This window comes from Mauremys reevesii, linkage group 5, assembly GCF_016161935.1.
Source record: "Mauremys reevesii isolate NIE-2019 linkage group 5, ASM1616193v1, whole genome shotgun sequence".
In the NCBI taxonomy this organism is placed as follows: Eukaryota; Metazoa; Chordata; order Testudines; family Geoemydidae; genus Mauremys; species Mauremys reevesii.
This window is the reverse complement of record NC_052627.1, coordinates 119,630,436-120,182,560: the sequence shown is the minus strand read 5'-3', so window position 1 is coordinate 120,182,560 and position 552,125 is coordinate 119,630,436. Positions and strand designations below refer to the sequence as shown.

At 42.3% G+C, this 552,125-nt stretch overlaps 4 protein-coding genes and 3 long non-coding RNA genes across 21 annotated transcripts; 4 read left to right on the top strand and 3 right to left on the bottom strand.

Annotated features, from left to right (window-relative positions):
- Positions 1-31,034: 31,034 nt before the first annotated feature.
- Positions 31,035-37,668, bottom strand: LOC120405677. Its single transcript, XR_005598762.1, has 3 exons — positions 37,609-37,668; positions 34,129-34,326; positions 31,035-32,379 (listed from the first exon to the last, which is right to left on the bottom strand). It is a non-coding gene; the product is annotated as an uncharacterized LOC120405677 (long non-coding RNA).
- An 11,051-nt stretch (positions 37,669-48,719) lies between these two features.
- On the top strand, positions 48,720-54,767 carry LOC120405679. Its single transcript, XR_005598765.1, has 3 exons — positions 48,720-48,858; positions 49,992-50,053; positions 54,588-54,767. It is a non-coding gene; the product is annotated as an uncharacterized LOC120405679 (long non-coding RNA).
- Positions 54,768-101,033: 46,266 nt separating this feature from the next.
- Positions 101,034-399,536, bottom strand: ZFYVE28 (zinc finger FYVE-type containing 28). Of its 8 annotated transcripts, XM_039539481.1 has the most exons (17): positions 398,839-399,530; positions 241,900-242,040; positions 200,090-200,227; positions 196,858-197,060; positions 195,500-195,589; positions 194,585-194,698; positions 193,921-194,010; positions 186,160-186,261; positions 170,170-171,063; positions 169,702-170,121; positions 149,844-149,948; positions 124,923-125,077; positions 124,099-124,215; positions 122,536-122,640; positions 105,617-105,720; positions 103,387-103,510; positions 101,034-102,086 (listed from the first exon to the last, which is right to left on the bottom strand). In XM_039539481.1, the coding sequence occupies exons 1-17, from the start codon at positions 398,875-398,877 to the stop codon at positions 102,031-102,033; spliced, it is 2,997 nt and encodes a 998-aa protein (XP_039395415.1). In that variant the 5' UTR covers positions 398,878-399,530; the 3' UTR covers positions 101,034-102,030. The 8 variants fall into 8 exon arrangements, with proteins under 8 accessions (XP_039395415.1, XP_039395413.1, XP_039395416.1 ...); XM_039539479.1 differs by having other exon boundaries at positions 169,702-171,063; positions 398,839-399,529; XM_039539482.1 differs by lacking the exon at positions 149,844-149,948 and having other exon boundaries at positions 169,702-171,063.
- LOC120405750 (NADH dehydrogenase [ubiquinone] 1 beta subcomplex subunit 4-like) lies at positions 212,333-212,719 on the bottom strand. The gene has a single exon (XM_039539496.1). The coding sequence runs from the start codon at positions 212,717-212,719 to the stop codon at positions 212,333-212,335; it is 387 nt and encodes a 128-aa protein (XP_039395430.1).
- LOC120405751 lies at positions 282,872-291,409 on the top strand. Of its 2 annotated transcripts, none has more exons than XR_005598827.1 (3): positions 282,872-283,133; positions 285,041-285,127; positions 285,726-285,991. It is a non-coding gene; the product is annotated as an uncharacterized LOC120405751 (long non-coding RNA). The 2 variants fall into 2 exon arrangements; XR_005598826.1 differs by lacking the exon at positions 285,726-285,991 and adding an exon at positions 288,396-291,409 and having other exon boundaries at positions 282,873-283,133.
- Positions 398,297-490,543, top strand: CFAP99 (cilia and flagella associated protein 99). Of its 4 annotated transcripts, XM_039539490.1 has the most exons (17): positions 398,297-398,406; positions 399,657-399,829; positions 404,606-404,733; positions 418,893-419,037; positions 423,707-423,801; positions 438,252-438,364; positions 442,900-443,074; positions 446,912-446,992; positions 451,370-451,444; positions 452,535-452,594; positions 457,985-458,073; positions 460,558-460,762; positions 462,875-463,016; positions 465,420-465,571; positions 469,402-469,607; positions 485,298-485,478; positions 489,266-490,543. In XM_039539490.1, exons 3-17 carry the CDS (start codon positions 404,614-404,616, stop codon positions 489,419-489,421), a joined length of 1,995 nt encoding a protein of 664 aa, XP_039395424.1. In that variant the 5' UTR covers positions 398,297-398,406; positions 399,657-399,829; positions 404,606-404,613; the 3' UTR covers positions 489,422-490,543. The 4 variants fall into 4 exon arrangements, with proteins under 4 accessions (XP_039395424.1, XP_039395422.1, XP_039395425.1 ...); XM_039539488.1 differs by lacking the exon at positions 399,657-399,829 and having other exon boundaries at positions 398,319-398,406; XM_039539489.1 differs by lacking the exon at positions 398,297-398,406 and having other exon boundaries at positions 399,248-399,829.
- Positions 490,544-494,756: 4,213 nt separating this feature from the next.
- RNF4 (ring finger protein 4) lies at positions 494,757-531,964 on the top strand. Of its 4 annotated transcripts, none has more exons than XM_039539493.1 (8): positions 494,757-494,829; positions 512,077-512,244; positions 512,794-512,914; positions 513,987-514,066; positions 516,863-516,872; positions 522,831-522,996; positions 528,290-528,338; positions 528,984-531,964. In XM_039539493.1, the coding sequence occupies exons 2-8, from the start codon at positions 512,185-512,187 to the stop codon at positions 529,131-529,133; spliced, it is 636 nt and encodes a 211-aa protein (XP_039395427.1). In that variant the 5' UTR covers positions 494,757-494,829; positions 512,077-512,184; the 3' UTR covers positions 529,134-531,964. The 4 variants fall into 4 exon arrangements, with proteins under 4 accessions (XP_039395427.1, XP_039395429.1, XP_039395428.1 ...); XM_039539492.1 differs by having other exon boundaries at positions 494,821-494,936; XM_039539495.1 differs by lacking the exon at positions 512,077-512,244 and having other exon boundaries at positions 494,790-494,829.
- The last annotated feature ends 20,161 nt before the right edge of the window (positions 531,965-552,125 follow it).

Here is a 552,125-nt window from a genome sequence, read left to right as displayed (position 1 = left end):
GGGCTGTAGGATCTTGAAGCCAAAAATGTTCCAGTTTTGGTGCTTTGCTTTTTGGGTGACCATCTTGAAATATTTTGGACTTGATTTTCTGAGGGGCTGGGTTCTCACAACTTAGGGTGACCAGATGTCCTGATATTATTGGGACCATCCCGCTATTAGGGTATTTGTCATATATGGGACCTTATTAACCTCCCACACACACACAACCCCCCACCCTCCCCAGCATAGGACACTATTACTCTCTCTCCTGTCCTACTATTTTATCCTACTATACTTGCTATCAGGTCACCCTATCACAACTCCAGCTGAAAATAATGGGAGCTGTGGGGTTTTAGCACCTTTGAAAAATCAGGCATAAGCTATCTTAAAGTTTAGAACCCAAAATGAGTGACCTCTGAATATACTGGCTTTAAGCGTTCTCACAGAGAACATACAAACAGATTTTAAAGTCTTGCTCCAAAGACCCACACAGTCACTCTACCCCAGAAAGATCCGAACCAGACCTGATGGGATGTGAATTTATGAGTCCCAATTTCAAACATGACAGCCTTTTAATACAGCTATATGTGAAAACTGGGCCCACTGTTTTTCAGAGCTGATGCTTATTCCACTAAATCCAACAGGCTTTGTTTTCTTGGTGATGCTTTATCCAAACTCTTCAGGTAATAAACTATTTTTATAGCATCTTTCATTCCAATGGGCTTTACAGATTTAATAACAGATGCAGCAGTAAATAATTGATATAAATATAATAAGCAAATATATTTTCAGAATTCTGTTTTACAGTTATACATAATACACATATTTGTAGCCATCCCCTGGCTGGATGGCTGTTGCTGTCATAGGGGTGTTGCTAAAAGGAAAGTAAAAACACATCCCACAGCAAGCAAAAGCAGAGCACTGGCAACAGCACATGCGGAAGTTTTATGCTGTGCTTATAGCATTCTGTACATACCTAGTTTACCAAAAAAGAAACCAATATTGTGGCGCTGTTTACGGGAAAACATGACTTTGCAATTCATTTACGCAATTGATGCTCCATCCTGCTTCTGCTTAGGATGATAGAAGGTATTGCACTGTGTGGTTTAGGCATGTATGTATGTTTTATGCATTGCAACCAGATGGACCTCCTACATGTAGGACAGCAGGAGGCAAATGCCCTCAACTTGTTTACTTGCTTCCTGCCATCTCCCTGCAAAGGCTAGGGTGGGTCAGGAGATTTTAACACATTTTCTTTCCCAGGCTGACTACAACAGTATTCTCCCTCTCTCCCCCCAATCCTTTGAGGAAGATAGGAACTGCAGTACTTGACCAGTGATCCAGTTTGTGCAGTATTCTGTCTGACAGTGGCCAATACCAGCTGCTTTAGAGGAAGGTGCAAGAAACCCCGCAGAAGGCAGCTGGAGAATAGCCTGCCCATATGGAAAATTTCTTCCTAAGCCAAGAGCATTTTAGGATGCACAGAAAAACAGAGTTAATTTTGGTTTGAGATCTAAATATTGCAGCAAATGTTTTCAGTCTAGTTCTTTATTGAAGGAATTAAGGAATATGCATCTGAAAAGTAACCTGCCATGGATAGACTAGGGCATAGTTACCTACTGTTTCTGTCCATTTTTGGATCTGAAAATGGTATCTCACTAGAATTGTTACCTGTTACTTAACATGAAGGAGCACAAGATGGAAAAAATTCTTCATTAATAAACATTTAATTAGTGGAACTTTCCTTCTCTTATCTTCAGGTGGGCCCTGATCCTGCACTGAGAACCCTGTAGGCACAGCCTTGTGCTGAAGGGTACCCTGGGATTGGTGCAGAATCGCATATGTTAGTGGGACTCCATATAGGGAAATGGCTCTGTCCAGAGACCCTTTGATGTCATTTAGGCTCTACTCAGGTGCAGGGGTCTGCCTGCATAGCTCTCAGTGCAGAATTAGGGCCATTAACAAATATACTATATTTCATTTTCCCCTCACTTCCAGTTTACCTTCAGCTAGAGCTCTAGTGATACCTACATTTCAAGATTTTAATATTGTATTGTACATCTCCTGCTAACCATCAGTGAGATAGACCAGGAAGAATTTAAAATTGTGTGCAGAAATATTATATGTAAAAAACCCCAACAAGATCTCACAGTAGATAATATGTCAACGAGATGAATTGGAATGAAAGAGATAATGCACCTGGCTGTCTAGAATCTGTATAAAGACTGTATTTTGCAAAATGTGACTCCATACAGTAACCAGAGGCTAAAAAAATTGCAGTGCTGCACAAATATGCACTGACATTTTAAAAAAGAGCAAAACATGCACAGCTCAAAATCTTCTCTAACCTGAATTAGAAAAACACCTAAAGGCCACCAGGAATGTAGTCACAGCTATCTGCCAACTTGCTGCATGCCACCAGCATATCCAGTTGCCTTTTCTTATCTGGATATGCTGTGCACAGGAGCAACCTTACATACCAATCTAGACTGGTTATGAAGGTGCTCAGAGCCTCCCTTCTGATGTCCATACTATTTGCACTAATACAGTTTAGTTTGTGCTTTTAGCCCAGAATGCTGGTGGCAGCTGCACAGCTGCTGTTGCTTGAAAACTGGTGATTCATTTACTTTAACCAAGAGCAGGACATATTAACAAAAATCAGGCCATGATCTGACTTGGTCACTTCTTTAGTCAAATAAGGCCAAATTCTGCATTTGTTGAATAGCACTTACATGCGTAGTCTCATTGACTTCAGTGGAACTATATGAATGAGTAAGAGCTATTCAGCATAAGTAAGGGTTGCAGAATCTGATCCATCTTGTTTACCCCATGGCAAAAGAAGCTCATCAGTGCAGCAAAAAGAGATTCCAAATAAATTGTAGCCTGCCTATTTTTATCTAAAAGGAACAAAGCCAGTCAGATAAATTGAGGTGTTAAACCTCATCTCTTTCCAGGATTCATTTAGGCTAAAAGTCCAGAGACACTAGGCCCAATTCTTTACTGTGGTGTCACCAGATACACCAGTGCAAAATAGCTGTAAAACGTTCCTGAAACGGGAAGATTGAATTTGACAGCCATTCTATACGGATGTAAGTGGTGACACAACATGACAGGCAGCCCTATAATTCTGATTTGATAGCATTTTACACATGCTTTGAACAGGTGTAAATAATTCCACCAGGCACCATGCAGCCGAGAATTTGGCCTATAGACTGGTGGGAACATACAATTGCTCCAAGACTTTCCACTTACTGCCTGACCTGTCCAAATACTGCTGCAGTTGAGATCAGGGGCCTGTCACAAAATCAGGTTGCCTGCTGGCTAGGAATGGCTCTTTGCTATGAACCCAGTCCTTCTCCCATTGAAGCTGAGAATTTTGCCATTGACTTAATAGGGAGCAGGATTAGGCCCTAGTTGAAGCTACTTTGTGTTTAAGGCTCTGCATTGCAACTGGAAATACACATGCACAGGCCTGTATTTTCCATACTATGTGACAGGAGGCAAAATTCACTTTACCCCCTACATATGTATAGTGCACGTAATGAAAAGAATGGACAGTCCCAGTCACACATCCCTTATGCGATTGCAATCCTATGTTCTGATCTGCAGCAACAGAGATACACTCCAGGCACTAGCTAGGAACGCTCAGAGCCTCTTTGCCAGCCTCTTTCCTATCTATTAGCACGCTCCTGCTTGTTCATGGCTAGGACTGTTAGGCACTATGATAATACATAGTGCTACTAATAATGAGAAAAAGCGAGATAGTCTGACTCTTTGTAAGTAGTTTATGATGTACTTACATTTCTGAGTAAAGAACAATCAGGATAAATATAATATTACACCTCCTGCCACTGTACGTGTGCAAGAGTTTATTGAAGTTAGTTGTTTTAAGATAATTGAGCACTTTTCAATGTTTGTGTTCTTCCTCCGCAGGGCCCACTATTCCACATCTAAAAACTTGCTGATTAGTACATAGGGAGGAGTAGACCTATTGAAGTCAACTAGACTATTTACATGAATAAGTGTAAATAGTGTAGGTAAGGGTTATAAAATAAGAGCTAGCATGATGATAAACACAGCTGATTCCATCCAGGGCTAAACTACCTGTGTCAACTGCATTCAGCATATAAGGCTGATACACACAGTCCCAGGAAATGCAGAATATATGGGTTTGCTTAAGCAAGTTATGAGTGTGTGTGTGCATGTACATATGGAAGTCATGTTGATGATGTGTGGAATAAAGATTTAATCAGCATGATTTTGATATGGACACATTACTCGTGATTGATGCAGCCATGAATGGTCAGGTCATCCCACATGAGTGCTGATAATCCTTTAACCACATATATAGTTTTGTAAGGTGCATGACAATGATACAAATGTTATAGGTCTGATTCTTCCCTTACCTACACCAGTGAGAATCAGTAGTTGTGCCACTGAAGTCAGTGGAGATGCTTAGGTGTAAAATGAATATAAGTGAGAGGAGAATTAGACCCAATGACTTTAAAGACTTACGCATGTACTGAAAAATAAACTTGTGCCTAAACTTTGGTCCCTACGTAGAAGTTGAAAATGGAAAAGAGCTATGATTCGATGCACTGGCAGCAGGAATAGACAAGCGCTTAACAAGCAGCTGGTCTATAGTGATAAAGGGTAGCTATCATTTCATGGTATGGTTTAAACAACTTTTTACTTGGAAGCAGAAAGTAGAGTTTATGCCCATAAGAGCTGGTGAAAGCCACACTCCAACACATGCCCTGGCTGCCTCTTTTCTATTGAGTATGATTCATAGTCTTCTTAATAGTATTTAAAGTCTTAAATAATGTAGCCCCATTCTTCTCAAGGGGACTTCGGTTGCCTTATGTCCTGATATAGCATTTGCGATAGTATGGTTGGTACTATTGACAATCCTGAGTTATGACCTTTGAAGGACCCTAGAGGCGAGGTCTTTAACTCTGGAACTCTTCCATTAACAATTCACCATCTGCATCCTTTTATACTCAGTCCTTGCCCACGTTTCAGGATTTGTCACACTGTAGCTATTTGTTATTTATCTATTTTTGTTTTTTTCTTTCCCTGGTATTTCCCTATGTCAGCACCTGAGCCTCACTCTGACTTGGGGCCATCACTCTGGGTTTTTCGGTTTAAGGTGTTGTGAGGCTTAATTCTCTAATGAAGCAATACAGTTCTCTTTCTGCGTAGGAAGAGGGGTCTCCACACAGTGATAGGAGGACAGTTTTCTCCCTGTATGTGGCCACGGATGTCTTAAACTCTGTTTAATTTCATATTTCACTTATGGTACAAATCATTACCTTCATTTTACAGATGGGGAAACCAAGACACAGAGACATTAAGGAAGCCAACAATTTCAGCAATGGCCATTGATTCTAAGTGCCAAATCTGAGACATGCTTGGTCTGATTTTCAGAGGTGCTGAGCACCCACAGCTCCCAGTGAGTTCACTGCCTCAAATAATCAGGCCCAAGGTGTCTCAGGTTTGGCAACCCCAAATTAGTGGTCACTTTAAAAAACATAGGCCTCTGTGGCTTGCGGGGGAAGTGGGGACATTGCTGGGTGAGTTAGACAGGCCCAGGATTTGGAGTCAAGAGGCGAGTTCTAATCCTCATTATGGTGCTCTTATTCAAGTCAATGGAAAAACTCCCATTAATGTTCATGATGCAGGATCTAGTCCTATGTGCCTGAGCCAACACACATGGGGGTCAGTGGGAACCTGTGCATCTGACAGTGAGGCTAGCTTACTGCATGAACTTGGGCTGCTCTTCCACTGACTTGATGCTTAGCCTGCTCAAGTCATGCGCACTTCTCTAGTCTGTGTGTTCCCCCTCTCTATAATAGGAATGGCAATATTTACCTCACAGGGCTGATGGGGGGATAACATAATTAATGTCTGTAAAATGCTTTTGATAATTTTACACTTGAAAAATAAACCTGAACACTTTAGTACTTGAAATATTTAACTGAGTTCCAGAGCCCTGTTTTCACTCATTGTTGTCTTAGAGAAGGCTTAGAATTGTTACTAGTAATAATATTATTTAGTGCTTTTCAGCAGTAGACCTGAGAGCACTTTACACCAGAGGCCAGTATCATTATCCCCATTTTACAGATGGGGAACTGAGGCACAGAGACTTGCCCAAGTTCAAACAGCAGGCCAGTAGCAGAGCCAGAACTAGAACCCAGGTTTCCTGAGCCCCCACCAGTGCTCTGTCTACTATTACAAGTTTCAGAGTGGTAGCCGTGTTAGTCTGTATCAGAAAAAACAACAAGGAGTCCTTATGGCACCTCAGAGACTAACAAATTGAAGATGCATCTGATGAAGTGGGTTCTAGAACCCACTTCATCAGATGCCTTGAAGATGCATCTGATGAAGTGGGTTCTAGCCCACAAAAGCTTATGCCCAGATAAATTTGTTAGTCTCTGAGATGCCACAAGGACTCCTTGTTGTTATTACAGGAATGTATGTTATGGCAGACTGGGCCTGATTCTCTGTTACTCTATGCCTCCCTTTCCCTTAGACTACTCTAGCATTGAAAAGGGACTTAAATCATACTTACACCCACTTTAAGGCCCCTCTAAAAGTATAATGTAATGCTCCTTTACGTTTCCAGAGCAATGTAAAGGGGACTTAGAGTAACTGAGAATCAGACCCATCATGTGTGTGTGTTTCTGTAATAACTACTGTTTGAGCAAGCTGAAGAATTAGAAGCAATTACTTATCTCTTAATAGGTCACATCTGAGATCAGGCCTTCATGTTATGTTATCTTTAATTTCGTTAAGGCATGTCCCTGACTGCAACAAAGAGCATCCTGTAGGGGAGTAAGCACATTTTCTAGCAAGCAGTTGTTATAAGTTGCTTTTAAAGTTACACAACTGTTGCAATCAGGGACATGTCTTAGTGAAATAAAAGATTCCAACAATTCTTAGACAGGCTGGGCACAAATAAAAAGCCCCAGAGGTGAATCCAGTTCAGCACTAGCAAGTGGAATGTTCCATTTTAATAGAAAAGGGAGGTGAATGTGGGGGTTTGGTCAACCTGTAATAAAAAGATTTAAAGTGCCATTGTAGTCAGAAAGCATAAAACCATTTTCTTACATGTGCATCCTGTGTAGCTGTGAGTCATATCTTCTGTATTTACTGGAAAAACATTTTTTATTACTGTCAGCACTGAAAAGTTAGTATAGGTATGGAAAAACAAGCTTGATTCTATTGCGTCTCGTACATCATCAACTAACATCAGACTGTAGAATATTTATTACTGATGAGGAATTAAGAGGCAAAGAGAACACAGCTTGATTTGCAGATCTTACAGGGATTTTTCAGCACTGGCCATCTGGACAACCATCTTTTGGCTTGTAAACTCGCAGCAAGAGAAAAAATAGAGGTGGCACCTTGCAATGTCATTTTTACACAGTAATTTTTTCTGACAACAGCCACATTTAATATATTAGCAGGTTTTGTTCCTCAAAAAAAAAAGAAAGAAAAAGACCTATAATACATTTACAGGTATATCTGTGTGGCTACAGAATGTAAGTATACTCTTACAATCTTATCCCCTCCAATGGGGAGTGATATACCTGAAATTGATATACCTGAAATTCATCAATGATATTTTCTTCCTGTGGACAGATGACGTAAACTCCCTCAGATTTCTACCACAACTTCAACAACCATCCATCAAACTCTCTCTAGATTGGAACACTCCCACACCAGCATCATCATCCTGGACACCACAATCAGCTTTAACAATGGAACCGTACAGACAGTGAAGACAGCAAGATTCGTGGTCATTCTGATGTGTTCTGGAAGTGAGTTCCACAGCCTTGGGCAAGCTGCCAACAAACCCAGGTCAACCACACTCATAAGTCTCACCCATTTAGCTAACAGTTCCACTGGAACATTTGTGGGCTGCCAGGGCCACACAGAAGTCAGAAGTTTCATTGGGTTAAGTGGGCCAGAGCTGTGGAAAGCTTTGTATGCTAGGACCAAACCCTGGCTTTGATTTTTTGTTCCAGGAGAGGAGCCAGTACTGGGAGCAGAGCACTAGCATGATGTTCTCTAAGGGTATGTCCACACTGCGATAAAAAACCCACAGCACTGAGTCTCAGAGCCTGGGTCAGCTGACTTGGGCTTGATGGAGCTCAGTCTGTGGGGCTAAAAATTGCAGTGTTTGGGCTCAGGCCTGAGATCCTCAAAGCCCGCACTCCAGCTCAAGCCTAAATGTCTCCACTGCAATTTTTAGCCTAGTAGCCTCAGCCCCATGAGCTCGAGTCACATGATTGGGGCCAGCCACGGCCATGCTGTGGGTCTTTTATCCCAATGTGGCTGTACCCTCAGTGGCCCTGTGTTGCTGTACAGGAAAGAGAGCTATTACATTTTGAGCCAATCAGAAAACCTACAGGTACTCTAGGTTAACATTATTGCCCCTATTTTAAAGATGGAGAAACTGAAGTTAAACGACATGTCCAAAGTCACATAGCATGTCCCTGTCAGAACCAGCATTAGAACCTAGGTGCCCTCACGGCCAGAACTGTACTTGACCTACTAAAACACAGCAGGGTAGATCCCCAGCTGGTGTAAACTGTCATAGAACTATTGTCTTTAACAGAACTACATCAACGTATACCAGCTAAGGATCTGTCCCTGTGCCTCTTACTAAGGGAGCTCTGTGCTCAACCAATCCACATGTGTCTCCTGGATTAGCAGTCAAAGGGGCCATTTGTCAAATACAGATTTTGGTTTGAATTTCAAACACCCTCCAAGTTCAGGGTGTTCTGTTCTGACCAGAGGTTTCGGTTCAGGCCCAATCTCTAATCAACCTCACTTCCACAGTACCCAAAGTGCTCTCCTTCTCCCAACTCCAATCCCACACCTCACATCTCCCTCCCACACCACAGATTAGAAGATGAATGTGCTGCCTCTACAGTTCTCCCCCCTCTTGCTTTATCAGCAGAGATATTTATTTCCTTTGAATTAAAACACAGTAATATTTCTTATTAAGGGGAAAATAGACATGTAATGCAATAGAGATCAGGCCATTTTTTGTTCCTGATGCAACTCTACTGAGGTGTTACACCAGAGAGGAACTTGGCTCATTGAACCAAACTGTAATTTCAAATAGCCATCCAGTGGACAGACAGAGAAGTTAGAAGGCATGAGCTCTGTTCCCAGATCTTCCAATGGTTTGGTATGGAACATGGACAAATCACATAACCTCTGTGTATTTTTGTTTCCCAATCTGTAAAATGGAATATCAATGCTGATCCATTTTGCAAAGTGATTTGAGAGCTATAGCAGGAGAGTGCTGTATAAATACCAAGTATGTTGTTATAAGCGTGTAGGCGTGTGCCCCCCTCCCTCACTATCTCCAAGGGAGGCCATGCCTCTTTGCGGTCATGCCCCTGGAAAGCGGTCTAAGGCACCAGCCCTCAGGAAGGGACTCAGGAAGTCTAGGACTCAGACAGGATAGAGCAGCGGTCTAGCATCCTAGCTCAGCGGACAGTAGATCAACACAGGCCTCCTGGCCTAAGGTGGGGAGGCTGCCACGCCAGGGGTGGGGTGGCAAGGGGACCCGGGCCCACCTGACTCCACCAGGTTCCAGCCCATGGCCGAACAGTAGCGGAGTGGTCCGCCACTGGGTCAGCAAGGATCCAGCCGCAACACGCTGACCTAGAGTCTCTCAGCAACATAGCCGGACAGTAGTCGGCTGCCCCGGGCTACTTCCTCCCCTCCCCTTGGGGCATACCTGGATTCTGGAGTCTCCTTCCGTCTTCCTGGGGTACACTGCCAGCAGCTCCTCCATGTCAGGTGTATCTAGCAGTTCTGGTAGCTCAAGTGAGTCATTGGGACAGCAGAAATCTTCTGCGGTCTCCGGTTCCAGCAGGGGGTTGGAAACATCTGTCTCCCTTGGTGGCTCCAGCCAACTCAGCTACAGGGCCCTCCTCTTATACTTCCTGTTCCTGTCCTGCCCGTCTGCTTCCAGGATGGTGACCGAAACCCTCCTGGTTCTGCCCACCAGGGGGCATCTGGCCCTGCCTCGCTGTCCGTCTCTGAGGGAGGCCATGCCTCTTTGCTACAGTTGTATATTTTTAAAAAAAATCTATTATTGCAATTTGGATGATCGGTAACCAATGTACTGAATGATGTTACACTGAAACATTGCATTCTGCTCATCTGGCACATACATAGCAAAGTTGGAATCATTACCGGTCATCTTCATTCATTCATTCATTCATGCCCGTCACCCCAACCGGGGCAAAATGTCATATAAACTGAAGTCATCACGCTTGTTCTAGATTATTGTAAGAGCTATAAATAAATCGTAACATTAAACTAATATGAAAGATTTTTAGTATGTGTGTCTGTGGGAGCAGGGGGAGTGCTAACCTTCTAGAGTTTATTTTTTGAGAGTGACACTCCAATACATCAGTAATTCATTGGGCTTCTTCAGAATTTTCCGATTTTTACTTGTACTTAGCAGAGAGGCCAATAACTAAATGGAGCCTTGGCTGTCCCCTCTCACTCCTAGTGGTGAAGCCACCAGGTCAGGGCCAAGGCACTTTGGTGAGGACAGTGTAAGGAAGCTTGCTTTGCCATGAGGCGTGATCCTACACATGACTCCAGTCAGTAAGACTTACTCAGATGATCACTCCACTGATTCCAGTGGTACTTCCTGTGGGCCGGATTCTGTCATCCTTAGTCATGCTAAATGATAACTTATTACACAAGTAGTTCTGCTGATGTCAGTGCAACTGCTCACATGGTACAGCACCACTCAGTGTGAATGAAGGTGACAAAATTGACTCCTGCGTGAATTAGGATTACTCAAAGGAGTAAGAATTGCAGTTTTGGATCCACTCTCTATGCAACATCTGTTCTGCCAATAAATAGGACTTAATTCTCCAGAATTTCCAGTCTTGCACCTTTGATGACCAGTACACATTCTTCAGTATGGTTTTATCTATCCTGAAACATTATATATGTATTTGAGGTCTTAATATTAAGCACATCTTTCATCCAAGAGCACGTAAAGTGTAGGGTATGGAAATCAGTGAATGCCAGCAGTCAGTTTATGTTTCCTCAGTTCAGAGGAAATTCCCAAGGGGTGGAAATTGGTTAAAAATGTAACTCTGTACTGTATTAATAAAGAAAATATAAAAAAGTCTTAAAATATACAAAGATATTCTATTGCTATTAGCAGCAAAGGTGGAGACCATTATAAAGGCCATTTTAAGAGATGAAATGAGAATGGTACATATTAAGACAGCAAGGATACACTTGCCCATTGGGACAATAAAATAATACATTTCCATTTTTAGGTGACCATGTCTGGAGGCCTTTAGGCATCTTAACATGATGTAACTAAAATCATAATTTATTGTGCTACAGCTAACACAATTCTCAGGGGAAAAAAATACCCAACAGCGGCAGCTGAGCTAAAACCTCAGCAACCTGCCTGCAAAAACCAGCCAATCCACAGGGAACCAAAAGGCCTTTCTCAGAAGAACACCTCAGCTGGTCACTGGTGGATGCTGCCTGGAAGAGATTTCCAATGTTGTCGGTTCTTGGAGACCACACCTTTCCAGATGATGCCTGGGATGGGTAGAGAAATTATTGGAAGTGTCTTCTCAGTCAGTGTACGTGGCTCAGCGCTGCCAGTTCTCTCTCACTGGCAAAACAAACAAGCAACAAGTTACACTGGCATTTTAAAAGTAGCTGCAGTAAGAATACGTCAGGGACTGCTTCCTGCCTAGCAGAGTCTGAGGATTATTTATTGAGCACTATCAGTTTACTTGGTGCTAGACAAAGCATGGAGGAAAACATGATCCTTGTTGCAAAGAGGCTTTCTAAGGCTATATTTCTAATACTAGATAAGGGCTTTGCTCCAAACTTTGGATGTGGAGTGGCATGCCGCTTCCCTTCCTGCAGCCCTCTTCCTGCGAGAGGATGGGAGATAGAAATGTCCTGCTGCAGCACATTCTCACACTAGCTGTGCTAGGCAGGGCATTGCAATGGCAAAGCTAAGGCTGAATTTTAAAAAGTTTTCCAATAATGACAGTCTGAGAGCCATTTTTTTCCCAATTTGATAATGAGAGTTTACCATATAAACACCTCCACTTTATCCTGAATAAGTAGGCACCAACTTTATATCAATTGCAGTGGTGTTTTGTTCTGTAAACCCACATTTACAATGAGGCCCCATGTTTGGAGCTGGGGAATAGGAGCATGGGTGGCAGGTGAAGACCCCATTCAGGGAGGCTAGCTCCTTACCCTGCCCAAGGCCCCATTGCGCCCTCCCCTCGCCTGTCAGAGTCAGAGTAGCCCCAAGACCCCCCACTGCGGCCCAAGCCACTCCAGGCCGGCCTGAGCTGCCCTGGGCCACCAGCTGGCCCGAGGAAGCCTGGAGCTGAGCCCCGGCCAGCTTCAGGGTAGAGGCAGAGTAAGGGTGGGGCCTTGGAGCGGAGCATGGGCGGGGCCACATCCTGGGTTTGGGGAGGCTTAGCCTCCCTTGGCCTATTATACCTGCCCATGAATAGGAGTCAAGACTCACTGGTTCTGTTCCTGACCTGCTGTGACTTTGGACAAGTCATTTAGGCCCTGATCCTACATAGTTGGAATCTTAGACAGGAATTTTCAAAGGAGCCCAAGGACATTTACATCCTATCAAAATCCCAGTCTAAACTTCTCAGCGTCTCAGGCCAAAAAGTTCAGACTTGAGGATGGGATTTTCATAAGCACTTAAGTCAATGGAACTTGTGCTCCCAAGACACTTAGGTCCTTTGGGAAATCCCACCCTGAGAATCTACAATTAGTTACCTAAATCTTCACGCAGGCAGCTGAATAAGCGTCTTGATCTTCCTTAAGTGCTGAGTGCTCACAACTCGAGGCAAAAGTCAATGGGAGAGGAGGATGTTTGGCACTTCTGGAAGTCAGGGGACCAGGGTGTCTTAAGATGAGCATTCAACAGTGGAGGTGTTCAAAGCCAGGGGAGGCTACTGGAAGGTTTGACCTACGTTTGGGCATTCTCTTCAATGATGTCTGTTCTCTGAGTCTGCTTTTTAAAATTATACAGGTAGAGCATTCTCTTTAACCTGTGATTTGGCTAATTCCCGACAGGTTTTTACATTGATCTCCCTTGCAGGATAATCAGTACCATTTAATAAAACAAACACTAGAAATAGTAAAACAATAGAAATAATAATAAATGAATCATGCCCATAACAGTTTTCTAATGGCAGCTCTATAAGCACTTGCAATACTCTAGCTAAGATTCTGTATCATTAAAACTTTTGGCACTGACACTCAGCCTGATTATAGATGTTCAATGAATCCATATGATGCAGGAGTACAACGCAACACAAACACTTGTTTAATAGCAATTGTAGTCTTTCTGCTCTGTTTATTACATGGCGCTTGGAATATCATTTAATTTGCAACTTTCATTTGGATCCATTTCAATTATTCAAATTATTTCACACAAAGTGTAATGAATATTCAGGGGCATAGGAAGAAGGGGCAGTGAACCAAGGAGCACTGGTCTGTTTAAGGGATCATTGGATATGTTTCCAGGCAAAGGAAGGAAGAAACAGTTGCAATGCAAGCAAAGGAGAGTATTAGGCTGTTCTTTGAGCATAGCACTGGCTCTCTCAATTGTGAGCCTCCCTCAAACCTTGTTTAGACTTAGCCCCACAGTAAAATTTGGTAAACAGAGACTGTTACTGAAATCTAGAGGCTGCTTCTGATTTGAGCTTTTGTCAGTAAATAAATGGGAAAAAAAGGGAAATCTGAAGTAAAGTTAATGGGAAATTAGCTTTACTAGGTCTCATGCCATTCTCATACCCTAAAATTAAAGTGTTTTCCTGGTTTTATGTAAAATATCCTGAGTGCATCTTATTTGTGACCGTGTGAACTAAGCATTGTGCAATGAAAACAGATTTCACAATGACCACTGATGTTATAAAGTTTACACTCAAAAGTAAGCAAACAACAACATTAAGGTTGTCTGTGCAATCTTCACTCTGCCCCCTGGTGTTTGTGCAGCATGAGACAGTATTTAATGACCTCATGCTACAATCCATACACACAAAAAGGCAGAGTTCCTGCTACACAAGCTGCCTGGGTCAGGACTTGGAAGATCTGCTAGCTTACAAAAACTGAGACATAGCATCCATGAATGCCATCAATTAGATTGTTTGGCTAGGTCTCAGAGCAGGAGTCCCTTGTGCACACATTCATTACAAATGGTGAGACTCACCCCCGTGCGGAAGACCCAGGCACCACTTAAGATCCATGTCAGCTCCATTTTGTGGGCTTTAGTGGGACTTAAATGGTGCATAGGCCTCGAGTGGGCTCTCTGCAATGGAGGCAAATGTCACCCCAAGTGCACAGGAACCTCCCTACCGTGTGCAGGAACTGAGACAAGCAGAACTCTCCACAGTTACAATTTTTCATGCATTCCTAGATTCTGAATGTTTTTCCAGGTGGCTCCCAAATTCCCACAGGGGAGCCGCATTGTACAGATTCCCCTTCTGTGCCTGAGCTTGGGCAGCAGGTGACTCCATTGCCAGGCTCTCAGCAGCTGAGCCTCCTGAGCACTAAGCACATGGTTTTGTTCTACTGCCTCTCCTCCACCCCTTAGGGGGCACTGTTATGCAGTGATGCCTCTGCCCCACAGCACTGACAGCTGGTGAGGGGCAGGAGAAGTACTGTGCGCTGTCCTGAGGAGTGGGAGGAGAAAGCGTACGCTGCACCACTTTGAAAATAAGGGTTTATAACTGCCCTGCTTTAGCACTCGTATCACCCCGTGAATGATGGGCCAATGGGATTCAGGGTTGGGTTTTTTACCGAAGAAATAAATCACCATTCTGCAGAATGAAAGGGCAGTGAATAATACCACCACATTTCATCCAGAGATTGCCAAGTGTTGTGCAAAGGTGGGCAGGCAGGCTAGCATTAGTACCCGTCTTATAACCTGGGGCAATCCAGGCACCAAGAGGGGAAAGGAACTGCCCGGGATTAAAAAAGGAAGTCAGTGGCAGAGCCAGGGCGAGCACTCTGATTTCTTGAGTCCCAATCGATTGGCCGGCCCTCTCAACCAACCTGCCTCAGCTTGTGTCCCAGATAATTTCGCTGTTGTTGTCCTCTGGGTGTATAAAAACCTTTTATGTATGTTGCCAAAATCATTCTAAATAAAGGAGTGGTGGAATTTGCTGTGCACTGGGGTGGACAGTGATATACTGGTCCCTGAGGTGCTCCAGTTCTGTAAAACAAGCACATGTCTGTGTTGTGGCGCAGTGTTTTCACTTTCCTGTATGATGGAACTGAGTGGCTATAAATCAATGTTATCTGTCACAATTCGTACTCCCCCATTGGCTCAGCAGGCCACCTTTCCATCCAGTGCCAATGGATGTCAACAGATGCGCAAAGAAAAAAGAAAATGAGAGGTGTCAATAACAATGATATTGCTAGAAAGAGCACATACTGGGAAAACATTCTGAAAATCTGCTTGGGATGTAGGAGAATCCTCAATGGAGGGCCTGCTACAGCAAACAGCCCACACTCTGGCCCTCCCATAGACGTCACTGACATTCATGCCTGTTTATTTAATTTTTAAGACATGTCCCATCACTGCTCCTTTAAAACACAGTGCTTAAAAAAAAATCTCACCCTCTCATCCGGATGAAATCAGCATGCACATTTTATTTTACTCTATCCCTATGAAAGAGGGGAAAAGAGTCTAAGCAGATTTTCCTAAGGGAGGAGGCAGCACACATTAGATTTACATTTATTTTTTAGTCACATAGAACTCCCGGTGACTCACCTGCTAAAGCTAGTGGTGGACGTACAGAAATGAAAGCATGGCGTGCACTTTAGTGACCCACACAATACTTACCAGCTTCCAAGTATGGCAATGTTAACTAATTAATCCTCTCTATACTCCGTGAGCCAGATAAATTGTCCCCAGTTTACAGAAGGGCAAACTGAGACACATTAAGGACCAGACTTTTAAAAGAGTTAAGCACCCAGCAGCTCCTATTGAGATCAATGGAAGCTGCTGGATGCTGGACGCTTCTGAAAATCTGGCCATAAGTAACTTGTCCAAGAACACAATAGTCAGTGTGAGAATGGGAGTGGAACTCAGGGGCTCACAGCGCCTAGTCAGCCCACTGAACCACATTACTCTTCTAGAACTGGAGTTGGCTTTTTCCTTGGTGCTAGGGCTGGCCTAAGCACCAGGCCAACCACAGGATTTGCTCCTTTCTCGGTCTCCACATCACTCCTTATTGCCTTGCTCCCACATTTTTTAGCAACTTTTTCAGTACCTTCAGATTTTCCTCTTCAGAATGACGTGTCTCTATTTCCATTCAGTTCTGTGCAGTGACAAGGGTACTTCCAGAGGGGTAGAAATTTTTCATGCAGCATCTCTTCTCACTTTCATTGGAGTGAATTAAGAATAAATCTATTGAAGACTATGGAGTTAAACCAGAGTAAAACTGCAGAAGCAGGCTTCTGTTTGCTTTAGGTGACTTGAGGTTTGGTAGCATTATGCTGGTTTTGCTACCCTTCCAATTTTGATGGCGTCAGAAAGTTTGATCATGCCCGGAATGTAACTAAAGAAACACTCAAATAAAGATACTTCCAGGTGCCACCAATGTGAGAATCATTGAAATAAAGTCAGTCAGTTTCTGAGCTCACTTGTGTCTTAGGGCCATGAGTTTTTCTTAGTAGCTGTCAAAAATGAAAAGAAAAGCCGTGGTATGGATTTTCCTTTTTCTACCCTCATGGCAGGTAAAAGACATGGTAACATTTGTTATACTGTTTCTGGTGACAACTAAACCCAGGGGCCTTCACCCACTGCAGATTTTGTTCTGCTGGTCTTTATTTGTCATCTTTGTAATGGATCTGCTCTCCACAGATGCAGGAGGGTGGAACCTCGCAGTTGCTTTCATGAAGAAATAAAGACACACATCTCAGCCTCCTGATGGGGGAAAAGAGTGATAAATAAATCCCTCTGGTGACTTCTGTTTGTTGGCAAGTACATTTCTTCCTTTGAGAATTTCAGGTCGCTTCCAAGGCAACTAGAACACTAGCTACTCGAATGCTGGAATAGTAAAGGATACAGAGATTGGGTTTCTTTTAATAACATAAGAATGGTCATATTGGGTCAGACCAAAGGTCCATCTAGCCCAGTATCTTGTCTTCCGACAGTGGCTAATTCCAGGTGCCCCAGAGGGAATGAACAGAACAGGTAATCATCAAGTGATCCATTCCCTGTTGCCAATTCCCAGCTTCCATCAAACAGAAGCTAGGGATGCCATCTCTGCCCATCCTGGCTAATAGCCATTGATGGAGCTACCCTCCATGAATGTATCTAGTTCTTTTTTGAACCCTGTTATGGTCTTGGCCTTCACAACATCCTCTGGTAAAGAGTTCCACAGGTTGACTGGACGTTGTGTGAAAAAATACTTCCTTTTGTTTGTTTTAAACCTGCTGCATATTAATTTCATTGGTGACCCCTAGTTCTTGTGTTATGAGGAGTAAATAACACTTCTTATTAACTTTCTCCACACCAGTCATGATTTTATAGACCTCTATCATATCCCCCCAGTTGTCTCTTTTCCAATCTGAAAAGTCCCAGTCTTATTAATCTCTCCTCATACGGAAGTCATTCCATGCCCCTAATCATTTTTGTTGCCTTTTTCTGAACCTTTTCCAATTCCAATATATCTATTTTGTGATGAGGCAACCACATCTGCACACAGTATTCAAGATGTGGGTGTACCATGGATTTATATAGAGGCAGTATGATATTTTCTGTCTTATTATCTATCCTTTTCTTAATGATTCCCAACATTCTGTTCACTTTTTTGACTGCTGCTGCATACTGAGTGGCTCTTTTCAGAGAACTCCCCACAATAAGAAAGAAGCCAGGTATTGTTACAATGCAGACATACATACTTGGCCAAGTTCCCTCATTGTGATCCACTTGCAGAACCCAGACTGTGGGCTGCCTCTGGTAGCAACTCCACCACAAGGGGACGAACCAGTGGTTCTGCCCACAAAATGAGTAAGACCAGACAGGAGAGGTGGGGCAAAGCTAGACCAGTTGGGAGAGGCACTGATCTCATACCACCCCAACCACATTGTATAGCTGCCCTTTCCTAATGGGACATCCAGGGAATGGCAGCAGCAGCACTGACAGTCCCTGACCCCAGAGTAAATCTCCCTTCTGGGGCAGCTGTTCCCAGGGGTACAGGAGTGAATCTGTCAAGAAAGCAAATACAAAAGAGGTCTGAACACGGCGAGTGGAAAATGGCTGAAACGTTTGTGCCTCTACTCCCTTTGCTATTCACCCAGCTTTAGGTGCCGCATGTCTGAATTTTACCAGTTGAGAGTGTATTGCTGGTGTTTGGAAGGAACGTTGCTGCTCTAAGAATGTCACTATTTTGTAAAAGCATTTCAGTACCTTACTGGATGCCAGATACCCAGACTCGCTAATGCAAAATGCATTAGCCCAAACAGCAGGAGCTCTAGGGCTGCTGGCGCCATTGAGTTCCACTCATTTCATCTTTATTATAAATACCACATTGTAGTCTCATTCTTTTCTCCCATCTTCACTTCAGACAAGAACTATAAGGCTCTAGTTGACTGGTTCCTTTGACTTAGTACAGTTGTTAAACCACAGGCAGTAAATACCTCTTTCAATTGTGTAAGGCGGATGTATTTATTTCATTGGAACAACTGAATGAAATCTGAAAAGGCTAAAGAATCCCCCTTTTGAAAAATACTTTTGGCTCCACTTTTTCATCTATGAATTGGATGCCAAAGAAACACTTCAGAAAGATGCCATGTGAAATCAGTTCCTTTTCAGGCTGGGTCCTGTACTGATTGCATTTTTCATGTTTCTAGATCTATTTGGGACTAAAAAAACTATAATAATAATAAAAAGAAGCATATAACAGCTTATAGTTAAATAGAACCCTTCCTCCCAAGTATCTCAACACACTATACATTTTAATTGGTATGCAAACGATTCAGAAGATCGTGTCTCCCAACACTGAAATGCAGCCACCTCTGGAGTAAAACATGGCACCTATGTAATTACCAAACAGCAGCTCTGCACTTTATGCAATGGAAACCGTAAGGGCAATATAGGAAGGCTAAATATTATTAATCAAGCTGGAAATTTGCCAGGCCACCATGGCTAATACTCCTGCATGTGTGAAACAAAACAAAGGCTCTTTAAATGATCTCAAGGGGTCAAGGGAAAAGGTGTTTCATTTCATCCAAAAGCAAGTATAAGAATATGTTTCTTCTACATTGTCAGACTATTGGAAATGAATCTGAATGATTAGTGATAAGTAGTCATGGGTTTATGCAATAGATTTTGATATGACTGGTGCAAGTATTGTTCTTAGACAGAGGGCCAGATTCACCCTGAATGGTACAGGGATGTGCAACAGGAGCTTGCTATGCTAATGAGGCCCACGGCATTCTGGGTGCAATTCACCCTAGGGAAGGGCAAGCAGCATCCTGCTGAACACTCTTTAGTAGCCCAACCATCAGAGACGGTCAAGGGGGAAGCGCTGGTTCAGCACAGCACTAGGTGACCACCTGCTTTTTTGTGTGCATTCCTCACTGGATGAGACACTGGAGTGTCTTATTGCTGTTCCAGCTCTCCACCCAGTGGGGAGTTTTGGGGACATGGGGTCCAGGCCTCGTATAAACCTTGTGCACGTGTGAATCCATCCCAGAAAGGTTTAGTGATTAGCTGAGGCCTGGGAGTGCACCTGCTGGTCCCTCTCATGCAAGTAAGTCAAGGGGACCACTTGTATGAGGAGCAATTCTTAGCTCTTTATAGTGCTTTTCATCCATAGCTCTCAAGGCACTTTGGGTAAGGTAAACACAGTCTGCCCTGGTGGCCTAGGGGCAGGAGCAGCCCAGAGGAGTACCTGCCTTTCAGGCTCATGTCCAGTCCACCAGATCATGCTGCCTTCAGCCTATGGCATAAATTTCAAACCACGCTATGCAACATCTTTATCTTTCACTTGTGGTTGTCACCAAGCTCTCTCTAGATCAATTACATCATTGTTTCCATAGTAATTAATGTGCTCCTGGGGTAAAACTGTCTACCTTTTGGTCTTTCAAAGCATGCTGCCAGGCATCTCTCCCTAGGAGGGCTCGTAGAGAAGCCAATATTATTAGGGGCGATTTAAAAGGAGAGTGGGTAATTCGGTTTGTTGGAGTGCTACCTGCCATTTAATAATATATAATTATGGGGCTTCCATTTATGGTGAGAGATGGATTCACTATAGTTCTATTTGTCTCTGACTGTGCATTGCTATACTGGGAATTTTCAATTTCTTTTAATTAAACAGACCAGATCCATCCCTGATGTGCCTGCATCGACTTGAATTGTGTTACACTGGGAATGAATTTTGCCTAATACATTTTGAAAAGAAAAATAAGGAAATGAAGGGGGGGGGGAAGGAAAAAAGGAAGCTGCAGCCACTAATTTGCTTTGAGGGTTCAGATGAGGAGGAAAAGCCTTACTTGTATTTGATGGTTTTAAAGGCCCAATACTGCTCCCTTTGAAGTCAGTGGCAAAATTTCCATTGACTTCAGCAAAAGCAGGATCTAGAGCTATCAAACGGGGAAAAAAAACATTTAGCCAATAAGACTATTCCATTTTATGAATGACCTCACATCCACTTCCCTGTATTTGCACCATGACCCCAGTCTCTGCCCTAGAAATAGACCATATTCTCTCTAAGTCAGTCATGCTCTATGTTCTCCTTGAAAAGCGCTTTCTGGAAACTTATTTTTCATAATGTGTTAAAAATTCTCCTTCAAAGGGCAACACATATGGAGTCAGTGGCCAATGAAGGCTCTTGGTTCCTCTCAGGAAGGGCATTTGGCAAGGGCTACTCCTGTGCTCACAGTGTCCCCTGGGTGTTTTCATCTGAGACAGAGCTGATAAGGGATTTTGTTTTGAGTGGAAAAGCATAAACTATATTTATATGCAGATAATTGCTGATTTGTGGTGTTTAGCTTAACAGGCTCAATTTCTGGCTTGCCTCTCTGGCTCTCTCTGACCACATGAAACATATTCACAATTGTCTGGATAGAAGATTATTTGCCAGAAGTTGGAGAAGTGCCATAGAAATGTTGGCATAAGAGGGCAAGGGTGGCAGGATTACTGATTCCTTTCGCATCTATTCTGTAGATTGATATAAACAGGGGTGGGGGAGCAGAGGTGTTATAGGCCTCAGAAGTGGTTCATCATTTGCAACTATTTTTATTTATTACAGACATTTATATTGGTGCTCATAACTGTAGTATCTGGGCACACTATGTATAGTTCCGATCAAGACAAAAAATATTCCCTATATGTATCAAGATAATACCTTGTGAGCCACCCTCAACACTATGATTTTATAGGGTACAGACAAGGAGGACATCGGTTAACTAGATGGCTGGAGAAACTAAGCTACACTTACAGAAAAGGCTGGATACACAAGTGCAGCTTGAAAAACTCTGAGTGGGGCTGTGCTCAGACTTAGGTGATGCAAGATAAAGTACATGTAGTATAGGCAATGGATCATTTGATGATTATCTGTTCTGTTCATTCCCTCTGGGGCACCTGGCATTGACCACTGTTGGCAGACAGGATACTGGGCTAGACGGACCTTTGGTCTGACCCAGTAAGGTTCTTCTTATGTTCTTATTCAAAAGATGGGTACAGTCATCTCATTAGACAGGGTAACAAAGGATTTTCCCCATTTCACAAATTGGCCTGGTATATTTTGTTTTGTTTTGTTTTGTTTTGGCCTTCTCCTGAAGTACAAGATACTTGTAACTGCTAGAGGCCAGATACCAGATAAGGTAGAACAACTATGGTCTGATCCTCTATATCAGCTGTGTTGCGTTCTTGTGTAAAAACAAATAACCATCAATACCTTTCTTGCTATCTAGGAGACTAATCCTTGCAACTCTCACATCAATTGGTAGCTTGACAATATTCCAATGTCATTTCCATCACTGTTCCACTGCATTTTACATTTAAAATGGATTCAGCCTTGTGGCCAAACTCATCAGGAATATGCATGCAGATACTCTGGCCACATAAACAATTGCTACATTTGAATGTGAACTTTCATGCAAACAATTGCATCAGCTTTAAGTGACCTTACCCAGGACTGACCAATTTTCAGTTTTGCCTCTTCCAGGACCTAAACACTCAGTGTTGAGATTCCTTCCAATAGTCTCCTCCACCAGACCCTCACTCTTTCTCTAACTTGTTCCTTAGACTTCAACTCATTTTCATGTATCTTTCTAATCAACCTTTTCTTTGTTTTTTGTACTGTTGGAAACATTTCTGCTTATGGTGCTTCATTTTTTCTTGGGAAATCTGATTTTTAATTGAGTGGAAGCATGTCCTACATTCCAGTGAAGGCTTTGATGGCAAAGGATATAAAAGGAAAATAATGGTTTGAAAGGTGCAAGAATATTGAAGTTCAGAAAATCCATTGGGGAAAATGTGTGCGTACTGTGATTCTATTTTCTACTAGAAACTAACCTATTGTACTGTTGCAATAACTACGAAGTGCAATTGTAGGTAAAGCACATTTCAAAAGGCTAGAATGCAAAAAAGACTTCAGAACGCCATAATTATGGGAAGTAAAATCTGTCTATACCCAATATTATCCAACTCCAAGTTACTTCCTTCACCGTTCAAAGCATTTTGCAGCCAAAATGATCACCTGTATTTTTAATTCATTTTGCTTTATCGTCTCAGAATCCTACCCAAGGAAATGAAATTTTCTTCAGAGATATATAGACAATTTTTGGGGACGGGAGGGCGCAGAAGAGGAATATGTTTAATTACTCCACCCTTTTGTTTTATAGCCAAGATGTAAGGTGAGGACAGAGAAGAGATAGTATACATTATACATGTGAGAAGGAACTTTTATCTATAAAAACATCACAAGCCTTTTCCAGTCCATGTCATAAAAAAGACCCTTAATGAGAGACTCTTGGGCTGTCGCAATTCTAACTTTTAAATATTTGTTAAGCAAAAGCAGTTCTTATTTTAAGAAGGCAGCGATACTCATTTGGGAATGACTCCAGAAGCTTTATTCCTATCTCATCTGAAAAATTACCTGATGCCACCACAGCAGCTCTACCTCTACTCAGAAGTCATTCCTATGGGCGATCAGAGGTTTTGTCTCCCAGAAACAGTAGATGTTTTACATCATGTACATTTTGGTTCTCAGTTCCCCATTCCTGTTTTCTTTCAGTTTGGGGATAATCTGAGATGTATGTTTCTTGCCACTTAAAACCAAGAGAAAAACCACAACAGTATTTTCCATGTAAGCAGAAATCTTTCACATGTGCCAAGTGTCAGGGCAGACAAAAGGGCTTTGATCACATTCAGACACCATAACTAGCTACTTGTTTTAATTACAGAATGTTTTAGCTATTATTGCATGATGGCCTGGCACACTCGGCACATGACATAATTTTATGAATGCTTTTCATTTCTTTCAGCAGAGTTCCAGCCCTGGGCCATTCCACATACAGTGGAATAAGAATCATTTTGAACCAACCAAAGAAGATTATCTCAAACTGAGAGCCACATCAATCTGATTACACTCCCACTCCTCTTCCCATTCAGGAATTCAGGCTGTCAGCCTGTCCACCAGAACTGAATTCAGCCCAAGTTCAGGATTGTGAATTACCCACAGACTTTGGTTTTTATTCATTTTTTTCATTTTTTGAAATCATGCAATTAATTGTTTCTTAAGAATATATTTCGGTCCATGGCTGGTTGTGAACTACTTGGCGTGACTTTTGGTCATGTGTTTTCTATTTGTAATATACTATTGATCTTGAGTGGTATAATCACCTGATATTATTTTCACTTCCTGACTGGCTTGCTCTCAGACCAGTCACAAATGACCACCTGATATTTCAGGCACAAATATATTTGCATGGGTTTTCCTGTGCGATTACATAGTTTCACATATATTTGCAGCACTTTCCCTTTTTGAAAAGCCTTCTTGGGAACAAGCTTTTGTTGACAAAAACATTGACAAAACAGCAATCATGATCTCTTATTTGTATCAACGTGGATCTGTGGTTTCTATTTGAGCAAATGCTCATGAATACTCATTTGCAGTATCCTTACATCTCTAATCATCATCATCATCTGAGCAAGTTAAAGGAGAATATTTGGAATATAAATTGCATTCTGTTCGCTACATCTAATTGCAAATTAAATTAAACCATTAAGTGTATTAAATACAATAAAAATGAATTGTCAAATAGGAAGCTGCCATCTTGACACTGATAACACAGAGTGGGACTGAAAGAATCTGCTTCCCTATTTGCAAAAATGGGAAAGCAGCTTCAAAGCTATTGAGTTCTTTGATTAAAAGTAGTTAAACCGGCTTGTTAATTCAAGTGCTAATTGAGTGCTAGGCAGGAGTAACAGCCCAGTGTCGGGTCTTGTAGTGTGGCCTGTGTGTGTGATTTCACCATGTCAGTTTTATACACGTTTAGACAATTGTGGCGCCGAAGTTTGCCTTAATCTAGTTCTGGTCCTAAGAGTGGGCATATTCCACCACTGAGTGATACTGGACATGGCAATAAGGCACTTAAATAATGACAACAACCTGTAATTTAACAACTACATTATGGCAATATTCTACTCTTGATCTTAATGGGAGGTTCTGACCCAGGCACCTCTTGATGCTAACTGGCAGAGGGCACAAGGGGTGCATAGGGATCCCTTGCGTCAGGTATATACATATTAGTTCACCAAATGATGGCATTTGAGGTCTCTACCAAAAGCTAGTAGCCCACTGGTCATCAATCATTGCAAAATGTATGTACAGATAGTATTTCAAGAGTTATGTCTCTATACCAGTGGTTTTCAACATTTTTATTTGCAGACCCCTAAAAATGCTAGTGCGGACCCTTTGTAAATCTTTAGACATAGTCTGCAGACCCCTAGGGGTCCATGGACCATAGATTGAAAACCACTTTTGTATGGTAACAACCACCTTTGGCAGACCCCTTAGACATACTCTGTGGCCTCCCAGTTACTGATCTATATGGAAAATTATGCACTTAAAGTCTGGGAGTTAAGACAGGTAACCAGGTAGGAGGTAATAGATGCTTATCTCTCTCTCTGTCTGATCCTGTGGTTATTGTGTATTGTATGCCTATTGCAGACTGAGCCAAATGCTAATCTTGAGATTGTGAAATCACCAAGAAAGAAATATACAGGAAAAAACCCCACAGGCAGGGGGCACCTTATTTATGAGTGAGGATAATGGATTGTGGGTGTATAACAGGGGATGCAGGGATACACCCTCCTGCATCTTTTCACATAAGAGGCAAACTGATGGCATGACTTGTCTCATCAATGGAAGATCACAGCCAGCTCTGGCTATAAAGATGCTGGAAGGCTTTTGGGTGAGCTCTGCTCTATATGACAGTAAGGTATCTAGTTACATAAGTCTAGGTTCTAGAATGTGTGTTATAATTTATTTTAATATGTAACCCTTTGTTTTCAATACTTTGTCTGGGCACTCCAGGAAACAGTCGGCAGGGTCGGCTCCAGGTTTTTTGCCACCCTAAGCGGCAATATATATATATATATCACACACACACACACATTTATACCCCAACTCATGGGCCATGAATAAAAATGGAATTCCAGCCTATCAAATGACTTAGGGTACGTCCATACTACCCACCCGGATCGGCGGGTAGCAATCGACTTCTCGGAGTTCGATATATCGCGTCTCATCTAGATGTGATATATCGAACTCCGAACGCGCTCCCGTCGACTCCGGAACTCCACCACTGCGAACGGCGGTGGCGGAGTCGACGGGGGAGCCGTGGACGTCGATCCCGTGCCGTGAGGACGGGTAAGTAGTTTGAACTAAGGTAGTTTGACTTCATAGCTGAAGTTGCGTACCTTAGTTTGACCCCCCCGCCCCCAGTGTAGACCAGGCCTTAGGCCTGGTCTACACTAGGCGTTTAAATCGGTTTTAGGAGCGTAAAACCGATTTAACGCCAAAACCGTCCACACTAGGAGGCACCTTATATCGATTTTAATGGCTCTTTAAACCGGTTTCTGTACTCCTCCCTAACGAGAGGAGTAACGCTAGTATCGGTATTAACATATCGGATTAGGGTTAGTGTGGACGCTGATCGACGGTATTGGCCTCCGGGAGCTATCCCACAGTGCACCAGTGACCGCTCTGGACCGCAATCTGAACTCGGATGCAGTGGTCAGGTAAACAGGAAAAGCCCCGCGAACTTTTGAATATTTCCTGTTTGCCCAGTGTGGAGCTCCGATCAGCACGGGTGGCGATGCAGTCCGAAATCAAAATAAAAAAAGAGCTCCCGCATGGACCATGCGGATGTGATCGCTGTAAGGGCAGGCAAATCCGTTCTATCAGCGCTCCGTTACAGAAGATGAAATTCAGAATCCTTTTTTTAAAATCTCCAGCAGACGCCATAGCAGGGACTCAGCGCACTGCAGCGTGACAAGCGTAACGGAAAGCCAAAGAATCAAATGGACGCTCATGGACTGGAGGACTGAAGCTATCCCACAGTTCCTGCAGCCTCCGAAAAGTATTTGCATTCTTGGCTGAGCTCCAAATGCTTCTAGGGTCAAACACAGTGTCCGCGGGTCAGGGCATAGCTTGGCAATCTACTCACCCACCCCCCACCCACCCCCAGAAGCGAAAGGTAAAACAATCCTCTGACTTTTTTACATGTCACCCTATCTTTACTGAATGCTGCAGATAGACACGATGCTGCAGCCGTCAACACCAACATCCTTGCTCCCCCCCCCGCCATGGGCGGCTGATGGTACAATACGATGGCAATCCATCCTTGTCATCAGCATCAGCTGATCATACAAAAAGATGGAAATCCATCCTCATCATCAGCCTCAGCTGATGGTACAAAAGGACTGGTAACCGTCCTTGTCATCAGCCTACTGGCCCTAATTTTTTCTGGTGGATGGATGGTGCAATATGGCTGGTAACCATCCTCATCATAGCAACAGGGGGCTGAGCTCCATCAGCCCCCACCCTTCATGTGTAAAGAAAAGATTCAGTTGCCCCTGGACTAGCAGTGGGATGCTGGGCTTCTCTCCTACACACTGCTTTATGTCCTGTCTGGACTATCATAGCAGCTGGAGGCTGCCTTCCACTCATTTCTCACTAACAAGTCAGTGTGTCTTATTCCTGCATTCTTTATTAATTCATCACACAAGTGGGGGGACAATGCTACGGTAGCCAAGAAAGGCTGGGGGAAGAATGGAATCAACAGATGGGGTTGTTACAGGAGCACCCCCTGTGAATAGCATACAGATAATAATTTCTGCAGGCTCTGACACAGAGCAGCTGTGCTCTCTGGTTCTATGATACGGTGGTTCTCTAGCACACTTGCCTATATTAGGCAGCACTGATTCTATTTTTAGATACCAAAAAGGAGGGATTGACTCAGGGAGTCATTCCCAATTTTTGCTTTTGCGCCCCTGGCTGATCGGCCAGGGGCACTTATGACAGCAGCTAATGGTACAAAACGATGGAAGGTGCAATATGGCTAGTAACCAATCTTGGCTTTTGCGCCCTGGCTGATTGGCCAGGGGCACTAGCAGCAAATGGTACAAAAGGACTGGTAGCCATGATCATCCTCAGTTCCAATTTATGGAAGGGTTTGGATGGTGCAATATGGCTAGTAACCATCTCTGCTGTCATGCAAAAGCAAAAGCATGCTTCTGTGTAGCGCTGCTGAATCGCCTCTGTGAGCGGCATCTAGTACACATACGGTGAGAGTCACAAACGGCAAAACAAGCTCCATGATTGCCATGCTATGGCATCTGCCAGGGCAATCCAGGGGAAAAAGTCGCGAAATGCTTGTCTGCCGTTGCTTTCCCAGAGGAAGGAGTGACTGACGACATTTACCCAGAACCACCCGCGACAATGATTTTTGCCCCATCAGGCACTGGGATCTCAACCCGGAAGTTCCAAGGGGCGGGGGAGGCTGCGGGAACTATGGGATAGCTAGGGAATAGCTACCCACAGTGCAACGCTCCAGAAATCGACGCTAGCCACGGACCATGGACGCACACCACCGATTTAATGTGTTTAGTGTGGCCGCGCGCACTCGATTTTATAAAATCTGTTTTACAAAACCGGTTTATGCAAATTCGGAATAGTCCCGTAGTGTAGACGTACCCTTAGACTCACCTCAGAGACACCATTTTATCAAAGGGGTGCTCAAGAATTGGTTTGTCTATCGTAAGTCTTTATATAGCTACCATTACCATAGTATCTGGATGCCTCCAATCCCCCTGGGAGTAGAGAAGATTTTTTATCCCCATTTTACAGATGGCGCACCTTGGCCCAGGCCCCAGGTCTCACAGGAGGTAGATGGTGGCACAGAGAATTGAAACCAGATCTCAAATTTCAGGCTACTGTTTTATCCACCTCCTCCACGTATCATACATCAAATGTATACATAGATGATGTAGCGTGCATCATATATGTCCAGCAACGCTGGGCATCTTTAAAAAAAATCCACTGGTTTGAAGATGCTTCCTGCTCTAACAGAATAGCCCCATTGAAAAGATATGGAATCTCTCTGGACCGGATAAAATCCTTCATATCTGAGGGTCACCCTCTACATTCCTTACTCCTCCCATAATTAATAATGACATTATTTTAATACACTTAATTGAAAGCATGTGTTTATTATAAAGATAATACATTGACCGTAGAGTGTGACTTGTTTTAGTTAATGAGGACACAGAAATAAACGAGAATTATTAAACTTGGGTTGTAAACCAAAAACTATTTTTTCAGCTGGGCTGGAATAAAGACATTCTTTAACATGGATCTGTCACTTCACAGTGCCAGTGGATTGTTGTCGGATATTCAGAACGTATGAGCACTCTGCCAGCTTCCTCATGTAACAGAAAAAATAACCCTTTCCTCATGTTACTTGATTTGGGATTATGTCTTGTTGCATCTCATCATGTGACCTGCTGTAACCAGAGACAGCTTCAGGTGCTAACAAAAACCTGTGGTGTGCGAGACCACATTCATCTTTGCAAAAATCTATGTTTGTGTTACAGATTCGCAAAAAACAGACGGCCTCATTGTTTGACTTTTTACTCAACATTAAATGAAATGTGGTCCCAGTGGGCTGCAAGAGAAAGAGAAATCGCCAAAATAATGAGACCTCAACACCGACTTCAGTGCCAGGATAATGACTCATGAGACTCAGCTATGTAAAAATGTTTTTATCCTGCCAGTCTCCTCTCCCACATGTTGTCATTTATTATACTACCAGCCCATCAGTCCTTCTGAAAAGTATTCTACATTCCCTGCTTCAAAACACTCCAGTGAAAATTAACGTCACTCGCTGAAAAGAGCTTTTGTCTTCTCTTGCAGAAGAGACCAAGCTAATCTGGGGAAGTCTCTCTACCCTTCTGGAAGTGTAACCCACACTTGGAAAATGGGGGGGCTTTCCCCCTCTCTAGTTGGTTCACATAATTGATATGAGTGTACCTCAGTTATTAGCTAATGAAGCTACTCCTTGAGCTAAACCAGTAGACATGTTTTCAATGCTACAGGTTCAAATCCCACCACCAGCCCAAACAGAATCAATATAGAAGCAGAAGCAGAGAGGCCTAGTTGGGTTTAGAGGATTCCAGCTATAAAAGGTGCTCAAGGCATTCAACAATTCCAAGCCCCCTACATATGAAATGGTCCCTTTCCTCTTTTGGATAGTGAAAGCTAAAGAGAATGCCAGAGTGCACTAGTTTTGGAGGGCAGCACTTCCTAGAGATAAGAGCACCTTCCAGAAACCTTTTAGAATGCAATAATCCAGCCTGCACCCTAGCCATTTTGGTGCTCTATGCAGCCCCCCTACTGGGAGGCTGTGTGGGGCCCCAGGCCTCTGTGGGGGCTGGGAGCTGACCACTTCCTGTGGGAAGTGGAGTGACCCAGCCCTAGCCTCCTCTGCTCCCCTGGCTCCCAGGCTTGGGGGGAGGGGGGAACTGCCCCCCAGCACTTGCCAGCAGCATGGCTGGGAGCCAGGGGAGCGGAGCAGGCTGGGGCCTGTTCACTCTACTTACTACCGCCAATGAGTGCAGGGAGCCCGACCCCTGCTGCAGTCCTCAGGGGAAGGGCTGGCTGGGGCAAAGCAGGGGCAGGAAGAGGAAGGGCTGGGGCTTTGGGGAAGGGGTGGAGTGGGGGCAGGGCTGAGCAGGAGCAGGGGCCATGCGGAAGAGGCAGAGCAGGGGCTGGAGCAGCACGCAGCTGCATACTTTGGGGGACCAAATTTCCTGGTGCCCTACGCAGCTGCATACTTTGCGTAAGGGTAGGGTCGGCCCTGCCTGCACTTAAGGAACCAGCACTCAGTGCAAGTTGTCCTGAACCTTGAGTAAGTAAGTATCTTGAGTAAGGCTGTGTCTACACTTACAATGCTACAGCAGCACAACTGCTGCACTGCAGCTGCAGCATTTTAAGTGTAAACACTTACGACAGTAACAGAAAGCAGTTTTCCTATCACTGTAGTTACTCCACCTTCCTGAGAGGTGGCAACTGGGTTGATGGAAGAATTCTTTCATTGACCTAGAGCTGTCAACACCAAGCATTGGGTCAGTTGGTCACACCCCTTAGGGATGTAGCTATGCTGATGTAACTTTTCAGTGTAGTGCTGCCCTAAGAGTGAGTATCTCAGAGCTGTAACAAGGGTGAGGCACTTGCCTCAGGCGCACAAAGCCAAGGGGCGCAGAAAGCGGCAGAGGGGAAAAAAAAGAAGAAGAAAAAAAAAAGCCGCGATCGGTGGCGCTTCAGTGGCAGCTCTACCACAGCTACTTCATTCATTCTTCTGCAGCAATTCGGCAGCAGGCCCTTCCCTCCGAGAGGGACTGATGGACCCATCGCCGAATTGCTGCCAAAGAGCCAACCCTGGGGGAGGGCGCAATTTTATATTCTTGCCTCGGGCACAAAAATACCTAGTTATGGCTCTGCAGTATCTAGGAGTAATCCTACATTGCTGGTTGCTCCTGGAGATCAAGAGATGGTGGTGGTGAAGGTTGGATTTTTAAATCTGTGCTTGATGCAACAGTTGTGACCATTTCCCTCGGGAATGCACCTTATCTCTGATTCAGCTTATATCACTGGGTAGCCAGGAGATTGCCTCTGCTGCAGGCTGGCCCCTGACATAGGCTGATCAGGAGCAGCCATGATGTTTTTGAAGGGTGTTAAGCCCTACTTACACTAGGATTTAAGATGCATTATATATGTTAGCTCACACATGTTAAGATATGATCTATTTTCCTAGTATGGACAGGCCAAAAAAAGTTTCTCTCCCAAGTGGGGGTAAGACATTTGAGTTAAGTAGTCATTAATAAAAGTAAACAAAATAGAACACACAAATAATCCTCTCTCCTTTAAATGCTGTAGTTTCAGTTTCTTGCAATGCCACAATCCCACTGGCTGCCTAGAAATCCACCAGCTAAGACACCCTCCAGTTAAAATCTGGTTCTTCTAATGCAGAATAAAGAATCCCAGTGCCACCTACACTTTAAGAGTAGCAGGACTAAATAGGAGAACAAAAAATCCACACCTGTTCATGCACCATAACAAATCAAATAAAGATGGGAAGCACAAATATTTTTTCCTCCAGAAGTTCATTTTAAATAAAGAAAAAGGAATTTCATAGGCACCCATTAATCCCCCAAGCCCACTGCAGTCCATCTGTTATTATAACAAGGCCTATGGTGTAGAGGGTGCAAAGCTTGGATTCTGGCAAGCTCCTTTATATGCTCTAGTGATATTTACAAACAGAAGTTAATTATGTTTAAAATACCAAGAAAGGTTTGATTGGACCTTGATGTCGTTGCCCTGCATTGGAGGATGTTACCCAGCTGCACTACTGCAGCAGAAGCTCCAGGAGGCATTGTGGCCATTGTGTCATTTTTGAAGAGGGCACTGTCCTCTGAGCCCTGCAACGCACTGTTAGGTGGTGTCAGTGTGTGTGGGGTGGGGAGCGGTCGAGTTAACCCATTCTGGAGAGGCTTGTGCCAGCAAAATCCTTGGGTTCATGGCATGCAAGGGCTTCATTGTCTCCAGTCCCTGCAATCTGTACTCAAGTAGCTCCTGGTGCCTTCTCCCCACCTTGTGCATCTGTGCAGGGCCAGGAAAGAGTCTTGCTCTAAGAGTCTGATTGCCACCATTGGCATAGGGACAGAACTAATTCTCAGACCTCAGTAGTCCCTCCAGGTCTGCGCTAGAGTATGGAACAGCATGGGGAAGCTTTCGGTGTTTCTTCCTGTTATATCTGTATTGTGGATAAGAAGATTTCATTATCCAGAGCTGAGAGTCTGGCACCCCCCACCCCTCTCTCTGTCACACACACACAAGCCAAAGATCTACATGCACCAACTCAGTTCACACAGACCTCTAAGTTCAGTAATAGTTAACCAGGACTGGAGTCCTATTCCCAACAATTTAATTAAATAAGTAAAGTACCGACACACAAGCTGACACCTTTAATATAAAATATTAAGAAACATGCAGAGTACATGACCAATTAAACAATGGTATTTCAGCATTACTGCAAATTGGTTTGATACTTCAACCCATAATAGACTTCGATCTCCCTTCCAAAGAGATTACGTTTCTAATTACACAAACCCTTTATCTTATTTTGAAATCATTATTCAGTTTGAAACATTAATTAAAAATACCATGCAAATTTAGGTGAATTGAAGGGTCACCTACCTACCCACTGTAAAAGAGTCAGCACAGAATGATTGTAACAAAGCTTCTAAACACATTAGCTGCACATCCTGTAACTGTATTAGAGAGCCTGTGGAAGTGCATCATTCAAAGAAACAGACAAAAATACCCTTTTGACCAATTTACAGTATTCGGAAGCTATGAGGTCTCACAAATGACTACGTTTTCCAAGGATGGGGATATTTTCTCACCCCGCTGTGCATGGATTAAGTTGACATACACAAAATCCACTTGCCCAAATCTCAGTAAGTTCGTTCACCAGCACATTCAGGTGTTAGCACTTGGAGGGACCACATAAGCATTTGTGCATGTACAAAAAGATCCCTTTAAAACCAACCAATCAACCAAAGGAGGGCCTCATTCTTCTGGCATTTTTCTACATGCCAGTCCAGGTATTAAGTATGATCTCCATGAAACAGAGCCAGATGTTTTTAAAAAAAGAAAGACTTCAACAATCACCATTGGGGCCATTTTTTCAGTTGTACGCAGCACCCATTTAGGCACCAAATTAAGTGGGCAGCTTTTCAAAAGAGCTCAGCTCACTGGGTGCAGAAGTTAAAACTCTTGAGAGTCTGGCCATTATTTAGGTGCCTAAATGGGAGTTGAACTCCAGAAAATCTGGCCACGCCTGTGAAGACTGAGGGACTGGGGAATGCCCTTCATTTGGAACCTATGTTTGAAATGCTGAATGAGGTTTTTCCTTCTGTCATTTCATTAGACATCTATTCATGGGCATATCAAGGCTCCCTCTAGTGTTTAACTTAACAACTGAAAATTCAAAACCATCTGAAAAAGAGGACACATTCCTGCATTATTCCTTCCAGGACATAAATAAGAATTTTTGGTGAGGCAAGAATACAAGATTGAGTTGTTTATGTGACTGCAGTATCTGGTTTGGGCACGGAATGTTTTACTAATAGAAACTTCCCTTTGAGTTTTATTGACCCTGACGAACTGGTTATCCGTTATTCTTATAATTGCTATTTTTTAAAAAAGCATTTACCTATAAACATGCAACAGAGCTCAGGCCTAGCCTTCACTTAGAAGTTTTGCTATACTGGCAAAACCTTCCTTGTGTAGATGCAGCTCATAGCAGCAAAATATGCTTTTGCAAGTATAGTTCATACCCGTTCAGCAATTGAAATAAACTTCACTGGAAAAAAAGCATTCTTATGCTGGTATAACTGTGTCTACACTAGGACTTTTGCAAGGACAGAAATGTCACCAATATAATCTCACTCCTAACCAACTTTACTATACCAGCTAAAGTTTTTAGTGTAGAACTTACCTCAGATTTTTTGAAAGAGGGAAGGTGACTCTTGCACTTTTTTCTTCCCCAAAGCTTTGGTGAGAAATGGGTTATTCACCTGCGCCTGTGTTCCCAGTTAAAATCCACAAGTGGTGGGTATCAATGTAATCAGGGACAATGTACCTCAGAGATACCAAAGGGCATATTTCTATAAATGAAAACTTTCCACAGCTGTTTCTATAAAGAAAGAAGTTGTGAAAATTAGAAAAAAAGTCAGTCTGTGAAATTTGTTGCTTTTGAGATAAACCCATTTTTGGCAACCCAACAATTTCCACCCCCACCACCTTTTTTGTTCAAAGATTTGATGAAAGGTAAAATTTTCAAAAGAGCCTGAGTCCCATTTTAAAAAGAGACAGGTGCTTATTATTTATTTGCATTTTTGTAGCACCTAAGAGCCCCCGTCATCATGGCTCAGGACCCTTTTATGCTAGGCAGTCCCAGCCTCAAAGATCTTATCTAAGGATCAGACAAGAGACAACAGATGAATGCAGACAGATGGGGGGAGTACAAGGAAACAATGAGATAACATTGTCCAAATAGATCAGACAGACACAGGATGGTGGAAAGGGTAGAACACACAAGCAGAGCAAACAATGTGATGGCGGCAAATGTCCTGTTAGTTCCACAATTTTTTTTAAGGGGTTCACATTTAGGAGGGAAAGAACTAAATGGAAAGAAAAGAGAAGAGGGCAAGGGGGACAGGTGTGGAGTGAAGCCAGTGGTGCAAGTAGAAACCATTTCTTGCAGGTGCTGTACTCATGGGAGGGACACAAGGGGGGAAGCATGTGACCTCTCCATGTGATCCTCCATGTGACTCCTCAGCACCCCGCACCCAGCCCAGGGCCCCCATACTCTCCCCGTCTCCTCTAACACCCCCCTTTGTAACATACAAACCTCAAGATGCTAAACTATTCACTTTCCCCAAAGATATGTAGTATTCAGTCTGTTTATATGGAATATGGAAGTTGAGTGAGGAGCCATTTCAGCATATGTATGACTTATTAAAAGACAAATTTTAAGTAGAACCGTATCCTAAACTGCTTTATGGCATTGTACCCAAACATTGCATTTCAATGGAGGATTCAACTTCCTTTATAGGAACAGACTTCTGAAACTCTTATAGTCCACAAAAGTGGCCCATAATCAAGCAAATAGTCCCATTGTCTTCAATGGGATTGATCAAATGATTAAGAGTTTACAGGATTAGGTTCCAAGTTTGTAAATTGTTCTGGATGAAACTGACAATGCCCGAGCTGTCAGATCAGAAGGAGCATCATTCGAATAAAGGTGGGCAGATGTGTGATAAGTCTTAGCTCCGTTGCTAAGATGAGCAACATATTTTCAGCAAAGTTCTTGGCAGATTCCTGAGGCAGCTGGCTGGTTTAAGGCTGTCAGTGTCCAGCATTATAAGCTTCATTTATAGTTCTCTCACCCACAAAGCTGGAAAATGAGGCATTTGTATCTTTATTTTGCTGCTCCAGTGCCAGTTAACAAAACGCATGTTAGACTAGTTTGTCTGCAAAGAAGAATTCTAGGTACTGGGGACAACACCTGATTCCATCCAGGCTGCAGAACTGGGCTGACATGAGAATCCAAACATCCTCTGGTCAGTGCAAAAGAGGCGTTCCTCTAATGATTTGGACTTGATGTGATGCAGTATGGATGTCATGGATAATTCAGATCAATGGGGAGAAACAGAATAAAAAACACTGTTTAAACATCTTCCGTCCCCCGCACTCCTCCCCTCTTGAGGACTCCTGACCAATGTAACAGCACAATACATATGCTAACAAACTTAAACAAAGCCTTTGTTTAAGCTTCTTAGCATATGTATTGTGCTGCTAAGCCATCTAAAGAATAAATGTCCTCCCTTGCTGTGTTCTGCTCCTTTAAGAAGTAGAGTGCAGCCCCTCCCCCTGGAGGGGAGTCTTTCTGGTACCCCGTACCTGCTAAAAATCTCTTGCCGATACTGCGTACTGGAGGGTACCACCCTACTTGCACCCCTGAGTGAAGCTGAAGTGAAGACACTACGAAGGAGGAGAAAGGGAGTTCCCCTTTCCCTCAGTGCTAACAGACTGGGGTGGGCCAGCTTCTGGGAGAGGAAGAGACCAGGAAGTGGCTTTTGAGAAGCTCTGTCTTCTCACATGAAGGGTGGGCTCAGGCAGAGGCGCAAGCAGAATTTTTGTAATGAGGGGCCCAGAGCTCTTCCTCTGTTTCCCTGCACCCAACCCCAAATCTCTCCCCCACACACTCCCCCAACCCAGCCCCATGTTCTCCCCCTGCTCCACACACATTACCCTCCTGCTGCCCCAGCCCAGTCCCACACTCTTCTTCCCACATTGCCCTGCACCCAGCTCTGAGCTCTGCCCCCTGCAGCCAGCCCATTGGTCTCCCACACCCCACCCTGCTTCCAACCCTGAGCTCATACCCAGAGGGGTGGTCAGACTGAAGAACGTCATGGGGCTAGGCTGTTCTGGGAGCTCCAGATCCCATCCTCCTTCTGCATCTCCCCAGAAAGCACAGGTCCAGTCCTCCCATCCTCCTTGAGGCTGGAAGTTCCTGTTGACCTCTGCTCCATCGCTCTCCAGGGGCTATGATACCTGGTGCCCAGGGGTGTGGGAAGGACCAGAAAGGTGGCAGGACCAAGCAGGTGCACGAGGTCACACCCTTACTCAAATTTGGCCCAGCCACCCCTCTTTCATGAGGGAGAGGCAGCTGGGCCAATTTTGAGTGAGTGGCATTGTAACCTGGTCAAGGGGGTCAGAGCACCACTCAAATTTGGCTCAACTGTCCCTCTGTCATTTCAGTAGGGAAGGGACTGCACTATTATGTCACCCAGCTCTAGTCAGAGCACCAGGGGGGTGGCCGGGTCATCTGCCTCCCTTCTCATTTCCCCCACAAGTTGCTCCCTTGGACTCAGACATGGTACAGCACAAGCTTGTTCTACAGTAATAGGGTTGCCAACTTTCCATTTGTTCAAAACCGAACACTACAGGTGTCCCCTTCCCCCGTCGCTTACTCCCCCCTCCCTCTGGACTCACCTGCTGCCTGCAGAGCCGGGGTGGGAGGAGCTGATGCAGAGCCTGCCTGCCCAATTGGGGCACAGTGGGGCAGTAGGGGTGGGGGGTGTCTGTCCCTGGAGCCAGGGGCCGGAGAGAGCCGGGGCCCCAGGAGGTGGAGAAGTTGGGATGGGCCATCACGGGTGGCAAGCCTGGCTTGTGCTGACAGGACACTGCATGGGTCCCCTTTCAACTGGACTTTCTGGTCTAGCTGACACTCTCCTTTTGGCAAAGCCTTCTGGGAAAGGAAGGGGTCAGGAAGAATCTGGGGGTTTATAATCCTAATTCCCTCAGGGCTTCTTCTCTGCACCTTGCCTCTTTTCAGGGCCTACAACAGGGATTAATTCTATATCTCTGACCTCCTTCAGTCTGCCCTCCTCAGAGAGAAGGAATTCCCTACCTCCTTTCCCTGTGGTTTCTCTTTTGCACTTCTTCTGTAGCTTTCACTTCCTTCTCCTCTGAAGAAGACCCAGCTTCTCCCCCAGCTGGGCCTAATAACAAATCAAGGCTGACACACCCTCCAGGTGCAGCAAGGTGTAGCAAGGGCTAACTGAAACTCCTTTGTTCACCTGTGCAGGGTAGACACCCCATAACACCTGATTACCACTAAAATCACCATCTGGCCACTCAGGATGCAGAGGTGAGGCAATGACCTCACACATGCATGTGGCAGGGGAGAAGCGTCACTCTGGATAAAGAGGAAAGGCAGCGACCTCAGGATTAGGGGGTCTCTCATCCTACATCCAGCCAGCCCCATCTCAGCCAGGCCTCTCGCCCCTCCACTTTGGCTTGTGTGATAGGCAGGATCATCCTGATGTTCTTCTATGGACTTACTACAGAGGGTAAATAGGGAGAAGGACAGCTGCAATAATTAGATTACATGATTAGTTAGGCTTGCTATATGCATTGCTAAAGGGTTTTGCTTTAATCTAATCAGTGACATCTCACCTCACTTGGTACCAGCGGCTAGAGCATGAAGTGAAGGATTTTTAAATTAGACCAGTAGGGGAGCCAGTGTCACCTAATTTGTTTGGAGCTCTCATGGGGGCGAAATCCTGATGCTCTTACTCAGTCAAACTCTCAATGGGAGTTTTCACTACATATAAACTAAGAGCCTAAGACTTTAGCCCAGAGAGATGGCAGGGGAAGTATAAGCAAATGGCATACACTTTAACCATGTGTTTGAAGAGCTTGTGCATATAGTGAACCCAGTACAAAAATACACTATTAGGCATCCTTTGTCTTAAGAAACCACCCTCAAGTATCCCCAAATATTATTTGTATTCCAGTAAAACCTAGAGGAGTCTACCACGATCAGGGCCCCACTGCATCAGGCAAACACACAGTAAGAAATAGTTGTTTGTGCCAAAAAGCTTACGGTCTAAACTGACCAGGAGTGAGAGGAAAAAACATGCACAGAAAAGTGAAGTGTCACAAGGTAACTGGCAGAGCCTGGACTAGAATCCAGACTAGCTGACTCCCATGCCTTAGCCACTATGCCAGACTATCACTCAAAATTACTTCGCCTAATAGCTCTCATCTCTACCTATTAGAAGACTACCTCCTTTGCAAACATATTTCTGTTGGTCATTAGAGACAGGTTTCTCTATATATAAATCCATAACTCAAATGTTTCAGTGACAATACTGTACTCACTAACAGATGGGAAAGGCTGAAATTTGCATAGGGAGTCAGACACAAAAGCAAAGCCTGCAGGATCAGAGAACTGAGCTATTGAAGTGATGCTAAAGGTATTCTAAATATACCACACTTATCAGGGATGGAAGGGCCAACAATTTCTAACTCAAGGAGAAGAATAGCGAAGTGCTGGCATAGGAGGATTTCTTTATTGTTAGAAGCCATGGGCTGATTCACAGCTGGCTGATCTTCTGCAAATATATTCCATTTGTTTAAGACTCCCAATAAAATTGGTACAATTATTCAGCTTCACGTTCACCACCCACCTGCTTGGCCATTTGCTATTATGCAACATGGCATGAGTCAGAGATATTTCTCTTTGTAAAAATAACAAGAAAGCCATAGAATTCGTGACTTGACCAACATCCACCAGAAGCATATAGGCTTCACCATCAGAGTCCAAACTAAATGGCTTGGCAGCCTCGACTGAAGAGCATAGGATGAACTAGGCCTACACTCTTACCCTGTACAAGAAGGCTGTGATGCAGGGAGGAAATTGCATTGGGGAAAAAAAATCCCATATCCCCAAACCACTAAGACAAACACATTAGTAACCTAAAATAACCACCTGGCCTTATTCTTGTAACCCTAGTCCTTGCTTTCCCATTTCCCTCTCTGTTGTTTGGTGCTTTCACTCACCGTGCCACATCTAATATTGAGCCTGACAAGTCTTTGAAGCAAGGACTGGGTCTTTTTAAAAATCTGTTTGTAAATCACCTAGTGTGTTTTTGGACACAACGCAAATAATTACACAACAGCACTACCCAATCTGTGGCATCACAGAGAATGGTGTTTTCTGATCCCATCAATCTAGGATGTGTCATGAGTGCTAAGATCTTCATGCAAAATAAATCACACAGAGGTGAGATGTTGGGAGTCTCTCATGCATTCGAGCAGCACGTAAGAGAGCGCAGACTTCTGTGAGAGAAGCAGAGGAATGGGGCAGAGGTTGGAAAGGGCAAAGCAGTTGGGCCAGTGATAATTCTGTGGATAAATGCTTTAAAATGAAATTAGGAAGACAGCCATGCCTCTGACTGGGCTGCGGGTAAGTGTCAAAGAAACTGTTTCCTCCTGGCTTCATCACATTAATGGTTAACCAGTTGAGGAGGAAGGTTATTTATTCATTATTATTATTATTAATTTTTTTATTACAGTCATGCCAAAGAACTCCATCCATGAATCAAGGCTCCATTGCATTAGGGGCCATACACATAAACGACAAAGACAGTCCCTACTGCAGAGTGCTTACTGCCTTGGTGATGAATACATTCAGATTTATTTTTGTGCCACACAAGATAAGCCAAGACTATCCCATGCATGCTACATGTTCCTGCTGTCACAGGGTTGCTAAGAGAAAAGGCTCTATACATAGGGTGACCAGATAGCAACTGTGAAAAAACGGGACGGGGGTGGGGGGCAATAGGCACCTATATAAGAAAAAGTCCCAAAAAATGGGACTGTGCTAATAAAGTTTGTGGATGACACAAAGCTGGGAGGTATTGCTAACACAGAGAAGGACCGGGATATCATACAGGAAGATCTGGATGACCTTGTAAACTGGAGTAATAGTAATAGGATGAAATTTAATAGTGAAAAGTGCAAGGTCATGCATTTAGGGATTAATAACAAGGATTTTGGTTATAAATTGGGGACACCTCAGTTGGAAGTAACAAGAAGGACCTCGGAGTATTGGTTGATCACAGGACGACTATGAGCTGCCAATGTGATATGGCCGTTAAAAAAGCTAATGCAGTTTTGGGATGCATCAGGCGAGGTATTTCCAGTAAAGATAAGGAGGTGTTAGAACCATTATACAAGGCACTGGTGAGACCTCATCTGGAATTGTGTGTGCAGTTCTGGTCTCCCATGTTTAAGAAGGATGAATTCAAACTGGAACAGGTACAGAGAAGGGCTACTAGGATGATCCGAGGAATGGAAAACCTGTCTTATGAAAGGACACTGAAAGAGCTTGGCTTGTTTAGCCTAACCAAAAGAACGCTGAGGGGAGATATGATTGCTCTTTATAAATATATCAGAGGGATAAATATCAGGGAGGGAGAGGAATTATTTAAGCTTAGTACCAATGTGGACACAAGAACAAATGGATATAAACTGGACACTACGAAGTTTAGACTTGAAATTAGACGAAGGTTTCTAACCATTAGAGGAGTGAAGTTCTGGAACAGCCTTCCAAGGGGAGTAGTGGGGGCAAAAGACATATCTGGCTTCAAGACTAAGCTTGATAAGTTTATGGAGGGGATGGTATGCTGGGATAGCCTAATTTTGGCAATTAATTGATCTTTGATTATTAGCAGGTAAATATGCCCAATGGTCTGTGATGGGATGTCAGATGGGGTGGGATCTGAGTTACTACAGAGAATTCTTTCCTGGGTGCTGGCTGGTGAGTCTTGCTCACATGCTCAGGGTTTAACTGATCGCTATATTTGGGGTCGGGAAGGAATTTTCCTCCAGGGCAGATTGGCAGATGCCCTGGAGGTTTTTCACCTTCCTCTGCAGCATGGGGCATGGGTCACTTGCTGGAGGATTCTCTGCACCTTGAGGTCTTTAAACCACAATTTGAGAACTTCAATAACTCAGACATAGGTTAGGGGTTTGCTACAGGAGTGGGTGGGTGAGATTCTGTGGCCTGCACTGTGCAGGATGTCAGACTAGATGACCATAATGGTCCCTTCTGACCTTAAGTCTATGAATCTATGAAATGGGACTGTCCCTTTAAAAATGGCAAAGAATCCTGTGGCACCTTATAGACTAACAGACGTTTTGCAGCATGAGCTTTCGTGGGTGAATACCCACTTCGTCGGATGCAAGTAGTGGAAATTTCCAGGGGCAGGTATATATATGCAAGCAAGAAGCAAGCTAGAGATAACGAGGTTAGTTCAATCAGGGAGGATGAGACCCTCTTCTAGCAGTTGAGGTGTGAAAACCAAGGGAGGAGAAACTGGTTCTGTAGTTGGCAAGCCATTCACAGTCTTTGTTTAATCCTGAGCTGATGGTGTCAAATTTGCAGATGAACTGGAGCTCAGCAGTTTCTCTTTGAAGTCTGGTCCTGAAGTTTTTTTGCCACCTTAAGATCTGCTATTGTGTGGCCATGAGCTTCAGTTCATCTGCAAATTTGATACCATCAGCTCAGGATTAAACAAAGACTGTGAATGGCTTGCCAACTACAGAACCAGTTTCTCCTCCCTTGGTTCTCACACCTCTAGTGCTAGAACAGGGCCTCATCCTCCCTGATTGAACTAACCTCGTTATCTCTAGCTTGCTTCTTGCTTGCATATATATACCTGCCCCTGGAAATTTCCACTACTTGCATCCGACGAAGTGGGTATTCACCCACGAAAGCTCATGCTGCAAAACATCTGTTAGTCTATAAGGTGCCACAGGATTCTTTGCTGCTTTTACAGATCCAGACTAACACGGCTACCCCTCTGATCCTTTAAAAATGGGACATCTGGTCATCCTATTCTATACAGAACCCAAAATACCTACCATGTGAAAACCATTTCTAATTGATCCAACCTGCTGGACTTTGTTGTCACTTTTGCACCTGATCAACACTAACGAGAGAGCAACTGAAGAGCAGATGAGTCACTCACAGAAACCACATCCCATAAGCAGTTTTCCTCAACCGGAATAGAATCCAATTGGCCAAAGTGGCAAAGTCATGGCACTTAGAAGGTAACATATTCACACACAACAGCACGAGATCAGTTCCCATTTGGATGAAGCGTGCTGCACTTTGCACCATAAACCGCAGACTTGTGAGCATTTGTACGATTCCTCATTTTATTTTTTTAGCGACAGTGTACGTGCACAAATGGATGGTTTCTGGGGAAAAAATACACACCACCACTCCTCTCCAGAGGAACATGCATCTGCTTTACAATTTACACAGGCCTGGGAAGCTCAGACAAATCCCACTGGAGCAGCAAGCTCAGTGGGAGTTTGTTTATTTAAAACGGTGCATGCAATTGCATGGAAAGTCTTGAACGTATTGCAAGCTGTACATATTAATTCAAAAGCAGTTATGCTTCTTTTAAAATACCATATCAAGAAATCTCCTTTAAAACTTGACTTCCAGCAGTTTTTGGCTTGCCATTATCCTCACGTACAGTACAATGTTATAGCATAATTAAAAAATTTACAAAACAAAGATAATCTATGGCTGTATCCAAGTTTCTGTGGAAAGTTGGAGGCTATGGTGCATGCAGCTGTTCACATCCAATGCAAAGGCTGGCTGTAACTCTACTTCTGAGCACATTCATAATTTAGGGGATAATTTATCTGTTCTGTTTACATAGTTCTCAGCTTGCACAGCCCTGAATATAGCTAGTACATGGCATTTGTACCTTTCTGTCTTAGTCCAAGCAATTCGCTATATTTTGATAAATTAGCTAAACTTCCCTATTTAAAGGTCTGAGTGCTGGGGCTGCTGATGTGGAACCGCATGACGTGTTGCACACTGTACAGAATGAACAGGGGAGAGAATACAAATACTGTCATCCCAAACTAGTACTGGCCCATAACAGCCATGAACGTGCCTCCACAGAGGAACCACCCTTTTATTTAGCATTTTGGAGCCATCCAACTTCAGCTCTGCTCTACTTCAACTCTCGAGGGGTTTATACTGCCTTCATCACTGAACTCCCGAGTATCAGAATGCCATGTCCAGTAGTGTACAGGGACATAGTCATCTATTGGGCTATGGCCAATGGCAGCCGTAGACAGTAAGTGAATGAACTAGCTGCCATTTGGAAGCCAGCAAACCAGACTGAAATGAAGGAAGCTGGTACCAGATGTTTTATAGAAAGGGTAGGGTGGGTATAAGGACAGCCCTGTAGCTGTCTATTCCTGCTGTTAGTCCAGCCTCAGAAGGTTCCAAAATACCATCCTGAAGTTGGTGCCTCCTGCAAGAGCTGGTCACAGTGTTTGCTCCTTCTCCCCCGCCCCTACCCCCAGTCAGGGCATTCGAATTGTGTCTCCTGTTAAACAAGACTGGATGCATGTACACAAGGGAGAGACGTATCAGAGGAAACTGGAGTGAGGGCAAACAAAGAAATTCACCTAAGATACTGCCATATCCCTTTAAGGATAATTAAGTATTTTTATAGAGAGCCGTAGGTGTGCATGACCCCTTATAGGGATAGGTTATGCAAGTTCCCTGCCTTGAGGATTGTACAGATAATTCAACCAGACACCATGGAACTGGGGAGGACTAGTCTAGTGTGTGGGGTGGGGGGAAGGACAAAACAAAGGAAGAAAGGGGGAGAAGTGCTTGGGCCAGCATCTTAGATGTTTTCCATGAAGGACCTTTGGGGTGGTCACTGGAGGGGATCAGTAAGACTTGCTTTCTTCACACAAAGCTGATGAAAGCTGGCCAACCTACCACTAGTTGCGAATGAAGGGTGCTGCTATTAGCATTGTCTCACAGACCCTTATAATGGTGGTGGGTAGGTAGGTGGAATCTCATGCTCACAAACCTTCTTGCTCCCAATGAATTTGTGAACAATGTAAATAGCTTTACTTTTTTATATTAAACGTGCTAAAGAGGAATGCTTTAGAGCCCTCTGCAGAAAGAAAATAAGCCAACAGACTAACTTAATTTGCAGTGGGTTAGTAATGGCCACAAATGTAGACCTGGCTTGACATGAACAATTGGACATGGGTGTGAGGCATCATTTCTTGGCAGACAGGCTTAGGGAGGTAAATGGAAACAGAATGTCTGTACTAGCTAAGATAAGGGGGAACACTGATGGAACCATTTACAATGGGCAAGATAACAATGGATAAGATAAGCCTCGAACATAAGATGAGAAAAAGAGTAAGTCGTGCATTGACAGTGTGTGCTGTACTGGTTCCTACAAAGTAACCAAGCCAGTCCCAAAACATGTAGTGTAATGTATAGTGAATGCCATGTAATGTATATAAAGGAAGAGGTTTGCTGCATAACTTTGGAAGCGTGGTACACCTGATACACATCCCCTGTGCTTGAGTTGATTAACTCAGCATAGGTTCCTTTATTTGGCATACAGCAAAGCTAAGTGATAAGACTGGAGTTGAACTGACTTCTTTGGGAACCGAGTGGAAGAGGTCTCAGGGGAACCCCAACGTAGTGGTGCTGTGACCTGGATCCTCTCCTCTGGAGCAGGTAACGTATACACCCCTTAGTGTGAGGGTTGTAACCTGGCATGAAGGGAAATGGCATTGGACGGGATTAAGGGTCTAAATATGAGGACGTTAGCAGCATCTTGGAGAAGTGAGTTAAACCTAAGGGCGGACTGTATGGACTCCCCAGAGAAGCACTAGAGGGAAACTGGGACAGCATGAAAAAGGAACCAACAAGAGTGTGTATTAGATTAAAAAAAAAGACTACTTGGCAGAGCACTGCAGAGGTCCATTAAATGCCATAAATAAATAAATTATTGGCAGAGCACAGCAAAGGTCTGTTGAATGCTCTGAAATTTTCAAAAAATTGGACCCGCCAGCAGCCCTGGAAACAATAGTATCTAGTTTCTTTTATCCTAATGCAAAAAAAGCCCAAATCAAAGTAGCAGCTTTTCAAAGATTATTTCTGGTGGCTAAAAGTTTACAGAGGAAATGTGCCACCTGGAGGAATGAATGCAAAAAGCATAAAAAGCAAATCAGTTGTAGAGGAGGAAGTAGGTTAAACGAAAAAGATTCCTAAAAAGTCAGCAAGAACATGTCTGTTACCTATTTGCATAAACCCAAAGTGAAAAGCAGCCATCAGTCAAGGATTGTATGTAGTGAGTATAGCATTTCAAAGTGTACTAAGTTAAAAAATAAGTGCAAAAAACAAAAGATAAGCTTAGCACTGCTGAGAAAAAGTCCACTGAGAAATGTGTTACGCTGAAAAATAAAATAACAAAGTTACAGAATTTACTAGCTAGTGAAGTCTTGGGAAGTGTCTTCTTAAACAATAAAACCGAAGTAAAGCATTTTTTTAAAAAACATGTGCCGTTAAAATGAGCTTTTGCACAAATTAACACTGCAGAGCTCGAAAAAGCTAAAGAGTCAGAAGTAGTGTTAAAAATGTTAAAAAATGCTTGGTTTAATAATACAGCCCAGTTATGGCACTATAACTTAGTGTGGTCATGCCCGGTAAAAGCCTTAGTAATCTAACAAATTATGCAAAGGGAAGGCCAGGTAGTGACAACTACCACCACTATGGTTTCCCCACCGGGAAACCATGACAACCATTCTGGCCCTTCTCAATAAATGTGTCTATAAGTAATTAATTGTGCTAGCTGCTACAAGTACAAACACAATCTCATTTAAATTAACTATAAAAATGTAATTAAAATCCCTAAAAAAACCAACCTTTCTACATAGCAAATCAGAGTTGTAGAGGAGGAAACAGACTAAATGGAAAAGATTCCTAAAAAGTCAGAGACAACATAATGTCTGTTAATAAAAAATGTAACCTAAGCATAAATAAAACAAACAAAACTAAATTTAAAAATAAAACAGCAAGTAAAGCTGCTTATCAAAAAGTTACATGTAATAATAAAGTATTAAAATAATAAATAAAAACAAAACATTGCTAAAATATAGCCATATCAAAGCCCAAGCCAAAAATATTATCTTGCCTATAAAATAAAGTGATCAAAGCTTAAATATAAAAATAAAAGTTGCAGTTTAAAAATGTAACACACTTAACTAGTGTTGTCAGAGGTGTTGTCAGAGTGCTACCGGTGTGGTGCTCTGCTTTCTCCAATGTTGATATCACTCGGCTGTGTGCGTGTGTTCCCTTTGTGTGCTGCCCCAGCTCTGCGCAGATAGCTGACACAGCAGACCCGACAAGAACCCCCAATAACCACAGAGTCTAGTAAGATGCAAAGTCATGCTGACTAGGTTTATTGCGACCTCGGACACAATGGCAGTTCCCTGTAGGTTTCTTAGCCTAATTCAGGGCATACTACGAGAAAGTGCCTCTTGGCAATGGACTCAGCTCAGTCAGTGGCGGGACTTTCCACTGCCCCCTCGGCTGGACAAAGACACCACCCCAGGGATGCATTCTTATACACAGGTACAAACAAGTTACACATCACTCCTGACGTATTGAGGTGCAACCCCTCTACATAGCAAGGTACAACCCCTCTACGTAGTAAGGTGCCGCCTCTCACCTTGTACATGTTGGTTCAATCAAAACAACTCTATCCATCATATTACCCTTTTGCCCCTGTCATTGGGATGGGCCAGCCTGTTCTTTGTTATCTGTGTGGAATGTGCAAGTATGTGAATGTTGTGATATCTAGTGTTCAGTACCTTTTAGGTACGTATCTTCTTGCAGCATCAGCCCTTTCCTTGCCAGCTTCTGTGAGCAGGGCCTGCCTCTGGCTCACAGCTTAACTTTGCTTTATGTTAGCAAAGTCTTGACCATTACTTTAGTTTAGGCCTCAGGCCTCATACCAGGCCTCTGATACCAAGGTTTATATCTTAGGGCCTCCTCTTACTACAACTAGATCATCTACTCATAATTTACAATTTACAAAAAAAACCCTTCAAAAATGTAAAACCATTAAAAAATTTAGAAACTTGACTAACAAAGCTAAGTCAAGCAAGTTTAAAACATTTATTTTGGCTCTTGTAATAAACTGTTTACAAGACATCAACCTCACACAAAAATTTTAAAAAAATACCTTTCTATCTATCTATCTATAGGATTTTTTTAAAAAGCTAATCATTATATATATAAATATAAGCTTTTTAAAAAATTCCACTAAAATTAATCTAAATTTTTCATTCAAAATTGCAAAGCTAACATAGACACTCTTTGGGTGGCAGCCAACATCTCCTGGCACATTAACTTTATTAGTTAACCCTTCAGGTGTTTCAAATCTTTTACAAAATTTTACTTTTTAAAAATTAAATTCTAAAAGTTAAACATAAATTAGTAAATAAAAATAGGGACTAAAAGGGTGTCCAGAACCAGGATAGTGGGGAGAAAGGTTGGATTTTTCCTTCATGAATAATTCAATTGCACCATTAAGATGTTCACATGAGGGAATCCTTGAACTAAGGCAACAAGTCATTCAAAGTTCTTCATGCCAAATTAATATTTAGCAAAGCTTATTTAACAGTTTTCTTAGCCCAAGTTTGAACTTGAGGAAAGAGAGCTTTGAGTTCTTAGTGCTACTCAGCAAGTAGTAAAGACTTTGTATTTTAGTTCTTGGTGTTATTTAACCACTGAGAAACACAGCGGAGTTCCAGTTGGGATGTAGGAGGTGATGGTTTATAAGATTAATTGACTTCAGAGTGCAGCTGTTTCCAGAGGCACTCTGTTATTTCACAGCAAAAATAATTTGCAGATGAAGATACAGATCATCTTAAAAGGCTTTTGAAAAAAAGTCAGCCAAAACACAACAGAGCTAGAGAGCTGAGATAAATGTCACTGCATATTACAGATCTCAGTCTAAAGGGGATTCATTTGGTACCATAGAGTTGTTAGATGTTATGTTTCAAACTCTTCAGATTACCCCTGCTGAATTCGTGTTAATGTCAAATGATATTGTACATTGAAAGATCATGGTCATTGTATCTAACCAAAGGAAAAGGCCACAGTGAGTCTGAAGCATGAAATATACAGAGGAAAGATTCAGCATCACCCACAAATAGCCTCTACTAACTTCAAGAATACAGGGCACAAAATATCTGTGACTGATCTCAATAGAGTCACGAGGGAAGAGATTGGGAAAACTCTTAAATGTTCTTAGAATTCCAAGAAAGCTGATTGTGATGCAATCTGTAGCACTCAGTCTTGGGTTCCCAGTGAAATACTTGAAGGCAAAATGTAAAATTTCAGGCACCTGGGATACTGAAAAGTGCAGTGCCAGTGAAAAGAAACTTTAGTGGCGATTTTGTTAGTGGGGCTTATTACGTGTCTATTTATATAGATAAATATTGTTACCTGCAGGTAATTACTGGAATCTGTTGATTTTATGACCTGCATTTTTTTAAGGTTTGTCAGGAGCACTCAGAGCATGGGACAGGTGTGGTATTGCTTAATAGTATATTTTTATTATCTCAAATTTCTATCTACAGTACCAGTTTTGGTATTTCTACCAGAAATGGGCCAGGCTGTAAGATTCACATATGATTCTGAACTTCCCTAAAATTCCATGATGGCAGGATTGGGATGTTGGTTTTGGGCTCATTGGGCACATGCATACACACGCACGTCACAAGATATCCGTAATCTAGAATCAACTGACTAGAAAGACCAAGACACTAAGGTGAATATAAGGCAAGATTTCAACATGACACAGCAGTCATTTCCTAGATGTAGATTATATTTTCTAGTGCTCAGTCATCTACACCAAGAGCTGGTTCTCAGGAGAGCAGTTCTGTCCATGTTTATGTCAGCGTTGGTAACAAGTTTCTGACTCTTGGTTAATTAACATTTATTCTTTACTGCACCTACCAGTTTTGTTGTTAAATCACAGAGTAATGTCACATTGTGTAATGTTTGATTTCTGAAATACTTTTGGCAACAGAACTTCTGGGTACATCCTGGTTATCTAATGGCTGAATCCTCAGCATCCAATGATCTGCTTGCTGGAGTTTGGACTTGATAACTACAACCCAGAATGTGTCAGGGAAATGTGTGCACGGGAGAGCTGCACGTGGATCTCCACTGCCACATGTGTGTATCATGTCAGCCATCTCCATAGGGCTATCTCCCCTCTTTCTTGGGATCCTGCAGAGGTAGGCATCATTCCCTACCAGCACCAAAGAAGGGTAGCACACGGTAGAAGGAAGTGAGAGAGAAGCATACTAGAGGTGCCAGGGACAATGCAGAGGCATAGGACTTCACATAGATAGTACTGATCCTCCTGCAAATCCCCTGGATCTGCTGGGTTGAGGGTGGAATGATGGCTCATTCCATGGGAAAGGGGTGGAGAAGATAGGGAGACAAATTCCAGTTGCCTCCAGAATGTTTTGGGACAGATGCTCCATGAGGGTACCTGTATGGAATTTTCCTCCCCCCAGGCCCTTTGGGCAGGTATTTTTGTAGGACTGAGGTGATCAGTCTTTCTGTTTACACAGAATCACGCTGCTTCTGAGGGGTCTGATGCTACAGCCACTGCACCTGCAGAACTCCCACTGAAGTAAGTATAACTGCTATATCTTCTGTGGACACTGAGTGGGAACTAGTATCCATGGACAGTTACTTACTGGGGGGATTGGAGATTATATGCATGAACTCCATACCCCTTGGAGCAGCTCTGAGGAGCCTCTCCAATCTCTTCTGCATCATCCTTAGCGTCAGTCAGGCTAGTGTAGCACAGGCATAAGGAGTTACCATAATTTAATTTATTGAGACTACTCACCTGTCTAAAGTTATTCATGTGATTCAATGCCTTACTGAACTGGGGCTTTACACTGGTGTCAAACTCTTGTGAAATGGGAATCAGGCCCATAGTTTCTGCTTGACTGTTTTAGTCTTCAGTCAGAAACTTTGCTCAAGCTATTTGGAGAGATATCTCAGTTCTTCAGTAGCTAGCCAGAGCATTTTACATGTTTTCAGCAATCCCCCAACCATTTCCTAAGCTTCAGTAGGCCTGAACTGTAAAAGAAGTACAAACATTGTGCATTTAAACCAGTTAGTTGTAACCCACAGACTTGGGGCCTATGGAAATAAAAAAAAAATCTGTTGAGAGTAATTTGTACAGAATGTGTTTTTCTACTTTGCAGAACACCTGCTCTGCTGCCCATAGGGCCATTTTTGTTGTTTCAGGGGTTACATTTTTTAAAAAATACCCAGTAAACTCTTTGCATGTTAAAGATCTTGCTATATATAGATGAAGATTTAAAGTTTAAATTAAAAACAGCTATTTATTTAAGTTCTGAATGGGATGTTTTCTTCATAATTACTACTATACACACATTAAAAATAGATCTGAAGTTAAACAGCAATTAAACCTTAAGATCATCAGGCAATCAAGATCTATTAAAAAAGATAGCTATTTTTGAACCAATCCAAACAGACTCCCACCCCAGCCAATTACAACGCACCTTCGTCATAAAAGCACAATTTTCTGTGCAGTTAATGAACAGATGCATTTGATTGCTGAGCTCAAAAGAAGCATAAAAGTGTCAACTAATAAAGCAGTTGCTATGTAAAGATATACAGTGAGCAAACAGTGCTTTGATTTGCTTTAAGAAAAAGAGGTGTGTATACAGCATGTACATATATATTCTATACACATACATCCATATATAGATAGTAGTAGTAGTGAGGGAATCCTGTCTACAAAGAATTAATTGGATTAAAATTTGAGTTATAAAAATCAGTATAATCTGGGATTTTGGAATGTGTGTGCGCGTGTATTATGGAGGCATCAGTAGCAAGTCCATAGTTAAGGTTGAGTTGATTTTTCCATTTACAATAGGGATTCAATCTCTTTGTTATTTAAGAAAAGTTGAGTGCATTCTTCTGAAAACTTACAAGTAAATCTGTTAACTAATTTAGGAATTAAAATAAATTTAAAAGGAATCCTTTAAAAAGTTTGGCATTCAGTGTGACTTATTTGTGACCCTAATAATCTCAGTAACAGAATAACATAGAATCACCAAACTTCTGACATAGTTTTAAATCACTGACATCTTGTGTCTAGGCCTCATTCTATGGGAAGGAAGAATTAATGATTATTTTCCCATATTATTCTTCCTTCAAGTTGGAAGGGCATATCAAGTGGGGGTCCCGCAGGGCTCGGTTCTGTTCAATATCTTCATCAATTATTTAAATGATGGCATAGGGAGTACATTTATAAAGTTTGCAGATGATACCAAGATGGGAGGGGTTGCAAGTGCTTTGGAAGACAGAATTAAAATTCAAAATGATCTGGACAAACTGGAAAAATGGCCTGAAGTAAATAGGATGAAATTCAATTAGGACAAATGCAAAGTATTCCACTTAGGAAGGAACAATCAATTGCACACATGCAAAATGGAAAATGACTGCCTAGGAAGGAGTACTGTGGAAAGGGTTCTGGGGTTCATAGTAGATCACAAGCTAAATATGAGCAACAGCATAACACTGTTGTAAAAAAAGCAAACATTCTGGGATGTATTAGCAGGAGTGTTGTCAGCAAGACATGAGAAGTAATTCTTCCTCTCTACTCTGCACTGATTAGGCCTCAACTGGAGTATTGTGTCCAATTCTGGGCACCACATTTCAGGAAATATGTGGACAAATTGGAGAAAGTCCAGAGAGGAGCAACAAAAATGATTAGAGGTCTACAAAACGTGACTTAGCGTAACACCGACAGACCCCAGTCGTCGGCAGGCGGGATCGAACCTGGAACTTGTGGAGCTAAATGCATGAGCCTCTACTGCATGAACTAAAAGCCACATGGCTCTTAGCTAAGGCTGCAGCGGACTCATTAATCTCTAAGTTGTCTTGGTGCCACTAGAGGGGGACACAGCACCACACCCAGGTGGTCTGTGGGTTACATTAGGATGAGGGAAGATTGAAAAAATTGGGTTTATTTAGTCCAGAAAAGAGAAGACTGAGGGGGGACATGATAACAGTTTTCAAGAGCATAAAAGGTTGTTAAAAGGAGGTGGGAGAAAAATTGTTCTCCTTAACCTTTGAGGAGAGGTCAAGAAACAATGGGCTTAAATTGTAGCAAGGGCAGTTTAAGTTGGACATTGGGGAAAACTTCCTAACTGCCAGGGTGGTTAAGCATTGGAATAAATTGCCTAGGGAGGTTGTGGAACCTCCATCGGTGGTGATTTTAAAGAACAGGTTAGACAAATACCTGTCAGGGATGGTCTAGATAATAGTTCATCCTGCCATGAGTGCAGGGGACTGGAGTAGATGACCTCTTGAGGTCCCTTCCAGTCCTATGATTCTATGATTCTATAACTGAAACATTATTCTTCAGTACTAGATGTTGAAGAATACAGTGATCTATTATAGCAAATTCCACAAAGAACTGCCCTCTTCCAAGATGGCTGCCATTTCCCTTTGCTCTGAAAAGGACTGAAGTCACAGCTGCCCTCAGTTGGTGGCCATTTTGAGAACAGTCTTCCTTTTTCTCATTGTTCCCAACGGGACTCAGTGTCTCCGCTTGCTCACAGCATTGGGTTCCGAGAAGGAAGCTGTGGTTTCAATCCCACTGAGAACAATGTGGCCATTTTGAAAGGGGACAAAGTTTTGTGACAAACTTTCAGTTATGAAAGATAACCGTTAACCCTAAATATCTTTTCAAAAGCTCCCCATTGCCCCAGATCTACTCCTCTGGCAGCTCAGGAGGGATGGGGGAAACTAGGGTGCTCATGCAAGGGGATGTAGGGAGATGGAGAAGGCAGGGGAACTTGGGAAGTGAAAACACAGTGGAATGGAGGGGTTGCAGGAGGCACGTGGAATCTGCAGAGCAGGAAATAGAGGGGAAAGCTGTGGTGTGTTTTGCACTGACCTGAGAAAATAAAGTAGCTATAAACCCAGTTTAACTGATCCCTATATGCTGGCTACTTTGTGCTGTTCTGGAAGGCGGAGCGGGGAAGCAGCCAGAGCATGCTGGTGAATCTGATTATGAAAGTTACATCTTAAAAAATGGTTTAAATCATCAGAAATATCCCACAGTAACATTCTCTCTGAGCCTGTTTAATATTTATGTTTGAGATTTTTAATTTAAAAATCCCAAGGATATTTCAAGACAAAAAGACTGTTAAAATGAAGTTACGGCTGAGAGTAAATATCTAGGGGAAATTTAGGGGAAATAGCATGCAAAAACCAGATGAAGATTAAGTCTTTTCAGTGTTTGTGGACCCTGATTAGATTTATTGGTTTTTAAAAGCATGTTACATTTAACCTGCTACAGGGCAGCGTTAAAGGTTTCTGCTGAAGAAGAAACTTTCACTTATGAAGTCTCTCTCATATATATATTCATTCAAATGTAGCCTACACACAAGATTTCAGTTTGTTTTAACTATATGGGAACCTTAAAGCATCTGTGACAAGTCAGAGTTAGTGGTTGTCCTAATTATGCATTTCTATACAATAACATGTTTGGATTTCTTTTTAAATTTAATCTTACCTCTGAATTTCTTGGGTTTGACTATGATCCATAAGCCCCTCAGTCCCGGCAAAGAGGTTGTAAGAACATTCTGATTCTGGTTCACCAAAGCATGTCATGTGAGGTCTTAAATGAAAGCCAGGGGCACACTAGTTGTTAATATCATTGTGAAATGTGCGTACACATACTATGTAAGCTTGTAAGGAGTTATGTGTGTATACTGAAAATATGTTCTTAGGGCCTGTCTACACTCAAGTTGTAGCACTTCAGTGAAGATGTTGCCCATCTTGCTGTGAGGGGTTTGCCAGTCAACATAGGCCATCCCCTCCCTTGAGAGGCAGTACTTAAGTCAATAGGAGAATTTTCCCAGTGCCTTGCACTGTCTACACTAAGGGTTAGGTCAGTTTAACTACATTACTTTGGGTGTGGATTTTTCACATGCCTGAGCAACGTAGTTATACGGATCTAATTTACTAGTGTAGACCAGGCCTTAGAGTCTGTATCACAGCAGAGGTGGAGAAACGGGTTTCCTGTCAAAGAAGAGATGTTGCCTGGTCTTTCTCTCTGTCGGCATGTAAATTAAGCATTGTAAGATGACACAACGTTGGCACATTTACAGATGAAGTCAACAGAGAGAGATGAAGTCATCAAGAAAGAACACGCAGAGGGAAGAGGAGAACCTTATTTTGAGATACACTTCAAAAATTTGCTGGACTGTATTTGGGCAACAGAGAAGACACCCCATCATCCTGCACCTAGGAAATGACCAGGCATGTGTTTGCATTCATGAAAACGGGATCTCAACCAGTCTTGTTTGAAACACTGCACAGGACATTTGGGGTGAGATAAAATTCTTTAGACAGGTTAGCCCGTCACGTTGGGTAGTCTCTAAAAAGCATGCTGTGATTTTATTTTATATGTAGGGCTACCAGACATCTCATTTTTAAAAGGAACAGTCCCGTATTTAAGCCCTCCTGCAGGTGTACCGACATTTTTTTTTTAAATGGGGGAAATTGTCCCAAATTTTCAGTCTCCTCCAGCATCAGTACCGGCAGTCATGCTGCTGGACAGACCCCTGCTCATTGGATGCCTGCCCAGCAGCAGTGAGTGGGAGGGAGGGGTCCAGTGGCCGACAATGGGGGTGGGTGTGCAAGGCTGGTGGGGGGCGAAGATGCAGCATGCAGGGCCAGCCACTCTCCCTGCTAGTCCATGAGCGCAGCCCCTGCTGCATGCCAGCTCTCAGCCAGCAGGTCTCCACCCACCGTTCCATTTCTGGCCGGTGCTAACTGTGCGCTGAGAGTTGTGGTGGCTGGTGAGTGTTGGCAGGCCCCAGGCAACAGCCGGTTATGTGTTGCTTCTGTTGCCCACCCATTAGCCCTTTATGTGCTCCCCCCTCTTGCTGTCCTCTCCCTGCTTTGCCCCTTCACCCCCACCAATCCCAGTGCTCCTTCATATCCGCCCCGGCATGGCGCGTCCCACTCCCAGCGCTGTGCAAAGGAGCAGCCTTGGTCAGAGCGTTCAGCTCACAAAAACCTGGGCGGCAGGCTCTCTCCTTCCCCCACTGTCTCTGTCTGGGCCGGCACCCTGGGAAAGCCCAAGACCCTCCAACCCAGGGCGCTGGCCAGGAGGAGCTGAGCTCTGCATGTGCCAAAGCCCTGGACAGCGCTGGCACGAGGAAGCTTCTCCACCCCTCAGTTAAGCTCTGGAGTGGCGTGGTGGGGAGTGGTTTCCAGCCTGTTCATGCCTTGAACCTGCAGACTCTGATGCTATAAAAGGGCTCACTCCAGTCAGGCCAGAAGGAGCTAGAGGAGAGGAAGTGCGTGTGAGGAACTGGGAGCCAGAGGCGTGCAAGAAGCTGAGAGTGAGTGGGCATACTGCTGGAGGACTGAGAAGTACAAGCGTTATCAGACATCAGGAGGAAGGTCCAGTGGTGAGGACAAAGAAGGTGTTGGGAGGAGGCCATGGGGAAGTAGCCCAGGGAGTTGTAGCTGTCGCGCAGCTGTTCCAGGAGGCACTCTAGACAGCTGCAATCCACAGGGCCTGGGTTCCCCCCAAATCTCCCAACTCCTGATCAAACACAGGAGGAATTGACCTGGATTGTGGCTTTTACCAGAGGGGAAGGTCTCTGGGCTATTTCCTGACCCACAGGGTAAATCTGTGAGGCAAACGAATCCGCCAATAAGCGCAGGACCCACCAAGGTAGAGGAGGAACTTTGTCACAGAACTCTCAACCTTAACTTTGTCTTAACATCGTTTTACCTAGGAATATATAGATCATATATATGAAATATCCAAATCTATGTATTTCCCATCCTAAATGTCATGCATTGCAAAGCAAATGGCACCCTGTCAACAAAGACAGATTAACCCAAGCACAAGGTATTTTGATGGTATTACTAGAACACTTCACCCAATAATAATACTTGCACATATGTAGCACTTTGCATGTTCAAAAGAATGTTAAAACATTAACTAACTCACCCTCACAGCAGCCCTGTCACTTAATCATTCGTATCTCTCATTCTACCGATGGGGAAAGTGAAGCAGAGATGTGATGTGATGGATCTAGGACTTCTCAGCTCCCAATCTTGTGCTCATTCCTCCAGACAGTGATGACTCTCAGGGTCTCTAGAACTATGAGGAAAAACATACAGACAGTATTTTCAACACGCATTAGTACTACATGGACTTCCATGTTTCTATTGCACAAAAAAAACCTAGCATACAAGTTACTGAAATGTAAATTGAATATCTCGGGTGCTGTCAAAGTTGCACTACCAGGTGCAAACTAAAAGCTACCAAGGACTTACAGACACCCGTATTCTAAGGCCATTGGGACTGCTAACTGGGTGTTTCAATGCTTAGAAGGCCCAGAGCTGCTCTCACTGAAGTCAAGTGGCAAAATGCACTTTATGGGAGTAGGATTGGACCCTAAATCTGCACACACAGTGTTTTTACAAGAGCTTCTTAAACTCTGCCACTTACTGCATAATGCTGACGCCGTGAAGCCACCGTAAGTGTGAAAGGCCTCGTGGTCAGTTCTGTCTGAGATACTCAGCTCAGGAACTGGAGGGGTGGGGCCAAAAATGGCCTTTATGCCACCTTTGCACCTCCTGGTAACTGTTATGGCAGCAGAGAATAGGCAGAGCACACAGGCACTCTGACCATGGTACCCTCTCACCCTCAACACATTCTCCACACTGGGAGTGGCTGGCACAGAACCATCTGGGTCATTTCTTCGCCACCTAGAGAAGCACCTATGCAAGGGTATTCCCTGAGGAATCTGCAGGCTGTGTGATCCCTTTATGGCACTAGAATGACATAATGGGGTCAGATTGTAAAACGATCAGACCCACAGGTGCAAATTGAGTGAGTGGAAGAGCCACTAAAATGGGATTTAGGCAGGGAGAGAAGGCAGGAATAAAGGACTAGGGCATAGGCAATCTGGCCTAGCAGTCACAGCTGGGCTGGAGTCTACCCATCAGGGATGGTAATCAGTGAGTAGGGGTCAGCAGAATCACTAGAGCCAGGTTCAATAAACAAGAGTAAGGTTCAAACTCAGACTGGGGTCAGAGAGTGGAGATCAGAGGTAGTATCAGATTAGAATCAGGAGGCAAGCGTCTGGATCAGGCTGCGATTGGAGACCAGGAGAGGTCTGGAATCACAACAGGCCTGAAGTCTGTGCTGTTGCCCAGAGAACTTCCTGGGGCACCCTCCAGGGTTAAATAGGATGGTTGGCCAATCAGAGGACCACAGGGCACTGTCACTCTGGGTCCCATTGGACAGAACATCCCGCAGCACCTAGTCTCCACAGTGCTCCCTAGAAATAGTTCTGCATGGCCTCCCAGTGACAGTGGCAGAATGTCAAACAACCCAGGCTTTGCAGACCCAGGTGCTAGGCCCTGTATGCTGACAGCCAGTCTCCTATCTGTTGTACTCAGGCATACCCCAGAAACACTTTCTCCATGGACTTTTTCAGGTAACAGTTAAGATGCCTTTAAAGGATTAAAGAATGTAGTATCAGTCCGTGGAATTAAATTCAGTGAGAGCTTTCACAGGACAGAGAAAAGACAGTTTGGGGAGGACTTAATGGGCATCTAGGATGATCTGGTCACTCACTGAATCATAGTAATGTAGAGCTGGAAGAGACCTTGAGAAATCACCAAGTGCACCCCTGGTGCTGAGACATGACTAAGTAAATTTAGACCGTCCCTGACCGATGTTTGTCCTACCTATTCTTAAAAAGCGTCAGCGATGGGGATTCCACAACCTCTCTTGGAAGCCTATTCCAGAATTTAGCTACCCTTTTAGTTAGAAAGATTTTCCTAGTATCTAACCTTGCTGCAGATTAAGCCCATTACTTCTTGTTCTGCCTTCAGTGGACGTGGAAAACAATTGATTGTTGTCTTCTTTATTACAGACCTTAATACAGGGGTTCTCAGACTTTTGTACAGGTGACCCCTTTCACACAGCAAGCCTCTGAGTGCAACCCCCCTTATGAATTAAAAACACTTTTTTATATATTTAACACCATTATAAATGCTGGAGGCAAAGCGGGGTTTGAGGTGGAGGCTGACAGCTTGTGACCCCCCATGTAATAACCTCGTGACCTCCTGACGGGTCCCAACCCCCAGTTTGAGAACCCCTGCCTTAATATATTGGAAGACCTCTCTGTCTTCTTTTTCTCAACAGGCCCAGTTTTTTTACCCTTTCCTCAGAGATCAAATTTTCTAAACCTTGTATCATTTTTCTTGCTCTCCTCTGGAATCTCTCCAGTTTATCCACATCCATCTTACATAGTAGTGCCCAGACACAGTACTCCAGCTGAGACTTCACCAATGCAGAGTATAGTGGGATAATTACCACCCTTGTCTTACGTATGACATGCTTGTTAATATACCTCAGAATGATATTAAACTTTTCCACAACTGCATTACATTAATTTGTAAGCCACTGTAACCCCTGGATCATTTTTAGCAGTACCACCTAGTAACCTATTGTAGTTGTTTATCTGATTTTTTCCATCCTAAGTGTAGTTCTTTGCAACAGTCTTTATTGAATTTCATCTTGTTGATTTCAGACCAAGTCTCTCAACTTGTCAAGGTTGTTTTGAATTCTAATCCTCTCCTCCAAAGTGCTAGTAACTCCTCCCAGCTTGAAGTCATACGTAAATTTTATAAGCATATTCTCCACTCCATTATTCAAGTTATTAATGAAAATATTGAATAGTACAGGACCCAGGACAGGACCCTGGCCTTGAGTGACCTCATGAGATAAATTCCTCCCAGTTTGATAGTAAACCATTGATAACTATTCTTTAAGTAATCATCTTTCAATCAGTTTTGCACCCAACTCAAGTGATACTAGTTTCATCTAGATCACATTTCCCTAGTTTGCTTATGAGAATATCATGTGGAGTTGTGTGAGATGATGTACTAAAATCAAGATAGATCACATCTCCACCTTTCCCCTCATCCGCTAGGGCAGTAACTCTGTCAAAGGAGGAAACTAGGTTTGTTAGGCATGATTTGTTCATGACAAATCCATTTTGGCTATTACTTATAACTCTATTAAACAATCTACTTATAAGTACATAGAGAATAATAATTTATTCCAGTATCTTTCCAGGTACTGAAATTAGGTGGACTGGCCTATAACTGCCCAGTTCCTCTTTGTATCCCTTCTTACAGGTAGGTACTATGTTTACCCTTCTCCAGTCCTCTGGGACCTTATCGTCTTCCATGATTTCTCAAAGATAATTGCTAATGGTTCCAAGATTTCTTCAGCTAGTTCTTGAATTTCATCAGGCCCTGCCAATTTATAATACATCGACCTTAGCTAAATATTCTTTAACCTGTTCTTTCCCTATTTTGGCTTGCATTCCTTTACCCTTGTTCTGAATATTGATTATGTTAAGCATCTGGTCACAATTTACCTTTTTAGTGAAGACTGAAGCAAAGTAGGCATTAAACATTTTATCAAGAAGGCTGAAGGTATTTTTCATCAAGAAGGTATTTGTAGAACCTCTCCTTATTGCCTTTTATATCCCTCGGTAGGTGTAACTCATTTTGTGCCTTAGCATTTCTGATCTTTTCCCTACATGCGTGTGCTATTCTTTTGTGCTTCTCCTTAGCAATTTGTCCATGTTTCCACTTTTTGTAGGGCTTCTTTCTGATTTTCAGCTCATTTAAGAGCTGATGAAGTCATGTTGGCTTCTTACTAGTCTTCCTATCTTTTCCTTGCATTTGGCTAATTTGTAATTGTGCCTTTAATATTGGAAGTCTGTTTTCTCCCTTGAGAACAGAAGCCATTAGCTTCTGTCCCCTATCACTTTAGTATTACCATCTGTCTCTCTACGCCATCTACATGTTGTCACCATCATGGGACTTAGTTCCATTTCACCTGCGCTGAGGGGCTGAGATTCCAGAAGTACTGCCCTTGGAATAATTTGCTTAGATTGTTTTCCAATAGTGTTGCGAGATTGCAGCAGCCCACGATACACTCAAATGCCACTGTCCTAGACTTTTTAGAATCACTCCCATACCTCATCCCTGCATAGTCCTAAAAGGGTAGTGAAGGAATTCCACCCAGATAGTTTGGTTTAAATGTACTTACAGTTTTTCATCCACTTAATAATACATTGACCTAGATTCTGAGCTCAGTAAGAGTTATTCTGGGTTTACATCCGCGGAATGGAGATGAGTCTTGTCCAATTATCTTTCTAAACCTCAGTAACAGAATCTTCAGTTGTGTTTTGTTTTGCTTGTTTGTTTTTTAATGAAACCTTTGCAGAGAAAGTTGGAGACCCTCTGCCCTACCAGATAGAGGAGCTAAAGATGTGAGAGAAGAGAATGCTGAAGGACAAAATGAGAGAGGGAGAAAGAAGAGGTAAGAAGACAGATGAGCAGCAGAGTTGGCCAGCACAGGGGAAAAAAAGGGAAGATGTGCCCTTTCCCTTGCATCATTTCCTCCTTTTCCTTTTTGGAAAAAACAAACAAGTGTTAAATCCTTTATCAGGATGTTAGAAGATGCAGGGGAAAGGGTGAGATTGCACTTCAAAGCATCAAAGTCCTACAGCCTCTGCATGCCCGTAGTATGTGATTGCCCCAAACCGACACCAGGCATTTGATTTCCCAGGACACTTCATTATATATCAGGCATGGTGAAAGATAACAAAGAGATTAAGGGTATGTAACATGAGATGACAAAGGGAACTTTTATTAGCTCGCCTAGGGAAGCTGCTGAGGCATCACTAGACAGAGGTACTGAAGAGTAGATACAGGGTAACTCCGTAAGGGAATAGCCCTGCACTTAATACTGGAGGTTCTACTAGATGGTCCAAGTAGGGTCTGTCCAACCCTACCATGTGCAATCTAATTAAAGTAAGTCCTCTGTCCTACTTGTCTGGCTTTCCATAGTCTGTAAGGTATGACATCCAGTCCAGATGACCCCAGAGCAGTGGAGCACACACAGGTTCCTAGACAGGCCAGTCTTGGTGTGAACCAATTCACTATATGATAGCAGTGAGAGGAATAACTGTAGCAGTATAGTTATGCAGGCATGGGTGTGCACCCACATTTTACAGATTTAACTCCTATCAAAATAGAGGAAAGTCACTTCCAAAGCAGCTTAATTATCAGATAAACTGAAAAAAGGCAATGTGTGGCTGCAAGGCAGCTTCTGCTCAAAAAACTACATTTATACTGGTACAACCGTCTCATGTAGACAAGGCCCTAATTATCTCTTCCTGGAAGCTCTAGCATCCTCAAGGGCAGCATGAATACTTTACTTCAAGTGATTTTTCCAGCACAGACAAAAAGCCCCCCCACCAAGCTGTAAATATCGTAGCTGGCAAATTAAATACCATGTTTGGCAAGAGCTCCTTGTTATGCCAGTGGAAAGAAATCTCTGCGAAATAAGAGAGTAAATTGTGATGCTCTAATGAATATTGTTAATTTACCCAAAATCATTTGCATTAGGCTGGAATAATCCTGATGTGTTTGAAGATTTGCTTAGGCTGGTTCTTTTGTAAATTGAATTAGTTCATGCTGTTGGCACTTGCTGAGTTTAACAGAACATGCACTGATTAGTGCGAAGAAGTCAGCCAATCATCTGTTTGAGAAATCATGCCATTTAGATGCTGGTATATGACTTTTGTTGGGTTAAATACCTGTACTCAGAAAGTACTGCCCTCTGACTTCTTTTGGGTGCTCAACTTAGACTGCTTCTCAGAAAGTGCTAAGCACCTACTCCCTGAACAGCAGGACCCTTTAAAGGGGTCTCAGGTCAGGAACCCGAAAATTAAAGTACCAAAGATCATTAGTCACTTTTGAAAACTGTGGCAAATTAGATTAGAATTGCCTAATTCAATTCCTTTGCCTTGTGGTTTACTTGCATGACTTATTTGTACAGTGTCTTCCATCTACTTTTCCTTAAATTATTTTTCATTTTTAGAAATTCAGCATGTTTAAAAATTTCATTTTGCAGAGGTATATTAGAAAAAACAGTTTCCATAAATAAATGTATTCCTGATTGTAGGAGGTAGGTTTCAATGCGCTATGAATTTATGATTCTCCTCTGCTGTGGGTGTTGTGGACAGAGAAGGAAGTAATCCAAGTATAGACAGATATTTGGTAAAAAGAACACAGTGTACCCTGTGGTAAATTAAAAGCAGCAACGGAAAATACCTAAGTGCTAGTGTTGTATCAGAGTTACCCTAGAGTTAATTCAGACAACGTGCCCTTCAGAGTTTAATTCCAGGTTCGGACACAAGCTTGCCAAGGAGACATCACTTCCAGATTATATGATAATCATTGGCTGAATCCAAATAAAAGAAAAAGACTGCTTTCCACTGTCCCTAAACCTCAGCTTTGTAGGATGTAAACCTGAGGCCTCTACATTTCTTTCCTTGCTCTTATCTGGGGCAGGATCAGGTCTTTTACAGTGTGTGACTGACAGGTGTTAAATCCAAGCAGAAGAGAATGAGCCAAAATCCGCAATCTGTGCAACACAACTGAAGACAGACTTGCTCAGTGCTGCTGCTTTAACAGAGCACAGAGAAGGCTGGCCCGTGGTTAAGGTGCTAGTCTCTGACTCAGGAGACATGTGTTCAGTTTCCTGCTCTACCCTAGACTTCCTGTGTGACCTTGGATGAGTCATTTAGTCCTTCTGTGGCTCAGTTCTCCATCTGCAAATGGAGGTTAAAAAATACTTCTCAACCTCACCAGGGTGTTGAGAGAATAAACATGTTAAAAGACTGTGAGATGCTCAGATACTGTTGGAATGGGGGCCATAGAAGTACATATAGAGTTTGTCTCATCATCCTACTCAAGTGTGCAATGGACTTTGTCATCCTGGCTGGATTCAGAATGAATTTATCACATAACTCCACCCATTATGCAATAATACTTCTGCAAAACTCTGATGTTTGTTGCCATTTCCTTGCTGTTATCCTGCAAGCGTCTTTCACCACACTAAACTATTCTGCAGCGTTTAGCTATGGCTTTGGCAGCCATTTTTTGCCTTGACTTCTGTGGAGATATGTTGCTCTACACCAGCTGAGAATCTCGCCCTACATTTGTTCCTTTCACCCCCTCTTTGAATCTATAGTAATCCAGGGTAAACAATTGCTTTGCTTTCATTCAGACAGTCTTCCTGATTCTGATCTGTTGGGTCGTCCAGGTTACCTCCTTGCTCTCCCAAAATGTGCATGCAGCCAAAGCTGTTATAGCTTCCAAATTCCTGTCCAATTTCTTGCCAATATCTTTTAATAATTCTCACATCAGCTGCTGTGCAGTAGAAACATCTCCTGCGCAGTATTCGATTGTGGACTGTGAGCTGTGTGAAGAACTTATTTTTATTTGTTTTAAACCTGCTGCCCATTAATTTCATTTGGTGACCCCTAGTTCTTGTATTATGGGAATAAGTAAATAAGGAAAAGTTATCTACTGTCTCCACATCACTCATGATTTTATATACCTCTATCATATTCCCCCCCAGTCTCCTCTTTTCCAAGCTGAAAAGTCCTAGCCTCTTTAATCTCTCCTCATATGGGACCCATTCCAAACCCCTAATCATTTTAGTTGCCCTTCTCTGAACCTTTTCTAGTGCCAGTATATCTTTTTTTGAGAAGAGGAGAACACATCTGTACACAGTATTCAAGATGTGGGCGTACCCTGGATTTATATAAGGGCAATAATATATTCTCCATCTTATTCTCTATCCCCTTTTTAATGATTCCTAACATCCTGTTTGCTTTTTTGACTGCCTCTGCACAGTATGTGGATGTCTTCAGACAACTATCCATGATAGTTGCGGAACTATTAACTATGGTTTGTAACCACGATTTCCCTTTACAGAAACCATGTTGACTTTTGCCCAACAATTTATGTTCTTCTATGTCTGACAATTTTATTCTTTACTATTGTTTCAACTAGTTTGCCCAGTACTGACATTAGACTTAGCTGTCTGTAATTGCCGGGATCACCTCTAGAGCCCTTTTTAAATATTGGCGTTACACTAGCTATCTTCCAGTCATTGGGTACAGAAGCTGATTTAAAGGACAGGTTACAAACCTTAGTTAATAGTTCCGCAACTTCACATTTGAGTTCTTTCAGAACTCTTGGGTGAATGCCATCTGATCCCGGTGACTTGTTAATGTTAAATTTATCAATTAATTCCAAAACCTCCTCTAGTGACACTTCAATCTGTGACAGTTCCTCAGATTTGTCACCTACAAAAGCCAGCTCAGGTTTGGGAATCTCCCTAACATCCTCAGCCGTAAAGACTGAAGCAAAGAATTTGTTTAGTTTCTCTGCAATGACTTTATCGTCTTTAAGCGCTCCTTTTGTATCTCGATCATCAAGGGGCCCCACTGGTTGTTTAGCAGGCTTCCTGCTTCTGATGTACTTAAAAAACATTTTGTTATTACCTTGTGAGTTTTTAGCTAGCCGTTCTTCAAACTCCTCTTTGGCTTTTCTTATTACATTTTTACACTTAATTTGGCAGTGTTTATGCTCCTTTCTATTTACCTCACTAGGATTTGACTTCCACTTTTTAAAAAGATGCCTTTTTATCTCTCACTACTTCTTTTACATGGTTGTTAAGCCACGGTGGCTCTTTTTTAGTTCTTTTACTGTGTTTCTTAATTTGAGGTATACATTTAAGTTGGGCCTCTATTATGGTGTCTTTAAAAAGCATCCATGCAGCTCTTAGTTCCTCCAGTTCCGCCATCCTGGCCTTCAAAGCCCGTACGCGGTCTCTGAGGGCCAGGAGCTCCTTGCACCGAATGTGCACACATGCCACCTGCCCACAGGGCAGGTAATCATACATGCTGCACTTGGCGCAATAAACTGGATAGTTGCAACTCTGCTGCTGGGCTTCTGCCTGCATTGTCTCCTGCAGCTACCTAGTTAATGAAAGGGTTTTGTTTAAATCAAGGAGTTTTTAATGTAGTTTAGTTTACAGGTTTTAAAGAACGACACGTGAACCTTGCCCCCTTCCCATTTCCCTTCCAAACTCCCTTGCAAAACTCCCCATTAGCAGCCCTGGTTGCTTGCTCACTGCTTTATAAAACCCTGGCCTTCTTGATAGCTCTGCCCACTGACTAAGGCTCTGCCAATTAACAGAGGCTTCTAGCTTTCAAACCTTATTTTGAAGCTCACAGCTTCCAACTGCCAGCCACAGCACACGTTCCTTCAAACAACCAAACAAAGGGACAGACAAACACAAGCTCAGCACACAGTAAGTAACCCACAAACACACACTACAGACAGCCACTTACCCCAAGGGTGATGTATTTGCTCCTCCTTCACCTGGAGAACTCCCTTGCATGCTGAGTAGAAGCCAAAATTTTCTAAGCCATGAGTGTCATTTAATATGGAATCACAATCTCATATAAACAGGTGGTATTTAGTAAAGACTATTACAATCAAACAAATAGGCTTCCACATGACTTGAGTCCCAGCTTTGTCTTCCATTTTTACCTGGCTCCATACTTTGTCTGGTACTCCAAACAGACAAATAGAGACATCTAGTGGCTGAATGATTTACTGCAAGTAAATCTAGGAAACAAATGTTTGAGGTTTATTTTTAAAAGAAGGTTTTACTAAATATAATAGCAGAATTTGTTAACTTCCTAACATTTTCATAGCATTTGATTTTGGAGCAATGTGAGACATTAGGCTTAGCATCTCTTGAGTTTTAATTCTGTAATGTAAAAATATAATAATAAAAAGTATAACTGTTGGACTTACTATTGTAGGAGCTAAGCTATTTGAGTCGCCTCTGCTGTGGGTGTTTTGGATAGAGAAGGAAGTAACACAAATATAGACCGATATTTGGTAAAAAGAACATTAAGTACCCTGTGGTAAATTAAGAGCAGTAACAGAAAATACCTAAGTGCTAGTTACTCGCTAGGGCCTTTCTTTACGATACATATTTCTTTAACCAAACTTAAGATAACTTTAATTTATTCTACAACAACAGAGAAATTAAATAGAACAAAACTAATTGTCTCCATTCCCCCCTCCCCCCCCCCCGTATTTACCAGACATATTTTTAGTAATGGGGTTCTGGATGGAAAACAGTTTGGATTGGTTGTGAAAAGTATGATTACAGATCAGACTGTGCCTCTGAGCCAAAACACCATAAAATAATTTCCAGTTAGAATGGCCTGATTTATTTTATTATTGATGATTTTACTGTACATATGATAAAAATCAACTCACTACAGGATAAGCTGAGATCACCTGAGCGTATTTCACTAGGTATCCCTGGCATGCAACAGCAGAACATATGGTAATATCAAGTGAATGATATGCGGTAAGATTATCGTAAATGTGGCATAGCTTCTCCAAAAAAGACTCCCCCTCTGTAGCTGATCAGTAATGTACTGCACATACAAATAAAAGGCTTGTTGATCCCGACTTCCAAGTAAAATCTGGAAGCTAGGCCAATCCCTATTCGCTGAACTGAAATGGTTTTGAACCTGTAACTAATCCAATTTTAGAGCAGTCTTTAGTATTTATGTACAGAATGAACTAGTCTGTCATGTGTATTACATGCTGACTTGTAAATCCTACATCTATAAATGATTTTAATAGAAGGAACAATCTGATTTGTCAATAGCAAATGGGAAGTACTTAAATTACTTGTCACTTATTGTACACTCGTAAGCTTGCAGTTAGATTTTTCTTTGTTAATTTACATCATGCAAAGGGGGTTACAGTACGAACTTAAATCTAATCACAGCCGAGAGACTGTGTCGAAATACTATGGTATGTCCAAATAATCGTAAAGACTGGATTAAAAAACCACATGCAAATCAGGAAAGTCAGAGGAAAACTGTTGTGCAATTATACAGGGTACATTTGACGTACAAAATATTTTTAATCGTTTGTTTAACATTTACTATTGTATTCCTGTTAGGTTCTACTGCTCCATTTGAAGTTTGTACTGTCAGTTATAGATACCTGGTATTTGAAAAGTGGGGTTTTAACTCAGTAGATTCTACCTAAACCTTTCAGACAATACTCTAGAAATTGCAACAGCAAAATATGACGTTGGTCTCTCTACTCAGCTATCCGGCCTTTGGCAGTGAACTGCTCTCTGGCTTTATAACACGTTGCCTCAATTAACAGTATGGAACCATTAAAATGTCATTAGGGATAGATGGCCTTAGAGCAGTGGTCCCCAAATGTTTTACCTCACACCCCGCTTTATCCATGTCCACGTCGCCACCTGGAGCTGGGGCCAGGAGTGGGGCTGCGGCTTTGGAGGGAGTGGGAGGGACATGGACAGGGTAAAAGGCTGGGGCTACAGCTGGGGGTGGGCCCCATGAGGGGTGGCCTGGGCCCCAGCCATACCTCCCTGAACATTCCCTTTGGGGATCGCTACCTTAGATGTAGATATCCAAGCCATTCCCCGAGACATTTTAAAATACAGGGTGTCAGAGATAGATAAGTGTTTTATTACAAATGCCTAAGGATTTTTTTTTTTAGGGGAGGGACAGAGTGCAGAAAGCCTACTTGCTGAACTCTGGTTTACCCAGTGAGTTTGACCTGGGGCCAATCCTTTACTATGGATGTGTCACAGCTACTAACAGGTCAGGACATTTTGGACTTGCACTGATTCCTTGCTGAACAGGGATATTAAATGGGAAATGCAGCACCCAGCCTATATCTCAAAGAAATAGCATAGCAACTGTAAGACTCCAGCAAAACAGCTCTGTGTTCAGAGTCTCAACTGCAGTGTCTTCCCCTTTGTCTCTCTCAAACTGCTCCAACTGCTCTTTTAAAAAAAACTTCTCAGATAGCACTTTCTGGCCTTTGTTATGGTCATGTGCCCAGGCCTGTCATTCAGTCACTTCCCATCCCCAGCCACCTGGTCTAGGTGTCAATCAAAACCAGCCCCGGGTTGGAGACACTATTTTCTCATCTATGGTTTACAGCCCTTTCCAACTCCAAAGGGTCAAACACAAAGTTCTTGAATTTCAAAGGAATTGTGCCTTTGAGCCATTGTTTACAGCATTCAATGTGGTAACATTGGCTACATTTCCCACTTCATGTTTTCATGAACTCATCACTCTACTGAGCTGGATGAAACTGCTGCAGTGGTTAACCCTTCCTACAGGAAGGCTCATAATCTCTGTTTTGATTTAGTAATAAATCGATGAGTTTCATCTCCACCACAATGCACCATTAATTACAAAGCTATGAACAAAAGGGATTACCATGTTAACACTAACCAGATTTCAGACACTAATTCCTCAGTTGTTTGCATTTCCTCTTCAATGTCTTAAAGGGTGCTCTCCAGTTCTGGATACTCGGCCTGCATAATCTCATTTCTGGAAGAAAACCAAAACATTTTAAGAGTTAATGGAATGCCATAAATCACTAAGGAACAGTCAGCTAAGTGGATCCCTCAAACACTGAGAGATTCTGACTCTATTTGGAAAGGAAATGTTGCTGCATGCAATGGGAACGTCCAACATTTCAGAGTTACTACTGGATTGCAGATGGTTTACAGTTTTTAAAGGTCCGATCCTGTAAGGTGCTAAGAGCTAGATTCACAAGAGGGATTTAGGAGTGGTAACTCTGAATTGCAACCCCCAACTTTTAGGCACCCCGAAGCCTTGAGTTAGGTGCCCAGTCTCCCTGTACAATGCATGAGGAGAGTTAGGTGACTTAAAATGATTCACAGAAGCCAGCCCCCCACGTGGGGAACTAGCCAATAAGAAATGCCAAAGGCAGAGAGGTGTGGCCCTTTCTCAGGAAATATGGTGGTGGTGCCTCACCCCAGTAGCCCAGTGGTTAGAGCAATTGCCCAGGATGTGAGAAATTCCTGATTCAGAGCAGGGACTTGAACCCTGTTGGTGAGTGCCATGCTAACACCCTGCTGGATCAGGTCCCGCTGGGGAGACAGGCAGGGAAACACCTCGTTTGAGGATCCTCCTGCTTTTAGACACCAAGCAGCTTGACGGTGTCAGGGTTTCAGTAGCTTTGTGCATACCAAACAGCAGAAATGTAGGTCCCTAGGGGGCTTTGCTGCTGGTAACTGAGGTACCTAGGACATTTAGATGCCTACAGGGTTAGGCAGCACCTGAGTCATAGGTTTGTAAATACCAGTGCCTCCTAAAGTAGCAATTAGGTACCTAAGTCCCCCCCTTGTGAATCTATCTTAAGTGCACCCAGTTCCCACCAAAGTCCTTGGCCACCTTGCAAGGACTGGGTGGAAACAAGTCTTAATCCATTTTTTTTTTGTCTGGTCTGGTCTGTGGAAGAGCTGAGACAGGAAACAAAGGAAATCAGCTGTTGCCACCAGCTAATTAAACATATGCACAAACTTCTTAGAACACAAACATTCTAATCCTGCTCTTAAAAAAGGTAAATTTTATTAAAAACAAAAAGAAATAAAATACTTCTGGAACTTAGGCTATTGCTAGATTTAAAAAGAGCAAATATAATAATTAAGCATCAAGAATGGTTTTCTTGAGGTCCAGCTTCATGGTTACAAGCAAACCAAAAGCATTTGGGGTTAGCACAGAGGAGTCCACAAGCCATAAAGAAATAAAAAGAGATAAACCTAATCCTGTCTTCCTAGACATTTCCTGATCTACTTACATATCTGGGGTTTAAATGAGTAGTTTCTAGGTATGATTTAATGATTTTTCATACCTGCCGCAAGCTCTTACAGCATAGTTCCAGCCCTGTCCCTGTTCTCCGGGGCAACAATCACAGACTGGCAAAAGGTGAGTCTTGTTTCAATTTTAAAAAGTTCTAGCCTTCCCATTGGCTCTTTTGTCCAGGTGCCCACTCACTTCCTTTTACCTATGCATCACAGTGAGACATTTTACCCTTTACAGGTAAAGCAAGTAGAGAACAGCTATCAAGAGGGATTTTATAGCTAACTGGCCGACTGGGTGTCCATAAAGGGGAGCTACTTCCCCCTCACACACACACACACATTCATTTATCACAGGGTCCCTGTCAGTCCCAGGATGCTGATTCCTTTTCGGCCCTTCCCCTTTCTCTTGGTATTGGAAGAGGGCCAACCAAAAAACACACAAGTTTCAGTAAGGGGCCAACAGCCTCCTTACACAAGGTTAGTATTTTGCTGCAGTCTGCATGATACAGTTTCATTTTTCTAATTAAGGTTATTAAGAGAGTTTGTCTTTAGGCACCACTGTGGTGAACCCAACTCCACTAAAATGTTTATAGGGAGCAGGATCAGCTATTCTGTTTTATGCTCTTTGAAGCAAGATTTTTCTTTCCAAAACCTAATAGAATCTAATGGAAGTGCATTTTAATTAACCAGTAGGAGTATTTTCCTGCTATAAAATTTTCAAAAGTATCTTTCATGCACAGTACCATGTACTTTAGTTAATGAAATAGACCAAATTTTATTTTTGGTCTTTGCACTACATCATTGGTGTGAGTTCCAGCTTCAAAATTCGATACTGGCATCCTGAACACCTCAAAAATCATGGGACTTGGGATCTAGCATTTCAGTTTGGCCCATTATCGTGGGAGGGACCATTTCCAACATTTGGAACTGGATCCAAGTTTGGATTCTGAAATTACCCCTAAAGCTTGAGTTGCTTTGGTTCAGCTTCAGCTCTACAGATGATTATTCATGATAAACAAGAACAGATTCTAAACCACAAACCTAGAAACCCAAAACTACCAGCTGATAGAAAGACTAAATGTTTTCATTCTCACTTTTTATATTAGTGGCTTGTGGAACTTAAGCAAAGCCATACGGGTGTGCTTTGAACATATGGAGCGTGGTGATTTACTCTATTAACACCTTCAATGAAATCTATGTGGCTGCAATTATTATCTCAAAATCCAAGACCCCCTAAACCAAAATTCTCCCCCAGACTTGCACCCTTTGCACCCTCCCCCCGAAGTCAATGAGGTGTCACATAAGCTGTAAATCTGGGCAGAATTGGCCCCGTGTATTAAACCAGTGAATTTTTACTAAAACTGTTGTCATTCATTGACAAGGTCAAATCAGATAATAGATTAGACTGATCTCAATCCTGAGCAAGGTGTCAGTGAGCAACCTTCCTCTATAACCCACTAACAACCTCCCCAGCTGCCTTATCCCCCGCTCCAGTCCCCCCTATGACTGGAGAGGTGTTACAGGGCCACCTCACCTTGAATGGCCCCTTGAAAAAATATGTCTTAAATATGTATGCTAAACAATCTGTTCCACCGTGTATTTAGCTGTGACACTCTAAGGTCTGGTCTACACTACAGAGTTAGATTGATACAAGGCAGCTTACATTGACCTAACTATGGAAGTGTCTACACTTACATTTTGCTCCTGCCAATGTAACTGCCCTGCTATGCCGACTTAATAACTTCACCTCCACGAGCTGTGAGTAGTCAAGGTCGATGTAATTAGGTTGATGCAGGGTCAGTGTTGACACTGCATTGCTTACATCGACTGTCACCGGCTTTCAAGAGCCATCCCACAATGCCCCACACTGACAGTACAATCGATACAAGTGCTCCTGGTGAGAACACGCACCGCTGACAAAAGGAGCAAAGCATAGACACACACAAGTGATGTAATTATTGTGACGGCTATATGCCAATGTAAATTAGGTTGAAATTTTGTAGTATAGACACGGCCTAAGTATGTTTCCCAGCTCTGAAGAATAGCTCTGTGTAAGCTTAAAAGCTTCTCTCTCTCACCAACCCAAGTTGGTCCAATAAAGAACATTAGCGTGCGCACCTTGTCCCAGCCTCCTTCTGTTATCTTAACAGAGGAAAGTAGAATAGAAATACAGCACAAAGCTATTCAGTAGATACCCTTGTTCACCAACATACTCCATTTAACTGCTTCCTTTAACACGCATTTATTTTTTGATGGTCAGTTGTACTGGCAACACTCTAAAACGTGTCCTAGTTATAGAATGGATTTATCTAGCATTTACAAAGTGTTTCATCCATTTATGCTAATCATAGAGGTTTGTAGTTAAACAAATGCTTTCTCTCTCCATTCTAGCTGTTCCTTCTTAATCCTGCAGTGAAGTCACAGCCCTGTGTTCACGGCATCACAATCACTCACCTAGTGAGCAGCTGAGATGGTTTGCTGTGTTCTAGTTTGCAGAAAACCATTATCTGGAGAATTTTGCCTCTGTAATGGGCTGTCTGGCCTGTTGAGGCAAACTGGGCTCCAGCCTCTCTCAGGAGCTGGCAGACAAAGAACTAATTAGTGACTCTGGCTAGGTGTAATGGGGCTTCTTTAGAAACTGACCCCCAGTTAGTCATGCTCCATAACTGAAGGTGATTGATTAATTGCCTCCTGGCTGGCAGAGGTGGTGGAGCTAGGCCTTAAATAGAGCTGAGAATGCAACAGAGGTTAGGAGACCCTGGTGGGAGGTAAAAGAGGAATTCTTGGTGTGTGGGCAGGCAGGAACACCCACCAGGAGCAGAGGAGGCGCCTGTGGGGGAGGACTCCAGAGCTAGGGCCAAAGAGAGGAAGAGAATAACGGAGAAGCCTAGGAGGGGCAGAAGACCTAGGAGTTGTAGGAAAAGATTTGCAGTAGGGAGGTCACCTAAGGAAAACAGATGGAATCCCTTGGGAAGGGAGGCAGTAGGGGAATCCTGCTGGAGAAGAAAGAGGATTATGGTAGAGCCCAACAGGGGCAGAACTATTAGTTTAGAATATTCGATTTTTGGACTTGGAGTTGGCTCTGGAAGGGGACTGAACTGCATGTGACTTGGCCGGAGGGCTGAGTCACAGAACTCCCTGGAAGGGAACCCAGAAAATGGACTGGCTGGGACTTATCCTTGAGACCGAGCAAATGGTGACCAGAGGGTGAGTGGGAAGCAAAGGCCCCTGCAATGCTGTGTATGGGCAAAGAGGGGTGCCCTAGAGGTAAGGTTGTGTGTCTACAGCCTCTTTCTGTTCAGATGGTGGATGAACAAAAAAACAACCCATTTTTTCTCCAGTTTATTGATTGATTGAAAATATTCAGTGACATATGTTGTGAATTTTTTTTTTTTACTTTGTGGCTTGCTAGGAACAATTCAACCCATGTCAATTAGCAGCAATGGGTTTCTGTTCCTTGGCTGGATCTTTTGCCATCAGGTTTCTGGTACTCATGCTTCAGTATAGTGGATTTTAAAGTCCCTTTCCATGGGTACTGAAGAGTGAGAGATTAAAACTTTTTTCCCCTTAACATCATTATTCATAAAACTTGGTCATACTCAGCATTATGGTAAAGAAACACAAAAAGGTGTGACTATGGGCCATGTGAATTGTCTTAAAACTCAGATGAGTAGTGAAGGAAACTTTCTTTTGGCAATGTATTCACTCAGCCCCACTGCAAGTCTAGGATTGTGTCTTCACTGCAGCATCAAAAGATGTGGGGGAGCTTTTATTCAACACACTTATCTGTCCAGGAACCTCCAAGGGGACTTCAAAATGTTACTAACAAAATAAATTGTTTCTCATATAATTATTCTCTTTGTTCAAAACTAGGCCAAGACAGGAAACGTACTGCCTGAAAAGGGCTTCCTGGCATTCAACATGTTATCATTTAGTATAAAAATGGGTGAACGTACAGTACAGATCTTTTCACTCAGATGACTTTTGTTGTTGTTTGAACCCTTCGGTGCCCTGGAGGTTTATCTATCTCTCAGGAGCTGCAGTCATTTGAAAAGAGGGCATTTTATTCCTGCAGTACGTTTCAGGTTGATGCATGGAAAATGTCTCCCTTTTGCAGGATATTTCCTCTCGTGGGATTTGTGAAATGAGCTCCATTGCCACTAGGGTGACAGCTCAGTTCTGTCTTTTCTGTCATTTCATATGGCTTTTGGGAAAATAAAAGGAAGGAACATGGCTAGGAAGGTGTAATTTAAAACAAAAAGGATCCTGGGAAGGGCATTCACTGTGATTGTTTATTGGTCCCCAAAGGCAGAAATTGTTTGCTAATGGCATGATTAATGTGGCTAGTTTAACCTTGACTACGTCTCTAATTTCCTTAGGGAACAGGATGCCAAGATATCTGAGGTTTGTCTGTTGCAATCTAAATGTCTAGGAGAGTCACTTCCCTCTAGATCCAATGAGATCTTCATTACTTCTGACTTGTCCCAATTTATCTTGTAGTCAGAGAATTTGCCAGAGTTATCTAATGTTTGTAGGATATTTGGAGTAGATTGATCTGAATTTTTAATAAATGAGAGGATATTGTCTGCATATGGAAGGGTTTTTTGTCTCCTGAGACCCTGACTTGATCCCTTGAATATCTTGGCGTTCCCTAATTAGTATTGCAAGTGGTTCTATTGCTAAAGTGAACAGGAGGAGGGAGAGGCAGCATCACTGTGTAGTTCCTCAAAACAGATTAAAGGGTGGGGGGAATATTGTGCTATATGTTAGAATGCAAGAGTTGAGATTGGCATACAACAGCCTTAGCCATGAAACAAAGGATTTATCAAGGGTCAGAAAGAGACATTGTGAGTTCACTCTGTCAAAGGCTTTGTCTGCACCAGTAAAATGATTGCATGGAAATTTCTAGAATGTTGGTGCACTGCCATTACATTAATAAATGGTGTGTTATCTGAACCATGCTTGTTTTTAAATAAATCTCACTTGTTTGGGGGTGAACTACATCACTCATTACTTTTTCAAGTCTTAGACAATATTTTTGAAAGAATTTTTATATCCGTATTGATTAAAGAGATGGGCTATAGCTGTTAAACCGGATAAGGATGCGCAAAAGTGTAAGTAGTGAAATGATTAGGACTTCCCTGATCCTGAGATGTGCACTTGGTGAGCCAATGGTTGAGATACAGGTAGATCTGGACACCCTGATGCCTCAGATAAGCAGCCACTGGCACCATATATTTTGTGAACACCCATGGGGCCGTCAAGAATCCAAAAGGCAGTGCTGTGAATTGGAAATGGCACTGGCCCACCATAAAGTAGAGGAACCGTCTGTGTCTTTGAAAGATGGAGATATGAAAATAAGCGTCCTTCAAGTCGAGGGTGGTGTACCAGTCTCTCAGATCCAGGGAGGGAATGATGGAGGCCAAAGAGACCATGCGAAACCATCAACTTCTTGAGCGATTTGTTGAGGTGCTGAAGGTCCAGAATGTGTCTTAGGCCACCTTTTGCTTTCGGGATTAGGAAACTTTTCCCCCTCATTTCTCGAGGGGCCTCCTCCACTGCCCCCAGCTGCAGGAGGTTCTCGATCTCTTGAACGAGGAGTTGCTAGTGAGAAGGGTCCCTGAAGAGGGACAGGGAAGAGGAGTGTGAGGGGGTAGATCCATGAAACTGACTGGAGTGTCGATCACGAGCGCACCCTCAAAATGAACACTTCTGGACCCCGAGATATTTGACCAGGGAGTGGGAGGTGGAAAGGCAGAGACAACTAAAACTTGTGTCTCTGTCCCTTTTTGCAGAGCCCTGCCAGGGCAGCCAAGGCCTTGGAGGTGGGGGCAGCCGGAACTGCTTCCTTGCCGACTGCGGCATATGCAGACCCAAAGAGCAGAGAATGGCTCAAGTGTCCTTCAGCCCATGCAGGCTCGCATCCATCTGCTCTGCAAAGAGTCCATTCCCATCAGATGGGAGGTCCCGGATGGAGGACTGCATCTCCTGGAACAGGCCCATGGTTTGAAGCCAGGAACAGTGCCTCATAACTGCACCTGGAGTATTGTGTCCAGTTTTGGTCCCCACACTACAGAAGGGATGTAGACAAATTGGAGAGAGTCCAGCAGAGGGCAATGAAAATGATTGGGGGGGCACATTAATTACGTGGAGAGGCTGAGGGAACTGGGGTTATTTAGTCTGCAGAAGAGAAGGAGAGTTCCAAAGAGGATGGAGCTAGGCTGTTCTCAGTGGTGGCAGATAACAGAACAAGAAGTAATGGTCTCAAGTTCCAGTGGGGGATGTCTAGGTTGGATATTCGGAAACACTATTTCACTAAGACGGTGGTGAAGCACTGGAATGGGTTACCTAGGGAGGTGGTGGAATCTCCACCCTTAGAGGTTTTTAAGGCCCAGCTTGACAAAGCCCTGGCTGGGATGATTTAGTTGGTGTCGGTCCTGCTTTGAGCAGGGGGTTGGACTAGATGACCTCCTAAGGTCTCTTCCAACCCTAATATTATATGATTCTATGATTTAAACCCATGTAAATGAAAACCCTCCCCTGCTTGGCCAGGCTGCAGGCAGGGCTTTTCCCTTGCTGCTTTCTCGCAGTTTGAAGCCTTTGATGGGTGAAGCCTGGGTGATGCATTTCAGCAATAATTCATGTGCTATTCATAATTTAGGAACTTGCTTCACGTCCCCAGTAACACAAGTTGTGCAGCATGTACATGCCAGGCTAGATGGCTGCTTTAAGGTGGCTCCAAGCATAATTCATAGTGAGACTAAGTTTGATCTATCTCCAGTTTGCACCTGCTAGATCTTGAAGGGAGATAATTGGATTAAAATATTATAATTATCATTTCATTTATATGTGGCAAAACCCTTAGGGAAAGACTTTAAATCAAAGAAAATTTGAGCACGCCAGCTGCAAAATCTGATCTTACCTCACCAGAAACTAGAATTTTATTCTTACAGGAACCATAAGGCAGGCTGACTAAACTTGACAAGGCACGTACCATGGGCATAAGCTATGGATGTGTGACGCTGTATGGAATACGGGAGACACTTTATGATATTGTTGATAGCAATATTATAAAATTACAAGGAATCTGACCAGATATGACATATGAGGTATCTGTGAAAATGTTATAATTTGCCAAGTATGATCTTGTTTATATGTTTGTATCACCTTTGTATTATAAGTTATAGATCTGTATGTTATGGCTGTATTTCCAAACTTGTGCTGTGTTTCTGGGCGACACCCCCAGACAGACTGGCATCAGCACTAGGCCTGCTTGATGGCCCATCTAGGGCCATCAACTGTACAATGAATCCATTGAAAGGAAGCAATGAAGATATCTTATGACTCAGCAAGGCATGTAGGGGCATGCCTATGGACAGAAAGAAAGGTTTTTCCATGTTATGTGCTGGGCAACTTGTGTTTTTGAACAAAGGAAGTACAAGCTGCAAGGAAAAAGAATATAAAAGTCAGCTGAATCATCTCCATTTTCTCTTCAGTCCTGCTTCTTTCCTCTGGAATAACTTTTCTACAAACTGAAGCACCGAACAAAGGACTGAATGACCTAAAGCTGTGGATGTATTCCAGAGGGACTTTCAAGCCAGTGAACTCACCAATACTGCTAAGAACCTGATCTATGGACTTTGAAGTCTTTGTATGGATGCGAGTGCTTTACCATTTAAACAGCTCGCTTCTTGTTCTTTTTTCTTTATAATAAACCTTTAGCTTTAGACACTAAAGGATTGGCTGGCAGCTTGGTATTTTGGGTAAGAGCTAACCTAATATTGACCTGGCAATGTGGCTGGCCCTTTGGGGGTCAGAACATTTTGTATACTGAGAAGAGTTTTAAAATAACGTCTCACTGTACTGGACCTCTGAGCTGATTCCAGAGAACTGGAATGCAATAAGGGGCTGTGTGATTTTTTTTCTTTCTTTATTTTTTCTCCTTCTTAATAATCAGTGCAGGGATCAGAAGCCCAGTTTGTGACTGGTTGGGGAGTTTAACTTCAGCGTGACCTTCTAGTCTTGGGAAGATCTACTCTCCTTTTTGCAACCTGCCCTGACCTTGGCATTTCCAGTGAGGGCTACCCCAGGTCACGGTATGTACCACAAATGCTAAGGCATAATACTTTGATTTGATCAGGGCAGCATGTTCATATCCATCACGGTGTTTGCTATCACGCCGTTATGCTGGTATCATCACACTACTATGTTAGTGCCCATATCCAACTCTTTGCTGCAGTCCCTGCATAGGCAAATCTCCGGTTAAAACTTCCTTCAGTGGCATGGCATGTGAGCCCAAATGACTGAGGACATGCAGAATGATGAATCTCTAGGATGGAGTAATGAGAGAGAGTGGGATTTCCCCATATCAGGATCTAGTTGTAGGCTTCATTTCTTTCTCCATAAACAGAAAGCTGCGTGTTTGAGGACTAAGAAGCTGTGGGTCCTCCAAGAGCAAATTCAAGACCTTTGTTGGGCTTCTAGTGTTAGGCCTGACCTACTTAGTCAGGGCCATTAGAGGTGGGAGAGGCAACACGGATGACAAATGTTTAATGGGGGAACTCTCCTGTGATACAGAATGTTCATCAGGCTGATGTCAGAGGCAAGTCTAAGTGGATGTAGAGAAGGTAGGTAGATTTACAACTTCCTCCTGCCCTCTCATCATATTGTGTTATTTTAAGTTATAAATAACTTTAACTTAGTTATGTTTTACCTCTCAGTCTAAATGGGTGCAAGCGTGCTGTAAGCGGTACCAGAAAAAGCCCTTAAAAGGAGGGTGTCAGTTGAAGTAACAGGCATTGTGATTAACATTTATTTTATTTAATTCAATGTAACTGCTTCATGTAGTGTAACGTGGAGACCTAAGTTTTCTCAGCTTCCTCCGCAGTTCAAGACGTGGACACAGAGCAGAAGTTGAAAACATCTTCTACTTCAGGAGTTCAGCCTTTGATTCTGTTTCAGAAGGTGTGTAATGAAATACTGCACTATCCATCCCCCAACTCTCACATTAGCCACTGAGAACTGGCCGATGAGTAAGCAGTTACAGCCTTGGTTAGAAATCTGAAATTCTGTCCGGTTTCTTCTCCTCAGACAGTAGGAAATGCTCATACTCGCTTTGCAAGGTCTAAAAGGCTATGCTGTTGGATAGAGCTCTGCTGTACTGCAGACTATCAAGGAATCTGTGCACCTGTTATTGGTCAAAGACACTAGGACACCCAAGCTCTTAAGCAGCCTATGAAGCATCCATTAAAAATTTGTGCCCTCTTAAGGAGGAAAGAGTGAGAGGAGGAGAGATCTGTCTCAGAAGGCATTCTCTAGCTACTAAGACTTCCCATGAATTTGATTTCCTCCTCTGATTTCAAAAGAAGATGGCTTCCCAAATGAAGGGAGTGAAGAAAAACTGGGCTCGAAGACCCAGCTATATATCAAGCTCTGGTGAAGGCTCCACCATAAGCTTCTCTGTGCAACTGGCTACTCCCTCCTCTCCTCAGAATGATGCTGCAAGGGAGGCTTGGAGCCAGGGAGGCACATGACTGAACAAAGATTGGTTAGATATGGGGAGTAAAGTATGTTGGAGGGAGCAGGAAATAAGGAAGACGGTGCGGCAGAACCTCTCTTTAGTCACAGTGGGAAGGAGGTGCTCTACCAGGAATGGATGGTGCATGTGTGTTGGGGTTGAGTTGTAATATGTGAGGGGAGATCTCATTCAGATTCCCAACCAAGGCTTTGGACCAACTGCAGAAAATAGACCCCCCCCACCTCGCCCCCCCCAAAAAAAAATCCCGTCCCAGGTTTTATACTGGACTGGGCCAAATGGGGTAGGACTTTGAAATCTTAGTAATCCAGACTATGATCACGCCAACATTTGTGCACATGCTTAACTTTAATCACGAGCAGACCCAATGAAGTCAACAGAACTAGTCAAGTGCTTAAAGTTAAGCATATTCATGAGTGTTCACCAATTGGGGGCTTAATTCTGATTTTTATCATCAAACCTCAGGGTTGTTATTTTGGCTCCCAACTTGAGACACCTCAAAGGCATCTGATTTTTCAGAGGGTGAGTGCTCAGCACTCTCTGAAGAGTGGGCCCATTTTAAGGCATCTGAAGCTGGACATACAGAAACGGAGGCATTCAACAGCATTAGCCACTTTGAAAAGCTCAGCCCAAGGGCATTAATTCAGGAAGCTCTGCATAACCTGGCAAATTGCAGGAGGGTCACTTTCTAATTTTAAATGCACACCAAAAGTTTCAGACTGCAGCTCCAGCCACAAACAGCCATGTTGGGAAATCATCAGGCAGTGAACTTGAAATTAAATGAATTCTCTACTTCCCTATGTCACATCTAACATGTATAAAGAGCATTTGGCCTTTAAACCACATTTCCTGCAAAAAAGAATCCTACTTAGACAAGTTATGCAAGGATCTTGTGTAAATGCACAAGCCCAAGAAAAAGACAACGCCTCATGTAAGGTAGAGCTTTCCACAACCATCTCCCTTCCCACAACATTATCCACAATATAGGGAGCATAAAGTGTGGCAGACAGACTGTATACACAACCTATATAGCATTGAACACAAACAATGTTTGTGCAATTTCTCTTGGTTCTTCAAGTTAAAATGGTTGGAAACAGCATTGTCAGTCACATGCCCTCTCAGCTTTATTTTATAAATCATCCATCAAAGATGTAGATTGGATTCAGATGCTCCATCTGGCCACCTTGAAAAAAATCATAAACCCCAGCTATTTCCAACATGCAAAGCTTAAATTCTGGAGTTGACTGCTGAACAGTCTCATTATGTTAGCAGAATGACCAGGACTGCTCTTGATTAGTGCTACCCTGTGAACTGTTTTTAAGAAGTCATATGGCTGTTTGGTGCTGGTATAAGTGTGGTGCTGACAGTATTCATTTTAACTAGACACAATGCCCCAAGTACTCACAGTTATTTAGGGACTTAACTTCTGTTGAAATCAATGGGAGTTAGGCATCTAAGTACCTTTAAGAATCTGGACACAATGTGAATTCCTCAAATTACTTCAACTGTGACCCTAAATCCCAAACTACTATAGCCTTGCCATCCCATCTCGGATCCTCTCATATTTATGGTATGAGGAGATGCTTGTCCTCTTAATCCTAAACATTTTGTCTGACATTGGCATAGATCTCTCTTAGTAATACCTTAACTGGTAAAGAGAACTTAGCTTTGAACAAAGCCACACTGTTATCCCGCTCCCTTGTAATGTATTTTCATCACTAAACTCCTGTGACCCAAACTAGAATTTGAACTAGACTCTTCAGAGGTGAAATTACATTGTACACCAGCTGAATCCTTTCTTTATATCCTTTTGTAGTATTGGATGTGATGCAGTGCTGCCACCTATTCTGGGAGCATTGGGACCAAAGATTTGTTCCCCAACCTAGATAAGTGCATGTACAATTGGATGCATATGAAGTAGATTGGCCTGCATGTTTTCAGAGGAGCTGTTTAGGTGAGTACAAAGTATGTACAGGTCTGATGATGACCCTTTATACGTTAGAGGGTTATTTGTGTGTCCTAGATTCAAGGTACACAGAACTTATTTTCAGAGCAGTGCAGAACCAACTTGTTGTAGAGTTTAAGGACAAAAGGGACCATCAGATCATCCAGCCTGATACCCCATTCCTACCCCGTTGCATATCACAGGCCACCAAACACCAATCAGAAACAGACCAAAGTATTACAGCCCTCAGGAGAATAACTTGTGTGTGCCACAGACAAAGAGTAGGAGGGAACAAGGTGCGTCAGTGCCACTGCAACAGCCAGGAATTTATATAGTGAGATACACAACCAAAAAGCATGCTTACAGTTGGGTGGCAGGGTCCAGGAGGGGGCTGTTTACCATCAGTTCCCTGTTGGTTACTATAAGAGGAGCCAATGTTCCAGAAGCACCAACTGGATGATCAAGCATCTGGAAGGGGGCCACTGGTGGTCAAGATGATGGAAGCTCTGGAAGTCTTCTTAGATGCAGTTTCATTCCAGAAAACCCAGTTCCAGCAGTATCAGCTTCCTCCACATGAATAGACCACTTCATAGGATAACAAACTGTATTAGTTGTGCCAAGGAAAGACAACACAGTGTATGAGTTCTATGACATATCTCAGCTTCCATCCTTCCTGAATGGTATGGACATCCCACTGAGGCCATGCAGACAAAATAAAGCAGCCTTCAGGAAATCATTTTATTCAATTAACATGATGTCCATCTGAAGATCAGAGTTTGAGGTACTTGCCCAACTAACCAACCAACCAACCTGTGGGTGAACACTTTATACAGAATAATCAGTCCATAGCTGATCTCTCAGTCCTTGTCCTCGGAGGCCTGGGAGCTTAAATTCGTAACTTTGCTAGACACTAAAAAACATATTTTTAAAGATATTGGATTTATGGCTTATTACAGCACTCTGTAACCCACTACACCCGCTTTGCCCTATGAGTATAAAGTTATTCATCCACTTGATCATGAATGGGCTCTTGCAACATGTGTTCCTTATGCTTAAAAATTGGTTCCACCTTGTATTTAGCTGTGACACACTGACTACCTTTCCCAGACCTGAAGAAGAGCTCTGTGCCATTCAAAACCTTGTCTCTTTCACCAATAGAAAACCTTTTTCAACCCCAAATGGGAACGTTCTATGCAACATCCCCCTAGTTATATGTAACCTCCTTGGAGTGACATTTCTATGAAGTCCACAGGCCTGCTCCCTCCCTCCACTTCCTCTAAAGAGATTTGTATTTAATTTGCTTCTGTATGTATCTGATTCAGAATTTTATAGAAAGATACATGTAGAACCAGACCAGTAGTGACTGAGGGCTACCCTTTGATGCTGCTCAATGGCATACATGCTCATTGCAACTTTTGTTGTCAATCTTTAGGAAGCCAAAGATTCAAAGGTCATGAGGAATAAATTAACCTAAGTGGGTTTCTCCAGTTATGGATTGAGGCATATTGGCTGGGCAGCATCTGGGGTCTATTGGTCCTGTGGATAAATTGGCCCTCTTGATCTGGGGGCATCAATCCACTACCTTGCATAAGAGACAAAATTTCACATAATAAAAATAAGCGTGGGTAAAATTTACAAAAACACCTAGGTAACTTAGCTTCCAGATTCAGGATCTTAAATCATCTAGACACTTTTGAAAATGGTACTGTCTGTTCAACCTCAAGACAGTGGATTCTCACATAGGAATTAATTTAGGACTGTCAAATAATCACAGTTAACTCACGCAATTAACTCAAAAAATTAATCATGATTGTGATTAATCGCGATTAATTTTTTTAGTTTTCATTGTACTGTTAAACAATAGAATACCAATTGAAATGTGTTAAATATTTTTGGATGTTTTCCTACATTTTCAAATATATTTATTTCAATTAAAACACAGTATACAAAGTGGACAGTGCTCACTTTATATTATTTTTTATTACAAATATTTGCACTGTAAAATGATAAAAGAAATTGCATATTTCAATTCAACTCATGCAAGTAATGTAATGCAATCTCTTTATCGTGAAAATGCAACTTACAAATGTAGATATTTTTGTTACATAACTGCATTCAAAAAACAAAACAATGTAAAACTTTAGAGCCTACAAGTCCACTCAGTCCTATGTCTTGTTCAGCCAATCACTAAGAGAAATAAGTTTGTTTACATTTACCAGAGATAATGCTGTCTGTTTCTTGTTTACAATGTCATCTGAATGTGAGAACAGGCATTTGCATGGCACTTTTGTAGCCGGCATTGCAAGGTATTTACATGCCAGATATGCTAAACATTCATATGTCCCTTCAGAGGACATGCTTCTATGCTAATGATGCTCGTTAAAAAATAATGCATTAATTAAATTTGTGACTGAACTCCTTGGGGAAGAATCATATGTTTTCTGCTGCTTTACCCACATTCTGACATATATTTCATGTTATAGCAGTCTCAGATGATGACCCAGCACATGTTCATTTTAAGAACACTTTCACTGCAGATTTGACAAAATGCAAAGAAGGTACCAATGTGAAATTTTTAAAGAAACCTACAGCACTCAACCCAAGGTTTAAGCATCTAAAGTGCCTTCCAAAATCTGAGAGGGACTAGGTGTGGGGCATGCTTTCAGAAGTCTTAAAAGTGCAACACACTGATGCGGAAACTACACAACCTGAACCACAAAAAGGAAAATCAACCTTCTGCTGCTAGCATCTGACTCAGATGATGAAAATGAACATGTGTTGGTCTGCACTGCTTTGGATCGTTATCTAGCAGAACCCGTCATCAGCATGGACGCATGTTCTCTGGAATGGTGATTAAAGCATGAAGGAACATACAAATGTTTAGCACATCTGCCACAAATATCTTGCGACACTGGCTAGAACAAGCCATATGGATGCCCATTCTCACTTTCAGCTGACATTGTAAACAAGAAGTGGGCAACATCATCTCCTGCAAACGTAAACAAACTTGTTTATCTGAGCTATTGGCTGTACATGAAGTAGGACTGAGTGGACTTGTAGGCTCTAAAGTTTCACACTTTTATTTCTGAATGCAGTTATTTTTTGTACATAATTCTACATTTGTAAGTTCAACTTTCATGATAAAGAGATTGCACTACAGTACTTGTATTAGGTGCATTGAAAAATACTATTTCGTTTTTTACAATACAAATATTTGTAATAAAAATAAATATAAAGTGAGCACTGTACACTTTGTATTCTGTGTTTTAATTGAAATAAAAATATTTGAAAATGTAGAAAACATCCAAAACTATTTAAATACATCGTTTTCTATTATTGTTATTAATCATGATTAATTTTTTTAATCGTGCAATTAATCACAATTATTTTTAATCGCTTGATAGCCCTAAATAAATCTAATGAAATGAAATTCTCTGTAGAAACTTTTCACCTAAATGTCTTTACTGATCGGGCAACTAAGCTGGGTCTACTTAACTTAAATTTTGATTCACAACTGAGTGGGTCTCATATTAAGGGATTATTGGATTCTGTAATGTGCTAACATGCCTACATCACGTGCAAGGCATTCACCATGCCAGTGCTAGCTTGGTTTCAATGGGCTTTGATGCTACTTGCTCTCAAGCAGTTCCTGAACAGTTAGTTTGTTGCCTGCTGTTTTTGACTTACCAAGCACATTAAAAGGAGAAACAAACATAACGTTGTAAAAATGCAACGCTCTCAAAGTCTTTCAAATGTGAGTCCAACGGTCTGTCACAGGAGTTCAGGCAGTCCCTTGATCTTGCCACAAGGTGTCAGACCAGACTTGTAGCTCTCTGAACTGGAACTAAAAGCACCTTTGGTGATAGGTTTTTACAACCCACAAATGCTATTTATAGGGAAGCACCAGCCATTTCAACACGCAGGCTTCACAAACCATACAGAGCAAGATGACATGCCCTAGAACAGGCAGGATTTGAAGGGTGGTTGGCAAGTGCTGATATAATAAGTGTTTCTGCTGTATTTTCTCCTAATGAATTCAGAATATGAAATCATAGCTGCTACTCCAACCCTGACCATGTGACTAGTCTCTCTAATAGATGGCTCTGTGCTGCTTCTCTGAGTCCCCATGCGATTCACTCAGCATTTAAAACGTTATCAAAACTCTCGTGTGAGCAGTAACTCAAGATTGCGTGGAAGCCAAGCAGAGTGGGGAATACAATAGCATCACTGTGGACTGGCAGCCTCAGAGATGGCAGAGTTCTCATGCCAAGCACTGCAATCCCAGGGCTTCTAGCACAAATTTAAGAGTAACCAGGTGGCCATATTAGGGCTCCACACTTCTCTGCTGTTATGGGGGCCTTGCACCGAGCCCTGAAAAATGGTCTGAGCCATTTTAGCGCAGAATAGCTAAATATCAAACAAAGAGCTCGACAAGCTGGGAGAGCTGAAGCTGGGGAGGGCAGGAAGAGCCTCAGAGTGCACCCAGGGGTAGCAGTGAGAGCATCTGACTCTCTTTGCCTTGTCCTGTGGTACACAGCAAGAGCAGGATTACACTGTATACAACCAACTGTAGCAGCTGAAGTAGGGGGCTGGGCAGAGTGATGTTTCCCAAACAAACACCCTTGCAAAGTCCTCTCAGGCTGGGAAAACATCTTCCCCTACCCACCTGGCCTCTAGCATTACACATAGAACCATAGTTGTCTGTGCCCAGGGAAGGCAGGGGGCCAATTATCAGGGTCAGAAATAGGGTAAGGCACAAGGGGCTCGTGCATACGTTGAGAAAAGAGCTGCCTCAGGCCCAGGGGCGGCTCTACGTTTTTGGCCGCCCTCATGCGCGGGCGCGCGAGGAGGCCGCGCGGGAGCGAGGGCGGGACTCCTGCAAAGGCATGACTGCAAACTGGGTGTGGCTGCGGCTCGGCTGCGGCTGGACGGCGCGGCCGGCGGGGCGGCGGTCCGGCGGGCTCGCTGCCTGCGCCTGGTCATGCCTCGGAGCAGCCAGCTGAGCCCGCAGCCAGCCTCGGCCCCTCGCGGTCATGCAGTCCGCAGGTCCCGGGGCTCCGGTGGACCCGACCCCGGGGGCAGGGCAGCACGGCCGCCGCGCTGCCCCCCCCCCCCGCCCCGCCCGCCCTAGATTTTGCCGATTTTGCACCCCAGGCTTGCCTTTGTTTTGCTGGTGCCCCCCTCAGGCCCCAAAGTGACAGCGTGAGGCCATCCTGTCTAGCACAGCAGGGATTTCATGATTCAGGGAAAGGAGAGCTGGCGAATACATTTAGCATAGTTTCAACAGTGGCATTTTTCTTCTTTTGGATTGTTGCACTGGGACAGTGGTTGCACAGCTTTGAAATATCCAAAGGGTTCAATATTATGGTGTGAGGGGATACTGAGAACATAAGTAGGGCACGTATATAAGGAAAGTCCAGCACAGGGCAGCTCTTATGTCAAATGGATTCTGTCCAATTAATAGTAGCGCATCCTTATTCTAGTGTAGAATATCTGCAATCCTTTAGCAATCTCGAACATTCTAAAAACCCCAAGGAATCCAAGTGCTTTACAAACACGTTCTGCACTTGTGGACAGATAACCCAGTACAGATCCCTTTAAGGGTGGTAGGATGAGGCAGCAGCCTGGCTACTCCTGCAAACCCTTACTACCGAACAGATGCCCTGATCCTACAGGCTGATTCATGTGGGTGGCCACGTAGGGTATGTTTACGCTGCAGTTAAACACCCGTGGCTGGCCCCAGGCAGCTGACTCAGGCTCGTGGGGCTGGGGCTGCGAAACTGCTGCGTACATGTCTGGGCTCGAGCTGGAGCATGAGCTCTAAGCCCCCCACCCCCAAGGGGGGAGGGAACCTGACTCTGGGCTCTAGCTCAAGCCCAAACATCTACACAGCAATTTTTAGCCCCACAGTCCAAGTCCTGTGAACCGAAGTCAGCGGAACCAGGTCAGCCGGAGGTCTTTCATTCCAGGGTAGACGTACCCTTAGTCCCAAGTGGAGCCCCCAACCCATGGATCAGCTTGCAGGATTGGAGTCCTAGTACTTACTGCTGTAAATAGTCTCCCTGGGTTACCTGCAGGGGTAAGCACTATGCTGGCAGCAGGTGTTGCTGATCAGTACACGCAGCAGCACCGATGTGCAGCCACCCCTGGGGAGGAGAGTGGTAGCTCACCTGTCAGCCAGAAATTGAAAGATCTGAGCTTTTCCTCTCTGCTGCCCCTCTACTCAGCCTCCTCACAACATACACCCAGGGGTGAGCTGGAGCCAGTTTGCACCGGTTCACGTGAACCGGTTGTTAAATTTTGAAGCGGTTTTAGAACCGGTTGTTAACCCACTTCCCCACGAGGGGAGGCTGCAGCTTTGATGGGCTCTGGCCGGGAAGTGATGTAATTCCTCCTCCGGCCGCTGGGGGCGCTGCGCTGCAGGACCCATGTGGGTTGTCACCTAGCCCTGGGCACAGGCCCTGTTGCTGCTGCTGCTCCCCTGACCCCTGGCCCTGGGGCTCCCGCTACTGCCTGGTGGGTCCCCGGTTGCTCTGCTGGGCCTGGGCTGCGTCCTGCTGCTTGGGCTGCTCCGAGACACTCTCCCCATGAGTACCCGCCACCCTGCCTGCAGCCAGCCCCCGTCTCCAGCCAGCCCCTGCCGACCCCCTGCCCTGCCCTAGGGTGACCAGATTACATGAACAAAATATCAGGACACGGGGTGGGGGGCAGATCTGGAGCGCCACCGAACCGAAAAAAAAAAAAAAGCCGAGCCAAAGCGCCTGCCAGCCCTGTTCCCTCCTGTCTCCAGGCAGCTCCTCACCCCCTGCCTCCAGCTAGCCCTGCCCCACACCCCTGTCTGCAGCCAGCCCCACGTCCACTGGTGCCCTGCAGTTCCCAGGGCAGTAACCCTGCACACCTGCTTCAATGAGGGGGGCAGGGAGCAGCTGGGAACCACACATGTGCACCCCCCCCCCCCAGGGAGTGGCGGGGGACCCACACATGTGAAACGGAGCTCATTTCTAGTTCAGGCCCATCTTTTTAAAAAAGAGCTTTAGCATACATCCGTATTTTCCTGGACATGTCAGGCTTTTTGGTTCTTAAATCGCCGTCCAGGAGGAATTTTAAAATTTAAAAAATTCCTCCTGGGAAAATATGGACATATGGTAACCCTATTGGTACAAAAAATACATACTGTGGCACATCCCTTAAATCAGAACTTTTTATAGGGAACCGGTGGTTAAGCTTTTGGCAGCTCATCACTGCCTACACCCTTGGCTTTCAGCGGCCAGTGCAAAAAAAGCTAAACCCAGCATGACCACAATTCACCACTCCTACACCCTCTGAAGGGATCGGTCACCCCTCATCAGCAAAATCATCATCGGGGGCTGATGTTTTGAACAATTACTGTATTGCCAAGCGGGGAGGTTTTGTGCCTCAGTGCACGAGTACTTTTGTGGTGTGAGTGTATTTGTCCCCTTCCAGTTAACACCATAGATACCAAGGGCTGAACATCTGAGGAGACTTTTGGGGCTGCAGGCTCACCTGTGTCTTCAGAAGCCCAGAAATCTTGAGCTGCAGTGTAAGAGCTGGGATGCTGTATTTATTCTCTGCCCGCTTCTGGCTGCCTTGCTATTTTCCTGCAGCTAGTTGCAGGCAGACCGTGGCAGACATGTGGCAGGTGGAGTGTCTCAAACCATGACAGGCCTGAAGGTTCAACCAATCAGACCATAGTAACTGGAGGAGGCCGTGGGGTAATCATCATGGAAAAAGCCTTTGAGAACTAGAGAAAATTGGTAGTTGAGTGACCACATCAGCCATTGGAGCAGCAGAGAGTGAAAAATCCATGAGTCTTCAACCGTGAGGCCACTGATCATAGTCTGAAACATCCAACACCCACGGCGGCACTTTATGTTATGGCTAGGAAAAAATAGCCCAGAATGGCAGGCACAGGAGTTATCCAAGTGTAGATGGGTCAGGCATTCTGGGAGCCCCAGACAGACTGAGCTGAATAGCTCTGGAGATAAAAACCACACCACCTTAAGAAGCTTTAAAACTGCCCCGTTGTTTTAGTGGAACAGTTACTGAAATACGGGAAAACACACAGATCAGAAAAAGCACAGAAAACTAAAGAAAGCAAGGAGGACAGAGAGAGGAGAGAGCTCTGTGGAATACAGCCTGCCCACAACTCGACTGTTACAACAACAATACACAAGCTGTGGGAGAAATATGTATACTATTAGCAGAAGAAAATGAGGCACCTCTTACTGACTGTAATTAACCAGCTAGTTACTGAGTAAGCAAAACAAATGAACCACTCCCTGCTGTATCTTATATGATAATGGAACTAACACACACCATTCATGATCCAGTCAAATCCTTCTCATTCACCCCACTGTACTGTATGCAGAGAAGCAGACCTATTTTCTTCTGGGCTGTAATTACTAGTTTGCATACCAAAAAATATGCAGATATCCTCTGAAGTGGCACCACTGGCGATCATCCTGCCCCCTTGGCCCAGACACTTGGGCCTACGCTTTCAACACTGTCCATTAATTTTTGGGTGTCTCAATTTCTTGACAGACATCTACTCTTCTGACACGCTGAGCACCCACAGCTCCCACGGAAATCAACTGATTGGCTCCTGCTGTCTGATGCTGGATAGCCAGAAATTGAGACGCTCAAATTAGTGGACACTTGCAAATTGAGGCCTATGTCTATGATGTCCAGCTGGATTTGAAAGTTGGAACAAACCAATTGGAAGGGCATACCATTTTTATGATAAGGCCTGGCTGTAACAGGAAAACATATTTAGCATGGGCAGTTTTCAAATCAAGCTAAATAATAGACATTGGGATTAATGGAATACACGTCCCATTTTTTTTAAACATTTGAGTAACTCAATCTTTTCTTATAGGCTCACCTTTGGAGTAGGCCTGTCAAGCGCTGATTATTGCAACACGCCCCTCCTTCTAGACAGGTCTTTAGCGCACGTAGGAGGCTGAAGGCAGCGCAGCCTAGAGCAATATTCTTCCTGACCTGGAAGGAAAGCAGTCTGACCGGGTGACCAACAGGGATAGCTAGAAAAGACACCAGGCTAACCTTCAAAGGGCGGCCCAGAGCAGATAAAAATATTGCAGTCTGGGGACTATAGAATCATAGAATATCAGGGTTGGAAGGGACCTCAGGAGGTCATCTAGTCCAACCCCCTGCTCAAAGCAGGACCAATCTCCAACTATATCATCTCAGCCAGGACTTAGCTATGGCAGCTCCAAGACTCTCGGTCCACTAAGAATTTAATCTTTTCAGATGTCAGAAACGCCTTGTGCCCTAAGATACAGGGCTAGCTGGGAGCTAGCAATTCCTGACTTTCAAGCCTTTGAGACCTTGGGCAAGTCATTTAACCTCTCTCCGCCCATTTCCTCAGCTATAGCATGGAGATAACTTACCCATATTGGGGGCAATTAGTTCCTGTAAGGCTGTGTGCATAGCACTTTCAAACTGTAATGCTTGATGAAGGAATCACTGGGTGAAATATATGGCCTGGATTACACAGGAAGTCAGAGTGGATGATCATAATGGTCCCCTCTGGCCTTAAAAATCTATGAATGAGTCAGAGTTGGCTGCAAGACTTTAAGGAGGGACAAAGAGAGAGATCCGAGCAGAATATGGATCTTGGGCTTCCACCAATCCGAATGCTAGACTATCTGTCGCATTCTAACTTAAACACTCCCAGATGCTGCATTGCAGGTGATATAAATGTTATCTTGCTCTGAAAAGGCTGCCCAGTGTCACTGCAAATACTTACTGAAATGCACTGCTCCCTAAGAAGGTCAAGAGTACGACTTCAGTTGTACTTGCTACACAAAGCCATGGAGAGAAGCAGGGTTGCTGGAACCACAGGCCTGCCCTTGTATAACAGCGTGGATCCTTGAGGTCCAGCATACTAAAGGGGTTACTCCCAGGGGACTGTTTAGAGGCCAAGGCATAGCCCAGACTCTGAATTCATGACAACTTTCTTCTAGTCCTCTGTAACTTTGTCCGTGTTCTAAGACTTGGTGAAAATCAACTTTAATCAGTCAGAGAGCTCCTTGTATAGCTCTTTTAAAAGTCTTGTATGCACGTTCTCTGCACCTGCTGATTTAAAAAATATCTACCATTTTAGTAGCTGCTGTATTACATCCTCCTTAGTTACTTTTGGAATGGAAAATGTCTCATCATCACATGATATGGGAACAGGGTGGCTTGCCCCTTGAGGGCTAGAGACCTGGGGCCTAGGGTGACCATATATCCTGATTTTATAGGGACAGTCCCAATTTTTGGGTCTTTTTCTTATATAGGCTCCTATTACCCCCCACCCCTGTCCTGATTTTTCACATTTGCTGTCTGGTCACCCTACAGGGGCCAGCCAAACCCAATTACTAAGGCTCAGACTTGAACAGGGACCATCTGATTCTCTTATAAAGGAAAGCAGGAAGCCTGCGAGTGGGGTGGAGAAGAGGGATGTTCAGGGAGAGCAGAGTGGAATACAGAGACTGTTGGGAGTGAGTAGACTCCACTAGAGAAACCTGGGACTTGAGGAGTGAGACAGAGGCAGGAAAGGCATGGGAGTGACCAGAAAAAGAAGTAAGCAGATAGATTTAAGAACTTTATTTTGAATGTTTGTTAATTTAAATAAATCTGAGAAGGGGTATGAATGGACAAAAAGGTCTGAAAGTTATTTAAGGAGCCCCTTGAAGGGGGTTACTGAGGCAGGCTGCCTATGGGGCCACCCTGAGGCCACAAGAGGACATGTGCAAGTTAAACTTATTTGGCTTTTTCCAAAATATAGAACAGAAATATTTATTGAACACTTCTGCCTTTTCTGCATTATTATTGACAGTTCTACCATTTCTATCTAGTAATGAAACAATACCATTATTAGGATTCCTATTGTTCCTAATATATATTAAAACTCCCTTATTGTCCTTAACTCAGCTGGCCATACATGTTTCCTTGTGTCCTTTTGCTTCCCTTATCAGTGTTCTACATTTTCTAGCTTCTAATTTATATCTATTACTATCTACTTCCTGCTTTTTTCCATTTGATATATATTGCTTTTTACTGATTCTTATACTTCCCCTGTAAGCCAGGCTGATTTTTAACCAGTATAGCCTTCTTTCTTGAGTGTGGCTTTTTGGGCATCTAGTAAAATGTTCTTAAACACTTCCGACTTATCATTCACATTTTCATGTTTACATTTTTTCTCCCAGCTGATTTGGCTCCTAATTGTTTTCAGCTTTGTAAAACTGGCCCTTTTAAAGCAATATATATTTAAAACTTCAGTCAGCCACATTTTTCTCCTGAAGCCCTGGGTCCATGTGTATAGCCCACTGTGGCAGATGTGCATATCATTTCTCACACTGTTAGGTGCACGTAAGTGTGGGGAGGATGCTTTCCCACCCACACTTTGTCTTGTGAGTGTTCTTCTAGCATCCCTTTGTTTCTCTATGCATCTGCTTACTCCCCAGCAGAAGTTAGCTGTTTTTATGCTATCTATTAAAACTACAAATGCAAAGGAAAATACAAAAAATCAATTCTAACAAACTTTTACAGTGCAAGTCTGATCAAAATGGGTTCTCACAAAAGACACTAAGACAACATAAGGAGGAATGCAGTATAAAACTCTAGCGAGGCAGTTTTCTTTTCATCTTTATCTCTCAGTGCACTATACTAGCGAATACAAAGCCCCAAAAAAGCAAGTAGAACCTGGTGATAAAACAAAACAATGCTTAACTCCTGGAAACACCATATGCTCTTTAAAAAATATCTTTAAAACATAATACAATATTCTTGGCAAGAAAGTCCTGTTCTTGAAAATTTTTACTTTAGCGATACGCCAGTTCATCACTTTTTTTCTCCATGAGGCTGTATCGTGAACTTTATGTCAGGAGCTTGAACAATTTTTTAAACATGCCACATGAAACTACGAGGAAAGTAAATGAGGTCGCAGAGTAAGGAACCATCAGGTGCTGAATCCCACAATATACAGGGTAGCTATGAAGACATGATTTGGCAAGTACTGGTTTCCAGTGGTAAATAGCGCATTTTGGCATCAGCCATGCCTTGAGAGAGCACTTGAAAACTTCCAGGAATGACATGCCAGACAATCTTCCATTGAGGCAGTGGTGTGGTAGCTGTGTTGGTCCCAGGATATTAAAGAGTCAAGGTGAGTAAGGGGATATCTTTTATTGGACCAACTTCTGCTGTCCTGAAGAAGAGCTCTGTGTAAGCTCAAAAGCTTTTCTCTCTCACCAACAGAAGTTGGTCCAATGAAAGACATTACCTCACCCACCTTGTGTCTCAAATGCCAGACAATCAACTTTTTATTACTCTGTACTGTCACTCAGATACCCTGCTCTCTGAGATAGTTACAGTAGGAGCGAGTGTATTCAGAATTGATTTAGGGCTAATGATTTTTCCAGTTATTTCAAACATTGTTTAATATTCTGCATTTGTTGTATATTAATATGAATCATCATATTGTGGATATTTGAGTTATTTTTGACAATATCAATTAAAACTGACCCGAGGAAGAGCTCTATGTAAGCTTGAAAGCTTGTCTCTCTCACCAACGGAAGTTGGTCCAATAAAAGCTATTAACTCACTCACCCTGTCTCTCTAATATCAATTAAGATTTTTTAAAATAGAAAGTTTTCAAATTTTTCTATTTCTTGTTGTAACAAAACGGAGCAAAAAGGCAAAGGAAGAAAAAACTCCTTAGGACTTGTGTTTTTGTTAATATTGCTGAGAAGAAGTACATGATCAACATACCTTGGTCTATCTGAGCAGGTGTCTTTCCTAATCTGCTCGAAAACACAGTCACCATAGAACGAATGATCCAAACTCAACCCTTTCCTGGGATTTGACTTTATTAACAAAGACAATAATAAGATGGAAAAAGCTCAACTCAAGCCTTCTCCCCAGGTTTGACTGCTCAGTCCACACTCTATATCCTCCCTGTTTCCTTTTTTCTCAGACATAGGGTACGTCTACACTACAGGATTATTCCGAATTTACATAAACCGGTTTAGCAAAACAGATTGTATAAAATCGAGTGCGCGCGGCCACACTAAACACATTAAATCGGTGGTGTGCGTCCATGGTCCGAGGCTAGCGTCGATTTCTGGAGCGTTGCACTGTGGGTAGCTATTCCGTAGCTATCCCATAGTTCCCGCAGCCTCCCCCGCCCGTTGGAATTTCCGGGTTGAGATCCCAGTGCCTGATGGGGCAAAAATCATTGTCGCGGGTGGTTCTGGGTACAGCCTCACCCCTCTCTCCCTGAAAGCAGCAGACAACCGTTTCGCGCCTTTTTTGCTTGGTGAACTGTGCAGACGCCATAGCACAGCAAGCATGGACCCTGCTCAGCTCAATACCGCAATCGTGGATGTTTTAAACACCTTGCGCACTCTCGTGCAGTATATGGTGAACCAGGACCTTCAAACCGAGGCGAGGAGGAGGCGGATACGGCAGCGCGGCGATGACAGTGATGAGGACGTAGACACAGAATTCTCTCAAACCGCGGGCCCCTGCGCTTTGGAGATCCTGATGGTAATGGGGCAGATCTCTCTCTTAAGGGAGCAGCACTCTGAAGCCTGTTTCCTTCCTTCCTTTGTATTTCCTCAAACTAGCATTCCAGTGTAAGGCAAACACTTCATGTGGGAGCAGAGTCTCTGAATATAAACAGGGATCTAAGAGGTAAAACTTTTACAACCTCAAGTTCTCAGACAGGCGCTATTTGCAATGGCCTTCCCTTCAGCCCAAATAGCTAAGTTGTTTCAGAGATGGCCAGAGGAAGAAATGAGGGGGCATATCCACATTTAGACATTCTGAGTCTATTGTGTCGCCTGTATTTTTTTTTAAGAGCTGAAGCTCAAAGCTGATCAAATTTGAGAAAATATGGTGGCTTTTGAGAATGCAGTGAACAATCATGAGCAAGAAAGCCATCTTTTAGTGACAGTGATGCAACGAGCTTGTCCAATGTTGCTGGAGTGGAGGACCTGGTTTTAAGACTAGATGCCAGCTTTGTTTGGAGAACGCGACTTCAAATACCCCTAGAGTAAGGAGCTGTGAAATAGTTCAGAAGACTGGCCACGTAGTGGGGTTTCCCAGGTGGTATCAAATACTTGGAAAAAATTACTTAAACTTCCTAGTTTGAATGGTTTGTATGGTGAATGCAGCAGGCTTTCTCCAAAAACACTATGCACTAATATTTAAAATTATATAAGGCTTTTACTCCTAAAAAGACATGGTTTATAAACCTCAGCTGAAACTTTTCATTTCTGTTCCCTGCTAGAGAGCACTTCCTGAGAAGATCAGAAATCAATGTTATTCTTTGCAGCAGCTACAAGACTCAAAAATCCCAAGATGAAATCAAACATTTCAGTGATTGACAGTGTGGACATTTGAACTGTTTAGTTTCTCTATTTTTTCCTCTTTCATCTACCAAAGTTGAGAGACTAGAGAAATCCCAAAGCTGTTTTCTTTTAAATGTATTTATGAACTTGTACAAATGAAGAAAACTTTGCATATCCTGATACTACCCGTTGGCTTTTCACAGATGAGCCAAAAAAAGTGATTTAAATTATTTATGTATTTCAAAAAGGCTCTTCCAAGATAACAAGAAACTTGCTTAACAATAGAATTTTGTAACAATTTTGGGGAAGAGCAGATGGTCGGAAAATGCCGATTCATCTACATGAAAACGTTTAGTGGGAATGTTATCAGTCTCAGGGCCAGGATGGAATTTCGGGGAGGTGGGAGAAGAGGGGAAGACAGACAGACAGACAGGCACACACAAACTAGCCCCCACCCGAATAGGCCAGTGGTTGGGGAACTCACCTATTGGCAGTTCAGGAATGGAGTGCTCACTCTGTTTTTTTCATGACAACATTTAGAAGGTCTTGGTTTTGCTCTGATGAGGAAGAAAAATGTCAAAATCATGAAAAAAAAATTAAAACTTAATTCCTTTTCTCTGGCCAACCCTCCTGAACAACCTTCACGCACTATATGCCCTCTACAGGCAAACTGATTATTTGAGTCCCCCATAGTTTGCTTCAGACGACAACACACAAAAAGACATAATGGAGTAAATCCTCAGGTGGTGTGAATCAGAACAGCTCATTTTACTTTCAAGAACTTCATTGGAAGCCACTGACATCAGTGGGGCTGCTTTAAGATAACCAGCTGAGTATGTGGCTGGCCCACGGTCCCCGCTCCAAATGTACAGTGTAAAATTTTCAAACGCATACAAGTGACTTACAAGACTCAATTTCCTTTTCAAAAGAGACTCAGGAATCTAAGTCTCATTGAAAGTCAAAAGGACTGAGGCCTGGTCTACACTAAGAATGGGGGGAAAACTAACTATGCAATTCAGCAGCTCGTGAATGCGTAGCGCTGAAACGAACCCCCTAGTTAAACTCACGTACCGTCGCAGAGGCGCCGGAACCGAACTCCGGCGGCTCCAAGGTCGACTCTGCTAACTCCAGCTGAGAGGTGGAGTGTCGAGAAAGAATTCTTTCTCGGAGTTCTATCTATCGCGATAGAGATAGATCGAAAGTGATGGAAAAAAAGTCGAAACCACCGCGCGCCGGCCAGGACCAGTAGTGTAGACTAGCCCTTAGGTTCCTAAAAGTGCTTAAAGCCAACTGACTCCTAAGTCTCTTCTGAAAATGAGACTTAGGTGCTTTTGAAAACTTTACCCACAGTTTAATTATCATAGCCCTCCGGACAGTACTTCCTTTCCTCTGCCTGTTCATGTCTCCCATCCTTTTCTAGTCTTTCCCTAGGACATGTGTTATTTGTGTGGTGTTTCTTTGAACTTAAAGTATAAGCCCTTTGAGGCAATGACCATGTCCTTTATTGTCCTGTAAAGAACCATGTATCATTATGCGACTAGACAAATAATACTTTCTGGAATAACAGTTGGGTTTAACCCACACTCAAGTGTTAAAACCCTCTATGAATGCTTCTCAGCAGTGTTACTGTTGTATGGACTTCACTTTCTGGGATTGGGGTGATTAACAGAAAGTTGAACAAGAAGCCTGGTCTTGTCTGCCTTTCCAATACACACTAGAACTTTTTTTGCCCAGATACTCAAGGTGGCTGTCTGGCCATGCAATAGTGAACATCACTCACACCCTCTTCCCTGATATTAGGCCCTCAAAACATTGTGTCAGCACATCCAGGCCTAATACTGAGTTCCCAACATGCGCACGGACTCCTTCCATGTTATAGTGCAGCTCATCAGTCCATATTCCCCACTTTTGTCAGACATTCTCCCTGTTCCTTCTCTAACTCCAATCCTGTAACGTGCCGAGTATCTTCTCCAGCAGCATATTGAATGTCTTCCACTTCCATTAAATGGCAGCCACTCAACAGCTTTCAGGCATAGGCCTTGACAGAGTAAGGGCAGAGTCTGTCTATTAAAACTGTGTCTCTGGTATCCATGGGGATATATGAACAATAATTGCCATCTCTTGCAGAATTGTTTAAAGTGGCTGACAGATGAGTCTTGGTGACCTCCACTTGGAAACAGTGAGACCTTTCATACTGTGAGGACTTTTCCATCTATTTTGCAATCAACCTGATCAGATCCACAATGGGTTGGCTGCCATTGTGGAGACAGATCCGTGACTGGAGGTGTCCTCTGACAGAATGTCAGTTATTTTTACTCACTTAGGTCTTACATCAGTGAGGAAGCTTGTGCTTTGGACCCAGATCCCTCATGGTTCATAAAAACAAGTGGTGAAATTAATGCCTGAAATTGTTCAGACCTACTTATCGGAAAATAGGCTGCTTCCTGTACAGAGGCCACTATGTGCAGATTCCGATAATACTGATTATTAAGGGTAATATTATCTTCACATTTTAGCCCTGATGAGAACAGACCTGTGGTTAAAAACAGCCAAACAACAAGCCTCTTATCTTTTATATCCTTTTTAAAAGGCAAGAGAAACTCCCATCACAGTGTTAATAAGAGTTAATGTAAAATAGAGTGTTCTCAGTGATAAAGTATTTAGTAACAGTTAACACACGGGATCTGAGATACCGGCCTTGCCTTCTCTCTTATTCTAGGAATAAGGAAATAGTGCTGCATTTTAGACACCTTGGTGTGGCAGTTGTTGGTATATGGGTTTTTTTTTAAGTTGTGACAATGCTAGCAGGCCAGCCAGATGGTCTAGAATTTGCATCATGCACTAACATGCATGGGAAGATTCAGAATCATCCAGCACCTCTGAGCTTGGCAGGTGCACTGTACAGAAGCAATAAGAAAGGAAGCTCCTTGAATCACTTTGGAACATTGCCTCTAGTTGTATGAACTGTAGTATTAATGAGCTCCAGTGCAGGTTGCATCCTATTCTGCCCAGTTTCTATGCAGAAGAAACAGAGACGTGTATGGTGGGAAGGGAAAATAAATGACTGAAAATGGAAGAGACTGCAAGACTCAGTGCACAAAGGATTCGCTGGGGAGGAGATTCCTTGTCATATACAACATATTTCAGCAAAACATTACAGCATTTATTCCTATCTACAAATACATATCTGACCCTGGAGCATACCCCTTTGTAATTACAAATAAAGATGTTTAATCAATAATTTTAATGAAGCAGAAAGCATAAAAGTCTCTCTGCCTGCAATGGAATGGAATGGAGAGCTGCAGCCCTGGCACGTGGTGAAGAGATGATATCAGAGGGTTGCCAAGGTAACCGAGGATGCAGACGCAGCATCTTCCAGTTTGTTTAATCTAACAGCGAGTTCAGCTGGGGACAAGATAGTGAGTGTCCTGCTGTTTTCCTCCAGCTCAAGGGGAAGATCGTGGTGGAACTGTATTTGACTCTTCCCCCCAGCAATATCTCCCACTCAGGACATTGTTATATCCTCCTACAATATTATTCTCTCTCTCTCTCTGCCCCGTTTCTGTTTAGACAACATGCAGACAAAGTCATCTTCTTTGCCCATCCGTTTGATCTCCGCCTCTTTATGGGGCTGTAGTGAGGCCTGCTGAATGTTTGTAAAGTGTTTTGAGGTTCTTGGCTAACCGGAGCTCTCTGAAGTCAAAGTATAGTTTTTATTCCTATTTCTTTCATGACAAGAGGGAGCCCTTGATACCCCATCACACTTTACCAACTGTATGAGAGCAATCAGGAAGCAATGACTCATTAATATAAACATGGAGAGACAATTATTTTATCATTTTTCTTTGGCTTCCTCAGAAACCAGCCTTGTTACAGATGTACTATGCTTGTTAGGAGAGGTCCATGACCACCTGAATTACGGCCTACCTTCAAAGGTAATGCCGCTTTTGTTCACTTCCAATCTCTTCCGTGACCCCTTCAAAAGGAGCTAGCAAGCAAGAAGGAATAGAATCATGGTTGTGGGAAAAAACTCAGACTGCCTTGTTTCCTGCCCTAGACATACGGTGAACCATTGTGCATGCCACGGACATGCTCTTTTAGGACCAAATTCTGCCCTCAATTATACATAACTTCCACTAAAGTCAGTAGGAACATTATTTGGCCCTAAATATTCTGTACACTAACCCCACTGATCCTGTGACAGTGCCCACAGCTACAAACATTAGTTGTTAATGTTAAAGCAGCAAAGAATCCTGTGGCACCTTATAGACTAACAGACATTTTGCAGCATGAGCTTTCGTGGGTGAATACCCACTTCGTCGGATGCAAGAGCTATAAGGTGCCACAGGATTCTTTGCTGCTTTTACAGATCCAGACTAACACGGCTACCCCTCTGATACTTGTTAATGTTAGCATCTCCGTTCAACTTTTATTACTATTAGAGTCCTGAGGAGCTGTGGTTACATGGCCACAACATGCTTTTATTGAGTAAAAGGGCCATTCAAAGATAGATTTAAAATCATCTGAAAAACTGTTTCACAGGATGTATTGCACTCCCACAACTTTCACAACTGACATGTGCTGTTCACTGGATCAGGCATATGTATAAAGAACACTTCAGGTAAATCTAAGGAAGATTATTCTTACTGTAGGTTTTAGTCATTCACAGAATGGATTTTTCTTTTTATCTGACACAGGCTGACCCAGTACATCCAATTTGCGAAGCAGCCATTGCACATAAGAACATAACGTACAACACATTCTCAAAGGATGAAATTCACCCCCGTGTAGAACACCAGCACAAGGGCCTATGCCTCATTTAAGCCCTGAATGTTAAATAGGCCTTTTGCTTTCCCTCTGCACAGGGGAAAATTTCTCCCTAAAAGTTTAACCCTTTTGTTTCTCCAGTGTAACCTATAAACTGGGTACAGTGTGAATGGATTGAGACTGGTTTATTTGACAGGATGTCAACTGTCATTGTGGGTAAACCGACCAATAAATGAAACAACAATCCAGCACATGGAAGTAGAAAGTCTTGACATTTTAATTATCTGAAGAGATTACAAGACAAAAGTCTTCCTTGAGGCAAATGCATTTTAGTATTGATATAGTCATTGTGCTTTTCAGTAAGAGAAATAGGAGTTTGTATTTACATAAGAAACTATAATGTCTGAGACCCTTAAATATCATATTTATGGAAATGATTCTGAATTACAGCATTTACAAAATAAAAACAAGCTTGAATAAATAACATTCAGTCCATTAAATGAGATTTTTTCCACAGAAGCAACTTTTGTGCATATTTATTTCACAATTGAAGTTTGTTGCATTTTATCTTTTTCATCCTATAAAAGAAGCATTAGATTTGTTGTTTCTCAAAAAATAAAACTGCAATAATCATTGCAATGTGAAGCCTGAGATTTAAGCCTGAATAAGTATCACTGCTTGTACCATACGACCCACCTCACATCTAAGCTACCCACCCTGAGCCAGCTAAACTCTGGTGAATGGTGACACTCCAATTTGAGGATTATGTGAAAGAGACTTTGCAAAAAAACGTATATACAAATAAAGTGAGGAGAACATCCCACAGCTGAATTTACCCACAGCTAGCTTCATAAGGCTTGTGCATTTCACATAAACTAGTTTAATCTGATTTATATGGCAGCAATTTCAACAAGATGTATACCCTTATATGGCTCATTTGCATTGGATAAAAAAATCACAAAGCAAAGGGAATGTACACATACACACACACACACACACACACAAACTCTAACCAGTTTTTGCTTTATCATTTTAAATGAGGACCCTTGTTGAGCAAAATAGCGCAAACAACTTTTTTATCGTCTCTCCGTCGGCTTGAAACACTGTGTAATACTGCAAGTCACCAAACAGGATACCACAAAAAGCTCTTGCTATAATTTCCTCCCTAACCACAGCACGCTGCATTGTTCTTTTAATGTGGCTAACTCAAAGCATGTCCAAACACCTTTGAAAATCCAGTACTCACACAGCTCTTTGTGCAAGATCATTGCATGAATCTATGTGAATTTTTTTCCAATCCAAGGAGAACCAAAATCTAGCCATGGTGATTAAAATAAATGTAAATGTCTTCTGAGGCGGTAGCAGGGTGATCTAAAAGTAAGAGTATGAAATATTTTATAAAATTAAAGAGTCCTGTGGCACCTTATAGACTAACAGACGTTTTGCAGCATGAGCTTTCGTGGGTGAATACCCACTGGAAGAAGTGGGTATTCACCCACGAAAGCTCATGCTGCAAAACGTCTGTTAGTCTATAAGGTGCCACAGGACTCTTTGCTGCTTCTACAGAACCAGACTAACAGGGCTACCCCTCTGATACTTTATAAAATTACTCAGCCAACTATGGACTATAAGAAACTTCAGATGCTAGGCCAATATTTCAGACCTTTTGAATAAAAATATACAGTATTGTTTAATGTTTGCCTTTAGAAAATCATTTAAAAAATTTAAAAAACACAGCTTGGGATAAGTTCTGTAACATGTGACACTATAGTGCTTAACTTTTCCAAAAATATTTTGTTGTGTTTTTTTTTTTTTTAACAGTAATTCATTAATTTGTTGACTATTTCCTCTGGAGCTGTTTTTTGGTATTTTATTACTGATATTGCAAACCAAAGTCTCTCACATGTTATATTTTTATTACCAGGAATTGGTTTGAACTATGCTGCATGTAAACAACTTCAAACATCACAAATTATATAGAATTAAATTAAAATATGTAAGAATTAATTTTTAGAAGACACTGAGTTATTGCTGTGATGAATAAATGAAAGGCAACAGAAATGTACTGCTCTGGAAACTTCAGTTCTTCCTATTTGGTTCAAAGAGAATTTTGCCTACATGAATACTGAATGTAAGTTTGAAATATTTTGCCTCAATTAATGTTAGCTTAGGTAGCTTATATCAAGTAATGGAAAAGCTAAATAGCAATCGGCAGAAAAGAGCTGACCTTCACGCTCAGAAGCATCCTAGAACACTAGTGAATGCAGAAGTGTCCTAGCTTTGGAAATGATTTGCTGTGATGAGTAAGTTAGAGTCAACCACCTACTCTGTTCTTAATATGTAAAATAAGCAGCAACATTTGTTCAATTCTCCGAGCCCTATTTCTTTCCACGCAGTGTGTTTAATTCTGCATATGGCATTGTAACATTAACGTTAGAAATTTATGGAAGACTGTACTGTAGCCTAACAGCTACAGACGCTTCATGCTTCCCTTTAGCAGCTTAATAAAATGCAATAAAAACTGCCTGTACAAAGTTTATAGTAATGGATGTCAAAGCCTACATGCCCACCCAAGGTCCTTCTTTCAAGTTAATTCTTGGCTTAGATCAAATGTAATATCAGTCCATATAAGACTCCAATAGGTACATCACTAGTTTATTATGTCAGATACCAGCTTTGTCACTGTAGAAAGGAGTGACATGGAACATGTAACAGTGAGTGCAAACACGGACAGGCTTCATCTGACCATAGCGAGGTAATGGAGCCGAGTGGGAAGAACAGCGAGAGCAGAAGATCTGAAAAATACAAGAGAGATTGATTGCACTTTACATTTTTTTTTGTATTTGACATGACTAAATCTGGGATAGCCTAATTTGGGCAATTAATTGATCTTTGATTATTAGCAGGTAAATATGCCCAATGGTCTGTGATGGGATGTTAGATTGGGGTGGGGTGATCTGAGTTACTATAGAGAATTCTTTCCTGGGTGCTGGCTGGTGAATCTTGCTCACATGCTCGGGGTTTAACTGATTGCCATATTTGGGGTCGAGAAGGAATTTTCCTCCAGGGCAGAGGCTCTGGAGGTTTTTCGCCTTCCTCTGCAGCGTGGGGCACGGGTCACTTGCTGGAGGATTCTCTGCACCTTGAGGTCTTTAAACCATGATTTGAGAACTTCAAGAACTCAGACATAGGTTAGGGGTTTGTTACAGGAGTGGGTGGGTGAGATTCTGTGGCCTGCGTTGTGCAGGAGGTCAGACTAGATGACCATAATGGTCCCTTCTGACCTTAAAGTCTATGAGTCTAAAAAGGGACAGAAAATTGTGTGCATGACCCTCTTCTGTGAAGTGTTGCAACTAGGAAACAACATTGTCATAGGCCCTTTAAGAGGTAAGAGGCCAGTGCACCTGTGACTAGTCAGCTGACCCCCAGTTGGGCTTAAGAGAAGGCACCTGGGTCCTCCTGGAGGAGGAAGTTTGTGTGAGTCAGGCCTGAACTGAGAGTCAGCCAGGAAGGGGACAGAGAGAGCAGACATGGAGCTCTCATTGCCTGAGCGAACAGCAGTGGAGAGCAGAAAGCTCTGGAGGTGCTCTCTGGGAAGAGGGAGACAGGACAGAAGCCAGGAGGCCTGGGTAGTGTGAGGAGCAGACTTTGGAGCAGAGGAAGGCCCAGGGGTGTACCCCTGAGGCCACTATCCGGTAATGGGGGAGGGAGCCAGAAAAGACCCAGGAGGGATGTGAGACTTTTATGAAGCCCAGGTGGGTGGACATGGTTTGCGTTATTCCTGCTTTTGAACTCTAATGGAGGGCGCCGGGGGTACACCCAAGAGTCTTCCAGTCTGAAGGACGACTGAGACTGATCAAGAGTGAAGCGTCACAGAAGGTGCTGGAGCCAGGATCTTTGAAGTCCATTTTGGGATTTCAGATGTCCATATTAATAAACTATCCAATGACACGGGTGTTATTAGTCTATATGTATTCTTGAAGACTCCTGAGAAGGGGAAACTGAGGGTGGGGAGCTTGCAGGGCCACTCCATGCAATGAAGAAGTGGTCTGAGATGGCAACTCTATGGCAAACACCTTTTAGTGTTTTAGCTAAAAGCCCTCATCAGGCCGTGACCACAATAAACTGCACCTTGACCCTGCATAGCGTCTCTTATGTGTGTATTCCTTACTCACATGAACAGTGCTATCAAAGTCAATGGGACTCCTTGCATAAGTGAGACTTTGGTGGATTGGACTCTTCAAGCATTATTAAAATTGCAACTGAAGTGTAACATTGTAAGAAAGGATTAACTGCATGTCTCCTTGGAAACACCCATTCTCTATCTCATCTCTTTTTTATCCTGTGCACTTACAAGAAAGAGAGAAAGTGCAGAAGGGACTGGAGACTCATTACTGTTCAGTTCACAGGACCTCAGTGTGACTAGAGCTTAACCTTTCCCCACACACCCTCCACTCACACTTGCTGAGCAGCTCATACACTTTGTACACAATGTGTATGCCACGTAAACACATGCAAAAGCAAGGACACAGTGACACAGAGTGCTCAAAGCTGGAACATTTGCCATTCCCCCAGGCTGCTGGAAATTGTTAAAGCTTCAAGGCAGGATTTTAAAAAGCTAGTTTTGAGTCTGAGTGCCCAACCTGAGACACCTTAAAAGGGCCTGATTTTGAGAGGATGAGTGCTCCTGACTTTTGGAAAATCATGCCCTTTTAATGTGTCAAACTGGGCACCCACAAATGTAGGCAACCAAAATCACAAGTCCCTTAAAAAATCTTGGGCTCAAGTTTTTTATGATGCAGAGTGCATGGTTGCCTCTGCAGTGTGAATTCCTGTGGTTTGCATGAATTTGCTCTTCTTTTCAGCAGACAGCATATCGGTTGTTTTTACTGAGTCATTACCTTCCCACAGCTCCTACAATGGTGTTTCCTGCGAATTACTGTGAAAGGAGCTTTGCACGCAGTGCAGTAGCTGCAAACTTCATCTGGTACCCAATCAGGAGGATCTATCAAAACACAACAACACGGAGCATATATCAAACTAGAACAAAAATAACCAAGTGATACTTGGGGGCCTTCAGGGAACAGGAGGAATAAGATAATAAATGTATATAACAATAGCGGCTTTCTGACTAGTATCTCAAAGTGCTTTGCAAACATCTATTTAGGCTGAGAAAAGGCTAATAGAGGGATCACTTCTCCCTCCACTAAAATAAAGCCACCTCCGGGGTAGAGCAGGGTAGTCATTTAACAGAATATGGAACCACTGCAAAACCCTTTAACATAGGAAATAAAGATTATCCTATAAAACTGAAAATGATAGGGAAAGTATAAAAGGCAGGAATGTTAAATACAGAGATGGAACCATCAGTATTTTTTGGCAATGTAACACTTAGAAGAAGCCTAGAGTACGGCTTTGTATTCACTAGCCTGTCAGACTTCTTTACAGACAAGGCAACCCACCTTTTCCTCAATTTAATTAACCCCTCCCACCCCATATCTTTCCAGATAATCAACTAAGGGTCTGATCCTTCTTTCCTTGCTTAAGTCCTCAGAAACACTCTCATTGCTCTTAGTGGAAGTTTGCCTGCACAAAGACCACAGTATCAGAAGCTCTAGTCAATCGAAACATTGAGTTTAAATAGAGCCTTTACCTTTCTAAAGATCTTGGGAGGCAGGTGGACCCCCCTTTGTGGAAGCTAGCCCCCCAGCCCCACCCCTTCCGCCTACAGCCCCACTCCCCCCCACGACTGGAGCCCTGAGGCTCCCCACCGCTGCTGCCAGAGGAACCCTGGGCCGGCTGGAACCCTGAGCCCCCTCTCTGCCTCCACACTGTGGGAGGAGTCCTGGGTGATCCTCCAGTCACACCACACCTCTGCTCCCGAGACCCTAAGCCACCCGGGGAAAGCAAAAGCAGCTCTTCCTGAATAACCTGAGATTTATATATGAACCATGGAGGTTCCAGGGTGGTTGTGGAGGTGGTATTTGCTACTCAGCTTTCCGGGTTCATCAGTAATCTCTCTGGAGTCCAGGGAGATTACTGATGAACCCGGAAAGCTGAGTAGCAAACACCACCTCCTCAGCCACCCTGGAACCTGCACGGCACGTATTAATAAGCAAAAACTTGCCCACCATGCAACCCGCCAAAACCCGCAACCCAGTATCTGGTGGCAGCGGCTGCTCCAGGGGAGGCTTAGCTTCCCCTGGCCTATTATACCCACGTCTATGCTAAAGGTAACAGCTTTGATCCCTAACCCAAACACCTCAACTCAAACAGTGAGCACCACTAAGGATACAACCAATGTTAACAGAGAAAGAATTTTAAAGTATTCCTTAACAATCTGGCCCTTGTTTTTCTTTCAGTGACTTCCATAATCTTCCACAAAAGCAAAGCAGTGAAACGAGCTGCTCCTTAAAAGCAGAACATATTAGGCTCACTTCTGCTCAGCTGCTTCTGCTAGTGGCAAGCTGACATCACCCTGGAGAGCTTGAAATTATGGGGGCCAAAGTGATGTAGCCCATTGCTTAATTAAGTTAATAAAAATCTAATCAAGGGCAAGTTAAGTGCTGCCCAGGAAGGAATCTCTGGAAATATTTACACAAACTCCCAGAGTCTAGATTCTCTCGGTTATTAGTGTGTGTAGGGCATATGTCTGCTGCTTGATCAGCAGAAAAGAGACAAGGTCCCTTCCTCAAGGAACATAGTATCAAACAGAGATAAACATATGATACATTTAATATACAGGTCAAATGGCAAGTGAGTTGCAGGTAGGGTCAGCAAGGAAGAACCATAGCAGGAGACATAATTAAATGAATGAAAAGGTCAAATCCCAACGTAATCTTCTGTGAAATATAATTTTAATTTCATGAAAAATTTATAAAATTAAAGCAATGATTGTTAAAATAAACCGTACGCACAATTCAACAAATAAAATATTTTGAAAAGCAGGTTAATGAAATAAGAAAAAACTATGAGCACAGCTTCAAAATTCAAAAGGCTTTCTACTCTTCTGAGTTCCCATACCTTGAAATGCACAACTAGGTATATTTTGGGAACTAAACTAATAGAGAAAGGAATGTTTCATTTTTAATCATTCAAAATGTGGAGGATTGATTGGACAAAGGCCATGCTTTTAGGGGGAATATCTAAAAACAAAATGCAAGTGTGAAGGTAGAATCATTTAAGTAGTAGGCCTAAAAAACTTGGGAAAGAAAAAAAGTTACTAAATTGCCAAAAAGCAAGTTCCTAAAAGAGAATACATGGAAAAAATACCTCCAGTAAATAAGTACTGGAATAAATATGCCCTGATTTCATAAGCATACCAATATCCTATAACCCAGAGTTTATGGCTACACATGAATTTTACTGCCAGATTAACTTCACTGCAAATTAGGTGGTGTTTACCTTTGTGTCCTCCTTGACATATATAATGACAATATTACTTGGAAAATTATACGCCTCACTGGTACTCAAGATATAGGAGTGTACATATATTATCACTCTATATACTCTCAATATATTACTTTTCAAAATTAAATATAGTAATTCTCTCTTCCCCCAAAGTGACTTTATGAATCTTATTGTTGGCTTACTCATCATTCTTCTTATCGCAGTACAGTATATTGTGAGCTAGCCTAAAGGGTACTCCCTTTCCTAACCAGTGACCCAGCAAATGCTAAAACAGCTCAAGTGCAGCTGTGAATTTAGCACTCTGCCCTATTGATTCTGGCTTTTACTTCCCACTCCACATGCATCCATCCAATATCAGGTGCACTGCAGCATATCCATGAAATAACGCTTAGCGCATATAGAACATTTCAAATGCTGTGCAAACATACCTAATTAATCCTCAGTCACATTTTCCCTGTAAGGTTGGTAAATCAGTCAGTTTGCAGATGTTAAAAATGAACAAGAGATAAATTATTTGCCCAGAACCACAGAGGTGGAACCAGATTAAAATTTGAGATTCATGGTTTCCAATCCTGCGTTCATTCCTGTAGATGAATTTGTGGCTGAAAAAAATCTTCCTACGAGGTGCAAAAGCACAGGCTTAACTTTGAGACCAGTAGGCGCTTTCTTAAAGGTAAGCATGTGCTTAAGTGCTTTGCTGGATTGCAGACAAAGTGCTCAACACTTTGCATTGAGCCTTTAATGATTTAGCCATATTTTAAACCAGGCAGGCACCAAGGACAATACAATATACAACAGGATCCTTCTCCAAGGATCTTCAGCCCGTGTCTAACACAGCCTTGGGAGCTGGCTTTTGGGAGTTATTGTATGTACTAAACATTGAGCTCTCTAGAGGAGATTTTTGAATGATTGTTTAAGAGAGGAGATAGATAATATGATGGGAAGTACAGCAAGCTTTGTAAATTAAATACCAAGCATTACTCTGAAGACACCGCTAGAAGCAGGGTGGTAACGATGCACCAGCACCAACAGGCTTTTATTTTATGGTCCTTCTCCTGAGCTGCACTGCTCCATTAGCTCTGCATGCAGCAGGAAATTGAAACGTACAATATCCTTAATCTCTGAGCCACTGTCTACCGGTGCTTTAGAGATCTGCAAACAGAATAAAGAGAGAACCTTGCTCTCATGGCCAACTGGGCCCATTGCTCTATTATGCACAGGAGCCAAAGAAAATCTGCAGGAGAATAGATGACAGGCAGAGAAGGCCACAGCAATGACATTAAGGAGGGGGGGGGAAGAAATAAGTATGGGGGGAGGCTAAAATAAGAGGGACAGAACATTAAATAAAGTGTTAAGAAAAAAGCAGAAGGAGGAAAAAATATTGAAAATGAATAAGAAAAGTGTTTTTACAGATAGAGGAGAAAGAGTTAAAAAAAGAATCAAACTTGTTATCACAGCATGAGGGAAAATAGACTGAATGAAAGATAGGAACCTTACATGAATCCAGGAGCCGAATGTTTTAAGAAAAAAACATCAAATACTACATGTCTTTTGATAAAGCCACAGGAGCTGGAGACACTGGAACAAAAAGGCATGTGGTGTCCAATTCATTTCTATATGCAGCAAATCTGCTGCACAGCTTTTTATGGTGATAAAACAAGGATAACATCTCCCTGGCACACAGCAGTAGTAGAGAGGCTCCTGAGTTACTCAGTTTGGACCTGGCTCCAGACTCCCCCTGACTTTGGAGGATTTGGATGATGTGTTCTGCTTCTGGCCCAACTGCTGGAGAAAGTTAACAGATCGGCCCGCTATCTACATAACGAAGACTCAAAGTCTAAGAACAAATGCCAGTTTACATAAGGGCAGCCTGCCTCTAGCTTGTCAAAGGGACTTATGCTCATGCTGTCTTCTGACAAACAGGAGGTTAGGTTCAGTTTCCCGTCCTGGTCTCTCACTTATGAGAATGTTGAGGAAACAAAACATCCAGTCCCTGGAGGGAAGAAGTGCCTCATATCACAGCAATGACTGCTCTGGCCAAGGAATAATGCCCACCTGTTCCAGAAAGGCTGAGTCCACTCAGCTGGGAAGAGTGGGCTGCGTTGCAGGAAACTGGGAGAGAGGGGCTTTAAAGTAAGGCAAATTGGGAGATTGTTAGGGCTCCAACAAGGCTAGCTCTAGTGGATTTCTTCCCAGTACAATGACAAGCGTCTCTCTTTAGCACTAAGTACTAAGCACATGGCAAGACACACACTGTGGCTGAACTGTCCAGAGAAGGTGGTCCACATTGAACCTTGTGTGCTGTTCTGGATATTCAGAGACAACCATTGACACAGAGCTCCTACTGAAACTCTGCTGGACCTGTGTGCGTCAGATTTCACCAAGCACAACTTATATAGGTTCCTATTACCTCTCACCCCCTATCCTGATTTTTCACATTTTCTGTCTGGTCACCCTATCCCAAACTAACCTTAAACGTTCTGTTTCTACCGTGGCATATGAAACTTACGCCACTGCGAAATGTCACAGTGCATTACCCTCACAAGTGCACAAAAGTCTGATCATCTTGCTCTCACTCTTCTTATGGAAGCAGTAACATGGTAAATACTTGTGCTGCAGGCATGACAACTAGAGAACTCTGGGGACATCAGTAATGCCTGCCAAGTTTGGAAAGTACCATCACCTTTTCCCCTCCCTTGAACTCCTACCTTAAAATCGGCCCTTTTGTCCATAACACAACTTCTCTTGCGCCATTTTTATATAATCCCTCCAATTCTTATCTTTGGTGCCTGAAAAGCCATCCAAGGCAATTAGACCCAGATATTCCTTCCCTTTCTCAGTTAAGTGAAGGTGTGATTGTAGCATGAGTAGGCCTACCCATGCTAGCCTTAATCTTGCTAGCGTAGATGACAACAGTAACATAGATGGGGTGGCATGGGCTAGCAATTCGCACATGTATCCGGAGTCCCTGGAGATTTTATAGTCTGGTTACTAGCCTGTTCTGAAGACTGTGACACCACGTCTACACTGCTATTGTTACCCGTGTTATCTAGATTAAAGCTAGCACAGGTTTGCCTACCCATAATACTATCACACCTTCACTTGCATTGTAGACACACCCTCAAAGAGTTCAGCCACTCCAGACTATTATTTTGGTAGCACATGTTTGGACTGAAACCATCTCTCTCTTGCCCGGTGCTTCAAAATCTGGAATCACATAAAAATCAGAATTTCAATATCAATCTGTCTAAGGAACTGTCTCTCAATGCATTTCTGGGGCACAGTAAAGTTCTAATCTTTTTGCAGAGCAAAAAAAAATCAATCAATATGTTGGTATTTAGAAACCGTGGGAAAGTTGTTTTATTGTGGTGCCACACGGCAGCAGAACTTCATAGCAACCACAGGACTACGTTTCTGTACAAATAGAAAAAGCCCCAAAGAACCCACAATCTAAATAACATGCAGACAATACAGATCAGACCTATAAAATAGGGATACAAAGGATGAAGACTCCAACTGGATAAGATGTGATTCTCCTTGCAGGTTCCCTGGACTTAAGTCAGACCAAGTTATTGTTGTATAACATGAAACCAGACCTATTAAAAGCTGAGAGTCCGGAAATGTGGAGGTTTTATACAAATAATGAAATACACTATTCTAGTCTATGTAGGCTTTTATGCAGCGCGCATCACTGTAGTATCTGAGCAACTTCCTGTAGTGGAGTGGTTTCCAAGCAGGGGACCGCTGGGATCTGCAGACTGTGCCTAAGGGGTCCGTGAAAGGTTTTTGTACCATAGAACAGTGGTTTTCAATCTGTGGTGCGCAGACTCCTGGGGTCCGCAGACTATGTCTAATATTTCCAAAGGGGTCGCACCTCCATTCAAAATTTTGTAGGGGTCCGCAAATGAAAAAAAGGTTGAAAACCTCTGCCGTAGTGCATTAAACAACGTGACTAAACATCAGTCACATGTTTATTCTTTCATCCTCTCCCCAGAGAATCTACACTAATTTGTATATTTGATGATTACATGTTGCCTCATTTGCATAAACCCCAGGACCAGATCCAACAATCGCCTCCTTGAGTTTACCACCTCTCTCCCTCTCTCTCTCTTAATCATCCCTTAAGATTCCTTTGTCTGGCTTCCCCCTTTTTCCCTCAAGTTTCCTCTGTCTTGTCCCCCACTTTCTCTGGCTCCCCAGAAGCAGTAGAAACTTTTCCCCTAAGTTCTGGAGGGGCGAGGGGGATTTACTTCTCCTCTCTTCCCCCCACCCTCCAAGGAGTATATCTTGGTCCTGGGATCTAGAATGTAGTTCCCTTCCCAGCCTGCTGCAGAGGGTTTACTGTCTTCCTCCTGCTGTGGATGGCAGTGTGCTGCTCCCCCTGCTGTTGGGCTCTCTGTACTGCTGAGCAGCAGCTTTGTGGAGGGAGTTCTTGATCTTGCCAGACGGAAGATTTCAGGCCCTATATACTGGGCAGTTCAGCTTACTACTTGGAAAACCAGAGATTCAAGCAGCCACTCTGGAAGCCAGGAGAAGGCACTTGAAATCAGGATTCTCCCAGGGAAACTGGGAGTCTTAACAGGTAATGTGTGGAGCTCTGTCTCATGATTCAGGTAGAGCTGCTGACTAAGGAAGAGTTTTGCAACAATTTAACTGATTTCGTTTACAAAATGCTCTTGGTCATCATTATATAGACCAGAGCAGCTATAGGCATATAGAGAACAACAGGAACATTGGTTGTTCACATCAGGCTGACAACAAATTCTGGTTTAATGATTATTAGATACTATATTCCGCAAATACTCTAGTGTGCGGTTTCCCATGGCTATGGGAATTAGGGTTTAAGACCTGGGCTGAAGGATACTAGATATGGTTAACTCTGCATGTTAGAGACGAGCGTGGAGTTATGACTAGGCAAAATAGGGAGAGGGAGGAGAAATTATGTTATGTGTCACAAACAGATGCAAACATATGGCACAAACAGCTATTTATGCTGGCATTCATGACACCTACACTAAGCCTGGAGTTATGATAAGGTGGTGTTATAGGAACGGGAGTGGGATCAGAAGGGAAAAATTAGTGTACTGTTACATGGTACAAACAGATGCTTTCACATGATTACCCTGGAAATTCACCGCAAACATGTTATGTCTGGAATAGAAGTTGTATCTGAAGGGCTATGACAAATCTATCTTTAAACAGCACAAATAGCTGCATGACACATCCATCTTTCCTCCAGAAAGTCTTTTGATTTGAAATCTCATGCTTATTTTTATGACAGAGATTAATCTAACTTTCTCTTTGTCTGCCCATAACTCCAGGACCTTGTCTACACGAGAACTGTTCAGATCCATAATTCCCAATGGGTAAGGCTCCACTGGTGGTAGCACCAGCGGAAACTGTAGTACAGACAAAACTTGCTAAGTTGCCTAAGGTTAGACATCACAGTACTAACAATACCCAAGCCAGTCTCAAGTACTTACACTGCAGCTTCCAGTGATGCTGCCAGGAGACCTGCATTTATTGGGAATTACAGATTAAAAAATTCCTAGTACAGACAAGCACTAAAAGAGCCTGTTATAAAAAATCTAGTGAAGAGTATGGCAAGGTATGTGAGGTAATATCTTTTACTGGACCAACTTCTGGTGGTGGAAGGTACAAGCTTTCAAGCTTCCTGGAGCTTTTCTTCAGGTCTAGGGATGGTAACCAGTGTCTGAACTAAATACAAATTGGGACAGATTGTTAAGTGTAAGGGGCTCACACATACTGTAAAATGAAGTGGGCAATTAAGGGTTAGCAGGCAGTGAGATGTGTTACAAATTGTTGTAATGAGTCATAAAACCAGTGTCTCTGTTGAGTCCCTGTTTTTTAGTGTCTATCAGAGTAATGAATTTAAGTTCCCCGTCTTTTGAAGGTGATGTGCAGGTTTTGTTTGAGGACAAGAACTGAGAGGTCAAATATGGATTGAGTGCTTTATGAAAAGTGTTCACTCACGGATGATATGGTGTTTTTGTCTTCCATCATTTTCTGTGCAAGTTCATTCGAGAGCATAGTGATTGTCTATGCAGAGTTAAGGTTCATACTAAAACTGAAACAGATTTTTACTAACTTTAATCTCATGTATAAGTTTTCTTAATGCTGTATAACATTTTCCTAATGTGCTTAGGATACTTTTTTCTAGAAGACAAATATATATCTCAATCTTAGCTGTGCGTTTGCAAAGATTTTTGTAGTGAGACACGAAACAATCCAGAGTTTATTGCATTTCACCTTCACAAAGTCACTATGTTTCTAAGTCATCTACCCTTACCAATGTCAGGTGGTTTGTAATAAAAATTCATATTTGTTTTGATCCATACCAGCTGGTGGATTTAAAACAGAGTCAGAATGAGAAATCTGAAAAAATTGAGAGTGGTTCATCATCATCATCTGAGACTAGAGCCACTAGTGGAATTTTAGATCTATTTATTCATCTTTACTGATTGAAAGTAATCTTGTATATTTGGGCACCATTTGCAAGGGAGTACTGTCTGTGATTGTAGATGGGAATTAATTAGAAATATTTGGAGATTTCTTTCCTGTTAGGTAGTCTGGTGAACTTTTTCAGTGTGAAAGGTATTTGTGCTCTTTGGTGAGAGCAGGAGCCAGGGGTTATAGATATGCTCATTTTCTGTAAGTTTGATCACTTTATGTGGAAACATGAATTTAAAAAAAAAAAAGAGAAGTGATTGGAAGTGTAGAAATGCTACACACACAAGAGTATCATTGACTGGTGCAATCCCAACAATGGCCTTCAGGATGAATTCACTGGGAGGAGGCAGACATACACTATACTGCAGTTTGTGGTGCCATCTGTTGGATGATTGTGGAACAGCAGAAACATTTAACTATTTGATATCATCTGGCATATATCAGAAGAAAATCTGCATAATTCATGTCAACAATGGCAACTTTGAGCACCTCACTGACTTGCATAACCTCCTATTTCTGTAGAAGCCAGGCAGCTTTAACTCCACATGCAGATTGAGCTAAGACTTTCTAAACCTAGAGAGTATTTGAAAGTCCTGAAACTTTTTACCAATAGTCCGTTACTGGCCCCTATCCCTCCACTCCCGAACAGTCAAAAAATACTTCAATCTTTACACCCTGAACTAATGCTGGAACTGTTCTTCCCATAATCTGGGCAGTGGGGAACTTCCATGGTGTCATTTAAATGTCCCAGTTTAAGGCTGGCAGGACCTATTTTTTCAGTCTGGTTGTTGTGTGTGTGTCATTCTGGAAGCCAGAGAATGCAAGGCTAGAATGACTGTCTTGGCATAAGCAGTCTCATTACCAAAGATAACACTGGGGAAAGTCCAGTATGTGAACAAATTAGGAGCAAAATTACTGATTATCAGAATGTGTGGAGCTTTGACTTTGGGAACTACCTTTCTTTATCTAACTCTTGATGGGCTTATGTAACACTGACAGACCCCGGTCGTTAGTGGGCAGGATCAAACCTGGGACCTCAGGAACTAAATGCATGAGCCTCTACTGCATGAGCTAAAAGCCATATAGTTCTTAGCTAAAGCTGTAGAGCAGACTCATTAACGTCTCTTTCTAAGTGGTCTCAGAGCTCCTATATGGGACAGGACACGACACCCAGGAGGTGTGTGGGTTACACTTGCCTAGAGCTCTACTTTACCAGTGGCCATCTACTTATATGGCCCCCATCACTGTGGAACCAGTGGTCCTGTCAAGTCCATCTAAAATGGTGAGAAAAATGAAGTTTCTTTTCTTTGCTTAAACCGTTTTTTCATTATTCTTGACTAGAAAGGATGAATTTTAGACCCCAACAAGCCCATATTTAGTTAACTGAGATCTACGGCTTTCCAACTCATCTTGTCCATATAATTTAATTTCCCCTTTTTCCAGCAGTTGCAAAAGATAAGCTTCCCTTTCCTTCCGGTTTTGTGATACAGTCCCATTGCTTTAGATGAACTGAGGAAAACTGTAGCCACCAAGACAGAGTGACTGAGGCAGACACAGTCAATGAAGTCAATGGAGCTGCACTGATTTACACTAGCAAAGGATCTGGCCCTATCACACATCAGTGTTATTTTTACATTAACTCCGCTGGAAGCTGGATCAGACTCCTAAAATGCTAGTTGTTCAAATCCTGATTAAAGCACAAATGAGGAGGAGATTAGTGATATCATTCTAGTCATAGAATCATAGAATCTCAGGGTTGGAAGGGACCTCAGGAGGTCATCTAGTCCAACCCCCTGCTCAAAGCAGGACCAAACCCAACTAAATCATCATAAATCTCTAGTATGCTAGAGATAGAAGTCTCTAGCATACTTCTATCATCCATATCACAGGATAGATTTCATGTTCTTTTGGGGCAGGGAATGTGCCTTTTTGTGAGTGATCAAAAATAATCATCACAAAATTCTCATAGAATCAATAGTTTTTAATGAGGAGGAGGAGGTCTAGCTCTAGCAGTAGCAGAGAATGTTACAGGTCAGGACTGAACTGCCCTGCCAAAGTTTCATTGGGACCTATAGCATCTGACTGCAGAGGGCCCCCATGCCAGACACACATACCTGAACAACTAGCCAGAATGCTGCCCTCAGTTCCCAGTCTGTGCTCCTCTCTTACTCCAGACAGAATTACTAATATCATAGAAACACAGAGCTGGAAGAGATCTCCAGAGGTCATCTTGTCCAGCCCCTTACACTGAGGGAGGACCAGGTAAAAACTAAACCATCCCTGACAGATGTTTGTACAACCTATTCTTAAAAACCTCCAATTAGGGGGATTCCACAACCTCTCTTGGAAGCCTATTCCAGAATTTAGCCACTCTTTTAGTTAGAAAGATTTTCCTAATATCTAACCTAAATCTCCCTTGCTGCAGATTAAGCCCATTACTTCTTGTACTACCCCTGTTGGACATGGAGAACAATTGACCACTGTCCTCTTAATATCAGCCCTTAACATATTGGAAGACTGGTATCAGGTACCCCCTCAGTCTTCTTTTCTCAAGATTAAACATACCCATTTTTTTAAACCTTCCATCATAGGTCAGATTATCTAAATCTTTTATAATTTTTGGTTTCAGAGTGGTAGCTGTGTTAGTCTGTATCCGCAAAAAGGACAGGAGTACTTGTGGCACCTTAGAGACTAACACATTTATTTGAGCATAAGCTTTCGTGGGCTAGAACCCACTTCTTCAGATGCATGGAATGGAACATATAGTGAGGAGATCTATATACACATACAGAGAGCATGGAAAGGTGGGAGTTGCCCTACCAACTCTAAGAGGCCAATTCAGTAAGGAAAAAAAAAACTTTTGAAGTGATAATCAAGATAGCCCAGTACAGACAGTTTGATAAGAAGTGAGAGAATACTTACAAGGGGAGATAGATTCAATGTTTGTAATGGCTCAGCCATTCCCAGTCCCTATTTAAACCTAAGGTGATTGTATCTAGTTTGCATATCAATTCTAGCTCAGCAGTTTCTCGTTGGAATCTGTTTTTGAAGATTTTTCTGTTGCAAAATTGCCACCCGCAGGTCTGTCATTGAATGACCAGAAATGTCGCTTACAGACAACCCCCCAACCTGAAGCAAATACTCACCAGCAACCACACATCACTGAACAAAAACACTAACCCAGGAACCTACCCTTGCAACAAAGCCCGATGCCAACTCTGTCCACATATCTATTCAAGTGACATCATCATAGGACCTAATCACATCAGCCATACCATCAGGGACTCATTCACCTGCACATCTACCAATGTGATATATGCCATCATGTGCGAGCAATGCCCCTCTGCCATGTACATTGGCCAAACCAGACAGTCTCTATGCAAAAGAATAAATGGACACAAATCTGACATCAGGAATCATAACACTCAAAAACCAGTAGGAGAGCACTTTAACCTGTCTGGTCATTCAATGACAGACCTGCGGGTGGCAATTTTGCAACAGAAAAGCTTCAAAAACAGACTCCAACGAGAAACTGCTGAGCTGGAATTGATATGCAAACTAGATACAATCACCTTAGGTTTAAATAGGGACTGGGAATGGCTGAGCCATTATAAACATTGAATCGATCTCCCCTTGTAAGTATTCTCACACTTCTTATCAAACTGTCTGTACTGGGCTATCTTGATTATCACTTCAAAAGTTTTTTTTTTTCCTTACTGAATTGGCCTCTTAGAGTTGGTAGGGCAACTCCCACCTTTCCATGCTCTCTGTATGTGTATATAGATCTCCTCACTATATGTTCCATTCCATGCATCTGAAGAAGTGGGCTGTAGCCCACGAAAGCTTATGCTCAAATAAATTTGTTAGTCTCTAAGGTGCCACAAGTACTCCTGTTCTTTTTATAATTTTTGTTGCTCTCCTCAGAACTTTCTCCAATTTATCCACATCTTCCCTAAAGTGTCATGCCCAGAACTGCACAGCACTCCAGCTGAGACCTTACCAGTGCCTAGTAAAGAAGGACAATTACCTCTCGTGTTTTACATAGGTCACTCCTATTAATACACTCCAGAGTGATATTAGCCTTTTTACAGCTGCAACTCATTGTTGACTCATATTCAATGTGTGATCCACTATAACCCCACATACATACTTTTCTCCAGTTCTGCTCCCTAGCCAGTTATTCTCCATTTTGTAGTTGTGCATTTAATTTTTCTTTTCCAAGTGTAGTATTTTGCACTTGTCTTTATTGAATTTCATCTCTTTGCATTAAGACCAATTGTCTAATTTGTCAAGGTTGTTTTGCATTCTAATCCTGTCTTCCAAAGTGCTTGCAACCCATGCCCAGCTTGGTGTCATCTGCAAATTTTACAAATATACTCTGAACTCCATTATTCAAGTCATTAATGAGAATATCGAATAGTACTGGAACCAGTACTGACCCCTGTAGGATGCCACTAGATACACCCACCCAGTCTGATAGCAAACCATTGATAATTATCCTTTGAGTATGGTCACTCAACCAGTTGTGCACTCACCTTATAGTAATTTCATCTAGACCCCATTTCCCTAGTTTGCTTCTGAGAATGTCATGTAGGACCGTGTCAAAAGCCTTACTAAAATCAAGTTATATCACATCTACTGCTTCCCTCCCCTCCATCCACTAGGCCAGGAACCCTGTCAAAGAAGGAAATGCTATTGGTTTGGCATAACTTGTTCTTGACAAAGTAAATTCACGAGGTGTCATCTACTCCCAAAGCTACACTTTTGATCCAGCTCCTGGCTTCCTTGTCCATGTAGAGGAGATTACCAAAGGCTGAGAAGACCTACAAACGGGTGAGATTGGAGAGTAGCAAGCCAAAAAAAAAAAAAAAAAGTGGCTGAGGAGGGTGTGTCATGAGTACATGGACCTAGTCATAAGTGGAAAAGGAGCTGGGCTGGAACAGATGCAGGCTGCTTTTCATATACAGTAGGGCCAAGTAAAATCTAGATCCCACCCGTTGAAATGCTTGCAAAGTGATTGATTGAGTCTAGCCAGAGCCCCGCATTTTCAAACATGTTGGACTCACCCACAGTGGCAACATTAGCTTTGAAACTACAGAAGTGTGAATGTAGGGGAAAGAGAGTAAGCTATTGCATTCTAGTCTGTTATTGTCTGTATCTAGCATGTATTTTATTAGAAGCTTTGTTTTTATGTGGAATGATCTGAGTGATTTTTATGGTTCCTTCTGTCACACTCTCAATTCTGGCACAATAGAAAATTTAAATTATTGAGTAATTCTTCACTTTATCTGCCCTGACATCACCGTTCCCTACCACAAGCTTTAATATTTCTACATTGCACTTGGTTAGCGGCATTAGCACTGCTGTTCAAATGAGGAGATTACACTTGAAATCTTTTTGCCCGCAGTTTGAAATGAAAGGATAGCAGCAATGAATAGTGTGTATATAAGCACAAAACTATGGTTTATACATATATAGCAACAAAGGATGTACTGGCTGCCGCTTCCAGCATCTCCCATTGGCTTGGAGCAGTGAACCGTGGCCACTGGAAGCTGCAATCAGCCAAACCTGCGGATGCGGCAGGTACACAAACTGGCTAGGCCCACCAGGGGTTTTCCCTGCACAAGCAGCGGAACAAGTTTGGGAACCACTGGTATAGAATATTTAAAAATGTGTTTTTCTGTATGTGGTGTTCCATGTAAAGCTAAGCATATACACCTCAGAACCAATCAAATTCAGATTCAGCCACCACTGAATTTTAAGGAAGTTCAGATACAGACTCAAACTATGTGGTTGGTTCCATACCTGTATCTATATACCTAAACCAAAATTGGAGATAGGAACTTCTTGGATGCTTGAATCCTGATCTGAATGTTGTGATTAAGTCCCATTTCTAACAGCATAGAAATAGGGGCCTGCATTTTCAGAAGTGGAAGCTTCAGTTTTAGTTCAACTTGAGAGATCTTAAAAGGGCTTGGTTGACCTTTCAAGGCATCTGAAGTTTGGGACCAAAAATTACTAGATGACACTTTTGAAAACTTTCAACTTCCTATCAGTTGAATATCACCGAGAATAAGAGGTTGCCAGATTCCCAGTGGGATACAGCACTTGCAATTAGCCCCACAAGATCAGACTTCAAAATACAAGTTATTTTAGAAACCTCTAAAAATGATCTAAGACAGGGGTAGGCAACCTATGGCACGTATGCCGAAGGCGGCACACAAGCTGATTTTCAGTGGCACTCACACTGCCCGGGTCCTGGCCTCCAGTCCAGGGGCTCTGCATTTTAATTTAATTTTAAATGAAGCTTCTTAAACATTTTACAAACCTTATTTACTTTACATACAACAAAAGTTTAGTTATATATTATAGACTTATAGAAAGAGACCTTCTAAAAACATTAAAATGTATTACTGGCACGCAAACCCTTAAATTAGAGTGAATAAATGAAGACTCGGCACACCTGTGAAAGGTTCTGAAAGGTTGCCGACCCCTGATCTAAGCCATATTATTTATAATTTCTCTCCCTCCTAGGAAGTACAGCTTGATTTCTGATGCTAAGGCTTATACTGTCTTTATATAATGAGGGATACAAAAAGAATATCAATATCATTTTTTTTTAAAATTCTCAGACATTCCTAGAACACTTCTGAAAAATTATGTGGGTTTTATAAAAATGCATAATGGTGAGGTATGCTGTTAATTTGGAATGATCTATATAAATCATTTGTGGTTTTTGTCTTATTAGTAATGCAGTAAACTGACACACATGCCATATAAGCTTACACACCATATAATTATGTATTCACTATATACAGTGTATCTCTATACTTACACAGATATACATACTGTACATACATGATTTTCAGATCTCAGGTGGAGTTTTGCAAGTCTGTCAGTTATAAAAAAAGGATATAGATGGTAAACTGAGCATATTCCAACTGGAGTCATGACCCCCTGGAATCCCATGATGCCATTTTTAGTCACTTTTCAGAGAAGAGCCACACTTTTAATCAACTTTCTTTTAGTCCTAATCAGTAACTTTTGTACCTAAGTCAGTGTTGTTGGGGTACCATTAAAAGCAACTAAATATCAAGACCCTAAAGTTGAGACAGTCCTCAAAATGCATTCACAGGAAAAATTCTAACGAAGTGGGTTTTTTATAATGATGCACAAGCAAAACTGGACTTTGAGTGAAAAAGGCCTTTGAAAACCCATATTTAAAGATGATAAGAAATGTTGACAGAAAAGGGTCATTGTGTTTTCCATAATTACTCTTGAATAGATTAAGGGGTCGGATAGGATAATATACACATATTGAATTTGAAAGTTTTAAGGTAAAAACACACAAACTTGTAACAACAATAAGTCTTTTACTGGGAAAACCCATGGGCAGGATGACACAAAACAACATGACATAGAAACTACATAAACAAAAAAATAAATGCAGAAGTTGGGTAATTGAAGCACATATGTAATTTTAGGTAAGCTTTGAGTTACCTAAACCCCAAAGGGTTAATGTGATTGCAGTAGCCGATTGTGATTACCAAGATGACTGGAAAAAGGTTAAGTAATCTGCAATGTGGTAATGTATAAATGATCCCAAGTCAACAAGACCCAATTCAGAGAAACACCAGACCAGAAACCCAAGGAACAGACTAAAGGATCAGACCAAGAGATCAAAGGAGGTGGCAACCATCATGGAAGGTGTAAGGCCTTCCTGGTGCTCCAGAATGTGGTAACTTGGGCCCTTTACCAATTTCCTCTCTTCTGTTATCATTTGTCTGGCATAAATGTATGTTCGGTGACAATATTTTGGTCTGAAATAGTATAAATAAAGGTGAAAATTGATAAAGCCTAGATTGGGTGAACTTGTGACTCAGTTTCCCACTTTACCCACCAACAGCCCTTATTTTAATTCTCAGAAATGTTAAAATACCTTCGAAGTCCCCATCTCTGGCCTTTGCTGCAAGTTCTGAAGACGATATCGTTTCCTGGCATAAAGCACAATCTTCCAGTGCTGCATTCCTTAAACCCTGATTAACTGAAAAACATCATATATTAGATTGTGATAGCATATCTTTTTTTTGTAGTCTTCTACCAACACAGCAACAAAGATATTGAGAGGCCCCAGACACCCTTAGGGTACATCTACATTGCAGCAGGCTGTGTGATTTGTAGCTCATGTAAACCTACCCATGCTAGCTCTCTAAATACAAAAGTGAGGATGTCATGGTGTGGGCGTCAGCACCAGCTGCACAAGCAAGTACGTACCCGGGGTGGTCAGATGGGCTTATGCAGCCCATGCTGAAGCCTGCAGCTCTGCATCTTCACAGCTATTTTTGGTGAGCTATCTAGAGTACAGCTAGCATGAGAATGTCTACAGGAGTGACCATTCACACCCACAAATACAATACAGACATTCCTAACTGAATAACTGTGTTATCTGTGGGGTGTTGATCACTCCCAAAAAAAATCAGCCTGGTCTTGGTAAACTACATTTATCAGAAATACCCTTAATTCATGACATGTGAATTTAGAGGTAAGCCCCTCAGTAAGAAATCCTTAAAAACATTTTTTGAACAAAATAAGGAGAAGGGAAAATTGGAGACTCTCTAATTATGAGAGAGAAATCAAAGGGAAAACCCAAGAGCCCTGCCTGGTTTCAGACACTCAATAGGTCTAGTTAACAATCTGTAACAAGGGACTTATTTAACCATATCTTATTGGGACAACTTGGCTTTTTTAAAAGGGAAGAAAAAATAGCCTTAATTGGGCAATTATTATTTAAAAAAAAAAAGGCAAACATTCAGCAGACCTTGTTCATTCCCTGGACAAGAAAGAATCAAAGTGGTAACTGAGGAAAGCCTGATAACATCTGAATCTCTTGCTGGCTCCTGCTCCATTTCTGGCCATTTTTGTCTGCTTAATTCAATAGTGTTTCATAACTGGGAATTTTCCCACTTTGCAGATCTACTTGGCATTCCTTGATTTATATGCCATTTTTACAAGTGAAGCCAGAATTCTCTCTCTTTTTTTTTTTTACACATTGTTTCATCATTTGACAGTTTGTCATTTTTACACATCATTATCTTAATTTTTAAGTTAAAATATCTTCCCTGCTTTGCCAGCCTATATGACTAGAAGATGTATTATTTCACATAGGCCATAAAACACCATGGGCAATCAAGTGCAAGCCCTGTACATATCTTATTACAACCACACAGAAAAGACTATTCCTTTCCTTGTATCAGTAAGCAAATGGGCAGAAGCACCCTGGAGACTAGGTCTTTTGACTTTTGCTGCAAGACATACTAACATGTATGTATATTTCCATTTCTATGATCTCATTTTACCAAGGGTTAAATGACTGTATAATAGCTCTGTAGAAGAGCTGAGAGTTATTTCACAGGAACAAAAGACAAATCTCCTGCCAAATATTTTAAAGACCTATGCACAACTGAAAGGCGCAACAGAGAAAATGTACTTTTATTATGTTCACCTTTCTTTTGCTTTTCTTTGTCCTCTGTTTCGGGTTTGGTTGCCATCACTTCAAATAAGGTCTTTAAGATGCTTCGTAAATCACTGGCATAGTTTGTCTGCAGCTGGTCAGCCACACCTAGCAGGCAGTGGAAATGGGTAACGCCATTATTTGAACACCACAAAAAAAATAATCATCCTCTAAGTATGTACAATGCTGCTGTTAATGATTTGATGTTTAAAAAGAACAGGGAACACTTACAGTTCATATTGGTTATAAAATTAAGATTATAGTTGAAAATTTTATTTTTAAAAGAAATTAGATTAAACTACAACAGTCAAGACTTTTTTGTCCCTATAGTACTTGTAATCTGATATGCAATATCTGTAGTGTTCTTTTGTCATAACAACATTCTGAGATTCTTTAAATACGAATTACATTGTTACAGAGCTAGAAAAAGCTATGATAAGTTGCAAGATACAAGTTATGATACAAGGACTACTATTACCAAATTCCCTTCAGGAATTTCTTCCATTGGAGTCTTGGGACAGCACTGGGAAGAGGGAACTCTGTGAGGATGAAGTAACCTGCATAACCAAGCTCCTCCTTAACTGCAGGTTTCAGCAGCCCCCAAATACCAGTCCTGCAAGCTGCTCTGTACAGGCAGACACCTGCCCCTGCAATAGCTGTTTGCAAGGTAAGGCCCTAAATTACAATCCTGCAGCTACATCATATCTAGTCAGTGCTACATCCTATATTTCCGTGCACACCCTAATTTAATAACAGAGACACAAAGAGAGAAAGATGAATAAAATTCACATTCATAACAAAGGGAGTTCTCATACCTGAGATGCAGACAAAGAGTCGGTGAATAAGGTCATTGCTGCCGTGAAATCGGGATCTGATCTTTTCTCTGGTAGCAATTTTAGCTGCCTGCAAGGCAAGCTGGATTTCCTCCTGATCAATGTCATCAGATGAACAGGAGCTGGTCATTAAACTGCTGTAGGGGACAAAACGTAAGGAAGAAAGGTAACTTAAATCATCACTTTCTTTCAGAGAACTACTGGCCTCTTAAAGGATTTCCTGCTCGAACAATGCTCTTACCATAAAACTGAACAAATAGCTGTAAATTCTGGTTGACCCTTCAGGACCAAGCCTATTTAATTACTACGAGGGCCGATTTTCATTCTATGGCATATTTATGAAAGAACATTTAACCAGAAAGCCATTTGCCAGTATTTTATTGGACTCTCCTTTGTCACTATGAAGTGGCAGTAACCAATCCACAATTCAGTTCCATTTCCAGTGTAAGCCAAGTTCTAGGCACTACCGCCCCGCTAAAATCCATAAAAGAATATTAGCCTGAAAATGGGAAGGTTAGATCTGGGGCCAAGTTAGAATTTTTCTATCAATTTTCAAGTTAATTCAGGAACCCCTATTCCAAATGAGACCCTAAAACAGAGAGGTTTACCAGAATCCAAAAATCATTCTAGTTTTAATTACCACTTTGCGGGGAGGGGGGGGAGGGAAAGCAATCAATCGTAGTTTCTTTAGTAAAGGTCTAGCACACAGGATGTAAATTAGTCAATTACACCCTAATTTTAGAAGTTATTGAGATGTTAAATTATCTCAGAATGGCTCATCAGTGCCAATGAGATTATAATAGGCCACCAAATGACCTTAGGAGACTTAAACCTTCATTTAAAAAAAAAAAAAGTTACTCCCTAGTTTTTTCTTCTTATGGAGACAGAGCTCAAAATGTAAACCAATCCTCAGGGAGGCTTCCCAGTGGAAATAGGCTATTTTCTCCACCAAAACTGAAGTTAATCAAACAAGCTATTTAAAAAACTATTTTAAAAAGTGGTGGTCTCCAGAGTTAGAATCTCCAGCCCTTGTTTCCCCTTTGATCATAACTTTTGAATAGAGTGAGCTGCAATTAAAATTGAACTCATCTAGTCAAGGCAAAGGAAATGTGCATCCCTCTACTCTATTCCCCTGAGAAAGTTAGAAACTCAGACTAATTTCCCCATCCATACCAAAGAGATTCTTCTCATCAGCGACTAGGAAAATCTAGAATGCTTTACTCATAATCACACAGTAGTTTTGCTAACTCCAGCCTTTTTCCCATTATACACATGGCATTGAAAAAAAACCCTTCACTTTACAAGTTAATAAAAATAGCATGCTGAAGGCAATTATTTCCTACTTCACATTAGGGGCCAATCCAATAAGGTACTGACTGATATGTTCAGCATCTAGCAGGATCAGTCCCCACTACTGTACGGCCCCAAACCACTTATTTAAGTGTCAGATAAAGAGCTAATGTATTTATTGAGATGATTTCAAACCAATTATTTGTTGGGCACAGTTTTGATATTCCCCTTATGAGGGCTTGGCTACACTTGCAGATGTGCAGCGCTGGGAGTTACAGCTGTGCTCGTACAGCTGTGTAGGGAAAGTGCCGGTGTGTGGCCACACTCACAGCTACCAGCGCTGCAGTGTGGCCACATTTGCAGCATTTGCAGCGCTGTTGGGAGCGGTGCATTATGGGCAGCTATCCCAGCGTTCAAGAGGCAGCAACGTGCTTTTCAAAAAAGGGGGGTGGGGTGGAGTGTGACAGGGAGTGGGGGAGAGAGAGAGAGAGTGGATTTTCGGAGCCGACACTGTGTCAGCTCCCTGCCTTGCAAAATCTGAAAATTTCCTCGACCCCTCATTTACTCTTAACTGCAAATAGCCTGCAGACCAGATAAGCAGCTGCTCCAATGGACTCCCTTTCTCCCCCCGACCCCTGCTGTTTCTCTCCTCAAGCAAACACTCATCCCCCTGACTGCCTCATTCACAGCAAGGTAGTGGGTTATCTCAATTGATTGTTCACAGTCAGTTACAGATTGATCACAGCAAACAAGAGCTGTGTTTGTTTTTTAGATAAGCAGCTCCCGGAGCCCCGAGTTCACAACAAATCAGAGAGAGGCATCATAGCAAAACAAAGAGAGTAATTTAGTTAAAAGCATTCTGGGATATCTCCTAATACCCTGGAGGCCAATAACAGCGCTGGTGTGTGGCCACACTTGACGAGCAGCGCTGCATCACCAGCGCTGCACTCGTTATACCCCAAGCAGACCAAGTGTACAGCCAGCGCTGCAGCCAGGGAGTTGCAGCGCTGGATGTGCCTTGCAGGTGTGGACAGTTACTAAGTTGCAGTGCTGTAAAGCCTCCACCAGCGCCGCAACTCTCCAGTGTAGCCAAGCCCTGAGCTGTACAAGCACAATTGAGTGCTCAAAAATGTAATACCATAGACATTAGGCTGTGGAATTCTGAAAGCCTTACTAAAAGTCTTTGAACTGAAAATGACACACCTTACTGGTTAATTATAAAAGGAACACAGATGAAAAGATGGGTGGTTGGGATCACTGAGAATGCAGAATTAAGGTAGTTTGGGTACTTTAACTGTGATTTTCCATACTTTCAAATATTTGGGTTTCTTGCAAGTTTAATCTTAACCTTCCTGTTTGTTTAATGTTTGTTAATTACAAAGGTTTTGGAAGCATTTTTTATGCTCAAACTTAATTTCACCTTAACAAATCTTTTTTGCCTAAGATTAGTGAAGATAATCAAACTCTCTCGCAGCCAACTTCTCCATGATTATAATATTTGTGATATCTATTGACATGGAAAGGTTTCAGATAGCACCAATTAAAGGCAACGATTTAGCATAGGGCCAAGCAAGATGAGTAAGTGGTTTGAGAGGGAGTAAACTGCTTGCAAAAAACAAATTGCAAAGGGCCAGATATTAAATCCCTTACTTGCAGTGGGGAGTAGTTAGGCAATTAGTCCCATTGACTCCAAGAGGACAACTTATATAATTTCTCCCCAATCTGGTCCTAACCAACATGGCAAAAGGAAAGGTTTTTTTCCCCTATATATATCTATATATGAAGTATTTGCAATATATTTGTAAAATAAACATTGTGATTTCATTGGATCTCTCAAGCTAAGTTGTGTTAGGCCTGTATGGGAACTTTTACGGAAAACCCAGGTGCAGCAGAAAGTGGGTCTGGCAATTCAACAGATGACTCTTTCCCCTCTGAATCACTACTGAGGGAGTGTTCCAGACTCCAGAGTATGTGGTTAAGTGGGCACAGAGCTCTGTGAGGGACCTTTCAGAATATAATATATTCAGTCACTTCAGTTTTCCAAGAGAAAGAGATGTTCACCCCAATGTCCCGGTCAGATTCTTATCTGGGTAATCATGTTTTACCTACATAAATTCCTCCTACTATTTCAAACCAATACAATTTTATTCACTTCCTATTCCAAATTAGTAACAGCTCTGTAGTGTGCTGTTAACATCTGTCACGCTCTACTATGTAGCTGGCTGAACTTCTGTGGTGGGTGGAGATTTCTTACTACAAAGTGTGAAAAGTGCTTTGGAATTCTGGGATGAAAGGTTTTATATAATTAGGATAGACAGATTTAAACTATACTATTTACAGGAAGATGAAATATTTAGCGCTCAGGATTCCTTGTGTCACTGTTCAAAGAAGAATAAACTTTCCAGAATAATATCAAATATGGTGTTAACAATCATTTCTGGGTTCGACTGGCAGAGTTTGCCTTTATCATGATGATCAAGCCATATTTATGCAGCAGCACCCTAAATATAAAGAAAAATTGATGCAAATAAAGTAATTTATTGAAATAAAGGACAGACCGGTCATATTTTATTTTAAAACATTTTACTTTAATAATGGTATAGGGAATAGTACACCTCTACCTCGATATAACGCAACCCGATATAACACGAATTCGGATATAACCCGGTAAAGCAGTGCTCCGGGGTGGGGCGTGGCTGCGCACTCCGGTGGATCAAAGCAAATTCAATGTAACATGGTTTCACCTATAATGCAGTAACATTTTTTGGCTCCCGAGGACAGCGTTATATCGAGGTAGAGGTGTATATAGAGATGCTTTGAAAATTAAAGATGTAGTAGGAAAAAAGAAAATGATCAATTGGAATTAGAGATATAACTTTTTTTATAGCAGTGGTACAGCAAACAGGGGTGGCAATGTCAAAACAGGTATCTGAGACTTTGTAGGTTTTAAAACAATCTTATAGTAAAATTCACTTGAATACTACAGAGGGTTAAAATACTGGACAGCTATGTCTTCACCATAATTTCAATACCTGATCAGGTAGGTTTTAGAAATCTAGTGGGAACACCTTCCTTATATGATTTCATAATAGCTTTGCATATAACAACACAATAGCACATAACTGATTAAAATTATCTTTACCGATTGATAGCAGATGCGTAGAAGGCATTTTTAAAAAATGTTATCAGATTGGCCTTGATATGGGATGGTTCAGTGCAGGCACTTGTAAGAAGAGGCTGTTATTTGCACTGATAGCAAATAAATACTATGTTCTGAAGTAGAGAGGTATTTCCTCATTTATTCAAAGTCTCAGTTAAGGGGAAACCTAGTACCTCTGTTAATAAATTTTCAAAAGAAAATAATTTAATAAATATCGAGAGAAAAACAGAAAGGACAATGAATTCTTCTTGTTAAATGTTTATCACACAAACCCTGAATCTATTTTGATTAAAAAATTAGAATAATATAAAATTCACATGGCACACACTAAATGGATTACAAGCTGGTTAACTGATAGGTCTCCAAAAGTAATTATAAATGGAGAATCATTGAACAAGTGTGTTTCCCATGGGGTCCTACAGAAATAAGTTCTTTGCCCTATGCTATTTAATGTTTTATCAATGACCTAGAAGAAAACATAAAATCATCATTGACAAAGTTTGCAGACGACATAAAAATTGGTGGAGTGGTAAATGAAGAGGACAAATCACTGATACAGAGTGATCTGGATTGCTTGGTAAACTGGGTGCAAGCAAACAATATGTATTTTAATACATACCCATCTAGGAACAAATATGTAGGCCATATTAACAGGAAGAGGTATTCTATCCTGGGAAAAAGATTTGGGGATGGTGGTGGATAACCAGCTAAACACAAGCTCCCAGTGTGATGATGGATTTCAGCAGGGAGTTATATAAGCTTTACATTTATATTACACAAGGACAATTAGTTCTCTTAAAAGGAGATTAAGATAAGCAGTTGATTATTCATAGCAGGGGGTAGTTGATATCCTACTATATCCTACTACGTACACAGTTCAATAACTTCCTCAGTTCTGAAAAGTAAAAGTTCCCCTCTGATGTTCTGTTTTCAGGCAATGTCTTTAATTATGACTCTACATTTCATGTAGAGATTTCAGCACATTGTCAGTGTTAGTTTAATAAATCTAAATCAAATGGGCTTCAATTCCAGCAAGACAGGTTGCTCTTAGACATAAAATCAATATGGCTAAGGCCCTGGAGGCTCCACAGCAATAATACAAATATCATCCAGAAAAATATTATATAGAACTGAGTGATTATTCTGGGGGGCATGGATTGGTGTTCACGTCGCGCTCCCCATTAGTAACCGGCCAGCGCCAGGCAAGCTAATGGTCCATCTGGCAGACCAAAATCAGGGATGAATCCTGGTCATGTGCCACCTGAGGCATGTTGTGCATATGCTATGAAGAAGTAGTGATTATTCTTACCATATGAATAATCTTAAATTATTTGTAATCTGGACACTTCTATTGGTTGTTCTGGGAAATGCTATGAAGCTGTACGAGTATTGGTCCTAAGAAGCAATGTGACATTTCACAACAAAATCTGAAATGTGAATATTTCCACTTTTGTTGTAAATTCAAAATTACTTTAGCTTTCAAAAATTTGTTCCTTAAAAAGATTCTATTTTGATGTGAAGTTTAGCTTATTTTGAAGCAGAAATTTGTCCCACTGCAAAACCAAGAGATGATACATTTTGCAGTTAAGTTATTCTGTCTGAATTCACACACACACAAAAAGTGACGTTTCAGAGACATTGAAATGAGATAAAGCACATTGTAGAAAAATTTGAAAAAATGTTTTCCATAACTACATACATCTTCAGCTTCAAGGAATAATATTAACATTGTTGTATGTCATGCTGGAAATTGGAAAGTGATATCAGTCAGTTCTTTAGTTCTGATCAATATTCCACAGAAAAAGACTTCGGGTCAGATTTTCAGCTTGTATAAATCAGTGTAGCTCCTTTGACTTCCATGGAATTATGCCAATTTACAGTAGCTGAGGCACTGGCCCTATGTTAACAATCCCTAAAGTTCCACGGTTAAAAACTGAAATATCAGGAAATTCTGAATTTAAGGTTGCATGTATTTGGCTCCCTCATGCATATGCATTATGACACAGTCCTAATTACACACCTACATACCAGTTCTCAAATTATATATTCTATCATGCATTCTTTTCTCCCACCTTAGAGATCTAAGTTTGTCTCTTATAATAATTTTCTTTTTATACCTAAACTAATTTTTTTTGTCATAAGGGTCCATTATATTTTTTACTTTGAATGGGATTTTCAAAAGTGCCTACATAATATAGGTTACAAGTCCCACTGAAATTCATTTAGGTGCTTTCTGGAAATCCCACCCATTGTCTTTTTATATAACGTCTCTTCAATAAGTTATTATTCTCATATAACGTTTTGTGATGGAGCAAGGCCGGATGGCTACAGGAAAGTACTGAGGAACAGGTATGTTAGTCCCAGGCTAAGCAAATCCCTAGTACCACGGGAACCAAAATGGCAGTTGCTCCAGGGTAATCAAGGCACCTGGGGCCAATTAAGAACTTTCTAGAAGGCACCGGAGAGAGCTACATTGATTGGAGCACCTGCAGCCAATCAGGGCAGGATAATCAGGGCACCTGGTATAAAAAGGGGAGTTCACTCCAGTCAAGGGAGGAGGAGCCAGAGGAAGGAAGTGCGTATGAGGAGCTGGGAGTCAGAGACACAAGGAACTAAGAACTGAGAGGGTGTACTACTGGAGGATTGAGGAAACACCATACAATCAAGCAGCATCAGACACCAGGAGGATCCTATGGTGAGGATAAAGAAGGTGTTTGAAGGAGGCTATGGGGAAGTAGCCCAGGGAGCTGTAGCGGTCAAGCAGTGGTTACAAGTAGCACTATAGAGACTGCTGCAATTCACAAGGCCCTGGGCTGGAACCCGGAGTAGAGGGCGGGCCCGGGTTCCCCCCAAGCCTCGCTACTCCTAATCAGACATAGGAGGAGTTGATCCAGACTGTGGGTTTCATCCAAGGGGAAGACCACTGAGGGGAGGAAATCCGCCAATAAGCGCAGGACCTACTAGAGGAGAGGAGGAACTTTGCCACAGTTTATATTGCATTAGCACCTAATGGCCTCAACCAGGTCAGGATGCCAATGTGTGAGGCATTGTACAAATATTAAATGACAATTCCTGACCTATAGAAAGACAATGGATGAAGAAATAACTTTCTAAAAAATTACAAGATATCAGTGTTGGTTTCTACCAGAGTTTTTATGTCAATGGAGACTTGCTGGGTATCATATTTAGTATTTTGTTCAAATTTTTCTGAAATTCAAATGAAAATATGCAAAAATTTGCAAAATAAAGATATTGGCTATTTGGAAAAAAAATTAGCTTGGGAATGTAAAACTTAATCCATCTTAATTTATTTTCATGAGCTTTCTGTTTCCACTGGAACAACATTATCTTCCAACAATGTCTCACTTGGTTAAATATGCACCCAAGTCTCAGAAATATACAGTCACTTTGGGAAAAGATACTGCAGAATGGAATAAATCTAAACTGCAAAAAAAATCCTTAACTTGAAGAATTTAAAAATACAATTATTAAAAGCATCTTTGTGGGGGGGGAGCAGGGGGAAGGGTAATAGTGTATAGTACTGTGTGAGAGCATCAGCCCAGGAGTCTGTTGGGGATGTGAACATATGAGTTTTGATTTGGGTTTTGAACCCTCACTCTCATACGGGAAGGCTCTGAGAGCACTAAGGAGACAATGCACTCTTAAGGAGAAGATTGCATTTCATATTAACACATGGAGCTACGTTGGACGGCATAATAAATAGTAATATAATAGTTGACTCCAAACAGGGCCGGCTCCAGACCCCAGCGCGCCAAGCGCGCGCTTGGGGCGGCATTTTGCCGGGAGGGCGGCAGGCGGCTCTGGCGGACCTTCCGCAGTCATGCCAGTGGATGCTCCACCGGAGCTGCGGGACCGGCGACCGCCAGCGCGCCCCCCGCGGCGTGCCGCCCTGCTTGGGGCGGCCAAATTCCTAGAGCCGCCCCGGCTCCAAAAGAAGCTATCTAGTCATAACTGTGTGAGACAGACAGAAATAGAGACTCAGACGCAGAAATGTAGAATACTTTTTCCCACTTGAAGGAACTATAGGGGCTAGAGAAATTCATTAGCATAAAGTTTTCACATCCCCCTACTCCCAAAAGTCAGTTCTCCTAAAAACAATTAAATAAATAGAAAACAACTTGCTGAAGTCAGTTGCAAAATTTCCCAGAACCTAGCTGAGTCCTAATGTATCCAGTCATAGGAGTCAGCATCGCAAAAAGCTGATTAATGTATTTAAAAGTACTCTCAATTTTTAATTAAAAAAAGAAGCCATCTCTCCACTTTTCACGCAGTTCTAAGAGTGGGAAGAAATTTTCTCTTTTTTATACTTAATTAGTGATCTTACATGACGTCTTCCCATTGCCAAGAACTCTGCAAAGGTTGCAATTATTGTAGCAATTTAGTTAATTATGTATAATCTTAAAATCCCCAAACAACGTGCTATTTTAAGTTTTTTGAAAAAAAGCAATTTGCACTATAAAAATCATTTTCTTGAATCTAATGATTTATGTGCTATTAATAGCACAGGAAATGCCAATTGGCACTCAACAATGTTTTTATATCTTAAAAATGATAAATAAAGTCAAATTCACTGCCAGAAGCTGGGAGTGGTTGACGGGGATGGATCACTCAATAATTGCCCTGTTCTTTTCATTCCCTCTGAAGCATCGGGCACTGGCCACTGTTGGAAGAGAGGATCCTGGGCTATCCGGACCATCAGTCTGACCCAGTATAGCCACTTTTAGGTTCTAAATTACTAAATTATTAAAGGGTGAGCTGAAAAATCAAAGGTGAGGCCCTCAGGACTGGAAAAAATGACTAAGAATTACAATTTGAAATAAAATAAAAAACAAACAAAATAAAGATTTTTTGTGTGTCAAACGGTGAAAAAGAGTACTGTACCACTAGGGATAGATGAGTGGATGACAAGTTTACTGTACACAGAAAATACAAATGCTCCAGCCACAGGCAGTGAGAAGGAGCTGAAGGTGGGGCAGTTCTGCCCTTTATGCCCCCGCTTCAAAGCGCAAGGAGTGGGAAAGTGCGCTGGGCCACCCCTACTGGTACTTCTAGGGAAAACTCTCTGGCACCAGAACACACACACCCCTATGATGTAATGAACAGATGCACGCCCGTGAAGAACAACAAAACCTTTGCCCTTGTTTAAGATTCTTGTATATTTGTTTTGACTATTTTATTTAGATTACATAGAAAATAAAAAAATATATATTTAAGGATGATTATTCTATTTGTACCATATTGGGCATTTTAAGCCCCGTATCTCTTCAATATGAAATCTAACATTAAAAAATAAGAGAACAAAAATCTTACAAGCTGAAGTTTTACCCTCATGTTATAACTTTGCTAAAATAGTTATAAGCTCATATAACATATCTCAGTATCTCCTTTGGCAACACTTCTATCTCACTCAGGGCACTGAAAAGACGGTTACTCACCTGTAGTAACTGTTGTTCTTCGAGATGTGTTGCTCCTATCCATTCCAGTTAGGTGTGCGCGCCGCGCGTGCACGGCATCTCGGAACTTTTTTACCCTAGCAACACCGGCGGGCCGGCTGGCGCCCCCTGGAGTGGCGCCGCTATGGCGCGAGTTATATACCCCAGCCGGCCCGTCCGCTCCTCAGTTCCTTCTTGCCGGCTACTCCGACAGTGGGGAAGGAGGGCGGGTCTGGAATGGATAGGAGCAACACATCTCGAAGAACAACAGTTACTACAGGTGAGTAAACGTCTTTTCTTCCTCGAGTGATTGCTCCTATGCCTTCCAGTTAGGTGATTCCCAAGCCTTACCTAGGCGGTGGGGTCGGAGTGAGACGTGGCGGAGTATAATACCGCGGAGCCGAAGGCTGCGTCGTCTCGAGACTGCTGCACCAACGCGTAGTGGGAGGCGAAGGTGTGGACCGAAGACCAGGTGGCCGCTCGACAGATGTCCTGGATCGGAACATTGGCCAGGAAGGCAACAGATGAGGCGTGCGCCCTCGTCGAGTGTGCAGTGACGCGGCCTGGCGGTACGCGAGCCAGCTCGTAGCAGGTCCGGATACACGCAGTGACCCAGGAGGAAATCCGCTGGGAGGATATCGGCTCTCCCTTCATGCAGTCAGCAACCGCTATGAACAGCTGGGGCGAACGCCGGAAGGGCTTAGTCCGCTCGATGTAGAAAGCGAGCGCTCTGCGGACGTCGAGGGTATGCAGCTGCTGTTCCCGAGGCGAGGCATGCGGCTTCGGGAAGAACACCGGGAGGAAGATCTCCTGGTTGAGATGGAAAGCTGACACTACCTTCGGGAGGAAGGCCGGATGAGGGCGAAGCTGCACCTTGTCCCCATGGAAGACCGTGTATGGCGGGTTAACCGTTAGAGCGCGAAGCTCAGAAACTCGTCTCGCTGATGTAATGGCAACGAGGAAGGCCGTCTTCCAAGAGAGGTAGAGCAGGGAGCACGTGGCTAAGGGCTCGAACGGAGGACCCATCAGCTTGGCCAACACGAGGTTCAAATCCCAGGTCGGGGCAGGGCGCCGCACGGGCGGGTACAAGCGGTCCAGACCCTTGAGGAAGCGGGAAACCATCTGGTTCGAGAAGATGGACCGACCTTCCACGGAGGGACGAAAGGCGGATACCGCTGCCAGGTGAACTCTCAAGGAGGAGACCGCAAGACCTTGCTCCTTAAGGTGCCAGAGGTAGTCAAGGATGGTAGGGACCGGACCAGGAATGGACTAAGACCTCGATGATCACACCAGAGTGCAAACCTCTTCCACTTCACTAGGTAAGTGGAGCGAGTGGAAGGCTTTCTGCTCTCGAGCAGGACTTGTTGAACCGTTGCAGAACAGTCCCTCTCCGCGTGGGTCAGCCACTCAGGTACCAAGCTGTAAGATGGAGGGACTGCAGGTTCGGATGGCGGAGTCTGCCGAAATCCTGGGTGATGAGGTCCGGCCACAACGGAAGGGGGATGGGATCCCGAACGGAGAGCTCGAGCAGCAGGGTGTACCAGTGCTGCCTCGGCCAGGCCGGCACTACTAGAATGACGTGGGCTCTGTCCCTCCGAAGCTTCAGGAGCACTCTGTGCACGAGCGGGAATGGAGGGAAGGCGTAGAGGAGGCGATCCGTCCAGGGGTAAAGGAAGGCGTCTGACAGGGAACCTGGCGAGAGACCCTGGTATGAACAAAACAGGTGGCACTTCCTGTTCTCTCTGGAGGCGAATAGGTCTACTTGGGGAAACCCCCACCTCCGGAAGATTGTGTGGACGACATCTGGAGGGAGGGACCACTCGTGGGAGAGGAACGACCTGCTGAGATGGTCGGCCAGCGTGTTCTGCACTCCCGGAAGAAAGGATGCTTCCAGGTGAATTGAGTGGTTCACGCAGAAGTCCCACAGGAGTATCGCTTCCTTGCAGAGGGGGGAGGAGCGGGCTCCGCCCTGCTTGTTCACGTAGAACATCGCGGTGGTGTTGTCCGTGAATACTGTCACACAACGGCGTTGCAGGTGGGTGCAGAAGGTGCAACAGGCCAGGCGGATGGCGCGCAGCTCGCGGACATTGATGTGCAGGGCGAGCTCCTGGGGCGACCACAGGCCCTGCGTGTGGAGATCGCCCAGGTGGGCCCCTCAACCGAGCGCTGAGGCATCCGTGGTCAGAGTGACGGACGGGCGAGGAGGGTGGAACGGGACTCCGGCACACACGACCTCCGGGTCGAGCCACGAGTTGAGGGACTCGAGGGTCGTCCTGGCGACCGTGACCACCATGTCGATGGGGTCTCGATGTGGCCGGTACACCGACGCGAGCCACGACTGGAACGGATGAAGGTGAAGCCGCGCGTACGCGGTGAAATACGTGCACGACGCCATGTGGCCCAGGAGGCGGAGGCAGGAGCGCACCGTCGTGGTAGGGAAGGCGACGAGGTCCCGGATGATGGAGACCATCGTCTGGTGTCGAGCGCGAGGGAGACAGGCTCTGGCCACCGTGGAGTCGAGGACCGCTCCGATTAACTCCACCCGCTGTCTCGGAATCAAAGTGGACTTCTCGGTGTTGATGAGAAGACTGAGCCGCTGAAAGAGAGACAGGATTTCTGTCATCTGGTCCATCACAAGTTGCCGGGACTGACCTCGAACCAGCCAGTCGTCGAGATACGGGTAAACGTGCATCTGATGACGTCGGAGGGCTGCGGCGACTACTGCCATGCATTTGGTAAACACCCTCGGGGCGGTGGAAAGCCCGAACGGCAACACGGCGAACTGGTAGTGGGTGTCGTTGACCACAAACCGAAGGTAACGACGATGGGGAGGATAGATTGCGACATGGAAGTACGTGTCCTTCATGTCGAGGGCGGCAAACCAGTCTCCCGGATCCAGAGAGGGAATGATGGTCCCCAGGGTGACCATGCGAAACTTGGGCTTGAGCAGGTACTTGTTCAGCTCGCGAAGGTCCAGGATAGGACGTAGCCCCCCTTTCGCTTTGGGGATGAGAAAATAACGGGAGTAGAATCCCCTGCCCCGCCTGTCTTGAGGCACTGCTTCTATGGCACCCATGCTCAACAGAGTCTGGACCTCTTGTAAGAGGACTTGCTCGTGAGAGGGGTCCCTGAAGAGGGACAGGGAGGGTGGGTGGGAAGGAGGGGGCGAAACAAATTGCAGGCGGTATCCCGACTGGACTGTTTGAAGCATCCAGTTGTCTGTTGTTAATTGGGACCACGCCGAAAAGAAATGGGAAAGGCGGTTGTAAAATAACGGTGAAGGATCCGGTAGGGAGAGTGATGGGCCGTCCTCGAGCGTCCCATCAAAAGGCCTGCTTGGCCCCCTGAGGGGCCTTGGAAGCGGCCTGGCCCTGGTTGCGGCAGTTGCCGGACGGACGACGACGATTTTGGGCCGGTCGTCGGCTATTGTAAGGTCGATACCGAGACTGATAGGCTGGTCGGGAGGGCTGTGGACGGAAGGGCCTGCGCTGCGTCGCCGGCGTATGCATGCCTAGAGTACGTATCTCAATACGGCCGTCCTTCAAAGTCTGGATTCGAGAATCCGTCTTTTCCGAGAAAAGACCCTTTGTGTCGAAGGGCAGGTCCTGTAGTGTGTATTGGACCTCCGGCGGCAGGGTGGAAGACTGCAGCCAGGCGATACGCCGCATCGTCACACCGGAGGCCAAGGTCCTAGCACCTGAGTCTGCAGCGTCGAGGGCGGCTGTGATGGAGGATCTAGACAACCTCCTCCCCTCCTCCAACATCGCCGCGAACTCCTGGCAGGAGGCTGTTGGCAGGAGCTCCGTAAATTTCACCAGGGACGTCAAGATATCAAAGACGTACCTGGCGAGGAGGACCATCTGATTGGCTATCCTCATTTGTAGGCCTCCAGCGGAATAGACCTTTCGGCCTAGCAGGTCCATATGCCGTGCGTCCTTTGATTTGGGTGCAGGGGCCGGTTGGCCGTGCCGTTCCCTATCATTAACCGACTGGACTACCAGGGAGTCCGGGGTCGGATGCGTGTACAGATATTCATAGCCCGTGGGAGGGACAGAGTACTTGCGTTCAACCCCACGGGCTGTAGGAGGCACGGACGCAGGCGTCTGCCAGATAGTGGTGGCATTCTTTTGCACTGTCCGTACAAAAGGCAGCGCAACTCGCACCGGCACGTCTGCCCCAACGACGTTTGTGATGGGATCCTCGTCCTCCTGTACTTCCTCTATTGGCAGGGCCACAGCCGTCGCCACGCGGCAAAGGAGGTCTTGGTGAGCCTTTAAGTCGATGGGTGGAGGCTCCTTCGTCGACGCTCCAGCCACCGCTTCATCAGGCGAGGACGAGGAGGACAAGCCCTGGATGACCGCCTCCGAAGAGGGGTCCGCTGCGCGCTCGTCGGGGGGGGCGGGCTGCGCGTGGCCCTGGGGCTCCAACGGTATAGCATCCGCAGCCGGTGGCGAAGGGGCCGGTCGGGTGATTGTCGCCTCTGGAACCCTGCGCTCGGACGCGGGAGGCCTTGGTGGAAAGGGCACCCCCTGAGCCTCATACTGGGCCCATGGAACCCAGAAGCCCCACGGCTGTGCCCCTTGAGGATGGCCTTGTGGGGTAGGTGGCAGGAGTCCGTAGCCTTCCGTCCCAGAAGCGACCGACGCGGGCCAAGATGGCCATGGAGGTGCCGAGGTGCTGACAGAGTGCGCTGCAGAGTGAGGCAGTCCGTCCCCGGATGGCAGGGAAGAGCGATGCTGTTCCGCTCGGTACCGGGAAGGCGACCGGGAGTGACGTCCGTCACGGTGCCGGGAGCTCGACCGGTGCCGGGAGCTCGACCGGGACTGAGACCTCCGGTGCCGGGAGCGCTCGCGCGAGTCGCGGTGCCGGGACGGCGACCTCCGATGGTGCCGACGCGATGGCGACCTGGACCTCGTGCGGCGTCAGGAGTACGACCGGTACCGCGATGACGAGCGGTACCGGGACTGCGACCGACGTTTCGACGGCGATCGGTACCGCGATGGCGAGCGGTGCCGAGATCGCGAGCGACGGGACGGAGACCTGCCGTAGGACCGGGAACGAGACTGGGACTGGGTGCGTCGTCCATGTCGCCTGTCCAGGGACGGTGGCCGGGTCATTCTGGCCGGCTTTCCCGCCGACACGACAGCCCGCACCGGCGGTGCCGGGGGCCGGAGGCCTGGTGCCTCTATGAGCTGAATCAGCTCTCTCGCGGAGGAGAATGTCTCCGGCGTTGACGGCAGCCGGGGCTCAACCACGGATGGTACCGGGGAGCGTGGCGGCGCCGGACTCGACGGGCCTTGCGGCGCCGGAGTCAAAAGTCCGGTGCACGGCTTGTGCACGGTCACCGCGGGGGCCGCAGGCTGCGCAACCGCTTTCGCCGAGTCCTCAGCGCGAACCTGAGCAAGTGCCTTCGCCAGCCTCTGCTTCTTCGAAGGTGAAAGCGAGCGGTGCTGAGACTTCGTAGCCGCTTTCTGAATCGGCGGTGCCGCGGAGCTGGAGCGGCTCGGTGCTGCCGGTGCGCTCTGCACCGAGGCAGCTCGCGGTGCCGGCGCGGGCGGTGCCGGTGGCTGAAGCGACGCCTCCATCAAGAGCTGCTTCAAGCAGATATCCCGCTCTTTTCGAGTCCGCGGTTTAAAAGTAGAACAGAGCGAACACTTATCTGTTCTATGCCCTTCGCCCAGGCAACGGAGACAGGCGTCGTGCGGGTCTCCAATGGGCATAGGCCTCTGGCACGCCGCGCAGGGCTTAAAGCCCGGTGCTTTGGGCATGAGCCCGCACCGGGTGAGGCAAAAGGGGAAAACCCCCCCCTTTTACCTTATCTATTTACACTAACTATCTAACTAAGTAACTGTTAAACTAATCACTAAACTAACTATATACAAACAAGAAGCGAGAGCTAGGGTCGTGGAGAACGAAGAGCACTCCACAGTTCCAACTGGCCGTCACGGGCGGTAAGAAGGAACTGAGGAGCGGACGGGCCGGCTGGGGTATATAACTCGCGCCATAGCGGCGCCACTCCAGGGGGCGCCAGCCGGCCCGCCCGTGTTGCTAGGGTAAAAAAGTTCCGAGATGCCGTGCACGCGCAGCGCGCACACCTAACTGGAATGCATAGGAGCAATCACTCGAAGAAGAAGACACGTTAGACATGCGAAAAATTTAACCTGCCTGAAAACAAATTGTGGAATTTTCTAGGTGACATACAGTAAATTAGAAAATGCAGAGCCCTTTGGAGGTGTTATTTGTCTCTCCTGGGGCTCCACTACAAGTTTGTGAAAACGCATTAAAACCCAGAGAGTCATGAAACACATCAAGAGATTCCTGCTGGTGAAAAACCAGAAACATCTGTTACATTCACAAATGTCTTGTGGTCTAAGATCATAAGCAAAAGCTGGCAGAGCGGATGAACTTTGATCTCTTTTGTCTGTACCACTCCACAGGGAGTGGTCAGAAGATACGGTAATGAAGTAGTAGAGGTAAACATATAATATAATACAATGTTGTTATACCAGTTCTTGAGAAGAGGTTCTAGATGGGTCACAGTGCCCTAAGCAAACATACCCTTCTCCTGGCCCTTTGGGAGGGATGAAGGGATTTAGAAAGCAAGCCCACCTTGCACTCATCCTGCTCGTGGGACTGTCTCCCTGCTCTGGGTGATACAATGTGGTGCACAGGGTCACAGTGCCACGCAGGTTTTGCCTATCAGGGTTGACTGGAGCCACTGCTGTGGGGTGAATGGTTGGGTGGGCTCAACTCTCCAAACCCAACCCTCACCCACACCCCAAGAATTACTCTCTGTACCGGGTCAGGATTAGGGTTGCTGTGCTGTGGGGGAGGGTGCACATATGCAATGGTGGGTTTCCAAACAAGACCACAAGCGGTTGGAAGGTCACCTTAGTAAAAAGTTTGGGAACTACTGTATGTTAATATTATGTATTATATATAACTATTATACCAACAGCTTGTGAATAAGAGTTCCATATCAAATACTCAGCCTCACAGAGCTTAAAACATGCACAGACAATCTATAGTCAAACACCTTCCGGCAGGAATGTTTACAATTTAGGATGAAAAACAGAACTGTTGCATATTCTGATTTTCTCTTTACACACAAATCCCTTCCTCCTCCCTCAGCTACACTAGTTGAGATCTTTACTTTCCTGACCCTAGAATCTAAAGCTTTACATGCAGAGTAGTTAGCAGCAGCCTTTATAAATTCTGAACAGTCTTTTCAGAAATGAGAGCAGGGAAAGGGGAAAAAAGTAATCTACAGTTACCCAGTGACCAAAATGTGGTATTCCCAAACAAAAGCCTACATTCAGATAGAGTTAAGGTTGTATTGCCAATACATATACCTTAAACAAAACACACACACCTGATTGGAACAATACAGTTAAAAAATTAAACATTTGAAAGAGAGTAAATTCACAGTTGAGCTTAATCAAGTAACTTATCCATCCCCATGTCCCTGATCACCCATGGATATGCCAGAAACATCTTTAATCTCCGCATATTATAGCATCCTGCATTTCCAGTAGAAGCCACTACTCTCACTATATTATCCCACAGTTTACATATTAACAGAATAGTCATCCACCAACTTCATATGAGTCACCTTGTCAATCATGAAGCCTCCACCAATTCACCTTCCTTTCATGAACAAGACAAACATCATCTCACTTCTCCCTCTTCCTATACTGACCAAGGATGACCTTGTGCCTGCTAGTCCCACATTCCCTCAAATACATGTTTGTTCAGCACATGCATCCACACTGACAGTCAGAGATTTACTCAAACTATTGAAAATATACAATTTTACCTTTCCTAGGTATTTGGCTGGTTTCATCATTTTACATTAATTATTAGTAAAAAGAACAGGAGATCTTGCCTTAATTAGCATTTCCCCCATCTCTAACTATAAACATTTTGGTGTCTGGTTTAGACATTTGTATTAACTGCTGTTTGAGTAATTGCAATGCCCATTAAAGGTCTGAAATCCAGCTTCCCATTGACTTCTGTGGGTTTTGGATCAGGTGTATAGATATGATCATTCTAAAGAAAGTAAGATTCACCTTGCACTCAAAATATGGCATTAATTTTCCAAAGACGTTGGTGGTGCAGTGCTGCTACATGGAGGATTTGAGTTACCTGGCGTGCTTAAGTCACCAACTCACAAAGTTAGATCTAGTGAGACTGGAGTAGTCAAGTAATAATAATTCAGAGGGGATGTTCTGATTTAATTACTTTCAAAAGAGCTGTCTGGGGTTTTAGGGGAAAAAAAATCCAACACACAATTATTAAATGGGGAGATATGTTTCTCTGAAAAAAAATAGTGTTAGTCTGCTGGAGAAGGCACCAATTTTATTATTAAAAGGCCCCAAAATTATTATTTCCTATTAGTCCACAATTTTCCCTTTTCCCATCTGAGTAGCTGAATCACAGATCATCACTGACAGGGGGCTTTATCTCTTTTCATTCTGTGTGCTGTGTGAGAAGTCACTACAAAAGTGGAGACTAGGGAAAAGGAAATTGTAATTCTAAAATGAAGAAGTGGACTGTAGCACATACTTTAGCCAGACAAGTGGACTGTTACTAATTCATTAATATATCTTCTCCACTTAATTTTTTTTTAAAATTGATGCGGTCTATACTTAGCTAAATAGAGCAACCTTGTGCTTCTGTTGTCGACACTCTTGCATTCCCTCCCCCATTCCCCACAATGTGTTCTACATCCATCTGCTTCATCTTTACTATAGCGCCAATCCTGTAAAGCGTTTAAGCTCATGCTTAACTTTAAGCACGAGTAGTCCCATTAATTTATCTTCAATTTAAACAATTTAAACACATGTGTTGTAAAGTGCTTGTGAGGACCTAGCCCCATAACTTGAAGAGATGCTGAGAGCTGAGAAAGGAAGGGACTTCTGCAGACAGACAACATTTAATTTTAAGAGCAACTGATTTTCATAGCTGAGTAAAGAAAATATACCTGAAATCTAAATTGATTAGATTCAAGCATTACACTTTATTTCTTTAACAATATAAAAAAAAAGTTCTTCAATGTGTGTACTCTTATAGAAAAAGAAAGGAATGAAAAGGAAAAGGAAACAAATTCTTCCACTGAACCTTTGGGTTTGCATACATAGTGGCCAAATTCTGTTCTCTGTCTACTGATGTAAATCCTTGTAATTCCCCTGAAGTCAAAGGTGTTGTTCCAGACTTACACTGGTGTAAGTGAGATCAAACATTCACCTTGCACTGGGAAGTTGCATGATACATAGATCCCTCTGAGACCCCAGAGAAAATGTAATATGTTTATTTTCTATTGATACAAGTGATTTTGTCTGCCTCCATTTTTGGGTACTTAACTTGGAACAATTTGCAGAGGACCAATTTCCAGAAAGTGCTGAGCACCCAAACATCTTAAAATTGGGCCCCTTTATTGAATTTAAGCTGGTCACCTAGAAATGGAGGTATGAAACATCACCAATCACTTTGAAATTTTTGACTTACATGTATGTCGGTAAGGGCACATTATTGAATAAATACATTTGACCGTATCTTTATCCATAAGTATCTTGTGTTAGTGGTAAATTCTTCTGTTACTATTAAAGTTAAGATGTGATTGCACATAAAAGATTTAGCTGTTGACATAATTATACAATGTTTGGAAACATCCAGTATGTTATTGTTCTGATAGTGCCAAAAAGGTGTGTGGAGCTCTGGCTGGGAAAAAGACAAGACAGGACAGCAGGGAGTGTGATGATTCAATGCATCTCCTAAGTAGCTTTCTTCAGTAGGATTCCACTGACTCCCAACTAGAATTTAAATTTCACCTTCCCCCTTCTCCCCGCCAGCAAAAATCCTGAAGGAAAGCAGGTAGTGGCAACATCAGGTTATTCTTCCCTGGATGCAAGGATCCAGGTTTATGTAAGGAAGTGGAATATACTCTTCTTGGTGAATCTAGCCCTAAAAGTTTAGTAGAGGGCATTTTAGAGCATAGGCTCATCTTCAGGTGCAGGATGGTGGTGGTGGGGAGTTGTATGGGCATACGTACCTTCTCCCCCACTGCAAAATGAGAAACACTGTAGGGTTCTATGTATCATTCTGAATTATTTGTTTCAATTCCATGACACAACTGGTAGCTAGGAAGTTTTCCTTGCTGCTTTGTAACATCAGTGTCAGTTAGCCTAGTATAACCTGCAAAGGATTATCACAGTAGCATGGAGAAATTGATGTCCAAGTAGTAAATGTTTCCCTCTTCCTCTGCTTGTCTGACAGATAAATAATGTTAAAGAGCTATTTAGCGTTAAACCTAATCTGCTCTGCTCTCGGAGATGCATCTCTCACTCTAAAGAGTTTGACAACCCTAAGGGAAATTCATTAATGAAATGTTGCCAAATAAAATTTGAAACTATACTGCAAAAAGGCATACATGAAAAAATGCTACTAACTTAAACAAGCAAAGGGAAACAAGTGATGAATGGTTTTGCATGACTCGGTTTCTCAGGGGTTCATGTACATATATTTTTTAAGTTTCAATCCACATTAGTTCTCAACCTCTGAACTTTGATTTCTGCATCGAGTTCAAAGTCAAAAGCCAAAAAACAAATACTTCAACCTACCAAATTTGTCCTGTGTTGGCACCAAATCAACTCAATTTGGGCCAGAGTACAATACCCTTACTCACAATGAATAGTACCTTACAACACAGAGAGTCCTACTAAAGTCAACAGGACTACTTGTGTAGTAAGATAGTGTGCATAGCAGTATCACGCTCTGGAGCTATTTGAATTATTTCAATGCAAAACTCACAAAGCAGAAAGCAAAACTCACAAAGCTCAAAACTGGACACAGGTTTGCTCAGAAGCATTATGAACGTTAGCAAACTCTCCCATTAATGTAGTTAAAACTCTAAATTTGTAACAACATCCTAAAGCAAGCAAGTAAATTTAACATGGTTTGGGATAACACTGGACAAAATCAATCTTTAGATTTCTATGTTAACACGTGATATTTATCCCCTTCCACAATTGTAAATAATGTATTTTGATTCCTACTTACATTCTTATTGCAGGTTATTAGAGAAAACAGCAAAAAGGTAAAAATTTAGGCCACAGACACATTTAAGAGTAAAGAAAGAAAAAAGACTCAATAAAAGTGCCAAAAAATAACAAAGATGCATGAGGGGTACAACTCAGCAATAATGTAACAGAGCAAAAGTAAGAGACTGTAAAAAGCTAGTTATGAGAATGAAACAAACATTGCAGAAGTTAAGAAAGGAAATTTTTCAAGTACATAAGGAGCTGTTGGGGACCCTTACAAGACAGCAGAGAGTGTTTAATGGCTGAAAACACTGCAAAAAGCATTAGTAAATGCCTTGTACGATTGCTTATAAGGAACACAGTTACCTGTCCAGCACGTTTTCCAGAATATATAAAAATGATGCCCAAGGAGCTTGAGATTACATTAAAACATGATAAAATTCTGGAGAAAGATATTGATGGAAAAAAAAAGTAAGATACCGGGGCAAGATGGCGCTCCTTAGATGATGGTTAAGGTGGTAAGAGGAACACTTTTAGAGAGAGTGAAAAGCTTATGACAAACAGGAAAGTTCTCAGGTGCTGTAAAGACAAATACTGTACATGTATTTAAAAGGATCTAGGAAACTAGGGCTCCAATCCAGGAAAGCACTTAAGCACACACTTTATTTTAAGGCACACAAGTATTCTCAATGCTTTAAATCAGGATAGTGACATGGTAAAAGTTAAGCATGTGCTTAAGTACTTTGCTGAATGGGGGGTTTCAGTGTGAAGCCTTGACTCCTGGTAACACTGATCAGATAGAGAGCAGGAAAATGCTTAATTTTTAAAATAGCATTCGGGGATTTAGCAATGATTCTCACAGTGATATAGCATGGACTCACAACAGTGCAAGTCTTATAAATCTGACTTAATTTTCGGAAGAAACAAATGTAGACACAAGTTATCTTAACTTGTGTCTACAGCTTTTTCTTGTAGTTATCTTAACTACAAGAAATATTAGTACAGTGGCACACAAAATACTAATTTACAAGGACAGGCGAATATGGTGCAGGAGATAAGCTGCTCTAGCTGATAAAGAATTACTTGTCCTCAAGGCTCTTGGAATCTCTAGTGAACACTTGAGGTATCCTGTATTGTCCTTTCAGCAATCACTATGCCTGGAGTGGACTTATTCCAGTGTTACACAGTGTGTTTAGCAGAGGGCAACCACATTTGGCAGATAAAATGTTCTTTATTCAAAGAATATTGGTAAGTGGAAATACTTCAGAAATGGAAAGACACAAAGAATGGTTTTACCAGGCAAAGATAAACACGTTAATCAAGGAAATATAAAGGACAGGTACAATAAGACCACTTTGCATTTAATTCCCCTCACCAAAAAACTAAAGTCTTGTCTATATGGGGACACTCAGAAAAGTTAATCTGTATTAACTAAAGGTGTACATTTAAAGTGGATTAGTTAAACTGTATTAAGCCCCTGTATAGATGCTCTCGTTCAGAATTAACGTGGCCTCAATTCAGTTTAGTTTAATTCACTTTACTATAAACTCAAATTCCTTGGGTAACATTTGTATATATTCTGGAAAATGTACTGGAATGGTATGTCTGTCCCTTGTGGTATGCACTTTGAATTAAACTAAACTGAATTAAGGCCACTTTAATTCTGAATGAGAGAGTCCGCTCAGGGTTTAATGCAGTTTAATTAATTTACTTTTAATTCACACCTTTTAGTTAACTTGGATTAATTTTCCTGAGTATCCCCATGTATACCAGTCCTAAAAAATGCAAACTAAGGCACAGGAAGGATGGGATGCTTAGAATAATTTAGGAGTAATGTGTTTACCTAGAAAAAAAATCAAAGATTAAAAAAGCTCAAGAAAGGTTTTGTGCAATTGGCATTTCAGACAGACATGTGCAGGATCAACTTATAGCCAGAGTCAAAGACCAAAAATTCAATAAGATAAGAGGAAAACAGATTTTCCAACAACTTTTTTTTATGATTGCTGATAAAAATTAGTGCAACATGCAAACAGAAAAGGTGGGAAGATAGAGAGCAGGAATAGCATAACCCATCAGGAAAATTAGATGTCTCCATAGAACGCTATTATTTGGCATTTGGAAGTACAGAATTCACTCTAACTGCAATCTTATATGGAGGCACTCAAACAAATTATTATTTTGATATGGTACTTTTCTTCTGACATTTTTAGAGAAAGACCATCTTTTCCCCCATTTCTGCTTCCCCAAACTTCTCATAAACTCTTGAATTCCTGATCCTACACCAAGGTCAAGAAGCATTGAATACATATAAACAATTGAAAGATAAAGCGGCAAGAAGAAGAACAAAAGAAGAAAAGCAGAGAATTATCACAGATCTAGAAACACCAGAAACATCTTGACTAAAATTTCAGTATCTCTCCGAATGTACTGTTAAAAAAGGCAACATCATTTCTATGAAAATACTGAAAAAGCAAAAGAACCTTTATTTCTGTTTTAATAACTTTTTGTTGCCCTAAAATGCATTCCCTCATAATTAAGGCTGCTAGTTTGTCATGGAGGTCATGGATTATCTGACTTTCTGGGACCTCCATGAGTTCTGCAGCGGACGGTGCGGCTGGCCTGGGGGCCGCCTGAGCAATTCGAGCAGCCCCTTGGCCAGCCACATCGGCCACTGCTGGGGTAGTGGTGGGCCACTGCTCCCTCCCCGCCAACAGCAGCAGGAGTTTGGGTGTGGGAGGGGGATCAGGGCCAGGGACTTGGGAATGGGAGAGTGTGAGGACTCTGGGCGGCACTTACCTTGGGGGGTTCCCTGAAAGCAGCAACATGTCCCTCCCTCCTCAGCTTCTAGTTCCATGCGCTACCTCCACTCACAGGCATCGCCCTTGCAGCTCCGGCCAATGGCAGCTGCGGAGCCGGTGCTTAGAGAGGGGACAGTGCGTGGAGCTAGGACCTGAGGAAGGGACATATTGCCGCTTCCAGAGAGCCAGGCAGGGAGCTTGCCAGTCGTCCCCCGCCCCCAGCAGTGGTCCCGGGTCACCCACCGCTGCCTGCACCCCTCAGCACCCACAGGGGTCCCAGACTGCCCCCCCCGGACCGATGGCGACCCTCCCAGGCCCCCCCCCCCGAGTACCCAGGGCGACCCCACACAGACACCTGCGGCACTCCCTGGGCCATATCCCCACAAGATTTAGTCAGGGGTATATAATACAAGTCATGGAGAGGTCACGGGCCATGAATTTTTGTTTACTGCCTGCGACCTGTGCATGACATACTAAAAATACCCATGACTAAAACATAGCCTTACTCATAATCCATACTAATTCTCTTAGCAAAATCAACTACAAAGATTCGTCTCCCTCACATATGCTTAGCTGATGAGAACACACGCCAGCATTCTTAACATATTTTTGGGCCACAAAATAATAGCAAAACTAAAGAAACTATTCTTAGTTGTGACATTCCTCTGATTTTACTATTAGATCCCAGGGAAGCAGGAAACAGATGGCAGAACCATGCCATCTGGAGAGACAAGACCTAGTAATGTATAGTCATTCACTGTTTTTCAATAATAATCTCTTTCTGCAATGAAGTCCTATTCTATCAGGTGTATAAAACTCTGTCTAAAATGTATTTTAAAAGCTAGTTATCTTAAGTACCTCTGTAGGAATGTACCTAAAAAGTATCTCTTTGAACATAATGAAAAATGAGATCAGATGATGATCCCAAATGCTGTACAATTCATTGTTGTGTACCTCATGACAATGCTCCACAAACAGTAAGACTCTCACAATGACTTTATTAGCATACAAAACAAGCTTCACAAATAAATGTGCCTGTGTGCTGAAAGGAAGAATTATCTGAAGTGCTGCTGTCACTTTAGTGTTAATTCAATGAAAATTTTTCATCAACCATCACTCAATACAATTAGTCAAATGTGACTGTGAAGTGAGATTATTATTACCTCAGAGCGTATATGCTGGAGAGACTACATGTAGTGACAGAAACACTGTCATAGTCACTGCTGGAGATGGAGCTGAGGGGGGAATCACGTAAGCCATCCTGAGAACTGAAAAAAGCATATGGAAACAAAATGAACTGCTGAAAAGAACAAAAATGAGAATAGAGCAATGGATCGCAAATGATCATACAAGAAAAGAAAACTACAGCGACAGTAACACTCATTTACTCTCTGGGAGCCCAGGTATATATTTGAACATATTTTAGATTAGTACAAAAAGCGCAGATCAACTGGCAGGACCAATGGGCATGCTCTCTGTGAAAATCATCAATTTAATTTATAGTATGCAGTTAAGAACGCTGGGGAAAAAACAAAAGACCTTCGTTATTTTAAAGTGTGAGTGCAAATGTGTCTACATATTGTAAATATTGGCCTACATTTTAGAATGAAGATACACCATGACCAGGCATCCCGAAAACCATTGTATGTTTCATACCAATATAACCAAAGATATAAGCCCAAAGAACTTTTAAAATGCCAAGACAAATTTCAGCTAACAGTTTCCAAGCTGTTGGAAGGAAGGAGGAGAATGGGAAGGGAAAGTCAATGTGGTAAATGAAGAGTTGCTTCTCGCTTCCTGTCCTGCTGCTATACTATATGATTTAACAAATCCATTATTTGCTCAGTCAGCACAGGACTGCATGGCCCTCAAAACTGCCATGGAGCTCAAAATTTTATCTAAAACCTGATTGACATTCCTATGCAGAGCTTGACAAACCACGGCTACTTTATAAATCTACTGGCTAATGAGCAAAACATGAACTATTTAAAATAATGGAATACACCCGACAATGAAACAGCTTGTAAATATTATATGATCTTTAAAGGGACATTTGAAATGTAGCCAATTTCAAAATTAGAATTAAAAATAATTTCAGGTAGTACTCATTTGCAAATTAATAAGGTGCAGCAGAACAGTGTTTATATCTCAGTGAAAAATTGTCACTCTACTATTGGAAGTTCCACACATTGAAGGAAATTAAATTACAGTAGATAAAGAAAAATGTACTCCTGAGCAAATGTATCACAGTAGTATTGGTTCTAGACATTACAAAAAAATTCTTTAAAGCCCTTTGAACTAAGGGGTCTGACAATGAAAATCATTCGACATCCAAAGAGAGAGAGGTCTGTCTCAGAAATATAATTAGTTTGAAGAAATGTAGTTGGTTAATTTGAATTAATGGTTTGACTGGCATGTATGTTTGAGGCATGCATTCAAACCAGTTGTAATCCAGATTCTCTACTCCTGTCATATTTAAAACAGCTAGTTTTGCAGGCAAGTGTCCAGAAGAACACTTAAGGGGAATTTCTCAAAGCAATATATAAAAGGTACATGATCTAATCCCATTACGAAACAATAAGAGTTGTTTGCATACCTCCCACACATCGCTTTCAAAACGTACCCCTTCGTGTTCCTTATTTCTGATTGCCAATTTAAAAATAAATCCCTGAGTATATTATGTTTTAGTTGAAAGGAGGACGGGCACACTGGGAAAATAATTTATCAGACTTCAACAAAAATCCATTTAACTTTCATTTGTTTTAAGTAATTTCCCTTGCCAATTCTGCTCACTCTGACGAGACATTTGTATTTAAACAAAGATTTGCTCTCACAGCTCATCTTCACCTTCCTAATCCTGAAATGTGGTCATACTGCTAATATACGGCATCATAACCAGTTCTATGACAGCAAAATGATGTAAAATAATACAAGATTGTGAATCCACACTATGATCACTGTAGATGTGGTATACCTAGACTTTAGTAAGGCATTTGATACGGTCTCGCATGATATTCTTATCAATAAAGTAGGCAAATACAATTTAGATGGGGCTACTATAAGGTGAGTGCATAACTGGCTGGATAACCGTACTCAGAGAGGTTCCCAATCCTGCTAGAAAGGTATAACAAGTGGGGTTCCGCAGAGGTCTGTTTTGGGACCAGATCTGTTCAATATCTTCATCAATGACTTAGATATTGGCATAGAAAGTACGCTTATTAAGTTTGCAGATGATACCAAACTGGGAGGGATTGCAACTGCTTTGGAGGATAGGGTCATAATTCAAAATGATCTGGACAAATTGGAGAAATGGTCTGAGGTAAACAGGATGAAGTTTAACAAAGAGAAATGCAAAGTGCTCCACTTAGGAAGGAACAATCAGTTTCACACATACAAAATGGAAAGAGACTGTCTAGAAAAGAGTACGGCAGAAGATCTAGGGGATATAGTGGACCACAAGCTAAATATGAGTCAACAGTGTGATGCGGTTGTAAAAAAAGCAAACGTGATTCTGGGATGCATTAACAGGCGTGTTGTGAGCAAGACACGAGAAGTCATTCTTCCGCTCTACTCTGCGCTGGTTAGGCCTCAACTGCAGTATTGTGTCCAGTTCTGGGCACCCCATTTCAAGCAAGATGTGGAGAAATTGGAGAGGGTCCAGAGAAGAGCAACAAGAATGATTAAAGGTCTTGAGAACATGACCTATGTAGGAAGACTGAAAGAATTGGGTTTGTTTAGTTTGGAAAAGAGAAGACAGAGGGGACATGATAGCAGTTTTCAGGTATCTAAAAGGGTGTCATAAGGAGGAGGGAGAAAACTTGTTCACCTTAACCTCTAAGGATAGAGCAAGAAGCAATGTGCTTAAACTGCAGCAAGGGAGGTTTAGGTTGGACATTAGGAAAAAGTTCCTAACTGTCAGGGTGGTTAAACACTGGAATAAATTGCCTAGGGAGGTTGTGGAATCTCCATCTCTGGAGATATTTAAGAGTAGGTTAGATAAATGTCCATCAGGGATGGTCTAAGACAGTATTTGGTCCTGCCATGAGGGCAGGGGACTGGACTCGATGACCCCTCGAGGTCCCTTCCAGTCCTAGAATCTATGAATCTATGAATCACGCAGGACAATCTGCCTTGTCAAGATGAAAGCTACTGATCATATATCTTCAGTAGCAGTAACACTATTATAGAATGCAGAAAACTATTAGCAATTGCTTCTTTTATAATTTTTCTGTTTCAATTTTGCCCCTGAAACTTCCTCCAGCGGGTAATACTTTCTTTAAGAAGGGATCAAGTCCTGCTTTCCTTATATACTTTTCTGTTAAATCCTGCATGAAGAAACCCAGTGATTATTTCTCAGTTTCCTGCAATACAGAAATATTGTATCTATTTTTGCTAAATTTAGTATTTCACACATTGTAAACATCAGGAGTCAGACCTCAAAAATCTTAAAACTGGCTAAAGAGCCAGGAGATTTAAAAAAACCAATGCATTCTAGATTATTTATTAGGGTTGTCGACTAATCGCAGATAACAAAACTGTCTGGGGATTTGTTCTGCTTTGAGCAGGGGGTTGGACTAGACGATCTCCTGAGGTCCCTTCCAACCCTGATATTCTATGATTCTATGATTAACTCAAAAGTTAATCGTGATTAATCGCACTGTTAAACAACAGAATACCAATTGGAATTTATTAAATATTTTTGGATTTTTTCTACAATTTCAAATATATTGATTTCTATTACAACACAGAATACAAAGTGTACAGTGCTCCTTATTACTATTTTGATTACAAATATTTCCACTGTAAAAATGATAAAATAGAATTTTTCAGTTCACCTCATACAGGTACTGTAGTGCAATCTCTTTATCGTGAAAGTGTAACTTACAAATACAGATTTTTTTGTTACATAACTGCACTCAAAACCAAAACAATGTAAAACTTTAGAGCCTACAAGTCCACTCAGTTCTACTTCTTGTTCAGCCAATTCCTAAGACAAACAAGTTTGTTTACATTTATGAGAGATACTGCTGCCTGCTTCTTATTCACAATGTCACAAGAAAGTGAGAACAGACATTTGCATGGCACTTTTGTAGCCGGCATTGCAAGGTATTTACCTGCCAGATATGCTAAACCTTCATATGCCCCTTCCTACTTCGGCCACCACTCCAGAGGATATGCTTCCATGCTGATGATGCTCGTTAAAAAAATAATGCGTTAATTAAATTTGTGACTGAACTCCGTGGGGGAGAACTGTATGTCTCCTGATCTGTTTTACCCACATTCTGCCATATATTTCATGTTATAGCAGTCTCAGATGATGACCCAGCACGTTTGTTTTAAGAACACTTTCACAGCACGTTTGACAAAATGCAAAGAAGGTACCAATGAGAGATTTCTAGAGATAGCTACAACACTTGACCCAAGGTTTTAAGAATCTGAAGTGTCTTCCTAAATCTTAGGGGGACGAGGTGTGGAGCATGCTTTCAGAAGTCTTAAAAGAGCAACACTCCAATACGGAAACTTCAGAACCTGAACCACCAAAAAAGAAACCAACCTTCTGCTGGTGGCTTCTGACTCAGATGATGAAAATGAACTTGCATCGATCCGCGCTGCTTTGGATGGTTATCAAGCAGAACCCGTTATCAGCATGGATGTTTGTCTTCTGGAATGCTGGTTGAAGTATAAAGGTACATATGAATATTTAGCACATCTGGCATGGAAATATCTTGCGACACCGGCGATAACAGTGCCATGCAAATGCCTGTTCTCACATTCAGGTGACACTGTAAACAAGAAGCGGGCAGCATTATCTCCTGCAAATTGTAACCGAACTTGTTTGTCTGAGTGATTGGCTGAAGTAGGAGTGAGTGGATCTGTAGGCTCTAAAGTTTTACATTGGTTTATTTTTGAATGTAGTTTTTTCTTTTGTAAATAGTTCTACATTTGTAAGTTCAACTTTCATGATAAAGAGACTGCACTACAGTATTTGTATTAGGTGAACTGAAAAATATAATTTCTTTTGTTTTTTACAGTGCAAATATTTGTAAACAAAAATAAATATAAAGTGAGCACTGTACACTTTGTATTCTGTGTTGTAATTGAAATCAATATATTTGAAAATGTAGAAAACATCCAAAAATATTTAAGGAAATGGTACTCTATTATTGTTTAACAGTGTGATTAATGTTTTACTCATGCAAATACTCACGATTAATTTTTTAAATCACTTGACAGCCCTATTATTCATATTTGCCTTCTGGGTTTTGAGCCCTTAGGATTCATGTTTTCCAACTTTTCTCCACTACCAAAGGGGCTAGAAACTATCTTTTTTAAAAAAGCAAGTTGAAAGTCTTGTGTAATCACAGGACTCAATGAGCTAAAGCTTTATGAAAAAAACAAATATCATGAGACTCATGGTAAAAATTGCTAGAGTTGGCACACTGAATCAGTTATTAGTGTTATGCTCTTTTGTTTAGTGTGTGTTACAAGTTGGAAAGCAAGACAATAAAGAGTGAACATAAATTGTATGCAAGTTATGTATCTGGAAAAGAGTGGTAAACAAGCCTGGTGATTAACCTCAAAGTATTACTGGGAAATCATTAAAAACACAAAACAACTAAAAAACCGTAGCTCACAATCCAGTCACATTTTGCATGAAGCAATTGCTAGCTTTTAGTGATCTGCTGGCCACTTAAATGTCCCTCACTTTTGGTAAGTGGAGTCAAAGTAAACGAGCTGACCCATCACCTGAGATTATACAGTAATATTAGCAGATATGAAAGTAGTAGCCCTTGTAGCATGAACAGCACCAGAATGACCACGCTATGCTATGATTATTTCTCACATCCTCCTCCCACTTCCCCCCACCAACAGATTTCTATGCGCTGAAGACAATATTACTTCACTAATTTTCTTTTATTGGGTGAAAAAATTGGACACCTTTTTGCCCATATTTGAAATCCGTGTTCAAATGTGTCATGAGCTACAACTTGACCAAAGTCCAGTGCAGAGTGGCGTATTTTTACTGAAACGTTGTACTTATCCTCTCTGTGAGGATGGGAGAAAGAAGAGACAAATGTGTCAGAACAGAGAGGACAGTCTCTTAGATGGTCTGAACAATATATATATTTGTATGGTTTAATAAATGTAGGTATTTTACAAGTATAATTTCCCCCTCCTACTTACAGTGCTTTCCTTGCATAAAATCATTGCATTTTGTACCCATGTAACTTAGACTCTAAGGTGATTCTGTGTTCTGGCCAGCAGCAGACCCAGCACACAAAGTATCCAGAGTAATCCATAAATGTGGCTGTAGTACGGACCATTACTGAGTCCAGGGGCCTATGCAGGCATAAAGCCTATAGACTTTATAAAACATTCTGAGACTCCGGCTACTGGGGATTTGCAGGACTGACTGTCCATGGCTTTAAGACAGTGGTTGTCAATCTTTTTTCATTTGCAGTCCCCTAAAAAATTTCAAATGAGGTGCAGACACCTTTGAAAATCTTATAGCTGGTCTACAGTACCACTGAAGTCAATATGACATATGTCACTTAGGGATAAGAAAACAACACTGCCCTTAGCGACACAAGTTACATTGACTTAAAGCAGTGTCCACATGACACTATGTTGGTGGGAGATGCTCTCCACCGACATAACTTCTGCCTCTCGTGGAGGTGGAGTAATTACGCTGACGGGAGAGTGCTCTCCCATTGGCATAGTGTGTCTTCACCTGGTATGCCGATGTAGCGTGGTAGTGTAGACTTACCTCAGACATAGTCTGCAGACCCCCATGGGTCTGTGGACCACAGGTTGAAAATCACTGATTTAAGAGGAATCAGAAAAAAAAAGTGTCTGAATCCCACTCCACACTCTTGTTGCTTGTCAAAGGTTTTTCTGTCAGGTGCCAATGGCCAATGACTGCCAAAATTTGGCCCCTGGGGTCTCTTCCATCATTTAAATCTATGCCTGCTAGTAATTCTAATTAATGCATATGCTTCTGCAGTGTGCTTTAGAATTTAAGCTACTTAAATTCAACAATAGACTTTATAGGTTAGACAGAGTTAGTCTTGCTTTTATTCTTCCATATCTGTACAAATAAAAAATTTCTGAGACGTTTGGGGTCTGTATCTGTCTCAGACTTAACAATTATCAGCTATATGTCTAAACAGGTGCAAACTCTTGGCTGACTAATCTGTCAACATGTAATGTACATTTATGTCAGACCATCTTCATACCAGAGAAATTCCTCAGACTCCGTTTTGTGTCCCTGAATAAACAAGTCACTCCACCATTAGACGCTACAGGTCACATGATAAGGTCAGCAAGTCAGAGCTCTGGGTAAACAACAGCAGTGAGTATTTGGAATGTGCGTCCCAGAATAAGGTAATGTTGGCATGCATTCAAGCTGATAATGTTTGGCAGGGAGCATGAGCGGAAATGACCTGATAAGACAGTGAGCATGTGCAGTAAAGATCTGATAGCTGACTGAACAGTGTAAAAGGCAAATGGTTGAGAGAGGAGTGAACAAGGAATTGAGAAAGCAAGGAGAGAAGTTAAGCAGGTGGGAAGTGGACGAACTGGCAAGAGAGCTAATCAAGAGAGGCAGCTACAGCAGCAGCAACAGAAAGCTGACAGGACAGAGGAACCCTGCAGGTTTTTAATCATAGGTAGAGGGGTGTGTGGGTGTGTGTGTGTGTGTGCGCGCGCATATATATAAATGTCTGAGTGTGTGTTAATTGTAATTTACCTCTGTAAAATGTAAAGTACAATTTAAGAACTCTTATCAGGGATCCATTGCAGACCAGATATCTGTAACAGAGCTCAACCATTTAGAATAAATTGAACTGTATGCAATTGCATTTTGAATACTCTTTAACTTGCAATAAGAGATTTGTATTTTAGTTAGGTTTTTAGATTATATTGTATTAGGGATTATTAGTTACATTAACAAAAGGATACTTTTTTTTTTGAAAGAATATTGTCTATCATTTATTAGAAGGCTGTATCCATGTCCTCCAAGTGTTTCCTTAGTTATCCTGGAGACCCATATCTTAGGAAGACAGATTAAGGTAATATTTGGAGATATACCAATCTCCTAGAACTGGAAGGGACCTTGAAAGGTCATTGAGTCCAGCCCCCTGCCTTCACTAGCAGGACCAATTTTTGCCCCAGATCTCTAAGTGGCCCCCTCAAGGATTGAACTCTCAACCCTGGGTTTAGCAGGCCAATGCTCAAACCACTGAGCTATCCCTCCCCCCAAGGGTGAGAGGGATACGTAGGTGATTCTAGGGCCAGGCACCCCAAGTTTTGAGGTGATAGTTTAGATACATAAAACACAGCATCCCGCATGATTGTGGGAAAGCATTTATTTTTTTACCTGATTTACACATGAACACTTCAAACAACTTCATTTTCTATAATTATACAACAGATGAAGAATCAACATCTGAAAAGCTCTCTACACATGGTCCCCCAAAAAGAAGACTTGTGGTCTCAGTCCTACATGCAATACAGTTCACATTTGACATATTAACCAACATACTGGTAAGGTATTTCTTTACATGCAGTCATATGAACATAAAATCACTCCAGTAGTACAAAAACCACACAGAGCACCAAGAATGAAATAAATAAATAAATATTGGGAAGTCAGACAAGCCATAAAGCATTCAATAACAAATTAAACAATTTTTTTTCACATTAACAAAAATACATAAAATACTTAAATTAAAATTTTAACAGTGTCCCCTTACGTATTCCCCGCTCTGTCTCTTTAACCTTGTTTTCCCATCCCTCATCTTTACTTTCTCTCTTGAAGGGACTGGTATTTCCTCCTTTATGTTTTCCATTCCCTCAGATGGTGAAAGGAATGGATGTTTATGTAGGATTAACCCTGAGGAAAACAACAAATAAAAACAGCATTACACTTACCTGTTAAATGCATTTCTCCATCTGCACTTCCCTATGGAACTGTTTCACGAATGGCTTGATCATAAAATTCTAAAAGCAGGCAAAACAGCTCTTCACCTCATGTACATACCTTTTGATACCTGTAATGACTTCTCTGCTGGACTTGAAGTTATATGTTGACATGTTCATCTTAACTTTCCTTCCACCTCTGCTAAAATTCTCATCCATGCTGTCATCCTCTCACATCTTAATTATAGCAACTCCCTCTCCTAGGACTTCCCCAAATCCTAGCTTTTCAAGACTCCTGTATGTGAAGAAAGTTGCAGCCTCATGGTCTTCTCATAAATATCAAGAAGCACTTCCTGATCACTGCCAGCCACAAACATCTCCATTTGTTTCTCATTCAGAAGCTGAGAATTACCATCCAGCCAGACTAGCTGATCACAATGGTTCTTTCTGGTTATATAACCTGTGAATCTTTGAATCATCTATGAATCTTTGGGACAGAGCCTCAGCTGGTACAAACTGGCATAGATCCATTGATATAAATGAAGTGATACCAATTTATACCAGCTGAGGATTTGATACCTGCCTCTTAAAAAAATGATCTCCATGGATTTGTTTCAGCCTACTTTGTATTATCTTTTACTACTCTCCTCCCCATTTCTTCTCCTCATCTTACACCCTCCTCCTCAGAAACTAGTCAGTATGGGAATATCTTTCCCGTTCCAGCTCCTGCCATCTAGAACAGCCCTTCTGTGTCTTCCTGCCTTACTAATGCTCCAATTCAAACCTGATTCACTAAACTCTTGCTTACGCTTATCTCCCTTCTTTATATACTATTTTTGTTACTCTTTTTATGACTATAAACATTAGAAAATGCCTTCCCTCCACTGTTTTCCATACTTAAACTCAGATATTGTCTGTTATCTCATTTTTTATTTCGGTAAAGTGTTAAAGTGTTTGAGGATATACATCGTATGAAAGATTCCATTAAAGTTAAAGATAGTGTAATATATCAAAGGTGGGGTTAACTATTAGAAAAAATAATGTATACACATTTTTAAAAGTGTCTTGCTTCTCTGTGCCATTATAAAGTGAAAATGTCTACCAGAAATGGTAGTATTTCTTTTTGACTGATTTAGATTGTATGCTCTTCACAACAAGAAACTCTGTGTTTGTACAGGGCCCAGTGCAATGGAACTTCAATAATTATGGGGGCCTTTACAAACAATTTCCTGATGTTACAATAACTAACAGATAGAGAAAACACCTTTATTCACTTTTTGGAGACTTCATTTACTCACTGCAATTTCTGTTATATTAACACTGTAACCTTATGTTTGATAAAACCTACTTAATGTGCATGAAATCAAGATTCCCCTTTATATGGTTCTCTTCCATTCTCATTAGCGCACCTTTAGAGACCCACTCCGGAGTTCCAGGGATACTGTGGGATCCTGAGGTCAACTGACCTGCATTTCCTACCTCATGTTTCCTGTAGTCAACCAGTTCTCGCTAGCTGCATATGTTCATTAGCACAGTTATATGTAGAAGATGCATGCATGGACAGGCATATTTCCCAATAGGTGTTAGTGTAATCAGTATTGGAAACACAAAACATTAATCCTTCCCATCATCCACCCACGCCTTATATGAACTGTGCATTTTTTTTTTTTACTGCTTCTTTTTATTGGTAATGAAAAGACATGCCACACCAATTTGGGCCTTGCTAGGTTTGTGGGACTCCTTGCTAAACCCAAAATAGTGGGTGAAAGGTGGATAAAACTTCATCTCAACCTATGAACACACTAGATAAAATTGTTTATGAAATTATGGATCAGAGCCAAAATGACCAGTGCATTTAAAATGAAAGAACCAATGAGGGTTTTCAAAGTTTCTAATAAGGTTACAGAATTGTTTTAGCAACACAAAGTTAAGATGGAAGGAAATATGTCTATATGGGACCAGTAGATATTTGTTTTGATGGAACACAATTTCCACCTCTTCTTGGGCATTATATTTCTGGGGAGCACCTGAGAACTAGCTTATGCATGGGGATAATAAAAATGTAAGGCAATGAGCCTATACATACAGGGAACATTAGCTATTATAACTCTCATGTTGGTTGCCCACTTGGACCTGAGATCAAATCTCATCCAGTGGTTAGGACACTAGCCTAGGATTTGTGAAACCAGAGTTCAATTCCCTGCTCTAGCAGACTTCCTGTGTGACCACCCAGGACAATACTTTGTGCTTCAGTTCCCCATCTGCAAAATGGGGATAAAAGTACTTCCCTACATGACAAGGGAGGCACAAGGATGAACACATGAAAAGACTGTGAAGCACTCAGATACTATGGTGATGGGGCCCATATAGGTATCTCAGATTGACAGATTTACCATCATACCATCAGGATTCTATTTTCCACATCCTGAAAATTGTTCTGACCAGACTAAACGAGGAGAAGGAGCCCAATGATACCACATCTTCCATAGCTGTGTCCTCAACAACTCCTGGGATGTACATTCAAAATTTATTTTATTCCTTTGAAGTGTATTAATTTTCTATCCTATCCTGTTCCTCCTACCTCTTTTACTAGAATGTTTTTCTTTTTTTAAAAGAAGAATCCAACTTAGTCAGCCAGGACATATCTGTCTTTTGGCAACACATCTGTGACCAAAAAGGCAATCTTAAAAAAAACAAAAACCCAAATATTTGATTCTGGCTAATAAGGATTGCTTACTATGTGCTGTGTCTGTGATTTTCCAGCAAGTGAACAGTAATTATTAGTGAGACAAAGTAATAAATAAATACTAGAGATAGCCCAAAGGTCGGACAATGGTGATGTCACCCTTATTAGTGCTTTCCTATGATGTGATACAAGTAGATATGTTAACAGTATTGGTTCAGACGCAGTTTTGAACCTGTGAACAATTTTTGAGGGTCTGGCTATTTTCTGCAACAAAACAATTGTGTATTTGATGCTTGTTTTCATTAGTTTTAACAATTTTTGGCCAGTTTCCACTCCATTCCCTGGGATGTGCATCCAGTATCTTAGGTGTCATTTAATAATTTCTTATTATTTCATTATCTATGAAATGTCAGCTAATTTTACATTCTAAGTGTACATCGCCAACAAGCTAACTCTTTCAAATCTCATGTCAACTTAATCAGATGAATGGCTTTTAAAGCTTAGGTTTTTTTAAACCAGATTTTTTTTTATTATAGTGAAAATTGAGATTTAGTAGAGGTTGCTTTTGCTGATAAATGGCTTGCTGGTACAATACACTGACATTTTCATTTCATCCCAAGGTTGGATGATAACTGAAGTAACATTCTTAGTTACTGTGCAGAATCATGATGTTCAACGTGTGAAGTCAAACATTGTAATATCTAATTTGAACTTAGTGCTGTGAAACATCTTGCAGAAAAGACTCGGGGCCAAATTCAGTCTTGGTTGTACTTACTTATGCAAAGGGCAGGTCTACACTACAGGGCTATGTCGACCTAAGTTACGCAATTCCAGCTCTGTGAATAACGGAGCTGGAGTCAATGTACCCTAGGTCGACTTACTGCGGTGAATACATTGAGCTGGGTCTCCTGTCAACTTACCTTATGCCTCATTCCGGTGGAGTACCGGAGTCAAAGGGAGAGCAATCGGTGGTCGATTTAGTGGGTCTCCATGAGATCCACTAAATCGACCCCTGATGGATCGATCACTGTGCGTTGATCCCCTGGTAAGTGGAGACAAGCCCAAAGTCTGAACTTGACCTACCATATAGATGCAGGATTCTATAATACAAACAAATGATTGTAAGAGGAACAGAGAAATTTCAATTGGGCGTTCAACAGAAGGCTAGAGAATCACTAAAGAAAAGCTCACCCATGTGGACAGTTGTGATTATTTTCCCAATCAACCACTCTTTCTCTAATAACTATATTGACAGGAGACAGTTTCCCTACTCTTAGATGGCTGGGTTAAGGATTAGAATCATTACAAACTGGCTATAGAGACAAGTTTTCATTTAAATACACAGTTTATCAACACCCAGCTGCATTTCATTCATGGGAAAGGCATCTTGCTATCATATGAACACAAGGCACAATTTCCTTAAATCCAACAGCCAGTAGAAGTTACATTTTAAAACCAAACTTATCAGAATCCCTGATTTCTATTCATTTATACAGGTATAAATGACTATAGCATATTCACATTTTTGTCAAAAGCCAACAATTAAATACAAGACTAAGGCTGTTTTACTGAAAACCTCCATTTACTTCACAGCTTACATATGACTAAATGTTGTAACGTATTACATGTAAGAAGAAAAATACCAAAATAGAAAGCTGGCATTGTAGGTGAAACAACTGTTCATCTTTTTATGAAGAGTTCTGAACAATATATTGGGGAATGGAGCTTTAAAAATTCATAACTGCACAGTTGTAAGGCTAAGAAATTACAGCAACAAGAAGTGAAACAACTTGAGTGCCAGGCTGAGGAAGGTTAAATTAAGAATCTTAATGTAGGGTTGCAGTCAGTAATTAGGGACAGCACAGAAATATGCTTTGCATAGGCAATTTGCCCAGAATGTATCATCCGTTCTACTTGGGGAAAATCACTCTGCTCATTAAACTTCTGCTAACCAAATTTGAACAGCATGAACATCCAACTACAACAGCTAATGAAAGATACACTATTACAGCTCACAGAAAGTGAGAGGAAATAATAGCAACGTTTTTCTCACTACTAAGCACAGCTCAGTTCTTATGTATACTATGAAAAACAGCTATACATGAGAAGTCTTATTACCGCACACACTATAAATACTTGCAATTAATTAATAAAATAAAGGAATTCTGGTGAAAATTCTGTATTTTAAGTTAGACAGAATAAACCTGGAAGAAAAAGTAGAGAGAAAATACTCAAGAATTCTAATTTAGATGTTGCAAAGTCAATAAAAAGATAACAGAATGGCACAGTGAAACCAGGCATATGAAACCTAAAATGCAAAAAAGCTAGCAATGCATAACAAAATGGAACAAATTATCAAAGCCTTATTTGACATGTGGAAGAATAATCCAGCTTTTCAAAGATTTTTCAAACTCCAAAACTAAAGAATGTCTTTCATCATGTATATCTCTTCATAAAGGGGAGAGTATTGTGATGGTCAGACTCAGCATTTTACTTATTCTAACTTATTCACCGTTTGAAAAACATGAAATACAGATCTAAACATTCCTTCTTTAGTGAATCTCATGCTTTTCTTCCCCAACAACGTTTCTTTGTTGCATAATCCTATTATAGTCTTTTGACTTATTGTTGATCTGCCATTCTGTAGCTATTCTGCTATTTCTTCCCACAGGGGTTTCTACTTTGTGTGACACAACAGCTTGTATTTCATATTTGCTGTCTTTGCTTCAAATCACAGGTTCACCAGATCTTTACAAGCACTACAGTTATATCTGCATAATACTAATGCTGCTGCCTGTGAATCATTTAATGTTGTGCATGTTTCATTTCTTCAACATACTTACAGGGAAATAGGGGGAAAAGAGAGAAATATATGTCAGACTGGACGTTAAGGACTATCTGCTGTTACCTACAAAAAAACAAAGTAAAGACATGTCAAAAAGACAAATCTGATTATGTACAACAGAAGAATTTTTAATGGTACATCAAATGTGATTGAATGATGACTTACCAATCAACTCTGCTGGATCAAGAAGTTCAGAGTAGCTGGCTTAGCTGGGTATTTGCAAAATAAATGTGTGTGGTAAGGTCCTATGTTACCTGGACATGCTAAATACAATAATCCTGGTTGGATCAGAGAAAGCAAATATATAAATGATGTTATATTCTTTACTATTACCATAGACTTCACTAAATGAAGATGCTCATGCTACCATTCATTTATGTGCACATCTGATAGCTATTTGATTGAGCCAGGGCATAGAAACTTCTCTTTTCTTTTAGTTGATTTTCAATGACTGAAAAGTAAATATACTATCAATCTGATGAATTAACATTTGCTGTGGTTCTCCCATGCTTATTACATTGCTTACTGTTCTAGCTAAAGAATCTATCATTCTGAAAATAATCCAGTGTCTCAAACACTTCACTCACTGTTAAGATAACACTCACCAGCACATCATAGGAAGCAGTTATAGAGAGGTCCAAGATGACATTCCTCTTTTAAAAGAGCCATTAAATATCAATGATTAGTTACCCATGGAACAAAGAGTAAGAGGAGACTGATGATGTTCCTTCTTGTACCTCAGCTGGCATGACAAATAACGCACATAGCCAAGAACCAAACCCAATGGTAGATATTTATATCTCTGTGAGTATTTATGTATGCAGTGGTGTAGCTGTGTTGGTTCCAGGATATTAGAGATACAAGGTGGATGAGGTAATATCTTATTGAACCAACTATTGGACTATTTATGTGATAATCTAAATGAATGAGAATCTCATATGTTTGGGTATTCCTAAACTATGTCTACTCCTAACAAAAGTGTGTGAAGATGGAGTAGTTGTTTGCTATCAATAACAATGGTATGCAATGAGTAAGTACACTCTCTTATGGTCTGATAATCAGAAGGTTGAGATAGCTAAATTTAATCAATTAAAGTTAGTAAGCTAGTCCTGGATAGCATTTGCTCTGTGTACTCTCTGCTTTGTGATGGACCTTTGACAGTTGTTGCTCTTCTTCTCCATATGACTGCACAAAGTCTAGACCTGTGTAAAATATTGTGTTTTTTCTCATTCCTTCTCTATTAGCATATGATTTCAATCAATGCTCCTTGCAGACACAGTATTTTGTTTTGTTTTTTGCAGAAATGTCCAGATGCCACTTAATATCTTTTATGCACATCTCACCCAAAAAAGTAGTCAAATTCTTCATTTGTGGCTTTGTAACAGGTATTTCAGCAGTGTGCAGCAATACTGTCTAGACACTAGATTTAAAGGTGATATTAAATATTTTTAAACAAGATTATATTCCCAAGGATTGTATTCCTTCATTTGACTATCCAAAAGGATAAAATTAGTCAGTTTGTAAAAAAGATTCAGGCCATGAGTCACAGAGATTCACTGAATATTTCTGTTGCATGGTTCTAAAAGTGGTCATAAAATCAAAGAAAATATTTACAAGCCTAAAATCATACATATTTCAAAATAATAAAATGAATAATGTTAAACTCTATCTGGAAAGGATATTACAAGCAAGGAATGTGATTTGTTTGTAAGAGGGATTATCAGCATATATGTACAGCAGCACACACTGCTAGTTTGAAGTAGCTGAAATGCACAGTAAATGTTTTAAAATGTAGAAAAAAGTGATTTACAAGTGTCAGAAAACAACAAAATATGGACGTATGTAGTGATTACATTTCCCAAGTCTGGCTCTGATAGTAGAGGCCACAGAAACAGTGCTAGCAATTAGAACAAGAAGAATATTTACCAGTTAATTATGTTTATGCGTATCAGAGATACCTGACCAGAACTGTTGGGTTAGTTGCTCACATTGCATGAATAGCAGGTGGCAGCACCTATTATATTATATCAAAATATTATGGCACAGAGGACCCTAAGTTCCATTTTTTCTGTTTTCACTATTAGCATTATTACATTTAATATTGGTATTTCTATTGGTATCATTCTTATTTAATACTTTTATTTCCGTGCCTAGAGGTCCCTCCAGTCAGGGATCGGAGCACCACTGTGTTACCCTAAGCACTGTACACAACGACATTAGATGAAGCTTCCAGAACACTCAGAAATAGAAAGGGACATTAAAACAAGAGAACCATTAGAAAACAGTAATAGTTATAGCAGGGGTCGGTAACCCTTCAGCAGTGGTGTGCCGAGACTTCATGTATACATGCTAATTTAAGGCTTCGCGTGCCGGTAATACATTTTAACGTTTTTTAGAAGGTCTCTCTGTAAGTCTATAATATATAACCAAACTATTGTTATATGTAAAGTAAACAAGGTTTTCCAAATGTTTCAGAAGCTTTATTTACAATTAAATTAAAATGCAGGTCTTATTAGTTTAGTGTGATCCTTGCCCTTGCTTAGTTTTCCAATGACTGGGGCATGTATTTGGATACTTTAATAATTGGAGATATACCTATCTCCTAGAACTGGAAGGGACCTTGAAAGGTCATTGAGTCCAGCCCCCTGCCTTCACTAGCAGGACCAAGTACTGATTTTTGCCCCAGATCCCTAAGTGGCCCCCTCAAGGATTGAACTCACAATCCTGGGTTTAGCAGGCCAATGCTCAAACCACCAAGCTATCTCCTCCCCCCCTGCACACAGGACACTAAGCTGCACACAGGCTTCTGAGTGATCAGTTGTTAACCAGCTGAAACCGCAGATCGGCAGCTGAGGTGAGTGGAGCTGGTGGCTGGTAGGGCTGAGTAGGGCCGGAGGCCTAGACCCTGTCTGGCAGGGGGCCTATGCTGGAACTCCAACCGGAAGCAAGGTGAGTGGGGCTGCGGCGGGGACCCCAGCTGGCAAGGGGCCAGCAGCCGGAACCCCAGAGCGGCAGCGGGCTGAGCGGGTCAGCCTGCCCAGCTCTGGGGTTTTGGGGATGGGCTGAGTGTCTCTGCTCGCCCCCGCTCTGGGGTTTCAGCTGCTGGCTCTGCCAGCCGGGGTCTCAGCCCACTGTCAGCCTGGGGTTCCTTCCCCGAGGCCAGCAGCGGGCGCTGATTGGGACCGGCGGTGGGACCCCGGCTGGCAAGGGGCCAGCAGCGGGAACCCCAGAGCGGCGGCGGGCTGAGCGGCTCAGCCCACCCTGTGTGCCATCAAAAACTGTCTTGCTTGCCACCTTTGGCGCGTGTGCCATAGGTTGCCGACCCCTGAGTTATAGTTACATTAGACCCAAGGGGCATCTGAAGCCAGAACTCAGAATAAAAAACAGACAGGATGCGTGGAGGACATTTTACTCCCCTAAAATGATATGGAGTTAACTTCTAGTGTCTGTTGAACTTATGTTTGCACTTCTCCACACTATGCATTCACCAATGTTCTGAATAACTGCAGTGCTTTAACATGGAACAGTACTACTGCCATCAGCTTCATGAAAACACAGGTGCTAATCCTAGACCGTATAGGAGGGCACATTAGTAAAGATGCATATAGCTAATACAATTATTCATGTCCTTCAGATTCGGAAGATTCAGATTCCTTTTCTTCAAGAGCTTCTGAAAGCTTCTACTACTGTGCAAGTTAGAATAAAATGTCATGCTAGGAAAAATTCCCAATAAGTAGTAGCTCACTGTGCACTTTGAACCTCATTCTGCACCACTGAGCTGTGTTTTGATTTACTCTGGCAAATATCTCTTTCCAGACACAATAGCATAGAAATGTACTCCTGCAACCTCTTCTGAGTGAGTCACAGTGAAAATTTTAGAAATCAGCAGCAAGACTGACTCAGAATTCTTGGTACAATTGAAAGCAGCACTTCTGTCTTGCACTCACATTATGTGAACAACTAACTCAACAGTTCCAGACTGGTGTCTGCAAGCTTGCGCAAGTGTTGAGAGTCTGCAAGGTCCCCCCTATAATAAAAAATGTACAGGAAATTCTCATTTCCTTGTACAAGTTTTATACATAAAATTGTCATTGATGGAATGAGCAGTGTTCTTTATTGGTCTGAGAACTGGACTGGGAGCTGGAAGATGCCGAATTCCAATCTTAGTGATATGTATTCACTAAGTGGCCTTAACTAAAACATTTACCTGTTCCACTTTGGTTTCCCACTACCATTTTCAAAATGATGAGAATAACGTTTGCTTACCTTGAGGATTAATTAGCTAGTGTCCTTAAATGCTCCAAAGATGAAAAAAAAGCTATAGATGTCAAATGCCGTAATGATTAAAAAGTAATTCGTTAGAACTTTTCAAAAGAAACTCTTTTTTTGTTGAAAAAGAGTTTCCCCTCACCTCCCTCCTCTGCAGAAACAAAATATCTTTTCTGGGGGGAAAAAACCTGGTGACATTTAACATTTTTTCCATTTTCCACATAAAATATTCATGACTTTTGGAATTCAAAAAACTAACTGAAAACAGTTTATTTTTTTATTTATCAAAAACTGAGTGTTTGGACAAACAAAACACCTGGTTTTCAGCAAATAAAAATTGTAAATAGCCATTTCTAAAGGTGTTAATAATCTTCTCAACAACATTTTGAAAGAACAAAAAATATTGAAAAAATTTAAAGGGTTCTGTTTTGTTCACTTTTCAACAAAAACAAATTTGAATTTTTTGAGAAACTGCTTTGTATTTTTTGACCAGCTCTATTAGTAAGTTAAATATCAAGAGAAGAGTAAAATATCAAAATATGTATTTCTACCCATCGAACAAGTTATTACTACCAGTTTTGCCATAGTAGTGCTACTATGTTATGTAACAATGTAGAAAGGATCATACACTGTGTACAATAATGTATCGTTAAATCAGGGGTTCTCAAACTGGGGGTCAGGTCGCGAGATTATTACCTGGGGGGTCGCGAGCTGTCAGCCTCCACCCAAAACCCCGCTTCACCTCCAGCACTTAGAATAGTGTTAAATATTTTAAAACGTGTTTTTAATTTATAAAGGGGGTCGCCCTCCGAGGCTTGCTGTGTGAAAGGGGTTACTACTACAAAAGTTTGAGAACCACTGTATTAAATGTAATTTCAAACATATCAGAAAACAGAATTATGTTAAACTTTAAATACAATTAAAATAGATTGCATTCTTACAGGACAATTCTTTGTTAAGCTAAACAGGTCAGATGCTATTTAATGAATTTATTTCATAGCTCAGGGGACAATACAAAGACCTGAGATTAAGAAGAGTTTCAAACAGTTGCTGAAAATGCCATCCATAGTTGGCACAAAAATAAATCTGATAGTACAGTAAAAAGTATTTTTAAAAGTAGTAAAAAATTTTTTTCCTTTATAGTCAATTCCTTGGCCTTTAACATTTTATTATTTTAAAAATCAGCTAACATTATGTGAGTCCTCATTGCTAAGGAAAGCATAGTATAAATCACTATGTTACAATTAGGTATTTTGTATGCAAGTCCTGAGACAATAAAAGCATTGAAAGATGCTCTTACCTTGAACTAGCTCTTGATTTAATGTCATCCTTTGCTATTCTTTCACTACTACTTTCTTCATTGTTCTCTGATTGCTTTTGACTTGGCTGCCTTCTTTTCTCCCATTTCTTTTGCTGATTTGAGATTTCCACCTCTACTTGTGATCCATTTTCTGCTCCCAGCTGTGAACCTGAGGAATGTGCCAGGCACTTAGAGGAGTTAGACAGTTTCTGTTCTTCTCTGCCAGAATCTCTTTCTGCTAGCAAAGCAGGAGATGTTTCAGTTTTTAATGCCTCCTGTGCAGAGACTGCACTATCCAGTTTATCTAGATGGTCCTTTTCTTTAGATTTTACTAAACTATAAGAAGCATTTATAACTCTTCCTTGGGAATGTCTGGTCTTTAAACCGACAATATTATCCTCCCTACTGTCTTCACAGCTGCCACAACACACACAAGAATTAATTAGACAATTTGTGGCAGCTATGCTGAGTTTATGGGATTCACTCTCCTCTTCATCAGCTAAAGAATCAGAAGACCCAGGAACACAACTGATAGCTACTTCTGGTGTTGTTACTGGGGATTCTGAAGTAGAGGGAGATTTGGGATTAAATATTACAGTAGCAGATATCTTCATTCCACCTGTCCTATGGGCTATCATTTCTGCTGTCTCTGCATCAGCATATGTATCCCAGCCACTGAGGTATAACTGTGAATCAGGACCTTCTAAACAACTGCATGAATTATGAATTGAGATACAAGTAATCTGTTTGCCATCTTCAATATTGTTATTATTGCTTAAATCGCTTTCTGCCTCTCTTAAAAGTAAAGTTTCTTCTGTTTGATGACCATTGTCATACACTAGAGGTTCCCTGTGCTGCGCACTCTGCTTTGAATTGTGGCAAGGGTTATTCACCCATGCAAATGTGTCATTGGCTGAATCCAACCCAGCAAGAGCTTCTCCTGCTCCATCCAGATCATCCATAAAAAACACTCTCTCCTCTTCGTCAATTAAGTTGTCAAGATGTTGCCTGTTAGGCGAGGTCTCTGTGCTGGAGCCATTTCTTATGCCAGGTCTGTGTGCTGGAGACTGGCAGACACTTGGTGGGGAAAGCAGGGAAGACATCTCATCTCCAACCCGGTGGACCATCCTATTCAGCTGTTCCAATTCCTGTTCATCATACTGCATAGAGCAGGCTAGCTCAGCCTCTGTGTTTTCAGCTTTTGCTGAAAGCTCCTCAGCAGGCAAAGTTGCAGCTAAGACAGTTGTACTGACAGTGGGCACTTCAGGATCTGTTCGGACAGGAAAATCCACATCCTGGGATATGCAGAGGTTACGTTCCAGTGTGTGCAGTTCATCATCAGTTAAAGTCTGAAGCAGATCCCTACAAAGCGGAAAATTGAGACATTATGTTGCAGTTTGTACTCATAAAGGGTGACTGCATTACAGACTTTACTAGTAGCTTTCTGTCTGAAAATAAATCCACATGCAGAGTTTGGAAATAGACACAGAAAAGTATTAGCTAGCACTTGAAGCTGGAGAATTCTAAGTGCATTGTAAATTCTAATTCAGAGTATGTGTGTTCTGCACTTGAACCCGGGACTATGCTGGGAAACACAGAATAAAATATCTCTTTTCTTTCTGCAAAACCCCCCCAAACATTTAGTCATCTGGGGTTCAAAAATAATGTTTCACATTTAATATATTACTAGCTTGAATTAAAACCACACATACTGTAATTTGGTTAGGACACTGACACCTTCCAGAGAACTAGTCAGTGAAGGTTATTGCACTCAAGAGTATAGTTAAAATTTCCCAAGCTATTACGTGGGCAGATACAAAGAATGTATTAAAAACATTAATCAATGTCCCCTTTGCAGTGCTGATTTATTGGAAATCTCAGACTGTAATTGAAAATATAGTTTAAATTACAAAATCTGTTTTGAAGAAGATCTAATCTGTTCTTAGACTTTACACAATAATATATTTCTAGGTAGGTTACTATGAGCATTTTCCTTCTGGTTCTCATTACTAATACATAAATAGTTAATAGTTGAGAAATTGACAGAGGACAAAAGATTGGAGATTTCCCATCTTTTCCTTCCACCTCCTCCTAGTGTTTCTTTGCATTGTGATACTTTCCTTTATTCCTTGACATTGTTTAATCAGCTGAAATAATATTTAAGAGTTCATGAGGTGAAAAATATTTACTGACATTACTCTTTTTAGTTCTGCAAGTAATATTGTTACTGAGCACATGATTAATCTACATTAAAGGAAAAGCTTCCTTAGAAAAAATATACAACGTTCTGATGAACTGAGCTGAAAAAAAGAGCAGTTGCAGATATGACTAAACTTAGGAAGACAATATGAATAAGTTAATATCTTTTACTTAGAAATATCTTCTATTGAACCACCTTCTACTAGTGAAAGAGACAAGCTTTCAATCTTACACAGAGCTCTTCTTCAGATCTGGCACCCAATATTGGGACACCATTGCAGAGTTACTTCCATATCCACTTATAAATCGTGTTTTTACTTACATTTAACATTTTCCATATCCAAATGATAAATGAAGAAAAGTTAAGAGCCACACTTACTTTGTAAACACAAAGCTGTGTCATTTGAAGAACCCTGAAGCATAACTGGAATGGAATAATACACTACCCTTGTCTGATACTTGGCAGGACAGCAATGACAAACTGAATCTGTCAATAGGGCAATTTCCTTTTCAATATATTACTCATCAGACCCTCTATTTTTTCCTTCTTTCTTCTACTAAGTGATAATTACTTTCAGGGGTCAAATACCCCATTTGGGAGTACAGGATATCAGACCTTTAAGGAAACAAGGCTAGCGTGATCTAACTGATCCACCATCAGGTGCTGTTTAAGGCTTGATTCAAAGTCCACTGAAGTAAATGGGAATCTTTCTATTGACTTCACTTGACTTTGTTTTAAGCCCTGAAAGCACTGTAGCGCTCATAGCCTCATTGGATGCTCAAAGGCTTAACATTACCTTGACAATTTTGTACTTTAATTACAAGATAACAGCTCTCAACTTCACATCTTAAAACCTGATTTACATTTACTAATAATATCCAGATGCTGAAATGGAAACACCATGTTAAAAAAAAGTCATCTTTGGGATTGATACTTTAATACAAAAATGCCAATTGCATTAGCCTTGAAAAAAAACCAAAAGATTTCCTTGTGGCATAAATCTGTACGTGATTTTTTAGGGGCAGCACAATCTTGTGGCTAGAGCACAGGAAAGGGAGTGAGCCACTCCTAATATGCTTAGAGATCATTGGATGGCAGGTACTATGTAAGTGCAAAGTGCTATTACGATTATGTGCATTATATCCATATAGACAATGGTGTATGTTGCATCTATCTTATTTTAAGTATGAGGTATGTGGGATGTAAAATATGTGGGTGAAAGTAAGATAGTGGCTTGAAACTTCAGGTCTCTGTGAGGGCCCATTGGGTTGCTTGGAGCAGAGGGAGGACGACTGTGGAAAGGCAACTTGCCAGCTGGAAGTGATTTTGTCTGGGCTGGGTAAAATTGCCAAGAAAGGTCTCTCCAGATTCCACAGACTGGTCCATCAGGAATGATAAAGATCCAGGCTTATGAGAAGGTGGCAGTGATACCACATTGGAAGAACATCTTACTCTGTGGCTTATGAAAAAGGAACTGAAATGGGGCTTGAAAAGGACAGAGGGCACTGCCAGGTGATCAGTACCAGAGTTAATTGTAAAGAATATATTACAAGTTCTGTAATTCAGTTGGTATTGGAGCTGTGGTGAATTGGAATTTCTACAATGGCCTTTGAAGGGAGGAACTGCTCCACAAACCTAGTCCTTTTAACAAGGGAGCAGAGGGTTGGGTGCCCTGGGTCATAGGAAACCTGGGGTTGTGACTATCCACATATCAAAACTCCATAAAGAGAGTGATTGTAGTCCAGAAAGTCACTGAAGGCAAAAAATAAACATCTCTTGGATCCATATTTATTTTCAATCAATGACTTCCATATCAAATTTACTACCTTAAAGGTCAAACAAGATTTTTAGGACTGCCACCACTGCAACATGAACATATTATCTGAAAATAAGTCACGTTATATCTGAGTCATACATCACCAGATATCACACAACAAAAACTGTAGAATCAAAATGTAGCTGGCAGCTTAGATGATAATAATTGAGGGAGAATAAAAGACAGCATATGCTCTTCTGCAGCTCTGCTGACTGTACAGCGTTAACAGTAATAAAATACAGATTTTTTTTAAATCAGTATACCTAAGAAGCTATGACTCAGAATAAACACTTGGACACAGCCACGTGCAGTCACCAGGTGCCATTTTTGCATTCACTTTTATAGCCATAATCACACTATGTGGATTGTGTCCTCCACCTTACACCCACTTCCCCATTTTCTCTGGCAGATTTGTTTTTATTCCACAATGCTTATTCTTGTTCTGCATAAATCATTCCATGTGAATCTTGAAGTTTAATGTTTGTTTGGCAATTTGTTCAGTTGTAAATTTGTTAGAAAACGTACCATGCAATTGCTCTAGGGCTAACTATCCTCCATAGTTGAAAATCAGTCTTGTTACCATGATGGATTATAAAATTTCAAAAATCTGTAAGTTTACAAGTCCTTCTGATAGCTAAATATTATACAAATATTGATTCATATGGCATTAGTGTCAGTGATGAATTGGGGGTTCTGTCTGTACCACTTCTGAATCGTGAATGATTTTATGAAATTGTATGATGAAATTACTGCATCATGGAAAGCGTGTGTGTGTATATCCACCATGAATTAGCAGGATTGTCGACATCTGACTATGAATGCCACTGAAAATGACGTAGGATCAGAGGCTAAAATAGGGAAAGAACAATTTAAAAATTATAGTAGAACCTCAGAATTATGAACACCAAAGTTACGAACTGACCAGTGAACCACACACCTCATTTGGAATCGCAAGTACACAATCAAGCAGCAGCAGAGGGCAAATATAGTTCCAATCTATAAAAAGGTGAATAAGGGCAACCTGGGGAATTACAGACCAGTCAGGTTAACTTCAGTACCCAGAAAAATAATAGAGCAAATAATTAAGCAATCAATTTGCAGACACCTAGAAAATACTAGAGTGATAAGTAATAGCATGGATTTGTCAAGAACAAATCATGTCAAACCAACCTAATTGCTTTCTTTGACAGGGTAACAAGCCTTGTGGCTGGGAGGAAGAGGTAGATGTAGTCTATCTTGACTTTAGTAAGGCTTTTGATACGGTCTCACATGACCTTCTTGTAGCGGGGCAGTTACCCTGCTCTGGTGGAAAAAGGCTATCCCCTGATTGGAGAAGCAGCCACAACTGGGGCCAAACCCCAATCAGGCCACAGCTGGCCTGTTACAAGGGCTCAGGGAGGAGCTGAGTCAGTCTCTCTCCAGCCTTGGAGGGAGAAGGGCCTAGCTGCCTGGGAATAGGTTACCTGAAGTAGAGCAGTGCTCTGGAAGGGCAAGAGGAGCCGGGCAGCTCCAGCTTGGCAACTCCCAAGGCTGAGGCCTTGATAAAGGCCTACTCAGGTATTGGGGCTGGGAGGTGCAGCTCGGGAATAGGCAGAGGCAGCTGGTCTGACCCTCTTGTCAATGATGAGTGGCTATTACAGACTACAGTTTGCCCCAGTGAGAGGGGGCTAGATGACGACTGACAGGAGACACGGAGGCATAGTGGGTGTAGAGGGGTGGGTGTTCCCCTGGGAGGGGAGACCCAGACCGTGGGGACTGCTGGGGGGCAGCACCCCAAGGAAAGGGACACCAGGGTCCGGGACAGACACAGGGCCTGAGACAGGTGAGGCACTGGCCACCAGGAGGCGCTCCAATTGCTAGACAAGCTAATTCCTAGGTCGACCAGCAGGAGGCGCCGCATAGATGAGCTGTTGACCGTTACACTTCTCATAAACAAACTAAGGAAATATAACCTAGATGGAGCTACTATAAGGTGGGTACATAACTGGTTGGAAAACCATTGCCAGAGAGTAGTTATTAGTGGTTCACAGTTAAGCTGCAAGGGCATATTGAGTACGGTCCTGCAGGGATAAATTCTGGGTCTGATCTGTTCAACATCTTCATCAATGGTGGATCTTCATCAATGATTTAGATAATGGCATAGAGAGTACACGTATTAAGTTTACAGACAATACCAAGCTGGGAGGGGTTGGAAGTGCTTTGGAGGACAGGATTAAAATTTAAAATGATCTGGACAAATTGGAGAAATGGTCTGAGGATTGAACAGGATGAAATTCAATAAGGACAAATGCAAAGTATTCCACTTAGGAAGGAACAATGAGTTGCACACATACAGAACGGGAAATGACTGCCTAGGAAGGAGTACTGTGGAAAGGGATCTGGGGGTCATGGTGGATCACAAATTAAATATGAGTCAACAGTGTAACACTGTTGGGGAAAAAAAGTAAATCTCATTCTGGGATGTATTAGCAGGAGTGTTGTAAGCAAGACACGAGAAGTAAATCTTCTGCTCTACTCCGTTCTGCTTAGGCCTCAACTGGAGTATTGTGTCTAGTTCTAGGCGCCACATTTCAAGAAAGATGTAGACAAATTGGACAAAATCGAGAGAGGAGCTACAAAAATGATTAACGGTCCAGAAAACATGACCTAAGAGGGAAGATTGAAAAAACTGGATTTGTTTAGTCTGGAGAAGAGAAGACAGAGTGGGGACAAGATAACAGTGTTCAAGTACATAAAAGGAGGGAGAAAAATTGTTGTCAACCTCTGAGGATAGGAGAAGAAACAATAGCCTTAAAACTTCCTGTCAGGGTGGTTAAGGACTGGAATAAATTGCGTAGGGAGGTTGTGGATCTCTGTCAGTGGAGATTTTTAAGAGCAGGTTAGACAGACACCTGTCAGTGATGGTCTAGATAATACTGTACTTAGTCCAGTCCTACCTTGAGTGCAAGGGACTGGATTAGAAGACCTCTCGAGGTCCTTTCCAGACCTACAGTTTTATGATCTTTCCACCAGGCCAGAGATAGTGGTGAGTGATCTGCACTACTCAAAGTAAGACAACTCGGAACAATGGGTATGCTCTACTTGGGAGACTTCCTCCTCTTGTCTGAAGGGAGAGGGGTTTGGGAGTAATGGAAAAATACCAAAAGGCAGAACAAAAGCAGATGACCCCATCAGGATTCCATAAATGGACTTATAGGGAGAACTGGGGAGGGATAGAGCCATTTTGTACCCGAGTAAGAGGAGGAAAACTGCTGCAGGGGCAGACTAGGTCAGGGAACAGAGGACCCTGCCTCCCTACCTGAACACATGGTCCCCAAGGACTCTCAAGGGAAGGGGAGTTATTGAGGGTTATTGTATTCAGTATGTTTTATTGTTTTGTATGATCTGTACTCCCCTATGCTTTACATGATTAAATATGAGGAGCACGAAGACATTAGAGGGTACAATGTGTGTGTAGACTGCATCACAAGTCCTGCAGGCCCTTGAGAGAGTTAAACTGTAAACCAAAGTGTCACATGTTTGGGGCGGAGTTCTGGGATAATGCAGTGTTTAAATACTGGCGAGTATGAAGGTTCAGCACTGTGCTCAGAGGGACTAGGCAGCTGGACAGGAGATTCCTACACTCAGGGAGGGTCCCAAATAGAAGTCTGTTCACTGCGAGTGTGCCTGGGGACCCTGAGGTTGGTGCCATGACTGTACTCCAGGAGCTTCAAACACACCAGTGACCCAGAGCAGAGGTGTGGATTTCCTTCACAGCTATCCTAGTGGATGGCCAGGAAGGGGCTCTCACTAGGATCTGTGACAGTGTGCTCACAGGTTATTCCAAAGATATATTTATTTAGCGTGTGCATAGTCGTCTAGCCAAACGACAGCAGCTTCAGTGGCATGATGCAGTTCTTCTAGGCCACCGCTGAACCTAGTCAGCAGGCATTCAGTGACAGCGTGCGTCATCGTCTGTCCTGTGCCGCAGCTGCATGAAGGGCTGTCACAAAGGCCCCAGCGATACTGGTTGTCCACACAGAGACCTTGCTCAGTCTGGAACCTGTTCAACAGGGACCTTTGGTGACGGGGCAGGTCAAAACCAGGCGGGCGAATTGTGGGGTCGGTGATGAGGGACTGGTTGGGGATCATAACAACTATCCATTCCTTTCGCCAGAGTGTTTCTGCCCTAACATCCTGGCATGGCAGATGAGACCATAATGGGCGACGTGATGGCAAACATGCAGTTGGTGGTTTAAAAGCAGCAGGCTTGAGTTGGTGCATACTTTCTTCAGTAACTTGCCAGTGGCAGCCTCTCATCTGATATGAGAAGGAGCAACATTGCTCAGAACTGGGAGCCACTGGACGCTGGTGCCGGAGATGATACGCATGGCAGCATGTAACTGCATATCCACCAGTCTGGTGTGTGACCATCGGCTCCAAACTGGTGCGCAGTACTCCGCCACCGAATATGAGGTGGCAAGAGCTGATGTCCGCAGAGTTGGAGCGCGAGCACCCCATGATGAATCTGCCAGTTTGCTAAGAAGATTGTTGCGCATCTTAACTTTAGCTGCTGTCTTCTTCAGATGGGCATGGTAACTCAGTGTGCAGTCTAAGGTCACACCTAGATAGATCGGTTCTACTTCATGCTTCACCTTCACACTTCAATAGCATTATTAAAGCATGGTTGGCAGGCAGTGATTAGAGTTTGGGTATCGTATTATTTTTGGTATTAAATTAGTAGCTGTCGTTATTCGGTGAATGTAATAGTGTAATCAACATTGTATTAAAATATAAGAAGACATAGAAATGTAGGGCTGGAAGAGACCACAAGCTAAGTTCCCTGTAAGCTGTGTGGCTGCGCAGCAACCTATTAAGTGCCGCGCAGACGCTCAGGGAACCTGCCTGCCCGGGACCTGCCACAGCGGGGGGAGGCGCACCCCTCCCCTGGCCCCAACCCAGCCCCGGACCTGCCGTGGCTTGGGCAGAGCTGTCCCTCCCCTGGCCCCCCCCAGCCCCAGCCCGGACCTGCCGTGGTCAGGGGAGGGATGCCTATTCCGTGGCCCTCACCCAGGAGCTGCCATAGCAGGGAGAGGTGCTTCTCCCTCCCCCAGCCCAGATGCTGCTGAGGAAAGAGAGAGCTGGGAGGAGTCCTCTCTCCCCACCGTAGCTCTGGGGCAGCCTGCAGCCCCACCCTAGAGCTTGCACCAGACCTCACACCTCACACCCCTGCATCCCAACCCTCTCCCCTACCCCTACACCCCTCCCACACTCTGAACCCCTCGAACTCACCCCCCCACACATGAATTTTGTTATCTGCACCAATATGGAGGTGATGTGTCACAATAACTTCCATATTGGTGCAGATAACAAAATTCATTCCGCACATGTGTGGAAAAAAATTAGAGGGAACACTGACCACAAGAGTCATCAAGTCCAGCTCCCTACATTGTTGCAGGACCAAGTAAACTCAGACTATCCGTGACAGGTGTTTGTCCAAACTGTTTTTAAAAACGTCCAGTGATGGGATTCCACAGGCTCATTTGGAAGCCTATTCCAAATCTTAATTACACCTGGATTTACAAAACGTTTTAACTGGTTTCAGAGTAGCAGCCGTGTTAGTCTGTATCCACAAAAAGAACAGGAGTATTTGTGGCACCTTAGAGACTAACAAATTTATTTGAGCATAAGCTTTCGTGGGCTACAGCCCACTTCATCAGATGGATAGAATGGAACATATAGTGAGGAGATATATATACATATACAGAGAACATGAAAAGTGGGGAGTTCCCCTCTCAACTCTAAAAGGCTAATTAATTAAGATGAGCTATTGTCAGCAGGAGAAAAATAACTTTTGTAGTGATAATCAAGATGGCCCATTTAAGACAGTTTGACAAGAAGGTGTGAGGATACTTAATATGAGGAAATATATTCGATTTGTTTCTACTATATGTTCTAATATATGTTCCATTCCATTCTAGATTCTATTTCCCCAGATGCATATCTACATCGTTGCTATAAAGAACTCTGCATTTACCAATAGTGGTCACACTACAGAAACTGAGATATTCCAGTTATTTCGTATTTCAGGTATAAAGAAACAGGGCATGATCCAAAACAACTGAAGTCAACTGAAAGACACCCATTGAATTCAGTCATTTTGAATTAGGCCTAAACTGCACTCAGATACCACAGTCGGGTAAATATTGACTTATAAACTATGACCACTTTAGTTCCAAAATTATATCAATTAAAGCACTTCAAATGAATAGACTCACTGTTTTCTATGTATAATTTCATTGATTCTCTGTGTTCCCCCATTTGTTTTTTTTATCCACCTGTTGATAGCTTTACACTTAAATTTTAAAGTTTTGGGGGCAAGCATGGCCTCTTTGTTAGATATCTGTATAATACCTAGCACAATGTGGCCCTGGCCTCTAAGTGCTACTGTAATAAAAATAATTAATATCTATTTTTTAAATTCTACATACACACATATATATACATATGAACAAACACACCAACATATACCTATATACCTGAATAATACTGTGTCTAAATATAAATTATAAACGTTTTGCATGCAAGTCAAGAGGTTCCTAATGATATTATAGCTAAAAGGTGGTGAATTTTTTGCATTAAATTTAAAATATGCAGTTAACTAACAATAGTTAGATATTGTTTCTTAGGAAAATTCTTTACACTATAGAGCAGTAATTATCCTCACTAAGAAGATAAAAGAGTTATTATACAAAACCTGTCAGATAAAATTGGGTAATCTTCTGTTGCCATTACTTCAATAATTAGAATGGAAACAAATCATGTCTTAAACCAAAAGTAAACCTGTTAAACAAATTGTTCCATGTCACCAATTCTAAACATATCAACAAACGTTTTATTATAAACTGAAATTGCTTTCACTGTGAAAGGGAACCATTCAGTTATTTCTGTTTTTCCTTTGCTCTGTCGATGAAAAATTACCAGGATTTCAGAAATATTTTTCAGACACTAAATGAAACTTCTTTTTCTTATAAGATACAGGCAATTGAATAATGGAAATACTTTTTCACACAATACATAATTAGGCTTTAGGATCCATTGCCATATGAAATCATTGAAGCCAATAACTTAACAAGATTCCAAAAGGAATTGCATATGTATCAAGAATGTCCAGAGTTGTTTATAATTATAAACAACTTCTGGGGGTGGGGGGTATTAAACCTCATGATTCATGGCTTAAGCTAAATTGCTAACAATTAGAGATCAGGATGAGACCTACTACAGGGGGCTGATTATCCCATATCTGCCTACTACACAGTTCTTATGCCTTCCTCTGAAGCTTCTGGTGCTGGCCAGCATCTGGCAGTATACTGGACTAGATGGGCCTCAGGTCTGATCCAGTATGCCAAGTCTGATGTTACTATGAAAAAAAATAAGGTTGGATCTCTCTCTCTATTGTCTTGTTTTATCATTCACAAGAAATGAGTAAGTAGAGCACCTGAAGGCCAACTCTGCCAGTTTCACTATATTTCCTTTTTATGGTGGACTTGAAAAAAAGATTGGCTATAACAGTCACTTTGGGGGTTCATCTGCCTTCATTCTAATTGACACATTATTACACGAGGGCAAATTATATTTGGAAAAATAAATAAGCAAGATTCTGTGTACTGTGGTGGTTATGAGTTGTAGTCACTCTACCTATTGCAAAAACAACAACGCATTTCGCACAGCTGGGAGAACCCAGGCTGAAGAACTTGCTCCATCAGTGGTCTGGAGCTGGCTGGCTGCCCAGCCCACAAGAAGGGCAGAGTCAGCTGAAGAGAAGATGAGAACAAGGCAGCTAGGAGATGAATTGATTTCATACATCTTCCACACAGCCTTCATCAGGTTGGCTTCTGTGGAGACCTGTCCAGAGTTTAAAGTTACCTTCCCTTCAAGAAGGGAAGCAATGGTAATTTTGATTGCCTTTTTTCTCTCTGAGTGTCAATCCTCCCTGTGTGTAGCTGTTCCCATAGGAGTAAGATGTGGGTATGAGTGCAGATTGCTTAATACTATATAGTACCAATTAACTGATCTTGGCCCAAACCCCACCCTCCAGAAACAGACCTGATAAGTACCCTTACCCCCTCCACCCTGCACAACTAGGCTGCATGTGGCAGAAATCCAAAATCACCCCAACATTCTGAGATGGGAATATAATGTATTACATTTTCATTCACAGTTAATGATATGAAATGGATTCAGAGATGTTATAGTATTTATGATGTACTGATATGATCCTTGGGGACTGAACCACTGAAGTCAATGGGAGCCTTGCTGTTGATTTCAGTGGGCCCAGGATCAAGCCGTAGGTGCACACAGAGCTTTGATAAAAGATTAGAGATAAAGGTATCTGCAGAATTTTAGATTTGGCTGAAATTATTCCGTTATGACAGTGTGTGTGTTATCTATCTACTTTTGTGCAGAGTAACTGTATGTGTCCAGGTTAATATTAATATAATTATAATACATGCGTCTTGTATGTGTCTCAATTAAAAATTTAAAACATTTTGTTTCCTGGCCCAGAGCACCAGAACTTGAAACAGTACAATTATTTTTGCTAATAGCACACAGAGTAGGATAATTACTGCTAGCCTAATTTTCAGAGATGCTCAATATCTACAATTCCCCCCGATTCCAAAGATGCTTTGCACCTCTGAAAATCAGGCAACCCAGCAATAGGACACCCAGGAGAAGAATATAATGGATTTATCTAGCCAATAGACACTTTACTAATCCAATAGCTATACTGAAATTTTACAATAGCTAATGGGAGCAGTGTAAACCCAGTGTCTGTTATTTCCTTTAATGATCAACATGACAGATGTATTATAGTCATACAGTAAGCACTTCAATAAGTCTTGTGTTTTGTTTTATATTAAGAATGAAAATCTAATTGGCTGATAGGTAAAGAATATTGAACTTTATACTGAAATTTGATAGGATACAATAATGTGCTGCAATAATATGTTGTTTTTTATAGTCTTACATTAAGCATTGCAATACAGCATGTGAGCATTTTAATAGTAGAACACACCAAAGCCCATTCTATTGCTCTCATCCACTGGTGGAGGGTGAGTTAATGTCTAACTGCTGGAAGGAAATACAAGTGCCTCATCCGACCTCTCCACTTGATCTCCTTTATATGTCCCCCTGAACCTTACCACTGTCCAGTAATTGCAACCCAGTGAGTTTAAATTCACCAGTCACAAGGCAAAGAAAGCCCATGAAACAACACCAAGGCAGTTACTCATAGGGAAGGGGAAGGAAATAGAGCACCTTCCCTTCCTACTGCCAAAGTGCTGAGGACCCTGCAAATCCTGAACCCTATGGAGATGGCTCTGTCGTTGTTTTAAATGAACAGTGGTGATTCATTTGATGGGATGGTAGAGTTAATCAGGGACATTGCTGATGGGGCAATAATTGCCTGATTGGATTTATCTAGCTGGACTGTTAACCACATCAAAGTTTATACATAATTTCACATAGCTTATGTATGATTTGCTTTGATTTTCTTTGTGTTCACTAATAAATATTGCTTCTCTGAAAATATTTTTAAAAATTGCTCCAGATCATTTAAATCTGGACCCTTTCCTAAGAAGGAGTATATTGTAATCTCCAATTTGACACAAAGCTCAGATTTTGCTAGAACTTTTTTCAAAACTAAAGATTGAACTAAAGGTTTTCCATTTTTTAAAAAGATTGGATTAGAAATAGTTGTTATTGAACAAGTATACATTATCCTGATATGACTGCAACCCAACAATTAAGATTTGAAAAGTTGAAACTGAAATGGACTAAGCAAAAGCAAAAACGGATTTAACTGATTTTATTGTCTATATTGTGAAATGTGAATAGTAGACAAAATATACAAATAGTGACAAGTAAAATAGATTTAAAACATTATCTCCATATTAATCTAAGAGGATATGAGCAACTTAGATTAGGAATTTTTGTTGTGGTTGTGTACTGGAAGTAAACAGAACTTTTTGTTTTAATGCAACTTTAATTGGACTTCAAAATTCAGTGGGATTTCTCATCATAGTAAGCACTAAATTCAAAAGAATGTATTTTCAGGATTTTATTCTAGGTAAAGATTTTCACCTTATCAATTCTGCATCTCAATAATTTGTTTTGTTATGCCCAGCTTTCTTAAATCAATGTCACTACAAAGTAGTAATAGTAATGTGTATCCATTTCAGCAGTGAGATACAGGATAACTACCCAAAAGATCAATATTGTGCATGTACTTTCACATCTATAGTATATGTCTTCTAGACAGAGATATCAGGGGAGATTTTGCATAAGGCACATATCGGAGTAGTGTTTAACTTCCATTGACTTTCCATGGCAGTTAGAAATCAATTTGTGTGTCTGAATATTTCCCCCATCTAAATCTCTCAAACTAATAAAGTATCATTAACTGTAAACAGGGAGAAAAGTAGACAAGTATTTATTGTAATTAAGTCTCACAGATTAAGAAAAGATTAACATTGTAATTTTATTTATACATATCAATGTCCATATAGTTCAAGATAGCATATAATAACGTGATTGGTTTTAGTGTTAGTATTGCAATTTACAATCACATACTGCTTCTGGCTACAGAAAAACCTAGTCCAACATATTTTTTCTTCCTTGTCATAATAATGCACGTTAAAGAAAAATCTAGACAAGCTAGAGGGTGTTCAGGGAAAAGCAATAACAAAATTAAAGGTTTTCAAAGATGTAAACAAGCAGGAGGAGGTAAATTGGAGGAGCAGATATTACCTAGTCTCTCGCACATTGAATAGATCCAGGCTATGGAACACACACAAGGGAAATGGTGCAAGCTCCATCACTTAGGACATTTAAAACTAGTTTAGACAAAACACTAAAAATACATGTCTAGATTCTTAGCTTGTGCAAATCAGTATAGCTCAGGTGAAGTCAATGAAGCTTAGCCACTTCACACTGGTTTACAATCTGGACCATTTTGTATTGAACAATCCTGCATATGCAGCATAAAGGAATAAATAACCTATTAGAGAGATTCTCAAACTGCGGTCCATGAACTAGGTGGAGCTGCTTCAATAACAACAGGGAAGCATCTGTTCATTGTTAAACAGGGCTATTTTCTGCTAGTTGTAGCCTAGTCCTGGATTCTTTTAGGATTTCTAGAAGCTTTTTTGATAAAAATAAACACAAAAATGAACATCTTTCTGCACTCTGCACAGCCCCTTTGTGAAGCTTCATTTCTCTGTGTTTGTGATGTATTGTAACCTCAGTTGTGATCAAATTTTGGCTAAACATAAAATTCAATGGATGGCAAACAAATAGGGGGACAGAACCATACTGCAAAATGATCTAGAAAAATTTAGAGGAGTGGAACCCGTGTGCCGTGTGAGGACATTCAGTACTATTAAAACAGAGGCTTACATTTTAAGAAGGTTCCAGTGATTAAGAGCCTGAGTATTTCAGCTGAGGTGAAGCACTCAGGGGTGGGAGCACAGCAACTCTGAACATCAAGCCCCATTAAAAAGGTCTCAAATTGGGCACCAAAACTGAGGCACCCAAAATAGAGTCACTTGAAAATTTAGCCCTTAAGGGCCAGATTTTTAAGGGTATTTAAATGGGATTTTCAAAAGCATCTAATTGCCTAACACCTATTGAAAACAAGGAGTTTTAGGCACCAAAGAGCTTTTGAAAATCCTATTAGGTGCCAAAAATACCTTTAAAAATCTGAACCTAAGCTCCTACAGCCAGAAAAACTGTTTAGACAAAAATGGAGGGATGTAACCAACCATCTCATTAAAAAGTGAGGTTAGCTCTATTCCTTCTCCCTGATGTTGTCCTGTCATTACTTTTAATTAAACCAAACACAATAGTTTCCAAGAGTTATTGGGATTTGGAGATCGGGAAAGGAGGTGTGCAGGAAATGATCTATTATTTAAGAAGTGGTCCACAATATGGAAAAGTCTGATAACCACTAACATAATAGAAGTTACAGATGGAAATAATCTAATAAATCATTACCTGTGTATTGCATCATATCATACTGAGTTAAACAAAAAATGTAAAATAAACGTAATTAAAACAGAAACACAACAGTTAAAGAAAACTATAAAATGTCTAGCTTCAATATTGCAGCCATCCACCACCTATCATAACTATCAAAAATAAAGAAAAACAAACATAATAAAATTATTTAAAAAAAAGGGGAGGGGTAAAATAGAATTGGAAGAAGTTTAGAAAATACCAGAGTAAAGAAAGTCAGCTCAACTGACTGCTGGGTACACAAAAGGTACACAGGAAAAAAAGAGGTAAATTATTGTAACAGAGTAAGCATTGGAATAGTTTCCTTTTAATGTGTAATTTTCAGTCCTCTCATTTTTCACCCTAGGAAAGATGTAATTTCAAGAAACAGAAATCTTTTATTACTTGCCTTATTTTCCTTAGCAAAGTGTGGAAGGGTCTGAAAAGCTCCGACATATCTTCTGACTTGCGGTCCAAGTTCAATGGTCCTTCAGAATAAACTACAAGCCCACTGTATTTAAGACACACACAAAATATATCTTTTTTAGGACACTTGGACAGAGTATAGAATCAGAAAACCATCAATAAACAAATATTTGAAATTATATTTAAGCTGCTGGTTGCATAATTATGCACAATTTTATGTGATTATTTGTTCTCTCTCAGATACCTTATTTTTCTTTTATTTATAAGAAGTTACAGATATTTAAAAACCACAAAGAATTTGGTTCCTTTATATGTGGAGGGAAAGGAATGAAACCATATTACAAAAAGAATCCACTGTTTACTTCATTTATTTAACTGACTTGGAAAAACTGAAAGTGAGCGTATAGAAGAAATTAATAACTAAATAAGTGAATTATCAGAATATTTTGGACTCTACTGTCCCAAGATACATTGCAACTTTCTTCTTCTTTCTATTCTAAATAGGTTCTAGACAAGTGGTTTGGTCCTTTTGAATGCCAGTGCTTGAACATTCCCTCTCTCAGTCAAATTAAAATACAGAATGGTAAAAAAAAACCAAACACATCTGTGCTAGGAAAGAAACATGATACTTTATGGGATGTAACGTTTCCATACTACCAGGGTACAAATGTAACTAACTGCTTGTAGGAAAGATTCCAAAGAAAGGAAGCTTTAGTCCTGATCCTGATCCTGCAAACACTTATGTGCTTCACTTTAAGCTTGAGTAGTCTCATTGATTTCAGTGAAATTACTCACATGCATAAGGGTTTATAGGATTGGCGGAGGGTCTCGGAGCCCTGAGCAGGAACAGCTACACTGTAGTTAGCCCCATAGTGTGAGCTCAACTCAGTCAACCCGAGCTCTGAGACTTGCTGTCACAGGGCTTTTGTTTTGTTTTGTTTGTTTTTTGCAGTGTAGATATACTTAGTTTGCAAATATTCATTACTTTGAAGGCAGCCTTCTTAAAAGACACCTAAGCTTCAGGATGGTGCTGATTAATTCCGAGGGGGTCTGAATCTCTCAGACAGACTAATAGAGGCATTCAGCACAATAATAACAACTCACTCACTTTTTGCCCCATTTTTGGTTCATTACCATCCAGTTCTGCTATGACTGGCCAGCTCAAGATCTTCTGAGACACTCCAGCATGTATTATAGGCTGATATCATCACCAATACTATGAAATCCCACTGGAGCACAAAATCAATATATGGGGGAATCACTTGAGTGCTATTTCTTTGCTTTCTGAGAAAAATGTTGCTATGTTTCTTGTGTTTACAACTGCAGATGGTACAAAATAATGAAATCATTTATTTAAAACATGCCAAAGAGTTTTCCTTTTTTTTTTTTTTTTTTTTTTAAAAAGGGATCTGTCTGTCACTCTGCAACTTTAGTTTGGGCCTCCGTGTATTAGTGAGAATCTTCTTTTTACTGTCATGTTACCAGCAAGGTCCATTCTGTATCCTCTCCTCAGCAATGGAGCTAGCCATCTGCATTCTTAGTGTCAATATGCCAAAAGCCAAGCTTGCTTATTGGTGGCAATCAACACATAACTCTTAACATAATGGATTTTTTTCATTCTATTTGAAAGTCACCTTTCACAAATCCTTTCTGGCTGAAGACCTCAATTCTCCAGTTACTGCAGACACAATTTTAATTCTTTAGTTTCTTTATTTCAGTAGACAGACTGCCATCAATGAATTAATTGCTGCTGACTCAAGTACTAAAGTCTTGTCTAGAAAAATAAGCATTACCTTTTCTCTGGATAGAAACTAGAGTCTGCTCAGGCTAAATTTTTAACTGCTGCAAACCCATGTTCATTGGGCCAGTAATTATGTTACAAAACTAGCACCTTTAATATATGGTTCTGTCTGAATTTCTTCAGAGAGTGAAGAACTATAGAAATTAGATGAGAGGGAGATCTTAGATTTCATGCAACCCATTGGTGATATAATAAACAAGACAAAACTTCATGGGAATGTTTCATTCTGAAAGCAATCAAATATGAATTTTTGCCACTTGGGAAAGGGTGAACCATTTTATATTGTTTTGCTCGTATGTTTTTGTGAAACTCATTTCAGGTGAAGTACTTTTTTTTTTTTTTTTTTTTTTGGGACAGAGCCATTCTCAGGCTACTTCTGCACTACATACCACTTTCGGTGAAAAAAGCATACTGCGTTGTGTGGCTACACACGTCAGTGAAAGTCACTGGTAGTGGGGAAAGGCGTCAGTTACTCTCCACTGCCACCCGAAAAAGAAAGTCTCTGATGGGGGTAGGCAGCCGGGGAAAGGCTTAGACTTTTCCCTGCTGCTCCACCCCCGCCAGAGCCTTTCCTCACCACTGGAGTCTTTCTTTCCCTGTGGCAGAGGAGAGCTCCAGCAGCAGGAAGCTGGCAGCCTCTCCCCACTGTCCTCTACTGCTGAAGCATTTCTCTGGTACCAGAGTCTTCCTGCAATGGAGAATGGCTTCCACAGTGGGGACTTTTCAGTGGAGAATGGCTCCAGCATGTCATCTGTGTACACACATGCCACCAAAGAATCTTGCAGTGTAGATGCACCCTCAGAGCTCAGTCCTGCAAAGAGTTGAGTATTGTGGCCCTGTTCAGTGGGACTTCTTCAGTGATTTTCTGGATAAGGGCGAGAGTGCTATGCACCTAATAGGATCAAGTTATCAGGCACATTTTTGCAAAATCTCAGTAAACATTCTGTCTTCACATACAAAGACACTTCTGCTTGAAAATACTTTCAGGAAGTTTTGTAAAAGTTTTCACAATTTAAGAGAGAAAATATTGTGAAACAAAGATGAGATATTTGACCCAATTCTACTAACATGAGGCCTTTGGACTGTCTCACTTTATTATTACTCAGATGCCTTTAAACACTAGAATGAGATACACATTTCATTTTTCATAGCCTTTAATTCTAGTAGACTGAGGTGGAACAAGCTGAATTGATTTAGTCTGCTCCCCTCAAATGGGTTTGCTCCTCGACAAGTTCCTCAGTATGTTTTTTAACTGTCGATTATTAGGATTATTAACAAACTATTACTATCTCTTATTAAATAATTTAAAAACATTCCTCTGAGTCATCCAGCATTAGATGCAGTTTGTGTTGATTGGCATTGGTCAGTATGTTATTTTTCAGTTAGTTTATTACTATTGTACATGTTCCTAGAGGACTTAAAATGGACAGACATTTATAAGTAAAAAGATAAACATTAGAGCTGCCATGCAAGTTCATGCCATTCAGCCTAAGGCTAGTCCCATATGTCTTTACAAACTGAATGGCAGCAATTATTATTCATCTTCTAAAACACTTCGTCTTGCATCCGACAAAGTGGGTATTCACCCACGAAAGCTCATGCTGCAAAACGTCTGTTAGTCTATAAGGTGCCACAGGATTCTTTGCTGCTTCTAAAACAATGGTTCTCAACCTTTACTGCAGCCTGCACCCCTTTGGTTCTCAAAAATATGTTCTCGCACCCCTTATCAAAAATCGTTGAAGTAGGTCAGTTCTTTAAACCTAGCTATATCATAACTATAGAATGAAAGAGATTAAAATAAATATGTAATTCTATTTTGCAGTTAAAATTTAACGCAGTAATCGTTTAAAATGTATAATGTTAATAAATACATAGGTTTGATAAAACAAAGTAGTTGTACTTATGTGCCTGTGCTTAATTTGCGTTTTTGATGATTTACCTTCTAAAAAAATCTGGCTTGTCTTGCACCCCCAGAAAGGGCATTTCGCGCACCCCAGATTAAGAACCACTGTTCTAAAACATGAACATCATGTAGCAGAATGTCTGGAAAAGTGGTTCATTATCGATGAGTCTGAAGAAAAGTAATTATCCAAGTTATAGTCAACAGGCACTCCTCTGGCACCAGATGGCATGGGACTTCACATGCTACCCCACCTTGTGGCAGGGAAAAATAGGAACTTTTGAGGGGATTTAGAGGAACCACTTGTAATAAAATTTTAGGATAAAGTTTACAGCAGGCTAGAGAAGGTGCCATGGGTACTTTAAGTGAGGAAGTTACACCTTTAAATCCTAGTGCATTGATGGGAGGACAAACTTTTGAGGGCTTTACTGCACTAACAACCAACGACAAATATAAACAGATATAGACAGAGAGAAAGACAGACACACCCACGCACCTATCCCTACCCTCCTTGAAATGTCAGGGAAAAAAGCATTACATGTAAACTTGTCCAGTAGTATGTAATCAGAATTGTGAGAGGAACTGGACTGCAGAGAACTGGAGAATCCTGAATATTTTTAAATGGACCAAGTGATAACATAATATTCAGTATGGTGGAACCAATGTCTCCAGTTCTTTCTCTCTCTCATTGTTATGACTAGTAGAATTCTAAGGGACCTTTAATAAGTGATTTAATCCAGCAGTTCTCAAACGGTGGCTCACGACCCCATTTTAATGTGTTTGCCAGGGCTGGCTTAGACTTGCTGGGCACCAGCTCCAAAGCCGAAGCCTGAGCCCCACCACCCAAGGCCGAAGCCTGAGGGTTTCAGCCCTGCACATTGGAACTCAAGTTATAAGTCCCCTGCCTGGGGCTGAAGTCCTTGAGCTTCAACTTCCCCCACCCACTCCCATGTCAGTGGGGCTCGGGTGGGCTCAGGCTTCGGTCCCCTGTCCTGGGGTCATGTAGTAATTTTTATTGTCAGAAGGGGGTTGCAGTGCAATGAAGTTTGAGAATCCCTGATTTAGTCCACTGCTTTTCTCCCCCACTCCTATATTATGGTCAGGGCCAGCTCCAGGCACCAGCGTACAAGCAGGTGCCTGGGGTGGCCAGTGAAGAGGGGGGTGGCACATCCGGCCGTTTGGCGGCAATTCGGCGGCGGGGCTGTCACTCCCTCTCGGAGCAAAGGACCTGCCAAAAATTGCCGCCATAGAAGCAGCAGCAGTAGAGCTGCCACCAGATTGCCACCGATCGCAATTGCGATCATGGCTTTTTTTTTTTTTTGCACTGCTTGAGGCGGCAAAAACGCTAGAGTCGGCCCTGATTATGGCCAAGTTGACCTAATTATTCCCAATCCAGAATTGACAGAGCAGTAGCTAATCTATGCTTCAAATCTCAAATGATGGTAATTCTACAACCTTTACAGGTAACTTGTTCTATTGCTGAGCTGTTCTTGTAGCTAATTTTCCCCTATTTTAACCAAAAATTTCCCTGCCATAGGTTAATTCTGTTACTTGTTCTCATCTCACTGATTATTTTTTAAAGGAAGCTTAGTGGCTAATGAAAAAGAAAAGGAAATGAAAACAAAACTATTTAAAGAAACAAAAATCTATATCTTAACATTGCAAACCAGCTCTTAGGTTAAAAGTTCACAGCCATCTGGTATGACATTATGCAACATGTACTGTATAATGTCATACCATTATGACATTATAATTAATGGGGGAGGGATAGCTCAGTGGTTTGAGCATTGGCCTGCTAAACTCAGGGTTGTGAGTTCAATCCTTGAGGAGGCCACTTAGGGATCTGGGGCAAAAAAATTGGTCCTGCTAGTGAAGGCAGGGGGTTGGACTAGATGACCTTTCAAGTTCCCTTCCAGTTCTAGGAGATTGGTATATCTCCAATTATTACCTTATATTACCTATAATGTGTACAGCATATCAATGCCAGGTAAGCAAGTTTAACAGAAAGTGATCCTGATAAGTATATCTTAAACTAACAGAGGATTAAGGGTTCAAAATGGTTTATGACTAAAATCATCCAGTACAAGAGTATTTTCAAGTTAAATAATTTAATAGTAAAAACATACTAACATTTTAAAATTTGTGTAAGACTCTAACCAATAACGAAACCTCAGGATCCAGAGTGAAGATTAAACTAAAGTACTGAAAATAAAATTTGCTTAACTGGCTGGTCTCCCCAATCCTCCACATGTGCAAAAACTGTCATTCTATCCTAAGAACTTGTCTACATGACACTAGCAAAGCACACTAGAGGGTTGTGATTTGTAAAGCACTCTAACATGTGGTGCTTTAACTCCTCTGTATAGAGCCTGCTGGTGCACTCTGAAATTTACCATGCCTTTTAGGTACCTTTTAGAGCATACCAGCGGGTCTACATAGGGCAGTTAGTGCGCTTTACAAAATCACACCTCTCTGGCATCCTTTGCCAGGCTGCATAGACAAACCCTAAGTTTACAGGCATTCAGTGTAAGAATTGATTGTATAATAGCTGCATTTCATGCTACATCACCTACCCTACAAAATGCTGCATAGCTGGGTGAATTGATCCCCAGAGATTTTGATATCTCTGCCAGTCCAGATATCCAACTGCATCTCACCCTATCTAGCAACAGTTGCTAGAAAGGAAAAGATTTTTATTCACTAAAGAAATACAGTATGCTAACAAGCATGGCACCTTCTAGATGTATCTTCCTTAGATTTTAAGACTTATCTCTCTACAGTCCAGACTTTAGCCCTACCAGTATTCAAGGAAACTTTGTATCTGGCTGATACAATTTTTCCAGAAATATCAGCTGGTGGTGATGCCTGTTTTCATCTCATTGTCTGTTCTGGGAGCAGCAAGACTGATTTTTAATCTGGGATTGGCAAAGACCATTTATCAGAGAGTCTTTGATTTTCCAGCAAGACTAAATTTATTTTTTTTTGTATGAGTTTTCCTCCTGCTACTGCAGACTCTGAGGTGTTTAATATGATGAGCAGTCATGTTCTCATAGTCTTGCTGACTTTTGATGCTAAGATGAATTTATTTAGTTAGTTAGTTGTGACATTGATAGGCATATTACTCTGCTTAACAGGAGCAATGAGCCAGAGTGATTTCCGGAGGAGAAATTTACACATGCAGGGTGTGAGATTTCTTATTTTCTAGTTATATTAACACCCTGATGCAAACTTTAAAAAACCATAACCTTTATTAAAATGCAGTAATTGTAGCCTTGCTTCTTTTTACTCCAGAGAAATTGCTGTCTTATTAAATAAAGAATATCCATTAGGGAGCATTCATCTTGTTCATTTCATATGTGCTATTGTGATAAACTGATTTAAGTGGAAAAGCTTGCTCCACCCAGCAGTTTGAGCAGAAAAAAATTAAGGGCCAAGAGGTAACATGCCATTTTTCTGATTCCATCCAGTTGCATACAGTAAACACATTCTAGAACAAGGTCTGTACCTCACTCACTTTTTATTACATTGTACTATGCCAATAGATTCCATGGCAGGTCCCTTTGGTTCCAGTATGTATCATTAATGAAACTGAATGGTTACTACTGAAAATCAGTTTTTCATGGATCCATATGATAAAGATGTTACTTATGCAGTGAGGTAAAATATTTGCATCTAAAGAATTTATTTATAAAAGATGAGTTTACAGTACCTAGTCTGGTTTGGAAGATGTGATGTTCTAAATCCCTTCACTTCTGCATTTCCTTCTGGGGGATGACTGACCAGCTGCTCTCAGTTCCTAGTCTGCATAATTAGCTGCTCTGACTTTTCTCCTTTTGGCACTTGTTGCTTTATTAATGGCACTCCTTGTTAATTCCTTTGTGATCTTACTGCCTTTTTTGGTTCTTTCTTTGAAAGAACGTGCTCATAAAAATCAGCTGCAAGCAGGTGTGAACAAATAAACACTTTGCTATGTGACTTTACCAAAACTTTCAGTATAATATTATTCATAGATAAAAATCAATGTAAAAGTTATAAATACTTACCACACGATGGCTAATCTTGGGATGGTAAACATTAATGCTGGTTCATAGTCATCAATCATATCTTGAGTGAGGTATCCAAGCTTTAAAGCTCTAGGTAAATAACAAAATACTTGTAAATCATTTTTCAGAATGTTCTCAGCTTATTAGCTGTTCATAAATAAATTTGAATAATTAAATAGGAAAAACTATGAAAAAATTAATCTTGTGATATAAGCCAGGCAAACTGAGGAAGAAAATTCATATTTAAAGCTCACTCTACATTAACTCTGTCTCTTTTGACTATTATCAATCCCACTCCATCTAATGGAAACCAAATGGCTCAATGATCTCCACTCCCAACTCCGAGATGCAAAATTTGCAAAGAGTAGGAAGAAGCCCTCTATATATTTAGTGAACTTCCTGTGGTGCCATGATTTACTGTCAAAGGCAGTGTTGGAGAGAATCCATCTCAGTCTCTCTGTTGAGCCTTAGCTATAGAAGGATGGACAAGCCATTCCTGAGGAGTTGTTGGTGATGAGCCATACCTGAGGCGATGCTGTCCCCTTGTGGAGTAGGGGACACAGGATACACTTGGTTCCTTGTGACCTGCCCCCACCACTACCACCAAAGAAAGAAGATGTGGAAGACCACCCCAGGGGCGAAACATAGCCATATTCAAACAGACCTCTGAGTAAGTCCCTGCTCAGAATTCCCATGTCTCTCATCCTTTCCTTCTCCCAAGCCCATGTTTCCACCAGGCAGCCATTGTCTCCATTTTTCTTTGATCGAGACAATCTGACTACACAGCAAAAGAATACCAGAAGTGAAAGTGTGTTTGCATGCATATTAAAATACCACATTGAGGGAGGTAAAATCATTGTTACTGAATGACACAGGATTCACAAAACTGTTTTGGTATAATCCATAACCCCATGTATATACATGCACAGAGCACACCTCTTGGTTTTAGAATACTGGGAGGCTGAATCCATTGTCATTTCAAAAAAATAGTACAATTTAAGACTTCCCAATGCAGTCAAAAACAAAACCAGTTTTCATGGACACTCTCCTCCCCTAGGACTATCTTTTGACAGATTTCAACTTTGTACTCCAAACCACTGAGTCTTTAGAGTTGTCCAAATAAAAGTTGCAAGATTTTTTTCTAATAATGGGAGAAGTATGTGCCCTCATTCTCAAAACAAAATAAAAAAATACCCTAAATATTTTTTGCACAAATCTCTTTTCCCTACCACACCACACCAAACCGCAGAATCAAACAAAAAACCCCAAATGCCTCTGATCCAGAAAATTCAACTCAAAAGGTACAAGGTAAAATGGCCTCTAGAATGGAAATGCTTAGTCAGCCTTAACTGTATATATCATAACCATGCATTCCAGCTACAATACAGTGATTTTTTTTTATGTTAGGCCAAAACATTTCTGCAAATAGCTAATGTTTTTTGATTTTTTACTTGAACAATCACTAGGAAGCAACGTGTCATTTTCCTGAAGATTACAGGTATGAAATTTGCGTAATATGCCAGATCATAGGTAAATACACCAAAGAAAAGTGTAATTCATATTTCTGAAAAGTGCTTACCTCTCAACTGTTTCACAAAAAAGCACGATTACCTCTTGCTGTACATAATACTCTTTTGGAGACTTTACAGGTACCATGGCTGATACATAACTACAAAGATTTTAAAGAGAGGTATATTTCAATTACTTTTCTCAACCCCTTCACAATCAGATATAACGTAACGGAAAAGAAATGAAAGTCAAATTATCTCAATAATGAACTGATGGTTTTCAATAAATTCTGACAATTTTCATTAAGAGAACTTTACAATTTCAGTGGAAATGAAAATAATTTCAATTGCTTTATTTATTACTGAAGCATAGACTTCTGCAGTAATTTCATAAGTACTATTACAAATATTCAACAATAAAATCAACCAATTTTTTTTTGCTTTCTCTAGATTGAAGAATAGTTTACTCTGCATTTTCTGAAAGCACAGTAATTGAATAGAATTAAGAATTGTATCTAATGCTATTCCAAATGAAATTACATTAACAAAGCATAGCTGATCAACAGGCTGTGGAATTTAAGGGGCTTTAACGCTGGCACAATAAAGTCTAGTGTATGTGTGAAATTATGTACAATTACTGAAAAATACATGTTTATGTGCAGATAAGCAGCACTTACATGCAATATTTGTGCACAAGTCACTGGTCCTCTACTGGACATAGCAACTGCACACTGGATCAGACTCATGGTCTCATCTAGTCCAGTATCTTGTGTCTGACAAAGCTAGAGATCGACTAACTCTGAAACATGAGGTTTAATATCTCTTCCTAAATTTATGTCAGCATTCACTATTATACAGGATATTCTTGTTTTGGATGTAAATCTCCAATCCCTTTTTGATTCTTACTTGGTTTTTGGCAATGGATTCCACACTTTAGTCGTGGCCTTGTGTGAACAGTATTTCCTTTTCTCTGTCTTGAATCTGCCACCTTTTAATTTAATCAAATATCTCCTCTCTCTTGAGTTATGAGACAGAGAGAACAGAAGCTACTGCTCTGCTCTCTCTAGACTATTCATTATTGTATACACGTTTATCATGTGCCCTCTTATTTGTCTTTCCCCTGACAACAATATTAATGGGGTAGATTTACAGCTTTCATTTGTGCCTTTGAAAATCTCTCCCAAATATCATACCAGTATGCTAATGTAGAGATTACACTGTACTTGAAGATGGCAAATTCTGATTGCTAAGTGGCTATTGATTTTTTTTTTTAAATCTGAGGGGAAAGGATGTGTCAGTGTTATAAATAGGTACAAACTGCTAAAGAAATTCAAAATGTGTGACAAAGGAGAAAAAGAAGGATTCTTCTGCAAGGAAGTGTAGCTGTAATAGACAATGTTCAGGATACATATATTTTTGAATCTGTTACCTTAACTCAAATTCAGCAAAAAGGACATCAAAATGTTTAAGCGACTCTTTCATTTTTTCTGTGTAAAGATTCAAATCCCTTAAGGCCTGGTCGCGAATAATGTTCCTAACTTCCTCCAGGCTGCGGGTCAGATCCTTGGCCAATGGTCTCATAGCCATGCTCTCAATTTCACGATTCATAATAATGGAACCAGCAGCCAAGCACTGTAGAAATAACGTTTAAAAAAATGGATTAAAAAGTTGTACTTTATCCAAGAAAATATTATAGTGCAGGATAGCCCTACAAGGGAAGTGGTCTTAGCCCCACCTGTGACTCCCAAGAGATGGGTTTGAGGCCAGGTCCCTGCAAGTCTTGTGATCCTCAGATAAAAGGCCAGCTCAGTTTGGGAGAACTGAAGGTAGCAGGAAGGCTCCTGCAAAAGACCCAGGATCAAGTGGAAGGACCTAGAAGGGGGTTGTCCATGTGGGCAGGGGCAGAAGCCTTAAGAGGAAAAGGCTTAAGAAGGGGCCAGGCAACAAGAGCTAATGTTCTGGTTTTGATTTGTGTTGGACTGTTTGGTTTAAAAAATAAGCCCATCCCTGGAGAAAGGAACTGAATTTCTGCTACTGTTGGGTCCTTTATTTCATACACTAGTCAGTGCATGCTCACCAGCTCACAGAGATCTTATAGGCATACTTTGTATCTTTTAAGAAGCCTTGAGAACATAAGAACGGCCATACTGGGTCAGACCAAAGGTCCATCTAGCCCAGTATCCTGTCTACCGACAGTGGCCAATGCCAGGTGCCCCAGAGGGAATGAACAGAACAGGTAATCACCAAGCGATCCATCCCCTGTCACCCATTCCCAGCTTCTGGCAAATAGAGACTAGGGACACTATCCCTGTCCATCCTGGCTAATAGCCATTGATGGACCTATCCTCCATGAACTTATCTAGTTCTTTTTTGAACCCTGTTATAGTCTTGGCCTTCACAACATCCTCTGGCAAGGAGTTCCACAGATAGACTGTGCGTTGAATGAAGAAATACTTCCTTTTGTTTGTTTTAAACCTGCTGCCTATTAATTTCATTTGGTGGCCCCTAGTTCTTGTGTTATGAGAAGACGTAAATAACACTTCTTTATTACTTTCTCCACACCAGTCAGGATTTTATAGACCTCTATCATATCTCCCCTTAGTCCTCTCTTTTCCAAGATGAAAAGTCCAAGTCTTATTAATCTCTCCTCATAAGGCAGCCGTTCCATCCCCCTAATTATTTTTGTTGCCCTTTTCTGAACCTTTTCCAATTCCAATACTTCTTTTTTGACATGGGGCAACCACATCTGCACACAGTATTCAAGATGTGGGCATACCATGGATTTATATAGAGGCAATATGATATTTTCTGTTTTATTATCTCTCTCTTTCTTAATGATTCCCAACATTCTGTTCATTTTTTTTTACTGCAAAAGCCTTACTATATAAAATACAGAAGATATAGAAATATTTCCATGGCTGGACAGGTCCCTTGATTTGAAAGACTATGTATGTTGAAGTAAATCATACTTGCTGCATTTAATAGAAATATATTTTGAAAATTTAAAAAAAAGGGTATTTTATTCTTGAAGCTTTTATTTTTCTCTCTTTTTCCAATCCCTGTTCTTGGGTCTCTTTCTTGACTGCCGAATAGCAGCAGATGGAAGGCATTTTTCCAGCTCTGTAGGAGGACCTGTAATCCTAGACCTTGCTCAGCAGTTTGATGTACTGATTTGTGATACAAGGGCACTCCCAAGATCTCTTGTTCTTGTTCTCTAGGTAGTCCAAAACAATAATTACAGTAAAGCAGAGACAAGTCAAGTCTGAGATGCTGATGATTTCAATTCTTAGTTTGAATAAGATTCAAAATGAGGATGCTGACAAGAATACAATGTACATGCTAATCTCACTGTGGTTTATACAAATAAATTCAGTCTCCTGTACTATGTACATTTACGGAAGATCATGGATCCTAGTTCTGTTTACAGTTAAATGAATCATCAGAACCTTATCACTTTCTGAAACCAGCAACTCCGTTCAGCACAGAGCCAGAGAAAGCCTAATTCAGGAGGACCAAAAATACCAATCAGTATGTAACACATGCAAAGAAAAACATTTAGAACGTGGTTCAACTCCTTTTCTCTCCAAATGTATTGTCTATTTCAGTGCTTTCTCAAGCATTTTCTACCCCAGGTGCAAAAAACCCAGCAATAGTTTCTGGTTGTAATTATAGTGGTAATTTACAGTGGGATTCATTAGGATAATGTCAAGAAACTGTAGTTGGTTTTGCAAAAGGCCCAGAGAGGAGGCAGAAGTGTTGCAATGCTGGGTATTGACATGAGGGAGCCTTCAGGGGTGGTTAGTTTGTCTACACATGCTCCACATCCCCTGACATCAGTAATGGACATGTACATTGATATATATCTATTGACTCTCAGCACTGGACCCTGAGACTTTCCTACAGTCCAGAATAGCCCAAGCCTATTAAATGTCAGAGCATACTGCAAGACACCTATGTACGCAGGCTTCTGTAGAGGTGGGCCTTTGAGAGAAATCAGATGAGTCAGAGAAGGGAGTTTATTGTTCTGCAGGCAATCTAATTTTTGTTCAAAATTCATGTCAAGGGCATTTAGAATCTTGGATAGGTGCTCTTTTTATTTTGTATGCATCTCTAATAATTCAGTCATTAGTGCCATTAATACAATCCATATGAAGGAGATAGAATAAAAAGCCCTAAAAGAATACTTTTAGTTCCAGGAATGAGATAAATTTGGCTCATGATAAAGGATACTACTCGGACATGAAAACCTATGGACATCTGTAGAATTTCCACACCCTACATGGATAGTCCTTCATGGCAAATACAACTCCCAATATAAACTGACCCAATATACAGGAAATATCTATCAAATACTAATACATTAAGAGTATCTACGCATTATTTAAAATAAGACAAATTGATATTAACAGTTATTAAAATATTTCACAAGCACAACAGATATCAAACCCACAATAAAACAATACTTTTAGACTATACATTATCAGCTGACTAGATTAATTTTCAAAGTAAATGTTTGAATACTGATCTACAAGTTTACAGGCTTTTCCGTGAGGAATTATGCCCACACATTTCAAAAACAAGCCTTCAAACATACTTTACAAGCAGCATGCAATAAGACAATCTTCCTTTAAAACAAAACAACAGAAACAACAGTGACCTACCTCTGCTCCAAACCAAAGCTGCCCTGCAAGGTTGTCATGGCGTATTTCTTCTGGAAATTTAACACAGAAGTCCCGGTTGGCCCGTTCATGTGGAATGCATTCATCCATGATTTGATTTACAATGTTTAAAACATTATCCTGGAATGAAAACAGATGGATAGGATGCATGCAGTCATAAGATATATTTTTAAGAAAGTAACTGAAACCAAAGAAGTCCCATGATATTTTCTCCAACATTTATAGAACTAAGGGGACATCACCTAAAAATCACATATTTGACATTTTACATGTTAGCATGAATAAAATGGATTGGAGAGGGGAGAGAGAACACACCCACTATTTTTTCAGGTTGCCTACTGCATGCATTTAGCAGCACTTTGTGTATAGTCAGTTGCACTGCTTCCCCATGTAACAAGTCAGTTTGTAAAGTGAGCTTCCTTTTGTTTATGTGGGGTCTTTCACAAATAAAAAAAGGAGAGAAAAATTGAGAGAAAAATCTGATTGTAAAGCCACAAAAATTGGCAGGGGGACTAAGGGAAATGTATCTTTCTTAAAAAAGAACTCACTAGATTCTAGATGTATTCATTTATTTACACTTTAGATTTATAAAACCACAAGAGACACCTAAATGAATGCTCTAGGCACCTCTGACAAATTCTTATTGTATTTCTAAATAAAAAAAGAAACAGCAACCCCACTATATATAATTCCACTAAATAACCAGGAAGCACAAATAAATCAGATTCGCCACTTTTAATTTTGACCATCACCCCTAACAATACATGCTTCAATTCTCCTAAAATATGCCTCTCAGAGTACTCTAAAGGTAATCAGAATATAAGAGCTGGGCTTTCTTGGAAGGGAAAGAGAGGGGATTGCTCTGGCAGTCTAAAGCAGGTGGTTTGCACTCCCAAGTGTCCAGAAGGCACAGAGCTGGAGTACCTGGCTGATATTCCTCCCTCCCTTGCGGTCCCCTTGAGAACCATAGGCAGACAGTGCATGTTAGAGCCGCCTAGAGGCGGCTCTAACATGGGCTGAGGCAAGAGAATCGGGGAGCCATAACCAGCTCCCTGATATGCAGTAAATAATCTGGCCCATATTCTGTATTCATTTATCTGAAAATAGTTTACAAAGCCTTCGGGAGTGTTGTATGGAACTGTTTCAATGTAAAAAAGGTAGATTTGGAATATGAAAAAGGCCAAGAGTGCCCTTATTAAAGATGTTTTGTTTGTGTCTCATATCTTCTCTATTTAATGTAGTCCTTTTCTTCATACCTAAAATGTTTTTCAAACAAATAAATAGAATCTGTCACTTGGAGAAGTATGTTTAGAAGGCAGAATGCTTTTAAGTCTACAATTTGTTTCTCTTTTGCTTTTCTTTGCTTTACAAAAGAAAAAGCAAACAAGACGTTTAAAGAAAACTCTCCTCTGTACCCTCCCTTAGGGGTGAACATCTCCCTGACTCAAACACAGATTCACATTTCCTACAATTCTAATACAGGCTGCTATAATTGTTGTTACCATGGAGCCTGGGCCGCCTTTTGCCATCCCAAGCAAAAAAACCAACCAAATAAACCAACCAACCCTCTGAGAGCGTAACTGCTTGGTTTGCTGGTGCCTAGAGCCGGCTCTGCATGGAGCATTGTCACCTCAACACACAACCAATAGATAGAGCAGTCTCTATTTAAAGAGTCAACATTTACCAACATTTACTATGCACTGGTATCTGAGACACTGCAGATATTTTTAATTTCAAATACCCCACAATAATTAAAAACATATGAGGGCATTGTAAATGAAGCAAGGATGTCTTGCTGCATAGTAACAAAGATGTACATCACTACATTTGAAACATATATGTGATAGAGTAATATTCAGTTGCATGTTCTAGGAAAGTGGGGCAGTAAATCAAATACTCCGAATAATCAAAAACTAACTCAAAAAACTTGCTTTTGAACTATGATTCATAAATCACTATTGACTCAGGAGATCTAATTAGTGCAGCAAAATATTTTCAGGTAGCCATAATAAGGAGAGAAACTCCTGAACGTTGTCCTCGCCCAAAATTACAAAGAGTAGAATGTCTGAGCACATTATATACCCAGGAATATTAAAAGGTACAAAGTCATAAAGCAAGCTAGAGACTTAAAATCAATGCACTATTGTACTTTGGATCAAGTGAATTGCTTGAAGTTCCCATATTATCACCGGTACAATCTGATTTAGCACATCAGGTTAAAAACTCCTGACTTCTGGTATCAAAGAGAGGGTGGGAAAATGTAATCTTAAGAATTGAATTCTGTAAAAGCTGCAGGCAATAAGGAGAATTATTATAGCAGGGGGCTCAGGTAGAAATGAATTACAAAATTTCAAATTTGGTAACATAAAAGTTTGTATAATATGCTAATTTAGGACAGGCGATGATATTCTACTTTAAATTTATTTTCTCACTAACTTGAATGCGTACTAATGTCAATTTTCCATTTGCTTTCTTTCACTATACAATGATAATATATACTGCGCTTTAAAGCATGTCCAAGTTTTCCAATAGAATTTTATTTTTATTTTACAGCAAGTTAAAGAAAGATTCTCTTTAGGGCTGTCAAGCAATTAATTAATTGCAATTAATCGCACTGTTAATAATAGAATACCATTTATTTAAATTTTTTAGATGTTTTCTACATTTTCAAATATATTGATTTCAATTATAACACAGAATACAAAGTGTACAGTGCTCACTTTATATTTATTTTATTACAAATATTTGCACTGTAAAAAACAAAAGAAATCGCATTTTTCAATTGTCTAATACAATGGTTCTTAACCTGGGGTCCACACATCCCCTGGGAGTGCAAGATTCCCTTTCTGGGGGTGCGAGACATGCCAGATTTTTTTTAGAAGGTAAATCATCGAAAACACAACTTAAGCACAGGCACATAAGTACAACTACTTTGTTTAATCAAACCTGTGTATTTATTAACATTATACATTTTAAACTACTACTGTAATATACAAACATATCTAGGTTTAAGGGGTGCAAGAACATTTTTTACGTTTAAGGGCTGCAAGAACATATTTTGATTTTTGATAAGGGGTACGAGAACATATTTTGAGAACCAAAGGGCTGCAGGCTGCAGTAAAGGTTAAGAACCACTGGTGTAATACAATCTCTTTATTATGAAAGTTGAACTTACAAATGTAGAATTATGTACAAAAAACCTGCATTCAAAAATAAAACAATGTAAAACTTTAGAGTCTACAAGTCCACTCAGTCCTATTTCTTCTTCAGCCAATCGCTCAGACAAACAAGTTTGTTTACTTTTGCACAGGGCCGGCTCTACAGTTTTCGCCGCCCCAAGCAGTGCACCGAATTGCCGCCATGGACAGCGGGGGCAGTCCGTGTGCCCTTAGGGCGGCAGGTGCATTTCTGCGGCGGCGGCAATTCGGTGGCAGCTTCTATGTTTAGCTGAAGCCACCGCGGACAGCTAAACATAGAAGCTGCTGCCGAATTGCCGCCGCCGCAGAAACGCACTTGCTGCCCTAAGGGCACACGGACTGCCCCCGCTGTCCGCGGCAGCAATTTGGTGCGCTGTTGGGGGCAAAACAACAAGGACTGCCGCCCCTTGCAGATTGCCGCCCCAAACACCAGCTTGGAATGCTGGTGCCTGGAGCTGGCCCTGCTTTTTCAGAAGATAATGCTGTCTGTTTCTTGTTCACAATGTCACCTGAAAGCGAGAACAGGTGTTCTCATGGCACTATTGTAGCTAGCATTACAAGATATTTACATGCCAGATGCACTAAAGATTCATATGTTCCTTCCAGCTTCAACCACTATTCCAGAGGACATGTGTCCATGCTGATGATGGGTTTTGCTTGATAACGATCCAAAGCAGAGCAGACCAACAATGTTCATTTTCATCATCTAACCTAAACCTCTCCCACTGTAACTTGAGACCATTACTCCTTGTTCTGTCATCTGCTATCTCCGAGAGCAGTCTAGATCCATCCTCTTTGGAACCCCCTTTCCGGTAGTTGAAAGCAGCTATCAAATCCCCCCTCATTCTTCTCTTCTGCAGACTAAACAATCCCAGTTCCCTCAGCCTCTCCTCATAAGTCATGTGCTCCAGCCCCCTAATCATTTTTATTGCTGTTCGCTGGACTCTTCAATTTTCCACATCCTTCTTGTAGTGTGGGGCCCAAAACTGGACACAGTACTCCAGATGAGGCCTCACCAATGTCAAATAGAGGGGAATGATCACATCCCTCGATCTGCTGGCAAAGCCCCTACCTATACATCCCAAAATGCCGTTAGCCTTCTTGGCAACAAGGGCACACTGTTGACTCATATCCAGCTTCTCGTCCACCGTAACCCCTAGGTCCTTTTCTGCAGAACTGCTGCCTATAGCCATTCGGTCCCTAGTCTGTAGCAGTGCATGGGATTCTTCTGTCCTAAGTGCAGGACTCTGCACTTGTCCTTGTTGAACCTCATCATATTTCTTTTGGCCCAATCCTCTAATTTATCTAGGTCCCTCTGTATCCTATCCCTACCCTCCAGCGTATCTACCACTCCAAGTTTAGTGTCATCTGCAAACTTTTTGAGGGTGCAGTCCACGCCATCCTCCAGATCACTGAAGATATTGGATAAAACCGGCCCCAGGATTGACCCTTGGGGCACTCCACTCGATACCGGCTGCCAACTAGACATGGAGCCATTGATCACTACCCGCTGAGCTCGACAATCTAGCCAGCTTTCTATCCACCTTATAGTCCATTCATCCAGCCCAGACTTCTTTAACTTGCTGGCAAGAATACTGTGGGAGAGCATATCAAAAGCTTTACTAAAGTCAAGGAACAACACATCCACTGCTTTCCCCTCATCCACAGAGCCAGTTATCTCTTCATAGAAGGCAATTAGGTTAGTCAGGCATGACGTGCCCTTGGTGAATCCATGCTGACTGTTCCTAATCACTTTCCTCTCTAAGTGCTTCAGAATTGATTCCTTGAGGACCTGCTCCATGATTTTTCCAGGGACTGAGGAGAGGCTGATTGGCCTGTAGTTCCCCGGATCTTCCTGCTTCCCTTTTTTGAAGATGGGCACTACAATAGCCTTTTTCCAATCATTTGGGACCTCCCCGAATCACCATGAGTTTTCAAAGATAATGGCCAATGGCTCTGCAATCACATCCGCCAACTCCTTTAGCCCCCTCGGATACAGAGCATCCAGCCCCATGGACTTGTGCTCGTCCAGCTTTTCTAAATAGTCCTGAACTACAATTTTCTCCACAGAGGGCTGGTCACCTCCTCCCCATGCTCTGCTGCCCAGTGCACTAGTCTGGGAGCTGACCTTGTTCGTAAAGACAGAGGCAAAAAAAGCATTGAGTACATTAGCTTTTTCCACATCCTCTGTTACTAGGTTGCCTCCATCATTCAGTAAGGGGCCCACACTTTCCTTGACTTTCTTCTTCTTGCTAACATATCTGAAGAAACCCTTCTGTTACTCTTAACATCCCTTGCTAGCTGCAACTCCAAGTGTTATTTGGCCTTCCTGATTTCACTCCTGCATGCCTAAGCAATATTTTTATACTCCTCCCAGGTCATTTGTCCAATATTCCACTTCTTGTAAACTTCTTTTTTTGTGCTTAAGACCAGCAAGGATTTCACTGTTAAGCCAAACTTGTCGCCTGCCATATTTACTATTCTTTTTACACACTGGGATGGTTTGTTCCTGCAACCTCAATAAGGATTCTTTAAAATATAGCCAGGTCTCCTGGACAACTTTTCCCCTCATGTTATTCTCCCAGGGGATCCTGCCCATCAGTTTCCTGAGGGAGTCAAAGTCTGCTTTTCTGAAGTCCAGGGTCCATATTCTGCTGCTCTCCTTTCTTCCTCTGTCAGGATCCTGAACTCGACCATCTCATGGTCACTGCCTCCCAGGTTCCCATCCACTTTTGCTTCCCCTACTAATTCTTCCCGGTTTGTAAACAGCAGGTCAAGAAGAGCTCTGCCCCTAGTTGATTCCTCCAGCACTTGCACCAGGAAATTGTCCCCTACACTTTCCAAAAACTTCTTGGATTGTCTGTGCACTGCTGTATTGCTCTCTGTAAACGTTCGCTGTTAGGGTTCGCCCCTCTCGGGGGCGGCTGGGAGCCAGGCCGCCTCACTACACGTGCCCGGTGCTCTGGCAAATTAGCCTGGTGGGGCAGGGAACAGCTAGGAGCTCAGGCCCTCAGGCAGGGGCTGAGCAAACAGCTCAGTAAGGTAAGCCCAGGCCCTAGGTCATCGCGGGGCAACAAACAATAGTTCAGGGCTCAGGCCCTCAGGCAGGGGCTGAGCAAACAGTTCAGTTTAAGCCTAGGCTCCTGGGCCTGAGCGCAGGGGCGAGGGGGAGACTGCCACCCGTGAGTGGGGTGGCAGGGGGGACGCAGGCCCGCCCACTCCTCTGCCTCCTAGCCCGGGGCCCTAACAGCAGCAGGCAGCCTGCTGCTGTGTCAGTGGGGATCCTGGCCGCAACACACTGACATGGGCTCTGGGTGTGCCGCAGCCAGACTAGGGTCGGCTGCTCCCGGGCTACTTCCGTACTCCCCCTCGGGCCCTACCTGGGTCCTGGCGTTGGCCTCTGGGGGGTCCAGGAGCATAGGTTCGTCGGGGCAGGGGTTGGGCGGCAGCTCTGGCAACCCCTCCGGGTAGCAGGTGCAGGGTAGCTCCGGCAGCTCCTCCGGGTAGCAGGCGCAGGGTAGCTCTGGCCAGTCTGGGCGGCCACCTGGGGTGGTAGGAGCTTCCCAGTCTCGGGCTTCCCTAGGGACGTCTGTTATCTCCAGCGGCTGGCCTCCTTCTGAGCCCTGGGGTTGGTCTTTTATACTTCCTGCCCTGCGCCTTGACCTCTGGGGGGCGGGGGCGGGCTCCAGCGGCTCCGCCCACTTTGGCGTCCATAAGGGCTCGTCCCTCTCTGGGGCGGCTGGGAGCCAGGCCGCCTCACTACACTCTCCCAGCAGATATCGGGGTGATTGAAGTCTCCCATAAGAACCAGAGCTTGTGATCTAGTAACTTCTGTTAGTTGCCGGAAGAAAGCCTCATCCATCTCATCCCCTGGTCTGGTGGTCTACAGCAGACTCCCACCACGACATCACCCTTGTTGCTCACACTTCTAAACTTAATCCAGAGACTCTCAGGTTTTTCTGCAGTTTCATACCAGAGCCCTAAGCAGTCATACTGCTCTCTTACATACAATGCAACTCCACCCCGCCCTTTTCTGCCCTGCCTGTCCTTCCTGAACAGTTTATATCCATCTATGACAGTACTCCAGTCATGTGAGTTATCCCACCAAGTCTCTGTTATTCCAAACACAGTTCCTTGACTGTGCCAGGACTTCCAGTTCTCCCTCCTTGTTTCCCAGGCTTTTTGCATTTGTGTATAGGCACTTAAGATAACTTGCTGATCATCCTGCTTTCTCAGTATGAGACAGGAGTCCTCCCCTCTTGCGCTCTCCTGCTCATGCTTCCTCCCGGTATCCCATTTCCCCACCTACCTCAGGGCTTTGGTCTCCTTCCCCCATGGAACCTAGTTTAAAGCCCTCCTCACTAGCTTAGCCAGCCTGCATGCGAAGATGCTCTTCCTTCTCTTTGTTAGGTGGAGCCCGTCTCTGCCTAGCACTCCTTCTTGGAACACCATCCCATGGTCAAAGAATTCAAAGCCTTCTCTCCAACACCACATGCAGAGCCATTCGTTGACTTCCACAATTCGATGGTCTCTACCCAGGCCTTTTCCTTACACAGGGAGGATAGACAAGAACATCACTTGTGCCTCAAACTCCTTTATCCTTCTTCCCAGAGCCACGTAGTCTGCAGTGATCCACTCAAGGTCATTCTTGGCAGCATCATTGGTGCCCACATGGAGAAGCAGGAAGGGGTAGTGATCCGAAGGCTTGATGAGTCTTGGCAGAGTCTCCATCACATGATGAATCCTAGCTCCTGGCAAACAGCAGATCTCTTGGTTTTCCTGGTCAGGGCAGCAGACGGATGACAGATTTTGGGACAGAAATGGCAGAATGCAGGTAAAATAGAGCCAGAGACATACAATTCTCCCCCAAGGAGTTCAGTCACAAATTTAATTAACACATTTTTTTTTAAAACGAGTGACATCAGCATGAAAGCATGTCCTCTGGAATGGTGGCCGAAGCATGAAGGGGCATACAAATACCTTGCAATAAATGCCTGTTCTCACTTTCTGGTGACGTAAATAAGAAGTGGGCAGCATTATCTCCCATAAATGTAAACAAACTTGTTTGTCTTATCGATTGGCTGAACGAGAAGTAGGACTGAGTGGACTTGAAGGCGCTAAAGTTTTGTATTGTTTTGTTTTTGAGTGTAGTTATATAAAAAAAAATCTACATTTGTAAGTTACACTTTCACAATAAAAGAACAGGAGTACTTGTGGCACCTTAGAGACTAACAAATTTATTTGAGCTTAAGCTTTCTTGGGCTACAGCCCACTTCATCGGCTGCATAGAATGGAACATATAGTAAGGAGATATATATACACACAAATGGAGAACATGAAAAGGTGGGAGTTGCCCTAGCAACTCTAAGAGGCTAATTAATTAAGATGAGCAATTATCGGCAGGAGAAAAAAAACTTTTGTAGTGATAATCAAGTGATATACAGACCAACATGGCTGCTACTCTGAAACCTTTCACGATAAAGAGATTGCACTACAGTACTTGTATGAGGTGAACTGAAAAATACTAATTCTTTTATCATTTTTACAATGCAAATATTTGTAATAAAAATATAATATAATAAAGTGAGGAGAGTATACCTTGCATTCTGTGTTGTAATTGAAATCAATATATTTGAAAATGTAGAAAAACATCCAAAAATATTTAATACATGTGATTAATCGCAATTAATTTTTTTAATCATGATTTTTTTTTTTTTAGTTAATCATGTGAGTTAACTGTGAATAATTGACAGCCCTAATTCTGTTCTTATTTGGCAGTCTTTTCTTAAGCAAGATTCCCATTGATGTCAAAGGAAATTTTATGTGATGTGAATGAGAGATACTGGGCTCACCACAGGGTTTTGTTGGTCTTCCCATTTTCATTGCATTTACAGAAGTGCTAGATTTTATCTTGATTTTTATAGAAAACTAACTAATTTCAACAGTTAATTATTACAAGCATCTGTAGACTGAGTACATTCAATACATCTATCTTAACTCAAATGCCCTTATTTTTAAAAGTATAAAATTATTCCAATAACTAATATAAACATTTTTAGAAAATGATCAGCAGCTTAGGCTGCAAACAACAAACACGGGTTGAATTTATATTTTTTCCCCACTGTCAGACATTTCTGTATATAGCATCTCGAGAAGTTGCTCCCCTAAGAGCATGAGATAATTATTGAAACACTTCTCTCTCTTGGCACACCCTTAGCTTCTGCCATAGTACAAATCTACTGGCCTCACCACATGAATTGACATAAGATCCGGTGACTCGTTATTTGTGCTGCATCAGTAATTTAGACAATTAAAACTAACAGTTTCTCATTGTAGATAAATCAACCTGCTCTTGACACAGGAAACAAATTCATGCATTAATAGAAAGTTTCAGATTCTGGACTGAGCCAGAACTAGGCAAGCTCTTTACATTTTCCTTTTAACAGGTGCTATCATATACTATAGCTCCTGTATTTGGTATAAGTGTTAGTGAGCCTGTGATAGGGTGTATAAGCCCCATACTAGAATTGAAGGGATTAAGGAGCAGTTCTGGGCCTCTGTTAGAGGAGGAAGGGACTACCAGCTGAACCCAGCCAAGCTGAAGGTTCAGTTACCCCTCCCCCGCCTTTTTTTTTTTTTTAAACATTTTACTATCTTAAGTTGTATTTTGAGACTGTGGAGATGGGTGTATGGCAGGAAGCAGCCCAGGGAGACAGTCCTGAGGCACACCCTGATGCCTGACATTTCTTGCTTCTCATAGGGCCCTAGGTCAGAGCCCAAGGGAGTGGGAGAGGGCCTGGGCTCCCTACCATAGACCCTTGCCATATGGGGAAAAAAACCTAATTTCTACCCTTCCCAGGAGTGAAAAGACTATAGAGATGCTGCAAGCCTTATGGCAAATATAAGCCCCTTACAGGGCCCAGGAGATAGATTAAGGACCCTTCCCTGTCATAAGGACATGGGGCCCTCTACAGTTCATTGGACATCGCTATCCCGAAAGGGGGGCCTGAGCTAAATTGGTGACATGGCCGGAGAGCCGAGTTGCAACCCACCAAAAGGTGGGCTGTCTCAGTACTGGGAAAGTTGCCAATGGGAGGCATCACAGACCAAGAGGGGGAAATTGAGAGGGGGAAACCTAACCACTAGGCAAACCTAACCACTAGGCAATGCCACTGGCAAGCCTGGCCTCCCATCACAGAGTCATTCTGTAAAAAAGCCAACTGAAAAGGGAGAGCATCCTCTGAAACACTTGTGTATCACCTTTCCAGTCTCACTGGTACAGGGTATTGGATGCTGATTTTACCATTTCACGTGGCTCTCTCCTGAAGAAAGAATTCTATGTGGTAAATATATTATAACATGTTATTTACCTTGGTATGCCCCCATTAGAAATTATTCAAACACCAGTTTGATTTAGTACTGTTTTTATAGTTATTCTAAATAAGCATGAGCCATTGGAAGCCTATCACAGATACACTATGTATGAAGCATTTTTCTAGCTGATTTCTTTTCTTGTCTCTTCTGGGTTGTATAACCTTTTGATGCAGGAATCAGAATGCTTCACAATGATCTCAAATCTCAGCCCCCCTGAAACTGGAAATAGGTCAACTGATTTAGACAGACTATCAATGCATTGTAAGCAAATTAGTCTTTTCTTTAATAGAGCTTCAAGAAACATTCAATTTACTTAATTACAGTATTCTGCTTTGTAAGCAATGAGTGAATGGGTGCAGACACATGGTGGTGTTGTGGTTTCACTCTCATTTAAGCAACGAAAATCAATTAGTTGGAATTAAAGTAGTAAATCTTTCACTTGATCCATGTCTCTACAGTGGAGCTTCAGGGTTTTATTTGTTATCTTTTATTCATTTGCATGCTAAGATGAGACTGGTTCCACATAAGATCATCTAGTGTCTTTCTCCCAGGGCAATGGACAGCAGTTTTCAGACACTCTTGGAAACCACCTCAGGTTTCTCATTCCCTCCATGAGTTGGGGTCAAATGCATTGTGAAGGTGACAAACTTGAATTTTTTCGATGGGAGAGAAAGGCAAGTAGTCTGAGGCCTATAATGGACACAAGTTAGCTTGCAATGTAAAATACTGGCAAAAAAGGGTAATATAAATCTTGGCAAACACTTCAAACGTGTAACAGCATGGAGATAACAGTCACTATTTACATTGCTTGGGTGAACCATACATTTGGTGAGATGAGGTGTTGCATTTGCCTTCTGAAGGTTAGAAGATGGAGGGTAGTTAAGTTCAACTAACTTGTCTAGAACGTATGGTTACACCAACATTTCGGGCTCAATGTGTCCATTTGTCAATTTCCTGCATTAAACTGCGCTTTCTTCACATCACCCCTTAGATGCACTATGTCCTCCTTAAGGCCATCCACAAGGCTCTCTAACTCTCTCCGCATTTAAGTGCCACTTAAAGACCCACTTCTGCTGTGCTACCTAAAAGGAAATCACCTGAGTAATACAGTTCTCCTAGCCCAATATTTATCACATACTACTAATTTCTGTCTCATTGTCTGTCTGAATGGCTTACGTTAGACTGAAAACTCCTCTAAATTGGGATTGTGTCTTACTTCTGTCTGGAAAGTGCCTTGCATAATTTGGTCACTACCAAAACACACAGCAAATACATAAGACCTAAATTCATAGTAAATGTTAATTCCATTACCTCTTTTGGCCCAGGCAGTTAGTCAGTCTTGTGGGCTTTTTCCAGTAGGAGGAGAAAATGATGATATAGCCAGGTATTGCTTTAATGAAATCCCGTTTATTTACATAGAACATATATGAAGTTGGGTTTCCTAGAACACCACTGGAATCAAACAGAAGGCATTTTCTTTGCTCATAGTTTTTTTTTATTATTATTATTTTTTATGACTGTAATATAAAGTTTATTTTGATAGAGGATTAGTCTTTTCATCAATGTACAATACATAGCACTTTCTATGAATGGCCCAACAGCAGCAGCACTGCAACATCCAATTCCCAGGGACTTAGCAGCTGAGAGGGAATGGTCACTTGTACTTGCCGTCCTGAATAAGTTTCTCTTTACGATCCCAGCCAGTTTGGATGACATACCACCAGAAGAAAATGGGTCCTATCCCACACAACGTACCCAACAGGGAAGTCTTGGGAGTGGGCTGGAAATTGGGGTAAATGTTGTGTGATCTACCATAGGTCCAACGGAGCATGGCAGGGTCCTCGATGATCCCCTCGTGGTGCGGGTCATTGAGCTTCAGCTGGTACTGGTGCTTGAGGCGGGCGCGGAGCGCCAGACGCTCTGCCTCGGCCCGGCACTTCTCCGGGGACTCGTTGTACTTGGCCGGGTCAAGCTCCCGGGGCAGCGAGGCCAGGGGGGCCGGACAGTAGCCGGAAGTAGAGGACGAAGAGGGCAACGCCATTTTTTTTTTTTTTATTATTATTTTTTTTTGGAGAGTTGCAGGGTTTTTTTCAGCCAGCACTGTCCCTCCTCTCTTTTCACTTTCTATTGGGATCAGATTTCCGCTCCTTCTCTTGCTCTCGGCTTTGTGGTTGTTTCTCTCTGCCTGTTCTCTGGCTGCTGCTTCTTCTCTCACACATACATATTTCCAACAAGCAATTTCCAACAAAACCCCATCGCCCACATAGTTGATTTTATGACTAGCCTTGCATGTGGCCTTTATTTTGGGTGGTGGCTCCTATTGTTTCAGCTATCTTACCCCAAAATGTAGCTTAGCTACTACTTACATTTATTCTGAATGAAGGATGGTTGCCACACCCACCAATTTAAATGAGATTTCATAACAACACTGCTGCAGTTGATCTATGTTTAGTTGAAACGTAGACGATCACTGTTCCTAAACTGGTGTGCAGTACTGTGGGCTTGTTATTATGGGTGCTACAGATGATGGACAGGACTGCTTTTTGATAACAGAAGTAATAATCTCTAAGTGTGCGTATTCAAATCTCTGAGATTTGTATAATTAATGCATTTAATCAATTGCCCGAGTTGGGTGTACCAAGTCAAAGTTGTCACTTAAAGGTGGGGGTTGGCAAATGTCATTTTCAAATAAAAATGTTATTGATCTTAGAGCATCACTTCAATTGAACTGGTTGCCTGAGCAAGATGAGACAGATCTTGCTGTAGTTGAAGGAACATGTACTACCATCTAGACTCTAATTCCTGTTTTATTATGTTAGATTTAATCATAGTTCCAACTTTCATATGCATTGCATTTGAGTCATATAATATAGATAATCATCCTGTTCTCATCTTTCTCTAAGAGATAGAGAAATTAAGACCTAGTCATGGAATATTAATTTCACTTTTCCCCTACCTCCTATAGCAGTGGTGAGCAAACTACGGCCTGCAAGATGGATCTGGCCTGTGAGCCGTTTTAAGCTGGCTCACAAGCTCCCACTGGGGAGCCGGGCAGGAGCCGCACCACGTGTCTCAGCCCCGCTCTGGCGCTACAGCCGGGGCGCCGGGTCAGAGGCCGCACCGTGTGGCTCCCAGAAGCCGCGGGTTGGCTCCGCTCCGAGGGTCGGGGGACGCTTCATGCCTAGGAGCTGGAGAAGGGACATGCCACTGCTTCTGGGAGCCACTTGAAGTAAACGCCGCTCAGAGCCTGCACCCTTGAGCCTCTCCCCACGCCCCAACCCCCTGCCCCAGTCTTGATCCCCCTCCCACTCTCAAAACTGCTCAATCCCAGCACCGAGCACCCTCCTGCACTCCAAATCTCTTATCCCCAGCCCCACTGCAGAGCCTGCACCCCCAGCCAGAACCTGCACCGTTGCCCCAGCCCTGATCCCCCTCCAAACCGCTCGGTCCCAGCCCTGAGCACCCTCCTACACCCCAGAGCCTGCACCCCCAACCAGAGCCCTCACCCCCTCCCGCACTCCAACCCCAATTTTGTGAGCATTCATGTCTGCCATACAATTTCTATTCCCCAATGTGGCCCTCAGGCCAAAAAGTTTGCCCATCTCATCCTATAGTAATTATAGGTTTTACTGAATTACCCCCAAAAAATTAAAGGGAGATTGTAGCTTTCTCCTAGGATGCAACTCTTGCATTAATGTCTTTTTGGGAGAATACTTTTGTTTTTTCTTTGAGACATTCTGTAGCAATGCTGATTATTCTTTCTCTAAGGACAAGTACATTTCTGGACCTCAGCTGGTTGACAGTGTCTTGTTCTTGTACTATAGAAAAGATTTATATTCACTCACCTAGACTGAGAAAGACATTAACCAACATTAATGTCTCCTGGAAAATAGGAGTGTCTTTACTGAAATGGGTCCCTTCATTCTCCCCTAGGGTTATATATGGATTTCATAGAAAAACTGGGTTTTCATTAGAAACCGCCTGTTCCAAGCCTTGTTCTGTTACTAAGGGATAGCTCTATCACTTAGTGTGTGTATGTATGTGTATATATATGGATGGAACTCCTGAAACCTATTATTATCTGACAGATACATTAAGACGACAAATATGTTTTGCTTCCTGGAAGCAGGGCATGCCTATCTGCGTCTTTTTTCTATAAACATCAGGTATAGTGCATTTGTCTTGCATAAACAAAGTTTACCAGTATTAGACTAAGTACCCTTGTTTCGTCACTATTCCATTCTACACATAGTGTCATGGCCATAGCTGGGATAAGCACAGTGCTTAATTTGTGCCAGAGCTGAGCCCTGGCACCTCTAGGCTTTGCAGTTCATAGCCTCGGCACCTCTGGGTTTGCTGCATCAGTTTTGAATGTAAAAAATTTGATCCCCAGCACCTAATTGCTTGAGCCCTGGCACCTCTTTCATTACAAATTAAGCACTGGATAAGTGACATTGTCTTTGAATTACACCATTGATGTGTCTTCTAAAATGCACATAATGGGCCTTGTTCTTGGCCCGTTTAAGGTCTCTGTGCTGCCAAAGTGGGGCAAAGGGATCTTAAAGCTGCTCTGAAAGAGCACTGAAGATTCTCCAGGAGTAAAGGAATTCTGGTATGGGGGTGAGCTAGAAAAGCCAGCTTCACACCACGCACTCTCTTCACCCTTAGCATAGGGGCCATGTGGGAAAGAGTGGGGCACAGTGCACTTCACTTGATTCGAACAGGTGAAAGGGTCTATTTTGGCAGGTATAAGAGCAGCCTTGTGTCTAATCTACTTTGTGCTGGAGACCCATCCAGGACCAGAGAGATTGCAACAGTGACGTAGAGAAAATGGTTACTCATCTTCTAGTAACTGTTGTTATTCGAGATGTGTTGTTCATGTCCATTTCAATCAGGTGTGTGCGCGCCACATGCACGACAGCCAGAAGATTTCCCCCCTTAGCCGTATCTGTAGGGTAGGCCTGGGGGCCCCCGGAGTCGTGCCTTCATGGCGCCCAATATAGAGTCCTGCCGACCCAATCCCCACTCAGTTCCTTTTTGCCGGCTACTCCGACAGAGGGGTAGGAGGAAGGGTATTGGAATGGACATGAACAACACATCTCGAAGAACAACAGTTACGAGAAGGTGACTAACCGTTTTTTCTTCGAGTGGTTGTTCATGTTAATTCCAATCAGGTGACTCCCAAGCCCAAGTTCAGGAGGTGAAGTCGGAGTTGTCCACTGATTGGAGCACCACTCTACCAAAGGCTGCATCATCTCTGGCCTGCTGGGTAATTGCATAGTGCGTGGTGAAAGTGCGTATGGAGGATCACGTCGCTGCTCTGCAAATTTCCTAGGTAGGAATCTGTACCAGGAACACCATTGAGGAGGCCTGGCGGAGTGCACAGTAATTGGAGGGGCAGCCATCCCCTGCCAGGTTATAACACTCACGTATGTAGTACATGATCCATGACGAAATCTGCTGAGAAGAGACAGGAAGACCTTTCATTCTGTACGCCACTGCCACGAATACTTTGATGGATTTTCGGAACAGTTTTGTTCTCTCGATGTAAAAGGCAATGCTCTGTGGACATCCAGTGAGTGAAGCCTCTGCTCCCTGCCCCTTGAGTGCAGCAGGGAGGAAGATGTCTTGGTTGATGTGAAATTGGGAGACAACCTTTGGGAGGAAAGCCGGGTGAGGCCTGAGCTGAACCTTGTCCTTCTAGAACAGAGTGTAAAGAGGCTCTGATGTTAGGGCCTTGAGCTCAGACATCCTCCTGGCTGAGGTTATCGCTACCAGAAACTCCACCTTACATGAGAGATAGAGTGGGGAGCACGTCACCAGTGGTTCAAAGGGTGGACCCATCAGTCTGGAAAGGAACAAGTTACGGTCCCAAGGTGGGATCGGCTGCCTGATGTGTGGATATAGCCTGTCAAGACCTTTGAGAAAGCAACTGACCAAAAGCAAAGGTTGGCAAAGACCGACTGTCCCTCTGCACCTGGATGGAACGCTCAAATGGCAGCTAGGTGAACTCTTATTGATGACATGGACTGGCCCTGCTGTTTGAGATGGGGGAGGTAAGTCCAATATAAGTTGTATAGTGACGAGCGTCGGGGAAGAATGACGCTGCACCATCCAGACTGAAAATCTCTTCCACTTGGCCAGGCAGGTAGCCCTAGTGGAGGATTTTTCACTGCCAATGACAACTTCTCTAACCTGGTCTGAGCAGGTAAGCTCCAGCGGGTTCAGCCATGTAGCTTCCACACTGCAAGGTGCAATGACTCGAGGTTTGGGTGCTGGAGGTGACTTTTGAGTCACTGAATTACCAAGTCTGGGAAGAGCGGCAAGGTGACCGGGGCTTCCACGGACAACTTGAGGAGGGATGTGTACCAGTGTTGGTGGGGCCAGGCTAGAGCTATCAATATCACCGAAGCTTCTTCCCTCTGTATCATGAGGAGCACCTTGTAAATGAGAGGGATGGGTGGGAACACGTATAGGAGATGATTTCCCCATGGTAATAGGAGGGCATCCACTATGGAGCCCGGACTATGGTCCTGGAAGGAGCAGAACTCAGGGGCTGGCACCACCATGTTGCATGACGGACACTTGACAAAATTACTATACTTAGTGATGAACATTGCAGGGTGGGGTGGGGTTATGTCATTCGTTAATTCAATTTTTTGAAAAATTACTCCGGATCTCAAAAATTTTGGCATGGACACTTGTGTCCGTGTATGGACACGTTGCTGACCCTGGCAGAACTGCTGACACTTCCTGTTGAATCGCATGGCAAAGAGGTCTACCTGGGGAAAGCCCTACCATTGGAAAATGGTGACGTCCAGATGTAGGGACCACTCGTGGCCTTGGAACGACCTGCTGAGGTAGTCTGCCAACTCGTTCTGCACCCCGGGGAGGTACGAAGCCTGCAAGTGTATCGAATACTCTACACATAAGTCCCACAGCATGAGGACTTCCTGGCACAGCGGAGAGGAACGTGCACCCCCGTTTGTTGATATAAAACATCGCCGTGGTGTTGTCTATCATAACTGAAACATCTCCTGTTAGGTTGGCTCGGAAAGTCTGCCATGCCAGGCACACTGCTCTGAGCTCTCCGACACCAATGTGGAGAGCCAGCTCTGCTTGCAACCAGCGGCCTTGTGTCCTGAAGTCTCTCAGGTGTGTTCCCCAGCCCGTCTGATGCATCCGTTACAATGAGAGAGTTGGCTGGGGGCTGGCAAAGGGAACCCCAGCACACACCACCACAGCCACCACAGATGGGAGTTGAGGACATGGGGAAGCAAAGTCAACACCCTGTCCAAACTGTCCTGAACCGGTAGATACACTGAGGCTAGTCAGGATTCAAGTGGCCGAAGTCTGAGCCTGGCATGTTGCACCACATAGGTACACGCGGCCATGTGTCCCAGGAGTCTTAGGCAATTTCGTGCTGTGGTGGTGGCAAACAGACTCCGAATGATGTCGCCCATGGCCCAGAACCTCAATTCTAGCAGGTATGCCCTGGCCTGGGTCGAGTCCAGAAGCGCCCCTATAAACTCCATCTGCTGAACAGGGGACAGAGTGGACTTCCCCACATTCAGGAGAAGGCCCAGTGCATCGAATGTTGCAATGATGAATTCAACTTGCGCCTCTACTAGAGCTGTGGAGAGGCCCTTGATCAGCCAGTCGTCTAGGTATGGGAACACCTTTACCTGGCACCTGCTCAGGAATGCGGCCATGACTGCCAAGCATTTGGGGAATACTCGGGGCGCCGCTGGCAGACTGAATGGGAGGAGTGTGAACTGGTAGTGGCTGCTGCTCACCACAAACCTGAGGTATTTTCTGTGGGACGGAGTTATTGCTATGTGAAAGTACGTGTCCTTCAAGTAAAGGGTGGCATACCAGTCCCCTGGATCCAAGGAAGGGATGATAAAGGCCTCTCTTAGCCCGCTTTTGGCCCCTGCAGTCCTGAGGAACCTCTTCCACTGCTCCTAGCGAGAGGAGTAACTGCACCTCCTGGATAAGGAGTTGCTCATGAGAGGGGTTCCTGAAGAGGGACAAGGAAGGGGGGTGGAAGGGTGGGAGGGAACAGATTGGAGTGAATATCCCCTTTCTACCCTGCAGAGCACCCAACAGTTTGATGGGTAGAAAGGAGATAGATGTGATGAAAAGGTAAGGCAGGAAAGATCCAATCTCTGAGCTGGTGTGTCGCCCCCCAAGTGTACCTTCAAAAGGCCTGCCTCTGGCCTGAGGAAGGTTTTGACTGGCTGGAGGAAGGATGAGGTCTCTTTCTCGAGTTCCTGTTCCTCCTACGTGACCCTTCCTCTCTGCTCTGAGGTTGATAATTCCTCAGGGGTGGGGGAGGCCTGAAGTGCTTCTTCTGGGTTGCAGGTGTGTGAAGGCCCAAGGACCCCAAGGTGGCCCGAGAGTCCTTGAGGCTGTGCAAATGCGAGTCAGTCTTCTCTGAAAAGAGCAATTGACCTTCAAAGGGGAGAGCCTGAATCATCTGCTGCACCTCAAATGGTAGGTCCAAGATCTGCAGCCAGGAACTCCTCATGGCCACCCCAGTAGCCATCATATGGGAGTCCGAGTCCGCTGCATCCAAGGCCGCCTGCAGGGACATGCAGGAGATCAATTTGCCTTCCTCTACTAGTGCAGAAAAGTCCACATGAGAGTCAGAAGGCAGAAGTTCAATAAAATTTTGCATAGTCCCACAGGTGTTATAATTGTGTCTGCTAACCACTGCCTGATGGTTAGCAATATGGAGCTACAATCCCCCCCATCCATTGAGTATACTTTTCTCCCAAAAAGGTCCAATTTCTTGGTGTCACGATTTTTGGGAGAGGGCCCCTGGTAGCCCTGTCGCTCATGCTGGTTAGCCACGTCCACTAACATGGAGTCCAGCTGGGGGTGGGTGTACAAATGTTAATACCCCCGTGAGGAAACAAAGCACCTCTGTTCATATCTCTTAGCGATAGGCGGCAGCGAGCATGGGGTCTGCCGCAGTGCCTTGGTGGCATCGCTAATCATTTTGATCAGTGGCAGCATGATACAGGTTGGCCCAGGAGGGGAGAGAATATCAACCATTGGTTTGGCTTCCTCCACCACCTCCTCCATTTTGATATTTAGGTTCTGGACCACCTGTCTCAGCGGCTGCTGCAGGACCCTAATGTCCTCTAAGGCCGGAGCAGTTGATGTACCTGCCACTGCCTCATTCAGCAACAAAGAGGATGAGAGGGCAGCCAATACTGGGGTCTGATCACTGCCCTTGGCCCCCCCATGGGGTCCCGTGGGACAAGGAGCAATGGTGCTGTGGTTGGTGCCATGGCCGGTGGCACTGCTGGTGCTGGGATCAGTGTTGGGGTTGGTGCCGAGCTCAGTGCCAGTATCGAGGTTGCAGCCGATGTCAGGACCGACGCCATGGTCGGCACTGAGAACGTTACCATGGTCGACATCATGATCAGTCCCGAGGACAGTGAGGCAGCCAGCGCTGTTGGAGTGCCAGAGACTGAGGCCACCAATGCCGATCTGGAACCCTGGCTTTGATGATAGGCCCAGGATGTCCAGAAGGGTCACTAGGCCCCTGCCACTGGCTCTGCCAGGGTGCCGGATAGAGATGATGATCGTGGCGGGAGCGGGATCATCTGCTCCTGCTAGAGTGAGAGAACTCTGCCTCCAAGGTCTCTGATTGTGATGACCAGGGAGGAGCGGAACCTCTTGGTTCCAGGGATCGGTGACAGCTTGGGGACCGGAGCAGCTCCCCTACAGAAACCCCCAGTGCCCGTAGTTGATATAACGAGGATGGCCTCAAGGCAGACATCATCGATGGATTTCCCACAGAATGTACCGGGCTTGGGATTGGTGCCAGCGACCTGTCCCTCCTAGGAGACGAGGGCAGCACTGTAAGTGCCAATAGGTCTGCTGCCTCCTCTAATGCCTCCGGCATGGAGGGGAGTTGTATGTCCTCGCGGCGCGGGTCTGGACTCGACTTTACCCCTCCTGGGGTAGGAGTCAACGGGACCCCAGCCGATTGAGCACCCAATGGGGGTTTGCTCATTATGTGGTACTTAGACCTAGCTAGGGAGAGCCCTCTGTCGGCCTTCTTCTTACAGGGCACCGGGGAGTGAGAGCGGTGCCTCGCCGATGCCTGCCCGTGGGTGGAGCTGTGGTGGTGGCAAGGATCTCTAACTGAGTCCTTCCTCAGCGCTGGGGTACTGCGCACCAAGGATGCGGTGCACGAGGCTGGGTCAAGCGTGGCATGCTAGGATTGGGGTTGAAGACCCGCCTCCGTAAGCTGCTCTCTCTCCTTCAGTGTCCTGGGGCGAAAACCCTTACAGATCTTACAGAGGTCTCTGAAATGCCCCTCACCTAGACACTTAAGGCATGACGAGTACGGGTCACTCCTTGGCATAAACCTGCCACAGTCCGAGCACGGTTTAAAGCCCAGGCACCGAGGCATAGCCCAGTGCCAGGGAAAAATGTAGGTGGGAAGACACCCCCCCCCCAAAAGGAAACCTAAAAGCAAAACTACACTACCTATAACTACTATGCTACCTATGTACACGAGGATAGAGACACTGCAAAGCACGCACTTGCTGAGGCAAGAGCGGTAGGGAGTTCCAGCTACCCGTCACAGGTGGTAAGAAGGAATTGAGTGGGGGTCAGGTCAGCAGGGCCCTATATGGGGTGTCATTTATTATTATTATTATTTATTATGTCATGAAGGTGCAACTCCAGAGGGCGCCCAGGCCAACACTATGGATACTGCTAAGGCAAAAATCTTCTGCCTGTCATGCACGCAGCACATGCACACCTGACTGGAATTGACATGAACAAGCACTCGAAAGAAGAACCTCCTTTACTTTCCCTCTCACTCAGTTGCAGAGTATAAGCACCCTAGGTACTCAGCACAACTGGGATTTGAGCCAAAATTCCTTCCTAAGGCTTTTTTTTTTTTTAGCTAGATATTAATTCCTTGATTTGTACCGCATAACATTTTCAATCTAGTCCACCCACAGCCTTCAGTTCAGCGAAAATCTCGTCCCGAGTCTTTTTCTTTCGCCGCCTAATCTGCGCCAGCCTCTGTGAGGGGGATGCCGGGGCAGTTCAGGAAAGAGCCGCAGCTGTGTGATGGGAAAAAGGAAGTGATTTCCTTGCAAAGATACATGTTTGCGAACACTGAACACAGTCTACTCAGTTTCTGTGAACAAGACCATACAGGGCACCTAATCTCATGTGCTCTCAGGACAAGTTCGAATTTTCGGCATTCGCTTTCATTGCCTGGGGTCTTGCACTGGAGATCGGACAAGCGGGGCAGGACAGCAGAATCTGTGTAGCAGCCAGGCCTGGTAAGCCGTAAACTTTAGGCTGCTTAACAGTTAATGGATAGCAGTGCCCTCCTGCTGCAGGCAATCTGGAAAGCATAAAGTCTGACCCTGTTCCAGCCCCTCGCGGCTGTCCCCGGGAAAGATCCCTGTATGCTTTTCCTCTGCAGCCTCCACCACGTGGCTGTTAAACGATGGTCATTGTTATGCAAAGGAAAAGTCAAGCATTCACAATAGTAACATTACAGTAATTCCCCTAATTAGATGCAGCAGTCGCCGAGCGAGATCACCCTCAGGCAGGTCACTAGGAGAGACAGAGAGCGCATGCTGCGTGAATCCCTGCACAGACCAGGGCCTTATGCTGTCATACTGGTCGAGGCAATGCTCCCACTGTACCTCAGGATGGCCTGGCGCGGAAGAGTGTGCTTCCACAGAGCACCCAATAAGGCACCTCTCCCCAGGAACCTCCTGCGGAGGCTTTTCGAGTACCTCTACGAGAGCTTCGTGGAACTGTCCCAAGAGGATTTCTGTTTGATCCCTATATGTATTGACCTTCTTTTCATATAGTTTTTATTCCTGTTTTTAAAAAAATAAATGTTTACATGTTTATAGCACTTACCGACTGATCCTTTCCCTGATTCAGAGTCCGGGTTAACGGCCGGGGAGGGTTGGTAGAGGATCTCAGTGAGGGTGATGAAGAGATCCTGGCTGTCGGGGAAATCAGCGTTGTAAGCGCTGTCGACTACCTCCCCCTCCTCATCTCCTTCCTCATCTTCCCCGTCTGCGAACATCGCCGAGGAACTGGCCGTCGACACTATCCCATTGTCAGAGTCCACGGACACTGGTGGGGCGGTTGTGGCAGACTCACCGAGAATGGCATGCAGTGCCTCGTAGAAGCGGCATGTCTGGGGCTGGGCTCCGGAGCGTCCATTTGCCGCTTTGATTTTTTGGTAGCCTTGTCTCAGGTCCTCGATTTTCACACGGCACTGCGTTGCATCCCGGCTGTATCCTCTGAGTGCCATGGCTTTGGAGACCTTCTTGTAGGTCTTTGCATTCCGTTTTTTGGAGCGCAGCTCCGAAAGCACAGACTCATCGCCCCACACAGCGATCAGATCCAAGACTTCCCGGTCAGTCCATGCTGGGGCCCTCTTTCTACTCTGAGATTGCATGGACTCCTCTGCTGGAGAGCTCTGCATCGCTGCCAGTGCTGCTGAGCTCGCCACGATGTCCAACCAGGAATTGAGATTCAAACTGGCCAGACAGGAAAAGGAATTCAAATTTTCCCGGGGCTTTTCCTGTATGGCTGATCAGAACATCTGAGCTCGGACTGCTGTCCAGAGCGTCAACACAGTGGTGCACTGTGGGATAGCTCCCGGAGCTACTAAGTTCGATTTGCATCCACACCTAGCCTAATTCGACATAGCCATGTCGAATTTAGCGCTACTCCCTTTGTCGGGGTGGAGTACCGAATTCGAACTAAAGAGCCCTCTAGGTCGAATTAAATGGCTTCCTGGTGTGGATGGGTGCGCGGTTAATTCGAATTAACGCTGCTAAATTCGAATTAAAGTCCTAGTGTAGACCAGGCCTTAGTCAATGAACAGTTTCTCTAAATGACCTACTTGATCTGAAGCACCAAGCGGAAACAAATTGAAAACCTGGTGAACATGGGGAAGCTTCTATGTTCATTTGACTTTTCCACACATCTCTCCCCCCAGTTTTCATTTTGTTTCTCAGACTCTAAGGGATGGCACATCTACTTCCTCTGTAGAATCAAAAAGGATGTTCCAGTGAACAGAATGGCTAATTAATTCCTTTTGATTCAGAGGGACATAATGTCCAGATGTGCTAAAGGCTCTGCTTTTAGATAATATTAATAAGTAAAAGAAATCTTTCATATTAACTAGTTCCACAGTGTTCACTGTGGACTAATAAGAGTCACATTAATCATATCTCAGAAAAATAGAGAAGAGATCCATAGAAAATTGGTAAGTTATTTATGCATAGGCCAGTTTTGTTTAAAATGTCAATCCAATCCCTAGCCCCATGATTGTGATTTTTTTTTTAAACAGATTATATGAAACTTCTGAAACAGTTTTAACAATAGCAATTTAATAGACACTGATTGACTGTGGGAAATGGGGTTAAATTAAAAGTTAAATTAAATTCTATAACCTATCCTAACTTTAGTCATTCAGTCCATGATAAAGGGACCCAGCTAATGGTAAGCCTGCAGTCAGACTATACAGTATGAGAATTTTCACATTTAGATTTCAGTTGCTGATTTTCATTTGGCTGCTGAAATCCACGGTGCTTCAATCTACTACAAGACTTACATGAAAACGTGTGTGTATTTTATTTTTTAAAGGAATTTTATACCCCTTTACTATTGGTTTTATACGTAATTAAATAAAGCAACAACTCACAAGCAGTGTTCGTTTACATTAGATTCACAGACTTTTTGGGTTTTCCTGTGTGATGGTTATATAAGCAATCATCAATGGGAGTAATTGCAATAGAACAGGATTTATAATCTACTTTACCATAAAATATTTTGAGTGCGCAAAATATATTACTCATTAAGGAAATGTCCTCCTGTCCACTGTCAAAGGTAGGTTCCCATAGCACAAATGGATATTACATCCTCCACTACACATATTCCATAATTCAAGGCTACTCCTTGCTCTAGTCTTGGCATCACATCTTAGCCTTTCAAAATAATGGTGCTTTTCACTTCAGTCTGATTACCTTATTCTTTTCTGGATTAGAACAATCCTCAGTGCTTCCTCCCCTTTTTATGCATTTTCCCTATAAATATTTAGCAGATCATTTTATTTAAAAAAAAGACTTACTGGGTTCCTCCCACATCCATTTCAGTAATTTTTCCAACTCTCCCTGTCATAGTTTCATCAAGTCACTTCTTACATATGTTTTATGAGAGCATCTCTTCAGCCCATCAGTTCCATCTATTGTTTGCCATTAGTTTTCAAGTCTACCTGCTAAAGGATAGCAGAATTCGGAATACTGGAATGGATCCTGCCACAGTTATAACCAACCTTCACATTTTCTAATGTGATTGAATAGGCTGAAGGAATCTTGCTTTTCATCACTATTTCCTCTCGTTCCCTGGAAAATGTGTATCTGTATGTCTGCTACTTCCATTAGTTCCCAACATCTAGGATCACAAAAGGCAAAAATTTAAATTTTAAGCCAATTTCTATGTCATTTCTCAGTAATTACTCTTGACATCTATTATAGGCCCTACTATCTCCTTCATTGACCTCTGCTGACATAACTAGTATAATTTCTAAAGGGTTACAAAGTAAGCAGTTTAGGAAGATTAAGCCATTTACATTAGCTAAAAATACTCTTAGTTCAAAATTCACATCTAACCTTTATACAGTCTAATGAAAATGAAATATAGAATATAATCTACTCAATTTTTAACCAATAGTTATGTTTCAGATGCCAGCTGGGACCTTCTTATAGGGTTAGGCTAATTTGTTGTGTGTTAAGAGATGTCTGTGTGCATAATTCTGTGTGCAAATGATCTTCAGTGGACAGATGCAATCAAACATGGAAATATCACAGCTCCTTTAAATTGCCTTGATGTTAACAATGACTACAATACTTGCTCCCAGAGCACCTTTATAAAAAATGTTAAGTAAAATGAGTACATGCAGCATTTCCCCCATAATTCACTGCCGATCCATTCTGATAATATCATTGTACCATTCATATTTTCATAGCTCTTCACATGCACATGTATATCAAAAGGATGCCCAGTAATGAATTTTTTTTAACATTGTCCAACAAGCAAGAATGAAATACAGATTAAATTCAGTGTAAATGTTAATATTTTAATGAAAGTGCTCTTATTTTGTGCATGTTGCCATATAAACTTGAAAGACAGAAGGTGACACCTTTGGACGGGGTCCTTAATACATTAGGATGAGCAGAATGTTTGGCAGAAAGTAACCTAAGGCAATACAAACCCCTGCTCAGACAGGACTGTTGTAGTGGATTTCTTTTTTAAATTAGTCTGCCTTTATCTCATTTGCTCATGCTCCACAAATCCAGGCAATAATCTGACATACATTACCCAAAATATAAGAAAAAGTTATTCACCTTATGCAATAACTTTTTTTTTTTTTAGATTTGCCCCCTATGGGTGCTCCACTTCCAGTACACATGCCTCTCAAGCCGCTGACTGGAGATTTTCCACTAGCAATCACAGGAGCCAACTTTCCTTGGCACCGGTGGGTGCTCACACCACCCTCACGCCCGCCCCCAGCGCCACCCCGATTCTGCCCCCTCCCTGCCCCTACTGGACCCCTCCCCAAATCCCTGCCCCAGCCACACCTCTTCCCCAAGTGAGCCATGTTCCTCCTCCTCCCCTCTCCTTCCCAGCGCTTGCCACACGAAACAGCTGGGAGGGAAGAGGGAGAAGCAGGGGGCAGCGGCACATTCAGGGGAGGAGGCGGAGGCGAGCTGGGGCAGGGCAGTGAGCTGCCAGTAGGTGCAGAACACCCACCAATTTTTCCCCATGGGTGCTCCAGCCCCAGAGCACCCACGGAGTTGGCGCCTATGCTAGCAGTGTCCATTTGGCCCATACATGTGCGTTATACAACCTCATGCCACACACCAAAGGGATATAGAACAGCACAGGCAAACTGCCCTCATTTACTTCTCTATCCAAACATCCAACAAACGGTCCAAAGCAGAGGGGAAGAAGGGTAGGTAATGGAGCACCCATAGGAACACATATCTCGAAGAACCACAGTTACTGCACAAGGTGAGTAACTGTCAGACTAAAGCTCACGATTGTCCTTTCTGACAATAAATTTATTAGTCTAGTCACTAGCAAAAGAGCTTCTGGAGTACCACATTGGTCAACCAGAAGTCAAACACAGTTCCCTTTAGGCATTCCAGCTGCTGGCTCCCATCCAGACAAACAGGTCCAATACAGTGAGGAGTTATTGAAAACCCATTTCACCATATGTGAGGTTCTACTAATCCCAAAGGATCAGACACTTACCTCCAGGTCAATATGCATCACAGATCGTACCCAAATATCAAGCTTTCAGCCCATCCTTAATAAACTAGCTAAATAAAGATTTAAAAATCAAAAAAGATGAGATTGAATGATTAAAAAACCATATATACCAAGTGAAGTGATTGTCCTTATAGGTGGGTTTATGAGGTGATGACTTGTGAGAGTGCTGGCAAAAAAAAACTGGTTAGACTGGAAGGTCCTAAAGACTGGGCTCAGCCCATATATTCAGATATTTTAATTTAAGCTGTAAATCCACATCCTGAGAAATAGAGCAAAGAGAGAGGAAGAGGTGTCTTTTTTATATCTTTCTGTTATATCCTTTGCTGTGTACATACATAAAGCCAGCCCAAAGCCCTGTGCCCCTCCAAGATGGGCATTTGATGGGAGGGTTGATGAGGCTTATCACCATGCTCCACATGTTTTGCCGAATCAGGTTTAATCACAGGAGGTGCTATCTGGCTGGCCCCAGGAGGCATCCCCAGGAAGACCTACTGTCTGGGATGAGCCCATTTGTTCAATGGTGTGTGATTTACAAGTACAGTTTGTATTTTTGTTGCAACAGACTAACACGGCTGCTACTCTGAAACCTGCACAAGGTGAGTAACCTTTTCTTCAAGTAGTGTCCCTATGGTCGTTCCATTATATTTCTAAGGACAGCCCAGGAGCTTGCTTGAATCAAAGACCGGACAATCTATTTGCACAGCTGTCAAAATTCTCAGAGGACTCTGCAAACAAAACTATCTTAAGTTTACATACATATGTTTTTTCTGAAAAGACCACATGTATTTCACAAATATAATTATAAAAACTAGGAATGCTAATTTAGGGCATAGATAAGTTTAGGGCTCTCTGCTATTAGCATGAACATGCATTGCATCAATGGAGAATGTTGGAAAAAATCTAAATTTCTCTGCTTTATAGGGTTAACTGAATAAGGCAAATTAAAGTTTCATAGCTTCAAAACTGAGTAATTCAAAGAAAGGCTGACATCACTACTTCTCTCATCAGCACACAATAAAGTAATATCTGACAGCTAGCCTTAGACGCCAACAAAAATCCCAGATTTCAAAACCTACAGCACGTTTGGATCCAGATCCGAAGTTTCTGGCTGGGATCATTTCTATCAGTGAATCAGTAATGACTGCTTAAGGTCTGTTTCTTCTTGAAAGAGTAACTGCGTAAAAATGGCACTGTCTTTTTTTTTTTTTTTTTAGCAGATCTGCTCTTCACAACCACTCAATCACATTTGCTTTCTTGGTGAAAACTGAAGTTTATTGCTTTATACTTACGTTTGCACTGTAGAAAAAAACTCACAGTTTGAGAATATGAGATGGATTCTATCAACAGAATTCTTAAAATTCAAGCTGCAAGGTCAAATTCTGTTCCCAATTATACTTGTACAGTCCCCACTGAAAACAATAGGGAATGCAGAGGAGTAACTAAGGGCAGAATCTGAGGATGAAGGGGTTGCACAAGTGTAAATGAGACTAGCATGATTTTTATTACTGGTAACAATGTATGAGTCAAACAGAATTGAGAATGAATTTCAGATGCCAAGGTGAATTTGCAGGACTATCAGTTGGAAAAATCATCTTTATTTATTTGCAAAAGGAGTATATTTGATTCAGTAAGAGAAAATGAACATGGATCGTTTGGTGTTATTTTTAGAGGTTTTTTTGTTTGTTTGTTTTTTGTTTTTAAGAGGAGAGATGCACTTTTCATAACTGGTGGATTTTCCCATCTGAATCTCTTAGTTAATATAAAGAGCAAACAGTTAGGAAAGGCCCCTTGCAGAATCCACCTCTTTGCCCACCTCTTGCTGCAGAATTGTGTTCTAGATCCTGAGCTTTTATTTACAAACAACATATTTCTAACCGTCATGGCTCTGAAGATCTTTGAAAAAGTATCATCTTCCTGAGTTTGCCCGCAGCAAAAAACACAAAACAAAACAAAAAACAACCCCTAAGCCCTCCAATACTGCCAACCCCAAGCTTTCAAATAATAATAAATAATAATAATAATAATAATAATAAATAGACCCCTCACCCCAAATAATGGGATTTTAAAAAATAATGAATTTTGGATTATTTTATTTCAGTTTTTGAGCCACTAATATACAGTGAGTTTCCAAGATTTTCTCCACAATCATGAAGGCTAGAAATTTACTTTAAAAAAAAGATGAGATTCTCATGTTATTTAAAAAAAAATTAAGGAACTGAGGCCTTATGAAAAATACCAAACAGCATAAGACTTGCAATAACATTGAGTTAGAAACACAGAGGTGTTAACTGCACCATTCACCTCAGAGAGTGAACTCTGACACCTAAAGACGTTAATTTACATTAACTGTTTCACTGCCAATAAATCAATTTAGCAGAAAAACACAACTGATGTACTTAGTTATTCCACAGTTTCTCAGGCACCCTTAGGTGCCTATAGCTCTTGCTGCCAAAGTAACGAGCTTCCCCTTTCTATGATGCAGTTAAGCATAATCAGTACAAAAACTCAAGAACTGAAAGCATGTCGATAGTGCAAAATAAACTAAACTTAATATCAAATAACAGCTGCTTTTGTACAGAAAGTATTTTACAGTTTCATATTTAAAGAAAAAACTTTATTTTTTATTTTCAGTTAAAGAGCTGCTGCAAAACTTTCTGCCTGCTGCGGTATCCAGAAACTGCCAAAGAATTTAGGTCTCACTTGCTTTGGAGTACACGAGGCCTTGCCCTTTGGTAATACCATTGGCTCATAAACGGATACTTTGCACTATAGGCTGAAGCTTCCTGCAGCTTTAAATTTTCTTAAATGCTTGATTTTTTTTAAGCAGCCTGCTCTTTGGTGCAAAATATGCCTTGTCTCCAGTTCATGCCTGTCCTGCCTCTGGCCTTTCTACTGGAAGGCTGGGCAGAGGCAACACACTGAAAGAAATTAAGCCACCTGGAAAGCTTTTAGGCTGCACTGTACTTTTATAATATACTATGATATCCTTAACTGTTACTGATTTATACTGTTCCGGTTTCTTACAGTGTCACAATGAAGTACTTTTGTATTGAACAAAGGAGGACATACAAAGCAGAGTTATTTTTCCCAAACTGGGAAAATTCTGTTCAATTCACTTCATAAAAATATTTATTTCTCAAACATAAAAGAGTGTATTATGTGTTCAAAGAGAAAAGCTTGATAACCAATTTCAATGGTTAGGCCCATCATTCTTTTTGTATTTGCTCTTAGACACTCTCCTCAGTTCTGCAATTTTACTTCAACAATTTTCCACCATTGTAATGCAATGAACTTTGATGCAACCTCCTTCCTAAACATAAAATTGGGTATAGAAAGTTGGATCTTCACATTTACATGCTAGAAAAGAAAGGAACTCAGTATTATGTCCTGGTACTCTGGGGCAAAGCTGGAGTCCACAGCAAATTCCACAGCCACATCATCCACAAGACTAACCACAGAGTCCCTGTCTTCCAAATCATATTACCTAATTTCCATTGCCCAATCACATTCCTTCTCTTCATAAACTACTCTATGCAGTAAACCCGTTAAACTTGTAGATTAATTCCATTCATATACATGGCACATGGCAGTACTCCCTTACTGTAATGGCCTTTATTGACATGAGACTCGGCTCACTAAACACTGCTGCTCTCAGTGATTAAAGGAAAATGAGCTTAAAGGAACGTGAAGAGAGGTCTGATTGGTTGAAACAAATTGGAATAGTTATTTTAAACACTCTTACTGTGTGTCTGATAGATACTGTGTGACAATAACAGATTTTTGCTACCAAAACAGTTCGGAATCACACTGCTTCTCAGAGACATCATAGGTTTCATTGTGTTAGTGCCCTGTGATGGGGTGTACGGTACATAAACATAGGGCTAACTCCAGTTCAAGCTCTTCCCTTCCCTTTCCCCAGTGAAGCCCTATGAAAGAGACTGCTTGGGAAATAGAAGCAATTATATCACATGTAGAAAGCTAAAAAGCAACAATTTTAAGTGCTTATATAGAAATGCTAGAAGTCTAAATAATAAAATGGGTGAACTAGAGTGCCTCGTATTAAATGAGGATATTGATACAACAGGCATCACGGAAACTTGGTGGAATGAGGATAATCAACGGGACACAGTAATACTGGGATACAAAATATATTGGAAGGACAGAACAGGTCGACCTGGTGGGGAAGTGGCACTATGTGTGAAAGAACACAGTCAAATGGACCAAAAATCTTAAATAAACCAAAAGGCAAAAAGGCATCCTTTAAAAAGTGGAAGTCAAATCCTATTGAGGAAAATAGAAAGAAGCATAAACACTGGCAAGTGAACTGTAAAAATATAATTATGAAGATCAAAAAAAGAATCTGAAGAACAGCTAGCCACAGATTCAAAAAGTTACAGCAAAAAAAAATGTAAGTAAAAATATAAAAAATGAATGTTCAATCTCTAGCTGTTTTCCATGTAGAAAACATTTCAATGGCTTTCATAGCCCATTGCTCATCAGGGCAATCCACAAAGGCACAGCCCGATTTCACCAGAAACTGACCACTGAAGGAGATCTTGTGGTCATTGAAGACTTTCTCCAAATCGCCTAGAGTCACGTTTTCATTTAGGTTCCCAATGTACAGCTTGTTCATGAGAATGAACATTCAGTACCCAAAAAGCAAAGCTTTCGTAAATGTTCTGCTCCATCTTTCATCCACCTGCCAAAGTACATGTGGATCAAGAGAACCTCAAAAGGTATCCATTCTATGCATCTGAAGAAGTGGGCTGTAGCCCACGAAAGCTTATGCTCAAATAAATTTGTTAGTCTCTAAGGTGCCACAAGTACTCCTCTTCCAACAAATCATGTTAATCAGTGTCTGATAATTCTGTTCTTTACTATAGTTTCAACCAGTTTGTCCAGTACTTAAGTTAGGCTTACCAGCCTGTAATTGCTGGGATTGCCTCAGGAGCCTTTTTTAAAAATTGGTGTCACACATTAGCTCCAGTCATCTGGTACAGAAATGGATTTAAATGATAAGTTGCATAGTAGTTCTACAATTTCAATTTTGAGTTCCTTCAGAACACTTGGGTGAATACTGTCTGGTCCTGTTGACTAATTACTGTTTAGTTTATCTATTTGTTCCAAAACCTCCTCTAATGACACTTCAGTCTGGGACAGTTCCTCAGATTTGTCACCTAAAAAGAATGGCTCAGGTTTGGAAATCTCCCACTCATCCTCAGCCGTGACCAATGCAAAGGATGATAAGGCCATTGCAGAGAAACTAAATGAATTCTTGAGTGCTCCGTTATCATCTCGACTGTCCAGTGGCCTCACTGGTTGTTTTCTGCTTCTGATGTAATCTGAAATCATGTCTCACCAATCTACTAGAATTCTTTGATGGGGTCAACAAGCATGTGGACAAGGCAGATCCAGTGTATTTAGATTTTCAGAAAGCCTATGATAGGGTCCCTCACCAAAGGCTCATAAGCAAAATAAGTGGTCATAGGATAAGAAGGAAGGTCCTCTCATGGATTAGTAACTGGTTAAAAGACAGGAAACAAAGGGTAGGAATAAATAGTCAGTTTTCAGAATGGAGAGAGGTAAATAGTGGTGTCCTCCAGGATCTGTACTGGTCCCAGTCCTATTCAATATATTCATAAATGATCTGGAAAAAGGTGTAAACAGTGAGGTGGCAAAATTTACAGATGCTACAAAATTACTCAAGATAGTTAAATCCCAGGCAGATTGTGAAGAGCTACAAAACTGGGTGACTGGGCAACAAAATGGCAGATGAAATTCAATGTTCACAAATGCAAAGTAATGCACATTGGAAAACATAATCCCAACTAGACATAAAATGATGGGGTCTAAATTAGCTGTTACCACTCAAGAAAGGGATCTTGGAGTCATTGTGGATAGTTCTCTGAAAACATCCACTCAGTGTGCAGTGGTAGTCAAAAAAGCAAACAGAATGTTGGAAATCATTAAGGAAAGAGATAATCAGGCAGAAAATATCATATTGCCTCTATATAAATCCATGGTAGTCCCACATCTTGTGTGCAGATCTGGTCGCTCCATCTCAAAAAAAGATGTATTGGAATTAGAAAAGGTACAGAAAAGGGCAACAAAAATGATTAGGAGTACGGAATGGCTTCCATAGGAGGAGAGATTAATAAGATTGGGACTTTTCATCATGGAAAGATGAGGATATGATAGAAGTCTATAAAATCACAACTATGTGGAAAAAGTAAATAAGGAAATGTTATTTAGTCCTTCTCATAACACAAGAACTAGTGGTCACCAAATGAAATAAATAGGCTGCAGGTTTAAAACAAAAAAAATTAGTTTTTCACACAATGCACTGTCAACCTGTGGAACTCTTTCCCAGAGGATGTTGTGAAGGCCAAGACTATAACAGGGTTCAAAAAGAACTAGATAAATTCATGGAGGATAGCTCCATCAATGGCTATAAGCCAGGATGGGTAGGAATGGATTCCCTAGCCTCTGTTTGCCAGAAGCTGGGAATGAGCAACAGGGGATGGATCACTTGATGATTACCTGTTCTGTTCATTCCCTCTGGGGCACCTGGCATTGGCCACTGTTGGAAGACAGGATACTGGGCTAGTTGGACCTTTGGTCTGACCCAGTATGGCTGTTCTTATGTTCTAGGAGAGTGTATTTGGCAGACAGACAGAAGTTAGGCAGGATGCAGGTGCATATTCTCCCTCTCACCCCACAATGGGCCCTGCAAAGATTCACATGATATTTGGTACTTTTCTCAAAATCACAACTCTGGTAGCTAAAGCCAAGATTTTTAAAGGTATTTCAGTGTTGCTGCACTCAGTGTTGCAATGTCTAACTGATTTAGAAGCCTAAATCTAATTTTCAAAAGGATTTGGGCACTTAGGAGCCAAAATCCATTGACAGTAAATGTTTGTGTTCTACTCTATAAGCTCTTCAAGGCATGAGTTGTCTCATTTTTTGTCTTATATTGCACAATGTTTATTGTTGGTAGATAATAAATAAGATATCCCTTACTAAAATCATATCACATCATTTCATAGTGTCCAGTGTCATGCTATACTTTATATGGGTCCCCACTATGCCATACAAAGACTAACTACAATTGTGTAATAAAGGACAGTGAAATTACACCTTGATGAGAACAGATCCCTTCCTAATTTACATTTGTGCAGGGGTGGGTAAACTTTTTGGTCTGAGGGCCGCATCTGGGTATGAAAATTGTATGGCAGGCCATGAAAGCTCATGAAATTGGGGTTGGGGTACGGGAGGGGCTGAGGGCTCTGGCTGGGAGTGCAGGCTCCAATGTGGGGCCAGAAATGAAGAGTTCAGGGGGAGGGAGTTGCGGGCTGGGGCAGGGCATTGGGGCATGGGGAGGGTGGGGGTTGAGGTCTCCAGCTAAGGGTGTAGGCTCTGTGGTGGGGCTGGAGAGGAGGAGTTTGGGGTGTAGGAAGGTGCTCCGGGCTGAGACCGAGCGGTTTGGAGGGTGGGAGGGGGATCAGGGCTGGGGCACAGGGGGGTGGCTCAGGCGTGCAGACTCCAGACGGCGGTTACCTCAAGCAGATTCCAGAAGCAGCGGCATGTCCTCCTCCGGCTCCTACGTGGAGGCACGGCCAAGCAGCTCTGCTGCGCACTGCCCTGTCTGCAGGCGCTGCCCCTGCAGCTCCTATTGGCTGCGATTCCTGGCCAATGGGAGCTGCGAGGGTGGCGCTTGGGGCGGGGGCAGCGTGTGGAGTGGAGCCCTCTGGCTACCCCTACAGGTAGGAGCCGAAGTGGGACATGCCGCTGCTTCTGGAAGCCACGCAGAATGGCCTGTTCCCTGGCTGGAGCGCCAGACCGGGGTAAGCCCCAGACCTCGTTCCCCAGTGGGAAATCAAGGACCAGATTAAAATGGCTGGTGGGCCAGACGCAGCCTGCAGGCCATAGTTTGTCCACCCGTGCTTTAGTGGGTCAAATTACCACATTGCTGAGAAACTTGTGACCTATAGTGCTGGGAATAATTTTCATTAAACCATGCTTGGAACTGACTCATACATTATTCTGAGAACTCGCTGTATCATGCAGAGAAATTATTCTCATCATATTAAAACAAGAAGCAAGTGCTACCATCCAGAAATCTCTTTTAATATAAAGCATTTCTACACAGTATTAGAAGACTGAAACTGCATCTCCATTAGCAAGAAAAAAGTTGCTTTTAAACTTGGCCTGGTCAAGTATCATCACTGAACTTCTTTACTAACACATCAATTCCAATAAAGTGGCTCAGGAATTATAATTTTTAAATCATCTTATTAACTCGTGTAAAAATATAGTGTTCAGAACTTCAACTAATTGGGGCCAAAGCCAGTCCATGTAGGGGGAAATCATTAATGAAGATGATTAGTCAAAAATGTTTACACTGTAGGCAAGGTCATAGTGCTGTAAAATATGAAACTCCAGCCCAAAATACCTCATGGAGTAATTTGTATTGCAGAAAAAGTGTCTAAAGTTGGCTAAATGTTATATATATTAAGATTTTGTATTCAAAATTTGCAAGTTTCAGTTACATGTATCTTGTTTAGCTAACAGAATATACTTAACAGGCATTGCCACTACAGATCTAGTTTTATAATTTAATGTATTACCACTAGACTGGAACTCAGATGACTTCAGTTCAAAGACTGGTTCTGCTACTGGCCTGCTGGTGACTTTTGACAAGTCACTTCTCTCTGTGCCTCAGTTTCCCCATCTGTAAAATGGGAATAATGATATCGACCTCCTTTGTAAAGTGTTCTGAGCTCTACTAATGAAAAGTGCTACATAAGAGCTACTACTACCACCACCATCTTGGCCTGTGTACCTCATAATTGAAGGGAGTGTATATGACGACTCCCAATCACATATATTGACATAAAACAGTTTAGGGCTTATCGTGAAGTATAAAACAGAATAGCACAAAGATGAGTTCTGGCTTTGTTAGATATAGATTATAAACAGGAAATGCAAGATATGATATTAACAGATGTTTGTGCTATAATAATGTTATACCATTGATATGCAAATACCAAAGCAAATACAAGAATGTCATTTTTCAGTAAGTCACTATAATTGAAGCATATTGTTATACTTCATTAATAAGTAAATGAAAATTGAAGCTTTAAAAATTGTCACCTTACTCTATGTCAGCACCATGGTTTCTAAGCAACTTGCAGTGTTTGGAATCCAAGATATAGCAACTTTAGAAGTTTTAAAAAACTTAATTTTACCTTAAAAACATCATTTGATCATTACTCAAATAGCTTTTGAATAAAATTGAGCTTTTTAAAAAAAATTAAACATCTTGTTTGTGATTTTAGTCGGGTTGTTTTAAAACTATGTTGACAGCCCTGGAGACTGAAATTTTCTATTGATCCACATGAAAAAACTAACATCATGAGTGTGTCATTATAACTCCTTTGTTCCATCAGTATGCCTCAACCAAGACCAGAAATCCTCCTTTGGGTGGGGAAGATGGAAGATATTACTTATATAAAATACATGTCTAATCTAAAAAGTTTAGTTCCTCAGGACAGGGCCTGTATTGTTTGTCTATAAAACATTATGCACACTAAAGTTGTTGTAGCCGTATAAACAACTATCACCACACTTCCAGTAACTAGGAGCTCTTTTAAAAACCTTAGATCCAAAACTGAGAAGTCTAGACAAAGATCTTTATTAAGTTTAAATCTCTGAAGGATCTCCTAAAATAAAATACAGTCTTTTCCTCAAAAGAATAAAGGTTAGTAAAATCTGTTGGTCTATTATGAATCTGCCATCAGTCAGAAACACAAAGCTGGGAGGTATTGCTAACACAGAGAAGGACCGGGATATCATACAGAAAGATCTGGATGACCCCGTAAACTGGAGTAATAATAATAGGATGAAATTTAATAGTGAAAAGTGCAAGGTCATGCATTTAGGGATTAATAAGAATTTTGGTTATAAATTGGGGACACATCAGTTGGAAGTCAGAGGAAAAGGACCTTGGAGTATTGGTTGATCACAGGATGACTATGAGCTGCCAATGTGAGATGGCTGTTAAAAAAGCGAATGTGGTTTTAGGATACATCAGGCGAGGTATTTCCAGTAAAGATAAGGAGGTGTTAGTACCGTTATACAAGGCACTGGTGAGACCTCATCTGGAATACTGTGTGCAGTTCTGGTCTCCCATGTTTAAGAAGGATGAATTCAAACTGGAACAGGTACAGAGAAGGGCTACTAGGATGATCCGAGGAATGGAAAACCTGTCTTATGAAAGGAGACTCAAAGAGCTTGGCTAGTTTAGCCTAACCAAAAGAAGGCTGACGGGAGATATGATTGCTCTCTATAAATATATCAGAGGGATAAATATCAGGGAGGGAGAGGAATTATTTAAGCTTAGTACCAATGTGGACACAAGAACAAATGGATATAAACTGGACACTAGGAAGTTTAGACTTGAAATTAGACAACGGTTTCTAACCATTAGAGGAGTGAAGCTCTGGAACAGCCTTCCAAGGGGAGTAGTGGGGGCAAAAGACATATCTGGCTTCAAGACTAAGCATATAAGTTTATGGAGGGGATGGTATGATGGGATAGCCTAATTTTGGCAATTAATTGATCTTTGATTAACAACTGGTAAATATGCCCAATGGTCTGTGATGGGATGTTAGATGGGTTGGGATCTGAGTTACTACAGAGAATTCTTTCCTGGGTGCTGGCTGGTGAGTCTTGCCCACATGCTCAGGGTTTAACTGATCGCCATATCTGGGGTTGGGAAGGAATTTTCCTCCAGGGCAGATTGGCAGAGGCCCTGGAGGTTTTTCGTCTTCCTCTGCAGCGTGGGGCACGGGTCACTTGCTGGAGGATTCTCTGCACCTTGAGGTCTTTAAACCACAATTTGAGGACTTCAATAACTCAGACATAGGTTAGGGGTTTGTTACAGGAGTGGGTGGGTGAGATTTTGTGGCCTGCACTGTGCAGGAGGTCAGACTAGATGATCATAATGGTCGCTTCTGACCTTAAGTCTATGAGTCTATGAGAAATAATATTTTCTTTCTATTTAAGAAAAGATGGTATTAAGTTTAAGAATGACACTTGCTAATTGAGCAGGCACCAGCAATCTAATTTGTTAAAAGACAAACAACCCAAGAACAAGGAGGAGAGATCAATCTCATTAATTAATTCTGAAGCTAGCTAAAAAGCCAAAGGATACCAGTGCTAGAAACCTCCTCCGGTACAAAAAAAACAAATCAAGCTCATGCTGAAATCATGTCTCAGTCAACTTTCCTAAATGAGATTGTGGGGATAACCTGGTAATGGGCTAAGGAAAGCAGAAATGATGGAAATTCAGGTACTAGACATTAACAGAAAAGCACAGACAAAGCCTGGGAATATGGTAAACCATGCTCTGCTGTTTCCAAGGTCCTGTTGAAAAGTATCTCCTGAAGAAATTAAAATAGTATGTTTTTTAAAATTGCCAGTATCATTAATAAAAATCACACACTTCCTTGCTATAAATGATAAGTTTATGCTGAGATGTTTTCATACATATATATTTGCAGTAAAATATTTTTTATACAAAAATTGGACCTTGGTTCTCCTTTCTTTCACAAGCATCTTCATGTATTCTCAGATGCTGGAAAGTCCTCCCATCCTTATTCCCAAATACCTGCTCAAAAAAACAAAACTCTTTCCACAGTTCCTCAAGCAACAGTCCTCTAATTTCTTATAACCCATAAAAAAGAAGCATAACTCTTTCTCTTGCAACTTCATCTTTTTGGACAGAACGCTCTTCAAGAAGATACCTGTTTTTGTAAAACACCTACAACACTCTGGGGGCTATAAAATAAGTTTAAAATAGTTCTAATTAATACATATAATTATTTCATATGCCATTGAACTAGGGTGTGATCTTTCCTGTAGCACATCATTAAAGTGGCAATTTCTGCAAAGATTCTGGCATCTTGCATCAAGCCATAGATAGAAAGTGTAAGCATTTTCAAGTCTTTCTGCTCTTATGATCAACTGCTCTGGTAGCAGCAATTTTGTTTGACAACTGAACCTAAGCATAAAAGTCACCAGGAAAGTATTAGTGTCACAGCATGGGATGTCATTAGAGCATACAGTCAACGGAACTGACCAGGGTTCTACCCCAGTATGACATTTCCTGTATGACTAGGTGACTGTCACTTCTGTTAAATGTGACAACTGTAAAGATAAGTTAAGACAAAATGTAGCATCCCTGACTACATGCATGTAATTAGTAGGGATGGAAACTTTTTTGTGTGTGATCAGGTCCTAAGACTTGCTCTTTTGACTTACTGCTCTACTGTGGTAATGCACTGATTTGGTGACCTCTTCCACTCTTCAGGAATTAGGCCTGCCTTAAAGTTAGTTGTCCTGCTTTTTCAATGTTGTGCACATTTAAAGGTTTCTTTTAAAAATAAGAATAGTTACGTCCACAGCCACCCTGCAATATTGCCTTATACTAGACTTGCTGTTTCCCTGCAGCCATACTCCACAATCCACCACTGTTCACTGGTGATAGCATAATAGCAAACTTGTCATTAAGCAAACTTTGAGAAACTGCAAAAGCAAACTAAGGTGATAAATATAAAACTTTGGTGAAATCCCTCCTGAGGTAATTATGGTAATTTGAACATGAGCTGCTTCTATGGAAACATTCTCTCAAAAACTTTTCAAGCCTTCTTTCAAAGAGATGCCAGAAAGGAGAGCAGACAGTACATTACTCTTTTTCCCCTATGTCCCTAGATTCAGCTCACCTAATATGGGTGCTTGGTATGCTGACGGTATACCGCTCTTCAGTATCATTTTAACCTGATTAATGGATGGTATTTTTCACCAAATTAGCAACTCTTTTTTTGCAAGTCTTAGTGGTCTTATTGATCGTAGGAACAGTAAGCAATTCCAGCAAAAAAGCTAGTCAATACATTCTCTTTAGCATTCCTCTTCTTTTTAATTTGGCAGAGGTGTAAATGAAGTTTTATTCCTATCCATTCTATTTGTTCTCACATTCCACTGAGGACTTTCATTCACCTCACTAGACCTTGCGAAAAAGTGTATGCTTAGAAAGGGAAGTTCTTGCCACTGAGCATGGAGAACTCTGGGACTGGGTTGGTCTGGGACTGATGATTTGGTTTCCTTTTAATTTTGTTTCTTTCTTCTTATCTGAGATCAGAAGTGGAGAGAGTAATGGCAGGAAGCGATCCAGTGAGGGTATAACAGAGGATCCACAACCCCCCAGGGTTCAATGCTACTGACTCTGCTAGGGCCCTGGGTGAGAACTCATTCGAGTGGGCAGGCCAGAGTTCCCTACCACTATCCTCCCCCAGCTCAGTGGATGCTAATAACCAGGCCACCCACTCTACCGAAGACCCTACTACAATGATCTAATTCAGGTGTCTCAAACTCAGTTTACCTTAGGGCCAGTGCCAATCCTCAAATCCTCCAAGCGGGCCAATAATGTCACTCATGCTGCCCAGAACCTGCCCCCCAAAACTCCACCCTCCCAAACCTCCACCCCCCAACTGCCTAAGGCTCCGGGAGGGAGTTTGGGTGGGGGAGGTGGTCTGGGATATGCTCTGGGAGGGAGTTTGGGTGCTGGGTGCAGGCTATGGGCTGGGGCAGGGGTGCAGGAGGAGGGGTACAGGCTCTGGGAGGGAGTTTGGGGGCAGGAGGACGTGTATGGGAAGGGGGTGCAGGCTCTGGAAGAAGGTTGGGGGGTCGGCACTTACCTGGGGCTCCAGGCGGGGCAGGGCAGGCCAGGGGGGCTCCATGCACTGCTGCCCCCAGGCACCACCCCCACTGCATCCCATTGGTTGCAGGGGTGTTTGGGGCAGGGGCAGCACATCGAGGTACAGCTCCACCCTGCCCCAGGGCCGCAGGGAGGGCCTGGCAGCCACTGGAGTGAGCAGGCAGATGCCGCTTAGCTTCGCTACGCTGCCGGGGCTCCTGGAGGGGGAGTGCCCGGAGGCAACAGGTGGGGCCAACAGATCGAGAGAGCCCCAAAACTGCTGGAGCTCCACAGGCCACGTTGGGGTGGTTCGCAGGCCACAGATGGCCCGCAGGCTGGGAGTTTGAGACCCCTAATCTAATTGATCTTTGCTGTATCTCAGCTTTTTGCCACAGAATCTCACTTACAAAAAACACCATAGTTTCAGTAAGTAATATCCTGATTCATTTTATAAATAAAAACAGATGTTATATACAAAGCAGATTATGTTAGTAAACCCATAGAAAGACTCTGGTTCTTAACACAGGTTACAGCTGAAACGCCTTGCTTTGTGCAGTAGAAGTAAGGAAACCTTAGTTGTCCCTTCTTATCTTCAAGGCTCTTTGCACTAAACAGATCATATTCTCTCCAAAACTTAAGATCTAATCGAAAAGCCAATCATTTTTTCCCCATCTACATAAATGACTGATGGGAAGCTACTCCTGTCATGTAATTTGAAGTTTAGGTAATTTTAAACAGTAAATACCATTAAAAACATCAACATTTACAAAAGAAGTTACTATATGGTAGTGTCTGAAATCCTGCAATATCTCAGATTCCAGATTTCAGTAACCACTGGTAAATTCTGACCATGGTATACAATATTTCATATGTGAAAAGTATCTAAACTTTATTGTATACATATTTACAAATCTTTAACTCAAGAGCAGTTGTTTGTAGATTTTCTTTATGCACAATTCTTTGAGAGCAAATGTGAAACAACTTTAGTTTAAGAAGGAATTCCATTTATCAATGCATGTTTCTTAAGGATTTGGTTATAATTCCAAAAACTAGGCAATAAATCTGTGTAAACAAAACAATATAAAACATAGCTGAGAACATGCCATTCTGGTTACCTGACAAGAGCGGAATTGGTTGACTAGCAATGTGCATCTTTGTGGGTCTTTTCTTCCATCCAAACAGTCCAGTTCAGCTGCTACTTGATTTAGTTCTTCATCTGCATAGTAGAATTGGGCAAGGAGCTGCGGGTCAGTCCTCTGCAATGAAGAGATACATAAAATATTACACTTTATCTATCCCTTATTTGTCTTTCCAGGAAAGGCCCTTTGGTTAATTATTTACATTTAAAGGGAAACTTGTGTATAAACTGTTTTAGACCAGAACCTGACCAAAAGCTGTCAGAGTCTGACCAGCTTCTTGTTAGATATAGAATTATGGGTAGTTTTTAAATTTTGACCCTCCAGCACAAATAATTTAAAAAAAAAATAAAGTAACTATTATTGCAGGACAAAGAGACTTATTACAACAAGCACTATCTCCAGAGTAGTATTGGCATGCTCAGTGATACTGGCACATAGTTATTCTGGCATAGTAAACAGCTGAATCACAAGTTTTGTTTGTTAAACAAAATCAAAATATGACACATTTCAGCTGTAGTCAAAACAAGCAAAAATTGTTTTCCAAGACAAAAAGGACAGAAGTTAGTGAAGAAATCCTAACCTTCTAATAAAAAATTATGCAACTGACTCTTCCGACTTTCCCTTCTTCAATGTTTCCATGAGTCTACAGCCCACATTTCCTATGCTAAAACTGCACTGGGGTCACACATGCCACCCCCCATGAGCATTTTATTATTATCCTTTTTAAAAGACCTTATTAATGTCCCAATTTTAATATTAGCAAAATACACATCCTGTAAAAAACAAATGCTGAAATCCTCACAGCACAACATACAAAAATATTTACAGCTATATAACCCACAAGAATTACTTAACATAAATACCCTTCAGCAAAGATCAACATGCATCCACTATATTTGATAAGACAAACAAGTAATACTACTGTAACTGTTTATTGCACTCAATGGCGTTCCAAATGAAGATGTAGTGACTTTAGCTCTATAAACTATGCTAAAATCACTTTAGTCAATATTATTTGTCTTAATGCTTCTCAGTCACTAATCTAAAGGGGCAATAACAAAAAGCTATCCTGGTAACTGGCACACCGACTCGTGCCCTTAAGCACCTCATTTGTGCATAAGCTTAATGAGTTTAAAGCTGTCTCTCATATCATTATGAGCTGAAAAGCCTTTTAAAGTAAGATCTCAAACAATGTGAAGCTTGAAACAAGTCAATGCAGCCTTTTGTAAGGGAGCTGAAGAACATACTGTACCTTAAATGTTTTGAGAAAATATTTTCCCCCCCTTTTCAGCAGAAAGGCACACAGTTACTGTGAAATAAATAGAAAAGATACCTATAAACTTTACCAATTTAGTCCATCTCTGGGTTTATTCTCCTTTTAGTCCCTTTGTTGTCACCTGCTACTGAAGATCTGAAGTACGGTAACCAAGAATAAGCTCTCAAACATTTACAGGCTTTTACAGTAGTTTCCCCTATGCTTGTATTAGGGAGGAGAATGAAGCTTAGGGAAATAATTAAGAGATATAGAATTTAAACTTAAAGCACAATGAGTTCGGTCAGAGGGGAAAATATATATAACTAAGGCCTGGTCTACACTAGGAGTTTGTGTCGAATTTAGCAGTGTTAATTCGACTTAACCGTGCACCCGTCCACACCAGGAAGCTAATTAGTTTGACCTAGAGGGCTCTTTAGTTCGAATTCTGTACTCCTCCCCGATGAGAGGAGTAGCACTAAATTCGACATGGCTATGTTGAATTAGGCTGTGTGTGGACGGAAATCGACCTTAGTAGCTCCGGGAGCTATCCCACAGTGCACCACTCTGTTGACGCTCTGGACAGCAGTCCGAGCTTGGATGTTTTGACCAGCCACACAGGAAAAGCCCCGGGAAAATTTGAATTCCTTTTCCTGTCTGGCCAGTTTGAATCTCATTTCCTGTTTGGACATCGTGGCGAGCTCAGCAACACCGGCAACGATGCAGAGCTCTCCAGCAGAGGAGTCCATGCAATCTCAGAGTAGAAAGAGGGCCTCAGCATGGACTGACCGGGAAGTCTTGGATCTGATCACTGTGTGGGGCGATGAGTCTGTGCTTTCGGAGCTGCGCTCCAAAAAACGGAACGCGAAGATCTACGAGAAGGTCTCCAAAGCCATGACAGACAGAGGATACAGCCGGGATGCAACGCAGTGCTGCGTGAAAATCAAGGACCTGAGACAAGGCTACCAAAAGATCAAAGTGGCCAACGGACGCTCCGGATCCCAGCCCCAGACATGCTGCTTCTACGAGGCACTGCATATGCCATTCTCGGTGGGTCTGCCACCACTGCCCCACCAGTGACCGTGGACTCTGACGATGGGATAGTGTCGACGGGCAGTTCCTCGGCGATGTTCGCGGATGGGGAAGATGAGGAAGGGTTTGTGGAGGACGAGGCAGGCGACAGCGCTTACAAGGCTGGTTTCCCTGACAGCCAGGTTCTCTTCATCACCCTCACGGAGATCCCCTACCAACCCTCCCCAGCAGTTACCCCGGACCCTGAATCAGGGGAAGGATCAGTTGGTAAGTGCTTTAAACATGTAAACTTTTATTATTAATGTAACAGGAATCTGAACTATGTGAAAAGGAGGTCTATATATATGGGGATAGAACAGAAATCCTCCTGGGAGAACTCCACGAAGCTCTCCTGGAGGTAATTGAAAAGCCTCCGCATGAGGTTCCTGGGGAGAGCTGCCTTATTGGGTGCTCCGTGGTAGCACACTTTTCCGCGCCAGGCTTTCATGAGGTATTCTGGGAGCATTGCCTCCATGAGCATGGCAGCATAGGCCCCTGGTTTGTGCTGGCTTTCACGCAGCATGCGCTCTCTATCTCCTTCAGTGACCCTCCTCAGGGTGATCTTGCTCGGCAACTCCTGCATCTAATTAAGAAAATTAGTGTAATGTTAGGCCTGGTCCAAAGTATTTTTAAAAAATCTCCAGACAGACGCCATAGCAGAGACTCAGCACGCTGCTGCATGACAAGCGTAACGGAAAGCCAAAGAATCAAATGGACGCTCATGGAGGAAGGGAGGGAGGGGGGACTGAGGACGCAAGCTATCCCACAGTTCCTGCAGTCTCCGAAAAGCATTTGCATTCTTGGCTGAGCTCCCAATACCTGTAGGGTCAAACACATTGTCCGCGGTGGTTCAAGGCATAGCTCGTCAATGTACCCCCACCCCCAGAAGGAAAAGGGGAAAAAATCGTCTCTTGACTCTTTTAAATGTCACCCTATGTGTACTGAATGCTGCTGGTAGATGCGATGCTGTGGCACTGTACTGTAGCATCCTCGCCCCCACTCCTTGGTGGCAGACGGTACAATATGGCTGATATTCGTCCTCATCATCAGCCTTGTGGCAGATGGTGTAGTGCAATAGGACTGCTATCCGTCCTCATCATCAGCCCATGAGTGCTACTGCTTCCCAGTAGATGGTACAGAACGGCTGGTAACCGTCTTCATCATAGCAACAGGGGGCTGAGCCCAATCAGCCCCCGCCCTTCATGTGTAAAGAAAAGATTCTGTACTGCCTGGATTATCATAGCAGCAGAATGCTGGTCTCCTCTCCCCCACACTGCTTAATGTCCTGTCTGGACTATCATAGCAGCTGGAGGCTGCCTTTCCCTCATTTCATTTCACTAACAAGTCACTGTTTCTTATTCCTGCATTCTTTATTACTTCATCACACAAATGGGGGGACACTGCAATGGTAGCCCAGGAAGGCTGGGGGAGGAGGGAAGCAACAGGTGGGGTTGTTGCAGGAGCACCCTCTGTGAATGGCATGCAGCTCATCATTCCTGCATGATCTGACATGGAGTGGCTGTGCTCTCTGGTTCTCTGATACACTGGATCTCTAGTACACTTGCCCCATATTCTAGGCAAGACTGATTCTATTTTTAGATACCATAAAGCAGGGATTGACTCGGGGAGTCATTCCCAGTTTTGTCTTTTGCGCCCCCGGCTGATCTCAGCCAGGGGCACCTATGACAGCAGCAGAAGGTATAGTGCAATAGGACTGGTAACCGTCATCTCATTGCCAATTTACAATGGCATGGTAGACGGTACAGAACGGCTGCTAACCATCTCTGCTGTCATGCAAAAGCAAATGAATGCTGCTGTGTAGCGCTGCTGAATCGCCTCTGTCCGCGGCATCTAGTACACATACAGTGACAGTGACAAAAGGCAAAACAGGCTCCATGGTTGCCACACTATGGCGTCTGCCAGGGCAATCCAGGGAAAAAGGGCACGAAATGATTGTCTGCCATTGCTTTCCTGGAGGAAGGAATGACTGACGACATGTACCCAGAACCACCCGCGACAATGATTTTTGCCCCATCAGGCACTGGGATCTCAAGCCAGAATTCCAAGGGGCGGGAGAGACTGCGAGGGGGTGGAACAGGGGCAGAGTTTATGCTTTCCGGATTGCCTGCAGCAGGAGTGCGCATGAGATAGGTGCTGTGCATGGTCTTGTTCACAGAAGACAGACTAGACCGTGTTCATTGTTCGCAAAAATGTATCTTTGCAAGGAATTCACTCCCTTTTTCCCATCACACAGCTTCGACTGTCTCCAGACCTGCCACAGCATCCCCCTCACAGAGGCTGGCGCAGATTAGGCGGTGAAAGAAAAAGACACGGGATGAGATGTTCGCTGAACTTATGGGCTGCTCCCGAGCCGAGGCGGCCCAGCAGAGCCAGTGGAGGGAGAACCTCTCTCAGTACCAGCGCTCACACAGCGAACGGGAGGAGAGGTGGCGTGAGGAAGACAAGCAGGCAACTCAAACGCTGCTTGGACTAATGAGGGAGCAAATGGACATGCTCCTGCCTTGTGGATGTTCTGCAGGACCGCAGGCAGGAGGACAGAGCCCCCCTGCAGTGTATCTGCAACCACCCTCCCCCACCACAAAGTCCCATACCCCCCTCACCCAAAATAACAAGGAGGGGCACCAGGGGGCGTGAAAACTGTCACAGCACCCCAGCAGAGTGCTCAAGTACCCAAAAGCTCTCATTCCCTAAATTTTGAGAAGTCCTTCCCTTCCTGACTCACCCAAGCCCCAGTCCCAGTTTCATCCCCTAACTATCTAGTTGATTATTAAAAATACTTTGCTGTTAATTACTGTTTCCGTCATGTTTTTGTACAGAAGACTGTGTTTGAAGGGGGAGGGGGAAGGGGGTTGGTAATTGCATAGGACAGTCACCTTTACCAGGGTACAGATACGGGGGCAGGATCAGCAGCAGGTAACACACACAGTGCAGTCAGTAGGCACCCTGGTCGGTATGGTGGTTTCCATGTTCTGTGTGGGAGGGGGGGTATGTGACTTTGTAGCGGGGGAGGGCGGTTACAGATCTTATGCAGCGGTCCTTGTCCTGGACCACAGAGCCACGCAGCAGAGGAATCTGTAACCGTCCTCCTCCGCAACAAGGTCACATAGCCCCCGCACACAGAGTCCCAAAAAGGAGGGATGGCAGGCTCCGTTGAAACGACCAGTCCGGCACTGCGGACCGCTCTAGGAGCAGGAGCCTGTCATTCCTCGAGTTTAGAGGCGGTCTTTACATCACTGCACACGCTACCCAGCACAGTCTGCGTCCCAGTTTCAACCCTTTAACGCAATGTCATTAATAAAGAAACCTTTGTTAAGTAACAATGGAACATGTATTTTATTTTTACACGTGTGTTGGAAGGGGGGAAACGGGGTGAACAGGGTATGTAACTGCAGAGGAGAGTCAACAATAACTGGGTAAAGAAACAGGGGCAAGTTCAGCTTCTCTGTAAAGAAACTGAACAGTCACATGTCACGCTGCTCGCTGAGGAACCTAGCTTTCAAAGCCTCCCGGATGCACAGCGCTTCCCGCTGGGCTCTTCTAATCGCACGGGTGTCTGGCTTAGCGTAATCAGCAGCCAGGCGATTTGCCTCAACCTCCCATCCTGCCATAAAGGTTTCCCCCTTGCTCTCACAGAGATTGTGGAGCACACAGCAAGCAGCAATAACAATGGGGATATTGGTTTCGCTGAGATCCGAGCGAGTCAGTAAGCTTCGCCATCTCCCCTTGAGACGTCCGAAAGCACACTCCACCACCATTCTGCACTTGCTCAGCCAGTAGTTGAAGAGTTCCTTCTCACTGTCCAAGGCGCCTGTATAGGGCTTCATGAGCCAGGGCATTAGCGTGTAGGCTGGGTCCCCGAGGATCACTGTAGGCATCTGCACATCCCCAACAGTTATTTTGTGGTCCGGGAAGAAACTACCTTCCTGCAGACGTCTAAAGAGACCAGAGTTCCTGAAAACACGCGCGTCATGAACCTTGCCCGGCCACCCGATGTTGATGTTGGTAAAACGTCCCCTATGGTCCACCAGTGCTTGCAGCACCATTGAAAAGTAGCCCTTTCGGTTAATATACTGGCTGGCCTGATGGTCCTGTCCCAGGATAGGGATGTGAGTTCCATCTATAGCCCCACCGCAGTTTGGGAATCCCATCGCGGCGAAGCCATCTATGATGACCTGGACGTTTCCCAGGGTCACTACCTTTGAGAGCAGTAGCTCAACGATTGCATGGGCTACTTGCATCACAGCAACCCCCACGGTAGATTTGCCCACACCAAAGTGGTTCGCTACTGACCGGTAGTTGTCTGGCATTGCAAGTTTCCAGAGGGCTATGGCCACTCGCTTCTGCACAGTCAGGGCTGCTCGCATCCGGGTGTCCTTGCGCTTCAGGGCAGGGGACAGCAAGTCACACAGTTCAAGGAAAGTGCCCTTACGCATCCTGAAGTTTCGCAGCCACTGAGATTCATCCCAGACCTGCAGCACTATGCGGGCCCACCAGTCCATGCTTGTTTCCCGGGCCCAGAATCGCCGTTCCACAGCATGAACATGACCCATTGCCACCATGATCTTCACGGCGCGGGATCCCGTGCTTTCTGAGAGGTCTGTGCCACTCTGACACTTCATGTCCTCACCGTGCTGCCGGAGCCTCCTCGCCCGATTTCTCAGCAGCTGACTGTGGAAGAGGTGGACGATAAGGTGCGAGGAGTTGACAACGGCCATAAGTGCAGCGATGATCGCAGTGGGCTCCATGCTCGCAGTGCTGTGGCGTCCGCGCTGTCACTGACCAGAAAAGTGTGTGAACAGATTTCCCGCCGGCACTTTCAGGGAGGGAGGGCGGGAGTGACGGTTCAATGATGACAGTTACCCAAAACCACCCTCGACACATTTTTTCCCCCAGCAGGCATTGGGGGCTCTATCCAGCATTCCAATGGGCAGCGGGGACTGCGGGAACTGTGGGATAGCTGCCCACAGTGCACCGCTTCCAATGTCGACGCTTGCCCCGTTAGTGTGGACTCACAAAGTCGAATTAGTGTCCTTAGTGTGGATACACAAATTCGACTTCGTAAGGTCGATTCCACAAATTCGAGTTAAGTTGAATCGAACTACTCTTGTAGTGTAGACATACCCTAAGCTGCTGCCTGCTACAACTTGTTTTGCTAAAAATCTTTATATTTGCTCAATAAGTTTCCAAACTGCAGCCCAGATCTCAACAACAGAACTCCAGCGCCTTGGGGTCCACATTCCACCAACATCCACAGACCTGTAACCCACACCATTCTCCTCAAACTATCAGACTTTTGCCACTAAAACTCTGGATGCTCTCCGGTTGTCATCTGGCTGCCTGATCTAAACTTTCTTCCACCTCTCTCCAGCTATCAAACCACTCCTACTGCCAACCTCCACAACCACCTCCTCTCCACTGTTTTCTCCTTCACACTCTCACCCTTTCCATTCCTTCATCTTCCACCTATCTCCCTGTTCCTCTCTTCCATCCCCACAATCTCTTTGTTACTGTTCCCTTCTCCCTTGTTCACCCCACAGTAAAAAAAGGACTCCCTGCAAAAAAGGACAAGCAGAACCTCCAAAGCAAATTCATCCTATTTTTGTTACACTTTCCTCTTGTCCTCTACCCACTACTTCTCTCTGCCATATCCCATCTACTCAGACTGTAAACTCCACAGGCCAGAGACCTGTCTTTCTGGTATGCTTTGAAAGATATCTGGTACAATTCTGGGTGCGTTCTGTAAGAATTATTGCTCACCCTCTTGCTGGCAGTTTTAGTAAAAAATGCCAGGTGCTCAAGGGCAGATTCCATGGTCCCAAAACTCCATGGATGGGCAGCTGCTCCCAAACCAAGGTAGAAAAGCAGCTGAAATGCCACACCATTCTCAGCACAAAGCCTGATTGCTTTAGCTTTGTGAGCAAATGGTGAATTTGACCCTTAAGTTCTAAGGTCACCACAGTTTTCCTTTTTCAGTCCTATAAGGACTGGTAGTTAAGTCCCAGAGGCCAAGTTTTAGTGAGACACATCTGTGTCCTATAGCTTACTGCTTTCTAAATTATTTCAGCCTGTTGAATATTAGTTTTAAACAGATTTTGATATTTCTTTGAAAATAATTAGATGCAGGAATCAAAGTGTTAAATCCCGATACAGCAAGGAAGGCATGATTTTTAAATGACTTAGCTAAACTACCCCGCAGAAGCAAATATAGAAGTTAAATAATTATGGTCTTAAGCAAAAATAGGAAGCTGGGTTTTGAGCTCTCACATGACCGATCTTTCAGATTGGAGGATAAGAAGCTTTAATTGAGTTCTCTCTGCTGTGTTGTGTTCTGTTGCCGATTAGTGGTATAATCTTTGATTAATTATGTCAATCATATGTGGTCTGTAGCAAGATGAAGCAGCATGAAACTCTAAATCTCCCAGCAGGGGTCATGTGAAGTGAATAACCACAACTTTCTGAATTCAATTTACACTTGATTAGCAGCAGTAAAGAGAAAGACAGTATCAAAGTCTCAGTGCTAATTTTCTTTTTCCAACTATGCAAAATATGGTTCAAATGATTCAGTCTGACTTTACTTATTACTTTTTCCAGGATTGGTATGAAATAGTATTGCAAATGTTTAAATCAACCCTTTTGATGCCTAATGAGAAATCTGGTTTAGAAGCACTTTCATGCCAAAGAGGAACTATATAATACGAGACCCATAGTTAAAGGATTTTTGGTAAAATGTAGATTTTGGATAGTATTAAAATGGAGTTTGTTCTTTCAGACTACATTCTGAATCAAAGCACATTTAGAATAACTTGATACATACCAAGAAGATTAACAAGACTTAAATGAGCGACACATTTCTTAAGCCCCAAACTTTAAGATGTTATTTCTTTCGATTTTAAAAACGATGTTTAGAATTCATAACCTTATGATACTTAAATCATCATCCTTGTTACTTATATTGCACTAACAACGTGGATGGCCCTGTACAGAGGAGTGTGAAGGGTATCAAGTTGAGAGAGGACTAGCCTTTTATAAATACATACATATTTAAGATTAAAACTACAATTCTGAAGCTGAGAAGAATATTATACTTACATAGCTCGGTAAAAAAGAAACGTGATAAGTCAATTCCCCATACTATCCTGAAAGAAGGTACTAAGACTCTGATCTTGTCAGCTCAAACATGGAGAAATCCCTGCACAAGGAGCACTGTTCAAGTCAAAACTGTATTCACTTAACACAAAGCTTAGGTATTCATCCTTCACAAATACTGAACAGTTTGCAAACATCTGCACGTGTGCAGTGTGGGGGTCCAAGCATACACTTATGTGTAGGGTGTGTAATGGATACTTGTTTGCCAGAGGAGAAAAAGGACAGAAAGGTATGAAAAGCAATCTTATTTCAAACGTTTAACAAATATTATGCAGACCAAAGCAGGGCAAAAGCCAAAAATTAAAAATCTGACCATGTCTTTTTAAGAACCATTCCAAAGGAAGCAAAATGTGTACTTCTGAAATGTTTGGGATATTCAAATAAATGTGATCTTACCTCATTTCTTTCAAATACAACAGTTACATTACCATGATATGTCAACGTGCTATTCAAAATCAAACCAAATTGTCCTTAAAAAAAAAAATCTGTGTTGAGTGGGTAAGGGCAAGTATTATACAACTGGAATAATCCATAGGACTTTTTAAAATTGTTTGCCAAATGTTCACCTTTCTTTCTAAAATTCTCCATCATGTCTAGTCCCTGCCCAATGTGTTTGATGTGTTTGTTTTCTGAAGGTTTGAACACTTTCACAAAGGACAGGAATTTTTGACTCTACATATAGAATAATCTTGGGAGGTTTGTATGTATGACTCATTCAATCAGATCTTGGAAAGGACAGAGGCAGAAAGCATTCACATCAGGAAGCGCCAGTTTAAAGGTTACATGTATAACCTTTGCTCTGCTCCCTTATACATGTGCTGCGACACTCTGGGGTTCAGCCCAGACCAGGAAGGGGTTTTATCATCACTTGCCCTGTACCGTGGGTGCCTCTGTGCTGTGCAGCCTTGGTTCAGAGCACTGACAGCAACAGCATGCTCAGCACAATAGCCTTCTACACACCTGGTTATGCCTTGCAGGGTGACACCAAAACCCTCCCAGTCCCAACTTCTCCTCAAAAATGCCTCTCTGCAATGCTCTGCCCTTCTTACTGTGTTACTCACAAAACCTTATCAAGCTTTCTGCTCCTTTACAGAGAGAGTAAGTACATAGTTTATTAACTTAATTGGGGCTGACAAACCCTCCACTTGAATCAAAGTACTGCAGAGAAAGACTTTTGGGGGGGAAGAACTCAGGGCTGGAACTGTTGCTGAGGTTCCCCAGCAAAGAGTAATTGGGCAGTGGAAGCCAGGGTGTGGCCAGCATGTTTGTATGCTGCCTGTTGGTGTCAGGGCTCTGAGCAACAGCAGTATAGCATCCTAGGCACTCAGAGTTAAAAAGCAGGTGGTGATTGAACCCCTTACTGGCCTAGGTGAACCCCAAAGCTTCCCATTGGCATAGCTGAACAGGATTGACACACGGCTTGCTATTTAACTGAGATTTATAATTGAATCACTGGTAAAATAGTTTTAAGTGATCCCCACCCAAGTGAAAAGGCTGGGAACAATCACAGAAAGGTTACAGTTTTATTATTTTCTGTTTGTTTATTTCAGGTGTGGAAACAGAACAGAGGACATTTAAAATGAGCGACAGTGAAACACCAGCAAAGTCAGAGCTGGCTAGTTTAGAAAAGGAGCAAAAAGCCTAATATGAGAGGCTGAGCAAGGACGATGAGCACACCAGAAATGAGAAACCAAACAACGAGAGTGTGTGAATACCAACAATGGGAAGTGAACCGAACGGGCAAGAAGCAGCACACAAGCGGGCCCCGGAAGCAGAAGCAGTTGCTCACCAATAAGCCATTGAGCTGAAAGAAAAGGAAACCTTAGCAGGGGTAGAGGGGCCATATAATCTGAAAATGGAGAAAAGGGATTCCACAGCCCACGGGTACTTTCTCTCCCCAAGGAACACCACATTTGGATAAACTGTGTTCTGTGTACAGAGAAACAGACTAATTCCTTACCAGTTTTGAAAGACTCTGCAAAGTACATAAAGTACCAGAGGATAAGGAAGTCCCAACTTTGTTTACTAAGCTCTTGGGTAAAGCCTTACATGTATTTAATGAAATGCCAATTGAACAGGCTTTGAAATAGGAGTTTAAAAAGGTTGTACTGCAAAATTTTCAAATTACTCCTGAAGTGTATAGAGTGAGATCTCAGAATTAATGACAAGATGAGTCATAGGGAATGTGTGGTATACACTGTGTGATTGAATGAGAAAATGGGTCAAGGGGAAGGGGGCAGAGAATTATGATCAATTGTTTGATCTTTTCACATAGGAACAGTTCCTGCACATATGTTCTGAAGAGACTGGACAAGGTATTTGGGAGAAGCCTCTGATTTCTTTCCAAAAAGCAGCTGATGCTTGTGTGAAGCTAAAGCATTTGGTGAGCACAAACTGCAAAGGGAGGAGCAGAACCCCAGTTTATACCTGGGGAAAAAAGAGGATAATTGGGAATCTGTGGTTCAGGGGGACTGTAAATGGATGTCTGGAGTAGCCAGTGGCTAAACCTACTGCCCCCCAAATCTGAAGCAAATACTCACCAGCAACTACACACCACACATCAAAAACACCAACCCAGGAACCAAACCCTGCAACAAACCCCAGTGCCAACTCTGTCCGCATATCCATTCAAGGGACACCATCATAGGACCTAACCACATTAGCCACATCATCAGGGGCTCGTTCACCTGCACATCTACCAATGTGATATATGCCATCATATGCCAGCAATGCCCCTCTGCCATGTACATTGGCCAAACCGGACAGTCTCTATGCAAAAGAATAAATGGACACAAATCTGAGATCAGGAATCATAACATTCAAAAATCAGTAGGAGAACACTTCAATCTCTCTGGTCACTCAATAACAGATCTAAAAGTGACAACTCTTCAACAAAAAAAACTTCAAAAACAGACTCCAACGTGAAGCTGCAGAACTGGAATTAATTTGCAAACTGGATACCATCAGATTAGTCCTGAATAAAGACTGGGAGTGGTTGGGTCATTACAAAACCTAAACCTAATTTCCCCAATACTAGCCCACGAAAGCTTATGCCCAAATAAATTTGTTAGTCTATAAGGTGTCACAAGGACTCCTCATTGTTTCTGCTGATACAGACTAACACAGCTACCACTCTGAAACAAGTAAGGGAGAATCCACCAGTTCCCTTGTAAGTTTGTTCCAATGATTTATCACCCTCACTTGGAAAAAATTGTCCCTAATTTCTAATAGAATTTGAATTTGTCTGACTTCAACTTCCAGTCATTGGTTCTTGTTATCTCAGCTAGATTGAAGAGTCCATTAGTACACAGTATTTTCTCCTCATGAAGGTTCTTATACACTGTAATCAAGTCACCACTTACATCTTTTTTCTGATAAACTAAACAGATTGAGCTCTTTAAGTGTCTCACTGTACGACATGTTTCCTGCCCTCAAATAATTTTTGTGGCTCTTTTCTGCACTCACGTCAGTTTTTCAACATCATTTTTAAAATGCTGACATCAGAACTAGGCGTAATACTCCATTGCCAGTCTCACCAATGCACCTACCTCCCTACTCCTACTTACTACTCTCCTGTTTATACATCCAAGGATAGCCCTTTTGCTGCAGCATCACACTGTGAAGCTCATGTTCAGGTGTTTGTCCATTAAGACCCCTAGATTCTTTCCCAGATACAGGTCCCCTTTCTGTAGCTATGGTCTAAGTGCATAACTTTGCATTTGGCTCATTAACATATATTTTGCTTTAATGGGCCCAGTTCACCAAGCAATCCAGATTGCTCCGATTGCCCTGCCCTCATTATTATTTACCACTCTTCCAATCCTTGTGTCATCAGCAAATTTTATCAGGAGTGATTTTATATTTAGGCTATAGTATTTATTAACATGATCACATACCATTATTTTGCAGAATCCCTATTCACTGCACAGATTGGACACATTAAAGGTCACTAACAAACAAACTCACGCTAGTTGGTTACATACACTTAAACAAATACTTTGCCCTAGGCCATACATATTTCACCCAAAATATGCCTCCAAAATATGCAGTAAATTGGAAGCTATTACCTGGAGAATATATTACATTATTTTGCCTTTTAGCTGTTACAGTATTTAAATTAACTATATTACAGCTCTTCTCATGCATGTCTGCTTTGTAATAGATGAGACATTTAATTTGCATGCTCCTGACTGCTTTTACTTTTCACTCTGTAAAAGACCATCCATTGTATTTTTTTATGAAAAATCACCTTCATCTTTTATTCTCACTAAGCCTACGATAAAGACTGGTTGCCACTGATGAGTTCAGTGGAAGACTGAGAAATCATTTCTGAACCTCTCATCTTCTCATGGCTACAGTTAGTGTTTACCAAATAGGTTCAGTCTGTGATCATTGACTAGGATTTGATTAGTCTGATTTAACTTAAAATACGTTTTTGATTTGAGTTACAGTTTTGAGTTTTGATTTGAGTTGGGTTATATTTTAAGATCTTTCTCTTTGTGGCTTTCTCTCAAGGGGAACTGAGATGAAGAATCATTCATTTTTAAGTTGTATGGTTGAAACTTATTAGGAGTCACATTATAGACCAGTAAGACCAGATGTTACATGCTATAAGCTAAAAAGATCCTATTGTAACATCTTGTAAACAATTGACATTTATTAGTAAAATACTGAGGTGTTTCTTCGAAAGGATAATATTTAGTCACCTGCTTTGGCTTTCATGGCATGGTCCCTCTAAGCATAAGACAGAAGCCAATAGCTACAGCACTGAAGCTGGGAACTAAAAATCAGGGTGACAATTGACCAGATATAAGAGTTACTGCTTATCCACTCAGAATTTCTGAAATTCAGATTTAAGACTTCTTTGAAAATAGCACTTCCAGAAATAGGGACTCTCCCTGTTGGAGATTTTCCTCTTTGTAAAGCAAGAGGCTAAAAAGCAAAACTGTGGGAAGCCTTTAAATCTATTAAATAATGAGAAATTTGATCACCGAATTACAAAGGCAGGTTCTTCCGGTGCTTAAGTTTTTAGGTGTGTAATAATGATGAGTGAAAGCATATAATATCAGGTAAATTATGAAATTATCCTGAATATAAAACTTAAGAAAACTACTCTAGGTAAACATTTATTTTTACTTTGCTGAGGAACAGAAATTTCATATGCTTTCTTCCTCCCCCACTACCACCACAGGAGAATGTAATCTTTTTATAACTAAAGCTATTTATTTATGAGAATCAAACCACAAATAAAAAGCCTAATTAGCTAAGTAAGGCACTGAAGACATTTTATTGCAGCTATTTAGATGGACCTCATACAGTGTGTTTCACTGTGAAGAAACTCAAAATAGAAAGGAAAGCATCATCCAAAGGCATTGCAAATCATATTCATAATCAAACATGATCTCTTAAATATTTCCAATTTTTTATGTGGAGTCTGCACATAAATTAGCAGTTAAATGTGTTATATCCAGGTTGTCACAGCCACCTCAGTTTTAGAAGTCTCATTTCCACCATTCTCCGCAATGCATAAAGTACTTAATTTATCTTACTTTGATTTATACATCTTCATTTACCCAGTGTAAACATGAATGTGTTATCAATGTGACTGGCAGCAGCCTCCAGTGAAAGGTAAATAATTTCAGTACCAACCAGGATCTGTTTCCCTTGATAACCTTTCCCCAAAGACTCTGGTTCTGCCTTGGCAAGAGACAGTTAAATAAAAATGCTCAGATTTTTCTGCAGAAAATGTCATTTTTAAATAGTTTTTTTTCTTTGCCTTCTCTACTGGAATAAAAGCAAAGGAAAATGGAAATATCATGAATGAGACACAGAAAAGACCAGAACAAAGAATCCAAAGTGGGATGTGAATCCTGGGTGTTGATAGAATTATATGGAGTTGCTGTCTGTCAGTCATCCTGAGAAGGACAATATTAATCATTTCTGTTTTGCTGAAGGCTGCAGAACAACAGATAAGCCTAAAATCTGACCAGAAATGATCCACTGAGCCAGTATTAAAGGCTCAAGACATGAGTTCCTCATTTATATTTTCCTAATGTTCTGAGCATTAATACCTTTGCTATACATTTAAGAAATCCAGCAGTCTACATAAGCCAATATAATGTTTCTCTACAATGTGTTCCAAAAGTATTGTTTTATGGGGTTCAGCTGATGGTAGATCTGAATTCCTGTTTTGGCCACCAGAGGGAATGGTGCAAGCCTCCATGCACTATAAAACATGCATTTTAAGTAGTACTTTGACAAACATCGACACTATGCATTTTTTACCTAGACCCGCCACCTGTTACTACCATTGGTTCTGCTCCACCAGTGTTAGTAATGGTGGGAACACTAACATAGACAAAGTGTGGGTGGCTCTCGGTGTTTTAAGTGTCATATCACATAGGTCTTTTCTGAGCAAGGTTGGATATGGTGTTTAAAATGCCAGCTGTCACCTGGAAATCTGTCTACACTAGCACTCCTACTACCGCTTCCACTGGTGGAGACGTACCACTTGAAGCCAAGAAGATTTTTTTTAAGAGAAAAGGACTTGTAGACACAGCCCAAGAGTGTCTTCCTTTGCTAGTTCCTGTGTAAGAAGTGGTAGAACTGCTTCAAGTACCGTATAATGGTCCAGCTGCTCAACAATCTAAATACTGTAATTGGTATCTTCTTCTGATGGTGTCACAATCTTGGGTTATGGGACAAGAGGCCTTTTCATGTGCCCAAATGATGACAAGCAGCCTCAAACTTCCCATTCCTTAAAATGAACATAGTGGCTGCTAGCAAAGTTCCGTGAATACAAAAAATTACTATACAATACAGGAGTCAGAAGGGGGAATTCACAAAAGAAGGCACATTAATGCAGATCAAAATCTGGAAGGGCTATAGTTGAAGGACTTTATCCTGCCCTCCAGTATTCAGAACAAATGGCCTAATATTTTGGAAAATCAGCTTTTGTATATACATGACAGTATGCACTGTCAAAGGCAGAACTGAGCTCTAAGGTGTTTTAAAAACATTAATCTATGCAGTTCAGATTTAAAAGGCAGCTACAATACAGCATTTTTATAAACTACATAGCTGTAATAGACATCATGCACTAGCTGCTACTCAAACGAATTTTAATAAGGTATTTAAATGAAAACTGGTATGAAATCTAACTAACACCTGGTAACGAAAATGAAGATATGTATGAAATGCCTGATCTGTGACAAAAGCAGCTCTATGTCGAAACCCAAATACTTTTCAACAAAAACAATTTGTTCAATTGCCCATATGAAAAATAAGATCCTTACAGTGCTACAAGCTTATCTGTTAGAAGCTTGTTATGCCAGTTACAAATTCTTAGGGAAGCTTGTCTTGTACACTGAATAATTCCAAGACCTCAAAATTGTTTTTCTTCCCCAGAAGAGAACATGTTACTTGTTCACCTGGGCCCATTCCTCATACTTTTCTGTTTTTTAAACTCATGTGAATATGTGCTATCTCTGCCTTATACGTATACTTGGCAAGTTCCTTAAAACAGCATTGCAAAATTCAAACACCAAATCTAATACATCAATAAGCAACAATTCTGCACTGGTAGGTGGATAGGCCAAAATACCTAAAAGGTCTTTTCTATTTATAATTCTATTATAAACCAAGCAACAATAAAGATTTCTTATAACACAAGTGACATAGACAAGTAGTAATATATTTTTCTTTTAATTTATGTGACATTTTAAAATCTAGGAAGCAAAAGCAACTTTGCCAATGTTCTAATCTTCTTCCTTTCTGTATTTAAGAAAGAGGGAAAGTTTGAGAAGAGTTTCAGTTTTGGACACAATAGTGCTTACAATAAAGAATGCTGCTTTGCTATACCTTTCTGGTGCTGTTGATGTCAGCAAATTTGAAAAGTGATGATTACATTCATACTCCAAACTATGACTCTGCAGATGTCAGGTCCACTGTTTTTGTGAAGGTCAATAAAGTCATCCTAATGGCCCTTAGTAACATGATCTGGGTTCAAGCCTATTTTCATTAGAAGTGCACAATAAAGTGCAATCTGTGGTAGCATTGGTTGTGTTCCTTATCTTGGGTCTACCATTTGTAGTTGGAAATGGAGGTACATAAAATCAAGAGCTATGAGGGACAGAGAAGTTGGGTAGCCAATCATCGACACTAGAAACATCACTTGATATACTGCACCATCTTTACCCTGGATTGGCCATTAATAATCTAAATAAGTCAATAAAATAAAGCCTGCAAACCTATTCTGCTGACCAGGGCTGATGCAAAACGTGAGATAATGGGTGAAAGCCAGGCTCTCTTAGAGTCAACAGCATTGACTTCAGTGGCTCCCGGATTTTCCCCAATGACTTTATATCAGACAGAAATTTTCAAACAGACAAAATATTTTAAACAAAACAATCACCTATATGCAAATTGGAACTATATGCACTGGGCTAGGAACATTGATTTAAATAAATGTACACCTCTACCTCGATATAACGTGACCCGATATAACACGAATTGGAATATAACCCGGTAAAGCAGTGCTCTGGCGGTGTGGGGCTGCGCACTCTGGTGGATCAAAGCAAGTTCAATATAACACGGTTTCACCTATAACGCTGCAAGATTTTTTGGCTCCTGAGGACAGCGTTATATCGAGGTAGAGGTGTATCTACACATGTTGTAATGGAAACTAAAAGAAACCAATGAACTATAGATTTATTCAATACCTACAAAAAAGTCAAAATAAAAGAGCGATAATATATAATCTGATGGAAGCATACCTTATCAAATGAAAGAGCTCCAAAACCAGACTTTAAAAGATTGCTCTGCCCATCCCACTACCTATCCTCAATGTCTACTGAACAACCATGATGTCTTCTCTTACCCCATTCCTGTCTTGTAACAGGGTACTGATCCTCTGGGTATATGTGCAGCCTGACATACCTATTACAGGCTCTGGAAAACCTGGAATTCTCAAAGAGAATCTGGAAGAACAGAGAGAAACTCCAATCACAGGGCCCAAGAATGAGAGCAAGATTGTGAACAGCAGGAAACAGGATAATAAGGCTTCCTGTCTCACAGAGAAGGGACTAGCAGACAGCTGTAGAGCATGCAAAAGCTGCTGGGGAAAGCACTTCAGCTGTGCAAGGAGAGGGCTCCCCTGCAACTGGTACCAGAGCTGGAAAAAGGGGGGAATTTTACCTGTATGGAGCAGGAAATGGCTGGACCAATTTTGGAGTTGGGGGAGAGCACTGCCATTCTAATTGATCAGAAGAGAGTGAGGGTGGTATTTACACCCTATACAGCCCTGGAGAAACCTATTCCCTAGATCTGTCAGATGCCACTATGGGAATATTAAAGCCCAACTATTGTATAAAAATTAATAAAGAGAGGAATGAGGATTTGGGAGCATATGACAGCTTCTAAATAAATTGAACAGAATGTCTTCTTTTTGAGGGAGGAATGGATAGTCGAGGCAGATTTAAAGATTCACTCAGATGCATGAGGTGGAATAGATTTGGAATTTTTTACCAAGGCATGTGGTATTGCAGAAATGGCTCTCTGACTGGATGAAAAAAGGGCTAGTAAAGGATATAACAGTCCTGAAATTATTTCCCATTGTAGTGGCAGAGACTGTTTGGAGAACAGATTTTACAAACAAAAGTGCATGTTTTGGAATGACAACATGGCAGTGGTCCATGTCCTCCAGATTGCCCAGAATTATGAGGTGAGTAAGGGCATTTGCACTTCAGTGTTTAAACTTTAAACATATGTTTGTTTGCAAAACATGTGCCTGGGGTTGATAATGGCAGAGCCAATGCATTGTCTCGCACTTCCAGGTGGACAGATTTCAGGACCTGGCACCAGGACCCAACATGGAATCCAAACAGAGGCTGGTAGTACTCTGGGGGAGGATGGCTCTTAGAGTTGTACAAAGATCAGTAGCACTGCAAATATTTAGGGCTTATGACAGAATTTTTTAAGATTTTGTGCAATTTCAGGGGAGGGAGGGCCTGCCTATGATATGGCCATTTCCAGATGACTAGATACTTCAGTACATGGTATTGCTGGCAACCTGTGGGCTTGCATCATTTACCACCTCCAGCCATCTATCAGTCTTTACATTTACCAGGAGGATTGGGGGCTATCCCAGATCCTTGTAGTGGATACTTTAGTTAGTTCAGAGGTTTTTAGTGACATGGCCTCAATACACAGGCCCTAGAGAGGATCCCCATCATTGTTCAGACACTTAGGGATCTGGGGCAAGTTCTCAACCAAATATGCAGTAGTGGACAGGAAGTGGCCTTGTTCAAGGCTGCATTTCTGGAAGCATTTTTTAAGCTTTTAGAGTCAGTGAACTAGTGCCTGGGTTGGTGAGGGATATGTTGGGAAAGGCTTTGGAGTGGAGGGATTTACAGTAGGAGGTGCAATTGGTCATCTTGACCCAATCAGGAGGAGCAGGGTGAGTCCATAATGCTATTGGTGATGGAATGAGGAATTATATAGTGATGAGAGCTGGTCAGGGGGATGGAAGGCCCTTCACAACATACCAGTCTGTTACAGTTTTAAGAAAGGGGCTTATAAAGTTAGGGCTACAGGCGCATGAATTTAGTTCCCACTTGCTCCAGATTGGAGCTGCAACAGTGCTGCCCAAATAGGACTAGGGGCCAGTGTGATTCAGGCAATTGGATAATAGCATTCAAATTCATACAAGACATACATGAGACCCCAGATGGGAAAATTAGCTCTGAGTCTCTGTTTCAAATTTCAAAATCATGCGCATGGTCCAGGCAAGCAGTGGTGTGGCTCTGTGAGCAACAATATTTTACACTGGACACGTAGGCACCAAGTCATCTGGAGGTTCACAGCTGGATCTAGGTGGTGAGGCAATCTTGAGCTGGCATGCAAACAGGGGTATGCTATGGAACCAGCTGATGCCCCTTATATGCTCTTTGGCAGCTCAGAAGGAGGAACCAGATGTGATTATTGTTCACATCAATGAAAACTATCTGGGAAGGTGTAAGGGGATCAACATGATAAACAGGCAGATCTGAGGGAAGATCTAGGATTTTTCCCAGGGGCAATGATTATTTAATCTGAAACACTGCACTGCAGGGAGCAGTGAAACTTCCACAGGTGGATAAGGTTAGGAGTTATGTAAATAGGTAGGTGGCTAAACACATACATAACCAAGGGGGTTTGGTCATTTCAGATCTGGACATATTTTACTGGGCACCCCAGGGAGGATGGGATACACCTATCCAAACAGGGGGTGGATATACTTTTTTCTGATATTAAGGAAAGAATCAGTGAATACATGGAAGCACAGCAGGCATGTGGGGGAGGCAGCCAAGCATAATTGCTGTTGCCTACTTGTGGAAGATGTCCAGTGCAGCAACTTGTTATGGAAGAGATATGGTTATTGGATACAATGGCAAAAAAAACCCCAAAAAACGTTACCTAACTTTAGTAACTGTTGTTCTTCAAGATGTGTTACTCATGTCCATTCCATTCTAGGTGTGCACACGCCCATGTGCACGGTCGTCGGAGATTTTTGCCTTAGTGGTATCCATAGGGTCGGCAGTGGCGCCCCCTTGAGTGCTGCACTCATGCACTGGTATATCAGGTGCCATTGAGCCTAAGCCCTCTCAGTTCCTTCTTGCCGGCAATTGCGACAGAGGGGCAGGAGGGCGGGTAATAGAATGGACATGAGCAACACATATTGAAGAACAACAGTTAAGAAAGGCAGGTAACTGTTTTTTCTTCGAGTGCTTGCTCATGTCGATTCCATTCTAGGTGACTCACAAGCAGTACCAATGAAGTGGGCTCAGAGTTCATGGTCTTGCAGCTTGCAGCACTGCCCTGCCGAACTAGCATCATCCCAGGCCTCCTGGATAAGCACATAATGGGACGTACATGTGTAGACAGACGACCAGGGAGCAGCTCTACAGATCTCTTGAATTGGCACGTGAACCAAGAAGGCCGCTGATGACACTTGCGCTCTAGTTGAATGCACCTTGACAAGTCCATCTGGGGAGTTCCCCACTTTCAGAAAATTATACTGGCCACCTCCAGATGGAGTGACCACACATGGTGAGATGAGAAGGTCCTGCTGAGGCTATATGCCAGCATATTCCTGGTCCTAGGCAGGTGCGTGGCTACCAGATGAATGGCATGCTGCACACAAAACTCCCAAAGGCTGAGAGCTTCTTGGCAAAGGGCTGGCGACCTGGCTCTGCCCTGCCTGTTGATATAATACATCATGGTGGCATTGTCCGTGAGGATCTACACCACCTTGCCACTCAGCTGGGGCAAGAACACCTGGCAGGCCTGGCAAACTGCCTTTATCTCCCTGACATTGATGTGAAGGGCCAAATCGTCCCACAGCCAGCGGCCTTGAGTGCTGAGCTTGACCAGATGGGCTCCCAGCCCCGGTCCGAAGCATCTGAGACCAGGATCAGCGATGGGACGGGGTTGCAAAGGGAACACACTTCAACACCGACCCAGGGTTCAACCACCACTCTAGGGATGACAGGATGTGATCCGGCACCCTGACTACCCGGTTTAGGTCATGTCTGCTGGTGGTGTAAACTGATGCCAGCCATGCTTGCAGAGGCCGGAGGTGGAGCCAGGCATGACTGACCACATATGTACTGGCAGCCACGTGGCCCAACAACCACAGACAGGTGTGAGCCATGTTGAGCGGGTGGTTCTTCACATGGGAGATCAGGTCCGACATGGCCTGAAAGCAAGCCTCCAGAGGGAAGCTCTAGCTCACATGGAGTTGAGAACTGCCCTGATGAATTCTATTTGTTGAACTGGCCTTAAAATGGATCTTTGCTTGTTTATCAACAGGCCCAGGTCACGGCAGGTGGAACGCAACAGATTGAGGCTCCTTTGTACTTGTTCCCGGGACCTGCCCTTGATGAGCCAGTCATTGAGATATGGGAAGACCTGGACCCCTTAATGTCTCAGATAGGGGCCATTCACACCAGATATTTCATGAAGATCCTTGGAGCCAATGACAGGCCCAAGGACAGGGCCATCAATTGGAAATGGCGTTTGTTCCCTATGAAATGGAGGAACTGCCTGTGACCATGGAATATGTAAATAGGAGTCCTTCAAGTTGAGGACAGAGTACCAGTCTCCTAGATTCAAGGAGGGGATGATTGAGGCCAGGAAGACCATGCTAAACTTCAACTTCTTGAGAGACTTGTTGAGGAGTAACAGGTCCAAAACGGGTCTGAGGCTCACTTTTGCTTTTGGGATTAGGAAATAACGGGAGTAGAATCCTTTCCCTGTCATGTCCTGAAGGACCTCCTCTACCGCTCCCATGCGCAGAGAGGTTCTTGACCTCTTGGATGAGGAGTTGCTTGTGAGAAGGGTCCCTGAAGAGGGACAGGGAAGAGGAGGCGGTGGGAGTGAGGGGCGGCCAAAAGTGTTTCAAGGTTACACCTTGCAGTTATCTCCAGCACCCAACGGTCCAAGGTGACTCGTGACCAGGCCAAACAGAAGGGACGAAGGTTGTCAAGATTGAGGAAGGTTGAGGAAAGAATGGGGTGGATTCTGGGAGATGACTGGGGCATCACTCTCAACTGCACCCTCAAAACAAGTGCTTCTGGCCGCCGGGGCATTTTGCTGGGCTGGGCTGCACAGGTGAGCAGGAGGAGGAAGGGCAACGGCGGCTGAACTAACGTCTCTGTCCCGTCTCCTTGAAGACCCCAAACAAGATTGCCAAGGCCTAGGCAGTGGGGGCAGCTGGAACTGCTTCTTCGCAGACTGCAGCATACGCATGTCCTTCAACTCACGCAGCCTCACATCTATTTGCTCTCAGAAGAGACTGACCCCATCAAATGGGAGGTCTTGGATCGAGGTCTGCATCTCTTGGGAGAGGCCGGCGGTCCGAAGCCAGGAGCTGCGCCTCATAACCACCGCCAATGCTACCACCCTAGCCACCGAGTCAAACGCATCCCATGCCATTTGGAATGAGCACCAAACTGCCATAGTGCCCTCCACAACTAGGGTGCTGAATTCCTGGGCCAAACCCTGCGGGAGGGACTCCTTGAACTTATGGGTGGGAGTCCCATACGTTAAAATTGTATCTCCCTAGGAGGGACTGATGGTTTGCTACGCAAAGTTGCAGGCTGGCAGTTGAATACATTTTTCTCCCAAACAGGTCCTATCTTTTAGCCTCTATTTTTGGGGGTTGAGCTGGTATGACCTTGCTTATCCTTTTCATTGGCCACAGAGACCACCAGTGAGCCCAGAGGAAGGTGGATGAAAAGGTATTCAAACCCTTTGGCCAGGACAAAGTATTTTTTTCAGCTCTTTTTGAAGTGGGAGGGATGGATGAGGGGGGGTTGCTAGAGGGTCTTGGCAATCTTGATGACACTGTCATGCACTGGTATTGCGACTCGGGCCAGGGTAGAGGCTGACAGGACATTAAACAATGTGTCTGCCTGCTCAGCCATTTCCTCCACCTCCAGGCCTAAGTTCTCTGCACCCAAAGAAGCAGGGCCTGGTGTTCTTTAAAATCGTCTGGTGAGCTGGCCCTCGAGGGTCCCACAACCACCTCATCTGGGGTGGAAGAGGACGACGATGACTTTACCGCTGGGGAAGGCCCTGGGGCATCTTCCCCGGTGGGGGAGGGAGGCAGGCTTAGGGTTGGGTGCAGTCTGCTCTGCCTCGACCTCCGACTGTGCCTCATGCACTGAGCCTGGTGCCGTCAGTGCCACCAGCTGTTGCTCTGAGGCAGTGGCCGATGAGCTCTGTGAAGTGAGCATCACCATGACCGACACTCCGCACACATTCCAATAAGGCCACTGCACTGGCCACTGGCCGTGCTACCAAGGTGGCAGTGTTGATGTCGACACTGCCTCAGGTGCCCTTGACGTCAGTGCAGTCTAGGGAAGGGGCTGAACTGTGCTTCTTTGCTGGAGGAATCCCCTTCCGGTGACCATGGTGGGGCCATCAATGCCTGAGTCTGTTTGCTGACGTCACAGTTGGAAGCCAGTGCCAGGAGCGAGGAGATCAGTGCCGGTATCAGGGGGACTGGTGCTGGTGCCAGGAGGTCCAGAGACGTGACAGGGAGCGCTCCCACGAGGCAGGTGACCCGGACTTGTGCCAAGAGGGTGATCAGTGGGAGGATGAACGGTGCCGGTAGTATGGAGACCGGCGTTTCCCTCTAGGCAATCTGCGTCAAGATGGCGGGGACTGCGATTGTGATGCTGGTGACCAAAGCAAGCCTCAGAGGATCTGAGCTGTGATTCTGGTAATCTGTGGCATGGAGGTGGAGAGCGCTGCTTCGTCTTGAGGGATCGGTGGTGATCCACTGGCCCCTGAGGAGTCTTAGCAGCTGGCTTGCCTCATGGGGAGGCTTGCCGGTTCCTGAGGCACATGCTGCATCGGTGGTGTGGGCAGAGACCTTTGCTCTCTTTGCGCCGAGGGAGCTTATGAAGGCATTGGTTCCGTCAGGAGCTTAGGTCTCATGCTGCTCCCAGGAGTCAGTGGTGGACTTTTCAAGGGGCTAAGGGCCCCGACTGGGGAGGCATGAATGCATGGCTCCAGAGTGGCTGGGCAGCCCTAATATGGTCTCTTCCCTGATGATCCATGGCCATTTTTGCTTGGTGCCAGGGAGCTGTGCTTCCTAGCTTTTTATTTAGGCACTGGTGACAGGGAATGGTGCTAGGCAGAATATCAGGGGCGCACTGCGCACCTTGGCCAAAGTACTCGGCAAATCCTAGCGGGACAGCATGGAAGCTGGATGAAGAGTGGACTCCATGAAGAGAGCCTGTAACTGAATATCCCGCTCCTTCTGCATGCTAGGCCAAAAGTTTTTACAAATAGGGCACTCATCTCTCACGTGTAATTCCCCCAAGCATTTGAGGTAGCTGCTATGGGGGTCACTCACAGGTATAGGCCTGGTGCAGTCTGTGCAGGGCTTAAATCTGGGAGACTGGGGCATGCCCCGCCTGGGGCAAAGTCCCTGCAGGGACTCTCACTGCTAAGTACACTTAACTACTTAACACTAACTACTATAAACAAACTATTTACAAGGCCCTAAGGCTCGAAGGAAGATGAATCCACTAGTCCAGGGGTCCCCAATGCAGTGCCCGCGTCCTGGCTGGTGGGGGAGCACCTGCCGAAATGCCGCCGAATTTCTGCGGCGACGCCTCTCGCTGACGCCACTTGCCGCCGACAAGTGACGTCATCGAGAGGCATTGCCGCCGAAATGCCACAGAAATTCGGCGGCATTTCGGTGGGTGCTCCACCACCGCCACGGTCCTTCATCTGGCGCCTGCCAGACAAAAAGGTTGGGGACCACTGCGCTAGTCCTTGCTATGGAAGGAAAGGCGCTCTGACTAACCATCCTGGTCGGTAAGAAGGAACTGGGAAGGTGTAGGGTCAGTGGCGCCTGATATACCGGCGCATGAACACGGCACTAAAAGGGGCACCACAGCCGACCCTGCAGATACCGCTAAGGCAAAAAAATCTCTGTCCCAAACTCGCAGCCTTACTAATTAGTCATCAGCAAGAGGGAGGTTTTGCATGCAGAGATGTAAAGAATTAGACTCCACTGGCAAGCAACACTTGGAAAACGATGTGTGGAAAAGTATCCCTTAATGGAGCTGAGAAAGGGAGGGTTCAGGACTCCTACAGCTTTCGCAGCGGGGAGTCAACCTCCTTCCTTTTCTAGTCCCCAGCACTCTTATGAGAGGAGGGTGGCAGATGCTGTGATAAGGTTGGGTATTACATGGAAAGTCTTAAGGAAATGATGACAATGCACTGTACTATTTATTGCCAGGTACTTCCAGATATTTCAAGTGAATAAAGTTGCGGCTTAATTAAACTACATACATTGCCTCTCGTCTTACTTCCGGAGAGGTCAGACAATGTAGTGGTGCTTGCAGTGATGCCTAACTCTTGTTATCTCTGGATGAAAAAATCTCCTCTTGCTGTTGACTAAACTTCAAAACTTTCTACACTTTGGCTCACCAAATTGACTGTTTTGCCATAACAAGTTCCCACCTCCTGATATTTATCATAACAGGAGAGGTTCTTCTCCTGAACATTGTTGCATAACATCCTAAAACTGAATCTTGATATTTTGCTAATTAGTATTTCACTATACAACATTTTCTTTGGGAACCTGGTGTCCCCTATCCTGAAGGCATCTCTGGTCTGGTGAAGCACAGCTTTTATGAGGATTGTTTCAATATAATTTGCAGCCTCTCTTATAATCTTATTTGTGACTTTATCTAACTACTTGATATGCTGTTGATGAGTTTTCTTCCAGATTGTTGGTCAGTTACAATTTGTCTATGTTTAACAGCCATAGAGTAAAGATGGAAATCACTACAGCATGGTAAAATGTTGAGTGTGGTCCTCAGGAAATAATGTCTTGGTTAATGATGGCAGTGTCTGACAAAACTCCAAGACTAGTGAAATATGGTTCAGCAAAGAGTTCGGTACCAATGATTATACAGGAGTTTGTTTTTTTTAATAGTCACTCAGGTATAGATTGGCACAGCACATTTCTTAGGTTTCTTCATACTCAAAGTACATCATTTTCTCCTCTGCTTCAGCAAACTTCTTCACAAAGCACACAGTCAACCTGTGGAACTCCTTGCCTGAAGAGGTTGGGAAGGCTAGGACTATAACAAGATTTAAAAGAGAACGAGATAAAGTCATGGAGGTTAAGTCCATTAATGGCTATTAGCCAGGATGGGTAAGGCATGGTGTCCCTAGCCTCTGTTTGTCAGAGGGTGGAGATGGATGGCAGGAGAGAGATCACTTGATCATTACTTGTTAGGGTCATTCCCTCTGGGGCACTTGGCATTGGCCACTGTCGGTAGACAGGATACTGGGCTGGATGGACCTTTGGTCTGACCCACTATGGCCGTTCTTATGTTCTTGTGATGATCTGAGGTCCTCTGGAGTCTATTTAGTAAGAGCATAATCATCAGTATAAAGTTGTTCATATAGAACCATATTTACTTTGCTGGATGCTTTCAAATGTCTCAGGTTGAAGACCTTGCCAAACGTCCAAAATTTAACAGCTTTTGGCATCACATCACTAATGCAATCATTATTACAAAAAGATTTCATAGCAATTTTGTGTCTAAACACATTTTTGCTCAATTCCAATAACGTTGAAATGGTCCCTACATGGTGCCTTCCACAGAGACACTGCCCAACCTTGTAGCATATGCTTGCCATTGTGATTTCAATTAATTTCTCCAAAAGTCAAAGTTTGATAGAGGTTTCCATAATTTTAGTTAGCTAGTATCAGAGTCTCTGGGACAATCAGTAAGAATTTTGTATAAGCCCTTGTTTGTTTCCCCTCATTTCTTTGCTTTAGCTGCAAGCCAACCAATGTACTGGATGACACAGTATCACAGGACTCTCATTTGTGTCCCTTCCTCCATGCCTCATCTAAACTGCCTATTTTTGCTCAGTAAGGCATTCCTTTGACTCTTCAGATGATACTCTCAAGTCCTGTCCTTGAACTCCCAGTCATATATTGGGATTCCCTTGGGAAACAAATGGGTTTGTACAACTATTTTTGGCCTCTCTGTACCAGCTCAGCTTCTGAGATAGACACATACAATTTAAGTTAGGTGAATTCTCCCCATTAACGTGCAGTTTTAAAAATTATTATTTAAACCGCATAACTTGTTTGCTGTTAAATCATTAGTTCTTTTTAAGAACAGGTTCCTACAATAAAAAGATACAAAAGGCGTAAAACAAATATTTAAACAGAAAGTTAAATAGATATATGAATTACAAGGGGTATAATTTCTTAGGCAGTTCTGCAGTCCTAGCAAGAAAAAAGAAACACTGACTACACAGTACAGCATCTCACCAGGTACTTAAGATCTTGTATTCCCTGTCTCTTAAAACAATATTAGCCTCATTGATTCTTCTGAGTCATTCCCTTGACTAGCAAGTTAAATCCAGCATCTGGCATAAATAAGGAACTATTTAGTTGATGAAGCATTTTTCCTTCCCCTAAACTTGAGAAAACAACTTCCAGGAAGGCCATTAGGTACATAGCTGGTATCCAGTTATTCTCTATTGATCTACAACCTCACTTGCAATAATCGTCAAATATATCTTTTGCATAATATTTATATATTAAAACATACAGATTCCTTTGAACTGCACCCTTGAAACTTCTATTTGCCAATATTTCCTGTAGAACTTCAAGTTCCAAGGACGCTCAAGGGAACTAAGGGCTAGACTGCTAATTCCCAGTTATGAGCAAGAAAATATATTGCTAATATAGATAATTGAATTAATGAAAGCCCTCCTATGGCAGGAATATGGTCCAAACTGATTAGACATTTTCTCTTAAAGAATGGATAACAGCAAAAAAAAACAAACCCAATACTATATTGGACATATGAAGGAAAGTGGAAGATTGCGAGGTAATGTTTGAATAGTATTCCTGCTGAAGCAAAGTCTGCATTTTTGTATTAACTGATTATACTTAGTAATTCATTTTGATTTCAACATAGATATCTATCACAGACTGGCTCCTCAGCAAGACAAAGACAACAACAACCTTGATCTGCACAAAAGCTTCCTTTCCACAAAAAATGAAGTCCCTCTCCAACTTTTCATCAGCTCATGTAAAAGCTAGAATCTCCCCATTTAAAAAAATCCACATTCCTATCCAGACCCCTAAACCTGAGCCCTCCACTAATGTTTGCCCATAGCAGATGAGCTTTGGATCATCTCAAAGGTCAACAGACACAAACTATTTCAGACAAGGGAATGGGGCAGAGAATTCCAAAACTGAGGATGTCCTAAAGTATAATGCCTGTCAGCGGCTCCATCTCTTACTCACCAACAGAGCTTCAGCCCTAGAACTGCCCCACTGATCTCAACTGGGGAAGTATCATGTGGAAAGAGAGGTGATCACTCAGGTAGGCAGGTCTCCAACCATTTAAAATTTTATAAGTCAGAATCATCATTTTACACTTCAGCTATAAACCTATGCAGCCAACAGTTTCTTATGCACTTGCAGTAAGATACCATATTTAAACAAGCAGGCCCACTGCCTTCTGTGTTGCCTTCCCTCAGCAGGCTGATGGAAGGTGATGCCCAAGGAGAGTGCATTGTAACAGTCTAATCTTGAAGTGACAAGGCATGGATGATGGCACCAATGTCCTTCTTTTAGATAAGGTCTACATCTGAGAGGAGGAGTTGTAACATATTGACTGTTTAACAGCAATGGGGAGTCTAACCAGGCCCCCAAATTCCAAACTGCAGACACAATCCTAATTGCTTTCCCCAACCTAGTATAACAATTTAGTCTAACTTTTCTCTGGAAAGAGCCTCAGACAGCTGTCTCTCATTTATGCTTCTTCATTCACTACCATCTACCAAGAAAGATACTCAAATTAAATCATCTGGGTTAAATGAAAGGAGGTAGAGAGTTACGTTTCATCAACAAGTTGACAATATTTCAGTTTGTCTCTCCTCACTAACCCTTTCAATGGCCCCATATTGAACAGGAGAGGTGATAAGAATACAACTCAGAAGAACCTATTCAACACCTTTGGACAGAAAAGTAATTAACAAAACTATCCTCTTGGTTCCACCTCTTACCTCACAATGGTGAGCTACTGTAGCTCTCTGCCTTGGATGCTCACAATCAGCCACAAGCATGCAGGTTGCACCCTGACTGCAGATGCGCTATGCAGCCAGCCCTGGAAACAGCAACTCTGACCCCAGCAGCCTGTCTACAGTCCCATAGCCCTACTCTGGCTTCCACCAGCCTTGGTTACAACCAACAAAGTGACCCCAACACTCTCCCTATCCTGAATTTCCCCAAACTATGGGCCCTTAAGTGTCCAGCCCTCTCCTGGACCACTCAGAAATAAGGTCGATCTGCTTCTGTAAACACACAAAATGTACAGCTTACCACTTTAACTTGAGTTAACTAACACTTTGATTCAAACACAACACTGCTAGTTTAAATTAAAAGTAAAGCAAGTTTATAACAAAAGAAAATAGGATTCTCTTTGAGATCAAGTATACGAGACAGAGATTGAAATGGTGACAAACATAAAAGTGAAAAATGTTTCTAGTGACTAAAAACTTAATCTAGCAAGATACAGATTTTGTTCAAGATGGCTGTTTTTGCCCACAGTCTTCCAGCAGGATGTCTTACCCCTTCCCTACATTCAAGGGCTCTTCCAGAAGCCCAAAATTCTGGTTCCTTTGTCTCTTTGGTGAAAGGGAGAACTTGGTTTTCTGCCCCTTTCTTGTATAGATGAGTGAACCTTTGAAATGGATTCTTCTGAAGGCTGCCCCTCAAAATAAGGTTTATTCAAGCAACAAGGAGGAAGGCAACATGAAGTCTGGAGGTGAAGAAGCGCTATTCTGTTTCTTCCCCGCCCCGCACGCTGATATTTGCTAAAATGAAAATAGTTCTGTTTCCTGCAATCTCTGCCCCTTGCTGTCTTGCTAGTCCTGTTTACTGCTTATCTATAAATTGAGGTAAACCTATATTCCTTTGTTTAAGACAAACCTGTTTAGCACCTTTAACTAGGCAAGGCTGTCTGGTGTTGAACATGGTCTAGTAATATTATACAAGGGGAATTCATAACTTTACATATAATGCTGTTACATACATTTCACCATGATATTTTTGACCACTGAGGTATTAGGTTTTAAATGATACCTCATAAGGCACATTTTGAACAAAGATTATCACACTAGTGTATAGGGTGTCAATACCCGGGTGTGTTGGGTTACAGCTACAATAAAGCATCCCTGTTTCCTCCTCTCTCATTTCAGACAAATACCTCTGTATATTTCATGTCTACTTTTATGTAACAGCAATTAAGATTAAAAATAGATTCTCTGTTCCCTATGCCATCTTTCCTAATCGTCCTATGTCCATTTCCTGACCAATTTCCCTGGACAACAAATCAATATCTGCAGAAATTTCAGATTTCATTAGGGTATTTCTGTAGTTTTTCTTGTATTCTCCAAAAATAAAATTTTCTAGTGAGGTCTAAACTCAGATCAGGTGCCTCTGACTATAAGAGAGCAGAGAACTGCCGTCTTCTATATAGGATTTTGTAACCCTTCTGAAATGGTCATCTTGGATACTTTTATCATCTTTAATGACCTTTCCATAATACAAAGTTTAGGATAATTTATACTTGCGTACCCAAAGTTTTCTCTCCCCCCTCCCCCACTCAAGTAGTCTCTTGCGGGGGGAGGGATAGCTCAGTGGTTTGAGCATTGGCCTGCTAAACCCAGGGTTGAGTTCAATCCTTGAGGGGGCCATTTAGGGAACTGGGGTAAAAATCTGTCTGGGGATTGGTCCTGCTTTGAGCAGGGGGTTGGACTAGATGACCTCCTGAGGTCCCTTCCAACCCTAATCTTCTAGGATTCTTCTTTCGTTTGGCTGGTGCAGAGCAGCAACTACAATTTCACCTGAAGTTCACCTGAAATGGCTAAATCAGCAGTAGCAGAATTTATTGCAGTAATGCCTCCTTCGTATTTATAAATTGGGCAGTAGGTAGTGATATGTTTGATGGTCTGTCATAGGAAACCACTCTCGCCCACCGGGGAGTCCATGATTTTCCATTTGTGCATTAGATAGCCATATCTACCATTTGTGCATTAGATAGCCATATCTACCATGGTTGGTTCGAATTCAGTTCAAGTTGACCAAGATGACCGTGGAAGATCAAACCCAGGAACCTTCTGTGTGGGATCTGGCACAAGGTGCTTATTTTTTAAGTCTTGTTTAGCCCACTCTGCTTTCCAAGCCTCCTCCTGATCATAGCCTGATTGCATGAGGCTATACCAATGTTCCCAGAAAGGCTTGCGGGAGTTAAGATGTTGCAGGGAGAGCATATTCAATGGTGAATAGGAAGGCATCTTTTTTCTGGATTCGCTGAGCGAATGTTGTAGCAGTTTGGCATATTGACAGGGGAGCGATGTTAGATAGGATAGGTAGCCATGGTGTTGGAGTCAATTTAAGGGTTCCCATGATGCACTGCATCACTGTATTCAGCTGGGTATCCACAAGTCGTGTGTGGCTGCATCTGCTCCTCACCAGTGCACAATATTCAATATCTGAATATACAGATGTTTGCAACACTGATGCTGATGCACCCCAGGTAGTACCTGTTAGTTTCTGGATTACGTTGGCTCTTGTTTTTATCTTTGCAGCTACCTTCTCAAGATGACCATGGAAGGAGAGGGTGCAGTCGAGTTTCACTCCGAGATATGTTGGAGTGTAATTATGTTGCACATTTTTACCACAGAAAGCTACTTCCATTGTGTTTTTGGCATTCTTATTATCGAGATAAAATGCACTTACTATTGTTTTTCCAGGGTTTGGTTTGAGCCTCCATTTCTGGAAATATTGTTCCATATTTTGGAGGTCCTCAGTTAATGCTCTCTCAAAATCATAGAGGTTTGATGCTTGGATTGTCATGGCAAGATCATCTGCATATCCAAATTTTCATGATTTAGTTGGAGGCATGTAACTTATGCAAATATTAAAAAGGGTTGGCACAAGTACAGAGCCTTGAGGTAACCCACTGTTTATGATATGGGGTGAGCTGGTCTTATTACCCAGGTATACCTGTTACTCAGGTCCACAGCAGGTGAAGAGTATGGTAGCAAGCTATAATTTTAGCAAGTTTCAGCATCAGACCCTTAATCCATACAGTATCATACACAGATGATAGGTCAACAAATACTGCACCAGTCTTTAGGGTTTTTTTTTTTTTGATAGCCAGCCTCAATGTGAGTTTTGAGTGCCAGAACTTGGTCACAACAACTATGTTTTGGCCAAAAGCCTGCCGGTTCAGCAGGGATAATTGGCTCAGTAAAAGGGCGTATTCTTTTGAGGATAATATGTTCAAGAAGTTTATAGGTCGTACATAGTAGAGAAATTGGCCTATAGCTTCCCGCTGCATTAGGCAGCTTTCCAGGCTTTAGAACAGCCATTACCATTGCCATTTTTCAGGGATCTGTACTGTCCTTAAGGTAGCAGAGTACAATGTTGCTAGCCACTGGAGTACTTTAGTGCCGAGATAGTGGAGGGATTCTGGCGGAATCCTGTCAGGGCCTGCAGCCTTCCCTTTTTTCATTGCGGCAAGTCCTTCTTTTACTTCCTCAATGCTGACAGTGGAAAGTTCTCCTCGGGGGATTCATGCAAGTGTTCGGCAGAGTTGTTGATACACTTCTATTCTTGTGTGTTTATAAAGTGGTCCTTTTGTGTTCTCCACCAGTTTGGAGGCTATTGAGTTTGGCTGGATTTTTGGTGGCCAGTACTCTGTGGGATTAGTGGCCCCAAGATGTTGTAGTAGTGTCCAGGCATGACAACTTGAACATGTAAAAATCAAGGTTTTGCATGCAATCAAGCCAGCGCAGGCATCTTGCTGTGTCAAGGGAGTGTAGCTAGTAGTAGAAGTTATAGATTCTACAATAGGTCTTCAGCTCATTTGCTGCTTTTGGGGACCAGATCTGTCAATCATTAGCTCCAACTAAGTGAGGTAACTTCAACAGCTAAGATGAGAACAGTTCTTTTAAGAAAATTCTACCATAAGCAAAATGACTAATTATGAATATGCCAACTGCAGAGCATGAGAGCTGTTTTACCAAACAGTAAAACCTTTATATTATCCAGAGTCTTGTAGATCTGTGGACCATAATACACGAAGAAAGAAATTTTGGGGAAAGCACATACAAGTTTCTATTCTTCAGCATAGTATATTCCACATATCTGATAGTGGAATACACAAACATACAGATGATTGCCTGACTGGCTGAAGCACTGCAGTGAGAAACACTATCCTCCTGAAAATGTCAGGTGAGGCTTGCACATTAACTTTCAAGCAATGTATGAAGGACTATATATAGAATTATAGAACTGGAACTGACTATGAGAGGTCTTCTAGTCCTGTCCTCTGCACTCAAGGCAGGACTAAGTATTATCTAGACCATCTCTGACAGGTGTTTGGAGATTTTTTAAGAGCAGGTTAGACAATGACAGAGATTCCACAAGCTCCCTAGGCAACTTATGCCAGTGCTTAACTACCCTGACAGTTAGTTAGTTTTTTCCTAATATCCAACCTAAACCTCTCTGGCTGCAATTTATGCCCATTGCTTCTTGTCGTATCCTCAGAGGCTGATGAGAACAATTTTTCTCCCCTCTCCTTGTAACAACCTTTTATGTATTTGAAAATTGTATCATGTCCCCCCTCGGTATTCTCTTCTCCAGACTAAACAAACCCAGTTTTTCCAGTCTTCCCTCATAGGTCATGTTTTCTAGACCTTTGATCATTTTTGTTGCTCTCCTCTGGACTTTCTCCGATATGTCCACATGTGTCCTGAAAAGTGGCACCCAGAACTGGACATAATACTCCAGTTGAGGCCTAATCAGCAAGGAGTAGAGCAGACTAACTCCTTCTTGTGTCTTGCTTACAAAACACTCCTGCTAATACATCCCAGAATGATGTTTGTTGCGCAAAAAAAAACAAAAAAAAAAGCAGTGTTACACTGCTGACTCATTTTAGCTTGTGATCCACTACGACTCCCAAATCCCTTTCCACGGTAGTCCTTCCTAGGCAGTCATTTTCCATTTTGTATGTGTGCAACTGATTGTTCCTTCTTAAGTGAAGTACTTTGCATTTGTCCTTATTGAATTTCAGCCTATTTACTTCAGATAATGTCTCCAGTTTCTCCAGATCATTTTGAATGTTAATCCTAATATTCAAAGCACTTGACACCCCTCCCAGCTTGGTATCATCCGCAAACTTTATAAGTGTACTCTCTATGCCATTATCTAAATAATTGATGAAGATATTGAACAGAACTGGACCCAGAACTGATCCCTGCAGGACCCCACTTGATATGCCCCTCCAGCTTGACTGTGAACAACTGATAACTACTCTCTGGGAAGGATACCCATTTTAACATGTAATGTACCCAGGCTAGTTCCTACAGAAAGAATCATATTGACAGACAAGACATCTTCATCCATTAGAGGAATGATTTTCTTTTGTTGGCCAGTGTCATGAACTTGTCCAGATTCTTTTGAATTATCCCACTTAATATATCAAGATTAGATACAGGGGCTCTGGAGTAACATACCAATAGAGAAAGAGACAAGCAGACCAAGGTGAACGATCTCCCACAAGCCACATCTACTGGAAGAAAAGATTAGGAGAATTTTTATTCTCTTAAATCTGGCTCTTTGATGGAATCCTTGTGATCGAATGCACCACTATATTCACAGCCCACACACTACTGTAACAATCTTTATTCAGAATATGCTTTGTGAGGTATCCTTTGCAAACTAATAACTCACTGGTCAATAAATATCAAGGTGAAGTATATGCAGCAACATTGTGTGTAAAGCTATGAAATCCCCCATCTAATGTTAAGGGGACATGTTCAAACTCATGCAGTACTAATTAGGCACAACTGGTCAAGCAGGTCTTAAACAAAGGGATGTGTGGTTATCTCAATTTGCATATAAGCTGTAAACAGAGTCCTCAGCAAGAGAAAAAAGGGAGACAAAGAAAAGCTGCATCTCAGCATAAACAGGTGAAAACAGCATGAAGAATCTTTCCTGACTAGCCTTCATGTCTGTCTGCTCAGCTGAATAGAACTTTTATGGTTCCGCCCCCTCATAAAGTTCTATTCAGCTGCACAGAAGGACATGAAGGTTAATCAGTTCACTAATGTCACAAAATCATCAGTATCAGACTGCTACTCTCTAAGATTTCATACAAAACCACTTTTTGAGGACTGAGCACTATAGTTATTCCATTTTTAAGTGCCCAAAAAGTCCAGAGGGAAACATCCTATCACGGGCTTAAAGTGAGAACTGTTGCAATTATGAATCTAGGATCATGCTCCATCACCACAAAAGTTTCAGATGGCAGATTGCAAATCAAGCCTACTAGCAGAGCTGACAGGAACCATTACCCTGTGGAAAGTTAGGGAAAATAAGATACAGGAAAAGGAGGAGTGGGCCCCTCTGTTCATCAGACTGAACAGTGGTATGTTACATTACTGCTAATCAGAAAGAACATTATCTTCCCCTCCTGTAATGTTTTTATTCCTTCTATGCACTGAAAATGTCTTCCATTTTACTGTCTGTTAAAATGTTTTTAAAATATTCTCAAAATTTTCTCAGATCATTGCCACATGTATCTTCTCTAGGGTGAATACTGAGCAGGAGAGAGAAGTCAGGCATAAAAAAAAAGTGCTTCTATTTATCATTGCTGCCTGTCAGTCTTAGAGAAGAATGTTACCCATTAGATCCAGGTTGGTGAAATCTGAAGGTGCAGAAGTTAGTATTATTCTCCCAATGCTATTTATAATTTTAAGAAGCCTCAACATCCAACTCTTTCATCTATGTTCAGATTTTTTATTTATTTATTTATTTATATTAAAAGCAGGTCACAATTATGGAGGTAACTGCACCTTTTCCCCCACTCCATCCCCTTCCTATGTACCCTTTCAAGTCACAGGCTCTGTGCCTCCACTTGTGGTCTCTGATGGTTCTCCCACTCAGACTGGGCTACAATACCAGTTTACCAACCATAGTTTCTCAGCAGGTCCACCTGGGCTTGGCACCTGAGAGAGACTTTCGTTTGGGAGCTGTGACTAGTGGGTAAATATTGTGACTCGGAACTTAAAAAATAAATAAATAAATAAAAATTTAAAAAAATTATTCATTTATCCACAGGAAAATAGTGTTTAGAGAAAAGGGTTAAAACAACAGAGAAGTCTACATGCATTTCATCATGAGGGAGGGATAGCTCAGTGGTTTGAGCATTGACCTGCTAAACCCAGGGTTGTGAGTTTAATCCTTGAGGAGGCCATTCAGGGATCTGGGGCAAAAATCTGTCAGGGGATTAGTCCTGCTTTGATATTCTATGATACCTAGAGGTTAGCTTTTTCCTTAAAGCTTAGGCAGGCAGCCCCAATTTATCCCAGGTACCCCTCATTCTGGGAACTGGATTGAGCCTTCTTCCCTGCAGACACTGCCTCCGAGTCTCAGGTCTTCCCTGAACTTAAAGCAAACCACTTTCTTCTCTGTGTCTGCAAGCTGGGACTCTTTTCCCCTTTCCAAACTCACCTGATGAACACACCGGGGGTGGAGGTACACTATCAAACAGAAGAGTCCACTCATTGTCTCATAAGTGTTAGCCAACCATCTACAATCTGAAACCACTGTTCTCCTTTCCTGGGGATTTGCAAGCAACTCCTTGTCACCAAATGACAGACCCCATCAGAACAAATCGAACAAAAATAGGTACACATAATATTCATAAATACACCTGTCCCCCACATTTTTCACAAAGCATACAACATTTACCAGTACTCTTGCCCAGTACATAGAAAATCAATGTGCCATTACTGGGTGACCATGATCAACAGACTTCACTTTGTCCCTTAGAATTAGTGTCAAATTATTTCTGTTTGCATTTACCAAGTTCTACATCAGTTGTGCAAACACACACACACAAACCTTTGTTTTCAACTGCCAGTCAAAAGAAATTTAAATGCTAGATAGACTTATCAGTTGAAATTCAATGGTAAGTTTGCTGATAACACTTAAAATATTTTTAAAAAATTTGTATTATAGTCTGTAACCACAGCTAGTGTATTGAGATGGATTTGTAGATTATGGCAGGATTGCACTTCTCAAGATCACATTTACGATGGGGGAGATTTTCAAAGGCACAAATGGCAGTCAGTAGAAGTCACTGGGACTTGGCCAGGCCATCTATCAAACATTTGTGCCTTTGAAAAAACTCCCAGTGCCCTAAAGTACTGAGAACCAGTACACAGATAAGCATCAAATACTGTTCTTCAGAATTGTATTTTAAACATAAGAAAGTTTAAATTTAAATAAAGACAACTGAAGTGAATACCACTGAAAAGACAGGCTATTAGATGTTTCCATAGAAATAATGTGCCTGGCAACCGGCTTCTAGAAAACCCTACCACCTTTCTTATCCAAGGGTACAGAGAGAATGAATTCCCAGGGTTCTAACAGGTTACAAATGGCAATTGCAGCTAAGGCATTAATATAACCGTGTCATTCTAATTATAATGCTGCTGCCAACCTCTGCCACTGGAGTACACTGAAAACCAGAACTTTGTGTAATGAGAATAATAGCACATTATTATCTAGAGTGACAATGTTTTACATTTTATTTAAGGCAACCCTAATGGTTTTAAATGAGTTTTGTAAAACACTAAAAAACAAACAGCATCTAGGTTTTTACTTTTAACAGTACAACATGACATCATGAAGGGATAAAGTAAATGTGTGCTATTTTGCATACGATCAGTTTAATGTAATCTGTTGAACAGAATGAGTGCTAATTACGTTCCATATCCAGAATTCCAACGCACAATAAAGATGCTTGTATTTGTAAGGAACAGAAGTCCCCCAGTGTTCTTCACCATTCCACAACATATGGATGAACAGTCAGATGACAGATTTTATTATATATTTTCAGATATATTCACACAAAGAAATTTTTAGTTGGTTACCCTCAGAAAAGTTCACATAAAGCATCAGAGCAACATATTTGAATTGGCTAATGATTCTGAATTGATAAATGGGGAGAGATTTGGGGGTTATAAAGTTGAAATGTAACTTTCATTTAATTCTTTGAATGTCGTACCTGCCTTGTATGTGTAAGGCAATTATTTTGCAAGACCCCACTTCTGCCATAACTCATCCAGGAAACTAGCTTTCCAATGGCAAGTTTGAATAGTCATTGGCAATAGCTGGTATAAAGACAATATTTTTTAAAAAGCAGACACTGTGATAACCACCTTTTATTACCAATAAATGGTCAATCACCACCTTAACCACTATTTTGAGAGAGCATCTAACACATTGTGAACATGTTGAAATTGAACATTACCTAAAACAAATATAACAAGGAACTACTTTTTTCTCTTTTTCTATGGTGTATGCACTCCACAAGACCATAATAAAACCTTTAATGGATATTATTAAATATTTATATCACAGTAGCATACAGTGGTCCTGGTCACAACAGAATCAATTGTGCTAGGCTTTGAAAATGTACATAACCCTATCCTGCAGTGGGAGGGTGGCACCAAAAACCAGGTTGGAAGAAAGGGATACTACATACATGCGAAGAGGCTAATGTGATATGCTTATGTCTTGGTAGTTTCATGCTGTTTTTCTTCTTTCATCTCTTTTTGTAATATAACCTAAAATGACTTCCTGCCTGAATACTGAGTTTTTGTTCCCTTTTTTTTTTTAAGTGGTTGTTCCATTGCTTGCCTATTTGCTCTATTGTTCATTTTCACTTTGGCTCACTTTCTCTTATTTATGCCTTTCCCCCTTTTATGTAAATGTCTGTACATCCTATGTTACTAATAAGGTGTTTTGTTTTTAAAAGTAGGCTTCTGCCAGTGTAGTCTTCACAAGTAATACTGTGGACTAAGTAATTACGTTTGACTTTTTAACTATGTGCCTACAGACATGATATTCCTGTCAAAGAATATCTTTCACTCAAAGAACCACCAACCTAGGCTGAACTCCAAGTTCAAGATACAAAAACCGGCAACATGCTTCTCCTGCTATCTCTGTGTACACTATACCATTTTGCCACATGTGCTAGACTTCAGGCTAACATTAAAGTTGATTGGCCACAAGCCTATATATGAAACCAAGGACACAGCATAACTTTACTAGTAACCTTTTTCAATGTTTTTCTAGGTTAACACTTAATATTTGTTAAATATTTTCTCTCTCTGCCCCCCCATCCCAAGTACTTTTTCAAAAATGACTCGTGATTTTGAGTCCCTATATTGTACATCAAGATAAAACTTGAGACTCCTTTAAAGGGGACTGATTTGCACATTGGAAGGAAGGGGTCTTCAGCCCTTGTGAAAATCAGTTTCTTTTTAGGTATCTCAAATTGGGAACCCAAAAACACTCAGACACCAAAAAACACTAGTCACTATCGAAATGTTAAACCACACGTACATTTCAAAATGTTATATGTATATACATGTGTATGATTTAAACCTGTAAGTCGGGTGTGGGATTCGATGGCACTAATCTAGCTTGATTTCTACAGCAACTTAATCTCCACATCACATTGAGCCACCAATGTACACAAACATTTCTTGTGTCATCTCCACCTGATACCAGAGAAATTCCCCAGTTTCCATTTTGCATTCCTGACTGAACAAGCCAGAGTCACACAGTTATTAGAAGCTACAGGTCACATGGTCAAAAGTAGGCTAAAGATTGCATAGCCTGGTAAAGATTTCTGGGCATGTGCAGTTCAAAAGTAGGGGAAAGGTCAGATGAGGCAACCATAGCTCTGAGGTAAACAGCAGTGAGCATGCATGGAATGTTGGCACATGTTCAAGAGATGAGGTGATGTTGGCATGCATTCAAAAATGTGAGGTAATGTTGACATGAGTTCAAGAATGTTTGGTATTGAGCATGTGCAGCACGTGCAATAAAGATCTGATGAGGTAATTAGTCTAGAAAGTTCTGAAAGGACAGTATAAAGGTCAGAAAACAGAGCGCTAGCAAAGAGCTGCTGACGGATAAAGGGACCGGACCTTGGATGGAGAAGCGGTGCCGAGCAGAGCTGAACGTGATAGCTGACGGTGGCAGCAGTAGCTACAGCAGATAACACAGTAAAGCCAACAGGCCAGAGTAAGCCTGCCAGTTTTAATTATAGTCTTGTATAGTATAGAGTAGTATTAGTATGTGTGTATTAATAAAGTTACATGAGTGTGAGCTAATTGTAACTTAAATTGTACTTTAAGTTTTTCATATATAAGGACTGTCAGCAATCTGTAACAGACTGGCCATCTGTGACAGGGTGCAACCACTTAGAATCCTCTCACCTGTATGTTATTGCAGTTGGGATGCTCTTTAACTTGCTGAAGGGATTTGTGTTTTTAGATTACTACTGTATTAGGGATCATGGTTTCTACTAACAAGGTATCTTGTTTTGGAAACAAATACTGTTTGTGTCAACCAATCATTTATGAGAAGGTGGTGTCTGTGTCCTTCAAGTATTTCCTTGACTACCCTGGAGACCCATACCTTAAGAGAACAGATTGGTGAACAGGTGGGCTGTTTTAAGGGAAAATCTTTATGAGGATATTTATATTCTACTCACACAGGGAAAAACTGTTACGGGATACTTAAAAATTCACTTGTTTTGAGGGAATCCCTTGGTAAGCCCGGGAGGGGGCAATAGATCAGTTATATTCTGTGGGTACCCTAATTCTGTTTTCAGGGAAACACACAAAACACATTCTTTCTTTCTTCACCATTCAAGATCCTTCTCAACGTGTCAATTTGGAAATGTAACAAAAACCTAAATAATACTATCAAATCATAATCCCCCTTTACTCAACTTGCAAATCAGGCAAGTTCTGGGTAGATGGCTCAGAATCCCAGAATTTGAGTTTCCAAGTGAATTTTTGCTTCCCTGGATTAGGACTGCCAGCAATTTAGTGTGATAGCTTCTAATTAGCGCTCTAAATATATAATGTGTGGATGTAAGTCTTTAACCAAATAGTTTAGCTCATGTAGGGGGAATCTGAATTTTTGAACCAAAAAATATCCTGAATTATTTCCTCACTGATGACTGAAGTTCATGTGCCCATGATGTGTATGTGGTATAAATTACAACTGTGAAGAGTATGTGAGCAGAGAATCATTATATGACAGGATATTTATATGATTAAAGGATCAGAAAACATTCCTTATAGTAGTAGACTCAAGGAGCACAATCTAGTTAGCTTACACAAAGATGATTAAGAGGTGACTTGATCACAGTCTCTAAGTACCTACTTGGGAAATATTTATAATGGGCTCTTCAATCCAGCAGACAAAGTTATGACAAGATCCAATGGTTAGAAGTTGAAGCTAGACAGAGTCAGACTAGAAATAAGGTGTACTTTTTTAACAGTGAAGGTAATTAACCATTGGAACAATTTACCATGGTTTATGGTCAATTCTCCATCACTGACATTTTAAAATCAAGATTAGATGTTTTTCTAAAACATATGCTCTAGTGCAAACAGGAATTATTTTAGGGAAGTTCTGGCACTTGACCTCTTGTGCATCACAACTAGATGATCACAGATTCTGGCCTTGGAATCTATATTAATGATTGTGCAGCCAAATTCAGATCTGCTAATGTTGTCTCATGAATGAAACTCCTCTTAATAGCAGTCACGATTTGCTGACTGATATCACACACTGGTATGCAAGATAACACACTTACTTCCGATTTGAAGTACATGGGAAAATCTTGGTCTCTCATACTGCTGGGTAGTAATTATTGCCAAAATGATGACTTAATGGTAATCACTGGGGCAGCTTTTTAGAATGCTCAGGACAGTAGCATTATCTCATAATGGCCACCAACCCCTCTATGGAAGTGAGCCCCATTTACTGATAGGGCATGGTACCCTTTTTCTATCCTGTGATAATTTCTCATGAGACAAAAGTCTTAAAGCCCTTTCTTATAGATTCTTTAGAAATAACCACTGAAATACTGTTTCCTGGCTAAATAAGTTGCACATTTCTAATGTGTTCCCTAGCAAACACGGAAGAAAATGAAGAGGAAGAGATTGATTGTTACCAACAGCCTGATACTGCACTCCCATAACTTCCAGTGAAGACACTGTGTAAGTGCAGGTGCTCATTACCTGGGATCCTAGTTTTCCATTATCAACCCGCCCAAAATTCTGCAATAAAAAAATCCACATTTTTCTACAATTAAAATGAAATGCTGCTCTTCAATTTCCCTACTCACTGTATAGGCATCAGTTGAACACAATGTTTTACTGATATACAGTAGAACCCTGTTTATCCGAGCCGTCATTATCTGGCTCTCTGTATTAACTGAACCACCAGTCGCTCAGGGCTAACAGCAGCTGGGGCTTGGGCTGTCAGCTCCACCACCTGGGGCTAACAGCTGGAGCCCCTGCCCTCCCACATCTTAAAATAAGGGATAGAAAGCTCTTTGCCAGTTCTCCTGATTATCCAAATATTTGGATAATCTGATCTGGCCCCAGTCCCAATGAGATCAGATAAATGGGCCTCCACTGTAAATTTAAGCATATTCAAAACCCAACCACAAGAGGGGAAGGCTTCACACATTAAATATGTGACGTTTATTTACTTTCAGTAAAATTGAGTTAATAGTTAATATACGTTTTTATTTTTTCACAAAATGTAAAAATTAAAGATTCTCTGTAAAAATGAAAATTCTGCATTTTCCAGAACAAATGGATTTCTAGGATCCCTGCTCATTACCTCTGAAAAATCAGACCCGAAGTATAGCTTTCACTACAGAACAGCACAGAAACACAGCTTGTGTTCTAAAGACAGAAAGGAACAAGAGAGAACAAATAATCTTGAACTGACCTGCATAGCATAATGGTTGCTACAGAAAAATCTCAAAAGAGATCTTTTCAACAGAAACTGAAATTCAAGGCTTAAAAAGGAACTTTGCTCAAATCACCTTTGACTTAAATTAAGCAAACATGGTGGAGACACAAATCTACTATATCAAATAGCTGCCTTAATAAATTAATTGACAGTAAGTAATAGTGTCTACTAACGTTGTCTTTCCCCCAGCCCCTAGAGCGCTAAGGGTATGTCTACACAGCAATTAAACACCTGTGGCTGGCCCAGATCAGCTGACTCAGGCTCGTGGGGACTAGATTATGGGGCTGTAAAACTGCTGTGTAGAAGTTCAGGCCCAGGCTTGAGCCCAAGCTCTGGGGCCCCACAAGTGTGGAGGGTCCAGAACCTGCGGCTCCAGCCTGAGCCCAAATGTTTACATAGCAATTTTTAGCCCCACATCCCAGCCTTGTGAGCTAGAATCAGTTGACCCAGGCCAACTGCAGCCGTGCCACAGGTCTTTTATTCCAGTGTAGATGCACCTTAAGAGCTGAACGGTGATCCTATAGAACAGGGGTAGGGGCCCCAGTCTGAGGGGCTCTGCATTTTAATTTAATTTTAAATGAAGCTTCTTAAACATTTTAAAAACCTTATTTAATTTACATACAATAGTTGTAGACTTATAGAAAGAGACCTTCTAAAAATGTTAAAATGTATTACTGGCACGCAAAACCTTAAATCAGAGTGAATAAATGAAGATTCGACACACCACTTCTGAAAGGTTGCCGACCCCTGCTATAGAAAGGTGCTGTCAGATAGGGTCTAGTCAAGACCTACCTGAAGAAACACCAGGCACTATGGAGCTAGCCCCCTTTCTTTTGTACCAGGCACTTAATACCACTCATACATTATTTTGTTGGTGTAACTGATGATTTCCTGATGGTATTCAGTACCTGCTTCAAGGTGTAGGAAGAAAGAACGTGTCAGGCACCTAACAAAGAATATAAGGGATGGGGAGTGGAGTCTCACAGCTGCAATTTTCTAGATGATAATCAGCCTTCTTTCCTTTCTAATGTCCATCAGAGATTGAGCTGGGCCTTGAAGAGGGTTCAGAGTTCGGTTCACTTCTGTGGCATGGTCTTTGTCAAAAATGGAGAATCTGGCACGTCTAGACCAGGAACCATGGGAACTGAAGGATGCTAACTAAGCCTGCTGGGTCTAAAGATGCCTAGTTTTTCCATTATGGGGGACTAGGAAGAGGGCTGAACTTGATTTGAGTCTCTCTGCAAAGGGAAGGGCAGAAGTAGGGAGACTAGAGAAGGCAGAAGTATTGATCTTTCTAAGAAGTAAGGGTTCAAGCAAGAAGCTTGCAAAAGAGGTCAGGGAGGAAACTTGAAAAGAGCTGGGCAAAGAGACCCACAAAAGCCCCTGAGAAAAAGGGAAGAAGTTTCATCCAGATCCTGATGATGGAGCTGCAGATCAAAGAGTTTATCTTTCTTTCAGCTACCCCAAAGGGGGAAGTTTTTTGTTCATCCAGAGGACTAAACTATGTAGCTAATGGGGGGCGGGGGGAGGACTGCAGCACCAGCCACATCCAATGATAGGAAGGTAAACTGCACCCTTGCAACATGCCACAAGTCTACCAGTTTTGGACACCAATAGGAGAGGAGTCTTTTGCATGAATTCATGTGTGTCATATTTCTCCTATCAGGTGCTGGTTGAAGGCAAGCTGCTCCTGGGTACATGAGCTTAGCCTTATTCAAGCCACTGTACCCCCAAATCCTTTTCTGACTAATTTGGACTTGAGGGAATGTTCATGTCACATGGGGAAAAAGATTCATGTTGAAAGTGAGCAACATGATGATGCTTCCTCTTCCTTGGATTTACCCAATGTTACCTTCAGAAAACTCTGTGCAGAAGTGGAGCTGCTGAATAAGGAAAATATGTGATGCTTAAAGACTGAGTATAAATTGGAGAAAAGAGAAACGGTACAGTGGGTGAAACTTTGGCACCAAAAATTTTTTGTAGTTTTCATTGGCTCTTCCCAACTGACAAGATAATCAATCAGTATAAATTAAAAGAAACAGGAATCTGCATAATTAAGACACAGGATGTGAAATCTTCCTGTTCTTTGCCCCTTTACCCCAAATTTGGTCACAATTACTATATCAAACTGCTTTTAGCCTTACTGGATATGATCTCTCTTTAGATGGAACTCCCAGACCCAATGCAGTCCTCCTAATTACTACTGCATTTATTTTTAATTTACAGTTCCACCACAATGCTTGTCTGTGGATAATTAATTACATTTCTGTATCAAGCTGTTTTCTGTATCAAATTATCTATCTCATTATTTATTTTAAAATTCAAACTAAGGTACTCTGTTTGGGAGCATTAGAGGAACAGCCAGTAAATCCAGGTAAATTTTTAGGCTACTGCTGTGATGCACATTGTCATCTTTAGCATTACTGGTTTGGTGACATTTTAGTGAGGCACCATGATAAGAAAGAGCATTATGTTGAAAACTATGTTGATTAAATACGACAGGAGAAAAGAAAGAAGAAAGAGAAACTAGAAGGCCCCCAAGCAAAAAACAGAAGTTGCATCCTTCTCAACTCTTGCAGTTCAAATTTGTGACTCAGGATGGTTTTCTCTGTAAAATTTTGTGTGATGTTTGCTTTCTCATAGGTAAGAATCTAACCAATTCTATTCAATTGAGTAAGTACTTCAGTTCTTAAAATGTTTTTTTTAAAAACCCATTCTTTCAGTCAAAAGTTGAGACATACAATACAGAAATGATACTTAAAAACCAAACAAATTTTAAAAAGTCAACAGAATGAGCCAACAACAAATATGGTCAAATATATAACTTACTTCTCCCACCCCATTTAATTCTACCCTCCCTCTTGTCTCTAGTGAGTGGTAAGGAAACTCAATAGCTTCAGCTCCAAACCTGGCAAAAACTACTGAGCAGCATGTAGCTGATGGTTAGAACCCAGAACTGTAACTCACATTCTAGGTACTGTTCCCAACTATGCCACTGACTTCCCGTGTGACTCGTTTGGGGCTCTTTTTAGGCCCAGATCCTCAAAGGTATTTAGGCTCCTAACTCTCACTGAAATCAATGGGAATTAGGCACTCAAATACCTTTGAGGATCTGAGCCCTTAGGCCCTGATTCTACAACCACATGCTTCGCTTTACACACAAGTTGTCCACTGTGACCCATATGCAAAACGTTAAGCACATGAGCAATGCCAGGGACAGGGCCATAAGCTCTGCATTTCTCATGTGTAAAATAGAACTAATATTCAGTAATACAAAGGGGTGTTGTGAAAATTAATTTGTTAGTAAATGTTTGTAAAACAATCTGAGATTCTTGGGTGAAAGTTGTTACATAAGGTTCAGAACAGTATTATGTACTCTAAATTAATAGGGAGTGCTCTGGATCAAGACTAGTTGCTACCATCCCAACACATTCATCTTCTCCTACTTACTGAATCACCTCTACTATGATCTCCATCTTCCTATAGCCTGGGGAACAAGCATCTTTTAAGTTTGACAGCACTTGAGAAAGTGCAGTTTTATTATTTAGCTAATGCTGAGGTTAAACATTAAACAGTCATTTTGGAGCCAGACTTAATAAGAGGGAGGAAGAAACTCAACATTTTAATTCTTGGGATAACTTTGAAGGATTAGCAGCCATAGCGTTCTGTGGATTTTAATAGGCCACTGTCTTAAGGAAAAAACAAAATAAGTGACATGCAAAGGCTACTTCATATGATACAGAGAAATATTCAAATAAAACTAATCTAAGTATTTATATTCTGGTCTCTGTGCCTAATCTAAAGTTTTCTGATATCTGTAACTGCTTTTTGGTTTTATTCAGGGTATGTTGCCCAAATGTGTTTCTAATTGTGCAGTACCAAATTTTAATATGAACAAAACTAAAACAACACTCTGTATTTCTGTAGCCTCTTCTGTCTAAGGCTCTCCAAATATTTTACAAAAAATAAGGAATGGTAATAGTTGTATTGCATTAACATCCAAAAGACAACGATCATTATCAGTATTCCATTATGCTAGGCATTGTACAAACACTGAGCCCCTGCACTGAAAAGATTACAATCTAAATTGAAACGAGAACAACAAAAGGAGTGAGAACAATTGTACGTATGTTAGCTTTGCACAATTTGACGGTTCTATCCCCAAGTGCAGTTCCACCTAGTCATCATTGGTTAACAGGTTTCCTGTAGGCATCACAGAATAGATAGATCTTTAGGAAGGATCTGAAGGATGGCACCATTAAAGATCTGTATCCATTGTTTCCAAATTTTTACAGCTAATAAACACTTGTTATAGTTAATGCTTGGTTATCATCATAGTGTTTGAATTGAGTAAAAAGGACATCTCACAGCAGGTACATATTCTATATGGGATTATATCCATTACTCACTTTTACTAAAAGTTCATACTGATGTCAGCAAGTGCTGCAAAAACATTTATAAGACAACAAGGTAAATTAGCCAGCTAGTCTGAAAAATGAAGGCTTAAAGCAGGATTTAAAACCAACATGCCCACATTCAGTAAGACGCTTTCATAGGAAAATGTCATCAACTTCTGCAGAATCTAAGCTTTAAATGGATTTCATATGGATTTCAAATTATGGGAGCATGAAATGAACAAAGTACATTCTCATTTGAATCACCCATTCAAGGATGTATATCCTGATTTTTGGTGAGACTCAGGAGTAACTGAGCAAAATTTGGCCCAGTACCTTCAGTTTAAAGACCAATTACTACATGCCCCACACAGTGTTTAATGTGATGGATAAAAGATCCATATTAATCTATTAACAGTGGCTCAACGATTCAGACAATGAGACGGTTTACAGACACTTCTGTTAATTTGTTAATGGCATACTAGATGTTGAAAACAATTACTGATAGTTAAACAACAACAAAATCTACATAAACCATCCAGACATAACCTACTAACCGAAGTCAGTACCTTGTTGAGGTTCTATGGTATAAAAGTGGGGCTGTGACATGCTTCCCTCATGCAATCAGTCTGGCTCCTACCACCCAACACCTCCTTGGTTCCGCTCCCCAGTCCCCGAAAGCCATGTGCTGTGGTCACAGCCTCCAACCTCAATCGGCTTCCCAACATGCAAGAACTAAATATATCACCATCTATTGAAGACAGTAGATCCATCCATATGCTGTACCGCTCAAAGCATACACATCTATTGAGAAAGAACTCTCTGAATCTCTTTATCAGCAAAAACTATCTATGACAAGGAAGGAAAGTGGTGGACAAACAATTAGAGCTGGTTTGAAAATGCCAGTTCATTGAATTCAAAATTTCTTATGAAAGCAGGTTGGGTTCAATGACCGTTCATCAAATCACAGGCACAGTTGCAGAGGAACCCTGTCTCCCAGATTTCCAGGGTCCGCGGCTCCCAAGGAGCCCTGTCATAGGGCTGGGGACCCAGACTTCTTGGGTCCACCACTCCATGGGAGCCCCACCCTGCCAGACTCTGAGGGTTTCCTGCATTGCTGCTGTGCAGCCAGGAAGAACTGAAACATCTGGCTTGATGAGGCTTTTGGGACTTCCAAACTTCTGGTTCTGCAGGAAGAGAGCCTAGAAGGCCTGAGAACCATGGCTCCAAGCTCCACAGAAGGGATCCTGAAAATTCTGGGTGTCCTCAGGGCTTCTGGGCTCAAAGCTAGGAGCCTGGAGGTCCTGGGATGGACTTCCAGGCTCCAAGGTTTTGGGGGCAGCCTTGCAATGTAGAATATACTCCTGGCCAGAAACCTCAGGAGTTCCAGATTCCCAGACTAGCTGGCTCTCCATGTTGGCCACTTAGGAGTTAGTCAGCCCAAATAGCCAGCTGGCCCAGGAGTCTGAAAGCCCTGAGGTCCCCAGCCAGGGGCCCAGGAGCCACAGACCCTGGAAACCCTAGCAGCTGCTAGATGAAATTGACACTCTTGTCAGTTTCATGTGTGCTATGCTAGTCCAGGAAGCATACTTCCTTTCAGAAAAATTATGTGTCAGTGTTTCCTAAACTAATTTTTAGGGAGATTTCTGATTTGCAATAAATTTCAAAATGCCAAAATTTCTCATAGAACAGAAATTCCACATTTTGGTCAGCCCTACTAACAATATACTAAGTGCGTCATTTAAAAGCCCTAAAGAAGAAAATAAGGTATGTGAACCCACGTATGAATTCCATAATGTTCTAATTGGAGAAATTCAAGAACACATATGTAACACCTGCCAAATGACACTATAAAATCCTCTTCCTTTCTCTAAAAAGTAGCTAATGCTTTCCAAGTGCAGGAAAACAGAAAAATACCTCCCAAACATCTGCAGTCCTTTATGTGGCCTGGATTACAGTCCTGTTCCTGACTGGCCTACCTATACTTTCCTGAACATCTTCCTGTCTGCTGCCATTGGCCACTGGTTGAGTGTGGAGATTAGTGCTAGTTTCAGGTATTCTTTTAAAACCACTGGTAAAAACATTAGAAACCAAATGGAAATAATTATCTGTGCCATGTTTCAGTTACATTTCTTCATGATTGATAATTGGACATATGCTTAATTTTAAGAGGCCCTATCTAAAAAGCAACATCTAGTTTGTTGGTTTTCATTTGAGTTATTACATGTGTGTACAATTTCTACTGAATTTCAATTAAATGCAGAAGTACTGCAATTCACTTTTCACTTCTTTGTCTGGCTGATAAAATGCATGGTTAATGTAAGGTGCATTTAGTCCCTACTGTCTTCTTCTGAATAAAAGAGCAGTTAAGCCTTGAATACAGACTCTGCTGTGAGTCTAATGCAGGCCCTCTAGCAGAGAGATTATGTGATTATTTATGGATGCCGCAGTCATGTGGCTGTACAGCAATGCTTTTGTTGGAAGCATGACACAATTAGATTTCAGACAAACTGCTGGCAGCAACTTGCAGTGTTGCATTTTCATAAAACATGCCCTCATAATGATGGTAAGAGAAAGGTCAGCATTTTAGTATTTGTCTCGACTAATATCCATACTCCAGATTCTTCAATGCTTTAAGTGCTAATTTAACAAAACTAACAATTTCTTTTCCACTGTTAAAACATAACTTTTTTTGTGTTTTACCTTGCCTCATGTGTTTAATCACAGGTGAATAATATATTCCTTGTGAAAAAAAATGGTTAACAGAAATTAACCTAAATTGGTTGTAGAAGTCAGGAAATACAAATATTCTGTTTGTTTACCTAAACTTATCCTATCTTTGCCCCCATGTGCAAATAGTATGCATAATAATATAGTCTAATTACATAATCACATATTGCTCAATTTCTCAGAAAGTATAACATATACACATCCTTAAATGTAGAGTTGTTTTCTCTGTAAGGCATGTATTTGAATACCTTTATCTGTACCCATTTAAAAAGGTATTTTTTATTTAATTCAGAGACAGATATACCTTTGAACTATCTCCCATTTTGTTTCTCTGAGAATCACTTACAGTTATAGTAACTGGATATTTTAAAATCATCCCTTGCTTTACTGTCTATTATGTTGCAGCATAGCTGTTTTGTATTTTTTGTATTAGCCTGCTCTCAAATTATTTCAATAAATGCAAAAATATTACTTCCTCTGACTACTGGATGTATTTTATTTAAAACATTGATGAAATTTAAGAAAAATCAGTTTAAAATTTTGAGTTCAGAATATTATCCACCTAAACGTCTAATTAGAAAGTTGATTGCACTACACCTTAAGTGGAGGATGGGGGCGGTAGAAATGTCCAGCTTGCCAGGGGAAGGGAAATAGCGCTTTACAGGTGAGGGGTGGGAGAGAGTCTCAGAAGCTGCTGCAAAAGGGGGAATGGGTCAGTGTGGCAATGCTGACTCATCCCCGGGGACCAGAAGGGCTGGAGAGTTCAAAAGGGCCAAGCCCAGCAAATGAAGCCCCTTTTCCCCAGATGAGGTGCAGCAGCACCCACTCTCCCTTCCCTTGAGGTGGCAAAATACCAGGTTTGGTCAGGATCTGTTGTGGGCATCGCGCTAGCTGCTCCTTTCTAGGGGGGCTGGGAAGGAATTTTTCCCCTCATCACCAGATTGGCCTAGGTGGAGTAGGTTTTTTTTCCCCACCTTCCCCACAGTGGGCTCATGGGGGGCTTTGTTATGGTGAGTAGGGAAGGGAGTTAGGCTATGCTGTCACAACTCATTATGTAGGTGTGGGACAGATGTCCAGTGCAGGTGCTCCCTTAGGGAGTAAACTCAGTGACCAGAGAAATGACGTGGTAAAGGACTTAAACACAGCAGGGAGACAATCCCCCTTTCCTTATAGCCCACCTTAACCCTCGTTTGGGGGAGGGAGTGGTAAAGTCCTAGCAATGGGTTGGCTGAGGGAACTGGATGGAAAAAGAGGGCGGCTGACAGAAGCCCTCAAGTAGATATTGAATGATCCTGGAGTTACCTGCACTATACACTTATCTGCCATGTAGTCCCAGACATCTACTAATAAAGTTGCAGCCTGATTAAAACCATATTAACTGTCTCATGTCTTTCTTTCAGTATAGTTGGACAATAACAGTATATATATCTACCGTACAACTTACTTTCTGTAAAAACAGACCAAGTATGAATGTATTGTAGGATGCTAAATATTTAACTGTATTAAACAGCAAAATGTTTTTATAGTAAGATGTCTTGAGGGAGCACAACTGACATACTGAGAGTATATCGTATCGTTCAAGGATGTCCCACATTTTACAAGATTCCAGATGTGTATCTGGTATTGCTAGAGAGAGAGAGACAGAGACACATTTGAGTGTCTTAACAGTTCTTTGAATGGCATTTACCATTTATTTTCCTTTTTAAAAAATAATGGAAAATAAATAAAATAAATTATATTATTCTTTTAACCAAACAAATTGGATCTGTTAGTGAAATATTACCAAACCAAAAAGTCACAGAAGTCACCAGAATCCACAAATACCAGAAAATTATCCCAGCGTACATTAAAACATTCTGTAATTAGAAGAAAGCAATTACAAAATTCAAAATATAGTTTAAGACATATCACAAACAAATCTAACAGTAACAGGCCTGTCCACTGATCTAAACAATCCCTCACCTCCATTTATGGCAACAAGTAATATAGCAATAGATAGTCCATAGCTGAAACACCACACAGAATCCCAACCATCCTTTAAGTCTATAGGAATAGTACTTGTTCCTAACACTTCAAAACTGCACACCTAGCAGGGATAAAAAAAGTTAATGCATGCTTAAACTACAGATGAATGCATGAGAGCACATTTTTACTTGATAATACATTTAATGAGTCTAGTCAAAAACTGTATTATGTACGGTCATTGTGATTTTTAAATTCTAAAAAAATTTGGAAAACAAAACCCAATTTCCTCCTGAATAAATACACCTGTCCTCATTGAGGCCCATTTCCATACCAGATTGCAAATTTCAGATTTCACCCATTTCAGCACTAGGCCTGTTCAGAGTCTCTAACAAAAAGTTGTGAAGGGTAAAAAATTACAGAGGCCAATCAAAGAAAAAGGTTGGGCAAAGAGGCTGGGTGTGGGGAGGTTCAGAGCTGAGGTGGGGGGTTCGAGGAGTCAGATTTTGAGGCCAGAAAGGACCATAAGATCATCTAGTCTGATCTCCTACAACAGTGGTTCTCAAACTAGGGCCGCCGCTTGTTCAGGGAAAGCCCCTGGCGGGCTGGGCCAGTTTGTTTACCTGCCGTGTCCGCAGGTTTGGCCGATCGTGGCTCCCACTGGTCGTGGTTCACTGCTCCAGGCCAATGGGGGCTGCAGGAAGCAGCGCGGGCTGCGGGACATGCTGGCCACCCTTCCTGCAGAGAGTAGATAAGGAGTAGGGAGGGAGAACACCACTGGGAATCAGTGAGGACAGAAAAAGTCAGTAGGGGGTGTGACTGGAAGCTGAAGAGGAGAGAAACAGATTGGATGAGGCTCGGGGGGGACAGAATTAGAACTAACTGGGTAAGGGATGGGACTATGACAAGGAGGAGGAATTGGGAATGGCTGCAAAAGGGCCTGGGAGTGTTGGGGGGATGAAATGGAGATGGGGCTGAAGGGCTCCTACACTGGAAAAGTCACTTAAACCAAACTTTTTATCAGGTGGTCACTAATTGTGCATAGTTTATTTTCTAGGTGTCTGACTTGAGATCCTGCAGTTGGATTTGCAGACATGCTGAGCATTCACAGCTGCAACTGAAGCCAATGGGAGCTGTACTTCGAACATATAATGTGCTACATAATGCTACATACTCTGGAAAAACTCAGGCCACAAGTGTCTCAAATTGAGTACCCATAATCAGGGATACTTTTTTAAAAAACTGTTATTTTTAAATAACTTAAATAACTATTTATTTTTAAATAACTTTATTAAGGCAAAGTCACAATAGAATGTTAACATTGTACATTACTTATTCAGGATCAGGTTAATATTCAGAGAACCTGTGCTTTCTGGGGAGCCCTTCTCCTCTGACTACGGTAAAAAGGATGACCAAATTCTAAATTCTAAATCCTCTTTTTGGCAATTTTCTTGTGCACATACTTGGAGTGAAAGCTTTTTCATTTAAATGATAGTCCATATTTTACTACACCACAATTCCATAGGAGTCGTCATATTTTTCCAGTAATGTGCAATACAATGTCCAGCTACTAACAGTAAAAAAATTAATTTGTCATTCTGCTTAAAATGTAGACCCTTTAGTGGAGCATTAAGTAAGCAAGTCAGGGAATCTCTAGGAAGCCGGCATTTTGTCACAAGATGAATCTCTTCAATTATTTCCTCCCAAAACATTGTAATTCCTGAACTCAACCACCTCATGTGCCTTTCCCTGCAATCCATGAAGCAGAGCTCCTCCCTAGAAGCGAAAAACTATGATGGATCTTAACTGGAGTCACGTGCCATCTGTACAATAATTTATGAAAAATTTCTTTATGAGCTACAGAAATGGAAGATGTATATCCCCTTTCCTACATGAGACCTACTCATCCTGATCAATTTATTTGTCCAGATATCTCTTCCATCTTTTAATCTGGGTTGTTTTCTTATCAACATCTTTTTCAATCAAAATTGTATACATCTTAAAAATTAAACCTTTTGTTCCAGCTTGCTCCTGCGTCTGCAACTCAAATGTGGTTAAAGGTCTAGATAGAACTGCCTTCTATCCAGATTTTACAATAAAATGCTTGACTTGTAAATACTGAAAATATAGGATCTTTATAGTATTTACATTACTACATATCTCTTGTACGATTTCAAATCAGGAACAGCTGTCCAAACAGAGTCATCTCAGCTCTTGCCCATAACATATAGTTACTCTGACAGTTCCTAACAATAAATGTTTGATTATTAATGAAAGTAGCTAACAGAGAGGGCCTTAGTAACAGGAATTTAAAAAAAAAATTGTCCAAAGCTGCTAAGGTGGTTCATGGGTCACTTGCTGGAGGATTCTCTGCAGCTTGAGGTCTTCAAACCACAATTTGAAGACTTCAATAACTCAGACATAGGTTAGGGGTTTGTTACAGAAGTGGATGGGTAAGATTCTGTGGTCTGCTTTGTGCAGAAGGTCAGACTTGATGATCATAATGGTCCCTTCTGACCTTAAAGTCTATGAGGTGGCCTGGATGAATGGGTGACTATTTTTGGTTACTTAAATTTCTCTTTAACCCAACAATTACTATGCATAGCTATATTTGGGCTCCAGTCTTGTTTGAGTTTTACCAAGGGTTTGGATGATTTATTGTTAAGCCATCTGATCATGTCTTTTAATGATGCATAATAAGCCAAATTAGGGAACACTAGTCCACCCCACTTTGTAGGTTTATACCTAACTCCTTGTGCCTCAGCTCTCCATCTGTAAAATGAGGATAATAATACACCCTCATCTTACACTCAGATTCCGTAGTGGTGAGCACCATGAAAAAGCTCATGAGAAAATTAATAATTCTGTCTTCGTAGCAGGGTTGATTAGCATGCAGTAAATAAAACTTAGGGCAACACAGTAAGATAAGAATTACTTAGACAAGTTAAATGTTGTCAAGTTGGCAGTGCCTAATGAAATACATCTTAGGATATGGCTACACTTGCAGATGTAGAGCGCTTTGAGTTAAACCAGCCTTCAGAGCGCGCAGTAGGGAAAGCGCTGCAGTCTGACCACACTGACAGCAAGCACACTGGCGTGGCCACATTAGCAGCTCTTGCAATGCCACAAAGAGCAGTGCATTGTCGTAGCTATCCCAGCACTGAAGTGGCTGCATCGTGCTTTTCAAATGCAGGGGGTGGGGTGAAGCGTGACAGGGAGTGTGTTGTGTGTATGTGGGGGGAGAGAGCATGGGTTTGTGGGGTGCTGAGAGTGTGTCAGCATGTTCTCTTGTAAGTTCAGATCCCCCTCCCCCTGCCTCTCTCTCTCACACTCACAGCAAGCAACATTCCACACTAATGGCTTGCTTTGTCCTAGAGCAGATAAGCATGCCGGCTGTCAGAAACAGAGCTTTGAAAGGGTATATCCGCATTCCTACAGCCGATTCCAAAACAATGGCAAGAGTGGCCACTTGACTTAAGGGGATTATGGGACGTTTCCAAAGGCTGATCAAAGCGCAATAATGCAACACCTCGTTCACACTGACACTGGGGCATTTCAGCTGAGGTGCAACAAGCGTTATGCTTGTCATGAAGGTGGATTACCAGGAGTGCTCCAGCTGCAGAGTCCAAGTGCTCTAAGTGCCTTGCCAGTGTGGACGGTCTGGAGTTAGGGTGCCTGGGGCTGCTTTAATGCGCCCTAACTCACAAGTGTAGCCATTCCCTTGGAATACTTAAGGAGCTAGCTGAAGAGATCTCTGAGCCACTAGCAATTATCTCTGAGAACTTATGGAGAACGGGAGAGATCACAGGACTAGAAAAAGGGCAAATATCAAACCCATCTATGAAAAGGGGAATAAGCAAAAGCCAAGGAATTATAGGCCAGTCAGCATAATTTAGGTAGCTGGAAAGCTAATGGAGCAAATAATCAATCAGTTAGCACCTCGAAGATAATGTGATAACAATCAACATGGATTTGTTAAGAACAAGTCATGTTAAACAAACCTAATATCCTTCTTGGACAGGACAACAAGCCTTGTGAATGGGGAGGAAGCAGTAGATGTGATATATCTCAACTTCAGAAAGATTGTTGATACTGTCTAACATGACCTCACAAGCAAACTAGGGAAATATAGCCAAGACAAACTGGGATAAAGTCCAGAGGAGAGCAACAAAAATTACTAAAGGTCTAGAAAACAAGACCTGTGAGGAAAAACTGGGTTTGCTTAGTAAGGAGAAGAAAAGACTGAAGTGGGGGGGATAACAACAGCCTTCAAGTATCAGAGAGGTAGCCGTGTTAGTCTTATAGACTAACAGACGTTTTGCAGCATGAGCTTTCGTGGGTGAATGCCCACTTCGTTGGATGCAAGCATGAGCTTTCGTGGGTGAATGCCCACTTCGTTGGATGCAAGCATGAGCTTTCGTGGGTGAATGCCCACTTCGTTGGATGCAAGCATCCAACGAAGTGGGCATTCACCCACGAAAGCTCATGCTGCAAAACGTCTGTTAGTCTATAAGGTGCCACAGGATTCTTTGCTGCTTTAACAGCCTTCAAGTATGTAAAAGTTTGTTATAAAGCAGAGGGTAACAAATTGTTCTCCTTATCTGCTGAATACAGAACAAGTAGTAAGAGTCTGAAATTGCAGCCAGGAAGATTTAGGTTAGACATTGGGAAAAACTTCCTAACTGTAAGGGTAGTTAAGCACTGGAACAAATTACCAAGGGGGGGTGTGGAATCTCCAGCATCGGAGGTTTTTAAGAACAGGTTAGACAAACACCTGTCAGGGAGGGTATAAATAATACTTAGTCTTGCCTTAACAATGTTATTTTATATATTGCATAATCCTAATGTAATATAATCTATGTTGTCTGGATAGAAGAGACAGAGGCATAATACATTTTGTGTGTACCCAAAATTATAAAGTGGATTGTGTAAATACCACAACAATAGCTGGCATATTAAAATTAAATAGGCACAAAACACATCAACAAAGAAGTTTTGGAATTAGTTCCAAGATGTCCAGTACTGAAATTTTAGGGTAAGACATTTCCTAAGTAGTAAGCCAACTGCATGAAAGTTTTATAATGTTGACACATTTTCGCTAGGGACTAGCCAGATAAATTAAATTTACTCATAAGTAAAGCCAGACTTTATCCTCATACTTCAGCGATGGGGGGGGGGGGGAAAAACAAAAAAAACCCACCCTACTGCTCAAGTCACATTCATTAAAGACTTTTCCAACTTCTACTTAAAGTTCATTTCCTTATTTCTCTCAGATGGATGAGAGAATCGTGTAATTTAGTTACACATTTATTATATATGTCTCCAAAAATTCTCTGCAAAGCATCTACAGTACTTGACACCAAGAAGAAATCACTTAAGTTCTTTTTTTCCTTCCAAACCAAAATGAGTTAATTGTGTGAGCAGAACTTCTTTGTAGTTCATTTCAGAATAAGACATTTGTTTTCCTGGTTTAAGGAACTTAACACCAAGACATTCCTTTGAAGACAAGGTGTTACTTCCTAAGATTTATACTGTAGTGATCATTCTTCTGTGATAGAATTACACCCAAAGGCAAGTTAAAAATGTCAAAGGGTGAAAAAAGAAGGTCACAAAATTCAGCTCTGAAACTCCTTTACACTGACAGCAGCCAAAATACATGCACCTGAAAGACTGCCTTCCTAAGACAATGAATATGGTTTGGGCACCTACTGAGTATTTCAGAGGTCTTCCACCTGATTAATACACCTAGAACTATATCACCAGGCTGCAACATTAGAGTCTAAAGATGAACAAAGGTCTCTAGGATGATAGTATATGGTCTGACACTAAGAGTATACTTGTCTCAAATAGCACTTTTCCACATTACTGGGCTCCAGAAAGGTGAAAACATACAAACAGTTTTGAAATAGGAAAGGGGAAAAAAGGAGGGACATTCTCTCCTATTCTGAAGCATTTATATTCTTTAGATAAAGAGCAGACAGTGTCCTGCCATCAAAAGCACATTGCTATTTGGGTCCTTTCTGTAGAATATTTACAGTAAGATTCATGGTTACAGTGTCTAATACATATTTTTCTTGGTTTCATGAATATCACTTAATATCTTTCACCATTCATGTTCATAAAATGAATGCTGCATTTACACAATGAACACGGTCATGCTGATGGAGGGCAGGGGTCTAATCAGGTGCTAGCTACTAGGGACGGAGATTGATATAATCAAAATAGTGTGACCAGGGCCACAAGGTATCCATTGTATACACATGATTTTTTAAAAATATATATATTATTGAAGCCTATAGAGACCATGCCCTGCGGTGCAATTTTATAAAATGGCTTTTAAGTGAGAAAAAAAATGTGATCACAATAAACAAGCACAAAAATTGTTTTAATATTGTTCAACCATAAAGTATTTATTCTATCTGCAAGCCTTTTTCAATATAAAAAGTGGGGCCACTCCCTCAGCCACCCAGAGCCTCTAGAAGTGGTTTGTTTGACAATCAATATTTCCATCTCCATTTGTATAAAACAAGAGGGACATCAAGAAAAGTTAGAGAATGTATTTACAAATTCCATTTTTGGCCTTCTGATATCTCCTCATACTTCTGCCAGACCAACTTAGCTATTTAACAACTTCTGGACTGGATGACTATGAAAGTGTGTTTATCCACTTGCCTAACTCTAGTAAGTATAATACTGTAAATTTACTTTTAAAAGGATCATAGTCAAGTATAGGGTTTGAATTGGACTGGTATGCAGAAACAAGCTACCTTGTTCTCCAGAAACTTAGCTTTAGTTTATTTTTAAGAAGTCTTTACCCATGTTTCAGAAGAAAACCTTTAAATGTGAACTGAATGCAAAGCGATACAGCAATGTCTGCCCAACTCTGTAGAGATCTTGAAATGAAGCTCTGAAAGGCATGAACTGCTCCACTTATTTCAATGGCCAGTGATGCTGTTGCTACTGAGAGCAGCCTCCCATTTTGGTGTTTCAAGTGGGCAAAGCTTATTTTGTGGACGAGTTTAAAAGCCTACCACTACTTTTTCCTGTCCCAATTTGACTTTTCTCAATTACACCAAAATGTAACCTCTCTTAAAATGTGTATTACCTGTTATTACATATTCTAGATGTCATAATATTACCCACTAGTTTTCCTGAAATAATGTTGTCCTCTAAAACTAACAGAAATAATATATGCTGGGTATAGAATTTATTGGGCTCTACTGTTGCTTAACCATTCAGCAGATAAAATACAAGTTGCTTAACAAGCCACCAGGCTCTACAGATGTATCACTGGTGACATCAGAGAAGATCCTGAAATAAAGACAAGAAAAAACACTGGATCAGACCTACATGCCTTTTGTAGGGTAACAGATACCAGGCTAACTGCAACTCTCATCCCTCCTGGTCTCTGAGTGCTCCCCCTCTCAGGTTGTCCCTTTTCCCAGGGTAGAATCATGTGATTCTCTCACTCTCAGACCAGGCCTTGGGCTGTAATTATTTGTGGATCAACCATGATTGCCTCAGCAAGCAGTGACAATGGTAACTAGTGACCAGACAAGCCATGGACAGCACTTGGCAACTGACACTCTTTCCCCCCCCCCCCCATTTCCTGTTCAGAGAGAGACTTTTTAAGTGTTTAGTAGCCTTTTGATCTCTTGTTTCCCAGTCCTGGCAAAACAAGGCTTCCAACTTAGTTGGAGGCAGCACATATGGTCCTTGAAACTAACAGTTTTCCTCACTGTCTTTGTGTGCTGGGGTGTTTTTCCTCAGAGTCATTGTATTGCATTCCTGCTTATTCTTCCAAGAGTTCTCTATTAAGCTAGATCAATACATTCATACGGGGAAGTCTAATAAATCAATGTAACTATACAATAATTTCCTCACTGACCATGTCACATACTACACAAATTAAATTAATATAGATCAGTATTCTTAGATTATTACATAGACACTCCACATCTAGGTAATATACTTGGACTTCTGTACAGCATATGACTTAGTACTGCATATGATTTTGATTTAAAAACTAAAATGATATAGAATTAACATGGCACACACTAAATGGATTAGAAACAGTCTAACTGATAGGTGTCAAATGTAATTAGAAATGAAGAATCATCATGGAGCAGGTGTGTTTTTAGTGAGTATTTAACATTTTTAATCAATGTCCTGGAAGAAAACATAATATCACTGATAAAGTTGGCAAATGACACAAAAACTGGTGGAGTAGTAAATAATGAAGAGGACAGGTTACTGATACAGAACAATCTGGATCTCTTGGTAAGTTGAGCTTAAGCAAACAACATGCATTTGAATACAGCCAACAGTAAATGTATAAATCTAGGAACAAAAACTATAGGCCATACTTACATGATAGGGGACTTGATCCTCAGAAACAGGGAGTCTGAAACATATTTGGGTGGAGGCAGTGGATAATCATTGAATATGAGCGCCCTGCGCAATGCTGTGGCCAAAAGGGATAATGCAATCCTTGGATGCATAAACAGGAGAATCTCAAGTAGGAGTAGAGACGTTATTTTATCTCTGTATTTGGTGCTGATGCAACCATTGCTGCAATACTGTGTCCAGTTCTGGTGTCCACAGTTCAAGAAGGATGTTGATAAATTGGAGAGGGTTCAGAAAAGAGCCATAAGAATGATTAAAGGATTAGAAAACATGCCTGATAGCAGTAGACTCAAGGAGCTCAATCTACTTAGTTTAACAAAGAGAAGGCTACGGGGTGACTTTATAAAACAGGCTATAAGTATCTGGGAACAAATATTTAGTAACAGGCTCTTTGATCTAGCAGACACAGTTATAACATGATCCAATGACTGGAAGTTGAAGCTAGACAAATTCAGACTAGAAATAAGGTGTAAATTGTTAACAGAGGTAATTACCCACTGGAACAATTTACCAAGGGTCGTGGTAATTTCTCCATCATTGGCAATATTTAAATAAAGATTGGATGTTTTTTTCTAAAAGAGAGGCTCTAGGAATTATTTTGGGGAAGTTCTATGGCCTGTGTTATATAGGAGGTCAGACTCAATTATCACAAACATCCCTTCTGTCCTTGGAATCTCTGAATCTGCCACAGTGTATAGCACACAAGAAAAAAAACTTTATACTTTACAAAGGAAAAAAAATCAATTCAAGCTTCTAAACAGCATACTTTACTTAGCCTTAAGCCATCATATTGTTTCTCAAACTTAGTCATTTCTTTTCTTTATGATTTATTTTTATATATAGACAGTTAATTTCCTCAGTCTCTTGGCAACAGTAACAAATTATAACGTCAAACCATCATTTTATATTTCAATGCAAGTCATATTACAAAAAAGAAAATGGGACGTTCTCCTTCCACAAATTCACCTGGAGTTTGCACATTGTTTTTCAATTATGACAACTCATCTATCTGTTTCTTCTGAGCACCAGGGCCTTTGAGACTCAAAATTAGGAACAAGGAGTGGATTCAAATAGGTATATTGGGTAAAATTTTCAAAAACATCTAAGTGATTTAGGGCCCTAAATCCCAGTGACTTCAAAGAGACTGAAGTTCATAAGGGCTAAATCACTTTTGAAAATGGGCCTCAGGTTACTTAATCACCTAGGTGCTTTTGAAAATTTTGCCCAGTCTGTTTGGGATTCTACACTAGAAATCAGTTCCTGGCACAGTGTTTTAGCAAGGTAAAAAGAGGGAGTCATTCCCCCATCTATTGCCTTGGATATTTTTCTTTAATTTCTGTGTTTGATGGAGACAGATAAAGGGATTTTTGGAATTTGCCTAATGTTCTTTCAGGCAGCCTTGTAGATAACCCTTCTCTGTGGTAATTTGCCTTCTACTTTTTTCTGCAGGAGTCCTTAGTCCTTGGGATCCTAAGCAGGGGACCTAGGTCTGAGGACAGGTTGGTGGTTGCTTCCCTGGCTGCTACAGCTGTAAAGAGCTATGTCCGGTTCAAAACAGCACATCTCAGTGAGCCACAGAATAAAGCCCATGAGCCAAGGTATCAAGCACAAATTAATTTCCATACAAAGAAGTCCTGATTACAATTGGTGATGAGGCAGAAACCTCATCTGAGGGCCACCTAGATCCCTTCCTAGGTCTAATTGCTAGTTACGATAATTAGCCATATATATATTACACTAGTATTATAATTTAAATAAAACTGAAGCATCACATTCTTGATGCTAGATCCAGAACATGGTTTATCTCAATGATAATGAAAATATTGTTCTACATTGCACAAAAAATTATTAAAAATAACTGATATTTTAAAATTATGTACAAGTTGATTTTTTTTAAATGTCAATTATTTAATGCACAGGCTGTGACTTCATCTTGCTCAGCATTCATTTTAAATAGTACATGCTTAGGAAGTGAAAAATGGAATTTAGTGTGACAAGTCTTTGCACACTCTTAATATTCATAGTTTTTGTTAGTCATTGTTAACTACTGCTGGTGTGTGAGTTACAGCAATTAATTGAACATTTTCAGTATGCTTGTGCATACAGAGTATTTTGTTTTCTATAATTTTGTCTGGCAAAGAAGACTTTTTCACCTCAATACCCTTATTAAATATTCATAGCTTTCAAAGCCAGAGGAACCATTATCATCATCTATTCTGCTCTCTTCCACAACCAAATAAGTCCTTTGTGAAGCCCATAATTTCTGGTTGAGCTACAGCATACTTTTTAGAAAGACACCCAATCTTGGTTTAAAAATTTAAAATGATGGCAAATCTACCACATCCCCACATAAGTTGTGCTAATGGTTAATAAGACTAACTAATAAATTTGCACCTTCTATTTAGTGTGAGTTTATCTAGCCTCAGCTTCCAGGAGCTGGATCTTGTTATGCCCAACTCTACTAAATAAAAGAACCCTTAACTATTAGAAATCTTCTTCCTATATTGGTACTTATAGACCATGATTAAGGCCTGGTCTACACTAGGGGGCAGGGTCGATGTAAGATATGCAACTTCAGCTACGGGAATAGCGTAGCTGAAGTCAAAGTATCTTATTTCGACTTACCTCCCGTCCTCACGGCACGGGATCAATGGCCGCGGCTCCCCCTGTTGACTACGCTACCGCCGCTTGCCCTGGTAGAGTTCCGGAGTCGACGGGAGCGTGTTCAGGGATCAATATATCGCGTCTAGATGAGACGCGATATATCGATCCCCAATAAACCGACCACTACCTGCCGATCCGGCGGGTAGTGTAGACATACCCAGAGTCACCTCTTAACTTATTTTAGATAAGTTATTTTAGATAGCTAAATAAATCAAGCTTCTTTAATCTCTTACTGTAAGGCATGTTTTCCAAATCTCAAATCATTCTTGTAGCTTTTTTCTGATTAATTTGTCCACATCCTTTTAAGAAGTATTGACACCAGAACTAGATATAGTAATGGTCTCACTACTGCCATATACAGTGGTAGTACTGCACGGTAACACCGCCCTACTTTCTCTTTATGCTCTCCTGCTTACTCATTCAACGATTGTGCGTGACCTCTTAACCGCAACACAATGTTGGGAGCACATATCCAGTTGATTATCCACCCGAGTCACTGCTTTCCAAAATACAGTCCCTCAACCTGAAAAATGTAACCAACATTTAATGTTCTTACATGCATAACCTTGTATTTGGCTGTATTAAAAACGCACGTTGTTCAAGTAAACCCAGTTTACCATGCAATCCAGATTGCTCTGTAGAATTTTCTTCTGTGTTAGGGTTTTCACGTGCATTAGGTTGGTTCATAAAGCATTTTATCCTTTACATAGCAATGATATTAGGAAATTACATAAGAAACTTTTCATTTTATTAACATGCAAATATGCATTTCACAAATCATTTTTACCATTTCAACATGTACAAAATAAACAAAAGGTTTAAAGCATTTCCACCTACACACTATTTTCCTATAGGCTTTTCTTTATAAAGAGGGAGAAGGAAGGGTTTAGACTGCACATTCCAACATTCCTCTGGAATACCCTGAATAAGGAACATCCTAGAGAGACAAGGTTTATGCGGTAATATCTTTTATTGGACCAAATGTTGGTGAAAGAGAAGCTTTTGAGCTACACAGAGCTATTCTTCAGCTACTTCAGAGCTCTGCATAGCTCGAAAGCTTGTCTCTTTCACCAACAGAAGCTGGTCCAGTAAAAGATAACATCTCAGCCTCTTTGTCTCTCTAATATCCTGGGACCAACATGGCTACAACAACACTGCAAGGAGCACACTCACATTCTTTTACATAACCAGGTCTTTCCTAAAAGATTTTTCGTTACAAAGTTTGTTTTCTTGAGGTAAGTACATAATAACGGCCATTCTGAGTTCCCTCTAGCCCAGTATCCTGTCTTCCGACAGTGGCCAATGCCAGATGCCCCAGAGGGAATGAACAGAACAGGTAATCATCAAGTGATCCATCCCCTGTCACCCATTCCCAGATTCTGGCAAATAGAGGGTACGGACACCATTCCTGCCCATCCTGGCTAATAGCCATTGATGGACCTATCCTCTATGAATTTATCTAGTTCTTTTTTGAACCCTGTTATAGTCTTGGCCTTTGCAACATCCTCTGGGAAAAAGTTCCATGGGTTGACTGTGCACTGTGTGAAGAAATTCTTCCTTTTGTTTGTTTTAAACTGGCTGCTATTAATTTCATTTGGTGACCCCTATTTCTTGTTTTATGAGGAGGAGTAAATAACATTTCCTTATTTAATTCCTCCACACCAGTCATGATTTTATAGACCTCTACCATATCCATAAGAACGGTCGTACCGGGTCAGACCAAAGGTCCATCTAGCTGAGTATCCTGTCTACCGACAGTGGCCAATGCCAGGTGCCCCAGAGGGAGTGAACCTAACAGGCAATGATCAAGTGATTCCCTCTCCTGCCATCCATCTCCATCCTCTGACAAACAGAGGCTAGGGACACCATTCCTTACCCATCCTGGCTAATAGCCATTTATGGACTTAACCACCATGAATTTATCCAGTTCTCTTTTAAACACTGTTATAGTCCTAGCCTTCACAACCTACTCAGGTAAGGAGTTCCACAAGTTCCCCTTTAGTCGTCTCTTTTCCAAGATGAAAAATCCCAGTCTTTTTAATTTCTCCTCATATGGCAGATGCTCCATACCCCTAATCATTTTTGTTGCTGTTTCTGTATCTTTTCCAATTCCAATACATCTTTTTTGAGATGAGACGACCACATCTGCATGCAGTATTCAAGATGTGGGCGTACCATGGATTTATATAGAGGCGATATGATATTTTCTGTCTTATTATTTATCCCTTTCTTAATTATTCCTGTTTTTTTGACTGCCACTGAGTAGCTGTTTCAGAGAACTATCCACAATGACTCCAAGATCTCTTTCTTAAGTAGTAACAGCTAATTTAGACCCCATCATTTTATATGTATAGTTGGGATTATATTTTCCAATGTGCATTACTTTGCATTTATCAACATTGAATTTCATCTGCCATTTTGTTGCCCAGTCACCCAGTTCTGAGAGATCCTTTGGTAGCTCTTCGCAGTCTGCCTGGGACTTAACTATCTTGAATAGTTTTGTATCTGCAAATTTTGTCACCTCACTGTTTACCCCTTTTCCCAGATCATTTCTGAATATGTTGAATAGGACCGGACCCAGAACAGACCCCAAGGGGACACTACTATTTACCTCTCTCCATTCTGAAAACTGATCATTTATTCCTACCCTCTGTTTCCTCTCTTTTAACCAGTTACCAAACCATGAGAGGACCTTCTCTCTTATCCCATGACTGCTTATTTTGCTTCAGAGCCTTTGGTGAAGGACCTTGTCAAAGGCTTTCTGAAAATCTAAGTACACTATGTCCACTGGATCCCCTTGTCCACATGTTTGTTGATCCCCTCAAAGAATTCTCGTAGATTGGTGAGGCATGATTTCCCTTTACAAAAAACATGTTGACTATTCCCCAACAAATTATGTTCATCTATGCATCTGACAATTTTGTACTTTACTATAGTTTCAACCAGTTTGCCTGGTACTGAAGTCAGGCTTACCAGCCTGTAATTGCTGGGGTCACCTCTGGAGCCCTTTTTCAAAACTGGATTCACATTAGCTATCCTCCAGTTGTTTGGTACAGAAGCTGATTTAAATGATAGTTTAAATGTTCATGCAAAATCATTTTTGTATCAGCATTGAGATTTATCCATCACAGTCTGTTCTTTTCATAATGATACTCAGTATATGTATCAATAATCTGGAAGAAAAATTCATTGCTGGTAAAGTTTGCAGATGACAAACATTGGTGGAGGAGTTTACAATGATAAAGATTTTAAAACTCTTGTAACAATTTTGTAATGATTTTATTGGAATAGGCCATTATAATTTAAGATGTTAAACTTTTCTCCAGTTAAACAGCAAACGGCTGGCCCATGTATTCCTGGAGAGGAGACAGGGGCTAAATATTGTTAAACAGAGAAATAATGGGATTTAAGATTCTTAATATTTACTAATTGGCCTATTTTAAGATAATTCCTTCAATGGCTTCTTCTGAATAACTGATTTAAATATTTTCTTTGATTTCATAGGATTTAATTACCTTGTCTATCTATAAACTATTATCCGTGATACCCAACTGAGCTCATCTACCCTTAAACAAATTCTTGAGTCTATTTACAAAGTCTTCATTTTCTAATGATATACTAAGACTGGACTCAAATTTTGGGGAAAATAATACCTTGGTTTTAATTTACCAAGAAAAAAGCACCCCAGAGGCGGTTCACCCTCAAGGGTGTAATCTCTGTTAAAAATGCTCTACAGATAGAAATACGGAATCAATTGCAACAAAAGTAACTAGTTTATCATTTGTGTTCTGTTCTGTGTGGTATCATCTAATGTGTTGGGTTGTTTTGTTTTTTTTACTTGCTTTAATAATAAAATAGCCCTGGTTAATAATTGTGATGATTTTGCTTAGTTTTCATCATGGTGTACCCTAAAGTATGTAAAAGAACCTCTTTGATTAAATAGTAGAAGTCACATCCTTGAGTTGGCAGCAATAGAAATAATTAGCAAGAGATAGCCTACCATATCTGGTTTCTCTAGACTCAATAATTTTAGTAATTTTGAGGATCAAATTATTTGGTGCTCAATAACAGTACAAGTTAACCTTTTTCACACCACAGACCCTACTAGAAAGATGCCCACTGGATTATTTATGTCATGTTACCCAGTTTTTAATCCATTTAACATGTGTTAGTTGATTTTGTGTTGTAATAGCTTTTTAATCTAAATGTCATGGCATAGATTATAATCTATGCCAAGAATGCTGATGGACAATGTGGCAAAACTTGTTTATTGTCACATCTCAGCTGCAGACGCCCAACTCCATTTTAAGGCTTCTTGTGACAGAACAGAATGAAACCCCTGAATGCATCTACACAAAACATTAGCACTAGACACAGCCATCAATGGTGCAGCAGCAGTAAACTGCTCGGATAGACATAGGTCTTGACAACAGTGTAACAGAAACTTGCTCAGAGAGAGGTTTTATGACATAGTGATGCCTGTGCCCTGTTGACAGTTGCACTTACAGTATGGCTACCACCAGTGCAACTGCACCATTGGCAGTTACTATGTATACAGGTACTAACTTTTTTTTAAAGGGGACAAGGCTTTATAGTGTACCTGTTTATATTATTAGTTGTATTATTGTAAGTCCTAAGAGTCCTACTCATGGACCAGGACCCTATGGTGCTAGGCACTGTATAAATACAGAAAAAAAATGTTGACCCTGCTCCAAAGAGCTCACAATCTCAGTATAAGACAAGACACAACAGATGGAGGAGTGCAAGAAAACACAGAGACAATACGGTCAGCATGATAAGCAGTAGTCTCAGCACACCAGCAGCCTGACTGTTAAGTTTTAAAACTTTGTTGTTGGCATCATGGAAAAATGAGAGTTTTGAAGAGGGCTTTTAAATGGAGGATAATGAGTTAGGTTTGTGGATGCTTATAGGTTTAGGGCTTCTGGGTCACACAGCAAATCCTATTGGCTTTGCCCCCTTTGTAAGGCGGGTCTTCCGCTGGAGTCAGAGATTAGGTCAGACCCCAAATTGGTAAGGATTTAGGTCATATAATCACTTCTGGTGCATCCTCATTTCCTGTGGCATTGAAGTAACGGGGGATTTCTGGTTACAACATCCTTATCTCATCCATCAATTTTCTTGACATAAACTAGGAGCAGAATACAATAAAGATTATACAGTGCTACAAAATACTAAAGATATTTCCATGCTCCTTGTAGTTACTTTGGCTAGCACTTTACATAGAAAATGTTCATAACTATAAATATTTCTACTGTAAAATTCATAGTACATTACTTGAGGATTATGAAGTTTTATAGCAATTTTGGTCACTATTTTCCCATAGTATCGATCTTGTGTATTTATATAACACCAATTACATATTACCTAAGCATCTTACCATCTTTAATGTAATTGTCCTCAAAACAATCTTGTGAGGTAAGGAAATACTATTATCTCCCTTTTACAGATGGGGAACCTGATGCACAGAGATGCTAAGTAATTTGCACAAAGCCAACAGGAAGTCTCTGGAGAAGCACGGAATTGAACCTCTGTCTCCTAAAACTGTTATACACAACTCTAAATTGTAATCTAACTCTGAGTTGGAGTTTCTTTAATGAATTCTATTCAATTAAAAATACCTTTCTAATCTTTTAAAATGTAAACTCTCATTGAAAATTATAAATCTGATGTGAATGTTCAACTATTAAACTATAAATACGATTGAGACTCTTCATACAAGGATCTCAATAGTTCATGACATCAAGTAATTTTATTTGAAAACTCCCTTTAAACAAAATTCCCCATTCTGTCATTCAAATGAATAGGAGTTAACACAGGGTATTTTCGAAACATCTTTTCTTTTGGACTCAATTACATTTGGATTCAGTTACTGTCTTATCACAGGACTTCTTCAATAAGAGATTTAAGCCAGTCTTATCTGATTATTAAGAATATGCACCACATGCTCTCTTTCATTAGAGCAGAAATTCAGAGAAACATAACCAGATTTTAAACTCAAACTCAGGATTCCATATACAACATGAGAAATCTTCTTACTGCAGATATGCCCACAAGTAAATGTTTTGTTAAAGGAAACACACAAAGCAATCTGCATGACTGAGATCAGAATGCTGTTAAAAAAATTTTATTGCAAGATTTGGATAGATCAGGATTTAAAAGTTGACCAAATAATTACTTTACACAATGCAAGGCAAACCACAACAGCAGTGACACAATAGTTATACAAGACCAGTTACCGTATTTAACTCTTGGGATTTCTGTTAAAATGGTTTTGATAGTACAATTTTACTCCAAACCTATTAAACATGCAATATGTATTACCCCTATGAATTAGCCAAACTGATCTGAGTTTCTTTATATCTGAATGGATTGAGGCTAATGTGCAACAGGGAACTATTTTTTAACTTTATTTTTTTAAAACAAATTTCTACATCTTTTATTTCTTTTCAGATAACTAAATTACTCAAAACTGACACCTTTTAATCAGTTGTTATAAAGTCAGAGGAGACATTTTTAAAATCAAACTTCATCAGGGGACATTTTCCTCTCAAACTCTGTTTAGCTACCGACAACCTATTCTGTACTGTTTCGTCTCTGAACCATTACCATAATAAAATTTTGTGACATCTAGAGTCAAGGCAACCCATCTGCTAATACATGGGTAGCTAGTATCTTTGACAGGCTAATTTTTATCAAGGACAGCAAGAAAAATGATCTTGCTAACATCATATATATCATAAGATTGCTCAGCTTGTGCTTTTCATTATTCTTCCTGGATTGTATTTGAGGGAAATTGCATTGTTACATTAATACATCTCACTGTTTTGTCAACAATAGTTGTGACACTAAGTTTAAACCTGAAAGCATTATCATGTAAATGGGAATAATTTCATGGGGAACACATTAATCAATGTACCTGGAAAATATGACAAATCTGAGAATGAGCTGAAAAATAAACTGCAATTTCAACTTTAATTTGTGTGCTTAAAAATATGTAGCAGAGATTGAAATACACATCTTTCGTTGTTATTAAAAAACAGGTTCACCTTTCAGATAGGTGAATAATAAAAATTCCAATAGTTTAATATACCGTTTCAGTTTTATAATTCTTTTTAACCAGCATGCTAAAAAGAAACCAATACAATGCTTATAAAAAAGAGAACTTTTACAAATGGTAAATCATCATGTGTTTAGTATATGGGCTTTCATGTGTTACTATTCTAATACAGAAATAGCACAGTTTTGTTATATACTGTACCATGTGACAGAAGTTGCACTGAAAGGTTTTCGTTCTTTTGTGGAATTGGGAGCAGAGTGAGTAAGGATGGGGTTTTGAGGAAAAAACGATTATCCACCTTTTTCATAACTGTTGTTCTTCAAGATGTGGTGCTCACGTCCATTCTATTCTAAGTTGTGCACGCCCATTAGAGATTTTTGCGTTAGAGGTATCCGTAGGGCCAGCTGTGGCGCCCCCTTGATTGCCGAGCTCATGCGTCGGGTATATCAGGTGCCGCCGGCCCTACGCCCTCTCGGTTCCTTTTTGCCGACAACTCCGACAGAGGGACAGGAGGGCAGGTAATGGAATGGACATGAGCAACACATCTCAAAGAACAACAGTTATGAAAAAGGTGGGTAACCATTTTTCTTCTTCGAGTGCTTGCTCATGTTGATTCCATTCTAGGTGACTCACGAGCAGTATCAATGGAGGCAGAATCAGGGTTCACGGTCTTGCAGCACTGCTCTGCCAAAGCCAGAGTCATCTCAAGCTTGCTGGGTAAGCGCATAATGAGATGCGAACGTGTAACATGACCAGGTAGTGGCCCTAAAGATCTCCTGGATTGATACCTGTGCCAGGAAGGGCACTGACAACACTTGTGCCCTAGTCGAGTGTGCCATCACAGTTGCCAGCGGAGGCACTTTCACCAGCTCATAGCAGTAGTGGATGCAGGCCATGATCCAGTACAAAATCCTCTACGCAGACACTGGGCAACCTTTCATTCTGTCTGCACCACCTTGCCCTTCAGGTGGGGCAAGAAAGCCTGGCAGGCCAAGCTAACTGCTCTGAGCTCCCTGACGTTGATATGGGTCAGATCATCCCGCAACCAGAGGCCCTGGGTGCTCAGCTTGCCCAGGTGGGCTCCCAGCCCAGGTCCGAAGCATCGGAGACCAGGGCCAGCAATGGGGATGGGGTTGCGAAGGGGACTCCCTCCAACACTCACTCGGGGTCCAACCACCAATCCAGAGACAATGTGATGTGGTCTGGCACCCTGACTACCCGGTCTAGGTCATGCTTGTTGGGAATGTAGACCGATGCCAGCCATGCTTGTAGGGGCTGGAGATTAAGCCGAGCATGGCCGACCATGTATGTACATGCAGCCATGTGGCCCAACAGCCAGAGGAAGGTGTGAGTCATGGTGAGAAGATGGTTCTTTACATGGGAGATCAGGTCTGGCATGGCTTGAAAATGCACTTCCGGAAGAAAGGCTCTGGCTTGCATGGAGTCGAGAACCACCCCAGTGAACTATTTGCTGGACAGGCATGAAGGCGGATATTTTCCTCAGCTATTAACAGGCCCAGGTCGCGGCAGGTGGAATGCACGATATCAAGGCTCTTCTGCACTTGACCTTAATGAGCCAGTCATTGAGATATGGGAAGACCTGCCGAGACCTGCCCTTGAAGAACCAGTCATTGAGATATCGGAAGCCCTGGACCCTTCGGCGTCTCAGGAAAGCAGCCACTGGCGCCATATATTTTGTGAACACCTTTGGGCCCGATGAAAGGCCAAAGGGCAGTGCCATGAATTGAAATTGTGCCCGCCCACTATGAAACAGAGGAAGCATCTGTGGCCTGGGAATATGGAAATAAGCGTCCTTTAAGTCGTGGGCTGTGTACAAGTCTCCTGGATCCCAGGAAGAGATGATGGAGGCCAGGGAGACCATGCGAAACTTCAACTTATTGAGACATTTGTTGAGGTGATGCAGGTCCAGAATGAGTCTGAGGCCCCTTTTGCCTTCAGAATTAGGAAGTAGGAGTAGTAGAACCTTTTCCTTTCATGTCCCGAGGGACCTCCTCTACTGCCCCCAAGTGCAGGAAGTTCTCAACTTCTTGAACAAGGAGTTGCTTGTGAGATGGGTCCCTGAAGGGGGACAGGGAAGGTGGGGTGGGAAGTAGGAGCAGCCAAATATTGCAGGATATAACCCCGAGATACTATGTCCAGCACCCAGCTTTTCAAGGTGACTCGCAACCAGGCCGAACAGTAAGGATGAAGATGGTAGAGGAAAGGACAAGGTGGATCAGGGAAAACTGACTGGGGCATCGCTCTTCAAAATGAGTGCTTCTGGTCCCCGGGATGTTTCACCAGGCTGGAATGTGCGGGCGAGTGGGAAGAAGGAAGGTGACAACTAAACCTCGTGTCTCTATCCCTCTCCTTGCAGACCCTGGATGAGGCTACCAAGGCCTTGGCAGCGGGGGTGGCCAGAACTGCTTCAGTGTAGACTGCGGCGTATGCATGCTCAGCGAGCAAAGGGTGGCCTGAAAGTCCTTCAGCCCACAACTGCAGTGCTGGTGATCGAGGGCGAGCCCCAGAGGATCTGGGCTGCAACTCTGGAGATCTGAGGTGCAGAGGAGGAGAGCACTGCCTTGTCTCGGGGGATTGGCGGCACTCCATTGCCCCCTGAGGGGTCTCAGCAGATGGCTTACCCTCAGAGGGAGCCTTTTCCGTTTCCTACGGCACGCATGATGACAACTGCGTGTGCGGAGGCCTCTGCTCTCTCAGCACCAGGGGGGCTTGGGAAGGCCTTGATGCCATCAGGAGTTTGTGTCCCCTACCTACCACTCCTGGGAGCTGGTGGTGGATCCTTTAAGGGGCTACGGTTCCCGACTGGGGAGGCACATACATGTGGCTCCAGAGTGGCCGGGCAGCCTGAACTGGGTCCTTTGCCTGATGTCCCATGGCCTTACTTGCTCGGGGAGCCATGCTTCTTTGGTTTTCTTTTGGAGCGCCAGCTATGGGGAGCGATGCTGAGTGGAGCCCGGTGCCAGGGGTGCGCTGCGCACTGAGGCCAAGGTATTAGGTGAGTCTTGGCAGGACGGTTCGGAAGCCAGACGAAGGGCAGCCTCTCTGGGGAGAGCCCACAAATGAATATCCTGCTCTTTCTGAGTCCTGGGTCAAAATTTTTTACAAATACGACACTTATCCTTCACATGCGATTCCCCCAAGCACTTGAGGCAGCTGTTATGGGAGGTCACTTACAGGCATAGGCTTGTTACAGTCCATGCAGGGCTTAAACTCCAGAGACCGGGGCATGCCCCGCCTGGGGCGAAGTCCCCACTGGGACTCTAACTTCTAACTACACTCAACAACTACTTAACACTAACTACTATAAATAAACTATTTACAAGGCCCTATGGCTCAAAGTCAGAAGAGATGAAACCGCTAGCCCTTGCGATTCAAGGAAAGACGCTCCGACTAACCAACACGGTCAGTAAGAAGGAACAGGGAGGGCTTAGGGCCAGTGGCACCTGAAATACCGCTGCATAAGCATGGCACTCAAGGGGGTGCCACAGCTGGCCCTACGGATATCGCGAAGGCAAAAATCTCTGAAGACCATGCATGTGGGTGCGCACACACCTAGAATGGAATCGACATGAGCAAGCACTTGAATAAGAACATCTCATACCACTCTTCGTCAGTCTTAGATGTAATATGCCTTTGCCTGATCCCAAGTAGACCTGCCAGTGATTTATCATGATGTTTGTTGAGAGTTCTTAGTACATTTTTGACAGGGTTACTTTCCTTGAGCCAAATCCTGAGAGTTGCAGACCCCATTTAATCTGTGAAATATACATGCACTCAAGAAACCTATCAGAACTTGACCCCCTCAGTTTATTCTGTTCCCAGTCAGTTACAGAATTTATGGTTTCATATGTCAATATCTTTCCCAAATAATTTCCACATAGTTTTACGTTTCACAGTTTTAGTGCGTTTTACATTAATTTATCCATGGTACATTACACAAAAGGCAAGTGCTTAAACTGGCAGTCAAGGTGATTAACAGACAGAACACATACTTGTTGAGCTACTGGTAATGCTCTGTACGACTATGCAAGACTCCAGGAATCAAATTTGGGGAGGCTGCTGCAGGGGCAGGATAGACAAGGGGATAGAGGACTCTCTGTCCCTGCTTTCTGCCTGAAAGAAAACAGATCATCCCCCAAAGACTCCCAAGGGAATGGTGAACTAGTGAGGAACATTATGTTTAGGATGGTTTGCGCGTGCGTATGTGTGCGCGCAATCTGTACTCTTCTGCGCTTTATCTGTTAAGTAATGAGCATAAAGCCATTAGACTGGACAATATATGTGCACATTGACTGTTTCACAACTGCTGCATGTCCCTGAGAGAATGAAACTGTAAACCAGACACTTCAAACCTGTGGGGTGGAGTTCTGGGAGATGGGGGTGTTTTAGTACCAGGGACTCTGAAGGGTCAACGCTATGCCAAGAGGGCCTAGGCAGCTGGACAGTGGGTTCCTACACTTCAGGGGTTCCAGATAGAAGGTCTGTGCCCTGAAAGTGTGCCTAGGGACCCTGAGATTGGGGCAGTGGCTGGACTCCATTAAGACTCCAGGGGTTTGAAACATCCCAGGGATCCAGAGCACAGAGGCTTGGATTCCCATCATAGTAGTCCTAGTGGGAGGTCAGTACAGGGCACTTGCTAGGATCTGTGATAATAGATATATTTTAAAGAATAAACTGAATGATGTAGATTTAAGTACAAGAGGAGGTCAAGCTCAGTGGAAAAAACAATAGATGAAATTGATGCTAACCATCCATTCTTTCCCAGACTCTTCAATAGGATACTGAATAGGAATAATAGGAAAATAGCACATTTTCAGTGATGAAACAGCTTGTGTGCTAATGTAACAAATTTTAAAAGGGATGACCACTAGCAAATAATGTGCTCGAGTGTTATTATCTTTACTATAATAGGACAAAACCATCATTTCTATGTGTCTGTTTTCAACAAAAACTGTGTATTATGTTCTTATGAAGCCTCTGCCAGCTTTAGAACAACTTTAATAAACAATCCAACCCTTCAATCTAATATATTACAACAGCATTAAGAAATGACAGAGTCTGTTTTAGTTGTCTTTCTGTGGCCAAATACCTCAATCCATGAAAGGAGTATATTAATGGACTATTATAGAATCAGTTCCTGGAAAAAGTCTTAGTTTTGTTTAAAATGGTTCCTTATATATTTTATTTTTATAACATATTAAGTTAACACCAAAAGACTCTGGTAGTCATCATCCGGATCAAACCTGGGACCTCTGGTGCTTAATGCACGAGCCAATACCGCATGAGCTAAAAGACATCTCCCTTCCAAGGCTGTAACAGGCTCATCAATCTTTAGCTCAGGGGTCGGCAAACTTTCAGCAGTGGTGTGCCAAGTCTACATGTATACACTCTAGTTTAAGGCTTTGTGTGCTGGTAATACATTTGAACGTTTTTTAGAAGGTCTCTCTGTAAGTCTATAATATATAGCCAAACTACTGTTATATGTAAAGTAAACAAGGTTTTCAAAATCTTTCAGAAGCGTTATTTAAAATTAAATTAAAATGCAGATCTTATTAGTTTAGTGTGATCCTTGCCCTTGCTTTTCCTTGCTGAGTTTTCCAATGACTGGTGGCACGTATTTGGATACTTTAAGCTGCACACAGGCTTCTGAGTGATCAGTTGTTAACCGGCTGGAACCCCAGATCGGCAGCTGAGGTGAGTGGAGCTGGCGGCTGGTAGGGCTGAGCAGGCCCGGAGGCCTGGACCCAGTCTGGCAAGGGGCCTACGCTGGAACTCCAACCGGAAGCAAGGTGAGTGGGGCTGCAGCCGGGACTCCGGCTGGCAAGGGGCCAGCAGCCGGAACTCCAGAGCGGGAGCAGGCTGAGCGGGTCAGCCCGCCCAGCTCTGGGGTTTCGGCAGTGGGCTGAGCATCTCTGCCTGCCCTCGCTTTGGGGTTTCAGCCGCCGGCTCCTGCCAGCCGGGGTCTCAACCCACTGCCAGCCTGGGGTTCCTTCCCCCAGGCCAGCAGTGGGTGCTGAGTGGGACCAGCGGTGGGACCCCGTCTGGCAAGGGGCCAGCAGCAGGAACCCCAGAGTGGTGGCAGGCTGAGCAGCTCAGCCCACCGCTACTTTGGGGTTTGGCCACCACCTCCTGTCAGCCAGGGTCTCAGCCCACTGCCAACCTGGGGTTCCTTCCCCCAGGCCAACAGTGGGTGCTGAGTGGGACCCCAGCTGGCAAGGGGCCAGCAGTGAGAACCCCAGAGCAGCGGCAGGCTGAGCGTCTCCGCCCGCCCCCATTTTGGGGTTTCAGCCACCGGCTCCTGCCAGCCGGGGTCACAGCCTGCTGCCAGCCTGGGGTTCCTTCCCTCAGGCTAGCAGCAGGTGCTGAGTGGGACCAGTGGTGGGACCCCGGCTGGCAAGGGGCCAGGAGCGGGAACCCCAGAGCAGCTCAGCTCAGCCCGCCCCGCGTGCCAACAAAAATCGTAGCTATTTTCATAGCTGAAGTTGCATGTCTTAGATCGATCCCTCCGGCAGTGTAGACCAGGCCTGAGAATAAGAAATGTACACAGAATGGAGGAAAGGGAGCCCACCAAATAGATACTATACAATTTTTTATTATGTGAAGTATATATGTTTTGAAATTACATTAACACTGACTTTCCTCAACTGCCCCAAGCCACCTGGCCCAACTATCCCTTAAGTATTAAACAAATTAGCTAATGTTTAAGACAGTGTTCCAGAGGGAGTAGCCAATCTGATCAGTTTGGGGAGGCTGTTCCAAGCTGTGATGGTTCTCAGAGTACCTAGGACTGTGACCTTGTAAGCCCAGCAAGAAGGAGACATGCTTACACTTAACTGAGTGTCAGCTCCCTGACACCACCAGCCTGTCAGCCACTCTCACAATCTCCTCTGGGCTACAGCAGCCCTTACTTTGCCTTGCAGATTAACAATAGTGTATCCCAGTGCCTGAGCCCCTTTGAAACATGCCCCTGTAGCATCCCAGCCCTTTATCCACTGAACACACTCGCAGAAATACTAAGTCTGCTGTCCCCAAGGGAAGAGTGTAAATATCAGCTTGAATGACTCAGCTCAGAATCAGCACCCTGCTTAATATCTCAGTACATAGATATATTTATAGTGAAAACAACAATATGTTTGTTTTCAAAGATTCAAGAGATAGTGAGTAAGGGCAATGCAAACAAGAGGGTTACATATAAAAAACCCAAACTTTCTACAAAGTAAACTTTACTGGATAACCTTCTGTCTAAAGAAGTTTCTCTTACTCCAAATGTCCTTTGCAGCATTTCCCATTTTGTGATCCTATTTTCATGAATGTGATCGCACTGCCTAATTTCTTCCTAGGTGCAGGACAAAGAGGTTTTTTTCCCTTCTACTTATATCCCCAAAGTTCACTGTCTATACTCCAAGACAGCATAATCCCCTTGACTTATTTTATTTTTATATTAGGAAACTAAACTATTATGTGCTACAGGCAAAGATTCAGAGGGACCACAGTACACCAGTGCCTGAGGCCCTTGCACTGGAAGCTAATTCTTTAAGTGAGATATACCCAGATAATCCCAGCAAGTGACCCGGACTCCATGCTGCAGAGGAAGGCAAAAAACCCAAAGCCCAAGGTTGCTGCAGATCTAACCTTGGGTGAGGGAGGGAGAATTCCCAACCCCACATGTGGTCATCAGAAAGTGCGAAAAAAAAACCATGTGGCCAAGGTTGGCATCAGTGGTGGAAAAGAAATCATAGCCAAGAAGATGACAACTTTTAACTCTTTGTGAAAAAAGAGAAGGTTGAATTTGAGAAGTATTATGAAAAAGAGGCAAGACTGGGAAACAGTCTGGATTTGTGAGATCAGAGAATGGGATGAATTGAAGATACCTTCCCATCAAACAGTGTTGTAAACTGGAATCATGGTGCTAGTGACAGAGAAAAGGGATAATGGAGAAGGTTTCAGAATTAAAACAATGAGTTTAGTTTTGATAATTTTAAGTTTCAGTTAATGGTGGGACACCAAAGGGAGATGTCAGAGAGAAAGGTTGAGATAAGGGACTGGACAGAAGCAGACTAGTCAGTGGATAGATTTGCAAATCCTTAGCATAAAGATACTAGCTGAAGCTATCTGTGCATTGATGCAGCAACACAAATAAGGGGTACAAAGGGGAAGGAGCTTAGAGGCCAAAACTGGAGCCCTGTGAGAGTCCTGCAGAGTGTGAGAAGGGAGGAGAATGAGGGGTTCAAGATCAAAGAGGCAGGAGGAGATGCAGAAGAAACAAACGGTCAGAAGAGCCAAAGGAGGATGAATTTGTAAAAGAATTTTTACAATTAATGTGTTTTTAGAACTGGTTTTCAATTTATTTCTTATGAAGTGTAGCGAACATAAGAATGGCCATACTGGATCAGACCAAAGGTCCATCCAGCTCAGTATCCTGTCTACTGACAGTGGCCAATGCCAGGTGCCCCAGAGGGAGTGAACCTAACAGGTAATGATCAAGTGATTTATCTCCTGCCATCCATCTCCACCCTCTGACAAACAGAGGCTAGGGACACCATTCCTTACCCATCCTCACTAATAGCCATTAATGGACTTAAATTCATGGAGGTTATCTAGTTTTCTTTTAAACCCTGTTATAGTCCTAGCCTTCACCACCTCCACAGGCAAGGAGTTCCACAGGTTGACTGTGCACTGGGTGAAGAAGAACTTCCTTTTATTTGTTTTAAACCTGCTGCCCATTAATTTCATTTGGTAGCCCCTAGTTCTTATATTATGGGAACAAGTAAATAACTTTTCCTTATTCACTTTCTCCATACCACTCATGATTTTATATACCTCTGTCATATTCCACCTTAGCCTCCTCTTTTCCAAGCAAGGAAACCTCTAGAATGGACAATACTTCTAATGTCAGAATGATTTTAAGAGCACCCATTGGTAAGTTGGTTGCAAACAATATGCTTTCAATTCAGAATTTTCCTGTGTTTGTGTGTGTAAAAAAGTCAGATTTCTTTAAATCACAATACTGACTGTAATACAAGTTCTTTGAACAATCTTTCATAAGAGTCCCTGATTACAAATGTGTTATAATCCTGATGCACAATAAGGTGACTACAAGACATCATAGCCCCATGTATCCCACTCAAAGAGAAATTGCAGAACTTTGCTTCAGAATTTGAGCTTTTCTTTTAAAAAGTTTGCTTCTAGTGCTTATGACTGAAAAAAAAATTGAAAATGTCAACTGAGTGTAAACCAATGAAGTTTTGTCTTCCTGAGTCTGAAGACAGCCTGAAATAATAACTGAGAGGTGAAAACGGTCCCATCCTTTTCAATAGGCGTATTAAGTCTAAATGCTGCAGGTCATTTAAACAGTTACAAGTCACCTATCAGAACGTCTGAGAGGCCAAAATTTCTGAAATTCTCCTGCCCAAATGGCAACTTCTCTGATGCAGTTACACATTTTCAAATAAAAAAATCTTTAGGCCAACCAAAAACAACTGTAGTGACAGTATAAAATAAGTTGAAAATCAAAACAACATGGGGGGCTACTTTTTGTATTTCTTCCATCTGGGTGGAGATGGGGGATCGATGAAGTAATTTTCATTGTAATCAGTTTTGTTTTCAGTGTTGGGAGGTTTGGTTGCAAATACTGAGGGATAATGTTTGTATAAAACAAGCTGTTCCCAAGGAAATATTACAAAATCATAGGAACATGTATATTGGTTTGTGCTTCTTTAAACCTTTATTTTACAAAACCTAAATTTTAAGCCAAATTTGAGTTGACCATGTTCTTAACTTATAAAATAAAATTATTCAGATAATTCAACCATCTTTAAGAGAGACAATGCCCACCTTTATTTCCCTATTACATCTGCTTTGCAACTTTAAGCAGGTACCTGAGGACTGAACTCAACACAGGGCTGGTGTAGTGGGTCCTATGCCGCACATATTCCTGGCTCCAGCACAGAGGTATAGCTAGGAGCTTCTACATAATCTTCCTGATCCCTAGCAGCCATAGAAGTCCCTGAGAGCCAGAAGCACCTGGGAAAAGGGGGCAATCTGCCAGCCCCATGATTGGGCAGCAACAGATAACACTGAATGCCACCTTTGTCCCACTTCCAGAGTTGTGATGAGCATAGCTTTGGGAGTCCCATGAAATCATAGCTAATGCATTTTTAGTAATCTAGGAACAGTAAGCACACACAGGATAAAACAAGTCACTTTTACACAGTTACAGGATCAGAAACCAACTCTCACGTCAAGAAAAGAGTGAACATAGGCATACTTAATCTTCAATTCACAATCTCATATCAAAGCCTTAGGTATCCATCTTTACATTGCACTGTATCTATTTGGAATTTGCCTCAACTCTGTAGAGTTTTAACTACTGTCCTAAATATGCCCTTCTCCCTCTCTGTTGTGTAACAGTATAAATCAAATTAACTTCCTGAACCAATGTGTCCTTCAGCTTACATTTCAAAATTCTAATTACCTTAAACACTGTCAACTTTTTACAATTGACAGGGCAATCAGTCTTCTCATTCATATTTTAAATTATTCCAAGTAAATACTCATGACACCAAGAGAATTTCAGATTTAAATGGACTGTGTTCTCTTTGTAACATATTTTTAGATCCATTATATAATCTAAACCTTGTCAATTAGTTGTGTATTTATCATTCCTACATGCTATTTGAACACTCAAAATTATGCATTATGAAAATATCACATGTCAAAGCAACATATTCCTCTGACGTTATACCTTAGATAAGCTCTAGTTTTATTCCCTTACATAAATACATGGTTCATTAGTATTTGTTTGTATCTAGTTTATCCAGTAGCATTTTGTAACTGCCATTCAACAGAATTTCTTCTTCCTTGGACATTTTGTCAAATATATGCCATGTGTCATTTTAAATTTCTAACCGTGCACTTTAAATTATTAGCCTTCAAAAACCTGTATGGAGATTTATAAACCCTGTGTGAAGAACTCACTTGAGTGATTTGAAAATACTCAGAGGGACATGAAACAACAACATCCGTACAAGTAGGACAATCTGCTGAAAAACAGGCAGCAAGCCAAAGACCCCGTGAAGGTCTGGGCAAGCAAAGAGACAAAATCCTGAAAAGCTGTAAACAGTAAAGGTGGAAATACTTTTTACATTAAATCAAAAAAAAAAAGTAAAAGAACAAGATAAGATGGTACTAGACAGCTTGTACTCTTTGAAGCTTATTAAAAAACACACACAAATCAACACATCAAATGTTTTCTCTAGTCCACAGTCATGTATTCTCATTTATTATTGTACTGATTAATAATTTGATTACACTTCTACCCTGCGACCCGATATAACATGAATTTGGATATAAAGCAGTAAAGCAGCGCTCCAGGGGTGCGGGGCTGCGCACTCCAATGGTTCAAAGCAAGTTCGATATAACACAGCTTCACCTATAACATGGTAAGATTTTTTGGCTCCCGAGGACAGCGTTATATCGGGGTAGAGGTGTACTTGTAACCAAAGAATCACTGAAATTAGAAATGTTAGTTTATAGCACCCAAAAATGTGTGAGATGCTTCACTGACATGCAAAAATATACACAGCCTGTTCTAAAGAACATAACAAGAATGTAAGAAAATAAGAAAGACCATACTGGGTCAGACCAATGGTCCTTCTAGCCCAGTATGCTGTCTTCCAATGGTGGCCAATGCCAGATGCTTCAAAGGAAATAAACAGAACAGGGCCATCATCAAGTGATCCATCCGCTGACATCCAGTCCCAGCATCTGGCAGTCAGAGGCTTAGGGACACCCAGAGCATGGGATTGCATCCCTGACCATCTTGGTTAATAGCCATTGATGGACCTATCCTCCGTGAACTTGTCTAACTTTTTTTTTAATACAGTTATAGTTTTGGCCTTCACAACATTCCCTGCCAATGAATTCCACAGGTTGACTGTGCATTGTGTGGAGAAGTACCGGTACTTCCTTTTGTTTGTTTTAAACCTGTTGCCTATTAATTTAATTGGGTGAATGCTGGTTCTTGTGTTATATGAAGGGAATTTACAGGAGTTGTAACAAGTGGAAGCAACAAACAATGAAAGGGATAGTAGGAAAAGGGGACTACCAAGCGACAAGTGTATGGTCATACGGTTCCTTAGGTTTGTTATATTAGTGTCTTGATGGTTTCTAGAGGTTGTATTTATAAATCTTTTTGGACTGGGAAAGCTGAATGGAACTCATATGGTATGAAGATGGGAAAAGACAGCAGGGGCAGGAGAGGATGGAAACAGGAAGAAACAGGGAGTATAGCAGCATAGGGAAAAGAGTGAGAGGGAAGGGTAACAGGATCAGGAAGAGGAACCTAGTAGCCTTTGTAACGCCTATTGAAAACAGAAACAAGAACTGTATTAGCTAAAGAGATGGGCCTGGTTTTATTACTTGGGAAATCTAAGAAAAAACAGATGCTTCAGGAAGTGAAATGAAGGGAAGCATCATCACTAAGGGTACGTTTTAGTCATGGGTATTTTTAGTAAAAAAGTCATGGATAGGTCACGGGCAGTAAACAAAAATTCACGGCCCATGACCAGTCCATGACTTTTACTATATACCCCCTGACTAAAACTTGTGGGGGGCAGCCCTTGGGGGCCCCATGGGTACTTGAGGGGGGAATGGCCCGGGGGCACCACAGGTGCTCGGGGGGGAAGGTGTTGGCAGGTTCCCTACTTGGCTCCTGGGAAGCAGCAACCTCCAGCTCCTAGCTCCACGTGCTGCCTCCACTCTGCCCCAAGCCTCGGTTCTGCAGCTCCCTTTGGCTGCAAACTGCGGCCAATTGGAGCTGCGGGGGCGGTGCCTGTGGGCAGCAGCAGTACATGGAGCTAGGAGCTGAGGAGGGGAGTTCCTGTCACCCTTCTGGGGAGCCCTCCCGGTAAGCACCTCCCCGCACCCCACTCCCCAGCCCTCCCACACCCAAACTCCTGCTGCTGGGGGGGGGGGAGGTGCACGAGAATCCATGACTTCCATGACCTCCATGACAAAAAGAGCCTTAATTATCAGTACCAAGACTAGACAGAACTCTGAGTTATTCCCTTCAACAAAAAGTACAATCTATACAAAAAGACGAGCTGGCTTTGAGCAAAGTAAAGTGTTTTTTAATATTGTTGCATAAGAAAGGTCCCCTAAACCAAATCCCTTGAATTAACTATAACTTAAAAAAATATTCTGCTTCTAGGAGTAAGAAGTCCCACATCCTTCTCTACTTGAGCAAACCAAAACAGCAGTATTTAGATGCCATGCTATTTTGGCCATGTTTTCCTTTTCCTGCTTTATGAGTCACAGTGCTACCAAAATATTCAAGGCTAAAAATCAAGAGAAAACAGAAAGCAACGTGTACAACCTTCACTCAGAATATTTCCATACCAGGCGTTTTTCCACTGTCAGGCTCTCATATAAGGATCAAAGAGGATTGAAGCAAGTTGATTATGCAATTGATGGAAACCACTCAGAAGCTTCAACTGTTCCAAAATGCATCAGCATGCACTGGTAGTGTTACCTAAAGGAATCACATTAATTAGTTCTCCAATGGCTTCTTATTTATGTCATGGTGCAATTCAAGGAATTGACATTAATTTATTAAGTCCAATATCATCTCAAACCCTCACTATTAGAGACTGCATCTCTTCTCATATAGTGCTGCAGCAGTGAGGTCAGCTGAGGTGCTGAAGCTAAGTCCTTAGATATAAATGCATGGTGGCAGGGCATACTCACTGGAGGAAACTGAACTCTAATTTGCTTTCCCTGTGGGTCTAAAACAGCTCAAGTGTTTGGAAAACAGTAAAAGGCCCCTCAATTTTCTTGAGTTTTTGCCTGGGTGGTATTGGAGTGGGTTCTACATAGTTGTGATTATGTCCTTTCTCTTTGATTTTGGCCATGAAAAGTAGTCCATTATTAAACACTATAGGCTCCCTGATCTTTGTACTTGGGTACATTCCATAAATAAAAAGTAAAAGCATTCATTGCAGCTAGCTTTCATTTCAAAGGTAAAACAAAACAAAAAATCCCCAACCCTTACTAGATCTGATTGGTGGCCTGAGACGATACATAGCTTACTGAAGAATTCTCTCCCCCTCCTATGTTCCATTTCTCTCTTCCCCACAGTTCTTTGCCAACTCGTCTTTGCACCACACTATATGTGTTCTCCCATCAACTTTAGCATTGGTTCCAGCATTATTTTTTCTTGCTGCTCCACGCCATGGAAACCAGCTGCAGAGTAAGAATTACCAAAATCCCTCTGAAGAGCTGCACACTGATACTTGAGATAGCAGGATTCCAATCAATTTCACAGACAGTGTTGGCAGTGAACACAATGCAGAGGAGCAAGTGAGAAATGCAGAATGAATATGGAGGGCAGTAGTAGAGAAAGTGAGGGAGGGGGAGGAGAATACACAGGAAATTGGAGGGTGATACAGTAAACTGGAAGGAAGAGGGATGTGCATGAATTGGAATCTTGGTACATGTAAGAAAACTTGAGAGACAAGAAATACACACTTTAAAGGCTTTTTGGAAAGTGTTGTCTGCAGTCTCAGAGGACAATTTGGGAACCAGCACTAAACACAATACCAATGTGCCTGAAGGGAAAACTGTCATTCCCCTGCTACTTCACATTCAGTGCTAGAGCTGGTTGAAAGTTTTCCAACAAAACAGTTTTCTGTCAGTAAATGCTGATTCAACAGAACTGAAACATTTCACAGGAACATGTCAATTCTGTCAAAATTTGCCTGCCTGGTTTCCTGATATCCCGCTTGGCGGTAGGGTTGCCAACCCTCCAGGTTTGGCCTGGAGTCTCCCAGAATTGGCATCGATCTCCCAGTGATTACCAAAAGCAATCAGAGAGATTTTAATAGGATATTTTAAGAAAATGACATTATGTCATGTTGGGGGCGGGGGGAGAAGAGAATCTCCCGGAATAGCTTCAGTCAGAGTTGGCAACCCTACTTGGCGGCTGTCTTACTTCCAGTGGCCTACTACCTGGCTAGCTGGCTCCCTGGAATGCCCAGCTTTCCCTGACCTACCTGATTGTTCAGCTGGCTTAATGGCCAGGGAACCAGCCAAGGAACAGAAAAAATTGCAATTCTTACTTGTTGTTCCAATTCAGAATAAAAATCTCTGGAAACACAAAATTTTCCACAAATGGAAATTCTGGCTCCAGCACAGTTCTATGCAATGCCTAGTCCCAAACATATCACATAACCTTTACAAAATGGTTACACTGCTTTGTTAGAAGAAGTTACTTCTTTTTCCCCCATGACACAAAATAATGTATTCTTGAAATGCTACAGTAAAAATATAGACAATGTTTGTATCATTCCACATATTTATCACATATTGACACAATGAATTTTCCCCAGTGATCTTCATGCACCTGCACAAAATTGTTTTGCAGGTCTACTGTCATCGGAACTTCACATTGTATGTCAATGCCAGTGAAACATCTTGAATCACAATAGTAGTATTCAACCCTATTCAAACAGAAAATAGAAATTAATGTCCTTGTAAAGACTTTACAGGAAGGAACAACCATACCCAGTGACTTGTTCTCACACTGAAAATGAAGGCATCCTTTTCGTTGACAAAAATAGAGCACATTAGTACCATTTATAAACAATCACAAGCAAAATTATACTTTAAAAATAATATTTGCAGATTATAATTATGTTTGTTTTTCTTCAACTAAAATAAATAAATATTCAAAAACACCTTGGAAATATATTGCATGGCTAACAAGTTATTTTATATATCCAAGCTTCAGCCCAGAGCAATTTGAAATAGCTGAGATATTAAATTCCTCCACACAAGGCTTTATAAACAGAAATACCACCTCATCTGTAACTACGGACATGCTGCTAGCAGTGCCATTTAAAAAATAAGTTATTATGGACCAGTTCTCCAGTGGCACTGGCAGTTATTGGTATACAATGTTCCAGTGATTGATGGCAATAAAGTGCACAAGAAAAAAAAAAAAGTAAGTCCATTGAGAAGAGGTTTGAGGAAGCTTCTTGACGATCAAGCCTGTACAAGTGTAGCTTTTACATTTTGGGGCAACCGAGATGCACAAAAAAGGCAATGCTAACGGTGCTTCTTAATTCAACAGTCTGTCTCCTCCTCCTTTCTCCTGCCTTCCCTGCTCCCCCCAACGTGCACACATGCACAGACTTCCTATGTCCAGCTAACCACTATTTCCCTGCCCAGCTAGTCACAAGCCAGAAACACCAGTAGTGGGGAAGATGAGACTTTGGGAGCCAAGTAGTGTTCGCAGCCACAGGCCCACTCTTTGGTTACACTTGTTGAACTTCTATACTTTTGTTGTCATAGTGATCACAGTTTAACTGATACCAAGTGTGACTGGGCCCAGGATTCCTGGGGTCTGCACTGGGCACCTCCTGACCCACTGATTATTCCATACAATTTAAAGCAAATACAAGTTTTTTACTAACAAAATAATTTAAAAAAAGAATAAGAATAAATCTGCTCTGTGGCAGGGACATTCAAACAATGTCTCTGGACATCAAAAGCACTTTTGCAGTCTGTTCCTGTAGGCCCCCAGGCCTCCTTCTCAGGCCCTGGCTGTGCTGGGATGCTGTCTCTGGCTCTCTGGCTGCAGCTCTGGCCCCTCTGGATCTGGCCTGGCACTGGCCTTCTGTCTCCCTGATTAGCCGGCCTGCCCTGTCAATCAGGCTGACCTGAAGCATTGGCCTCTTGCCATTGTTCCTGGGGACTGTCAGTCTCAGGGTCCTGATTTGCCATCAAAATCCAGGCCCCATAACAACAACATATATCCACATCATATTATATTAAGAACATTTAACATAGTTAACACTCCACATCTACTTCTTAATACTATACATAACAATATTCATCAACACACTACATAGAACCAATAAAATAAGTATCTCTAAGTCTAACACCTCTGGGACCTCCTTAAAACTGGTGGTTCGTTACCCATATTTTCTGTTTTCCCTATCCTCGTAATACTGGGTCAGTTTTGAGGGATCTGGCCATCTCTGTATTTGGTTTGTGGGACTAGAACCATTTCCCAACTGGTTTCAGCCTCCTCAGAGTGTACTGATCTGGTACCTGTCTGGACTAAGAGTGCATTTTCAACTGGTCCCTGTGTACGGGCCTGATGAGAGCCCCACTGGACTTGCGATCATAAGTCCTTTTCCTACTTTGGGCAGTGTCTTTAGTGTGTTGTAGAGAGAGCAACAGGCTATCTTCAGCCTGTCATGGTGACCTTTGACTTGGTCATCATAATTGGTCACCTCATCCTTAGAAAAGATTTCTTGATGTTTCTCTCATCATCTGCAGCTCATTTTCTGGTACACAGCGGTGTTCATCAAGGATCTTCTTTTCACGGAGGAATAATGGTCTTCTGTTTTCTGCCCACTTTAACATTTCCAATATGACAGTTCATCCTCCTGGTTCCTTCTCCTGGTAAGAGTAGCTCCTTCAGCTCACTGATGATGTTCATTCCTAGAATCCCTGGAACTTCTTCTCCCATATGCTCCCTTTGATGCTTTGTCTTTCAGGATGAAGATGCATTTTGCATGGTCAGGTCCTTGTCCTTCAAATACAAACATCTGGTCTTCACCCCTGCTATATATACTTCAGCAGTTAGACAGTCTCAAATGGCCTGGGACTCTGTTCTCCTTCTCAGTGAACATTCTCGGCTATATGTCCTGGCCTGTCACAAGTGTAACAAATGTATCTTCCCAGCTCATCCTTCAGTTTCATCACCTCAGTCATTACTTTCAGCATCTCCCCTGTTGGAGGTTACTCTTGGCTGTCTCTGCCACAGGAACTTCTCTTCTTTCTGACCATAATGCCCCCCCCATGTTGCTCATTCTCTCCTGGAGGTCATATGCATATGCCGGATAGTTTCACCAGGCTCTCTGCTTCTCTCAAAAGAACTCTTTTTCGGTCGGGTCCAAGGCACCTGTCTCCATACCATACACTTCTAGGAGGAGTATCTTTTTCATCTTTCTTCTTGTCTGCTGCTGCCATGAACTTTACTTGGGCTGCCCCCTGGCTTGAGATGTTCCTCTATGAAGTCTACATGGTCTTCTGACATAAATAGTAGGGGTTTCTTAGCTTCTGCTGCCTGTTGGTCTATCACTGCCTTAGCCAGCGATAAGGGCTCTCTCTTTTTCTTCTAGCTTTGTTGTAATGCCTCCTGGTCTGATAATCTCTGCGCTGAGTTCAGCAAACTATTCCAGCCATGGTAGAGTGCTCAACCAGGCCTGGACAGTGCTACTAGAACTCAAGCAGTAAACCAATGGGGTGGACCCTGTGGATAGGGATCCTGTTGACCCACTGATTATTCCATACAATTTAAAGCAAATACAAGTTGTTTACTTAACAATCAATTTAAAGAAAAGAATAAGAATAAATCCTGCTCTGTGGCAGGAACATTACAAACAATGTCTCTGGACATCAAAGCACTTTGCAGTCTGTTCCTTGTAGGCCCCAGGACTCCTTCTCAGGCCCTGGCTGTGCTGCAGGGATGCTGTGGGTGGGACACTGAAAATGGTGGTGACCACACACCTCCGGGCTTTGGGTGGTCCAGCCTGGCCTGCATGGACCCTCTGGCTGCAGCTCTGCTCCCAGCACAGGATCTGCTCTCCTGGGATGTGCCTCTGGCTCTCTGGCTGCAGCTCCGCTCCCAGCACAGGATCTGCTCTCTCTGGGATGTGCCTCTGGCTCTCTGGCTGCAGCTCCGCTCCCAGCACAGGATCTGTTCTCCTGGGCTGTGCCTCTGGCTCTCTGGCTGCAGCCCAGCACAGGATCTGCTCTCTCTGGGCTGTGCCTCTGGCTCTCTGGCTGCAGCTCTGGCCTCTGGATCTGGCCTGGCTCTGTTCTCCAGCTCAGCTTGGGCCCCTGCTTCCTGTCAATCAGGCTGACCTGAAGCATTGGCCTCTTGCCATTGTTCCTGGGGACTGTCAGTCTCAGGGTCCTGATTTGCCATCAAAACACAAGCAACAATCTCTCCCCTGGACCAAACCAGCTTTCTGCTTCAGTTTGTTGGACTTTCCCCATTAACTCATTACGTTGTTAGTCTTCTGACGGAGCATCTGTACAATTGTTTTATTGCCTTGTTTTACCAAATGACACACTGATTCACTGATAATGTTCTAACTAGATATTTTGCCAGCCTACCACTAACTCAGCACTATTTTCTGCACTATGTTTGCCACATCTCTTTTCTGCCTCACTCTCTCCTCCTCCATCTCCCATCCAACATTCATTATCTCCAGCACCTTTGTGACAATCCTCCCTTTTCTGCTCCTACCAATTCTTTTCCCTCCTCTCTCCCTCACATTCCCATTTCCCCACAAATCTCTCTTACTTCCACATTCTCCAAGGTTGTGAGTTCAATCCTTGAGGGGGCCACTTAGGGATCTGGGGCAAAAATTGGTCCTGCTAGTGAAGGCAGGGGGCTGGACTCGATGACCTTTCAAGGTCCCTTCCAGCTCTAGGAGATTGGTATATCTCCAATTATTACCTTTATTACCTAACCTTAACTCATCCTGCTGTTTTCTGTACCACTCCCTCACAAACCTGCCCAGTGTCTCTATCTCCATCTGCTTCATGCCACATCTTGCTCCCTCACCTCTGCGTAAGCTCTAGCTCTCATTCTGTCCCTTCAAGTTCATGCATGCTTTGATCTCTCTCATCCTAACCCCTTTTCCCTCTGCTTTACCCCAACTCCCTCCTCAAAACTCCATTTGACTGTAAATACTAATGTTCCACTAAACAGTTAACTCAGGCTCCTCGCCCACCATCCACTAATTGTGCATCTCGGCCTGCCTCAACTCCTGGATGTCTCAATGCCAATTTAAAATTTAGCCTGGCCAAAACTGAACTCCTTGACTTCCCTCCTATACCTACCTCACTACCTGCTTTCTCCATCACTGTCGATAATACTCAGAACAGTAATTTAGGTATTTGACTCCTCTCTCTTTTGCCCCAAACATCCAGGAAATTTCCAAATTTTGTTTCTTCCTCCTAAAACTTCCCAAAAAAATCTTGCCTTGTTACCCTGTCTACATCACCATGCTCTCATCCAGTCCTTTACACCTTCCATCTTCACTGCTGTCGCTTCCTCCTCTCTAGCCATTGCATCAGGTCCATTTAAAACACTATTCACTGAGGTGGTCAGAACAATGTGTCAAGACGACATCACACACTCCCACCAAGTTGCTCCACTGACTCTCACTTCTCTGCTGCATCAAATGGAAGCTTTAGACCCTTCACATCTTATTGGGTAACCACTTCCACCTCTGCTTCACCAGCAATGCCAACCTAAATCACCTATTCCCCCCCACTTCCCAGGTGGTTTTTCACCATGCTTCCCATTATACAAGGAATGCACACTACAAGCAAATCCATAAAGTCCCTAACCCTGTGTGATGGGGCTTTCACCCCTCCTTAGCTCTGGAGGGATTAATATAGGCAAGAGAGGCCAATTAGCCATACACCACACCTGAAGGGGAGCTAGGATGCAATGAGGCTTAATTGTGGATGAAGGTGGGGCTTCTACAAAGCCACTGAGCTGGCAACACAGAAGAGAAGACGGCTGCAGTTGTACTCCCCGATACGAAGGGGAGAGTAAGAGCCTGTAAAAGGAGTGTAGACAGCAGTCTAGGGAAGGCACAGTAAGGGCTGAGAGAACAGACCTGAATTGCCGTTCCAGGGCCCATGGATTGGAACCTGGTGTAGAGGGAAGGTCGGGGCTCCCCTGCAAGCCTCTGCAGGAGTGACACAGTCTGCACGGTGGATATGGAGACTGCCTGAGACTGTGTGGAGAGAGATTCCTGATGAGACCCCAGAAGGGGAAGATGATTCTTACTTGGCCAGAGGACTACACCATGAAGGAGAAGTGCTGCAGCTCCTAACTAGCAAGAGAGAGGCCGCAGACGAGTGACTGAGTCAACGGGCCAAGCAACCGCCGGACAGGGCATGGACCGTGGCAAACTAATTAAAAAAAAAAAAAACTAACAGGAGTACTTGTGGCACCTTAGAGGCTAACAAATTTATTTGAGTATAAGCTTTCATGGGCTACAGCCCACTTCATCGGATGCATAGAATGGAACATATAGTGAGGAGATATATATACACATACAGAGAACATGAAAAGGTGGGAGTTGCCCAACCAACTCTAAGAGGCTAATTAAGATGAACTGTTGTCAGCAGGAGAAAAAACTTTTGTAGCGATAATCAAGATAGCCCATTTAAGACAGTTTGACAAAAGGTTGTGAGGATACTTAACATGGGGGAAATGTGAATCATCTTCTTCCTCCTCTTGCCTAACTGAAAACTACACTAGTGTCAACATTTGGCACTGATCATCACTACAAGTTAGGTTTATGCCTTGCCACCAGTTGGAACAAAGGCTGCAGACAGATCTGGAGTATATCAACCGGGAACTTGTTTAATTCACTGAATTGCCAGGTTTACAACACCCAGGATTTCAGCCCACACCACCATGTGAAACCCATTCATAGAGTAGCAAAAAGAGTCCTGTGGCACCTTATAGACTAACGGATGTATTGGAGCATGAGCTTTCGTGGGTGAATACCCACTTCGTCGGATGCATCCGACTAAGTGGGTATTCACCCACGAAAGCTCATGCTCCAATACGTCCATTAGTCTATAAGGTGCCAGAGGATTCTTTGCTGCTTTTACAGATCCAGACTAACACGGCTACCCCTCTGATACATTCATAGAGTGAGTCAGTTTACTTTGGCACTATAAATAATGGGACGTACCCTGCAAAGTCTTAACTCCATTGAGTAGAGCACCAGTGTAGACTCAGGGCATCACAACAACCCGCATGGAACTCAATTGTTATTTGACACCGTAGCTGTTCTTCCTTGTGGTAGGCAAATATGAAGGAAAGAAACACAGGTTGGATCACAACTTAAATCTATTTTAACCCTAATGTTTGTCAATTCCTAATAACTTTCCAAAACTAATTTCAACCAGGTATTTTCCAACCTTGGTTTCTGCCCATATATGATTTTTTTTGACAAGTTTGAACAAAAATGCTTCAGCCATACTTTAGTATGGGGGAGAAACTAGCTATTCCTCATTATAAAGTAATTTTTGCAATTTAAAATTAAAGAAACCATTCTAGCACCAATCATTCTCAGGGTAGAGAATTGAAATCTGGCATGTTAATAACCAGCAGCAGGAAAGGAGCCAGACAAGCTGTGGGTTGAGAACCCCCAGCTGAGAACCGCTGCCATGGAGTAAGCCTTTTCCCATCAATTGTTTCATGGACCACAAAGTACTGAGTGAACTCTGAACAGTGAAGAGAGCAAAACTGAGTCAGGAGACCTGAGTTCTAGTCCCTGCTCAACTGACCTGCTTTGGGGTCTTTGACAAGTCACTTCACCTTTCAGCATCAGTTTTTTCTATTCTTAAAATTGGGACAGTTTTATTTACCTCTTCTATAATGTTTTTCATCTGTAGATCTCAAAGCACTTTACAAAGAGGTAAATACAAGATAAAGATGCCTTTCGTAAATCTGATTCACACAATATAACTAACTAATACAAGTTGACTAAGAAAGAGCAGAAAAGAAAATTTAGCTCCTTATACCCCATTCAAATGGCAGGTTTCACACGTCAACTTTACAACTTAGATCTCACATGTAGAAATTATGAAATTCTAAAAAACATGTCTATTTTCAGATCCTAGCTAAGCAACCTAACAAATAGGTCCTATCACACAAGACCAATCCTGCTAAAGAGAGATATGGTTGGAACAGACAGCTTCAGCATTTGAGGCATGCACAGAGAAACAGAAGGTAAAGAGTAGTGCTGATACTAATGCTGAAAAGGACAATCAAGCTCAGATTTGCTTAGCTACTTAGCTCAGTGGCACTGTAGATTCTGAAGTAGACTGGGCACTGTGACTGGTTCAAGGTGCTCCTCAAAAAACGTTTTCCCTTGGTTCTTCCAACAGCATCAAGGACCATGCCAAGATTTACACAAATCAATTTCAAAACCAATTGTGCTATGGCAGTCAAAACCAGAATCAAAACAAGAAGATCTACAAAGTTATTGTAACAACACAATTACTGTGTTAACTACAAACTGTCCATCAAAAAAAGGACAATAAAACCATACATGAGGATATACAACTGCTGTATCAAGAAAAAGGTCTTCCTATGGATGTTGGCAAAGACTGGAACTCAGGCCTCATTCCTATCACTCTTGGTTAAACCTGCACACACACACACACAAAGTTTTCCTGTGCCTTTACTGCACACTTCCTACTACAACTACTTATTTTCAGGACTTTTTGATTTACTCAGAGTATTTATTTTAACTCTCATCTCCTTTTCCTATTCTCAGCATACTTTTTGCCTAAAACACTTAATTTTAATGAGGTTTAATTGATTTGCACCTATATATAAGAATGCTTAGTAAAATGCATTCTCAGTGCCTGTCATGGTAAGGTACAGACACTGAATAAAATTATGACAGTGAATCTTACTGAATATTGTACTTCTGAATCATCTCAAAACATATTTATAAATAAATTGATGTTTCATGAAGTCAGAACTACGAGCACACTGAATAAATATATTAAACCCCAATCCTTTGTCTGGGAAAACTACTTATTAAAGTTCATGATAATATTTATCAGTCAAAACTTCCAGAAGTATCTCAAAAGGAGCCTGTCTGAAATTTTTAACTGAGATCTAGAGCCGATGTTATATAAATGGCTCTTTCCTGTACTAATGATGCATGACATGAGTCACTGTTTTAAAGCATCTAGCACTTCACATATCCACATCCTTTTAAGTGGTGAACAAACCTGATCAAAGAGATTTATCCAGGTTTGAATCTAACTATACAGGTTCTCAGTTTCCAACAGCAAATTGGAACTTTGCCAGTTGGAGGTGGGGGTGGGGGGGAAGAGAAGCTCTCCAAGCACAAATGAAAATTCTAACAATCTATAGATCTTCTGAAACTAAACAGGCCCATATTTCACATCCCCCAAGGTTACTGGTTTTTAAATAATTAAAAAAAGGTAAGAGACTAAGTTGACAATGACATATTAATGTTATAGAAATTTTATAAAAATTCTGGAAAAAAAATTAATATTTTCGACCTCTGGTTATACTTCTACATCTTTTGATTAAACAGAATACAAACAACACACACACACACAAATTTCTTACATGGCTTCATCATCATAGTGTCTGACGTTCAACAAAAAAAATCAAAGGCAAAGAAAACTGCTTTATTAGAAAGAAGGAAAATAATCCATTTCTAAACCAGCCCCCCTAAACAGTCAGAAAACAAATACTTCTGCTAGTCTACCAATAATGATCTTACAAATAGCAAGTTCTATCTAGCTGGGTTCTATCTAGCTGCATCAGAGGGGTAGCCATGTTAGTCTGGATCTGTAAAAGCAGCAACGAGTTCTGTGGCACCTTATAGACTAACAGATGTATTGGAGCATGAGCTTTCGTGGGTGAATACCCACTTCGTCGGATGCATGACTGTATGCATCACTGTCCAACTGGGTGTCTCCTTTAGCTCAGACACTATTTGCCTGTGTTTTGGAGCATGAAGAGCAGAGTTCTAACTAAGGTGACCAGATATCCTGATTTTATAGGGACTGTCCTGATATTTGGAGCTCTCTCTTATATAGGCACCTATTGCCCCCCACCCCCGACCTGGTTTTTCCACACTTGCTATCTGGTCACCCTAGTTCTTAACACATTGCTGCTGTGAAGTTGTTCTGGGCAGGTTTGTATTGGTTGCTCAGTTTGATACCAATGTGACTTTCCAAGCAGACAAGTGAAAATTATACATTTTACTGAAGAAAAATGCATCTGGCTTCTGCCTCTTTAAAATTCAATATTTGCTAGAAAACAAGTTGCCAGTCGTTTTCAATTAACCTTTGCAAAGGTACTATACCAATTTTTTTTTATCTCTTAAATAACTAAATCTGTTCAAGCATTCCCCAAAGGCATGCACTCTGAAAGCATACAGAGTGAAATTTAGAAGTACAGTAGTATGGAAAACTGAAGCTTGTGTATCATATGCTCTAATTTCACACTAGAAATGTGGGGGGGGAAGACTGACAGTTTCAAATGGCTCAGTCTTCTACAAAAAGAGATCGGTACAGCATAATCGATGTTGAAGTTTATGGGCTAAATGAAGGATTTTTCTAGAGTGCTTAAAAGGAGTTAGGCATCCAACCCTGATTGAAGCATCTTTCAAACAGGTATCAAAACACTTCGTTGTTTCCTATAATACACACTTTTCATAAAAATATAAACTGTAGGTATGGGCAAACCCCCATGATTTTTAAATTTTGTTTTATTTTTGGGGAATTGCATATTATTTTGTCATATCCATTTTGCCTGGCTCCCTGCACCAGCAGCACCACTCAGGTATGGCTCAGCTTCCCCTCCAGCATAACGACAGAGGAGTGGCCAAGCTACATTTGAGTGAGTGGCACTGAACCCCGTGCCTCACGTCACGTCACAACATCACTCACTCATATTTGGGCCAATCACCCCATCATCATCCTGACAGAGGGGCAGCTGGGTCAAACCTGAGTGGCGCTGTGACCCATGATCCAGATCACAATTCCTGGAGGAGGGACAGGACAGGAGCTGACACTACAGGGCGAGTTTCATTTTATATTTCTTCATTTTATTTAGTATTTGCGAAAAAGGTGGTGGTAGGTATATGACAGCTAGATATAAGGTCAGCTAGCTAAAATGAGCACTTTCAGGTAGGATTTAAGACGACTGATATTAACACCAGTGAGAAGGTGTGTAGCACAATGGTTGGACGCTCCGTAACAAACTGTTGGGCAGGAGAGAGGAGCCAAGTGTAGCCCAGAGGCAGCTGAACTCTGGCTACATCTGCACTGCAGGCCACTTGTGCCAGCGTGTAGGGTATCTGTAGCTGTACACCACAGTGAAAAGCAGACTGCATCCACACTGCAGTGCATAGCTAGTCAAGTCAGTGAAAGGCTCTGGCAGGGGGAATGCAGCAGGGAAAGACATCAGCAGCTGCCCTCTACTGGGTCCTTTCATGGCAGCAAAGAAAAGTTCTAGCAGGAAGGCAGTAGGAAAAGTCTTGGCCCCTACCAGAGCCTTTCCCAGCTACCAGAGTCTTTTCCCATGGTGGGGAAAGGCTCTAGCAGTGGGTAGGCAGCAGGACACTGCACTACTAAAAGTAGAAGTATAAATGGAGAGGCACAGCTTGGGTGAGTAGATAACTGTATAGGGCAGTGGTCTCCAACCTTTTTGTGGCCAGTAGCACATTCATGTTTTCAGAAGAGTGTGGTGGGCGCCAACAATTTTTCAAGGTTTATTTTGTATTTGTACATTAAATAATATGAAAAATCATATTTAATATACATAATATATGAATCCATAATATAAAAAGGGTAATTTTACATGTAAAAGGTATTAATTGAATTATTCGGCAATTACTCTTTCACCTTACCATGTGAATTTGCTCTTTTTTATCTACCTGTAAGAAAAATTAAGGAGTTTTTACAAAATAAATATCAAACAGTTTTCATCTTATTTATTTTTAAAAAGTTACACATTGTTTTACTGCTGGTCCAAATATATTTTATTTATTATTCTTACTTTAACATAGAATGAAGTCTGCAGCCCTGGAGTTCTCTCATAGCTTCTCTCACCTGCTGGGCACTAGGTGGGCGCACATAAATGTCCCAGTGGACACCATCGCATCCGCGGGCACCTCGTTGGGGACCACTGGTATAGGGTATGTGCTTGGGTACATATCTACAACCTTCAGGCATGTCTTTACTCACCTAAGCTGTCCCTGATTGTCTACTTTGTTATTTATACCCGTGCCTGGGCAGGGCTGTCTGTGTATGTACTCTACACACCACCACAAAAATCATGCAGCATAGACATACCCTCAGAGTAAGTAAAGTAGGAAGGAATGGTAAGATCAGGGAGAAGAAAGACTTATTTTTTATGTTTATGGAAAGCACTGGAATATTCTCTTTAAAAAGCTGTCATTGGTATCCATCAGCATCAGATGCAGATAAGTGTGCAAAGATGCATGTTCATGTATAGGAAAATATAACAGATTGAGATTCTAAACACTAACGAGGTGTTAAAAGTGTCTCTGACTTTATTCTCCCTTGAGGTCAGTTTTAAGACTCAAGTACACTAAACATTACAAACATTCAAGCAAGGAGATGTTCAAAGACATTTTCTTCTTTTAGTCTCTTTAAATGCCATGTTTTTTACTTTAGCTAGGTCACTACACTTTGAGTTCTGATGTCATGGTCTATAAACATCTTTCCAGTTCATGCTGAAATGAAAGCACAAAAAAGTTTCTCAGTTTAACACGTTATCTTTGGGAAGCTAAAGGTAGCATATTCTGCTTCAAGAATAATTTTACTCTCAACTGCTAAAGTTTATTCTTTCTGCTTTTGAAAAGAAAACAGATTATGCTTTTGAGTTGCATTAACGGGTTTTTGCTTGTAAACCTATACAGAATATTTTCCCTAGGTGACATAAAATTCTGGGCCCGTATTGGGCTTTACACAAAACATAAAAGATGTGCTCCTGACAAAATATTTTCCTTCTTCAGAGATGTTCCTCTGTTTTTGTCATGAATTTATTGTTCATATTGACCTTAAATGTTTTTAACATACACAAATAATGTAAACTCAAGACAGTGCCAAGAGTCTAAAGATAACAATTCATTATGGTCTAAGCTTTTACTGTGGCTGAGCTCTTCAAAGTAATTTGAAATGGACATTCCTGTCGAAAAATAATACAAGAGACAGGACCATGGTATTTTTCATAGCTGAGCTCTGACAACAGTATTAGGGTTTTGATAATAAAACATGACATTAAATACATAATAATGACCCCACTAAAATAACTTTCTGAAATTATATGTTAATTGTGAATCTGGTGCTTGCGGATGCAAAGTACTTGCAGCACTGACTGAAGCGAGACACAAAGAAGCTCTCTGATCTGCATCTTGAGCAGGGACTGCCAAACATGCCAGGTTATGACACTTTTATATTAGAACTATATTTGCCAAGGACTATGTTTAGACTATCATATTCACCTTCCACTATAACTGAAGCCAGAGTGGAAAGGTAGGTTTAAATCCTGAAGTGAAAAGCATCTCTCTCAACATCCTAATGTGGACCAATAACTCCAAAATGACAGACAGAACATGGAACCTCTCCCACCTCCTCCTCACCCCTGCCCCACTGTTTCCTATCATAACCTCTCCCTCAAAACTTACTCTTTCCTACCTCCCTGCATTATAACCACACTATTTTTCCACATTCCTCCCAACCCATTTACTTATTAGCCTCAGAAGTATGAAGGATTCGGGCAGCCAGGTGGATGATAATTAGGTGTCAAGGTGGCATCAGGGGAGCATACTATAAGGAGGAGAGAGGTGCACCTCAGCCTGATGCCCTGCACACAGTGAGGAAGAAACATTACAGGAAGAGGGGGTGGACAAGCAGATGTGGGGAGGCAACTCTTCCCCTCACCCTCCACCCAAAAAAACCCACCTTGCCTCAATATATGGTGCTCTCTGAATTTAAGTGTGTCAAGAAAACAGTGCACTAAACATAGGTACCCAAATGGGAATTTGCCCAGGAGTCAGACACTAATGTTTAGAATACAACAGCCCCCACAAATTCTGAAGCATGTGATGTTGCAAGGGATTTGGACTATCCTATATTCTATACTGCAGAATGTACAATTCAGCTGGGATACACTGGGTCAGAGTCATCTTTCAAGAGCAGATTTATTTAGTCAGGCTAGGGGAAAAGTGGCTAGAGGTGAGATCACCTGGGTCTAGAGTATGCCTCTGGTAGAAAAGGGGTCACTTAGTCTTGCCAAGTCACCTGCTTTGATCGATTTCCTTACTTCTCACCTAGCCCTTACTCCCTGGCAACATGATAAAAATGCCCCCTGTGAAGGTACATTTTTGGGGAGTTGGGAAGGGAGGGAAGGTACTGCACTTAAGTACCATGTGTCCTGGGGCACATAACTAAAAGGAATTTGGGGCACTGCAAACTATTGCATCCCTATCAATATATTAAATGGGGGAGGAAGTCTTCTGACACAGACAAGGGATTCACAAGCACATGGGGCAGGTGATCTCATTCCATAGTCCATTAGCATTTGGGTTTTTTGTATTCCAACCCCAGAACTGATAAAAATAAGTAATACCTATCCTTCCCTGTGAAATATGTGCAATGTGGCCTGTTTATGGTTAGGCTGAAGTCTTTAGATCAGGATTTGAGGACTTCAGTAACTCAGCCAGAAGTTAGAGGTCTATTAAAGGAGTGGGTGGGCGAGGTTCTGTGTCCTGCAATGTGCAGAAGGTCACACTAGATCTCAACCTATTTACCATTGTGAGCCAGATATGTAGCTCTCTATGTGTTATATGGGCTGCATCCACACAATATATATACTACCTGTCTGGCTCTGAGGAAGTCACATGGGCTGCAGCTGTGTGCTGACTGGACCACAAGCAGCCCATGGGCTGCAGGTTGAGAATCACTGGGCTAGAGAAACACAATCATAGAATCACAGAACTGGAAGGGACCTCAAGAGGTCATCTAGTCCAGTCCCCTGCACTCAAGACAGGACTAAGTATTATCTAGATCAGTGGTCCCCAACGCAGTACTCGCGGGCGCCTGGCCCCCGAGAGCGCACCCGCCGAAATGCCGCCAAATTTCAGCGGGGACGCCTCTCACTGATGCCGCTTGCTGTCAACAAGTGGCGTCATCAAGAAGCGTCGCTCCCGAATTTTGGCGGCGACGCCTTTCGCTGACGCCGCTTGTTGATGGCAAGCGGCGTCATTGAGAGGCGTCGCCGCCGAAATGCTGCCAAAATTTGGCAGCATTTCGGCAGCTGCTCCGTCGCCGCAGTGGTCCTTCGGCTGGTGCCCGCCAGCCAAAAAGGTTAGGGACCACTGATCTAGACCATGCCTGACAGGTGTTTGTCCAACCTGCTCTTAAAAATCCCCAATGATGGAGATTCCACAACCTCCCTAGGCATTTTATTCCAGTACTTAACCACCCTGACAGTTCGGAAGTTTTTACTAATGTCTTACCTAAACTGCCCTTAGTGCAATTTAAGTCCATTGCTTCTTGTCTTATCCTCAGGAGGTTAAGAACAACAAATTTTCTCTCTCCTCCTTATAACAACCTTTTATGTACTTGAAAACTGTTATGCCCCATCTCAGTCTTCTCCAGACTAAACAAACCCCATTTTTTCAATCTTCCCTCATAGGTCATGTTTCTAGACCTTTAATCATTTTTGTTGCTCTTCTCTGGACTTTCTCCAATTCGTCCACATCTTTTCTGAAATGTGGTGCCCAGAACTGGACACAATACTCCAGTTGAGGCCTCATGAGCGCAAAGTAGAGCGGAAGAATTACTTCTTGTGTCTTGCTTACAATACTCCTGCTAATACATCCCAGAATGATGTTTGCTTTTTTTTTTTTGCAACAGTGTAACACTGTTGACTCATATTTAGCTTGTGATCCAGTCTGATCCCTAGATCCCTTTCAACTGTACTCCTTAGAAGGCAGTCACTTCCCATTTTGTATGTGTGCAACTGATTGTTCCTTCCTAAGTGGAGTACTTTGCATTTGTCCTTCTTGAATTTCAGCCTATTTACTTCAGACCATTTCTCCAGATAGTTTTGAATTTTAATCCTATCCGCCAAAGCACTTGCAACCCCTCCCAGCTTGGTATTGTCCACAAAGTTTATAAGTGTACTCTCTATGCCATTATCTAAATCATGGATGAAGATATTGAACAGAACCAGACAAGAACTGATCCCTGCAGTATCCCACTTGTTATGCCTTTCCAGCATGACTGTGAACCACAGATAACTACGCTCTGGGAATGATTTTCCCACCAGTTATGCACCCACCTTATAGTAGCTCCATCTAGGTTGTATTTCCCTAGTTTATTTATGAGCAGGTCATGCAAGACAGTATCAAAAAGCCTTACTAAAGTCAAGGTATACCACATCTACCTTTCCCCCCCATCCACAAGACTTGTTACTCTGTCAAAGAAAGCTATCATGCTGGTTTGACATGATTTGTTCTTGACAAATCCATGCTGACTGTTACTTATCACCTCATTATCTTCTAGGTGTTTGCAAATTGATTTCTTAATTATTTGTTCCATTATCTTTCCAGGTAGAGAAGTTAAGCTGACTGGTCTGTAATTCCTCAGGTTGTCCTTATTTCCCTTTTTATAAATGAGCACTATATTTGCCCTTTTCTAGTCTTCTGGAATCTCTCCCATCTTCCATGACTTTTCAAAGATAATTGCTAATGGCTCAGATATCTCCTCAGTCAGCTCCTTGAGTATTCTAGGATGCATTTCATCAGGCCCTGATGATTTGAAGACATCTAACTTTCCTAAGTAATTTTTAACTTGTTCTTTTCTTATTTTAGGCTCTGATCCTACCTCATTTTACTGACATTCACTATGTTAGATGTCCAATCGCCACCAACCTTCTTGGTGATAACCGAAACAAAGAAGTCATTAAGAACCTCTGCCATTTCCACATTTTCTGCTATTGTCTTGTCCCCCTCATTGAGTAACAGGCCTACTCTGTCTTTGGTCTTCCCCTTACTGCTAATGTATTTGTAGAATGTTTTCTGGTAACCCTTTATGTCCCTAGCTAGTTTGATCTTGTTTTGTGCCTTGACCTTTCTAATTTTGTCCCTATATACTTGCGTTATTTGTTTATATTCATCCTTTGTAATTTGACTGAGTTTCCACTTTTTGTAGGACTCTTTTTTGTGTTTTAGATCATTGAAAGTCTCCTGGTTAAGCCAGGGTGGTCTCTTGCCATACTTCCCATCTTTCCTACGCAGTGGGATAGTTTACTCTCATGCCCTTAAAAATGTCTCTTTGAAAAACTGCCAACTGTCTTCAATTGTTTTTCACCTTAGACTTGCTTTTCATGGAATTTTACCTACCAATCCCTTGAGTTTGCTAAAATCTGCCTTCTTGAAATCCGTTGTCTTTACTGTGCTGTTCTCCCTCCTACGAGTCCTTAGGATCATGAATTCTACCATTTCATGATCACTTTCATCCAATGGTCCCTTCTGACCTTAGAGTCTATGAGTCAACTATAGTACATATTCAGCAAAATTCCATTTTACAGTACTTGCCATTATAGTACTTATGTTAAAGAAAGTAAAAATAATTATTTTTGAAGTGTATTTCAAGTAAGTTACTCTAAAGCTCCACTACATTAAGAGTCTAACTAATTACCACATCAGACAAATCAAAATTCTTAGCAAAAAGGATAATATATAATAGTATTATGGACTGGTGGGTTAGGTTAATTATTTTAATTACCCTGTACATGGATTCCTTTTTTGAACAAGTTATTGGTATAAGCACTACTGTCAGCATATTAAACCTAAATTATTAGTGCTGCTAACAGCATAACATAATAAAAAACTAACAAAACTCAAAACAAGTCAATGTAATCTTGCCAAAGTAAGTAACAAATTCAGTATATGTTAAAATGAAAATGATACTGCATTCAAACCCACAGAGGACATCTATGACTAAAATTAACATTTACATATCATGCATAAGTAAGCTTGTTCAGTGCTTTTTATGTGAGGAAATAAAATAAGTCCCCTAAATTTATAATTTTTACCACTTTCTTGTTGTGCCCATAATTATTCATAGTGACATGGTGGCGGTGAAAAAAAACCATAAAAATATGTATGCTCACGGCATACAGTTCACTAGCTACTTCAATGGTACTCTCACATAAGATTTATCTCCTAGTATTTAATAAAAATAAAAATAAACTTATTTTTTTCCTTTTGATGCAGTAGCAAATTCAAGTTTATTAATGTATCCAGAATATAAATAAGTAGTGATAAGTAATAACTAAAGCCTTTGAAAGGTATTATAGATACACATTTTAACTATAGCATTTAATTCTTAGAGTTTGTTACAGAATTCACATTATAATATACTTAGCATTAAACTGTGGCACCGATAGTACACCAGTATGGGGGCACAGAATGGTGCATGGCACCCCCTTCATGCTCTTGGGGTAGATACCCTCATGCAGATAGCAATGCAGGAGGGAAAGCAGGCTCCGCAAAGCTATGTCCGCATATCATCGGGACCAGCTCCAGGCACCAGTGCAGCAAGCAGGTGCTTGGGACGGCCAACGTAAAGGGGCAGCACGTCCAGCTCTTTGGCAGCAATTCGGCTACGGGTCCCTCAGTCCCAAGAAGCAGTGGCAGTAGAGCTGCTGCCAATCGCAGCCTTTTTTTGGGGAGGGGGGCCGCTTGGGGCAGCAAAAAACGCTGGAGCTGGCCCTGCATATCATGCAGATGGATGAGTGGGGTCAGAGATCACATGGAACCTTGGCTCTGTCCTCTTCCCTCCTCACATTGTGTCAGCCAACTTAGCTACACCAGCATGCCAGGGAATGTTCGCTGCACCAAGTATAGACCCAGCAGTGTGGGAAACAGGAGGCAGATTGTGACTTAGTCACAGTCTCCCATCTGAGCTCTTGCTGGGACAATGCAATAATGCGCTGTCCCCTGCCTAAGGTTCATGACAAAGCCCCAACTGAGCACTTCTATGGATTTGTGATGGCTTATTTAAATTCACACAAACAGTGCAAGACAAAATTGTAGAAGAGCTTTATCTAGGGGGAAAGTGTAAAATAGTTTAATTTCATATGAATTATATTGGTTCAAGAGCTTATCAATTTTTGAGATGGCAAAAAGTTTACAGTTACACATCTCACTTAGTACAATCACAACATCGGTTATGGTCCAGTGAATAGGGCACCGGCTTGAAAATCAGAATGTTTGGGTTCTACTCCTAGCTCTGCCATTGACCCACTGCATGAACTTGGGCAAATCTATTTCACCTATGACTGTTTTGAAATTTCTCATCCTTTGTAAAACTCTGAAATCTGTGGCTGCAAAGTATAATTATTAAATCAATGTTGTCAACAAAACCCAAGCCTAATGAATCACCATGTTTACTAAATAAAGCCTGGCACCAGCATCAGGGGAACCCAGCAAGCATAGATGCTTTGACACAGTGGCACCGAATTCCCACATAAGCAAAAAGGTACCCAGTTTCTGCACCCCCCTTTACCACCTGGCTTTCCTCTCTGGCTCCTCAGGATCCAAGGTGGTGGAACTGTATGTGCTGAACACAGCTAGTGAGTCAGAGGGGCAGGCTGGCAGCCTCAGAGAACAGACGTAGTTGGCAGAACTTGATACATTAGGAGTTCTATTGAGCAAGAGGATTTTTTATATTTAAGTTTAACATTTAAAAAGAGGTTTAGTTGGAGATGTTATAGGACTGACTGTGCAAGAAGTTTGGAGTTTGTAAACTGTGGCCCTTTAGCTACAGAAGCCTGGGGAAAAAAGGAAAATTGTGAGTTTGTTTTATTAACCAAAATATTATTGAAAATTGTGTTGCCTCCTACAGACCGAATAATTTGAATTTAGTCTACAAAATCAACACAATGTGTGAAATTGACAAAGCAGTTCAAAACCTCAGGGTCTTGATCAACTCATTCCTAAGCCTAGTTAATCAGTTGGCATCAATGGTTAATCTCTTCTTTCCATCTACTTCATCCTTTCTTCCCAAAGAGACCATCTAGCCAAAGTGACCCATTCGTTCATCACGTCCAGATTGGACCAGTGTACACAAGGCTGAAGGCAGAAGTTACACATACAAAGTCCAGCTCATGCAGAATACAGCGGCTACGTCCTCAGTGGGTAATGGGCTGTAGCAATCACATCACCACAGTGCTCCAGTCCATCCACTGACTCTCAGTCCATTTACCCTACAAGACCTTGATGCTGATCTTTAAGGCCATCAAAATGTTAGTCATTGCATTTCCATCCATGATGCACCAAAAAACAATTGGACAGTCTCTTTGTTCACTGTTTGTACAGCACTTAGCACAGTGGGGTCCTGGTTCATTACTACAGCTCTTAGGCACTACAGTAATACAAATAAATAATAATAATCAACTTCTCTGGAACACTCCACTTTACAAGCCAGAGAACAAGGCATTTGAGATTCAGAGAGAACTCATTCTTCGTTGAGAAGGATTCAGCTCTGGAACAGGATTCCTAACTAGTTCAGACTCTGGATTAATTTATCATCTTCCAGGCATATTATATTATACGACTCTCTTGCTTGATTAAGCTTTCTCACAATCATCAAATTAAAAAGGGAAAGAGTAAGTAGGGATGAAAACAACATGTAAAAACAATAATTGTGTAACCGATTAAAATTCTATAAGTTACACAAACGTTTACCTGGGAAACTAAGGGTTCTGGGGGTGCTGTTTTACGCATGGCTCTGCTGCTGTGCCTGCACCTGGAGATCCCCACTGCTGCCCCCACGCCAGCATCCCGGCACACCTGACATCCCGGCTGCCCTCCCTGCACCCGAGGCTTTGCTGCCCCTAAGGCTCTGCTGCCACCCGGCATTTCGGCGCGCCCTAGCAGCTAGGAGGGACCCCGGGTATGAAGCCAACAGCCTGGAGGAAACCCGGGCATACCAGGACGCCGGGCGGCAGCAGAGCAGCAGCTGGGACCCCTGCATGGGGGCTGGCAGGCTGGAGGGACCCTGGCAACCCAGTGTGCCCCCGGCATGCGGGGCTGCAGCTGGAACCCTGGGCAGAGTTTAACTGTTAACAGAAACCGATAAGCATCAAGCTTATCAGTTAACCCGTTAAACTTGGCAGGGAAGAAACAAAGCAAAATATTATATACAGACACCGAGCAAAATCTCATTTCATTTATCAAGGAAAGAAAACAGGAATAAGACTCGAAGACCAGTAAGGGACTCACTGTGAAGATTTAAATTTACCTGGGAAGTGCTTGGTGATGGACAGTAATAGATATTACCCTCCACCACTGAATGAAAATAAGTTCCAAATTAAGAAAAAGTACCACTAGAATATAATGAAAGATGAATGTGTCTAGGTAACCATACTGCAACAAGAGGGGAACTGGTGAGCAGAGAGCCTCTACTGAGAAAGTGAAGCCACTTAGAGTTTTCTGATTTGTTTTGGGTTTTTTTTTAAACACTCAACTTTACATTGTCAGAATGTGGCACAGAAGTGTAAAAATGCCTTAGCATAAATGAAAATGAGACCCAAACTGTTTCAGTTTACTCGTAAGGAAAACTCTTGCATAAGGGACAATAGATATGAGAATTCTGGTCATCTTTATTTCACAGGTTGTGCCTTGAGAGGACACGTATTAGACAAACATAGAAATGTAGGGCTTAGAAGGGACCTTGAGAAGTTATCAAGTCCAGCCCCTTGCACCGAGGCAGGACCAATTAAACCTAGACCACCCCAACAGGTGTTTGTCCAACCTGTTCTTAAAAAATCCCAATTATGGGGATTCCAGAATCTTCCTTGGAAGATTATTGCAGAGCTTCCCTGACCTTAAAGTTACAAAGATAATCCTAATATCTAACTTAAATCTCCCTTGCTGCAGACGAAGCCCATTACTTCTTGTCCTACCATCAGTGGACATGAAGAACAATTGATCACTGTCCTCTTTGTAACAGGGATGTATTTAGAGTTCTATTTTTGGTTCCTGCCCTAAGAATCTGAAGAATGATTACCAGAAGCAGCAGACTGAAATCATATTCTGAAGTTTTCAAAAGCTGTCTTTCACTAGGATTCTCTTTTTTTAAATACAGTGGAGACATGAGGTTTGAATATGTTAAGAACTGTTGATGTTTAATTTGATCCTCAATCTCCTGCAGGTCGGTGTGATTTGGAGCTCTTGCTCTAAAAAGTACTCTGATAAGCCCCAGTGGAAAGAAAGGTCAGATTTTTGTGCAAAACCAAGAGGGCAGCAGGGAAGGATCAGTTTAATTTTTGAAAGTCTTACATGTACTATGTAAGAACACACAGATGAGACAATCCCTGTTTCTTAATCTAAACGTATTTCAGCAGATCATGTAAATTCAGTATTGGATGAACCAAGGAAATGCTGCCATTCTTTCTGAAAAGAGCACACAATATGCAAAAAAAGGCCTTGCCTGCTATAGAAAGGGTATACTAGTACAGCTATACCAGCTAACTCTTGTAGCCATGATGCAACTTATACTAGTTCCCTGAATGAAATTAGCTACAATGGCAAAAGGACCCTTTTTGCCAGTATAACTGCATCTGCACTGGGGCTTTTGCTGGTACAGCTATGTTGGTTAGGAGTGTGATTGTATGGCAGAGAGGGGAGAGAAGAGAAGGAAGACACACACAGCCACTTACTCTCCTAACCGACATAGCTAGGCCAGCAAAATTTTTAAGTTTTGACTGGGCCAGGTCTCGTTGTCCCAGGTGACAGGATAATTCTGTATTGTTCAGTGTATATTCCAGCATAAAGGGAAAGGAGCTTTCAGTGATCATTCAATCTACTTTTTCTTCTTCTAATAAAGTGAAGCTCCATTTAGGTTTTTAAAGCAATATATATCTGAGTCCACCCAACCAAAAGATCAAATTCTACCAATGAAAATGTTTCTAAGGTTTCTGCTAGTCCTCAACATATTGGTCTGCATTTCCACACACCATCTTAGATGATAGACGTTTATTACAGAAAACAGCTACAACTACAGACAAACACAAGGTTCCACACAAGTCAAGTTCCAGCTTATTCTCTGTTATTTACAAGGGACTACATTATGTCTGGAACACCATAGCACAGAGACACTCATGTTGAACAACAAGTCATTATAAACATAATTACATATAAGGTTAGGCAAAAAATGTGTGAATGGAAAAGATTTTAAAAAATCTTAACTTTTCAAGTCATATGGCAAATGTATATAGTCCTAAATGAAGTAATCTCCATGGACCATATCAGGTAAAACAGATGCAAGGAGGCGGCAAAGTTGTGTTTAACACTTGTTCTTGCTTAGTGACTGTCACAAATTTTTAGATTTGCTTTTGTCAGTAGGATAACAGCTCTGCTGCAGCATACAGAGCTTCATGACTGCGCCCACAGACAGGTAATCAAGTTTCCCTTATATGGAAGCCTTCTCTTTGAAGAAGGGCTGGAACAATATGTGTGGGCTTGACAGATTTCAATTTTTTATGTATAATTTTGACAGATAGTATTGATTTTTATTTAAAGCATTTTTTCTGTTCTTACCAATCTAAATTTTCAGGTCCACAAAATTAAGGATTTTAAGTATTGTTTTAGATTTTTATTTATTCAAATTTTCAGTTTTGGGAAATTGAGAGGAGACTGTCAGAAAATGTGGGGGAGTGGGGGGAAGAAGTCATTAAATAGCTGTCAGAGTAGACGCTGAGATTCCAAAAGTTAAAGCTGTATAACCATTAAAACACAAATTGTCAACATCACACTTCACAATATATAAAGTCAATATTGGTTATCAAATTAAGTTCTCAAGCTGCATTTTTCTTACTTTATCTGTAAGTTTTGATCATCACCACTGGAAATATTTTTTCCTCAGTTTGTGTGGGTACAGTAAAATTGACATTTACAGATTTAAAAATCGAAGCTTTCGAAGCCTAAATTTTAGAGTTTATTGGAACAACTTTTCCTTGTGTGATAAATCACGCACCGTGTCACAGGATGACTGAGTCCCTTTAAGGAAAAGGGTCTCAGTTCTCCTGTGGCTGAATCAGATGCACCCTGCCTAGGCCTGGCTGGGATAGTCTAGTACCTGGAGTCAGGATATAATGAAGCTTGGGAGCCAGGAAGGGGGAAAATATTCAGCCCAAACTAAGATACCTGGAGCAGGAGATTAGCTTCCAAAGAGAGGCTTAAAAGAAAGCACCCTGTTCTGTTGCAGGAAAAAGCTGCAGAGAACAGAAAGTTCTTCAGTCCCTCCCCAGGAATCAGGTGGCCTGCGTAGCAACAGATGGAGTCTCTGGAGGAAGGAGACAGACCAGAGGAGCACCCCCGTAGCTACTGTCCTACGTAAGGGATGAAGAATCAGGAGATAAATGAGGATGAAGAAAGCCAATGGCCTGCAGAGCCAGTAGAGAATGTTTCCTTCAATCTCTGAGAGTGCTGGGGTGAAGGTAAGGCCCAAGGAATCACTCCTGTGGCCATGGCCCCATATAGGGAAAAACAGGTGGGGCATGAGATTTATTAAGGCCAGGGCAGGTGGACACTGTTTGCATTATTGGGCTTTTGAACTCTATTAGCAACTCTGGAGGTAAATCTGAGAGCACTCCAGTCTGAAGAGCAAGTGAGACTGATAGAGAACCTGGAGTCACAGAAGGCCCCAGAGCCACAACCCTTTCAGTTATGGTAGTGAACTTTTCTTTGTTGTTTGAGGTTTCCATACTAACGAGTTGTCCTATGACACAGGTATTATGATCCTAACAGAGTGCTGAAGTTGTATTCTTGAGGAGCCCTGAGAAGGTGAAAGCAAGGGCAGGTCTACACTAAGGGCGGGGGTCGAACTAGGGTATGCAAGTTCAGCTACATGAATAGCATAGCTGAATTCGAAGTACCCTAGTTCGAACTACTCACCTGTCCAGACGCCGCGGAATCGAAGTCCGCGGCTCCAAGGTCGACTCCGCCACCACCTTTTGCAGTGGTGGAGTACCGGAGTTGACCGCGGCGCTTCCGGAGTTCGAACTATCGCGTCCAGATTAGACGCAATAGTTCGAACTCCGAGAAGTCGAACTCACCGCGTCGACCCGGCTGGTAAGTGTAGACTAGCCCCAAGAGTGAAGCCACGAGGGCCATGGCATGAGAGGGCTTTCCAAGATGCTGACCCTATGAAACACTTAGTCAGCCTCTTACAGTTAAAGCACTTATTGCAGGAATTCCAGGGACTGCATTCAGTCCAAAAGACATTCATGGCTTCCTCCTGGAAGCAAAGTATACTTTTTAATGTAAATCCAGGGGCTCTTCTATGGGAGAAGGAAGGATGTATTTCTGTCCAAAAGAAAGCCAAGTTTAGACAGATTCAGCCAGCTTCATCTTCAAAACTAACCTGAATCTAAGAGTTAGGTGTGGTCTGCCCACAGAGCTGGGAATCAGACATTCCTGTGTTCTAATGTTGACTCTGACACTAACTCCCTCTGTAACCTGGGACAACTCACTTAACATTATTACCTCATGTTAGGGAACAATCATAGAAATGTAAGGCTGGAAGGGATCTCAAGAAGTCATCAAGTCCAGCCCCCTGCACTGTAACAGTTCCAAATAAATTGAGACCATCCCTGACAGCTATTTGTCTAATCTGTTTTTAAAAACTTCCAACAATAGGGATTCCACAACCAACCTTGGAGGCCTATTCCAGAGCTTCACTACCCTTCTAGTTAGTAAGCTTTTCCTGATAGCTAACGTAAGTCTCCCTTGCTGTAGATTAAGCCCATTACTTCTTGTCCTACCTTCAGTGGAGAACAGTTGATCACAGACCTCTTTATAACAGCCCTCAATATACCTGAAGACTGTTACCACGTCCCCCATAGTCTTTTTTCCAAGTATAAATGTGTCCAGTATTTTTAAACTTTTCTTCGTATTAAATAGCTTATAAGAGAAGTTTGTTCTGTGTTCACATCTCAAAAATCACCTTATAATGGTCATAATTGTTGACAGACTTAAGGAGAATACAAGGTTTGAGTGGGCATGCAGATTTAAGCACCTTCTTCCTTCAAGAAGCAGAGCATTCAGTACATATATACTGCAAAGACTTGTTACAAAGCCCAAGTGCTGTACAGTAGCAGTTGTGGGGCTACATACAAGGCTTCTTTCTCCAGTGTTTTAGTTTGGTAGTTTCAGCACTAAATTCACTTTTTCAAGAAAGGTATATTTCTGCACTATAGTACTAGCGGGTATGAGATATGTTCATATGGTGATACAAGCAAAGGCGCTGGAAGTGCGGGGGCGGAAATGCTGCAGCATCCCCGGATTTTATGAGGGGCCGCTGGCTCAGCACATGAAATCTGAGGGTGCTTCACACGCCTATGCCCTGGCCCGGCCCTCCGCCTGCACTCCGCTCCCTGGCCGCTGGCCCCACGCCCAGACCGTGCTCTCAGGGCCCCACACAGCCGCGTCTCTGCTCTTTGTCCTGCAGGTGGGGTCCCAGCCGCTGACCCCTGCCCGCGATGCCACTCCTGGCCCCATGCCTGACCCCATATGTGGCCTTGGCCCCACTTCCTCATCCAGGTCCCCCACTCCCAGAGAGACAGCCCTGCTCCCAACCTCAGCGGGAGGGCAGACTGGGTAAGGAGGCTGACGTTCAGCACTCCCACTACTAAAAATGTACCAGTGCCACTGGATACAAGGCAAACTATCATTGTGCCACGTTGTGCATACTTCTAGTAAAAGGTAAAATATATAAAGTAGCAGCATTCACACAGAGGATCCAAGTTCTAGGCTTTCTAAATGCACTTTGACCAATTATACTTCCTTTGGGGAAGCAGCATTTGTATAGCAACATATACTATTGTAACTAGTATAGTGAACCCAGCATCCCCCAAACCATTAGGATCAGTATTATCACATCATAACTGCTAATGTGGTATTATTCCTCACTGTACACTTACTTCTGTTTTATCAAGTCTAGTTTTAATTACTCCAAATCATGGGGCTTCTATTATCATGGTTGGGAGATGATTCAGCAATTTGAGATGTCATAGTTAGGAAGTTTTTCTTGATATTTGCCTAAAATTTTCCTAATTTCATCCCAATTCTTTTATTTATACCTCTTTATTCTATTCAAAGGAATTCTCTCCCTCCGGTTTTTACACTTTTTAAGAAGTTTATTGTCTATAATGTGAAGGGTCAGTTTACATTTAGGTAAACTATTTATAATAATCCGTAATCACCTCTAAGAATACGCACAAGCAAAGAAATGTGGAAGAGTTAAAGCATATGAGAGAAAATTTCTATGTGATGTAAAGACATGATTTCCAAATAAAAGTATTTACATACCATACTTCACTTAAAAGCTAAACAAAACATGAAAAAATAAAGTATTCCTTAATAACTCTGTAGTATTTCTTAGTAACTACACAGACCTGAAGAAGAGTTTGGTGTAGCTCAAAAGCTTCTCTCCCCAACAGAAGTTGGTCTAAGAAAAGATATTACCTCACCCATCTTGTGTTTTTAATATCCTGGGACTGACATGGGTACAACAACCCTTTTCTCAATGTAGATGATCATTCAACTAAGATAACTTACAATTAGGGCTGTCAAGCGATTAAAAAAATTAATTGTGCTGTTAAACAATAATAGAATACCTTTTATTTAAATATTTTGGATGTTTTCTACATTTTCAAATATATTGATTTCAATTACAACACACAATACAAAGTGTACAGTGCTCACTTTATATTTATTTTTAATTAAAAATATTTGTTCTGTAAAAAACAAAAGAAATAGTATTTCTCAATTCACTTAATACTGTAGTGCAGTGGTCCCCAACGTTTCTGTGGCCAGTAGCATATTGATGGTTTCAGAAGAGTGTGGCGGGCGCCAACAATTACTCACATATAGGGCCGGCTCCAGGCATCAGTGGAGCAAGCACGTGCCTGGGGCAGCACACGCTACGGGGCGGCATTCCATCCATTCTGCAGTCTCGGAGTGGTTTGGGTTTTTTTGTTTTGTTTTTGTGTTTTGGGTTTTTTTGGCACCAGTTCTGGGCAGTGCAGAGAGAAGCCGGAGAGAAGTCGGGAGGACAGAGAACACTGGCATCCGCAGCCTGCAGCCCCGGAGTTCTCTGTCCCCAGCAGGCACGGTGCTGCGGCTTCTCTCCCCTGCTGGGCACTAGGTGGGCGCACATAAATGCCCTGGCGGGCGCCATGGTACCCACAAACACCACGTTGGGGACCACTGCTGTAGTGCAATCTCTTTAACATGAAGGTTGAACTTACAAATATAGAATTATGTACAAAAACAATTTCATTCAAAAATTAAATAATGTTAAACTTTACAGCCTACACATCCACTCAGTCCTACGTCAGCCAATCACTCGGACAAACAAGTTTGGTTACAATTTGCAGGAAATAATGCTGCCTGCTTCTTGTTTACAATGTCACCTGAAAGTGAAAACAGGTGTTCGCATGGCACTGTTATAGCCAGCATCGCAAGATATTTACATGCCAGATGCACTAAAGATTCATATGTCCCTTCATGCTTCAACCACCATTCCAGAGGACATGCGTCCATCCTGATGACAAGTTCTGCTTGATAACAATCCAAAGCAGAGCAGGCCGACACATGTTCATTTTCATCATCCGAGTCAAATGCCACCAGTAGAAGGTTGATTTTATTTTTTGGTGGTTCGGGTTCTGTAGTTTCCGCATCTGAGTGATGCTCTTTTAAGGCTTCTGAAAGCATGCTCCAAACCTCATCTCCCTCAGATTTTTGATAGCACTTCAGATTCTTAAACCTTGAGTCAAGTGATGTAGCTTTTTTATAGAAATCTCACACTGGTACCTTCTTTTTGTTTTGGCTGTGAAAAATGTTCTTGAAACGACCACTTTCTGGATCATCATCTGAGCCTGCTATAACATGAAATATATGGCAAAATGCAGGTAAAACAGAACAGGAGACATACAATTCTTCCCCAAGGAGTTCGGTCACAAATTTAATTAACGTTGTTGTTTTTTTAAATGAGCATCATCAGCATGGAAGCATGTCCTCTGGAATGGTGGCCGAAACATGAAGGAGCATACAAATGTTAGCATATCTAGCATGTAAATACCTTGCAACGCTGGCTACAAAAGTGCCATGCAAAAGCCTGTTCTCATTTTCAGTTGACATTGTAAATAAGAAGCAGGCAGCAGTATCTCCCATAAATGTAAACAAACGTGTTTGTCTTAGCAATTGGCTGAACAAGAAGTAGGACTGAGTGGACTTATAGGCTCTAAAGTTTTACATTATTTTGTTTTTCAGTGCAGTTATATAACAAAAAAAATCTACATTTGTAAGTTATACTTTCATGATAAAGATATTGCACTACAGTACTTGTATGAGGTGAATTGAAATATACAATTTCTTTTGTTTATCATTTTTACAGTGCAAATATTTCTGATAAATATAAAGTGAGCACTGTACACTTTGTAGTCTGTGTTGTAACAGAAATCAATATCTGAAAATGTAGAAAAACATTCAAAAATATTTAATAAGTTTCAATTGATATTCTATTGTTTAACAGTGCAATTAATTGCAATTAATTTTTTTTGCATTAACTTCAAGTATTCAACAGCCTGACTTCAATTTTAACATTGAATCTCACCTATATTACATTTTTCCCCAACTTCCTTACACAGCAAGCAGAGTTAAATTCACAAGAATATTGTACATAAAATCACTAATCAGTGTCTAATATCACTATGGGGAGACCAGTAAAGGAGGAAGATTTTCAAAACATCTTTTTCAATAATTTTGGCATTTTCTTTGCTTCTTTGATGCAGAAAATATTCAGGGTTTAATCAAGATGTTTCAGAGATAGAGGGAGACAAGAATACATATTCTTAAAGCATATATAAACTAGGCAAATAGGCATCTTCATGGGAGGCTTAGTTACAGTGGATTGTTGACTGCCCAAATACAGTAACCTTATCAGATTTTGTAAAACAAATTCCTTAGACAACTACCATGGAAAGCTAAGTACCTTATCGGTAAAAAAGTGAGTAAATATCACAGGACATTCAGATCACAGGTTACAAAAAAAAACAACACACACACACGAAAGAAGTGCCTCAATCACTTGTTTGCATTTCCAAGACCACAGTACACATTAGTCTGAACAGTGGTGATGCCTAAAATCATAGGTGCCGACTTCTACTCCCGCCGGTGAGTACTCGACCCCCGTCTGCCCCTGGCCCCACCCCGACTCCATCCATTTCAGTGGCGGGGGGCCCTTCAGTGCTGCCAAAGACACGGAGCGACTGAAGGGCCCCCCACCGCTGAAATGCCCTGCAAGCCCTGGCCCAGTGGCAGTCCAGATCTTTGGTGGCATTTCGGCGATGGGGGGCCTTTCAGTCGCTCTGGGTCTTCGGCGGCACATCAGCAGCAGGGGACCCTTCAGTGCTGCCGAAGATGCGGACTGACTGAAGGGCCCACCGCTGCCGAAATGCCATCAAAGACCCGGACCGCCGCTGGGTGAGTACAAGCACCGCAGCTCCCTCACTTTGCCCCAAGCCCTCTGAATCCTCTGGGCGGCCCTGGCTGGCTAACCATACTCAGAGTAGTTATTAATGGTTCCCAATCCTGCTGGAAAGGTATAACAAGTGAGGTTCCATAGGGCTCTGTTTTAGGACTGGCTCTGTTCAATATCTTCATCAACGACTTAGATATTGGCATAGAAAGTACGCTTATTAAGTTTGCAGATGATACCAAACTGGGAGGGTGGTTAAACACTGGAATAAATTGCCTAGGGAGGTTGTGGAATCTCCATCTCTGGAGATATTTAAGAGTAGGTTAGATAAATGTCTATCAGGGATGGTCTAGACAGTATTTGGGTCCTCCCATGAGGACAGGGGATTGGACTCAATGACCTCTCGAGGTCCCTTCCAGCCCTAGAATCTATGAATAATTCCACATGCACTTTTTTTTTTGTCCTACTGGGCTATTTCCTTCTACTGAAATCTAACACATATAAGAGTATTTGAGTCCTAGACTTTTCTCACCTAAATATTCTTCTGTACTTTTAATTATTACGGCAATTCCTACAAATTTTCCTACATTAAGTTTAGCACTTACTTTTATGACAAACTGAAATAAAAGTAATATGCATTTTCTTCTGGGAGACAAAGGTAAATAGATTTGTATTCTTTAATCTTATAAAATAAGGCTTATAGTAACCATAAATGTGGCCCTAAACTTCCATGTCTTAAAGATAGGAAAAATTTATTATTAATTTTTCCTATGTACAATAATTAAGGCTACATTTTAGTCACAGGTATTTTTAGTAAAATGGACAGGTCACAGGCAAAAATTCATGGCCCGTGACCTGTCCATGACTTCTACTATATACCCCTGACTAAATCTTGTGGGGGCAGCCCAGCAGCACTGCAGGTCCTGGGGTGGGGGGTTGGAGGAGCTGGTAGACTCCCTACCTGGCTCCACGCCTCCCCAGAAGTAGCGACATCCCCCTCGCTCAGCTCCTAGGTGGAGTCATGACCAGGCAGCTCTGCGAACTGCCTCTGCCCACAGCACCAGCTTCACAGTTGCTGGCCAATAGGAGCTGCAGGGGCGCACCACAGGTGGAGGCAGCACGCAGAACTGCCTGGCCATCCCTCTGCCTAGGAGCTGAGTGAGGTGGAGCCCCCAGGTAAGCGATGCCCAGAGCCCACCTCACCCCATCCCGTACCCCCTGCCCCCTCACACACTCAATCTCTGCTGCTGCTGCTGGGACAGGGAGGAGCACGATGACCCGAGACTGCACCAACAGTGGCCAGAGCAACTGGCGCAAGGGCTGCCTGAACTGCCCCCAAACCAGATTCACCAGCCACTGCAGAAGTCACGGAAAGTCATGGAATCCGTGACCTCTGTGACAAACTGGCAGCCTTACCAATAATGTATTGTACACTGCATGGTACCTTTGTGCCTCTATTAGCTCTTCATTTTAGAGAGGCAGCTAGAGAGAAATATACCAGCCAGTAATAAGTTGTTATTGTATCCTGATGCTTTTGGTCATTCTTACAAGCATTTCAAACTATTTTAAAACTTGGTATATTTCACATTAAGGAGGCTCTATTAAGCTTAAGATTCACATTAGAGTTGTATTTGGTGCCTTGAGATATACATGCACAATTCCCAATATTGTTGTGGGAATCGTGCGCACAAATCCCTGTGCATTGTGCTGAAAATTTATCTTATGGCTAACTGTAAACAATTATTTTTTTGAAATTATTATACTCTCCTTAGCATAGAAGGATGCACAACTTTATCTTCAGAAAAAAAAAGCAAAACATGTTAACATTTTAATTTAATTTTTTTACTAGTATGAACAAAAACAAATTTACAGAGACAGCCTTTCATGCGGTAATTTGTTTCAGGGGAGGCAAAGAAATCTTAAATTAATAAAAATATTTTGTTTTAAACATAATGTGAAATTTAATTGATTCAAAGATTAATATCGCAGTTTTCATAAAAGCTAAAAGAAAAATTCTCAGTGCCTCTAGTAACATTCAGATTACTCTTGCAATCACAGCCACTGAAATACTGGAAGGCTTTGATAATTAGTTAACAAAGGACAGAGGGATGGAGAGCAGAAGGATAGAGTGGGAAAGGATAGGAACAGAAAGAAGATTGACAACGGTGGAGATTCCTTCACCGCTTATGCCATGAAGCAAGAAATCTGGATAAGAACAAATGCACGACAAAATGTTTCCCAACCTGAGAATCCCCATCCTCCCACACATGTTGGATTGGGGCCAGGAGTGGTAAAAACAAAACAAAAAACACTTCTTTTTCACAACCCTGAGTTCAGCCCAGGGAGACTTGCAGAAGGGTCAGAACTGGCAGGTGGAAACCTCTTGTAAGTTGCTTTCACCCCCTACCTCTTCAGTTGGGCCATTAATACAGTAACCAGCAGTCCTAAGCAGTAGAGCTGATTGGAAAATGGAATTTCTATCCCATGGGGAGTTTTGAGATGAAAGATAAATCACCCTGAATTGGGACAAAAAGTTGAAATTTCCTGATGAATGTAAATTCTGCAAAATTTCAATTTGGAACATTGAAACATTTTGTTTCAATAATATGAAAACATTTCATTCTGATAAGATAAAAATATTGAATTATTAATACAAAATTATATATATTAGAAATATAAAAAGTATACATTTAAATAATAAAGTCTAAGTGAAATGTTTTGAAATGTTCCTATTGAAAATGTGTTCAAAATAGACACATTCCTGCAAAACATTTTATGAAACTACCTTTTTCAATGCAAAACATTTTGATGAAACGATATTTTTCAACTACTTCTATTCAGAGACAGTTTCCTCCTCTTCACTATTATCTTTTAGAACAGTAGCTGTTACTTTTGTTCTTGGGTGTGGAGACATTTACACTTTTCTCTAGGTGGCTTTCTACACATCAGGTGCCTAGCACTTTTTTTTTTTAAACTCAAAAATATTCATGATGTAGGATTGTTATTGATTACTACAGCAGCAATAGAGGAGGAAGGAGAACTGGTTGCTCAGCAAGAAGGAGACTGGCTGCTGGCCACCCTGGGCAGTAGACAGTGCTCCACTCTCCAACTAGGTCCCCTGTCTACCAAAGTGAAGAACCAGTACGCTGTACTGGCAACCGGGGTGAGGAGCAGGTCCTAATGGCTTTGGAGGAGGAGCCATTCACTCCCAAGGATGGGAGGCTCACAGCCATTATACCAAAGAGCAGGAGACGCAGAGTGCTGGTGGTCAGGGACTCCTTTCTGAGGGGAATGGAGGCATCCATCTGCTGACCTGATGTCCCCAAGGCACGCTGCCTGCTTGGAACCTACATCTAAAGATAGATTACTACTCCATGCTGTTCATCCACCTGGGTACTAATGATACTGCCAGGTCTAACCCTGAGCAGATCAGCAGTGTCTACAGGGCTCTGGAAACTAGGGTGAAGGGGTAGGGACAAAGGTTGTATCCTCATCCATCCTCCCAGTTAAGGGTAAAGGTCCAAGAAGGGACATGTGCATGCTGGAGATGAACGCACGGCTGCACAAACAGTGTCAACAAGAGGCTTCCTTGACCCAGGGATGGTATTCTAGGACGGTCTGCTGGGAAAAGATGGGGTCCACCTAACCAAGAAAGGGAAAAGTATCTTTGTGAACCAACTCACCATCTAGTGATGAGGGCCTTAAACTAGGTTCAAAGAAGGGAGGCGACAAAGCCCACAGGTAAGTAACTTTAACAGAGAGTTAAATGTTGACGGGGAGGGAAGGAGAAGACATGGAAAATTACAACAGGGTCATAGGATCAACAAGAGGGGGAATCTGCTCAATATCTCAGATCTCTATACACAAAACCAAGAAGTACAGGGAATAAATAAAAAGAACTGGAAGCATTAGTATAAGCTAAATTATGATTGAATTGAAAACAGACTTGGTGGGATAAGTCTCGTGACTGGAACATGGTAAAGATGGGTATAGCTTGTTCAGAAAGGACAGGGGTAAGAACAGAGGAGGTGTTGCATTATACATCAAGAATATATACACTTGTCCTGAGGTCCAGAAAGAAGTGAGAGGCGAATTAGTAAAAAGCCTCTGGATGAAGATAAAAGGAGTAAAAAGTAGGGATGATGTCATGGTAGGTGTCCTCTACAGACAACCAAAACAGGAGGAGGTGGAGGATGAGGCATTTCTTCCTCAAACAGAAATATCCAAAACAAGACCTGGTAGTAATGGGGATTTTAATTACCCAGAAATCTACTGAAAAGGTAATACAGCAAAACACAACATTTCCAATAAGTTCTCGGAACGTATCAGGGACAACTTTTTGTTCCAGGACGCGGATGAAGTAACCAGGAGGACGACAGTCATTTTAGACTTGATTCTGACCAATACAGAAGAAAATTGGTAGCAAATCTGAAGGTGGAAAGCAATTTGGGAGAAGGTGATCATGAAGTCAGATTTCATGATCCTCAGGCAAGGAAGGAATGAGAGTAGCAGAATAAGTACAACCGGCTTGAAAAAAGCAGACAAACAAATTCAGAGAACTGGTAGGTAAGGTCCCAAAGGAAGAAAATCCAAGGGGAAAAGGTGCTCAGAAGAGCTAGTATTTTCTTCCTGAGAAACTGCCAACATACAACAGCAAACTACATTGATGTGAAGGAAAAATAGGCAGAATAGTAAGAGGCAAATATGGCTCCTTCAGGATTTCTTTAAGGTCCTGAAAATCAAAAAGGAATCCTACAAAAAGTGGAAAGATGCACAAATTGATAAGGGCATAAAAGAACAAGCACAAACATGTAGGAATAAAATCAAAAAGTTTAAACACAAAATGAATTACACCTAGCAAGGGAAAAAGGCAATTAGAAGAGGGTCTTTAATAACATCAGAAGAAAGACAAATGAAGGAAAGTGTAGGTCCTCCACTTAGTGGGGAAGGAGAGCTAATAAGTGATAACAAGAAAGCGGAGGTGTTAATGCCTATTTTGCTTCAGTCTTCACTATAAAGGTTAATGGTGACCAGATACTCAACACAATTCATATTAAGAACAAAGAGGAAGGAATGCAAGTCAAAATAGGGAAAGAATGGGTTAAAGAATATTTGGATAAGTTAGATGTATTCAAGTCGGCAGGGCCTGATCATATTCATTGTATGCTACTTAAGGAATATCCGAAGCAATGTTGGAGCCACAAGCAATTTTCTTTGAGAACTCTTGAAGGATGGGTGAGGTCCCAAAAGTCTTTAGCAGGGCAAACGTTGCTCCCCATTTAAAGGTACATACTAAAGTGGACCTGGGGAATTATAGACCAGCCCACCTAATTTCGATACCTGAAAAGATACTGGAACAAATTATTAAACAATCATTTTGTAAGGTCTTTGAGTATAACAGGGTTATAAAGACTACCCAGCATGGATTTGTCAAGAACAAATCATGCCAAACCAACCTAATTTCCTTCTCTGACAATGTTACTGGCCCAGCAAATGGGGGGGAAGCAATAGATATAACAAGTGATATAACTTGATTTTAGTACGACTTTTGACATAGTCCGTGAAATTCATAAGCAAACTAGGGAAATGTGGTCTAGAAGGAATTACTATAAGGTGGGTGCAGAGACTGAAAGACTACTCAGAGTAGTTATAGACTTTACAGTCAGAAGAAACCATAGTGATCATTTAGTCCAGAGGTTCTCAAACTGGGCGTTGGGACCCCTCAGGGGATCATGAAGTTATTACGTGGGGGGTCGCAAACTGTCAAACTCCAACCCAAAGCCCACTTTGCCTCCAACATTTATAATGGTGTTAAATATATAAAAGAGTGTTTTTAATTTCTATGGGGGGGGTCGCACTCAGAGGCTTGCTGCGTGAAAGGGGTCACCAGTACAAAAGTTTGAGAACCACTGATTTAGTCTAACCTCCTGCACATTGCAGGCCATAGAACCTCACCCATCCACTCCTGTAACAGACCCCTAACCTCTGGCTAAGGATTTCTTACTGAAATCCTTAAATCATGGTTTAAAGACTTCAAGTTACAACAAATTCACCATTTACACTACCTGAAACCAGCAAGTGACCCGTGCCCCATGCTGCATAGAATCATATAATCTCAGGGTTGGAAGGGACCTCAGGAGGTCATCTAGTCCAAACCCCTGCTCAAAGCAGGACCAAACCCAACTAAATCATCCCAGCCAGGGCTTTGTCAAGCTTGACCTTAAAAACCTCTAAGGAAGGAGATTCCACCACCTCCCTAGGTAACCCATTCCAGTTCTTCACCACCCTACTAGTGAAAAAGTTTTTCCTAATGTTCAACCTAAACCTCCCCCTCTGCAACTTGAGACCATTACTCCTTGCTCTGTCATCTTCTACAACTGAAAACAGTCTAGATCCGTCCTCTTTGGACCCCCCTTTCAGGTAGTTGAAAGCAGCTATCAAATTGCCCCTCATTGTTCTCTTCTGCAGGCTAAACAATCCCAGTTCCCTCAGCCTCTCCTCCTAAGTCATGTGCTCCAGCCTCCTAATCATTTTTGTTGCCCTCCGCTGGACTGTCTCCAATTTATCCACATCCTTCTTGTAGTGTGGGGCCCAAAACTGGAGGAAGGCAAACACACCCAGGTCTCTGCCAATCTGACCCAGGGGAAAATACCTTCCTGACGCCAAATATTGTGATCAGTTAGACCCTGAGCATGTGGACAAGACTCACAAAACAGATATTTTGTTCAGTTTCATTTTGATAAATGTTTGCTAATTCTTAAATTTCATGTGAAAAAACAGTAACAGCAACACAAGAAAATGAGACCAATCTTCACTTGAACAGAGGAGCTTCTTCTAACGAGATAGAATGAAACCATGCTAAAATAACTTTAAAATGTTCAAATACATATTACAAGTGAGTTTAAAGAGAAAAATCTGATCTTTCAGCTCTGTACGGGCTCCCCCACCCCACATTCCACCCCCATCCAGTGAACTGGCATTAAGTTACTTTAAAAACTTCATGATCTATGCTTTACTCAGGGGCGGCTCTAGCTTTTTGGCCGCCCCAAGCAGTCATGCGCGGGAGGCGCCCCGGAGCCGCGGACCTCCCGCGGGCATGACTGCTGGTCCCGCGTGGCTCGGCTGGACCTCCGCTTGAGCTGCCGCAGTCATGCCTGCGGGAGGTCCAGCCGAGCCGCGGGATGAGCGCCCCCTCCGCAGTCATGCCTGCGGCAGGTCCAGTCGTCCCGGGGCTCCGGTGGACCTCCCGCAGGCATGACTGCGGCAGGACCGCCGGCCCAGCCCGCTGCCCCCCGCGGCCGCAGGGGACGCCCCCTAGATGTTGCCGCCCTAGGCACCAGCTTGTTTTGCTGGTGCCTAGAGCCGCCCCTGACTTTACTAAATCTCATACCCACACATCCACATTGAATGTCCATTTATTGAGGCATGAAGTAGTGAGATTCCATCTTCAGAGATTTGCCATCACCAACAGAGTTTTGGTAAAAACTTGCAGGGCCATGGCAAACCCAAAGCACAATCTGGAATACTGACAGTCATATTCCCTTATCAAAAAACCTGAGATATATTTGATCATTTGATGCAATGCGAAGAAACATTTTAAAGCTCTATGGCTGTTAGACTTTCTGACCTTATGGCTACAGTTACTGTACACAACTTTTTTCCTTTTGACTTTTGTACAATGTTTATTGCATTAGCCATCTGAGACACAATATGAATCGAGCATCCATCATTTGGGATTAGGCAAAGGAGGATGGAATACAGAAGGTGGATCAGAGATTATAAAAATTAGTTAAAATTGTGTCAATTCTTCATATTCTAGTTCAATTGAGGCTTATTTGGATTTCTCCTATAGAGCAGTAAATATTCTTGGGAAGATCAGAAGCTGGAGAATTCTATATAATATACTTTAGATGCTACTGATGTGTTCACATGACTCATTTATCTTCTCTAATGTATTCCTAGTTGAAATAACATACTTTATTCTGCCTGCAAGAAGTCAGTCTGCCTCTTGTGGAAGAAGTGACGAAGTCAAAACCAATCTTTTTTTGGTCACCTAAAAGATACTAAAGCCTCCATTTCCTGCCAAAGGCAAATTCCCTCTTCCTCTGCAAATGTAAGGTGTATATAGATTTAGATCTACTTGGAAACAGTCTGATAGGGGAAAGACAAAAGTAATACTGGTTCTCTTTTGGTTTACTGACAAGGATGACTTGATTTGGTATGTTTTCTCATGCAGTGTCTCATTCCCCACATACCACCACAAGGGTTAGCCTATAAACCCAAATTTGGAAGGCATGTGTAGGATGTATTCCTGGCACGTAGGTTAATAAAGTTTTGAAAAAGAAATAAATTAGGTATACAGAAGCATCACTAAGGAAATTAGTAGAAGTTACATAGATTAAGTTTAGGAATTCTTAATTTCCTCTTAATCCATTTAGTTAATTTTCCTTTAAAAGCCTCTTTAAGCCAAAACTACAATTGCTCTTGAAGTGTATAAGGAGTAAATTTTTGTACTCAAGGCTTTAGTTGCTGTGTCATAACCTTTCCTTACAGCAGCATCCAGTTTTTTGGTCAATAGTCTCCTCAAGAGCTATGTAATCTAATGAAATGCAAGTCTTTTTACATAGCATGCCAGAAATGTCTGCTTTAGAAACTAGACTAGACTCTCAGACTAAACTCCCAGATACTGTGGTATCTGATGTCAAACATTTAATATCTAAACCTCAATTTTCCTTCACAATGTACTGAATATTTTCATGAACAGGTGATTTCCCTCCCCTCATTACAGACAAATAGTCAAATTCTTCTGTATAAAATACCAAGAGATAAAGGGTACGTCTATACTACCTGCCGATGTGGCAGGTAGTAATTGATCTATCGAGGATTGATTTATCGTGTCTCATTTGGACGTGATAAATCAATCCGCGAATCAACGCCCGTACTCCACCTCGGCAGGAGGATAAGCAGCGTCAATGGGGAAGCAGTGTTTTTGGTCACAATCACACATCCAGATCTCTGGATACAGAGCAGCTTCTGTCTCCATTGCCCTTCTTCCCACGAACAGCATGGTACCAGAAAGATCCATGTTGCCATTGTCTGGATTGCCCCACAGCTGCTCATAAACCGAAGTGATAACTCTGTTAGAAACGGAAGTAAATTCCAAAAGATTCAGTGGGATAAATCTTATCACTGGAATATTAGAATAAAGGGGTATAGCTTGTTCAGGAAAGGCACTCAGGAAAAAAGGGACTAGGTGTTGCATTATACTTCAAGAATATATTCATTTGTTCTGAGGTCCAGAAGGAGGTGAAAAGCAGACCAGCTCAAAGCCTCTGGGTGAAGATAAAAAGGAGAAAAAGAAAGGGTTAACTTCCTGGTAGTATCTGGCATACACCACCAATGAGGAAGAGGTGGTGGATGAGGCCTTTCTAGAACAAATAAATATCCAAAACACAAGACCTGGTAACAATAGGGGGCTATAACTACCCAAATATCTATTGCAAAATACAGCAAAACACGGCACTTCCAATAAGTTCTTGGAATGTACCAGGGACAACTTTGTGTTACAGAAAGTAAAGGAAGTAACCAGGAAGGGGAGAGTCGTTTTAGACTTGATTCTGAGTAACGGGGAGGAATTGGTTGCTAATCTGAAGGTGGAGAGCAATTTGGGTGAAAGTGGTCATGAAATGATTGATTTCATGATTTTACAGAAAGGAAGGAGTGAGAGCAGCAGAATAAGTAAAATGGACTTTAAAAAGGCAAAACTTTAAACAAACTAGCAGATAAGGAAAGAAAAAAAATCTAAGAGATAAAGAAGTTCAGAAGATCTGGCAGTTTCTCAAAAAAAGACTACATTAAACATACAACAGCAAACTAGACTGATGAAAAGGAAAGATAGAAAGAATAATAAGAGTCCAATATAGCTCCATCAGTAGCTCTTCAATGACTTGAAAAATCAAAAAAGAGTCCTACCACAAGTGAAAATATGGGCAAATTGATAAAGAGTAGTACAAAAGAATAGCACAAGCATGTAGGAACAAAACCTGAAAGTCTGAGGCACAAAATGAGTTACATGTACCGAGGGACATAAAAGGCAATAGGACAACGTTCTATAAATACTGTACATTAGAAGCGAAAGAAAAATGAAGAAAAGCATAGGTCCTCTACTTAGTGGGGAAGGAGAGCTAATATGTGATGACATCAAGAAAGCTTAGGTGATAATGCTTATTTTGCTTTAGCCATCACTATAAAGATTAATGGTAACCAGACACCCAACACAATTAACAACAAAAAGGAGGGGACGCAAGCCAAAATGGGGAAAGAACAGGTTAAAGAATATTTAGATAAGTTAAATGTATTCAAGTTGGCAGGGCTCGCTGAAATCCGTCCTAATGTACTTGAGGAACTAGCTAATGCAATCTTGGAACCATGAGCAATTATCTTTGAAAACTTCTGCAGGATGGGCGAGGTCCCAGAAGAACGGCCATACTGGGACAGACCAATGGCCCATCCACCCCAGTATACTGTCTTCTGATAGTGGCCAATGCAAAGTGCTTCAGAGGGAATGAACAGAATGTGTAACCATCAAGTGACCCATTCCCTGTCACTCATTCCCAGCTTCTGGCAAACAGAGGCTAGGGTTACTTCAGAGCATGGTTTTGCAACCCTGCCCATCCTTGCTAATAGCCATTGATGGATCTATCCTCCAAAGAAAACTTAAGAGCAAACATAGTACCTATCTTTAAAAAGGGTAACAAAGGCGACCCGGGGAATTATAGACCAGTCAGCCCTACTTCGATATCTGGAACAAGTTATTAAACAATCAATCTGTAAGCATATAAAGGATAATAGGGTTAAGGAACACCCAGCATGGATTTGTCCAGAACAAATGTCAAACCAACCTAATTTCCTTCTTTGACAGGGATGGAGGGGGGAAGCAGTGGATACGACAGATCTTAATTTTAGTAGGGCTTTTGACACAATCCCACAAAACATTCTCATAAGCAAACTAGGGAAATCTTGGCTAGATAGAAAAGCTAGAATGTGGGCGTACAACTACTCAAAGATTAGGTAAATGGCTCGCTCTCGAACTGGGAGGACATATCTAGTGGGGTCCCACAGGAGTTGATCTTAGGTCCAGTTATAGTCAATATTTTCATCAATGACTTAAGTAATGGACTAAAAAAAGTGTGCTTATAAAGTTTGCAGAGGACACCAAGCTGGAAGGGGTTGCAAGCACTTTGGAGGATAGGATTACATATTTAAAATGGCACTGACAAATTGGGAATTGGTCTGAAATCAACTAGATGAAATTCGATACAGACAAGTGAAAAAAGGCTATAATTAGGAAGGATATAATAAATTAAATGCACAACTACAAAATGGGGAATACCTGGCTAGGTGGTAATACTGCTGAAAAGGATCTGGGGATTATAATGGATCACAAGTTGACTTTGAATCAACAATGTGATGCAGTTGTGAAAAAGGATAATATTCTGGGATGTATTAACAGAAGTGTCATATGTAAGACATGGGAGGTAATTGTCCCATTCTACTTGGCACTGGTGAGACCTCAACTAGAGTACTGTGACCAATTCAATTTGTCCATGTCTTTTTTAAAGTGTAGTGCCCAGGAGAAAGTCTAAAGGAGAGCAACAAAAATTATAAAAGATTTAGAATACCTGACATAAGAGGAAAGGGTTAAAAACAGGGTATGTTTAATCTTGAGAAAAGAAGACTGAGTGGGGACCTGATAACAGTCTTCAAATATAAGGGCTGTTATAAAGAGGACAGTGATCTATTGTTCTCCATGTGCACTGAAGGTAGGACAAAAAGTAATGGGCTTGATCTGCAGCAAGGGAGACTTAGAAAGTTTTTCCTACTATCTAACCTAACTATAAGGGTTCTGAAGCTCTGGAATAGGGATACCACAACCATAGGCGGCAGGTTTGTATAATTTTTGGTGGGGCCCAAAATGGTGGTGCCCCCCGGCTCCCGCCCTGTAAGCCGATATAAAATGAAGCTACAACGCGTCAGTGCCACAAGATTACAAAGGTCAATTAAAAGTGGAAAGTCAGAAGCAGCACTTGCCTGCTTCAATATACAGTATTATATTTTGTTGCACCTGTTGTGATGAAGTGGGAATGTCCTTAATATTTTCTCTGAATACTGTATGGGTGCCTCAGTCTCCCCTGCAAGATGCCAACTGAAGGTGTTGGGGACAAAGATCAGGTGGCCTCCTTGTCCGGAAGAGACACAGAGGCCAGAGGAGGGAGTGTCAGTTTGGAGCTGGCTGGGGAAATGGGGAGAGACCCAGAACTTGGTTCTGGGCGCCCCACCCCCCAAGATGGACCTGACAGAGGGGTTCTGTTTTCTGTACCTACAAGCTCTGTTTAAACTGTGTTCCTGTCATCTAATAAACCTTCCATTTTACTGTCTGGCTGAGAGTCACATCTGACTGCAGAGTTGGGGTGCAGGGACCTCTGGTTGCCCCAGGACCAGCCTGGGCAGACTCGCTGTGGAAAGTGCATGATGTGGAAGGGCATGCTGAATGCTCCGAGGTCAGACCCAGGAAGGTGTAAGCTTCTTGCCCTGGAGACAGTCTGCTCTGAGAGAGGAGGCTCCCCCAGAGTCCTGACTGGCTTTGTATGGAGTTGTTCCAAAGCATCACAGCATCCCCTTCCACACCGTGCACTTCCCAGAAGTCCGCACAGGCACTGACACTCCCTCCTCCTGCCTTTGTCTCTTTTCCAGGCATTAGGAGGCCACCCGATCTCTCTGTTCTCCAACACCTTCAGTTGGCACCTTGCAGGAAACTGATTTGGGAGAAATGAAGTAAAAGCTGCCCAAACCGAGCTTGAGCACTCCTGAATTTTGAGGTGTTCAAATCTGGAAGGCAGGTGCTGGGGGTGGGAGAGGGCTGTGGGGTCCATGGGGGAGCATGGCAGCAACTGTCTGGAGCTGCAGGAGCCAGACACGCTGGTCTGAGTGGCACAGTAAGCGGTTTGGGGGTTGGAGAAGGGGTAGGGAGTTCCGGGGGGCAGTCAAGGGACAAGGAGCAGGGGGGGTTGGATTTGGGGACAAGGAGCAGGAGGGGTTGGATGGGGCAGAGGTTCGGAGGGGCAGTCAGGGGACAGGCAGCAATTGGATAGGCATGGGAGTCCAGGAGGTTTATCAGAGGACAGGTAGAGGGGTTCTGTGGGGAAGAGGGGTGGGGTCTCAGGAGGGGGCCGGTGGGGACACGGAGACGGGAGGCTTAGCTAGGGGCTGGGGTCCGAAGGGGCTGTTCGGGGCAGGGGTCTCGGGAGGGTAATCGGGGACAAGGACCAGTGGTGCTTAGATAGGGGTGGGGTCCTGGGGGCAGTTGGGGCAAGGGTTTGGGAGGGGGCAATCAGCGGCCAGGGCTGGGATTCAAAGGGCTCTGGGCTGCTGGCAGCTGCGGGGAGCCCTGAGCCCTTTAAATCCCAGCCGCCTCCCTGGCTGGGATTCAAAGGGCTCTGGGGTCCCTGCCCCTGGGGCAGCCCAGAGCCCTCTGACTCCCGGCCGCGGCTGGGATTTAAAAGGCTCTGGGCTCCCCGCGCTTGCAGGCAGCCCAGAGCCCTCTGATTCCCGGCCGCGGCTGGGATTTAAAAGGCTCTGGGCTCCCCGCGCTTGCAGGCAGCCCAGAGCCTCTGACTCCCGGCCGCGGCTGGGATTTAAAAGGGGCGAAACCTAGCTCCAACTATTGGTGGAGCAGAGCCCCTGACTGTAAATATTCCTGGGGCTAAAGCCCCAGGAGCCCATAAAAGTCGACGCCCATTACCACAACCTCCCTTGGAAGCCTATTATTGGAGGTGTTAAGAACAGGCTTGACAAACACCTGTCAGGAATGATCTAAGTTTACTTGGTAATGCCTTAGCACTGAGGGCTGGACTTGATGAGTTTGAGGTTCCTTCCAGCCCTATGATTCTGGAATTCCTGAAGCAGCATTAATTTTGCACCCACGTCTGCAGGGCTACCTCTTCCCCTTACAGCACAAAACCCCCATGGAGCTCCTTACACAAAGATCACAGAGGAGCATCTACATAGTGCTGGAGGGAAACAGACTGAGTAATGGAAGCATCGCTCCCTTATTCCCCTAACCCTGCTTTTCATGTGGAAAAGGCAGAGCCACCTGTGGAAGGTTCTCTCTGTTTGTGGATCCCAGGATGATTATCCAGCCTTAGTTCTTGTACATCATAATACTGTGTTCCCTTATTTTTTGGCAAAGTTTTATTTGTTGGATTTTAAGCAACCAAAAACAGATGAGACTACTTGCTTAGCTATTGCATGCCTGATTTAACATTAAATTAGCAAGAGTTTGCACTTCTCTCCTATTCCAGTAAGCATATAATGAAAAATATAGCATTGTCTGACAATAGTGCCATTTATTAATTCAGAGCCAGCTAATGAAAATTAAATAAAGGAAAGGCTTTAAGAGTCACTAAGATTAATTTAAAAAGGTTGAAATAGTATAATTAGCTGATCCTTCAATTTACTGGCGCCAAGTCCCAGATCAGTTAATTCTAGGTTTGACAACTCTTGAAATGAACTTGAAACAGAAAACAGACATGCCAAAGAAATAGTATGATATTAACTGTACTTCAGCTAGCGTAGTCCCCAGAAGCCTGGTTGCAAAGAGCAGTAAGTTCATAGGCAAAATAGCTTAAGGGTGGCCCTCCCTTTTTCCATGAAATTTGCCAAGTCTGGCACTGTGCTTATGTATAAGAAAGGTAACCATTTCTCTCTGTTGTTTCCACTGTTACACAATTTCCATAAATCTTATACAAAGTGAGTCATATTAGGGGTCAATGGAAAGGTTATGATTTACTAAGTATGATTATCTTGTTTATATGCATGTATCATGTTTGTATCTAAAATTATGAATATTGGCTATGTGCTTATAGCTTAAACCTGTATTGTATTCCTGGGTGACTCTCTCCAGATAAGTTTATATCTAGGCTAGACAGTTATGTATTGATGGTCCATTAAGGACTCTCGAGTCTCACAATGGGCCATAGAAGAAACTCATTGCACCTGTAGTAAGATGAGGCCCTGAAACAAACTCTTGTGTCAGAGGCCTGAAGCCTGAACCAAAGTTCTTCCAGGCATTGCTAAGCAAAAGCTGGGCTGTGAGCCAGAGGCAGGCCCCACTCACAGAAGCTGGCGAGAAGAGGGCTGCTAGAAGCAGGTGCATCCACACATAAGTGCTAATAAGAGGAACTTGTGCCAAGATGACATCAGAACACCCCACAGAGATAACAAGGAACAGGCAGGTGCATCTTAAGGACAGGGTCAAAAGGACAGCATGATGGATAGATCTGTTTGAAACAACATGATCAAAGGAGGAGACAGCACCCTAATGAGTCAAGAGGCAGTACCTCAATAAGTCAGTAGGGATGAGTAATCTGTCCTGTAACTGTATAAAAGTACATCCCAGAGTGCACATCTTTGTCTGGCCTAGGAGGCAGTGGAAAGTCCTGCAACTGACTGAGCCGGTCCATTGCCAGGGGACACAAATTCACAGTATGTCTTGCAGAGACCACGGGAAACTATTACTGTGCTTCGTTTGACAATAAACCTGGCTCGGGTTCCTTCGTACCTTACTAGAGTCTGTGGTCTTTGGGGGTTCTCTCACGGTGTGGTGTGTCAGCTATCTGCGCAGAGCTGGGGCAGCACACAGAGGGAACACACACACGCAGCCGACTGTTATCGTCATTGAACAAAAGCAGAGCACCACACCGGCAGCTACTGATAACAGCACCCAGACAGCTCTTCCTGAGGATGTCTCAGACAGCAAGGGGCCAGTAGCCACCATCTCAGAGTCAGCAAACCATGTAACAACGTGTGATATGTTCATATGACCCTGGACTCCATCTTGGACCAATAACTTTTCACAAAACAGGGGCTGTGGGCTTTGTTTAGGACAGTAAACTTGCATGCACATGGTAGAGGATATAAAAAGTCACCTGAGACATCTCCACGTCGTCTTCATTCCCTGCTTCATTTCTCTGGACTGGATAACTAACAAGGAAGTTCTAAACAAAGACTGAAGACCCCCATTGTGTTTGGGTGATTCCCGAGACCTTTGCAAAATAGAAGTTTATTCCATCACTGCTACAAACCTGATAAGGACTTTGCAATCTTTTGTATGTATATGATTCCTTAAATATTCAATAACTCTTTCTTTCTTTGATATTAGCCATTTGTTTTTTAGTTACTAATCTTAGGCTCTAGAAAGTGTTTTTTATATCTAACCTTTGTTTCCAATACCCTTACTCACTATCAGTTGAATTTTTTTAATAAACTTATTCTTGTTTTTATTATAACTGTATCTAAGTGCTGTGATGTTAAGCAAACTGCTGGTGCTGCGAGGAGTCTTGCAAGCTGGGGTTTATAACTTTCCTCCAGGGACAGCAGACCGGATATTTCTGAGAGTAGCCACTGACAGGAGGTGCATAGCACAGAGGAACACTTCAAAGGGACTCGGGAACTGAGCACCTATTCTTAACCTGCAAGGCAAAGTAAGGGGTGGCATAGCCCAGAGGAGAGTGCTTGAGTAGCTAGAAGGCTAGCAGTATCAGGAAGCTGACATCCAGCTAAGCACAGGTATGACTCCCTCATGCCAGGGGCGGCTCTAGCAATTTTGCCGCCCCAAGCACAGCGGCACGCCGCAGGGGGCGCTCTGCCGGTCGCCGGTCCCGTGGCTCCGGTGGACCTCCTGCAGACATGCCTGCGGAGGGTCCGCTGGTCCCGTGGCTCCGGTGGACCTCCCGCGGCTCCGGTGGACCTCCTGCAGGCACGCCTGCGGATGCTCCACCAAAGCCGCGGGACCAGCGGACCCTCCGCAGACACGCCTGCGGGAGGTCCACCGGAGCCACCTGCCGCCCTCCTGGCAACCGGCAGAGCGTCCCCCGTGGCTTGCTGCCCCAAGCACACGCTTGGCATGCTGGGGTCTGGAGCCGCCCCTGCCTCATGCTGGAGGTGGGGGGCTGTGACTCTCAGTCGTGGGTATGCCTCCATTCTTGGAGGGCTACAGAATTGCCAGTACAATGCCTCTCTCTACCTTGCTTTCAGGCTAATCACTATGGGGGAGAGAGAGTGCGTGCATGTCCTCAGTTTGACCAGTTCTAGTTCAAGTAAAGGCAAGTGGTAAAGAGAATAAATCAGACAGATTGAGTCTGCTAGAATAAGATGAAGGAACAAACAGCTCTTCAACCATTTTCTGCCTGTTCTTGCATCTTTTGTGGACTGAAGAGTCTGTTGTATCAATTTCTGACAAAGAAATAAGAAAAATGCCACAATTTTCTTATACAAAATGTGGAGCTATAGTCATCTCATATGAAGCAGCGAATTAACTGGGGAAGGTTAGGGCTAACTGGATAGGCTGTTGAAGGTGACAAAATTCTGAGTGGCTGCTGCATGCCAGTTATTGAGCCAAACAAACAACTATCAATTCCAGATTGGTTGAATCTAACGATACAGCATGACAGACCCTGTATATGGTGTAGATCACCTGAAACACATTCAGTATACTGAATGTTTTTTAAAGACTGAAAAAGAGAAGATGGTAGTCTTCACAAAAAAGGGTGTGGGGAAATCAACTATGTGCTCAACAACTACTGTATCCCACTAACTACAACCCTTTCCCCTGCAAAGTCCCATTGCCCCTGCACCCAGAAACCCCCCAACAAGCCCCTGTGCTTCCAGATCTCCCACTGAGCTGCCCACACCCAGACTGCCCCACACAGAAACCTCTCACCCCACACCTGGATCCCCCCACACTAAGCCTTTCCACACTTGGATCCTGTTGGGCTGAGCCTGCCCACCCAAAGCTAGTGCACATGGTGCAGAGGGGCAGGACCAGCCTTTGCCTCGTGGCAATGCAGCCTCACTCCCTAGTCCCTGTACTGGGGGCGGTGGGGGCTTCAGGGTCATCTCCCACCTCAATTCAGCCAGTGGCCTGTGCTCCACACTGCCATACAGGAGCCACATTTAATATTTTAAAAATTGTCAATGTGTGCAGAATTTTTAGGTGCAGAATTCCCTTAGGAGTAAAACTCCCCCAAATCGCCACAGGTCTATGATACACAGGTACCAATTTTAATTTTGTTCAGCAGAGGACACTATTACATAAACACACTGGCCATTACAAGACACCTGTTTCCAAAACACTTTTATAACATAGATCTGTAAGTATCATATCATCCAGAAAAATAGTATTTACCACTCCCTCCTTTATTAGGAAAGTTAGATAATCAGCATAAACATATATCAAAGAGTTTGCTGAAAATGAGTTCAAGGGCTGAGTTTAGTCATTTACTGATAACACTATCATTGCACAAACAGTTAACAGTGCATTTTTAAAAGACCATTTTAATTCATGTTTTTCTTTATGGCATTTGCCTCATCAGCACTTGAATTCTCTCCTCTATTGACTGCTAATTCCTTCCATAACTCAGAAAATCTTCACACTGTGTTAATAAACTGCAGTACCACTTCCACCTTCTGTCATTTTTAATATAAACTCTTTTCTTTTTTTAATTTTCAGCTAAGATTAAACTTTTACTTAATTTTTCCAGACAGAACATATTTAAAATTGATAGCACATTAAACAAAAAAATCTCAAAAAATAAGCACTCTTTATCTTGCAGTCAGACATCACTGACTGCCATTATCTTAGAAAAAATATATTTGTTTTAAACCTCACTATAGCCACTTTAAAACAATTTGGAAGAGAAGAGACCAATCCTCCACCAGCATCACATACCAGTGCAAACAAATGGATTTACTTCCTTGCATCTGAGGAAGACAGGAAAGAAGACTCCTGACAAAACTTATTTAATGCACATGGGAAAGTAAAGCATGATCTAAACAGGACTAATAATAAGTAAGTAACAATATCACCATTTCCCCTCTCCTTTATTTCCTCATTTGTAAACAATAACTGGACATGAATCTCAACATTTGGTAAGAGTAGATTTCCCTCCAATCTTCTTTGGATTTGCAAGTCCATACAATCCAGTCCTCTGTGTTTCAATTGTTTAGAAGTTAAACAACATAATCTTCCGGTCAGCCTATGGTAGGGTAAGAGACTGGATTGAGAATTAAAACAAAAATCTGGGTTCTGTTCCTGCTTCTGCTAGACTTCCTTGTGATCTTGGGCACAGTAAGTCACCTGTACTCTCAGTCCTCCATTTGTAAAATGGGCAGAATAATAATTCCCTTCTTCAGCGACAGGAGGATAAATTCACTAATATTTGTGAGATGCTCAGATGCTACAATGACAGGGGCCACAAAGTCCATAAATAAGTGAGAAGCAACCCCAGAGAGCTTCCTACTTCTTGACCTGATGAATATCAGATTCATTTGGGCCTGATCCTATTCAGTGATTCTCAAACTTTTGTACTGGTGACCCCTTTCAAATAAAAAGCCTCGGAGTGCAACCCCTCTTATAAATTAAAAACACACTTTTTTTATATATTTGACACCATTATAAATGCTAGAAGCAAAGCAGGGTTTGGGGTGGAGGATGACAGCTCGCGACCCCTCATGTAATAACCTCACAACCCCCTGAGGGGTCCCGACCCCCAGTTTGAGAACCCCCTATTAAGTGCTGACTGTGCTTAACTCCCACTGAAAGAAAGGTATACGGGAGAAGAGGATGTTGGTAACACCACTACTCACTATCTTCAAGACTACTCAGGAAGTATTACTGACGGTAATATTGAATTATTCATCTTTTTCAAAGAGCATAAATTATGCAGGTCAGGCCTACACTGATCAAACCATACTGGTTTTATACTGATCAAGCAAGCTAAATTCAAACAATAGATTTTCATTTTGTTTATATAGCAAAATGACACTATGTATACTTATTTTATCTCCACTTATTTGTCAATGTAGTAAAACAGTGGAGCTGCAAATACTATATCAAGTAGCTAAAAGGACACTTGAGGTATTGGGGGGGAGGAAAACCATGATATAACTTTAGTCTGGAAAGTATCATTTTTTGGCTTTTAAAGATGTGTTTATTTTCCAAATTGATGTAATACTTTCATCTGTAAATATGATGAAACTAAAATAACTAAAAAGATGCATGACTTAATTTAACGACAAAGTAACGAATGGAAGTTCTCATACTTTACAGCAGTGTACTCTCTTAGTATGACAGAAATCGATGCGTCCTGAAATTGCACACATGAACTAAAGATCAACAAAAAAATAAATACAACCTAGTACTAAGATCTTGTTCAAGGAACCAAATGACAATATTTTGTCCTGGTAAACTGTGACAGTGTCCCTTTAAAAGCCACAGTACATAAGAATGTTTAAGTACCAAGAGACCTTGTATTACTCTTCCTGAAATGAGTGTAGAAGCAGAAGCTAGTGGTGGGGAGGAATGCAAAGAAACTTGACCCCTTATCTTTATAGGCTAGTAGCTTTATGCTGAATCACACCACTCTTATCAGGTACACTATTTGTTTACCTAATGACTTAATCCAATTGGTAAGTGTCATGGGATATGGCACTGCAGCATGCTTCTTTGTGGAGTGCAGAAGCAATGCACTCCATAGCCCCCTCAGATTCTTTCCCAATCAATTATCCAAACATGTAACCCCTTCTTAAGGTCTGATTTATTGATTCTTTATAGAAAGGCTAATGGACACTTAACAACCCCAGGTCACCCCACTCTGGGTTCATATAAGTTTCCTGGTCAGCTCTTGCCTGTTCAGAAGATCCCCCATCCCCCTGTATTTCAATTGGTCAGTCCCTCAAACAACAGCCTCCTCCTGGAGATGGGTGCATTTCAGCCTGCTATTGGGCCTTAGTCAGCTTCTTGTTCAGCTGGCCCCACTTAGTCCTCAGAGTTCGGCAGCCTTCTCCTGCTGGTGTCTGCCCAGTTATGAGGGAGAAGGCAGGATTTATACTAGTCCCCTTCTCATCACCAATTGGTTAGGTGAGAGGGGAGCTTTGCCCCACTCTCTCTGCAAGGCTCCTGGTTTTGGGACCTTAAAGATACAGGGACAAAGTTCTTCTCCAAACACCACTTACTCCCAGGACTGCTTCCTCTCTATCAATAGTCCCTTAGGCATGTGGGTATATTATGTATATCCTTTCAAAATCTTAAAGGACTTTGCAAAGTGGCAGGTTGGGCTGACCACTAGGAATTATTGCCCTTAAAGGGGCAGGTCACCCCATCACAGGAAGAAATCGTGTTTGTAATAACAGGAAAAGAGGGGAAAAAGACCATGGCTATGGCAAAAATAAAGAAAGTACCACCTTTCTGTGGCTGTAAGGCAGGGATGGGGAAACTATGGTCCATGGGCCACATCTGGCCCACCAGCCAATTTAATCCTGCCCTCAAGCTCCAGCTGGGGAGCAGAGTCAAGGGCCATTTCACATGCATCTGTGACAGCTCCGTGCAGCTTCTGAAGCAGCCGCATGTCTTGCCTCTGGCTCCTATGTCTAGGGGCAGCCAGGGGCCTCTGCACACTGCCCCTACCCCAAGCGCCACCCCTGCAACTCCCATTGGCTGGAAATTGCAGCCAATGGGAACTATGGGGGTGGCGCTTGTGGACAGGGAAGCATGCAGAGCCAACTGGCCATGCCTCCGTGTAGGAGTCAGAGAGGGGGACATGCCACTGCTTCCGGGAGCTGCTTGAGATAAGCACTGCCCGGAGCCTGCACCTTGACCCCTTCTCAGGCCCCAACCCCCCTGCCCCAGCCTTGATCCCCCTCCCACCCTCCAAACCCAGCCCGAAGCACCCTCCTACATCCCAAACCCCTCATCCCCAGCTCCACCCCAGAGCCTACACCCCCATCCAAAACCCTCATACACACCCCACACCTCAATCCCAGCCCAGAGCCCCCTCCCGCACTCCAAACCCCTCACTTCCAGCCCAGAGCTCCCTCCTGCACCTCAAACCCCTCATCCCCAGTCCAACCCAGAGCCTGCACTCCCAGCCAGAGCTCTCACCCCCCTTCCATGCCACAATGCCCTGCCCGGAGCCCCCTCCCACACTCCAAACCCCTCAGTCCCAGCCCAGAGCTCCCTCCTGCACCTCAAACCCCTCATCCCCAGTCCAACCCAGAGCCTGCACTCCCAGCCAGAGCTCTCACCCCCCTTCCATGCCACAATGCCCTGCCCGGAGCCCCCTCCCACACTCCAAACCCCTCAGTCCCAGCCTGAAGCACCCTCCTACTCCCCAGCCCCTTCATCCCCAGCCCCACCCAAGAGTCCGCACCCCAGCCAGAGCCCTCACCCCCTCCTGCACCTCAACCCCAATTTCGTGAGCGTTCATGGCCTGCCACACAATTTCCATATCCAGATGTAGCCAAAGTTTGCCCACCCCTGCTATAAGGTGTTTCCATAAGGAATAATGAAAGCTTTTTCGCCTTCAAAACCCACACACAATGTTGTATGGAACTCTCTCAGGTACCAAAACCATTTCTAATTTTTCCATCTCAGAAAAGCAGCTAGTTGCAGCACCTCAATATAGCTGAGTAGGGTTTTAGAGAATAAACTTACCTCAGTATTTAAAAAAATATTTGAAATGGAAAATAAAGACAGATTGATATTTATAGCTTACCTTAGGCTTGAGACAGTTTGTTTTTTACTAGTACTTGCCTCTGGACTGTGCAAGGGAAGCTGGTATGTGACAGTGATTCATCTGAATTTATTTATTTTTTTTTATTAAACTCTACCTATATTTCCTAAAGTTTTGGAAGGGCAGACAGTCCTGTTCTGAATTAAAGGACCTGTATACAGTGCCTATGCTTCTGAACACATTACAGAACAAATCTTGACAATGAGTTAAGAGAAAAAAGCCTTGATAGTTAGAATCTGGAGGATTGATAGGATGTGAGCTGATGTTCTCAATCCACTTTCTAGTGGTCAGGTGTGTATATCTCCAATCCGTCATTCCAAATGGCACATTTGTTGGGAACCTCAGTAAAAAGATTAAGGATGAAAGACATGGAAACTGGAACACACACCGGTTGCAGCCGCTCTCTGAATGCCAACATCAATCTTGAATTGTTTCTTTCTATGACACACAGCAGGGCAGGCAGCACAGATTCCTGTTCAGATTTGCAGCTCATGAAGTACTGCAGGATCAGCCATGTTGTGTACATAATGCTTATCACAAGACTGGTGAGCAGTGCAGGATCCATGCTTCCAGGCAGAGATAGCGGGCACAGAGTTTATAGGGGCAGTTGAAAAACAGCACAAAACTGTTAGAAGCCCATGGAATTATGGGATGGAGAAAACTGCATCTTGGGGGGCAGTGATTCCACCCCATGATGCACTGTGATCCATTCCCAGAACTCCTAGTGGGAGAAGGTGGTGATTTGCAGTAGGATAGCTACCCACAGTGCACTGCTCACTCTGTCAGTGCTAGAGCACCAACTGTGGACGCACTCTGTCAACAAGGAGCGTTGTGTGCACAAGCTCAAGCATTACACATGCACAAGCATTATAGTGGTTTATGGTCGTCGATGTAACTTAAGTCGCCTTAACTCAGTTGTGTAGGCATGGCCTAAGTCTCTGTGTAGAAAAGCCCTATGAAAATAGCCAGGTTAACCAACTCCAACATGGCTGGCAGGTTTATTCTTGCATGTTTCTGCAGCTGAACTATTTTTTCCTCTAACAATGTACATGTGAAATATTTTAGATCCGACTTTTGCTTTAATCTGAATGATAAAAAGTTATCAGATATTAATATCAAATTATTTAATTTTAGTTTATATGCAGCTATGCCCAACATTTTCTGACTACCATACAGTACTGATTAAAAGAAATATTCTACTACAAATAGGATATCTCCCTTCTTTCCCTCATAACCCAAGTAGTTTTATTTCTTTAAATTAAACTGCTTATCCCTAGACCAAAATTTGTTCTAGTTCTTTCCCCTGAATTGCTATAGTCCTTGCTTCACTTGAATCACTTTCACATAATCACAATTACAAATAAGATACCCAAAACAGTATCAGCTTCTTTTGACTCTACAACCACTCAGATTCATGCTTTCCCTTCTACTCTGCCTTGAAACTCTGCTCCAAATAGCTTCATCTGTGGCCTGCTGTGGACTCCTTTGTCAACTCTTCCCATTTCAGTCCAATAAAAACACTACTACTAAATCATCTTCCTCCCTCATTGTTTAGTTTATGTCTCATTCCACTACCCACAACTTCAGTGGGACTGTTTGCAGTGTGTAAAGTTAATCACATGTTTAAGTCTTTGCAGAATCAAGGCTTTAATCTTCATATTGTCTTCCTTTCTTCCACAGAGTTTATGGTTCTATTCCTCAATTGCAAAGTTCTCCACAATGTTCACATTTACAAATGACATTTCTTCCTACTCTCCAACCATCTTTTGCTCCTGACTGCTCCCTTTGTCTATTTCAACCACTCATGAATTCACATCCCCCTAAGCTTGTAAACAGAAGATTTTTCAAAGCACAAACTCCCTTCTCCTTAGAGTCTTTAGTAAAAGCCCACCTGTTCCAGGAGGCCTACCTATTTTTAAAAATAAAAAATCCACAAAGCTCTCCTTAAGCTGTAAACTCCAAAAGCACAGGAATTTGTCTGATACTTTACCAGCTACAAAGCACCACTCACAATTACATCAACAGCGCAGTATAAATAACTCTTTTTGTTTATTGTTTTAATAGTTTGGTTTTTTCCATTGGAAAAGTAAAGGTCAGTGTTTTTACAAGAAGAAATGTAATATTTCAAGATAACATAAAAGATGTCAACTGCTCCATCTACAAATGGGTATGTGCTGGCTATCATGTAGAAAGGCAGGCACAAAGGGCCCAATTCTTCATGCTCTGCACCTTGCACAGTCATTTACAGCAGTATAAAATGAGCGTACAAAGTAGACCTAATAGGAAATAATTTAAAAGTCATTATCAATTGGAAAAGATTCTCAGTGTAATTTTTAGTGGAAAGCAAGTGTAAAATGCCACCAAAGCAGAATTATCTTCTCACTGACACTCATGGTCTTTTTACATCTGTGTAAATCATTTTACCCCTTATGTAGTCATTTACACCTGTGTAAGGCAGTAGAAAAGAAGGTCTAGGGTTATAAATCAGAGCGATATTAGGCCGTGGTTCTCAACCTTTTCCATTCTGGACTATCCTTGCCCCCAGAAACCCTTTCCCATCCTCCTATCTAGCTACAATTCCCCACCCATTTAGCAATATGGGCAGAACCTCCCAACACCCATTCTCATGACTGCCACATAAAGAACCCCTGTTTTAGTCTGTCGGATGCATTCACTACTGGAGTGTTCCAAAATGTTTTCTTCTAAAGCTGAGATATAAATAGTTAATAATGATCAGAAAATGTAGCTTAAAAAGAACCCACATGAAGTTCTAGACATGTCAAGAACTTCTTTCCTTTCCCCTCACATCCCTGCATCCCCCCACAATTGTCTATTTTGATCAAAGTGGGGGACCACAGGACTTAGAAAATTTAAGAGGTGGGAACAATTTTCCACTTCCTCTTCAAGGCAAATCTGCAAACAGAAAGTAATTACTAGTTCAGCATTTCTCAAACTGGAGTCTGCAGACCCCTGGGGATCCTAAAGGGTACTCCAGGGGGTCCATGGGCCCAGCTGATAAACTCTTCCCTCTCCCGGAGGCTACTAAAGCCAAAACGGGAGGTATTAGGCACTAAAAGTCTGGTGGCACAGCAGGCCTAAGGCAGGCTCCCTACCTGCCCTGGTTCTGCGCCGTTCCTGGAAGAGGCTGTCACGTCCCTGCAGCCCCGGGGGGGCGGGGGAGGGGATCTTCGCATGCTGCCCCTGCCCCAAGCGACAACTCTGCAGCTCCCATTGGCTGGGAACTGCAGCCAATGGGAGCTGCAGGGAGATGCCTCTGGGCAGGGGCAGCGCGCAGAGACCCCCCTCGCCCACCTGCTAGAAGCCGCTGCCAGAGAGATGTTCTGGTAGCTTTCGGGCACCGCTCAAAGTAAGCGCCACCTGGCCAGACCCCGCACCTGTCAACCCCTCCCCATCTCAACCCCCTGCCCTAGCCCAGAGCCTGCACCTCCTCCCACCCCCTACCCCCCTTCCTGCATCGAAACTCCCTCCCAGAGCCCGCACCCCCTCCTGTACCTCCTGCCCCAGCCTGGTGAAAGTGAGTGAGAGAGGGGGAGAGTGAGCAATGCAGGGAGGGGGCATGGAGTGAGCAGGGGGGGTGGGAAGAGAGTGGGGCCTTGAGATAAGGGGTGGAATGGGGGCGGGGCCTGGGGCTGAGAAAGGAGTTTGAGGGTCCCTTAAAAATTTTAAATCAATATGGTGGTCCTCGGGTTGCTAAAGTTTGAGAACCGCTGAACTAGTAGAAGATGGGAAGAGGAGAAAAACACTTCAGAAAAAAGAAGGAAAGGGAACCTAATGTTTTCACTACCAAGGAACCTACCCATGCTAAAAGCTACGTCTATGGAAGCTTGGAGGTCCAGCTTGTAAGTACTATTAACCGTAGATGCTCAGCAGATCTCTTAATGGATTCAGATACATGTGCTGATAAACAGGGTAGCAAAGATTTTCGCAGAAGTTAAGTAGCCTTTGTTGTTAACATCTGTTGTAATCAATAGTTGTACTCTGGTGATTTTAGGGATTTCAAAAAAAAAATTACATACAAACCACTCTGGCATGGGAAAGCCATGTGGGCCACAGATAATTTGTAAAAGCACCCCTAAAAATGTGCTAAGATTTAATGAGATTATTAAAAATGATTAATGTGGTGCAAACTTCAAACTAACTGGAATCATTTAATATTAATAAAGACAAGCAAATTTCCTCCTCCTTTTACCCTGAAGGAGGAAATTAAAAGCAAAATGCTAGATTAGTACAATGTTGGAGATTGCACAGTTAAAATTAAAACAAGTAAGGAAAAAGCAAGAGTTATGGTTCCAGCAAAAACTTTAACCTGGACTTGTTGCTTGTATGTCTATTATCTGTTATTAGTTTTTCTTGACACGTGTATAACATAGGGGTTTTATTTTGTTAAATATAAAACCATGAAATATTAAACTAACATTTCACAGCAAAAACAGGAACAGAAAATATATATGTTTAACATTTCCAAATTAACTTCTCTAAAGGAGAAGGACAGTATTGCAGTTATGGCACAGGACTGGGAATGAGAAACATGGGTTGATTATATTACCATTTCTCCTAAATCCTTCATTTATGACCTTGGCATGCCAGTTAACCTCTCTATGCCTCTGTTGCTCAGTTTTACCATCCTACTTAAGGTAACACGTTTGTTTTTTTTTTAAACACGTACCTGCTGTGCAGCTAAATGCATTAAGTGTTTGTAAAATAATCTATGATCTTGGATTAAAGGCACTATGGAGGATTATGATTAATTATATAGGACCTTTTGAATTTACCAGCATTTTATTTTAACTGCACATCCTTACTGGTGCATTCTCTGTTCTTGTGTATTACACACAACATGCACACTAGAATCAACTCTTACTGCCACTGTTAATCTGTGTTATACAGCATCTACACTCAAAACAGAATACTAATTGTAAACATAACAAAACAGTTAATAAAGTAAATACAACAATTAAAAAAGTCCTGGAATACTGCTCAGCTAATCATTTCAATACTTCAACTGCAGTTGTATTCATTCTAGCCCTCTTCTACCATGGGTTAATGTGAGAAGATATCTTATCACCTTGGAAGACCTACAAAACCACTATCAATGATTCATGAAGAATCATTTTTATCTCAAAAATCCTGTGTGCATAAGGCTCTGCTGCTTTTATTTCTTACACATGCAATAGATTCTCTGTGATTTACTAGAAACTGGGACTTGAAGTGTTCTCAGCACCTACTAACCCCAGGACTAAGTAGGTTAGTCTAGGGCTTGTCTACATTACCTGCTGGATCGACAGGCAGCAATCGATCCAGCGGGGGTTGATTTATCGCGTCTAGTATCGACACAATAAATCAACCACCAAGTGCTCTCCTGTCGACTCTGGCACTCCACCGGAGTGAGAAGTGCAGGCGGAGCCGATGAGGGAGTGTCAGCAGTTGACTCACCACAGTGAACCATGGTGAGTAGATTTAAGTATGTCGACTTCAGCTAGGTTATTCACGTAGCTGAAGTTGCTTAACTTAGATCGATCCCCTCCCCTAGTGTAGGCCAGACCTAAGTGAAAGAACTACTTTTACCAACACACTCCCAAGAGGCCATCGCTGTGCATTTTTTAAACACTTGTGTACTATATTTAGTTGCACCATTGCCAATCAACTATTTAATAACCTGTAAAGACTAATTACTCGGTCCCTTGTGCTCTGAACCATTCCTAGCTTTACTCCATATTTATTTTTCTGCATTAGAGGAGACAACAGGCTCATCTCTTCCCCCTGCCCCATTTTTGTTTTAAATTTAGCCGCTCTCATTCTCAGCCACCTAAGCATGCAGTCATCCATGTGTACTATTGTGACCGGGGTCCCGGGGGAGCCAGCTGAGGTCACTCTCAATGAGGGTGAACTGCAAAGAATGAGACAGACAATCCCCAAAGCTGGTGGATATTCCAATACTTAGATTTACCAAGTCAGCACTAAACCGCTTCTGTTGTACCTTACTGGCTACTGAGAAGTCCAAAACACAGTTCCCTTAAAGTAACCCAACCTCAGGCCTCCACCTAGTTACTCAAGTCAGAAATTATGAGGATTAATGAAAATCTTATTCCCCATATAAAATAAAAGGTTCTACCAATCCCAAAGGATCGGACACATTACCTCCCAGGTTAATGAATATTCAAGACCTTTCCCAACCAATTCTTAACAACTAAACTAAAAATTTATTTTAAAACAAAGATATAATGGTTAAAAGATCAATATACATACAGACATGAGTTCAATTCATTGAGGTTCAGATTTATAGCAGAGATGGTGAACTTCGTAAATGCAAAGAATTCTTTCAGAAATAGTTCAAAGGTTATAATCCAATGTTTATATTTCAGGGCGGTCAAGTCAGAACTGAGATCTCAGTCATTGTGGCTTAGGCTTCCCCTGCATGAAACCTCAAGCAGGTCTGAGATGACAGGATCAGGACTCAAAGATCTTTTATACAATTTCAAGCCTTCTTTGACAGGTCGGAGTCCCTTGGCTTACAATAGGTAATCAGGGCAACTTTGAAGTAGGTCCATCAATGACACTTAGCTACACGAATTAACATTAGGCAATTGTCTGTTTTTCACCATTTGCAGATGATTGGCTATACATTTCAAAGAGATGAATACAGTGATATCTTGTGTTTACAGTTCATTTAAATGGTAGGATTTTCTTTTGATCTCTGAATTAACAGAATACAGCATAGACAGGGACTGTTGATTACATTGTTGACCTCTACCCATATATATGTAAATACACAAATGCAAACATTATCTCCCCATATGTCTTTAAGGGTTGAATTGGAGTCATTTATCCTGCAAGATGCTTAACCCTTTCTGGCCATGTGTCACAACCATATTCAGCCATCCAATTAGATTCATCCACACTGAAGACAGAAGCACTGTCTGGGTCACTGCCATTGGTGACTGTCCTCCTCCTAAAAAGAGCTGTGGGGATGCTTGGACCACACTGCTTCCCTTCCAGAAAAAGGAGCCAGCACCTCCAACTGCTTTGTTCCCCGACCCCAATCCTCTTAACAGATGCACAATCAGTTAACACTCAGCCATTTCAAACTGTGAATATACGAGCTAAAACAAAATACTCCCTATTCTTACAAATTGTATCTGAAATTTCCACAACTTATGTCAGTTAAATTTTTTTAAACTAATCTACTTATATTCCATAGGCTATGTCCCTCTATTATAAGCAGAGGCAGATAACTGCTTCTAAAATTCCTGCTCTACAGTTACAATGCAGATTCCTTTGGGACCAAACAGAATGTGATTGTTGAAACTATACATTGATCCTTGGTCATCAAAAAAAGTTGGCAAGTGTACCCTTCCAGACCAGATATTTTTGCTGATAAGTCTCTTATGCTGTTCAAGGGGGAAATTAATTTTAACCTGTTAAGACCCATGGAATCAGAATCTAAAGGCCGTTTGAGAGTTCTACCAAATAAACATATACAGTACAGCTTCAGAATACACCAGAAGAAAGGTGACAGGATAGTTCAAGGGATTAGCAGAGACCACAGATTTTGTTATCCTCTAATCCCATAGGTAGACCCTCCAGAATAGAGTTTAAGATAAAGCTGGTCAAAAATGTAATGGTACATTTTTCACATAGGAAAATGCTGTTTCATCAAAATCTAGATTTTTGTGGTGATGTGTCAATTTCAACAAAATTTGATGGAAACATTTTTTAGAATATTCAAAATTGAAATGAAGTATGCATTCTTTTGTTACATTCTGACTTGGTTTCATCTGTTATACTTACATTTTAGTATTATAATGCTGACATTACCAAATGGGGGGAGGGTTTTATGTCATTTCAATGTTTCTGAATTGAAATATTTTGGTCCCAAATTGGGGCTAAAAATCAAAAACAAAATGTCAGTGTCGGAATTTCCTAGAGGACAAAGTTCCATTTTCTGACCAGATGTAGCTGAAGCACGTTGATAGACCCAGGCTGTACCAGATCTGCAGATAAGTAGACTTTATTGTCCAGGGATGTCAGTCTGGCACTGTTCACAAACACTACATTCATTCAAAGATGTAACACAAAAATAAAAAGATTGAGAGCTACATTCCATTAGCAGTATTTCCTGTTTGAGTCTAATAATTATGGAACTTCATTCTCAGTCTTTGAATACCAAATTCATAATAGGTTTCAGAGAGGTAGTCATGTTATACCCCATGAAAGCTTATGCCCAAATAAATTTGTTAGTCTCTAAGGTGTTGTTTTTGCAAATACATAATAGTGAATTTTGTACTGGTACCTGTGACCGTGAACTTTTTTGGCAACCAGAATATGGCACCTTAGAAGTCAACAGAAAATTCTTCCCCAAAACACACAATTGCAAAAACACAAGAAGCAGATCAGTGAACACTCTGCACTACAAAAGAGGGGACAATAGGTTTGTTTCCCAGTCACGTTTGCATCTTATCTTGGTTACAAACAAGAAAGAACAAGAAGTCAAAAACAAGCATTTATACTGAAACCATAGTTGAGTCATTCTGCAAAACAGACAGTCAAACTTTATTAGAATTTTTCTGAGTTAAAATACTAGAGTTTATTTTTAGAACTTTTTTTATGAGAAGGAAAAGGTTAATTTTACTTTTAGTTTTGAAATGAAGGGCATTCACTTATCCTGTTTTTTAAAAAACAGAGAGTGAAAGAGAGCCAAGTTAGAAAACATGGGTGAAATATGGCTATGTTAGTTATGAGTGGATGCTTTGACTCTCAGGTCAACCACAACACCTGCTGCTTGGACTTTGGTTAGTTTGATGTAGTTAGCCATGTTATTTGGTTGGATTCTTTTGTTTGTTTTTGAAGCAAGGTAGGTTTGGATGATTGCAGTACAATTGATTACCTATAGTTGACAAATCTATGCTAGAGCTCTGATGTGCTAGAGCCACAGAATAAGTGTTTTTTCTCCAAATTGAAGATGAATTCAGTTACTCAGGATTTCTCAACCAAACAGCTATTCTGCTCTGAGCTTAGCTCCAGTCTCAATTCTTCCTTTAAAATGCACATTATAAATCAGATGGCTGAACTGGCTGAACATTCCTAAACCCATAATTTTACATATGATGCTTTCTGCTTCACAAGTAATTATGTAAATTCATGTAAATTGGTTGTACTATTCTAAGTGAAAAATATTCTTTGAAAAGTTTAGTTTCTTTAGTTATTTTATTCGGCCAATTTCATGGCTATATAAAACAAATTTCTTCAAGATCACAAACTTTCTTTTCATGACCACACTTAACTACAAAAGTTTTATTTACTCATCCTATGGTTTAGAGGAAATTGTTTGGGTGACATCCTTTAAGGGGGCGGGGAGAGATATATTACCTAAGGGTCCACATAAATTTGTATTATACATTTTTACCTCATTTTCAATCAGATTGCACCCTTACTGAACATTCCAAGCTTTCAACTCTGAACTTGCCATAATTTGTCATTAGAGCTATGCAACTGATTTTTCTGTTCACTAGCTGAACTGAAAGAGCACAAAAAAAAATCATTACGAGTCAAACTATGCTTGGTTTGACTCAAACAATGTTTTGTTTCACTTTCAGTGTCTCTCTAATGTCTGTTTAAATAAGATTGAGGGAAAATGAAAAATAAAACATTTTCCTGAAGAAGAAGAAGAAGAAAAAAAGAAGTCAAAATATTTTGATTTGGAAATACTGAAACAAAATATTTTGTATTCCAGAACCTTTTTATTTTAATCAAAATTTGCCAAAATTGACCCAAATGTACTAATTGTTTCAGTTGAACCCAAATCTGCATTGGGTGGGGGGGAGGAGACAGGTTTTACATGAAAATTTCCACCTGTGACAAGCTAGAAAATTCTACTTTCACATGAAGAAGAAATGTTTAGAAATTCTGTTCTTATTCCCCCTCTTGGCATTAAGCCCATCAAATGCAGTTTGTTCTATGAGATCTCTCCCTCCAAAATGATCTGTTCAATCCAATGTCCTCAAACATGCTAACATATCTGCCTTTATGATATTCCACCACTTTAGCCGCTGTCTTTTTCCCTTTAATCTTGTTCTGTTGGACTCTCTTACCCATAGAGTTGTCAGGAATGCCCTTTACATGATCAAACCATCTCAGTCTGTACTCCCTCATTTTTGTTTATGGGCATTACTTTGAATCTCTCTCTAACACACATTCGTCATATGGTCCTTCTTGCTTACACCCATTTTAAAATATTTATCTATTGAATAAATTAACTTAATGCCCTATTTTAAAATCTAACAATATAAGATTATTAATATATTAACAATTATCTTACCTGCTCCTATTTGCAGGCTTAGCATCAGGATTTCACTTTCACTTCTTTAAACTATTCAGAAGTCTTAAACAACAACCACAGCCATACAAAAGAATAAGTGATTTATTTCCAGTTCACCTTTAGCTTATTTTTTTTCTGAATGCTTTTGATATCATAACTGATTTAAAGCTAGTTTTGAAATTACAAAAAACTCTTTAAAGGCCCAACTTTCTACTAACCTCTTGATACCACTTGTGAAATAGCCTCTGACCTAACACATGTGGAATGTTCTGTCAGTGAAAGGTACAAGATAAGAAGTGAACTGAACTGATAAGAAATGTTTTTTTCATTATGTATGTGTACACACAGTACATGTGTGTACACACATTTCAGTCACAGGTAAGAAACCCTCTTTTCTAAAAGAGACCACCACTTTTTAAAAGAGGAGGCAGCAAACACTGGAAGCCTGCAACACATAAGAGATCAAACAGGATAACAATTGTCCTATCAACATGCAGCAATTCAAGAATACAATTTCTTGAAACCCATCTGCATTTGCTTCCAGAAGAAGGGAAAACACTCAGAACAAAATCTGCCTTAACACACCAAATCTGGAGTCCCAGAAAGGGAAAATAAGACCTCCAGGAAACTAGCAACTAGGAAACAATTTATGGTATTTAAAACAATGGTTACTGTATCATAAGGAACTGAAAACTGCATCTCATCTCACTCCTCTCCAGTCCATTTACTACAGCAGCTAAAAATCATCTTCCTCACTAGCTACTCAAACCATTTCATTATGCTTTTTGACCCCTTTTATGCCTTCTTCTGCCACTTGCATCAAATTCAGGTCTCTTACCTTCCCCTTCCATAACCATCATGATTGGAGGGGCAGTGGACAAGACACTGCTTGAGGGTCCAGGTCTTATTCTGGGTTTTGCCACTGACTTGCTTGTGACATTGGGCAAGTCACTTCATTTTTCTGTGCCTCTGTTTCTCCTCTCACTCTTTGTCCGTCTTGTCTATTTATACTTGTAATGTCTTGGGGGACAGGACTATCTCTTACTATGTGTCTATACAGTGGGGGCCCAAATCTTGGTTGTGGCCTCTGGGGACTACAGTAATACAAATAACAGCAACCATTTTCTATCTCACCTATATCTGCGCCCGTTTCTTCCTAGTACCCCAATGAATTCTGCCCAACGCTTCCCGCGTTTGCAATTCTTACAATACTGACTGATTTTCTTAAAGACCCAGCACCCGTAATGAAGCAATTATGCAAGAATCTAAGTTTTCTTTTTTGTTTTTAAGTTTCTGGCCTTCATGGTTTTAAAAAAGACTTTAAAACATGAACCCTAAAAGCTCAAAGACCAGAAGACAAATAAAAATGCAATCAGTTGGGTTTTTTTTTTTTCTATCTCACAATTTTTGGAGCCCATCTCACAATTTCAAATTCCTGAAGTCAGCACTACTACCCCTCATTTCATATTTTTCTCCTACTTTTCTTCCCTCTTTCTTCCAGTGTCCTCTATGCTGAGATAGGGCTCTTGAGGCATGTCAGATGCTTACCTTCTCTACCAGTTCCCTGCTGAAAATTGAGTTCTTCCCTAATATCCACAAGTACTAATCCATCACTAAAAGTACTGCCTCAAACCTAGAAACTTAACTACCAACCAGAAAAAACACCTAACCTAGAATCTTTGTTTGCGTCTTCTTCCTCCTCTTTACATCCAATTTATATTTTCTATTTAGATAGGGTCTCTGCTCTACATAGTTGACTAAAGTTTCCTTGACACTGTACAAGATAAATACTTCAACACCATTACTCTGCCAGGGAAAGTCTGCTCTTTGAAACTGCCAACAAGTTCACACCCTTGGAAGAGACAGTTCCCCAGAGATGCTGCATATTTCTAATCCACTTAGCATAAAGCTTCCAGTTAGGGCATCTCCACACAGATGAGTGGCAGAGAAAGATCCCTTGAAAAGCAGCTAACCCATTGCTTTGTCCCCTAACAGAGCTATTTCTACAGGGTCCAGGTGAGGGAGGTGAACAATAAGGGAGCAGCACTCTCTATTTTTATGCCACCCAGATTCTCCAAATTTGGTCTCCCTTGGCAGGGGTGCGATGAGTCTATCTCAATGAATTTAATAGGTGAAAAATCTACTAACATGACTACATTTAGTTGCTTGGGTCTCTTAATATAATAACCTATTTCTCGCAAGGTTGAAATCAAAGGTATCTGAAAGTTGGCAAATACTGCATGCAGTTCAAATATAATTTGTTTAAATCACTTAAATATTCCTTAAATCTACAGCACACAGTAGTTGGATGTTTCCAAAGATATTTTCACCATCTAAGGAAAAAAAACTAATTTATTTTTAATTTAGTTTGTATGTACTTACTTTTTTCTGCATCTCTTTTATAAAAAAAAAATGTTCTTATGGTCAATTGAGTAAAGTTTGTATCCGTGTGGAAAAAAAGATGATAGCACTAGCTAGAGACAAGCATAGTAAAGTCTGGTTCTACACTTAATTTGTCCATATAGCTTAATCTATTCACCTCATTCGTGATATGCAATACTCATGCAACCCTATTCCCTGGCTTCTCTTTTACAGAATGAGTGCTGAATTAAAGTACGTTGTGTATTAGTTTTATGAGATGGACAAATGTCTACTGGTATTTATCCTAAGCCGTATTCATTAATGAACATATATGAATAGTATTAGAAACCCAGGTTAGAAAGATGAGAGATTGTCTAAACTCAGTACCCTGCATTCTACCACTATCCTTAAAAAAAAAGGGGGGGGGGGAGGGAGAGAGAAAATGGAACACAAATTCATAGAATATCAGGGTTGGAAGGGACCTCAGGAGGTCATCTAGTCCAATCCTCTGCTCAAAGCAGGACCAATCTGCCACTAAATCATCCTAGCCAGGGCTTTGTCAAGCCTGACCTTAAAAACCTCTAAGGAAGGAGATTCCACCACCTCCCTAGGTAACCCATTCCAGTGCTTCACCACACTCCTAGTGAAAACATTTTTCCTAATATCCAACCTAAAACCTCCCCCACTGCAACTTGAGACCATCCTTGTTCTGTCATCTGCCACCACTGAGAACAGTCTAAATCAGTGGTTCCCAAACTTTAACATGTGAACCCCTTTCACTAAAATGTCAAGTCTCGTGAACCCCCTCCTAAAAATGAATATTTCCAGGGATTTTCTCCTTTACCTGAGTATAAGTTATAAAAGCAGTGATCTTGGAAATATTAAATTTGTTTTTATGACATACTTATTACACACTATTTATCATTACAGTATTTTTATTACATTATGAAAATGGCACCACTCTTCCAAGATCTCACTTTCGTAGTTTGTATCACTTTGAATAAGCCTGTTATAAGACAATGCTCCTATGTTTCATCAAGAAGTATTGGATGTTAAACAGCATGAAGGTATTTAAGAAGCCAACTCAAAGAGTTCCTTCTACACAAGCATTCAGGCAAACAACACATGTTACAACAAAGCTTAAACTTGTTCTTCATAATAATTTTAAAAACAATACTAGCTGCCTATTTAGTTTTAAAAACAGCAAAAAATATCCACTTCCCTTTTCATTACTTTTAAGGAGTCTTGAAGTTTAAATCTCCTCAGTGTGATAGATATGCTTGCTTTGATCTGCTTAGCTCTTGGAAGTCCAGGCGCTCCCGGCTGCTGGCCCCATGCTACCCGGGATCCCTAGGGACAGCTCTGTCCGCCATTAGGGAATTTTTCCCTGAGAACCCCCTGTAACATTTTACGAACGCCAGTTTGGGAACCACTGGTCTAGATCAATCCTCTTTGGAACCCTCTTTCAGGTAGTTGAAAGCAGCTATCAAAACCCCCCTCATTCTTCTCATCTGCAGACTAAACAATCCCAGTTCCCACAGCCTCTCCTCATAAGTCATGTGCTCCAGCCCCCTAATCATTTTTGTTGTCCTCCGCTGCACTCTTTCCAATTCTTCCACATGTTTCTTGTGCTGTGAGGCCCAAAACAGGACACAGTACTCCAGATGAGGCCTCACCAATGCCGAATAGAGGGGAATGATCACGTCCCTCGATTTGCTGGCAGTGCCCCTACTTATACAGCCCAAAATGCCATTAGCCTTCTTGGCAACAAGGGCACACTGTCAACTCATATCCAGCTTCTCGTCCACTGTAACCCCTAGGTCTTTTTCTGCAGAACTGCTGCCTAGCCATTCAGTCTCTAGTCTGTAGCAGTGCATGGGATTCTTCCCTCCTAAGGACTCTGCACTTGTCCTTGTTGAACCTCAGATTTCTTTTGGCCCAATCCTCTAATTTGTTTAGGTCCCTCTGTATCCTATCCCTACCCTCCAGCGTATCTACCACTCCTCCCAGTTTAGTGTCATCTGCAAACTTGCTGAGGGTGCAGTTCATGCCATCCTCCAAATCATTAAGTTAATTAACTCTAAAAGGCCACTAACAGAATTGCCAAAAAGAGTAGTGTCAGCAAAATGTATTGCTATGCAAAGATCCAAGTTCTAAGATTTTAGGAGCTTTAGGACTGAAGAGGGAGCTGGTGGCAGTAGGCTGAAGTTGAGTAAGAATGTCTCATATCTCTGGCACACAGATGCAAATGCATAGATTGCAAATTCAGCACTGTCTATCCCACTCCCCAAAGATCACCATGATATAGGTGTTAAACTGTGGGACAGACCAATCTACTATGGGGATCCTTGGGACACTCCAAACCAGCTGATAGAAGAGGAAAGCAGCTAGCATAACCAGGGAAGGCATGGACAAAATGCCAGGCATTCCTAATCCTAAATTCTCATCTTAATTTCTAACTCAAATTTGTTATTTAAATCTTTGTGGATTTCGTTCTATCTCATAGAACTGGAAGGGACCCCAAAGGGTCATTGAGTCCAGCCCCCTGCCTTCACTAGCAGGACCAAGTACCGATTTTGCCCCAGATCCCTAAGAGGTCCCCTCAAGGATTGAATTCACAACCCTAGGTTTAGCAGGTCAATGCTCAAACCACTGAGCTATCCTTCCCCCCATGTTAGATATGTTAATCTAAGAAATATTCTACAGTAACAAATGTTTTAACCGATACTTATTGCAGGAGTGGCTGTTTCTGGAAGAATACACAATTACCAATTACAGTGAACAATACTGATTCTGAACATAATTATGCTAGTGTGAAAAGAATAACAAACAATTGTTTGAAAAAAGAACTTATTTTCATCCTTGCAAACAAACCATATATGAACAAAAGTGATACTTTCATGAAGGGAGTAACTTTCTATCTTTTTTAAAGTGGTATAACTGCTCTTTTTAAAACATAATGGGAATTGTTCTATTTGAAATGTCAATACTGATTTTATGGAGATCAATACTCTTCCACCACAGGTTTGAAAATTTCCTTTGCTATAAAATGAAGTGAAACAATAGTATTCAAGCATATACTACTGATAACAGTAAATCAATTTCACCATATCTAGAATTCTCTATTAGAAAGAACACTAGCACTTTAAAAATCTAATCAGTTTAAAAAAGGAAGTTAAAAGTAGCATCAATTACTGCATTTACCAGTGAGTTCTCCTACTAAATTTGTGGCTTTGCAAAGATGTTTTCCTGTTTATTTTAAATGGTTTCTCTCTCCCCTGCTGCTGTGTAAAAGGTGTGCACAAAGAACAAGCTATCTATGGAGAGGAAAGCATGAAGGTGACTAAATACAAAGTACTATCAAGTTTATAAAGTAAACAACTGAAAGAAGATCCCACCTCTGTCTCCAATTTCTCTAGGTTAAAAAAAATCCCCTTTTTTAAAAAAAGGGAACAAATAGTGTTAATCGGGATTAAAATTATATATGAAATTCTACAAAACCAGCATCACCTAAACTATTATTTATAGCATCATTCCAGTATACAATAAAACCACAAAAGGACTGGTTCTTACTATCTGGATGAAAGTAGCAACCGTGTTTAAAAGATTTAATGAGACTTTATACTATATTAAAATTAAAACTTATTTAAAAAAATAGTGACATTACAAGAGTTAAATTAGGTACTCTATAACTAACAACTACAGTATCAAGGTGTTCCATTTATCACCTAGACATCAGTAAGATACAATAGCTGTTCAAAAATATTAACATCCTTTTGTGTAGGAAAAGAATGTCATACAGAAGAGAATATTGCACTCCTAGCATTAATTTACCTATCCCAGAAGCTTCTGATAATTCTGGTGTAAACTGTTCTACAAATCTTGCTTTATTATGTTAATTAATTAATTAGGGGGCAAAACACGACCACAAGACATCCATCCACAAATCACAATGTAACAAGATCTTTACTTAGAAGTTCTCGCTTTATATATATTTAGTAGTATTCCATTAAAATATAGAATTAGCAACATTTGACAATGTGAAGGTTCTAATCTCTCTCCAAATTGGGAGTACACTGTATGCAACAACACAGTAAACAGCTGTTACATGAGTTTAATTGAAACTAGAAGTCCAAAGGGAATAAAGGACTGCCTAATAACTATGAAGATTACACTGGCAGAGTAGCAGTCTCACACAGCTAAACCAGCAGCACCTCTGCATCATCACAGGAAGCCAAACACAGTAAGAAACCTCCAATGAGACAACTATCCCCCAAGAACAGTATCAGAAAGCCTCCCCCTCGTCCTCTTTTGTTGTCAGGTCCAAACAACAATAAAGCACATGCTCTGCTTTGTCATCTAGCCTCCCTGAACAGATAAGCTGCGTGAAGGGCTCTTCCGACGCGCTGAGAAACCGCTCACTCGAATGCAGGTGCCTTGCAAATCCAAGCACCCTTTTGCCGTCTCTGATTAGCTGCCTCTGAAACCACAGTGGGTCATTATCAGCAGCACAAATAAAACAAAATCCTATTTCTCTATAAATCTCGGCTGCCTCCCCTTTAAAATTGGGTCTACCTTATAATTTAAAAAAAAACCCGCATATTCTTCAACTGCCAAGGATCGAATCGGTTGTAAGTTACAGATACAGCAAATCACGGGATGCCAGTGACAGATAAGCAAGGTTGGGAGGGCGGCCGGTTGCCGAAATCCCTACTGAGCGCCACACACCGTCCAGGTGACGAAGTATCTCTCCCCCCCAAAGGGAGGCACTGCCAGGCCCCTCCTCGGACCCCTTCCCTGGCGCTGCACCACCCCCGCGAGGGGCTCTCGGCAGGCTGCCCAGCAACACCGAGACAATAACATGCTCCCTCCTCTGCCCACAGCAGCGCGCAGGGGAATGGGATGGGCACAGCGGGGCAGGTACCCCCCCCAGACAAGCCGGGCAGGGGGCTCCCCCCAAGGACTCCGCTCACACGGGGGATCCTGCAAGACCCCTCGGCCGGCGCTCCCCGCGCCTGTCCCCGGCACCGGCCCCGCGCACACAGGCACCGGGGGCTCCCTCGCCCCCCAGCGTGCAGGAAGGGCTGACACGTAATGGACACCCCCAAACCAGAGCCGCTGCTCCCGCCCGGCGGCGCGCCGGAGATGCAACCTGCTCTCAACTTACCTTGGGCTTGTAGAGCCACTTTCTGAACCTGTTCATCATCACCCCAGCTGCTGCCTCCGCCTCTCAGGCCGCTTCCCGCCCCGGCTGCTGGGAGTGGGGGGGTTACGGATCCCTCTTCCCCGGCACCTCAGGCGGCTGCTGGGGGACCCGGCGAAACCCCGTCCCCTCCTCGGGCTGCTCTGCGGGGCTGGCAAACCCGGCCACGCGAGCCGCGAGGGAGGCGCTGCCCTGCTGCGGAGGAGTATCCCGCAGGGCCCCCTCAGGCTGACCTGCCCCGGCACCGGCCAGCAGCAGCAGCGGCAGCGGCGCCTCTCTTCATTGACAGCCCCCAAAACATTCCACCGCCGCCACCAGCTCCCAGCAGCAGCGCTCACTCAGCGCATGCGCACAGGCGGACCCGCTCAAGCTCTGTGCGCTGCCTCTGGCCAGCGCTCTCTACTCTTGCACCAATTGGAAGGCGGCCGCGAGGGGCCCCCTCCCCGCTCACCCCTCCTCCTCGGCTGCCCATTTGCGGAACATGGATCCCCCACCCTAAGCAAGCTCAGAAGGGGAGGACTACAACTCCCAGCATGCCACGCCCCGTAGCTCAAGGGGCCACTGAAAATAAGAGTGGCGAGTTGTATGCTGGTACTTGTAGTCTTGTCGCGGGACAATAATTAATGCGTCCACTTAATATTAAGTAAATTATTATTATAGTCAACCCGTTTAATTGGGTTTCAGGCAGTGTCTGGGGCTAAAAAAATCCACCAGCTGGAGTCCCACTGACCACCAGTTGCTAGGCAACGGTAGGTAAACATTCGCCGCCATCGTGCTTTTAGCCTTGTAGTTTTTTACTCCTCCCTGGACCATTCGAATACACGAATGAGGACGGCTGAGTCGACTACAAATCCCAGAAGCCTCCGCGCCCCCACGCTGCGGGCATTATCTGTAGAGAACCAAGTAGTCTCCGCTGCAGGTGGACTGTGCTGATTCTGCTGCGGCTCCCATAGCGGTGAGTGAGGGGGGCTGGGCCATGCTGTGACCCCTTACTACTGGTCCAGGGATTCAATGCCTTCACCTTCAACTACAAATGTCCCGTCACGGCCCTTCGCCCGCCCCAGGGGGACCCCGGTTTAGGGCTCGCCCCAGACGCCCACTCCCCCGAGGCTCGCTGCTATTTAGTTCACTGTGTGAGAGTCTCCAAGATGAAACCCAGTGCTTATTTTGTGCCAGGGCTGATCCCGGCACCTCGGGGCTTTCGGCATCAGTGCTGAGTATTAAAAAAAGCCCACACCTCTTTCATTGCAAATTAAACAGCGATGAAACCTTAAAAGCCCACTTGTGTCCACCTTCCCTGTGTAGAAATTTAAGTAAAACAGCCTTTAGTTTATTTATTTGTTAGAAGACCGGAGAAGTGCCCCAGTATCCGTGGCTAAAATTTTCCCTCTCCCACCCTGTTGTGGAGCTTATTAGACTTGCTGGTGGCCTCCCTACCACTTCAGAGGTAGCTGCTTTTCATCCTTATTTCTGTCTGGTCGCACTTATTGTGTTCTGGGCACATTCCAAACATGGTCTCTATCATGGGAGCTGAGAGACCAAGAAACAAACAGGGTAGAGAAGGGGTGTTGCATACATGCAGTTATTTTAACTAATATGTCAATATAAAATTACTAAAATAGGACAAGTAAAGTGTACTCCACAAGCGTAACATTGACAGTCAGGAAGATAGCCACAGGCATGTTTCTGAAGCACTTTGGGATCCTTCAGGATGAACAGTATTAAAAATACATGAGATCTTTTATTGGACTAACCAGCTTCTGTTGATGGGCAGTACAAGCTTTTGAGCTACACAGAGCTCTTCTTCCTTCCACCAACAGTAAAAGATATTACCTCACCTATCTTGTGTCTCAGATCCTGGGACTAACATAGCTACAACACTATAAAATACATGAAACACTATTATTCTCTGGGGTTGTTAGCATGTAAGCATTCTATAGTGCAGTGGTTCTCAACCTTTTTTCCTTTGCAGACCCCTACAACTTTTTGAATGGAGGTGTAAATCCATTTGGAAATAGTATGTAGATTCCCGGGGTTAAAAGCCACTATTTTATGGTAACAACAACCTTTCACGGATCTCATATATAGTCTGCAGACCCCAGGTTGAGAACCACTGCTATAATGGACATCACTGGGCAAAGCAGTTATAATTGCTTACACCCCAGTATGTGTTGTCAGCAGTAGGGATCAAACTTGGGACATCAGGAGCTTAATAAATGATCCTCTGCTGCCTGATCTAAAAGAGCCTATTCTCTTAGCTGTGGCTGTACCAAGCTCAGATGTCTAGTTGGCCTAGCCACCACCAGATAGGCACAAAGTGCCACACCAAGTAGGCATAATAGCTTACATACTCTCCCTGGCCAGGCAAGCATGTTATGCACTTCAGAGACTTACCAATTCAGTTCACTATAGAGGCCACCAGTTGTAATGCCAATGCCCCTGGGTGAGTCATTGGCAGCAGGGATCAAAGCTGGGAGGGACCTCTGGATCTTAATGCTTGAATCTTCACCACCTAAGCTAAAAAATTCAACTGTCTTAGCCAAGGCTGTAGCAGGTTCAGTCTAGTTGGCCTAGCCACACCGAGTAGATATGGCTTACACAGACTCACAGACGCATAGACTTTAAGGTCAGAAGGGACCATTATGATCATCTAGTCTGACCTCCTGCACAATGCAGGCCACAGAATCTCACCCATCCACTTCTATAACAAACCCCTAACCTATGTCTGAGTTATTGAAGTCCTCAAATTGTGGTTTGAAGACCTCAAGCTGCAGAGAATCCTCCAGCAAGTGACCCGTGCCCCATGCTGCAGAGGAAGGCGAAACCCCCCCAGGGCTTCTGCCAATCTGCCCTGGAGGAAAATTCCTTCCTGACCCCAAATATCGCGATCAGTTAAACCCTGAGCATGAGAGCATCTGTTACATACATGACCATAAATGTATACTTTTGACAGACAAAACAGAGATAAGACAAAAATGGTTAAGATGTGTGATCATGTGCATCACTGAAGGGGAAAAAATGTTCACTGTATAATTTAACCAGAATTCTAGTGGCTGACTAGATGTCTATAAATATAATAGAAAAAAAAAGAACAGACCATAATATTTTGACTGTGTGTCTTTTTTTAAGAGCAGAATATTGAGAGGTAGGACTGCTTTATTCCTAATTGTGCCACTGATTGTGGTGACCCTGGACAACCACTCTTAATCACTCTGTCCCTTCGTTTACCTATCTGTAAAATGAGGATAATAAAATTGACTTGCCTGAGGGTTGTTGTGTAAGGATTAATAGCTGTGAGAATGCACTGTGAGATCATCAGATACAATAATGCTATATAAGGGCACAGTATTTTTACTATGCATATTACAGAGCATGCAACTACACACTTTCAAATATATTCATGGTAGGATATGTAGGAAAATATCAAATGTAGGATCTGGTCCTTTAACCAGTTAGCACGCATTAGAATTACTGCTATTGTACATCCATACCACTTGTGTGGTTTTAAAAAAAACACACACACACACCCCTTTTCCATCTAAAGTTATGCTGCCCTAAGACAAAAGCATGCTGCAAAGAGAAGTTGTACCCTGACTCCAGTTGATTATGGCCATAAAGTGGTGTGATTAAATGTTAGGGGTGCAGAAAGTTATATGGTAAGTGGGGGTGCTCTGTTGTAGCCATATTTCCCTTCTGTGGAACTTTTTACCCCACATTCTTTGCAGTTTCCATGGTTTTGTTTCCTTCTGTGCCACATAGATGAGAAAAGCATCTGGGTCGTTTTGAGCAGCACCTACTCAATCTCATTGAATTTCACAAAAACCTTATTCGGTCCTGATTTAAGAAGGTGTTGTAGTTCCACTGACGTAAATGGGGTTGCAACCTTTTAAGGCTATTAATTGAAATTCTGGATATGGTAGTGAAGGGTAGAATGTCTGTTGACACTGAAAACTTTTTAATAGCTCAGGATTAGAAAATATAATCTCCTATTATACTTTGCAAACAGAAGGATGCCGAGGCACCAGCTTGTGGTTTTTACTCCGAATTTTTAGTGTCCTTCCACCTTATTGTGAATTTAGTTCTGTTTTATTTGACTGAAGCCAGCATCAAGAATAAACAATCTGATAATCATTTTTTTAAAATAAAACCTGTTAAAGTCAATCTGTTTAAATATAGTCACTCACTGAACTGCTGCTGTTAAGAAATTTTTTTTTTACATAGTACCTGTATCAGGGGTTCTGACTGTTAATTATAGAGCTTCAAACATCTTGGTTTTCATTTAACTATTTTCAATTTTTTTTTTAATTTTTACTGTGGATGTGTGAAGCTCAGGATGTTCAGAGGGTGAGGGCCCCAACCTATTCCCATTACAGCAGATGGAAAGACTCCCTTTGACTTCAGTGGGAGTTGGATTGGAAACCTTAGGGCAGACTGAATAACCACATAGATACATATCCCACCACACACCTTTATCTAAATCTTTAGAGCCTGAAATAATTTTGGCATTCTTGGGTGGAGCAAACTATACCCCATAAAAGGATATAGAAGTGAATGTTCTCCTCTTGCACATTGGATGGTTCTGGGCAGTGTTTTCCCTGAAGCAGAATGCTTCCTAATGCTTTTTCTGTGGCAGTATGATTCTGTGGCACCATTCACGCCTAGGCTGTCCCTTAAAGACACGATGCAGCTTTATAACATTTATATAATAATAAAACTGCTCAGAAATTTTACTAGTTAGCAGTTGTGTTTTAATCAGATCCGTTAGCTATATGCTCATATTAAACAGTCACACAAACTAATTTTCCTTTCAACAGTTTGAGATTAGTATTTAAACATGTTATGGCAATTTAAGTGAAACGTAGTAGTGCTGGAAGGCAAGGTACAGAAACTGTGTATTAGGAAGTATTCTAACAGCCTTTTAAAATCTTGATCAAGCATTCTTTTTTATCAGAAGTGTATGATAATATGTTAAATACAAGATTTTGGAGGGTTTAACATTTTATTTTCACTATGTAAACATTAAATTGGTGATAATTTTGGTTTGAATGGCTGGACTAAGATAATGACTTTACTCACTGAACATTATTAATGTTTACCTGGCAATGTAAACAGGCATGGTGATGTACAGAAAAATGTTCTCAGGACAGAGACTTCTTTTAAGTCTAGGGAGCCAGTTCCACAAATTGTTGCATATATGAGTAATACATAGCACAATGAGGGATGTCAGCAGACAAAGGGTCAGGAGGGAAAGGGAACAGAGTAAGGGGGTAGTGTGCAATCTTGAGTTGTTTCCCTAAGACTGGATTTAAGACTAAACTTTTGTCTTCAGTTACGTCTCAATAGGAAAGTTCTGTGGGTTAAATTAGGGCAGAAATTGTCCCATAAAGTATGCATGCTGGAGTTACTGTTTCTCTCCAATATACGTTTTAGATATACACTTCACCCAATAACCTGGTACTGAAATTAGTTGAAAATGTTATCCTAATGATCATTAAAGAGACATTGTCAGAATAAAAAAGGCCTCATCATTTGTCACTTATTTTATTTATATTTATAGCATCTGCTCATTCCTTCTGTTAACCCTTCTGGTTGGGCAATTAGGATTTTGAAGGCTTAACCTGAATGTTCCCATTTACAGTACTGCAGTACATGTGTCTCTGCAAGCCTATCAACATACATTATGCTGCAATTGAAGGAGCCATGAAAATTTAATGATTTACTTTATTTATAGGACTCTGCATGGTGAAGATGGCCAGCCCAGAAAAACATATTGAAATAGTGGTCCAGCAGCTTAACAAATTTAATCCTGAAAATGAGAGCACAGAGCATCTCTTGGATGAGTCAGCTAAGGTTTTACAGGTACATTAAGTGCCAGTTTATCCTAGGTGGATTTCAGAGTTTTAGTGGGAGCTTTTTAAATATAAAGATGTTCTTTCTCTAATGTAATATTTTGAATTACACTGAATTTTCCTATGTGTTTTATAATGTTAACCTACATCTAGGGTGACTAGATTTTCAAACCCCAAACCAGGGCCACTTTCTTATAGTTGTCACCAGGAGCCAGGGAACTGGTATGAGAGGATTTGGATGAGACACCTTGACCTGGAGGTCTAGTGGTGGAAGGTACTGGAAATGGTTTTGATAGTTGGGGGTGATGGGTTAGGCTCTTGTGGCTGAAAGGGTGGGTGAAAAGGGGGATTGTTTGTGTGAGCAAAGATGGGAGAGAGATTGATAACAGATAGTAATAAATAATAATAGGAGATATACCAAATCTTCTAGAACTGGAAGGGACCTCAAGAAAGGTCATTGAGTCCAGCCCCCTGCCTTCACTAGCAGGACCAATTTTTGCCCCAGATCCCTAAGTGGCCCCTTCAAGGATTGAACTCACAATCCTGGGTTTAGCAGGCCAATGCTCAAACCACTGAGCTATCCCTCTGTCACTAGAGGAAGAGAGAGGAATGATGGTCCAGGGTACTAGGACTTGGGAGATGTAGATTCAAGTCCATGATCCTCTACAGACTGTGTGTGACTTTGGGTAAGTTACTTAGCCTCTGTCCTCAGTTTCCAATCTGTAAAATGGGAATAAGTTGCACTTCCCTGCCTTACAGGAGTGTTGTGAGGTGCTCAGATACTCCAGTAATGGGTAACATAACCTCCTTAGACAGATACTGTAGTTAGATGGGCAGGAGTAAGTGACATGGGATTGGTTGGGGTGACGACATGCAATTGATGGATGTATATTACCATCATCCTATTTACTTTCATTCAACCTCCTTTCGCTGATCCCTGGCTCCCATTCCAGTACTGCTTCCCCTTTTCACTTCTATTGAAGTCTAGCCCAGAAGCTGCCTCTATGTTTGGCTCAGTGTGGCACTTGCCAGGCAACCTCCTGCATTTTTTTTAATTCTGCCTCAGATTGTCTATATCCTGCAGATGGTGCACCCTCAAAGAAGGGCCACAGAATCAAAGAGGAAGCAAAAGGAGCTTAAAGATAGGGAGGGTAGTGTGTCTGACCTCAATGGAAAGGAAAGAAGAGAGGTTGGAGAGAAGGTAGACATCCTTCTGGCCAATATAGTTTAAGTAAATCAACTGGAACAATGCAAAAAGTTGTATTTATGGTCCAGAACCAGAATATATGGTCACCCTAGTAATACCCCAACACTGCAGTCCTTAACTGGTCAGTACTCCAACTGGGATCAGCACATGGGGCTGATTCTCCACAGCCTTGCGCCTTATGTAGTCCTTTCCGTCTTTACAAAGCAGGTATCAAATGCTACCATTTTAACTGAATAGTCTTTTAAACCCTCTTTGTACAGGTGTAAATAGCTACACAGAGTGCTAAGCAGTGGAAATCAAGCCCAAGGACTTCAGGCTAAGGTTCAAAGTTAACCCTTTTTGGGTTTTGTTTAAATGGTAATGTTTTGTTTACCATCAACACTTTTTTTAAAATGGTCTTGTTTCCTACTACTGTCGTCTTAGTTCTTTTACAGCATCTGGAGCTGAAATCTCCATTACAATGCTCGGATGGGTTATTGCACCAAGGCAACCTCATTTTAGTAGTCTTGGCAGTAGATATCATAGGCCACACAATGCTTTTATTTACACGTGGGCGTCCCTTTTAAGTCACTGCAGTGGAGTTGTACCAGTGTAACAGAGCAGATTTTGGCATGAAAATTATATAATGAACACTTTCTATTGCATTTATTTCACACCTGAACTATATTGACTCAGAATAATTTTGATAGGAAACTTCATCTGCTCTTCATACAGCAAAGAATAAGGACGTTTAAATTGTTCATTCACAATTTTGGAAGAAGGTTGGAGGAAAGGAGGGAAAGTGTTATGTCAACACCTCTGTATTTCTCTTCACATTTATTGAACAGTTAGATTGTACCTCCCACTCTAGAGTGGGAGGGGGAAAGACAAAAGCACCACCTGCTTCCATTATGGACAATGGAATCAAACTTCCTGACACATCCTTTTTAAAAAGGAGGAACAGGGAAGACTGAATCTAAGGATATGGCAAAAGTCCCTATGATACTTGCACTGTCTAAATTCTCCTATTTGGTTCTTTACTCTCCCTCCCCCTGAGTATTTTTGCTGTCATTTTATCCCTGAAAATAAGATTCCTTTTTATATACAACTTTTTATAAAAGTCACTATAGAAACCATGCAGTTATTACTCATTCTTCAAGGAAAGCTCTCTTGATTGTGATTTATTTTTTTCCTCTTATTTTGCATAATGGGCTGTTATCTGGGGGGGCGGGAAATAGACTAGCACCTGTGTATATTATTTCTCTACACTCTTTTGTCACCTGTCATTTGTATTTTATCAGTGTCACAGAAATTCTTCAAAGTCAGAATTAAAATATTTTCTGCTTTACTATCAATTAAATTCCAAATTGGTATTATACAAAGTCTTTCATTATAAATAGATTCTTCTTGCAAGTTAATACTTTACACTTCTGATAGTAAATTCTTTTTCTGCTTGATCTCCAGCAGTCCTTATTTAAACTGTATTATTAATTTCCTAGCATCTGTGGGTGTTTGTGTTGCTACAATGTTCTTTAGTCATGGAGGGAGTGGAGTTATTCTGGGTATATATATTGGTGTGTCTAAGAGCAGAATTTGGCCCTGTATTTACAAACTAACTATAAAACACTATCAGTCCAAATATCATCTGACTGGTTTAGTCATAATTGTGAGCTGCTATTTAAAATTTCATTTTATTATCCTGCAAGGTGCCCTGAGATGCAAAGAATAAAGGTAGCTCTAGCAGTGTACTTTTGATTAGATTTGATGCCATCTACAGTACATTCTGGGATAGGTCTCATTTACACAGTTTGCTTTGATAATGCATCAGCAGAGCCTTGCAGTCACATCTGGAAAAAAAATCAGAGTTATTTATTATTTGCATTACCGTGTCACCTAGGACTCCTAGTCATGGGCCAGGACCCCATAGTGCTGGACGCTGTATAAATAAACAAAGATGGACTCTGCCCCACAGAGTTTGCAGTCTAAATAGAAGACAAGAAACAGCAGATGGATACAGACAAATTGGGGAGTTTGAAGAAACAGACAGTCATCCCCATGATACTCAGTGGTCACTGCACACCAGCAACTTAACTATTGTCAAGTTTTTTGTACACCTGACAGCAAATAAGAGTTTGAAGGAGAGATGTGAAGGAGAATAACGAGGTAGCAAGAGTAGGTATCAGGGAGGGGTTGGTCAGGGAAGATTACGAGTATTATTTTAGCCATGTTGAACTTAAGCTGACTGTTAGGCATCCACAAAATGTCAGAAAGGCCAAGGTTTTAGATTTTAATTCAGGATTCTTACTCACACAGAGATAATTGTGAATATGCTCTCAAGGTAAGGTTGAGTTTGGTCTTCAGGGAGAGAGTCCGGGAGCTACTTTGAGCAAGCCAGGTTGTATCCCCACCAACCAATCTACCAGTAGCACAGGGTCAGCCCTGGGGAGACCTCTTCCCTGTTATATTTTCAAGTTAGATGGTAAGAAGGGATTTTGTAGTGAATTGGAGGAAAACAAGAAGAGGCAGGTAAACAAATACATGTTAAAAATGAAGGAGAGTCAAGTGGCAAGAAAAGAATATGAGTAGTAAAATGCAAAGGGACAAAATTGCAGTGAAGATGTGCCAGCCTTGTGGACACATTTTTTATAAATAAGAGAAAACTCCTACTCCTTGTGTTATGATCATTCTAAATGAAATGTGGTTAAGGATTTCTATTTTTGGTTAGCAGCAGATAAACATTGTTTGACATGATTAGAAATCAGTGATCAAAATTAGTCTACAATTGATTCAGCATCTTACCCACACTAGATCTCTTTTGCTGAATACTTAACATCCCCACGTCATGTTCTAAAAGGGATTTTTTTCCATGCATTGGTACTGTAGAAGGGTGAACTCACTGCTAGAGCACCTCTTCCTGGCAGGGTGTGGGGTAGTAGCTCTCTCCTAGATAACACCACCTACTGACAATTGCTGCAATCCCACAGTGGTTCACCTTGTCTCATGGTTTGACCCTCCAAACAGGTCACTTTAAAGTCTCTTCCCTTGTGGGATACCAACATCTCAAACGAAGTGTCCCACACAACATTGGTCATCGATACCCCATCTTCCACCCTCTAGGGCTTCTCTTCCCTTCCACACCTCTGTCAGAGAAGGGCCCCAGGGATTCTACGTGGAATCTTTTAACCCAACTGAAAACCAAAACACAATGAAAGCAACTTCTTCCCCCTCCCTCAGGCTTAAACTTTAATCCATCCTGGGTCCTCTCTAGCTCTCCATTCCTCTGGAGAAGAGGAAGAGTTACCTCAAGAGTTACCTCCCTGGAGTCTAGGCTTTACTCTGGATCCTCCACATCTATCTTCCTCTCAAGGCCATCTGCCTGTCAATGGGCATTCCCTTAGCCCCACTGCAGGAGTCTCCTTCACCTCTGCTGCCCTCTTCCGTCAGGGCCTCTCTAAGGGTGTAAAATCACTCCTGAAGCCCCTCTTCAGTTATACATCCTCCTGAGTTTCTTCTCTGGAGATCCAGGTCCTACCATTTTGTCAGGGCTCACCACCAGAAGTTGCTCCACCCCAGTAGCTTATCTGGGTCTCTCCAGGTTCTACTCTCTACTACTGATCGAGAACTGGCAGAGTTTGTCCCTTACAGCCTCCCTTTTACGCTAGTCTTCCTCTTTATACAGACAACCCATCTCCTTTCTACCTGGGCTTCATCTTTTATTAAGCCTGGCCCACCCACCAGGTGCAACCAGGTGGATTAACTAGCCTCTCCAGGCCACATTAACCCTTTCGCCATCTGTGTGGGATAGATATCCCATCACAGGTCCCTTTGAATTATCAGACTTAACCAACTCTTAAAAAGAAATCTACATTTTGATTTGTTATAGTTAAAGTAGTTGCAACCTAAAGATTTATTATATTTTAAATTAATTAAATTGGCAGGAATTTTTTCAGTGAGAACATAGGTTAAATAGTACAATATACAGTTTGTAGTCACAGCAGACAAGCTGTTAATTTTTTTAAACTTTGATCTTGGACACTCAGACTGTGGGCATCAAAGTTCATAAAACCAGATGCTAACTGCAAGCAAAGGCTTGTGTTTATATGGTGTGACCTGTTTGGCATCAAAGTGCATTCAGTCTGATTAGCCCAGTTAACACTTCAAACTGAATTTTTTGAAAATTCATCTTGATTCTTTTAGATAATAGGTATAAAGCAGTTTAATATCTGGTACTCACCTTCAAGGCCACATCCCTGCTGACATTTTGTACTATTCTCCTGTCAATACTAATACTCCTCCTAATATGCCTTCCTAAACAATCCTTTGATATCCTTCTTTATGGCTTCTTCGTTCCACATTTTGCCCATGTGTCCTAACTAACCTCCCTCTCTTCTTCAAACAGTTACTCCATTAAGTCTAGCAAAGACAATCTGCCAAAAATAGCTCTGTCTTATCCAGAGTGTTTTTAGGAAAAGTTATAGTCTGATCATTATGAATAGGGCTAAAATCATAGAAACATAATAACAATGTGAAGTGGCACAGGTACTGTTGTGGACCCAAAATAATCCTCATTTTCCTGTTGAAACTATTAGAACCATTAGCTTTTGCTGTAGTAACAGATGACATTTTAATATAGCACTCAATCTGGCAAACCCTCATGCAGCTACCCCATGTGAATAGCCCCTTTACCATAATAGAATTATTTGCCTAAATTAGGGTTGCAGGATCAGGCCATAGTTTTGACTTTTGTAAATCCAGCATAATTAAAAAGCTCACTGCTCTCATTGGGAGTTCACTGGTCTAGTCCTTTGTCCCCACAGTATTGATACTGAGTTCAGCCTGTCTATTGGCCTCTCATGCAGTACATGCTTTACTTTGGCAAGAGGGCTCAAAGTTATCCATTAATCTGGTTCAGTTGTGTATGTCAGAGCCACCCACTCACTCTGAGCAAAATCCCAAAATGTCAAAAATCACAGATTTATTTTTAAACATGAAAATCACTTGATGTATGATTCCTGTGATAGGTGTTACAAAATCTTAATTATACATGTCTGATGTATATCATTTGTGACCGATTTTTACATGTAGATTGTGAGCTCCCTGAATAAAACCCATCTTCAATGATGCTTGTATAGTGCAGAGCACATCATCAACATTGATTTAATAATAAATACAGTAGTGTAAATCTTTCCTATGACTTCAGTGGACTTTTGATTAGGCCCTTAGAGAGGAGTAACATTAAAGCCTGAAGTAATATAAACTGATCAGATCACATGTAAAGTGAGTGTATTCTGACTAGAAGTAGCTGAGTTCAGTGTAAACTACTGTTCAAATCTCAGGAGGTAAAAACAGCTTTCTCTGTATGTAAAATATTATCTCCTCTCTTGAATGTTAGTTTAAACTTAGAATAAGGATTTCCAGCCAGGGGATTTCTCTTCCTCTCTCTCCACCGAAAGAGAAACCCTCTTTTCCTCCCCTTTCCCATCCTTTTCCCCCTTATTAATCTCTTGAAGAAGACACGTTGCTAGCCCTTTCCAACTCCTTCCCCCCTCATTGGCAAAGCTCCACCCCATTACCTGTCTATCTTACGTAACGCTACTTTTCCTACTCTCCTGTGTTGAAAGTATTGTGCTCATTCCCCCCCTGCCCCAGCCTGCTTGATCCCAGTTCTCCTCTGCTGGTTCCCAGTAGAGCAAAAAGTCAGGAATCAATAGTGGGAATGGGTGCATTAGGAAGGCAGGCTAGGAGAGGTGAGGGATTCCTACACAGAAGGAGGCAATGCCAGTGAGTACATATTTCAAGCAAGAGTCAACCTGCTTCATCTTCTTCCCAGCACAGAACACCCAATGGCTGCCTCCATGCCTTTAGGAACTGGTCACTTGCAAGGTATTAAACACTTGAGAAGTAGCCAATACTGAACTTTCAAAATTCAAGGTCAAAATGGAGAGACTTTCAAATGTTTCTGATGATAATGACATTCTGAATGTATGTAACAATATTTCATTTATTTTCAATGTAGCCAATGCACAGTGTAGTAATCGCTAGATTACCAAACACAAATCTCAGAACATCCAATAGGCAATCTACCATACATTGACTGCTCTGCCACAAGTGCTGCCACAGTCATTCCACACCTCGCAAACTGAGGTATGAAAAAAAGTAACCGAGTATGAACAGTGACTAAATGAATGGGTGACCTGTCCTGGAGAAGGTCAACAGACACAGGCTCTGTCAGAACCAAGGAGTAAGGTGAGTTCCAGTGCCCTCCACTGAGAATACCCTACCCCACCCAGACTCAGCCATACAGACCTGGGGATAGACAGCTTCCATGTACTAGCTAATCTCAACTGCCCAGTTGCAATCAGAAGAGAGAGGTGGCATCTAAGATATACAGGACCCAAACCATAATGAGCTTTTTATATCAAAACCAACAGCTTAAATTGTACCCATACACAATTTAGAATCCAGTGCAATCTGTGGAGCTCAGGGGTAAAAAGCTCCTTGAATGAAACACTTGTAATTAAATAGGAAACCATATTATGCACTTGCTGAAGGCTCCAAGTGGTCTTAAAGTGTAGTCTCAAGTAAAGCACATAGTCGTCAAACAGGCAATCTGGAAGAGGCAAAACTGTGGATGTATGTGGTCAATCCATATCCAAAAGGAATAGTTAGCCTCTCTGCTAATCAAAGGGGAGGGGAAATCTTTTGGTCAATTCTGCTGTCTGGATATTCAAAGGCAATTGAGAATCCAGTAGGACCTAAGTTGCCAGCTTCAGTAACAAAATTGATTGCAATTGAGAAACTAGATATAATCAATTACAGTTTCTACGGAAATTTCCCCAGGCAAACAACTTCTAACCTCTGCCTTATCTAGAGGGACCCTCAGCCAACTAGCTCTAATGAGAGCTCCAATCTCAGATAGACACAGGAATCAAATCCTCCCGCAGAGCCAGTCTGGAAGTAAAACCTGCAACAGAGCCAGTCTCCGGGTGACCTAATGCCTGCAGCTGGCCTGTAGTAGGCTGCCTGATTGGCTGGAAGAGTACTCAGAACTGCTATTCAGCCCAGCAACAGTTTAGTGTCTGTTTCAAGCATTTGCCTATGGCTACAATAGCTCCTGTGTCTGGTTGTTCCCAGCCCTGCTTTTGTCTTGGACCCGGCCTTGCCTCAGTTCAGGTAACCCAGTTCTGACTCTTGGCTTTATATCCAGACATCAAACACATAGTAAGTACCCTATTAAATTAAAAACCAACTTGGTAGATTTTCTGTCCAGGAGAGAGGACATTTTTGGTATATGGCCCATATAGTCCTTAGACATTAAAGTTCTGAGGCACAGCTGACCCCAAACTGCTCCTCTTGTCAACACATTGCTTAGCCTCAAGCCATGTACTGATTATATGCTTTTTTGCCCATTGTTATGATGCAAATAAGTGCATCATTTCTCTTTCTGTAGAATCATAGAATATCAGGGTTGGAAGGGACCTCAGGAGGTCATCTAGGCCAACCCCCTGCTCAAAGCAGGACCAGTCCCTAACTAAATCATCCCAGCCAGGGCTTTGTCAAGCCTGACCTTAAAAACCTCTAAGGAAGGAGATTCCACCACCTCCCTAGGTAACCCATTCCAGTGCTTCACCACCTTCCTAGTGAAAACATTTTTCCTATATCCAATCTAAACCTCCCCCACTGCAACTTGAGACCATTACTCCTTGTTCTGTCATCTGGTACCACTGAGAACAGTCTAGATCCATCCTCTTTGGAACCCCCTTTCAGGTAGTTGAAAGCAGCTATCAAATCCCCCCTCATTCTTCTCTTCTGCAGACTAAACAATCCCAGTTCCCTCAGCCTCTCCTCATTAGTCATGTGCTCCAGCCCCCTAATCATTTTTGTTGCCCTCCGCTGGACTCTTTCCAATTTTTCCATATCCTTCTTGTAGTGTGAGGCCCAAAATTGGGCACAATACTCCAGATGAGGCCTCACCAATGTTGAATAGAGGGGAATGATCACGTCCCTGGATCTGCTGGCAATGCCCCTACTGATACAGCCCAAAATGCCGTTAGCCTTCTTGGCAACAAGGGCACACCATTGACTCACATCCAGTTTCTCATCCACTGTAACCCCTAGGTCCTTTTCTGCAGAGCTGCTGCCTAGCCATTCGGTCCCTAGTCTGTGGCAATGCATGGGATTCTTCCCTCCTAAGTGCAGGACTTTGCACTTGTCCTTGTTGAACCTCATCAAATGTCTTTTGGCCCAATCCTCTAATTTCTCTAGGTCCCTCTATATCCTATCCCTACACTCCAGTGTATCTACCACTCCTCCCAGTTTAGTGTCATCTGCAAACTTGCTGAGGGTGCAGTCCATGCCATCCTCCAGATCATTAATGAAGCTATTGAACAAAACCGGTCCCAGGACCGACCCTTGGGGCACTCAGCTCGATACCAGCTGCCAACTAGACATAGAGCCATTGATCACTAACCATTGAGCCCGACGATCTAACCAGCTTTCTATCCACCTTATTGTCCATTCATCCAGACCTTATTCTTTAACTTGCTGGCAAGAATACTGTGGGAGACAGTATCAAAAGCTTTGCTAAAGTCAAGGAATAACACGTCCACTGCTTTGCCCTCATCCACAGAGCCAGTTATCTCATCATAGAAGGTAATTTCTGTACTGGAACTATCTTTTGTCTCTGCCCCTGTTAATTCAGGGCATGTGAAGAAGTACAGTAAATGGAGGCAGGTGATTGCACATGTACACTGTAGAATAACTGCTTGTCAGAGCACAGCATTTGATCATTCCCTGGTGTTCTGTATGTGCTAGATTTTATATGGCCTCCAAGTCACACTTTAGGCACTTCCGTCTTATGCTGTTTGTGGATCTTTTCCTGTTTCATCATTCTTCCTTCTGCTCTTTGCTCCTTCAAAAGTAAATAGAGTAAAATGGGTTTGATACATTACCTTTTCTACTCAGGGCATCTCAGACCGTTTCATGCACTAATAAGTTGAATGCCATGATTTTAGACAAATGGAGATTCCAGTATTTTTTGCTCACAAGGATTGAGGGAGACTGGAGAGTGCTTATTATTGGAGCCTTACTGATGTCCTCTTATTTTTTCTCTTGAGGATATTAATTTCATTTTTGCCTCTTAGGGAGAATTCCCTTCAAATACACTCTTTCAAATGATGGAGTATAATCTGGGGCTAAACGGCTTTACAGATCTTCAGTGAGGAGGTTAGATTTCTGAGTTTTTCCTATCAATCCTATTAAATGATTAAGTTAATAGACCAGTAGCTGAAAGAAACTTGCATAGATCTTGGTCCTGGAAGGTGTCAGTAGAAGTTGAGGGTGCTAAGTACTTCACAGGAGTTCTCAGCACTTTGCAGGATGTAACCCACAATACTAATATTAATTTCTTCATTTTTTTTATTTTCCGTCCACTTCTCTAGTCTTTTGTATGTCCCCTCATTGCCATCTTTCCCATGTTGGCTGCTTCTTTCCCAAGTGTGTCCTCTGCCCTTCTCTCCTCTTTTAACTACTCTTTGGGCAGAGCCTTGATTAAGGGTGCAGCTGAGGTCCCACTTATGCTGACTCCAGTCCCTAGCTGCTGGCAGGACTTTTTAAAGATACATGATCCCTATGGTCATGCAGCAAATTTCAAGTGTGGTTCTACTATGCACCTTCTTACTCAACAGATCTTTTTCGCAATGTGTATTTAGAATCATATTTGCTGACTTCATTGACAAAAATATTTGTTTACTATTTTTTAACTCCTATTAGCCCTGCAAAGTCAATAAAGCTGAGAAGAACTGAGCAGGACTCTATTTCTACTTGTGTACCACTGACAGACTATTTGCTAAATTTCAACCCCAGAGCTAATCAGTTGCACTTGTGCAACCTCAGTGAGGGTAATGAGACTGCAGGAGTATAACTGAGTTTATAAATTGGCCAGCAGAATTTTTATTAGCGATGATCCACAAGAAAAAAAGTACCCAGCTTCACTCTGAGAACCTAGGCTGAGTTTTCAGGGATGGCAGGTAAAAAAAACACACTTTTTTGTGTGTTCACTGAATATATTTAATCTGAAAGACAGTAAAAGAAAATAAACCTGGAACTTCACAGCACCATTTTTATAAACTGACTTTTCAGATTAGAACTATACTTTAAAGCACTACCATTTATTTGTCCTCACTTTCAAGGCCCTGTGTTGTGATGAGCATAATTATATTTCAGGAGGTGTTTGGCATGGCTCTTTTCCAAAGCCCAACAATGCCACTCTTGAACTGGATGGTAGTCACTGCAGAAGAATAGGAGTCACACCTTCACTCTGCTGTCAGAGACAGAGTAGTGGATGAGGTGGACCACTAGTCTAATGCAGCATAGCAATTCCCCTGTTCCCACCCCTCCGGGCAGGCATTGACGATGCTGCTTACAAGTGAAGAACTGACAGAGAAGCCATTTTGAAGAATAGCTCATAGAGCCTTAGACATTAGAACATGCTTATTGAGAGAGAGAGCACATTGGCCCTCTCTCAATAAGATTATCCCTTTCTCTTTTTAAAAGTTACCATGAGATCTTTAACTTCTACAAACACATCTTTAAAAACAGGCAGCAGAAGCCTCGATTTAACATCTCATTGAAAGGCAGTCTGCCACCACAGTTCCAGTAGTTCCCAATGATTTACAGTGCCAGTGCTGGGTATGAGCCCATGTCCTAATAATAATTGGACTTGCACACATTATTTTGTACCAACAGAGTCATATTGACACTTAAAAATGACCAATTATCTCCATAAACAAGGAGCATTACCACTGAGAAGGAGAAATCAAAATCTGGACTATATCTTTTCAGAAGATGCATTTAGCTTTGTTTGCTTCTTGCTAGCATCTCTAAATCAAGGAAGGCATTATTTCCCTGGCACTCTTCCCCAAATCAGTTGCCCTCCTTGTAATTTGTTTAATGGAAAATTGTACTGGGCATCAGACTATTACAATATTCTAAAGGTGGTTTAGAATGGAAATATTTTCAGTATAATAAAATGCATTTGAAAGGTTGTTCAGCATGAGATCATCTATGCAATTCACCACCACAGATCCCTCCATGCCACTTAAACTTTGCAGTGGGGTTGTGAGTGGGAAACACAGATAGAGTGTCCATGCAAGGGGGCCTCTGAACCTTCTGTATATTGCACAAACGGTTTCCAGGCAGGTGACTGTGATGGGCTGGACACCCCCCCGCATCTGGGATGCCACCTGATGTACTGGGGTTTCACTGAGCCTGCCTGCTCCACTAGCCTGGGCTCCCTCTCCCTGTTTTGCTGAATCAGGGTCTCCGGCCCCTGGCAGCACACACACAGGTAGGGTCGCACCAGCTGTAGAATCACCCAGAGTCTGCAAACAGCTCTCTATGGGAAGATTCAGCTAGGAAATTTCCCAACACTCAAGTGCACACCCTCTTTGGGGAGTAAACCCAAAATAATATTGTCTTGTGCTGTATAGAAAGATCTGCACAGCGCAAGCTCATAAAAATTTACTCTCTCAGTGCAGAGTGAGATATGCACAGCTTTTTGCTCCACCCACCCCCCACATATGAATTGCACAAGCTGGATTTTGAAATAAACTAAAACCAAGTTTATTAACTATAAAAGATATATTTTAAGTGATAAGGGATAGGAAATAGAACAAAGCAGATTACTGAACAAATAAAACAAAATACGCAAGCTATGCTTAATACACTCAAGAAACAGGTTACAAAATGTAAATTTCTCACCCTAACTGTTGTTTTAGGCAAGTTGCAGAGTTTCTGTAGCTTAGAGTTCCAGTTATTTCTCTTTATAGACTAGACTCAGCCCTTTCCTTTCCCTCAGCTCAGTTCCTTTGTCTCTTCCGGTATTTTCAGCTGTCTTTCTTCTTGGGCAGGAAGGCAATGGAAAAGAGTCCTGTTTGCCTTACTCCCCAGCATTAAATAGAATTTACATAAGGCAGGAAACCTTTGTTTCCAGTGGAAAAGTACCAGCAGTGTCCAAGGTAGTACTTTTTACCAGGTGACATTATCACCTGACCTTGCAGTGTCAAAGCAACCATGAAACCAGGTTTATTTGCAATGTCCACAGGAAGGAACTCCTGGAAGATGGGGGGGATCCACATCTTCGAAGACCTGTTGTCTTTTTCCTAATCGCCCATTAAGGCTGATTGCTTACTATCTGGTGGGTGTGTCTGCAAGCATAAGCACAGTTGTAACTGTAACATAGTCAATATTCCTAACTCCAGATACGGAAATGATACATGCATACAAATTGGATAATCACATTCAGTAAATCATAATCTTTCCAATGATATCTTACATGAGCCATCTTGCATAAAATATCTTAGTTATGCCATATTCATATCATAAGCATATTTCCATAAAGAATATGGAGCGTCATGTCACAGTGACAATGGAAACCAATGAGGTAATATGCACAGAATCTGCATTAACAAGGATCCTGGGACTTGCACATGCAGAATGAATGGTATGGATGGCCTGTGGCCACTTTCTCCATCCTATTGATTGATTTCACCTTCGCAGACTACACACACTTTACCTGCATACAGCCACATTACTTGGCATCATGTAGGTAACATGAGTTTCCCCCTGCAAGAGTAAAATCTCATTGGAGGTTCCCCATTCTATTGGGTGAGTTAGTCATTGATCATAGCTCAAGGATTATACATTACATTACATTTACATTTTATTTGCATTAACTGTTGACTTTCACACATCATTTGAGGCTTTTTGATAAATGCATGTCAGCAGATTAACTGAAAGTCAAATATTTTTTTCTTTTAATTTTGCTTTACAAAGGCTATTAACTTCTTAGTTGTATGCATTTTTTAAATAATTATGCCTCCTCCACCTCAGTCAGTGCTGTTTGATGTAATAGTTTGTTCTCTGAATTCATTCATCTGTACTCATTTTTATTTATTTATTTATTTATTTTGGTATCCCTCTAGACCCTTAAGGTGACAGATGGAGCATTTGTGTTGGAGACTCTAGCTGGATGTATTGAATATAAACCTTTATTGGACATAGTAGTCAATGCATTTTTTGTTCGGGATGGGAAGCATTGCCTGTTTTCTGAGCGCAATCTCTATGTGGGTAGGTATTCTTTTACGCTACATAATGTAGTATAACTATGGAACATTAGAAAGATGCATTATTTCAGTTGTTCAAGTGTTATGATTAGATTACATGTTAAGCATTATCATTTTGCTCAGTGCTGTACAAAATATAAAGACTTGGTCAATGACCAGTGATCTTACAACCTAAAGGCCAAATCCTGAAATCCTTTCTCAATCCAAACTCCCAGTGATGGGAGTTTTGCCTGAATAAAGACTGCAGAATTTGGCTGAAAGTTAGACTGATGGTACAGTTGACATACATGGTCCTGTCCATCACTACAAGAAAATAAAGTATCCAGGTGGTGCAGATTTCACTTAAAAATTTTCTTCAACAGCCTCTGTGCTGTCCCACTTTCAGGGTCTAGCACTTCTATCATCGCACTGCAGAATTGTATAGCAAAGCCATGTCTGCTGAGAGAGGGGTCTTACAGGAGCACTCACATGCTAGGATGACCACCTGAGATCCTTTACCACTGACACAGACAGCTAAACAGAATTCTCTCTTTTGTGTGAGCTAGTTAGCCTATTTTATTATTAGTTAGGCCAGATTTTTAAAGATACTTACTAGGCATTGCTCCATTCAGCATTGTAATGCTTAACTGACTTAGACTACAATATGCTTTAAGTCACTTTTAAAAATGAGACTTAGGCTCCTAAGTCAATGAGAGGTTCTTGTAGTGTCCCAGTGTACAGTTTTCTTGACCTTTCTGGCGTTTAAGTATTTACTTTATGCTATCAAAACCACTACAGCACCGACTTCAGCACCATCAAGAACATCAACACTGATCCTCTCCCAGCACTAGAGGAACCTTCTTTGGCACTGAGAGCTTTCCTGGTATGGACCTTATCTCAGGCCCCACCACCTTCAAAAATACCCATGGTTCAATCAGCGCAGATAAAACCAGCGCTGTTGGTGCTGGCAACATTGCCTTCCCAAAAAGAGTGGCATGTGTATGATGACTGTGAGGAGCAGGGCCGGCTCCAGACCCCAGCGCGCCAAGCGCGCGCGTGGAGCGGCATTTTAACTGGAGGGCGGCAGGCGGGTCCGGCGGACCTTCCGCAGTCATGCCTGTGGGAGGTCCAACGGAGCCGCGGGATGACCGGGCCTCCCGCAGGCATGACTGCGGCGGGTGCGCTGGTCCCGCGGCTCGTGTGGACCTCCCGCAGGCATGCCTGTGGGAGGTCCAACGGAGCCGCGGGATGACCGGGCCTCCCGCAGGCATGACTGCGGCGGGTGCGCTGGTCCCGCGGCTCATGTGGACCTCCCGCAGGCATGACTGCGGAAGCTCCACCGTAGGCGCGGGACCAGCGGCACGTCTGCGGGAGGTCCCGCGGAGGCGCGGGACCGGCGCCCGGCAGCGCGAGCAGCGCAGCGTGAGCAGCACAGCGCACCGCCCTGCTTGGGGCGGCGGAATTCGTAGAGCTGCCCCTGGTGAGGAGACTTCTTCAGAGGAAGTGGAGTAGTCAGCCATCAAGTATTATACCAGTGGTATGTCCCCTGAGGATCAAACTGGGACTTTGTCTCTCCTCATGATGAACAAAAGCAATTTCAGGAGCTGACAGGGAGAATTACTAATACCCTTTAGTTACAGACTGAGGGGTCTGCACCATCTGATATCCTTTTTGACATCATTGTCTTTTGTCTGCAATTCCAAGTCACTTTTCCTAATCTCCCAGGACTATTCAAACCAGCAGAAGACATTTGGCTCTATTCTGTGCCCTCACCACTAGTATAAAAAAGGGTGGATTGTATGTATCCTATACCTTCAGAAGGCCAACTATTGTTACAACATCAATTGGCTGATTCCATGCTGATCTCTACAGCCCAGGAATTATCTAAAAGTAACAGAGCATCCGTGACTGCTCCCTTTACATAGAGAAGGATGTAGACTAGATTCCATTAGAAGAAAAGTTTACTTTTCCATGTCTGGGTTGCCAAGTGGCAAACTGCCAACTCTCATGTTCAGATATAACTATGTGTTATGGGACTCCATTAACCCTATTCAGTACTCCTTATTAGATGAACCAAGGGAAGCGACAAAGTTTGGTCACTGAAGATAGACATACCCAGGACATGCTGAGGGCAGTTTATGACACTTCAGACTATTACCAGAGCTATAGCCACTGGCATTGCTCTAAGGAGATATTAATGGTCATCAGGCCTTGCTGCAGAGTCCCAAAAACTGATAGAAGAACTCCACTTTGAGGCTTCAGCTCATTTTAGTGATAAAATGGATAAGGTTCTGCAGAAATTAAAACCAAGAGCGTTAAAGCCCAGTCTCTAGGTCTTTTCCAGTCCTCATTGCTTCAGAAAAGAAAATTCTTTATATGTTGTTTCAGTTCCACAGGCAATCTCCTTCTGTTCAGCAGTAGCAGAGCACTCAATCCCAGAGAAGATACCAATCTTCTACCCTTTCCAGGATTGCTCCTGCAAAAAGTCCATGATACAGACTGCATATTGTCCTGCTGCTGGTGGCTATGCAACATTGTGGGCAAGACGGTTGAGAGCCACACACTTCTATCTATGCAATTTGGACCACATCTCTTGACCTTCTAGGATGCCTGGTGCAAGTTCACTTTATATTGCTGGGTACTAGATACCATCAGAGGCAGTTACTCAATCACATTTTACACCAGACCTTCTCACTTCCATCTCCCTCTCATGAGAAACTTCTATGGGAGGAAATAAGATCCATTCCACAAAGGGGGCTATAGAAGGGGTTCCTCTATTGCACCAAGGGTAGGCATTTTACTCCAAATATTTCCTAGTGCCCAAAAGAGAGACAGTCTGAGACCCATCCTGGGCCTCAGAAAATTAAACAAATCTATGAAAACCTTCAAGTTCAGGAAATGAATAGCTAAATGTGAACCTCAACAATCATGATTTAGATTCATTGTACATCCAAGAACATTTTAAATGATACCTAATTATCCACACTTCTCCACCATAAACAAAAGGCTTCTGTTTTTCAGTGTCTGAAGCACACAAATTTTACCATTAAGCTGAGTATTGCTGTTATTGGGTCGGCAGGACTCGTCCTGTCATAGACCTCCATTAATCAGAGGGAAGCGTGTGTAAGGGGGTGTCCCTAAATATTTTCCCTTATCAACAAGTTGAGAGTCTAAAAGCCATTGGCTTAGATTTTTCTAAGCTGCTTGTGACGCTCCTGGCCAAGCTTCATTGACACTTAGATTATCAAAGCTGCTTATCATGGCTGTTGCTATATGTGAGCAGATTTGAATTTAATAATGCTCTTATAAGATACATCTATATTCCACTAAGACCACATAAATGCGTTGCTATGCTGAAACGGAGGATTGAAACTCTGTTACCATACACTGAGTTGCCTCCAGCACATTGGTCAAGATGTACTAAGTTACCATGCTGTGGTATCTGAGATACTGCACTATAGGCAAATCAACTAAAGCTTGGTATGTTCCTCAGGGTTATCAATGTGCTACGAGGGTTCCTTAGCTTCACAGGATCAGAGAAACACCATAGAAGCTTCTGCCAGTTCTGGGGACAACTCTACACTTCTCTGCCTCTTCCTTCATTGGCCCCTATTTGCTCAGGACTAGAACTGTGTGGGGACTGCAGTTTCACATGAAACAATATTTTTTGGGGAAAAAATGTTTGGGATCAGTTGAAATGTTACATTTAGATTTAAACTTTTTTTAAAAAATTCTACGTAAAATAATACAACTTCAAGATGAAAAGTTGTATTGAAATGAAAAGTTGAAATGTCCCATTCTGAAAAAGTCTAAATGGAATGTGTTGAGCTTATCAAAATGCTTTTCTTCCTTTTACAAGAGCAAAACTTAATTGAAAGCAACACATTCCCACAAAAATTTTCAGTTCCAAAGGAACAGCATTTCCAATAGAAAAACATTCTGTCCGAAATTTTTTGACCAGTGGTACTCAGGACCCATTTGGTCCCTTTCCTCCCCAGCACCTTGCCCTGCCTTAAGTTCTGTTCCTGCGAGGCATAGAACATCTTTAGGAGTTCTGCATTAGCCCTACAGAGCTTCTAAACTTCCAAATATGCAAATTTTCAATTGTCTGAAGGCTATCCCGCTGCTATCGCCAGGTTTGTTTTGTATTTTTCTGTAGTTAAAAGACCAGATCTTCAGCTTGTGTAATTCCAATGGAGCAATATTGATTTACACCAGCTGAGAATCTGGCACAAATTAGGAAATAACTATAGTATCTGAAAAAAGCAATAGAGAATCCTGTGACACCTTTAAGACTAACGTGTATTGGAGCATAAGCTTTCGTGAGTGAAGTGGGTATTCACCCACGAAAGCTTATGCTCCAATACATCTGTTAGTCTTAAAGGTGCCACAGGACTCTCTGTTGCTTTTTACAGATCCAGACTAACATGGTACCCCTCTGATACTATAATATCTGAGAGTCTACTGTGATAAGATAAACAGGGGTGTCTTTTTAATTGCAATCATTATATAGCCCAGTTATGCAGACAAAAGTGAAAAAATATTTCAAAGTTATTAATTATGAAAGTGCCAAAAGTGAGTCATGTGATTTGGTTTCAGCCATAGCCATGGTCAAAATCCAAAAGTGTGATGAATATAAATACTTTCTGTAGCACATTGCCCATTGTATTTTAAATATATGTGTCTTTTGATAGTTATTTGCTATTTGGCCACTTTTCAACTGGAGGAGCTTGGTCTTCAGCAATTCAGCAGAATTATCAAATCTCTGGACATTGCTAAAATGCATAAGGTAATGAAAGTAATTTCACTTTAGCAAAAATGTTAAGCTAATATCACACCATGTTTTCATAATGTTTGATTAATTATTTTTGAGTCTATAGTTCTTTGCTGTGATTTTAAAAACTGTGGGTACTGTTCTTCCTTCACTTACACTCTGAACTTTTCCGCTTCTGAGTTAATTTAAATAAGACTATATGAATGTCTTTTGGTTAAATTATGGGAAATCAATATTCTGCTAGCACAAAACTGCTGCACTTCCAAAGTCATGCTCAGTTTATACTACATGTTCATGATTTCTTTCCATATAACGCAATAAAAATTATACTACATGGATGTACCACAGGTAAGCTCTGATTGTCTAGATGTCTGAGGAGACATCCAAAACACTGAGGTTTTGGACAATTGGCATTTCAGTTCATAAATAAATTTGGATTTAGGGGAAAGCCAAATTTCAGATAACTGGGATTTATCTGTATAGTCTTTATACTTATTACCCTGCACACTCATTGTGATCGCATTGCCTTTCCAATGAGCATAGTTGTCATATAGTATAAGAGAAGGGAGCAGGCTAGGCTGGCTGCGTAGTGCTTGTAAAGGCCTTGGCATGGAGTGTTTCCATAAAGTCAGTTCAGACAGTAATGATGTAGTTCATTACTTGTTAGAGATAAGAACAGAGGAGAAGTGGCTAGGAAGATTATCAAAATCTGATGGGCAAATGACACTTTTTAAACAAAAGTTCTCCCAACCCCATGCCTCTTTGTAAAGATTCCTGGGGGAAAAACAGTGGTTTGGACACTTCTGGAGTTCGTGTGAATATCAATAATATTTTACTTTGCACAACATCTGCTTTCTAATCCATACTAGTTACCACTCAGTGATTGCATTCTCTTAACCTTAGATGGCTGGAGTGTCAGTGTCACTGACACTATTTTGATCCACACCAGGGCCAGCTCCAGGCACCAGCGCAGGAAGCAGGTGCTTGGGGTGGCTGATGGAAAGGGACGGCACATCCGGGTCTTCGGTGGCGATTCGGTGGCGGGTCCCTCAGTCTGGCCACTGAATTGCTGCCAAAAAATGAAGCGGCACGGCTTTTTTTTTTTTCCTCTTTGCCGCTTGGGGTGGCAAAAAAGTTGGAGCCGGCCCTGATCCACACACATTTATTTTCTCCTTCCTTGCGTACAATATATCTATTCCATAAAGGAAGGTTTAGTATTAGGTGACCTTCCACACTGTTTCTTTTGGTACATGTTTTTTTTTTTCTACCTAAGTATCTTATCAGGATGTCATCACTATACTATCTCGCTTTTCTCCTCTTGCATCAGAGAAGCATTTTTGTCTCCAGAGTGATGCCAGATTATATGACTGCACCTGCAGCAGAGGATTTAGAAGCATCGGTCCCCCAGTAACAGGGACAAAAACAACAGAAGGCAGATTTGCAGCCGTAGCAACAGCATGAGGGTGGCAGACAGAATTCTGGGATACACTTTGAGGATGCTGACCTATAGACAACATGCTAAGATCTTCCTGTCCTGAGTTCATCTTGCCTTTCAGTTGAGATGCAAACTAATGTTTCATGTATATTACTTAAACAGATTTACTTCATCTAATGAAGATAAAAGATGTTTCTCCAGATCATGGGCCCAATTGTGTGACTCTTAATTTTGCAAAAGCAGCAAAGAATCCTGTGGCACCTTCTGTTAGTCTATAAGGTGCCACAGGATTCTTTGCTGCTTCTACAGAACCAGACTAACACGGCTACCCCTCTGATACTTAATTATGCAAGTAATCCTTACTCATATCAGTAATCTTTTTGACGCTTAGGGGACTACTTGAATAAGCTCTGCTTGTGTGAGTATTTGTAAATGCTGATAAAATAGAGGAAAAACCCTCCCTCCATACCAGTATATGGCTGGGCATTTTGATTTAAGCAAAATAATTAGAAATACTAGACACATTTCAGTCTGAATGGAAAATTAGGAATCTATCCATTAGGAATCTAAACATGTAATCTATTCATTTAATAAGAGAACATACAAGAGCTCTTTAAGGCCCTATACCTATAAAAATATTTTACAGGGATAGGTTCCAATCCTGCAATCTCAGAGGAGTTCCTCTTATGAGAAAAGATGATTTGTTTATTGGTTGCAGGATCAGGACTTATTATTTTTATTAATCTGTATTATTCTTATATGTGTTTGAAGAAATTGAAGGGTTTGTATGTTAGAGACAAGGGCAAAAGAGAGTCAAAAATGAAGAAAATAACTTTGAAATGTATTGTGCCATTAGCCTTACACCCCTTTATTTTATGGCATTTTAGCACTCTGCTGACTATAGTGCTGTGCAGCAATAACTGATCAGCACAAAAATACATACTGACTTAGTGTTTTGTTTATTTTTAGCCTTCAAGCATCTGTTTTGTTCTGTCTCACATTCCGAATCCCTTCAACCTTGACCACTGCCAATAATAGTGACTTTGTTTTTAATGCGCTTTGAGATCTACAGGTGAAAAGCGCTAGATATTTTAACTTATTATTACTGTATTATGGGTTATGCATGTAGTAATGCCTAACTTAAGATTGCCTAACACTTCCCATTTTAAAAAGCAGTTGTGGCAGGTCCACAGGGAACCATTATCAGTTACTCTGTTAGCTCACATGACTGAGGTCTGTGCTGTGTATATAAAGGTCCCTATGCTGCTGATGACCCAAATGGGTGTCAGTATGATTCCATGTGATGGAATTTTGTTTTTTTTTAGTTTGCTTTTTTAAAAACCTAGGAAATACTCTACACAAAAACCACATTAAAATTGTTATGGTTGCAAAGTGCGGTACATAACCAACTGTAATTCACCACTACCACCCCCGGCCTCTATGCATTACAATACTATCTTTAATTACCTTTAATTAAAAGTAGCCATCCTGCAGCAAAAAAACTTCAGGACCAGACTTCAAAGAGAAACTACTGAGCTTCAAGTATCAGAGAGGTAGCCGTGTTAGTCTGGTTCTGTAAAAGCAGCAAAGAATCCTGTGGCACCTTATAGACTAACAGATGTTTTGCAGCATGAGCTTTCGTGGGTGAATGCCCACTTCGTCGGATGCAAGAGTGGAAATTTCCAGGGGCAGGTAAATATAAGCAAGCAAGAAACAAGCTAGAGATAACGAGGTTAGATCAGTCAGGGAGGATGAGGCCCTGTTCTAGCAGTTGAGGTGTGAAAACCAAGGGAGGAGAAACTGGTTCTGTAGTTGGCAAGCCATTCACAGTCTTTGTTTAATCCTAAACTGATGGTGTCAAATTTGCAAATGAACTGAAGCTCAGCAGTTTCTCTTAGAAGTCTGGTCCTAAAGTTTTTTTGCTGGAGGATGGCCACCTTAAGATCTGCTATTGTGTGTCCAGGGAGGTTGAAGTGTTCTCCTACAGGTTTTTGTATATTGCCATTCCTAATATCTGATTTGTGTCCATTGATCCTTTTCCTTAGAGACTGTCCAGTTTGGCCGATGTACATAGCAGAAGGGCATTGGTGGCATATGATGGCATATATTACATTGGTGGACGTGCAGGTGAATGAACCGGTGATGGTGTGGCTGATCTGGTTAGGTCCTGTGATGGTGTTGCTGGTGTAGATATGTGGGCAGAGTTGGCATCGAGGTTTGTTGCATGGATTGGTTCCTGAGCTAGAGTTACTATGGTGCGGTGTGCAGTTACTGGTGAGAATATGCTTCAGGTTGGCAGGTTGTCTGTGGGCGAGGACTGGCCTGCCACCCAAGGCCTGTGAAAGTGTGGGATCATTGTCCAGGATGGGTTGTAGATCCCTGATGATGCGTTGGAGGGGCTTTAGCTGGGGACTGTATGTGATGGCCAGTGGAGTCCTGTTGGTTTCTTTCTTGGGTTTGTCTTGCAGTAGGAGGCTTCTGGGTACACGTCTGGCTCTGTTGATCTGTTTCCTTATTTCCTCGTGCGGGTACTGTAGTTTTGAGAATGCTTGGTGGAGATTTTCTAGGTGTTGGTCTCTGTCTGCGGGGTTAGAGCAGATACGGTTGTACCTCAGTGCTTGGCTGTAGACAATGGATCTTGTAGTGTGTCTGGGATGGAAGCTGGAAGCTGGAGGCATGAAGGTAGGCATAGCGGTCGGTATACCGAAAACCTACCGACCGCTATGCCTACCTTCATGCCTCCAGCTTCCTCCCTGATTGAACTAACCTCGTTATCTCAAGCCTGCTTCTTGCTTGCATATATATACCTGCCCTTGGAAATTTCCACTACATGCATCCGACGAAGTGGGTATTCACCCGCGAAAACTCATGCTCCAATACGTCTGTTAGTCTATAAGGTACCACAGGACTCTTTGCTGCTTATCGTTAATTACATGATCACATACTATTTTATTACTTCAGTAATATATTAAATCATAACAGTGGGCAAGATTAATCCCTGGTGTAATTCCATTGGTTTCAGTGGAATTACAAGAGGGATGAATCTGGCTCGTTCTCTATGAGTGGTGGAACTTGGAGCACTTGAGGACAGGCTATCAGTGCCTACACTGAAGAAATTATCTTTGTACCAGGCAGTGTCTTTTTCAAGATGAGTAAGCAAAATAAGATCATTACCAAAATGATAGTTCTGTGATTTCCCTTACACGTTTGATACTGATAACATCAGAAGATAGGTGTTTTAATAGCAAAGACACAAATAATCACTAATGAGAATGCTACCTACTTGCAAGTGATCAAAAAGAGGGCTGAAATGCAATGGAATTTTTCTCATGACTCATTAAATAATTGGTCTACAAAACACAAAAGTTCCCATTGTTAAGGAATGAAAACTGCACTATAGTTTCATGGGGCTGGATTCTACCCACACTTACACTCTGTGCAACCCTATGACGTGCATCGTTAAGGCCGATTTGTGGACTTTGGCACAAACAATCTCCTAATCAGAGCTGGAGCTTGGCATACTCTGGAATGTGTGTCCAAGAGTGGCATTCAAAGCCTTCTCTGGCATGGCACATAAAGAGCCTCTAGAGACTCATGCACAAACCCCTGACTCCTTCTGTTTTGTCTGTCCCTGAGGACTCAGGCAAGAACACACTGGTCACTAAAATATACATGACAGTAGAAATATCTAATTATGCCTTTCACAACTCTCTGTATATTTTAGACAACTCATAGAGTTTGATTACTTAATTACCCATTTTTCCCTAATAGAGTGTGAAATCTTCATGGCCAATATGTAATTGGACTGCCAGCAGGAAGCCTCCAGGGACAATAGCCGTCTGTTAAAGATGTATGTAGTGTTGAAGCCATGTCGGTCCCAGGATATTAGCAAGACTGGGGGAGGGAAGAGTGATGTAATATCTTTTACTGGACTAACTTCAGTTGGTGAGGGAGGCAAGCTTGTCTCTCTCTCACCAACAGGAGTTGGTCCAATAAAATATGTTACAGGTTTCAGAGAGGTAGCTGTGTTACTGTATCAGCAGAAACAATGTGGAGTCTTTGTGGCACCTTAGAGACTAACAAATTTATTTGGGCATATGCTTTCATGGGCTACAACTCAATTCATTGGATGCATGGAGTGAAAATACAGTAGGCAGGTATAAATATACAGCGCATGAAAAGATGGGAGTTGCCTTACTGAGTGGGGGGGGGGGGGAGGTCAGTGCTAACGAGGCTAATTCAGTCAGGGTCGATGTGGCCCATTCCCAACAGTTGGCAAGAAGGTGTGAGTATCAACAGAGGGAAAATTACTTTTTGTAGTGACTCAGCCACTCCCAGTTTTTATTCAGGCCTAATTTGATGGTGTCAAGAAGAAGATCAAGAATGAGCTCTCAAAACTGGAGACTCTCATAAAAAAAACAACCTTCCACACAAAATTCCTCATGGCTGGACTTTACAAAAACTAAACAAGCCATTTACAACACACACTTTGCTTCTTTACAGAGGAAAAAAGACACTAAACTATTTAAATGCCTACATGCCACAAGGGGCCTCAACAGTGGTACCCTTAACTCACCCAACAATATTGTTAATCTATCCAGTTATACTCTTAGCCCAGCAGAAGAATCTGTCCTATCTTGGGGCCTCTCCTTCTGCCTCACCATCCCCATGAACATGATGTAGTTCTGCGGTGACCTGGAATCCTATTTTCACTGTCTCCGACTCAAGGAATATTTCTACCACACCACTGAACAGCCCACTAACCCACAGAAACCTTCCTACCAACACTACAAGAAGAAGGATTCTGCATGGACTCCTCCTGATGGTCAAAGCAACAGACTGGACTTCTACCTACAGTACTTCCACTGATGGATGGGCTGAAATTGTGGAAAAGCAGCATCACTTGCCCACGGAAGCTTATGCCCAAATAAATTTGTTAGTCTTTAAGGTGCCACAAGGACTCCTCGTTAAAATATATTAGTTCACCCATTTTGTCCCACCTGCTAAAGATAGCAGTTAGAAAATCATGAACTGATAGTTACTGCCAACTCAAGAACAAGAGTTGTTAAAAGTCAATTGATCTGAACTTTTTTTTTTTTTATAAACTTTGTCTGCTTTGGGTAAGAACTGATTCATTATCTTTTATCAGTATATATTATTGTTTCATCTGCCTTGAAATGGTAGCTGCAAGCACCATGCAGAGGATGATTAAGCAAGATCCAGGGGGTCTAGTCCCTGCAGTCAGAGGGAGCTGAGACAGAGCCGTGAATCAGAGGCATAGCGGCAGGTGGTAGCACAATGCACAATTGATTGCTGCCTGATGGGGTGGGCTGAGTGAGAGGAATATCAAGGATGCAGGAAGGGAAGGAGGAAAAGAATGCATATGGAAAGAAGGGTCTGCCAAAGAGCAGCAGTCCTTGACACCGGTATTGGTTTAACTACATCAGTTTAAAAACACCTTTAGATTAACTGGTGCAACTTAGTGTGTAGATAAGGCCTTCAGTACATCACCACTATGGAAAAATACTATGACATTGGACCTGATTCTCTTCTGCCTTGTGCACTATGTCAGGGGTGAGGAGCCTTTTTTCTATCAGGGGCTATTGACCCACAGAAAAAAATAAATTACAAATAAAAAGCAAGGGTCTGATCCAAAACATATGCCATTGACTACCCTGGTCTTTGGATCAGACACTGTGATGCCGTTCTTGCCATAAATCATCCCTACCATCTCCAGGTGTTGTTGTATGGCTCTTCTCTGAATTCCCCATGGTTTGTCAGTATATTTCTGGGGGGCCCAGAGCCAAGTGCAGGAAGCCCAGGAAGGTCGGGGGGGGGCTCCTCCCCAGAACTGGACAGAGAGGAGCTGTCCTCTCCCTGCTCCGGGGTAGGTGGCCCAGTGGCATAGCCAGGACAGGACAGTTGGATGGGCCCCGACTTCGGGTGGGTGGGCGGGCAATGACGGGGTGGCATGGCAGGGGCAGGATGGATTGGCGCCGCTTCTCCCCCGCCCCCTCCAGCTGGCCTTGTGGGGGTGATGGACCCAGGTGCACCAGCCAATTGGAGGGCCCCAGGCACGCACTCAGCTCTGAGAGGAAACGCCGCTCTCCAGCAGCAGTGGCTCCCATCCCACTGTCCCATGCCAGGCTGTTGGGAAATATTTTGCTAGCTGGCAGCTGGTATTGTGGGAAGCTAGAATGTTTAGGTTTTTAAGATGGGTTAATTAGGCTTTGAGCTTTGTTTTGAGAAGTTGGCTGCTTGCCTGCTGCAAGAGTATAAAGATGTATGCTGGAGAGAAATAAATGACCTTTGCTGCCAATCAAACTGACTGAAGAACTTTGTTCATATGCAACAAATGGTGAGATTGAATGAGGACAGTGTTGGTGGCCTGAACTGAAAGGAGCCAGCCCAGAGGTGAGCAGCTAATATGGGAACCACTGCATCAGCGGAAGAAAGGACGGTGCATGAATGTTTGATGGACTTTCTGTTCAACCAAGTACAATTTTTGATAAAACTGTTTGGGAGGCCTTCTCCTGAGTCCAGTATGGAATAAGGCGAAGGAGATAGTAGAAACTCGTGGCCGAGGCAGGAGTGCAGGTGGCCCTTTCTGAGCTGGATGATGTTGATTGATCCTGCGCCTATGGAGACAGCCTTGCGCCTCCAAAGCCATGCCGTGTCCACGGGACCTGAACATGTGCCATCAAAGCCATATCCCGCTTTGACTACGTTTACTCAGTTTACTCAGTCTGATGCCTTCTATAAGGAGATGGAGCGCCAGGGTCGACCGCTGCAGCATATGTGTGACAAGTTGGACCAGTTGCACGGTTCTCCACCTGGATCATCGCCATCCGACTCGCCCTTCCGCCCGCCTGGCCTCAGGGACCCTTCAACTGGGGACCCTCCGGATCCGTACAGCGCTGGCATGGGGTTTTAAGAGAAGCCATCCTTGAAGGTCTAACACCTGAGGCCTTTCCGGTGATTACGCCAGACCTCAACACCCTAATCATAGGACTGGAAGTTGATCCGTGAGGCACAGAAATCGATCATGGCTTATGGACTAGATAATCCGTATGTACAGTCTATCATTGAACAGGTATTTGCTGGCCAAGCAATGTGTCCGTATGATGCGATTAAGCTAGCTGACATGCTTCTTACACCTACACAGAAATTGTTGTGGAAAGATGATTGGGCTAAGAGAGTTGATTTGGCTCTTGTCCGCAATTTGGATTTAGATGATGATCCTCGATCCCCGGATCCTGCAGCAATCGCAGGAACTGGCTTTGGCTGCCTTTAAAGCGGTGCCCCAGATGGGAAAGCCGAGCCCTCCCTACGCTAAAATTATGCAAGGCCCATCGGAACCGTATTCCACCTTTTTGGATCGCCGAGAGGCTATTGATAGATCTCCTAATCTGACGCCAGAGGCCAGAACTGCAGTTGGACTTGATCTTGCAACCCAGAATGCAAATCCCACTTGCTATTAGCCACCTTGCCCAAGACTGCGACCTGATGGAAATGATTGAGGCATGTGGTAGGGCCGCTATGCTTGAGGAGACGGATAAGGCAGCAATTCATGCTAAGGCACAGGCCTCTGCACTGGCGCATTACAACCCCTGCTCGGGCGACAGCAAACCCGGCATTTCGACTGCCCTATGCAAAATGAGCAGCGGGCCTCTGATGTGTTACCTGAAGCTGCAACTGGCGCAGAAGGATGGAACACCACTGGATCACGGAGCGCCTCGGAGGAGCGCCGACAAGTGCCTCCAACCAGCAACCCGGCTGCCTGGAACACCTCACCGGAGCAACCCGTGGCAGTGCCGGAGTGGATTTGGCCACAGCGACAGATGTAGTTTTACAGACTGACGAGGTTCAAGTTCTTCCTTCAAACACCGAGGGTCCATTAGGATTTGGACTGAGTGCCCTTTTGATCGCAACATCAAAACAAGGTATTTTTGTTTTGCCTGGCCTTATTGATGCCGATTATACGGGAATATTGGGATAATGCCTTTGTCCCCCTGTGACTATAACTGCTGGTACACGTCTTGCTCAGTTAATACCTTTCAAGGGATGTGTGCCCCGATCGACCCCGATTGACCGCGGGTCTCGAGGGTTTGGATTCACTAGCCCTCCCCAAACTGCCTTTGCTATGGACATCACTTTGCGCAAGCCCACCCAAACTGCTCGGCTTCAGGGATCCGATGGGCGGCAGATCACTCAGGAAGCTCTTATGGGGGATACAATGCAGAGTGGGGTAACTGAGGCACCTGTGACGACAGAGGTAGAAGATACTGTGTTTACCTTGGAATCAGAGCCCACTGAAGCGGTTGCAGCTGAGGCCCCCATGCAGAATGATGTAGGAGATGCGCCATCTAACCTAGTATCAGAATGCCCAGGGGCAGTTGTAAATGGGGCCCCTCTACAGAGCGCCATGTGTCCTCAAGAACTGCCTGTGTGTAGAAAGGGAGACGAAGAGGAGCAAGAGAATTTAGCTGTGCAGCTGGCAGATACTGGCTCACCCATTTTTAGTACTGAAAGCTCTGGGGCTCAAAAAACATTTGTGCCTGTTACAGCTGCAGCAATTGAAGAACAAATCATTGCAGAAACTGTAACATCTATGGAAACCTCAGCTGAAACTTTAAAGCCTTTAGAAGCAGTGCCTGGAAAACTATTTCCTGAACTAGTCCAAGATATTACCACTGCTCATTCAGGATTTGAGGCTGCAAACAGTAGGACTGAAGAAACTGCAACAGTGTCAGTATTAGAGATGACTGCTGCAATGGTGGATGGAATGACTGAGAAAGCAACAAGATGTACACACCCTGAGCCCCTGGAGAACAACTGCTTGTTAGCTGTGCCAGGATCCCGTTTGTTTGATCCTCCCTGATTGATTTAATTGATTGAAATAATTTTTGCTTTGCCTGAATGTATAGGATGGTGTCCTGATAATTTGAACTTGAACCACGATGGTGGTGGAACAGAAGAAAAAACACTCACATCATTGATATTGCCAATGTCTAGAAATTCCTGACTAAAAAGACATTGAGAACTGACCCTGGTAAAGAAGCAAAGAATTGCACACTGGCAGGAAGAAATTTGGGACTAAAATGTGGTATTGATTGGATTTTGGGATTTATTTTACAGGCTGCGCCTGTGTTGTGGAATTTTTTTAGCATGTATTGCCCTCCCTAATTGGATTGTAAATGGTATTACCCCCCCATTACTACCCCTGTTTTTTAGAGCCTAATTGTTTTTTGTTTTTAAAGTTTGAGAAAACTCAGCCAAAAGGTTTGTTGAGTATTCTCAAAGGGGGGGGGAGTTTATGGTGTTATTTAGGCATAAATTTAGGTAATTTGGGAGAATGGCTTTGAATTTATGTGACCCAAAATACCTTTATGTAAAGTGCTTTGGATCGGGCCCAGGCAGGCACGCAATAGATAGAGAACTTGAAGAGGAAAAAAGGATCGGGCCCAGGCGGCGGGCAACAGACAACAAGCTTGGAAAACTGGTTGATAACTTTGAGGGTGTAGTTGATAGAAAAGGTAATTAACTACAAGCGAGTAATGTTAGGCAGAGTAAAAAGTTAACTCTGTGGTTGCTAAAGGGAATAATAGCTGAATTTTGTAAAAATGCTGAGAGAAAAGTTTTTGGTGTTTTGAAATTTTTGTAAATACATGTAGGCAAAGAAATTAGTTTGTAATTGTTTGGCTATGAATAATTTTGTTGCATTAGCTGAAGAATGTATATTGTGCTATGTAATTGTAATTGTATTAGGCTACGGGCATATAAGTGGTGATTTTTTTTGTGTTTAAAAGTAGAAGTTAATAGTAAGAACCCTTAAGCTGTGAATGGCTTTGTATTCAGAAGTAAGTTAGGATGCAATTGTATTACTGTAAATGATTTAATTGATGATGTAATTTTTCTTTTTTTTGCCTGATGGTATTAAGGGTATTTGTATATTGTATGTACTGATTGCTTGCCCAGTAGGGGTAGTTTTGTTTTGTGGTGTTTGTTTGTTTTTCTGGCCAGAATTGTCTTTTGCGTTTTATGTGGTTTATGTTGTGTTTTTCTACTCAGTGTCAGTTTGATCGCCTGACATCTGAGGGATGATTTGGTAATAGAAGTTTGCCACAAGTTGGTGTGCTATAGAGAAGGGGGGAATCCTGTAGAATTTACACCATTTATGTGTTTGATTTTTGTGTATTTATGTTTGTTTTGTTTGATGTTGCTGCAGTGGAAGCCCTTATTGGAAACCTGCTTTGTGGGTGTTTGCATATTGGCAGAACCCTCCTGGACCTGGAGGAAGGATGTATAGGTAAAAGTAGGGCATTGCGGAAGATATTGTTACGGTTTAGTTAGGCAGCTGGTGTTTAAATTTGCTTTTAGTTTTGCTGTGTAATAGATTGTAGTAATGTGATGCTATAAGTTGAAAATGTTTTGCTAATGTTTTTATTCCTTTTTTTCTTTCCCTCCTTTTTTGATTTTGGGTAGAGGGGGGAGGTGTTGGGAAATATTTTGCTAGCTGGCAGCTGGTATTGTGGGAAGCTAGAATGTTTAGGTTTTTAAGATGGGTTAATTAGGCTTTGAGCTTTGTTTTGAGAAGTTGGCCTTGGCTAGTTTATGAAGTCATAGCTGCGGGTGTGTGTACCTTGTTAACCAATTAGCAACTGCTTGCTTGCCTGCTGCAAGAGTATAAAGATGTATGCTGGAGAGAAATAAATGACCTTTGCTGCCAATCAAACTGACTGAAGAACTTTGTTCATATACGCCTGCGATGCAACACCAGGCCTGGTTCCCCAAGCGGCAGGCCTACCCTTTCTGAGTATTCCTCTGCCACCGCTGGGCCGTTCGCTCACCCACCCTACTCCCAGTGGCGGATTAGCCACTGGGCCAAGGGGATGTGCCCAGGAGCCCCAGCCAATTGTGGGGCCCCCACACCCCCACTCACTCTGACCCCCTGCCCGGCGTTCCTGGTGGGGAACAGGATCAGGGTGCGGGGGCTTGCCCCACTCAACCCACCTGGCGCTCCAGCCAGGGAGCGGGATCAGGGCACGGGCTTGTGGGCGGGCACACCCCTGCCCCCCAACCCCTGCCCCTTGGCTGGAGTGCTAGATGGTCAGAGCAGGGCAAGCCCCGAACCCTGCTCCCCAGCTGGAGCACCAGGTGGGCGGAGCGGGGCGAGCTCCTGACCCCACTTCCTAGCTGGAGCGCCGGGCGGAGTGGGGAGAGCTCCCGACCCTGCTCCCCAGCTGGAGAGCCGGGCAAGCCCCAGACCCCACTTCCTGGCTGGAGCGCAGGGTGGGGAGGGTTAGGCAGGGCCAGATGGAAGTAAGCAATGGGTCGGATCTGGCCCACGGGCTGTAGGTTCCCCATGCCTGCCGTATGTGATGACATTTACACCTGTGCAAACTGTGTGTAAAATGTTACTGTGCTAACATGGTACTGTTTTACATCCAGATTGCACAGATGTAATGACACTATAAGATGCAAAGTAGTAGGGATTCAGACCTATTGATTCCACAGGGGAGGATCCTACATTTCCCTATATGCAAGGAGAATGATTTGCTAGACTGGCTAGGAGGAAACATATATTTCATTGCTGTAGAGCTAACAAAAAAGTATTCCACAAAAATTAGAATCACAAATAAAACAACATTATCCATACCCTAAGGTTTATTTCATTTTCATACCAGGCCTTTTGGGGCTGAATGGAGTGTCTGTGGTTTTCCAGAACTTGATGGACTAGGTTCTTCAGCCACCCAGCCAATATGCTATGCAGGGGTTGGCAACCTTTCAGAAGTGGTGTGCCAAGTCTTCATTTATTCACTCTAATTTAAGGTTTCACGTGCCAGTAATACATTTAAACATTTTTAGAAGATCTCTTTCTATAAGTCTATAATATATAACTAAACTATTGTTGTATGTAAAGTAAATAAGGTTTTTTAAATGTTTAAGAAGCTTCATTTAAAATTAAATTAAAATGCAGAGCCCTCCGGACCGGTGGCCAGGACCTGGGCAGTGTGAGTGCCACTGAAAAATCAGCTCACGTGCCGCCTTTGGCACCCATGCCATAGGTTGCCTACCCCTGTGCTATAGGATGTAGTAGTGTACAGCTAGGATGGGAGTCCCATCTGACTAAAGTGGAACAGTCCTCAAGGCATTAAAGTAGGCTACCTGGACAGTTGATCCTTCCAGATGTATGATAGTTAAAAATGAGACAAAATCCCTAGATACTTCCTTGCTAACTATAAGCCCAATGGAGCCATTTCCAAAGTGCAGGCCTCACAAGATTTTTCCCCACTCGCTGTCAGTTCCGTCACTTTCATTTCTAAGGGTTGTGATAGAAAGCTCAAAGTTCAGATTTGGAATTTTTCCTGAAATCAGTGGCCCATAATGAACGAGAGTACCATATTTCAAGATTCTAGTTCAAAAGGCCATTGAAATAGTTAAAATTCTATAGAAAGTCTGATGACCTTTTGGTGAACTCCAATAGGAAAGTGGAAGTTCAAATGTTGGATCTTCTTTTTTCCAGTATTCAGAGGTCCAGAATGTGTGTGTGTGCCAAATTTCAATCTTCTAGTTCAATGGGAACAGGAAATTAATTGTATCACAGTCATCTTTATTGTATAGCTAGGTTTACTAGACTATAATCATTGCTTTACAGTACCCAGTTTTTTTCCAGACACAAACTTGTGTCCCAGTATTATGATGTTTTAAAGGGCAGTAATTTGGAAACAAGGTCACACTGCATCAAAACATCATATTACTGTGAACATGGGGTTGTTTTTCAGGTCCACAAAAAGATTGTAGGACTTATTAATATCTCACAAGGTATGGCTTCAGGACATAAGGTTGCTGCAACAAAACTGAAATGAACCTACAAATACTGGGGGGTGTATTAATTACAATTATAGTATAATACACAAGCAAAGTCTGCAGCAGTGTTTCTAAGAAAAACTGTGTAATCTCTATGTAAATATTGCATGTAACTCAAGTCTTCAGTTCATTAAATTTGAAAGAAGTATTCTCTTGTTAGTTTCTTAGATTCTTCTTCAATGTCTTGAATTTGAGCACATGGATAAAAGATGAATGGAGTCAGATATATGATTCTTTTTATGTAAAAGAGAACTGGATCGATCCATTGCTAGGGTAAGTACTAAATATTCAATATATTTGAAAGTTTAAAGGTGACATCATGGAAAAAGGTCCTCCTGAAAATTCAGTTTGCTTTAAAATATATTTCTTTGCAATTTGCTTTGTTTATAAAACCATATGGTCCAATCCTGCTCCTATTGTAGTCAATGTCAAAAACTTATTGGCCTCTTTAATTTATCCATAAGTGAGTTACTTAGCTCAAAGAAAAGTTCTCTCATAGATGTTACACACTAGTTCCCCAATCCAATAAAGTACAGAAAATGAAATCAGAACACACAATATTAAAATCAGATTGAAATCAAAGGGTCAAACAACTATCTTATAAAATTAGGCTTCGATCCAACAAAACTTTAAGCACATGACTAATCCCACTGACTTCAGTGAAACAACTCTCATGGTTGAGATTGCATACATCTGTATGGGTCAGGACTCTAGGGCTGTCTGCAAGTTCAACAACAGTTCTAACATGTAGACACAGGGCTAAACTCTGTTAGACTAAGCATATACCAGCTGTGTCTGCTGATACAGAGTATAAACCATCATCTAACTCAGTTGTTAAATTCAGTACAATTTAAAAAACCACTGTTTAGGTGGAGGCAAAGTAGTAAACACAGTGGTATAAATTCTGTCTTGAAATACACACACAATTCCAGTAAAGTCAGCATGAGTTGCAGATGTGTGTGTGCTGGCAGAATTTGGCCCATTCCATCCCCAGTAATTCAAAACACAATGGCTGCTTCTAGTGACTTATAAATATTTTTAAATCTGTGATTAGAATTACATTAAGTGTAAGCCCACTGAGCCTGATTGTCATTTACACTCAGTGTAAAGGGCCCTTAAAATGGACATAAATTAAATTTACACCCTCTTTGAGGGCACTTCTTACACTCTTAGAGTGCTGTAAAACACGTTAGAGTTTTATGAATATCAGGGGCATTGTTTTTGTTAGTCCTTGTATCATCTTTTCTAAGTATTGGTCCCTCTTTTCGTACTGTAGAGCCTGAGCCTGTATCTTCTGCTGAGGCAAAATTCTCATCAGAATCAACAGGCACTTGGCCTGAATAAGGACTGTAGGACTGGGCACATAAAGTAGAAATATCTAGTAGATATTATATAGCGATGAATACTCACGGCTCTGCTCTCCAGGGGTGGCAGAAGCTTCTTAAAAATGTGGGGGGCGCCACTGGAACCCGAACCATGGTCCCGCCCCACACACACTGCCCCTTCCCCCCAAGGCACTGCCCTGTCTCTTCCCCCAAGGCCCCACTCCCCACTCACTCTTCTCTGCCCCTTCTCCCTGCTTTCCCTTAGGACCGGTAAAAATTAGGGGGCCTATGTCCTCCTAGCCACCCTGTTCCAGCGCCCTACTGCTCTCAATAAGTGTACATATCTCCCATAGAAGTCATTGTGAGTTGCTCAAATGCATCCAACAGCCCTATTTGGCCATTAGTTTTGAAATTTGCATCAAAGGGTTGAAAGTGTAACCATGAGTAATAAACTTGACAGCCTCAAATGTGTTGAATGTACTTCTGTTCACTGGGCCTGCTCCAGCTTCACTAAAGTTAGTGAAAAGAATCCTACTGACTTCAATGGGAGTTGGATTGCACGGTGGGCTAGATCCACAAAGGGACTTAGGTGCCTTGCCACCCAGTGGAATCCACAGCCCTGAGTTTGCTGCCCAGACTCCGTATATAGTGAATGGGTAGAGATAAGCATATAAGAAGGGAATCCACAAAAGCCAGAACACTGAGGAGGGAGAAGCCTAAGCTAGCTAATAGGAAAGGCTGAGGAGAGGGGTAGGTCATAAACCTCACCCCTCAAAGATACTTAGAACCCTCTGCTGGAGTTAGGCACCTAACTCATATCTTGCAAAAATGCTGGAGCAGAAGTGGTGGTGCTACCCTCCGCCCTATAGCTTTTAGCCCAGTAGTTAGAGCATTCACCCAGGATGTGGAGGAGCTGGGTTTAATTATTCTCTCTGTGTGATGGTGCAAAGGGATTTGAACTTGTTTCCCCCTGCTCTGGAGAATTCCCTAACCACTGGACTATGGGATATTCTGGGGCAGGTTTTTCCTAATCTCTCCTGCTGCAGCTGTTTCCTGGTATATAAATAGTTAAATATGCATTGGGCCAGAGGAGGTGTGAGAATAATTCCACAGTCTAGTGGTTAGGGCACCATGTGGTGTGTGGTGGACCCAGGTACCAGTCCTCCTGTTTCAATGTAAATTAACTTATTTATACACAGTAGAACAGTTTAAACAGGAGAGACAAAGAAAGACCTACCCCAGAATACCTTCTAGACCAATGGCTAGTGCTTTCTCCTCCAAGATGCAGCAAGGGAGACTTTAGTTCATAAAAAAAGAAGAATGGTCATATTAGGTAGTGTATTATTGTGCCAGAGACACACACAGAGAGAACCTCAAGGGGGCAGGGGAATAGCTCAGTGGTTTGAGTATTGGCCTGCTAAACCCAGGGTTGTGAGTTCAGTCCTTGAGGGGGCCATTTAGGGATCTGGGGCAAAAATCTGTCCTGGGATTGGTCCTGCTTTGAGCAGAGGGTTAGACTAGATGACCTCCTGAGGTCCCTTCCAACCCTGATATTCTATGATTCTAGGTCAGACCAGTGGTTCAAGCTAGTTCAGTATCCTGTCTTCCAGCAGTAGCCACTGCCAGATGCTTCAGAGGGAATGAACAGAGAAGGGCAGTTATCAAGTGTACCACCCCCTGTTGTCCAGTCCCAGATTCTGGCAGTCAGAAGTTTAGGGACACCCAGAATATGAGGTTATGTCCCTGACCATCTTGGCTAATAGTCATTGATGGACCTATCCTCCATGAACTTACATAATTCTTTTTTTAACCCAGTTATACTTATTCATTTTCTCCACACCATTCATGATTTTAGAGACCTCTGTCATATCCCTCTTTAGTTTTCTCTTTTTTAAACTGAACAGTCCCAGTCTTTTTAATCTCCCCTCATATGGAAGCTGTTCCATACCCCTAATAATTTTTGTTGCTTGTCACTGTACTTTTTCCAATACATCCTGGGTTAGTGCTCGAACCATGGGCTAAAAGTTGGACGGGGGGACTTCTCTTGCAGCTCTTTTGTGTGGGTTTAGGCATGCTCAGAGCATGCCTACCAAATTGGGCCCTGTGGTGGAATGTGTAGTTTGAGGATCCCACTGTGGCTTAGGCATGAGATAGATGCCTGAGTGCTTAGATTGAGATGGCTGTGCACATGCTCACTGGCAGAAATTTAACAACTAGAGGTCTTTAATGGTGGAAGTTTAGGCATCTACAGAATTAGGCATCAGATGAGTGGGGATTTGAGGATCTTAGTGGTGCTTAAATGTTGCATTTAGGTGCCTAAGACCTTTTGCAGAGCTAACCCTGACTCCCAGAAGTTACCCATTGGCATTACATCAGAATTATTGTACAAACTAAGATTCATAGAATAGCAGGGTTGGAAGGGACCTCAGGAGATTCTAAAGCTCCTTTTACATTCTCAGTGAGAGAGCTGAACTAAACCATAAGGGGTGGAACTTCATTACACTACCCCTCTCTGATATGAAAATCTCAGTTATTCATTTACTCCCACCCTTTCTTTTGATGATGTGAGTGGCTGTAGACACACCAGAAGCCTATGTGCTCTTATTTCAAAGGGACTCTAAAACCAGAGAGAAAGAGGTGGAGATCACAGAAAAGTATTGGCTTCTGAAGAATTTGTGAGATCAAGAAGGCAAGGTCTCAGTTCAGAGATGTTGCTCTTTCATTGCATTGTGACTGATGAGACTCTCAAAGTAATGCAGACCGTCAGTATTCAAGACCTGAGTGTTTATGTATGGGATAGTAATGTGTCTTATTTAAGTATTAAGGACGAAATTACATTCATGTATTCCCCATTGAGTTTGGTGGGGTTTGCAGTAGTGTAATTGAGAACAGAATTTGGCTTTAGGCTTTGAATGTTTTAATTTTGATATACACAAAAATAATGCAAAACAAAAAAACCAAACCATGTTGGATGTCCCACCAGCTTCACTTTTTGTTTGAGGGATTCATTTGCTCAAGCAAAATTATTGATATCCTTCCAATTTTTGATTAAATGAGATTGTGCTAGCGATACACTCGCTCTCTGTCAAATAATATGAACAATATTACTTAGACCATTGTCTGTGTTTGTTCCTTTCATCTGTACCTACTTTGTTTATAATAACTACCTCTCTGACTTGCTGTCTGACACTGTTATAAAATGAACTTGCAATGTGCTTGTTTAGTCAGCACAAATTACGGTTGTTTCACCTCAGATAAACAGTTTTATTAGAAATAGATTAGCTTTTGTTCAAGAAGCGAAGTAACATTTTTGAGTGCCACAGTTTGTGCCACTAATCATTGGTACAAAACAATTGATCAATTGGTATAAACAGAAGAGCCAAAGTATTATCACATCTGCATCATTGCCAATCTCAGACACTGCATTATTATGAATTTGTATAAGAAAAAATGAAGATAAGATTTAAATTAATTTTTTTAAAGATGGCAGCCAAAAATAGAACAACTGATCAAGCAACTTGCTGACAAATTAGCTAATCGTGTTACCACTGTAAAGACTTCGACGGTCACAAAGCCAAAGGAATTTGATTTGACCACTCCTAAGCCACGAGCCATACCAGTACCTGAGCCAATACCGTTACAGGAGAAGCATCAACCTGTGAGTGGTTTTTATTCTTTGGACAACATTAAGTCATATGTGTTCTGTACTCAACCATACTTATATGGTTAACAGTCTCTTCCTTGAAGTTATTTGAATCTAAAATAATTGAAGAAAAGCTACCAACACTGATGGAATAACAAGAAACACTTTGGTGTTCTGAGTTGAAGGCTAAATTTGTGGAAAATAATTCATAATGTCTTTAATCGATGTAATTGGTATTTTCTAAGCATATCATAGATACTCTTCTATAGCAAGGGAAGGAGAGGGTAGCAAAAAGGTGGCTCCTACAATTGTTTGGAAGATAGAAAAAACCCAATGAAGCAACAGTTTATTCCTTGCCCCTTGAATGTGTAACCGAACAGGTTGCTGCCGGCCCATTTAATGTGTAGATTATTCTGCTTTGGAGATCTACAGGTGCATATGGAAATAAACCTTCAAACTGTAACTTTTCTAAAAATATATGGGTGTGATCCTGCTCCCCATCAAAGTAAATGGCAAAGCTCCCAGCAATTTCAATGTAGGTATAACCAACCCTGATTTGCAGATCACCCTTGAGGATGGAGTTTCATTGCCTGTTATATATCAGAGGGGTAGCCGTGTTAGTCTGGATCTGTAAAAGCGGCAAAGAGTTCTGTGTCACCTTATAGACTAACAAACGTATCGGAGCATGAGCTTTCGTGGGTGAATACCCACTTTGTCGGGCTTGCTCACGCTCCAATACGTTTGTTAGTCTATAAGGTGCCACAGAACTCTTTGCCGCCATTGCCTGTTATGTGGGTTTGTGGTGTACCTTAATGTTAATGGTTAGCATTTAATATGTATTGTTCACACGTTAATGAGTGCAGAGGTTCTCTTGAAGGCCTGACTCTGTTTGTCTTTCTAACTTAAGCAGTCATATTGGGTAATATTCTAATTTAGATCACACTGGTGTAATTCTGGAGTGACACAATGGACTTCAGTAGGGGTTTTTGGTTAAAGTAAACAGGATTTGGGCTAAGGTTGCTATGATTCACTGAATAAAGACTCCATGGTTGTTTATATTTAGTTTAATAGGCAACTGAGTTTAGGGCTATAGCTCTGGGCATTATCTATAACCTTTTATTAGCACATTAGGTTCTTAATAACACAAATGTTGAATGCTTACAAAAATCATTTTGCTTCTTTGGGTAATAGTGCAATTTCATGGTAGCACATTGTAGAATTAATGGGATTTCACATTGAAACAACCAAATACCCGGTCCTGAAAAAAAAAATTTTTAATCACTTACTCAGTGTAGGAATGAATCATGTTATTGTCATCTTTATACTGTAGTCTTCCTGAGAATAATTTTGCATTAACTCACACATATGTATTGAAGTTCATTTGTGGTGCAAGGATTTTATTGGATTTTATTTAAATTCAGATTGAGTCTGCCAAATTTGTTTAAGTGCTCATGAAAGGGAGAATCTAATATCATTTTCACAGTATGAGCAGACACTGTGCTAACTTCTGGGCATAACTCTGCAAATGAGCTTTGATTCTAACCTGTAACCCCATTGTCACCACCACTAGTTCAGATCCTGGAGCCCTCCAAAACAGAGAGTGATAATCATGTTGAATTGTCTATTAGTTTCTAGTGTCTAGAGTCCTCTTAAAACCTAGGTTGAGACCATGATATTTCTTTTGAAGATCCAACAAATTTGGGTGGTCCCTCACAGCCAGCCCCGATTGCATGGTGTGGGCTAGGAAGATGGGCCCACACCCTTGGAATTGGCTAGTATGTGGTGGGTGGCTGTGCGTTAAAGGGTGGCCCAGGCAGAAATAGGCCTCTTCTTACTTCACTCTGTATACTGCTGCCAATCAAATAGTGACCTCATGGCCAAAGCTTTATAATTTCTTGTCTCCCTCCTCATTTACACACCCCTAGCCATTTGCAGACACGGCTTTCTTCAAAGAAAGACTAGTGGTTTAGGTTGGGATTTTAAGAGGAACAGAAGGGAGCTAGGTGCTCAACTCCCATTAACATGCAATGGTATTTAGACACCTAAATCCCCTAGGCTTCTTTGAAAATCCCAGCCATGATTTATAGTGTAATCTAATCCATTCCTTTAATATTAATACTATTTGTGATGAAATTATCACACAGCATTATTTTAGGTTTGTCTAGAATTAAAACACATTGAAATGCATTAGGCTCCATTCAGCCCAGATAAAAGTTCTTGTAATTCCATTGGAGTTGTACATGTCAGGACCAGGGCCATATTTAGCCCACTCTTTATATGTTTCCTTGACCTTGTCCCTTTAACTCTGTTTTTTCTTTAAAATAATAACAAAATTAACAAACCCACTTGGCTAACATACAAGGTTTTATTTGGTAATATATTGATAATGTAATACTTAAACTCTATAATCTTGTTAGGTGTCAAAATAGAAGCTCTTCATTCAATATACATAAAATTACCACTATCCTTGTCCATCTCACAACAATAATTTTTAAGGAAATGCAAGAATGGTCACTGCCAAAGCTGAGAAGTGTTTACTCGCTAGGTATAGTTTGTATTCCCTTCCCCTCTTGCTCCCCCGCTCCTAGTTTATGTTCTCCAGGTACTGTGACATTGCCTCATTTCCATCCGATATAAAACATTACTACTTGTGTGTATAATTATGAGTGGTTAAATAAAATTCAGTTGATACCTTATAAATCATTTGTCCAGTTGTCCCTTAATATTTAGGGCCACACTGTGCCTTTAAGGCACTGGGGCTGGCTCCAGCTTTTTTGCCACCCCAAGCGGCGAAGAAGAAAAAAAAAGATTGAGCTGCTGCCAAAGTGCCGCCGAAGAAGAAGGGGAGTGAAGGACCTGCCGCCAAATTGCCGCCGAAGACCCGGACGTGCCGCCCCAATAACGGACAAAGTGCCACCCCTTTCTATTGGCCACCCCAGGCACCTGCTTCCTTCGCTGGTGCCTGGAGCCGGCCCTGAAGGCACTGGTCTGTGTTGTGGGTAGTACAGCGTTACACAACCACTAGAGAAGCTTTGAGAGAGATTGTGCCTCCAGGAGCACATCTATTACATAACCCATTAGAAGGCTACATCATGCTGCTCCTCTCTGCCTTCATGCATTTGGTCAGCAATTCTGGCCAGAGCAGAGAGGGGACATGGCCCAGTCTCTTCCACCTCTCCCACAGAAGTCCTCAGAGGCCAACCCATACCAGACATGCCCTTTCCTTATATCCTTTGCTGGGTCATGTGTCAGACAGGTAGACCTTAACCCTTTCCTGGATGTTTTACTGTCCCACATGCCAAGACCTGAGTGCCTCTCTCAACCTGTGAATGCTGCTGTGAGGACCCTCTACACCCTCCACCCCCAAGCAATTCTGTACCCACAACTGGCAACCCCTATCTAGAAGTATAGTGGAGCAAGAAGTATGTAGGAGAGGACAGCTGGCCTGATTCTCCCTCAGGCAACTTCAGGTTGATCTTCCCCTTTTCACTTTGTGAGCACAAAATTTCTTTCTCCTTTGGCTTTCGCCTGGCAAAGATGGACTTTAAAAAAAAAACTGAGTTAACAGCTCCTTTGGCTGACAGCACCTGGGACAGGGTTGACAAGGCCTAGCCAGCCCCAGCCGAATAGCGATGCTTGGTGGATATTTATCCCTTTTATACATTCAACCCCTAAAACTTTACCGTTCATTTTATGGCACTAACAGAAAAGAAATCACTACTTTTTAAATAACTACTGTATTTTTGCATTAGGGATAAATATCCCCCCCCATACACACACACTAAGATTTATTGTTTGAAACATTCAGTCTTTCATACCCTATATTACAGAAATTTCTGCCCTTTAATATAGGTTCCTCAGAGCACCTACAAACCTCCAAAGGAAAAACAGCACCTGCAGGAAATCAAGTATAGAAATCGCCGAAGAGCAGAGGTAAGTGTAGCATGATTTTATTGTTAATCCCCCCTCTCCTGCATCTGTTTGTTCTTTGATGTAAATTACAGTTTTCACAGCTTTAGGGCTCTATCCAATGCAAAAATGCTTCTGCAGCTGCTGGCCCACAGATCCTGTCTTTGAGCAATGAAGGCTGCTTCCTCTATCCCTTTCCCCCACCCTTTGTCTGTCCTGTCTATTTTATTGTAAGTTCTTCAGGGCAGAGACCATCTTCTACTCACTGTTTGTTGCAACACAAATAATAGCAGTACGGTTACAAGGGTAGTGCTTATGGAAGCAGCCATGTGATGTTGTCCTAATGTAGCCAGTCAGGATTGCTCCATTTACATTCTCGTTCTCACATCAGTGCCCAGTGCCATCCTGCTCCCCCCTCCATCTGCACTGACCCTATGAAGGAATCTATGGACTGGAGATAGCCCAGTGAAGGCTCTCGCCTCCCCCATGCCTGGCTCCTGCTCCACAGAGGGACTATGGAGACAGTTTCTCTCCTACTGTGTTGAGTAGTTTGAGGGGCATTCCCCACTGCTTCTCCACTACTCCTCAAGGAGAGGACACGAAGGAATTTGCACCCCACTGCTTCTGCTCTGCCCTACTATAATGAGGTATTAGTGGCCTTTCCTACACCTCATTGCATCTACTGCTTCACCTGACTCCAGGGATAAGAGGTCAGGGTGCATGGCTGGGGTATTCCTCCAAGCCCTGTTTGTTCTCTCTGGCCATGTGGAGGGGGGCACTGGGGAACTTCCCCAGCTCTGTGAAACCCTACAGAGATCCAGGAGAGGCTGCTCCTTTGCTCGCCTAGGACGCATGGATAGTCAATGTGTGCTATTAACCATTAAGGGCTTTAAAAATTTAACATAATTTCTGTTTCCTAACTGAGAAATAATTTCATAGCATCATCCAGTTACAGAGACATCTCAGTAGCTCCTGACTCATCTGTAGTACAGTATTTGGTACTGCGCATACCTAAGAGCTCCTCCCCAGAGCAGGCTCTGAAAGTGGGAGATCATCATGCCTAGGAAAGCAGCAGAATTCAAGGTGCTATGTGTTAAGAGGGGAGTGGGAGGGAAGGCCTGGAAAGGGCCCTAACACTTGATCTGCTCTGATTATTTGAACTGATCCTGATTTTGAAATGAATCCTATTAAATAAGTCAGCTCCTATTAGATTTAGGGCAGATTTCTGTCTTCTTCTCCTGGGAAGGAAATAATTACATGGCAGCTCCCTCTCCCATCATACCTCCCACAATGCAATCCCCATATAGAGGTGCTTTAGAAGCTTGATAAAAGGTCTGGTTTTTTTACATCTTTTTATCTGTACTGTCCCACCTGCATTCCACCAATGCCTTGTTCTAGTTTTCACTGACTGATACCAGACAATTTATCACTGTACTGGCCTCTCTTCATGTCCTTGTGCACGCTGCATTTGGTTCATTTCCCGTATGTAGTATATGCTGAACTGCCTACATATTTTGTTAGGGTCAAGCTTTCCTTTTGCCCTTTTGTTGCCCCATCTCGTTACAGGCATCTGGTGTTTCTTTTAGGTTCTTCACTTTCCAGCAGTATTACTTTATTTTGCATCCTTTCATTATGTCTGCGTTGTGCAGAATGTACATGCTTAGCACACATTATATGGACAGATTGAAAGGGGAAAGAAACAAAGCGCATTATCTGGATTGTCAAGAGCCTGAGATAAGTGTAGAATCACTTAACTAGCAGCCACAGTTTCCAGCAGATGCCTGAATGCAAGCAACACAAAGGAGAGCCACAGCAGAAAGTGAAGCTGCTGTAGCAGCAATTTTTGTCACTCTGAAATGGCATAAAAGGCATCCAAAGCATTCACAAAGGTCAGTTCCTTAGACTGTTCACTAAATGAAGCTGAAGTTGTGGCTCCTGAAAAGAAAGACGCATATGGAAATGTCACTTATTCCGTCATAAAATTACACACGTGACTGACATATCAGGGCAACTCTAGAAAAGAGTGAAAACACCAGGCGCCTATCTCTGTGCATTTTATGCCAGGGCTAATGCTACACATACAACTACTGTCCAGCTTAGCATCAGCACTCCGAGAGTCAGTGGAAAAGCCAGAGTGCACCTCTCACTTCTGGGGCTGCAGTTTACAATCAAAGGAAGTGTTATTGCTCAAGGACTAGCAAACCAAAAAATCAAGCACTGGCTGGATCATTATATGTGCTGTCCCCTTTAAACGGGTTCAGCTGGAGCTACTCATACCCTTGTGCCTCTTGGAGCAGCCCCTAGTGCCCAGGCTTCTCTTCTATTACCCCACTGCACCAATGCAGGAAAAGGACTAAGTTATCTTGCTTACTATGTGGAAACAAACACTGGTAAATGTGTGTTATATGCAGTGATGGGGCTTTCAACTAAGGTTCCAATCCTTCAATGAGCTTTGAAGTCTTTGGGGCTCCATGCAGGGGTCCACCCAGGAGAGATTATTGCAGAATCAGGGTCCTAACACAAGGCTTTTTTCAAGGATGAAAATTCATGTTGGCTTCATTCATTGAAAGCCGATTAATGCACTTGCCCATGCACACAGAAATGGAGCTAAATTTTTTAATGTTTGGCTACATCTCCTTAGGGATTGTGAGGGAAACATATCCAGGGCTAGGTCATAGTGCAGTAAAGTAGGTTTTTTGTTTTTTTTTTAACAATAGGTGCATTCTTTCCAAATAGGTTACTAAAAATGCCACCCATTTGTCTCAATGGGCTGAAGCCTTGACTGGGCCAGAGTCAGGAACATGCACAGGGATTTAAATGTGACTACTTTTGGAGGGGCACTTTAAACATTGCCCCTGCCATGCACCCAGTGCCCCTGGGCCCCGCTGCCTCCCCAACCTGCCAGGTCCTCGTTGCATCCCCAGGCTCCCCACCCATGCCCCTAGTGTCCCCGGCCCCACTGCCTGGCCCACCCCCATTGTCCTGAGCTCCATTCTATGCACCCCAGGCAGGCACCAAACACTGGATGCTACAGCAAGGAAGGGACGGGGCTCAGCAGGAGTGCTAGCTGCAGTGCCTTTCCCAGGCACATCCCTTCAGCCGCACTCAGCCCGACTCCCACTCTGGCAGAAATGGGGAGGATGGGCTTGAGAGAGGGAATCCCAGGGTGGGGGGCCAGGGGACAGTGATGGAGATGATTATTGGGTGGCCCATGCCCCTGCTTGCCCCCCTTTATGCACGCCCCTGACTGCAGTAAAGTAGACAGCCACAAAAAGAGGGGGAGCACATGCCAGGGAATGCAGGGGTGGGCCCCCCTGGGCCTCCTCTCCTCCAGGAGCTCTCCATTTCCCATTGGCCAACCAAAGGGAGATGGAAGCTGATTGGAGCCTAACTCCTTCCACCCCACACATTTTTTAAGCCTTGGCCTGAGTGTTTTGGACCCCTTTCTCCCTTTGACTGCCCCACCCTCCCTCCGTGTAGTTGTAGTACAGGAACTGTACTTTTAGGATGTGGTGGGTGTGACCAGTTCCCTGTTTTGGGGTCAAGAAGGAATTGTTCCCATTCAGGCCAGATTAGCAGGGCGTTGGTGGGTTTTGTTTGTTTGTTTGTTTTGCCTTCCTAACAGCATCATGGAGGCACAGATAAGCCAAACAGGAGTAGAGCATAGAAGTTCAGTAGGAATGTTTAGTTCTTTGCCACTTGCAGCTCAAAAGGGTCGACTCCCAGAAGTAAAGGAGACCTGAGATTTCACTGTTGGGCCTTATTTCTATTGGAAATGAGGAGATCTGAAGTCTTCACAGACCAAGATCCCCCATTCTTGTACCCTCTGTGCCCCACATGGGTGGCATGTGTGTGAGAGGATTCAGAGGAGTGCGGTCACTGAATCCTACAGGTAAGCTAAGAGGAGTCTACCCCGAATTAGGGATTATATGGCTGGAGCTTTGTAGCCCCCACAGTAAACCCACTTAAATGCCTGGTACTGGAGAGACTAGGACAATGAGACAGACAGCTCCGCTCCCCCATGTTACATTTATAAAAGTTGCTGCTTAAATCCATCCTTGTGTCTGTCTGCACTCACCTGCATGTCCTGATTAAGCCTCTGCCTTCAGAGGTTTTTTCTTTTCTGTAGTCACTGTCTAACCCACAAAGTTTATTGGTCTATGATCCCTTTTGAGAATTTGTTGTGGCTTGTTGCAAATTATGTATGACCATATAAGAATAGTTCTTGTACACCATTAGCTTTGTACTTTAACCATCTGTATTTTCACTTGGTATTTAAATATTTATCTGTGTTTTAATAGTTGCCTCAGTTTGCTACATCAAAAAAAGGTGTGTTTTTTTTTATTTTTCAATGGAGAATTTAAAATGTACCATATTTATAAAAATTGTTTTGATTTTTAGGAACTGCTGCTGGAAGCAAATGTTAGCCAGTTCAGGTGTGCAACAGTAAAGTCTGAGAAAAAAGCCCCAAGAGGTGTAAGTTAAACAAAATTGGTAAATAAAAAAAACTACTATCATGTGTTTTTATACACATTAATCACTTTTTTTATCCAAGTACTCAAAGGATCTCTCTGTATTTGGAGTTAGGAAATATGATGCTATAATTCCATCAAGGGGTTCTGGTGACATTCTAAACTACAAGAACCAAAGCCTGTCTACCTTGACACCAGATTCCCCAGGTAGAATTAAAGCCCTGCAATTTGATATGTGGATGTTTTTATTTTATATAATGCACTTATCCTGGTCTATGCTTCATTCACTGTGCAGGTTCTCCATTGGCTCCCTTTTCCTCATCCCAATACTCCTGCTGCTGCCGACCCTTCCCTCTTACCTGCCTACTTTTAGCACTGCTCCAGCAACTTCCCTTGCCACTCTAGCAGTTCTCCTCTCATCCAACAGAGCAGTTTTCCATTAAATTGAAAGGGTACACAGCAGTTGAGTGAAAGCAGCTCTCAGTTTGATTAGGTAACTCCTGATTCACAGCTGTAGGATCATGACCATTCATGTAATATGATGACTGCAGTATCATATCTGTGTATCACTTATACCATGCCCATCACCATGTTATCTATGCACCTTCATTTGAGCATCTGTAGCTAGCAGCATAGAATGAAGTTCCCTGTCATTGTCAGAATTCCACATACAGTTAATAATCTCATAAAGCAGGATATCAAAGGACATTTCATCTTCACAAAACTCACATCTTAAGAACTGACTATATTAGTGGCCTTTGGTAGTATTCCATATTCAATATTTCTGTAGCAAACATTAATGTTACTTTATTATTTTGGTATGTTAGCCATTTAAATATATTTCATAGTAATCAACAATAATTTTTCTCGGGACCTGTTCTGCAATTATTTGTTATGCAGAACTCTCAATGAGTTTGGAGTGCACAACAGGCTTTAAGAATGCTTTGATTGCAGTATCTAGTCCTCAGTGATCACGTCTGCTCCTCCAAAAGGAATAATATTCAAGATACAATTTTGATATCTTTAATAAGATGATTTTTCCTGAGTATTTGAAAACTATTTCTGAAATGAAAATATTTTTTGATGTCTTGCAGTATATATCAGGCATTATGAAGAATAAAACGAAGTTCCAGGCTCAAAAGATCCAGGGCAATGTGAGTAACATTTAGAATTTATAGATGTTACAAGTGTTTGAAAAGTGAAGACTGAAAGTCATGACCAGATTTGGAACTGGTGCAAATTGATACAACTCCTCTGTAATCAAGGGTATTCTACCAAGGCCCATGGCTATGGGAATGGGATAGTTCAGGGGATTAGCAGAGACCAGGAAATCGAGCCTTTCACCTCTAGGTCACTGGTTCAAATCCAGGACCTAAAGAATGAACAATCACCATGGTAATGACTATTTGTGTAAGATGTGAAATGAGTTTGGTTATGTAGTTTCCATTAAACAGGTATCTAAATCATAAAACCCACAACACTGATTGCCTCTTTGCTGAGACTTCAGTAGTGCAAGTAGCAGGATGTGCTAGCTGCCTTGAGATTATGTAAGCAGGGGAATGGTCCCGCTATGGTGGGGAACTTTCCTGGCTTCTGCACTACCCCGGTGAAGTGGGCTAGCGAAAGGATCTGAGTCCTCGCTCCCACTTCCTTTACCCAGAGGCCTCCCTGCCCTTGAGGACTCCCCTTTCACTCTCCTGTCTGGCAGAGTCCTCGTAACCCCAACAAGGCTGGGCTGAGGATTCCTGGGGGGCTCAACCCCCAACCCTGCTGTGGTCACTCAGGACAGGGGCTAGGGTGTCCCCACTCCGGGGTCCTCTCTTTGCACTGCGCACCTCCCTGACCCACTGATCACATCATACAATTTAAAGCAAATACAAGTTATTTAATTAACACTTAATTTAAAAAAAGAATAAGGGAAAATGGGAAAGGTTAAAGGAAAAACACATCACGCTGCTCTGTGGCAGGGAACATCACAAACAATGTCTCTGGAATGTCAGGGCAGTTCACAGTCTGTTCCTTGTAGGTCCCAGGCCTCCTTCTCAGGTCCTGGCTGTGCTGCAGGGACGCTGCGGGTCGGACACTTGCTCTGGCGGTGGCCACACGCTCTCAGGCTCTGGGTGGCAGGACCCTTCTTCCCAGCATCACCCCTGCCCTGTCAGGGTTATGATCCCCCTCCCAGTCTGGCCTGCAAAGCCTCTTGGCTGAGGCGTCTCCCTGTGCTGGGCTCACTGCCCGGGGTCTCCCTCACTCTCCCCAGCTGCTCACTGCACCCGGCTCCGGATTGCTCCAGCCCCGGCTCCACTCTGCCTCAGCACAGCTGCTGCTGCTGCTCTGCCTTCAGCTCCCTGGGCTGCTTGTCTGGCCTCTCTGGCTCCAGTTGCTACAGCTCTGCTCCCAGGGCAGGGCTGCTCTGCAGGCTGCTTCTGTGACTCAGCTCCCAGCTCACACCTGCTTCCTGGGCTGCTTGTCTGGCCCCTCTGGCTCTGGTGCTGCAGCTCTCCTCCCAGGGCAGGTCTGCTCTCTGGGCTGTGCTCTGGCTTTTTGGGCCGCAGCTCTGCTCCCAGCAGCTTAGCTTGGGGCCCTGCTCCCTCCTTAGCTCGGCCCCACTCCATCTGACTCAGACAATTCCAGCTCACACGGAGGACGGGACCCCCCTGGCCTCCTGACTCCTTGATTAGCCTGCCCACCCTGTCAGTCAGGCTGACCTGGAGCATTGGCCTCTCCACATTGTTCCTGGAGACCGTCAGTCTCAGGTTCCTGATTTCCCAGCGACCCCTCCCTTTTTAGTGCTGGGAGCTAGCAACCAAACACCCCCACTGAATGTTAGTAAGGGGGCAACAGTCCCCTTACATATGTGTCTAGAGTCTCAGATGAGCTCAGGCTTGGAGTGGCTAACCCCTTGTGCTGCTGTGGCTACACTCTATTTTAGCTTGCTAGCTCAATGAGAATCACAACCCAAACTTGAAATGCAGACACACCTAAGACAGCATTGGGCAGCCTGCATTGCCTCTGCCTGAGCTGTGATTGTACTGTGAATAACAAAAGACTTCAGTCCCCAGGACTTCCAATCTGGCGTTTTCATAATCATCAAGGTCATACCAAAACAGAGTCAAAATAACAGAGAATGTCTCAGGATCAGATTCACTGTTAGTGTAAATGGGAAATTTGTCCCATAGTCTAAAGAAATAGATGCTTGCTCACCTTTATTGAACAGTTCTTGATACTGATGTTTTAGCAGTACATAGGGCCAAATTCTGATCCCAGTTGCACCAGTACAAATTTTAAATAACTCCACTGACTTCAGAAGCTGGCCAGTAGGGTGGTGTTACACATACAACATAGGTTCATGCACCTATGGGTCCCTCAAACCACCTGCATGTGCAAATCTGCTAACTATTCACAAATGGATAGTCAACTACAGCGAGGGTGACTAGATGTCCCAATTTTATAGGGACAGTCCTGATTTGGGGGGCTCCCATTACCCCCCACCCCTGTCCTGATTTTTTACACTTGCTATCTGGTCACACTAACTACAGCAGGCTCACCCATTTTATTTGTGAGGTCATTTAGATTCCAATTTCCCCCTTTGAAAATCAGGCTTCTGGAAAATATTTGTAAACCAGATCAGATACTGATGACTTACAGTGTTCAGCAATAACAGTAATACCACCACTATACTTACTGGCATTACATTAATAAGTCTGTTTAAAAGTGCTGTCCCATATGATATGTCCAATTAGTTCTTAAAGTGCTGCATAGCATTAAGACCCCTACTCCTTCCTCTCTTTGAAGAGCAAAGATACTTAAGAAAACATTTACAAGGTTAACACACTCACAGGACCAACAGTAATTTGGACTCTGTTAAAGTCTGTGTTTGTTACACTTCCCTCTCAGACAATCTAAAATATTGAAACTTATCAGCTAGAGTGTTGGCTAGTGGGAATTAAACCCATTGGTTAAGCTGCATAAAAGAAAAATATGGATCCAGTGTCTTATTAAATTGATCAGGGACATTTTTAATAGTTGCTCATATCTTTTCCAGTGGCATAGTCATATTTATCTCATCCAAACACCTTTGCCTTGAAAGTTGGTTAGGTGGCTTTCAGGGAGCTGCTATAAAACTTTCATAGCTGAGATAAGCAGATTATTTGAGTCTTAAAATAAATTCTACTTCCCACACCCACTCCCATTCATCCTTCATCTCCCAATAGACAATTGAGAAGATTTAGGAGGAATGTGTGTACAATATGTTAGAAATCAGGTCACAAACTCCATTTCAAAATAATCAAATTGTATAATATTTAAATAGATTAGGGTCACTATGCAATTTACCATAGTTCATTTACCTTTTTGTGAGAACATCCATTGTACAATAAACACATTTTCTAGTCTCAGTCAGGCACATTGAAACTGCTGTGCAGACAAAAATGATTAACCACTGCTGTTACAAAACCTTTATTCTTTCTTTCCGCTGCAAGCAGTGAGACAGTACAAATGGCTCATTACTCTGGCTCAGTCTGTCTAGTGCTCATAGGAGGTCCGGTTCTCTACATATTTATTGGTTTGGGGTGAAAAATAGTGTGCTCATTAGGTGGAAATATTGAATATGATTTTTTCCACACGAATTACACAAGTTTGTAGCCCCTTCTTCCTACTTGATAAGGGGGAAGGGATGACATGACAGAAAAGAGGCAATGTGAAATTCAGTTATTCACTGGTAATATATGCAATAGAAAAATCTATTTGGATACTTTTTTGTACTTACCTGCACAAATCTTGTAATCCTTGTGTACCCTGGCTGTTTAGAGTGCATTTTACTCAATCATAATTTTATTTATTAAACTGGAGATGGAACATTTCTAGGTAAAATATTGTCCCCATAATCAGTTTCAGTTCAGGATACTGGCCTCTTTTCTGTCTAATCTACAGGAACTGCATATACTACATGAAGGGGAATAAACAAGCAGTTTCCAAAAGCATAACTTCCACATATTTTAGTGAATGTTTCCAATTTAAAATCAATACAATATGAAAAATATAGGCTGGGGGGAGGTCTCTGAAGTCTGCACTCTTGAGTACATTTCCCAGCCCTGAAGAAGAGCTCAAAAGCTTGTCTCTCACCAACAGAAGTTGGCCCAATAAAAGATATTACCTCACCACCCCTGTAGAGATGGTAAGACCAGTATAAGGAAAGAAAGGACTCTCATTGCTGTCTCCTCCCGCAAACTTTGGCACCCACCTGTTTTGTACTGAGAAATAGATGGGTAACTATATTTCACAGGCTAGCTATTAAAATGTGTCCCATGCTGTAGAAAAACCACACTGTTCACCTCCATTTATTTAATTTCCTGATTACAACATTAACTGTTGTGCTCAACCTACATAATCAACCTCAAATATGGAACAACCATGTTCTTCAGTTTTGCTTATGTATTTCAATTGATTGTGCAGAAGGTTAGTATAGGACTTCTTGAGTGATTCCGCACCTGTATTGCTCTGCCAGTCCCTAAACAGTTAGCTTATAGTTAAAGAACATTTTAATACGATTTGCTTCCATAGCCACATTGTGAATGGACTTAATTCAACTGATTGGTGTCATCACTGATTTTTGTTTTCTGTATGGAGTGGGCTCAATTCTGATCTCAGACCAGTTTTACACTGGCACTATTGCATTGACTTCAAAGGCATTGCTCCTCTCATATGCTGGTCAGATCAGAATTGGACCCATTGTGTGCCGCTGTAAAGCTGGATCTGACCCTCTAAGGATTCCCCTTGCATAAGGGGAATCCTTGGCTGGCAAAGAAGCTGCGTAGTGGCTCTACTCCACTGCCTCTCTCAGACTTTAGAGATTATCTGTCAGTCACTCTTAAGGCAATACTCACTCTCAAAAGAGATGCTGAAGCAGCCCTGGATTTAGTAGTCTCAGTTATACCGGTAACTCTCTCTGTGACTTTGAAGGTCAATGAAGTCTGTACTTCAGTTTCTCCATCTATAAAATGGATATAATGATACTGCCACCTAGAAATATATTAAGGTTAATAAATTAATGTTTGCAAAACACTTGAGATCCTCAGATGAAAAGTATTACACGTTATTGGAACATGTGTGTGATCTTCCTTCCTTTCAACTCACCCAGAGGTGGACACACAAGATGTTTTCTGTTGGAAGCAGTTGGCAATCGTATCTTTGTCCAAATCTATTGGAATGTGTCCATGTACATGAGTATATAAGAGTTTAAAAAAATTAAAGGAAGTGAACACATTATATATGATTTGACATGGCCCAAGAGTGAGTACAAATTTATAATCCACTTCAGGGACCTGGCTGATTGCTTAAACAGCTTGAGTGGTTTATGAAGAGCATGCAAATCCATTGTGAATGTCAGATTAATGCTTTGAGCAAAATTTATACTTCATCTTGAAGGTGATCTAAAGTGATTGAATTGCCATGGATTGATTTATTTAACCCTTTGAATTGTTTCTGTAGTCCATTTTATGATTCACATTGCTAAATATAGTATATGCATTCCTTTTCCTGATAGATTGACAATGTACCTATTAAATTAAATGCAGCAGCGATCTTAAGAGAAGGTGCCCTCTACCAGCGAAAAATGGAACAAGAACTCAACAGGTACTTTCTGTGCATAGTATTTCCCAGCTCCTTTATACATCCTTTGACATAGAGAGCACATTAAGGGAGACTAAGTAAACTGCAGCTAAACTAATATAATGAATCTGTTAAAGGCATATTAAAATTTGCGTGATTAATAATGAGCAGATTGGACTGAAATTAAAGACTACATTAGAGTGACAATGAAGACTTTTGTTTTATTGTAGGTAGAGTACAATGTGACTTCTAATTGAGCATTCATGCCCCATGAATAATCATGTTTTCTAACACATAAGTACATCATACTGGATAAGTAATTATACACATGCACATCTATGCATGTACATAGTTCTGCATACAGACAGATTATGTTCATACCCATTCAAGTACTTAGTGTATTTGTTAAGGAAAACAAATAAGTTTTCAAATAATTCTTCGTGTAACTCTGTTACCTTCAGTGGAGTTACATCTGAGCTGAATGGGGGCTATTGTACTCAGAGTTTTATACTCAAACTGGTTACTCACCTGCTTCCATGACAATAAAGGACATAGTAGTCATTAGTGTGGGTTTTTAGTTCACCTGTTAATCATTGGGGGTGAGGGAGGAGAGAGTGAATGGACAGTGCAGGTTTTGTTCTTTCACTAGAAATAAATAACATTATAACTAGTAATTTCAGCAGAGACAAAATCTAGAATATTGTCAGTTTGGGTTAATATAAATGATTCACCTGAGTTAGCAGGCTTAGTGCAAAACGTTATTAACCTCTTTAGAAGAATCCACAAAAAGCTTTTAGAAGTGAACATAATGAAGTTAAGGATTAAATTCAGACCTGTCAAATGTGATTAAAATGAGTGACCCCTTCAAAATGAGGGATGTCACTCATTTGAGTTGCAAGAGCCCACATCCTCAAAGGTATTTAGGTATCTAATTCCCATCATTTCAGTTGGAAGTAGCAACTAAATACCTTTAAGAATCTTAGCCAAGGTTACCTATGTTCCACATAAATTTGGCATTCCGTCACTATTATTGTTGAGAATAATTTACATCAAAACAGAGAATGAAACTTCTATGCTATGCTAAAGCATGAATTGCATAGCATTGAGATGCCTGTGTGGATCTTTTTTTTTTTTGGTGTCCATCTGTCATGTGTGTGGAGTGGTTCACAACCCAGAGTGCCAGCCTCTGGGCACACTGTCAAAAAGGTTGAGCAGAGATCTCAAACGGGTGGCATGTTCTATAATTAGATTTCACCAATCCAGTAAAAACTCATTAAGCACTATAACAGTATTACCATGGAGTCATAGACAGTCCCTTTGGGCATTCCAGCTTATCTTGCCACCCAGGCAAGCTGGACTTGTGATAGTTGGTTGCTATATGCCAAAGATCACAAAATATTCAGATTGCTCCCAGTCCTAAGAAACCAGTCACTTACCCCAAGTCAATTTGTACTTAAGATCTCACACCAAAGACAACACTTGTAGCCCATCCTCTAGTAAATTAACTAAGGCTTTATTAACTAAGAGTTATTTACAGGTTAAAGCAGGCAAACACATATACACAAATAAGTTACATTCTATGGTTCCAAAAGGTGACAGAGTTGTAGTAATCTGTCAGTACCATATGTCTTTTAGAGCTAACTCAGGTTGACCCTGAGGATCTCTGCTTCTGTTTCAGAGCTCCAGCCCTGTGAGAGTCCAAAGAGCAAAAAGAAAAATATTCATGTCAGCTATCTTTATTTCCTTCTTCCAGAATTCAAGCTGATGGGACAAGCTTATTTGCATGTAGCACCTTCATGGGTGTGAGAGGGACATTAACCAAGTGCTTGTATCATGAGGTTCCCCAATGGCCCATTTAGTTTTGATAGTCCTTCTTGATGGGTGGGGGACCATAAGAGCTGGCAGCCTGGGGTGAGCACAGGAGACATTGGGCAGAAGCAGCTCTCCCCCGGCGCTGTCTTCGCCCCCAGCCCAGTGCCATCCGGTGCATGGCACAGCCCGAGGGGCAAGCCCAGGCCTGGCCCTGCCTGCCCTGCAGGGCACTTCCCCGGGCCTGCCAGGGCTCCCACAGCTCACCCCCAGGGCAGACCCTCCCCAGCCACAAGTTGCAACAACACCCCCTGCAACTTCCATTGCTCCCTGGGCTGGGAGCTGGCCCGACCTGCCCTGCCTCCTCTGCCAAGCCAGGACACCACACAGGCCAACGAACCACCCACAAGTGGGGAGTGGAGCCCGGCTGGTGGGGACTTGCCTCTTACTGTGCCCGGACACTGGCACCCTCTTAACCGTGCCCACCCCCCTCCCAACCACGGCAGCCTGGGTGGTCACCCATGTCGCTCACCCATAATGCCAGCCCTGTCAACCATGTTTGAAGGGGTAACTCAAACAGGTAAATGGGTTTTGCTCAAAGTTTTTTAAGAAATGTTTTAGCTGAAAAGCAGAATTTGCTCATAGCCAAAATATTCAAATACAGGAACCTAGAGTTAAGGGTTTTCTTCTCCTTCCCAGACTTGAAAGTTTGCTACGAGGTGCACATGACCCATCTGAATTCCTGGAATGGCAAAAACAGATGCGTGAAAAAGATTTGGAACAACAGCTGGCTGAGATAGAGTGTAGGAGGCTACAAGGGAAACTGAGTCACGAGGAGGCAGTTCTAGCACGTCAGAATGTAATTCAGGAAAACAAGAAGAAAGCTGAACTAAAGAGAGAAGAGGTAAAGCATTACAGAATTGATCAGACTTGATTTGAGCTTTATATCAATAAACAGCTTGGTATAACAATGTACAGAAGTTCACTCAAAGTAGGTCTCTGTATTTAACTGGAGTCTGCAACTAGTGCAAAAATCTCATGCTTTAGTTTACATCCCCAGAAGTTCTAGTATGTTGGGAAAGAAAAAGTTTTCTAGTATTGGATTTGATAGTGAATATGTGTTTATTAAAGTGAGTAAAAACAGAAAGATAACCTCGTTATCTCTAGCTTGCTTCTTTGCGCATATATATAAACCTGCCCCTGGTCCACCACTTGCATCTGAAAGAAAAGTGGTATACACACAGCACGAGCTCACTGTTAAACAGAAAGAAGAAATATTTACCTCTGAATCCCTGGTCGTCGTGTATTTCCCATTCTGTGTAACTAAGAAGTGCAGATATCAAGAGATTAAAGGCAGTTGTTTTCAGTGGACTCATTAGTAGAAGAATAACGATGTTATGGTGTTTGAATGGGATCAAGGCAACAAAAAGTCTGTCAGATGTCTGAACTCACCTGACATGCTCTATGCCAGCGGTTCTAACTTTAGCAACCCAAGGACCCCCATTTTGATTTAAATTTTTTCGTGGCCCCACAAACCAGCTTCTAATTTTCCCCGGTGGTGCTCAACCCCTGTTAAGCCTCAGGCCCCACCTGCACTCCACCCTTTCCCCCCAAGGCCCTACCTCGCCTCACCTCTTCCCGCCTCCGCTCCACTCCTGCCCCTCCTCTTCCCCGCCTCTTTCCGTCCCCTCCGCCAAGCGCGCCCCATCCCCGCTCCTCCCACTCCCTCCCAGCACCTTCTGCATGCCGCTGAACAGCTGTTCTGCGGCATGCAGGAGACCCTGGGAGGAAGGGGGAGGAGTTGATCAGCGGGGCCGGTGGTCTCGGAGATGACTCGCAGACCCCCTGGAGTGGACCCCAGTTTGAGAAACGCTGCTCTATGCTGCTTGGGATATACAGAACCTCAATGGTGGGGAAGCCCAGAGAGAATACTTTAGAGATGCGCATACATATTTTATGCTGCACAATTGTTTTATGAAATACACTTCCAAGTGCACAATCTTTGGGCTAATTCATCTCCTCTCACAAGCCAATACAGATGGTAGCTGACAACGTTTTCTATGTATTATAGAAAGGTAATGCAGGCTCATTACAGGACCATAGTTCAAGGCAGCCTTGTATCAGGGTTGCCTGAGAATAAAACATGTCTACATGGGAGACTCAGGACAGTTAAGCAGAATCAACTAACGGTGTGAAGTCAATGAGTATAAGTTAAAGTGGGTATGTATGCTTTCATTCAGGAGTAAATTGGCCTCCTCTTTGAAGGAAGATTAAATTACAGCAAATTCAGGCCAGTTTATTTCTGAATGAGAGCATCCATACACGTTTTAACAAATGTGCATTGACTCCATATCTTTAGTTGAGTCACCTTAACTTTCCTGAGTGTCTCTGTGTAGACAAGCCCACAGTAAGTCATGACCAGTGCAGAAGTTCACTCCTTATGTCAGGGGTGGCCAACCTGAGCCTGAGAAGGAGCCAGAATTTACCAATGTACATTGCCAAAGAGCCAAAGTAACACGTCAGCAGCCCCCCGACACACTGGAAAGTTGGCGCCTGTAACTCCAGCCTGGAGTCGGTGCCTATACAAGGAGCTGCATATTAACTTCTGAAGAGCCGCATGTGGCTCCGGAGCCACAGGTTGGCCACTCCTGCCTTGTGTGCTCCGAGAAACAGTTGGGGATAAGTCTACGGAGATGGTGGAAATGAATTTCCCCTCCCCATAGCTATCTGTGTGGCCTTCTGAACATCCTGTCATGTTTGTTTTCCTGTAAAGGGGGCATAGAGGTTACTGCAGCTATAGAGTTACAACAAACCCTGCAGAACTGCTATTGGAGAATGAGGCAGAATCAGGATCCTTGAACTGGGGTCTCCCTCCCTCCTTACAGACTTGTTACTTTTGTAGAGGCTGCAGTCCTGCTAATCCAGTTGTGCTTACCCTTTTTTAAGGCTTGCAGCAAAGAGAGCAGAGTTGTTTTTATCAGTTTCTTTACTGGCCTGTTATTTGTTTGGGGTTTAGACAGCAGAATTGATGCACCAGTATGCAGAGAAACGTCTTCAGGAAGAGAAGGAAATGAAAGAGTTGGTGGAGCAGGTAGTGGAAGGACATAAAAATGTGAAGCAAGCCCGAATGAAGCTTCAGAAGTACAAACGACAAATAGGTATTTGTGTTGCCAAACCCCTAGGAGATGATTGCAAATTTTCCAAGAGTCATTTAATCTTAATTTTGTTGAACAAGAAGAGGGGGGGAAATCCAGAATATATGTTCCCATAAATAAGTGGACCCAATGTAATAAGTGAATCTTTGAGCCCGCTCTAGCTGAAAAGAGCATCTAAGCTACTCGCCCAAGAAATTATTCCCTGTGCTAAAGGGGAAGATGCAGAATCAGGCATTCTGAAGCTACCAGTCTACACTCCTGCCAGAAGCGGTACATGTGACTGCCTGTTCTGATTGCCATACTGGTATGTGGTGATCAGATTCATGTGACTCATACTGAATCCCCAGTGTCCTAAAGAGAAGACTTGTTGGGCCAACTAAAAATTTTAAAGGAGACATAATTCCTTATTGGCCTCTTCCAAGCTGAGGAGAGGAAGAAAGCAGCCACTGAGATACGAGATGGTTCCTTCTCTATACCAAAATAAATCATTGGGGGTGAAAAAGCAGAGCAGTGATTGGAGTGGAGAGAGTGGATGTTGCTGGCTCTACACAATTCTCCAAGGGGATGTTCTAGTTTATATTTTAGCCCAGATGACTTAATGCTGGTCATGAAGCTGGTCTCTTCCTCCATCCAAAGATATGCATTGTACTTACTCCATTATAGGGCTGCACTAACACCTAGTGGAGGAATAGGCAATTTCTAGCCTTGAGAGGTATAGAGTGCAGAAGATGAGCCCTCACATGCACAAGCTTTCCTCTGCCTGGATAGGGTCATACCTCTGTCATTCAGATTTTAATTCTTGTTTTTAGCTTCTGAGTGTGATTCTTCCCAAGGGTCCCCAGGGCTGTGAGGTACCTTGCTACCACCTGCCATTCATGTGAGAAAGCCTTGTCTCTGCCTGCCATGAGTCAGCTCCCCAACTCCACTGGCCAAGGGCAACACAAGCATTCCCCTCTCAGCCTATACAGGCCCTGCTGTCCTTCTGCAGGTTAGCAATAGGCACACTCCAACCGTAAGCCCTCTGAGAGTCTCCCTGGAGTGTCCATCCTCTGTTCATTGGACACTCACAGTATTCACAGATTCACTGCTCCCAAAGGAACACCATGCCCCAGCTTACCACACAAACCTACATTACTGCTCTGCTTAACACTCAGCACTTAGGGAAGTTTATAGTTTGTTTAACAAAGTATAAAGATTCAAGTGATAGCAAGTATAAATATTGGAAACAAATAGTTGCATATAAAATAAAAACACATTTTAGAACCTACATTTACTTAACTAGTTACTGTCATGTCTTATAGATCAATGCTCACCCAAAATCCTTCCAGCGTATTACGGCCAGGCTTGGCTGTGGTCTTCCCTTCATGAGACAAGTCATAGCTTGCCTCCTCGGTGGAAAGATCCAAGGGTGTCCCCTTGTGCCCCCAGTTATCTTTGTCTTTACTCATAAACAGGACACTCTCCTGTGTGCCTCTTTCTTGTCACTTTCACAATCTCTTCATTAGCATTGGGGTCAGACTGTAGATAGGCCTCCATTGTGATCCACACATGATCAGCCAGAGAGAGAGAGAAGCATCTCTTCCCTCCTACCTGATAGCAGCACATTGATCATCTTCTGGTGACCTGCCTTAACTCATATACCTTAAGAACATAATTTCTTAAACATTATCTGTACTAGAGTGACCAGACAGGAAATGTGAAAAATCAGGTGGGGGGGTAATAGGAGCCTATATAAGAAAAAGACCGAAAAATCGGGACAGACTCTATAAAATCGGGACATCTGGTCACCCTAATCTGTACATACATATTGCAATATTATTTGGCTCTTGGTAGAGACTTCACATGCCACCCTTTGGTAAACTTAATGTGCATACATCTGGCCCAGGGGATCCCTGTAAAATCTATGCGCCCTCTGTGCCCTCTGCCAGTTGGCACCAAGAGGTTCCTGGGTTAGACTGAGTAAGCCAGTCTTTATCCTAGATAGGTGAGCCTGGCAATGAGCCAGAATCCATAGCTTTCCAGAGTACATACAGCTTGGAAAGCTATGAATATTTGATGCTTTACAGAGTCTGTACTTTAAGTAAATGAAACTAGGCATTTTCCTATTTTTTGATCTCTTGAGTCTAAACTAGAAAATAAATTACTACATACCAATTGTGTCAACTGTAAGTATAAACTGCTTTTTATTTCAGTTCTCTGTCTGTAAGTCTCATAGAATCACAGATATTAGAGATGGAAAGTAATTATTAGTCTCTCTAATCATCCTTCCCACCAGGGAAGGGTAACAACCTGAAGTATAGTCAGATCAGTATTAGCGTCATTATTCACACATGTACAAGAATTCATCTCCAGATGTATTGCAGCATCAGACGTGCAGCTAACAGGGACTGTTTTATTTTCTCTCAGTTCAGGAAGTGTCTGAAGAGAGCCGAGAACTTCTTCGTCGAGCTCTGGAAGAAGAGGAGGAGAAGCTTAGGAAAAGATATGAATTGATTCAACAGATAAGAGCTATAGAATCTCTGCCATTCTTTAGGAACAAGTTTGTTGACTTAACCCAGGTAGGTTCATATGGAAAAAATAATGGTTTTAGAGGCATATTTACATTTCACTCAGATGTGAATTATACTGCATACAAAAATATTGCATGTTGGATGAGCCCAAGACATGCACCTTGGATTGAAAAATAAAATCTGAACCTGAATTTCCCCAAAGTTTATAAAATGAAAACTTTATAAGAGAAAACCTCATGAGCACAGATCAAATTCTAACCCCATTGAAGTAATTGGGAGTTTTGCCGTTAAGTCCGGTTTCATCCTATAACATGTCTCTTAAGACACTGCCAGGTAGAGCCCCTAGATTTTATCTACCTTCACAGTATCAGTTTTGTCAATACTTGGGGCTCTCATGTCCACACATAGAGCTTGGAATGGTGTAGAGGTGTTCATACCACTGCAGTGACTACACTGACTCTGAGTAAAGCGATGCCTCCTATACTGTGTCTCTGGACAGGAAATACAAGCATGGCTATTGTATTGATGCAATTAGACCTCCCAGCAAAATCCCACAATGCTCCTACCCACCCTTCAGTGACAACATTAGCAACTGGCTCTGCCACCTCTCAAGCCAGCCACCGACTGGCTGCATACAGGCCCAAAAGCACCTGATGCAAAACTTGACTGGTCTCAACTCTGCCCAGGGCCTCGTCTTCCTCCCTTGCCCCTTCCCCATATACCCAGAGCCGCATAACAAAACAAAAAGATAAAGCAAAATAAAAGTTGACCCGCACTTTTACAGAATCAGAACTGCTCTCTTTCAGTTTGTCCTTTCGTCCATGGGAATTCAGCTGAAAAACAAAAAGAAAAAAATCCCTAATGGTTAGTTAGCAGAAACCACCAGAGAGATGCTGTTCTTCTTTCCATGGGGAGGGCGTGGCTGCTGCAGCAGACCATATGCTGCCTTAGCAGTATCTCCCAAACTCCTGAGATCTAAAAACAGAAAACAGACCTGAGTTATTAGTAGCATGGGTACCCCTCACCGTCTCCTCAGATCCCTGAACAAATGCACCATCTTACCTCGCCATACTTCTCCAAAATCCACTTATGTCCCTTCTCCCCCATCCCATTTCCCTACCCCCTGCTTCCCAAAGAGGCTATTAATTCCCTGTGAGGGACACTCCATTAGTAGTGGGGACGAGAAGGGAGAACTGGCTGGGCAGTGTCTCTTGGGACCTTAAAGGGAAACACAAGAGAATGAAACTGGGATCATCACATACAAAGCAAGTATAAACCTAACAAAATAAGAACTGAAAAAACAATAGAGAAACCCATTTTATCTGGGAAAAAAATGAATAACCAAAGAAAAAAAGAATAAAGTCAACTTCCTTCTCTCTTGGAGCACTATCAGCCAAAGGCGGTATCCACCTAGAGCATAGACCCTGCTCTTCGCAGTGCATATACAGACCTTCATATGGGATGAAGCTATTTAAAGCAGACAATGGAGCAAGCCAAAAATGTGAACAACTACAAATAGACATTGTGTCTCAGAGGTTATATACCTATGTCCTGGGGATGTGGGAAAGAGTCAACAATCCACAAGCCCTGCAGTGCTTACAGGGAGTGCTGTGAATGCACACAGTGCACTTTGTGGAACCTGAACAGGCTGTCTTGTGTGCTCACATTACAGCTTGCACTTTTATGACTGAACCAGTCTGAGCAGCAGTGGTGCAATGCTGCAGTTCTTTAATGTAGTCAGGGCTTGGAGTTACAGAGCTTTCTCAATCACACATACTGCTGTGGAGCAGTGCTCATTGTCTGGTTCATTAAAACGAAAGGGATGGGAATTCCAGCACTTTCTCATTTATAGGCCCAGTTCATTTCATTGCCATTGACAGTGGGCAAAATGTTGCAGTCAGCTCCTCACATACAGCTCCCATTGATCCCATTTGTATCCAAGGTAGGGTGACCAGATGTCCCGATTTTATAGGGACAGTCCCAATTTTGGGGGCTTTTTCTTATATAGGCACCTATTACCTCCACTCCCCACCCCGTCCCAATTTTTTACTCTTGCTATCTGGTCACCCTAATCCAAGGGCAGTATTTGGCTTTAAACATGGTTTCCTATCTAACTTATTCCTGAGAGGAGATTCAAATAGCAGGTGAACACAACACATTTGAAGTCATACTTGAAATACTCATTCCAAATCAAGCCAAAGGGGAGCCCTTGCTAAGTGCAAGTTGCTAAAAGTGAGCTGGCCACTCAAATTACAACCAGATAAAGAAAGGAATTAGAACTCTCATGTTTACATTATAATTTCCTAGTAGTGCTTAAGATGTGACTCTGATTTGAGTTAGTACATTTTACTTGCTTGTCCTGCATTTCTCTTTTGTAAAAATACACTTTCAAACTAGATGAAATAGAATTTGAGTCCATGAAATTCTCACTTACTTTCATCATCTTTAATGTACCCAGCTATCCACTTGGTGGCACTCCAGTTACATGAACAGCAGTGTTATCTACTGTGCAGGAAAAGGAGCCCCTTCATATATTTCCAGGACCACCCCTCAAAGATTTCTGAAACTCAATCACCACATTGGGTTTCTAAGCAAATCCTCTTCCAAAAAAGGACATTGCTCAGTCTCCCTACTAAGTTCACACACCACCACCAGAATCTCCATCCTGCACTAAAGCATTTCCCTCTCACTTCATGTGTTACAGCTCTGCAACAATGTACTGATGGGTCAAACAGTAGATGAGGGTATAGTTCAAGGATAAGCATCTTGAAATGTGAAAATTAAAATGCATCAGGATAGACAAAAATAGTAGTTTTTTGGTGTGAAACTGATGCAGTTTTGGAAAGGAAATGACTCAGAAGCCCAGTGTTTGTATCTATATACACACCCACCCACATGCATTGCATTGGTACAGGGTGGAGGTACTGGTGCACATGGTGTCAAGACCCAGCAATGTCCTTTTGGAAGAGCGATTGCTTAGAAGCTCAGTGTGATGATTACATGATTTTGATGTTTGCGTTTCAGAAGTCTTTGAGGTACAATAGCTGGGTGATCCTGTAAATATGTGAAGGGTCCTATTCCTGCACAGCAGCTAGTTTTACTGCTCATATATGGCTTGGTATTGGGCTAAAAACATCAAGCCCCTAAACTTCTGTTTAGAAATGTCCTGACTTTCTGAGGTGCTGACCACCTGCAGTTCCCATTTACTTCAATGGGGGTTGTGGTTTCTCAGCACCCCTGAAGCTCTGGCTGCTTCTCTTTGGGCTCCTAAATCCAGTGCCTAACTTTAGGCACTCAGATTTTAAAATGTTGGCTTTGGACATTAAGGGTCTGATTTTGCCAGGTGCAGAACAGTTAACTCCTAGTAACCCCAGCAGTTAAATGCAGGTGCTCAATATGTCACAGGATCTGGCCTATAATCTGCAGTTAGATTACTCTTCCACACAAGTGGAAAAACAGATAATAGCAAACAAATGCTCTCAGTATTTAAATTTGAATGTATATTCCCTTCTGGTTTTACAGACTTCACAGTTTTCCAAATTTACAATGATGCTGTTAGCTTTTAAACTTCCTATTAAAACTGGATGTTGTGTTATCTAGAATCACTTCTGGCCAGATAAAACTGGCCTTTTATATTTGTGGTTAGTTCAGTTTGTTTCCTAAATGAGATTTCTTCTGTGAGAAGTTGTATTGCTGCATCTTAGCCTCATGTACTATGATATATCTCTGAAAATGATTTCTATGCCATAGAAAGTAGCTTGTAAGTAAGTTAAGGCCAAATCCTGCTTAATTGAAGTCAGAACTCTCAATGACATCAATATGAGCTGAAACGTGATCAGAATATTCTCTTTCCACTCACTGATTTTGAATTTCTGTAGACTGCTGGCTATGGCTTCAGTGGTGAAATGTCAATAGTGGAACTGCGTGAACGTCTAGCTTTACTGAAGGAAGCACAGAAGAAGGCAGAGGAAGAGAAGAGAGACCAGATAATACATGAAAAACAAGCCAAGGAACAACTTCTTCTAGACAAACTGGAGCAGATTTCCCTGTTCAGAGCAGCACTTGGAAGAGCAGCTGCATTAAAGTTAGTTTAAAATACCATAGAGATGTTTAGAATATTACATCGTTGCTAATATCTTATTTGCCAGAATGAAAGATTTGGGGTGAAATTCTGATTCCATTTAATACGAGTTCTGCCATTGACTTCAATATGGACAGGATTTCAATCTTGCTGTTCAAATTAGGGCTCTCAATTAATTGCAATTAAGTCATGCGATTAACTAAAAAAATTAACTGTGATTAAAAAAATTAATTGCTATTAATCACACTTAAACAATAGAAATGTATTGAATTTTTGGATGTTTTTCTACATTTTCAAATATATTGATTTCTATTACTACATAGAATACAAAGTGCACAGTGCTCACTTTATATTATTATTATTTATTACAAATATTTGCACTGTAAAAATGATAAACAAAAGAAATAGTATTTTTCAATTCACCTCATACAAGTACTGAAGTGCAATCTCTTTATTGTGAAAGTGTAACTTACAAATGTAGATTTTTTTTGTTACATAACTGCACTAAAAAATAAAACAATGTAAAACTTCGGAGCCCACTCAGTCTACTTCTTGTTCAGCCAATCACTAAGACAAACAACTTTGTTTACATTTACGGGAGATACTGCTGCCTGCGTCTTATTTACAATGTCACCTGAAAGTGAGAACAGGCATATGCATGACACTTTTGTAGCCGCCATTGCAAGGTATTTACATGCCAGATTCATATGCCCCTTCATGCTTTGGCCACCATTCCAGAGGACATGCTTCCATGCCGATGATGCTCATTAAAAAAATAATGTGTTAATTAAATTTGTGACTGAACTCCTTGGGGGAGAATTGTATGTCTCCTGTTCTGTTTGACCTTCATTCTGCCATATATTTCATGTTATAGCAGTCTCAGATGATGACCCAGCACATGTTCATTTTAAGAACACTTTCACAGCAGATTTGACAAAATGCAAAGAAGGTACCAATGTGAGATTTCTAAGGATAGATACAGCACTCTACACAAGGTTTAAGAATCTGAAGTGCCTTCCAAAATCTGAGAGGGATGATGTGTGGAGAATGCTTTCAGATGTTTTAAGAGCAACACTCCGATACAGAAACTACGGAACCTAAACCACCAAAAAAGAAAATTAACCTTCTGCTGGTGGCATCTGACTCAGATGATGAAAATGAATATGCGTCAGTCCGCTCTGCTTTAGATCGTTATCGAGCAGAACCCATCATCAGGATGGACGCATGTCTTCTGGAATTGTGGTTGAAACATGAAGGGACATATGAATCTTGATCACATCTGGCACATAAATATCTTGCAACACTGGCTACAACATTGCCATGCGAATGCCTGTTCTCACTTCCAGGTGACGTAAACAAGAAACGGGCAGCATTATCTCCTGCAAATTCTAACCAAATTTGATTGGCTGAAGTGGTGAAGACTGAGTGGACTTGTAGGTTCTAAAGTTTTACATTGTTTTATTTTTGAATGCAGTTATTTTTTGTACATAATTTTACATGTGTAAGTTCAACTTTCATTATAAAGAGATTGCACTACAGTACTTGTATTAGGTGAATTGAAATATACTATTTCTTTTGTTTTTTACGGTACAAATATTTGTAATAAACATAAATATAAAGTGAGCTCTGTACACTTTGTATTCTGTGTTGTAATTGAAATCAATATATTTGAAAATGTAGAAAATATCCAAAAAAGTAAATAAATGGTATTCTATTATTCTTTAACTGTGCAATTAATGACACGATTAATCACAATTCATTTTATTTAATCGCTTGACAGCCCTAATTAATATACATCATACAAATCTACTCAATTTGAATTTCAAGTTGTAAAGTATCCTTAGCATATTGGTACAGGCTCTTTGTTGTGAATAGATTCTGAGCACCAAATATTTAGACCTAAAATCATGTATCTGGAACAGTAACTTTACTGCCACAACATTCACTTTCTAGTTAATCAGAAACAATTCCATATCATTAGAATCATCCTAGATAGCCAACTACAGTGGTTTCTCATTTCCACCTAACCAATACACTAACCTCACAATATCTTTCCTTAAATCTCATTCTCTATGTGGAGCGGCTAAATTGGGTATCTTAGGGTTTGTATCTATACTTACCGGGGGATCGACGAGTAGTGATCAATGCATTGGCGGTCGATTTAGTGGGTCTAGTGAAGCCTCGCCAAATCAACTACAGATCGCTCTCCCGTTGATTCTTGTACTCCACCGGATCGAGAAGAGTAGGGGGAGTCGACAGGCAGGGTGACCAGATGTCCCGATTTTATAGAGACAGTCACGATTTTGGGTTTTTTTTCTTATATAGGCTCCTATTACCCCCCACTTCCGTCCTGATTTTTCACACTTGCTGTCTGGTCACCCAATCGACAGGAGAGCATCTCCTGTTGATACTGTGTAGCGTGGACCCCATGGTAAGTAGAGCTAAACTACGTTGATCTGAGTTACACTATTCACAAAATAACATATCAAGTCAGCATATAATTGATTATACCAAACAAAACAGAAAGTGAAGCCTGAGAAATTATTAGGGTATCAGCCTTTAGCTTTACTAGACTGGAAACTATGGCATCAATTACAAAGGCAACTATATGAATGCCTACAAACACTTGAGAGATTACCTAGGTGCACATTCCATGTTCCTTTAACCACTGGTATTGTTGGCACAGTTTGGAAATCAGCAATGATATGTGAAGTGGAAGAACATTCCAGTTATTGGCCTACAAATGAGCACACCAGCAGTCCATACCCTTCTGAGTGTTTGACTGCATTCGGCTGTATCACACAAAACCAGGTTGCCATACCGACAAGCCCTGAAGAGGCAAAACATATGTAAAAGGTTGCAAAGCACAGTGATAGTCCAGTACATTTTCCATATTCTCTATCCCAGGGGCTTGGGGGAAGGCTTGGTGTAGAGCCCTTGTCATAGAATCATAGGACTAGAAGGGACCTCGAGAGGTCATCTAGAACAGTCCCCTGCACTCATGGCAGGACTAAATATTATCTAGAACATCCCTAATAGCTGTTTGTCTAATCTGCTCTTAAAAATCTCCAATGATGGAGATTCCACAACCTCCCTAGGTAATTTATTCCAGTACTTAACCACCCTGACAGTTAGGAAGTCTTTCCTAATGTTCAACCTAAACCGCCCTTGCTGCAATTTAAGCCCATTGCTTCTTGTCCTATCCTCAGAGGTTAAGAAGAACAATTTTTCTCCCTCCTTGTAACAACCTTTTATGTACTTGAAAACTGTTATCATGTACCCTTTGTCTTCTCTTTTCCAGACTAAACAAACCCAGTTTTTTCAATCTTCCTTCATAGGTGATGTTTTCTAGACCTTTAATGATTTTTGTTGCTCTTCTCTGGACTTTCTCCAATTTGTCCACATCTTTCCTGAAATGTGGTGCCCAGAACTGGACACAATACTCCAGTTGAGGCCTAATCAGCATGAAGTAGAGCAGAAGAATTACTTCTCGTGTCTTGCTTACAACACTCCAACTAATACATTTTAGAATTATGTTTGCTTTTTTTGCAGCAGTGTTACACTGTTGACTCATATTTAGCTTATGGTCCACTATGACCCGCTATCCCTTTAGACAGTACTCCTTCGTAGGCAGTCATTTCCCATTTTGTATGTGTGCAGCTGATTGTTCCTTCCTAAGTGGAATACTTTGCATTTGTCCCTATTGAATTTCATCCTATTTACTTCAGACCATTTCTCCAGTTTCTCCAGATCATTTTGAATTATAATCCTATCCTCAAAAGCACTTGCAACCCCTCCCAGTTTGGTATTGTCTGCAAACTTAATATGTGTATTCTCTATGCCATTATCTAAATGATTGATGAAGATATTGAACAGAACCGGTCCCAGAACAGATCCCTGGAGAACCCCACTTGTTATGCCCTTCCAGCAGGACTGTGAACCACTGAAAACTACTCTCTGGGAACAGTTTTCCAACCAGCTATGCACCCACCTTATAGTAGCTCCATCTAGGTTGCATTTCCCTAGTTTGTTTATGAGAAAGTCATGTAAGACAGTATCAAAAGCTTTACTAAAGTCAAGATATACAAAGTCTACCATTTCCCCCCATCCACAAGGCTTGTTACCCTGTAAAAGAAAGTTATCAGGTTGTTTGACAAGATTCGTTCTTGACAAATCCATGCTGACTGTTACTTATCACCTTATTATCGTCTAGATGTTTGCAAATTCATTGCTTAATTATTTGCTCCATTATCTTTCCAGGTACAGAAGTTAACTGACAGGTCTGTAATTCCCCAGGTTGTTGTTATTTCCCTTTTTATAGATGGGCACTATATTTGCCCTTTTCCAGTCTTCTGGAATGTCTTCCGTCTTCCATGACTTTTCAAAGATAATCGCTAATGGCTCAGATATCTCCTCAGTCAACTCCTTGAGTATTCTAGGATGCATTTCATCAGGCCTTGGTGACTTAAGGACATCTAACTTGTCTAAGTAATTTTTAATTTGTTCTTTCCCTATTTTAGCCTCTGATCCTACCTCATTTTCTCTGGCATTCACTATGTGAGACATCCAATCGCCACCAACCTTCTTGGTGAAAACCGAAACAAAGACGTCATTAAGCATCTCTGCTTAATTTTCACATATTTTCACATATTCTGTCATTGTTTCCCCCCCTCATTGAGTAAGGGGCCTAGCCTGTCCTTGGTCTTCCTCTAGCTTCTAATGTATTTGTAGAATGTTTTCTTATTACCCTTCATGTCTCTAGCTAGTTTGATCTCGTTCTGTGCCTTGGCCTTTCTAATTTTGTCCCTACATACTTGTGTTGTTCGTTTATATTCATCCTTTGTAATTTGACTGAGTTTCCACTTTTTGTAGGACTCTTTTTTTATTTTTAGATCATTGAAGATCTCCTGGTTAAGCCAGGGTGGTCTCTTGACATACTTCCTATCTTTCCTATGCAGTGGGATAGTTTGCTCTTGTGCCTTAATAATGTCTCTTTGAAAAACTGCCAAATGTCTTCAATTGTTTTCCCCCTTAGATTTGTTTGCTAGGGGATCTTACCTACCAACTCCCAGAGTTTGCTAAAGTCTGCCTTCTTGAAATCTATTGTCTTAATTTTGCTGTTCTCCTTCCTTCTATTCCTTAGAATCATGAACTCACCATTTCATGATCACTTTCTCTCAAGCTACCTTCCACTTTCAAATTCTCAACCAATTCCTCCCTATTTGTCAAAATCAAATCTAGAACAGTCTCTCCCCTAGTAGCTTTCTCCATCTTCTGAAATAAAAGATTGTCTTCAATACATTCCAAGAACTTGTTGGATAATCTGTGCCTTGCTGTGTTATTTTCTCAACAGATGTCTGAGTAGTTGAAGTCCCCCATCACCACTAAGTCCTGTGCTTTGGATGATTTTCTTAGTTGTTTAAAAAAAGCCTCATCCACCCCTGCTTCCTGGTTAGATAGTCTGTAGTAGACCCCTACCATGACATCACCCTTGTTTTTTATCCCTTTTATCCTTAACCAGAGACTTTCAACAAGTATGTCTCCTATTTCCATCTCAACCTCAGTCCAAGTGTATACATTTGTAATATATAAGGCAACACCTCTTCCCCCTTTTCCCTGCCTGTCCTTCCTGAGCAAGCTGTACCAATATTCCAGTCATGCATATTATCCCACCAAGTCTCTGTGATGCCAAATACATCATAGTTATGTTTATTTACTACCATTTTGAGTTCTTCCTGCTTATTCCCCATACTTCTTGCATTAGCATACAGACATCTAAGATACAGATTTGATTCCCCATCCCACCAGTTCTGTCTTCTCTCTCCCTTATTCCTGCTACAATAGCCCATGCTCCCCCAAATTCCAACCCTTCTCCCAGGTCTCCATGTTTTTGACTTACCTGTGGGCTTTGGTCACCTGCCCCCTTCGAACCTAGTTTAAAGCCCTCCTCACAAGGTTAGCCAGTCTGTATCCAAATATGCTCTTCCCCTTTCTCGATAGGTGGACTCCACCTCTGCTTAGCAGTCCTTCTTCCTGGAACAGCATCCTGTGGTCAAGGAAGCCGAAGCCCTCCTGGCGACACCATCCTCGCAGCCAGGCATTCATATCCAGGATGCATATGTCTAAGCCAGCTCCACATAGCTGGGGCACCCTCTGTGCAGGGGCGTTTTCGGGTGGCAGTTTTTAACCTTGTCTGGGCACCATAAAATTGCTTTATGATAACTGTGAACCAAGCTTCTGGCCTGGGTATTTTAACCTTTAACCTAAGCTCCTTGTTTAGGTATAACAAGTACAAGTAAACTGTAAATGGGATTTCAAAAGCAAAGCTGGACATCTGCTTATAATGTGCTTATTAGCATACAATCACCTGGAATCACCTTTTAATTCACAGCTATGTTTGTGGAAAGAAAGGAGTTTCAGCTGTTTTTTACATGCAGTAGAATTTTACCTAATACATACAAAAATCTTTTGTAAGTGTCACAAAGTCTCCTTGTAGTCAAAAAGAAGGCTAAGGCTCATAAAAATGTTAGACAAGATTTGACAAGGCTAGGCTGGTGTATCCTCTAAGGTCACAGATATATTACAGTGTAAAAGGATTTTACACACTCATTAATGACCTTGTTGTTCCACCAGGAAATTTTCTTTGCAGGAATTTCTTCATTTATGGTATGGGTGTCTGCTAAGCTGCTTGCTTTGTCTTTACTGAAGACTGTGCCAAGACTCAGTTAGAAAAGCTAAACAATTAGTCATAGAAGGGACAAAGTTTTGGTTCATCAAAATATTATCTGAGGAGTGTTTTTGATACATAAATATATATTCTTCAGTATGTGTTTGTAGTAAGTAGGATCTAGCTGCTGAATTCCTACTGTTCAAGTCTTCACTAGACATGCAAACAGCAGGAGGAAATCCATCAACAATGAACTTTGATATACAGTTGCAGATGTGCAAACTGCTGTTATGAGTGGCAGTAATTTTCCCAGCTACAGTTAGGTGTGTATTACTTTAATTATTTTAGCAGGGAGGCAGAATTTGGTCATTTAAGTGTCTTGCATCATCACACGGTGTCAGTCAACATGACGATGTAGAGTGCTTAAATGTCAGTGTTGACCCCCTGCTACAGATTAAAATGACTGCTGCTAACAATTCATACATTCATTTTCCCTGCTGAAACAAGTAAGTGGAATAACATGGCAAAAGACAGAAAAAGGTTCTATGAATACAGAGTCCCAGATTGCACTAGGTCACTGAGACTGTAATTGCTAGCAATCCAAAGAGACACTCCATTCTTATTGTAATATAGAACAATCTCATTCATGAGCGTTTCCTTGAATTTTGTTAATTAAATTTGTTTTTGATTGTTTAATAACACAAATAAAAAGCAAATTTTCAAATGCAGGCATCTACCTACACCCTTAGGTGCATAAATTGGCATGTTTTAGGCAAAACCAAAGTACACACCAAAGTACACACCAGGACATACCAACTCGAAGCACCACCAGCCCCTGGCAGAACAACAGATGCAAAACCTGCAGACATACTTCCACTGCTGTGATGATCAGTACCCCTCACTACACACTTTTCAAGATTCATAGGTCCTCCACATACCTATCACAACAAATGGTGTACCTCATCCAGTGCATCAAATGCCCTAACAACAACTATGTGCGTGAAACCAGACTATTGCTATGCTCTCAAATGAACTCACATAGAAAGATGATAAAAGATAAAAACACCATATTACCTGCAGGTAGGGTGACCAGATAGTAAGTGTAAAAAATTAGGTCAAGGGGTGGATGAGAAGCTGGATATGAGTCAACAGTGTGCCCTTGTTGCCAACAAGGCATTTTGGGCTGTATAAATAGGGGCATTGCCAGCAGATCGAGGGACGTGATCATTCCCCTCTATTCGGCATTGGTGAGGCCTCATCTGGAGTACTGTGTCCAGTTTAGGGCCCCACACTACAAGAAGGATGTGGAAGAATTAGAAAGAGCCCAGCGGAGGGCAACAAAAATGATTAGGGGGCTGGATCATGAGGAGAGGCTGAGGGAACTGGGATTGTTTAGTCTGCAGAAGAGAAGAATGGGGGGATTTGATAGCTGCTTTCAACTACGTGAAAGGAGGTTCCAAAGAGGATGGATTTAGACTGTTCTTAGGGGTACCAGATGACAGAATAAGGAGTAATGGTCTCAAGTTGCAGTGGGGGAGGTTTAGGTTGGATATTAGGAAAAACTTTTTCACTAGGAGGGTGTTGAAGCACTGGAATGGGTTACCTAGGGAGGTGGTGGAATTTCCTTCCTTAAAGATTTTTAAGGTCAGGCTTGACAAAGCCCTGGCTGGGATGATTTAGTTGGGGATTGGTCCTGCTCTGAGCAGGGGGTTGGACTAGATGACCTCCTGAGGTCCCTTCCAACCCTGATATTCTATGATTACAACAATTTGTAATGCAGCCCGCAGCCTGCTAACCCTTAATTGCCCACTTCATTTTAAGTGGTCTCCTACAGCACGTATGAACCCCTTATGCTTAACAATATGTCCCAATTTGTATTTAGGTCAGACACTGGTTACCTTCCCCAGACGTGAAGCAAAGTTCTGTGAAGCTTGAAAGCTTGTGCCTTCCACCAACAGAAGTTGGTCCAATAAAAGATATTATCTCACCTATCTTATCTCTCTCCGTACAGCTGATCTGGGACATGGTACTTTGGCTGTCTGCAGGCAGGGTGGGTTCTTAACTCCTTCCTGCCTGTATTTTGTACGGGGTCCCCAAAAAAGTTAGGAAAACTTTTAAAAAGTCTATGGTAGGGAAATAATTTAGAGACTCCAGCAGATCAGAGACACAACATCTTATCCCTAAAAGGACAGAAAACTCCTTTTTTATACCAAAAAAGGGGGAGGAACCCCGAACCTCTTGTGGACTAGAGGTTTGATGTTCTATTTTAGAAACCAGTACAAAAGTTAAACACCTTCCTTCAAGCCCTCAGTTCCTTGGGCTGCTACTGTAACAAAGTGTTTATCATAAAATAAACCAACAACAGTACATACATTTGAAATTCCCCTTTAGGGAATGTTGAGCATACAGCAGCAGCCCTAAAAGCAGAACAGCCTCTATAGATATGTCTAAATGGCAGCTGGAGTGTGCCTTACATCTCGGGTGGACAGACATACACTAGCTCTGCTTGAGCTAACATGCTAAAAATAGCACTGTGGACATTGTGGAATGGGTGGTGTCAAAAGCTAGCTGCCAGAGTACCAACTCACCCGACCCCCAGGGTCTGAGCTTGAGTGGCTAGTCCAAGCCACTGCCTGTGCCGCAACACCCACACTGATATTTGTGGTACACTAGCTTGAGCAGAGCTAGCATATCTGTCTACCCAGGGTGGGCGGCTCACTCCCAGGTGCAGTGTAGACATACCCTAACTATACTCCAGCAAATTGGGTGCACTTGCCCTACACTCTCATTTTGAGCTCCTGAAAGGATTTGTCTGTGTCTACACTTTCCCATTCCAGGCAGATGTCACCTCATTTTATTAGAAAACTATGTGTGATGGGTCCAGTAACAGAGACCCCCTTGGGACTGTCACCTGATGTGCTGAAATTACCTCTTAGCCCGTTTTCCCTGCCAGCTTGGAACTCAAGAACCCTGTCTTGTTGAGCCAGACATGCTAGCCTGCTGCAACACAGATCCAGGTCTGAACCATGCCCCCAAAGCTGCAGGCTTTAACTGAAAACCACTCAGCAGGTTACCTATGTCCAGCCCGCAGACACCCAGTTCCCAATGGGATTCAAACCCCAAATAAATCCATTTCACTCTGTATAAAGCTCATGAATTGTCCATCCTCTATAACACTGATAGAGGGATATGCACAGCTGTTTGCTCCCCCAGGTATTAATCACTTACTCTGGGTTAATTAATAAACACAAGTGATTTTATTAAGTATAAAAAGTAGGATTTTAAGTGGTTTCATGTAATAACAGACAGAACAAAGTAAGTTACCAAGCAAAATAAAACAAAACATGCAAATCTAAGCCTAATACATTAAGAAACTGAATACAGGTAAATCTCACTCTCAGAGATGTTCCAATAAGCTTCTTTCACAGACTAGACTCCTTTCTAGTCTGGGCCCAATCCTTTTCCCTGGTACAGTCCTTGTCAGTTCCAGCTCAGGTGGTAACTAGGGGATTTCTCGTGACTGGCAGCCCCCTTTGTTCTGTTCCATCCCCTTTTATAGCTTTGGCACAAGGTGGGAATCTTTTGTCTCTCTGGATCCCTACCCCGCCTTCTAAATGGAAAAGCACCAGATTTAAGATGGATTTCAGCATCATGTGACATGATCACATGTCCTTTGAGACCCAATTCTTCATTCTCCCAAAGCTAGCTCACATGTACCCAGGGAGGTATGCAGGTAAACAGAGCCATTTACAACAAACTGTCCTAGTCAATGAGAGCCATCAAACTTCCAAACCACTATTAATGGCCCACACTTTGCATAATTACAATCGGACTTCAGAGTTATACTTCATATTTCTAGCTTCAGATACAAGCATGATACATACATACAAATAAGATGAACACACTCAGTAGAATATAAGCTTTGTAATGATACCTTACAAGAGACCTTTTGCATAAAGCATATTCCAGTTATATCATATTTACACTCATAATCATATTTCCATAAAACATATGGAGTGCAATGTCACACTATGGCCTGGGAGAACCATGACCATTTGGGCTCTCTCCCTCTGGGTCCCAGAAGGTCTGTACCTCCTGTGACAAACTCCAACACTTTAAACCTCCTTTTGTGATTTTTTTCCCCAAGCCTTCCAGAAATAGTCTACCTTAGCATAAGGTGTGACATAAAACATTTCCCGGGACTGGCTTTTTTTGTGCATGATGGGATAATGGGGAGGAATTGAATATGGGGCTTGTAATAGGCAACTATTTTCAACCTTAACTGTGAATTAGTTACCAGAACTCCATAACATTAGATTTCTGCTGCTTCTCCTGTGTCTGTGTTTACAAAAACATTGATTTGCATATAATGACAGGTTTGTTGCTCAGTTCCACTGACTGTTTGATAATTGTTTACCTAAAAACGAATTAGCATGTTTTCAGCACCTTTTGGGAAAGAATACCTCATTACCATGAAAATAGAAATAACCCCTGTTTTCATGTAAGTTAAATGTTAGAGCATAAGTTTTAGAATCATAGAATAATATCAGACATTTAACCCATAGTAACAGGGATGTATCAGCCCTTTAAGTCTGGCAGAAGAAGCATTATTCTATTCTGTATAGGTTTTTATACCATGCTTATCACCAGGGCCAGCTCTACAGTTTTCGCCACTCCAAGCAGCGCGCCGAATTGCCACCACGGGGCGCGGGGGTGGGGCAGTCCCTGTGCCCTTAGGGCGGCAGGTGCGTTTCCGCAGCGGCGGCAATTCGGCGGCAGCTTCTATGTTTAGCTGTCCGGGGTGGCTTCAGCTAAACATAGACGCTCCCGCCGAACTGCCGCCGCCGCGGAAACGTGCCTGCCACCCTAAGGGCACACAGACTGCCCCCCCCCACCTGCGGCAGCAATTCGGTGCGCTGCTTGGGGGCAAAACTACAGGGACTGCCGCCCCTTGCAGATTGCTGAGCCAAGCAACAGCTTGGAATGCTGGTGCCTGGAGCCGGACCTGCTTATCACCTTTGTGTCCGAGCACTTTCCAATGGTGCATTAAGCAACGTAACTATACATCTGCCATGTGTTGTTTGTTCTCTCATCCTCTCTCCGGAGGGAGAGGCATGTGCAGTGGAGTGTCTTGTTTTCATAGGGTTTCTCATTTTATTATTATGGGTTTTTTAATAAATATACCGGTTGCCTGATGTTTATGTTAAAGAAGGCAAGATCTAAGAAATGTGCCTTGTACTTGGAATGGAAAGTGGTGAGGACTGTGATGGTTCTTAATTCTTGGAGGAGTTCAGTCTTGGACCACCCCCGGAGAAAGTTCTGCATGCCAAACATGTGAACTTTACTTTTATTGTAGCGAGTTCCATTGTGCCAGAGAGGCAATCATTGACCATGGTCTTTGTCCTGGAGCTTTACATGGTCTTTTAGATACCCTGGGCCCAGGCCATGGAGCACTGTGAAGATAAGGACCAAGATCTTGAACTTAATTAGCCATTCTATGGGAAGCCAGTGTAAAGAGTGGAAGACACATGTGATGTGCTCGTGGTAACCTGTATTGCTGAGGAAATGTACTGCAGTGTTCTGAACTAGTGGGTGTTTCATAAGTGCTGAAGGTTTTATGCCCAGTTATATCACGTTGCTGTAGTCCAGCCAAGAGGTGACAAAGGTATGAATAAGTCAGTCCAGGTCTTCATCTGCCAGGATGGGACAGAGTCTTCTAGCCAACTGGAGATGGCAGAAAGACTGTCTTATTTTACTCACAGCTATTGCTATTCAAGAGCTCAGCATCAGCAAGGAATCCAAGAGACTACAGATTGAAGTGACCAATTATGGATGTGAATCTTCAACCAAAGAAGGATGCACCGTGGCGGCAAGCTCTTAAAAATACTTTCTTCTGCACATCAGTGTTACCTCTGTTTTGCTCAGGTTCAGTTTCAGTGAGCTTCTCTTCATTCATAAGCTGACCTCATCCAAGCACTGGGCCATCTTGGTGGTAGAGGTGTGGTCATTACTTCATTCCTTACCCCAAGCCCAGGTGTAGTTTTTAGAGCAAGAAATATGGCACTTCAGGGAGAGTCTCAGGAAGGCAGCTACACATGTGGGAAGCAAATCTAAATGGCTGCCCTTATTTATGGCCAAGATTGAACTTCAAAGCATCGGTTAGATCAAAGCTCCTTTTCACTCAGTTCTTGAGGACTGCTGAGCCTGTAGTCTCGAACCCCGGGAATGACTGGCTGTACAAAGCGCTTCCTGCCCTTCGAATAACAAGAGACTTGAAGAGAACAGGAAGGCCAAAAACAGCCTCTCTAAGGGATGGGGAGTGTCTGAATCTCTAAGGGATTTGATATAGACCTTCTGTGGTGACGCAGTGATCTCAGAGCCTGGGGGAAAAGCACCTCTGAGAAGGAGACCTTATGTTTGTTTGTCAATGACCCTAGTCCTTGAAAGAGTCTGGGTTACACTAAAAAGATTGAAGAATAAGAACTGGAGGTGGGGGATGGGGGGATATATTTATATTGTATTAAACATTTCCACAGGTGTGGCCCTTTTACACACTCAGAGTAACAGCTACATTTGCTATTAGCCAAGCAGAACACCAACACACACCCTGCCTTAGACAAGTAAATCGCTATTTTGTTCAAATTTTCAGGAAAATCATTTGAGAAATACTGTACCACATAAATCCTTTTACAAAACTCAGTGCTCAACAGTTAAATGTACCTGTGATCATCACAAACAAGTTCCATTAGCCCTATCCAGGGCCTCCCGGGGGGTGGGGAGGGGGAACAAGTGGGGCAATTTGCCCTGTGCCCCACAAGGGCCCCACGAGCCCTGGCCGAGAAACCCTTCCCTGGCTAGAGGCACCTTTTTAATTTTTACTCACCCAGCGACGGTCCAGGTCTTCGGCGGCACTTCGGTGGCGGGCCCTTCGCTCGCTCCGGGTCTTCAGTGGCACTTCAGCAGCGGGTCCTTCAGTGCTGCTGAAGATGCGGAACAAGTGAAGGACCCACCACCACTGAAGACTCAGAATGCCACCTGGTGAGTACAAGCGCTGCAGCGGGTGGTGCCTTTTTTTATGTCCGCTCCCCTGCTTTGCCCTAGGCCCCCTGAATCCTCTGGGCGGCCCTGGCCGTATCAACTGAGAGAAAGGGCCAGATCAAACCTGGTATAAGCAGTTGTGATGCCATTAGCTTCAGTAGCGTTCCAACCTCTTACTTTAAGTTTGAATTTTACCTGGAAGGTATAACTGTCCAGAATGTGATCTTAATACTGTGATCTGAAGCTAGTCACTGAGCCAAATTCAAAGGTGATGTAAATAGAAGTGCAAGTTACATGTCACTAAGTGGATATGTGAATGTAAGTTGGCGTAGCCTACCCAACAAGGGGTGTTAGTAAGTTGAGGTTATAGGAAGTAAGGACTTGTCTATATAAACATTTAGTTTTGAAACAAGAGTAGATTAAAGCGCACCAGGAAATGTTTAGTTCCCGGCAGCCGTTCATATGGACAGTTAGGCCTTGTCTATACTATTGGGGTAAGTCGACCTGTTATGCTACTCCAGTTATGTGAATAATGTGACTGAAGTTGACATAGCTTAGGTCGACTTACCATGGTGTCTACACCATGTTGTGTCGACGGGAGATGACTTCCCTTATGCTTCTCAGGGTGCTGGAGCACCAGAGTTGACCAGAAGCACTCTGATATCGATTTAGCAGGTCTTCACTAGAGCCACTAAATCAACACCGCTGCATTGATCGCAGCAATACCAATCTACCAGTAAGTGTAGACATGGCTTCAGTCTGCAGCAAGCTAGGGCAAGATAGATTTACATTTCTGCTCACTGTAAACCACGTGTTCATATAGACAAGCCCTAAGTGAGCATAAACTGATACAGCGTATACTCCAAGCAGGTTGCTACATTGTCTCTTCTACACCATTCGGGTACATGTAGGGTGACCAGATATCCCGATTTTATAAAGACAGACAATCCCGATATTTGGGGCTTTGTCTTCTATAGGTGCCTTTTACCCCACCTTCTGTCCTGATTTTTTACACTTGCTATCTGGTCACTCTAGCTTAGAGGTCCCCAACCTGTAGGGCGCACCCCCTCAGGGGGGCACAGAGGAATGCTCACAGGTGGGCACAGGGGCCTTGGCTAGCCCCCATGAGGGGCAGGGAGGGAGCGCCTTCCAGCTCTGCTCCTGGCCCTGGCTCCAGTTGCTGGCCCTGTGCTGAGGGCTCTGCTCCCAGCCCCATGGCAGGGCCCGACTCCCAGCCTTGGCCCCTGGACGAGGCTCTGCTCCCAGCCCTGCCCCAAGCTATTGCCCCAGCCTTGGCCCCCTTACCACTGTCTGTGTCCCCCCCCTCAGAGCCGCAGCCATGCTCCCAACCTCAGCCGCAGCCATGCTCCCAACCTCAGGGCCAGGGTGAAAAGGGGTAAGTGGGGGTGAGGTAAAAAGTTTGGGGACCATTGCCCTAGGTGCATCTACAATACAGTGAGGTTGTGAATGGAAGCTTGGGTAGATGTATCCATACTAGCCATACTCTAGCTAGTGCACTAAAAATAGAAGTGAGTACTCTGTAGCTCAGGCTTCAGTACTGGCTGTGAGTATGTACCAGTACTGAAGATTGTACTACGGTGTCCTCACTTCTATTTTAGCAAGATAGCTACAGTACAGCGAGCATGGGTACATCTACACAAGCTGCCATTCACACACCCCAGCTGCAATATAGACATATTATATTATAGTCCTTGCATCCACTGAGAAGGGACTTCAGATTATGCTGAATTGTTCCATACTGGTTAGTGATATTATGTGAACAACAGGAATCAAGCTGAGAACACCACATTCATTTCCTCGTATAATGTAAACCTGATTTGAATCTAACTGGTCACCAGATGTAAAAGGCTGGTGCATTAACTCGTGATTTGCAAAGTAATATATTTTGATTCTAATCTGGATTGGATTTATTTTGTAGATCTTTTCCATCTATTTTTCCCCATTTTTCTTTATTTTTGACCTTGCAGGCAGGAAGAGAAGAAAATAAAGTCCCAGTTAACTGAAGGACCTGTGAAAGATGAACGTGTTTTAGATCTGCAGAAAAAGATTACAGAGAAGACTATGGAGCGTAAAAAGCAAGCTGAAATCTTAAAGATTACACGCCAGAAAGATGGTGCAGGGCCAGGGAGATCTTGGGAGTCATATGAAGTAAGCAAATAAGTATTACAATAAATAGTCATGATGAGATTTTTTTTTTAAGTTTCATTTAGCACAATGGAAGTGTGACAGATATGGCAATTTCTTGCAATATTCTTGGGAGACCTTATTGAATTAAGTTAAGTATTTTTGGGGTCCATTGTATTAAATGAATGGTTTATTTCTTATTGTGAGCCAGAACTGTATGTACCTCTCAAGGGGAGAGATGTAACAGATGAGAGACTTGGGGTTACAAAGGACTATTTTGAACAATGTGCCAGCCAAGAATGGACTTTAGGAACAAATCGTGTTAAGTGGTTTTCCTGGGGAATACAAATTCCCCACCTTCAGTTATGCACAAACCCAGACTTTTGAAGCTGCACCCTGAAGAGGGGCCATTGTCTGCTGATCACCTGTTACATGAAGCCCAGATCAAAAGTCCATGCAGTATAAAGGAAAGACTGAACTATTCATGGTTATTCTGATTTTGACACTGAGACAGTTATGAACTGGGGAAAAACCAGTTGTGGACTTTGAAGGACTGACACCTACCAAACCCCAAGGTTGGAGTTGGGGTAACCTCTGGTACACTTTTTAGCTTGCACATAGGTTCTTTTATTGTTGTTAATATGTTCTCTCTGTAATGCTTTCACCTTAAAAATAAATGTGCTTGCTTCTAAAAAGCTGTGTGCTAACTTATAACTGCAGTCCATTACCCTGTTCAGAGCCTCTGGAGAGAAACCAAAGCATAGATGCTGGCCTATTTAGGCAGTCTGGCTTGTGGGGTATATCACTTAGTGTAGACAGGGAATTGTGCAGCCTGGAAAACTCTTGGTTCAGAGGGATAGAGATGTGAGTGTCTACCCAACAGAGGTGACGGCTGGGGAGCCGGGAACCTAGAGGGGTACCCTTGAGGGACCACAGAGGGGAAATACAGGTGATAGGAAGATTAGAGTTAAATGGGCCAATCTATAGAAATAATAACTATAGCCTATTTTGTTAGGAGACTTGGCAGAGCTGAATTCACAGCCTAGGGGAAAGCTGTATTTTTCAGATATAAGTAGTACAATAATGTAAACCAGGGGTCTGCAAACTTCATTGCACCATGACCCCCTTCTGACAATGAAAATTACTACACAACCCTGAGCAGTGGGGTTTGGGCTTTGGCTTCGGCCCTGGGCAATGGGGCTTGGGCTTTGGCTTTGGCTCCAGCAAGTCTAACTCCAGTCCCGGTGACCCCCATTAAAATGGGGTCACAACCCACTCTGGGGTCCAGACCCACAGTTTGAGAACCACCAATATAAGCCTTTCACAGGATTGCTCACTGCAGCTTCAGAATCTCCAGTAAAACATTTAAGCATGGGCTTAACTTTAAGCACATACTTAAGTCTGTCCCTATTCAGTAAAGAAACGTATTTGGGGCTTTATGCAGCAAGTGGGCCCTAAATAGGGGTGCTTTCCTGAATAGCAGCCTTACAGAAAGGCAGATGCAATAATTAGAGGCCTCGAAGGAAAACTGCAGTGTAATAAAGCTATTCAAATCACTACAAAGAGTAAGACACATTTTGAAATAAATAAAAAAGAATTATAAAGCTATAGATAGGATCCTTGACAGTATAAAGGTAAAATATGACTGTAAATGCAGCTATCAATTGAAGCTTAAGAGTTCCATAACTGTTGTGAAGTTCTACTCTTTTGTTTAACTTTACACTTTAAATATCACAAGATGTTAGTCCTCTTCCTCTTCCTTCCACTCAGGTCCTAAGGCACATAGCAGTAAAAATCACTTTTTAATTCAATATAAAGTACTGTATAAATAAAACACAGGTCAGCAGAAGATATTAGGTTTGCTCTAGCCCCCCTCATTGGTGCTTGGGTCTACACAGCCCTGGCCAAGTTTTATTTCAGAGAACAAGGCAAACTCGTGTCAGTTACACCCAACACCCATTTAGTCCAATTGTGTTGCATGGGTTTACCTTAGAGCAGAAAGTGGCCCAGTATCTCCACCGCAGGACAGTAAACCCTCTTTCTGTGCAATAACTCCAACATAGTCCACCCTGCATGCCGCTTGTACTGCCCACCTTTTTGATTCCTTACGTCTCTATTCCTACATACATTGAAAGGAGAAGATGGTGTTGAAGTGCCAGGACCAAATTTTGGCCTCACTTACACCTATGTAAGCCCTTTGAACTCAGTGGGTTTGACTTTGCACAGGTGTGAATGAGTGCAGAATTTGCTCCATACACACATTTTTAACACTGTTAAATTAACAACAAAATAGAATTTATATTACAGTTTAGAAAACTGAAGACAAATGTGTTGTAAAAGAGAGAAGTTGTTCTAGCATTGTTGGAGGCAATTCGATGATAACGTTGCTTTGTCTGTCAGTGCGGGTCTTTTCTGGAATACTGTCTTTGTGAACCTAACTGTTGAATCAGAACACCTGTAAAGTTTGATCTAGGAGATAGATGTATGCATCTGAGTGTTGAAATAGGACTACCAGGATAAACTTCTGAGAGGGAGATAACATAAGAAAGAGACAATAGAGCATAACAATCCAAATGTAGTTAGGTTTTGTCTTGGCCTAAGATTTGTACAATCTAGTCAGCGTTTCTCAAATGTGGCCACCGTGGCCGCCAGGGTTTTTTTTTATGACCACAGCCTCCTGGGCAGTGATTAGAAAAGGGTGGCAAAGCATTCACCTCTTCCTTGGGGCCACCAGTAGGGGTTGGGCCCTGCCCTCCTCCGGAGCCACAAAAACCAGAGTAGCAGGCAGCCAGTGTGAGTTCCCCCCTTTCCAGGGGAAGGGGCAGTGGGGCTAGGGTGACCAGACAGCAAATGTGAAAAATTGGGACAGGGGGTGGTGGGTAATAGGAGCCTATATAAGAAAAAGACCCAAAAATCAGGATTCTCCCTATAAAATCGGGACATCTAGTCACCCTAAGTGGGGCTCAGGCTTCAGCCCTGGGGTGCTGGGTGGCAGGCTCCGGCAATGGGGTTTCGGGCTCCATCCCCCAGCTGCGGGGCTTTGGGTTCCAGCCCTGTGCTCACCCCTCCCCACATCGCTCATGGCCCCCACTGCCCTTAAGCAGCCCTTCATTGCTCCTGGCCCCTGCTGCCTCCCTACCCACCTCTCCATTCAGAGCTTAATTTGTTCCCCAGCTTGCTCTGCCTGAGAAAGTCTGCTGTGAAAAGTGATATTACTAAACCTACAGATACCAGTTTTCACAGGAGCAGACTTACTAGCTAGCAAGTCTAAAAAAACAAACAAACAAAAAAAACCAAACCAGCAACCAAGAAAACAAAAGAAACAACAACAACAACAACAACAACAACAAAAGAAGAACATGCAAAGCAGCTTATTTTGTTTCAATTCTGTTTAGGTCCAGTAAAGAATAGAGACAACTGTACATTATTTTTTAGTCTGAAAAAACCCCTACATAAATAAATTACAATGATTTGGACATGGATATGTGCATATTTATTTGTCTTTCCTAAAGTTAATTAAATATTTTAGGAAAAATTGTCAGAGCAGCCACCATCAAGAGCTGGTGGCCGCACTGTAAGGCCACCAAAATATTTCTTGTGAGAACCTCTTCTAGATTAAACAAATTGTGCACCCAACCTCAGTTTGTTTCTATTCATCATGGCCGTTACAAAGTTGCTGTGCTTGCCCTAATGATGGTATCAAATGGAATATTTGTCTGCCAGCCATCCGGATTGTTGTGTGAAAATTCATTCCATAATCTGATTAGTCACTCATGTTTGTACTATGATCATCTGTCTTTCATTTCTGCAGAACTCTCTGCAAGAGCCCCACTGGAAAGAGTTGGAGGAGAGTCGGGAACAACAGTTCAAGATGCTTCAGAATGGCTTAATGTCCAGAGAAACAGCTCAGAAAATGACTGCCTATCAGGCTGCAAGAATTGGAGCCACTTCTTGTATATTGAGATAATACGTAAAATGAAATGACTCGGGAAAAAATCCAGACCTGGTGGAGATGGGAGCACTTCCTACTGTGACTGCTAATGCCAGGGTTGAATTTAGCCCTCTTTCTCATATGTGTAGGCTGCAGAGTCAAATTATGGTTGGCATATCTGAAGCAGAATTTGGTAACTTGTATTTTAAATGTGTGTTGAGACATTTTTCCATTTAGAATTAAAACATGTAATAGATTAAATATTTACTTTGAAATTTGTTTGTGGTGACAAACTAACAGGTAAGAATGTTGTAGAGAGGACTTTCAGTGTATACCCTGCCATTGTTATATGCTATGCCAGTTGTTTGCTACGTTCATTTTCTGAAATAAAAAGTAAAAATATGTGAAACAAACAGAATTTTTACTTCTGCATTTAGCTCTTCACAGGATGTGATCAACCAGAGTTTAGAACAGGGATCAATGATCTTACAATAAGTACAGAATGTGATTACCTGCCCATACCAGCAGTCAACCAGTTTCAACACTGGTTGTGGAGGAGCTAGGGAGGAAACCAGGTTTGCATCCCAGGGCCCAATACAGGAAATTTCCAAGTGCAGTCAGGCTCTCTGCCTCCCTTGTAAAACTGAGATGATTATAATGACTTAGGCCCCAATTCAGTATGGTACTTAAGCATGGGCCTGACTTTAAGCACATATTAGTCCCACTCAAGTGAAGTTGCTCAAGAAGCAAATTCCCTTCATCTCAAAGTGATGATAAGAGAAAGTAACATTCCTTATTCTCTTTAGAGAGCAGTTTTCAGAAGCAATCAAAACTCTGTTAGTCACCTAAAATTAATTTGACATCTATGATCATTTCTATGCTGTTTCCATAAATGAACCTTCAAGTCATAAGGCTATGTAGGCATAATGCCAGAGGGAATGTAAATCTCAATTAAAATCTGTGCAGCAGTGAGAATATGTAATGTATTTCTATCTTAAATTTGTGCCAGTTACAAGATATTTAATTATTGCCATTGCAAATATTGAAAATGAATCAGATTGTATCTGACATTAAATACAGGGAGCTGCTTTTAATGCTCATACAGCATTACAATTCCTTCCTTTTACCAAAGGAAATCTAATGGGTTAAGGAATTCTTTTGTTGCCATCTAGCTGTGAAAATCTTTTCCACTATCTGCAATACTTATGAAATGTGCTGTATTTTTCATTAATAAAAAATGTTGCCATCTCTGGATATACTGCAGATGATTTGAAGAGTTAGGGTATGAGGAAGTGAGTGTAGCATTGAGGCAGAAGTTCAGTAGGAACAATTCAGGGAGAGAAAGAGTTGGGTAGTATGATGAGTCAGAGAGAGAACTGTGAAAATGAGGCCTGTAAAAGGTTGAGCAATAGCCTGTGCTAACGAGCTCTTTGGGGCAGGGACTATATTTTCCCTTGTGTTTGTCCAGCACCCAGTCTTGACTTGGACCTCTCTGTGCTACCATAACACAAATAGTAATGCTTACAGTCAGGACCCTGGATGCTATGGAGTTGAATAGCACCCCTTAAACATGCAGCTGTACCTAGCATTTTGAGAGTGAAAGAAAGTTAAAGACAGAGAGCTGATCAGGAACACTATATGGATGTTGCCACAGGGCATCACACTGTGGCTCACTTCCTCTGAGATGCTGTTCCTGATAGTCAAAGCTCAAGAGTCAGGTTCAAGCTATCTCAGTGACCGTCTCTCCTTTTGTGCCCCACACCCCAGGCAGCAGCAAGCAAGGATGACAATGTGGTAGGTGTCCTCCAGATGAGATTCAAAGAAGGCTGGAGGAAGAGTGTTCTCACTGGAGAACCCTAGGCTGTGAAATTCCCTACCAGAAGTAGAGATCATCCTGGTTCTTGCTAACTTAGGACACATGCACATAACTTACTTGGATAACCCAATAAGTCAAGGGAGGAACAGAAAATTTAGGGGACGAATCAATGTGATTCTCACTTTTTTATATAGACATGATTTTACAGTGATGCATGAATTATAGCAGAGCACATTGGATAAAACCAAGGTTAACCACGTTAACTATTAACTAAGGTTTGTAACCTGTCCTTTAAATCGGCTTCAGTACCCAATGACTGGAAGTTAGCTAATGTAACGCCAATATTTAAAAAGGGCTCTAGAGGTGATCTCGGCAATTACAGACCGGTAAGTCTAACGTCGATACCGGGCAAATTAGTCGAAACAATAGTTAAGAATAAAATTGTCAGACACATAGAAAAACATAAACTGTTGAGCAATAGTCAACATGGTTTCTGTAAAGGGAAATCGTGTCTTACTAATCTATTAGAGTTCTTTGAAGGGGTCAACAAATGTGGACAAGGGGGATCCGGTGGACGTAGTGTACTTAGATTTCCAGAAAGCCTTTGACAAGGTCCCTCACCAAAGGCTCTTATGTAAATTAAGCTGTCATGGGATAAAAGGGAAGGTCCTTTCATGGATTGAGAACTGGTTAAAGGACAGGGAACAAAGGGTAGGAATTAATGGTAAATTCTCAGAATGGAGAGGGGTAATTAGTGGTGTTCCCCAAGGGTCAGTCCTAGGACCAATCCTATTCAATTTATTCATAAATGATCTGGAGAAAGGGGTAAACAGTGAGGTGGCAAAGTTTGCAGATGATACTAAACTACTCAAGATAGTTAAGACCAACTATACACACAACATGATGGGGGCTAATTTAGCTACAACGAGTCAGGAAAAAGATCTTGGAGTTCTCTGAAGATGTCCACGCAGTGTGCTGAGGCGGTCAAAAAAGCAAACAGGATGTTAGGAATCATTAAAAAGGGGATAGAGAATAAGACTGAGAATATATTATTGCCCTTATATAAATCCATGGTACTCCCACATCTCGAATACTGTGTACAGATGTGGTCTCCTCACCTCAAAAAAGATATTCTAGCACTAGAAAAGGTTCAGAAAAGGGCAACTAAAATGATTAGGGGGTTAGAGAGGGTCCCATACGAGGAAAGATTAAAGAGGCTAGGACTCTTCAGCTTGGAAAAGAGAAGACTAAGGGGGGATATGATAGAGGTATATAAAATCATGAGTGATGTTGAGAAAGTGAATAAGGAAAAGTTATTTACTTATTCCCATAATACAAGAACTAGGGGTCACCCAATGAAATTAATAGGCAGCAGGTTTAAAACAAATAAAAGGAAGTTCTTCTTCACGCAGCGCACAGTCAACTTGTGGAACTCCTTACCTGAGGAGGTTGTGAAGGCTAGGACTATAACAATGTTTAAAAGGGGACTGGATAAATTCATGGTGGCTAAGTCCATAAATGGCTATTAGCTAGGATGGGTAAGAATGGTGTCCCTAGCCTCTGTTCGTCAGAGGATGGAGATGGATGGCAGGAGAGAGATCACTTGATCATTGCCTGTTAGGTTCACTCCCTCTGGGACACCTGGCATTGGCCACTGTCGGTAGACAGATATTGGGCTAGATGGACCTTTGGTCTGACCCGGTACGGCCGTTCTTATGTTCTTATTTACACCATATGTTTAGGTCCACACACTACATTGGCACATTGCAACATATTGTGACAATGCATGTATCCTCATCACATTGAACTGAAGCTAGAGCTGGGTAGACAATTCATAATGAGTAATTTGTTCTACAAATTTTGCATCTTTTTTCTGTTCAGATTGTGATTTTTCAAAATGTATTAATTGTTCAAAATTATTCACTATGTGATTTCTGTGATTAATTCTTGATATATAGGATGTTCACAACTAACTCATTACAAGTATTTAATATTCAAAATTTGAGCTGTTTTGATTGGACAAACAGGGAAATGGTATTTTCCTGGATGTCAAATAACTCCTTAAACTAGACTGCCTCCTCTCAACCCCAAAATCCAGCACCAAGGAGTTGGCAATGCTACATCCACTCTCTCCATTCAAAAATCATGATCCAGGCCCCCCAAAAACATGAGATTGGTTTAAAAGTCATGAGATTAATAAAAAATAATAATACATTTTGGTTTCTTTATATTTACCTTCTGGTTTCCAAGCTGTGAGGGTGTGCACTTGCTTTACATTTTCAAGCTTTTATCTGTAAACATGAAGGCTAGCCTAGAAATTCACTTTTTTCAAATGAAAACTGCGAGCCTCATGCAACCTCCTGCCACAAGCACCTTGGGCTTTACAAAATACACCAAATAATAATAAGAGTTGGCTGTAGTGTCTCACTAACATTTCTGTGCCTTAGAGAACTCTGCCTAGGCAAGTTTCCATGAGTAGTTTTGGACTGCGGCAGAATCCAAGATGCACATCATGGTTGTGGTTTCTTATTGCCTTTCTACTGAGGGAATTCTTATTTCCATCTCAAGGAGGAAGTGGTCCGCCTGAAGCTGGTCAGAAATGTTCCATTCAAACTTTGTTTTGTCAGAAAATGCTGGTTCATCGAACCTGAATTTTCTTGCAAAAGCAAGTCGAGTTCAATGAACGTGCAGCCAGGGTTCTGATGGACACCAGGCCTCCTGTGTCCACAGCACGGCTCCAGGACAGATGTGTCATGCCAGGGCTTCCAAGCTCCTTACTGTGGAGCAAGGAGCTTGGCAGGTCTGGAAACCTGTCCAACTGTGGCTTGGCTCCTGACTCCATATCATAGAGTCTGCAAGCCCTAAGAACTCTGACTCAAATCAGGGCTTTCAGAGCTTCCAGACTCATTTCCATGGAGCCAAGTGCCTGGAAGCCCAGGGAGACCCAGCTCTGACAGGTCTTAGTCTCAGAATGATACCAAATTTCAAACACTGAAACTTCTCACAAAACAGGAATTCCACATTTGATCCAGATTGAGGTCCTTGCTCAACCCAAGCATCCAGTGCTGGGTATTGTTAGTTCTGATGTGTATGTGATGGTGGGGTTCTGGAGGTTGCCTGTGAGAAGGCTAAGAAGGACAGTGTGTATGGGAGGTTTGGGTCTGCTGTAGCCAAGGTGGATAGTGATAGATGTCTCGGGGGGGACAGCATCTCTCTTGGTAAACCTGGGCCTATGGCATCTCAGAGTTTCTAGTTCAGATAGTTGCCCAGGCTGGTCTCAGGGGCTCACATATTATATGGCTACAGTGCTCTGCTGCCCCAGGGCTAGGCAGGCACCTAGAGAGCCCCATTCAAACCCTCTGTCCAGCTGACACGCCTGCCATTAAAGTTCTTCCCTAGGCTGGAGCTGCGGGAGTTATGCTGAGGCCTGAGCATCACCCTGAGAACTACAACCCCCAGCGTACGCCGGGGCCGGATGGAAGGTGGGGCCGAAGTCCAACAGACCGCTAATTGATATTCATGCTGTCCAATCAGCGAGCCGGAAGGGCAATGACCTCGCCAATGATTGGGCGGCAGGGATGGGCCGCGCGGCCTCCGTGTGGAGTTTTTAGATCGTCCCCTAAGGAGGGTGAGTATCGCGAGCAGGGGCTGCTGGGACCGGGACCCAGGGGCGCCCGGCCGCCCGCTCGCTCTGCGCTGAGCCCCCAGGAACGTAGCGCGGAGCCGGGGCAGCAGGTGAGGCGGGATCGTAGCGCGGAACCGGCTGCCAGCGGGGCGCGGGGGCTTGGAGCCCGGGCCGGAGCTCCCCGCAACGCCCCTGAGAGCCGGGCGCGGACCCCCCAGGGGGAGCCTGGCCCGCCCCGCCCCGCACACGGGAAGCAGGGCTCGGCCTCCACCCCCCCCCGCAATATCCTGGGCCCCCCACGGAGACGGGCCTGTGGCCTCCCCCCGCGAGACGGGCCTGTGGCCTCCTCTCTCCCCTTTGGGAGACGGGCCTGTGGCCTCCCTTCCTCTTCTTTCCGCCCCCTCCGCGAGACGGGCCTGTGGCCTCCTTCTCTTCCCCTCTTTCTTCCCCTCAGCGAGACGGGCCTGTGGCTTCCCTCTCCTCCCCCCCCTCTGGGAGACGGGCCTGTGGCCTCCCTTCCCTTCTCCGTCGTTTTCCCCCGCGAGACGGGCCTGAGCCCTAGCCATGCTCCAATTCCTCTATCACCCCCCCCCCGTCTCCAGATGTGCCTCCCCCATCTCCAGATGTACATGCAGTTACCTCCATCTTTCTTGCCCATCTTAGAACGAGGTGGGCCTTTGAGATCTGCTGTTCCCATTGTGTTCTTTCCTAGGGCAAGAATTACCTCTGAATGCTGCTCCCCTCTGCCAAAGTCTTGCTGATCATCTCGCTATCATAGAGGGAGTCTGTCAGGCCATTGCCCCCATTAACCTTCTCTTGTTTTCTCCCTCCACGGCTGCCCTGAGGGAATTGGGCCTGTAGGGGATCACTGCCTCTCCCCCTCAATCCTGGCTCTGCTCCCTCACATTCTATACGGAAAGGGGGTGTGGTTATTGCTCCTTTCTGATCAATTCCTGAACTGACTATGTATCATATCAGAGTGACAAGGAGGGTGAGGTAATATCTCTTATTGGACCAACTTCTGTTAGTGAGAAAAACAAGCTTCATAGCTTACATGGCGCTCTTCTTCAGGTTTGGGAAACAGAGAAGGGGGGGCCAGTGGAGGGATTCAGAAAGAGGGATGACATGGTTATAGCAATGAGCTAGGAAAATTATCTTTGCAGCAGCATTCTGAATGGGTATGGGTGGGTTAAGATTGTTGCACTGTCGAGAGGAGAGATTGGATGAGAGTTTTAGCAGTGTGGTTGGATAGGAAAGGTCATATCTTAGAGATGTTATGGAGAAAGAATCAGCAATATTTAGATATAGCTTGGATATGAGAACCTAGAGAGAGGTTCAAGTCAGGCTCTGGGCCTGAATGATAGGCAGGTTGTTGGTGGTGGTCAAAGTGATCAAGAAAGGAGGTGGTGGAAATTTCCAAGACTGAGGCATTAGCATTTCATGTTTTCCTGACCATGTTAGGTATGTTGTTTCTGTGAATTGTCTTACTAACCCCTGTACAAACTGAACATTGAAACTCAGCCAGCTAACATGTTAAAATTTGCCTAGTCTTCTTTAGGGTTTCAATGCTTGTGTTAATACACCTTTATTCCTAGTGTGGACAAGTGCCTAGCATAGATGGACCATCATTAAAGATTAAAGAGGCTAGGACTCTTCAGCTTGGAGAAGAGGAGACTAAGGGGGGATATGATAGAGGTATATAAAATCATTAGTGATGTTGAGAAAGTGAATAAGGAAAAGTTATTTACTTATTCCCATAATACAAGAACTAGGAGTCACCAAATGAAATTAATAGGCAGCAGGTTTAAAACAAATAAAAGGAAGTTCTTCTTCATGCAGCGCACAGTCAACTTGTGGCACTCCTTACCTGAGGAGGTTGTGAAGGCTAGGACTATAACAGCATTTAAAAGAGAACTGGATAAATTCATGGTAGTTAAGTCCATTAATGGCTATTAGCCAGGATGGATAAGGTGTTCCTAGCCTCTGTCCGTCAGAGGATGGAGATGGCTGGCAGGAGAGAGATCACTTGATCATTGTGTGTTAGGTTCACTCCCTCTGGGGCACCTGGCATTGGCCACTGTCAGTAGACAGATACTGGGCTAGATGGACCTTTGGTCTGACCCGGTACGGCCGTTCTTATGTTCTTATCAGCGTTTTAAGCAATGTCATGTAATTGCTCAGAGCAAAGCTGATTGACAAGGTGCCTAAAAGGTTAGTAGATTATCTCTGTGTGCTTCCCAGTGTTGTAAATGCTGGTGGAACTGAACTGGAGTTGTTAATAGAAGAAATAGTCTTAAACCTTCTCTAGTGTAAACAAGGCTTACTGTCAGGGAAATAGTACTTGGCTAGCAGGAACTGTGCTCTGTGTCAGTCAAAATAGTGTGTTAATTGTAGCGTATTCATGACACAACTGTAACAAGTCTCTATGTAGGAGGATTGTAAAACAAGAACAGTAGCAATGTGTGGAGAACTCTTGAATTTGAGGTAGGAATGTGGTGTGGTTTTCCTTGTCCTACCTCATCCTATAATTTAATACAGATTTTGCTATGAGATGCAATGAAAGGTTAAAGATATTCAGTAATTTAATAAAAAGCTGCTTTTCTTTCTAAGTCAAGGTTTACCAAAAACTCAGATTCATTTAAGCTTCAAAAATTTGACACTGAGCATTGTCTACATGTCACTTTTTTACTGAGACTAATAGTATGTTTCTGTGCCAAAATTAAAAGTATTCAGTTACATTCATATCCCTATAGAAAGTTCTCCCAAATGAACCCCCAAAAGAACAAACCCCACCACCAGAACTGAAACATCAGCTTCCCCAAGTTCTCTTAAAAGCCAATTTTAGGCACTTAAAACTACCAAGGCTGTATCAGAAACAGCCAGGCATTTTATGTAACTAGACATTCCTTTCATGTACCAACAATTTGTTTAATTTGAGACAACTTTTTTGTTTTGGGTTCCAGACCAATATTCTATCATGCATCTGGTTGTCAGATGACCTGAAAAAGGAGTGCTTCACATGGTCACATAAAAAAAGACATGAAACCTTTTTTACAAGAGTTCTCCCCCCGCCTTTTTTTTTTTTTTTAAACCAGGGCTCGTTGTGAAACTAGAGAACTGTAGTACAAGGTTGTTTTAGTACTTAATTCAGCATGGGCAGAGGTGGAGTGCTCAAGTTTTTAGAGCCCCACACAGATGCAGATTTATATCCATGGATATAAATCGGTATGAGCGGAACCAGGTGGGCACCAGACTCACTGGCAGCTGTTCCTGGTCTTGCTTTAGGGTTCATGCGATGCGCCTGCCTCCCAGAGGGGAGACAGACAGCTGCGTGGAAGGGCTCAAGCCAGGGCTGCAGGTGGTACAGCTGTGCCAGAGGAGCTGCGGGCACATGGTGCCAGCTCCTGGAGCAGTGGCCCCACATTTGGCTCCTTTCACCGCAGCGGTTCCTGGGAGAGCCCTGTGGTTCCACAGATACTGATTTATATCCACAGATATCTGCATCCGTGGATATAAATTTGTATCTGCGCAGGGCTCTGAATTTTGTTTAAAACTTCTCAAGTGTTTGTCAGTGTTTGAGCTGATAGACATGTCATGGGTCCACAGGATCAGTGCTATGGCCTAGCTTTTAAACAGTCTCTTGGAGGAACCCCTTCAGTAACACTGACCCCCAAAGGGTCTCACTCTTCCTTCAGGGTAGGCCACACATCCTCTCTGCCTCTGAGACTGAGGGTATGTCTACACTATGGGATTATTCCGATTTTACATAAACCGGTTTAGTAAAACAGATTGTATAAAGTTGAGTGCACGCGGCCACACTAAGCACATTAATTCGGCGGTGTGCGTCCCTGGTCCGAAGCTAGCGTCGATTTCTGGAGCGTTGCACTGTGGGTAGCTATCCCATAGTTCCCGCAGTCTCCCCCGCCCATTGGAATTCTGGGTTGAGACCCCAATGCCTGATGGGGCAAAAACAGTGTCGCGGGTGATTCTAGGTAAATGTTGTCACTCATTCCTTCCTCCGTGAAAGCAACAGCAGACAATCATTTTGCGCCCTTTTTCCCTGGATTGCCCTGGCAGACGCCATAGCATGGCAACCATGGAGCCTGTTTTGCCTTTTGTCACTGTCACTGTATGTGTACTGGATGCCGCTGACAGAGGCGGTACTGCAGTGCTACAGAGCAGCATTCATTTGCCTTTGTACGATAGGAGAGACGGTTATCAGTTGTTCTGTACCGTCTGCTGCTGTCATGGGTGCTCTTGGCTGAGGTCGGCCGGGGGCGCAAAGACAAAAATGGGAATGACTCCCTGGGTCATCCCCTCCTTTATGTTGTATCTAAAAATAGTCAGTCCTGCCTAGAATATGGGGCAAGTGTGCTAGAGAACCAGTGTACCAGAGAGCACAGCCGCTCCGTGTCAGATCCCACAGAAATGATGAACTACTTGCCATTCTAGGAGGTGCCCCTGCAACAACCCCACCCGTTGCTTCCCTGCTCCCCCAACCCTCCTGGGCTACCGTTGCAGTGTCCCCCCATTTGTGTGATGAAGTAATAAAGAATGCAGGAATAAGAAACACTGACTTGTTAGTGAGATAAAATGAGGGGGAGGAAGCCTCCAGCTGCTATGATAGTCCAGGCAGTACAGAATCTTTTCTTTGGACATGAAGGGGGGGGCTGATGGAGCTCAGCCCCCAGTTGCTATGATGAAAACAGTTACCAGCCGTTCTGTACCATCTACTGGAAATGACCGGGAGTCATTCCTATTTTTACCCAGGCACCCCCAGGCCGACCTCACCTGAAGCCAGCCAGGAGCACTCACGGGCTAATGATGATGATGGATAGTAGTCGTATTGTACCATCTGCCACCGGGGAGGGGAGAGGATGCTGCTGTTCACTGCCGCAGCATCACGTCTACCAGCAGCATTCAGTAGACATAGGGTGACATTGAAAAAAGTCAAGAAATGATTTTTTTCCCTGTTCTTTCACGGGGTGGGGATAAATTGACGAGCTATACCCTGAACCGCCCCGGATAATGTGTTTGACCCTACAGGCATTGGGAGTTCAGCCAAGAATGCAAATGCTTTTCGGGGACTGTGGGATAGCTGGAGTCCTCAGTACCCCCTCCCTCCCTCCATGAGCGTCCATTTGATTCTTTGGCTTTCCGTTACGCTTCTCACGCAGCACTGTGCTGAGTCCCTGCTGTGGCCTCTGTCTGGAGATTTTTTTCAAATGCTTTGGCATTTCGTCTTCTGTAACGCAGCTGTGATAGAACAGATTTGCCTCCCCATACAGCGATCAGATCTAGTATCTCCCGTACGGTCCATGCTGGAGCTCTTTTTGGATTTGGGACTGCATCGCCACCCGTGCTGAGCAGAGCTCCACGCTGGGCAAACAGGAAATGAAATTCAGAAGTTTGCGGGGCTTTTCCTGTCTACCTGGCCAGTGCATCCGAGTTCAGATTGGTGCACTGTGGGATACCGCCTGGAGGCCAATACCGTCGATTTGCGGCCACACTAACCCTAATCCGATATGGTAATACCGATTTCAGCGCTACTCCTCTCATCGGAGAGGAGTACAGAAACCGGTTTAAAGAGCCCTTTATATCAGTATAAAGGGCCTCGTTGTGTGAACGGGTGCAGCATTAAATTGGTTTAATGCTGCTAAAATCGGTTTAAACGCGTAGTGTAGACCAGACCTGAGCCTCTGGGCTCAAGCACTCTTGCTTCATACCATGAGCTCTGCCCAGCTTGTTCATTTCAGATAGACTCCTGATTAGAGACTCTGTGCTTTTCAGGGACTAATGCACCACAGCAAGTATTTTCAGTGACACCAGGCTGCGTTTTCAAAACAGTAGGGTTTAATAGTCGGCTAGAACACAACATTTTAAGTCCTTATGTTAGCATAGAGAAGGTAAGTAAAAGACCTATTATTCTGGCTTGGCCAGATGGACTCTACCAGCCAAGCTGTAGTACGAGGGTCGGCAACCTTTTAGAAGTAGAGTGAATATATTAAGACTCAGCACACCAATTTAAGGTTTCGCATGCCAGTAATACATGTTAAGGGTTTTAGAAGATCTTTCTATAAGTCTATAATATATAACTAAACTATTGTATGTAAAGTAAATAAGGTTTTTAAAATGTGTAAGAAGCTTCATTTAAAATTAAATTAAAATGCAGAGCCCCTTGGACCAGTGGCCAGGACCCAGGCAGTGTGAGTGCCCTGAAAATCAACTCCTGTGCCACAGGTTGCCTACCCCTATTGTAGTAGATTCCACCTTTAAGGCCTGTCTCTCTCTGACCCTTTGGAGAGTGCCAGGTGAAAACAGCCAGCCTCTTCCAGAAGTCCACTCTTCATCCCCTGCTGGCCAGCTCCCACTCTTTTTGTCTCCAGGCAGGGCCATGCTGAGTTTGCCCCACTTGCTGGAGCTTCCAGCTGTTGAGTGTAGATCATTTTGGTCCTTGGGGCTTCCATTGTCTCTGTTGATCTGTGTCAGTTTTAACCAATCCTTTTAATAACCCATTAATTTTGCACTTGTGTTTCCTGCACTGTTCCAGGATCAGGGTTATCCCTTTTGCACCTACTGGGTAGCAATCGAAAACGTAGAAGGAAACTGAAGCACACAAACTTCGTAAAAATATTACAGAAAATTCCTACTTTTTCACAAGGGGTTAAAAAAAAATTAAAACATTCTAAAAATCCCTTCTCTCCTCAGCTGAAATGTCTTCGCTCTTGACACTTTGAAGTAACTACTAGCCCCCAGACAGCCATGTTCCATCAAATACAGGGTAGAAAAAAGTTGTTGCTAATGTAGAAACAAGAGCGCCCCACTTTATAACTTCAAATAAAAATAGCCTTTGGGAACTTTGTGCCTTATTTTAGTTCTTTTATGAGGTATAATTTTTTTCCTGTGTGTTCATTAGGTCTACAAATGTGGAGCTTGGCAAATACAGCAAAATCAGTGAAGAGCAGGGACCCCTAACTTGTAAAGCAGGGGTTCTCAAACTTCATTGAACCACAACCCCATTCTGATAACACAAATTACTATGCAACCCTAAGAGGGGGGACCAAAGCCTGAGCCAGGGGGTGGGAAAGAGGCTAAAGCCAAAGCCCAAGGGCTCAGCCCCAGGCGAGGGGCCTGTAACCTGAACCCTGACACCCAGGGCTGAATCCCTCAGGCTTCTGCTTTGGGCCACGGGCTTTGGCTTTGACCCCAGGCTTCTTCATTTTGGACAGTGACAACAGATGATTCAATTCCTATTTTTAGTCTGTTGCACTATTTCCATATTGTCCAACTGCAGCCCTGTTAGTATTGCAAACTAGAAGGGTTGGGGAGACATGCTAAATTGAAACACACCTTCTCCAATATTTTTAAGTATTATGGAGAAAAAAATACTTTCGGTTGTTTTGTGCATTTTCTGCATCAGTTAATTTCTGTAACTCTTTGACCTGGGACAAAGCTAAAATTCATTGTATCTGTGTGGTGGTTTTTTTGTTTTTTGTTTTAAGGTCTGCATTTGTATTTGAAGTATCGTATCTTTGTAAAGGGGGCTAGTATCCTGAATCCTTTTGTGACAGGTATGTTGTTGGAGACTGCATGTAATCTTCCTCCTGGACCCTGGTATACGCACACTTATGCTTTCCCCTCCAGAGTATTTTCCCCAATTGGAGGCACAGGGATCTCAATTGACTTTCACTAAAACGTTGCTTCGTGAAGCTACCCTAATGTGTGAGCAATAGTCCCTGCCCTGTGTGAAACTACAAAGACATCATGGCCTACTTCCTGCCTTCCCAAATACTTCTAAGGAAAATTTATTTGTTCCCACAAATATATATTTAGAGTAGCTTCAACCCCAGAATAAAACATACACAGTATTTAATGGCCCCAGTAATACAATGTAGCCACCAAGTGACCTTTTTAGCTGTAGCCTCCTTTTATCTGTTTCCTTTAACCTAATCCTGGCCCTGATGCAATAGCTTCTTGAGTGGACCCCAAGAAAACATTGCTGGTGGGGGGGGAAAAACAGACTGTACAGTATTAAAATATCTAGGAAAGCAGTTCCTGCAGAGTAGTAGTAATGAAATCCTTAGGGCCCCCAGAAGTTACAAACCAGACCACTAGAAAATTCTGGTAAAACTCCGATTGAAGATGTCCTCGTCTTAGTTATTAACCTAGGCACCAATCCTTCAAAAGTTGTTCATGTGTGTAAATCTTACATGCCAAGTAATCCCACACTATGAGCAGTCCCTTATAAGTGGGTACATGTCTTTGCAGGATTAGGGTCATAATTCTTCACATTAACTTCCCCTCCACCTCCCTCTTCCTTGTTGTGAAAGGCAGAAACTGAGTTTAAGGTTGCCATTGAAAGTGCTCATGAAGGCAGTAAAATTGAGACTATAGTAGTCGTCTATTGACCAATGGTCCATCTCTTCTGCTGGGCAGTTGCAGATGCTTCAATGTGCAGGGGTGTGGTTGTTTTTTTAAATGTTTTTAAGAACATAACTAGGCGTGGCAGAAATTTGTTTTGTTTATTTTTAATCATTTTAATTTGTATCAGTTTATTTTCATAGTTGCAAAAAATACTAAGGGTTAGACAATATTTAGTAACTTCCATTGTTGTATATGGTGATGTAGCTGTGTTGGTCCTGGGATATGAGAGTCAAGCTGGGTGAGGTAATAACTTTTATTGGACCAACTTCTGTTGGTGAGAGAGACAAGCTTTCGAGCTTACACAGATCTCTTCTTCAGGTCAGGGAAACATATTCAGTGTCACCACTAAGGGTATGGCTACACTGGCGATTTGCAGGGCTGGAAAGCCTCCACCAGCGCTGCAATTAGTAAGTGGCCACACCTGCAGGCACACACAGCGCTGCTCTGCAACTGCTGCTGCGCTGGCGTACACCTCACTCAGCATGGGGATGGAGGAGGCAGCTGGCTGCAGCGCTGGTCATCAAGTGTGGCAACACACCCACACACACTGGCCTCCAGGTCCAGGCCTGGGGTAATAAATTTGCTTTTTTATTTTTTATTTTTTTCTTTGTTGTTTTTTTGTTTCTTTTTCTTGCTTTGTTGTTAAACAAAAAAAAAAAAAAAAAACTGTTGTCTGCTGTTGTGTGCTGTAAATCATCAAAATGTAAAAAAGAGAAGGAGAGGCAGGCAGGGAGGGGCGAATGAAACAGCTGGCTGCTGTGTTTGCTGCAGTTGTTTTTAAGAAGAAAAAAATGGAAAAGAGGAAAATGAAAAGCTTTTCACAAGGTGCTAAACACAAAACACACATCTCCTCTCCCCCCATCCACTCTCACTCTCCCCCCTCCCACCCCCTCCCACTTCCCCCCCCCTCACCCCTTGAAAGCACAAGCTGCCCTAAATGCTGCAATGCTGGCATGCTTGCGCCCTGCAAGCTGCGCTCTACACACCAAAAATGTGGCTACACACCTGCGCGCTGGTAGCTGTGAGTGTGGCCACACACCTGCTGGATACAGCTGGATGCAGAGCTGCAGTGCTGCAAACTGCAGCTGCAAGTGTGTAGCCACCTAAGTAAAAAACAGAAGAGATCGTTTAGCATAACTAGCTGACGCATATTTAAGGGACCATCTGAGGGGAAGTGGCCTGTTAACACCCCTCTACTCATAAGGGTTGGCCTGTTAACACCTCTTTAATCATCATTTTCCTCTGAGTTCATAGAAGCAAGTAGTGACTGCCTGGCCTCACCCCACAGTTATGGGGCATTTAGAGCACTGGATGAGGTACACCATATGTGATACGCATGTGTAGGATCCATGAATCTTGGAAATGTGTGTTGTGGGAGGGGTTGATCATTGTAGCAGTGGAGGTGTGTCTGCAAGTTTTGCATCTGTTCTGGCAAGGTCTGATGTGGCTTGGAGTTTGTGTGTCCTGGTTTGTGAGGAGTTTGCTTCTGATAATGAGCTTGGAGAGGCTAAGGCCAGAAAATTCTGTTGTTTGAAGGCCAGAAGAGGTGGTTCAGGAAAGATTTTTCAGGATGGGGTCCCCATTGAGTATGAGTTGTAGCTATTTGGGTTCTAGTGTGGGGTGTTTGGTATTTGGTGACAACTAGGAGTCGGGGGTTTTATTTCTGCATTAAGCAGGTTTTCTCTGCATCATAGAACAGACCACCCAAATACACAATCTTCTCTATTGGGTAAAGACATTGGGTTTATGGCTTATTACAACAAGCTATAAACCACTAACAACCCGACCCTCCCCTCACCCCCCAGCTAGCTCACCCTCCCCCCTTCCTTTTCCTCCCTATAACTGGAGGGGTGTTATGGGGCCACTTCCTCTTAAACGTTCGCTTGAAATGTGCGTTAACTAGTAATGCTAAACGATCTGTTCCACCTTGTATTTAGCTGAGATGCTGTGTACCTTTCCTAGATCTAAGGTGAGGTAACAGATCTCATCCTACCTTGTCTCTCTAAGGCGCTGTCTACACTGCCACTTCCAGTGCTAAAACTTCTGCTGCTCAGGGGTGTGAAAAAACACACCCCTGAGCAGCAAAAGTTTTAGCGCTGAAAAGCACCAGTATAGACAGCACTTGCCTGGCGATAAGGCTACCACTGCTCATTTGAGGTGTTCTTAAATCACCGGGAGAGCTCTCCCCAGGTGCTAAAGCATGTCTACACTCCCCACGTCACAGCGCTGCCACAGCCGCGCTGTAACGTGGGTGGTTAGAAGTACCCTAATATTAAATAACAGTTGATATTGAGACTCAGCATTAAAACTTTATAACCTTTAAAACACAAATTGTCAACATGTCAAATATACAAAGTAAATGACCTTAAATAAAACTTCAGTAATTTCTCAAGCAGCATTTTTCTTTTTTTGCCTATTTCTAAATTTCAGCTATGAGTAGAAGTATTTTTTTTCCCATCAGTTTGTGTGTGTACAGTGAAATTAACATTTATGGATTAAAAAATATAATCCTTCTGGACCTAAAAATAATACAGCAGTATTGTCAGTTTGGCAATAACAGGCCTATGGGGAAAACTGATAGTCTGTCATGCACTGTGAGCATTAATATCCATTATGAATTGTCCTCCAACCTAGTATAGACATTCATTCTGATATCCAAATCTTGCTTTTTAAGTTCTTTGCTATGATATCTCATTACAATTAATTCTGTGGGTTATATATGTAGTCTCTTAAACTCTTTAGTTTTCTCAGCTTTCCCTTAGGCCAAAAGTCAGAAGCTGGGAATCGGCAACGTGATGGATCACTCGATTACCTGTTCTGTTCATTCCCTCTGGGGCACCTGGCATTGGCCACTGTCAGAAGACAGGATACTGGGATAAGTGGACCTTTGGTGTGACCCAGTATGGCCGTTCTTATGTTCAAAACTTTTAGTAATAGCAGCTTAGATGTGTAGGCTTTTTTAAAAAAAAAATCTATTTTTAGTCACTTGCTGACTTTAAAAAGTGCGGAGTTCTTAGCAGCTCCCATTGAAGTTAATGGGCGCTGTTAGGTGCTTAGCATTATTGAAAATCAGGCTACTTGCTCAAGAACTTAACTTCAGGTACCCACTTCTTTAAATCTTGGCCTTGGTTTTCCAGCTATAGCTGCACCCAATCAGTCTTCCCTGTGCCATATATTATTTTATAAAATCATATTACAGCTTATTCTTTTCACTAACTTGACTAGTCCTGATCATTTTGAGATTGTTTGCTTTAAATAGAGTGAGTTCATGCTACCACCTAATGCTTAGAGGTAGGTGGCTTTCTGCACAGCTGAATAAACCAGGCAGCTGAGAATCGTATATGTGGTTCAGAGACTGTTGCAGAAGAGAGGTCGTTTGTTTTTTGGGATTTTTTTTAACAAGAAGTTGGAAATCTTTGCTCCATTCAGCAAATTCTGGAATCCTAAAATCTCCAGTTTGAACTTGTTTATACCCACCATTCTACCTTTTGTTCTGATGTTGAAGATGACCTGCAAAAGAGAATTTGGGGTTGTACACTTGTTTGTTTCTGATATATAAACAGACAAAAAGTGGGTTTTTAAAGGCCCTTTTCTGCTTAGGGTTATTAGCGTTCTTGGCCCTTAGTTGAAGGCATGCTGTTCAGTGTGGTTTTTTTTTTTTTACACACAAATGCCTAGAACAAACAGTTGAAAGAAAAATTTGTTAAATAAAATAATCTTTTAAATAGAATTTTAAAAAACACCACTCTTCAGTTAATAGATTTCATTTTCATGGATTTTTCTCATGTCGTGAATTATTCTCTGGTAATCTATTAGTCTTCCAGGGCAGTCAAAGCTTGAATTGCTAATATTTAGCATCAAACAGCAAACCTGTGCACAAACCAGCTCTTCTTTTTTGTGAGTTACCCATGCCCTAGTGATGGAGAGGCCACAGCCTTCCAAGAGACTATGCAGATTGTTTTGGGAGCAGCCTAATCAGGCAGGACTCCAAAATGGCTTTTTGAATTTGTGCAAGGAATATATAGACTTGAATGCTCCACTCCCTCTGGCAAACAGCAACTGGCTTTTCTCAGCTGTAACTCTTACTATGCTCTCAGCACTCTGGCCACTTGATAACCATCATGATCACAGCTATTGATATGATAGGCCAAGGTGCAGAAAACTCCCCATTCAGTGGAACCACTTTCGGCAATGGCTGTAGCCGGGGAGAGATGTGGTGAAGAACCCACCTTTCCCAGTGCTCTCAAAGCAAGGTACTTGCATGTCATGGGAGAGATTGGGTGAAGGAACAAGAAGGGAGAGAGAATGACAAATATATTGGAGGTGGTGGTATGGGAAATGATACCAGTGAAACTCTGTTCCAAACTTGGCAAGTTTGGAGCTCTGCTGCCCACCTATAAGTTATTGGTGGGCAAAATAAAACAATCTCATGTCTCAAAGCAGAAAACCCATTCTCCTTTCTTCTCTCTTTCTTAATCTTTCCTGTAACTCAGATAGCTAAAAGTTCAGACTTCCTGGAATGAATCATCTCTGGGTTAAAACCAAGCAGGAAAAGTTGTAGCCCTAAAATTTTTTTTTCAACATTATGAGAGAAAATGGGTTTGTAATTGTATGAGATTCCATATGTAACCTTAACTGTAGGGTTTGCTTCTGTAAAATGAAAAGCTGTATACTGTTAATCTATGTTCAGAGAACTTTATCAAATAAGACACTTACTAAAACATTAACCTTTGGCTGTTGTAGCAATGCTTCTCCACTTTGCTGTTATGAAAACTTATGTAGCACTAGTGAAGTACTAAAGATGAATCATAATGCTGCATTTTTATCCTTGGTTTGTAAGGCTCTGGTACTTTGCTGTTTGAGTCAAGGTTGTATAGAGGGTGGGGGAGGGGGAAGATCTTACCCATTGTGAAGAAGCTACCATTAAACATAACAGGAAACTATAAGCTTATGCAACTGAATTTTTATTTATCATTCTGTTAACCACAAATTTGCAGAGGGAAATAAATATTACTACTAAGTGCTATTGTATGAGTTAGTAGTTATTTTTTTCTAGTTTTTCCTGAGGAAAGTTTCAAAATAACTATTTAAACTGCTTTTTAGTGCATATTTGGAAGCCTTTGCTAATGTCAGTGTATCTACTCAAGTAGTTATTTTCAATCTATTAGTCCTAAACTGAAAGATGTTTAGAAGTCCGAATAATTGCAAAGAGTAGACTTCATAAGAAAGTGAGCAACTGGACTCAAATCTGAACTTTGCAGGTATAACAGAAACAGAAAAAGATTCTTTAAATTATGTTTGAAGCTTCATCTTTAAATGTGTCTCCTAATTAAGATTGCCTACAATTTTACAGGTGCAAGCTTACCTATTCATGCCAGGAGAATTGTAATCTTCTGCATGTAAATTTAGAAGTTGGTGTAATGAGGACTTAAAAAATGTAGGCAGGATAGGGTTTTGAAACTTTTCCCTTTTGAGTACAACTCTCGAGAGCTGGCTTGTGTTGGTGCTGACCCACTCTCAGTAGTTGTCCAGGTGTAGCCATCTCCATAATACAGATTATCAACTCTGCTTCCATTGAGAGATTTGGCAGGAATTCCCAAAGGTAATCAGATTTGATCCTGTGGCAACTGCAGATGTGCCTCAGGCACACCACTCTGCAATACCTATTCTTTTGAGTGCTTGCTCATGTTCGTTCCGTATTAGGGGTGTGTGCTCGCCCCATGCACCAGTGCTGGAAATTTTTCCCCTAGCAGTATCCGTAGGGGACCGGCTCTGGTCCCCTCTGGAGTGGTGCCCACATGGCACGGTATAAGGAGTGCCACTGGCTTCCCCCCACCCTCAGTTCCTTCTTCCCGCCAGCTACGGTGCCGGTACGTCTGCTGCTTCGACTAGTGTTAATTGTTCTCCATTCTTGCGAACTTTGCAGAACCTGTAATTTAGTTGTGTATATAGTTAGTTGAATTAGTTACCCTTAGTAGTAGTTCTTAAAGCCTTCCCCAGGCTTTAAGCCCTGCAATTGCTGCCCATGCCTATCAGCAATCCCCATAGTAGCTGTCTTAGGTACTTGGGTGAAGGGCATATAAGCAACAAGTGTCATATTTGAAAGTCCTTCAAACCAAGGCCTAAAAAGGAGCATGACAATTGCCTTGGAGCGCTGACTCGGTACCGAGCATCGGTGTGGAGTGCCTAGCTGACACCATCCATGGGCTGGCACCATTTTCCACCCCCTACCCCCCATGGCTCTGGCCAAGAACCTGAAGAAGACTGAGGGGGCGATCTCCTACATCCCGCAAGAGAAGGGAGAGGGCTGGGGGCAAGCCAAGACCCATGCTGGGCAGCTCAACACTCCTCTTCCTTACCCCTCTCTCCCCCTGGAAGTCAGGCTCCAGCTCAAGGTGAGTGGTGTAGCCCATCCCATACCCTTGCCTGCATCTCTGGATAGCGACACAGACCTCTGTCAGCTTCAGGTGCCGTTGATGCCCGAAGCTCTGCAGGCAGCTCAGGAAATCCTGATGCTCCCAGTGCCATCCACACTAGCTCCAGCAGTACCCAGGTTTTGGAGTAAACCCGCCTTGGGACCTCTGCATACATCCTCACCTCAGTGGCACCATTCCCCATCGCGAGGGACGTCCCGCCACAACTTGCCCGCCCAAAGTCATCACACCTCAGAGCCAGAGAGGCTGGCTTAGCGGAACCCTTTTCGATCCCCAGACCTTGGGCACCAACAGCGGGATTTGAGGCGAACCTTGCCGGTATCCTGATGCAGAACCACCAAGGCACGTGCCCCCCAGCAGGAGCACCTAGACCGACCCCTCGCGTTGCCAAGAGCTCGGGACTGATCGGGGGACCGAAGCCACTGGTCAACAGCCTGCTGTCATCAGTCTCAGAGATGGAGATCACTGTATTCGGGAAGATCCTCCTGGCTACTGGCTCATGATAGCTCCCAGTCCCACTTGATTTGAAATCAGATTTTTTGCACTAGCTGTACTTCTGGTCTGGTGCTCAGCTACTATAGTTATGGGGAACCAACAAAGACTCTAGATAGCTTTTGCTGTTCTCCTCTCGTCATCCCAGTTGCTTTGCTTATCCCTCATCTTTAAGGAGTGTAGAAGATGCTTTTTCAGCATACAAGATGGACTCATCTCAACTAGATATAGAAGTATGGCCATGACACACTGGGTTCCTCGGAACTACTCTCAGGAATTTTGTATTGCAATTGCATCTTGTCTAATGAACATTCTGGTCTAGAGAGCTTGTCAGTCTTTCTTGGTGGATCATTGATGCTGCAAGCACATTTTTGTTCTTTCTCTCCTCCCTTGCCACCTTTGTTTTGGTCATTTGCAGGTCTGATGGAAGATAACCTAGTGGCCTGAAGAAGTAGTCTGTAGCTGATGATACCCTGTAGTTACATATTGTTGAGTTGGCTAGGACAGGGGTTCTCAGACTTTTGTACTGGTGACCCCTTTCACACAGCAAGCCTCTGATTGCAACCTCCCTCCTATGCATTAAAAACACTTTTTTTTTATATATTTAACACCATTATAAATGCTGGAGGCAAAGCAGGGTTTGGGGTGGAGCGTGACAGTTCACGACCCCCGCATGTAATAACCTTATGACCTCCTGGGGGTCCCGACTCCCAGTTTGAGAACCCCTGGGCTAGGATGTGCCATCTGATCCAGATGCAACTCACCATCATGTCCTGCAGCATGCCTAAAAGCATTCCTGAGCTCCTCTATGCTCATCATACAGCCTCCAAGGCAGTCTGAATCAATTAGGGCCTTGAAGGACCAGAATCAAGGTTACTGAGCTTAATCTGGTGCAGATTAGTGTCAGTTTAGCTCATTTCATTTGACAGTAATGCAGTAGATTCACTTATTACTACAAGAACAATAGCTGAACTGCTGCCAAGCAATAAGGACATTTTGGGACAGAACAACGTTGGCAGCTAAATTCAGACCCCTTCATGCCAGAGACAGGCAGAGCAGCCATGTCATCTTTACAGACAAAAGCGTTGCTTAGTTCTGACATCAAGACACATCTAAGTTGAGATAATTTTAGCTTCTGTTATGGAATCTATTCCCCTATCTAGGGATGCCCAAATGTCTTAGCCAGCAGTCTGTTAAACATCTCTGTCCACCTTTTTTTTTTCCTTTTTTTTTTTTTCTTTTTTTAACCAGGAGGTTTAGCCACTCTGCTTGCTTCTCAGGTGGTGGTTTTAAAGCATGGAAAGAGATCTTATCCTTCCCACTAAAAAAGAAATGCTACTGTTTTCATGTTTGAAGTCAGGCTGTTCATTCTCTTACCTTCTGTAAGCTCCAACTTCTGGGTTCCATTTGTTTTAGAGACACCCATGTGTAGCTATTCAGTTTCCATATATTTGAATCTGGAGATGGGTATCTCCTGGAGAAAAGAGAATTACTTGTCTGTAATTCTTGCTCGCTGAAGATGGTCAGTTTTGGATTAACAGTCCCCAACCCTGACTCCTCCCTCAAGTTTGGTGGTTCTGTATTTTTGTATGCACACATAATTGGCTCCTTCTAAGAGTTACCACTTCTTCTTTAGAATGAAACCTCATTTGGGTTTTTAGGTTCTTTCCCAATACAATAACAAACTGACATTGGATTGTAGGTGTTGGGAGTAGGACAGCATAGCAAGTGTTTGAGACATACCTTTGGATGGCTCAGAGGCTCAAATCTTAAACTATGGGAGTTCCTGACTAGTCTCATGCAGGAAGTGTTGACTCAAAAATGGGAATCGGTAGAGATGGCTGTACTTAAGAGAGCAAGAATTACAGGTAGGTAATCTTCTCTCTCCTTTTCTTTATAGGTTTGGAAGAGCAACATTCTAAGATACTGAAAAATCTGGACTTTTAATTGTATACTTCCTAAAGAAATATAAGGCGTTGAAAATTGTAGCCTCCTTGCAGGTTATTTTATGGTATCTGTACCTCTTACTTTTTTCTGTATTTTATATTCAAGAAACACCATGAGCACAGTAAGTATTTTCTTAATGAAGTAAATGCATAACTGATTATCTCCTTCTTTATCATTTTTAGACTTGTAGCCACTTGTGCCATTTCAAATCATAATGTGTGTGTGGTCTGAACAACCTGGAGAAAATAGAGATTGTAGTACAAGTAAATTAAGATGCCATGTAATCCCATATTCTGTCCTGATTAATGTCTCTAGCTATTGTTAGTAGTATTCCAAAAAAAGCAAACCCTTAACATTGGGAATAGTCCTGTTTTTTGTCCAAACTAACTGAAGGTAGTCAGTTAGAATCTAACAGTTGATGTAATCATGAAATAGCCCTCTTGATCACCAGTGATCACAGAGAGCACCTTTCCTGCCTGGCCCAACTGGTAAGATGCATTGTGGTGATACCTTTAACTTTGGCATTTCCAATTCAGAGTTTGGAATGAATCCATACAAAAACATGTATGCTTTAGTCTTTCAGTTGGCAGCAATTAAAAACATTCTCTCTCTAAAGATCAGGTCTGCATTAATACTAGCTTTAAAAAACATACGTTCTTTTTTCTCTTAGATGCAAAGAAAACGTCGTGGAGGAGCCATCAATTCTAGGCAAACTCGAAAACGAAACAGACTGGTAGCTTCAGCTACAGAAATGGCTTCAGAAGCAGAGCCAATAGAACTTGAAGAAAGTGGTAAGCTTTTAAAAATAATAATAATAATAATAAATAATGGAAAAAAATTTGCTTCTGGAGCCCAGAGCCCAGCTCACATGCAGAGGCCCAGCTGCCTGCAGTCCCCCTAGCTTCCCGCCCCACCCCCCCCCCACCCCCACACTCCTGCCTCCTGCTGTTCAGATGTACTTGTACAGGTATCAAAGTAAAGCTTCAGAATCCAGTTCTTAAAGGGTGGGAGGGGCGGGGAATGCTCCTTGAAGGATAACCAGTACAGAACATTGGTGTCCATCTAACTTCCTAATCCTAAACAGTTTAGAGGATGGGTAGAAATTTGCCGTGCTATTATTCAGGCTTTAGGCTCTTCAAGATAAAGGCCTTCAGACAACTTGTTTCTCAAAAAAAAGTAGCACAAGAGGTTTAGGAATGTAAAGGCTTTTTCTTTGCCTTCTGAATGACATAGGGAAGAATAGCAGAGAGAAGTCCTGGAGACCAAATTTAGGCTGCTAGGTAAGAGATTGAAGTCTAAGACCTCCATGATAACATTCACAGAATATCAGGGTTGGAAGGGACCTCAGAAGGTCATCTAGTCCAACCCCCTGCTCAAAGCAGGATCAATCCCCAGATAAATTTTTTGCCCCAGATCCCTAAATGGCCCCCTTAAGGATTGAACTCCATAACCCTGGGTTTAGCAGGCCAGTGCTCAAACCACTGAGCTATCCCTCCCCCGTATTAAAGTAATACATCCAGTGATATTGATACTTACCTCACACAAGTTATCACACAAAGTTTAAGAAAATGAAGTATGTGCACGGGGTGGGAGGCAAGAACAACTGCTGCAGTTTTTTCTATTGCTGCAAATCAAAACACACAATAGTAGCATCAACTCTCCTAGCATTTTAGTGAGGGCTGAGAGCCTGAGAGATGTGTTCAGTGTCTGCCTTAAAGGAGAGGGGTGGAGAGGGAACACAAACTATCAGCGTTTAGTAAACGGTAGCATTCTAAAAGTTCATGCCTGAACCTTGTTGTGGAATGGCAGATGTTTATACAGCTCTGCATGCATGATCTTAACTCTTATCATTGTATTTTTAAGCTGGTGAAGAAGTAGTAGATCTCACATGTGAATCTTCTGAACCTGTAGTAGTTGATCTAACTCACAATGATTCTGTTGTGGTAAGTAGCTATTGGTGCACTTATCCAAATACTCTGCTCAAATGAGGTTAATGCTGTGCTTCTTAAAGGTTAGAACTTGGAAGGCAACTAAAGCCTCAACTAGATATCCCAGACCATGTCATCAAAATGGCCTGTATAAAGGTAAACCCGGCAGCCATTATTTGCTAAAAAATAGCATCTCTCACCGCCTTGGACACTAGAACCTGTTACAGGGAAATTTTCTGGGATTATACCAGTGCACTCTTTGAGAAGTATCTTGGTGAAATGTCATGTAAAAATGTAAACTAGAGACAGTGATGTCCATCTTTAAGCACAGATTTCATCTGTGTTTAAATGATAGCATATGGTAGCCCTTTGAGGTCATGCAGCTTTTCTTTTTTTTTAAAGGTTCTAAATAACTGAAAACTGCCCATTTCTTGTTCTTGAACACATAGTTCTAAATCACCACCGTCAGTGCATGTTCCTAATCGATAAGAGTACTGCCAGTGTAGGATTGAAAGTAACACTTGGAGGAAACGTGCTTCACTACTGTGTCAGGCACTTGTGGAGGATAGTCAGGACTTTCTGAAAGGACATATTGATAACATGCTTTAAGTAAAGAAATGTGGAAGATTATGGGTTTAAGATGTTGATGAATAATTATTTTACTGAAATGGATTTTCTACTATCATTGTTTCAAGATATGTGCATCAAACAAAATGGATATATTTTGACAAGAATTGGGAACATAATGAGAAGAGGAGGCAGATCAAAACTTTAAAATGGATTAGTAAAGTTCAGCTCATTGGTCCTTATTCTGACACCTACAAAAGTGTCCTGACTTGTGAACATGCATTAACTAGGTGTTCATCACTTTTGAAAATATGCCATTTTTGAGGTGTCAGTTTTAGTCCATATTCTGAACTTTATGGCTTTTATTTTTTTTTTAAATTGACCATATTTTTTTTTTTTGTAGTAGGATGCGACAGACAAAAGCTCACCTATATAGATATGGAAAAAGAGTTTACTACAACAGAAGTATTAAAGCCCAAAATTCAGTAACAATTGCACAGAAGCCGTTTCATGATACAGCACTCAGTTTTAATTGAATACTGAGAAACACTTGTTACAGTACCAGAGCCACTCGGGGTGGGGGGGCAAGTGGGGCAATTTGCCCCAGGCCCCACAGGGGCCCCCATGAGAGTTTTTCAGGGCCCCTGGAGCAGGGTCCTTCACTCACTCGGGCCCCGGAAAACTCTCGCGGGGCCCCGTCCCCCGAAGCTTCTTCTGCTCCGGGTCTTCGGCGGCAATTCGGTGGCAGGGGGGGCCCCCACCGCCAAAGATCCCAGGCCCTCTGAATCCTCTGGGTAGCTCTGTATAGTACACTATAGATGCAGCCAAACTGCACAGAAAAAAATGCCATCAGATGAACAAGATACAAGGGTAGGATTTTCAAAAGTACTCAGCATTGTCCTATTTCTGCTCCTATTGATGTAAGTGGTAAAGTTCCTCTTGACTTCAAGAGAAGTAGATAGGTCAATGAAGTAGCATATATACTCATTCATAAGCTGAATTTTTTTTTTAAGTAAAAAAGGGAAGCACCAGAGAAGGGGGTCAGCTTATGAACGGGTATAGAGAGGGAGAGGTGGGACATAGCCCCTCCCCCCAAAAGAGAGAGCAAGGAGAGGCAGCACAGCCAGAAGGGAAGAGGCAGGGCCAGAGTCTAGCCACTTCGGGCCAAGCTGCTCTTCCCCCAGCCTCGGAAACAGGTGCAGCTCCATGGCTGGCAGGCTGCAGCTGTGCCGTTCAGCCCCACCCCCCCAGAGCAGGCTGTGACCACGCCGCAAGAACCCTCTGCAGCCATGCTACCTGGCCCAGCTGCTGGAATGTGCTGCGGCTGTGCTGCCTGGTCTGGCCCGCCAGAGCAGGCTGCGGCTGTGCTGCCCAGCCTGCCAGAGCAGCTCCAGCCAGGTCAGAGACAAGGTGGGAAGGGATGGGATGCAGAGAGTGTGGGGGTCCTGAGCTAGGGGTGGGGTTGTGGGGGATGGTCACAGAGGTTACTCCCCTGACTCCCAGCTTCTCTTGCCCCCTTCTTTGCGCCCGCCCCACCCCCCCAAAAAAATCCCCACCAGTTGCTGTCCCAGTCTGTCAGGATAAGCAGCTGGCACGCTGGGACACTGTTTCCTTAGGTTTACACCTCTGCCTGCAGATGCTCTAGGTAAAGAAAGCATCTCGGCAGGCCAGTGGCGTATCCTGATCACCCAGGAGCCGAAGTTTTCTGACCCTTGAATTACAGGGTTGACTTATGAACAGGTTATAAAAGTTGTCCATTTTTACTTATCCATCTTGGGGGAGTCAGCTTATAAACAAACTGGCTTATGATAGAGTATATACAGTAGTTCTGAAAATCCCACGCAAATCGTCTAAGGAAAGTGATCCCTTTTTGAAGGAGTTCTAAATTTGTCGATCTTTTATCCTAATGTTGACTGAGAATTGCAACTTAAAACAAACTACAGTACTGATTTAAAATGATGGCTTGCATCTGTTACTGTAGTACCATGATGAACTGTTGACGTAAAATCCTGTTGTGACTTATCTTCCATGAAGGTGCATGACCAACACCATTAGCTTGACTTGCAAAGTTGGTGATGTGTTTCCAGCAATACACATGATTATTGCTCTGCCTCATGTCTCCTGGCTCTGCTTATGTTCACTTTTATTTGTTTGTAGCTGTATAAGATGTTTGTCCATAATACATATATATGCACAACAAAGTTGAATTGTTTTTTTCTCTTCTCTCCCTCGTGTTAATACAAGATTGTTGAAGGTGAGTAGTCCTATTTCATGTATTCCCAACTGATAACAGAATTGTGACCATTTTGTAATGCATTGTATGGTATGTGCACACCTTGCTAGCAAGAATATGCTTTCCACTAGCCTCCCTTTAAAATTGTCTCACTCGTTCATCTTCAGAGATAGATAGATGTATTGTTTACAGTGTCAAACTAAACTTGTCAGTGAAACCAAATCAAATTTATTGCTTTTAATTACTAGTAATCAACACACTCATGCAAAGGAAATGCTCCCTGGGTTTATACCACTATTTAATACAGCATCTGAAGATTGAATGTGCCGTATCAGCACTTATTTAATGAAATAACCCCAATGTGGTCATTGTCCCTTGATACAATTCTCAACACTTTTATCACACATGGTAGTGGATGTAGTTTGAGAAAGTAGAATAAACTTGAAGATACAAAGTCTAATTTGTTGGTCTGCAATAAAGCAGAACTTTGCCAAAATCTCAAATGCTCCCTCCAGTTGGACTTCACAATCCCTTGGCTTCTGTATATGTGCTGGGACACTACTATGGGTTTCTACTGAGGTCTTTACAGAGAAATGATGATTCCAAGACTCCATATATTACATACACAAAACTTAAAAGAACATTAAGGTTGCAAAGTCAGGAAATGCCAAAATTACAGTTGTCTGTGCAATCTTACTTCACTTCCCTGGTTCACAGGTATTGTGATAGTTTTCAGTTACCTGATCAAATTATATTTTCCACAGAACTGTCTTCTTCAGTGCACTGAATGATAGTGCACAGGAACGAATCTAAGTTACGTGGTGAATTATGCTGTTGTCTGTTGGACTTTTGCCCTCCACCCTCCCTGAATTTGTCCCTGAATACTGTACTGGAGAGTTTGATTCTCTTTTATCTTTATCTGATCCTGTGGAATTTACTTAAACCAAACTTTACAAAGGTGGCCATTAATACTCAACCTGTGATAGTTGAGGCCTGACTTGTGGATGTGCTGAATGCTCTCAGCTGCAACTGAAGACAGTGGAACCTATATTCTGAATATACCCAGTGCTATAAAATGCTGAATAGTCTGAAAAATCAGGTTCTTGTGCCTCAAGTTGGGTATCCAACCAATGAGATTAGTTAACCAGAAATTAAAAGGTACAGCACCAAAAGTAATATCCCTGCAAGCAGCATGGAAACTTTTTTAAAGACACCATAATCGAGGCTCAACTTAAATGTATACCTCAAATTAAAAAACATAGTAAGAGAGCCAAAAAAGAGCCACTGTGGCTAAACAACAAAGTAAGAGAAGCAGTGAGAGGCAAAAAGGCATCCTTTAAAAAATGGAAGTTAAAACCTAGTGAGGAAAATAGAAAGGAGCCTAAACTCTGGCAAATGAAGTGTAAAAAATATAATTAGGAAGGCCAAAAAACAATTTGAAGAACAGCTAGCCAAAGACTCAAAGTAATAGCAAACTTTTTTTTTTTAAGTACATCAGAAGCAGGAAGCCTGCCAAACAACCAGTGGGGCCTCTGGACAATTGAGATGCTAAAGGCGCACTCAAAGACGATAAGGCCACTGAGGAGAAACTAAATGAATTCTTTGCATAGGTCTTCACGGTTGAGGATGTGAGGGAGATTTCCCAGACGTGAGCCATTCTTTTTAGGTGACAAATCTGAGGAACTGTCCCAGATTGAGGTGTCATTAGAGAAGGTTTTGGAACAAATTAATAAACTAAACAATAAGTTACTAGGACCAGATGATATTCACCCAAGGGTTCTGAAGGAACTCAAATGTGAAATTGCAGAACTACTAACTGTAGTCTCTAACCTGTCATTTAAATCACATTCTGTACCAAATGACTGGAGGATAGCTAATGTGACGCCAATTTTTAAAAAGGGCTCCAGAGGTAATCCCAGCAATTACAGGCCAGTAAACTTGACTTCAGTACAGAGCAAACTAGTTGAAACTATAGTAAAGAACAATATTGTCAGAATTATAGATGAACATAATTTGTTGGGGAAGAGTCAACATGGTTTTTGTAAGGGGAAATCATGCCTCACCAATCTGCTAGAATTCTTTGAGGGGGTCAACAAGCATGTGGACAAGGGGGATCCAGTGGCTATAGTATACTTGGATTTTCAGAAAGTCTTTGACAGGGTCCTTCACCAACCGCTCTTAAGCAAAGTAAGCAGTCATGGAATAAGAGGGAAGGTCCTTTCATGGATTGGTAACTGGTTAAAATATGATAAACAAAAGGTAGGAATAAATGGTCAGTTTTTTCAGAATGGAGAGACATAAATAGTGGTGTCTCTCAGGGGTTTGTACTGGGCCCAGTCCTATTCAACGTATTCATAAATGATCTGGAAAAAGGTGTCAAGTATCAGAGGGGTAGCCATGTTAGTCTGAATCTGTAAAAAGCAAGAGAGTCCTGTGGCACCTTATAGACTAACAAATAAATATATTGGAGCATAAGATTTCGTGGGTGAATACCCACTTCGTCAGACCCACATGTGTCTGACGAAGTGGGTATTCACTCACGAAAGCTTGTGCTCCAGTGCATTTGTTAGTCTATAAGGTGCCACAGGACTCTTTGTTGCTGGAAAAAGGGGTAAACAGCGAGTTGGCAAAATTTGCAGATGATACAAAACTGGTCAAGATAGTTACGTCCCAGGCAGACTGCAAAGAGCTACAAAAGGAACTCTCAAAACTGGGTGACTGGGCAACAAAATGGCAGATGAAATTCAATGTTGATAAATGCAAAGTAATGCACATTGGAAAACATAATCCCAACTATACATATAAAATGATGGGGGGGGGCTAAATTAGCTGTTACCACTCAAGAAACAGATCTTGGAGTCATTGTGGAAAGTTCTCTGAAAACATCCACTCAGTGTGCAGGGGCAGTCAAAAAAGCAAATGGAATGTTGGGAATCATTAGGAAAGGGATAGATATCATATTGCCTCTATATAAATCCATAATATGCCCACATCTTGAATACTGTGTGCTGATGTAGTTGCCCCATCTCAAAAAGATATATTGGGAAAAGGTTCAGAAAAGGGCAACAAAAATGATTAGGGATACAGAACGGCTGCCATGAGGAGAGATGAGTAAAACTGGGACTTTTCAGCTTGGAAAAAAGACAACTAAGGGGGATGTGACAGAGCTATAAAATCATGACTGATGGTATTTACTCTGCCTCCTAACACAAGAACTAGGGATCACCAAATAAAATTAATAGGCAGCAGGTTTAAAACAAAGGAAAGTATTTTTTCACAGAACGCAGAGTCAACCTGTGGAACTCCTTGCCAGAAGACGTTAGAGCCAAGACTATAACAGCATTCAAAAAAGAACTAGATTAAATTCCTGGAGGGTAGGTCCATCAATCGCTATTAGCCAGGATGGGCAGGGATGGTGTCCCTAGCCTCTGTTTGCCAGAAGCTGGGAATGGGCAACAGGGGATTGATTACCTGTTCTGTTTATTCCCTCTGGTGTGCTTGCCATTGGCCACTGTCAGAAGACAGGATACTGGGCTAGATGGACCTTTTTGTCTGCCCCAGTATGGCTGTTTTCATGTTCTTATCTAAAATTAGTGGATGCTCTTGAGCTTAATTTTTCTTTTCCTTGGTTCCTGTTAAATAGAGCCAATAATACCATCTTACCTCACAGGGGTGTGGTGAAGACAAATTCATTAACATTTGTAAAGAATACAGATACTACAGTGATGAGTGTCATCATGGAAAAAGTCCATGACGAAATTTAGCATTTTGTATCTAGGGCAAGATCTGAAGGGGGAGTTGTTATGATGCATGTAAAAATAAATACTGAATAGCTGCTCATTCAGTGAGCACAGTCTTTCCTGTGCACTGAATGAGACAGGCATCCTATGGAAAAAGCGTGTGATCATAATAAAGACCGCATCATAATGTGTGCACAGAAGGAGACCGAATTAAGGTTACACCTTTATTCTGGCATTTCCTAACTATTGAGCACTTGACTCTGTAACACTGTCATTCTTTTGACATGTTTTTGTGTCATTTTCTACATTTTAAAAAGCAAACAAGAAAATTCCATTTTTTCGGGACCAGTATGGTTCCTAACTGCATCATTAGCAGGATAGGACCCTTTAGATCCCCCCCAATACAGAATTCTGCAGGTGGCTTATGGGAAGTTCATTCAGCACATTGGAGCTGTGTGGTCATGAAGAAGGCTACGTTTTAGTCACGGGTATTTTTAGTATAAGTCCTAGAGAGGTCATGAACAGGTCACCGGCCATTAATTTTTGTTTACTGCCCATCACTTGTACTATATACCCCTGACTAAATCATGGGGGTGGGGGGCAGCCTAGGGTGTGCATTGGTGCTCTGGGGTGACCCAGTGGGTGCTGTGGGTGTTCATTGGGGAGCAGGCGGGACCCCAGGTGGGGGTTGATGGGGATGGCAGACTTCCTACCCAGCTCCTCATGGCTCCCCGGAAGCAGCGACATGTCGCTCCCTCAGCTCCTCAGTCTGCTTGCTGCCCCTTCCCCAAGTGCTGGTTCTGCAGCTCCCATTGGCCGGGAACCATGACCAATGGGAGCTGTGGGGGCGGTGCCTATGGATGGATGCAGCATGCAGTGCTAGGAGCTGAAGGAGGGATATGTTGCTGCTTCCGGGGAGCTCCCCAAGGTAAGCACTGCCCAGAGCCCTCACCCCCTCCCATGGCCCATCCCACACCCCTGAGCCCCCGCTCACATTGAAACTCCTGCTGGTGGGGGTGGAGGGGGCGGTCACCCAATAGCTCAGGCAGCCCCGGGCCAGCTGCATAAGTCATGGAGGTCATGGAATCGGTGACAAACTCACAGCCTTAGTCATGCAGTATGGTTAGTTTAAATGGAAACTTCTGAGAGTTCTGGTACCAACTCTAACAAGCTTCTGCTAAGCATGTACAAACAGACTTTTTCAGTTTATAAATTGGACAAACTTGGGTGTATTTTTCATTGAGCTGCAAAAGCCAAATTGCTGACACCAGTGACCAACCACACACACGCATACTTTTCACTGTGGGAGGGTCAGTACCCTGCTCCAAAGCATGAAGGCAATAGAGTTTCTCAGTGAAACGGTGTACAATTTTTTTTCATCTTTAAGGTACTGTTCCCTAACCTGTCTTCAGAAATAGTCAAACTGTTTTGGTGAAATTTTCTAAAATATTCATCCAGAATCAGACACATGGAATGGGGAAATTCAGCACAAATGGTTAGTTTGGCAATGTAAACAACCGAAAATAAGATCTATTAAGGAAAGCATTGGGCAACATCACTACCAGCAACATCTGTAATATATCTTAAACTCCATGACATAAATAAGTCTCTGGTGCATATGGATAATCCTTAAGAGCTGCAACTGAATACTGGACCCAATAGCCTAGATTTAGGCAGTTTATATAATTGGCAAGGTTCTCATCCACTCCTGATTTGTTATGCTATTTTTTAAAAAAGCCACCTGCATGCTGCTATCCAAGCTCTTTTATTGCTTATCCCTTACTTTGCTGTGATAGGGGCTAACTTGACAACTGCCTCTTTCCCCCAGAACACTTCCATTTATTTACAGTAACTGCTCACGTGTGTGACAGGATGCCATATCTAAGGACTTGTCTATATGGGGAAATTTAGCTGCATAATACATTGGTATAACTACAGTAGTACTGGCATAATTGTGAAGGTAAATCTGCCATGTAGAAAAGGCTTAAGAGTCATATCTGTTCTTCTAGTGGGGATAAGAGCAAATTAGCAATTAGGCTAAATTCTGTTTTAATATACAATTCTGTATTTTTGGGATAGCTGGAAGTGTTAAGTTTCACAAGTAAACTTGCTTTTAAATAGTTAAACTAAATATAGATTTGTCCATTTAAATAGTCATATAACAGTGCATATTTAATGCGTTGCAAAAATAATATTAAAATCCTGGAAATACACCTAATTTAACACAATTAAATTGTAGAGAATCAACGTCAACAGAGAAATCTAGGGTTAAGAAGCCAACGGCAGTCTGACAGCTGTGTATTAAGTAGTGATGATGAAGATGAATCAAGAGATAATGATGTATATGTAACAAACAAGGTGTCTGGAGATTTAGGAACACTGGAGGATGAAACTGCAAGTTCAAGGTATGTACCCTATGCAACTTCCTGTAGACATGTAAAATGTAATTTATATGTTAAAAAAAATCAAACCTTGTCATACTGAAAAGGAGGAGTGAGGTGGCATCATGTATGTGGCTTAGAATCTCCTTTTTGACACTGTTAACTTATTCTGAAGCTTCATATCTTCTCCTTTATGAAAGAACGGGAATATTAAAGCTGCTATTGAAATAAGAAAAAAAAATGGAACAGTACATTTAAATATTGAAACGATACCTGGTTTATTTTTTTGGATTAAAAGTCAACTGAAAAGACAATTCAGAGACGTGGCAAGAGGAAATGCTAATTAAAAGCCACAAATTGTAATTTACAGCATTGTTCTTTCACACAAAGCTCAAGGACCAGAGTGAGGTAGGTTACTATTTTCACTGGTGTCCTACAGGAAGTGAGAATACCCACCAAGAGTTTTCTTCTAAACCTTTTATCATTTGTATAGCTCTCCTCTGAACTCTCTCCAATTTCTTCTCATCTTTGTCAAGTATGGCGGCCAAAACTAGATTCAGTACTCCCATTTGAGGCCTCAGCTGTGCTGAATAGAGTGGGACAGTTGCTTCCCATGTCTTATCTATAACAGTTCTCTTAATACAACCCGGAATATTAGCCTTTTTTCAACTGCATCACTTTGTTGGCTCATTCAATTTGTAATCCACTATAAACCCCAGATCTTTTCTGCAGTACTACCATGTAGCCAATTATTCCCCATTTTGTAGCTGTGCATTTGATTTCTCCTTCCTAATTATAGCATTTGGTTCTTATCTTTATTGAATTTCATTATGTTGATTTCAGACGATTTCAATTTGTCACGGTCATTTTGCCCGCTAATCCTGTTCTCCCAAGTGCTTGCAACCCCTCCCAGTTTGGCATCCTCCGCACGTTTTATAAGTATACTCTCCACTATCCAAGTCATTAATGGAAAATATTGAATAGTTCTGCTCTCAAGACTAACCCCTCCATAACCCCACTAGATGCACCCTCCTAGTCTCACAGCAAACTATTGATCACTACTGAGTATGGTCTTTCAGACAGTTGTGCACCCACCTTATAGTAATTTCACGTAGATCACATTTCTGTAGTTGGCTTATAAGAATGTTATGTGGGACTGTATCAAAAGCCTTACTAATATCAAGATGCGTCACTTAAACTGCTTCCTCATATCCACTAGAGCTTGTCATAGAAGAAAAATAGGTTGGTTTGGCATGATTTGTGCTTGACAGAGACATGCTGGCTATTCTTAAAACTGTTATCCTCCAGGTATGTATAAATACATTGTTTTAATTTGTTCCAGTATTTTTTTTCCAAATACCCAGGTTAGGCTGACTGGGCTATAACTCTACAAGTCCTTTTTTTTTTAAGAAAGATAAAAATTATATTTTCCTTCTCCTACCTTCTGGGACCTCGCCCATTCTCCATGAGATTGCTCCAGCTAGTTCTTTAAGTACCCATGTACAAGCATAATTCATACAATGATTAGCTATACGTTTACCTTGGGGTAAAACAAGGAATATGTTCCCAAAGGGTACACAGTTTATCACTAGAATCATTTAATGTAATTACAGCCCTGAGACTGAATCTAGTCATCTGTCTACCACCAGAATCCCAATTTGAATTGCTGAATTAAGCAAGTGTTCAATAATTAATGGAAAAATAATTTAGCTGTAGTCATTTTCCTTCTTTCTTTGATTAGAATATGCCAAGATTATAATTACACTATCACAGGCTTTCCATGTAATTTTGGAAATAAATCTCTTTCCATGTCCACAAATGCAAAAAGGATCCTTCATCCTGCAGAGCTTTTTAAATGCCTACTGATTCCCAAAAGAAGGGGATAAGAGGAGAATGAGGGTGCCAGATGATTTCAAGATTAAGCAGCCCTCACTTGTCTTCCCCTGATAGTTCTAAATTTAAAACCTACAGAGACACATTTTATATACACTTTTTTTTATAATTGAGCTAGCTAGCCATCTTCATGTGCGCGCGCGCTCTCTCTCTCTCTCTCTCTGACTTTGAAAACTACTTTTTGGGGAAAACCTTTCATCTGTGTTCTCTGAGAGCTCTCTTTGCTAAACTTGCCAGGTAGAATGGCCAGTCTTTGTTGTGTACTTCAAATTCTAGAAACTCCCAATCACCAAATTCAGGCACAACATTTTCATGTAGAAGGAATATTCCATCATTCAGTTATTCTACTAAGTCTAGTGCAGTCTTCAATTCTGTATTACACATTTCTTCCTTTTCCCCTCCCCTATATAAATATCATCTAATCTGCACATTACTGCTTTTAACACTTCTCTAGCACAGAGATCTGTAGATGGAAGCTGTAGGTAAGAGGCATAAAATAGCTTGAAGTCTAAAAACTTCTTTTGTTTGAAGGCAGTAGCTCAGGCAGCACGTAACAGGCCTGAGCTCCTCAAGTGGTACAATTATTAGGGAGGAAGCTGATTGGGAAGCCCCCTCAAATTAACCCTGAAGGAATGGTAGTGTTAGATATGTCTGAACACTGCCAATGAAGTGAATTCAAACTTTCTGAGGATCAGCATCTAGCTTTGTGTGTGATGCGAATTCAGTGCTCACTAAAGCAAGTGGGAAAACTACATTCGCTGTAAGTAACCATTGTGCAAACTTATAAAAATGCCAAAAGGTCTCTTCTGACCTAAAAATTTGGCTCCCCCAACTACTAGAATCTGTTGGTCACCAGACTTTATTTGGGTTGACCTTATTTGGGACAGTAGATAGCTTGATCATTGCTTAATGGAATAAGACCATGATCTGACTCAAGACAAAGTTAATGTACAAATACACTATTCTACCTACCTCTCAAGTAGCTTATATCCATATAGACTTTGGCTGAGGATTTGCATATATAAAGCGAGATGAATTGTGATGAGAATAACTCGCAAAAGGCGCAGCGTACTTCTTTCGCCCTAGGAACTCCATCATGCCATTCCTCCTCTGCCATAGCCCCTCTTCTGGAATTTGCTAGGAGGCTGAGTAGGGCAGCCTGTGGTGTTTGTACAGGCACAGGAACCATCTACAATTCCCTCCCACCCCAAGTGATGCACTTCTGAAGCCCTATGCACTGTTGTAGCAATATACAGAGGTCAGTAGCGTAGGGGGAAATCCCTTCCTAGGACAGAATATTGGTGTTAATCAGAAATTGTCCATCTTTTATTTTAACTTATTTTCCCAGTTTATTTTGGATCACTTTTTTAAAAAATCTCCTATGCAAGACAATAATATGGCTTACTTGAAACCAACCATCTTGTGTCTAAGTGTAGCTATAATGGACATGAGTGCACATCTAAATGATTCTGTGTTCTGCCGTCCCTAGAGCTATCAATCTTCTATGAAGCTGGGTACTAATGACATAAATGGTCCTGGAGTGTGGTCAGGATGGATTGATATGAATCCTGATTAAAATCACTGATTTTAATCGACAAGTAGGAAGGCTTGATTTTAAATCTATTGTAATGTGTTTTGCACTTGTAGTTTGTGCTTGCTTTTCTCATTAGTTGGTAACCCTTAAAATATTATTTGAAATGAAATATAGCCTTGACACTAAACTTGGTGTTTCTTTTTTTTGCTTACCCAGAGGAAATACTGTATGCATGTTTAAATAATTATAGCTTAACTCTACTTTTATACAGATTCTCTATTTTTACTATTTTTTTTAAATTTTGTTTTGTTAGAAAATGGTGAATGATGTCTATTTAATAGGTGTGTTTTTGTTTTTTTGTTTTTTTACTTGTATCCATCTCTGGATAGAAATTCAAACTCAATTCAGAATGCACAAAAACAGCATTTTAAGTGTTTGTTAAATTCTTACATAAGAAAAAAGTTTATCCAGCATATTATCAACTTGTTTTGCATTTAAAATTTAACTGATTTATTTAAACAAAGGGGGAAGTATGTGTCTGTAGTTGATGAAGTGAACAGATTGTTTCCGGTCACCAAGTCCTGGAAGATTTTTTTTAGAACTAGTAGAAGTCTCCTCTCACCTACTTTTTTTTTTTTAAATTCGAAGATTGGAAGAAGAAAACAAGATTTTCTGCTTTTACCACTCCCAATTGCTTTCTGAACTTCGAATGAACTAGTCACTAAAGTGAACTAGCTGAATAAACTGAAATGACAAAAACAACCTCTTCTGCAAGTGCAGAGAGACTAAGTGCTGTCAAAAGCTGGCTTAGCACTTCAACAAACACTGATTTCAGATGTTTTGCCAGTAGCTTCCACCAGTGCAGTGGTTAACTTCCTTTAAAACTTGGCAAGAAATGTACTGCTTAATAATTTTTGCATTGAATATAAATGATTCTAAGAAGTTTAGGCCTTAACATAGATGATATTCATTTCAAATTTAATTTTAAATAGATTTGTTTTTAAAAATACACCAATGTTTAAATTTTTTAAAATCAGTTTTTATCCACCTTGAGTGGTGCCTGTATTCTAGCATGTTATCGCTGCCATCAACTTCGGCAGTCCAGCCACTAGTGAAAATATCTGCAGTGGAGAATGTTAAAGGGAAACTCAACAGAGCTTAACATAAACAATAAATAAAATTTTCAAGCAGGCTTCATTGTGCTCTCCATGATCACTCAATTCATACTCAGGAAGTTCATGAGCGCCCACCTTCCCTCCATCCCCCTTCTCTTTGCTTATTTACTTATCTAATAGTTTGTGGTTTTTGTTGCTTGGTATATGAGATGATGTGATGAGCCTCAGCCAGGAGAGGGATTTGGAGTTGAAATGTTTGCATGCTGTTCTAAAATGAAAGAACTTGGAGTAGTTCAGTTAACCTGTTACAATGTGCTTCTGCAAGGAACAGCTAGTTCTTAAAATTGTGAACTCTGTTCCAAAAAGCTTCTGGAGACTGCCTTGCCCTTCTATATGCTACGTGTAACCTGTACAGTGCTGTAAGTTACCACTATTTTAAAAAATTACTACTTTGTTGTTAGGACAATTACAGTGGGGATGAGGGGGAAGAAATGGTAAACATGAAAAGGGTGAACAAAAATAAGGGCCTTCTCCTGTGAGGTGTAGGAGACCCTAATCTCGTTAGTGTAACAAATTGAGAGTCTAACATGAGCATGCCCCAGGTGAGCGTCTGATTCAGCATAATAGAAGTTGGCTGAAAGCCTAGTTTCTTGAGTCTGAGGAAGAGAAGAGGTTCTTGCCTGAGGCAAACACAAGGACACAAAATAACCAGATACTATTGTCTGAAGTTTCCAGTGCATAATGGAACTAATATATTGTTTTGGGGGTTTTTTAGGCCTTCAGGTACCGTTAGTTGTCCAATTTGCATGGATGGATACTCAGAGGTAAGAACTTACACCTTGTCTATAATATTTTTTGTTCCACTGAAGGAAGAATTAAAATGTGAGGTACAGAATCACTACACTTGTTAGCTAGTTGTATTTAGAAAGTCTAACTATTGTACACATTAGAGAAAATCTTAGTTTTTAAGTCAGTGCATAAGGGTGATAGCATCTTCTCCAGGATCTTTTGTAGGATATTCAGTTTCCTTAATAGAAGAATAAACTAACTATGATGTAGCATATTTCAATTTCTAATATTCCTTTACTACCTGCATTAGAAGACTCTTCCATTCTCAAGTTGTGACAAACATGCTACTAAACAGTACCTCACTGACTGCTCCTAGTGACTAAGACTCTGAATTGCTAAATTTAAGTATTTATTTAAATGGTAATTTAAATCTGATCTGTTGAGCCATACGTCATAAAAACATCATATCTGGCAGTATATTTGTTAAGGGTAGCTTGCTCCTGAGAGCCAGCTGACGACAATGCATGTTTCCATGTTAAGTCTTGAATAAACAGCGCTAAAGTCACCGAATATTATGGATTGCAAAGATTTGCTCTTACACAGTTGTGTTATGTAATCAGGCTTTGCCCAAGAGCAATACTTTCTCATAGACTTCAGCTTTATAGTTTCTTCTCTTTCAGATTATACAAAGTGGACGACTTATCGTGTCAACCAAATGCGGCCATGTCTTCTGTAGTCAGTGCCTCCGTGACTCCCTTAGAAATGCTAACTCTTGCCCAACTTGTAGGAAAAAACTCAATCACAAACAGTACCATCCAATTTATATCTAAGCACTTGAATTCTTCTCAGGACAGCCTCACCTGGATCTTGATGGAAATGTCGTCATGCGTTTGTGATGCCTTGAAGATTAAAGGAGCAACAGGTTGCCCACCCAGTTGTAGTAAAATGGATTTTTGGAGAATTAACTTGTGCATATCTAAACAGCTTTCTTAGGGTCCAGTCATATTGTCAAAAGTAGCTTGTTCGTGTTAAAAGTTCTTGAAGGTCTGCGCGAACAGGTCGGTATGTGTCACCAATGAAGCAGCTGATGTTCGTTTCCCTCTACTTCTTTTGAAGTGCTTGAACATGAGTTCTGGATTTTTTTTTATTTCTTAAATGCTTGTAATTGCTCCTGCCCCTTTCCCCCCAGATAAATAAGTTACATTGCCTACAGTATGAATAAATGCTTTCATTTGAATCTTATCATGATGAGGGTGGCAGGCAGCAAGTTATTGGAGAGCATTTTGCATGTAGTTTTACCTGCAGTGCAGTTTGTCCAAATAAAATGAGTTCTGTGACAGGCAAAAACTTAATGCAATATTAAATTGTATACCAGGGTAATGCATTGAATTAATATGCTGTTAGCCAGCCACTAATCTTTCTTTAACTGGAATTCTTGCAGACCTATACTTACGGGCTCAGAGGTGTAGAGTAGATCGCCAACTTCCATAATGTGAAAGTATTTCATTTCTGGTATATCATAATTGCCCAGGAATTACTTGATTTGAATCACAGTATTGAAGTGTTTCCTAATCTGTGGTAAGATGATTTCTTGATTTAATACTGTTCAGTGTTTCCCTATAATCATAGTTGAGCAGTAAATCAATGCCTTTTCTCTGGGCATGCTGTTTATAAAAAGGTTTTCATCAACTGAATACCAGACTAGACAAATCTTGGTCCTCTCTAAAGCATACCTAGTGTAATGTTTAAAGTTCAGTACATTCACTTTGCTGTGTATTCTGCTTCTATACTGACAGGTTTTAGACACATACAATGCTAACAGTACACTGGGCTGTTTAATCTTAAATATATGTAATTTAGGCTTCAATCACTGGCTAGGTATTGATGTTGGGGTAGGAATGCTGAACGAGTGCAGTCTAATTGGTCACTCATTGTCTTGAGGATTAAAATGTGCAATAAAGCTTGTATAGCTCTTTTAAAATAAATAAACGTTTGGTCAGGTGCATGTTTTTTCAAAAAGCTGCATCTGAATCTGCATCATTAGCCAGTTTACCATTTATTTTCAGGACTGACTGAGTGCTATTCAAGAGAATTTTTATTTCAGCACAGAATTACAAGGAGATATGGTGCCTGGGTGAATTGATGCATTTAACTGTAATACTTCTATATGTGGGCAAGATGTTAACATCAGTTTTCTATGATCTCTGTACATACCTCACACTTGGGCCAATGTTTTGTTCCACAATTCAATACAATATTATAACAATATCTATCAAGGCATCTTTAAGACTTGAGGTTAGTCTGTGAAACATGAACAAAAATAAACTGCCAGATATTTTGTAGACTGTTTTTATAATAAATTTTTCAGATTTTTTTTCTTTTTACCCCTCCCCCCAAGACTTCCAAAAACAGAATTTCATGAGGTATGTAATTAACACATAATAAGTAATATTATCTTACTACTCCACCGGTGGGAGAATGGATTGTTTTAAATTAAAGAAGCTGCTCTAATTAGCAATTTAAACTTTGAAGAGGTGTCTATCCAAGAATACACAATGTTGTGCAGAATATGGTCTTTATGTAGCAATATGGTGACTTACCTTGGAGAAACGTAATACTTGCGCTACTCTCATCCTTTATATAATCAAAGATTGTGTTACATGGAAAAGCCTGCTGTACTGCAACCTATGCACCCTGGCAATACTCTCTACATATTAAAAGGATATAATCGCCAGTAATTGCTCTCACTTGCACTGAATTATTTAAACCTAGTGCTGAATGAAGACTTTCCTAAAATATTTTCATGACAGTGCAATTAATTTCTGTATCTTTTTGTTTATAGAAAAACCTTTTTCTTGCTTGTTTTTTTTTCTTCTTTGCATGTCTTGGAAGACAAACTGAGCAAGAACTTTATTCTCTTTAAATTATTCAGAAGCATCTGTCACATGCAGAAAAAGCAGTCCACCATGACACTGTCTAGTAATTTAGGGCCACATACACTCTACTATTAAAACCTCCAATAGTTTTTAAATGAATTAAGGTAAATGGCTCTCATATCTGAGCCATCATACTTAAATTACTGTGTACAGGGAAGGTAATAAGAGTATATAAATGTAAGGGATTAAGTCTGGGGTTGTGGTTGAGTAGCATGTCCCTACATCCTTAATTTGAGTACTAGCCTTAGTTTGAATTGTTTTTGCACAGTTTCCACCATGTAAGTATCTCTTTATAGCTTGCATATCAATATATAAACCTACTTGGACTTTAGATACCACAAACTGTAGAATATTCAACAACAAAAGTTTTTTGTGATCCCTATTAAGTGCCACATTTTGTGTACTTGAAAACAAATTTTAAACTTTCAATATCAAAATGGCAAATGTTAAAGTTGCATTATAATTTTAAAAAACTTGAAATAGATATATTTTAATTTCCAGTAAAGGCAGTGGCTCAATATAGCTTATGACATTTGCAAGAACTGATAGATAATATAAAGATTTTTTTGATTATGTAAATGTATGTTTTTCACTTGTCTTTGTATATAGTTCAAATTCTCCTGTATTTAATTGTATTCATGTCTGTATGTCAGATCTACTTTGGACTCTACTGGGTAGGCAAATAATTCATTAACAGATGGAAATAAAATTATTAATTTGACCAATCGGAAGTACTCCATTTATTTTAGTCACCTTATATTATAATTCAGTGGGGGGGGGGTCAAATTGATTGCATATTCCTAACTCCCAAAGGTTTCAATTTTTTACTTTTTTGGTCAACATTTCTCTTAGTCTGCCTAGTACTTGAGTGTACAATACAAAATATTTTAATGCTTGGAAGCATCTAATAGGATAACTAAACAATTCAGTGCTGATGTTACCTGTTCAGCGCATAATGAAATGTGTACCTTGCAATGTAAATTTTTAAATACAAACTGTCAAGCAGAAGGGAATGAGGAGGATAAGAAAGGAAAGGACAAGAGGCATGCATGAGGGGGTTGAATTTTTAACTACAAAAGCACACCCTCTTGCCTAAACTGACAAAATTAAGGGGCACAGTACTGCAAAAACACAACTGTTCTTCTCAAATCTATTTGATTTTGTTACTCTGGTCACCTTAAAACTGAAATCTCGTTAAAACTATTTTCTCCAATTTTGCTACTTCTCAGTGCAAATTAGGCGTGTATGTACTCTAGCAACTGACACAGCATGTGCATCAGCATGGTGCCCATGTGCACTACACCAGAGGGTTACTTCTACTCTTATTAATTCTTAAAATAAATGGTATGTGATGGACCTGAACAGCTGCTATGTGAGTAAATGTATTGCACTAAATTGTCACTGCTAATAAAACTTAAGTGTGCGTGTTTCCTGTTGATCCTTATTTCCAATAGAGTGATGCTTTTCTGTATCGTCCAGTTACATTTTCTCCATTCCTCCCCACTCCTTAATCTCAAGTGTTCTCTTACGGAATGAGCAACGGAGAATCTCTCTTTCGGTAGTCATAGATTTTATACAATAGAAGTTACTTTCTTTTAATCTCTTTCAAATTGAATTGATTACATAATTGACCATCTTCTAACAGGTTGTCTGCTTTTTTCAGCCCCCAACAAATCAGAGACCTGGGAGAGCTTGTGGTGGTCTGGACTGGAAGTGCCACCATATGTGGTTAGCACTCAGCTCTAAGTCTCACTTATGTGACAGTTAGCCTGTGTTTCCTCCTATCTTGGATGGGGAGAGCAGCCTAAAGCTGTACCTGGCTAACACTGAGGAGATGATAAGCAGTACTAAGAGAGTCTCTCCTTCATAACAGCTCAAATTATTGAGGCAGCTGCCTTCTTCTTGTTAAATTGGCCCACCGCCTTGGGGTCCTTCTTAGCTTCCATGCTGCAGTGCCCATCTAGCTACTATGAGGGCAAGGTATGTCCATTTCCATCTGACCAGGTGTGAGCTGTGGCTGTGGTAATCTATCCATTTCTAACATTAGGGCTTTACTACAACAATTCTCTATTAAGGAATGAAGTTCCATTCCTTGACCAACATCAGCTGATTCAGGCCACCTCAGTGTGGCTACTTTCCTCCACAGGCCAGCTTCACTACTCTATGCTGGCTGTGTAATGAACACAGCCCAGTTCAAGGTCTCTTGACTGTCAACATGCTTAATTGAATGGGATCCTATCTATATGAGACTACTTCTCTCTGACTCTGCCTTCTCTCATCACCTCCAGTGCACTAGTGCAGTGAAACTCAACCAAGAGAAGGGATAGTCACAAGTATGGGAGATTGAACCTTCATGGAAGCCCAACCAAGTCTATGGAACCTCCTCTCAGATGAAACAAGGACTGTTAACCTCAGTTGCCAAAATTAAATGCAAAACTAAACTCTTTGCTATCCATAGGCTCAGGTAAGAGGGCTTCTGGACAATAGGCAATGTGTATTATGATCTTACCCATGAACATGACACAATTGTGCCTTACTCATCTATTCAATTATTTTAATCTTGGCTGTTACCAGTAAGGAAGAGAGGTGGTGGCGGGTTGACTTTGGGGGAGAACAGAAACTAACATTTTCGCAGGGGTTAATACAAGAACCCAGATAGTGTGGAGTGAAAGTAACAGCTGTCCAATACTTTGAAGTATCTCAGCAGTACTCATTCAGACCTATTCCCCATTAACTAGGTTCTGATCTGAAACATAGAGGTATATTCCAGTTCAATAGTAGGATTTGCATTTAAAGTGGAAAAATAGAGGAACTTTAGTATTTTGTTTGGATTTGGTTTCTATATTTAACATGTACTCTTCATATATCTCCAATTTTCTGTAATTTGCTTTTATTCTCTGATGCTGTGAAGTCCGTTCACAAATTCCAGGTCATATAGGGTGTAGTTTCCTATTTTCCATGGTCTAGGACATGAGCATATCAGCCCCATGCTCAAATCCCTCCACTGGGTCCTAGGCAGCTTCTGATAACAATTTAAGTCTTTTTGCCCCTAATTTTCAAAGCAACAGATCAAGCCCCAGCAACATCAGAGACGGAATTTCGCTCTGTGAATCTCTTGTAGGGCATTACAGCTCACAAAGATGAATTCTCCAAGAGCTGTGTACAAAATGTTCTTGATCAAGGAATCTTGTTCTGGAACAAATTTCCAGAAGAGATTATCTGAAGTCTGACCATTTTGGGCAAATGTTGCAGACCTTTCCTCTTTGAAAAGGCCTTTCCACCCTAAAAATGACACTTGCACTTATCCTACTGTGATGTGTGGCAGTACAAAATCCTAACCCAGTTGCATAGTCAGACTACCAGCATATCTGTTCTCAGCTCATGAATTACAGCCAGGTCATTAGGAAACATGGTTTACACAAAATAATTCTTCCTACACCTTTAGCTAGAATGCACATGAGGTACTTTTACAGTGATGAGGACAGTGTATGCATCAGTGGGGATAGCTCGTTGATTCTTCAAACCTATATTCCTTTGTTCTTCTAAATGTATTTAACATTTTTAAAGGTGCGCAGAATCCCAGTGCAAGGGAAATGGCCATTTAAAACTGTATGAATATAGCACAGCTGCTTAGACAGATGGGGACTATGTAGGAGGCTGTTACTCTTCAGAGCCAGTGATTTTTATTTCTAGTGCACAGAGATCAAGAAGTTTCTTAAACACTAGGCACACCAAAGCAGGAGATGTAAATTGTTGACCATAGCTGTTATCCTAGCAGGAACTTTAGAGAGCAATTATAGCATCAACATAGACTTGGGTGAGCCAAAAAATGGGTTTGCTTCATTCCCAACCCAAAGTCAAGCAGGCAGGTTTTCTCCAACTTTCTTACCATATTGGAGTGCCCATCTGCTATTTGCTCACAGCTTGGAGGATCTTCTAAGAGAAAAGACTAGTGGCCTGATTTCCAGATGTGCTGAGCACCAACCACTCCCCCTGAAGCCAGGGGAAGCTGTGAGTGCTCTGCGTCTATGATTAATCAGGCCATGGGTAATCATATAAATATCTGCTGTATGTGCAATAGCAATTTAAAAAAAAAAGCAAATAGGATGATTGGGTGCATTATTAAAAGCATAGAAAACAATGCAGAATGTACTATTATGACATGATACTGATGTCTTAGAGTTGCACATGCCTTTCTTGGATGTGTTTATCATTTCTTGGTCTCTGTTAACCTTCCCATTGCAGATTTCTTCAAAGTTACCTTGCAAACAAAATGTTTATCTATGCCAATTCTGACACCTATAATTGTAGAATTTTACAATTTTTATATGGATAATTTAACTAAAACTGATTTTTCTAGGACACGGTGTCTTGAATATTTGGGATGGACATGGTCTCTGCCACATCTTTGCACTAATCCTTGGAACTGGCAAATACTTTCAAGTCCAGACTTCTACCAGAGTCCTTAACAAGTAAGAGGCCCTTCTATTAACACATTGTCTCTTATAAAATCGGATCTATTTCAGGTCCCTGGACCTGTGGGGATTTACTTAGCCTGGGCTGCTCCAGTCTGCAGTGGTGTCAGCAGCCACAGTTAAATGGAATTAGATGTGGTATAGTCTGCTGGGGAAGAAAAGCCCACTCAGCTGCCATAGCCTAGGTACCAAAATGGGAACACTGCAACTTTCATTTTCGCTTTTACAGCTCAGACTCTGCTTCATCCCCAGCTAGGCATGGCTCCTACTGTTGCCACTTACTGAACTCAACCACTGAGTTTTATCAATGTCTTGTTGCCTCCTCACAACCAAGACCTCCACAGCCTCTAGCTCATGTGTAAGCCCCTTCATTTTCAGATTAAACCAATTTTTACTGAAAAATTCCCAGGTTTTACAAAAAGTATTCAGTTTTTCCAATTTTCACCCTACTTTTGTAGCATTCAAATACATAAAAAACAACTTGTTTTATTAGGAAAATACAATACATTGCATGATATGATAATACATTAGTCTGTGTGCATATGCAAAGCTGTTGAGGTGAGGCTAGGTATTAGTCTAGAAGATACACACAATAAACAGACACATACGGAAGCTCTGAAGCGAGTGCACATCTGAACATACTGATGAATCTCGCGTCCACCATGTACACATTTCAAGATGTTAGATCTTGCAACCGTTATCTGCTGAGACCCTAAAATGGGAAGAAAATGAAAATCTGTATCAGAATGTTTCAGAACACAAGTAAGTATTCGAAAGTTTTAAAAATAACAAAAACAGGAGAAATGGATGAAGTTGTGTATGTGGCTGCAAATGGGGTGGCCCAATTATTTAAATGTAAATATAGGCTAATAGTTTTAAGTCTACAACAGTAAACTGTTTATTCAAATGAAAAGTTTTAAATGAGATGTATTGTTTTTAGATTCAGAGGTGGCATTGTATTTTGAGTTCTGTTTTAGTTCTGCAGCAAACCACACTGATGAACGGAATTCAAAACATGAATCTACTTAGTACTTTTTTCTCCTGTCTTTCCGTCCACCAAAATAAACCCTGATATTTACCCAGAAACATTAATAGTGTTTTGCACTGATTTTTGCCTGTTTTTATTGTTGTGGTAATAAACCCTGATAAATTCCTGGTGAAAATAAAAACTGAAAACGAAGGGCTCTACTCATGCAATAGACAGCAACAACGTTAAAACAAGCATCGCCTTACACAGATAATGCACGTACATTGATATGAAGCTGAACTTATTTCATTGTTACTTCTGATGACTTTTAGGACACAGTGCTAAGTGTATTTGTGCACTCCAGATTCTTATTTGGCAGAAGGACTTATCTTTTCAGTGGGAGGGGACAGATACAGAGTGCATTTTATTTGTGCCAACTGTTTTTTTTTTTTTACTTTTTGTAATATATGCCCATATATGATGATGATAGGAGTAGTAAATATGTCAAAGAAAAGCAATATAGGTATGCATGCCAGAACTGATCCTGCATTTTCAGGAGTGGTCATTTCATCTTAACAGTGCACGGTTAAGCTGAATTTTTTAACCAAAATTAAGGTTATAGGGGGAACAGGGCCAGCCGGCTCTGCTTTTTTGCTGCCCCAAGGGGGGGGGAAGGGGGGGGCGCCAGAATGGCAAAGCTGGGGGAGGGAAACAGGGCCTGGCCGGAGTGGCAAAGTGGGGCAGGGAGGAGAACCTGCAGCGTGGCTGGTGCAGCAAAGCGGGGGGGGGGGGGAAACAACCTGCGGGGTGGCCAGAGCCAGGGTGCAGGGGGACTCCCTGTGCTGCAGACATGCCCTGGCTAGCAGGGGTGGGGGGAGAGAGAAGTGGGGCAGCCAGGGCTTCAGCAGGGCACTCGCCATGCGGCCCCGACCACCGCACTGCCTGCGGGGAGGGCTCCATGCCACTCTGGTCAGTGGGGAGGGAAGGACACGGGCTGCCGGGCTTGCTCAGACCTCGCACCAGCTGGGGCAGAGGGAGGTCGCAGCCTGCTCCCAGCAGGGTGCTCCCCTCCTCCGCACCGCCACCCCCTACAGGGTGGCCAGAGTGTTTTTGTTTTTTTTGTTCGTTTGTTTGTTTTTGCCGCCCCATAGAATCTGCCGCCCCAAGCATGAGCTTTTTTTGGCTGGTGCCTGGAGCTGGCCCTGAGGGGGAAAGTGGTTTAAAAAAAAAAAAACTTTTTATGAAACAGTAAACAGGTTTTTGTGATTCACTTTTTATTCCTACGGATTTTCATTTTATTTATTTAATAACACAGAATTAGTTCAGGAAAACCTGCAAATGAAACCTGAGTAGAAACAAATGTGAAACTGACTAGTCTATTTTCATTGTGTAAACTGAGAAATTTGAAGACAGTAAACAAACAAGACGGCACTAAGGGTGAAAAGTAAATTTTATTTGTAAATAGCACTGCTTGAATAATCTCAAGTGATATTAGTAACATATGTAACAAACCTTTTTTGAAATATGATTTTTAAGCTGTTTGTTACATACAGAAAATATTGAAGCTGTCCAGAGAAAAGCCATGATGATGCTTGGAGGCCTCGGTGGAATTTACACATGAAAAGAGACTGTAAAATCTAGGTTTATTTAGCCTGACAAGGCAACAGTTAAAGGAGGTTTAATTAGTGTATCTAACAGTGACATGTAGTATAACAACTGATCCTATAATATGAAAGCAAGGGATTACTCAAAGTTAATGGTAAACTTTTTAAAAGAAGTGATCGTTATTTGTTACTTTGCATCCGAAAGTGTGCTAAGCACTCCTCTGGAGACACAGAAGTTGCTCCCTCAAATAGCTTACTGTCTAACTTTAAATGTGATACAAGCAGTTCAGAATGACAAATAATGAGGAAGGTTAAAGCAGTAGGATTATGTAACCACAAAGCGTCAGTTGAAAAATAGCACCCAATGTGAGGCTTGAACGCTGGTAGATCTCAGACACTCAGAATGAACCTGAGGGTAGGTGGCCCACATCAGAGGATAATGGGCCTACTGCTGCTGCTAGACTGAGACACACAACAGTTTGGTTTCCTGAGTACAGTAACTCCTCACTTAAAGTTGTCCCAGTTAACGTTGTTTTGATGTTAAGTTGCTGATCCGTTAGGGAACTAGCTCGTTTAAAGTTATGCAATGCTCCCTTCTAACATCATTTGGCAGCCACCTGCTTTGTCCACTGCTTGCAGGAAGAGCAGCCTGTTGCAGCTAGCTGGTGGGGGCTTGGAACCAGGGAGGACTGGCAGCCCCCCATCAGCCCCCTGCTCCCCTAAGTTCCTGTCATAAACAGATAAGGGTTAAGGTCTCTTTTACTTGTAAAGGGTTAACATGCAGTACCTGATGACCACCTGACCAGAGGACCAATCAGAGACAAGATAATTTCAAATCTCTGTGGAGGGAAGCCTTTGTCTGTGTTCTTTGTTAGAGTGTTCTCTTTTTGGATCTAAGAGAGGCCAGACATGTCTCCAAGTTCTCCTGGAGTAGTTCCTACTATTCAATAGTGAGTATTAATTAGAAAGGCGGATTAGTCTTATAATTTGATTTCTACATTTGCAATTGTGTGTTTGCTGAAGGAAATTCTTTATTCCTGTTTGCTGTTACTTTGCTTTTACTGAGAAAGAGAGGAGGGGGAATTCTCTCCAGAGATTGATAAGTTTAGACCCTGTGTATTGTCCCATCTTGGTTACAGAGACAGTGACTTTTATTTTTTAATAAATCTTTTCTGTAAAGGACTTGGTTAATCTTTCTTTGGGTGGATTCTCAGGGAAAGGGGAGGGGGAGGCATCCCTCTGTAGTTAGATCCCGGTATCTCTCCTAGGAAAAGGGAGGGGGGAGGAAGCAGGGGGGAATGGTTTATTTCTCCTGGGTGTAAGAACTCCATAGATTTGGGGCTCTTGGGATCCCCAAGGATTTTGGGGAAGGACTGTGTCCCAATCCACGTACCTGATTGGGTGGTGGCAGCTTTTACCAGATCTAAACTAGGATTTTTAGTTTAGACGGAAACCAGTGCAGGTCCCCATTTTGGAACCCAACAGCTCTAAGTGGGGGTGAGACCTATCACAGTTCCCTTTGCAGCAGCTGCCCAGCAGGCTAGCAATTGCAACTGTCCCTCCCCCCACTGCCATGTGCTGCTCCTGCCCTCTGCCTTGGAGCTGCTTCCGGGAGCCTCCTGCTCACTGTGCGGGGGGGCAGGGGGAAGGGAGGGGGATAATGTCAGAGTGTCCCCCTCCCCCGGTCCTACACCCTACTTATCCCTTCTCCATATAGTGCAGGGTGGGGACATGGATGGAGAGAGACAGAGAGAGCCTGGGGGGCAGCAGCTGCTCTCTCAACTTCCTGATCCACTTAAAAAGACAATGCACTTAAGAGTGGGTCAGCTTACTTAAAGGGGCAGTGTGCATCTCTCTCTCCCTCCCACACACACAAAGTGTGTGTCTGTCTCTCTCTGCTATGCTGTCTCCCTTCCCTTGTGTTTGTGCTGTCTTGTGTGAGAGGCTACATTAACAACAATGAGTTAACCCTTGAAGGCTCAGCCAAGTGCTAGTTCATCATTTAGCACAGAGGTTCTCAAACTGGGGGTCAGGACCCCTCGGGATCATGAGGTTATTACATGGGGGGATCGTGAGCCTCCAGCCCAATGCCTCCAGCATTTGTAATGGTGTTAGATAAAAAGTATTTTTAATTTATAGGGCGGGGGAGTGAAAGTAGAATGAATTACATTGTAAAAATAGAAAGGATTAAAGAAATGCTGTGTGTACCTTTTAAGCAAAAGAGCTGAAATGTTAAAAAACAGATGTCAGGAAGAGGAACATTAAGGCGCAAACAATGAGCTAATGGTGAAACATTAGCCAGAGATTGGTAAAAGTTAGCAAGGAAATTTACTATGTATATCTAGCCTCCAGTGAACTTGTCAGTTCTCCTCCCTTTGTTATCTTGTCAAGTTTGCTCCCTTTTGAGCTGTATAAATTGATAGTTTGTGTCTTGCATGGTGCTCACATTATCTGGGTGTTATTAGCAGAGCGCTGTGCTAATAAAACAGAGTGATTTGACAAACTGAGTCCTGAGTCTAACTTTGACAGGGGGTTGCACTCAGATGCTTGCTATGTGAAAGGGGTCACCAGTACAAAAGTTTGAGAACCACTGATTTAGCAGCAAGGCATTCCCTGGGACATATCCCACCCTCTTCCACCATCTAACTTCACCCCCTCAACCAAGCTTCACAATCATCATAGCTGTAAACAGTATTAAAGTGTTTGTTTAAAATGTATACTCTGTGTATATCTATATAATACACGGGTTGGCAACCTCTACCATGTGGCTCGCCTAAGTAAGCACTGTGGCGGGCTGAGCCAATTTGTTTACTTGCTGCGTCGGCAGGTTCAGCTGATCGCGGCTCCGGCTGCGGTTTGCCATCCCAGGTGGATGGGGGCTGCGGGAAGCGGCATGGGCCGAGGGATGTGCTGGCTGCAGCTTCCTGCAGTCCCCATTGTCCTGGAGCAGCAAACCGCAGCCAGTGGGAGCCGCCATCGGCCGAACCTGCCAATGCGGCAGATAAACAAACTGGCCCGGCCCACCAGGGTGCTTACCCTGGCGAGCCGCGTGCCAATGCCAACCCCTGACGTAATATATAGTTTTTTTGTCTAGTGAAAAAAATTTCTCTGCAACCTAACCCTCCCTATTTACATTAATTCTTACGGGGAAATTGGATTCGCTTAACATCGTTTCGCTTAAAGTTGCATTTTTCAGGAACATAACTACAACGTTAAGTGAGGAGTTACTGTACTGAAATGTTTCAGTCTGACCCAAGTTATTGGGCTCAATATAGGTAACTGGCTGAAATGTAACGGGCTGTGATATACAGGAGGTCAGAGTAGATGATCTAATGGCCCCTTCTGGCTATAAACTCTGAAATCTATAAAGTTCAGCCTTTTAGCTGAAGTGGTAGAGGGTCGTGATTTTAATGCTGTAGATCTTGAGCTGAAACTCTATGGACAACCCAATTTAAATTACAGCTTGGGAGTGGCCTTGCATGTCTAGGTGCTTGAGCTAAGGATTTTTTTCAAATAAGTATAAAGAAAGGAAGATAAAGGTCTGAGTATATATTCTTGCCTTACAGACAGTGCAGGTGCTAGACCCTCTGGGACCAGGCTCAGATTTTGAAAGAAAACATCCTGAATTTTTGGAATTCTAGCCTTTCCTGGGAGCTTCCTGCAAGCCAAGCCCTCTCTGTCCCCAGCTACATGCAGGGCCGGCTCCAGGCACCGGCTCGGCAAGCAGGTGCTTGGGGCAGCCAAGGGGAAGGGGCGGCATGTCCAGCAATTCGGTGACAGGTCCCTTGGTCCCTCTTGGGGAGGGAAGGACCTGCCACCAAATTGCCGCCGAAGAAGAAAGCGGCGCAGTGAGCTGCTGCTGATCACGATCACGGCTTTTTTTTCCCACCAGTTGAGGTGGCAAAAACCGTGGAGCCAGCCCTGGCTACGTGCTGACTTCCTAACACAACCACACACACGGGACACAGCTTGTCGGAGGATGTGGGCTTCGTGGCGTCCTTCCAAAAATTCTGGCTGGCCTCGCGAGGGCAGATGCGTGCCTTTCCCTCAGCGTGGCGGTAGCTGGACATGGGGAAGGTGCGCGCCAAGCTCTTCTGCTGCGACTAGAGTGACCAGACAGCAAATGTGAAAAATCGGGACAGAGGGTGGAGGGTAATAGGAGCCTATATAAGAAAAAGACCCAAACATTGGTACTGTCCCTATAAAATCGGGACATCTGGTCACCCTAGCCGTGACTACACCCGGGGCGCCAGCAGACGGAGGGATGCGGTGATAGAGCAGTTGGAACAGGAGGTCTTAGAGCTGGAGAGTCATCTGTCTGTCAGCCCTGAGAATCCATCCCTCTGCAGAGCGTGTCAGGAGGAGCTCCGGGCCCTTGAGGATCCGTCTCCTTTGGGAGATGGATCGCAGCTCCTGCTTCTTCTAAGCCCTGGAGGAAAGGAGGGCGGCCAAGAAGCACGTCACCTGCCTCCTGGCCGAGGATGGCACCCCCCTCACGGATCTGGCAGAGATGTGTGGGAGGACCAAGGCCTTCTATGCAGGCCTCTTCTCCCCGGATCCAACCGATCCTGACACTTGCAGAGTGCTCTGGGATGGACTCCCAATGGTCAGTGTGGGCAACTGAGACTGGCTAGAGCTGCCTCTCACTCTGGCCGAGTTCTCGGAAGCCCTTTGTTGCATGCCCACCAATAAATCCCCCGGGCATGGACCGGCTGACCGTGGAGTTCTACCACATGTTCTGGGACGTCCTCGGCCTGGACCATCTGAGCCGAGTCCTTGGAGAATGGGGTCCTCCCCCGTCATGCAGGCAAGCCATGCTCACCTTGCTTCTGAAGAAGGGGGACCCCCGCAACCTTCGGAATTGGCGTCCCGTCTCGCTCCTCAGCACGGACTACAAAGTCGTAGCAAAGGCCATCTCGCTGCAGCTGGCGTCCGTGCTAGCGGACGTGGTCCACCCAGACCAGACCTATACTGTCCCGGGCCATACCATCTTTGATAATCTGTATTTGGTCCGGGGTCTCTTGGAGCTCGGGTGTAGGGATGGTCTGTCATTCACCCTTCTGTCCCTGGATCAGGAGAAGACGTTCGACAGGGTGGACCACGGGTATCTTCTAGGCACTCTGCGGGCATTCGGGTTTGGGCCCCAGTTTGTGGGATTTCTCCAAGTGCTGTACGCTTCCACAAAGTATCTGGTCAGGCTCAACTGGACCCTGACCGAGACAGTCAGCTTCGGGCAGGGAGTACAGCAGGGGTGCCCCCTCTCAGACCAGCTATACGCTCTGGCAATCAAGCCCTTCTTCTGTCTCCTCCAGCAGAAGCTGATGGGGTTGGTGCTGTGAGAACTGGAGCTGCAGCTGGTCCTGTCGGTGTATGCCAACAACGTGCTCCTCATGGTCCAGGACCCGGGCTGTTACGTAAAGCCTCCGCTCAAATGCGATTGTAAGATCTGTAACTTGTATCATTAAGTTCTGCAAACTTTTTGCAGACTTTGTAACTTCAGTGATTGTTAGCATAGCCTTTGAAGTTTTGTAACCTCTGCAAGCTCTGTAACCTTTTCAAGTTACCACTTGTATGAACTTCCAAGCTTTGTAGTATCCCATCACACAATCAGAGAGAGTGTGAACAAGGGAGTGTATGTGGGACTGGGCGGAGAGGAACTGCAAGGAGAAGAGAGCCCAGAGACAGGAGAAAGGTGTGCCTGATGTAATCTGCCCTGAGAAGGCAATCACAGAGTGCTGTAAAGAAAAGATGCATAAAAGGAACAGGGACTGGGAATGCTTCTCGGTGATGGACACAGAAGAAAAACTCAGTGTATGTGACAGGAGTGCCCAGTTCCAAAATAAAAGGAAGCAGCCACACACACAAGCAGCTGCTCCTTGACCTGTTCAGCAGTCTCGATTCGTGACTGCAGGCGGACACACCAGATCTACCACGCTTCGGCTTCTCGGCCTTCATGCTGTCTCCAGTAACTCTTCGCCTGTGTAAGTGTGTGGGTGCATGAGGGTATGAATGCAGTGAATGTGTGCGTGTATGAATAAGCGCCATCTCTTTTCTATCTGACCTAACAGCGGCATTGTAATAAAACTAATACAAGTGTGACCCTGGGTTGGTTTTTAGGGGAACAGAGGTGACACGGGCAACTTGGCATGGGTGGAGGCTTGCCAGGCCATCTACTCAGCAGCCTCCTCTGCCCAGGTCAGCTGGGTCAAGAGCTCTGGCCTGGTGGTCAGGGACAGGTGACAGGCGAGCTCCCTCCTACCCATGTTGTATGCCACCTGGTGGAGCCCGGGTCCACTGCTCTATCTCGGTGTTTACCTTTCTGCCACGCATCTGCCTCCACCAGAGAACTGGAAAGTTTTAGAAGGCAGGGTGGCAGGGCAGCTCCGGAGATGGACAGGACTACTTTGGTGCCTCTCCCTCTGAGGGCGGGCACTGGTGCTCAATCAGCTAGTCCTGTCCATGCTCTGGCACCGGCTCAACACCCTGGTCCCAGCCCCATGCTTCCTGGCCAACCTGTGGACATTGGTTCTGGAGTTCTTCTGGCCAGGACTGCACTGGGTCTCTGCAGGGGTTCTGGCTGCTGGACCCTTGCCAGCTGGGGTTCCAGCTGCCGGCCCCACTCAGCCCGCTGCCGGCCTAGGTGAACAGAACCCCAGGCCAGCAGTGGGCTGAGCAGGCCGGCGGCGTAAGATCAGCATTTTAATTTAATTTTAAATGAAGCTTCTTAAACGTTTTGAAAACCTTGTTTACGTTATATACAACAGTAGTTTAGTTATATAATATATAGACGTATAGAGAGAGACCTTCTAAAAACGGTTAAAATGTATTACCGCACACAAAACCTTAAATTAAAGTGAATAAATGAAGACTCGGCACACCACTTCTGAAAGGTTGCTGACCCCTGGTTTAAACAGTAGGACAACATTATAGCTTTGTACCATCTTCTGACATTTCCCCAGTGCTCCAAGATTTATTGAAACTCTACATTAATGGTCCAGCGAACTCCTTAGGCAGCTCTTTGTAAACTCTAGGATGCAAGTTATCTGGACTTGCTGATTTAAAAATTTCTAATTTTAGTAGCTGCTCTTTAACATCTTCTTGAGCTAATACTGGAGTGAAAAGTATTTCATCGTCATATGATATGACTACATCTATTTGTTCCCAAATACAGAGTAGAAATACTCATTGAAAACTTCCGGCTTTTCTACATTACAAATGGAAAATATGAGTTTCAAAATATGATATCTGTAGACGCTGAGGCCAACAAGCATCTTTGGGATGTTTTCAGTCACAGACCAATTGTTCCAGATGGACTGAAGTATTTCTCTTTATATCACTCCGGAGAAGGCTAGGGGAAATATATGCTGTAGTAATAAAAACAAGCAGTGAAATACTTAAGAAATTCTTAAGGGGAAGGTCTTTGAAGTGTAAACTGAGGTAAAGTATATGTCATAATAAAATGCAAACTACAGAAAATGAGGCAGAGGAAAGGTAAATAGCCTACTTTAACTTTTTAGAAAATTATTGAGTGTTTATGGTGAGGGAATGGATGCCGGGCGCTTTTTGTAAGAGCTTGGATTTTAACCCTGCGGTTTTAGAGTAACACCAGTTCAGGTAATTAGTTTGTTAACCTAAATTCCTCCTGCAGTTTCAGCTGGATACAGCATTCTTCTTGTCCTGAACTGTTCTACGGTGTTGCTCTGCAATGATGAACAGTTGCTGGATCTCATCCAAGTTGTAGCCCTGAGGATTAATCTGTTGGTCTGTATAAAATGTCTTTTTGATAAAAGTGTGTAGGCTGCATAGATTTATAGAAATTTGCAATAGCTGTAATGCAAGATACCTAGAAACTTCTAGGCCAGACATCCTGGCCAATTTCCTCTGTGACGCTGAAAGCAACCTTTAAGACCCTTACTCAGAAAAGTAATAATAGGATACAAACCTACGCAAAATGCCTAGGGACTTTTTGAATGTCTGCTAACCTTTCCCCTAGTTAGGGTGAAAAGTGGGGTTTTTCTGCCCACAAATCTAACACGTACACCACAAGATACGTACACAAAGGTCAGCCTATGAAAACAGGTACCCTCACCTTTCCATGGGGGAAAGACAAATTTGGGCATAGGAGGAAGGATTTCTCCCTATAAAAAGGGTGACAATCCTCCATTGGGGGGGCGATACATCTTTCTATTCTTATCGTCTCAACCTGCTTCGAAGCCTCTTTCTCCTACGAAAGCTGTCAATACTAAGTCGTATTAAGTCTTTTCACAGCTGTAAGTATGAAATAAGTCTTATTTCTGTTTTACTTTAAAACATCTAGTTTATAGAGGGCTAACTCATAACCAGTTTCTTTATAAACTTCCTCTATCATAGGTATGAACAACACCCTATTTGCTTCAGAGTGCATTTAGACCTGTGTATTATCATAGATTCATATCTCTTAAAGAACTGTGATATTTTGTAACTTTGTAATCTCAAACTGCTTTTAACATTTTATATTTACTTATTGCGTCATTGATTTTAAATAAAAGGTCTTAATTGACTAAATTTTGTCTCAGTGTAATTTCCTGTCAAATACCCCAATCTCCTTGTGTAAATTCTGTGAAGCCTGATTCAAGACGAACTTTATCTTCTGATCACACACATTGGCGAGCCATACCCATATTATTAATATCTATTAATTATTATTAATATTAATTAGAAAATTAATTATTAAATAAAACTAAATTAAGTGGATAAGTTCCACTGTCCCTACTAACCCTCCCCAAATCAGGCTACAAAGTGGTGACTGCACAGTGATTGGTGGATTGAACCATGTAGGGTTTTCAAAGTGCTTTAGGATCCTTTAGGATGAAAAGGTGAGGGTGCACAAACCAGTGAAAAATGTATAAAATATAAGGTTCTTCCTGTTTAATTTCCATTGTCCTCATCTTCACAGCTACCTTATAACAGAGGGATACATTCTGCCCTGTTTTACACCCTGTGCTAGTCCTGAAGATCAGGCAGAATCCCATAGCTGGGAACTCATTTCATAGTTCACCTGAACAGGAACTATGGTTTGCCCCACACTGGCAGAAAGGGAATTATAGAGAGCCTGTGGACCCAGTTGACCCCATCCCACTACAACTGCAGACAAGGTCATGTGTGGAGAGGGGAATTAAAAGGACGCGACCTACTCCAGCTAAGGGCTGTAACAAAGCAGTAAATACTAAACAGAGTTTTTTAAATCACCTACTGCCTCCCTTTTAATTTGCATAATTTGTCTCCAAATGTGCTGACATCTTAGAATTAATTCATCAATATTTCTCTAGCCCCTGCAAACTGGTTACCACCTAATTTCCTGGCATGGAGAGTTCACAGCATAACCACCACAAGAGCAACACAGAGAGAGATTGCTCCGTGAGGTAAAATTAATCAGTGTGGACAAATAGGATTAGGCTTCACAGAAATCAATTTTTGTTCTAATTTTGGCAGATAATATCAATGTTTATTGTTAAGCTTTTTTTAGATTCTTATTTATTTTCAATTGTCTTGGTTATGTGGAATTGAGCTTTAATCTTTTTTTCTGTTTTTATCTATTTATGTTTCCAGTTGCAGGAAATGGGGGGGGGGAGCTGTCAGACAATAATTAATGACAGCAGACATTGAGATTCAAAAAGTTAAAACTTTATAAACCATAAACACAGAAACTGTCAACATCACATTCAAATATACAAAGTAAATATCCTTAACCATCTCCTCTAATGCAGGCAGCTAATAAGTTCTCAAGCAGCATTTTTCTTACTTTGCCTATGTGTAAATTTTGATTACTAGCGATGGAAATATTTTTGTTGTTTTTTGTGTGTACAGTGAGAGGTACTGATTAAAAATCGAATCCTTCCAAGCCTAAATATGAGAGCCATTGTGTGTGAGACATACCCTTCACCAGTGTATGTGTATAACTCAGCTTGACACTGAGGCAAGTTAGGGTTGCACCTGAAGAAGAGATTTAGTAATAACAGTGGAAAAGCACTTTGAGCTTACAAACCTACAGGGAGTCTGCAGATTTGTCTCCCTTTCCTTCCCCTACCCCAGAACTCTCAAGGGCATTCTCCCTAACAACAACACCTATATTTTTAACTGCATGCCAACTAATTGCTTACATGTATGTTTAATTGTTCTACAATAAAAACACAAGTAAAGTACACAGTAGAGCTCAACAAGAGAAAATAATTATGTGCCATCCCAGGAGAGCAGTGCAGTGACAAAGCCTATACTGGGGAGCCTATATGCCCAGCAGCAGCAACAAACTAAAATATAAGCCTGGTAAGAGAACTGGAAGGATCAAGGGATTAATTGGGAGTCACTGGTTCAAATCCAGCCTAGGTTGGTGGTGGCCAAAAGTCATTACAGTCTGACAGCTGTTTGGAGTCTAAATCTGCTTCCTAGTGGAATGGTGTCCACATCACAAAACTCACTATTAAAAACTGGCAGCTTCAGCGGAAGCGCCACTAACTGAATGGGTGTAGAGACATAACTTCCCTCTCACCCTTAGGGCTTGGCTACACTTGCAAGTTGCAGCGCTGGTAGAGGCTTTCCAGCGCTGCAATTACACCCCGTCCACACCTGCAGGGCACAACCAGCGCTGCAACTCCCTGGCTGCAGCGCTGGCTGTACACCTGGCCAGGTTGGGGTGTAGCGATTGCAGCGCTGGTGATCCAGCGCTGCTCATCAAGTGTGGACACACACCAGCGCTTTTATTGGCCTCCGGGGAATAAGGAGATATCCCAGAATGCTTTTAACTAAAATTACTCCCTTTGTTTTGTTATGCAGCCTGTCTTTGTTTTGTTGTGAACCTCCGGAGCTCCGTTTCTACCGGAGCTGCTTATCAGCTCCTGTTTGCTGTGATCAATCTGTGAACAATCAAATGAGATCCTCCTCCCTGTTGTGAACAGCTCTGTGGAGCTCCTCCGTTGCGGCTGCTGCTATCTAAAAAACAAACATAGCTCCTGTTTGCTGTGATCATCTGTACCTGGCTGTAAACAATCAAATGAGAGGCAGGCAGGGAAACAGCGGGGAGTCGTGCAGGCTGTTTGCAATTAAGAGTTAAGACTAAGGGGTCAGAAAAATGTTCTGATTTTTCAAGTCAGGAAGCTAAACACACAGTGTTGGCTCCAAAAATCCCCTCTCTCTTTCCCCCCACTCCCTGTCACACTAGACCCCACTCCACCCCCCTCTTTTGAAAAGCACGTTGTGGCCACTTGAATGCTGGGATAGCTGCCCATAATGCATCACTCCCAACAGCGCTGGAAATGCTGCAAATGTGGCCACACACCAGCGCTGGTAGCTGTGAGTGTGGCCACACACCAGCGCTGCTCCTACACAGCTGGATGGCCAGCGCTGCAAACTACCAGCGCTGCAAACCGTAAGTGTAGCCAAGCCCTTAGACAATGTCTCTATACAGCAGCTGGGAGGGTGCCTCCCAGTGCAGGTGGACAAATGTTTTCTAGCTTTGCTCAAGCAGTGTGGCTCAGGCTAGCTGCCCAAATACATGCTAAGAGGGTCGAGCAAGTTCGTACTCAGGTGACTAGCCTGAGCTGCCAGTATGGCCACGTTGCTAATTTCAGGGAGCTAGTATGTGTCTGCTAGCCAGCTTGGAAACATGGTCCCGCCTGCAGTGTAGACATGCCCTTAGCTGGTATCTTCGGACAAGGATTGTAGCCCTGTGGTGTGCACTTTGGCTGCCTGTGCTGTACCGTTCCTGTAGATAAACACTGGACTTCAATTGCTGTCACCGTTATCCACCTGGTACTTTTCATGAGCTTTGAATTACCTTAGAAAAATGATAAACAAATACAAATGAATGTGTTGTATGAGTTCAGTCTGCGAGGGACTAAAAGGCTAGAGATTTCAAGAGCAGATATAAGCATCCAAAGAGATTTATTTCAAAACAGTTTCTGTTGTGAGCTCTCTGCAATACTTGAACTAATGAATAAGAAAACATAATATAGACTGGTGATTATTCCATAAGCAACCTGTTGCTGAAATAACACTGGTACCATTATTGAGATACTTATGATGTGCTCTGGACTGGATATAGTACTCTTTGGAGCCATCTATGTCAAATCAATAAACAGCATCTTCATATAGCCAGATAACTAAAACTCTCACTTATTACTACGGCGGCTGGAATTATATACTGTGTACATTCCATGCTTTACTGTAGATATAGATTCTTCAAATGGGTTTCATTGTTTTTCATAGGATGTACATTTTCATTAAAGAATCCTGTGGCACCTTATTATGGTGTTAATGTGACCATCACTTATTTGCACCTTGGTGTCTAGGAAGTGGACCTCCTGTGTAGATTGGTCCAGGCTGAGGTTGATGGTGGGGTGGAAGCTGTTGAAATCGTGGTGGAATTTTTCCAGAGTCTCCTTCCCATGGGTCCAGATGATGAAGATGTCATCAATGTAGCGTAGGTAGAGAAGGGGCGTGAGTGGACGGGAGCTGAGGAAGCGTTGTTCCAGGTCGGCCATAAAAATATTGGTATATTGTGGGCAGGGGCGGCTCTACAAAGTAGGCTGCCCCAAGCAGCGCGGAGCGCTGCGCCGCCCTTCCCCAGTCCCGCGGCGGGTCCCCTCTTCCCGCGGCTCCGGCATCCTGGGGAGGGCGGCATTTGGCTCGTGGAGCTCGCCGCCGCATGCCTGCGGCAGGTCCACCGGAGCCCGGACGAGCGGACCTGCCGCAGCCGCATGCCTGCGGAGCTCAACCGGAGCCGCGGGAAGACGGGACCCGCCGCAGGCATGACTGCGGCAGGTCCGCTTGTCCCGGGCTCCGGTGGACCTGCCGCAGGCATGCCGGCGGGAGCTCCACCGGAGCCAAATGACGCCCTCCCCAGGACGCCGCCCCAAGCGAGCGCTTGGCCCGCTGGTGCCTAGAGCCGCCCCTGATTGTGGGGCCATGCGGGTGCCCATAGGGGTGCCACTGATCTGGAGATATATATTGTCATCAAATTTGAAATAGTTGTGTGTGAGGATAAAGGCACAGAGCTCAGCAACCAGTTGTGCTGTGGCATCATCAGGGATACTGTTCCTGACAGCTTGTATTCCATCAGTGTGTGAGATGTTTGTGTAGAGAGCCTCTACATCCATGGTAGCTAGGATGGTGTTTTCTGGAAGGTCACCAATGCATTGTAGTTTCCTCAGGAAATCAGTGGTGTCACGGAGATAGCTGGGAGTGCTGGTGGCATAGGGTCTGAGCAGAGAGTCCACATATCCAGACAGTCCTTCAGTGAGAGTTCCAATGCCCGAGATGATGGGGCATCCAGGATTTCTGGGTTTGTGGATCTTGGGTAGTAGATAGAATAACCCTGGTCGGATTCTTTGCTGCTTTTACAGATCCAGACTAACATGGCTACCCCTCTGATTTTCATTAAATTGCTACTTGTATTTCTAACCTCTCTGGCTGCAGATAACTTGCTCAGTGTGAGCTAAGGTAGTGCTGTCTTGCTGAGTCTGCAGACAGAAAGCTCACAACCATGTTAACAACATTTGTCCATAGTGCCATAGGTACACATGATATCTTGTGTGTTCTGCAAATCCAAGGTGGTGAAATTTGCCCTGGAATTCACTCCTTGCTGCAGAATTGTGCTTCAGAATCTTACATGAAAAACACCAAACCTCTGTGGTCCTTTTGGTAGCAAAGACAACTCTACAAATAAGAGCTGAGTGTAAATTTCTGCAGTGTTGTCTTCTAATCCTGAATCTACATTCTAAAACAGTGGTGCTCAGACATGTGAGCTACCCCATTCAGCTAAAGGAGACAATGTAAATGTCATCTTGACAATTGACCTTTACTAGTC

Excerpts from the sequence above, each read along its gene's own strand:
- LOC120405750 (XM_039539496.1), bottom strand. The coding sequence starts at position 212,719 with ATGGCGTTGCCCTCTTCGTCCTCTACTTCCGGCTACTGTCCGGCCCCC.
- CFAP99 (XM_039539488.1), top strand. The coding sequence starts at position 398,331 with ATGCCAGTGACAGATAAGCAAGGTTGGGAGGGCGGCCGGTTGCCGAAA. Across the intron at positions 443,075-446,911 it reads TACAGGAGAAGCATCAACCT|GTTCCTCAGAGCACCTACAA; the intron begins GTGAGTGGTTTT and ends CCTTTAATATAG. Across the intron at positions 452,595-457,984 it reads CTCAAAAGATCCAGGGCAAT|ATTGACAATGTACCTATTAA; the intron begins GTGAGTAACATT and ends TTTTCCTGATAG.
- ZFYVE28 (XM_039539479.1), bottom strand. The coding sequence starts at position 398,877 with ATGATGAACAGGTTCAGAAAGTGGCTCTACAAGCCCAAG. Across the intron at positions 195,590-196,857 it reads TTTGCTGAATTTGAGTTAAG|TTATGTATCAGCCATGGTAC; the intron begins GTAACAGATTCA and ends AAATCTTTGTAG. Across the intron at positions 122,641-124,098 it reads CAAAGAAAAGCAAAAGAAAG|TTAATCAGGGTTTAAGGAAT; the intron begins GTGAACATAATA and ends GATGTTTTTCAG.
- RNF4 (XM_039539493.1), top strand. The coding sequence starts at position 512,185 with ATGGTATCTGTACCTCTTACTTTTTTCTGTATTTTATATTCAAGAAAC. Across the intron at positions 512,245-512,793 it reads CAAGAAACACCATGAGCACA|ATGCAAAGAAAACGTCGTGG; the intron begins GTAAGTATTTTC and ends TTTTTCTCTTAG. Across the intron at positions 512,915-513,986 it reads AATAGAACTTGAAGAAAGTG|CTGGTGAAGAAGTAGTAGAT; the intron begins GTAAGCTTTTAA and ends TGTATTTTTAAG.